This window comes from Thalassophryne amazonica, chromosome 4, assembly GCF_902500255.1.
Source record: "Thalassophryne amazonica chromosome 4, fThaAma1.1, whole genome shotgun sequence".
Taxonomy (NCBI): Eukaryota; Metazoa; Chordata; class Actinopteri; order Batrachoidiformes; family Batrachoididae; genus Thalassophryne; species Thalassophryne amazonica.
The window spans coordinates 19725213-20243270 of record NC_047106.1 but is presented as its reverse complement, the minus strand read 5'-3'; the positions used below and the strand labels follow the sequence as shown (position 1 = coordinate 20243270).

General features: G+C 41.3%; 8 protein-coding genes and 1 pseudogene across 10 annotated transcripts in view; 2 read left to right on the top strand and 7 right to left on the bottom strand.

Annotated features, from left to right (window-relative positions):
* srsf1a (serine and arginine rich splicing factor 1a) overlaps positions 1 to 2851 on the bottom strand; it is an 18295-nt gene extending 15444 nt beyond the window's left edge. For both annotated transcript variants that reach the window (XR_004560415.1, XM_034169177.1), the window contains exon 1: positions 2428 to 2851. Coding sequence is in view for 1 of the 2 variants with exons in the window: in XM_034169177.1 (XP_034025068.1) it covers positions 2428 to 2615 (188 nt within the window). In the remaining variant the exon portion in view is untranslated. The remainder of the gene's footprint in view (positions 1 to 2427) is intronic.
* Positions 2852 to 10457: 7606 nt separating this feature from the next.
* On the bottom strand, positions 10458 to 18233 carry aldoca (aldolase C, fructose-bisphosphate, a). The gene is made up of 8 exons (XM_034168895.1): positions 18058 to 18233; positions 17745 to 17956; positions 17325 to 17379; positions 17073 to 17233; positions 16897 to 16980; positions 13817 to 13991; positions 10869 to 11068; positions 10458 to 10771 (listed from the first exon to the last, which is right to left on the bottom strand). Exons 1-8 carry the CDS (start codon positions 18167 to 18169, stop codon positions 10679 to 10681), a joined length of 1092 nt encoding a protein of 363 aa, XP_034024786.1. The 5' UTR covers positions 18170 to 18233; the 3' UTR covers positions 10458 to 10678.
* A 16249-nt stretch (positions 18234 to 34482) lies between these two features.
* On the bottom strand, positions 34483 to 66652 carry LOC117508875 (protein KIAA0100-like; the record flags this gene model as incomplete). Its single annotated transcript, XM_034168719.1, is given in 27 exon segments — positions 34483 to 35098; positions 35897 to 35936; positions 35938 to 36029; positions 36362 to 36402; positions 36405 to 36501; positions 36640 to 36734; positions 45255 to 45390; positions 45456 to 45566; positions 46007 to 46093; positions 46214 to 46394; positions 46467 to 46588; positions 52410 to 52565; positions 53541 to 53662; positions 53753 to 53790; positions 53792 to 53933; positions 61411 to 61510; positions 61594 to 61800; positions 62410 to 62567; positions 62649 to 62946; positions 63031 to 63230; positions 63359 to 63458; positions 64060 to 64250; positions 64381 to 64604; positions 64693 to 64811; positions 65024 to 65226; positions 66258 to 66449; positions 66604 to 66652. Coding segments are annotated over 27 exon segments (3663 nt in total), but the record flags the coding sequence as incomplete, so codon positions are not given.
* A 4533-nt stretch (positions 66653 to 71185) lies between these two features.
* Positions 71186 to 122523, bottom strand: LOC117509475 (annotated as a pseudogene).
* Positions 122524 to 123203: 680 nt separating this feature from the next.
* Positions 123204 to 131684, bottom strand: glod4 (glyoxalase domain containing 4). Its single transcript, XM_034169176.1, has 9 exons — positions 131379 to 131684; positions 131123 to 131172; positions 127349 to 127469; positions 127117 to 127261; positions 125973 to 126109; positions 124004 to 124090; positions 123782 to 123895; positions 123620 to 123706; positions 123204 to 123539 (listed from the first exon to the last, which is right to left on the bottom strand). The coding sequence occupies exons 1-9, from the start codon at positions 131466 to 131468 to the stop codon at positions 123474 to 123476; spliced, it is 897 nt and encodes a 298-aa protein (XP_034025067.1). The 5' UTR covers positions 131469 to 131684; the 3' UTR covers positions 123204 to 123473.
* A 1266-nt stretch (positions 131685 to 132950) lies between these two features.
* mrm3a (mitochondrial rRNA methyltransferase 3a) lies at positions 132951 to 142836 on the top strand. Its single transcript, XM_034169175.1, has 4 exons — positions 132951 to 133292; positions 138865 to 139109; positions 140352 to 140513; positions 140616 to 142836. Exons 1-4 carry the CDS (start codon positions 132964 to 132966, stop codon positions 141170 to 141172), a joined length of 1293 nt encoding a protein of 430 aa, XP_034025066.1. The 5' UTR covers positions 132951 to 132963; the 3' UTR covers positions 141173 to 142836.
* A 1013-nt stretch (positions 142837 to 143849) lies between these two features.
* Positions 143850 to 318376, bottom strand: nxn (nucleoredoxin). The gene is made up of 8 exons (XM_034169174.1): positions 317929 to 318376; positions 173575 to 173692; positions 167550 to 167683; positions 164597 to 164697; positions 164363 to 164469; positions 163553 to 163732; positions 155082 to 155206; positions 143850 to 144738 (listed from the first exon to the last, which is right to left on the bottom strand). The coding sequence occupies exons 1-8, from the start codon at positions 318235 to 318237 to the stop codon at positions 144556 to 144558; spliced, it is 1257 nt and encodes a 418-aa protein (XP_034025065.1). The 5' UTR covers positions 318238 to 318376; the 3' UTR covers positions 143850 to 144555.
* A 1787-nt stretch (positions 318377 to 320163) lies between these two features.
* txndc17 (thioredoxin domain containing 17) lies at positions 320164 to 321752 on the bottom strand. The gene is made up of 4 exons (XM_034168894.1): positions 321506 to 321752; positions 321339 to 321420; positions 320467 to 320542; positions 320164 to 320315 (listed from the first exon to the last, which is right to left on the bottom strand). The coding sequence occupies exons 1-4, from the start codon at positions 321648 to 321650 to the stop codon at positions 320247 to 320249; spliced, it is 372 nt and encodes a 123-aa protein (XP_034024785.1). The 5' UTR covers positions 321651 to 321752; the 3' UTR covers positions 320164 to 320246.
* Positions 321753 to 405913: 84161 nt separating this feature from the next.
* The window catches only part of LOC117509471 (membrane-associated phosphatidylinositol transfer protein 3-like), a 451299-nt gene continuing 339154 nt past the window's right edge, over positions 405914 to 518058 (top strand). For both annotated transcript variants that reach the window (XM_034169173.1, XM_034169171.1), the window contains exon 1: positions 405914 to 406185. In XM_034169173.1, the coding sequence (XP_034025064.1) occupies positions 406161 to 406185 (25 nt within the window). In that variant the 5' untranslated portion in view covers positions 405914 to 406160. The remainder of the gene's footprint in view (positions 406186 to 518058) is intronic.

Below are 518058 nucleotides of genomic sequence, written 5' to 3'. Positions count from 1 at the left end.
GAAATTCATGCAGGGACCCAGTCCGCCACCTTAATAAATAAATAAAAAGGGTTAAATTTTACAAGTTGGGGAAAACAAAAAAACAGAAAGCCACAACCCATCACCATTTCAGCAAAATGTCAAGACTTTGGCCCGACTTTGGCTGAGCTCCTGACACCAGGAAAGATCCAAAACTTGATGTGAAAACAACAAAGGTGTGAAAAAATTAATAATTACCCAGGAACACAGAAAGGAATACACTAAATTTGACAATCTCCGTGATGACACAGTGACATTGTGTCATTACTTAGGGAGAGCCCTGGACTGTTAATGTTTTAAAACGCAAAAGTACTTTTTATCCGATTACTCGATTAATCACCAGAATAATCGATAGAATACTTGATTAATAAAATAATCAATAGCTGCAGCCCTACATACATCTGAGCTGTACTCAGATGGCTACTGGAGTCTGCACGTCTGCAGCATACAGTCTTGGGTTGCTGCAGTGCAGGACGTCTCATTTTGGAAGGGAAAAAACGTTTTAATCGACTGCAGTTTATTGTTTGTATTACAGTTAAGAGGTGTCATTTGATTTAAAAAGTGATTTGCTTTGAAGTTATAAATTCCGAACAGACTAGACTCTGCAGACAGCGGCGCAGCGTTTGGAGCAAAGGAACAGAGGACGATTCTCGTTTCTTTCTCACAACAAGACAGGAGTAGGTGCAGGAGTGTGCAGGAGGCCTGAAAAAACCCTGCTCGTGTGCCGTGATGGCTGCTGCATCACTGTATTACGTTACTAAGCCGTATATACTGATTTATAACACAAAACTATCAAAAGGGGTAATAAATATAAGTGTAAAGATGATCAAATATATCATCAGAGCTGTAAATTGATCAGTCCTTTTGAACTCTGCGCAGATCGCTTCTGCTGTGTTCATGTACTATTGGAAATTACACCCTGTTTGCTTGGATTTTTTTTTATGTGGGTGGGGGTCAGCTTCACTGGGCTCAGGCACCTTATGTAGACGACTTTCCAATGACGTCACAGATATCCCACAATTCCACAGTCCACCATATTGTGTGGCTACTTTCTTTGTTTGCTACTTTCTTTGTGTGCATCACCACGATAATGCTACCGTCTAAGATGGATAAAAATAACGCGAAGAAAAAAACGAGACATTGTGACACATTGGATCCAATTAGCAAAACGAGATATTTGCAAAAAATAGCTGAAATTGACAAGACGGACCCGTACACGATCGCAAAAGAAGAATGGTTCTCTGACAAGGAAGCGCTCCCAGCTATCACCTTCCCAGATGTTGTCAACTATTTGGTATATGGTGTGAGTGTCTTCATTTAAAACTTAAAGATCAGTGAAATATTGTGTTTCTAACAACCAGTTCATGCACCGACACTAAGAAAAAAGTGTTAACTTGCAAGTAACACCCCCACCTTTACTCGCTCTCCGCCCGGCCCATTTGTACCATTTTTGTTTAAAACGTTATTAAACACTTCATGTAACTTGCCTGTGATGAAATGGTCGCAACAGACTTTATGACGACGTTTTTGGGGATCGGGATTGAAGCCCTCTCGGTTGATCCTGGCCAGCCATTGATTCCGCCGCTCGGTCAACAAGCGTTCAGTTTCAGCTCCTTGGTTCTCAATTACTTTTGGAATGTCAAAAAAACTGTTGCTTATTATCTCCAGGAACAGCAAGATTCGTACAGCCCCACACAACGCATGTGTGCACCATTGCTCGCAGCTAAAAAAAAAAAAAAAAAAAAAAAACGGCTAAAAAAAAAAAACGTCTGTGGTTGAGGAATTACTGAATCAGTGTCCGGTAACGTTCGACAGCCACACAAGATGGCACATGCGCACAGGATCATGGGAAATACGTCTGAGCGGAAAGTCATCTATATATGTCTTAGTAAAGTAATACAGTGATGCAGCAGCCACCACGGCACACTTTTTTCAGGCCTCCTGCACGCTCCTTTACGTTAAATATCTTAACCACAATGCACCGCGCAAAATGGAATACCGAATTAACTTAGCGAGCATTAATTCGGTCTGCAAACAGTGGCCCCTTAGAGGCTAATCATATTCGGAAATAACCTGGTTTACGTTTGCTAATCCGCCTCACTACTTAAATACTATCGAGCGTGGAACGTCCCTGCAGGTACTTTATCAAAAAACTACTGAACGCAAAGTTAACTAACAAAGATAATGTCTTGCATGCAGAGAAGCATCGGGAGCGCAATTAAAAGCACATAAATATTATTAGCAAATGAATGTTTCTTAAATGTGAGTGAGTTATTAAAACAACTCGAAAGCGAAAGAGCTCTCTCCGCGTTTGTGCTCAGCGCGCGGTCTGTTAGCACACGAGTTAGCTACACAATGGACTCACTGTGGCCTAAAGTGCACAAAAGCTAACAGGCTAGCTGCAGTTACCTGGGGTCTTCAAATTCAATGAAAGCGAAGGGTGGTCCTCCTCTGCGGGTTTTCAGGTCGATATCTCGAATATTTCCGTATTTGTAGAACACATCTTCCACATCTTTGGTCCGAATATCAGGCGGGAGATTCCCGACGTAAATTCGGCAGTCGTTGTTTCCAGCAGGGCCTCGTACAATGTCACTCATGGCAGCTAAAGGCTAGTTAGCTTCTCACACACACACACACGTTAACGTTGCGATGTTGAAACTGGTGCTTCAGCAAGGAAGACTACAGCCCGTCCCAGAAGAAAAAAATTAAGGCGAGGAAAACGTTATACGGGATAACTTGCAGGTTAATGAACAGTTAAACAATATAAACACCGCGAACGTCCCTCCTAGTTTTTCTCCAGGAACCGCGCTGCTCGTGCTACTCCGCCAACAACGCGTTCGTCGATTCCGGAAGCATGCGGTCAAGAAACAGAAGCTTCCGCCAAGAAAATGTAGTCCCCATGTTTGACAATTTTTCCCTTTTAAATTCAAGCAAACCTGTCTAAAGTTATTGGATATAATGAAAGTCAGAGGGTATTCAGTGTAACACAGTTAATAGGTAATTGTTAAGAATTAGTTGTGATAATTAGTCATAAAAGAGGAAAATGTAGTTTTGATAGGATTGTTTCGGCAGCATTTTAAATAATATCAATCTTATTCATTGTTAAATATAAAGATTTCCTCACTTTTCTTTTATAAGATGAGTATTGACAATATTCATCTCCATCTGGGCCTATCAGAATATCTGGGCCATGACAAGACCCAGATGGAGACATCTGGTTTCCTGAGTGCAAGAGGATTAACTAATTAACTTACTCACTCGCTAACTAGCAAGGTTTGGTAGGATTACTTTGAAAGAATACATGTGGATTACATGTACGTATGTATGTACATGCATTTGGATTACTTGTAATCCGATTACTTTTGGATTACATTTCAAAGTAATCCTACCCAATCTTGCTAACTAGTAATATGTCAACTACTTGTGGCCCATAAAGGTACTGCAGGTAGGTCATGACTGGTCATTAAAATAGTCTTTGAATTTCAATTTTCTAATAAAGTTTCAAATTACCTAAAAATATTTGATTAATTAAAAAATAGACACATGAGCATTTCTAAGTTATTGAATATGTCTTGGACTGCTGGGATAGGCTCCAGCTCCCGCCAGTGACCCTTAATTGGTGTAAGCAGGTATAGAAAATGGATGGATATGTCTTAGACTATGTTAACATCAATCACTAAGAAATACAAACTGTATGGTACTCTATGCCATTCAACAGACTGGCATCCTGTCCAGGGTGTAGTACCCCACCTCATGCCCTATGACTGCTGGGATAGGCTCCAGTGCACACCCCCGACCCTTAATTGGAGTAAGTGGGTATAGAAAATAGATGGATGGATAGTTCTGTATGGTATATCTTTGTTCCTGAGGCCATCAGACTGTACAACTCCCTACTCAGGGGGAGTAACAGGAAGACAGAGGTCGGGAATGAGAATGAGAGAACAGTAGTAGCCAGTAAACCAGTATGGCTGGTATTTATATTGTGTATTTGTATTTATATTTGCAAATTGTTTTTCTTTTTTTCCACTTTTCATACTCTGTGTGCTGCTATACAATACTGCTGGAACCTCGATTTCCCAGAGGGAGTCTTCCCAAGGGATCAATAAAGTTCTATCTAATCTTATCGCAAAAATTAAGTGACAATGCTGGAATGTGACTAGTGAGGGAAGCCACCAAAACACCCAGACAACTCTGAAGGAGTTATAGGCTTCTGTGGTTGAGGTTGCATCCGTATTGTCAGAACTTTTTCTGATTTGGAGGACATAACACATATACATACAAAGCCAACATGTCTGTTATTTGTTGTGGAAAATTTATAGCAATAACACTGTCTTCAATGTTGGGGCAGCTAGAAAAAAAATTACTGATGCAGTGACTAAAGTTAGTAACACGGTGAGACGCTTGATTATTTTGGAGGGTCTCTCTTTCACACTGAAAGGCGTCAGCTGAGGTGGTTCAGGTATTTGGTGAGGATGCCTCCTGTTCAGCCTAGGGAGGTTTTCAGAGTTTCTGGGGAAGGCCGAGGGCACTCTGGAGGGATTGCATTTCCTAGATGGCTTGGGAATGCCTCAGGATCCCAGAAGAAGAGTTGGAGGACATGGACAAGGATAGGGAAGTGTGTGGAATGAGTTGGTTGGTCTACTACCAGTGAGACCCAGACCCGGATAAGCGGCAAAAAATGAAAGAATGACTAAAGCACAGTCAAGTGATGTATGACGTGGCAATCAAGGTTTGATACAAGTTAACAATAGAAAAATATTAGTAACTTAATCAACATTATTTGTGTTGTCTCACCTTCAGTGGAATAACAGGAGTAGAAAAAATTTAAATATCATCGAGGCTCAACGGCAGCTGAAAATGGGGATTGAGATGAAACGAGTGTAGTACAGCAGCTAAGATCAAACTTTCACCAGAATCGTGCATTTTTGGAAGAAAGCATGAAAATGAGTATGGAGGTTCTTTTTGGTCTATAGATCAAGAAAAAAAATAGATACAAGCGTTACCGCCCCCTGGAGGCCGCCATCTTGGAATCCAAGATGGCCACCATTTGTAATCATGTTTTTGCTCATAACTGCTTAATTAAGGCACCTAGAAGAACCATTCTTAGACCTATTCCTATGTTTTCAGGGTTAGGGAAACCAATGGAATCATTTTCAATTACGTACCTTGTCGGCCATATTGGAATCCAAGATGGCCACCATTTGTTATCCTATTTCCCCATAAATCATTAACTAAATCATTAACTAAAGTAGCAAGAAGTGCAGTTCTTTGAGCTTTCACCATGTTTTCAATATCAGGGAATCCAATGGAATCATTTCCAATCACGCACCATGTCTGCCATATTGGATTTCAAGATGGCGGCCATTCTGTTTCCCCATGGAAACTGAAATTTCAAGGAATGGTCAACTGCATGTCCTAAGCAATTTAGTTCTGTCAGTTGACCCAAGCACTGCATGGTCTTTTCTTTTGTTGGGATGCCCAGAGCATCATAGTTTAATAGCTAGAATATAGGGGGCAGTAGATTAGATCTTTCTTACTCATATTATGTAATACTAGAAGCACATGGATCCTTAGGGAGAAGAAAAGAAACTGGCTTTATCTGCAATTTAATGACAAAATTCAGGAGCTAGGACAGCATAAGAGTCATGTAAGTGCCAATTTCTATCTACAAAACATCTGGAGAATCTTTAGAAGGGTCTCACATTTTGTTTTAACTGGTCTTCAGACATGCTAGATATAGTGTCCTTCAGTCCTGTGCTTACATTGTGGGTATAATGTATGTGCATGTACATACAGGTTAATGTATGCCATTGTGTAGCCTATGCCCTACTATTACTTATGGTTGGTTGGAGCTCACACTGCTTCTGGCTAAGGATAATCTTACTTGCAGGACCTGCCCTCTTTTATCAATTTCTGACACTATGTCCCTAATCTTTTCAGGTTTCCCTACCAGTCAACAATGTAAAGAAGATGACTGATGGCTAAGCAGTTCCAATTCATCAAACCTGGTGAAGTGGTCAACACGACACGATCACCAATAGACTGGGCCCTGTGTGTTATTTGTCGAAAGGAAAGTTCCAAGTCTCTTTCGGAGCCATGGCGTGGATGAGGACGTGGAAAAACAGAATCTACTGGTGAAAGTTATTTTTCCTTCCAAAGGAATTTACTCCAGTTCAAGGAACTCAGTGACGTCCCTTTCAATGTATGTCCAGACGAGCTTGATGATGGTTCTGGTATTGCTAGCACGCTGCAAAAAAATCATGCAGTTTGGCACCAAACATGCAGGAACAGATTCAGTGACTTGCAAGTGGAACGGGAGAGAAAACGTTTTTGGCATCACCGTCTAGTGAGTCTCAAATCAGTCCGAAAAAACTTACGCGTTCAGGTGTTCCCAAGGTTCAAGATGAAGCCATTTGCTTCTTTTGCGATGAAGAGGCAGGCCATGAAGGCTTGCATTCTGTTGCATTTTGGTCTATGGACAAAACTGTTAGAATGTATGCAACTAAACTTTGAGACACAGAATTAATAGCCAAACTTTCCCCTGCTGATGCTATTGCCTTGGAAATGAAATATCATAAGAACTGTTTAAGCAATCTGTTTAACAGGTACAAGGCAGCGATCCGACAGGAAGAGAAACACAGTAGAACATCTGATGGGGATGATTTGTCTCGTTATGAAGGCATAGCTCTTGCTGAACTAATATCATATATTGATGATCGAAGGATGAATGGGGAGGATAACGTTGTGCCAGTTTTTCGTCTAGCTGACTTGGTCTCAGTATACACTGAAAGTTTGGCTGAGCTAAGCCAAAGACCTCAAAGTGATGTGTATGTACATTCTACTCGTCTGAAGGAACGCTTGTTGAGGCAGTGTCCTTATCTTACAGATGTGAAACAGGGTAGGGACATTCTCTTGACCTATGATGCCGCTATTGTACTGATCCCGATTCTGAGGCAGTTGAGGTAGCAAGGGCTGCAGCAGTAGTTCGCAAACACATTTTTGCTTATGGAAAATCATTTACAGGGTCACTTTGTGAGGGCCAACCAGAACATACAAGTACGGTACCTGACACTTTGTTAGCACTTGTAAACATGATCTTGAATGGAGCAAGTATCAAATCACAGACCCATAAGGAGCGGGCTGCCACACAGGCAGCAAAGACTATTTCTGAACTCATGGTTTTTAACTCCATTAGAGGCACTAGCAAACCTAGGAAGGACAGTGTCCAACAAGATCGTGAAGTTCCTATTTCAGTCTATGTGGGACTAAAAATTCACGCTAAGATCAAAAAATGGATCAAAGAATGGTTGTTGTAGGCAATTTAGTTAAGGAGTTATGGGCAAAAACTGAAAACAAAAGGCAACCATCTTGGATTCCAATATGGCTGACATGGCAGGTAATTGAAAATGATTCCATTAGGTTCCCTGGCCCTAAAAACATGGGGATGGATAAAAAAAATGGTTCTTCTAGGTGCCTTAGTTAAGGAGTTATGAGCAGAAAATGATTACAAATGGCAGCCATCTTGGATTCCAATATGGCGGCCTCCAGGTGGGCGATATTACGTGTATCTATTTTTTTTTCATGATCTACAGACCCCATAAAACTTCTGTACCCATTTTCGTGCTTTCTTCCAAAAATGCATGATTTTGGTGCTTTGCCGCTGTACTAGTGGAAGATGATGTTCGGAGCATTGAATGACCAACGGATCAAAGTTAGAATGATTAGACCAACAATGATGTATAAAGCAGAGATATGGGCAGTGAAGGGAGTGCAAGAGAAAAGAACAGGATGTGGCAGAAATTAAAATGTTGCATGGATCACATTAGAACTGTATTAACTTTTGTCCGTTGTATTCATATTTTCAGTTTGTATTTATCTATGCATGTATATATTCTATTTCTTGTTTATGATAATTATTTAAAATGTGTGATATAAATGCAATTGCTCTGGCCCAGGGGTTTGGAGTCAGAGACGAGCACTCAATCTCTGGATATGGGTGATGTTTCACAGCATTGCCTAACCAGGCTTCTACCTGAAGTGTGTATGTTGCAGGGCTGCTATTTCAGATTCTGGAGGTGCGTGGTGAGCGAGTGGTTGGCACTACAAAATCAACCTGCTGTGGGCAGGATGGACTTCAAGCTTACAGCAGGCTGTCGATGAGAACAAAAACTCCAATATCAACCCTGGATAGATGGAACACTTGTCAGCACTGGAAAGTAACCATCTACGTAAAACCTTGGAAGAAAGACAAGCAGTCCTTCGGGTTCAAAGGTTGGGCTCTGAGCTAATTACCCTCCTCCATAAAATGTAAAATTACAGAAATTGGAAGGGTTCTGGGCATACAAAATAAGATTCAAGATCCAGCTCATAACAGAATGGAGGTGATAATACGGCTTTATGTGCCTACTAGCATGATGATTGATGTTGAAGATGAATTTATTCCACTATGCCTTTAAACTGTTAGTGGGGGAAAATAAAAATATCACCATCTTCAGATTTTTATTTATTTATTTTTGTTGCTCAGGTATTTCATACATGTAACTGGGAAAATTACTACTCAGCATATATGGTATCACATTATAAAAGCTGGTAATAAACACACAGAAAATATACATAGTACTTAAATTTGTAGGTTTTAAATTCTTGCTCCACAGACTGGGCACCAAAAACAGTTTGAAAGATGATTAACGCCAACAGAAACAATCACATTCAGCGGGAAAAAAGATAAAACCGAAAGAAATTGCTTCCATTGGTAACACTCAAATTAATTAAGATTTTTAAATTCACAAGTTATCACAAATCTTGTTCAATTCATTTGGATCCATTTGATTCAGTAGTCAATTCCATTTATTTTTATACTGCCAAATCGCAGCATAAGTCCCCCCCACACACACACACCCATGGTGCTTCACAAACAGAAGTGTTACCAATTAAAGCAGTCTTTGAAACGAGTCCAACAATTCTCTTTTTAAAGCGTATCATTTAATTGCCATTGAAAAATGTCCACATTACACCTTATTACCTGAACACTGTTACTGTCTGATGGCTGACTTTTGGGGCCAAAAAGTATTTAGCCAGCGCCCCTGAGTGTGCAAGTTCTCCTACTTAGACAGATGAGAGAGGTCTGTAATTTTCATCATAGGTACACTTCAAGTGTGAGAGACAAAATGAGGAAAAAAAAAATTGTAGGATTTCTAAATAATTCATTTGTAATTATGGTGGAAATTAAGTATTTGGTCAATAACAAAAATTCAACTAATACATTTCCTGAAAGTCTTCACCAGGTTTGCAAACACTGTAGCCGGTATTTTGGCCGATTCCTCCATGCAGATCTCCTCTGGAGCAGTGATGTTTTGGGGCTGTCGCTGGGCAACATGGACTTTCAACTCCTTCAACAAAATGTCTATGGGGTTGATGTCTGGAGACTGGCTTGGCCACTCCAGGACCTTGAAATACTTTTTACGGAGCCACTCCTTCGTTGCCCGAGCGGTGTGTTTGGGATCATTGTCATGCTGGAAGACCCAGCCACGTTTGCGGAAGACTCTGTCCCCTTTGCAGAAAAACAGCCCCAAAGCATGATGTTTCCACCCCCATGCTTCACAGTAGGTATGGTGTTCTTGGAATGCAACTCAGCATTCTTCTTCCTCCAAACACGACGAGTTGAGTTTTTACCAAAATGTTCTATTTTGGTTTCATCTGACCACATGATATTCTCCCAGTCCTCTTCTGGATCATCCATATGCTCTCTGGCAAACTTCAGATGGGCCTAGACACGTACTGGCTTAAGCAAGGGGACATGCCTGGCACTGCAGGATGTGAGTCCCTCTCCGTGTAGTGTCTAGCCTTTGTTACTTTAGTCCCAGCTCTCTGCATCAAGTCCCTCCGTGTAGTTCTGGGATTTTTGTTCACCGTTCTCATGATCATTTTGACCCCACGGGATGACATCTTGCATGGAGCCCCAGATTGAGGGAGATTATCAATGGTCTTGTATGTCTTACATTTTCTTACAATTGCTCCCACAGTTGATTTATTCACACCAACCTGCTTGACTATTGTAGATTCACTCTTCCCAGCCTGGTGCACATCTACAATTTTCTTCCTGGTGTCCTTCGACAGCTCTTTGGTCTTGGCCATGGTTGAGTTTGGAGTCTGACTGTTTGAGGCTGTGGATAGGTGTATTTTATACAGATGACAAGTTCCAACAAATGCCATTAATACTGGTAACAGGTGGAGGACAGAAGAGCTTCTTAAAGAAGTTGTTACAGGTCTGTGAGAGCCAGAAATCTTGCTTGTTTGTGGGTGACCAAATACTTATTTTCCACCATAATTTACAAATAAATTCTTTAAAAATCCTACGATGTGATTTTCTGGATTTTTTTTTCTCATTTGGTCTCTCATAGTTGAAGTCGCGAACTAAGGTTGTTTAACTTATTTACACATGATCCATAACAAAAGTTAAACAGCTTTCATTCACTACAGATACCCAAGGCAGCGTTCTGGTTGTCCTCACTTGTCAAGGCAAGAAAACATGTTAAATGTTTTCATGTTCATTCATCGTGAGTGATCTTACACTGAAATAAGCTAAATGTGTACACAATAATTCCACGTGATTTGTCTTGTGCTACTATATTGTTGGCTGTAATGCGCCGTCACATACTATTCAGTACGCATGACAGGAACCGTAGATGTGCTGGGCAGTTTCGCCAGAGTTATCACTGCCATTATACTTCCCCTGACATGCCAGGCTGTTCGCCTGCAGACAGACAAGAGAAAAAAGAAGAAAAGAAACACAAATAAGGAAAGAAAAACAGTGATGCTAGTCACATCACATGGAACATCTGAAGACCAACCTCTGCTCTCTTGATGAACTGTTCAGTGGCGACTTTCTCGTTCTCTTTATGACCTCGCCAGGCCCTGAGCGCAGAGGCCTGCAAGGCTCGGCCAAAGGAGAACGACATGATCCATGGTTTACTTAGAGGACAGTTGTTGATGGCGTTGAGATGAACAGAGGCCTCCTCTTCACTCTGGCCACCAGAGAGAAAAGCCACTCCTGTGGGAAAACCAATAACCTAAACCTCCATCAAGGCTGTTTCTGAAACATGCATTTGCTTCACATTTTGTCTGTTTGAGGGATGCTTGAAAACTATTTAATAGATTATTATTCACTTAGGTGGAAATACTGGTTGTTACTCTGAGCTACATGCAGACCTGTACAGCAGGAAACTCGGTGGGATGAGGAGTTGACCTTCCAATATGTAGACCTGAGGTGCATTCCTGATTATGCTACCTGCTTGTGTCCTTGGATAGAACACTTAATCTACATCGTCTCAGTCCACCCAGCAGGTATCCCTTCCAGGGGGAGTGTCTGAGACCGTCATTCGCTTCATGCTACAGTATCTGTGTATAAGCACTGGCACTGATGGGCTCCAGGTCAGACACAGGACCTTCTTCATTTCAGAGTAACAACCTATGACACTTCATTGATGATCTGCATTCAGTTCCAGGAAACATGGTTTCCCAACACATGCTGTGGGTCCACACAGAGATCCAGGTCGGGAGGATTTAACATGTTTTTGGACAGGAGTAAGACTGGATCCCAGCTCTCCTCACTCTCCTGAGTATGATCCAGGGCACAGGTGTCTCAGTGTTTAGGACCCCAGTACCTGGAAAAGGCCAAGGGAGCACCTACGTATTACCTGATGATGGAAGGTAGGTGGTTGCAAACCACCAGAGCAGACAACTGCGTGAAAAAATTGTCCAACAGTTTAAGACCAATGTTTCTCAATGTTCAATTGCAAGGAATTTAGGGATTCCATCATCTACAGTCCATAATATAATCAGAAGATTCAGAGAATCTGGAGAACTTTGTACACGTAAGCGGCAAGGCCAAAAACCAACATTGAATGCCCGTGACCTTCGATCCTTCAGGTGACACTGCATTAAAAACCAACATCATTCTGTAAAGGATCTTACTGTGTGGGCTCAGGAACACTTCAGAAAACCATTGTCAGTTAACGCAGTTCGTCGCTACATCTACAAGTGGAAGTTAAAACTCTACCATGCAAAGCGAAAGCCATACATCAACAATATCCAGAAACGCCACCTCCTTCTCTGGGCCTGAGTTCATTTGAAATGGACAGACGCAAAGTGGCAAAATGTGCTGTGGTCTGATGAGTCCACATTTCAAATTGTTTTTGGAAATCATGGATATCGTGTCCTCTGGACAAAAGAGGAAAAAGACTATTCAGATTGTTACCAGCGCAAAGTTCAAAAGCCAGCATCTGTGATGTTATGGGGGTGTGTTAGTGCCCATGGCATGGGCAACTTACACATCTGTGATGGCACCATCAATGCTGAAAGGTACATCCAGGTTTTGGAGCAACACATGCTGCCATCCAAGCAACGTCTTTTTCAGGGACGCCCCTGCTTATTTCAGCAAGACAATGCCAAGCCACATTCTGCACGTGTTACAACCGCGTGGCTTCATAGTAAAACAGTGCGGGTACTAGACTGGCCTGCCTGCAGTCCAGACCAGTCGCCCATTGAAAATGTGTGGCACATTATGAAGTGCAAAATACGACAATGGAGACCCCGGACTGTTGAACAACTGAAGTTGCACATCAAGCAAGAATGGGAAAGAATTCCACCTATAAAGCTTCAACAATTAGTGTCCTCAGTTCCCAAATGCTTAATGAGTGTTGTTAAAAGTAAAGGTGATGTAACACAGTGGTAAACATACCACTGTCCCAGCTTTTTTGAAACGTGTTGCAGGCATCCATTTCAAAATGAGCAAATATTTACACAAAAACAATAAAGTTTATCAGTTTGAACATTAAATATCTTGTCTTTGTGGTGTATTCACGTGAATATAGGTTGAAGAGGATTTGCAAATCACTGTATTCTGTTTTTATTGACATTTTACACAACGTCTCAACTTCATTGGAATTAGGGATGTAAAGCATTTTGAGCTTCTGATTCAAATGGAAAGGCGCTATATCAATGCAGTCCATTTACCACATAGTGAGCTGTACATGAAGTTGAACACTAAGGAAGGAGAAACAGAGTTGTACCTGTTAGCCAGATGGAGGGACCAAGTTGGAAAGGTTGATAAAAGATGCAGATGGAAATGTGTGTTGAGTAGGTAGAGGGAGTATTTTGAGGAGCTAATGAATGGAGAGAGAAGGCTGAAGGCTAGATGATACAGAGACAATGGAATAGTGTGGTAACAAGGAGTAGAAGCGATGAAAGTAAGTGAGCTTAAATACTCTAAGTCAACTATCACAACTACCACAGTGTGGTAGAGAGGTGATGAAGAGAGTGCAGGCAGGGTGGAGAAAGTTGGCAGGAGTGATTTGGGACTGAAGGTTATGTGCAAGAGTGAATGAGAAAATTTACAAGACAGTAGTGAGGCCAGCTATGTCGTGCAGCTTAGAGACGATGGCACTGACAAAAACAGGATGAACAGGACTGGGAATGAACAAAGAGGGACAGCTCAGCTCAGATAAGACATTCAGAGACAAAATTAGAGACTGAGATGGTTTGGACATGTGCAGAGGAGGTATATAGGGAGAAGGATGCTGAGGATGGAGCCACCAGGCAGGAGGAGAAGAGGGAGGCCAAAGAGGAAATTTATGGATATGCTGAGGGACGACATGCAGGTGGTTGTTGAGACAGAGGAAGATACAGAGAACAGGATGAGATGGAGACAGATAATATGCTGTGGCGACCCCTAAAAAGAGCAGCCAAAAGAAGATGTGTTCAAAGTCTCTTGTAAACCATAGAGTGTTCTTTGGCTCACCTGTAACCGCTGGCGGAACAGTGCGGCGCAGGGCGTTAACTGTTGCCATAGCAACCTCCTCTGGACTGTACTTGGTGGAACAGCTGTGTCCAGGAGTGACCATATTGGGTTTGAGGAGAGTACCCTCTAGGTACACATGGTGATCTGACATAGCCTTGTATACTGCAGCGAGGACCTAAAACACGCAAATTCGTCAGACACACTAGATGTACCTTTTCTACATTAATCTCAATTGTAGATGACAGTGTGGCACTACAGGGTCAGAAAGTTGCAGATAAAGTATATGTGGTAGCGTGTGTGAAAGGTTTCATTATTATTTCTTTAGCAGACTCCCTGTCTTCATCACGATTGCACTTAGTGGCTCCTTTTAAATGCAGTGTTCCACAAGGCTCAGTTCTTGGACCCATCCTGTTTTCTGTGTACATTCTTCTCCTCGGTCACATCATTTTATTAAATTATAATAACAGAATCAATAAATCAATTCCCATTGCACCGACAGACACCACATCAAATTTCCACCTTGCAAGGCGCTGCTGATGAAGTCATCGCTGATGCCAGCAACTGAGAAGAGTGCCCATCCATCAGTCCCCTGTCCGATTACGTGGTGTCTAGGCCAAAGTTACATGACATGTGATGAACTTTGCCACTCGTGATGAACTGTGGGTCACAATGCCCACTGGATGTTTTATTATATGCATGGATGCTTACTTCCATCATCTGTTTTGCATTTTTAACAATTCTTTGTTGTACTGTATTTTGTTTATTTGGTCTTTGTTTTTGGTAGTTTTTATTGAGTGAGGAAAATGCCTGAAGGAGTTTTTCCTTACCATTGTTGCCTACGTGCTTCCTCAGTGGGGTTGTAAGGTTAAAGTTTACCCTTGTGAAGTTCCTTGGGGTGACTTAGTGACTAGTATGTTGTGATTTGGTTCTGTATAAATAAACATGTGAAATTCACTGTCTCACCTCTTACAAAGATGGTCTTGAGTTGGTTTCAACCCGAAATCTCAATCTCCCCAAATCTCGGTCTTCACGGACACTTGACCCTTTAAGGTCTTGGTCTTGACTACAGGGGCGTAGGTTTGCATATGGACCATAGGGACAAGTCACAACCAATATTTTGGGATGGCAAAATAGTCCCTACCAATATTTAGCATTTTTTTAATATAACAAAATAATTCACTATTTTTTGCGAACTCGATACTATAATTTTAGTCGTCATGTTTTGTGTTTTCAACGTGCCAGAGTGACAGGGTTACCCATGTTGCAATTTCATTGGCTCACATTCTTCTATCTCGTGGCAGGCAGTGCTTCATTTGTAAAGTGGGAGGTCCCAGAGCGCAGAGGATGGGTGGCTCCGGTGCAGTGTTGCCAGATGTACGATAATTATCGTATTTGTACGATAGTTTTGCCCTCTGTATGATGTACGATCAATAATGGGAAAAAATCCAATATGTACGATAATTTCAGTTGGTTGCCCAAACACGCATCTCTCTCTGACACCCAAGAATCATTTTGCAGGCGTTGCACTCAGGCGGCATCAAAGACACACCACACACAGGGCTGCTGCTGGCTCTGGGCGACCGTCATTTGAAAGCCCGCCCCCTCTCATACAGAGTAATGAGTTCCATCCAATCTCTGCCGTGACAGGAAGATTCCCCAACCAACATCTTTTTTTTCCTCAAAACTTTATTTCAACAAATGCAATAACAAACGAGCAAAACACAAGAGCAAAGAGATATACAAGAAAAATAAAAAGTTCAAGTTCCTTATGGAGGTGTCAACATTTTTTCTGTGTTCAACAAAGTCTGCACAAGTGTCCATGGCATCGGATGACGACAGCGACCTCGAGGTTGAATTCAACTCTTTCTAGTCTGGTAATTAACACGTTTGTGTCCCTTCACAGAAAAAAAAAAATCTTTCTAGTCTGGTAGTGCATTTGCGTTCTTTTTGTGCCATAGTTTCCCCATTACTATAATTACTGTTTAAAAATGTGACATAAAATTCTTTGTAAATTAAAAAAAAAAAAAAAACACGCTAAAATAGCTACGTTATATGCGTTTTGTTTGTGTACGATAATTTCTCCCAAAATACGATAATTTTGAGGTTTTGGTACGATAGTTTCATATTTCATATCTGGCAACACTGCTCCGGTGCAGAAAAACAAGAAGGGGGGGGCTTGAGAACAATGCTGTGCGCCACACTTAAACTGCACACCCACACAAACACACCTTCACAAATGACACTAACACCTTGCCTTTTCCTCAAAAATTACTACATTTATGTTTGCTGTCTGTCTCTGTACTTTTCTGTCACTTTTGCACTCTTTTTCATACTTTTCCCTTCAAAAGTCACCGAACGCACTTTACCGTAATATATGCACCATATAGCATACTGTTGGAAAGCACGGGTTCTTGGCTTGCTGTCAGTGTTGAAATTTTACGTTTACCGTAATACACCATATATCATTGAAAAGCCCTTTTTTTTTTGGCAAATTAGGTTGCCAGATACCTACAACTGCATTATTGATGAAGAGAATAGATTATACATCTTGGTTGCAAAAACTTATTCTTTTTTTTTTTTTGTTAGCTCCACAAGTATTTTTTTGTTGTCTTGTTCTCTCAGGTGTAGGCCTATAGAATAGATTCGTGATTTTGGGTGCAATTTTGTTATTTAAGCTATTTGTTTGTTTGCCTACACACTTAATAATGTAAATAAAGTGTTAAGTTATTCAGCATTATGTCGTCACATGTTATGTATTATGCTGTACTTGTACGTCTAATGGTATGAGTGGGTTAGGAGGTGGTGGTGGGCAGGGGGGCCGGGGGGGGGTGTGTGTGTGTGTGGTATTGTCCCTACCAAAGCTGAGACCAAACCTACGCCCTTGCTTGACTAGGACGTGATAGAGGTGGTCTTGGCCCTATCCCTACCAGAGAGCTTGCTTGTTCGGTTTCTTGCTGTTTGCGGTAAATTCATTCTCCTTTTCTCCATCTTTTAGCTCACTCTTTCTCTGTGTTCCAAGGTCACTGATAAATAAAACACTTGTGCAGTCATCAGCTATGAAAACATGGAAAGAAACTCACCTTTTCAGTGACATATTGGCATCGTTTTAGGTCATGATCACCATCAGGTAAAACCTCAGGCTCTATGATGGGGACAATTCCGTGCTGCATGGGTCAAAATAACCACAATACTATCAATCCATCACATTATACACACACACACACACTGACACGTGCATATATCAGTGATTCTTGACCTGCTGGCAAATGCTGGAGTAACGTGCAAGAACATTTGCATTTTCTTTGATAGCCAGTGCAGATGGATTGCTGTCACTTATCTTCAGCACGCAGCGCCATTTGGCGAAGATGGCTCCATCCTTCTTGTACTGTGCACAGCGCTCCCCCAAACCATCCAGACCTGAGGAATATGGTGAATCAAACCATCTATCAAAGATCTCAGCTACGTAACATGGCGATACTACAGTGAACCAAAAATGGGTTTCTGTCACCTTGTGTGGTGGTTTCTCCACATGTTCCTGGCAGGGGGACCACGCCTTTGTCAACCTGAAGAATAAAGGATAAGAAACTCTCCTATTCAATAGCAAAGGAGGAGCAGGAACACTGCAATGGCTGAACAATCTGCCTCTGTTCCACAGACGACATGGACATGTCTCACAGAGCAAGCAGGAGACCAGATATGAATTTCTGTGACGTGTCACGGAATTTAAAAACAAAACTTTTCCAACCTGAACTCTGATTATTGCAAGTAGTTTATTCCTGCATAGCCATAAAATTGGGGGGGACTTTGAGGTTAATGACATAGAACCCTGATAACTAAAAGGCAGATATAAAACAATCTTGCACAGTATGACCCTTTAAAGGTTAACATAATCAAATGCTCAATTTTATTTGGTAATAAATTTCCACACCTTAACCCCAACCAGGATGCCCCTGTCCCTGATCATTTTGACGAAGGGTGTGCCTTTATCAGAGTGCTGGTAGAGCGTCTCATGGAAGAAGATAATGCCGCTGATGCAGCTGTTGATACGATCATCTGCACTGAAGAGAATCTGCCGGTACTGTCTGCGGTTCTCCTCAGTGTTCTCCACTCCAACCTGGGCCAGACGCTTCGCCATGCTCCCTGCAATCAGCATATTCTTTTTCTCAGCATCAAATACAATAGTTGCTTCATGCAAATTCACCTTGGCAGCAAAAAGATCAGAAGGTTGTGTTTTTACAGACCCACAGACTCATCTGCAGCCAGGATCCCCTTCCCTGGAGAGACGATGTGCAGGGCAGTGTCATGCAAGTCCTTCTTCTGTGCCTCAGAGAGCGCCGGAAACTGGTGCGTCATCCTGACAAATGGTTCTGCTATAAAACAGGTGCCACAATAATTACAACTAAAAACGGATAAATTATACAACAAATTTATTAAAGTCTGATGAATAAACAATGTTCTTGGTCCCTTTTGTTAAAAGTGTTGTGAAAGTGTAGGAACACGGACCCACAACAGGGGGCGTAAAAGAACGGGCAATGGATAAGCCAAACTAACAATTTAATGTTGTAAATTGTGCACAACGGAATACAGACAACAACAAGTTTGGAACTGCAGTCAATGACACGTTGGGTGACGTGTGGGCAGGCTTGAGGATAGGAGACGCCCGTCCAGAACCGAGCCGGATCCCACACGGCCCTCACCGCCAACGGATCTGAAGAACACCGGAGCCGCCAAGTCCTGAGCCCCCAGGTGGTCACCGTCTCCAGCTGTCAGACCTGGCACTGCTGGCAGAGAACAGAAACAGCACAGGTGAGTGTGAGTACGCACACTCAGTAATCCCACAGTCTGTGTTCTTTTGGGAGGGAGCACCTCCAGTCACACACTCGTGCAGCTCCTGTCTAACCACTTATCTGGTTGGGGTGTGAAGCGAAGCCGTCGCTGATCACACCAAACGCCAATCCCTCAGATAAGGCACACCACAGGAAAACGGCTGCAAAGAAGTTCAGACTCTAAGTCAGAGTTAAGTGTAGCAGAGAAATTACCTCCAAGGTAGCTGATTTCTCGGCGGGGAGGTGGAGTTGCAGTCCGGCCTTTAAGGTGGTGGTGATGTGGATGAGTGACAGCTGGTGCTGATGACGAGTGACAGCTGTCACTCCTGGTTGCTATGACACCCTCTCGTGCTTGAAGCCCGCACTTCAAGCAGGGCGCCATCTGGTGGTGGTGGGCCAGCAGTACCTCCTCTTCAGCGGCCCACACAACAGGACCCCCCCCTCAACGGGCACCTCCTGGCGCCTGACCAGGCTTGTCCGGGTGACGCCGGTAGAAGTCGGCCAGGAGGGCCGGGTCCAGGATGAAGCTCCTCTTCACCCAGGAGCGTTCTTCGGGTCCATACCCCTCCCAGTCCACCAAATACTGGAACCCCCGGCCCTTCCGACGGACGTCCAGGAGCCGGCGCACGGTCCAAGCCGGCTCCCCGTCGATGATCCGGGCAGGAGGCGGCGCCGGTCCGGGGGTGCAGAGGGGTGAAACGTGGTGAGGTTTGATGCGTGACACATGGAAAACCGGGTGGATCCGCAGCGAAGCTGGCAGCTTCAGCTTCACTGCGGCTGGACTGAGGATCTTGAGTATGGTGAAAGGTCCAATGTATCTGTCCTTTAATTTCTGGGATTCCACTTGCAGGGGAATGTCTTTTGTGGAAAGCCAAACCTCCTGCCCAGGCTGATACGTAGGGGCCGGGGCACGCCGTCGGTCTGCATGGTTCTTGGCCCTTGTCCGGGCTTTGAGCAGGGCAGAGCGGGCGGTATGCCACACCCGACGGCACCTTCTCAGATGGGCCTGGACCGAGGGCACCCCGACCTCTCCCTCCACTAGCGGGAACAATGGGGGCTGGTACCCCAAAAACACCTCAAACGGGGAGAGGCCGGTAGCAGACGATACTTGGCTATTATGAGCGTACTCAATCCAGGCCAGATGATTACTCCAGGCCGTCGGGTGTGCGGAGGTCACGCAGTGGAGGGCCTGCTCCAATTCCTGGTTTGCCCGCTCTGCCTGTCCATTCGTCTGAGGATGGTACCCGGATGAGAGACTCACGGTGGCCCCCAGTTCCCTGCAGAAACTCCTCCAGACCTGAGAGGAGAACTGAGGACCACGGTCTGAGACAATATCCGATGGAATCCCATGCAGACGCACGACGTGGTGGACCAGGAGGTCTGCAGTCTCCTGGGCCGTCGGGAGCTTCGGGAGGGCCACGAAGTAGGCCGCCTTGGAGAACCGGTCCACTATCGTGAGGATGGTAGTCATGCCCTGGGACGGCGGGAGGCCCGTGACAAAGTCCAGGCCGATGTGAGACCAGGGGCGATGAGGCACGGGCAGAGGCTGGAGGAGGCCTTGGGCCTTGTGGTGGTCGGCTTTGCCCCTGGCACAGGTGGTGCAGGCCTGGACATACTCCCAGATGTCGGCTTCCATAGACGCCCACCAGAAGCGCTGCCGGACCACTGCCACGGTCCTTCGCACCCCTGGATGACAGGAGAGCTTGGAACCATGACAGAAGTCTAGGACCGCAGCCCTGGCCTCTGGTGGGACGTACAATTTGTCCTTCGGACCTGTCCCTGGGTCCGGGCTCCGTGTCAGGGCCTCCCGGACGTCTTCTCCACGTCCCAGGTGAGGGTGGCCACGACAGTGGACTCGGGGATGATGGTTTCCGTGGGGTCTGACAGCTCGGTCTTGACCTCCTCTTCGTGCACCTGGGACAGGGCGTCAGATCATTGGTTCTTCGTCCCGGGGCGGTAGGTGATCCGAAAGTCAAAACGCCCGAAGAACAGTGACCAGCGGGCTTGCCTGGGGTTCAGACGCCTGGCGATCCGAATGTACTCCAGGTTCCAATGGTCCGTGAATATGCTCCCTCCAACAGGTGTCTCCACTCCTCAAGAGCCTCCTTCACCGCAAGAAGTTCCCGATTGCCGACGTCATAGTTCCTTTCAGCCGGGGTCAACCTGCGGGAAAAGTAGGCACATGGATGGAGAACCTTGTCGGACTCCCCGCTCTGGGATAGCACGGCTCCTATCCCTGAGTCAGAGGCGTCCACTTCAACTATAAACTGGCGATTGGGATCGGGCTGCACCAGAACTGGTGCAGTCGAGAACCGGCCTTTCAACTCCCTAAACGCGGCTTTGCACCGATCCGACCAGGTGAAGGGGACTTTTGTGGAGGTCAGGGCTGTCAGGGGGCTAACTACCTGACTGTAGCCCTTGATGAACCTCCGATAGAAATTTGCAAAACCGAGGAACTGTTGCAGTTTCCTACGGTTTGTTGGTTGGGGCCAATCTCTCACTGCCGCAACCTTGGCCGGATCAGGGGCGACGGAGTTGGAGGAGATTATGAACCCCAGGAAGGACAAAGAAGTTTGGTGGAACTCGCACTTCTCGCCCTTCACAAACAGCCGGTTCTCCAACAACCGCTGTAGGACCTGACGTACATGCTTGACATGGGTTTCAGGATCCGGAGAAAAGATGAGTATATCGTCTAGATATACGAAGACAAACCGATGCAGGAAGTCCCGCAAGATGTCATTAACCAACGCTTGGAACGTCGCGGGCGCATTGGTGAGGCCGAACGGCATGACCAGGTACTCAAAGTGACCTAACGGGGTGTTAAATGCCGTCTTCCACTCGTCTCCCTCCCGGATCCGAACCAGGTGATAAGCATTCCTAAGATCCAATTTTGTGAAAATTTGGGCTCCATGCAAGGGCGTGAACACTGAATCCAACAGAGGTAACGGGTATCGGTTGTGAACCGTGATCTCGTTCAGCCCTCTGTAATCAATGCATGGACGGAGTCCGCCGTCCTTCTTGCCCACAAAAAAGAAACCAGCACCCATCGGGGAGGTGGAGTTCCGGATCAACCCGGCAGCTAACGAGTCCCGGATGTAGGTCTCCATTGATTCGCGTTCCGGACGTGAGAGGTTGTACAACCTGCTGGACGGGTACTCAGCGCCCGGTATCAAATCAATGGCACAATCGTACGGAAAGTGCGGGGGCAGCGTGAGTGCCAGATCCTTGCTGAAGATGTCAGCAAGGTCATGGTACTCGGCTGGCACCGCCGCCAGATTGGGGGGAACTAAAACCTCCTTCTTAGCTGTCACACCGAGTGGAACCGAGGATCCTAAACACTCCCGGTGGCAGGTTTCGCTCCACTGAACCACAACCCCAGACGGCCAATCAATCCGGGGATTGTGTTTTAACACCCATGGAAAACCCAAAATCACTCGGGAGGTAGAAGGTGTTATATAAAACACAATCTCCTCCCTGTGATTTCCAGACGCAACCAATGTCACTGGCTGTGTCTGGTGTGTGATTAGTGGAAGAAGGGTGCCATCTAGTGCCCGCACCGACAATGGTGACGGTAAGGCCACTAGAGGGAGCCCAACCTCCTTTGCCCATCTGCTATCCAGCAGATTCCCCTCCGACCCCGTGTTCACCAGTGCTGGAGCGTGAAGGGTTAGATCCCCACTCAGGATCGTGACTGGGATACGTGCAGATTTTCGGGGTCTCCCCGCGTGGGTATTGTGACCCACCCTTAGCCCAGTCTCTAAGGACGAGTGCTGCTGTTTTGACCGTTTGGGGCATTCTTTCTGTGTGTGCTCGGTTGAGCTGCAGAGAAAACACTCCCCACGGATCAGCCTCCTTTGTCTCTGATCTGATCGCCTTTTGGCCCTGCTCGTTTCCATAGCAACATCAGCAGGGGGAGCTGTCGTCACGTGGAGTGCCCTGGCTGTGGAGCATGGGGAAGTCGGCTCCCTTTCGGACCCGGGAGGAAGAGGGACGGCTTGTGCCTGACCACGCCCTTCGTCTCGCTCCCGTCGGTGTTCTGTTAATCGGTTGTCTAACTGTATAACCAGGTCGATAAGCCCGTCTAAATCCTGCGGCTCATCCTTCGCCACCAGGTGCTCCTTAAGGACCAGGGACAGTCCGTTTACAAAGGCGGCACGGAGCGTAACAGCATTCCAGCCGGCTCGCGCTGCCGCGATGCGGAAGTCAACTGCATACTTCGCCGCGCTCCGACACCCCTGTGTTATCGACAGCAGCACGCTTGAAGCGGTCTCGCCTCTATGAGGGTGGTCGAACACCTGTCGGAACTCCCTCACAAACCCAGTATATGTCGTTAGGAGCCGTGAATTCTGCTCCCAGAGCGCCGTAGCCCAGGCGCGTGCCTCTCCTCGAAGCAAATTTATAACGTAAGCCACCCGGCTAGCGTCTGACGCGTACATGACGGGACGCTGTGAAAAGACGAGCGAGCACTGCATCAAGAAGTCCGCACACGTCTCCACACAGCCTCCGTATGGCTCCGGAGGGCTTATGTATGCTTCAGGGGAAGGTGGGGGGTTCGTTGAACGACCAGTGGAATGTCTGTTTCTGGCATTCAGTCAGCAGGAGGAGGTGCTGCAGCAGCGCCCTGAGTATGTGCTTCCACCTGGGCGATGAGAGCCTCCATCCTTTGATTGAGAACAATGCTCTGCTCGGTAACTAAGTCCAACCGAGCAGTAAAAGCGGTTAAGATGTGCTGCATCTCACCTAACACGCCTCCTGCTGGCGCCTGTGCACCTCGCTCTTCCATTGGCTGTTCAAGCGATGGTTGACGCCCCTCGGGATCCATGACGCTGGCTGAGAAATCCTGTTGTGAAAGTGTAGGAACACGGACCCACAACAGGGGACGTAAAAGAACGGGCAATGGATAAGCCAAACAGTAACAATTTAATGTTGTAAATTGTGCACAACGGAATACAGACAACAACAAGTTTGGAACTACAGTCAATTACACGTTGGGTGACGTGTGGGCAGGCTTGAGGATAGGAGACGCCCGTCCAGAACCGAGCCGGATCCCACACGGCCCTCACCGCCAACGGATCTGAAGAACACCGGAGCCGCCAAGTCCTGAGTCCCCAGGTGGTCACCGTCTCCAGCTGTCAGATCTGGCACTGCTGGCAGAGAACAGAAACAGCACAGGTGAGTGTGAGTACGCACACTCAGTAATCCCACAGTCTGTGTTCTTTTGGGAGGGAGCACCTCCACCTCCAGTCACACACTCCTGCAGCTCCTGTCTAACCACTTATCTGGTTGGGGTGTGAAGCGAAGCCGTTGCTGATCACACCAAACGCCAATCCCTCAGATAAGGCACACCACAGGAAAACGGCTGCAAAGAAGTTCAGACTCTAAGTCAGAGTTAAGTGTAGCAGAGAAATTACCTCCAAGGTAGCTGATTTCTCGGCGGGGAGGTGGAGTTGCAGTCCGGCCTTTAAGGTGGTGGTGGATGAGTGACAGCTGGTGCTGATGACGAGTGACAGCTGTCACTCCCGGTTGCTATGACGCCCTCTCCTGCTTGAAGCCCGCACTTCAAGCAGGGCGCCATCTGGTGGTGGTGGGCCAGCAGTACCTCCTCTTCAGCGGCCCACACAACAAAAAGGGTGCAGCAGGTAGCAAGACTGGTTCTTGTCAATTGGTCTTAACTGGGTTAAGATCATGGAGTCGTATATAAACTGTATCAGTAACTCTGTTTGTTTTGATGCAGCTCCAAAAAAAAAAAAAAAACACACATATTGAACTTACATGGAATAAATTACCTCAGGTGACATGTAATCAGGATATTTGTACAGCAATCAGGATCAAAGCACAGGACTGTGGATGAGTGATCAGACTCAAAGGTCAGTGATCAAGAACAAAGATCATAGTGATGGTGTTCACATTTGAGCTATCAAGATCAAAGCTCATCAGTCAGGATCAAAGCACAGGATTCACAATAAGTGATCAGGACCAAATTACATCAGTTAGGATTAGAGAACAGGATCAACAATAAATGATCAGTATCAAATTTCAGCAATCAGGATGAAGGATTAATGATCAAGATCAAATATCAGTGTTTGCATTCATGGTCAGAAATCAAGATCAAAGCACAGGATTGCGGATAAGCGATTAGGATCAAATGTCACCAATCAGGTTCAAATTTCAGAATCAACAATAAGTGATCAGGATCAAATGCCATATATCAGGATCAGAGCACAGGATCAACAATAAGTGATCAGGATCAAATTTCAGCAATCAGGATCAAAGCACAGGATCAAGTATCAGTGACTAATATCAAACTTTAGCTCTCATGATCAAAGATTTCATGAATCAGGTTCAAAGCACAGAATTAAAATTAAATTAATTAAATTCAAGGATCAAATTGTATCAATCAAAATCAATGACCAAGATCAAAGATCAGTGTTTACATTCAAAGGTCAGAAATCAAGATCAAAGATTAACATTCAAAATCTCAGTACAGTGATCAGGCTCAAAACAAAACGCAGACATTATTCAGACATCGAGGAAATATCGGTGAGATGCCTTTCGTCACTAAATAATCAGCACTTCAAAATGGTGCCTTTGTCTAAATTACTGATCATCTTGTTAAAACTCGTCCACAACAACATTAAGAATAGTTAAAACTGCTTTTAATACACTTTAATTGGCTTTGAAATCAGTTGATTTGAGCTGGTTTTATTCTGGTTTAATTGGAGTGGAGCTGCTTTTTGGCTTTAGTCGTTCTCTGACATTTTAGAAATGATTGAAATTGATAACTGACAGGTAAATCATCTTTATGTTGTGAGATAATGATCGCATTTAGCAGTATTGCAGTAAGTTATTGATGAGCCGTAAAATTCTTACCCGACTGTCAAATCGAACCTGGGGTCCGGAGTGATGCAGACTGACCGTCTACTCCACTGTGCAGCTCAAATATGTGTCAGACCTGATAAGCCAACACCTCCAGGAGGGGCTTGGACTCCCACCACACTGAGGGATAAAATTAGAAAATGGACTGATTTGTGCACTGTAAACCCACATTATCTCATTGCAACCTGATTTTCATGTTTATAAAACCACTTTCCAAATATAATTTGCAGTCAAAAGCTCTGGAACAATCTAAATACTTTTAGTCTTTCGGAACAGGTTGAAGAAAAATGTTTTCAACATACTGTATGATTTATACAGGGTTAGGTAGGAAGGGATTACATGTAATCAGGATTATATAATAAGATTACAAAGTGTAAACTACCAAATGTTTTCGTCATATCTGCAAAGTTTGGGTTTAGCAAAGATTGTGCTTTATACAGGGTTGGGTAGTAAGGGATTACATGTAATCTGGATTACATAATCAGATTACAAAATGTAAAATACCAAATGTTTTCAACATATTGGCAAAGTTTGGATTTACATTTCATATTTGGGTTTCAGAAAGATTATGGTTTGTACAGGGTTGGGTAGTATGGGATTATACTTGTAATCTGGATTACATAATGAGATTACAAAACAAATTGCTAAATGTTTTCAATATATGTGCAACATTTTGTTTTACATTTCATATTTTAGTTCAGCAAAGATTATGATTTGCACAGGGTTGGGTAGTAAAAGATTACATGCAATCTGGATTACATAATCATATTACATAATATAAATTACCAAATGTTTTCAACATATCTGCAAAGTTTGGGTTTAGATTTCATATTTGGGTTTAAAATTATGATTTGTACAGGGTTAGGTAACACAGTATTACTTGTAATCTGGATTACATAATCATATTACAAAACAAATTGCTGTTCTCAACATGTCTGCAAAGTTTGGGTTTACATTCCATATTTGGGTTTAGCAAATATTATGCTTTGTACAGGGTTAGGTAGTAAGAGATTACATGTAATCTGGATTACATAATCATATTACAAAACAAATAGCTGTTTTCAACATATCTGTGAAACTTGGGTTTACATTTCATATTTGGGTTTAGCAAAGATGATGCTTTGTACAGTTGGGTAGTAAGGGATTACTTGCAATCTGGATGACATAATTTTTCAAAACAAATTGCTAAATTTTTTTCAACATATCTGCAAAGTTTGGCTTTACATCGGGTACTAAGAGATTATATGTAATTTGGATTACATAATTAGATGACAAAACATACATCGCCTTGGTGTGATTTATGTTGTGATCTGGTGCAATATAAATACATTTAATTGTAACTATGTCTATAGTTACAATTAAATTTATTACATCATTATAATTAAATTATTACATCAATTTATTACATTTTTTTCTGCATTACATCAGAAAAATGTAATCAGATTATAGTTATGTGAAGGATTGCTTGATTACATTTTGATGATTAAAATATGGTAACTTTAAAATGGCAAAACGTTTTACAATGATCCAGTGCTATTAACCTATCAACAAAAAGTCATTTAGAAGCCACTCTACTGTGTAGCCACTAGAGGTCAGTCTTCAACCAAGACTAATTGCAACGCAGCCGTCCGTCCACGCTACTTGGAGAAAAAATGTTTTTATCTCAATCATTATCAGTTCAAAAAACATGTACAAGAACATAAACATTGAGCATAATTTGTGTCATTTTTGAAAGTACATAGTAATTTTCAGATCATTAAAACATGTTTTGTGTCCAATTTTTGGAATGATTTGCATCATTTTCAGATGATTTTGAAGTAGGATTCTGATTTTTTTTTTTTTTTTTTTGTGGTCCAATGGATTATGTTACTATGCAATCTGCATTCAGAATAGTAACTGATTACATTTCATAGTATTCTGACCCAACTGGTTTTATGTCGCAACCCTGTAACAGCCTAAATTAAGAGATTAAACATATAACCCAGTGTGCTATTTTTATGTTAATGAGTAAAAGTGTTGCCCGAGGAAAGTTTGGACTCTCCTGATAATTGGCTCTTCACCCTTGAATCCACAGAGGTGTTTCAGTCTCAGAACAATTCATGCGCTCAGTAACTTTAAAGTGTAAAGAACATGATGGAACCTTTCAAAACTAGAAAAATCATTTACAGGGTCAAGTGGAAATTAATAGGGTCAAATGGCCCAAATTGGAGCAAAATGAGGTCATTTTCAGATAGTTTGAATATATTTATTATGAAAAACTGCATTCATCTATTAGGTTCTCATGGAGACACACACACACACACATATATATATATATATATATATATATACACACACACACTATGCTGTGATCTCTGCAGAATCAATGTGTATTCTGCAGCATTTTGGTCACGTGGTGTGTTTCTTTGTGTGTGATCCAGCACACAGATGTTTCATTGTCAAGAACCCCAGGGGCTGGAGAATCAATCAATCAATCAATTTTTTTTATATAGCGCCAAATCACAACAAACAGTTGCCCCAAGGCGCCCCACACTGCAAGGCAAGGCCATACAATAATTATGTAAAACCCCAACGGTCAAAACGACCCCCTGTGAGCAAGCACTTGGCTACAGTGGGAAGGAAAAACTCCCTTTTAACAGGAAGAAACCTCCAGCAGAACCAGGCTCAGGGAGGGGCAGTCTTCTGCTGGGACTGGTTGGGGCTGAGGGAGAGAACCAGGAAAAAGACATGCTGTGGAGGGGAGCAGAGATCGATCACTAATGATTAAATGCAGAGTGGTGCATACAGAGCAAAAAGAAAAAGAAACAGTGCATCATGGGAACCCCCCAGCAGTCTACGTCTATAGCAGCATAACTAAGGGATGGTTCAGGGTCACCTGATCCAGCCCTAACTATAAGCTTTAGCAAAAAGGAAAGTTTTAAGCCTAATCTTAAAAGTAGAGAGGGTGTCTGTCTCCCTGATCTGAATTGGGAGCTGGTTCCACAGGAGAGGAGCCTGAAAGCTGAAGGCTCTGCCTCCCATTCTACTCTTACAAACCCTAGGAACTACAAGTAAGCCTGCAGTCTGAGAGCGAAGCGCTCTATTGGGGTGATATGGTACTATGAGGTCCCTAAGATAAGAAAGGACCTGATTATTCAAAACCTTATAAGAAGAAGAATTTTAAATTCTATTCTAGAATTAACAGGAAGCCAATGAAGAGAGGCCAATATGGGTGAGATATGCTCTCTCCTTCTAGTCCCCGTCAGTACTCTAGCTGCAGCATTTTGAATTAACTGAAGGCTTTTCAGGGAACTTTTAGGACAACCTGATAATAATGAATTACAATAGTCCAGCCTAGAGGAAATAAATGCATGAATTAATTTTTCAGCATCACTCTGAGACAAGACCTTTCTAATTTTAGAGATATTGCGTAAATGCAAAAAAGCAGTCTTACATATTTGTTTAATATGCGCTTTGAATGACATATCCTGATCAAAAATGACTCCAAGATTTCTCACAGTATTACTAGAGGTCAGGGTAATGCCATCCAGAGTAAGGATCTGGTTAGACACCATGTTTCTAAGATTTGTGGGGCCAAGTACAATAACTTCACTTTTATCTGAGTTTAAAAGTAGGAAATTAGAGGTCATCCATGTCTTTATGTCTGTAAGACAATCCTGCAGTTTAGCTAATTGGTGTGTGTCCTCTGGCTTCATGGATAGATAAAGCTGGGTATCATCTGCGTAACAATGAAAATTTAAGCAATACCGTCTAATAATACTGCCTAAGGGAAGCATGTATAAAGTGAATAAAATTGGTCCTAGCACAGAACCTTGTGGAACTCCATAATTAAGCTTAGTCTGTGAAGAAGATTCCCCATTTACATGAACAAATTGTAATCTATTAGATAAATATGATTCAAACCACCGCAGCGCAGTGCCTTTAATACCTATGACATGCTCTAATCTCTGTAATAAAATTTTATGGTCAACAGTATGAAAAGCAGCACTGAGGTCTAACAGAACAAGCACAGAGATAAGTCCACTGTCTGAGGCCATAAGATCATTTGTAACCTTCACTAATGCTGTTTCTGTACTATGATGAATTCTAAAACCTGACTGAAACTCTTCAAATAGACCATTCCTCTGCAGATGATCAGTTAGCTGTTTTACAACTACCCTTTCAAGAATTTTTGAGAGAAAAGGAAGGTTGGAGATTGGCCTATAATTAGCTAAGATAGCTGGGTCAAGTGATGGCTTTTTAAGTAATGGTTTAATTACTGCCACCTTAAAAGCCTGTGGTACATAGCCAACTAATAAAGATAGATTGATCATATTTAAGATCGAAGCATTAAATAATGGTAGGGCTTCCTTGAGCAGCCTGGTAGGAATGGGGTCTAATAGACATGTTCATGGTTTGGATGAAGTAACTAATGAAAATAACTCAGAACAATCTGAGAGAAAGAGTCTAACCAAATACCGGCATCACTGAAAGCAGCCAAAGATAACGATACATCTTTGGGATGGTTATGAGTAATTCTTTCTCTAATAGTTAAAATTTTATTAGCAAAGAAAGTCATGAAGTCATTACTAGTTAAAGTTAAGGAATACTCGGCTCAATAGAGCTCTGACTCTTTGTCAGCCTGGCTACAGTGCTGAAAAGAAACCTGGGGTTGTTCTTATTTTCTTCAATTAGTGATGAGTAGTAAGATGTCCTAGCTTTACGGAGGGCTTTTTTATAGAGCAACAGACTCTTTTTCCAGGCTAAGTGAAGATCTTCTAAATTAGTGAGACGCCATTTCCTCTCCAACTTACGGGTTATCTGCTTTAAGCTGCGAGTTTGAGTTATACCATGGAGTCAGGCACTTCTGATTTAAAGCTCTCTTTTTCAGAGGAGCTACAGCATCCAAAGTTGTCTTCAATGAGGATGTAAAACTATTGACGAGATACTCTATCTCACTTACAGAGTTTAGGTAGCTACTCTGCACTGTGTTGGTATATGGCATTAGAGAACATAAAGAAGGAATCATATCCTTAAACCTAGTTACAGCGCTTTCTGAAAGACTTCTAGTGTAATGAAACTTATTCCCCACTGCTGGGTAGTCCATCAGAGTAAATGTAAATGTTATTAAGAAATGATCAGACAGAAGGGAGTTTTCAGGGAATACTGTTAAGTCTTCAATTTCCATACCATAAGTCAGAACAAGATCTAAGATATGATTAAAGTGGTGGGTGGACTCATTTACATTTTGAGCAAAGCCAATTGAGTCTAATAATAGATTAAATGCAGTGTTGAGGCTGTCATTCTCAGCATCTGTGTGGATGTTAAAATCGCCCACTATAATTATCTTATCTGAGCTAAGCACTAAGTCAGACAAAAGTTCTGAAAATTCACAGAGAAACTCACAGTAACGACCAGGAGGACGATAGATAACAACAAATAAAACTGGTTTTTGGGACTTCCAATTTGGATGGACAAGACTAAGAGTCAAGCTTTCAAATGAATTAAAGCTCTGTCTGGGTTTTGGATTAATTAACCAACCATCTTATCAGAAATAAGATGGTTCTGTACTATCACTAGTAACACCATGATGGCTGTTTTCTGTAGTGACAGTGGATTTCTACGTCATGGGGAAAACTTAAAAGGTTACTTAAAGGTTTTGGAAATATTCCAATCTTAGTTGTCTATCCCAAATCGGTGACTTTTCAACACTGGTCATATTGCCTGGTCAAGCTCAATGCTTAATCAATCATAAAGTAAAAACTGTAAATCAATGTTAATGCCATGGCCATCAGCATTAACCATGTGAGAGATTTCATTGATATGGTAACGGTGATTCAACACTGATTTTGCATTGAACTTTGCATTGACGACCATGAAAAAGGTTCCAATGATAAGTCAACATTTATTCAATGTTAGCTTGCTGACTTCTTATGAAATCTTTTCCACTAGGTTGTGTACATATTTGAGTTTTTGAAAGCAACCACTATGAAACAATCAAAAACCAAGTTTATCTAATTTAATACATTTTCTGTGGGGAAACGCTCTCTTCCTTTCAGACCCCACTCACCGCGTACCAAGCCTGAACACCTCACTTGCTTTCAGTTTCTGTTGTGGCTAACGTCTTATAAAATCCTTTCAATTGGGTTGTATGGAGGTATGACGTAGTATTTTGAGTTTTAGAATGTAACCTGTGAATGCAATCAGAAAGTAAGTTTCTCCAATTTGCATTTCAGTGCAGAATAAATTTTTTGCCTCTTTTGCCTCCCAGTTGCAGAACACATCATCAAACCCCCATCCGCTCCACATTCCGCAGGGAGCAGACCTGCTGAATGGGCTTTTATATAAGCAAAATAAAGTTGCTTTTTCAATTCATCTGGTGCATCAATTTTTATCGGTTTTCTATTGGCCATAATTAAGCAAGTTCTGTGGATGGACTCATTTAGGTTGTATGTGTGTTTCATGTGATCTTTAGCTTTGATTAGCATATAAGATGCTGCAGGTGCCCCGTTATGTAATGTTACTATGCGATTGGACGTCTCATTGTGCACCATTCTGGGTCAGTGTGCCTTGAAACAAGATATGGGTCACTGGACCAACTGTCACTTGTGAGCCACAACACAGACAAAGTGGACCTGCCAAAGACAAGGGCCTGAGAGGGAACCGGAATGTCAGGAGGCAGCCGGTGTGCTCCCACCCAGGAGCCAACACTTTAAATAGACCGCAACAAACCACAGCAATTATAGACAGCAGCCTCCTCTGGGACACTGCATTTTTTTCCCTCCCTTCAGCTCCCTAATTAAAACCATTTAATGATGATACTTTATCTGGCCCTCAATTTTCTGTCTTATTAAGGTTGCCCTGAATGTGTTGTTCCTTGAAATAGGTCAAGGCAAGAATGAAAATTGGCCTTTTAAGTATCCGGGTGCACCAGCAGTTTCCAAGACGAAAACTTCTACATTTTCACACCAGAGCCACAATTATTACTGCTGTACAAAATCCAGTTGAAATACAAAGAGAGACAATAATTTTATTAACACAAACAGTAGCATTTACAGTTCTGACAGAAAGCTGAGAGAAACAAATTCATTTTCTCAAAACCGTCAAGTGTGTCAAACTGAAATGTTTTAGGCAAACGTTTATTCCAACAGGCTTAGCAGCACCATTTCACAAATACTAGAACAGCTGCGTTACAAAAGTAACAAAAAATACTTTGCATAAAAAGTGCTTCTTTGTTGATTAGTTCATTCTGTTCATTCACAAAAACAGCGATTAGCGTCAACCGATTTTCTGTTGATGTCATCCACACGAGAACCTCCGTTCCCGGAACATTACAGTATTTATTTATTAATTTTTTTTATGCTGCTCAGGTCTTATTCTGACTGCAGTAAAGAACAATAAAACAGCAGCTGACAGACAGAGTCGCATGTACGATTAACTTAAAAAAAACAAGCTGCTGTCTTTAAGGAGAAAAGGCCTTCCTGTCACACCGACAGTCATACAGCCAGACATTAAACTCTTATTTGATAAAACATACTCTGATATACATTTGTGGCATTTCAAATTTTTTATTTTTTTTTATTTTTTTTACAACTCACAGGATGAACAGGCGATTTCAGCTGATTATAGCAAATTTTAATAAACAGTGTTCCCGAGCCAGCAGGAACATCTGATATCAATATTCCAGGTTGAATAATTTCTGAATGCTGAAATATTCCAGATACACCCCCCAAAAAAAAAACAACCAAAAAAAAAAAAAACACCGAAGAAAAGCAGCAATTCAGAGAAGCAGGAGATGGTGAAATACTTTTTCTATATAATGCACCACAGCACAATGACCAGTAGGAGGTAGTAATGAGGTCACTTTATGTTCTCTAAATGTGAGATTCAGACAAATACAGTAATGAAGACATATAGAAACAAAAGAATCATTTACATTAGAATTCTGCAAACTGGGCAGCTGTGCCTAACATAGAAATACAGGGCCCTATCTTGACAGTGTGTGACACATGGTCTATTTAAAAAAAGAATTACTCTTGGGTTGTGTCAAGGTAGTTAGTGCTACTTAAGCAGGGCTCCAGGAGCAACAGTGTTGGATTGAGTCCCGTAAGATAATAAGCTATGAGTGTTTTGTGGGTATAATATAAAATCAACCCACCAGAGTGGCACGCGCCTTTAAGACGCAAGCGCTTGCAACATTGCTACTGAGAGGGCGCAATCAGAAGTGAGAGGCTTTCCGGCAAGGAAACAGGTCGCTGTGTGCAAAACCAGCAGATAAAACACACATAACACTTGAAGCACAGTGACAGCTACAACAATTGTTGCAACCATATGTATGATGACTGTTTACTGACCACCGTGCATGTGTCATGCATGCAAAGTGCAGCTCCTTCAGCTGGCCTTTGAGAAAGGCATCACATACAAATTCCTCAATGCATCAATTTGAAAGGTAAGTTAAAAACTGTGGCTTGAACTGGAAATATGCAGTTTGTGTGATCCATCTGTGCGCTGTGACGCAGATGGATTGAGTGACTTGTTGTTTTGTGCCTTTTTTACATTTGGAATTTTTTTTGTATCAAAGCATGGGACGTAGCCCCATGGCCAGCCACAGGGATGAGGAAAAGCAGCATAAAAATATGTTACAATCCATAGTTGCTTTTCCATTGTTTGTGCATGTCACAGATCCACACGTGTTCAACAAACGTGCAATTAGAGGAAGTTGTTTGTGTTGCTCATCTCACAATTGTAGTCTTGGCTAACAAGTCTTCATACTGTCCCCCCAACTGAATTACCAAAGATTTATAAAACCAGTTTCATTGGCAACTACTGAGTTTTGATTGGATGCGGCCGTCTGTGACTGACGTGGCTACACAAGGTGTTTCTGTTCAGATTTTGTGACTATCCAAACAATTCAGATTATTGGGTTTGCTCATAAACATAGCTAATGGCTCAACCACAATGCAATGACAAGGCCTGAACTCACTACCACCCCTACAGGACAGTACTCTGTGGTGTGAAGTGATGTAATAAGGCACATTTAAAAAAACAAATAAAAAAGGTTTTCTGCCTTTGTCACTTTTAATACACGGTTTCTTTTCATTTCAGGTTCGTAGCCCTTTTGTACAAATTCAGAAGAAAACATCTTTAAGAAAGCAGAGGACACAAACATTTCAGTACACTTACCAAATTCTTTTTTGCTGTAGCGTGACACTTTACAGTCATAAAATTTTATATCATAATATTTATTCTGACATCCTGTTCATCCTGCATCTTTTTGCAATTCTGACAGAGAATACTTTTTAAAACAAAAACATTCAGGATTTCTTGACCACCTCTCTTGTGAATTCTTTGTGCATCCATGACACCAGACTGCTCTTCTTACCGTGAAGCAGACCAGACGGTGTACTTCAGGTTTTGTGAGAACGCGAGGACTCACGGTTTACTTGCGTCGACTGAAGATGCTCTTCTTGCTGGAACTCTTGACAGCAGGACTGTAGCCGATGAGGAGCCGCGCCTTCTCCTCCTCCACCTGCTGCTGCTGCAGGCTGTTCAGGAGGTCCGACTCTGCAGCAGGCTTCAGGCGAAGCTTCTCCTTTATCATCTGTGCAAGAAAAACAGACAAGATCAGGAACAGAAATGCTTCCAACGTCAGCGCAGTGTTGTTTACCATCTGCTGCTGATACTGAAGTACGACTGAAGCTCTCAGACTAACTGGATGACAGACAAGCACACAGTCTGTATTAACCCATGTAGTTTTTTATTTTGACTCCAAAGTCAAAATAACGGGGTCACCAAGCCTGCCACAAATACCAGGTATAATGAAAAGACCTTTTTTTTTTTGGGGTTTTTAAACAGTACTCTCCAGTGACCTTGACCTTTTGACACCAAAGTCAATATCCTTCTTGGGACCAAGATTCCTAACACACATACCAAGTTTGCTGACAATCAGGCAGTTAAAAAATAAGTTATTGTGCTCACACAGTACTTACAAATTACAATCTTTGACCTTTTGACCCCAAAATCAATATACTTCTTAGGGTCACTGTACATGAAGCATACACAAAGTGTGGTGACAACTGGGCCATACAACTAAAGTAATATCACTCATAATCAGGGGTGCTGCCAGGGAGTTTGGGCCCCATGAAAACAAATCTTACTGAGCCCCCCTCCCCCATATTATTTTGTCAGTATTATAATTGTATTAGGGGCCTCTCTGGGCCCCTACAATCATTCTCCTTATTCTACCCTTTTCGACACCCCTGGTCATAAGTCATATATTGTACAACTGAGTGACGTGTAACGTGTACCTCCACCAATACACCAAGCAATATGAGACACTTGGGGGTAATTAATTCTTACAAAATGTCACAAAGTGGAATCAAAATCCTGATGTAAATACCTGAGCGACAAGTGCTTTCCGACTGTCCCTTTTCACAGCCTGCAAAGTCCAGCCATGTCCAAGTGTGGTTGTGGTATTCCAAGCAGGGCAGAACCAGGTTCAAGTCCTTCCAGTCCACACTACTCTTCTCCCCCTGAGGCAGGAAAACAAACAAAACAAAAAAGCTTCATCATTTAGAAACAACTAGGAAGAGGAACAGCTGTCGGTTGCAGTAATACCTCATTTGGTTCAGGAGGAGTTGTGTTTAAAATATTCAGGGACAGACAGACAGATGGACAGACCAAATCTTAGTCTGTGAGTGGTATAATAAACTAAACCGATCAATCCTCACATGGTGAAGAGCTCAAACCCCTGATGACTTCATATTACATCACAGATGATGTATCAAAAGTGGACCTGGGAAAAGTGGGGCACACTGTGTGTAACCGCCATGAGAACGGGATTCATTCTAAAGCGGGAACTCACCTTATAGCTGACACACAGGGGCACCTGGGGGATCTTAATGAGATGAAGGAGTTGTTCATAGCAGCTCTCTCCTTCATCTTATCAATGTCATCAACAGGATGCTGGTGGATGACAAAAGGATTTTTTTCAAAAAACCTCCTCTCACACACCAGGGAAACACACAGATAAAGACAACAATTCTGTTGCTATTCTGAACATCAGACTACAAACCAACAACAACAACAAACAACAACAACAAGCAAGCCATACCTCAGGTGGTTTTCTGACGACCTCCTGACCACACCAGCGCGGTTCAGTCCCTGGGTACACCCTTTGCTTGGGCCCATAGCACCCATAGTATCCTCTGACGGCTGCCGAGGCTTGACTGCAATAGCTGTGACACACATCAATAATAATAATAATAATAATAATAATAATGATAGATTTTATTTGTAAAGCACTTTACATTAAATAAATTATCTCAAAGTGCCACAAAGACATAAAAAAAGATAGAAAGACATCTAAGATAATATTAAACAAACATAGAACAGACAATGGAATGCTTTTCTAAAAAGATGAGTTTTTAAAACCTTTTTTAAAAGCATCCACACTCTGTGGTGCCCATAGAGGTCAGGGAGAGCATTCCACAGATGGAACGGCTGAGCAGGAAGGTGCGCTCACCCACAGTTCTAAGCCCTGTCCTCGGAGACTGGAGGCGGTTGGCCTGTCCAGAGCAGAGACACATCGTGGGGAGAAATGGGGGGTGAGCAGTTCTTTGAGATAAAGAGGGGGCAGTGCCATACAGGTCAGGTTAGGGTCCATTCTGACACCAAGGTTAGTGATTGAAGATGAGAGGTGGATGTCGTTGGCTTGTGAAGGTGATGCTGGACGACCAGGTCTGGTGTGAGGTGCTATATAATATAGAGTTGGGTGTCCATCAGCGTAGCACTGGAATGACATTCCATGCCAGCTGATGACATGGCCAAGGGGGAACATGTATAAAGTGAAGAGGGTGGGGCAGTGTTAAACAGCTTAGTTGGCTGACACAACTGATAATGGGCTAATCAATACCACATGAGCGTCTGGCACAGAAAAACCACCATTGATTGGTTAGTTAACAGTAGAGATAACTGGCTGATGAGCACACAGAGAGGACTGTGATAACAGATTTGAAGACCTTCCACATCAGGTTAGTCATCCACAGAAAAACAATTCCAACTATTGGATAACAGACTAAATGTTTGTTATTTATATAGTTAAAATAGGGACAAATATTGACTATCTCATATTTAATTATTTCTACTTTCTCTTTTCACATACACACGTGGCATCAAAGTCATAGTAGACCAGGTTAATGTATTTCAAACTGCTTTAAATTGGATAAGCTTATTGTTATACCTCTTTAAATTGCTCCAAATCAGAAGTCAAATGTCTGAAATGGCTTTCATCTAGCTATATTAAAAGTGATACACTTTCAGTGATTACTGGCTCAAGATGTTATGATTTTAAATCTCTTCTGTGTCAAGGATATGAAGTAGGTTGGGTATAACTGTGCTTGTGTGTAAAATGTGCTTTCAAAGTAGATTAACAAAAGTAATGTTTGAGATGAACCTGCTAACCAAAATCAATTAAAATGGCCTATTTTTATTTTTACTTTTTTTAATTGCCCAGAAGACTGGGATAACTGATTACCATCGTTCTCTCACACAACTCCACCAGGGAGCATTCATCTCATGCAAAAGTAGAGACCATCATTCCTAAGGTATATGAATTCAGTGCTTTTATTAAATTTATTCTCAAAACCGTTATAGCATCGAATAATCATCTACAAACCAGTCAGAGGCGTAGCTAAAAATCTCACACCTGGGCATTGCCCAGGTACACTGCTAGTAAATTAATAAAATTAAAAAGAATGGAAGACATTTCAAGTTCAGAGCTATTCTCTGACATACTGATAAATAATGATTAAATCTACATTCTATAGATTACTTCAGGAACTGACCAGTACCTCATTGTAATTGTGCTCATAATGATTCTGTCTGCTTTGCACGTCACACCAGCTCTGTTACATCATGCGACTCTACTATTCTTTAAAAGCCTGTCCCACCGAATATGGAGCACGTAGCATGTTTTTTGGTACGAGTCCAGTCAATTCAACAATTGGTGAGAATAGTGGCTCTGACGGCAGAATATTCGGCTAACAAGGCTCATCTCTGAGCATGGCGCTACTTTCAACAAGTTCAAAATTTAGCAGCCGCTGTGTGGGGCAGTTTTGTGTATGAGTACTACAAGGACAAACAAGGTTTTTTAGAGGCATGTTGTAGTGAGGGCGAGGCTGTTTAAAGCCATTATCCAAGCACCTGACAACTACAAGAGGCGCAGAGGTGACTGTACAGGAACCCGTGGTTCATTTGTAATTGGTTCTGGCTAGGATGTGTTTGTGTTTTTTGGGGGGGATCTGATCTACACAGTGCAGGTGTATGTAATTAAAGTGGCCATCTCACTGTGGTTTCTTTTTTTGGTCACAGAAGCTGGGTGAAACACAGAACTGGTGCATTTAATGGCTCTGGAACACAGGTGAACAGCAGCCTGGCGCACGGATGCGCACACCGGCCAGACTGTACAACAGCGTCTTTTTTTGCACTACATTTAAAAAATGTGACAACATCTTGAGTGGATGCTGTGAATTGAAAACTCACACTTTAAAGAGACCAAGTGTGGGAGGGCTGGAGGTTTGGACTAAACACATGCCTAAACGTTGCACCAATGTCACGTTAACATGGTGCTACAGGATATATTTGGCTTGACCTGGATCATTTGTGGCAACACGAGCCATTCAATGGCTGGACAGGGCTCAAATGACAGGTCAGTTGTGGCTCATTAGAGGCTGATACGTGCCACAAGTGAGGTACAGAGAAGTACATCAAGGCACCTTAGTAGCATATATGTGATAGCTAACACGTGGATCATGTCTTTCAAAATAATCACTGACACCCCCCATGTGGCTCATTATTCATGGCTTATTATTTGGTGGGACCGAGGCTTAACAAGTTTCCAGCTTGTTCTGTCTGTTTCTATTGTAACCCACTGGTGTATTTGCAGTAGTGGGCATGGTTCCACTAATCTGCTAACCGCTAATTATTGAAGCTAACTTTTTTGTTAGTGGATTAGCTTTTCAGCTAACTTCAAAAACCATCTGCGGACCAATTAGCTTCTGACAAATTTAGCTCCGATAACTTTTAGACTGCAAACTTTTTTTTTTTTTTTACATAGTAAGGGTGAAAAACATTTATAAACCCTGTTGGCTCCTGTCTGCTATGTATTTTGCAGCAGTGAGGCAGCTGAGAGGAGCTGAGCTCAACTCTACCCCAGAAAGGGTCTGGCTGCCAGACTTCTACTACTACAACTACTACTACAACAAAAAAGAAAAACACAAAAGTCATTCTCCTTTACAGCATACAGCGGTTCAACCATGAGGGCGAAGTCCTCAAAGGAAAGCAGGTTTGGCTTATGGTTTTGATTTATAAACCAAATTAATCCAGATAGTTTAACTACAATAATGCATGGGCGGCTTCAAGGGGGCGCTAGAGCTCCCCCTGGATTTGCCATAGCACCCCCAAGAAAATAATTCCTCATTTATTATTTTAATTTAATTCCATCCCATGTTTTAAAGGCCTTGTCTACCCTGAAACTGAACTTCTACTATACAATCTTTTCTTTGTCATTTTCAAAAAGTGTTCCATTCAAAAAATATCTCAGTTCTCACAGATCCATTGAAACCACGTGAAAATGCTGTAGTACACATGCCAGGCCTGTACGTAGCGCTGTAATGCTTCTACAAAAAATGGAGAAGAAGACGCGGGGCTAATGTAGCAACGAAAACTAACATTTTGGAAACCGGCTCACAGATTAAATAAAGTCTTTTAATCTGACTTGTTGCCAGAATTCATCATCACAGATGAAAATTGTTCTGCACATGACACCCTTGTTTTGGAAGATGATGTCTGGAAATGCGTTAATTCGTTATGATGGAAATTACTTGGTAAAGATTTTATTTTTTAAGTTTTTTTTTTTTTTTTTTTTTTTTTTTTTTTTTTTTTTTAAGAGTTTTTAAAGAAGCCCCTCAGTGATTCTCTGCTCTGGGTGAGTTTCTCAGCCTGAGATGGAGGACGCCAGCACTTTGTCTCACCAACAAGAAGAAAAACATAATAATATGCTAAATTAGACTGTTAAACGACACTGTTAACATGTTACAGAGGCAGGGCGATGACATCATCCTTTCAGTTTTCCATAGTAAGACACTTCTGGCATTTACAGATTTATGCGATTAGATAAATATTCCACTCATAAAAGAAAACAAACATTCATCAACAGAACTGATTGTTTTACAGAAAATGAGTGTAACGTGACATCATGATAATAATAATAAGTTTATAACTTATAAGTTTTATTTATAATGCACCTTTCATTAATAAAAAATGTTACAGGGAAAAAATTAAACCAAGGAGAAATAAGATAATAAAAACATAAAATCTTAAGATAAAAACAGTCATCAGTCTGTAATAAAACCAAAATAGAAAAAAGACTAAGATGCAACAGATTAAAATTATTGAGACCTGTGAGAGGCCTGTCTAGGGGCTTTTTTTAAGCTTCCACAGTCTGTGGAGCCCTCAGATGGTCAGGGAGGGAGTTCCAAATATGGGGGACAGCTGAACAGAAAGCCCTGTCTCCCGTGGTGTGACGTTTGGTGCAAGGGGGATGGAGAAGATTAGTGTTATATGAACGGAGGGAACAGGAGGATGTGTGGGGAGCGAGGAGGTCTTTGAGGTATTTGGGGGCATTGCCATGGATGCATTGTTGGGTGATGAGAGCAATCATGAGCCAGTGAAGATTATGGAGTATAGGTGTAATGTGCTCCTGTTTACGTACTCTCATCAGAATTCTAGCTGCACTGTTTTGAATGTATTGGAGCCTTTGAAAGTTTTTCCAGAGATCCCAAAGAGCAAGGACTTACAGTAGTCAAGCCTAGAGGAGACAAAGGCATGTACAAGTTTTTCCAGCATCAATGATGACGTCGTACTGCAGTGAGTGTAATTTCAAGTTGCTGAAATGGTTCAGTTTTTGCTGCCCAAATATCCACAAATGGAACTGCAAAGAAGTGAAGTCTGTGTGGCCTAAAGAACTACCTGAGGAACAGCAGTAGGCACAGACAAAACAGTGACCCGGTGTCACTCCTGGCAATTACCCCTCAGAGCACACAGCCTGTGGACAGGAACCAAATCATTGATGCTTTTACTCTTAACAACAACAACAACAGGCGCATTGTGCTGTTATGAAGACATCAACGGTAGGTGAAAGATTTTCTCTCTGCCTGCTGTTGGCATTTTTTTCTCCTGAAGCTATGGGCTACACATGGAGGTCTGTGAATATGTGTATTGAAAAGTAGCCTAGGTTTGTGTGCGATTTTGGTCATTCTGTATGTCATTAGTGACTGTCGCAGATCAGAATGTGGCTATGTGTATGCATACCCGTGAATGTGGCAGAGGTGTAGCAGAGAGCCGTCATGATACATGAGTCCATAGCACTCTCAATGCCAAGCTACCCCATAGCAGCTGCAGAAAAAAAAATCTCTGGAGCCGCCACTGCATTAATGTCAAGTCCGTCATTGTACAAAGTGCAAATTTAACACATATCTTTTAATTTTAAAATAATGCACTAATTCTGAAGTTTTGAAGATTTACACACACAGATGCCAAACTGACTTATGGGTAAACTGAGCCTGCGATCACTGATTGGCTGATTCATATTAAAAACCAACACACAACTTAACGTGAGTGTTGATTTTTTACAAATAAATGTTTATTGTAAAATATGTCATTTTAAAAGAAAAAAAAAGAAAAAAAAAGGCATTTGCAAAACTGAAAATTCTGTTTGTTAAGTTGGGATTCAGGTAGCAACATCCATGTGATAAAACCTGGCATCATTCACACTGCATTTCTGAACTGAATTAGTGTGAGGCGCCTTGAGGCGACTCTGTTGTGATCTGGTGCTATATAAAGTGAGTTAAACTGGACTGAGGCTCAGTTTACCCCTAATGCAGTTTGGCATCTGTGTGTATTAATGTTCAAAACTTCAGAATTAGTGCATTGTTTTGAAATTAAAAGATATGTGTTATATGTTCACTTTATACAAACGACAGACTTGACATTAATGTAGTTAAACTATCTGGATTAATTTGGTTTATAAATCAAAACCATAAATCAAACATGTTTTCCTTTTGAGGACTTTGGCGTCATGGCTGAACCACTGTATCCTGTGAATGGAAATGACTCTTCCTTACAGCAGTGGGCAGGGCACACAAAGACTTGCGCTGGCTCATTGGTTGTGTTGGGTTTGTGATCATCTCTGATTCTAATCAGAAGCATTGGGGGTGTTTAAATTCAAAACTGGCCAGTCAGTAGCTGAGTGTACCGGAGACAATACTGAAAGTTATCAGTTAGTTGTAGCTTCCGCTAAATTTTTTAGTGGTTTATTGGTTTAGTATTTTAAAAATTAATTTTTCAGTTAGCTGATTATCAGTTATCGAAGCTAAGTTTTTGGTTAGCTGTGCCCCACCACTGTGATTTGACATACGGTTTTAGGAGTTTCAACTGCAAAACAGGATGTTTTCAAGCAATTTCTACATACAACCCAGTGGTTCCCAAAGCGTGGGGTGTGTCCGCCTGGTGGGCTGCAAAGGTACTGCAGGTGGGCCACAAATGGCCATTAAAAAAAAAGTCTCTGAATTTCAATTTTGTAATAAAAGTTTACAATGACCTAAAATGATCATTTTTTAAATGTAATCAGAAGTAATAAACCAAAGCCATTAGATTTAAATGATATGTTATTTGTTATTTTACCTAGTTTAGCAAACTGTACGGTGCATCTGGAAAGTATTCACAGCGCTCAACTTTTCCACATTTTATGTTACAGCCTTATTCCAAAATGGAGTAAATCGATTTTTTTTCCTTCAGAATTCTTCTCAACACCACACACCGTGTACAATTTTGAGCTAAAAAAAAAAATTCATCCACTTTGTGTGGAAAAAGTTAAGTGATGTGAATGCTTTCCAGATGCAGTGTATATCTATATATATATAGTGTTCAGAATAATAGTAGTGTTATGTGACTAAAAAGATTAATCCAGGTTTTGAGTATATTTCTTATTGTTACATGGGAAAGAAGGTACCAGTAGATTCAGTAGATTCTCACAAATCCAACAAGACCAAGCATTCATGATATGCACACTCTTAAGGCTATGAAATCGGGCTATTAGTAAAAAAAAAAAAAAAGTAGAAAAGGGGGTGTTCACAATAATAGTAGCATCTGCTGTTGATGCTACAAACTCAAAACTATTATGTTCAAATTGCTTTTTTAGCAATCCTGTGAATCACTAAACTAGTATTTAGTTGTATAACCACAGTTTTTCATGATTCCTTCACATCTGCGAGGCATTAATTTTGTTGGTCAGAAACCAAGATTTTGCTAGTTTACTAGTGTGCTTGGGGTCATTGTTGTGTTGAAACACCCATTTCAAGGGCATGTTCTCTTCAGCATAAGGCAACATGACCTCTTCAAGTATTTTGACATATCCAAACTGATCCATGATACCTGGTATGCGATATATAGGCCCAAGAGCATAGCAGGAGAAACATGCCCATATCATGATGCTTGCACCACCATGCTTCACTGTCTTCACTGTGAACTGTGGCTTGGATTCAGAGTTTGGGGGTCGTCTCACAAACTGTCTCACAAACCCTTGGACCCAAAAAGAACAATTTTACTCTCATCAGTCCACAAAATATTCCTCCATTTCTCTTTAGGCCAATTGGTGTGTTCTTTGGCAAATTGTAACCTCTTCTGCACATGTCTTTTATTTAACAGAGGGACTTTGCGGGGGATTCTTGCAAATAAATTAGCTTCACACAGGCGTCTTCTAACTGTCACAGCACTTACAGGTAACTCCAGACTGTCTTTGATCATCCTGGAGCTGATCAATGGGTGAGCCTTTGTCATTCTGGTTATTCTTCTATCCATTTTGATGGTTGTTTTCCATTTTTTTTTTTTCCATGCGTCTCTGGTTTTTTTTGTCCCTTTTAAAGCATTGGAAATCATTGTAGATGAACAGCCTATAATTTTTTTGCACCTGCATATACGTTTTCCCCTTTCCAATCAACTTTTAATCAAACTACGCTGTTCTTCTGACAATGTCTTGAACGTCCCATTTTCCTCAGGCTTTCAAAGAGAAAAGCATGTTCAACAGGTGCTGGCTTCATCCTTAAATAGCGGACACCTGATTCACACCTGTTTGTTCCACAAAACTGACGAACTCACTGACTGAATGCCACACTACTATTATTGTGAACACCCCCTTTTTTACATTTTTTTACTAATAGCCCAATTTCATAGCCTTAAGAGTGTGCATATCATGAATGCTTGGTCTTGTTGGATTTGTGAGAATCTACTGAATCTACTGGTACCTTGTTTCCCATGTAACATAAGAAATATACTCAAAACCTGGATTAATCTTTTAGTCACATAGCACTACTATTATTCGAACACTACTGTGTGTATATATATATATATATATATATATATATATATAATAATAAATGCATCTTAGTCTCACGTGCCAATCAATAGTGTGATTAAAAGCTTTGGGTAGGCTCAGATGATTTTCAGATTTCAAAGTGGGCCCCGGCATTCAACTTAGAACAATCTGAACCCTCAACTCCAACAAGCTTATAAAGCCAAAACTGCAGCTGGTAAAAAAAAAACAAAAAAAACTTTCCAGATGAGCCAAACCACAGCAACAATTCACGTGCCAATCTGATACATTTAGAGGTGTTGTGTTACTGTATTTGGCAAGAACATACCAGTAGTAACCAACCGGAACTTGTCTTCTTCATCTGTAACCTCTTCCTCCTCAACATTTCTTCCAGGGAAGAAAAATCCCATCATTCTTTTAAAGAACTGGTACATGAGCTGGATGGTGACAGGCACCACATTTACCTAGTGATGGAGAAAATGTCAGACACAACAACCTTTCACTGCATGAGCCACATGAGCGCCCTCACCTCAAAGTGCTCCTTGACGGAGATCCCTCCCACTGGAGGGCGCACTTTACTGAAGATGCGCAAAGCAAACTGCCGGACTGAGTGCCAGGGGCGCTGAGGTCGAAGTACAACCTATTAAAATAGTGCAAGGTGATTTCAAATGTATTGATGTGACACAATAAAGATCTGGAGTCGTGTTCTGAAAATCCTGTTTTCAGGCTATTGTGATGCGAACCGGCACACGGCACTTAAAATGATGATGTGGACACAGCATGAAGTGCATGTGTAATGAGTGCACAGCCAGGCATGCGTTAATGAACAGTTTGAGTGTGCATGCGACACCCAGGATGAAACCTACGAAGTGATCCCAAACGAGATGGATTGCAAGCGCACATCAAAGTCATGTCACTGTTCCAGCAGTGTACATACCCTCACACGCTGCACAGAGAAAACCAAGCGGAATGTTAGAAATATGGGCGAGCCATATTTAACGTCCCTTAACATAGTTTTCCAGTATTTGCCACGGATGTGTTAGGACAGGGTTTGGGTTTTGTGAGGAGTAGCCGAGTTACCTTGTACACTGCATCGGGCAGCAGGTTGTACATCGTGAACCAGCTGACCTCCAACAGATGCTCTGCCGTGTCGTCAGACTTGTTCAACCTGTAGGAAGATGTGATGGTCAGTGGGAGCAACATCAAATGAGTCAGGAGCAGTTTAAACATTTAAACAGAGGAGCTACATTTTACACTCCTTAAAGAGTCTTTCTTCAGGTTACCCACCTTGCTGTACATAAACCTCTGGAGCTCCAGCTCGGCAATGCCCAGCTGACCGTCCTCCTCAGTCAAATACCAGCGGGCCTGAGCAAAGTAGATCTCTGTTCGCCGCACTACACTGGCATCTTCTGGGGGTTTACGTAGCTCCAGCTTGTTTGCCCTTTGCAGCTGGAAGTCCTTAAAACATCTGGGTGGGAATAAGAGAATGTAATCTCGGTCTGAGCGGAGGGCATGAAGTCGATCTGTGTTGACGTGAGACCTGATGAGAATGTTGAGTTCTTCACTCTTCATCTGCATGTCATTCTTCTCTTTGTTTAGCTGGTTCTGCAGTGCCTCATTGATCTCATTCAGTTCGGTACTACTCAGTTCCTCAGGTGGCGCCTGCATCATGATGATGGACGCACAGCGTTAACAGTGTGAAATGCAATTTTTAACACACACATCGCACAAGCTTTGAGCCACAACATCTGTCCACAGATGTGCCGTGTGGGTGACATGAGTGAAAATTACTTAAAATTTATTACCCCCCCCCCCCCCCCCCCCAAAAAAAAACTGACAAAAATATGTCCTGTCCCTTTTTATGTAAGTAAAGTAATTGTTGAACTGGGTTTCCAGGAAAGATGGCGCCGACATGCTTGGCACGCCGTCTTGTACTGGCGATAGTTGTATGTTTTTTAATCATACTGTGTTTGATGACAAGGTCCATTGACTCTCTGCTGAGCTATAACCGCTATGAGCTTTTGAAAATAAAATCTGCGGTGGATTCGGTGGAGGCATACGTAATAGTGGAACTCATTTTCCCCTCTGCTGGCTAATGTTCCTGTGTACCTGTCGCGCACCGGCATCTCACCTGTCAAACGAAAGAAGACGTCGAGGGAAGTGTGGGGGTACTCTTGTCAAGCCGAAGCTTTGGCTGACACATTCTGCAGATTTGTACATATTCCCATTGAATTATGGACTGTTTTCGCCGTTTCACGTGGCGCCGCACCTTGAACTTTTCTGGCGCCTGGCTGGTTCCTGTGGTTCCTCCGCTTGATGTGGAGCCCTGGACGCTACGTACCACCAAGCCATGTCGAGCTGAAGTCTCTCCAGGCATAAACCACGCCAACCTCCGAGGCCTTAGCCAGGTAGCTTCGGGGCTAATACACAGATTATCAACTGTGCGCTAGTTAATGCGCGTTCCGTGATGAACAAGACTTTCATTTTGCAGGATTTCTTCTCCACACACTTTTTGGATGTATTGTTTGTGACTGAGACTTGGATCTCTGCGGGTGAGTCTCAGCTTTTGTTGACCTGGTTCCTTCGAACTGCTCATTCATTAATGTTCCAAGAAGCAGTGGTCGGGTGGTGGCATTGCTACTATTTTCAGAGACAGTTTGGCATATAAAAGTATTGTGCCTGGATGTTTTTCATCATTTGAATTATGCTGCTTTGAACTGGGACACCGCAATCCTGTGTTGTGCGCACTTATCTATCGCCCACCCAAGCACAACAAAGATTTTTTAAAGGATTTCTCTGACTTGCTTGCAGCTGTTATTCCACAGTATGATCGAATCTTACTTCTGGGTGATTTTAATGTTCATGTTTGCTGTCCGTCCAACCCTTTGGCTACTGAGTTTTTAGAATTGATTGATACCTTTAATTTTATGCAACATGTTACTGAAGCAACGCATATATTTGGTCATAGGTTGGACTTGCTTTTAACTAATGGTTTTGATGTCAGTAATGTTCAGCTTTTGGATGCAGTGTTCTCTGATCACCGTCCGGTGTTATTTAATTTTATTTTGGACAGCAGTAATAAACCCAGTGTTTCTGCATGCTATCGGCGGCAGCTGAGGCCAGGAGCAGGAGATCATTTCTCCTCCCTTTTTGTGGCCTCAAAAAACAATGTAGCTGTCACATGCCAAAACACAGAACAAATTGCATCTACTTTTCTTTTGGCATGTAATACCATTATGAACACTATTGCTCCACTCAAGGCTATGCACCCTAAACCCAGGCAGGAGCCCTGGTTGAATGAAACTGTGCAACAGGCCAGACGTGAGTGTAGGAGGGCGGAGCGCAAATGGAAGAAAGATGGACTGACCGTCTCCTATCAAATTCTTAAAAAAAGGTGGAGAAAATTCCAAAATATGGTCAGGTCTGAAAAGGCAAAATACTTTTCCAATCTAATTTCTGATAACTGGGACAAATCTCGTGTTCTTTTTAAAACTATTGGATCTTTGTTAAACCCTGGCCAATCCACCACTTTTGGAAGCAACTCAAGTTGTTTGTAATCGCTTTTTTAAATTTCTTTTGTGATAAGGTCGCCAGTATTAGGGCTTGGATGACTGTCACTTCGGCCAGTTCAATCATGGCTCACACCCTGTTCTGCTGTGTTAGACCGGTTTGAACCTGTGTTATTTTCAGATTTATCAAATATTGTTAAAAATCTCAACCTTCATTTTGTCCCTCAGACTGTATCCCCCCACGACTCTTAAAGAGGTCTGGGGAACTATCTGGCCCTGATGTTGTTGTTTTGGTCAACAGCAGCCTTATTCAGGAAAAGTTCCTGCATTTTGTAAGCAGGCTGTAGTTGAGCCTCTTTTAAAGAAAGCGAGTCTTGATAACTCTGTTATCTCTAAGTATAGGCCCAGATCTAAGCTTCCTTTTATTTCAAAGATTTGGAAAAAGCTGTTCTTGTACAACTACAAGAGTTTTTAGAAACGAACAACATTTTAGACAGTTTTCAGTCAGGTTATAAATTATTTCACGGCACGGAGTCTGCACCTTTAAGGTTTTTAATGACCTGTTTTAAATCACTGATTCTGGTGATTCCGCCGTTTTGGTGCTTTAGACTTGACTGCTGCCTTCGACACAGTGGACCATGCAACTCTTTTATCTCTTCTTGAGAACTGTGTGGGTGTCAGGGGACAGCCTTGGACTGGTTCCATTCTTACCTTACAGGCCGTCATTTACTGTCAGCTGGGGAGTCCACCTCGTCTTCTGTTCCTCGAACGGTGGAGTCCCCCAGGGTTTCTATTCTTGGTCCTATTCTCTTCACCCTATACCTTCTCCCTTAGGTCAGGTGTTTAGAAAACATGGCATATCTTATCATCTTATGCAGATGATACTCAAATTTATTTGCCTATTAAGAAGAACTCTAGCAGCCCCCTGACACCCTTGCTTGTGTGCCTGGAAGACGTCAAGGCTTGGTTGGCTCAAAATTTTTTAGCTTAAATGAGAACAAAACCGAGGTGATGGTGTTTGGGCCCAGTGTTGGTTCCACAGTTCGATTAGACCTGGGCCCTCTCAGTCAACACATGAAGCCCACAGCCACCAACCTTGGCGTCATTATGGACTCTGATCTTAAACTGGACAGGCAGGTCAAGGCGTTGTTAAATCCAGCTTTTATCAGCTTCGTCTTTTAACCAAAATTAAATCAATTTTATCCTTTTCTGACTTGGAGCGCGTCATGCATGCTTTTATTTCTTCACGCACTACTGCAATTCACTTTTTTTTGGAATTAATCAAAATACACTTCACAGATTGCAGTTAGTCCAGAACGCTGCTGCACGCCTCTTAACTGGGAGCAAAAAACATGAACATATTACACCCATTCTTGCGTCTTTGCACTGGCTCCCTGTTAATTTTAGAATTGATTTTAAAATTTTATTATTTGTTTTAAAGCTTTTGGACTGGCCCCACAATATATTGTAGACCTCCTCCAAATTTACTCCCCAGCGTGCTCTGAGGTCTGAGGGCCAGCTCCAGCTTGTGGTGCCTAGGACGAGACTTAAGACCAGGGGGACAGGGCCTTCTCTGTGGCTGGGCCCAGACTCTGGAACGCTCTGCCTCTCCACGTTCGAACAGCCCCCACAATGGAGTGTTTTAAGTCTCGTCTGAAGACCCACTTTTATTCTCTGGCTTTTAGCTCTGCATGAGTTGTATGGTCCTCTGTTGTCTTTGGCTTAGTGTTTTATTTATTTATTGTTTTTATGTTTATTTATTTATTAGTATCTGAGTGGGTTTATTGTTTTGTATAGTTGTATTCATTTTTATGTGCAGCACTTTGGAAACTGTTCTGTTGTTTAAATGTGCTATATAAATAAAGTGGATTGGATTGGATAAATATTCTGATAATATATTAAGCACATGGAATGTATCATTATCAAATAGAAGACATGAGTGGTGTGCATTCTCAACAAGTGTGTGTGTAGTTAATAATTTGAGAAAAAGTTCAATCATTTGAGATGTATTTATGGTAGATATGTCAGAGGTTTCAAACAAGCTGTAACAGAGCTTAATGACACATAGCAGGAGAATATCTGAAAACAGAATTGTGGTCATTTAGAGATATTCAACATTAAACCTCAAACACATGGGAATGTTTGAGGTAGCTTAAACAAAAAGAAAAAAAAAAGAACTTGCTTTGTACTACACGATCATGTAATTATTACCTCTGCCAATAAAGTTGGCCAGAGGTTATGTTTTCACCCATTTGTTTATTTGCGAACAGCCTGTAACCCAGAATATTTCATATACCGATTTTTTTTTAAACAGAGGATTCCTTCCTTTAACATTGAACAACTTTTCAAAAATTCATTATCAAAAAAGACTGAATTTCTTTTATATTTGACAGTTACGTAGGATAGTATCCTTTATGGACTGACTATCTGGATTACAGATTTTGTGGCCATTTAAATTTAAACACTGAACACCCCATTTAATGTATACTAGCACATTGCCAGTGGGGATCTACAGGCTCTAGATTGGGTACTGTTTATAAAATAGGTATTTGATATTTCAAGGGTGGTAATAATTACAAAGTTTCTATTATGACTTTAGCTGAAATTGCAGGAAATTAAAATGAGGAAGTTTTGTGAATAATTGTATTTATTATTTGGCACATTTAGTTGATGTCATGTTTTAGAACTGGTTGAGATGTTTCCTTTGTTCAGAGCTTGTCTGGTTACCAGGGACTGATTAATGGGGACATCAACATCCATTGTTCACCTAATATCTCCAAAAATATTAGTCCTGTCATGTCAACTTTCTGTTTTTGTGGCGTTCATCCTTAACCCAAAATACATAAGCATATCAAACGGCAAATGTCAGCTCTACCCTTTCTCCATGATCAAAGTCATATATGTACACACATACTAGAGGCCACTTGCTTTTAATATCTAGATTTTACATTATATCTTAATCAAACGTTCCCAATTACTCTCATATGACAGTGAGGTACAGCCTGGCACTCACTATCATCTGTTTGATCCAGATTGTGGACATTGAATTTAATATTGAAAAGCCCATTTGGTGTACATTTTGCATTATCTCAATCAAAAGTGCCTCAATCACTCATTTTTCTGTTATGGATTTACCTACACCACCAAAATTGGATGGAGGTTCCAATGTTATGCCCGTTTGTCTATCTTCTAGTTATCAGTCGGAAAAGCAATGACACATTGTGCATAGCAGAGATAACTAATGTTCTGTAAAAATCAAAAAAGTAAAAAAAACACACAACACAAACAAAATATAACAACACCACAAAAAACAAAAAAACACTTTGATTCAAGTGCATGAAGTAAAACATACTGACATTTGATCACATCTAATTTAGCTTATGAAAAGCCACTTCTAACAGGACTTTGACCGTGAAAAATTTTTCCCAGGTACTAAACTAAAACTAGTGTTGGCGGAGTTTTGTGCTCTATGAGCCTCACGCTTCAGCATGAGCAAGAGTTTAAGATGGACTAGTTTCATTTAAAAAATCTCAAACACAAAAATTTGGATGAAAATCTTCATGAATCAAAGATTTTTAAAGTGTTATGCTGAAAAAAATCTCTTGCCTGTGTAATTGTAATGATCACCAAGGCTTAAAGTCCAGGCAAAAGTTTGATAGTTCACACAACACAATCACATTTTAAACCATTTCCATTTAATTTATGTGTTCAGGTTAAAATTCATTTATAGCCAGCTACTCCCATAAGAAGTTTATTATTTTATCTAACAGGTGTTTGTACTCAAGTGTGGAACTCCGGAAATGTATTTGTGGTTGTGGCCCGGCAGGGGTTCTTGCTGGCCTGATTTATCACAGTGTTGACAGTATTGTGTAACTCGCATCACAGCGCACTACCTCACCAGTGAACCAATCATCCCTATTTCTCCAGGAAATTTTGAAATCACACAAAGCACTCATGTTCATGATGCGACTCACCCTTATGATGGAGTAAATCTGTTTCTCAAGTCTCCTAATCTGGGCAAGGTGTTGTCTGACGGCCTCCTGGAGGTGTAAGATACTGCTGCGCTGCTCCTCTGGGTTACTAGAAATGTCAAGCTGGAAGCGAACACGCTGCTTTTTCTCACTGTGCTCCTATAAAAAAAAAACAAAAACAAACAAACAGAAGAAGAAATTAAATACAGATAAAATAATGTAAACCGTTGGCAGCAGTGACAATACGTGATGGTCCAACAAATTGATACAAAAAAAAGTATCATACATTCCATGCACATCTGAAGTTGTGTCAGCACAAACCTTTTTTCAAATTAACAAGTGATCCACACCAGATTCACTGCTACAAATCAGAGCAACAAAAGACAGAAAAATATATTCTGTAAAATGTTAACAAAAAAAGCAACCAGAAGTGGTCCATCACAATCGAACATTTCCAGTTTCTTGCACAAGAGTTTTCAAAATAAGAGCACAGGTCAAATGGGTGGTGATGTCGTAAGTCAGACGCAGAAGAGAGAGAGATGAGAAAAATGTGAATACTCATTGCTTTTTGCTTTTTACACTGTGTTGGGGTCACAGGATTAATTTAATTTAGGTGGGAATTTAATAAACAATTTAAAAAATAGTTTAATTTTACATGGGTTTAAACAACTTTCTTCAAAAAAAAGGAGGTGCGCCGATACTCGACCCCAGGAGTCACAGACGCATGAAAAACGGTATTTAAAACAAGCATTTTTTTAATTGATTAACATTCACTATAATTGTTTGCTGTCAACTCCTGATATGTTTCTTAAAATTCTACTAGTGTTTGACTTTTAAATATTGTTATGCTGTCTTTTGGGATCCAGCAAGTAGCACAAGTAATGTATTTATGCTTGTTGATAGGAAGCAGGGTCGGTTAAAAAGCCAAAGTTTGTTTGATCTGCTGTTGTCACTGCAAGCAAAAAGGGAGCAGTTAACAAAACTGACGTAATTTTAATAAATTGATTGGCTGCGTGAAAACAAGTTCAACATGTATCTCCTAAGCAAACCAGCAGCTTCCTGTGTGCTAAATGCAAAACATCAACTTATCCATTAGCTAACCTTGTTTTTTTTTTTGTACAGCTAGATTCTGACCTTGCGTTTGGGTTCCACATGTAACAACAGGTTGTTTACGATGTCCAGGATCATAGCATACTGCACGGGATTGGTAGATATTTCAAGGTCATGGTGAATGAGGGTGAAGGTGTCCACAGCTCCTGGATAATTGACACAGAAACCCTTATTATTATCATCATTGTTTATTCCTTTTAACACAAATTCAGATGGATTTTTGTGAGTCATCATACCGGCCTGTTTTTTCAACAGGTCCTCTTTCTCCTGGTTGCTTCATCTCTGGCGGTTTGATCTGTGTAGCCAGCTCCGGGTTAACATCGTGACTGTAACTGATGTAGTACATGCGACAGTTACAACGCGAGATGATTCGCTGAACCTGCTGGGCCTCGTTCACCTGAGCTGGTTGGTTCCAATCTGCACAGATCCAGATAAAGATCATTTAAATACAACCGAATAAAGAAAAATATATGTATAGAAATTAGGACAGTGTATGTCAAAAAGAACTGATTTTACAAACTATTTCTTAACAGAAAATCCTGTGTATTAAGCAAAGAAACTTTTAAAGACAGAAAAGGTGAGATTAGGGTAGAACTATTAATTGTTGTAATATGAAAACAGTACTCTGGAAGTGTTCGATTTGGTGGGAGGAGGAACAAGAAGAAGATGAAACTGTAGTGTGACATGGATGACTGTACGACTCCCTCTGAAGGGGACTCAGTTACTTCTCCAACCGAGACTGGTCCTCATTTACAGCTGGGTGGACTGGGGCAATGGAAATTAAGTGTCTCAACACAGAAAGGTAGCTTGAAGCAGACACAGGTATACACTCTCATGGCTTCTACACAACAGGCAGTAACTAACTAATGTCATGCTGTTAAGTATTATACAACACCTGAATAAATCTATGTCATTTCATTGGTGGTTTGCATATCAAGTGATATGGATCCTTCGTCCCATTTGCAATTGTGCTCCATTTAGCATGCAATTTTGGTTCCATACGATTTGCAGCTTATTGACGCTGCTCATTCTATTAACAAAAGAAAAAACAAATCCAGTACACCATAAGCCATCTGGAGGCATTTGCAATACTTGCTGGGATGTATCGCAAATTTTCGCTGGAGAAAAGCAGATACAAAGAAGTCAGAGCACGGCATCAGCGTTGGACTACATATCAGGATTGTTGCTGACCTATCTGCCTACTGGACTGCGTTTTAAATTTTGTGTTGGAGTATTTGGAACCTCTTGATGTCAAAGGACCAGCTCTAGCAGGGGACCCCAGACTTCCCTTTCCCGTGCCACATTGGCCACCTCTGACTGGGGGATCCCGAAGCGTTCGCAGGCCAGTGTGGAGATATAATCTCTCCACCTAGTCCTGGGTCTTCCCGGGGTCTCCTCCCAGATGGACGTTCCTGGAACACCTCACTAGGGAGGCGCCCAGGAGGCATCCTTAACAGATGCCGAACCACCTCAGCTGGCTCCTTTCAACGTGAAGGCGCAGCGGCTCTACTCCGAGCTCCCCACGGATGACCGTTCTCACCCTATCTCTAAGGGAAATACCAGCCACCAGCACCTGCGATCTAGTTCTTTCAGTAATGACGCAGCCCTCATGACCATAGGTGAGAGTAAGAATGAAGACTGACCAGTAGCTCGAGAGCTTCACCTTTTGGCTCAGCTCCCTTTTCGTCACAACAGTAAGGTAGAGCAAATGCAACACTGCCCATGCTGCGCTGATTCTTCAGCCAATCTCACGCTCCATTGTTCCCTCACTCGTTAACGAGACCCCAAGGTACTTGAACTCTTTCACTTGGGGCAAGACAGTTTTCCCAAGGCAATCCATCGGTTTCCTACTGAGAACCATGGCCTTCAAATTTATTTCTCTTGTTTAGAAATGAATAAATATCAAACCTTTAGGTGTTATATAAACAAATAATGAATGTTTTTTCATTTGTTCAATAGTACAAATATTTCATGCGGTGAAGGATAGAGTGTTCCATCCTTCACCGCATGAAATATTCGTACCCTTGCATTTATAAACATTATTTGTACGCCATTTACATTTTAACATCACATTCACTTATCTACACAACTTTAACAAAATCACCACAAGATCTAGCATATAACATTCACAAATCACAATTATTTATTTGTTCTTCCCCAAGGAGTTCTTGTGCTCCTGTTCCTGTCAGAGTGAAGTCCTCCCCAACTACTACATGGCTATTTGGCACACATCATCAATCAATCAATCAATCATCAATTTTTTTTTTATATAGCGCCAAATCACAACAAACAGTTGCCCCAAGGCGCTTTATATTGTAAGGCAAGGCCATACAATAATTACGTAAAAATCCCAATGGTCAAAACGACCCCCTGTGAGCAAGCACTTGGCGACAATGGGAAGGAAAAACTCCCTTTTAACAGGAAGAAACCTCCAGCAGAACCAGGCTCAGGGAGGGGCAGTCCTCTGCTGGGACTGGTTGGGGCTGAGGGAGAACCAGGAAAAAGACATGCTGTGGAGGGGAGCAGAGATCAATCACTAATGATTAAATGCAGAGTGGTGCATACAGAGCAAAAAGAGAAAGAAACATTCAGTGCATCATGGGAACCCCCCAGCAGTCTAAGTCTATAGCAGCATAACTAAGGGATGGTTCAGGGTCACCTGATCCAGCCCTAACTATAAGCTTTAGCAAAAAGGAAAGTTTTAAGCCTAATCTTAAAAGTAGAGAGGGTGTCTGTCTCCCTGATCTGAATTGGGAGCTGGTTCCACAGGAGAGGAGCCTGAAAGCTGAAGGCTCTGCCTCCCATTCTACTCTTACAAACCCTAGGAACTACAAGTAAGCCTGCAGTCTGAGAGCGAAGCGCTCTATTGGGGTGATATGGTACTATGAGGTCCCTAAGATAAGAAAGGACCTGATTATTCAAAACCTTATAAGTAAGAAGAAAAATTTTAAATTCTATTCTAGAATTAACAGGAAGCCAATGAAGAGAGGCCAATATGGGTGAGATATGCTCTCTCCTTCTAGTCCCGTCAGTACTCTAGCTGCAGCATTTTGAATTAACTGAAGGCTTTTCAGGGAACTTTTAGGACAACCTGATAATAATGAATTACAATAGTCCAGCCTAGAGGAAATAAATGCATGAATTAATTTTTCAGCATCACTCTGAGACAAGGCCTTTCTAATTTTAGAGATATTGCGTAAATGCAAAAAAGCAGTCTTACATATTTGTTTATGCGCTTTGAATGACATATCCTGATCAAAAATGACTCCAAGATTTCTCACAGTATTACTAGAGGTCAGGGTAATGCCATCCAGAGTAAGGATCTGGTTAGACACCATGTTTCTAAGATTTGTGGGGCCAAGTACAATAAGTTCACTTTTATCTGAGTTTAAAAGCAGGAAATTAGAGGTCATCCATGTCTTTATGTCTGTAAGACAATCCTGCAGTTTAGCTAATTGGTGTGTGTCCTCTGGCTTCATGGATAGATAAAGCTGGGTATCATCTGCATAATACAAAAATTTAAGCAATACCGTCTAATAATACTGCCTAAGGGAAGCATGTATAAGTGAATAAAATTGGTCCTAGCACAGAACCTTGTGGAACTCCATAATTAACTTTAGTCTGTGAAGAAGATTCCCCATTTACATGAACAAATTGTAATCTATTAGACAAATATGATTCAAACCACAGCAGCGCAGTGCCTTTAATACCTATGGCATGCTCTAATCTCTGTAATAAAATTTTATGGTCAACAGTATCAAAAGCAGCACTGAGGTCTAACAGAACAAGCACAGAGATGAGTCCACTGTCCGAGGCCATAAGAAGATCATTTGTAACCTTCACTAATGCTGTTTCTGTACTATGATGAATTCTAAAACCTGACTGAAACTCTTCAAATAGACCATTCCTCTGCAGATGATCAGTTAGCTGTTTTACAACTACCCTTTCAAGAATTTTTGAGAGAAAAGGAAGGTTGGAGATTGGCCTATAGTTAGCTAAGATAGCTGGGTCAAGTGATGGCTTTTTAAGTAATGGTTTAATTACTGCCACCTTAAAAGCCTGTGGTACATAGCCAACTAACAAAGATAGATTGATCATATTTAAGATCGAAGCATTAAATAATGGTAGGGCTTCCTTGAGCAGCCTGGTAGGAATGGGGTCTAATAAACATGTTGATGGTTTGGATGAAGTAACTAATGAAAATAACTCAGACAGAACAATCGGAGAGAAAGAGTCTAACCAAATACCGGCATCACTGAAAGCAGCCAAAGATAACGATACGTCTTTGGGATGGTTATGAGTAATTTGTTCTCTAATAGTTAAAATTTTGTTAGCAAAGAAAGTCATGAAGTCATTACTAGTTAAAGTTAATGGAATACTGAGCTCAATAGAGCTCTGACTCTGTCAGCCTGGCTACAGTGCTGAAAAGAAACCTGGGGTTGTTCTTATTTTCTTCAATTAGTGATGAGTAGAAAGATGTCCTAGCTTTACGGAGGGCTTTTTTATAGAGCAACAGAGTCTTTTTCCAGGCTAAGTGAAGATCTTCTACATTAGTGAGACGCCATTTCCTCTCCAACTTACGGGTTATCTGCTTTAAGCTACGAGTTTGTGAGTTATACCACGGAGTCAGGCACTTGATTAAAGCTCTCTTTTTTAGAGGAGCTACAGCATCCAAAGTTGTCTTCAATGAGGATGTAAAACTATTGACGAGATACTCTATCTCACTTACAGAGTTTAGGTAGCTACTCTGCACTGTGTTGGTATATGGCATTAGGGAACATAAAGAAGGAATCATATCCTTAAACCTAGTTACAGCGCTTTCTGAAAGACTTCTAGTGTAATGAAACTTATTCCCCACTGCTGGGTAGTCCATCAGAGTAATGTAAATGTTATTAAGAAATGATCAGACAGAAGGGAGTTTTCAGGGAATACTGTTAAGTCTTCTATTTCCATACCATAAGTCAGAACAAGATCTAAGATATGATTAAAGTGGTGGGTGGACTCATTTACTTTTGAGCAAAGCCAATAGAGTCTAATAATAGATTAAATGCAGTGTTGAGGCTGTCATTCTCAGCATCTGTGTGGATGTTAAAATCGCCTACTATAATTATCTTATCTGAGCTAAGCACTAAGTCAGACAAAGGGTCTGAAAATTCACAGAGAAACTCACAGTAACGACCAGGTGGACGATAGATAATAACAAAAAAACTGTTTTTTGGGACTTCCAATTTGGATGGACAAGACTAAGAGTCAAGCTTTCAAATGAATTAAAGCTCTGTCTGGGTTTTTGATTAATTAATAAGCTGGAATGGAAGATTGCTGCTAATCCTCCGCCCCGGCCCGTGCTACGAGCATTCTGACAGTTAGTGTGACTCGGGGGTGTTGACTCATTTAAACTAACATATTCATCCTGCTGTAACCAGGTTTCTGTAAGACAGAATAAATCAATATGTTGATCAATTATTATATCATTTACCAACAGGGACTTAGAAGAGAGAGACCTAATGTTTAATAGACCACATTTAACTGTTTTAGTCTGTGGTGCAGTTGAAGGTGCTATTTATTTTTTCTTTTTGAATTGTTATGCTTAAATAGATTTTTGCTGGTTATTGGTAGTCTGGGAGCAGGCACCGTCTCTACGGCGATGGGGTAATGAGGGGATGGCAGGGGGAGAGAAGCTGCAGAGAGGTGTGTAAGACTTCAACTCTGCTTCCTGGTCCCAACCCTGGATAGTCACGGTTTGGAGGATTTAAGAAAATTGGCCAGATTTCTAGAAATGAGAACTGCTCCATCCAAAGTGGGATGGATGCCGTCTCTCCTAACAAGACCAGGTTTTCCCCAGAAGCTTTGCCAATTATCTATGAAGCCCACCTCATTTTTTGGACACTACTCAGACAGCCAGCAATTCAAGGAGAACATGCGGCTAAACATGTCACTCCCGGTCCGATTGGGGAGGGGCCCAGAGAAAACTACAGAGTCCGACATTGTTTTTGCAAAAGTTACACACCGATTTAATGTTATTTTTAGTGACCTCCGACTGGCGTAACCGGGTGTCATTACTGCCGACGTGAATTACAATCTTACCAAATTTACGCTTAGCCTTAGCCAGCAGTTTCAAATTTCCTTCAATGTCGCCTGCTCTGGCCCCCGGAAGACAATTGACTATGGTTGCTGGTGTCGCTAACTTCACATTTCGCAAAACAGAGTCGCCAATAACCAGAGTTTGATCCTCGGCGTGTCGTCGAGTGGGGAAAAATGGTTAGAGATGTGAACGGGTTGGCGGTGTACACGGGGCTTCTGTTTAGGGCTACGCTTCCTCCTCACAGTCACCAGTCGGCCTGCTTTCCCGCTGCTCGGGATCTGCCAGGGGGGAACTAACGGCGGCTAAGCTACCTTGGTCCGCACCGACTACAGGGGCCTGGCTAGCTGTAGAATTTTCCATGGTGCGGAGCCGAGTCTCCAATTCGCCCAGCCTGGCCTCCAAAGCTACGAATAAGCTACACTTATTACAAGTACCATTACTGCTAAAGGAGGCCGAGGAATAACTAAACATTTCACACCCAGAGCAGAAAAGTGCGGGAGAGACAGGAGAAGCCGCCATACTAAACCGGCTAAGAGCTAGTAGCTACGCTAAGCTAGCGGATTCCTAAAAACACGCAAAGTGAATAATGTGTAAATAATTTAGAGGTGATTCAGCAGAAGGAGTGCTTTAGTTAAGGCATGTAAAGATTACACTGGGAAACAAATCGTAATCTAGATAACTAGATCAATCTAACTGCGCAGATTAAACAGCTAACAGATACAGAAAAAACCGCTGTGCTCCGGAACAGGAAGTGATACAATACCGCAGTGAGAGCCAACCACACATGCACATAAAGCAGCTCTGGTTCTCCCCCAATTTTATTTCAATAATGGATCCACATTATTTTGCAGCTCAAATGCCATCAGGAGAAATTTATAAAGAGAACAGCAGAATCACACCACGTGACGCTTTGCGCTTTCAACTTCAATCTTTCGCCCCCTTGACCAGGACTACACAACAGGGACTGCTGGTTCTTGCACATTATGGAATAACTCATAATTTTGTAATTTTAAGGATGTTATCTGATTGGGCCCACCCTCTCCATGGTGAATTTTGTTATTTGCCATCTGCAGCAAGGCTTAGCTTTCCTACAGTGAGGAGCAATAGATATAAGCACTCCATTGTACCTGTGGCTATCTCTGTTCTGAATGCTGACCAGAGGAGAGAAGCAGGTACTTAGGGTTGATGGTAAATCGCGTTAGGTAACTCGGTTCCATTTCCATCGATTTAGGTCTGTACTGTGTCCCCCTTGTGTACTGAATGTCTGGTGTGTTTTTCTTTTCTTTTCTTTTTATATTGTACTTTTCTGTATACCCATTGCTGTACAGCTCGGTGCTCCTTTGGAGACATTGAATAAATAAAGTGAAAGTTGTTTGGGTTTTCTTTGTTTTTTTTGTTTAAACTCTGAAATCAATTTTCCTTATTTGTACATACACAGGAATCTCTGGGGAGATCTGAAAATGGTTGTGCACCGACGCTCCACATCCAACCTGATGGAGCTTGAAAGGTGATGCAAAAAGGAATGGACAAAACAGTCCAAAGATAGGTGCACCAAGCTTGTAGCATATTCAAGAAGATTTAATGCTGTAACTGCTGCCAAAGGCACATCAATAAAGTACTGAGCAAAGGCTGTGAAGACTTGTGTACATTTCATACTTTTCTAATTTTATTAAATTTGCAAAAATTAAAAAAAAAAAAAAACTTTTTTCCATATCTCACACACAAACGTGTATACATATATGAGTGAGAGTCCATTATACTTCACTGAAGAGCCTGTGAGGTTAATGAATCTCAATTATGTGTGGTACCTACCAGTAGTTGTGCTGACCATTCCTCCAACAGCCTGGCCACTCTCCATCAACTCCAGCACAGAGTCAAGGTTTTGCTGCCTGTGTTCCTCAATGTTCTTCACCTGAAGAAAAGCCAAAGTCCAGATCAAATCAGAGTAGAAACAGACACAAAAAGTAATCTACCAATGTGACAATCTCCACCTACCTCCAGCCACAGCTGCCTGTCCTCATCTTCAGATGGGTTTGGCTCCATAGTGGCAAAATACTGCATACCGTCAAGCATGCAGGTCCATGTGGTTTTCTGCTTGAGCGTGTCATTGTACCAGGCTGGGTGATGTTCACACTGCAGCAGCTGAGCCTTGGCTGCAGATACTAACACACAGCCTGCAGTTTCCGTGCCGCGCAGCATCATCTGGGTAACACAAAGTAAAATGTGGTCATGATGGCTTTGTCAGAGGTGTACAACAAGCCATCAGTTTTCCTGTTAAAATCATCAGGTTGCACGTGAGCTGAATGACCCATTTTCAAATGGTCCATTTTCAGTTTCAAATCAATGTCAAAGTCTACTAAACATTACAGAGATGAGCATTTGCATCTTTAGATCAGTTTATGTTGCTGATAATTTAACATGACAAAAATAGCAACAACACAGTAATGGTCATTTTTCAAATAAACCTTCTTTTAGTTATCCACTATATACCACGAGAACTGGTTTCAATCAAAACAAGGCATTCTTTAGTTACTGTGCGGAAATGAAGTTTACAGATGCTTGGATGAGGTAAAAACATAATGCCCACAAACCTCGCTGAGCAAGGGCATAAAAGAAACTTATTAGCAAGGTACCTTGTATGGCAGCACCCTCACATCAGGGTGAATGTGAGGCATTATTTGTAAAGTGCATTGAGCGTCTGATGCAGATGGAAAAGTGCTACATAAATGCAGTCCATTTAAGGTGTTCAACAATTAGTGACTATAAGTAAAACGTACATGACTTTCCAATAGTTAGTAAAATGTTGGTTACCTGACAGTTGACCAACTCAATGAACCAGTTATGATTATAGACACTGTCTGTATGAAAGGCAGCAAGGCCACAAAGCTGGTCAGTAACACCTAATTCCTCCTCTGAGAAAACCACAAACTTATCAGTTTCTTCAATGAGTTTCTGGAGCATTGTTGTTCCTATGGAATGACGAAGAGCAGAGCAGAAGATTTAAACCATTGTTATCATATCCTACAAGATCTATTACTGAAATTCCTCACCTTCGTTTTGACTTTTTTCTGCTCGGTTTATGGTGGACGTGACTGGCGTCGTTGGGGCCGTGGTGGAAGAAAAGTTAGAAGGAGCGCGTTTCAGCTTCTTAGAGTCCAGCTGAGTGTCGATTCTCAGACCTTTCAAAGCTTCAGTGGAAAGATTCCTCTTGAGAACAGCTGCCTTTTTATAACCGTCATAGAGCCCAAAGGCTATGTTCCTGTTAGTGGTGGTCCAAGAAGCACGGAGGTCCACAAGGAACAGTTTGTGCGTGTAAGAGGCATTAGTCTCATCCTTCTGGTTCACCTCCTGCAAGAAACATTTAACAGAAATATCTTGATTAGAAAAACAAGAATACTACACTCCAGTTAGCTGCAAACGCACACACTGTACCTCCTCCATGCGAGTGCTCTGCCGCTGGTAGCTCAGAGAGGACAAACTGAGCAGGTGAGTCTTCTTCACCTGAGCATTCAGCTGGTGGTCAGCTGTCTCATCCCAGGTGGAGGCCATCAGGTGAACAGTTACCTGTGATAACTCACTAACCATTTGAGTCACATTCCACTTGGAGATCAGCCTCCTCATTACAGTACCAGCTGAGTGAAAGAAGAAGCAAATACGCAGCCACTTTAAATGTAAATATGATTTGTGCATTATCCTTGGATGGAGTCTAATTTAATTATTGTGTTGTTGATGTAAAATTTAACATTTGCAAGGCCTGTACCCTGTGGAATAAGTCTCTGTACTCCTTGAGTGAAAACATGGCCTTTACTGCATTCTACCTGGATACCTCTCTGCTGGGCAGACGAGGCCCAGTAAAGCACCTAAAAACACAAGATTTTGACATTAACAGTACTGTAGACACATACAGAAGCTGTTGACAAATTCTTTATTTTAACAGCATTTATAGATTTTCAGCTCACTAAAAAAAAAACACACACTTGATAATCCATCTCACCTCACAGGTGTGTCATATCTCGGCAAAGGAGAAGTGCTTACTTTTAGACAGATTTGTGAACAATATTTGAGAGAAACAGATCTTTTGTACATATAGAAAAGAGTTCAGCTCATGAAAAATGGGAGCAAAAACAAAAGTGTTGTGTTTATATTTTTGTTCAGTGTATGAGGTGCACAGTTTTGGCTGCATATTTCATCAGAGCATAATCACACCTACACAGTGAGTCTGGACTTAACATGTTATTGTGGTAGGAGACACTGACATGTTCTCATCTTTTTGATCCAATTTTCCTTGTTACTGACTCACATGTATTTGTGGAAGAAGCTACAGCACACCCGACCAATTAATACATGACAATAGCTGGGATATCAAATTCATAAAGCGATGAGGAATGTCAGGGCTTCTGTCACGTTTGACAATCTCAACAGCCTGTCAGATGAAGTACACAGCAACAAAGGCGAGCTTACTTGCAGTTGTGGGAAGGTAGCAGTGTAGGACATCTGTTTGTAGTGTTGGCTCAGCTTCTTGCGGGACGGCCTGAGACTTTGGAAGAGTTTGCCTCTACAGATTGGTCGCGACACACTGGTCCAGGTGGCCCAGAAGTTCTGCATCCAGCGCAGGGTACTGCTGTACAGCAGGATTCTGGGCTGGCAAGGTTCTAGAAAAACAAAATACATAGCTGTCTACAATAAAACATACATATAATCCTGCTTTTCAAGTGCAATGGGCTAAGATTACAATTATGCCATTAATACAGAATGTGAAGAATTAGTAAGTGTTCCAAACACCTGGGCCACTGTTTTGGTTAAGGTCCATGGAGATGGAGAGGTTAAGGTTTTCAGAGCGAAAAGCTCTGTAGGAATCATGAGGTTGTCCTGAGGTTACATCTGCCACATTCTCTGCACAGCAGAGCATTACAGCATGGTGGTCATGAGGGTTGCCATGACAAAGCCACTGAAGGTCAAGTGTCATGTAGAGGTTGGGCAGGTGTAGAAAGCAGATATCATCATACCTAACATGAAGACGACACAGATGCATGAACTTAAATTCCTGACAAACATACAAACACTTGATAAGGAGACTTCAATGGCTGTGCTTACTTAGATGCAGTCCGGACGTTAACGTCCAAATCTCCTTTAAACACAAACTGCCCAGGGTTCCATTCACAGTTCAGTATAGTCCACTCCCAGTGCAAGTTTTCTGTGGTGTTATATGGGTCCTGAAAGGATGCAAGATTAAAACCAGCCTTAATCAGGAAAAAAAATGGACACACCACTAGCTCAAAAACATATTTAAAAGCATGTGCCATAATTTAAACTGTCAGCATATTTTCTAACACACACATATCTAAACTATAATCTTACATAAATATACTAAAAAATATTTGACAACATTGCGAATATAGTTTTTAAAGTGTTTGTAGTGTTTTACTTCGGTTGCCAACTGATGAAGATTGGCCTGATCAATGTCCATAACCCAGCGCCCGTGCAGGAGCAATCGACTTTTGTCCCACCAGGTCAGCAGAGGTGACGGATCCACTGAGGGTTTGGTCAGCAGGTCGATAGACTGTCCAATCAAAGTCCAGGCAGGGTCCCAACACGGCCCCCACACAATAGTGTAAAGCGATATTGTAGCTGCATACAGAGAAATAAGAGTCAGTACAAGAGTATGAACTGAACACAATACATTCATTACATTAAATTAAAAAAATTAAAAACTACAAATTAAATTTAAAAAGTTCCACCAAGCTAGCTGTGTGCATGTAGGCTGACCCCAGAAATGCCATTTAAAGGGTTTGTTTTGACAGAACTGAAGGTCACTGGGGCAAATTTCAAAAGTTTGCTTTATCTGTTTGTTCCCCTACTCGTCCCAGGTCATTTGGCTGATTCCCACCAAATATGATAGCAGTTAACCCCAGTATTGACCTTAAAGAGTTTTGACAAAGGTCAAGGTCATTGGATGCAAAGGTCAAAATTCTGATTTTCACACAAATGTTCAACAAACGTGTCACACATATGTAGGTAGGTTGTGGATGTGACATCAAATTTACTGAAGGTCAATCACTAGGTTCAAGGTCATTGTGGTTAAAAGGTCAAAACTAAAGGTGTAGATTCCAATTTGCACCTGACTTGGGACAGATATGTAGGTGTTTTGTGGAGCTGCCCAGGCAAAAAAATTCACCAAAGATCAATCATTGGGCTCAAAGGTCAAACATTCCACTCTGATCTGCATCCAACTTGGCAGACATGTTGGACTGGGATTTGGAATTAACCCAGCAAGGTCAAATTTGCCAAAGGTCAACCACTGGGGTCAGGGTTAAGCCTGCCTGTTTGTTGGCCTACTCCTCCCACCTCCTTTTTATGGTTTTTAACCAAATTTTGTATGTGTGGAGGTTGGCCCCAAAACTGCTATAAAAAAATAAATATTTTATCAGGGTCAAAGAATTTGATTTTCCCTCTGTGTCACTTTGATAGATTCTAGAGCCTCCCTGTGAAGGTCAGTCAGAGGTCAATCACTTGGGTGAAGGTCATGGTCTCTGAGTTCAAATACCAGACTGCCTTAATTATGGCCTTCATACCTACTATTAGTTACCTAGCTATTAATAAACGTATGTTGAAAGGTTGCGTGTGTCCAGGCAGCTGAGCGATGTGGCTCCACAGCTTACATTTAAAGTCGTAGTAGAACTTGAGTGGTGGCATATTCCTGTGAACCGTCACGTCTCCCCATGGAGGACCCAGCGTGATGAGCTCTCTGCGAAGAGCTCGTGCTTGTCCATCCTGTTCTGTGCCAATCAGGCGTCCTGACAGCTCCCAGTCTCTGATCTCAAACAGGTAACGATGGTAGTCGCGAATTCTCACTGAGGCAGAGGGAAAATATTTTTGCTTTTATAGCAATAAGTCTGAACAATGTGATGAATTTCATGATATCTGCAGTTATCTTTAGAAAACATAGTGTGCAATAACTCAACTGCTTTTATGTGCAATTAAATGTAATGGGTTTCACAAACTAACCCAAAAAGGCAGCGAGTTTAAATTTGACAGCACGGCACCACTGTTCAATTAGTGATGAGTAGTAAGATGTCCTAGCTTTACGGAGGGCTTTTTTATAGCAACAGACTCTTTTTCCAGGCTAAGTGAAGATCTTCTAAATTATGAGACGCCATTTCCTCTCCAACTTACGGGTTATCTGCTTTAAGCTGCGAGTTTGAGTTATACCATGGAGTCAGGCACTTCTGATTTAAAGCTCTCTTTTCAGAGGAGCTACAGCATCCAAAGTGTCTTCAATGAGGATGTAAAACTATTGACGAGATACTCTATCTCACTTACAGAGTTTAGGTAGCTACTCTGCACTGTGTTGGTATATGGCATTAGAGAACATAAAGAAGGAATCATATCCTTAAACCTAGTTACAGCGCTTTCTGAAAGACTTCTAGTGTAATGAAACTTATTCCCCATGCTGGGTAGTCCATCAAGTAAATGTAAATGTTATTAAGAAATCAGACAGAAGGGAGTTTTCAGGGAATACTGTTAAGTCTTCAATTTCCATACCATAAGTCAAACAAGATCTAAGATATGATTAAAGTGGTGGGTGGACTCATTTACATTTGAGCAAAGCCAATTGAGTCTAATATAGATTAAATGCAGTGTTGAGGCTGTCATTCTCAGCATCTGTGTGGATGTTAAAATCGCCCACTATAATTATCTTATCTGAGCTAAGCACTAAGTCAGACAAAAGTTCTGAAAATTCACAGAGAAACTCCCAGTAACGACCAGGAGGACGATAGATAACAACAAATAAAACTGGTTTTTGGGACTTCCAATTTGGATGGACAAGACTAAGAGTCAAGCTTTCAAATGAATTAAAGCTCTGTCGGGTTTTGGATTAATTAACCAACCATCTTATCAGAAATAAGATGGTTCTGTACTATCACTAGTAACACCATGATGGCTGTTTTCTGTAGTGACAGTGGATTTCTACGTCATGGGAAACTTAAAAGGTTACTTAAAGGTTTTGGAAATATTCCAATCTTAGTTGCTATCCCAAATCGGTGACTTTTCAACACTGGTCATATTGCCTGGTCAAGCTCAATGCTTAATCAATCATAAAGTAAAAACTGTAAATCAATGTTAATGCCATGGCCATCAGCATTAACCATGTGAGAGATTTCATTGATATGGTAACGGTGATTCAACACTGATTTTGCATTGAACTTTGCATTGACGACCATGAAAAAGGTTCCAATGATAAGTCACATTATTCAATGTTAGCTTGCTGCTTCTTATGAAATCTTTTCCACTAGGTTGTGTACATATTTGAGTTTTTGAAAGCAACCACTATGAAACAATCAAAAACCAAGTTTATCTAATTTAATACATTTTCTGTGGGGAAACGCTCTCTTCCTTTCAGACCCCACTCACCGCGTACCAAGCCTGAACACCTCACTTGCTTTCAGTTTCTGTTGTGGCTAACGTCTTATAAATCCTTTCAATTGGGTTGTATGGAGGTATGACGTAGTATTTTGAGTTTTAGAATGTAACCTGTGAATGCAATCAGAAAGTAAGTTTCTCCAATTTGCATTTCAGTGCAGAATAAATTTTTTGCCTCTTTTGCCTCCCAGTTGCAGAACACATCATCAAACCCCCATCCGCTCCACATTCCGCAGGGAGCAGACCTGCTGAATGGGCTTTTATATAAGCAAAATAAAGTTGCTTTTTCAATTCATCTGGTGCATCAATTTTTATCGGTTTTCTATTGGCCATAATTAAGCAAGTTCTGTGGATGGACTCATTTAGGTGTATGTGTGTTTCATGTGATTTTAGCTTTGATTAGCATATAAGATGCTGCAGGTGCCCCGTTATGTAATGTTACTATGCGATTGGACGTCTCATTGTGCACCATTCTGGGTCAGTGTGCCTTGAAACAAGATATGGGTCACTGGACCAACTGTCACTTGTGAGCCACAACACAGACAAAGTGGACCTGCCAAAGACAAGGGCCTGAGAGGGAACCGGAATGTCAGGAGGCAGCCGGTGTGCTCCCACCCAGGAGCCAACACTTTAAATAGACCGCAACAAACCACAGCAATTATAGACAGCAGCCTCCTCTGGGACACTGCATTTTTTTCCCTCCCTTCAGCTCCCTAATTAAAACCATTTAATGATGATACTTTATCTGGCCCTCAATTTTCTGTCTTATTAAGGTTGCCCTGAATGTGTTGTTCCTTGAAATAGGTCAAGGCAAGAATGAAAATTGGCCTTTTAAGTATCCGGGTGCACCAGCAGTTTCCAAGACGAAAACTTCTACATTTTCACACCAGAGCCACAATTATTTACTGCTGTACAAAATCCAGTTGAAATACAAAGAGAGACAATAATTTTATTAACACAAACAGTAGCATTTACAGTTCTGACAGAAAGCTGAGAGAAACAAATTCATTTTCTCAAAACCGTCAAGTGTGTCAAACTGAAATGTTTTAGGCAAACGTTTATTCCAACAGGCTTAGCAGCACCATTTCACAAATACTAGAACAGCTGCGTTACAAAAGTAACAAAAAATACTTTGCATAAAAAGTGCTTCTTTGTTGATTAGTTCATTCTGTTCATTCACAAAAACAGCGATTAGCGTCAACCGATTTTCTGTTGATGTCATCCACACGAGAACCTCCGTTCCCGGAACATTACAGTATTTATTATTAATTTTTTTTATGCTGCTCAGGTCTTATTCTGACTGCAGTAAAGAACAATAAAACAGCAGCTGACAGACAGAGTCGCATGTACGATTAACTTAAAAAAAACAAGCTGCTGTCTTTAAGGAGAAAAGGCCTTCCTGTCACACCGACAGTCATACAGCCAGACATTAAACTCTTATTTGATAAAACATACTCTGATATACATTTGTGGCATTTCAAATTTTTTATTTTTTTTATTTTTTTTACAACTCACAGGATGAACAGGCGATTTCAGCTGATTATAGCAAATTTTAATAAACAGTGTTCCCGAGCCAGCAGGAACATCTGATATCAATATTCCAGGTTGAATAATTTCTGAATGCTGAAATATTCCAGATACACCCCAAAAAAAAAAACCAACCAAAAAAAAAAAACACCGAAGAAAAGCAGCAATTCAGAGAAGCAGGAGATGGTGAAATACTTTTTCTATATAATGCACCACAGCACAATGACCAGTAGGAGGTAGTAATGAGGTCACTTTATGTTCTCTAAATGTGAGATTCAGACAAATACAGTAATGAAGACATATAGAAACAAAAGAATCATTTACATTAGAATTCTGCAAACTGGGCAGCTGTGCCTAACATAGAAATACAGGGCCCTATCTTGACAGTGTGTGACACATGGTCTATTTAAAAAAAGAATTACTCTTGGGTTGTGTCAAGGTAGTTAGTGCTACTTAAGCAGGGCTCCAGGAGCAACAGTGTTGGATTGAGTCCCGTAAGATAATAAGCTATGAGTGTTTTGTGGGTATAATATAAAATCAACCCACCAGAGTGGCACGCGCCTTTAAGACGCAAGCGCTTGCAACATTGCTACTGAGAGGGCGCAATCAGAAGTGAGAGGCTTTCCGGCAAGGAAACAGGTCGCTGTGTGCAAAACCAGCAGATAAAACACACATAACACTTGAAGCACAGTGACAGCTACAACAATTGTTGCAACCAATATGTATGATGACTGTTTACTGACCACCGTGCATGTGTCATGCATGCAAAGTGCAGCTCCTTCAGCTGGCCTTTGAGAAAGGCATCACATACAAATTCCTCAATGCATCAATTTGAAAGGTAAGTTAAAAACTGTGGCTTGAACTGGAAATATGCAGTTTGTGTGATCCATCTGTGCGCTGTGACGCAGATGGATTGAGTGACTTGTTGTTTTGTGCCTTTTTTACATTTGGAATTTTTTTGTATCAAAGCATGGGACGTAGCCCCATGGCCAGCCACAGGGATGAGGAAAAGCAGCATAAAAATGTTACAATCCATAGTTGCTTTTCCATTGTTTGTGCATGTCACAGATCCACACGTGTTCAACAAACGTGCAATTAGAGGAAGTTGTTTGTGTTGCTCATCTCACAATTGTAGTCTTGGCTAACAAGTCTTCATACTGTCCCCCCAACTGAATTACCAAAGATTTATAAAACCAGTTTCATTGGCAACTACTGAGTTTTGATTGGATGCGGCCGTCTGTGACTGACGTGGCTACACAAGGTGTTTCTGTTCAGATTTTGTGACTATCCAAACAATTCAGATTATTGGGTTGCTCATAAACATAGCTAATGGCTCAACCACAATGCAATGACAAGGCCTGAACTCACTACCACCCCCTACAGGACAGTACTCTGTGGTGTGAAGTGATGTAATAAGGCACATTTAAAAAAACAAATAAAAAAGGTTTTCTGCCTTTGTCACTTTTAATACACGGTTTCTTTTCATTTCAGGTTCGTAGCCCTTTGTACAAATTCAGAAGAAACATCTTTAAGAAAGCAGAGGACACAAACATTTCAGTACACTTACCAAATTCTTTTTTGCTGTAGCGTGACACTTTACAGTCATAAAATTTTATATCATAAATTTATTCTGACATCCTGTTCATCCTGCATCTTTTTGCAATTCTGACAGAGAATACTTTTTAAAACAAAAACATTCAGGATTTCTTGACCACCTCTCTTGTGAATTCTTTGTGCATCCATGACACCAGACTGCTCTTCTTACCGTGAAGCAGACCAGACGGTGTACTTCAGGTTTTGTGAGAACGCGAGGACTCACGGTTTACTTGCGTCGACTGAAGATGCTCTTCTTGCTGGAACTCTTGACAGCAGGACTGTAGCCGATGAGGAGCCGCGCCTTCTCCTCCTCCACCTGCTGCTGCTGCAGGCTGTTCAGGAGGTCCGACTCTGCAGCAGGCTTCAGGCGAAGCTTCTCCTTTATCATCTGTGCAAGAAAAACAGACAAGATCAGGAACAGAAATGCTTCCAACGTCAGCGCAGTGTTGTTTACCATCTGCTGCTGATACTGAAGTACGACTGAAGCTCTCAGACTAACTGGATGACAGACAAGCACACAGTCTGTATTAACCCATGTAGTTTTTTATTTTGACTCCAAAGTCAAAATAACGGGGTCACCAAGCCTGCCACAAATACCAGGTATAATGAAAAGACCTTTTTTTTTTTGGGTTTTAAACAGTACTCTCCAGTGACCTTGACCTTTTGACACCAAAGTCAATATCCTTCTTGGGACCAAGATTCCTAACACACATACCAAGTTTGCTGACAATCAGGCAGTTAAAAAATAAGTTATTGTGCTCACACAGTACTTACAAATTACAATCTTTGACCTTTTGACCCCAAAATCAATATACTTTTAGGGTCACTGTACATGAAGCATACACAAAGTGTGGTGACAACTGGGCCATACAACTAAAGTAATATCACTCATAATCAGGGGTGCTGCCAGGGAGTTTGGGCCCCATGAAAACAAATCTTACTGAGCCCCCCTCCCCCATATTATTTTGTCAGTATTATAATTGTATTAGGGGCCTCTCTGGGCCCCTACAATCATTCTCCTTATTCTACCCTTTTCGACACCCCTGGTCATAAGTCATATATTGTACAACTGAGTGACGTGTAACGTGTACCTCCACCAATACACCAAGCAATATGAGACACTTGGGGGTAATTAATTCTTACAAAATGTCACAAAGTGGAATCAAAATCCTGATGTAAATACCTGAGCGACAAGTGCTTTCCGACTGTCCCTTTTCACAGCCATGGCAAAGTCCAGCCATGTCCAAGTGTTGTTGTGGTATTCCAAGCAGGGCAGAACCAGGTTCAAGTCCTTCCAGTCCACACTACTCTTCTCCCCCTGAGGCAGGAAAACAAACAAAACAAAAAAGCTTCATCATTTTAGAAACAACTAGGAAGAGGAACAGCTGTCGGTTGCAGTAATACCTCATTTGGTTCAGGAGGAGTTGTGTTTAAAATATTCAGGGACAGACAGACAGATGGACAGACCAAATCTTAGTCTGTGAGTGGTATAATAAACTAAACCGATCAATCCTCACATGGTGAAGAGCTCAAAACCCCTGATGACTTCATATTACATCACAGATGATGTATCAAAAGTGGACCTGGGAAAAGTGGGGCACACTGTGTGTAACCGCCATGAGAACGGGATTCATTCTAAAGCGGAACTCACCTTATAGCTGACACACAGGGGCACCTGGGGGATCTTAATGTAGATGAAGGAGTTGTTCATAGCAGCTCTCTCCTTCATCTTATCAATGTCATCAACAGGATGCTGGTGGATGACAAAAGGATTTTTTTTCAAAAACCTCCTCTCACACACCAGGGAAACACACAGATAAAGACAACAATTCTGTTGCTATTCTGAACATCAGACTACAAACCAACAACAACAACAAACAACAACAACAAGCAGCAATACCTCAGGTGGTTTTCTGAACGACCTCCTGACCACACCAGCGCGGTTCAGTCCCTGGGTAACACCTTTGCTTGGGCCCATAGCACCCATAGTATCCTCTGACGGCTGCCGAGGCTTGACTGCAATAGCTGTGACACACATCAATAATAATAATAATAATAATAATAATAATGATAGATTTTATTTGTAAAGCACTTTACATTAAATAAATTATCTCAAAGTGCCACAAAGACATAAAAAAAGATAGAAAGACATCTAAGATAATATTAAACAAACATAGAACAGACAATGGAATGCTTTTCTAAAAAGATGAGTTTTTTAAAACCTTTTTTAAAAGCATCCACACTCTGTGGTGCCCATAGAGGGTCAGGGAGAGCATTCCACAGATGGAACGGCTGAGCAGAAGGTGCGCTCACCCACAGTTCTAAGCCCTGTCCTCGGAGACTGGAGGAGGTTGGCCTGTCCAGAGCAGAGACACATCGTGGGGAGAAATGGGGGGTGAGCAGTTCTTTGAGATAAAGGGGGGCAGTGCCATACAGGTCAGGTTAGGGTCCATTCTGACACCAAGGTTAGTGATTGAAGATGAGAGGTGGATGTCGTGGCTTGTGAAGGTGATGCTGGACGACCAGGTCTGGTGTGAGGTGCTATATAATATAGAGTTGGGTGTCATCAGCGTAGCACTGGAATGACATTCCATGCCGGCTGATGACATGGCCAAGGGGGAACATGTATAAAGTGAAGAGGGTGGGGCAGTGTTAAACAGCTTAGTTGGCTGACACAACATGATAATGGGCTAATCAATACCACATGAGCGTCTGGCACAGAAAAACCACCATTGATTGGTTAGTTAAACAGTAGAGAGATAACTGGCTGATGAGCACACAGAGAGGACTGTGATAACAGATTTGAAGACCTTCCACATCAGGTTAGTCATCCACAGAAAAACAATTCCAACTATTTGGATAACAGACTAAATGTTTGTTATTTATATAGTTAAAATAAGACAAATATTGACTATCTCATATTTAATTATTTTCTACTTTTCTCTTTTCACATACACACGTGGCATCAAAGTCATAGTAGACCAGGTTAATGTATTTTCAAACTGCTTTAAATTGGATAAGCTTATTGTTATACCTCTTTAAATTGCTCCAAATCAGAAGTCAAATGTCTGAAAATGGCTTTCATCTAGCTATATTAAAAGTGATACACTTTCAGTGATTACTGGCTCAAGATGTTATGATTTTAAATCTCTTCTGTGTCAAGGATATGAAGTAGGTTGGGTAAAATGTGCTTGTGTGTAAAATGTGCTTTCAAGTAGATTAACAAAAGTAATGTTTGAGATGAACTGCTAACCAAAATCAATTAAAATTGGCCTTAATTTTTATTTTTAATTTTTTTAATTGCCCAGAAGACTGGGATAACTTGATTACCATGTTCTCTTCACACAACTGCCACCAGGGAGCATTCATCTCATGCAAAAGTAGAGACCATCATCTCCTAAGGTATATGAATTCAGTGCTTTTTTAAATTATTCTCAAACCGTTATAGCATCGAATAATCATCTACAAACCAGTCAGAGGCGTAGCTACAAAATCTCACACCTGGGCATTGCCCAGGTACACTGCTAGTAAATTAATAAAATTAAAAAGAATGGAAGACATTTCAAGTTCAGAGCTATTCTCTGACATACTGATAAATAAATGATTAAATCTACATTCTATAGATTACTTCAGGAACTGACCAGTACCTCATTGTAATTGTGCTCATAATGATTCTGTCTGCTTTGCACGTCACACCAGCTCTGTTGACATCATGCGACTCTACTATTCTTTAAAGCCCTGGTCCCACCGAATAATGAGCCACGTAGCATGTTTTTTTGGTACGAGTCCAGTCATTCAACAATTGTGGGAGAATAGTGGCTCTGACAGGCAGAATATTCGGCTAACAAGGCTCATCTCTGAGCATGGCGCTAATTTCAACAAGTTCAAAATTTAGCAGCAGCTGTGTGGGGCAGTTTGTGTATGAGTTACTACAAGGACAAACAAGGTTTTTAGAGGCATGTTTGTAGTGAGGGCGAGGCTGTTTAAAGCCCATTATCCAAGCACCTGACAACTACAAGGGCGCAGAGGTGACTGTACAGGAACCCGTGGTTCATTTGTAATTGGTCTGGCTATGGATGTGTTTTGTGTTTTTTGGGGGGGACTGATCTACACAGTTGCAGGTGTATGTAATTAAAGTGGCCATCTCACTGTGGTGTCTTTTTTTTGGTCACAGAAACCTGGGTGAACACACAGAACTGGTGCATTTAATGGCTCTGGAACACAGGTGAACAGCAGCCTGGCGCACGGATGCGCACACCGGCCAGACTGTACAACAGCGTCTTTTTTTGCACTACATTTAAAAAATGTGACAACATCTTGAGTGGATGCTGTGAATTGAAAACTCACACTTTAAAGAGACCAAGTGTGGGAGGGCTGGAGGTTTGGACTAAACACATGCCTAAACGTGCACCAATGTCACGTTAACATGGTGCTACAAGGATCATATTTGGCTTGACCTGGATCATTTGTGGCAACACGAGCCATTCAAGGCTGGACAGGGCTCAAATGACAGGTCAGTTGTGGCTCATTAGAGGCTGATACGTGGCACACGTGAGGTACAGAGAAGTACATCAAGGCACCTTAGTAGCATATATGTGATAGCTTAACACGTGGATCATTCTTCAAATAATCACTGACACACCCCCATGTGGCTCATTATTCATGGCTTATTATTTGGTGGGACCGAGGCTTAACAAGTTTCCAGCTTGTTCTGTCTGTTTCTATTGTAACCCACTGGTGTATTTGCAGTAGTGGGCATGGTTCCACTAATCTGCTAACCGCTAATTATTGAAGCTAACTTTTTTGTTAGTGGATTAGCTTTTCAGCTAACTTCAAAAACCATCTGCGGACCAATTAGCTTCTGACAAATTTAGCTCCGATAACTTTTAGACTGCAAACTTTTTTTTTTTTTTTTACATAGTAAGGGTGAAAAACATTTATAAACCCTGTTGGCTCCTGTCTGCTATGTATTTTGCAGCAGTGAGGCAGCTGAGAGGAGCTGAGCTCAACTCTACCCCAGCAGAAAGGGTCTGGCTGCCAGACTTCTACTACTACAACTACTACTACAACAACAAAAGAAAACACAAAAGTCATTCTCCTTTACAGCATACAGCGGTTCAACCATGAGGGCGAAGTCCTCAAAAGGAAAGCAGGTTTGGCTTATGGTTTTGATTTATAAACCAAATTAATCCAGATAGTTTAACTACAATAATGCATGGGCGGCTTCAAGGGGGCGCTAGAGCTCCCCCTGGATTTGCCATAGCACCCCCAAGAAAATAATTCCTCATTTATTATTTTAATTTAATTCCATCCCATGTTTTAAAGGCCTTGTCTACACTGAAACTGAACTTCTACTATACAATCTTTTTCTTTGTCATTTTCAAAAAGTGTTCCATTCAAAAAATATCTCAGTTCTCACAGATCCATTGAAACCACGTGAAAATGCTGTAGTACACATGCCAGGCCTGTACGTAGCGCTGTAATGCTTCTACAAAAAATGGAGAAGAAGACGCGGGGCTAATGTAGCAACGAAAACTAACATTTTGGAAACCGGCTCACAGATTAAATAAAGTCTTTTAATCTGACTTGTTGCCAGAATTCATCATCACAGATGAAAATTGTTCTGCACATGACACCCTTGTTTTGGAAGATGATGTCTGGAAATGCGTTAATTCGTTATGATGGAAATTACTTGGTAAAGATTTTATTTTTAAGTTTTTTTTTTTTTTTTTTTTTTTTTTTTTTTTTAAGAGTTTTTAAGAAGCCCCTCAGTGATTCTCTGCTCTGGTGAGTTTCTCAGCCTGAGATGGAGGACGCCAGCACTTTGTCTCACCAACAAGAAGAAAAACATAATAATATGCTAAATTAGACTGTTTAAACGACACTGTTAACATGTTACAGAGGCAGGGCGATGACATCATCCTTTCAGTTTTCCATAGTAAGACACTTCTGGCATTTACAGATTTATGCGATTAGATAAATATTCCACTCATAAAAGAAAACAACATTCATCAACAGAACTGATTGTTTTACAGAAAATGAGTGTAACGTGACATCATGATAATAATAATAAGTTTATAACTTATAAGTTTTATTTATAATGCACCTTTCATTAATAAAAATGTTACAGGGAAAAAATTAAACCAAGGAGAAATAAGATAATAAAAACATAAAATCTTAAGATAAAAACAGTCATCAGTCTGTAATAAAACCAAAATAGAAAAAGACTAAGATGCAACAGATTAAAATTATTGAGACCTGTGAGAGGCCTGTCTAGGGGCTTTTTTTAAGCTTCCACAGTCTGTGGAGCCCTCAGATGGTCAGGGAGGGAGTTCCAAATATGGGGGACAGCTGAACAGAAAGCCCTGTCTCCCGTGGTGTGACGTTTGGTGCAAGGGGGATGGAGAAGATTAGTGTTTATATGAACGGAGGGAACAGGAGGATGTGTGGGGAGCGAGGAGGTCTTTGAGGTATTTGGGGGCATTGCCATGGATGCATTGTTGGGTGATGAGAGCAATCATGAGCCAGTGAAGATTATGGAGTATAGGTGTAATGTGCTCCTGTTTACGTACTCTCATCAGAATTCTAGCTGCACTGTTTTGAATGTATGGAGCCTTTGAAAGTTTTTCCAGAGATCCCAAAGAGCAAGGACTTACAGTAGTCAAGCCTAGAGGAGACAAAGGCATGTACAAGTTTTTCCCAGCATCAATGATGACGTCGTACTGCAGTGAGTGTAATTTCAAGTTGCTGAAATGGTTCAGTTTTTGCTGCCCAAATATCCACAAATGGAACTGCAAGAAGTGAAGTCTGTGTGGCCTAAAGAACTACCTGAGGAACAGCAGTAGGCACAGACAAAACAGTGACCCGGTGTCACTCCTGGCAATTACCCCTCAGAGCACACAGCCTGTGGACAGGAACCAAATCATTGATGCTTTTACTCTTAACATCAACAACAACAGGCGCATTGTGCTGTTATGAAGACATCAACGGTAGGTGAAAGATTTTCTCTCTGCCTGCTGTTGGCATTTTTTTCTCCTGAAGCTATGGGCTACACATGGAGGTCTGTGAATATGTGTATTGAAAAGTAGCCTAGGTTTGTGTGCGATTTTGGTTCATCTGTATGTCATTAGTGACTGTCGCAAGATCGGAATGTGGCTATGTGTATGCATACCCGTGAATGTGGCAGAGGGTGTAGCAGAGAGCCGTCATGATACATGAGTCCATAGCACTCTCAATGCCAAGCTACCCCATAGCAGCTGCAGAAAAAAAATATCTCTGGAGCCGCCACTGCATTAATGTCAAGTCCGTCATTGTACAAGTGCAAATTTAACACATATCTTTTAATTTAAAATAATGCACTAATTCTGAAGTTTGAAGATTTACACACACAGATGCAAACTGACTATGGGTAAACTGAGCCTGCGATCATGATTGGCTGATCATTATATGTAAAACAACACACAACTTAACGTGAGTGTTGATTTTTTACAACTAAATGTTTATTTGTAAATATGTCATTTTAAAAGAAAAAAAAAGAAAAAAAAAGGCATTTGCAAAACTGAAAATTCTGTTTGTTAAGTTGGGATTCAGGTAGCAACATCCATGTGATAAAACCTGGATCATTCACACTGCATTTCTGAACTGAATTAGTGTGAGGCGCCTTGAGGCGACTTGTTGTGATCTGGTGCTATATAAAGTGAGGTTAAACTGGACTGAGGCCTCAGTTTACCCCTAATGCAGTTTGGCATCTGTGTGTATTAATGTTCAAAACTTCAGAATTAGTTGCATGTTTTGAAATTAAAAGATATGTGTTATATGTTCACTTTATACAACGACAGACTTGACATTAATGTAGTTAAACTATCTGGATATATTGGTTTATAATCAAAACCATAAATCAACATGTTTTCCTTTTGAGACTTTGGCGTCATGGCTGAACCCACTGTATCCTGTGAATGGAAATGACTCTTCCTTACAGCAGTGGCAGGGCACACAAAGACTTGCGCTGGCTCATTGGTTGTGTTGGGTTTGTGATCATCTCTGATTTAATCAGAAGCATTGGGGGTTGTTTAAATTCAAAACTGGCCAGTCAGTAGCTGAGTTGTACCGGAGACAATACTGAAAGTTATCAGTTAGTTGTAGCTTCCGCTAAATTTTTTAGTGGTTTATTGGTTTAGTATTTTAAAATTAATTTTTCAGTTAGCTGATTATCAGTTATCGAAGCTAAGTTTTTGGTTAGCTTGTGCCCACCCACTGTGTATTTGACATACTGTTTTTAGGAGTTTCAACTGCAAAACAGGCTGTTTTCAAGCAATTTCTACATACAACCCAGTGGTTCCCAAAGCGTGGGGTGTGTCCGCTGGTGGGATGCAAAGGTACTGCAGGTGGGCCACAAATGGCCATTAAAAAAAAGTCTCTGAATTTCAATTTGTAATAAAGTTTACAATGACCTAAAATGATCCATTTTTTAAATGTAATCAGAAGTAATAACCAAAGCCATTAGATTTAAATGATATGTATTTGTTATTTTACCTAGTTTAAGCAAACTGTACGGTGCATCTGGAAGTATTCACAGCGCTCAACTTTTCCACATTTTTATGTTACAGCCTTATTCCAAATGGAGTAAATCGATTTTTTTTCCTTCAGAATCTTCTCAACACCACACACGTGTACAATTTGAGCTAAAAAAAAAAATTCAATCCACTTGTGTGGAAAAAGTTAAGTGATGTGAATGCTTTCCAGATGCAGTGTATATATCTATATATATAGTGTTCAGAATAATAGTAGTGTTATGTGACTAAAAAGATTAATCCAGGTTTGAGTATATTCTTATTGTTACATGGAAAGAAGGTACAGTAGATTCAGTAGATTCTCACAAATCCAACAAGACCAGCATTCATGATATGCACCACTCTTAAGGCTATGAAATCGGGCTATTAGTAAAAAAAAAAAGTAAGAAAAGGGGGTGTTCACAATAATAGTAGCATCTGCTGTTGATGCTACAAACTCAAAAACTATTATGTTCAAATTGCTTTTTAGCAATCCTGTGAATCACTAAATAGTATTAGTTGTATAACCACAGTTTTTCATGATTCCTTTCACATCTGCGAGGCATTAATTTTGTTGGTCAGAAACCAAGATTTTGCTAGTTACTAGTGTGCTTGGGGTCATTGTTGTGTTGAAACACCCATTTCAAGGGATGTTCTCTTCAGCATAAGGCAACATGACCTCTTCAAGTATTTTGACATATCCAAACTGATCCATGATACCTGGTATGCGATATATAGGCCCAAGAGCATAGCAGGAGAAACATGCCCATATCATGATGCTTGCACCACCATGCTTCACTGTCTTTCACTGTGAACTGTGGCTTGGATTCAGAGTTTGGGGGTCGTCTCACAAACTGTCTCACAAACCCTTGGACCCAAAAAGAACAATTTTACTCTCATCAGTCCACAAAATATTCCTCCATTTCTCTTTAGGCCAATTGGTGTGTTCTTTGGCAAATTGTAACCTCTTCTGCACATGTCTTTTATTTAACAGAGGGACTTTGCGGGGGATTCTTGCAAATAAATTAGCTTCACACAGGCGTCTTCAACTGTCACAGCACTTACAGGTAACTCCAGACTGTCTTGATCATCCTGGAGCTGATCAATGGGTGAGCCTTTGTCATTCTGGTTATTCTTCTATCCATTTTGATGGTTGTTTTCCCATTTTTTTTTTTTTTCCATGCGTCTCTGGTTTTTTTTTGTCCCCTTTTAAAGCATTGGAAATCATTGTAGATGAACAGCCTATAATTTTTTTGCCACCTGCATATACGTTTTCCCCTTTCAATCAACTTTTTAATCAAACTACGCTGTTCTTCTGAACAATGTCTTGAACGTCCCATTTTCCTCAGGCTTTCAAAGAGGAAAAGCATGTTCAACAGGTGCTGGCTTCATCCTTAAATAGCGGACACCTGATTCACACCTGTTTGTTCCACAAAACTGACGAACTCACTGACTGAATGCCACACTACTATTATGTGAAACACCCCCTTTTTTACATTTTTTTACTAATAGCCCAATTTCATAGCCTTAAGAGTGTGCATATCATGAATGCTTGGTCTTGTTGGATTTGTGAGAATCTACTGAATCTACTGGTACCTTGTTTCCCATGTAACATAAGAAATATACTCAAAAACCTGGATTAATCTTTTTAGTCACATAGCAATACTATTATTCTGAACACTACTGTGTGTATATATATATATATATATATATATATATATATATATATATAAATAAATGCATCTTAGTCTCACGTGCCAATCAATAGTGTGATTAAAAGCTTTGGGTAGGCTCAGATGATTTTCAGATTTCAAAGTGGGCCCCGGCATTCAACTTAGAACAATCGAACCCTCAACTCCAACAAGCTTATAAAGCCAAAACTGCAGCTGGTAAAAAAAAAACAAAAAAACTTCCAGATGAGCCAAACCACAGCAACAATTCACGTGCCAATCTGATACATTTAGAGGTGTTGTGTACTGTATTTGGCCAAGAACATACCAGTAGTAACCAACCGGAACTTGTCTTCTTCATCTGTAACCTCTTCCTCCTCAACATTTCTCCAGGGAAGAAAAATCCCATCATTCTTTTAAAGAACTGGTACATGAGCTGGATGGGGTGAACAGGCACCACATTTACCTAGTGATGGAGAAAGTGTCAGACACAACAACCTTTCACTGCATGAGCCACATGAGCGCCCCTCACCCTCAAAGTGCTCCTTGACGGAGATCCCTCCCACTGGAGGGCGCACTTACTGAAGATGCGCAAAGCAAACTGCCGGACTGAGTGCCAGGGGCGCTGAGGTCGAAGTACAACCTATTAAAATAGTGCAAGGTGATTTTCAAATGTATTGATGTGACACAATAAAGATCTGGAGTCGTGTTCTGAAAATCCTGTTTTCAGGCTATTGTGATGCGAACCGGCACACGGCACTTAAAATGATGATGGGGACACAGCATGAAGTGCATGTGTAATGAGTGCACAGCCAGGCATGCGTTATGAACAGTTTGAGTGTGCATGCGACACCCAGGATTGAAACCCTACGAAGTGATCCCAAACGAGATGGATTGCAAGCGCACATCAAAGTCATGTCACTGTTCCAGCAGTGTACATACCCTCACACGCTGCACAGAGAAACCCAAGCGGAATGTTAGAAATAATGGGCGAGCCATATTAACGTCCCTTAACATAGTTTTCCAGTATTTGCCACGGATGTGTTAGGACAGGGTTTGGGTTTTGTGAGGAGTAGACGAGGTTACCTTGTACACTGCATCGGGCAGGCAGGTTGTACATCGTGAACCAGCTGACCTCCAACAGATGCTCTGCCGTGTCGTCAGACTTGTTCAACTGTAGGAAGATGTGAGGTCAGTGGGAGCAACATCCACAATGAGTCCGGAGCAGTTTAAAATTTAAACAGAGGAGCTACATTTTACACTCCTTAAAGAGTCTTTTCTTCAGGTTACCCACCTTGCTGTACATAAACCTATGGAGTCCAGCTCGGCAATGCCCAGCTGACCGTCCTCCTCAGTCAAACTACCAGCGGGCCCTGAAGCAAAAGTAGATCTCTGTTCGCCGCACTACACTGGCATCTTCTGGGGGTTTACGTAGCTCCAGCTTGTTTGCCCTTTGCAGCTGGAAGTCCTAAAACATCGTGGGTGGGAATAAAGAGAATGTAATCTCGGTCTTGAGCGGAGGGCATGAAGTCGATCTGTGTTGACGTGAGAACCTGATGAGAATGTGAGTTCTTCACTCTTCATCTGCATGTCATTCTTCTCTTTGTTTAGTGGTTTCTGCAGTGCTCATTGATCTCATTCAGTTCGGTACTACTCAGTTCCTCAGGTGGCGCCTGCATCATGATGATGGACGCACAGCGTTAACAGTGTGAAATGCAATTTTTAACACACACATCGCACAAGCTTTGAGCCACAACATCTGTCCACAGATGTGCCGTGTGGGTGACATGAGTGAAAATTACTTAAAATTATTACCCCCCCCCCCCCAAAAAAAACTGACAAAAATATGTCCTGTCCCTTTTTATGTAAGTAAAGTAATTGTTGAACTGGGTTTCCAGGAAAGATGGCGCCGACATGCTTGGCACGCCGTCTTGTACTGGCGGATAGTTGTATGTTTTTTAATCATACTGTGTTTGATGACAAGGTCCATTGACTCTCTGCTGAGCTATAACCGCTATGAGCTTTTGAAAATAAAATCTGCGGTGGATTCGGTGGAGGCATATCGTAATAGTGGAACTCATTTTCCCCTCTGCTGGCTAATGTTCCTGTGTACCTGTCGCGCACCGGCATCTCACCTGTCAAACGAAAGAAGAGACGTCGAGGGAAGTGTGGGGGTACTCTTGTCAAGCCGAAGCTTTGGCTGACACATTCTGCAGATTTGTACAATATTCCCATTGAATATATGGACTGTTTTCGCCGTTTCACGTGGCGCCGCACCTTGAACTTTTCTGGCGCCTGGCTGGTTCCTGTGGTTCCTCCGCTTGATGTGGAGCCCTGGACGCTACGTACCACCAAGCCATGTCGAGCTGAAGTCTCTCCAGGCATAAACCACGCCAACCTCCGAGGCCTTAGCCAGGTAGCTTCGGAGGCTAATACACAGATTATCAACTATGCGCTAGTTAATGCGCGTTCCGTGATGAACAAGACTTTTATTTTGCAGGATTTCTTCTCCACACACTTTTTGGATGTATTGTTTGTGACTGAGACTTGGATCTCTGCGGGTGAGTGCTCAGCTTTTGTTGACCTGGTTCCTTCGAACTGCTCATTCATTAATGTTCCAAGAAGCAGTGGTCGGGGTGGTGGCATTGCTACTATTTTCAGAGACAGTTTGGCATATAAAAGTATTGTGCCTGGATGTTTTTCATCATTTGAATTATGCTGCTTTGAACTGGGACACCGCAATCCTGTGTTGTGCGCACTTATCTATCGCCCACCCAAGCACAACAAAGATTTTTTAAAGGATTTCTCTGACTTGCTTGCAGCTGTTATTCCACAGTATGATCGAATCTTACTTCTGGGTGATTTTAATGTTCATGTTTGCTGTCCGTCCAACCCTTTGGCTACTGAGTTTTTAGAATTGATTGATAACCTTTAATTTTATGCAACATGTTACTGAAGCAACGCATATATTTGGTATAGGTTGGACTTGCTTTTAACTAATGGTTTGATGTCAGTAATGTTCAGCTTTTGGATGCAGTGTTTCTCTGATCACCGTCCGGTGTTATTTAATTTTATTTTGGACAGCAGTAATAAACCCAGTGTTTCTGCATGCTATCGGCGGCAGCTGAGGCCAGGAGCAGGAGATCCTTTCTCCTCCCTTTTGTGGCCTCAAAAAACAATGTAGCTGTCACATGCCAAAACACAGAACAAATTGCATCTACTTTTCTTTTGGCATGTAATACCATTATGACACACTATTGCTCCACTCAAGGCTATGCACCCTAAACCCAGGCAGGAGCCCGGTTGAATGAAACTGTGCAACAGGCCAGACGTGAGTGTAGGAGGGCGGGAGCGCAAATGGAAGAAAGATGGACTGACCGTCTCCTATCAAATTCTTAAAAAAAGGTGGAGAAAATTCCAAAATATGGTCAGGTCTGAAAAGGCAAAATACTTTTCCAATCTAATTTCTGATAACTGGGACAAATCTCGTGTTCTTTTTAAACATTGGATCTTTGTTAAAACCCTGGCCAATCCACCACTTTGGAAGCAACTCAAGTTGTTTGTAATCGCTTTTAAATTTCTTTTGTGATAAGGTCGCCAGTATTAGGCTTGGATGACTGTCACTTCGGCCAGTTCAATCATGGCTCACACCTGTTCTGCTGTGTTAGACCGGTTTGAACCTGTGTTATTTTCAGATTTATCAAATATTGTTAAAATCTCAAACCTTCATTTTGTCCCTCAGAACTGTATCCCCCACGACTCTTTAAGAGGTCTGGGGTAACTATCTGCCCTGATGTTGTTGTTTTGGGTCAACAGCAGCCTTATGTCAGGAAAAGTTCCTGCATTTTGTAAGCAGGCTGTAGTTGAGCCTCTTTTAAAGAAAGCGAGTCTTGATAACTCTGTTATCTCTAATTATAGGCCCATATCTAGCTTCCTTTTATTTCAAAGATTTTGGAAAAAGCTGTTCTTGTACAACTACAAGAGTTTTTAGAAACGAACAACATTTTAGACAGTTTTCAGTCAGGTTATAAATTATTTCACGGCACGGAGTCTGCACCTTTAAAGGTTTTTAATGACCTGTTTTTAAATCACTGATTCTGGTGATTCCGCCGTTTTGGTGCTTTTAGACTTGACTGCTGCCTTCGACACAGTTGACCATGCAACTCTTTTATCTCTTCTTGAGAACTGTGTGGGTGTCAGGGGGACAGCCTGGACTGGTCCATTCTACCTTACAGGGCCGTTCATTTACTGTCAGGCTGGGGGAGTCCACCTCGTCTTCTGTTCCTCTGAACTGTGGAGTCCCCCAGGGTTCTATTCTTGGGCCTATTCTCTTCACCCTATACCTTCTCCCGTTAGGTCAGGTGTTTAGAAAACATGGCATATCTTATCTTTATGTAGATGATACTCAAATTTATTTGCCTATTAAGAAGAACTCTAGCAGCCCCCTGACAGCCTTGCTTGTGTGCCTGGAAGACGGCAAGGCTTGGTTGGCTCAAAATTTTGTTAGCTTAAATGAGAACAAAACCGAGAGGTGATGGTGTTGGGCCCAGTGTGGTTCCACAGTTCGATTAGACTGGGCCCTCTCAGTCAACACATGAAGCCACAGCCACCAAACCTTGGCGTCATTATGGACTCTGATCTTAAACTGGACAGGCAGGTCAAGGCAGTTGTTAAATCCAGTTTTTATCAGCTTCGTCTTTTAACCAAAATTAAATCAATTTTATCCTTTTCTGACTTGGAGCGCGTCATGCATGCTTTTATTTCTTCATGCAAGGACTACTGCAATTCACTTTTTTTTTGGAATTAATCAAAATACACTTCACAGATTGCAGTTAGTCCAGAACGCTGCTGCAGGCCTCTTAACTGGGAGCAAAAAACATGAACATATTACACCCATTCTTGCATCTTTGCACTGGCTCCCTGTTAATTGTAGAATTGATTTTAAAATTTTCTTATTTGTTTTTAAAGCTTTTAAATGGACTTGGCCCCACAATATATTGTAGACCTCCTCCAAATTTACCTCCCCAGAGCGTGCTCTGAGGTCTGAGGGCCAGCTCCAGCTTGTGGTGCCTAGGACGAGATTTAAGACCAGGGGGGACAGGGCCTTCTCTGTGGCTGGGCCCAGACTCTGGAACGCTCTGCCTCTCCACGTTCGAACAGCCCCCACAATGGAGTGTTTTAAGTCTTGTCTGAAGACCCACTTTATTCTCTGCTTTTAGCTCTGCATGAGTTGTATGGTCCTCTGTTGTCTTTGGCTTAGTGTTTTATTTATTTATTGTTTTTATGTTTATTTATTTATTAGTATCTGAGTGGGTTATTGTTTTGTATAGTTGTATAATCATTTTTATGTGCAGCACTTTGGAAACTGTTCTGTTGTTTAAATTTGCTATATAATAAAGTGGATTGGATTGGATAAATATTCTGATAATATATAAGCACATGGAATGTATCATTATCAAATAGAAGACATGAGTGGTGTGCATTCTCAACAAGTGTGTGTGTAGTTATAATTTGAGAAAAAGTTCAATCATTTGAGATGTATTTATGGTAGATATGTCAGAGGTTTTCAAACAAGCTGTAACAGAGCTTAATGACACATAGCAGGAGAATATCTGAAAACAGAATTGTGGTCATTTAGAGATATTCAACATTAAACCTCAAACACATGGGAATGTTTGAGGTAGCTTAAACAAAAAGAAAAAAAAAAAAAGAACTTGCTTTGTACTACACGATCATGTAATTATTACCTCTGCCAATAAAGTTGGCCAGAGGTTATGTTTTCACCCATTTGTTTATTTGCGAACAGCCTGTAACCCAGAATATTTCATATACCGATTTTTTTTTAAACAGAGGATTCCTTCCTTTAACATTGAACAACTTTTCAAAAATTCATTATCAAAAAAGACTGAATTTCTTTTATATTTGACAGTTACGTAGGATAGTATCCTTTATGGACTGACTATCTGGATTACAGATTTTGTGGCCATTTAAATTTAAACACTGAACACCCCATTTAATGTATACTAGCACATTGCCAGTGGGGATCTACAGGCTCTAGATTGGGTATGTTTATAAAATAGGTATTTGATATTTTCAAGGGTGGTAATAAATTATACAAAGTTTCTATTAGACTTTAGCTGAAATTGCAGGAAATTAAAATGAGGAAGTTTGTGAATAATGTATTTATTATTTGGCACATTTAGTTGATGTCATGTTTTAGAACTGGTTGAGATGTTTCCTTTGTTCAGAGCTTGTCTGGTTACCAGGGACTGATAATGGGGACATCAACATCCATTGTTCACCTAATATCTCCAAAAATATTAGTCCTGTCATGTCAACTTTCTGTTTTTGTGGCGTTCATCCTTAACCCAAATACATAAGCATATCAAACGGCAAATGTCAGCTCTACCCAGTTTCTCCATGATCAAAGTCATATATGTACACACATACTAGAGGCCACTTGGCTTTTAATATCTAGATTTTACATTATATCTTAATCAAACGTTCCCCAATCACTCTCATATGACAGTGAGGTACAGCCTGGCACTCACTATCATCTGTTTGATCCAGATTGTGGACATTTGAATTTAATATTGAAAAGCCCATTTGGTGTACATTTTGCATTATATCTCAATCAAAAGTGCCTCAATCACTCATTTTTCTGTTATGGATTTACCTACACCACCAAAATTGGATGGAGGTTCCAATTGTTATGCCCGTTTGTCATCTTCTAGTATCAGTCGGAAAAGCAATGACACATTGTGCATAGCAGAGATAACTAATGTTCTGTAAAAATCAAAAAAAGTAAAAAAAAACACACAACACAAACAAAATATAACAACACCACAAAAAACAAAAAAACACTTTGATTCAAGTGCATGAAGTAAAAACATACTGACATTTGATCACATCTAATTTAGCTTATGAAAAGCCACTTCTAACAGGACTTTGACCGTGAAAAATTTTTCCCAGGTAAAAATCTGTGAAACTAAAAACTAGTGTTGGCGGAGTTTTGTGCTCTATGAGCCTCACGCTTCAGCATGAGCAAGAGTTTAAGATGGACTAGTTTCATTTAAAAAAATCTCAAACACAAAAATTTGGATGAAATCTTCATGAATCAAAGATTTTTAAAGTGTATGCTGAAAAAAAATCTCTTGCCTGTGTAATTGTAATGATCACCAAGGCTTAAAGTCCAGGCAAAGTTTGATAGTTCACACAACACAATCACATTTTAAACCATTTCCATTTAATTTATGTGTTCAGGTTAAAATTCTTTATAGCCAGCTACTCCATAAGAAGTTTATTATTTTATCTAACAGGTGTTTGTACTCAAGTGTGGAACTCCGGGAATGTATTTGTGGTTGTGGCACCGGCAGGGGTTCTTGCTGGCCTGATTTATCACAGTGTTGACAGTATTGTGTAACTCGCATCACAGCGCACTACCCTCACCAGTGAACCATCATCCCTATTTCTCCAGGAAATTTTGAATCACACAAAGCAATCATGTTCATGATGCGACTCACCCTTATGATGGAGTAAATCTGTTCTCAAGTCTCCTAATCTGGGCAAGGTGTTGTCTGACGGCCTCCTGGAGGTGTAAGATACTGCTGCGCTGCTCCTCTGGGTTACTAGAAATGTCAAGCTGGAAGCGAACACGCTGCTTTTTCTCACTGTGCTCCTATAAAAAAAAAACAAAAAACAAACAAACAGAAGAAGAAATTAAATACAGATAAAATAATGTAAACCGTTGGCAGCAGTGACAATACGTGATGGTCCAACAAATTGATACAAAAAAAAGTATCATACATTCCATGCACATCTGAAGTTGTGTCAGCACAAACCTTTTTTTCAAATTAACAAGTGATCCACACCAGATTCACTGCTACAAATCAGAGCAACAAAAGACAGAAAAATAATATGTCTGTAAAATGTTAACAAAAAAAGCAACCAGAAGTGGTCCATCACAATCGAACATTTCCAGTTTCTTGCACAAGAGTTTTCAAAATAAGAGCACAGGTCAAATGGGTGGTGATGTCGTAAGTCAGACGCAGAAGAGAGAGAGATGAGAAAAATGTGAATACTCATTGCTTTTTGCTTTTTACACTGTGTTGGGGTCACAGGATTAATTTAATTTAGGTGGGAATTTAATAAACAATTTAAAAAATAGTTTGATTTTACATGGGTTTAAACAACTTTCTTCAAAAAAAAGGAGGTGCGCCGATACTCGACCCCAGGAGTCACAGACGCATGAAAAACGGTATTTAAAACAAGCATTTTTTTTAATTGATTAACATTCACTATAATTGTTTGCTGTCAACTCCTGATATGTTTCTTAAAATTCTACTAGTGTTTGACTTTTAAATATTGTTATGCTGTCTTTTGGGATCCAGCAAGTAGCACAAGTAATGTATTTATGCTTGTTGATAGGAAGCAGGGTCGGTTAAAAAGCCAAAGTTTGTTTGATCTGCTGTTGTCACTGCAAGCAAAAAGGGAGCAGTTAACAAAACTGACGTAATTTTAATAAATTGATTGGCTGCGTGAAAACAAGTTCAACATGTATCTCCTAAGCAAACCAGCAGCTTCCTGTGTGCTAAATGCAAAACATCAACTTATCCATTAGCTAACCTTGTTTTTTTTTTTGTACAGCTAGATTCTGACCTTGCGTTGGGTTCCACATGTAACAACAGGTTGTTTACGATGTCCAGGATCATAGCATACTGCACGGGATTGGTAGATATTTCAAGGTCATGGTGAATGAGGGTGAAGGTGTCCACAGCTCCTGGATAATTGACACAGAAACCCTTATTATTATCATCATTGTTTATTCCTTTTAACACAAATTCAGATGGATTTTTGTGCGTCATCATACCGGCCTGTTTTTTCAACAGGTCCTCTCTTCTCCTGGTTATGCTTCATCTCTGGCGGTTTGATCTGTGTAGCCAGCTCCGGGTTAACATCGTGACTGTAACTGATGTAGTACATGCGGACAGTTACAACGCGAGATGATTCGCGTGAACCTGCTGGGCCTCGTTCACTGAGCTGGTTGGTTCCAATCTGCAAGATCCAGATAAAGATCATTTAAATACAACACGAATAAAGAAAAATATATGTATAGAAATTAGGACAGTGTATGTCAAAAAGAACTGATTTTACAAACTATTTCTTAACAGAAAATCCTGTGTATTAAGCAAAGAAACTTTTAAAGACAGAAAAGGTGAGATTAGGGTAGAACTATTAATTGTTGTAATATGAAAACAGTACTCTGGAAGTGTTCGATTTGGTTGGGAGGAGGAACAAGAAGAAGATGAAACTGTAGTGTGACATGGATGACTGTACGACTCCCTCTGAAGGGGACTCAGTTACTTCTCCAACCGAGACTGGTCCTCATTTACAGCTGGGTGGACTGGGCAATGGAAATTAAGTGTCTCAACACAGAAAGGTAGCTTGAAGCAGACACAGGTATACACTCTCATGGCTTCTACACAACAGGCAGTAACTAACTAATGTCATGCTGTTAAGTATTATACAACACCTGAATAAATCTATGTCATTCATTGGTGGTTTGCATATCAAGTGATATGGATCCTTCGTCCCATTTGCAATTGTGCTCCATTTAGCATGCAATTTTGGTTCCATACGATTTGCAGCTTATTGACGCTGCTCATTCTATTAACAAAAGAAAAAACAAATCCAGTACACCATAAGCCATCTGGAGGCATTTGCAATACTTGCTGGGATGTATCGCAAATTTTCGCTGGAGAAAAGCAGATACAAAGAAGTCAGAGCACGGCATCAGCGTTGGACTACATATCAGGATTGTTGCTGACCTATCTGCCCTACTGGACTGCGTTTTAAATTTTGTGTTGGAGTATTTGGAACCTCTGATGTCAAAGGACCAGCTCTAGCAGGGGACCCCAGACTTCCCTTTCCCGTGCCACATTGGCCACCTCTGACTGGGGGATCCCGAAGCGTTCGCAGGCCCAGTGTGGAGATATAATCTCTCCACCTAGTCCTGGGTCTTCCCGGGGTCTCCTCCCAGATGGACGTTCCTGGAACACCTCACTAGGGAGGCGCCCAGGAGGCATCCTTAACAGATGCCGAACACCTCAGCTGGCTCCTTTCAACGTGAAGGCGCAGCGCTCTACTCCGAGCTCCCACGGATGACCGTTTCTCACCCTATCTCTAAGGGAAATACCAGCCACCGCACCTGCGATCTAGTTCTTTCAGTAATGACGCAGCCCTCCTGACCATAGGTGAGAGTAAGAATGAGACTGACCAGTAGCTCGAGAGCTTCACCTTTTGGCTCAGCTCCTTTTCGTCACAACAGTAAGGTAGAGCAAATGCAACACTGCCCATGCTGCGCTGATTCTTCAGCCAATCTCACGCTCCATTGTTCCCTCACTCGTTAACGAGACCCCAAGGTACTTGAACTCTTTTCACTTGGGGCAAGACAGTTTTCCCAAGGCAATCCATCGGTTTCTACTGACGAACCATGGCCTTCAAATTATTTCTCTTGTTTAGAAATGAATAAAATATCAAACCTTTAGGTGTTATATAAAACAAATAATGAATGTTTTTTCATTTGTTCCAATAGTACCAAATATTTCATGCGGTGAAGGATAGAGTGTTCCATCCTTCACCGCATGAAATATTCGTACCCTGCATTTATAAACATTATTTGTACGCCATTTACATTTTAACATCACATTCACTTATCTACACAACTTTAACAAAATCACCACAAGATCTAGCATATAACATTCACAAATCACAATTATTTATTTGTTCTTCCCCAAGGAGTTCTTGTGCTCCTGTTCCTGTCAGAGTGAAGTCCTCCCCAACTACTACATGGCTATTTTGGCACACATCAATCAATCAATCAATCAATCAATCAATTTTTTTTTTATATAGCGCCAAATCACAACAAACAGTTGCCCCAAGGCGCTTTATATTGTAAGGCAAGGCCATACAATAATTACGTAAAAATCCCAATGGTCAAACGACCCCCCTGTGAGCAAGCAACTGGCGACAATGGGAAGGAAAACTCCCTTTTAACAGGAAGAAACCTCCAGCAGAACCAGGCTCAGGGAGGGGCAGTCCTCTGCTGGGACTGGGTTGGGGCTGAGGGATGAGAACCAGGAAAAGACATGCTGTGGAGGGGAGCAGAGATCAATCACTAATGATTAAATGCAGAGTGGTGCATACAGAGCAAAAGAGAAAGAAACATTCAGTGCATCATGGGAACCCCCAGCAGTCTAAGTCTATAGCAGCATAACTAAGGGATGGTTCAGGGTCACCTGATCCAGCCCTAACTATAAGCTTTAGCAAAAAGGATAGTTTTAAGCCTAATCTTAAAAGTAGAGAGGGTGCTGTCTCCCTGATCTGAATTGGGAGCTGGTTCCACAGGAGAGGAGCCTGAAAGCCGAAGGCTCTGCCTCCCATTCGACTCTTACAAACCCTAGGAACTACAAGTAAGCCTGCAGTCTGAGAGCGAAGCGCTCTATTGGGGTGATATGTTACTATGAGGTCCCTAAGATAAGAAAGGACCCTGATTATTCAAAAACCTTATAAGTAAGAAGAAAAATTCTAAATTCTATTCTAGAATTAACAGGAAGCCAATGAAGAGAGGCCAATATGGGTGAAATATGCTCTCTCCTTCTAGTCCCACGTCAGTACTCTAGCTGCAGCATTTGAATTAACTGAAGGCTTTTCAGGGAACTTTAGGACAACCTGATAATAATGAATTACAATAGTCCAGCCTAGAGGGAAATAAATGCATGAATTAATTTTTCAGCATCACTCTGAGACAAGGCCTTTCTAATTTTAGAGATATTGCGTAAATGCAAAAAAGCAGTCTTACATATTTGTTTAATATGCGCTTTTGAATGACATATCCTGATCAAAACTGACTCCAAGATTTCTCACAGTATTACTAGAGGTCAGGGTAATGCCATCCAGAGTAAGGATCTGGTTAGACACCATGTTTCTAAGATTTGTGGGGCCAAGTACAATAACTTCACTTTTATCTGAGTTTAAAAGCAGGAAATTAGAGGTCATCCATGTCTTTATGTCTGTAAGACAAATCCTGCAGTTTTAGCTAATTGGTGTGTGTCCTCTGGCTTCATGGATAGATAAAGCTGGGTATCATCTGCATAACAATGAAAATTTAAGCAATACCGTCTAATAATACTGCCTAAGGGAAGCATGTATAAAGTGAATAAAATTGGTCTAGCACAGAACCTTGTGGAACTCCATAATTAACTTTAGTCTGTGAAGAAGATTCCCCATTTACATGAACAAATTGTAATCTATTAGACAAATATGATTCAACCCACAGCAGCGCAGTGCCTTTAATACCTATGGCATGCTCTAATCTCTGTAATAAAATTTTATGGTAAACAGTATCAAAAGCAGAGCACTGAGGTCTAACAGAACAAGCACAGAGATGAGTCCACTGTCCGAGGCCATAAGAAGATCATTTGTAACCTTCACTAATGCTGTTTCTGTACTATGATGAATTCTAAAACCTGACTGAAACTCTTCAAATAGACCATTCCTCTGCAGATGATCAGTTAGCTGTTTTAAACTACCCTTTCAAGAATTTTTGAGAGAAAAGGAAGGTTGGAGATTGGCCTATAGTTAGCTAAGATAGCTGGGTCAAGTGATGGCTTTTTAAGTAATGGTTTAATTACTGCCACCTTAAAAGCCTGTGGTACATAGCCAACTAACAAAGATAGATTGATCATATTAAGATCGAAGCATTAAATAATGGTAGGGCTTCCTTGAGCAGCCTGGTAGGAATGGGGTCTAATAACATGTTGATGGTTTGGATGAAGTAACTAATGAAAATAACTCAGACAGAACAATCGGAGAGAAAGAGTCTAACCAAATACCGGCATCACTGAAAGCAGCCAAAGATAACGATACGTCTTTGGGATGGTTATGAGTAATTTGTTCTCTAATAGTTAAAATTTGTTAGCAAAGAAAGTCATGAAGTCATTACTAGTTAAAGTTAATGGAATACTGAGCTCAATAGAGCTCTGACTCTGTCAGCTGGCTACAGTGCTGAAAGAAACCTGGGGTGTTCTTATTTTCTTCAATTAGTGATGAGTAGAAAGATGTCCTAGCTTTACGGAGGGCTTTTTTATAGAGCAACAGAGTCTTTTTCCAGGCTAAGTGAAGATCTTCTACATTAGTGAGACGCCATTTCCTCTCCAACTTAGGGTTATCTGCTTTAAGCTACGAGTTTGTGAGTTATACACGGAGTCAGGCACTTCTGACTTAAAGCTCTCTTTTTTAGAGGAGCTACAGCATCCAAAGTTGTCTTCAATGAGGATGTAAAACTATTGACGAGATACTCTATCTCACTTACAGAGTTTAGGTAGCTACTCTGCACTGTGTTGGTATATGGCCTTAGGGAACATAAAGAAGGAACCATATCCTTAAACCTACTTACAGCGCTTTTCTGAAAGACTTCTAGTGTAATGAAACTTATTCCCCACTGCTGGGTAGTCCATCAGAGTAAATGTAAATGTTATTAAGAAATGATCAGACAGAAGGGAGTTTTCAGGGAATACTGTTAAGTCTTCTATTTCCATACCATAAGTCAGAACAAGATCTAAGATATGATTAAAGTGGTGGGTGGACTCATTTACTTTTTGAGCAAAGCCAATAGAGTCTAATAATAGATTAAATGCAGTGTTGAGGCTGTCATTCTCAGCATCTGTGTGGATGTTAAAATCGCCTACTATAATTATCTTATCTGAGCTAAGCACTAAGTCAGACAAAGGGTCTGAAAATTCACAGAGAAACTCACAGTAACGACCAGGTGGACGATAGATAATAACAAATAAAACTGTTTTTTGGGACTTCCAATTTGGATGGACAAGACTAAGAGTCAAGCTTTCAAATGAATTAAAGCTCTGTCTGGGTTTTTGATTAATTAATAAGCTGGAATGGAAGATTGCTGCTAATCCTCCGCCCCGGCCGTGCTACGAGCATTCTGACAGTTAGTGTGACTCGGGGGTGTTGACTCATTTAAACTAACATATTCATCCTGCTGTAACCAGGTTTCTGTAAGACAGAATAAATCAATATGTTGATCAATTATTATATCATTTACCAACAGGGACTTAGAAGAGAGAGACCTAATGTTTAATAGACCACATTTAACTGTTTTAGTCTGTGGTGCAGTTGAAGGTGCTATATTATTTTTCTTTTTGAATTGTTATGCTTAAATAGATTTTTGCTGGTTATTGGTAGGTCTGGGAGCAGGCACCGTCTCTACGGCGATGGGGTAATGAGGGGATGGCAGGGGGAGAGAAGCTGCAGAGAGGTGTGTAAGACTCTCAACTCTGCTTCCTGGTCCCAACCCTGGATAGTCACGGTTTGGAGGATTTAAGAAAATGGCCAGATTTCTAGAAATGAGAAACTGCTCATCCAAAGTGGGATGGATGCCGTCTCTCCTAACAAGACCAGGTTTTCCCCAGAAGCTTTGCCAATTATCTATGAAGCCCACCTCATTTTTTGGACACTACTCAGACAGGCCAGCAATCAAGGAGAACATGCGGCCTAAACACATGTCACTCCCGGTCCGATTGGGGAGGGGCCCAGAGAAAAACTACAGAGTCCGACATTGTTTTTGCAAAAGTTACACACCGATTTAATGTTATTTTTAGTGACCTCCGACTGGCGTAACGGGTGTCATTACTGCCGACGTGAATTACAATCTTACCAAATTTACGCTTAGCCTAGCCAGCAGTTTCAAATTTCCTTCAATGTCGCCTGCTCTGGCCCCCGGAAGACAATTGACTATGGTTGCTGGTGTCGCTAACTTCACATTTCGCAAAACAGAGTCGCCAATAACCAGAGTTTGATCCTCGGCGGGTGTGTCGTCGAGTGGGGAAAAATGGTTAGAGATGTGAACGGGTTGGCGGTGTACACGGGGCTTCTGTTTAGGGCTACGCTTCCTCCTCACAGTCACCCAGTCGGCCTGCTTTCCCGGCTGCTCGGGATCTGCCAGGGGGGAACTAACGGCGGCTAAGCTACCTTGGTCCGCACCGACTACAGGGGCCTGGCTAGCTGTAGAATTTTCCATGGTGCGGAGCCGAGTCTCCAATTCGCCCAGCCTGGCCTCCAAAGCTACGAATAAGCTACACTTATTACAAGTACCATTACTGCTAAAGGAGGCCGAGGAATAACTAAACATTTCACACCCAGAGCAGAAAAGTGCGGGAGAGACAGGAGAAGCCGCCATGCTAAATCGGCTAAGAGCTAGTAGCTACGCTAAGCTAGCGGATTCCTAAAACACGCAAAGTGAATAATGTGTAAATAATTTAGAGGTGATTCAGCAGAAGGAGTGCTTTAGTTAAGGCATGTAAAGATTACACTGGGAAACAAATCGTAATCTAGATAACTAGATCAATCTAACTGCGCAGATTAAACAGCTAACAGAGACAGAAAACACCGCTGTGCTCCGGAACAGGAAGTGATACAATACCGCAGTGAGAGCCAACCACACATGCACATAAAGCAGCTCTGGTTCTCCCCCACAATTTTATTTCAATAATGGATCCACATTATTTTTGCAGCTCAAATGCCATCAGGAGAAATTTATAAAGAGAACAGCAGAATCACACCACGTGACGCTTTGCGCTTTCAACTTCAATCTTTCGCCCCCTTGACCAGGACTACACAACAGGGACTGCTGGTTCTTGCACATTATGGAATAACTCATAATTTTGTAATTTTAAGGATGTTATCTGATTGGGCCCACCCTCTCCATGGTGAATTTTGTTATTTGCCATCTGCAGCAAGGCTTAGCTTTCCTACAGTGAGGAGCAATAGATATAAGCACTCCATTGTACCTGTGGCTATCTCTGTTCTGAATGCTGACCAGAGGAGAAGAAGCAGGTACTTAGGGTTGATGGTAAATCGCGTTAGGTAACTCGGTTCCATTTCCATCGATTTAGGTCTGTACTGTGTCCCCCTTGTGTACTGAATGTTCTGGTGTGTTTTTCTTTTCTTTTCTTTTTATATTGTACTTTTCTGTATACCCATTGCTGTACAGCTCGGTGCTCCTTTGGAGACATTGAATAAATAAGTGAAAGTTGTTTGGGTTTTCTTTGTTTTTTTTGTTTAAACTCTGAAATCAATTTTCCTTATTTGTACATACACAGGAATCTCTGGGGAGATCTGAAAATGGTTGTGCACCGACGCTCCACATCCAACCTGATGGAGCTTGAAAGGTGATGCAACAAGGAATGGACAAAACAGTCCAAAGATAGGTGCACCAAGCTTGTAGCATATTCAAGAAGATTTAATGCTGTAACTGCTGCCAAAGGCACATCAATAAAGTACTGAGCAAAGGCTGTGAAGACTTGTGTACATTTCATACTTTTCTAATTTTATTAAATTTGCAAAAATTAAAAAACAAAAAAAAAACTTTTTTCCATATCTCACACACAAACGTGTATACATATATGAGTGAGAGTCCATTATACTTCACTGAAGAGCCTGTGAGGTTAATGAATCTCAATTATGTGTGGTACCTACCAGTAGTTGTGCTGACCATTCCTCCAACAGCCTGGCCACTCTCCATCAACTCCAGCACAGAGTCAAGGTTTTGCTGCCTGTGTTCCTCAATGTTCTTCACCTGAAGAAAAGCAAAGTCCAGATCAAATCAGAGTAGAAACAGACACAAAAAGTAATCTACCAATGTGACAATCTCCACCTACCTCCAGCCACAGCTGCCTGTCCTCATCTTCAGATGGGTTTGGCTCCATAGTGGCAAATACTGCATACCGTCAAGCATGCAGGTCCATGTGGTTTTCTGCTTGAGCGTGTCATTGTACCAGGCTGGGTGATGTTCACACTGCAGCAGCTGAGCCTTGGCTGCAGATACTAACACACAGCCTGCAGTTTCCGTGCCGCGCAGCATCATCTGGGTAACACAAAGTAAATGTGGTCATGATGGCTTTGTCAGAGGTGTACAACAAGCCATCAGTTTTCCTGTTAAAATCATCAGGTTGCACGTGAGCTGAATGACCCATTTTCAAATGGTCCATTTTCAGTTTCAAATCAATGTCAAAGTCTACTAACATTACAGAGATGAGCATTTGCATCTTTAGATCAGTTTATGTTGCTGATAATTTAACATGACAAAAATAGCAACAACACAGTAATGGTCATTTTTCAAATAACCTTCTTTTAGTTATCCACTATATACCACGAGAACTGGTTTCAATCAAAACAAGGCATTCTTTAGTTACTGTGCGGAAATGAAGTTTACAGATGCTTGGATGAGGTAAAACATAATGCCCACAAACCTCGCTGAGCAAGGGCATAAAAGAAACTTATTAGCAAGGTACCTTGTATGGCAGCACCCTCACATCAGGGTGAATGTGAGGCATTATTTGTAAAGTGCATTGAGCGTCTGATGCAGATGGAAAAGTGCTACATAAATGCAGTCCATTTAAGGTGTTCAACAATTAGTGACTATAAGTAAAACGTACATGACTTTCCAATAGTTAGTAAAATGTTGGTTACCTGACAGTTGACCAACTCAATGAACCAGTTATGATTATAGACACTGTCTGTATGAAAGGCAGCAAGGCCACAAAGCTGGTCAGTAACACTAATTCCTCCTCTGAGAAACCACAAACTTATCAGTTTCTTCAATGAGTTTCTGGAGCATGTTGTTCCTATGGAATGACGAAGAGCAGAGCAGAAGATTTAAACCATTGTATCATATCCTACAAGATCTATTACTGAAATTCCTCACCTTCGTTTTGACTTTTTTCTGCTCGGTTTATGGTGGACGTGACTGGCGTCGTTGGGGCCGTGGTGGAAGAAAAGTTAGAAGGAGCGCGTTTCAGCTTCTTAGAGTCCAGCTGAGTGTCGATTCTCAGACCTTTCAAAGCTTCAGTGGAAAGATCCTCTTGAGAACAGCTGCCTTTTTATAACCGTCATAGAGCCCAAAGGGCTATGTTCCTGTTAGTGGTGGTCCAAGAAGCACGGAGGTCCACAAGGAACAGTTTGTGCGTGTAAGAGGCATTAGTCTCATCCTTCTGGTTTCACCTCCTGCAAGAAACATTTAACAGAATATCTTGATTAGAAAAACAAGAATACTACACTCCAGTTAGCTGCAAACGCACACACTGTACCTCCTCCATGCGAGTGCTCTGCCGCTGGTAGCTCAGAGAGGACAAACTGAGCAGGTGAGTCTTCTTCACCTGAGCATTCAGCTGGTGGTCAGCTGTCTCATCCCAGGTGGAGGCCATCAGGTGAACAGTTACCTGTGATAACTCACTAACCATTTGAGTCACATTCCACTTGGAGATCAGCCTCCTCATTACAGTACCAGCTGAGTGAAAGAAGAAGCAAATACGCAGCCACTTTAAATGTAAATATGATTTGTGCATTATCCTTGGATGGAGTCTAATTTAATTATTTGTGTTGTTGATGTAAAATTTAACATTTGCAAGGCCTGTACCCTGTGGAATAAGTCTCTGTACTCCTTGAGTGAAAACATGGCCTTTACTGCATTCTACCTGGATACCTCTCTGCTGGGCAGACGAGGCCCAGTAAAGCACCTAAAAACACAAGATTTTGACATTAACAGTACTGTAGAACATACAGAAGCTGTTGACAAATTCTTTATTTTAACAGCATTTATAGATTTTCAGCTCACTAAAAAAAAAAACACACACTTGATAATCCATCTCACCTCACAGGTGTGTCATATCTCGGCAAAGGAGAAGTGCTTACTTTTAGACAGATTTGTGAACAATATTTGAGAGAAACAGATCTTTTGTACATATAGAAAAGAGTTCAGCTCATGAAAAATGGGAGCAAAAACAAAAGTGTTGTGTTTATATTTTTGTTCAGTGTATGAGGTGCACAGTTTTGGCTGCATATTTCATCAGAGCATAATCACACCTACACAGTGAGTCTGGACTTAACATGTTATTGTGGTAGGAGACACTGACATGTTTCTCATCTTTTTGATCCAATTTTCCTGTTACTGACTCACATGTATTTGTGGAAGAAGCTACAGCACACCCGACCAATTAATACATGACAATAGCTGGATATCAAATTCATAAAGCGATGAGGAATGTCAGCGGCTTCTGTCACGTTTGACAATCTCAACAGCCTGTCAGATGAAGTACACAGCAACAAAGGCGAGCTTACTTGCAGTTGTGGGAAGGTAGCAGTGTAGGACATCTGTTTGTAGTGTTGGCCTCAGCTTCTTGCGGGACGGCCTGAGACTTTGAAGAGTTTGCCTCTACAGATGGTCGCGACACACTGGTCCAGGTGGCCCAGAAGTTCTGCATCCAGCGCAGGGTACTGCTGTACAGCAGGATTCTGGGCTGGCAAGGTTCTAGAAAAACAAAATACATAGCTGTCTACAATAAAACATACATATAATCCTGCTTTTCAAGTGCAATGGGCTAAGATTACAATTATGCCATTAATACAGAATGTGAAGAATTAGTAAGTGTTCCAAACACCTGGGCCACTGTTTTGGTTAAGGTCCATGGAGATGGAGAGGTTAAGGTTTTCAGAGCGAAAAGCTCTGTAGGAATCATGAGGTTGTCCTGAGGTTACATCTGCCACATTCTCTGCACAGCAGAGCATTACAGCATGGTGGTCATGAGGGTTGCCATGACAAAGCCACTGAAGGTCAAGTGTCATGTAGAGGTTGGGCAGGTGTAGAAAGCAGATTCATCATACCTAACATGAAGACGACACAGATGCATGAACTTAAATTCCTGACAAACATACAAACACTTGATAAGGAGACTTCAATGGCTGTGCTTACTTAGATGCAGTCCGGACGTTAACGTCCAAATCTCCTTTAAACACAAACTGCCCAGGGTCCATTCACAGTTCAGTATAGTCCACTCCCAGTGCAAGTTTTCTGTGGTGTTATATGGGTCCTGAAAGGATGCAAGATTAAAACCAGCCTTAATCAGGAAAAAAAATGGGACACACCACTAGCTCAAAAACATATTTAAAAGCATGTGCCATAATTTAACTGTCAGCATATTTTCTAACACACACATATCTAAACTATAATCTTACATAAATATACTAAAAAATATTTGACAACATGCGAATATAGTTTTTAAAGTGTTTGTAGTGTTTTACTTCGGTGCCAACTGATGAAGATTGGCCTGATCAATGTCCATAAACCCAGCGCCCGTGCAGGAGCAATCGACTTTTGTCCCACCAGGTCAGCAGAGGTGACGGATCCACTGAGGGTTGGTCAGGCAGGTCGATAGACTGTCCAATCAAAGTCCAGGCAGGGTCCCAACACGGCCCCCACACAATAGTGTAAAGCGATATTGTAGCTGCATACAGAGAAATAAGAGTCAGTACAAGAGTATGAACTGAACACAATACATTCATTACATTAAATTAAAAAATTAAAACTACAAATTAAATTTAAAAAGTTCCACCAAGCTAGCTGTGTGCATGTAGGCTGACCCCAGAAATGCCATTTAAAGGGTTTGTTTTGACAGAACTGAAGGTCACTGGGGCAAATTTCAAAAGTTTGCTTTATCTGTTTGTTCCCCTACTCGTCCAGGTCATTTGGCTGATTCCCACCCAAATATGATAGCAGTTAACCCCAGTATTGACCTTAAAGAGTTTTGACAAAGGTCAAGGTCATTGGATGCAAAGGTCAAAATTCTGATTTCACACAAATGTTCAACAAACGTGTCACACATATGTAGGTAGGTTGTGGATGTGCATCAAATTTACTGAAGGTCAATCACTAGGTTTCAAGGTCATTGTGGTTAAAAGGTCAAAACCTAAAGGTGTAGATTCCAATTTGCACCTGACTTGGGACAGATATGTAGGTGTTTTGTGGAGCTGCCCAGGCAAAAAATTCACCAAAGATCAATCATTGGGCTCAAAGGTCAAACATTCCACTCTGATCTGCATCCAACTTGGCAGACATGTTGGACTGGGATTTGGAATTAACCCAGCAAGGTCAAATTTGCCAAAGGTCAACCACTGGGGTCAGGGTTAAGCCTGCCTGTTGTTGGCCTACTCCTCCCACCTCCTTTTTATGGTTTTTAACCAAATTTTGTATGTGTGGAGGTTTGGCCCCAAACTGCTATAAAAAAATAAATTTTATCAGGGTCAAAGAATTTGATTTTCCCTCTGTGTCACTTTGATAGATTCTAGAGCCTCCCTGTGAAGGTCAGTCAGAGGTCAATCACTTGGGTGAAGGTCATGGTCTCTGAGTTCAAATACCAGACTGCCTTAATTATGGCCTCATACCTACTATTAGTTACCTAGCTATTAATAAACGTATGTTGAAAGGTTGCGTGTGTCCAGGCAGCTGAGCGATGTGGCTCCACAGCTTACATTTAAAGTGTAGTAGAACTTGAGTGGTGGCATATTCCTGTGAACCGTCACGTCTCCCCATGGAGGACCCAGCGTGATGAGCTCTCTGCGAAGAGCTCGTGCTTGTCCATCCTGTTCTGTGCCAATCAGGCGTCCTGACAGCTCCCAGTCTCTGATCTCAAACAGGTAACGATGGTAGTCGCGAATTCTCACTGAGGCAGAGGGAAAAATATTTTTGCTTTTATAGCAATAAGTCTGAACAATGTGATGAATTTCATGATATCTGCAGTTATCTTTAGAAAACATAGTGTGCAATAACTCAACTGCTTTTATGGCAATTAAATGTAATGGGTTTCACAAACTAACCCAAAAAGGCAGCGAGTTTAAATTTGACAGCACGGCACCACTGCACAACCAGCGGAAAGCCCATCTCTGGGAAAGGGACTGATTCCATCAATGTCTCTCAGCTGCTCAATGACCTTCTCTGGCCCGTGAAGAGACTGATCAGCCAAAGCTACTATTTTCAAGTCTAACACAGTCCATGTCAGCAGAGACTTCCTCATGGGTGTTTTGTCATAGAGGCAGCGTGCACGCTGGATGTAGATCTCGATGCGCCTTTTCTCCAGTGCACTATACATCTCTTCTGTTTGTCTGGCAGGCAGAAGCTCTCCACGCTGCTTGCGCAGTCCTGCCACCTTCTCATCGAGAAGCTGCAGACGCTTGGCACTTTCTTTGCTCTCATCCTTCATCAGCTCGTAGTTGTCACGCAGTCTGATTTCAAAGACGTCATCCAAGAAAACAAATGAGAACTGGCTGATGTTAAATACCAGGTCTGGTGGTAAGCGTTGCTCAGCAGCAGACTGGTTTGGGGAACGATGCAGACTCTTCAGCCACTTCTGCACACTGATGACCATGTCAGAGGTGTTTGAGAAGTTGTACTGGTAGGGGAACTCTACAGCCACCACAGGACAAGTGAAGACCCAGACCCGGTTGTGAGAGGTGGTGAGAAAGGAGAAGTCATCTCTGTACTGCTGCATTTCTGACAGATCTGTGTGTGTCTTGACATCCAAACTGTTGAAGAAGAGGATGTCATTGCCATCAAAGTTGAAGACCAACGAAGGCGATTTCATATGCATGGAATCTCCATGAGTGCAGATTGAGAGAGCTTCTGTGTGCAGTAGAACGTAGTTGTGTTCACTAACGTGGGCTGTCAAATGAGTGCAGCTGAAGGTAGCGGTCATGCACAACACTTCAGTCTGACCCGAAACCATTTCAGGGTTGGCTAGACTGACTGGACTCTCCTTTCTGCGGTTTGTGCCACAAAACATACTCCAGCAAGCGTGAGCTTCAGTCATGTGCTGATACAAGAACATGTGGTCTGATGGAGTCCAATCGACAGTGAGCTTCTGTTCGCACTGAACCTGAATAAAAACACAAGAGAAGAATAATGAAATATAAACTACAGTACTAAGACAGAAACTTCATTTAGTCCAGAGAATTAATTAAGAGTCTTACCTCGAGGGTCTTTGTGGAGCTGTGGTAACAGACGGCTATCATGGTAAGTCCAAGAACAGGGTTCAAAAGTTGGGAAGCAGAACAACATACTTCCATGTTTTCTGTGACTGTCTTGATGACAGAAACACCAACACCCTGCAAAGACAGCCTGGAGGTGTCCTCAAAATTCAAGACTTTGACAGTATCATCCTTAAAGATAGAGGCCCCTAAAACAAACAAACAAAAACAACACTATATGTTACTGGGGTGGAATGATGCACAGTCTCCCGATACATAATTACATCTCTGTTGACACTAATTATGGAGAAAGTAATCTGTATTGAAAGTTCAACTTTAAAGAAACAAATTCCGTCATATAAGTTGTAATCATTGATATTATGAGTTTCCTATTTGTATATTTTATAAAATCATTCATGATTCTTCTTCTAAATAGTCATTTCTTCCATGCAGTTGACTTTTCATAATATCCTGAAACAGAATAATAATAAAAAAAACCACTACCATCTAATTCAATACAGGTCCCAATATACAATTATCGATCGATCGATAGAGAATGTCAAGTATTTTTGGGTGGGTTCTTAAATAAAAAAAGAAACAAATGCACATATCTTCTTTAATAACAGAAAGTCATGTGTGAAGACTGACGAAGGAATGTGCTGTAACAATTGCTGATCTACTTCTGGTTACTAAAGGCCCCGTCACACCGTGACGATTTATCCAACGTATGCGACCGTATTATCAACACTGGGCATGCTTAAAATTTTAAATGTATGCCAGCGTATGACTCATACACTCCACACATGCAGGACGTAAGTTGTAAGTTATGCAATTGTTGACACGTTTCTTGTAATTTTCTCATAAGATGAAATACATACATTAATGCTGTCCATTGATTGGCTGAAAGCTGCAGTCCTCATGCAAAAAGACTGGTTTTAATATTTGAAACATTCAAACACAGAGTTCATTCTGTGTGAACTCCAACTCTGTGTGAACTCCAACATTCACACACATCCTGAGGAAAGCTTACCCACATAAAGTGTCCTGATTTTGGAAAATGACATCCGAAAATACTTTAGTTCCTTGTCATGGCTGAGGAAACGTAGAGTTTTAAAGCAAGCCCCTCAGAGGTTTTCTGCTCCAGGTGTGTTTCCCAGCCTGAGGATGCCGGTGTCGTGGTCTGATCAGATGGGGGACCAATCAGACCATAACCGGCGCGTAAAATTTTAAAGAGTCACAGCGCCTCATTCATTAACGCCAGTGTTTACCACAGCCATCAGTTGACGCATCAGCAGTCTGCATGAGATGAAAATAAGCCCAGGATCCACCAAAACCAAAATAACATAATTAGTCCGTTTTGCCATAGTGAGGAGAGAGACTGCGAAACAACGTACACACGCTCGATTATATGTTTGTCAATATTTAAGTGTTCCACCTGCTATACAAACGGGTTCTGTCGGTGGTAGAAACGCAAACCAAGCCAGACTTAACTTTTCTGACCTGCACCAGACTGTGCAGTACCGACCCGAACCACTCTGTGGAAACAGGGCTATGCTGGGAATAGGGCATATGCTGGATAAATTGTCAAGGTGTGACAGCAGCATAATTTATTAAATGCACGCCCGCGTATGGCAGCACTTTTAATATGGTCAGCATACGCAGGCTAAATCATCAAGGTGTGACAGGGCCTTAAGAGCCTGGATTTCTCACAAAAACAGAGAACACCTTATGCAGAACACATCTTTCCTATGCAAAACAGGAACATGTAGTTCACGAACAAGATCAATAAAGGAACATGAAATACCTTTTTGCATAATATTTACCTGCCAGGTTAGAGACTGTGAACACATTAACATCCTCCAGACAACACTCCAGTTTAAAAAGCAGCTGTGACGAGGTGTCAGGGTGTATGGCACTGGTCTTAGTTGGGGGCACAGAGTCCAAATCTGACAGCTGTGACCCCTGGTCAGGAGGAACACGAATGAGAGAAAGCAGGCGAGACAGGCACAGTGCACAGGTCTCTGACAGCTCCACCTGAAGACCTTTAAGATTGGACTCTATACTTAGACTTCGAGACTGGTCACAGAACTCAGTATGGGGTTGACTGAAACTCCCCTGGAGGGATGAGATTAAACAGCATCATTATTATTATTATTTTACAAATACAAACAAATTCAGAATCTCAATTAATAAATAAATTAAATCTGTTCAGAATCGACGTCTCAGTTGGCTGGACAAACAGAAAACCAGTTTAAAAGGTGCTATAAAGACTTTTCTTAGCATTTGATGCTGAACTCTCAGGAGCAAAACGGTGCAAGCGGTGACTCCTACCCAACCCTGACTCCAACCCCCTCCCTGCTCCGCATCTGGCAGAAGGAAGGCTCTGAACTATTTAACAGACTGAATGGCTCACAATATATATTTTAGGAATTTATGAAAAGTTGTTACTGTCCCCCGTTCTGAGCACACAGCTACGTAATGAGCACTCCTGTATCTTTATGTATGTGGGGAAGGGGAAGGTTTCATCAAACGTGCACACCCAGCTTATCTTGCAATGTAAACAAGGAACAAAAAAGCACACATTAAAACACACCCACAGGGAGCATTGCTTCACATTCTGCATCAAACACATTACGCTACTAGATCTTCAGATAGAAAAGAGTCGTCAGCTGCCATATTAATGCTTAAAGTGCCATTTACAGGATCTTGTGTTCTCACCTGAAGATTGAAGTAGTCTAGAACTAGCGCTTCTCCCCATACATGTTTACCAGCAGGGTGGGGAGCTTGTTGGATATGAGAACCCTGACCCACTCGCCACCAGAAGTGGTTTAGGGTCAGTGAGGCAAGCTGGTGCACATTCTGATACTCCTGGCTCTCTTTGACAAGACAGCGCTGTAATGCTACAGACAAATAACACTTTTTTTTTTAGAAACAATAATTGCTGGAGTGGATTCAGTTTTAACAAAGTTTAAGATGCTTTGGTGATCATCTTTACATTTGGGACAAAAAAAAAAAAAAAAAAAAAAAAAAAAACTGTAATTGTTGTATTATTTATTCAGAAAACAAACAGCCACAGCAAGCATAAATGAACAGGCTGATTAGTGTTATTTGATGAGGCAGTAACAACTAAGGCAAGGCTAAGGTAAGCAAATAACTGCATAATTGATCATAAAAAAAAAAAAAAAAAGAGTTAGTGAGGTAAATGTGCAAACGTTTACCGCTGCATGGAAATGGTCCGACACTTCTAATGACATTTTCACTTCAGTGGTGACAAAGAAAACCGTTAACTCTGAGTTCTTATGTCCTGTCCAATCACATGAATTAGCCAATGTAGCTTCCTATATACTGCGGCAGTGTTTGCATTCTAAATAAATGGGCTGATTCATTCAATTTTTGTCTCAAGTGAAAATATAACCACCAAGACATTAATAATAAAGCTTAGGCTGTAAATTTCTGGAACTCTCCTTTAAACCTGGGGAACAAACAGGGAGTTTAATCTAGTTTAGCATATTCAAAAGGGCTGACACAGTGGTTGGCAATTCACTAAAGCACTATTCAATTCACTAAAGCATAATTTGGTTGCAAAAATGTTTTGAACATAATACACACAACACCGCTCCTTAAGGATAATGGCAACATACAGCATACTAACTACATGCTACAACCCCAGTTCCAATGAAGTTGGGACGTTGTGTAAAATGTAAATAATAACAGAATACAATGATTTGCAAACCCTCTTCAACCTATATTCAATTGAATACACCACAAAGACAGATATTAATGTTCAAATTGATAAACTTTATTGTTTTTGTGCAAATATTTGCTTATTTTAAAATGGATGCCTGCAACACCTTTCAAAAAAGTTGGGACGGGGCAACAAAGACTGGAAAAGTTGATGAATGCTCAAAGAACACCTAATTGGAAACAGGCGAGTGTCATGATTGGGTATAAAAGGAACATCCCCAAAAAGCTCAGCGTTCACAAGCAAAGATGGGCGAGGATCACCACTTTGTGAACACTGCGTGGAAAAAAAAAAAATAGTACAACAGTTTAAGAACAATGTTTCTCACGTTCAATTGCAAGGAATTTAGGGATTCCATCATCTACAGTCCATAATATAATCAGAAGATTCAGAGAATCTAGAGAACTTTCTACACGTAAGCAGCAAGGCCGAAAACCAACGCTGAATGCCCATGACCTTAAAAATTGACATTCTGTAAAGGATCTTACCGTGTGGGCTCAGGAACACTTCAGAAAACCACTGTCAGTTAACACAGTTTCTCGCTACATCTACAAGTAAGTTAAAACTCTACCATGCAAAGTGAAAGCCATACATCAACAACATCCAGAAACGCCGCCACCTTTTCTGAGCCCGAGCTCATTTAAAATGGACAGACACAAAGTGGAAAAGTGTGCTGTGGTCTGATGAGTCCACATGTCAAATTGTTTTTGGAAATCATGGATGTCGTGTCCTCTGGACAAAAGAGAGAGAGAAAAAAAGACCATCCAGATTAGCACCACTGCAAAATTCAAAAGCCAGCATCTGTGATGGTATGGGGGTGTTAGTGCCCATGGCATGGACATCTTACACATCTGTGATGGCACCATCAATGCTGAAAGGTACATCCAGGTTTTGGAGCAACACATGCTGCCATCCAAGCAACGTCTTTTTCATGGACGTCCCTGCTTATTTCAACAAGACAATGCCAAGCTACATTCTGCACGTGTTACAACAGCGTGGGTTCATAGTAAAAGAGTGTGGGTACTAGACTGGCCTGCCTGCAGTCCAGACCTGTCACCCACTGAAAATGTGTGGCGCATTATGAAGTGCAAAATATGACAACTGGGACCCCAGACTGTTGAACAAGTGAAGTCGTACATCAAGCAAGAATGGGAAAGAATTCCACCTACAAAGCTTCAACAATTAGTGTCCTCAGTTCCCAAATGCTTATTGAGTGTTATTAGAAGGAAAGGTGATGTAACACAGTGGTAAACATACCACTGTCCCAACTTTTTTGAAATGTGTTGCAGGCATCCATTTCAAAATGAGCAAATATTTGCAGAAAAACAATAAAGATTATCAGTTTGAACATTAAAAAGCTTATATTTGTGGTATGTTTCAATTGAATATAGGTTGAGGAGGATTTGCAAATCATTGTATTCTGTTTTTATTTATATTTTATACAACGTCCCAACTTCATTGGAACTGGGGTTGTATTATTCTCAATTTGTGAGTACGACTGTGCAAGTGTGCAGATGTGAGATAATTCCAGCACCTGTATTGGCAGAGAGGAAGCCCAAAGCAAAAGGTGTTGTGTCTCCCAGCTGAACAGACACATTCACGTTGGACACAGAGGAGCTGATCATCACGGGAGAATCCAGTTGGGGAAGGCGCCTAAGTAAGAGGATGTACAAATAATCTAACAGACTAAACAACAAATAATGCCACAGAAAAATAAAATGGAATGAGTGAGACACACACACACAAAAGAAAAACAAAGTATGAGGTTACTGTAAGTACTTTTTGTAGCTAATTTTTCTTTAAGATAACATCAGTTAATCTTTAAAATTCAGGAAACACACAAAAAAAAGCATTTCATTTAGTCCAAATCGTAGCTTTGCTGAACTAATAAACGATTTGAAAGCATTTTATTGCTGAACATGCTAACCTTCTGTGAGAAGCTGTTAAACAGTTTTAATATCGCTGTTTTCTTACAATACTTAAATGTATTTGAACATCTAATGTTTTTTTGTTTTTTTTTAGCTTGTTCTCTGTTGTAAAAGAATAAGAATTGTTAAAAAGAAATCCTGGTTTTGATTTTAATCCGCCTTTAAAACTGGTTTGGGACCCTGATCTGTGTTCACATTTAGTCCTGAAGATGTGCAATGGGATTTTAGCCCCAAAATATTCAATTTCTCCACATAAACAAAACAAAACAAACCAAACAACAACAAATGAAATGGATGGCAAGGTTAGACCTGACTTGTGTGAAGGACCTTGAAGCAACTTTGTTGTGTTTTGGTGCTATATAAATGAAAATAAATTGAAAATTGAAATTACTCTAATCACTACGGGGGCAGATTTGTAAAACAAGCAGCTTTTTCTGCCATGATAAAGCAATAACTTTAAACTTGTGAAAATTTAGATCTTGCCCTATTAGTCTATGAGCCCAAAGCCAATTTTGACCAAATCACAGTGCCATTTAAGGAGACTAAACATTTCCACTCCAGCCTCCTGGTTTACACAAATGTATGGTGGCCACTCCAGAGTAGCCGTTACTGACACAGGGGTCAAAATTTAAAAATATTCCCATCATATTGAAAACTATACCGCCCGATTTGTTTGACCATAAATGTTCCCAAAAATGTAGTTTGGACTATCTGTGCGCAAATGTTATGGAATTCCAGGGTTAAAAACAGTTTGTAGAATGGTCAAAAGTTAAAACTTCCCAAATTTTGGTAAAACGATATGCAAATTATTGGTAAAACTCATAAGATTAAGAAATTGAATAGTTCTGGCTGTGTTCAGTGCTTGGCCTCCAAAAGTAACAGTTAAACAAGGTCAACGTCCATTGGATTCTATAACCTATGTTTCCAGTGAATGCACTAACTCAGCATAACAGATGGTGCAAGCCATTCTTTTTTTTTTTAAACATCACATTAGTTCAGTATTTTCTCTTGAAAATATCATGGAATGTGTTACAGTGGAAATCAAATGTGAAAAATCAAAAAATTATAAGCTGCATTTACAGATCACCTGGATCAAACAAATTTTTTGTGGATAAATTGACAGGCATTTACAATACTTTTAAAGACAGTAAGTTTTTGTTTATCTGCAGAGATTTTAATATAGATTTCTTAAATCCTCATGGTCAGTTACATATAGATGAATTTAGAAATTCTGTGTTTTGTATGGGATTGTACCCAGTGATTACTCATCCAACTAGGATAACCATGAATACATCAACACTTATTGACAATATATTGACAAATATTACTGTGGGAAATATAACGGGAGGACTACTCATTAGTGATATCAGTGACCATTTGCCTGTTTTTGTTGCTGTCAACTCCTTAGTTGATCAAACTGATGATAGTAACGTTACAAACCTCACACGGAAAATAAAGGAAACTATGGACAATCTTAGAATTGATTTATTACATCAAAATTGGAGTGACATTTATATTGAGGATGTAGATCAATCTTATGAATCATTCATGTCTATTGTTTCCAAGTTGGATAATAAACACTGCCCTTTTGTGTCAAAAGTTGGATATAAGCAAAATATTGATAAACCTTGGATCACTAAGGGACTTCAGAATGTATGTAAAAAGAAAATTTTTGTGTAAGCAGTTTCTAAAATTTAGAACAAATGAAGTAATATATAATGAAGTAAAATAAAAACAATCTAATTAATATTATGCAATTGTGTAAAAGGCAGTACTATAGTGATTTACTGGAAAAAATAAAATTAATATAAAGAGTACTTGGAAGTTTTTAAATGAAATTATGAATAAGAAAAAGTTGTAAAAGAATATCCTGCTTTTTATACAAATACTGATACTGTTGTTAAAGAAAAGAAAGCATCACTTTAATGGTTATTTTGTTAATATGGGTAAAAATTTAGCAAATTCAACTGTATCTTCTAAAACATGGTCTTTGGATTACAGCAAAACAGTTCTGGATTCAATGTTCATTAAAGGAATGGATTAAAAGAGATTATTGACATAGTTCATAAACTTAAGGGGGGGAAGAAATTCAACTGATAGTGACAACTTTGATGTTTTTGGTTAAAAATATTATTGATTGTATTGTTACGCCCTTAACATATCTGTAATTTGTCATTAATGATTAATGTCAACATGAAAATAGCTAAAGTGATACCACTGTTCAAATCTAGTGACAAACATGTTTTTTCGAATTATAGGCCAATCTCCCTCTCACCACAATTTTATAAAATTCTGGAAAAGGTATTTGTAATGAGGTTAAATGATTTCTTAGCTAAACATCATATCCTTACGAGCAGCAATACGGTTTTAGAAAAAAAAAATTGCACTATTTCACTGGCAGTAATGGATTTTGTTGAACAAATTTCCAACGCGATCGAGAACAGGCAATATACTGTAGGGGTCTTTTTTGATTTACAGAAAGCATTTGATACTATTGATCATACTTTGCAATTGAACAAATGAAAGATGTATGGTATCAGGGGACTGGCACATGACTGGATAACGAGCTACTTACACAACAGGTATCAGTCTGTCCACATTGATGGGGCAAATTCTGAGTTTTTGAGGATTACATGTGGGGTCCTTGGGCCATTGTTGTTACTTCTGTACATTAATGATATATGTATGGTTTCCAAGTCTCCAAGTTGTATTTTGTTTGCTGATGATATGACTGTTTTGTAGTGGGGATCATTTGGGACAGCTCCTGGATACAATGGAGAATGAATTACATAAATTTAAAGTGGCTCGATTAAAACAAATTATCGCTCCATTCTGGTAAAACTAAGTGTATCATATTTGGTAGTAAGTCCAGGAACTTAAACAGAAATTTATTATTACATGATGTTGAAATTGTAACAAATACAAAATTTCTTGGTGTTTATATTGATGATAAATTAAGCTGGAAACTGCATATTAACTATGTTAAATCTAAAATGTCAAAAGTCACTGCAATTCTGCATAAAGCACAAGACTTCCTCTCCCAACATTCTTTGGCCATTTTGTATCATACATTACTTGTTCCATATATGACATATTGTGTTGATGTTTGGGGAAACACATATAGAACTAATACTAATCCAATATTTCTATTGCAAAAGAAAGCTATAAGAATTATCAGTAATAAGCCATATTGTGAGCCATTTGCTGGTTTGCAAATTTTAAAATTCTGGGACTTGGTTGATTATAGCACAATACAAATTATGTATAAAGTCAAAAATAAACTCTTGCCTAAACATGTCCAGGATCTGTTTAAAATAAGGGATTCCAGATACAATTTGAGAGGGACATTAATATTTGATAAACTACTGCAAAAAGTCATTGTGTTTCCATTAAGGGTGTTAATATTTGGAATAATTGTCCTGATAATATTAAGTTACTTGGTACCTTAAGTCGGCTTTACAAAAATAATATACTTACTCATTATAGCTTGGAAAATTAGGTTTACCATTTTGTCGTTGTGCTTGGTTTTATACACTGTTGCTCATTTGGTTGTGTTTTAAAATTCTGGTGCACTGTTCGAGTTGTTTTGTTTGTGCACATTTCTTTTGTATCGTTGTTATAAGTATATATATTTATATATGTATACATTCTTTACTTTATTTTTTATGGTATAAGGGGAGGGTATCTATAAGCTTTGCTTCTGCCTTCACCCTTTCGGCCACACGGGTTCATTGCGCATTGTTTTTTTTTTAATGAGTGTGTTATTGTCTGTGTTGTTATTCTGTGTGCCAAATAAATAAATAAATTAATTAATTCATTAGACTATTTTTACATGATGACTCCTCTGAAATGGCCACCATAAATTTTTGTGTAAATTACAGGACACTGAGGCTGGACTGGAAGTGTTGCTTAGTCCCCTAAAGTGGTACCGAACACCTCCTTGGCCAGTGGACTATAAACATTACGAGTCCTTGTTGTGTTCCTTCTTGATGCTTCACACTTGGTTGTATATATAAAAGATTACCAGCAATGACGCCCAAGGTAAAATTATATTAACTTGGACCACAGCAGAAAAACCAATCCAGTTTGAGACATCAATTTGAGAGTTATTCCTCATGTCCCAATAAACAACAATGCTGCATCCCACCCACCACTTCACATACATTCAAGTTCCACATATTTCACCATTTGAAACTTTCTGCAGCAACTTGCCTCTTTTTATGTGACACGTTTCTGTGGACTAGTTTTTCCCATGGAAATAAATTCAGCCAGTGTGAGAACTCCTGGTGACGATAGTGGACGATGCAAGTGTTGACTGTAAAGGAGCTGGAGATGTCATCTGATGTCACCTAAACCGACAAAAAGAAACTTAAAAGTCAAAATAATACACTTTACACGTGTGACCTTCAAGAATCCTCATTACCTGTAGGTCTGCTTTGAGAGTGTTCAGACAAAGGATTCTTTGTCTGCTTTGACTAAGGAGAAGTCCATCTATTAATAATTAAAAAGACAATGTTATTCAATGCTTTTTCTTGCACTCATTCTCTGTGCTGTCTGGAGGCCAGGTGCCTACTCACCCTCAAGAAGGAGCTCCAGGCTCCTCTGTGGAAGGCTCAGCTCAGGGGTGAAGCTGGTTAGTGGAAGCTGGTCATTTTCACATCTGTAATCCACCTTTAGAGACTTCAGCGTCCAGTTCAGACGTCTATGGAGACAGAAAACGTTTTTGCACTCAGATTATTCATTAACAGGTTAACGTATGAGTAGAACAGATGATGCCGCTTGACCTTTGTTGGCTGTGCATGGACAGGGTCACGCTTGTATTATCAAACTCCACATTGACTGTCTGAGGCATCAGCTGATCAAACTGTTCCACAGCATCAGTCTGGATGAAGTCAGGAGATTCTTCTTCTGACAAGAAAAGGCAGAGATACTATTACAAAAATAATAAGAATACTGTAGAATATTTATCTAAGATTCCTGCTCAAGGATTATGGAACATAACTGAATCTTAGAAAATTATTTAAGCTTCTGAAAAATAAGATTCCCTTAATGTAATCAAACAAGATTTTCATTTAAACTTTCTGTTTGCTGATCAAACTTACTTTTGAACCAGTGCTTTGCAAACCTTTTCAGACCAAAAACCACTTGACTAATTTAGATATAAAAATACACACAAAAAAGTCAGGGGTTTAGTACATATTTGTGTTTAGATATCATGCTTCGCTATAGTAACTTTAATTTGTGATCAGCAGAGCTGCTGTCAGACACTTTAGCACCGTGAGAAAGTGTAAACTTTCTTTTATTGTGAAACGTTGATGAATTGATTACATCTCATCATTCGCGTTGGGCCGATTTTACTGTGTGGCATTTTGTGTTTTGTTTTACTGCGAAGTGTCGAGCCAGATCCCCTTCAATATTTTGCCCATTTTACGTCTGTTTGTGTTTTGCGCAAATGACACCCTCTTATAAAACCTCACGCTGTACAGATTTGAAATGGTAAATGGACTGCATTTATACGTATAGCACTTTTCAATCTGCATCAGACGCTCAAAGTGCTTTACACACTAATGCCTCACATTCACCCCAATGTCAGGGTGCCACCATACAAGGCACTCACTCCACACCGGGAGCAACTAGGGGATTAAGAACCTGGCCCATGGGCCCTTAGTGATTTTCAGGTCTGGCTGGGATTTGAACCGAGGCTCCTCTGGTCTCAAGCCCAACACTTAACCACTAGACCATCACCTCCCCACTCCCCATCACCACCCCCAATGACAAAAGTTGTTTTATATGAATTGGAGTAAAATTGTGGAGTGAGTGCTTTGTATGGCAGCACCCCGACATCGGGGTGAATGTGAGGCATTATTGTAAAGCGCTTTGAGCGTCTGATGCAGATGGAAAAGCGCTATATAAATGCAGCCCATTTAGCATTTTTACCATAAATGCTTGTATCTATTAGACTTTGGAATTGTTTTTAGATGGTGTGAGAAACACTTGAATCACATTTACAGACAAATATCCCAGTTTAACTTATTGCTGGTGTTGCATGTTTCAGTAGTTGCTGGTGTTGAATTCACTCACCAGCTGCATTTTGAATGCTGTTTGTGGAAGATGGATGCAGCAGGAGTTTACTGAGAAACAGGCCTTCATGCAGCTCTGCGATGAGCGTCCTCACACAGAAGTTAAGACCACCCGGCTTTAAGTCTGGTAAGTTCAGATCTCCAGACAGCAACAGGCTCAGAGCAATTTCAGCCAAACACATGTCCTACATTGAACAGGGTATTAATTATGCGGGAGTGTTCAAGCCCGAGTTTCAATGTAAGGGAAACCAATGAAACTCACCAGCTGACTGTTTTTAAGCACTTTACTGCTTAGCTGCCCAACTGAGAAGTTCCACGCCAACCTGCAATAGATGTTATAAAAGAGGTGTGTATAATTACTTCAATTAAGAGCAATAAATATTACCTTACTGGCAGCCATTTTCCACACCATATAACTGGAAGAATGAACCTAAAAACACTTAAAATTTAATGAGTGCCATTAGGTTTGGTTCATTGTGGAACACTATCACAAATCAACTTGCTGATACTGGAAACCTTTCGAGCAAACATCTATGCTGGATAAAGCTGAATGTGAAAGTCGTGTCCTCTCTTCTTAGCAGATCTTGAATGTGTTGCCAGTGAGCACTTCCTGTTCAAATTAAGTGAAGACGCTACAAATAAAGCAACTTCAACAACAACAACTAAAATTATGTCAATGAGAGGCCACAACAGAATAAGTACCTCATTAGTACCTCACTAAAGTACCTTTTAGTATCAGGAGACTGAGTTTAATTGCATAGAACAATAAATTGAGCACAGTGCGACTCAGGTTGAGTAGGAATTATGCATCACAAAATGCATGCCAACTGAGCATTAATGTATTGATCTCAAAACAATGAAATACCCAATATGGTGCTTTACATTATATGCACACCGATCTATTACACATCCTTCAGCCATGCCATTATGCTATAGGGCATGCATTGGCACTGATTACTTTCCAACGCAAACATTTTGACACTTTCATGGTTGCTCTCAAATCCAGCACGTTTTCAAGCTGATGCATAAGACACAACAATGCAAGAATTACAACAATGGGGAAAAGTCCACCCAGATCCTCCTGTAATATGACAAAAACACAGAGCAAACAGACGCGCTCAGAGTGCGACACTAACACCTTGTACGGCAAATTATTTTTTATTCTCAACGAGTACACAACCCTTCCACCATGTTCAATGTATATTGGCTCCAAGCTTTTGACTTACCGACCTTGAGTTTGATCTCTCAAGATCAGCCAAGGTGAAAGAACCAACAGTAACGTGATATATGACTTTGTTTTAGTATTTAATGATGACCACAGGTGTGTCTTTAACTAATTCCTCAGAACAGCCAGCCCAAATATTAGAGCCCCACCAATATGGATTTGTTTGGGGAACAATACAATAGATAGTAGAAAGCTAAAACAATAAAAAAAAAAAAAAAAACTGACAATACCATATATATATATATATATATATATATATATATATATATATATATATATATATATATATATATATATATATATATATGGGCAATGTGACAAAGAAAGAAATGTAACTGAAGTTTGATGTTTTACAGTGTAAACATGAACTTTATCATAATCAACTATAAATACCAGGAGTGACTGAGATGTCTGGAGCCTGAATCAGAAGAACTACAGCGTGGGTTTTTGTATTTTGGTTTTAGTTCTGAGAAACCAACATTTCTCAAGAATATGTGAAATTTTGATTCACTAAATTGCAATGCTGAGAAATACTGTTTCTCATTTCTCAGAATGCAAACGATGGAGAACCACGCCCTACTTTTTCTGGGTCAGGCTCAAAACTTCTCAATTGCCCCTCATATAACCAACAACCAACCAATGTGTAAGTCGCAGAGAGACATCGCTCAAAATTTGCATAAAACAAAGTATTTATTTTGGCCCTGCAGAGCTAATGTGATCAAGGGGTGATGGGATCCCAGCCACGTTTCAAAGCATTGTAAACAATGCCATCTGAGCACCTTCTGCTGGACAAACTACATAACATACATACATGAATGGAGACACACAGGACCCAAAACTACATCCCACATGGAAAGAGTACAGATGTAAAAACAGAAGCACCAGTTACCTTTTACGCTGATGGTCAAGCAACAAAGTGATGCCTGTGACAGTCATGTGCCATAGAGACTCTGACAGGACAAGGTTCAGCACCATCACATTGACTGAGCTGATGTGGAATGAAAGAACCTGAAACCACAAACGATATCAGGTGACTTACAGCCCTATGAATTAGTTTATTAATAAGGATCATTAACTGTGTGACTCCATACTTGTGACAGAAACCGTAGAGTTGTGGGGCTAACAGAAATCTTGTCAGAATTTTTCCCATTTCTCTTCTTCATCAAAGGGCTTAAAGGTACTTGCAAATCAAACCTTACTCTTGTTTCACCAACACAGAGTGCCAGGTATCTCCTGTAACATAAATACATAAAGAAAGGTGAAGTATCCAGAATAATGAAACAGAATCCTTTACAAAAGGTTTTTGTCTCAAATTACTCAACTTTCAAATGACAACTTACGGCAAATCGTGGTTTAACAACTTGCTTGAAATCCATATTCTGTCAAATTCCTGCAATAAAGAGAGTTAATGTTATGGCTTAAAGTGAAAGAGGGGCATCCTTGATCTGGACTAATTCTGACCCTATTAGACATTGTTGATCAGGAGCTTTAACTCAGCTCCTGCTCTGCAAACATGTAGCACATCTTACCAGAGTGTGTTTGGGATGAAACTGGATCTTGACTCCTTGGACAGAAAACAGTCCAAGTGATTTGATCTTCACATCAGCATTCAGTGCATTCTGGAACACTCGCACAGCCAAGATGCAAATGAACCATCTACAAAACAAAACAAACTGTCATTTACTGTACTTAAAATCTCTACTTAATCATGATTCATTTGGTTTAGAAAGATGATGAGAAACACTTTCTTTAAATCTTCTACAGCAACAATATATCATAATAGTATGTGAATCTTACAAATGAAATGTGACAACAGCTATATCTCATGCACTGGATAGCACATTGTGGTGGAGCGCAAGTGTGCTTAGTTTGTCCCACTGAGCCTAAAGTGCATTTAAAAACTAAAGTCCATTTGCACAAGATGAGAACAGATGTTGCATGCCATGTGCATCACAACACATGTTCTTGTTACAAGTGCATTAGTGCAGCACAGCCAGTGTCCAAAAGGCAGGAAAAAAAGCTGCAGATACGAGTCTGACCTTTTTGCTGTTTTGGTATTCCAAACGTGGAGTCAGCTTGAGGCCAAACTTACACAGGTAGTTTTAGCCGGCAGGCTGGGGGGCAATAGTCCCCCCGCATGTCAGAATTTACAATCAGTGAATGAGAGCCGCACTGGTGCAAATATGGCTGAGATGTTAAAGAAAATTGGAAATAAATTCATTGTGTATCATTATGAATACTTTGATTTTAAAACTACCAAGTAGTCACACAGTGAGAAAAAAGAAAGCCTGTATAGAATAAAAGATGCATTAATAATTATTTTATAACTGAATTGAATCATGGGGTGTCTAAAGATCCTCTAACAGGATGATTTTTGTTTTGTTTTGTGTGTGCTTGGGGAATTTTTCCTCACTCAGTATTAAAAGGGGCACAGCATTATCAGTCAACTGCATTTTGACATCATTTTTAAACATGATCCAGTTAAGTGTTTGGCTCTGGATGCAGGTTTCACTCCAACAATACTACTTGACCTTTGTGCATACTTTTACATCACTGAAAACCACATGTCACTGGTCATTCTTTTAGAGTTAAAACCACACATAACTGATGAATCCAAGCACATCACATACTGTGTAACATAACACCTAAGTTTTCTGCAGTGAAATATTCAGTCCCCTGTATTTTGAAACATTGTCAATGTCTTTTCTTGATGTTACACCTTTTGGTCAAGCTACATGTATTAAATCAATATCTTATGAAATAAAATGTCACGGTTATGCTGATTGCATTGCATGCCTGTTAACAACAGCAACAATAATTAACAGCGTGATTGATGAAAGCGGAAAAGCTCAAAATCTTGGGCATGTTCAACGTCAACCCCTCCCTTGATCTGCATTTGACAGGAAACACACAACATTTTTTTCTACTTATGTAATGTTGCTCAGATGCAGCATATTTTTTTTTTTTTAGCTTCAACTGAGTCTGAACTTCAGTGTGCAAGAGCTTAAAAATTAACCATATCTTTATTACCCATGCTACAAGTCTGACATTTATCAATCTTGTCTCGTGGTGTTAAGCAAACATTTCGTGGGAGATTCTGATCACTACAAATCTGCCTTGACCAAATGGCCACGTTATCAGAAAATTCCATCACAATCAGTAAATTCATTTTGAGTCTGCAGACAAACTTGGTGATCACGGCCTCCCACCACTGTCAGCTGGTATAAGCACAAAAACCACCATAAACTATGAGTTTACAGGAGAGATATGTATGGGACAGAAAAATATCCCATCAGTAAATCCTCTTTTTGGTTCCGTTGAGTCTTATGCTTTAGGAAATGCATTTAGTACTCAAGTAGTCTTTTTTTTTTTAAACATTTTACCTTCACTCATAAACTGTGCCTCAGCATCCAAAAAGGCTGATCACAAACCAGTTTTGGCTGATTTGCATTTTGGCTAGTCAGCCTGAAGTCTCTATTTCTCCTAATCAGGCTATATGTGAAATTATGAATAGGTACAATTTTTTTGTAGACAGTGGCTGTGGTCTGACAAATTATAACAATTATGCCCAGGCTGTTATTAAGACTATCAGGTTGTGCATACATCTTTACTGATTTTGTATCTAACCTGAACAAAAAAAAAAAAAAAAAAAAAAAAAAAGGGGGGGGGGGGGTGTACATTTGTTATGAATGTGCAACAAGAGGTATTATGTGTTACATTTGAACTCAGACACTGCAAAACAACCAAAGGTTACATGCAGACCAGAACCTGCATCATGTAAAGCACTGCTTGTTTGTTAGCATGACCACTATACCACAGAAATATTATAAATGTGCACCCACGCAGATGCAAGCAGTGGAAATAAAGTTGCCCTGTCGCATATTAGGGCTGATATTCTGGACAGAGTAACAACCTTAAACATTGGGGAGGGAGTCAGAGTAGAGCCAGCTGAGGTGGGTCAAACATCTGGTGAGGATGTCCACTGGTCATCTCCCTTGGGAGGTCTTCCAGGCATGTCCACCTGGGAAGACACCCTATTGAAAATCCAGTACATGCTGGAGGGATTATATTTCCGAGCTGGTTTGGGAATGCCTCTTTATCCTCCAGGAACAATTTGTGGACTTCGCTGAGGACAGGGAAGTGTGGGATGAGCTACTTGGTCTGCTGCTAACGTGACCCAGATAAGCAGCAGAAAAAAGAATGACTGAACCACAGTCGTAACTATAACTGTGAAATCAGTCACCATAACAACAAATGGAAAATAGACTGCATTTCCACAGTGCATTTGCATGTGATGGAGACACTCAAAAGTGCTATACAATGATGCCTCACATTCTTCTATTACACACAGACGTCAGCCTGCTGCCATGCAAAGAACTCAACTCCATACCAGCCAAACAATTCATTAATTCAAACATTTGCGTCTGCATTTTTTTGCATTCATAAACAATATGACCCCATTTGATGTATTCCTTTACGTCACAAGACCTTCTTGCTGTCTAGTCATGAGTTCCAGAGGACTTTGAGCATCAATCTTGCATGTTTTCCTATTGCAAATTGATAAGGAAGATTTCTTACCTGAATATTACACAGAACAACACAATCCCAAGCAGAATTAGAAGAAATGTCATCATCGTGTCCCATGACATTATGCAGCAAGTTGTTGACACCCAACAGGGCTGACTGTGCTTCTGCTACCAGCTGCTGTCAAAACAGGAAAACACGGGCCGGTATTAAAATAAATAAATAAATAAATAAATAAATAAATCCCGACAAACACAGGTTTCTCTATCAATGTGCCTGACTGAGGCAACATTTGTCGTCAGTTGTGCCAAGAGTTTGTCTTTAAGCTAAGACACATCCAGCGCTAATGAACTAGTTACTAATAAACCAGGAAAATAGCACATTACACCTCGACTTTAACGTACTTATTTTTAAACCAGCGACGCTTCAAAACTGTATTCCGTTAAGTCCAATTTAGCCACACAAGAAACTGTTACTACCATTAAGACACCGCGTCAACTAAAACCATTAGCAAATCTGTTAGCACTGTAGCAGGCTAACGCTAAGCAGGTTAGTACCATAGCTGCAGACTGACAAGAGAACTCCTTTTATTTAACAACTGCTGTGTCTACGTTAGCTCCACTTAACAATAAAAATCACTCACCCTGACACATTCGGAGCAGGATATTTAAGCGGCAACACTACAAAGAACCAGTAGAGTACAATAGTAAAGTATTGAAACACTGAAGCTTCAGTTTGTAGCAAATCATGAAACAGGATTCATATATACGCTGTTTCATGTTCTCTGGCGACACCTGCTGGTCAACAAAAACACAGCAAAAATCTGCTGTTGTAAAAGCGAAGCTTGAATCTGTAATCGCAGATTCAAGAAAGAGAAGACATTAAAACGAACGGAGAAATCAGTTAAGTCTAATTGCTAAAATGTTATGCATGTTTAAGCTCGTCATAACTGTCATGCATGTAAAGTGTTAATATGTAAAAGAATGAAAGTGTATAATATATATAGTCAAAATTTAAGTTTATGTTAACCTTCAACGTCTTTGTAACCATCACCCCGCCACCCCCACTTGCATTGGGGCCAAACATTTGAAACTGCACTGTGACACTGACTGTTAAACCCAAAACCTCAAGCATTAATGTAATTATCCATGTGCAAAATTTGGTTGAAGCCCACTCATTGGTTCTTGAGATATTTTGTTTAAAAAAAAAAGTCCATTTGATGGCACAAAACAAGAAATAATGCTGTAAAATCTCAGCAAATGTATTTTTCCTACTTGTTGTCATTTTATTTGAACAAAAAAGTTCTTTCCTTTGCCCGCTAAATGTCAGTAGTTGTGTGATATGCAAGTGCTCATAGAAAACAGACTTCAAATTATTATACAGATTTATTACATTTTTGCAAAACCACAAAGGAACAAAGATATGAAAGCATGAATGAGGCTGAAATAATTAATTAGGAGTTCAGTCAGGATTGTTCAGAATATACTGGACTTTTATTTGATCTTCATTTCCTGACATTTCATAGACTACTTAATTTTCAATTGTGACCTTATTGAATAATAATAAAAACAGGATCAACACATTAACCGAATGGAAACAATAATTCAGGAAGTGACAAAGTTGTTTGAGTGAATGTTTTGAGTGGAGTCGTTTCTCTTGTGTCACGCCTCCAGGATGGAAACAAGTCTCGCAGAGTTACGTCACAGGTTTACCGACACATTCCCAGCAAACGCTCTTCAGCTCAGGCAGCTGCTTTCTGTCTGTTGTGTTTGGCAAACCACTCGTCACTTTTATCTTCAGCCATAGCCTGATGCCAAAGACAAAATGAAGAGTCAACATTCAGGACATGTTCGGTATGTAAAGGTGAAACGTGGAAAGAGCGCCGACCTTATCGAGCAAATCGTGTCCTTGTGGATCCATAGCTGACAGCTGTCTGAAAGCTTCATCGCCCACGAAGCAAATCTCATGGCCGTCCTAAAACAAACATCACATGAAAAATACTTTTTTGGTTTCACCTTACATGAAGGCGGGGATTGATTTTCTACTCACAGGGTCGGCCAGAATCACCACTTCCACTGTGGCTTTGCCCGTAGTGTCCAAACTGACCAGCGAGGTTAGTATCCTCTGATTCGCCTTCTTCATCAAGGCCTCCAGGTCAGGCAGCTGTGAGGGGCATTCAAATACGGACAGTGGCAGTGACCAATATTTTAAAAAAATAAATAAATAAATTTAAAAAAAAAAAAAAAAGGATTTACCCAGAAAATATTTCACCTGCTCCCGGGGACAGGAAAATGCAATTCTTCCAAATGCTGTTCCGTGATCTACTGTTCCGCCGACATCATGAAGCTCCAACTTACACTGAATGAACACAAAATATATTAAACACACACAAAATATCGTCACAGAATACGAACTAGAAAAAAAATACTTTTGATATTACTTTTTTAATTGGTTAATTGGTCAGGCTACACAGAAAACACAGATCATGAACTCTTAAAGATCATGAACTCTTGAACTTGGCACAGTTACTGATACAACCCCTGGCAATAATTATGGAATCACCGGCCTCGGAGGATGTTCATTCAGTTGTTTAATTTTGTAGGAAAAAAAGCAGATCTCAGACACGGCACAAAACTAAAGTAATTTCAAATGGCAACTTTCTGGCTTTAAGAAACACTATAAGAAATCAGGAAAAAAGACTTGTGGCAGTCAGTAACGGTTACTTTTTTAGACCAAGCATAGGGAAAAAATTATGGAATCACTCAATTCTGAGGAATAAATTATGGAATCACCCTGTAAATTTTCATCCCCAAACTAACACCTGCATCAAATCAGATCTGCTCGTTAGTGTGCATCTAAAAAGGAGTGATCACACCTTGGAGAGCTGTTGCACCAAGTGGAGTGACATGAATCATGGCTCCAACACGAGAGATGTCAATTGAAACAAAGGAGAGGATTATCAAACTCTTAAAAGAGGGTAAATCATCACGCAATGTTGCAAAAGATGTTGGTTGTTCACAGTCAGCTGTGTCTAAACTCTGGACCAAATACAAACAACATGGGAATGTTGTTAAAGGCAAACATACTGATAGACCAAGGAAGACATCAAAGCGTCAAGACAGAAAACTTAAAGCAATATGTCTCAAAAATCGAAAATGCACAACAAAACAAATGAGGAACGAATGGGAGGAAACTGGAGTCAACGTCTGTGACCGAACTGTAAGAAACCGCCTAAAGGAAATGGGATTTACATGCAGAAAAGCTAAACGAAAGCCATCATTAACATCGAAACAGAAAAAAACAAGGTTACAATGGGCTAAGGAAAAGCAATCATGGACTGTGGATGACTGGATGAAAGTCATATTCAGTAATGAATCTCGAATCTGCATTGGGCAAGGTAATGATGCTGGAACTTTTGTTTGGTGCCGTTCCAATGAGATTTATAAAGATGACTGCCTGAAGAGAACATGTAAATTTCCACAGTCATTGATGATATGGGGCTGCATGTCAGGTAAAGGCACTGGGGAGATGGCTGTCATTACATCATCAATAAATGCACAAGTTTACGTTGATATTTTGGACACTTTTCTTATCCCATCAATTGAAAGGATGTTTGGGGATGATGAAATCATTTTTCAAGATGATAATGCATCTTGCCATAGAGCAAAAACTGTGAAAACATTCCTTGCAAAAAGACACATAGGGTCAATGACATGGCCTGCAAATAGTCCGGATCTTAATCCAATTGAAAATCTTTGGTGGAAGTTGAAGAAAATGGTCCATGACGAGGCTCCAACCTGCAAAGTTGATCTGGCAACAGCAATCAGAGAAAGTTGGAGCCAGATTGATGAAGAGTACTGTTTGTCACTCATTAAGTCCATGCCTCAGAGACTGCAAGCTGTTATAAAAGCCAGAGGTGGTGCAACAAAATACTAGTGATGTGTTGGAGCGTTCTTTTGTTTTTCATGATTCCATAATTTTTTCCTCAGAATTGAGTGATTCCATATTTTTTTTCCCTCTGCTTGGTCTAAAAAAGTAACCGTTACTGACTGCCACAATTTTTTTTCCTGATTTCTTATAGTGTTTCTTAAAGCCAGAAAGTTGCCATTTGAAAAGACTTTAGTTTTGTGTCATGTCTGTGATCTGCTTTTTTTCTACAAAATTAAACAACTGAATGAACATCTTCCGAGGCCGGTGATTCCATAATTTTTGCCAGGGGTTGTATATGTAAGAAACTCACCTGAGTGTCCGTGTAGCCCATCAGCACAGTTTTCTTTTGCTCATTTGTTTCCATCACCTTCATCCCCAGGAGTGTAGCCCAGTAATGGGTTGATCTCTGCAGGTCTGACACCGCCAGACAAACCTTCTGCACAGGGTCTACAGACCAAGAATCATGATCAAAGGTCACGTGAACAGCAACATAAGCACAGGACAGACTGTTTAAAGGGATTATAAAATGGCATTTTTAACCACAGTACAGTATATCAACTAACAACTGTTTTCTTTGTAAAGATTTCATGGCACTCTGCGCAGAAAATAAAGCAACACTCCTTCTGTGCTCTGAGCTTTTTTGTCCTCTGTATACATTCTCGGTCTGGCCGTACAAGCATGTTGAGTGTGCGAGATTTCTGCGCGTGCATGTTTATTGCAAGCAGGTCCTGCCCTGTGAAACAGTTGCTCCACCACCCATTTATTAAGATACAGCAGAGTTCAGTACTCACTGCACTGCTGTTTAATTTATTTTCAAGATGGCGCACTGCAGCAACGTTCCCGAATTATGTCTAAAAATCATATTTAGAGGCCAACAATGCATCTGACCCAAATTGTGGGTCTTTACAGCCATAAAAGGCTCCAACTGCCGCTTTTTCTGCTCACTGCCGAGGAGGCCTGGGGGAGCCTTGAGAAGGACTGGTTGAGGAGGGAAGCTTTGTTTATGGCATGATGTCTGATTCAAGTGTGACGTCTAGTGACTAAAAAAAAATCATTCACAGCACCTTTAAACACATCTGACCAAACTGTAAATGAACATTATTTTCATTTGGCTGCCCAAAGTTCAGTTGGATCCAGATCAATGTAGATCCAGCAGGGAGCTGCAGCGGATATGAATCTCAAATTACCATCTGACAAAAAGTTGTACTAAATCAACACGCATATCCATACAGTACAGATCTAAGCTAAGCTAATTTTCAAAATGTCTTTAATCGATATTATAATTGTCAAGTGGCCTCTGTGTGCATCTTTGGCATCAAGCTATAGCTGAAGATAAAAGTGACGAGTGGTTTGCCAAACACAACAGACAGAAAGCAGCCGCCAGTGATACATTTTTTTTACTTCTATGCAAAAAAACAACAACAAAAAAAGTGCAGACATGTGGCCCATCTTACCGCCGTCAGGCTGTTCTTTATCTACCAGGTAGAAGCGATACCCTCCTGGAGCATGAGTGAGATACAGAGCTTCTTCTACCTCAGTGAGAGGCCATCCCATACGTTTAGCATTACTGACAGCTCGGCTTGACTGCACGGTGAGACCCTGAAGGCAGCACAGAAACGCATCTTTGTGGATGCTGAGCTCGTATGATAGCACCTGTGCGTCCCTTCCACATTAATTCTTACCTACCAAGAAATCATTGCCAAGCTGATATTCTCCCACTCCATAATTGTATGTCAGTTCAGCAACAAAGTGGTCATCTTCTGAGCCAAAGCCAACCATGGTCTTACTCCATTTTCCATCATAGGGACTGTATGGAAACAGTGAAGGTGGAGTTATTAACAATAGTGCTTGAATGGTCAGCCAGTGACTTAAACAACAATATTCTGTACAACATAATGATTTACTTTTCTTGTGGAACTAGCACAAGATATTAACAATAACTCTAATGACCTATAACAAGGTGAGCCACCTGCCATGAATTACTGGCTTCCGGGTTCCATCCAGCCCCCAGGGCCTTTGGTTTAAGACCTTTGATGGACAGTGATATAGATCAGGATGTTTATTTGTCACATGCAAATGTACAATTATGAAGTGCAGTGAAAAGTGTCTTTGTACCTGCACTGACAAAAACAATAACAATAACACAAAATCATAAACACTAAAGTAAAAAGTGCAATAAGAGTAAAAAAAAAAAAAAAGATTATTATTTACAGATGTACAAATATGCAGATGAGTTGTCGGGAGGGATTATGGGGTTAAATGTGCAAAGAAAGACTGAAAAATGAAATTCCCTATTTCAAATTCAGTAAACGAATGGCCTGGGGGAAAAGCTTTTCCTCATCCTCTCGGTGTTGGTCCTCAAGCAACGGAACCGACGACCAGATGGCAGCAGGGAGAGGAGGGAATGTCCAGGGTGATGGGGCATGCTGAGGATCTTCTTTGCCCTCGACCTGCATCTTTTGGAGTAAATGTCATGTAGGTCGGGCAGCACGGTTTTGATATTTCTCTCTGCAGAGCGGACTACTCTCTTAAAGGGCAGATAAGTCCTGTTTGGTGCAGCTGCCCATCCAGGTGGTGATACTCCTATCTATCAATCAATCAATCAATTTCATTTATATAGTGCCAAATCACAACAAGCAGTTGCCCCAAGGTGCTTAATATTGTAAGGCAAAGCCATACAATAATTACGGAAAAACCCCAACTGTCAAAACGACCCCCTGTGAGCAAGCACTTGGCGACAGTGGGAAGGAAAAACTCCCTTTTAACAGGAAGAAACCTCCAGCAGAACCAGGCTCAGGGAGGGGCAGTCTTCTGCTGGGACTGGTTGGGGTTGAGGGATAGAACCAGGAAAAAGACATGCTGTGGAGGGGAGCTGCTTTCTTATGAAGTCCACAATCAGTTCTTTAGTTTTGCTGACGTTCAGCAAGAGGTTATTCTCCTGGCACCAACTCTCCAGGTGGGAGACCTCCTTCCTATAGGCCTCCTCCTTATTATGGGAGATTAGTCCAACGATGGATGTGTCATCGACAAACTTGATGATGGTGTTACTGTCTGATGTGGACACACAATCATGTGTGTACAGGGAGAACAGCAGGGGGCTCAACACGCAACCTTGGGGGGATCGGGTGTTGAGGGTCAGTGAGGATGAGTAGTGGGTGCCCACCTGTACCACTTGTTCTCTGTTGGTCAGAAAGTTGTGGATCCATCTGCTGAAGGAGGCTCTCAGACCGAGATTGCACAGCTTAGTGACCAGTCTGGCGGGAACAATGGTATTAAATGCCAAGCTGTAATCCACAAAGAGCACTCTGGCATAGTTCCCCATTCTCAAGTCCACATGGGCGAGGGTTTTGTGCAGCAGGAAGGTTATGGCATCATCAGTTGATCTGTGTCTGTGGTAGGCAAACTGCAGAGGATCCACATCAGGTGGCAGGGAGGAGGTGATAAAGGTCTTGACCAGCTTTTCAAAACATTTCATCACCACAGATGTGAGGGCGATGGGCCAGAAGTCATTTGGATTAGTAGACTGTGCTGTTTTGGGGACGGGGACCACCACTGACTTTTTAAAGCAGCTGGGAATCACGCACTGAGAGAGGAAGAGGTAAATATAGTTGTAAACACCGGTGCCAGCTGGTCAGCACAGGCTTTCAGGACACGACCACTGATGCCATCCATCAGGTCCCGCTGTCTTTCTGGTGTTCACTCCTTTAAACATCTTCCACACCTCAAGCTCCGTCACAGTGACCGTCTTCTCTCCCTTGGCCGGGAGTGCCACCTCCTGTCTGCAGTCAGGCTCGAAACGAGTAAAGAAGTGGTTGAGCTCATCAGCCAGTGAAGCGTCGGCGCACACGGCGGGTGGGCATGGAGCTTTATAGTCAGTGATGGTGCGTAGTCCTCTCGACATCGCTCTGGAATTGTTGGTATCCATTTCCAGCTCCAGCCTCGCACCATAACGTCATTTGGCTTCCTTCACAGTCTTCCTGACAGCATTAGTAGCTGCCTTGTATGCCGTCATGTCCCCGGTGACGAGCCCTCAGTTGTAGGCAGCAGTGCAGGCTTTCAGAGCGTCGTGGACAGTTTTATCCACCCACGGCTTCTGATTCGGGAAAGTTCTATTAGTGGATCTCGGTATGATGTCCTCTACCAATTTCCCGATAAATCCCACAACTGCTTCCGTAAACTCATTGATGTCTTCACCTGAGCTGCACAAAAACATGTCCCAGTCAGTTATTTCCAACACACCCCTCAGAGGGGCTGATACTGGTGGTTTGTATGTCACGTGATATTGATCGTTCATCCCATACTTTTTGTACCATTGCATGCCACGGCCACAGCATGCTCAAACTAGCGGCAACAGCGCTTAGCTTAAAAAGAAGCTTATTGATGATGCTCATTCTTTTAACACCACAAAAAAAAAAAAAAAAAAATCCAGTGCACTGCAAGCCGTCTGGAGACATTTGCAGTATTCGTGGGGACGTCTTTAGCTTAAGTAGAAATGCTGTCGGGTGAAGAGCTCAAAAGATTTCTGTCGCAGTTTTTCACTGGACTGAGGAAAGCACACGAAGAACTCAATGCACGACATCAGGTACGGACTACACCGTCAGGATATCTGACTGTTTTTGCAAGTTGACTGACAACAATTGTGGATTGGATTGCTATTTAAAGTTCGTGTTGGACTGTTTCGAACCTTTGGAACTAGCAACACGGTGACTTAATGGTTAGCACTGGTGTCTCATAACAAGAAGGTCGTGGGATCGCTCCCCGCCCTTTCTGTGTGGAGTTTGCATGTTCTCCCCATGTCTGCGTGGGTTTCCTCCGGGTACTCCGGTTTCCTCCCACACTCAAAAACATGCTTATTTCTCTGCCCCTGACCAAGGCAGTGTCTCTTCATCTGATGTTGGTCACCAGACTGTGGCTGCTCACTGCTCCAAGCAGTTGGATTGTGTCTAACTGTAATTAGGATGGGTCAGAGGACAAATTTCATTGTGTGTGTATATATATATATATATATATATATATATATATATATATATATATATATATATATATATATATATATATACACACACACACACACACACACACACACACACACACACACACACACAGACAATAAACACTATTCTATTCTCTTGGCATCAAAGAACCAAAATGTAAGTCTCTTTTCTCTTCATAAATTAATAAATTATCACATGACAAGGAAGTATTTTAGACATTATATAATATATTTCAGTGGTGCAATGGAAAGAATATTTCATTCAGTTAAAGATGGAATGAATGAGGTGAAAAAAATATTCCATCTTTCACCTTATTCATTTTGATGACTATTAATTGTCTTTTATTTTAAGATCCCTGAAGTTCATGACACCATATAAATTTCATGATTAATAAAAAAACAACAACATGTGTTTCAGCTCTAATTAACAGCTGTGTAGCAAAATTTAGCTGTAAATTAATAAATACCCATTACAGGTTGCTTTGCACCCCTCTTCAAACTCTTCATGGCGTAAAACCTGCAGACAGAAAATGAAAATAAGCAGCTACGTTCAATATAATGTTTCAGGTTCACAAATTAACGGCTAAAAGAAAAAAATAAGGGACCCCCCCAAAAAAAAACAAACAAAAAAAAAAACAAATGGTTACCCAACCTACATCAACACAGGCTTTTATCTTGGCGCAAAGCTGAAATGGTCACAAAATGAAGCTGATAAAAGTTTACCTTCATGCCCAACACGTCTCGGTAAAACGTGGCTGTTTTTCGCCTGTCAGCGACTTTAAATACAAAATGCAGCGCTCGTCTCAAAGCCATGTTTGTTCGTTTTAAAGCAGCGCAGTGAACGATTAAGATGCTTGATCGATATTTCTGTCATCGATTGGTCGAAGGAAAAAGAGAAACACATAGCCGCTTACTTGATTTTTATTATTTTTTGCTGTTGTTTTATAATGACAGCGTTTTAGAGATCTATGCCTAAGCGTAATGGCTATACGAAAGATTTAAATAAATAAAACCTTTGAGTTTGTTTTTAAACTCTGACCCCTTCCAAAGTGTCGCAGTATCTCGCGAGGATATGATTGTTGAGTTCTTTTTTAACCTCTCGAAAACAAAGCAAACAACAGCAACATAACATTTTATTGTGTGATAAAAAATTGTACAAATAGTACATAAAAACACACATCAAAAGTTAAAATCCATAGTAATACCATAATAATACCAATTGCACAATTAGTACATAAATACCATCCAAGGTTAAAATAAGTTACAAAAATCCATAAAATGCAATTGATACAATAGCATATAAAACACACACCACCTGGGCAGAAACCATCACAATACCCCCCCCCACAAAAAAAAAAAACCGTCACAATACCTAAAATCCATGATAATATTGCTCGTACTTATCTTTAAAAACATTGGCACACTACTACTGCTAATAATAACAATAATAATGTTCCTACTGGCGCAGTTTTTGTATTGATTATTATAAAAACAATGTAAACAAATTAGAAAATATCAACTAGCTTTGTAATAATTCAAATACATATGTTTTCTCTACATATTAATTACAATTGTTTCATTAAGCAATCAATTAATTAATTAAAAATAACCAAATAATTACACATTCTCAAATTAATAAATAGCGCAACAATTGTTTGTTGTAGCCCTGATATGTTTGATGACAGGTGAAAAAACATATACGTATTTGACTGCCTATCACCACATGTCTTAATTTGTGAACTTTCTTGAAAGAATTTTACAATCCAGATCCTTGACAAATAACTTATATAATATATATATATATTATATATATATAATATATATATTATATTATATAAATATAAATATAATATAATATAATATAATATATAAATGTGACATAAGACATGTAGGCGTATTACATGTAAATATACAGAAAATATCAATAAAACACAAACTGCAGACGTTATCACCTTTTAAAAACAAGTAATAATGTGACAAGAGAAAAAACATAAACCGCAAACAACAGTATAATCCTAATATTAAATTGAAAAGTACGACTTAAATCCTAACAAAAAAAATTAACACACAATATCAAAAATTAGAATACGTAGAATTGCTATAGAATACATAGTTTATATAGTTTAACACAGTTTATAGTGAATACGGTCATATTTGTTGTACTTTTTGCAAGTCAAATGACAAAATAGATTTTACAATCACACACAGAACCCTGTATGGTACTTTGCAATCCAGGAGGTGGCGGTAAATCAGCTCCTGTTAGTTAGTTCAGCATTTTAAAGAAAAGGAAGAAGAAAACGACACAAACATGTCAGCGTACGTTCGCCGCGTGGTTTGCGCTGTTTCTTTGGAGAGAGTTTCTTTTTCAAAGACCTTAAACGGCAGTTTCACCGTCGAATCGAAAAGGTTTGTTCGCGCACTGAGAAGGAAACCTGTCAAAGTGTTGTTTCCTGAAAGTGAGACGAGTAAATCCTTGAAACCTCCGCAGCAGAAGCGAGAGAAAGAAGCTAAAGAGTTTAGATCAGACGATCCGGACGGAGTCAGAAAATCAGTAAAACGTCATCATGTGTCTGAAACAATGGATCAGACTGAAGAACTGCGCTTCGAAAGCTCTTTCTCCGGAGATAAAAGGCTGTCGTAAGTATGGAAAAGACTGGTTTTCTGTCAGCTTTTTGGGAGGGGAACGCGGGCTGGTGCCGCATCCACAACCACACAGAACCCCTCTTGAGTCCTGGATGGCAACCACTCAGACAGACCTCTGGTTCCACCTGCAGCCAGGTGAACTGTGTGTGTGTCCTCTGTCTCCATAATACCCAAAGAAACACTCTCCTTAAATGTCATAACTCAGTGGTGTCCAAAATATTCCAGAAAGGGCCAAGAGGGTGCAGGTTTTCTTTGTAACCACTGACTCTAGCAGGTGATTTCACTGATTAACATCAGTTTATGCAGATGGGATGAGTTTGTCACTAAAATCACCTGCTGGTGTCAGTGGGTGTAAAGAAAACTTGCACCCTCAGCCCTTTCTGATGCAACAATGCAAATGATACTCATCTGAGTTTCTCTAAGTAATCATTCGATTGATACAGTCTTGCCAGTGGTACCCAAGGATCCTCTGAAGTGACCAAATACATCTTTGCTGTAAGGGACTGGTTGGTTTGCGTTCAAGTCTCACAACCATACAGTAAGAGTGGAAGCACCGGAACCCTAAAGACTTTGGCCCATATCCATGAAGGCTAAAAGTAGCTCCTAGTGATGTTATTAAGACAAATCAAATAATTTTCCCTTGGTAAGATTAAAGTTGTTCACAAAGCACCTTCAGCCTTAAAGTTCTTAAGGTGCCAAATTGTTAAGAGGAGGGAGGAGGACTTTTAAGATAAGAAAAGCCTTTATTCATCCCTCAATGGGGAAATTTCAGTGTCACATCGCAGCATAGAACAGTAGGAATAGACAGAAGGGCATGCAATAAAACAGACAAGTATCTCTTAAAAAACAAGAACTAAAAAAAGTACTGAGTGCCGGGTAATGCTAAGGCTACCACTGTTCAGTTCAGTGCTGCACTGCCGGGATGATATACACTGTCGGGATGTAAAAGTGATCAGATAAAGTGACTTCAGCGTGAAATGTACGATAAGTTACTCCGATATTTACAATATGGACAGGTTAAAATATAGTAGGTAAAGTGACTTATGTTTGCACCATAAGTTAAATTATTGCACCTAATAAATACAGCAGGTAATGACATGATTATTTGCCCTGGTTGCTATGGTTACCACAGTACTAGCATTGTTCACGGTACAGTCTGACAGCAGCCGGGAGAAACGATCTGCGGAATCTCTCCCTCACACAGCGAGGGTTGATGAGCAGACAGAACGTCCTGCAGGGGGTGACACTCGTGGTCCAGCATAGATTTAAGTTTAGCCAGGACCCTCCTGTCCCCCACCTCCTGCACAGAGTCCAGAGGACAGCCCAGGACAGAGCTGGATTTCCTGATGATCTTATCCAGTCTTTTCCTGTCCCTCTCTGTGATGCTGCTGCTCCAGCAGACCACACTGTACAGGATGGCTGAAGCCACCCCAGTCATAGAAGGTCCTCAGGAGTGGCCCCCTCACTCCAAAAGACCTCAGCCTCCTCAGGAGGTAGAGGCAGCTCTGACCCTTCCTGTAAAGTGCGTCTGTGTTGTGAGTCCAGTCCAGTTTGTTGTTCAGATGAACACCCAGGTAATTATATGAGTCCACTCTCTCAATGTCTCTTCCCTGGATGTTCACTGGGGGGAGTGTAGTGGGGCGGCATCTGAAGTCCACCACCATCTCCTTGGTCTTCCCCGCATTGATGAGGAGGTGGTTCCTTTGACACCAGTCCACAAAGTCCTGCATTAGCCCTGTGTACTCTGCGTCATCATCGTCCATAATGAGTCCAATGAGGGCAGAGTCGTCGGAGAACTTCTGCAGGACACAGCTGTCCGTGTTGTGTCTGAAGTCTGCAGTGTAAAGAGTGAAGAGGAAGGGTGCGAGGACTGTCCCCTGGGGGGCCCCCACACTGCAGGTCAGGAGGTCAGACATGCAGTTCTTGGTCCTCACAAACTGGGGCCGGTTTGTGAGGTAGTCCAGGTTCCACTCAGCCAGATCCTTGTCCACTCCTGCAGTCACCAGCTTGTCCCTCAGGAGCCGTGGCTGGATGGTTTTGAAAGCGCTGGAGAAATCAAAGAAAAGAATCCTCACCGGGCCTCTCCAGGTGGAAGCCTGGAGTGTTTTAAGCCGAGAAGATGGCAGAAAAGACAGAGGAAGGAGAGATATTCCCTGTACAGTGGGGCCAAGAAGTATTTAGTCAGCCCCTGATTGTGCAACTTCTCCTACTTAGAAAGATGAGAAAGGTCTGTAATTTTCAACAGGGGTACACTTCAATTATGAGACAAAATGAGAAAAAAAAAATCCAGAAAATCACACTGTAGGATTTTTAAAGAATTTATTTGTAAATTATGGTGGAAAATAAGTATTTGGTCACCCACAAACAAGCAAGATTTCTGGCTCTCACAGACCTGTAGTATCTTCTTCAAGAAGCTCTTCTGTCCTCCACCTGTTACCTGTATTAAGGACATCTGTTGGAACACGTTATCTGTATAAAAAAAACACCTATCCACAGCCTCAAACAGTCAGACTCGAAACTCAACCATGGCCAAGACCAAAGAGCTGTCGAAAGACACCAGGAAGAAAATTGTAGCTGTGCACCAGGTTGGGAAGAGTGAATCTACGACCCCTTTTTGGGATGAAAATTTACAGGGTGATTCCATAAGTTATTCCTCAGAATTGAGTGAGTCCATATTTTTTTCCTCTGCTTGGTCTAAAAAAGTAACCGTTACTGACTGCCACAATCTTTTTTTTCTTGATTTCTTATAGTGTTTCTTAAAGCCAGAAAGTTGCCATTTGAAATGACTTTAGTTTTGTGTCATGTCTGTGATCTGCTTTTTTTCTACAAAATTAAACAACTGAATGAACATCCTCCGAGGCTGGTGATTCCATAATTTTTGCCAGGGGTTGTACAGTAGTCAAGCAGGTTGGTGTGAATAAATCAACTGTGGGAGCAATTGTAAGAAAATGGAAGACACACAAGACCATTGATAATCTCCCTCGATCTGGGGCTCCACGCAAGATGTCATCCCGTGGGGTCAAAATGATCATGAGAACGGCGAACAGAAATCCCAGAACTACACGGAGGGACCTGATGAATGACCTGCAGAGAGCTGGGATCAAAGTAACAAAGGCTACACACTACACAGAGAGGGACTCAAATCCTGCAGTACCAGTGTGTCCCCCTGCTTAAGCCAGTACGTGTCCAGGCCCGTCTGAAGTTTGCCAGAGAGATTATGGATGATCCAGAAGAGGATTGGGAGGATATCTTGTTGTCAGACGAAACCAAAAGAGAACTTTTTAGTAAAAACTCAACTTGTCGTGTTTAGAGGAAGAAGAATGCTGAGTTGCATTCCAAGAACTCCCTATCTACTGTGAAGCATGGGGGTGGAAACATCATGCTTTGGGGCTGTTTTTTCTACAAAGGGGACAAGACAACTGATATATGTTAAGGGAAGAATGAACATGGCCATGTATCATGAGATTTTAAGTCAAAACCTCTTTCCATCAGTGAGAGCATTGAAGATGTAATGTGGCTGTGTCTTCCAGCATGACAATGATCCCAAACACACCACTCGGGTAATGGAGTGGCTCCATATAAAGCATTTCAAGGTCCTGCAGTGGCCTATCCAGTCTCCAGGCCTCAATCGCATAGAAAATTTGTTGAGGGAGTTGAAAGTCCATGTTGCCCAGTGACAGCCCCAAAACATCACTGCTCCAGAGGAGCTCTGCATGGAGGAATGGGCCAAAACACCACCTACAGTGTGTGCAAACCTGGTGAAGACTTACAGGAAACGTTTGACCTCTGTCATTGCCAACAAAGATTATGTTACAATGTATTGAGTTGAACTTTTGTTATTGACTAAATACTTATTTTCCACCATAATTTACAAATAAATTCTTTAAAAATCCTACAATGTGATTTCCTGTATATTTTTTTTTTCTCATTTTGTCTCTCATAGTTGAAGTGTACCTATATTAAAAATTACAGACCTCTCTTGTCTTTCTAAGTAGAACTTGCACAATCAGGGACTGACTCAATACTTCTTGCCCCACTGTATGTTGAACGGCAGTGATTCAATAACACGCTACCAGCTTGATCGTGCAGGATGTTTGTGGTTGACCTCATCAGGAATGAGCTTACTTTTCGCACCTGGCGCAGTAACGTAGTAACGCCTGAGATGAAGGTCATCACAACATTGCGATACTTGGCTATCGCAATGCAGAACGTATTTTGAACATGCCCAAAGGCTGCAATACATGGCTGACACTTTTTTCTTTCTTTCTCTGCAACATTTTGTCGTGAACCTGTGACAGGGTGGGTGTGACCCCCTGTGTGCCTGGGGATTAAGCCGCTGGTCTCTACCCAGCACCCGATCCCTGCAGGCACTGAATGGAGTAGAAGAGAGAGCACACACCTTACAAACTCCAGAATTCACCTGGAAGATGGAAGAGTCTCTGCCTCTGCTCTGTGCAGCATTTACAGTATCTGTGTGTAGGCTGTCCAGCAAATTGTTGGGAATCCTGCACATTTCCAGGATGTTTCAGAGACCAGGTCTGTCAAATGGATCATCCACGCTGCAGAAATCTACATAGAAACACTGCTGATATTTATGCTTGCGTTGAGGGAGAACTTGCGGAGCTCCACTGTGTTCGATAGCTGATTTCTGGAGTGTGAAGTTGTACTGTTCCAGTGGATGAGTGGTAAGTATGTGGTACTGGATCCTGTTATGCTGCATTCACACCGCACGCCACAGAGTCGCATCCCTCACCTGGCGATGGACGTGCCACCATCGTCCGGTGTGTCGCTCTGCTTGAGCTGCGTTTACACCGGATGCCACAAATTTATCATTATCATCATCTGTGTAGTTAATAAATAAAATAATCTTCACGGATGATTCATTCGCGCGCACGTGAAAAAAAAAAAAAAAAACGGCTGCTGCTCGCTCTCCCCTCCAACTCTGTCATAATTGTGAAATAAAGGACAAAAGGGACATAAGTCCTGCTCACAGGCTGGCTACCAGAGACAGGACATGTCCACATCAAGTATAAACTCCAGACATCTTCACGTCACTACATATCTAGTCTCTGATTGGTCATCGCAACGCGACAAGATGAAAAAGTTCAGATTTTTCAACTTGGGGAGGAGGGAGACGCGATATCGCGCCACAAACGCGGCAATCGCTCAAAATCGCTTCATTCGCGCCGCATTGCGTGGCTTTAACTTTTGTGGCATCACAACGTGTTCTTCCATAGGGATTACATGGCAATCTGTTGCCGTTGCTCGCGTGTCGTCCGGTGTGAACGCAGCAGTGTGATACCTCTAGTTACTGCTGTCCAGGGGATTACACATTCCTTCCTGAGTGGGACAGAAAGTGCCATTTTCCACTCCACAGGGACTCTTTCACTGATTTCTGACGTTTAAAGGGGTCGTTGTTCTCTCTGGGGGGAAAAAAAAAATTCTCTCCTGCTGTTTGAAGTTGAACATATGAGGTTTTCCTCACAAACAGCTTTGGAGTCAGTTCTTTGACCTCTACAGTATCTCTCCAAAAACAGTAACTATGTGTGCATTTTGTGTTTTCCAGGAGGGTGGTGAGCATTGTGCGTTCCAGGACATTTCGGGAGCAGCAGGGTAAAATTCTGCTCGAGGGCCGGCGTTTGATCTGCGATGCCCTGGAGGCCGGGGCGCAACCTCAGATGGTGTTTTTTAGCAGAGTGGAGCGGCTGAAAGAGCTGCCACAAGACGAGCTGAAAAAAGCCACTATGATCAAAGTAAAGTTTGAAGAAATCAAGATCTGGTCAGATGTGGTGGCACCACAAGGGGTCATAGGTAAGGAGTAAGCAGTACAAATTTTTCTTTTTTTTTTTTTTGTTTAAATAAATAGTCTGTTTGTCTAGTGATGGCTGTTGCTGTATTGAGGGGGTGAAAATTGACCTTTTCAAATAAATTCTATTTAAGCACTTAGACACAGTCAAATGAGTTAGTTTGTGTTGCAGCTAAATTCATGGGTGATTCTTTAACTACGGGCACTATTGGCCTTGTAAATGTAATTTCCACCACACCATTGCCTTACAATATAAAGCGCCTTGGGGCAACTGTTTGTTGTGATTTGGCGCTATATACATGTGCTCTGATGTCACTGTTTATCTCCATAGAAACTACCCAAACAATCTTTCATACAAACGGTTTAACGGGACATTACAGTGTTGTGGTGGAAATTACGGCAATAGTGTGGGACAACTACATTTTGTTTAAAAAAATCACAACAGTTGCATGACATTGAATACCCCAATTATGTTTTGATTATTTTACTGATATTTTATTCAGAGATATTTTAAAACATTAGAAAAAATGTTTCTTTACCATTCATTTTTATCATTGAAGATCAAAAGTCTGGGTGTGGGACAAGCACAAAACGGCAATATTTGCATATAATGATGCTGAAAAAACGTGAAAAAGTCATCATACACTAGAACAAATTTCTTAACCCACTTTCATTGTAAAGATAACTATAAAAGTGTGAAATTTCCCCTTTTTTCTGTTTTTCATACAATATGATCAAAGGACATAATAAGTGCCCGTAGTCTAAGAAATCACCCTCATACAAAATCCTTTTGGAAGGGTTGTGTGGACACATATTTGAGTTTTAGATGGCATCTGGTGTGAAACAGTCTAGAAGTAACTGTTGGTGTCTGATTCATTCCACTCCTGACAACACCTGCTCCTAATCCATCATTAATCCAGCATCCACTAATTGTCCAGCAGGTGGCAGACACGTCTGTGGGATATTACATGGGTAAAACATTGATCTGGTGCATCTAATTTCACCAGATTTGAATGTTTAATATTTAATATTTATTTATTTCTAATAATTTATTATGTGCTTCTTATTTAGTGAATTACAAGATGATAGCATTTATATGTTAAGAAATTGGAGGGAAGGACTCAGTCTGTCTAGATCAGTTACACCTTATGCTTAAAAAGTATAAAATCCCCACTTTCATCTCTCACAGGATGGAGAACTGTTTTGTGTACTGAACAGTTTTCTTTCTTCTACATTGTGTTTTGCAGCCATATTTTCACGGCCGGATCCGTCTCAGCTGGATTTTGCAAAGTCTGAGCATTTGGTGCCGCTGTCCCTGATCTGCGATAACATACGTGACCCTGGTAACCTTGGGACGATCCTGCGATGTGCAGCTGCTGCTGGATGTCATAATGTCCTGCTGAGCAAAGGTGGGCACCATGTTGTTCAGTAAAATATGCTCCACTAAAACTACTTTTGTTGTAATGTTTTACAGCTGGTGTCTTTTTTTTTTTTTTTTCCCTGTCCAACAGGTTGTGCTGATCCTTGGGAGCCTAAAGTCCTGCGTGCAGCAATGGGTGCCCACTTTCGCCTTCCCATCTTTCCCAATTTGGACTGGGACAACATTGAGGATCTTTTACCTAAACCTGTGACAGTCCACGTGGGTGATAACTGGCATTTGTTCGACAGAATTGAAGAAACTGCACATCGGGTCAATACGTCCCACGAACCCTCCAGAAAAGGTGAGCACAGCAGGGTGAGCACCAGGGCCACGCGCTACGAGGAACACGATTCGGACTCGGATTACGAAGGGGAAGGAGATTCGGTTCCCAGATTGGAGGCCAAGGTGTACCATGAAAACTGGGCCCAGAGCCCATCTGCGATCATAATTGGTGGCGAGACTCACGGTCTGAGCGTGGAAGCTATCCAGCTGGCGGCAAAAACTGCCGGTCAGAGGATCTTTATTCCTGTGGTTCCTGAGGTTGACAGCTTGAATTCAGCCATGGCAGCCAGTATCCTCCTGTTCGAGGGCAGGAAACAACTCTTAAAACTCATGGCCACATCTGGAAGGGAACGGAAAAATGACTGACCCAAACACTCCACACCTCAAACTACGACTCATATAACACAACCGGTAGCTCGCAAAGTCATTCCGCCTCCAAAAGCTCAGATCACATCTGGTAGTCTGCAGAACTTTAAAAGAAATATCCAGACCAGAGTTTCATTTATCAGTGTTATGTACAAACAGAAATGTGCTTTGTTACAAAAATAAAATCTTTTTTTTTTTTTGAGTAACTTCAGAAGCTTTTCGATGCAATGGCAATGTTGAAAGTGAGATTTTGCTGAATTTGAATGGTTAAAGTGACAAAGTGGTTCATAAAACTTGGAATATTCAAGGGTTTTTGTCACTTCAGAAAGTAAATATTTTAAATATGTATGTTTGTCTCATTATATATTAAAGTTTCCAGCTTAAACAACAAATTAGGTCTAGTGCTAAAAAATATTTAAAATATTTCATAACATCAAACCATTAAAGTTATAATACATAAATGTCAAGCTCCCAAGATGCATGTTCACTTATACACTCAGTTCTTCATTGTAGCTCCTTTAGTAACAATTATGGCATCAGTGTGGCGTGGAGGCGACCAGTCTGTGCCACTGTGGAGGTGTTATGGAAGTCCAGGTTGCTTTGATAACAGCCTTCTGCTAGTCTCTCATCTTCTGCTTGATGGTACCCCCATAGGTTCCATCTGGGGTTCAGGTCAGCCAAGTCAGTTGGGTAATAGTCAAGTTTGACAGTGTGGGCAGGTACCAAATCCAGCTGGAAAATGAAATCGGCATCTTCATAAAGCTTGTCAGCAGATGAAAGCATGAAGTACATGAAGGGGGAACTGTGCTTTTTCAGTGGTGGCGTTATGGAATGAGCTGCCCACTCATATCAAAATGGCCCCCACCCTGGATACTTTTAAATCTCATTTAAAAACTTTTTATTCCATGGCTTTTAATACTGCATGAGTTGCATGGTCTGTTTTTATCTTCTGTTATCTATCTTTATATTCTATTATCTTGTTTTATCTTATCTGATATCTTTGTTTTTATGTATTTAAGCTACTGTATTTTAACTTTTTTATACTTTATTTGTTGTGCAGCACTTTGGTAACCTTGTTTCTTAAAATGTGCTATACAAATAAAGATGCATTGGATTGGATATTCTAAAATCTCCTGGTAAATGGCTGTGCTGAATTTGGACTTGACAGGACACAGTGGACCAACGCCAACCGATGACATGGCGCTTCAAATAATCACTGACTGTCAAGACTTCACACTGGACTTGAAGTAACTTGGAAGCATATTTTCCTGCAACACTTCCCTTCTGGTAAACTTCCCATGAATGTGCTTTGATACAGCACTCTGAACAGCAAGCCTTTCAGCAATCGACCGTCTGTGGCAGGCCGTCGTTTTGGAAGGTGCCTGTGAGTGTACCCACTCAACTGTCAAGTCACCAGTCTTCCCCATGATTGTGGTTGTGTGTACTGAACCAGACATTCATGGTATGTACACTGCAGAAATAGTGAATTACTCACTTGAAATAATTAAAACATGACGACAACATCTTTGTTGCTGGTTGAGAAGGCTGTAAGATGAACTTGTATTAAATATTTAGTCTGCAGTGATTTGGTGTTGAGTAATCATGCAGCGAAGGCCAGAAATGTTATCTCAAGTAATGTAACGGAGCTAAAAATGAAATTGTTCACTGGCATTTTTTTTTATATATATATGGAGCAATAAATTATTTCACATCAAAATGCATTTTACTCTGCCTCTTCCAATGGCTACCTCCATAAATGTCAGTTTTTGATATCCCGCTGACAGGATGTCTTTAAGACTCAGTTGATTCAACAGAAGCAGTTAAAATCATACAAAAAGAAACTTTTACTTCAAAAATTTAAACAAGGATGATACTTACCTAACCTGTGTCTCCCAGCAGCCCAACCATGAACATATGCAAAGTACAGTAAATTTAACCATAATCCATTAAGATTTGTCCAGTTCTTGCATATTTGCACATTTGGTGTGAGACTCTGCCCTCTTGTGACCAAGATTAGAATTGAAAGGCACAGAATGTCTTCAGATGTCCCTGTGCATAATTTCATTTTGATACGTCAAGTCTTTATCCAGACATCACATACAGACTTGGACTGGGCCCCCTGCTGGCTACAGTTAGAATCGATACACACCCAACAACAAGTGAAGACTTGAGATGACTTGGCCCCCTGCTGGCCGCATACACCCAATGTCAAACTAGTCTGAGGTCTTAAGGTGATCTTGTGTACCAAGTTTCACCTTGATTCACAAAGTCTTTGTCCAGATATCTTGTACCAAACATTTCAGCAACGTGGCTCCCTGGTAGCCACAACGAGAACAGAAACATAGCTAACGTCAAACTAGTATGCGGCCTTTGTGAAGTGACCCGATGTACCAAGTCTCACTTTAATAACACGAGGTCTTTGTAGAGATATCTTACAAATCGACTCCACGGGCGCACACTTTGGGGTCATACGCTTTCCAGATCTGCTCTGCTTTCGATAACTCGGCTTAAATGAAGTCAGTCTGTAGATAGTCTTCCCTAATAAATTCAGCATGTTTTATCTTCTTTGAACCCGTGAAACGTCTGCATTTAATTTGAAACAAGTGCACAGAGGCCGTCGTTTCCAAACCCAACTGCTAACTTTATTAATAGAACTAACGAGGAACAGAAGTTGATGCCGCTGCTTTACCAGTGAGTTTTTAATGGATGTGAGACTTTGTGACTTGTACAGAATATTAAGATTTATACATTCAATACAAAAAAAATGGGAACAAAAGAGAAGAAAAAAAAAAATTTTGTGCCTTGGAAAGGGAAAATAAGTCTAGCCTTTTCATTTGGGGACCTTCACAGAAAATCCTCGTAATGACTTGAGATGACACCCACCGTTAACTGGCTGGAGATGACATTTTTACATACATGACACACGAGACTAACAATCATTCAACTGAAGCAAAAAAAAAAAAACCCTGTGATTTTCACTGCATGTGCTTGTCATTGCTTAAATAGGGCCATAAAGGTGCGCGGCGCCACCTAGCTGACACAAGTGTTCATGTGAAGTTCTAACCTTTAAAAATGATACTATTCTTTCTCAATGCGTCAAAAAAAGCAAAATATCAGCAGAGGATGTAGGTCCATAGAGTCGATGTCAGGAATTCAGAAAATGCTGTTAAGTGGTAAAGAAAATACAAATACTCCAAAAAACTCGATCTCCATATATTACTATAAGGACTATAGTTAATGCAAGGCACCACAGGAGGAGCAGAGGAGTCTAAAAAAACAAAAACATTTAAACATCAGTAAAAAGTGAAACATTTAACAGTCTGAGGAGTGTGACGGGTCAGGGGGTCCACGGGAGACATGGTCCACGGAGACGTCCTCCTTCCTTAGATGGGCTCTGGTTTGAGCTTCTCAGCCAGGAAGTCGTTGACAAACTGCTCTACCACAGCCGGTGTGATCTCCTCCACGTCGCGAACGTATTTGGCCCGGGCGGACATGTCCAGGATGGTCAACAGAGGCGCCGCTTCGGGGAGGTTGGTGTAGTCCCGCAGGGAGTCACTCATGTCGTCCTGCGGAGAAGGAACCACAAAGATCCAGTGGTTAGTTAGATATTCCTCCCACTGGGCTCTGCAGCAAACACAGGAGGAGCTCCAGGAGGCCAAACTGAACCACAGCTTCACTGACTTCATGTTACACACAAAGGACGGGTTATCTGTCCAACATGAACACATTACGTTGGACCAACAGCAGACTGGCATCATAATGACTCCAGAAACTAGACGGGCACTCGAAGTGGATACGTCAGCTGACTTAATAAGAATAACCAACACGTCTACGTCCACTTAGTTAGCTGTTGACACGTTTCACCCCATTTTATTCCTCTTTTATAGTAAGATAATGTGGGGATGGACCAGTTCTCTGCCTGGGTGGTTGCCATCCAGGACCTAAGCTGGTTTATGCAATGTTGTAGATGTGGCAGAGTACACTTCCTGGACTTGTCTTTATAATGACTAGTGCTGTGCCTGTAAGAAGTATGCATTCCTATAGAAAAGTGGGAGCTTTGTTGATGAACTTTGTCCAAGCTGGCGCGTGAGAACGTTCCGCTTTGTGATAATACATTCTGCGTTGTGTCAATGATAATGACTTCAAAATAAAGGTTTTGAAAATGAATCCCCAAAATTTTCATAATAAAGGATGCACATCATTGTGCCATGCGTAAGCCCTATCCGAAAGCTGAGGCCGAGCTGACAAACAGACAGATATGCGAGCCCCCCCCACACACACATATTGCTTTATAGATAAAAGGCAGATGCAGGGTTGATGAAATATCTCAGGTTAATTAGAGGTGATGGCTCCAGCCATCACTGCTAACTGTCCAATAAGGTCGTCCGATATCTTTTTGTTAGTTGCCAACAGCACAGATTTTTTTTCTTTTTTTAAGCTCTAATGGACTGCATTTCTATAGCAACTTTCTATCTGGAGAAGAAGCTCAAAAGTGCTTTACAATGATGCCTCACATTCTCAAGCTGCTAAACTCCACCCTGGGACCTTGCTCAAGGGCCCTTTCCACGTTGGCAGGGAATTGAACTGTGGATTCTCTGATCTCAAGCTGACTGCTTTAACCTTGATCATCCATTTCCAACTATTTAAAAACAAACAAAAACACAAAACATTGACTTTTATCTCTGTATATTTTTAGTAGGCACATAGGCCTAGTCTGTTGTATCAAGCCTATGTTTATCCAGGTTAACTGTATGTCCAGTCTGAGATAAAAGAACAAAGCAACACTTTCCCTGTATGACATCAGAGGGCTTGTTTCACAAAAACGCAGATGAGTGAGAGTGCATTTATTCACACAGCCCTGTGCTCATCCTTCCAGGTATGTTTTAGGCTCCGTCTGTCAGACCTGTCGTACTGCAGAGCTCATCTCAACAAAAGCTTCAAACTAAATACACACCAAAGTCAAAGTCTACGTTGGCAATTTAAGTGAGGCGCTAAAACAAAATTTTAAAACCTCCAGGACAAGATCAGTTATTTCCAGGAGGATATGTGGTCATGCCGTTTGAGACAGTTCAGACAGTCCCACGACGGACTTCAGCTTTCTGCTGGATAACATATCCGTGAACATCAACTAACACGTCTGTGTGGAGACTACAGAGAATTATGTCATAAAGCAGGAATGTTCAAAGACGGCGAAGCAAAACTTCTCACCGTGTGAGGGACAAAACGATGACTTCTGAAAAGAGACTAAAATAAATCCTGTCTCACTGACAATAGAAGACAGATATATTTTGGTGATATCATAAGGTAAGAATATTACAAAGATGAAAGTTAAAAGCTGCCAAAAAAGATTTTGATGTCATACGGCAAGAATTTTAAAGAGACAAATAAATCCTGTATGGGTGCATGCGATTGGCGGATCAGATGATGTCATGTGGAAAATCAACCCCCCCCCCAAAAAAAATTATGTCAGAAGACAAGCAGAGGCAGATACACACATATACACATACACAAACACACACACGCGTTAAAGGCATAAAACAAGATTGTTGGAAGAGATAAGTAATATGAAGTAAAAATCAAAATGTTGACAAAATCAGTGAAGAACTTTAGCGAACTTTAGAGATCAAAGTCAAACCTTCCTCATAAAGAAAAGTCAAGTGACAACAGTAGAACATTTTAGGCAAATTTCCACCTCCAACCAGAATACCATTTTGAGACGAAATATGGTCAAAATGGGCAATTTTACAGTACAGTAATATAATTAAAGTGACGGAAAAATCAGGCCATATTTGTTCTTACCAGTAAAAATGTGCAAATTGTAATGCGTTACCGTGGAATCACTCTAAACACAATTTTACCATATTCACAGACATGGTTGATGTTGTGACCTCTGACAGGGTTGAATTGTGAACCTAAAAATAAGGTTGACATTTTCTGAATTTGTTTTATTTATGCTGTCACATCAAACCAGGATCCACATGTCATTTAATACTCATATGTCACATGACAGAGGTTGGAGATACTCAAAGCATCGTTCCAGTGCAACTTGAAATTTAACCAACTGAGTCAAATGTGCTTTTAATAAAGAAAAACCAGCACGGGGGCGGCGACGACGTGTTTAACAGGCCCGCCAAACTGTCGCCGCTGCAGTAGAGTATGCTCGGTAGAACGCTGACTGGGGGTCCAAACATCCCTCGCTCAGGCCACTTTACCGGCAGTAAAACGAGCGTGCACAAACCTCTGATGAAATATGTGAACAGACTGCTGCAGGTTTTGCACAGTGAGCTACAGGCGTCACCTATGAACCTTTAGTAGAACTAACAGATGACTCACTATCAGACAGGCAGGCAGCAACGTTTACATTATTTTGATGAATTACAGAGGCCAAGAAAAAGAGAGGGGAAAAAAAAAGATGATTCTTCTTCAGTTCCAGCTGGGTGTGCTTCTGGCATGGACTCAGCTCCTTAATTCTCATCACATTTAACACTGTGTGACTTCTTGCGTTTTCCAAAGTTAACAGTTGACTTTCTAAACTCCAGTTGTGACAGTGTGACCTTATTTCCCCTTAGCGAGGCTCTGTGGCTCACAGGGAGACGTGCAAAGATTAAACATCAGTTTCATGTGGATTGTTGAAAATGCACATGTGGCAGGAAGAGGCCAGCACGTGGTAGTGCAGCAAAGACTATGCTGTCAGTTGGTGGATCATCAACAAACTAAGAGGACGGTCAAACAACTTTCCTTTCAGGCCTCACTGCCTTTTCCTGTCATCTTAAAATCTGCCGATATTCTGCCTGAATAGTTTGTACTTCTGCCTAAAAAGGGGTAAGATTGGCTCCATGACCTTGACTTTGCCAAGATGCCAACACGTGTAGAGCACATTAAGTCGTTACTTGACTGATAGAAAACAATATCTAAAAGCAATTTGGATAATCAAGTGTCATGGATCAAGAAAAAAAGTGATTTGATTTTTTATTTTATTCACAATGAACTGGTTTTGGCTTGTTTTAAAAAGGGGTTATGTTATTCGTATTCTTTCCACATATTTTCAACCGTGTCCACAAATGTCACCAGGTGTGTGAAAAACCAATATGAAGTTTGCACCCAGATGTTATCACACGATGTCACTGATATAAGAAGCCTGTTCCAGGAAAGCAAACTTTTTTTTTTTTTTTTTGGAGAAAACCCCATTTCAATCTCATCTTGTTTCTGAGTTAATCATTAATGCACTTCCGACAACAGGCTCTGATTTGACCTTTGACCTGTGTTTTGAGAGGACAGGCCACAGTTTATTCACCAAGCTTGCACAAGTAGCACGCATATTAAAGAAAGTGCACTTGGCGTTACCGTAATCAGCATGCACTAGGGATTAGCATTAACATATGCAGCCAAGCTAGAGATTGTTGATGCAACGTGCACATGCAGTCTTGCTAACCATGGTGAAAGCTAACTGCTAATATGGTTAGCATGGTTGCATATACCTGTGCTAACATATGGCCACACTGTGTGGTTAGTATTACTGTTTCCGTACACCCTGTCAACAAAAAACCATGGTGAAAGCTAACTGCTAATGTGATTAGCATGACTGCATACAACTGTGCTAACATACAGCCACACTCAGTGTGGTTAGTATTATTTTTAAGTACACCCTGTCAACAAAAAAATGAACAGTGTAAATACAGAGATGCCGGAAATCTGAAAATTCTTGGAAAACCGGCACCACTGGTGGCTCAGTACAAACAGGAGCCGAGATATGGTCTTTTGTGACATATGTCACAAAAATCAGACATAAACCATTTTTTGTAAGTTTTGCTTATTGCATGCAGAGAAAACACAAAGGTTTGAGTGAGGCTGTTTAACAAAACCCTGACCACATTTAACCGGAAAAAGTCGTCAAATCACAACGAGTCAGAATTGCGGTTTGCTCTGAGACACGCCCACAGTCTCTGACAGCACTGTGTAATAGGGGGCGGGGTCAGCAGCAGCTCTTTTCAATTTAAAGCAACAGACACTGAAATCTGCCGTATCTGAGGTTTTTTTTTTTTTGGTTTTTTTTTTAAATTATTTTTGTAGGAAGCATCACTTGAGCATCTATGGGAATTTTTGGCTACAAGCATCAAACTTTAACGGCCATGTTAATACGCCTGATTGCTCAACAAGCTGTAACTAAGCAAGTGCAGTACCTCCCAGTCAAATAAAGAAAAATAAACCCTCTTCCTCCTGCACAGTTACATGTAGGTTAATGAATGGAATGTGTCACCATGTTGTTTGCAGCCACTCTGACAGGAGAAGGCGTAATATTTGCATCAGTCTTCACCGCTGTAGGAAGTCATACATCTTCTTTTGTAAGGCTTCGGTGTTTGTGTAACGCGCTCGCCGTGAGGCGTAGTCTCTCAGAATGCCACCACCCTCTGATGCTCAGACAAAAAAGACAGAGAGCCTCTTTGGTGTGTCCAGAATCACAGCTCAGATAAGGCTCAGCTTGTGTTTAGTGTGTGGAACCTGCTGGGTCAGGTCAGGCTGACTGTGACATTTCATAGCCAACAGCCATCTGATTACGATGGAAATGCAAAAATAAATAAATATAAAATCTTGTTGTCGACAAACTCAGGTTAGCTATAATATCTTTGCAACAACATTTTGGGATTTTCTGAACAGTGACTGCTCAATATTATGAAATTTATTATAAAATAAATTGTCTGGTGTGTTGTTGGCAGTTTCCTCGCTTGCGAAGATAGTGGGAAGGCCTTTTTTTTAAGTTTATTTTCTACAAGCCCTCTGGTGGCTGAAAAGTCCGATGCGGGATGCACAAGACCTGTTACACTTGGGGCAAATGAACACTTGAGTAGGCTGGCCTTGTGCTGCTGCCCGCTCTTTCCGTCTTTGACGCTTCTGGCGTGAGGCCTCACTTCTTTCTGCCTCAAACGTCAGGCTGGTGGATTTGATGCTGGAACGCCAGCTGAGTCTATCTGTAGCTAGATGCTGCCATGACTGATGCTGAATGCCTGCAAGGGAGAGCTGTTTCTTCAGCTGGTCCTTATAGCACTTTTTGGGGGCCCCTTGGTTTCGTCTCCCAAATGACTGCAGAGTGTCCGAGTTATCCTGGGCAGCTTCTTTCCTCCGCTGTACGTTTGAAAAAAATTTTGGTTTTCATAACTGTCGATCGATAGATTTCCATATATACATTTGTGCATTTCATATGGCGAAACACACGAATAAGTCCTTGACGTTGACACAGATGTTTAGACAAAATACCCACTAGGTGTCACTGCCCTTTTGAAAACTTCGGGAAAGTCAATATTTCTGTCACAAAGAAACAGGTCTGCAGCATGTTGAATGGAAGCTGTCTGTGCAGCCATTAAATACTTAAAGGGCATATCGCACTCCAAGCAACACTATCTTTTAAAAATTCTATATCAGATTCTGAATCATTACTTCCCACTCTAACTTGTGCAAGTCCTGATGTAGCTGATAAAAATAAAATTAGCCATAAAGCGTCTGAAAAATGCACACAGATTCAGAGATATTTTTAGTCAAAAAGTGGCATAACCTCAGATGTTGACTGTTTCCTGTCCACCTTTGTCCACTTCATGACTTACTCCAGGACACACAGTCAATCTGGGCTGGTTTTTGTCTCCAAATGTAATATGTAATTTGGCTGTCAAATCAAATTTTTGAGTTTTGCAATCAATGTGTGTCTGATTCCACCCACGGTGTATTCAGAAAAAATTAGAACAACAACATCACATATGTCTTAAGAAGACTGAATAATAATGATTACACTCCTGCTGTGCTCACTCACAGAGCCATGTAGAATTATTGTTCCACTGTGTGGTGCTGTCCTTTGTCTACAAGAGAAACAATGTCCCACCATCAGCCTTCTTCTCCAGACTTGCCGGTGTCACTCACACCGGGGGTCCCAGTAGCGCTTAGCTTAGCCAATAACTCAAAGGGCTGGGAGCTGGTTCACGTCCCGGCTGTCCTGTTAAATACGGTCACTCGTCATCACCTTTCTGTCTGTCTCCGTGATCAAAGCGGTGTCTTCCTCAAGAAAGACTGGCTGGTGGCCTGCATGCAGCATCTTATCTTAGTGCGACGTGATGCCAAACCACAAACACAGCCGATTCCACGCTTTCGGGACAGGAAATGCACATTGTTAAAAATATTTCCCTGGCCACATGAAAGGAAAAGATAAAATCTGTGGTTAGATCATTCTCACGTGGTGCTGGGTGTCACTTCTGCAGTTTGTCTGAGATGCACTATAAAAAAAACCTCTCGCTTTCCTTCTCAAAATACTATCTCTGGAAAATCTGTCCACCTAATAAACAACACTAATCATTTTAGTGCATTCTCTTAAAACACAGATTTTCATCATTTTGTCGTATTCACCGTCAAAGTCCACAAAAAACAGATTTCACACTGTAAAAACATTTCATATTTTCCCCATACATTTCAATAGAGCGTCTTGAGAGGTGTGGCCTGAGATGATGTCATCAAAGTCCACATTTCTCACAGCTTGACATTTCTGAGTGTTTATCAGCAGCAGGTGAAATCAGGCCAATTTCTCCATGTTTACGATTTAATTTTTCAGTGCATATGGCACCAAAAATAAAATACATCAATATTTTTCTAATTCTTTCTTTATTTAGAATAGTCAGCTCATTTGACATTTTATTTACCAGTGATACTGGTGAGGTTGCATAAAGCAGGAGAAATATTGTGTGCATGTCAAAATAACCAGCGCAGTGGAAAGGAAGGGTGTTGAAATGTAGACTATCATTCGGCAACGAAAGTGGCCTTCCAAGACCATGACAGTTATAGTATGTGTTGAGAGAAATGCCTCTTGTGGGCGTGCGGCCTCACCTGCTATTGTGGATGTACAACAGAAATTCTTGTCTGCAATTATAAGTCGCTTTATATTTTTCAGATGTTTACATTCATTCTTCTGGTGCACACAGTCTCTTTTCAGTATCGTAGTGGTTCGCTTAGACAGTCAAAACAAGATGCGAACTATTAAAAAGTGAAAGATAAAACCATTCTAAAAGGCACAGAAAACTAGTCAAACAATGGAACACAAACATTAGGTCAGATCGGTCAGGTCTGGAAAAGAGCGTTTGTCACATCGACAACCTATGGAACCGCGTCCGGCCACGATTGGCAACCACCCATCTATAAATCACCTCCCTAAAGTAGCCATCCATCTGTCATAGCCAGGTGATATGTGGGGTTCTCCTGGGCCTTTTCCAGTACCTGGGTTCCTCAGCACTGAGGCACCTGTGTGGTGGATCTTGTTCAGGCTAACACACCACATGGCCAAAATGTCATAGCTGACATTCCCTCTGAGTGTGAGTAATACACCTCAACTGAATCTACCCAAGTAACCAGTGGTTTGAAACAAAGCTATTCTTGTGACGTCCAAGGATCCTCCAGAGATCTTCGGTCACTGGTTCCAATCTAAGTTTCACAACCACACAGTAAGACTGGAAAGTACCAAGAACCTAAAAGCTTAGATTTTGATCTCCTGCCAAGGTATTGGCACTGCAACACACCTCCGCCCAGTGACTTGCTCGACCTCAAAGGCTCAAAGGTCCCAGAGGCGCGAGTGTCACTCCAAGGTAACCGAATCTCTCAACATCTATCATTTTGCACAAAGCAGTCAAGACACCGCAGATACACTTCAGTAATTCTCAGACACCATCTGATGCATGTTCAGTTGGGTAAAGAGATCCTACGTCAGTCATCTCAGCCTGGCTTCTCCCTGACAGACTGCCAACAACCTGCTGTCTCATGGACACACAAAACCCAGCAGCTGGCTTCCCAAACAGCTTGTGAACACCAGGTCTGACCCAGATTAAGGTGTTGAATACTGAGCCCAGAGCCAGAAAATGAAATCTGACCATGAACTGAATGTGGAAAAGAATCCTGGTGATTTCACTGACCTAAAGCTAGGAAATGACCCCTGTGCTACACAATGTTAAAATATATCCTCCTTACTACATATATCCCAAAGGGAAACAAAACAAACCCACAGCTGCACTGACCTTTCAACCTCAGCCCTAAAACTGTTTCTGCACTGAATTCTAGGTCATGGAACTTTGCAAAGTACAGTAGTCGGTCTCGCTGACACCTTATAGACAGCGCTCGTGTTGTGTGTAAATATCTTGGTGACATTTCGGGTGGATATTCAGGGTTAGACAGCTAACACGTACAATCCCTGCTAATGAAACCTGAGAAGGATCTTGGTGTGTGACTCAAGACTCTGGTGTCATCACGGCCAGAATGCAGGGCAGAAAGAATACGAGGAAAAGACATTGAAGGGCAGAGACACAGGGGAGGTAGTTAAACTGGGAACTATGGCTTTAGATTTTAATGTCAAGAGAAAACACCAAGCGATGAGACCAGTTATGAAGGAGATATAGTAGAAATAATTGATGGAAAGTGGTTTGCAGGAAGTAGAGAAAACCTGGTGCTCCTTCATGTGCAAGGATACATTCCTGAACAACACCTTAATCCACTTTGATGCCTTCAGTTTCACAACCAGGTCACAATTAAGGCTTGTACCTGTACTTACATGCGTGGCTGATTTATTAATTATTCACTTTTTATTTGTTTTTTAAACAATGATGTGGCATCACCAGCACAGAAAATAGGGCAGGCAATCTACCAGTGATTAGTTTGTGTAGTAGCCCCACCTCTGGAGTTCTGTCAGTTCTGGCAAATAACATTCTGAACAGGGACCGGAAACTCAAAATTAGACCCAAAACTAGAAGTGGATCCTTGACAACATCACACCCATTCTGGCATCTCTTCACTGGCTTCCTGTCCCTGTGAGATCCGATTGTAAGGTTCTGCTACTAATCTATAAAACTGTTCACGGACTGGCACTTCCCTACCTAGCTGACCTAATTAAACCTTACGCACTGGCCCGGGCTCTGCGTTCTCAAGATGCAGGATTACTTTGTGTCCCTAGGGTGAATAAAACGTCTGCGGGTCACAGAGCTTTCTGTTATGGTGCCCCTGTTCTGTGAAATGATCTCCCTGAGTCGATAAAACAGATTCTGCAGAGACTTTCAAGATGCACTTATCTTCCATTTCATATGGCTAGCATACTGGTATAGTATGTTGCTATGGTTTTTACTCTTAATTTTATTAAGAAACAGAGCGTGCCACGGCCTCAACGTTATCTAATGTCTGGGTCTGTTAGTGAAGCTTAGGGCTAGTGGCCGGCGATCACCTTAGTATTTCTTCTGTTTTTCTTGTTGCTTAATGCTGACAAATTATACTGTATTTGTTGTCTTTCTGATGCCTGATTCTGTTTTTTTCCCCTCTGTTTAAGGTGCAGCTCCATCCAGAGATGGCTGTGGTGTCTGTTCTCGGTTTCTGTAACCCTCCTGTCCTGTGCTGTCCCTGCACATTTCCTGCATTTTCGTTTTGTGAATTTTTCTGTAAATTGTGTCTGTAGCATGGCCCAAGCAGAGGGTCACCCCTTGAGTTTTGTCTGCTTGAAGTTTCTTCCTCAAATCATCAGTGGGAGTTTTTCCTTACCACTGTCGCCTGTGTTCTTGCTCTGGGGGTTGGTAAGGTTAGACCTTACTTGTGTGAAGCGCCTTGAGGCAACTTTGTTGTGATTTGGTGCTATATTGAATTGAATTTATTTATTTATCTGGCACACAGCTGAGCAACAACAAAGGCAATAACAAAACATAAAAGAAACATATATAAATGAAATAAACTGAAATTGAAATTTCGCACCACACAAATTTCAGTTAGGAGTAACAAGAAGTATAATGGTGTGGCAGTGAAAGTGCTTTATGACATTTGATGACAAAAGCACTTTTTGAAGTTCAGAACAAGCATACACAGATTAACCGTACAACTGGATGAAAATCCAAACAAACAAGACTTATCTCACCTCTCCAGCCACAAAGAAAAGCAGCGGCGTCTCCTCCTCCTTGGCCTTATACTTGGCCATGAGCTTCTCTGCAATTGGCTGAATTAGCTCCTTGGCTGGCTCCAACTCTCCTTCTTCCTCTGCATCTGACAGAAGGAGGAAAGAAACACAAAGACGTTAAATTTATGAAAAGGAAGCGGAGATAAAGGAGGGGTCAAATAAATACCAAGGAGCCAACAGAGAGGAGAAACATGTGAGTGGAAAGGGAAATAAAGGGGAGGAGGTAAATGGCACTGTGATGGCCAGATTAGAGAAAGATGAAAGAAACTGCTCAGACGGCTCGGTCTTGTTGCCAGATTCACGTCAAACATAAGAGAGATGCCAAAGTGGTGTCAGATTTTGATGTGGTTGATCGACTATTCTGATACTGTTTTGTTCACAGTCTTTTCAAAAATAGTTATTACGTAATGTTACTGGGGCAATAACCTTGTGTGTGGTTGCCGGATTGGAGGACAAAGGTTCTGTTGGTTGTTAATTAAGGGATTGAACAGGGAAGTTTTTGTGAGACCGTTCATACTTAGAGCTAACAAGTGCCAGAAAAAAATAAAATAAAATCACATAATTCTCACTGTCTGGCTTGTATAGGTTGGAAAAAATTGGATCAGATGAAACATTCAGAAGTCGGCTCAGATCAAGCTGCTACATTATGCGACAACAGCGAGCAACGGAATGATTTCTGTGGATTTTTCCAGTCTGACCCTGCATACAGTCCACAGGAAATGCTGGTTTGTTTGCCCTCAGCCTCTTCAGACAAGACCTGATCTAGAGCTGGACTGCAGATACAAAAAGACTGCTTTCACACCGATGTTCGGCGAGAATGCAAACTGAACCGACAGACCAAATAACTAAACCAGATGTGAATTCATCATTAGCCGCGGCACTAACCGGAAAGAGGATCAAGTAACGCCTATGTCTGACTGTCCACAATGATGTGTTCTCAGGACAAAGAGCAGTTTCAATCAAACTTTGTGGATAAACTCAGACTGCCCTCGCAACACATGTTGTAACAAGGTCACAGGTCAAGGACAAATCAGAAGTTGTGACTGAAAATACATGGTCATATATTGAATATGCAAAGAGTGATTTCAATCAAACCTGTGGATGAAGTCAGTAGAGCACCTCACGTCAAGTACATAGGTCAAAGGTCAAATCAGAGGCAACTGTCCAAAATATATGGCAATATCTTCAAAAAGTGCAGTTTCAATAAAACTTTGTGAATAAAATGAGTAGACTGTCCTCTCGTAACACATGTCAAGGTCATACACAGGCCAATGGCGAAGGTGTAATCAGAGTGTACTGTCTAGAATACATGACAATATCAAAAACACAAAGAGCAGTTTCAATTAAAATTAGTGGATAAAAACAGTGGGCCGTCCTCTAGCAACATGTCGAGGTCATAGGTCATGTAAAATACATTAATGACCACATCTAAAACTGCATGAGATACTGAAATGTAGCGGCCGACAGACACTATATCAGTTGGCTGATAACGTCAGCCGATATGAGGCTTTCACAACCATACTGGTATCTGCAGTATTTTTGCCCACATAGAAACTTATTTTGCCAAATTAAACAATGCAGAAAAACATTCTGTTGGAAATAGTGTTATTATACAGTTTGTGGGTGTTAGGGTTTAACCTCTTGTTCGTGTCAGGTTGTCCATCTAGGGGAAGGTAAACACTGATTTCAAACCCCCAACTATCGGTGAAATAGTGTCACTGCCTTGTGGGTGCTAGGGATAGTGCAAAGGCTAAGGGAAACAACCATGACAGAAAACTTGGAGTGGAGCCCCACAGGTGGTTAGGTAAGGCTGTTAGCTCATCTCTCCGGAAACTCCTGCAACCAAGCCGGTGCGAGACGTACTGCCTACCTTTCCTCTGGACCACACCGGTGCGGTCGAGAGGGGGGTCCTGTCGCTTTGGCAACCCAGGACCTCCTTAAACTTGCCCAGGCTCTCGCGCCACCATGGAGAGGTCACTATCTTTGAGAAGTACAGTACCAAAGTCACAACATGGGAGTCAGCAGACATGGGTTATAAATCTGATCTCAAGTGGCGTAGAGACGGACGCCACGAGCTGACTCCGTTGGTGGGAGGAGTCTTCGTAATCCACTGATCAACTACCGCCCCCCCTTAAGCTGGGCAGCCACCAGCCAATTAGGTGTCGATCCACCACGGCCTGCTGCTTCTTTGGGGGTAAGGAGCTTAGAGTGCAGCACCCGCACTTGAAAGCGGACTGTTAAAAGGCACACCCGACAACACAAGCAAAAAACCAAAGAAGTCTCCAGCACTTCGCATTGCAAGCTGGAATGTTAGGACCCTGTTGACTGGTTTATCCGATGACCTACAACAGATTGATGACAAACCTAAAACAGCTATCATCGATGCTGAACTTGCAAGACTTAATGTTGATATTGCTGCTCTCCAAGAGACCAGTCTTGCAGAAAATGGCTCATTGCAAGAGAGCTAGTACACGTTCTTTTGGAAAGGGAAAGACAAAGAAGACAGATGGGAACATGGAGTTGGTTTTGCAGTTAGGGCATCACTCCTACCCACAGTAGTACCACCCACAGGTGGAAATGAAGGGCTGCTATGCCTTCATCTAAACTACACCAATGGTCCATTAAAACTTCTATCCGTCTACGCCCGTACACTTAGCTCCGCTACTGAGACCAAGGACTGGTTCTATAGTGAGCTAGACAAGATAATCAGTCAAATACCTCAAATAGAAGATGTATACCTTCTTGGAGACTTTAATGCCAGGGTCAGTGCAAAGCATGATGATGGCCAGCCTGCATTGGCCATCATGGAGTAGACAAAATAAATGAAAACGGCCAGAGACTCCTAGAACTTTGTTGTGCAAGGAACCTATGTATTACCAATACCTTCTTCCCAAATAAGGAAACGCATAGAGTTTTTTGGATGCACCCCAGGTCACACAAATGGCATCAACTCGACCTATTCTTAACCAAAAGAAAATGCCTCCAAACTTTGCACAATGCACATAGCTACCATAGTGCTGACTGTGACTCTGATCACTCACTTGTCATCAGCAAGATAGTGCTCCAAGGAAGGAAGATATTCCATCATGCGAGGCCAAGGGGTCTCCCAAGGAATTAACACTGCCTGTACGACAGATCCAACTTGCACAAGCAATTTTATCTCCCTTACTAGAAACCTTCCGCTCACAGAAGATGGTGTCTCTGCAGAATCACGCTGGTGGCAACTTAGCACTGCCATCCATAAGTCAACAATCACCACTTATGGGAGAAAGGAAAGGCGAAACGTGGACTGGTTTGAAGCCAAACTCCAGCTCATGGAGCCTGTAACCTAGTCTAAAAGAGAAGCACTCATCAGGTGGAAGGAAGATCCAACCCAGCAAAACCTGCTCTCTCTTAGGACGTGCAGGGCTAAATGCCAGGAGGTAGCCAGGAAATGTGCAAACAACTTCTGGTTACAACTGTGTTCTTCAATTGAACATGCATCTCTGACCAGAAATGTCAAAGCAATGTATGAAGGCATCAAGCAGGCCACTGGCCCAAACAAAGAAAACAGCCCCACTGAAATCAAAAGTGGTACAACCATTACTGACCCCCAAAAACAAATGGACAGATGGGTTGAGCACTATCTGGAACTGTGTTCTACAGAGAACAGTGTCCGAGGAGGCCATAAACAGCATCCCACCACGGTCAGTCCTGGAGGAGTTAGACACAGTGCTTACTGTAGCAGAGCTAGAGAAAGTTATTGATGCCCTTGCCTGTGGAAAAGCTCCAGGAAACGATGCCATTCCACCAGAGGTAATCAAACAAGAGAAACCAGCACTCTTCCACATCTCCAAGACCTCCTCTGCCTGTGTTGGAAAGAGGGCTCGGTATCTCAGGACAAGAGAGGAGCTAAGATTGTAACACTCTTCAAAAACAAGGGGGATAGGAGTGTCTGCAGCAACTATCGCGACATCTCCCTCCTCAGCATTGTTGGCAAGGTTTTTGCCCGCGTGGTTCTGTCCAGACTGCAGGTGTTAATCAATCGTGTATATCCAGAGACTCAATGTGGTTTCAGAGCTGGGCGTTCTACCATTGATATGGTTTTCTCAGTGAGGCAATTGCAGAAAAAGTGCAGGGAGCAGAATCAACCCCTCTTCCTGGCTTTTGTTGATCTCACTAAAACCTTTGATCTGGTCAGTCACAGTGGTTTGTTTACAACCCCTGGCAAAAATTATGGAATCACCGGCCTCGGAGGATGTTCATTTAGTAGTTTAATTTTGTAGAAAAAAGGAGATCACAGACATGACACAAAACTAAAGTCATTTCAAATGGCAACTATCTGGCTTTAAGAAACACTAAGAAATCAGGAAAAAAAAAATTGTGGCAGTCAGTAACGGTTACTTTTTAGACCAAGCAGAGGGGAAAAAAAAATATGGAATCACTCAATTCAGAGGAATAAATTATGGAATCACCCTGTAAATTTTCATCCCCAAACTAACACCTGCATCAAATCAGATCTGCTCGTAAGTCTGCATCTAAAAAGGAGTGATCACACCTTGGAGAGTTGTTGCACCAAGTGGACTGACATGAATCATGGCTCCAACGCAAGAGATGCCAACTGAAACAAAGGAGAGGATTATCAAACTCCTAAAAGAGGGTAAATCATCACGCAATGTTGCAAAAGATGTTGGTTATTCACAGTCAGCTGTGTCTAAACTCTGGACCAAATACAAACAACATGGGAAGGTTGTTAAAGGCAAACATACTGGTAGACCAAGGAAGACATCAAAGCGTCAAGACAGAAAACGTAAAGCAATATGTCTCAAAAATCGAAAATGCACAACAAAAACAAATGAGGAACGAATGGGAGGAAACTGGAGTCAACGTCTGTGACCGAACTGTAAGAAACCGCCTAAAGGAAATGGGATTTACATACAGAAAAGCTAAACGAAAGCCATCATTAACACATAAACAGAAAAAAACAAGGTTACAATTGGCTAAGGAAAAGCAATCGTGGACTGTGGATGACTGGATGAAAGTCATATTCAGTGATGAATCTCGAATCTGCATTGGGCAAGGTGATGATGCTGGAACCTTTGTTTGGTGCCGTTCCAATGACATTTATAAAGATGACTACCTGAACAGAACATGTAAATTTCCACAGTCATTGATGATATGGGGCTGCATGTCAGGTAAAGGCACTGGGGAGATGGCTGTCATTACATCAATAAATGCACAAGTTTACGTTAATATTTTGGACATTTTTCTTATCCCATCAATTGAAAGGATGTTTGGGGATGATGAAATCATTTTTCAAGATGATAATGCACCTTGCCATAGAGCAAAAACTGTGAAAATTTCCTTGCAAAAAGACACATAGGGTCAATGTCATGGCCTGCAAATAGTCCGGATCTTAATCCAATTGAAAATCTTTGGTGGAAGTTGAAGAAAATGGTCCATGACAGGGCTCCAACCTGCAAAGCTGATCTGGCAACAGCAATCAGAGAAAGTTGGAGCCAGATTGATGAAGAGTACTGTTTGTCACTCATTAAGTCCATGCCTCAGAGACTGCAAGCTGTTATAAAAGCCAGAGGTGGTGCAACAAAATACTAGTGATGTGTTGGAGCGTTCTTTTGTTTTTCATGATTCCATAATTTTTTTCCTCAGAATTGAGTGATTCCATATTTTTTCCCTCTGCTTGGTCTAAAAAAGTAACTGTTACTGACTGCCACAATTATTTTTCCTGATTTCTTATAGTGTTTCTTAAAGCCAGAAAGTTGCCATTTGAAATGACTTTAGTTTTGTGTCATGTCTGATCTGCTTTTTTTCTACAAAATTAAACAACTGAATGAACATCCTCAGAGGCTGGTGACTCCATAATTTTTGCCAGGGGTTGTAGAATTCTTGAAAGGATTGGGTGCTCACCAAAGCTTCTGAGTATAATCAGGTCATCTCAGGACAACATGAGAAGTACAGTCAGCTTTGAAGGAAACACGTCAGTGCCGTTCCCAGTCCTCAGCGGAGTCAAACAGGGCTGTGTGCTCACTCCAACGCTCTTTGGTATCTTCTTTTCTCTACTTTTGAGCTATGCCTTCCGGTCCTCTACTGACAGTGTCTACATCCATACTCGTCACGATGGCAAGCTATTCAACCTGGCTCGCCTACGTGCAAAAACCAAGACAATCCGTGTCCTCCTCAGGGAGCTTCTCTTCGCTGATGACACAGTTCTGGCTAGCCATTCAGAACAAGGCCTTCAGTGTCTCCTGGACTGCTGTTCAAGTGCATGCCATGAGTTCTCACTAACCATCAGTATAAAGAAAACTGTGGTTATGGTCCAGAATGCTCCATGTCCCCCTCTTAACAGTCAACGGCTCCAGGCTTCTTGTAGTCGACAGGTTTACCTACCTTGGATCAACGGTCACCCACAACCTGTCCCTTGACGTAGAAATCAACACCAGAATCGGCAGAGTGGCCTCTGTAATGTCCAAACTCTAAAATTTAGAGTATGGAAAAACAAAACTCTGTCCATACAAAACAAAGCTCAGGGTGTACGAGGCTTGCGTCCTCGGTACTCTTCTTTACGGACGCGAGAGTTGGACAACTTATGTGGTATAAGAAGCCAAACTCAATGCTTTTCACATGAGATGCCTACAAAGGATCCTGGGCATTACCTGGATGGACAGGGTCAAAAACTCAGAGGTCCTCAGGAGGTCAGGATCTTGGACTATGTACGCAATTCTCATTGAGCGTCATCTGAGATGGCTAGGCCATGTCCGCTGCATGGGCCAAGACCGCATACCAAAGGACTTACTGTATGGTCAGCTTGAGCATGGAACCCGGCAAAAAGGCTGCCCACATCTACGATACAAGGACGTCTGTAAGAGAGACCTCAGGGCAGCATATATTGACATTGAGTCTTGGGAGAACGTCGCCCTAAACCGCACCTTGTGGAGGTCCACCATCAAAACCGGGGTGAGAAGGGCAGAGGAGGACTGCGAAAGGAAAAGAGAGAAAAGCAAAAACACAAACAGCTCAGCATACTCGGATGTTTATCTGTGAGGGCTGCGGCAAGGATTGCCACTCGAGAATTGGACTATACAGTCACCGGAGAACCTGCTTCAGGAGGGTGTGTGTGCCATGGTCTGTTCAAACGGAGGGAGGCCGATGATGATGATGGGTGTTAGGGTTTAACCTCTTGTGCGTGTCGTTACACATGGACAAGTAGGGGATTGCTTTTTGGGGGTAGATACATGGAAGACCATGTGTGCCCAGTGGCTGCTATGCTAACCATGAAGACCCAACAGGAGCCCTGAACCGACTGACCGGTATCTGGTGAAACAAATAGTCCTCTGCGGCAGAGCAGGCAGAGGAGGCTTGTAACCCAACAGCTGTGAAAGCGAATGAAGGCTGTAGCAAGTCCTCATACCTGGATCGTCTGGGATTTTCCAGCTGTTGCACCAGGCTAAGGATCTGTCAAGGACCTTGTGTTTGTTGGCATGCAATGACATTCCCACGTTAAACAAACCCACTCATAGGCGTCTCTTGATCGACCGTAGATTTTTCGATCCCGTCCAGGAAACCATCAAAAGACAATCTTCCTCACTACTAAGGGATTGCCATGACTATTACATAGTTTGTCCAGCAGAGGGTGGACTGACTGCATTGTTGTCAATGCTGTCAAGCACAGCCGGGACTCCCATCACCCCTTGGACACATTAGCTACAAGAGATAGAGGCAAAGCGACCCGCTCCCATTCATTTTCAATCAGACTGGATGTTTTACAGTGACAAGAGACAACTAGCTGCTATGACACGAGCTAGGTGGAGCAAAATAGATAAGTCTATTTTATGCAAAGACTGAGCGCATGTTGAACATGTCAAACGCCAATGAGAGTAAAGGCAGCATGACGCACGTAGGTTGTTTGTTGATTATATTTATAGTCATCTTTGTTCAAGTTTAAGCTGTAAAATGTGAAGCTTCAATTATGTTTCCTAGCCATAAGCTTGGATAATTAAATGTTTGTCATATATACTAGTATTGTAATTTTTTTTTCTTTTTACTTCCAAGTATTGGTAGGCTATCAGCCCCCCCAAAACAAATCCTTATGGGTCAGGTTCAAATGTGGCTCTTCTGCATACTCCTGGAGCTGTCAATTGATGTCATGTAATTATCTCAAGTGAATGTGAAGAATTCAACAGGACTCAAGTGAATGTGAAGAATTCAACAGGACTAACGATAGTTCTGCTAACAGCATTACTCAACAGACTACCGGATAAGACTTAAATCACATAAACACAGCACGTCTGTCCAATGAGGGGGCCGTGTGCTCACATGTAACTTGTCCAACATGCCTCGTTCCACTTAACAATATTGTTGCATGAAAGCAAACCATCATGGTAACATTTTGGTCCCTGGTCCACATTAAACAAACTAAAACCACAGCTCCTCACCCACAAACAGTACGAGGCAGGGCCCCTCATGCAGCTGCACAGCGTTGGATTCATTGAGTTCCAGCACAGGTCGAGGGTGCCAGGGAAAGAGTCGGCACTCTGGGTCATTCAGCACCTCCACACGGCCCTGTCGCGTGATCATGTGACCTTCTGTGTCCAACAAAATCAAGGTTGGAATACCTGGAGAGAGGAGAAAAGTTTGATACAGTGAACTGTGAGGATTATTTCCCTTTATTATTGCTTTATGACATTTTTACACATTTATTTATTTTATGCATCTCCACCTCTGCCTGCTCTGACTTCAGATTTCCTCACTATCAAGAAAGAAATTTTATTTTTTGCATGACCCTACTCGATTGCCCCTATAGTCGTTCTGATCTTGCACCATTCCTAATGGTCTTATCTGAAATATGCAAGTGAGAGTTCCTGTCTGCAAATGCGTAGTGAAGGCAGCAGAGGTGGAGGCTGGCGTGAAGGGCGGGGGCTCAACTGCGCGGGGGTGGGGGGAGTGTTCAATCTTCCTGGGTGCATTCCTCACATTCTTTTTAGAGGATCCAGCTCTTAGCAAATGCAGAGAGGCACAGCCCCTCCACTAAAAAATGAGGCAGTAAAATTGATCATCTCAGATGTTCTCAGGCTGCAGGCAATCTGTGCTCTCATTCCTGCACCCAGCAGAGCTGTCAGCAGCTGTACCACTGCTCCAGTGTGTGGCACATTCAGAGCGCAAAAAAACAAAACAAAAAAAAAATCACTTTTTCTCTCAGCATAACCATCAGAAGTAACGTGCGGAAGGAGGAGGCTGTAAAATACCTTGTATTCCATAGAGCCTGTTGAGTCGTGATCGCCGAGTCTCATCTGAATACGGCACTGCCAACCACGGCATCTCACTGAAGTACTGCTTAAAGGATTCCTCCGACCTGCAGAGGTCCAAACGCAACAAATCACAGTCAAACATTCCCAACTAGCAACACAGGACGAGTCGTTCATGACTATGAGGCACGTGTGCGTCAACAAACAGGGCCAAGCCTATAATATGAAAGTCACCTGTCAGCGCTGACAAACACGATTTCAAACTTGCGGCCGGACTCTTTGATGGTTCGATAGGATTCCACCAACACTCTGGTCAAACTGCGACATGGAGGGCACTAAGAGAGCCGGGCAGAAAATAAATAAAAAAAATACAGAGTCTAATGAAAAAGAGTCCAAACAGGTGTGTAGGAGGCTGAATTTCACCATTAGCAGTTCTCTGCATGGTTGTGACACTTGCAGAAATGACCAACTATGACATTTCATTCAGATAGGTAGCGGGGGCGTGGCAAACAGAAGCTCATTTCCATTTAAAGTGGCTGGCACAGGAATAGTTTGTGTGCTTAAAGATCTAAAACGTTGAACCAAGGTTTGGATTCACTTTGTTTTATATTACAGTAATGTGAATATCCAAACATAGGGCTGCACATGTCTGGCAACATTTAGGTCTTACAACCAATAGGAGCAGCTTCACGTGTAATACATGAGACTACTTCTAATTCCCCAAATGATTGTTATTGTAGAAAACTGCATTGTCACTGAAAGATGCAGAAATGTGCAAACAATCTAGTAAGGTTCGATAATTCTGCTTTGCTTCTGCCTGGTGGCTCCATCCTCGGTATCATTCTCCCTATATACCCTGGGTCCCTCTGCACATGTCCAATAAATGATCTCAGTCTCACCTCTGCAACTTTCTCCAAACCATCCTACGTGTGCTGTGCCTCTGATATACACTTTAATATCCATCTTGGAGACACTTTCAGCACTCTATTAGTGCTACAAAACGGTATCCCATGCCCTCTTTAAAATGAAGTTTGTGTTGGGGTTAATGAAGGTATGGCATCACATTGTCAAGGCATCACTGGGAAGGAATACAATCAGACCAATTTGACTCTCTTTCTCTCTACTGTGCCAGATTTAGAAGAAATGTTCTCTTTGCTTTTCCAGTTGACACATTTTATCCATGGTTACCACAGACAAGTACACTATTCATGTTTGGGAAAAGTTCTGACAGCATTGTAAGAAGCCCTGATTGTGACAGGTTTTATAGTATGCCAAGAAATAAATACAAATATTTAATATTTTAATAAACTGTCCAAAGTTGAACAACTACAATAAAGCACTGTTCAATTTATTTATACAACATTAAATCCCAACAGTAGTTACCCCAACGCGCTGCACAAGGGTGATGCCAAACCTTGGTGCCAACTGCAAAAATTTACATAGATCAATTTAAAATTCAATATGAACTTTAAAGAAAAATGTAAAAACAATGCATTTGACAGTCTGATGATGATAAATAAGTCCAAGACCTATTTCCATTGTGGTCCTATAAAAACAAAAACAGGAAAAAAAAGACTAAAATACAGAAAAAAAACAAACAAACCCTAAAATAGTAATAGGAAAAAACTGTACAAGAAAACAGCAAAAACACAGAAAACAAAAGCTATTAAAAGTATACAGGTAGTTCATTTTAATTTTGAAGCAGAGAATCCACAAGTTGAGCTTTGACAACTTTAACAGCATCTTTAACAGTAATGACCTGGGCAGCAACATGTAGGCAAAGCTACATGCATGTGTAACCATCGTGGGCGTTTGAGTGTGGATGACTACATATATGTTTTTTCAGTGCTTAATTTGTAAAGTGGGAGGTCCCGGAGGGCAGAGGATGGGTGGCTCCGGTGCAGAAAAAAAAAAAAAGAAGTGCGGGGGGGGGGGGGGCTTGCGAACAACGCTGTGCGCCACACCGAAAATAAACTGGGCATGTATTGTAGGCCTAATAACACTAGTCACACTAAATCCAGATAGAGTACAAATTCCTGTTTAATGATGTACAGTGATCCCTTGTTTATCGCAGGAGTTACGTTCTAAAAATAAACCGCGATAAACGAAATCCATCACATTTTCTCACTTTTCTCTCCTGTGTAAACACTCTTTTTTCTTCTGTGCGAGAACATTATAAACAGACACACGCAGAACACAATGCGCGGCTCTCCCTTCGCTCACTGCCTCCGGGGGTACGGATGCGGGACCCGCAAAGAATCCAAGTCCTCTCTCGGTGGCCACGGAGCTCTGCGGCTGCGGTCAACATCCGGATCAAAACAGCGAGCATAGCCTCTGGGCCTGTTGCCAGATTTGGTGCAATTCCGCACAGCAGACAGGGCGGTATGAGTGGCAGTGAGAGCAATTGCGGTGATTTTTTTTTATTTTTTATATTTTGTTAGTCAAGAGAGGTGGCGGATCACCGGATCCAGTATAAATAGCTGGTGGAGCCAACGTCAGAGGTTCCGGAGCGCGCGTCCGAGGTTCCGGAGCGTGCTCCGGATTGCTCCCCCTCAAATTAAGCCCTGTGTTTTTTGTGATGTTTGCACTACTGACCCTGAAAAATGTGTATTTAGTTAGTGGAATAAAGATCATCCTATAGCTCAGATATTGTGAAAACCCCCTATTTTAATAATGCTGAGCAGGACCGTAGCGGAGATTCATCTTGCAGGGACGGGGTTTGCGTCTGAATTCTTATACACACACGTCACAGCTAGATGCTGAGATTTCATGTTTGGATAGATATGCATGAGTAAGTTTGGAAATGCAGTGGACACGAATAAAATAAAAAGGGCTTTGTGCCCTTCCAATGGTGCACAGCTGTGGGGGGTTCTGCAGAATGGATCTCGAACTGCTGTTCTCAGGAATGTGATGAAGCTTTCAAATGGCCTTTGTGAGCCATCAGGAGGTCCAGCAGAGACAATAGGCTGATGTCACCGGGGCGTGGTGACGGATGACGACTTTAAAAAAAAGTCCAGAGGTGGTGATAAAAGTGCAGGAACAGTCCACCGCCGTTAATATAAACACGGACACTCTTATCGACTCCTGCACTTCCTGCTCTGCCCTCATCCTCACGATACCTCACCTCTGTTTTGACAGACATGGCGGCCCCAACAAGCCAAATCTGTTCCTTTGTTCTTGCACTCACCCAGTGTGCTGAGAAGTACACGCCCACGTAGTGTCCGTCCAGCGAGCTGCTGTCTGTGGTCTGTCTGTTGTTTCTGAGCAGCGGCCCCGCCACCACCTCTGCAAATGGCTTCGGCCCCCAGGGGAACTCCAGACCTGAGGAGGGTCAAACAGTGGACGGGGACGTGGAAAGGGAAGAGGGAGGGAGGAAACATACGTCAAGGAAGTGGACTACAAAGAAAGTTTGATCATCACTCCCATGAATTCTTATCTCCTCCAGTGAAGGAATGTTTTCACCACTTCTGCTAGTTTATTTAAGAGAACATTTTTGAGAAAGGTGAAACTGTAAGAATTGTCCTCCCCCACGCCCCACAACCCTAATGATATTCTGCTCATACACTACAAAAATAAACAAACAAAAAAAAAATCACTTCCTGAATGTACTTCACAATAAAATCATATTGTGATAGAACTGGCAGGTCTATATTGTTGACACCATTCTAAGCATGGCGATTTAATCGAATTTAGATTTCATTTACAATTTTGGCTTCCAATGGATTAGGCAAATAACATAAGGGGGGAAAAATAGCTTTGCCGCATTCTGTTTTGCACTGATATTCGTGCATGTGTTGGGTGCAAACGGTTGCCGTTAGCAGCAGCCTCTGTTAAGCAAGGGAGTAGCCACTACAGATTCTACAGCGTTTGTTTTTTCTGAGCATTTTTAAAAGAAACGTCTGAAATGTGGCTTGCTGTGCTGATAATAGGAGACCATAGTCTCGTTTGAACCCTCTGTGAACTATCACGGGATTTGACCACTTACGGGGACCTCCATTTAAAATATATACAATGTAACTTCACATGGATAAACAGTGTACAGTTTTGTTTTCGGCTGCATTCACCAAAGCAGTTGCGAAAGGTTTTTTTTTTTTTTGTCGGTTCCCGGTGGAAAAGAAAAGGTGAGGAGGTGGGAGATGTCGTGTCAGTAAGTGTTAGCCTACACAGCTAACCAGAGTAGCTCCGGTCTCTTCCCTGCAAAACCGCCTCGACACGTTTGTGCGCCGGATCATAAACAAACTGCAACACATGTCCACTTTCCCACCGCATCGTCACTTTTTTGCTGCATTTTCACTTTGTGCGTAATTTGCCCAAAAACTCACTGAAAATGCTGTGGTTTGTACCTCGGAAGTAAAGAAATTACGTCATATGCGTCATATTTTACCCCTTTAGTGCTCGCCCCCAAAAACGAGACTGCGCTGCCCAATTGCATTAACAGACAAGTGGGTGTGCCACTTTGTATTTGTATGTTAGCACCATTAGCAGCTGCGTAAACATTTGTCTTGTAATTTTCAATCAGTCATAATCATAATTTTCCTCTTCGAACCCGCCCCCCATATAAACACGGAAAAACCGAAGGTATGAAGCTTGAATTATACACAATCCATTTTAATAAACTGAGTTACAAACATGCAATGAAAAAAGGAAGTGGCTACTGCCAAAGTATTGTCATGAATGTAACTTTTTGTCTACTGACAGCACCAATCAGATGCTGCCATTTCTTCTGTGCCAATGAGTGACTCTGTTACATAAATCGTTCTGCTGTTCTGTCTGTTATTGACTTCTTACCCATGTCCGAGTTTGAGAATAGGCTGAGAATGGAGAATAGGTTCCCTTTTATAACATTCATTCATAAATCCACTTCTGGAATTGACACACTGTGGCATGCACCACTTATTGACCCAATACTGTGGCAGTGGAGTAACCAGAGTGGGATTGGTTACAGTCTATGCCCGATGTAATGTGGAATATGATTGGCTCTGTGTCAACTGACAAATTGAGCTCCTATTGACACAGTTCTGTGGCAGTAGCCACTTTCATTAAAAAAGCAAACAAACAACCCCAAGTGTTCATGATGCGTCCTACTTAATAACACTGCGACAGCAGAGGAATGCACTCTGAGTGCTGGTTTACTGAATGGTCATCATGCCACTCCACCAAATGAAAAGTCAAATACTTCAGCCACTCGTTTCTTTTTCAAAGTGTACTCATTGTTCTCGTGCAGCTCTAGAGGTCCATTTGGTGGAGCTCAATTAAAAAAAAAGGGGGGGGGGGGAGGGGTGTAATCATAAATAAGATGAGTTCATAATGGCCTCTTTGCGAGCGCACGGCTGTCGAGGGCTTCATTAGGCAGCAATGACACGCCAGTGCTGCACCTGCACAGCCTTTTATCATAGCCCTGATTGTGAAAGTGCACTCCATCTTTATGCTGCGACGATTTTGCCACCACTCAAATCAGGCTTTTCAACCACAGAGAAAGGTGCCGGGTTCTAAACCAGTCACCCAAACCATACCAACCTCAGTGCACAGCAAAGGCTTACTGCCCTTCTCCTGTAACCGCGGCAGCTGCAACTCAGCTGATTAGTAACAGTGACAATACTGTGATCAACACACACACACACACACGCCAGACATGTCGAATTGTGCCCATGAGTTTTTTTTTTTATCCCTGTTGCATTAATTCAAACTCATTCTGCAATTAGCATAAATATTTAGCAGCATCACCAAAGTTAATTCAAAGAGCCAATTTATACTGAACCTAGAATAACCACTGTGATAGAAAGAAACCTCCTTTTTCACCTAAACATGTTAACATTTTTCATCACTGCTAAACCTGAGAAAGTCTAAACTTGAAGTCAACTAATTTTACTGAAATATCAAAATGTTTTCCATCAGCTGACTTAAAGAAAAACACATTTATGATACGTAAAAAAAAAAAAGAAAAAAAAAAAGACCTTTATTACACGGAGACTAAAAATTCTATTTATGTCAGCACAATTTAGGCAAAATTTGCAAAACAAAAACAGAAAAACCCCACAGGTCAGAAAGGGTTGAATGTGCAGAAAACATTTGTAAAGTATATTGTTTGATTTAGAAAGATCCAGACTTTCATAACATAAAGGGAAAAGGTTTTACCTTTCCCAGAATAGATTGTAATCATTTTGGTACAATTAGATTGCAACAGAACCTAAAACATTTTTTCAATTTTTATTTTATCACTGCAAAATACAGCAAACTGTTTCACTCAAGCAAAGTTTTAGGACTCTTAAGAAAAATGTGGAATAGATACAATTTTTGAGGTGAATCTGTATAAAAAAAAATGGGGCAAACAATTGCATTTTATTTTCTAAAACACCGCAAGATGGGATGTTTTAGATTAGATAAAACAGAACTTTATTAATCCCTTGGGAAGACTCCCTCAGGGAAATTGAAGCTCCAGCAACATTGTATAGCAGCACACAGGGAAAGAAGCACACAGAATATAAAAAGTAGAAGTAAAAAACAATTTGCAAAATGTAAATACAAATTTAAATATCAAAAATACTGCTCACTACTGGCTTACTGGCTGCTACTGTTCCTCTCCTTCACATCCCCTGTCTTCCTGTTACACAACCCCCCCCCCACCCCCCCACCCCACAGAGTCTAATGACTTGCGTTCCACAGGACTTGCAGGGAAAGTTCAGTCATTAAAACCATTAAATTAAAACAACTAAATTTTAGGTTGAAGTGCAAAAAGGAGCAGAGACAGAACATCTGGAAAACATAACATATAAACACAGAGCCTCGGGAGAGTTATGCAGCAGTGCTCATGTTTACAACTAAGGGACAGATTAATTTCTTCTCTGCAAACACTGCGTTTGGCAGAGCATTTAATTAATCATAGAAGGATTTTTTTTTTTTTTAAGTCAGAGAGGAAATCTGTCACAGTGTTAATGTAAAATCCATTCTTTTTCACCGCTATGCCACATCATTCCTCCTCGTGTGACAAATGGGACTTTTCAGTCGGACCCAACAGGATATGAGCAGGATTGTTTCAAAATGTCAAGATCTTTGCACTCACTAAGTCATCTGTACAGGGATGCAACACGAGCCCAGTCTTGTTAACTCCACATCTCCAATTTAAAAAAAAAAGAAAAAAAAAAAAAAAGTATGTCCTTTGGCTGCTCCCTTGTTTTCATTCGGAGTCGCCACAGCAGATCCGAGGGGGATCTACATGTTGAACTGGCACAAGTTTTACGCCGGATGCCGTTCCTAATGCAACTCCACGTTATATAGAGAAATGTGGCAGAGGTGAGGTTTGAACCTGGAACCTTCCGCGCTGAAACCACGCACACTAACCACTTGTTATTTACGGACATCAGATTTGCAGACGAGGGAGCAAGACACGGACGTTATAATATTCATGCAGCACCATGATGATTATGGCAGCATCAACACAAATGGGTGGAAAAACAGTGCACATAGTTGCACAAGTTTACGTTGATATTTTGGACACTTTTCTTATCCCATCAATTGAAAAGATGTTTGGGGATGATGAAATCATTTTTCAAGATAATACATCTTGCCATAGAGCAAAAACTGTGAAAACATTCCTTGCAAAAAGACACATAGGGTCAATGTCATGGCCTGCAAATAGTTCAGATCTTAATCCAATTGAAAATCTTTGGTGGAAGTTGAAGAAAATGGTCCATGACAAGGCTCCAACCTGGCAACAGCAATCAGAGAAAGTTGGAGCCAGATTGATGAAGAGTACTGTTTGTCACTCATTAAGTCCATGCCTCAGAGACTGCAAGCTGTTATAAAAGCCAGAGGTGGTGCAACAAAATACTAGTGATGTGTTGGAGCGTTCTTTTGTTTTTCATGATTCCATAATTTTTTCCTCAGAATTGAGTGATTCCATATTTTTTTCCCTCTGCTTGGTCTAAAAAAGTAACCGTTACTGACTGCCACAATTTTTTTTTTTCCTGATTTCTTATAGTGTTTCTTAAAGCCAGAAAGTTGCCATTTGAAATGACTTTAGTTTTGTGTCATGTCTGTGATCTGCTTTTTTTCTACAAAATTAAACAACTGAATGAACATCTTCCGAGGCCGGTGATTCCATAATTTTTGCCAGAGGTTTGTATATATATATATATATCTCCGTAACACATCTTGTAAATCCTTTCAGGGGTATTACCTGGTTACAAAACCATTTTTAGGTTTACAAATGTTTATTTCTCAGTAACATTTACAAAATGTATGAGAAAAATGCAAAACATATTTATACAGAAAAACAGCTGTGTCTGTGTATTTTCCACAATCTTGGTTTATTTTGTTTTTGTTCTGAGCAGGCAGGTGATGTCACGCGGCCTTTTACTCTAACTCACAGTCTATTTGTCTATTTTGGCCCCACCTCGCTGTTGGCATAGCGAACGTTATCTCTTGTCGCTGCAAAATGCCTGATTGAAAATGAATGGCAAATAGTCGCTTTCTCTCTGTCATCTGTAGCCATTGTGATGGACTGTAGGGTAATGAACCAAGAACTCTGCTACAGCACTGTGACATAACTCTTCTGCGACATTATTATAACCCCAATTGAATGCAAACAACCTGAGTGGCAAGACAAAAGGTTATCGAAGCCTGAAATTATAGTGATCAAGGACTACAAACTAAAGTCACTGTATATATGGTATAACCATACTGAACTGGACTACTACTGGATTTGCACCAATATTATTTTACTTAGCCTTACATGTTCTTGTGCACATTTCGTTAACATGAATACAACATTGCAAACAAACATTACAAAACTAAGCTGTGAACACTGTAGTGGAATGTTGGCAGAATGTGGACACCGCATTTTGTTTTTTATCTGGGGCAACTAAACTGTGACCTACAAGTAATGTTAAAAATATGACATTCTGAGTTCACTGCTAGGAAGCTACAGCCAAAACTTGCCACATTTGCTCAATAAATCACGTGATTAGACAAAACACAATTATCAGTTATTTCCCCAATTAAGTACAATTTTTCATTTCACCCTCAGTGTGTTCTGGACAGTATGTATACTTAAATGTGCCTTTGTTATCTGAAAGAATGTGACATTTTTAAAGTTAGATGCTTAATGTACATTTATTCATGTGGAAAATGAAGATTAAACTCAGTTAGACATTGGGGAAGAATATAAACCACCGTGTGTTGATTTGTGTGTCTGGGGAAACCGCCAGCCTTACCTTTGGGATCATCTCTGACCACCAGTAAACCATTTCGACACACCACCTTCCCCGTAGCCGCATCCACAAACACCAGGGAAGGGATACTGGTTACCTTGTACTTGTTCCACAGCTTCATCTGTCAGGAGGAAAAGATGAGACTGTTGTAAAAAGGAGCGGAAAAACCCACATTTTCATTTATTTCCAACTTAAATCTGGAAAAATTACTTTGTATAACCACTATATAATGATAATATTTGTGTCCTACTTTCAGTTCAAGTAAATAAAATTCAAAGTGCTTTACATCAACAACCGGACATCAACAGTACCATAAAAATGTAACTGAAAAGCAATAATATATACAGACAACAAAAAGCAGCAATTAAACATGATTATTAGTGTTGATTTTAAAATAGAACAAATATTTATTCGGTGCAGATTATAAACCTGGACAGAATCAGATCATCTAATCTCAGATATCTGCTCTCGTCTCAACTCTGAGTATTTATAGTTGTATTGGATTATGAAGTTTAAGAAGCACACAGGTCAGGTTCTGTTTTTTTCCTTGTTACTAGAAGTCAGACAGTCTGTCCCGCGGAGTGGACAACCCAGAGTCTCCTGACAACATCGGTCTGGAAGTCCCTCAAAAGCAAACATCAGTGTGTACCACTGCTAACAGCTTTACCACGCCATCCCGACTCTGGAATCTCAATCTGTGCTCACAAAATGATGTGGTTCAGAGCATCAAGCGAGACCATCTGCAAAAATCAACATACCGAATGTTGCAATTGTCCATCATAGAAAATGATGATGCAAGATTGAGTGCTGGGATTTCACAAAGAAAATAAGCAGAGAGCTACAATGATCGCTTCTGCAGAAACAATGATGTGAGATGATGTGCTGAGATGTAAATCTTATGTTGATGCTGAGAAGTATCCGCGCTGACGCATGCAGCCGCATAGTAAAGCACTAACAGACAGGTGTTAAGAGTGATGATACACATTTTAAAAGAAATTCATATTAAAAAGATTTGTTCTCACTGTTCAATAACTTTTAACGCATGTCAGATATTAAAAGCATATCAAATAATGCTCCCCACCTCCCCCAACCATTCATACATCTTTTATACCCACTTTCTCTGATCAAGGGTCACAGGGAGGCTGGAGCCTGCACACCAACAGCACGAAGCTCGGCTTTTTGAAGCCCATACTCCAACCCAACCACTCACTTATGGTGTCATGTTTCATAATTTAGACGTCAAAAACACCTACGGACATAATTTTAACAAGAACTAAAACTTCAAGATGTTCACCACAGCAGTAGCATAAAGCATTGCAATCTGCAGAATAAGGATACATTTATTTATCAGTACATTTTACCCAATATGCATTGTATTGGTCCAACTTGAAGTGGTGGCCAGTAATTGTTCACGTTTAGGTGTGTGCATTGGTATCCCATTACATTTTATTTATTTAACAGTGAATATGGTTTTGTCTATGTGACTCTTTTATTTATCGAAGTGTTTTTCTTTTCTTTTCTTATTGCTCCAATAACCCCAGAGCAAATTCAGAATCAGAATCAGAAGTTTATTGCCATTGCCAGTGAACAGGATTCACAGACTAGGAATTTGCTTCAGTACAATGGTGCAACATTAAGAAGAGATAAAATGCTAAGATAAAATATAACATATGTGTCAAAATAAGATAAAATCTAAGATAAAAAAAAGAAATATGAAATATGAAGGGCTGTGTGCAACAGAAAAACAGAGAAACAGAAAAAACAGTGCAGTGGGAGGAGTGCAATTAAAACCAAAGTACACTGTCTAAAGTGACCCGTGATAAGAAAATTCCTTGTATGTGCAAACTTACTTGGCAATAAATTTGATTCTGATTTTGATTCAAACTCAACACAGATTGCAAGGCCAGTGACTTCAAACGTACAAAAGATGAACTCAAAGCTGCAAAGAGTGGCATTTAGCTCTACTGGACATTTTTTTTTGTTTGTTTTACATACTGTGCAATAAAGAAATGAATTAATTTGGATTAATTAACTAATAAGAAAGAAAGGAAAAAATGCACGGCACTCCACGGGGCTCAAGGGTGGGTTGCACATTCATGATAAGTTTATGGCAAAAATACCTCCCTCTCTGCTATTTCCCAAAGACAGGTATGTTTAAGCAGCAACTCAGGCTAAGCCTGACAATTAGCCTGGTCTGGACCAGGTCAGTTTGCTAGCATATGTTGCTGTGGTAACTTAGTTTGAACTATGTTGAGATTGCTTTATGGAACCGGATGCACTGGAAAATAAGCCAGACGAATTAAATAAACCTGGCTTATTGGGTAATCCTGTTTTATGGAACAGGCCCCTGGATAGGATGCCAGTCTGTCTCAAGGTTACATATAGACAAACAAAGACATTCACTCCTGCACGCACACCTACGGACAATTCAAAGTTTCCAATTCACCTAACCTGCATGTTTTTGGTTGTGGAAGAAGCCAGAGCATATTTTATTTTTAAATGGTAACAGGGGTCTAAACGTAGTTCAGAATGCTGCTGCAAGACTTTTGACACAGAGCAGAAAGTTTGACCAAATTACACCTGTTCTGGCATCCCTCCATTGGTTACCTGTCTCTGTGAGATCAGACTAAGGTTTTGTTATTAGCCTATAAAGCTGTTCATGGACTGGCACCGACCTACTTAGCTGATCTGATTAAACCCTATGTACCGTCCTGGGCTTTGCGCTCATCTGATGCAGGACTGCTTTGTGCCCCGAGGGTAATGAAAAAGTCTGTCAGTCAAAGGGCCTTTTCTTATTGTTTCCCAGTATTGTGGAATGGTCTCCCAGTGTCGAAAAGACAGTCCGATACTGTGGAGACCTTCAAGTCAAGACTGAAGACACATTTTTCTATCAGTGCTTTGGTTAATATAGAGTGTCATTCTGCTTTTTAAAAATTCTTTTTAAATTTTATTCTTTTAATTTTTTGCTTTTAATTGTGTTTTTAATTCATTTTAAACTGTCTGAACCATTTTGTCTGAAATGCCTTGGTGATGTTGTGATTTGGCGCTTTTATAAACTGAATAAATTGAAACTGAATTGAAATTGTGGGTGTTTATAAGCTTTTGCTTGTGCCTACACCCTTTCGGCTGCACAATATTGTGAAATTGTTTTATAGGAGGTTTTTTGTTGTTGTTGAGTTTGTGCGTGTGCCGAATAAATTCATTCATTCATTCAAGCTGGAGCACCCGGAGGCAACCAACGCAAACACAGGAAGAACATGCAAAGTCCACACAGAAAGGCCACAGGTGGGAATCGATTCCATGACCTGTGGTTAGCATCAGTGCTAACCACTAGCCTAAGACACCGTGCTGCCTCCCTCCCCCCCAACAAATATGTAAAACAAACAAACAAAAAACTTTTTGTACAGTGGCCAAGACAGGCTACAGCACCTACAAATTAAGACGACACAACCTAATGCAGAAAATGTAAATACAAAAAAATAAAAACATACAACACACCTGCATCAATTCTGCATCACTTTCTGCCCAGAGGATTTTAACTTAGACTCCTACTCTTTAATGAATCAAAAATGAAAATACTAAAATGCTAAAAGAAGAGCACAGTCCTCAATGAACAGACTTACTAAGCTCTGCCAACCAGGGAGAAATAAAGATAATAGTTGCTGTGATGATGCACAGACGTCTGGATAAAAATCTTTTTGTGTTGTTCATGCTTCTGTTGTGTTGTAAAACTTTGCCACACATCTGGGTTTTTGGTTGCGTTGTGTGAATTTCAAACTGTTGCACGTGCTGTAGGTTATATGTGTTCTGTGACTGCAAGAGGTTTCATTTTTTTCTGTAACTATCTGCAGTTGAATTGATGCAGGTGTTTTAAATCCGTGTTTTAATTTGAAAGTGTTTTGGTCTATCCATCACTGCACTTTCTATAGTTATGTAAAAGACTATTATCAAACTGCAAACCTCATTTATAACAAATCTGTGTCTTTGTACGTTTACCGTTACATCTGAAGATCACGTGAAACATGGGAACAAACTAAATACAAAAAGTCACATGGAAAGTCTAATATCTGGTACTGCCCAGTACAACACTGTGCAAATATATCCAATTTCATTCGATAAAAGGACTGTAGTTGCAGCCTGAATATTGTCATAACTGATCTTTATGACCTATGACTTTAGTGGAAACGTAAGTGATGAACAACAGAACAACCTTGATCATGCAGCATCCTTATTTATCCAATGACGTTTAAATTTGAGTGAAGTGAACAGGATTTTTTTTCCCCCCTGAAGACTGCAGGATATAACAATACTCCTTTGAACAGCTCAAGGTCCATTACAGATTAACAGCTGAGCCTGTGAGGTCATTATTTGCTGTAGATATTGTCAGCATAGAGACACACTTACAGGTTTTACTTTGAGGAAACTGGCCATTTGTAATCTGACACGTTCTCACATGAGCTGTTGACAGATTATTCTAACAAGCTTGGATCCTTCCCTTGGCCTCTACATTAATTTACTGCATCTTGAACTGAGTTTGCATGGTGATTTGGCTGCTTTTCAGCGCAACAGAGGATATGAAATCAGTGAAGGTTTAGTTCTGCCTTGTTACAACAACAACTCCCATTAGCCACAAACCATCAAATGGACTTCAGCATGTTGAAAGACAAAAATTCCCTTCGGTGTGAGTTGTAAGAACTGGCAACATTACACTAGTCACCCCTCACTGGCGCATTCATAGTCAGTCCTACTACTAATAAATCCCAGAGCTTCCACATGCCGTGGCATTACCTCATTCATACATGAGGAATCTGCAAAAGGCCGTACAGCTGTGACCGATGAAAAACACAAAAGCTCTCCGGGTGACGTGCACAGGTCCTCACAAAAACAACAGGAGACACGCACACTCCAACAGCATTGTTCTCCAACACAACTTTTCATTGTGCAGAACTAAAGGCTACATATAGTTAAGCCAAAAAATACAGATGTGACACAATAGGTTGTACCAAAAACAGAAATCACACAACAAACACGCTGTGACTTAGCCCAGTTATTATTATTATTATAATGGTACCTGAAGGCATGAAGACAGCAAATGCTACAGCAATCTGACACTTGACCCCAGTGACCTTGACCTCCACCTAAATGATTGGTCTCAGATGGAGGCCAACAAACAGGAAAACAGAGATCACCTCTGTCAAATCTGACCTTACTGGGCAATTCCAGAAGTCACCCTGTGTGTGACAGGTACAGCTGCTACAATCCATTTTCATAAACGATTGAGAAAATAGTCACCCGATTAATCGATTTGTTGTTAAGCACATAAAATGTCAGAAAATGGTGAAAAATGTTGATTAATGTTTTCCGTAGTCCAACATGTCTTCAAATGTTTTGATTTGTCCACAACCAAGATATACAGGTGAACCCCGTCAACTCGCAGATGCATAAGTCGCAATTCGGCTTTACTCGTGGTAAATTTGTGGACGCCAAAATTTTGACTATAGTATAATATACTGTATATATTTTGGTCAACTTCATTAACTCACGGTTTCAGAAAACTCAGGGTCCGATTTTGTGGACCCCAACTTGCACGAGTTAATGGAGCTCACCTGTTTGTGTGGGAGCAAAGAAACCAGTAATACAAACTTGAGTGTTCACATTAAAGAGGATCAGATCAGAGAATATAGATTAAAACCCAAATGACTGATTGATAATCAAAATAGTTAACTGTAGATTAATAATTGCTTACTAATCCGTTATTAATTGCAGCTCTAGCACCAAATTTGATGCAAATCTGTCAGTGAAAAAGTTGAATTTTGACCTTCGACCCCAATACAGACTACCTTTGCCAAGACAAAACCTTTAAGGGTAAATCTGGGTCCGACTCTCAGCATATCAAGTTTAGTGGAAAGTGGCAAAACTACCTGGCTGGAGCAGAGCGCCCTCTCTCAAAGAATGGTGCATGGACCGTGAGTGACCCCTAGTGGTCTATAAGCATATTGGTAAAATATCACATTTTAAATTCATAATAAAAACAAACCCCTGAAGGGTAATTCTGGGGTCAACTTCCATGCACACTGAAAGTTTGGTGGAAATTGGCTACAGCCCATTGGACGAGAACACATCCACAAATGTTTCGCAAATTATAGTATAAATTTATGTATTGCTTCACACCTAGAGTCATGCTGCTATTGATCAAATATGGCAGCCACAGACCGTGTGTTTCCACTCCTCACTTCTATTCATTATCAGTATCAACAGAATAGTGAAAGAACAGCCAGGCCTCTTGCACGGATATACGGTTACACACTGGATTAATTGTGTGACAAACGTCTGCAAAGAGCCCACCAACTGTTCAGGCTCAGGGGAGATGAAAATCTATACTAACAATCAATTTGTGCTCCTGGACACGTATATGTTTTCCCTCATGCTACGCCTGGAGCTCATCATGCTAATTGGATCATGCATGGTTGCAGATCCGTATCTAGAAAAACATTAAGAGCAAGCGGGCCAGCACGGAGCCAGAGGAAGAGCCGTAATGGTCATAGCAGACAGGCCGAGATAATTCCAGTGCATGCTCCTCACCTTCCAGACTCCAGAGAGGTCAGAAGATGCTACTAGCATAAGTAGAATCTAAATAAAACAACTTTATTTGTAGACTTTGGAAAATACAAATAAATTAACGTGTCCACTCCCTCTGACGGATCACAAACAAATGTCATCATCTTGTAGGTCTCCAAATTAAAAGGACGTATAATGAGGACAGAGCAATTAAAATCTGTGGAACTTTGTTGTACTTGAGCTATCAAAATAGCAACTTTGTTTTGCTTATATAATATCCCACAGATCTGCTTGCCACCTGCTACATGTTTAGTAGATGCTGGATTGATAAAAAAACAACAACAACAACAGAGTGGTGTGGCTGAAAGTGAGACCAAAAATGTACCAAATCAGAGACACAAAGCCATCACTTTTATTGTTTTGTCACATTTAAATTCTGCAACTCAAACAGTTTGTCCACAAGTATTTGAACAGTGATGATTTTTGGAATTTGTCTTTTGTACATCACAATATATTGGAGGACTCCGGAGACAGTTGCAAGGTACCGACAGGCCCGAAGGGCGGAAGCCTCTGCTGTGGGGGAGGCAAAGCAGTGGGTGGGGGAGGAGTTCGGAGCAACGATGGAGAAGGACTTTCGGGTGGTACCAAGATGCTTCTGGCGGACCGTGAGGCACCTCAGGAGGGGAAAAAGGGGAACCATCCAAGCTGTCTACAGTAAAGATGGGACTCTGTTGACCTCAACTGAGGATGTAATGCTGCATTTACACATAACGACAACAAGTCACGAATGCCACGAAGTACACATTCTTGGCCGCTGATCACGAATGTCGTGCATTTTCCCAAACATTATGCACATGTAGCAGGTGGAACACCTGCAGGAGCGTGCTGAAGAGCACTGAAATTAGACTTTTAGGGGACTTGGTGTCAGCAATCAAACTGAATGCGATGCAGCAGGGTTTAATTGTGCGCACGCTTCTTCCTCCACTGGACTGGAGGAGGTGCAGAGGTGTCTGGCTGCACGTGAGTCTCCTCTCACTCCTCTGGTTGCTCAGACTTGTTCTCCCGCTCATCGATTACAACAGCAGGTGGAACTGTGGAACGACATTTGGAGCTGAGTTTAATTGTGTGCACGTGACAGAAAACTGATTTGTCGTAGCGCGCAGTGAAATGTGATGCCGCGTTACAAGTCGTGTCAAAACTTGACAGTTTCCGTGTCACTTCGTAATAACGCGTGACAGTTTGGGCTCCAAGAACCATCTCAGGAACCACTACGAATGTTGTCACGTTCTATTAAGGATCAATACTCATCAAGGCGGATCAATACGCTCAGTTGCGACCTCCACGACGTGAGACGAAATGAGGGTGGTGTGTGACATTCGTGGAAGATTTTTTGACAGGCAAAAACATGCTCCACGAATATCAAGAATATCACGCACCAACACGCACTATTAAGAAACCTATTCAGATGCGTTAAGTCACATTAAGAATGTCAGGAATGTGTCACGAATGACATTCGTAATGCGTCTTGGTTATGTGTAAACGCACCTTAATCCAGCGCTGGAAAGAACACTTTGAGGAACTCCTGCATCAGACCAGAGCGCCCTCTATAGTAGGGGCAGAGCTGGAAACTGATGGAGGATTTTCATCAATTTCCCTGGCGGAAGTCACTGAGGTAGTCAAACAACTCTGCAGTGGCAAGGCCCCAGGGGTTGATGAGATCCGTCTAGAATTGCTGAAGGTTCCGTGTGGAGGGATGGTCTTGGATAAGACGTCTCTTCAACACTGCGTTGAGGTCTGGGACAGTGCCTAAGGAGTGACAAACTGGGGTGGTGGTCTCCATATTTAAAAAGGGGGACCGGAGAGAGTGTGCCAACTACAGGGGCATCACACTACTCCGCCTTCCTGGTAAAGTCTACTCCAGGGTGCTGGAAAGCAGGGTTCAGCCGATAGTCAAACCTCTGAAGAGGAACAATGCAAGTTCCGTTCTGGTCATGGAACAACCGACCAGCTCTTCACTCGTACAAGGATCACGGAGGGTGCCTGGGAGTATGCCCATCCAGTCTACTCGTGTTTTGTGGACTTGGAGAAGGTGTATGATCACATACCCTGGGAGATACTGTGGGAGGTGCTGCGGGAGCATGGAGTGATGGGGACCCTTCTCAGGGCCATCCAATCTCTGTACTCACAAAGAGAGAGCTGTGTTCAGGTGCTTGGCAGTATGTCGGACTCATTTGCAGTGGGGGTTGGCCTCTGCTAGGGCTGCGCTTTGTCACCAATCCTGTATGTGATATTCATGGACAGGATATCAAGACAGTCGGGTGGAGGAGGGTTTCCAGTTTGGTGGGCTCAGGGTCTCATCACTGCTTTTTGCAGATGATGTGGCCTTGTTGGCCTCATTGTCCTGTGACCTCCAACACTCACTGGATCAGTTCACAGCTGAGCATGAAGCGGCTGGAGTGAGGATTGGGGTCTTGTTCATAAGTGAGGGGACAGTGGAGCACAAGATTGGCTGGAGAATCAGCGTAGCAGGGGCGATGTTGCATTCACGCTACCGTACTGTTGTGATGAAAAGGGAGCCGAGCCAAAAGGCGAAGCTCTCGATCTACTGGTCAATCTTCCTTCCTACTCTCATCTATGGTCATGAGTGTTGGGTCATGACCAAAAGAACTAGATCGTGGGTACAAGTGGAGGGTGGTTGGTGTCTCCCTTAGAGATAGGGTGAGAAGCTCTGTCATCCGTGGGGAGCTCGGAGTAGAGCTGCTGCTCTTTCAAGTTGAAAGGAGCCAGCTGAGGTGGTTCGTTTATCTGGTAAGGATGCACCCTGGGCACCTCCCTAGGGAGGTGTTCCAGGCACGTCCATCTAGGAGGAGATCCCGGGGAAGACCCAAGACTAGGTGGAGATACGAGGTCTGTCAATAAAGTATAGGTCCTTTTTATTTTTTTCAAAAACTATATGGATTTCATTCATATGTTTTTACGTCAGACATGCTTGAACCCTCGTGCGCATGCGTGAGTTTTTCCACGCCTGTTGGTGACGTCATTCGCCTGTGAGCACTCCTTGTGGGAGGAGTCGTCCAGCCCCTCGTCGGAATTCCTTTGTCTGAGAAGTTGCTGAGAGACTGGCGCTTTGTTTGATCAAAATTTTTTCTAAACCTGTGAGACACATCGAAGTGGACACGGTTCGAAAAATTAAGCTGGTTTTCGGTGAAAATTTTAACGGCTGATGAGAGATTTTGAGGTGATACTGTCGCTTTGACTTCCCACGGTGCGAGACGTCGCGCAGCGCTCTCAGGCGCCGTCGTCAGCCTGTTTCAAGCTGAAAACCTCCACATTTCAGGCTCTATTGATCCAGGACGTCGTGAGAGAACAGAGAAGTTTCAGAAGAAGTCGGTTTCAGCATTTTATCCGGATATTCCACTGTTAAAGGAGATTTATTTAACGAAAGACGTGCGGAGGAGTCTCTCAGCAACTTCTCAGACAAAGGAATTCCGACGAGGGGCTGGACGACTCCTCCCACAAGGAGTGCTCACAGGCGAATGACGTCACCGACAGGCATGGAAAAACTCACGCATGCGCACGAGGGTTCAAGCTTGTCTGACGTAAAAACATATGAATGAAATCCATATAGTTTTTGAAAAAAATAAAAAGGACCTATACTTTATTGACAGCCCTCGTATATCACCAGATTGGTCTGGGAATGCCAGTCTGGAGAAATAGGTGGTCAATGTGGCCCAGGAAAGGGATGTCTGGGGTCCCCTGCTAGAGCTGTTGCCCCAGCGACCCGATCCTGGATAAGGTGTTGAAGATGAAGATGACATCACAATGTTTATTTTTCATTCATGTTCTACACCTACATATTCCAGTTAAAGGTCCTAGGGGGATGCACAGAAAGGACCAGGTAAACACGGAATATTCTCACCACGAGGCAGCAGTGCTAACCACTAAGCCATATTCACAACAACAATAATTTGTAATGAAACAATCACAATGTGCTTGTAGTGTAGAATTTTATCTTAAATTCAAGGAGTTGCATTAACAATTTAGGAATTACAGCCCAGTGGTGGCTCCTGACAAATTTTCCTGGGGGGTGGGGTGGAGCATATATATATAGCTAAGTAGACAATTCATTACATCGTATTATCATGTTGTGCATTGAGTAATCGAGCAAACTTGACATTCCCTTGCCACCTCATGTAGCAATACAACCAGTAATCACTAGAAAACAACAAATATTTCCCTTAAGGCTAGTGGACAGGTACATTCTACTCTCATAGTAAACATCTTTTGGAACAAAATTAAAATCCTTTGCTCTACAGTGACAACACATCTATTGTCACCTGTCAGAAAGTCTTCAAATACTGAACATGTATTTTTTTTTCCAGAAATCTGACAACTTCAATGTGTGTGTGTGTGTGTGTGTGTGTGTGTGTGTGGGGGGGGGGGGTCACATAACGAACACACTAGATTCGTGGTTTTCAAACTGTGAGGCCCCCCTCCCCAGGTGGTGCCAGTGTTCTTCAGGGGAGGGTCACAAAAAAATAACAGACTAGATGAGAGACTAAATATGTCTAAAAGTTGAATAAACATTATTCATGTTAAAATGTGTTAGTTATGCCAAAGATGTGTAAAGATATACAGAGATGTTTAAATGTTAAAAAAGATGTTTAAAATATGACAAAAGTTCAAAATAGAAGAACAGAAAGTTCTTTAAAAACATGTTTAAAATGTTTACAAAGGCTGTAAAATGTGTAAATGTACAGACAGTTCCTTAAAAACTCACAAATATATTGAAAAAGTGTTTAAGATGTGTAAAAGAATAAAAAGAAACAGTTGTGTTCTGGGGTGTTCTGGGGCGGGGGGCTCACTCTCCCACACTTTGAAAACCACTGCACTAGATCAAAAGGTTGTCATAAGATAAACTACACTAAATACCCAAGTGTTAATTATTTTAAATAATTACTGACCGACTATGTAATGTAATTTATCTCAATCAAAGGGGAGTGGTCACAGCTTTCCTGAAGCACCATTTAATGCGCCACTTTGATATATATTTTTACTTTGTAATTTCAGTGTTTTTGGTCATATGAGGATGATACTAGTCACATACAGAATCTTATGTACAAACTGCAGTTCAGTTAAAGTCTTACTATGGTTACAATTATTCTTTTATACTGTATTTTGTGACATCAATTTTACGTGGGTCATTGTTGTATATTCCAATCTGTTGCACACATGCTGATCATGCATCTTTAGAGTCTTACCATAATAAAAGCAACCCAGGAAAATATTATTGTTACTGGATCATTTTATAGTGTCCTTTTAATGAGAGAGAGAAAAAAGAAATCTAATAATGCAGGTTCATTTGGTTGTCATACATGTTGGAGCCCTGCTCACAAACTTGACAAATGTAATCCCACCAGTCCCCTCTCTTTCTCTCTCTGGGGTGCACATGGTTGAGTTGTGAGCTGAAGAAAACAATAACGAGTTGGAAGATTTCTTAAATGATGTTGCGATAAACAGTCTTTGATTTGTGATGTAACTAATATATTTCTGTAAAGGTCAAAAGAGTTAATTTAGTGGCTACATGTTGCATGTATAAAATAAAGTCTTTGACATAAATACTTCCACTGACTCATCTTACTCCTGACTACAAGCACATAAAAACAAAGCTAACACATTCAAGAAATATATTTCACACTAAATGTCATGCGTAACAATCACTTTCATGCCTCTTTGCACTTTATGGCAACATTGTGAAGTATAAAAGAGTTTAGAACTTTAAAATGTGCACACATCTGCTTCAGTTTTGAGCCAATCCCCCCTAAAAAGGTCCCACAGTAAAATCTGGATCTCTGTAGCGGCTCGCTGTACCACCTTGTCGAAAGAACAGAGTGGAAGAAATTTTCTTCACTCAGTTTGGCCAATTTGAACACAATTGTTCTCCCCATCTTCTCAGATCTGTTTTCACTGGGCCTCTTGGTCTCGAGGCGTCTGCTAGACGCTCCCAGAGAAGAGGCAATTCAATCCTCTGCAAATCCCAACGTGTGCAGCACTGGGCTGATCGGACAATAGCTGTTATCTTGGACTGCTAAATGTGAGAAAAATTATAAAAAGATAATATATTGATAAAAGGGTGGTGCACACTTTGGTTTAATCAGACTGTAGGAGTAAATGAAAGCACAGGCTACTATAAACTCTGAATAAATATATTTGTATAACCTATAGCTGTCGAAACAACACAATCAGACTTGAAGATGCCCTTTGACCCAGTCATCATTCCGTGTACAGTAGCTTTATAAACATAATAGTAAAGAGGTCATTTGGCTCTGGGAAAGGAATCTCTACATTTAATGCTTTGTGCAGACTGCTAGTTCAAGTTGGATTTATTACATATCTGATTGAAACTAATGACTGTCTAAGCAAGTGACCAGATCTGATTTGTGTGCTTATGTGGCAGTCCTCATTTGCCTTCTTGTCCACAATGGTAGCTACAGTAATGAAACATCACACCATATGGAGCTCTGTGATGATAAATCTAACCAAAAGGTTATGGTGAGTTTGCATGCACTTTATGTTTATCAGTTTATACATTATACATTATTTGACCTTAGGTGTGTTGTTGTGTGATGGCTGGATCATCTAACAGAGCCAAAATCAATCAATCAAACACACACACACACACACACACACACACACACACACACACACACACACACACACACACACACACACACACACACACACACACACACACCCCCCAAAGTGAAAGTGCACAGTATAAGTCAAATCCAAGAACAGTCACAGAAAATGCAGAGTGTAGAATAAAAGTCTTCATCAGTTTGAGCAGCAGCTGAAACTAAACCACGTGTAAATACACAAACACACAAAGACTGTGCATGTGACGCGCATGTCTGATATGATGTGTAGTGCATTTCAGGCATGAGGCATTAATTAAATACAGTAAAAACACCCTCTGACCCTGATTTGAGTGTTCAGACCAATAGGAATTTGCAGATATGCAATTTGAATTGCACCTGAAACCACCTATGAATGAGGCTTGAAACTGATATGGAAAAAAACAGATCTCACGTGACTGTTCACTGTCTTGACTGTTCAGACTTATAACATGAGACCAGACTGAAACCTGGATATGCACATGAAATCAGATTTTTGCCGTCAGTCTGAATAAGGCCTAATTGGTGCCCAGATGGAGCCGCTGATAGGACCACTGCTCTGTACAATATCTGTATTAAGGAATTTTCATACCATCTAAGTTTTTGAGATATCACCTCAACTGAAAGTGCTCTACAGCACCTGATGCTACCTGCCTCATTATGCCACTCTCTCCATCAGGCATTTAGATGCAAATTTGGGTCATAACAGTCACCCTTCATTCCACCAAGTGCAGTTTCATGAAGTCATGTATGCGACACAGCTTCAAATTTGTCACATACGGGGCTTCAGATTCCAGCAGAAATGTGCAAGAGCAAAGCATTCCTTCTTTATTGATCCACTTTTCCTTGGATTTTGTGCTTCTGCCATGGCTGAATCCTTAATCATGTTTGATATTGTTATTAATGAACTGAAAAATGACCTGTAGTCTACACAGAAGGTCTTATTTTGAAAATTGCCTGGTTTCACTTTGCCAGTTGTATGTTGACTTCCTGTCTGCTGGTGATGTGCACCCTTCTACAGAGCATTTACAAGAGACTGCATGGGCATCCTTGTCTAGATGATCTAGTTAGGTGATCGTTCATCCTCACGGGTATTGTGTGTGAATTTCAGTTGCTTCCATCATTTTGTGGAGTTACACTATTGTTAAGTAATCCAACACATTACGGCTGTAAACACAACATCAAAATGACAAAGTTTGCACTTGCTGCATTGCAAAGATTGGTGTTGTGGTGGTGTTACAGTACACTGTCAACTCTAACATGCTAAATGTACTTGGAAAAAAAAAAGTTGAGAAACTGACTGCTTCACTTTCTCCAGAAATGAAACCCAATATAATTTATCAAACTATTTTCAGTTGTGGATTTTTACTTTGAGAAACTGAGGTAGTTTTACCTTTTAATTCCTCTTAGAGTCCTTTGAGAAGTGTTTTACATGAAAAAGCTTTAAAAAAATAAAAAAAAAAAAGACAAGCGAAATCTAAGCTCCAGTCAACCCTCTGCCTTCTGGCAAACTACAGTTTAAATTTCACTTTATTTTTGAACCAGTTCCTTCTTTGTGCTATTCTACCATCAAGCAGTGGCTGGTTAAACAAAGTATGCACCCAGTTTTTCCCATCATAGCCACAGAAGCCTCCTTCAGAGTCCATCTGTGCCTCTAGAGCTGCATCAGAAAAGCCAAACGGCATAAAACATGCGCCAAATCAACATGTGTATCCAGTATAGATCTGCTGTGGCAATCCAGAACAAAAGTGGTGAGATGCCAAAAGAAATGAGTTTAGATTTAAATAAACTCCAGGAGATATTCAATTAACTGTACTTATCATAAAAGGAAAAAAAAAAATAGATGACTGTAAAAGTGATATGTTATCATAAATGGCTGGTATATTTGTACAAACTTGTGTGGTACAGAGCTGTGCAAAATTCAGAACTTTAGAATTGTAATTCTACATTTTGTTTGCTACCTTAGTTCAAAATTCAACTCAAAATAAAAAACTGAAATTCAAGACTCATCATCAATTCAATTCTGAATTTTAGACAGTTCTGGTGTTGTGTAGAGTGTCTAGTTGCTTGTATTTCCAATGCAGTCTTTCTCAAGTAATTTTGATGGTTCATAAGAACTACTTCCAACTGTGACATACAATTTTTAGATGTGGTTCAATTTTAAATCCTTTGATATTTGACAGTGACACTGCACAGGGGTGGACTCATGTCAGTGATATAACAAAAAAAGAAAAACTTCTAATGTAACTGTCCAAACAGCAAGTGCTTTTTGAGAAAAAATTATAATTTTGCTTTGAATTTCTCCAGAATAATGATGGTATTCACATCTTAAATCTGTACCAAGTGAGTTTGTGAAATGTCAACATCTGCTTGTTTTTACTATTGAGCAAACAACATTCCATGTTTAATCTGGTCAAGTAATTTCACAAGACCAACACAATGTTTCCGATAAAGTCAGCCACATGATTCAGAAAAGACCAAGAACACAGGAAATGAAGCCATGTCAGTCTGATTCAACAGCTCAGAAAGAGAGAGACTCATAACGGAATGTTGAAATCCCCCACAGGAATAAGTGGCAAGGTCTGCGGAACAGATAACAGTCAGCAGATCAACGGTTTGGTTTCCCTGTTGCTTGTCTGTGAACAACTTTGATTGAAAAGGAGAGGTTGTCTTTCTGATGGACTGAACAGCTGCAACTTGTTCAACAAAAGCATCTGCCTTCTCCTGTGACTTTTCAAATTTATTTATTTATTTATTTTTATTGAGACCGCCTGCAGGCAGCGTGATCTTTGGCTGTAAAGATTTATTGTTGCAATACAGGGGAGCACATGCTGGGCTGGAATCTTTGTTGCTGGATGGAAGCAAAGAAATAAAGACACTTTCTAGCACATGGATAAGAACTTATACACACATGTTCAACTTAAAGTACACAACAGTCGACCTTTAGACCATTGTGAAGGTACTCTGATCTTATTTTCTTTGTACTCTAAAGAGCTAATCAAACTTTTTTTTTTTTTTTGCTCAAAAAGGCAAAACATTAATGAGCAATCCACAAAAAGATCTCCATCTTGGGAAGTTTGCATTGCCATCCAATCACAAGTAGTCTTGATAATGGTGACTTTTAAAGGAGACCTTATGCAGCTTTTATACTGGCTTGTTGTGTCATAGTATGACTTTATGAAAACATGCCACAACAATCTATGCCAAAAATTGATTGATATTGTAAGAGTGTTCCATGATGCATAACAAAATGGCTGACACACATCCAAAATGTCCTTGTAACTATCGGATTTTAACCTAACTGCGTTTCAAAATGGTTGACGCGCAAAATGTCCTTGTGTTTGGTAAAACTATCTGATATTTTTACAGCTGTCTAATTGATAACCATTTGACCTTTTTATAGATGTTTAATTGATAAAACCAAAGTATTCACATCTATTTGGAAAAGAACCAGCATGATGGAACATCATTACTGCGTGACACGACACTATATTGCAGACATACACACACACAATAAGATTTTTTACATAACAACCTTGAGCACAATGTGAGCAGACACCCAATCATACCCGCCTACTTCACTTTGCAGCCAATCACATAGCCGCTCATACACGACAGGCTAAGGACCGCTCACCCATATGGGGTCAGCCTTGACTCAGGAATAAAAGTTAGTGGAGCAGAAAAATCTAGGTTCTTTGTCCCAGGTGTTTGCATGTGACTTGACTCTCTGTATCAGTGTAAGAACTTTTACAATACAACATCTAAACTTTGACATCCATTTCCTGTCCATTTCTTTTGGAGATCGCTCACCGTAATAGAAGAACCTAACAATATTGTTCACAATTAGTTGTAAAGAAAGACTGGATGCTACAAATACACACTTGCCAAATTATTTAGGTAACAACCAAGTTGGTTAGCTAGCCCTGTTCAATAACAGCTATTAAAAGTCAAAGTTAGCAAGCAGTTAGCTCAAAAACCAATGATTCAGCAAAACTGCAAGCAAATGATACATGTTCAGGCATTAGATTGCTAACAAGTCACTTATAATAGTGGAGGCTATCATATTAGTTAGCCATGAATTTTATGTTCTGTGTAGTTTGGAGTCAGTTGAAAGACAAGATATGGATCGTAGAAATATATTTGCTAGTATAATTTATTACTGACAGTGGCTGCACTGCATGTTAGCTTGAAGAGCTAGCTACTGGGGTACACTCACAGCAATGCTCATGCAACCTTATGGTTAAGCCTATTATGATTGTGAACCATAAGGTATCATTTACTTGTGTCCTGGGAATCGAACAGAGGTCGACATCTTGGTAGCCCAACTTCTTATCCACTGAGCTACCTGCTTAACGTGCTAGCTAGCTCAGCATATACCTAGAATATGCCAGAGGTCACTATGGCAACAAATGCCCATCCACAGCCATATTCATAGGTTTCACAAAGACAATTCATGGTATCAATTCCAAGATATATGATTCCCACAGGTAGTGGTACAACATCTCCCACCTCCGCTGCTGTAGCTTCTTTTAGACTGGATCCTCAGAGCCAGCTTTGACATATGTACATTGCTCCCGAAGCCCTCAGGAACTGTCTGTATCCACTTCAGAACCCCTTTTCTGCTCTTCATCGCTACAAAGGGAACCGTGGCCTCCCACCACTCAGCCATACTTCAGCCCACACTACACTGGCTAGTGTGCCACTTAGTGCGTCCGTATGCGCTCTGACCCAACTATCGCTTTATCCAGTTAAGGCTCTTGTACTCGGCGACTCCCCGCCGGTGAAATACATCTCGTCACGGTGACAGCTGCACGGTCACGCGACACTGATGCCTTCTTTATGAAGCTTCAATGCCACCTCATTCTGAAAGAGCGTAACCTTTTAGCACATCTTTCATCTTTATGATTCCACCGTTACCACCTACAAACCCCCATCTACCAGAAGTGGCAGAACTCAAAACTGAACCGGCTTTACGTCAACACCATCCGCCTTTTAGCATCTTATTTATCTTATGAAATTCTTCATCTGATTCATTTGTGTAGTGGATCTCCCACTCAGACTGTGATCCTGATTAAACTGCTACTTCAATGAGGGACTTGTGTTGTCATGACAACATCTCCCACTCCCAAACCACCAAAGTCACGACATGTCAGACACATTCTAGGCTCTTAATTTATCACTAAATTATTAACTTACTTTCATTTATTTAGAAGTGCAAGAAGTCACACTGCGCGCGCGCGTGCACACACACACACACACACACACCACACACACACACACACACACACACACACACACACACACACACACACACACACACACACCTGAAAAGTAGGCCGTTTGCATCCAAACTTGTGCAGAGGAACAAAGAGAGCTGCCGAATAAAGAGTCAGAATCTAAATGTGGATATGGTGTTGAGATTGTAAAAGAATAAAGAAGCCAAAGCTGAAAAAGTATCTGCAGCATTGTCCTCCAGATGAGAGCAGCCTGAGCGAGGCTCCCTGCAGGGTCAAAGGTCAGAACACCAGGAGGTGAACTGTTCATTCCCGGTGTACTGGCTTCCCTGCCTCCACAGACTTACTCAGCCTGTCTTTTATGGTCTCTGAAGAACCAGAGAGATCACAGCATAAACTAAGTTCTGGAACCTAGAGTATATATTAATGAAAACAGTATGCAGGCCAGCCAAGAGGAGTTTCCGGGACGTGCCAGATTTCTGGAAGTGGATCATTGTCCCATTTATACTGGATATTTGTTACACTGATGTAGCATTTTTAATTGCATACGAATTACATACTTAAGAAAATGCTAACTGTGGTTAGCATAATCATGCAGTCATGAGGACCACATTGTAAATAAGCATCTTTTTTTGCCTTCATATTTTATCCTGTTTTTTTATTTTTTTATTTCATATACCAGGGCTCAACATTGCTATTTGCCTGTTGGCCTGGCCACTGTTGAGCCACTACAATTTATAAAATGATGACCCGCTTGGCTCACTACGAATATTTGCAAAATTACATTTATTTTACTTTTTTTTCCCCCCCGGTGGCAAAGTCAAATGTCTTCACATCTCTGTGTTATCAAACTTCAGCAAGTCCACCGTGTTTGTTTTTGTCTTGCAGCACGCTCCCCTGAGGAAATTAGATTTTAGGTCAAACAAATGTATGTTGTCCATGCGTGGAGCGTGCATTGAACAGTTATTCAAGGGAATCTAGTTCTGTGTAATTTTCCCCACTTTTTTCTCCTCTCCCTCACTCATCTCCACAACTCCTTATTAATATAGCACACATAAGAATCCATTAGTGCTCCATACCCAAACATTTGGTGGCGGTAATGCATCATGTCAGTTGCAAACCGCCAATAAACTCAAAGAAGAAGAATAGGTGGAGCGTGCATACGGCCTTTTCCGTTACCAATCTTCGTCCTGAGCAGCACAAGTGACAGGAGTCAACAAAATGCAGACATGAGTGAGTCCAGTGCTACACTAACCGTAGTTAGCCTAGGAAAAAGCGACCACGCTAACTCCAGCTAGTGTTTCCTTAGCACCCCCAGCCATTATGAAAGCCTTGCAAGAACCGCTAGCTTTACGGGTGTGGTGTGTACGATGACTGATAGTGGGCATTGTTAAGTTGACAGTGCATTTGACTACTTCGGGCCTGCATCAGAGAAAACGCTAACTATGTTTAGTGTTCATGTGCAGTTAGAAAACACACACCAACCAGTGACTGCAACCCCATAGATCGCAGATGGTTTTACCCAGTGGGGTATGAAAATGCACTCAAATGCAGTCAGAGTGGAAAAAATACATTTAAATCTTTTCAGGAAAGGAAGACTTAAAATTCACAGACACTGAAGGGCATGTTGTACATCACACTATGTATGGACACAATGTGGTGATTTTAGCTGTAAGCCTCATTTCTTTGCCTTTTGGTTTGGTAATTTTTGCACTGTTGATATTACATTTCTGTTGTGTGGCTTGCAATAAGATCTGCTCACATTTCTGTACTTGCAAAAAAAAAAAAAAAAAAGTTCTGTCCCACATGCACACGTGTGGAAAACACGCTACATCATTTTTTTAAAAAAATTTCATTTTCTACATTCCATTCTGGAAATAACTGTGGGGGGGGGGGGGGGGGGGGGGGGGAACACATTAGCACCAGTTTTTATCATGTGAAATCTTGTGATTATCAGTACAGCCCTTCCTGCACAATTCAAGTTTAGTGGGAAAACATGAAAGTACCTTGGTGGAAATGTGGTTCAGCTGCATTTAGAAGTGTACGAGAACACAAAAGAATGTTAGCAACCATTATTTGTAAGCATTTTTGGTGCAAACAGAAACTATTAGAAGAAATCTGACATGTAGAGAGCCCTGGGTCTCATTCCATACATACAAACATGAAAACTGTGGAATTTATCACCTTTTACTTTGATTTAAAAGTATGTGTGAATATATATGCACAGTTCCTATGCACTGCATCTAGTAGTAGAACAGAAAACTGCAGCTGGAAAGTACTGCTGTCATTCTCATACATAATTTCATTGGACAAGTAAGTACAGAAGTGGTAATTATGTTGATTTAAAACAGACGTGTAGCCTCATTGGTGTCAAAAATCGACAAAAGACACCTGCTTGAATTAAAACGTAAGGAACTGCAATGCTTTGATAGATAAAAAAAAAAAAAAAAAAAAAAAAAAAATCAAATACAGTGTGACCGTCGCTTGTTGCTACAAAGCAGAAAGAAAACCGCTTCCCTCCTGCAATTTTATGTTTCAAAAAATAAAATAATAATAAAAATAATGGGCCCGTGTTATTTTCGCCTCACCAAATTGATAGGGGTGCCGGGGGGGAATCGATTCACGTCCGAATCACGATTCTTATTTATTACGATTCTGAATTGATCCAAAATGTCCAAGAATCAATTTTTAAAAAGCAATTTTTTAAAACATTTTCTTGCTTACCTCGCTGGCGTGTACTGTTTGTCAGGCAATGGACTCCGTACTACAGCGTCTCCGCGAGGGGGGGGTCCGACGTGCTTCAAACATTTGTGAGCTGCAGCTTAGCATGGCGGATGAAGAGCAAATTCAGTCAGCACCGTCTTTGCTGAAGGCAAATGTTTGGGCACATTTTGGATTTTATTATTTGCTGCATAAGAAGGAGCTTGACATGACTTATGCAGTGTGCAAAATCTGCAAAATGAAAGTCAAGTACTTTGGAAACACTTCAAATCCGCAAGCCCACATGCTACGCCATCACCCGGAGTTAAAAGAATTGGAGCAGTGGTCTCTGCCGACTACTGACCAGCGCACACTCCATCACTTCGCTAAACTGCCAGCCAACTCGTGAACGAGCAAAGCAGATAAGTAAATTTACATCTTTAGAATCACTTGATTAACCTTGTAAAGCTGCATTTTCTTAACATAACATTTTTTAAGTAATATAACTATTCTCAGAGCTCTTTCAATCGCAAAATCGATCTGAATCGAATAGTCACCCCAGAATCGGAATCGAATCATGAGTTGTTGCAAGATTCACATCCCTACAAAGTGACTTAGGGAACAGCTGAAGAAAGACGGCAGAGTAGTGACATCACAACAGTGCAAAAGCTTGTGTGACCACTAACAATGAATAATTGTCTACGTATTCTGTTAAGTGGAATCTTTCATGGCAGGCGCTGTGGTGAATATGTTTTAAAGCTCACAAACATTATGCTCAAAATGAATTTTGTTGTCTAAATTAAGAAACAAACTGGTCATAATTTGCCACAGAGACAGAGTTCTATTAATTTTGATATTGTAACGGGGAACTGACTCCAACTCGTTGACTCTCCGAAACTTTGACTTTAGCACTGATGACATGGACTGAAGAACCGACTTCATTTAGATTTATTCATCTTTACACAATTGGTCATTAATTTATCAGAAGATACTGATAGTTATATTCATTTTAACAAGAGCAGTCAGATTTCTGACATCCGCCAATCCGGATCACCTCCAAAATTCAGTCGAGTCTTCCATGCCCTAATATCTATCTGAGTTGCGAATTTGGTGAGTGAATAAAGTGAAATATTGATCCAGAATCCGGATCACCTCCAAAATTCAATGGAGTGTTCCATGGCCTAATAGTTATTATTATTATTATTTAATGTAAACCTTCAACTCCTATATAAAAAGTGAAATCTAGATTGAGAATCCAGATCACCTCCAAAATGTAAAGGAGTCTTCCATGGCCTAATATCAATCTGTAGTGAAATTTTTTGTTGTGAAAGATTTTATATAATCCTGACAGACAGACAGACAAACAAATAAATAAACTGATTATTTTATTACCTCCTTGGCAGGGTAATGTACTGGGGACTCAATTCGAATGCTTTATTGAACTGGACTTTACCAATGATGACAAATCGAGGACTGACTTAGTTCAGTTTTTTTTGTCTTTTTTTTTATTAATTAGGGATACTAATTTAAATACTGTAATGGGGACTTGACTCTAACTCCTTAGCAAATTGAACTTGTGCAGTGATAACCTGAACTCAAACTGACTTCATCTGGGCAGTTTTTTTTTGTTTTTTGACGTTGGTCATACTTTATCAAGATACTGATTGTCATACTAATTTTAATATTGTAACAGGACCTCGACTGACACTTTAGTGACTTTGACGCAGCCACTAAAGACTAGAGACATGACTGGACTAGGTATAGTGACTTGATTACACCACTTCAGGAGACCATGTGACAACCTATCAACATCTTAAAACTTCCAAAAGGTAAACATACATAAACCTGCACACAGTATCCTCTATAAGATCGAATGTGAAGTCAAGCCAACATGCTTGACTTCAAGTCAATAATGAAATGCGACAGGAAGTACTTGGAGCAATAATGATTTACCTCAGCACATTTATTTCAACAGAATAACAAAAGCTTGTCTGCAGTCTGATTTCATGATCTTGTGAGTCTGCGTTTCATCAAGTCAAGGCCTGCACACTTCCGACAGAGGGAGTCGATGCCAGGCTGGCCCTGGATCTCTGATTGCTTTGGAACTGGTATGCATAGCAATCGTGCAACTCATAGTATGCAAATGTAGGTGCATTTTGTTTTGGAGTTTTTGCACTCTGAAAACTGTAATTGTGACACAGACAATAATTAAATAAGTCTATGAGTAAATCTATAAATTACAGACTGTGTCTCCCAAATATAGCCAAATTCTACATAGTAGATACACCAGACTGCTACAAAATAAATCCAGGGAAGTCAACTCCCAAATACGGAGTTGTCCCTGAGCTACAAAAACAAACAAACAACAACACAAAAACAATGCATACAACTTGCAAATGCGTCATGTCACATACGATTAGCCAAGCAGTGCACCCAATCGGTGAAACCTCAAATCGGTTTTCACTTGTCACATGACTTAATGACATAACCAACATACAGTAGCATTGCACAAAAGTCTAAGCAGACAAGTTTTTAAAAAGGGCTTGTCACGTAGCCTGCATGCCCGACGATCGGCTGCCAAAAAGGACTGTTCTACGTTGAGCTCCAGCAGGACAAACGTTCCCAGGGAGTACAGAAGAAATACTTCAAGGACACTTTGAAAGCATCACTGAAAGCGTTTGACATCAGCCCTGACTCCTGGGAGGTGACTGCCATGGATCAACCAGATGGTGCTCCTCAGTCCCAGAGGTGCCCAGTTGTGTGAGGCAAACAGAATGCTGCAGCAGAACAGAAGAGGCATTCCAGTAAGCCTCCTACCATCCCCCTCATCCCATGCCCCCACTGCCCCCCACACCTTCCATGTGCAGATGGGTCTCACCAGCCACCTGTGCACCCACAGGTAGGCCCATTCCCCCACAAACGCTTTGATGACAAAGTGGTCTTCATCCAAACAGATGGATGAATAGATAAGAAGCACACAGTCTCAAAAATAGAAGTAAAAAACAATTTGCAAAATGTAAATACAAATAATAAATACCAGAAATACTGCTCACTGTTGGCTTACTGGCTACTACTGTTCCTCTCCTTCCCGCCCCCTGTCTTCCTGTTATTCTCCCTCACCCGGAGTTGTACAGTCTGATGTACTGAGAGACAAAGGAGTTTTTTTAGTCTGTTGGTCCTGCACTTGGGAAGGAGATAAAGGGTCATCATTAGATTTTATTGATCTTTAAAAGGTTTTGATTAGTTTGCAATTTCATTGTACTGCTTATAGTCCTGCAGCCTGCTCCCTATTTACAGTCGGGGTCGCCACAGCAATCTGAGGTGGATCTGCATGTCGAATTGGACACAAGTTTTACAATGGATACCCTTCCTGACACAACTCAACATTGCATTGATTATGTGGTGCTGAAACAGCGGGCAAATGTCTCAGTATGTCTGAGACCATCAAACCTTCACTACTTCCTCAGCAGCAGTTATATACTAATAATCAGGTAAAATACGCAAACCTTTTTGGCAGCACAAGATTTTAACATGGATGATTAAAAAAAAATGTTTTAGCTCGATTAGCTCTGCTTGACAGAGGCACACACAGCAACCATGCATAAATTGTACCCATAAGCCCTCACATCAGTGTTTGTGCTACTCCCCAGCTTCCTGCAGTGCCAGGAGGGGGTCGAGCATAGATTGCTTCCTTGTTATGACCTCTGTTTGACCCCACATTCAACTCCTAATCCTCATTCCCACTGGAAGAGTGTTGGAGGTGCAGCCCGACCACTAATCCCATCAAAACACATTAATATTTATAGAAATCTAAGGGAACATTTCAGATGCATTAGCATCTCGTGCACATTCTATTGTGCATGTTTAGCCAAAGCACAATGCAACCGTAAATAATTTTAGACTGGTATCAAAAAACACATTTTTAATGTCATTTAAATACAGTCCAACTATTCATACATATACACATTTGGGTATTATATCTCAGCATGCAATAACAGATTATGACTGGGCCATGACCATATATAAAATACATGTCACAAACTCCCCCCCCCCCCAAAAAAAACAAAACAAAACACCATTAAAGCATTTTCCTTCAACAGCCAGACAGACTAGAAAAATTTTGAATTACAAACTGTTATATAGAACGCAAGCCACACCAACAGGAATCTGATAAAAGCTCCTCATCACCACGTCACAATTCATGACATTTTGTTGCAGACTGAAGTCACATTTGGAGTTTATATTTTTTGAGCCATTCGTTCTCACAGACAGTGATTTTTGATGATTGTTTTTTTTTTAAAGAAACACCCTAGCTTTGGCCTCTGCAACAGACACTAGGGTTGGGCAGCTGGAGTCTGTACTTTCATGTGAATCAGTAGGTATGTGCTGTGACTGTCAGGTAGTCCAGTTACTGTGCACATGCTGTCACTAGCAGGCACTCAAAGCGCGCTGTGACCAAATCTTCCATGGTGAGATACTCTGCTGCGTAGAAAAATGATCATTTTCCCGACAAACACCCTCAAAAACGATGACTGCTCTGAAGGACCAACAAGGGAATCATTAAGCAAAAAGGATATTGATGTCAGTGGATCGAATCATTTAAGGATTCTCAAAAAGAACCAGTTCTCGATACCCATCCCGACCAGGGTGTACCCTGCCTCATGCTCTATGACTGCTGGGATAGGCTCCAGCCCCCCGTGACCCTCAATCGATGAGTTGAGTGATATATAATAGCCTCATTTCATCTAAATTCTGGGTCTGTTAGTGAAGCTCAGGGCTAGCTGCCGGTGATCACCTTAGTATTCTCTCTGCTTCCTTGTTGATTTACTGCTGGCGAACTCAGGCCTTAGGTGCAGTCATTTCCAGCAGACTGATTCTGCTCTTTTTCTCTCTGTCCATGGCAGTGAAGTGACCACGTGGTGTTGATGGCAGCGCACCACAGGGCGCTGGACTGATCACGAGATGTCCTAGTTAAAGCTGACGCAGCGGACTGTGGACTACCTTGCTGAGGGTGACCTCTCTAAGCCACTGCAGTCTGTTGTTGGAATGAAGTCTTCCATGAAGACATCTTTTACGGGAGTGAAGTTAACGAGACAGTGGGTGCTGGGCTAATCTCACAATGGCCTGCCTGTGGCACCAGTGACTGCATGCTCACCTCAATAATGCACGTTACTTTTGATGCTGTGCTGCTTGCTCTTTCTTCAGCTTGGTAAAAACTTTGTAAAAACCTTGTAACTGTTAGATTGGCCTATGGTCACCCTCTCAGAGTCTGGCCTGTTTGAGGTTTCTTCCCCAACATCATCAGAGGAAGTTTTTCCTTACCACTGTCACCTGGGTGCTTGCTCATGGGGGTTTGGTAAGGCACTGTAAATAACATAATTCAAACTTAAATAGGATCTATATTGTTTCTCCACATCTGATGAGACAATACATTGAATGTCTAATGCTAGATATGCATCATGATAGATACACTTGTGTGCTCACTACTTGTATTAATTTATTTAGGTGCATTCATAAATTAGAGTGTATGGTGTTAGTGTGTACCTCAACTTTTTAATACGTTAGTTCTACTGCTTACTGTTTGTTATATTAGCGTTTTCTTTTGCACATTTTCACCTTTTGTTTGTTTGATAAGATTACAAACCCCAAAAGCCTTAATCTTTTTCATATTTATGGCTTCTCTAAGCTTTAATGAAGTGATTTTAAAGCTAGAACCCCAAACAGACCCAGTTACGCCCTAGATTAAACATGGCTTTAAAAAAAGAAGAAGAAGAAAAAAAAAAAGCTTCACATCTCACTTTAATTAGGCAGAAAAGTTAAATTAGGTAACCATATTTTATGTGGCCCATCAATTCCACTTAGTGCAGGATTGTAGTAAAATGTAAGCACAGAGTTATATTGATTTAACATTTTAGTTATTATTATTATTAGTACTAGTAATATATTCAAATATCTTCAAAAGTGGAACTTTACACTAAGGGTGTTGGGGGATCTGTCATTTTCCCAGCTGGATGAGGCCCTGGCCTGCACAGTCAGGGCAGGAAAAATGAAGAACTTGAGCATCATGTGGAAAGTGCTACCTGATTGACAAGAACATTTTATGTGCTTTTATCTAGTGTCATCCTCAGAAACATACTGTGCATGTTTTTTTTTTTTTTTGCTGTTGTTCCTTACTTTTGGGTTCTGGCTAACACAGCCAGAGGACATACACAAATGTTGAAAGATGAGGCGTAAATATGTTTGTATAACACAATGTTTGCGTTTCTCTTGGCTAACGGCTCGCCACATCTCGTGCTGATTTATCAAAAATATGGGGATGAGGTTACAGTGTTATGCCTGTGTCGCTGACTGAACGGTCCCCTAAAAATCTGTCCCCCCCAATGATGCGGTTCGGATTATCCCTTTGTTTCTGCTTAAAACTACTCTCCAGTCATCATCTATTTCAGCGACAGATATCTGAAGCTTTAAAACAATCATTGCCACATAAATTCAGCATTACTTCATCATAAAAGGTGGCGGAAGTGATCAGAGCGCTGCGGCTAAATGAGCTGCTAGCTGAAGCATTCACTGCGCCATTTCAAATTCACTGCGTCATTTCAAAGCGTCACGGAATTTCACAGAGTTTCTGCTTAAAGCGGCCTTGGTTCTACTCAAAACTGACTCTAGAATGATTTAAGAGGTTTTACCTTTATCTTTTGATGGTTAATAATCCCATTAATCCATTCGATTGCTTTGGGTGAAGAGACTCCATCTGAGACGTGCTGCTGTGGTCCAAATTATGATGTACTGTATGTGCAGTGTGTTCCGATTATGATGAAAACACAATTAGAACAGAGGAAGAAGATGGCTGCTGAGGGCAGGAGTGGCTTGTTGGGCTCCACTCATGCCCTCTGTATTTTACAATGTATTTTATTGTTGAATGCTTGGATTTACAATTTTTCACCACAGAAGGGTACTTTGGTTAATCCTCTAAATGGTGAACATATAAAACTTTACATGTTTGGACATGGGCACTGCATTTTGTACTCAATTTGGTCGGCATCCTGGTGTCAGAACATTAAATACGACACAGCCAACGGACCATCTCCAAAGCAAAACCGAGTGCGTGCATCCCAAGCACTTATGGTGCTCCTGCTTTTGGCTGGAGATATACATCTTAATTCTGGGCCGTTCTCGCCTGTGCACGCGGCTAGCATGGTGGAGCAGGTGAGGTCTGACACCGGTGGAGCACTACAGACACCGCCCCTACCTACACTGGAGCCGCGCACGAGCGCACTGGGCGGATCAGCTGTTGGCGCAGAGCCAGGAGCCACACGCCGAGGAGCGTGCCGCATCTGCACTACGCTGCGTGGAAACACCAAACTACAGCCAAACGGGAGAGTCATACGACCGGACTGACCCTCACGAGGACGGGACTCTGCTGGGAACATCGACGGCCCCTGACTGCGCAGATGCTGCGCTGGTGAGTGACAGTCACTTTCGTATGGGGAGCAGAGAGACAGTGCGGCGTGCTAACAACACTAATGCTGAAAGCACGACTCTAACACGTTCTAAAGACCATCACACAGTGCAACAACAAAGGAAATATCTATTCTTTGAAACAGTGAATCACGCCAGAGTTCTATGGGAGCCTAAATGCAAACCAAAAGGAATCCTTGGGGGGCAACTAAACATCCGAAGTCTGATCTCCAAGAGAGATCAGACTGCCGCACTCCTCTTGGATTCCAATTTGGATTACCTCTGTTTTACTGAATCATGGCTTCACAGCAATATTCCAACTAATATGATAGACATTAAGGGATATCAATGCTTCAGAAAGGACAGAGACTCTGGAAAGGGAGGAGTTCTAATTTACATTAAAGATAAATTTACTTGTAAAGTAAATGAACTTAATACTCCTCTTGAATGTCTAGCCTTAAATATAATTTTGTCACCATCAATGAACTTTAATGTTGTTGTTCTCTATAACCCACCTTCTCATAATGTCTCCTTTTATGATGAATTAACTCATACAATTAAGCAGCTTGAGACTTACAAAGAAACAATATGCTATAGGGATTTCAACATTAATTGGACTGAAAAAGCTTGTAAACAAAAACTTAAAACAATCATGACAAAATTTAATTACTACCAAATGATTAAAGGGCCCACCAGGATCACCCGGCAGTCAAAGACCCTAATTGACATGGCATTTACAAACAAACCTGAGCGCATTATAAAAATATATAATTTAATAACGGGGCTATCTGACCATAATTTGACTTTGACTGCTAGGAAGCTGACTAAAAAGAGACTTTGCTACTTTGGTAAATTAAACAACAATGAAAATGACATGAAATCTTTTATCCCCAAATCCAAAATCCCACAGTTTGAAAGGGAACTAAAACATCTCAATTGGGAACATATTTTAGCCTTGGAAGACATTGATGAATGCTGCAATTCAATCACTGCAGCAATCACTCAATTAGCTAATTAATTCACCATTCAAAAAAATTACAAAGAAAAGGAAAACAATCTCCCATGGCTAAATAATGATATAAGGAAACTCATGAAAAAGAGAGATCTGGCCTTGAAGAAATCACTACAGTCCAAACTCAGCATAGATAATTTTACTTTTAAAAGCTTGAGAAATAAAGTAGTGAAAGAGCTGAGGAAAGCACAACCTTCCTATTATACAAATTATAGGCAATTCTATGGGCAACAATAATTCTTCTGGAAGTATTTGAATAATCTGACGAATAAAACAACCAACTAAAGGAATTAAAGAAGAATTGTGAATGGCAAAATTATTAATGAAAACGCCATCATGGCCAATGAATTTAATAAGCACTTTGTACTATCAATCGAAGAACTAACAAAAGATTTTGAGAGGGCCGCATTTGAAAGTGAATCACTACAGTCCTCTTCTGAATACTTTTGTCTACAAGAAGTGAATGAGAATGAAGTATCAAAGATTATCCAAAAACTATCCAACTCCAAAGCAAATGATATCTATAATATAAATTCCTGCTTTCTCAAACGTTATAGTAACTTGTTAGTTAAACCTTTGACATACCTTTGTCCATTAGAAAATGTAAATTTCCTTTAGGCTGGAAAAAAGCTGTGATTGTCCCAATTTTTAAATCAGGAGTCCAGGACTCTATGCACAACTACAGGCCGATAGAAATTTTACCTGTATTGTCAAAACTTACTGGAAAAAGTTGTGGCAGCTCAACTGACTGACCACTTGGAGGCCAACCAGCTCCTCCACTCACAGCAGTTTGGCTTTAGAGCAGGGTATTCAACTGAGATCGCCAACTGCTGCTTAATAGAAAACATTAAAAATTCACTAGACAAGGGTGAAATGGTAGGAGCTGTGTTTTTGGATCTTAAAAAGGCGTTTGAAACAGTCAATCATAGCCTCCTTTTAGCCAAAATGTCCACATTTAACATTTCCTCGGAGGCGATGCAATGGTTCACCTCTTTCCTGCAGGATAGGGAGCAGTGTGTGAGAGTGGCCCAGGATAAATCCTCCCTGATAAACATCTCGATGGGAATACCTCAGGGCTCCATACTGGGACCACTGCTTTTTGGTCTCTTTATAAATGACCTTCCACTATCTTGCCCAGGTGTTCGCTGCCAACTTTACGCGGACGATGCAGTTTTTTAATATTTCCTATTGCATGACCATGGGCCCAGGCCGCTCCCTCAGCCACAAAGCGCATTGGTTCACTTTACAATCAAGCAATCAAAATTATGGACAGAAAACCAATCCTCATCACTGTCAAATCCTCCACAAACAAATTACTGAGTTTTGACAGTTTTAGCAATTTCTGTTTTCTAAAATTATTTTTTAAAATGCTACCACAATTTGGCTCCAGAACCACTTAGGGAATTTATAGGGAGACCAAACAGCAGCAGGACAACAAGAGGTAGCTTAAATCATAACTGTACCATTCCCAAGTGCAGAACCTCGTTTGGACAGTCAGCCTTTTCTTACAAAAGCTGTAAACTCGAACTCACTGCCCACAGATATTAAGGCTGTCAGCGAGTTGAAAATGTTCACCTTTAAACTTAAATCTTGGCTTAAATCAAACCAAAACTGTACCCACCAGTAAACATATGAGAGTGAATGAATGAGATGAGTGAGATGAGAGTTTGAATTGCACTGTTCTATTTATTATAGATGTTCAAATGTAAATTAAGATGTTTTTTAGGTCTTGTTAGAGTAGAAAAGCCTAACCAGGGACAGGAGTTGTAAATTAGCACTTGTTGCTATACTCTGTATGCATCACATCAGCTGCAAGCTTTGATTTGTAGCTATGTCTGACTGTATTGTCCCTGTCAAATAAATAAATAAATAAATAAATAAATAAATAAAATAAAATAAAATGACGCATGCACAGATGCAAAAGGTGGACCAATTTTTAGGGGCGGCCGGTCGGTACTTCAATAATAATGTGATCCGGAATAGACCCTTAGTAAGTGTTAATATTATTTATTAGCTACTCTATGAGCTGACACTTTAAAGAATGCTTAAGAAAAAGCAAAAAGAAGAACACCCCCCACCCCACCGTGTTCACAGTTATTGTAAATAAGGATTTTCCCAGTCAAGCTGACATCGCCCAACCATAATCCACTCCACCAATCCTTCTCACGAGATCACTGGACCTCCATGTCCATGTGTACTGGCTGCAACCACAGCTGATCAGTCACAGCGGATGTTTGCCAGCTCTTGATTGGCTAAAGCTCACCTGACGTAGTTAATTATCAGTAGGTGGTACAGGGCAAGTGGGAAAACATGCAGGATGGGTAACTTCCAGGAGGGTAGGAGATGCCTGGAGTACACAGTAGTGCTTTAACACTGGGGCACTGTGGACTTATATATGCAGGATGCATATTTTGTTTAACTGTACACTCATTATTCAGCAACAGCAAACCTCATAAAGCAGAATGACACCCTGCATCTTTACTGGCTCACAAAAACAAACGTGTGACAGACCTCAGCGTGTGAAGATACACAAACTATTTTTAGAGCAGTAGTGACACCAACACCACCTTCTCTCCACAAAATCGTCTCTGTTGCCCACAATATCCGTGAATGCCAAACACCCGAGTCAGACATGGAGCTTCTAGTGCTGTGATGAAGAACGACAGGAGACCAGATGGATATCGCTTAAGTTTTCCAGAAGGGCGCCACTCCTCTTTCTGCCCATTACTGATCTGTAATCAGCGCCGCTCTGACACTTTATATCTGTCCATTAACCCGTTTCCTCCTCTAGTTTTATGCTCATTAAAAACTGCATCTGCTGAGCTGCTGCAGCAGAGCTGCTGTGCACAGTCTGTCATGGCGCTGTACATCTGGACCCCTTAAAATGTGTCCTTAGAGCCTCAGTGTCTCTCACCCAGCCACAGCAGCGGTAACAGATTAAAGCAGTTTTCAAACATGCACAAACTGCAAGACTACAGGCACAGCCACTGGTGTAATTCATAAAATATCTAAATACAAGACTATAAAATAAAACAAGCAAAAATGAAATAAAATTACTGTAAAATTGCATAAGCAAACAATGATGCACTGTTTCGACAAGATAATGAGAATTTAAATATGTATAGTAAAAAACTTCATTTTGCCATACTGCAGCAGGACACTGTGCCAGTTTTACCCGAGGCTACACTACAGCTCCCATTATGGCAACATGAAGTGTAAAATAAAATAAACTTGGAATGTGAAGTTAAGCTTCATTAAATCATCAGCGCAGTAGGATGCTGTGCTGGTTTGAGCCAAAGGAACAGATCCTGCTGCACCAATGACAGAATGAAGTTAAGAGTTTTAAAAATAAAATTAATAAATTAAGACAAATAGCGGTTGCATCTTGCCAATGTCAGCACTTAGTTTTGCCAAACAGCGCTTTCACAACTAATGTGCCTACGAAGATCTGTTGAATATGTTTAAAATTTTCTGTAATGCACTGCAATAGCCCGAGCTAAAACTCAACACACCTCCTTTGATTGTCACAGAACAGCACCTGCCTGGCTTAGTTTGGTGTAGAGTCCCCTAGAGCAGGCACACCACTTGGAAAAATTCGGGAAAAGTCTGCCTTTGCTCCATCCACTGTGGCAGAATTGGACACTGTGTGCGGCAAGCCTGCACGGAGCCAAACACGAAGCAGCCATGAGTGAGTCAGAGTTTAACCAAGATTCCCCAGTGTCTGATATGTATGTGCCACACAGCATACTGACCTCCGCCAGAGACGCACACGGCAAGGTGTGTAGAGGTGCTGCTCGGCAAAACTCTGCACCCAATTCAGCAAGGTGGAAGAGCTGACTTCTCAATATTGATGCAGGTGAAAATTAAAACGCTCCTCAGTTTCCTTGTCCTTAAACATAATCTTGCACCACAACTTAATTGGGACATTAGGGATATCATTTTATTCAGTTTACATCAACTACAGACAACTATAAAACAAAAAGGTAGATAAAAGCGAACAAAGACTATGAAAATAAAAATTTAATTGAAAGGAGACAGACTTGGAGCAGCAATAAAAACAGACGAGAGAACACGGTACAAACATTCTGCTCTACAACTGCGCTTTGAGAAGTGATTTTAAAAGATGTTACTAATCTGGATCTCTGACAGAACGTCACAGACCTTTGGAGCCCAGACAACAAAGACCAGGTCACCTTGAACAACCTGTAATGTTTTGCCAGAAGGCCTGAGGCTACGCTGCTGCTCAGAACTCATTAGAAGGTTTGATACAGTATGGAGCTAGGAGCCAAATACCCGCTGTGCTTCAAAATAAATCAAATGATAATTGCAGTAACACAATCTGCACAATGCTGTCTTCATCCAACAGCTTCTGCTTGCTTCTTTGAAGGTTCTCCAAGACCTCCACTGTAGGGAGGAGCTTCTTTATTTGGTGACTAAACCACATAAATGCACCATTTCAATCCATGCAGTGAAGCAGCATCATGAATTTGGCTCTGATCAGGAACACTAAAGTCTTCACGACAGAACGAGTAAGTAAAATGGTGCAGTAATACTGCCGTGAAGTGGTAAAGGTTGTATCTTTAAAAAAAAAAAAAAAAAAAAAAAAAAAAAAATCACACAGTTGACGTTTCTTTGTTTAAAAAGCTGCTGTAGGTTGTAGCTGTTTCACTCTAAACTGTCTTTACTCTGTATTATTCCAAACTATTCCTTGAAGTACATGATAATTAGGGCCCGAGTAGGCAACGTCCTACGAGGACCCTATTGTAATTGCGCTGTTTATTATTATTATTATTGTTCTCACTCTTGAAATCGAAATTTCAGCCTCCCATGCTCAAAAACTCAAACTTTCCAAAGTCGTCCGGCCGGAACCGAAATTCGATATTTTGGGGGCGTCGCACATGGTCGCGAAATAGCGCCCCTAGAAATTTTCAAAAACCCCTCCGCATTGGGCTTTTTTCGTCGTAGCCTCACGAAATTCGGTACACATATTGCCAGGACACACGAAAAAGTCTCTTACTGTCATGGTGAAATATCGACAGGAAGTCGGCCATTTTGATTTTAAGTTTCGATTTTGAGCAAATTTTTTCCATTTTTGGCCATTTCCACTACTTACATTTGAACAAACTCGTCCTAGGGATTTTATCCAATCGTCTTCAAATTTGGTCAAAATCATCACAACACAATGGTGATCAAAAGTTATCAAAAGATTCTAATTAAGTCAAAAGGCGTGGCTGCTAGGGGTCGTCAAACTTTGGCGAGCTTTTCGGAGCATGCCATTTCACTTCGAACGGCTGTCACGCCCATATACATCAACGTAGATCCTTCAAACTTGCTGGACATGATGAGGGCTCCGCCCTGAACGTCTACTATCTTAAGTTCCCACCTGCGCCATAGCGCCCCCGGTGGTGGCGGGAAATGTCTTATTTTTACTTTAAGAGGTCATGATGTCACATACTTAACCCAATCAACTTCATTCCACTTCTAAAACATGCAGAACAAATTGGTGAACAAAGGCGATGAACGTGAAGTTACGAGTAACGGCGTCCGTGTGGCGGCGTGCCGAATATTGCCCATTCGCCATGAAATTACGTTCTTCATTTTGACGGCTTTAATTTTGTCACATCATCATGAAAATTGATACACAGGTCGAGCATGACAACCTCTTACAATTCATAGGGGCGTCGCCAATGGGCGGGGCAAAATACCTCAATAGCGCCCCCTTGAAACATTCAAAAACCCTCCACATAGGGGTTTTTTGGAGTAGGGAGATGAAAATTGGTACACGTGACTTTCATAGATGTACAAAAAAGTCTCTTGCACCATGAGTCTACTCCAAACAGGAATTTTCTTCTCATTTTGGCATGATTTCCACATGTTGTATTTGAACGAACTCCTCCCAGGGATTTTGTCCAATGCACTTCAAATTTCTTTGACAGCATCCAAAGATGATACTGAACAAAAGTTATCGAAAGCTTTTCTCTATGTTGAAGGGTGTGGCCGCTATGGTGCCGCCATTTTGACCCTTTGCCATAGAACATCAAGTCATGATAACTTCATGCTTTGCCTGATTGACTTGAAACTTCACATGTATGATGACGGTTGGCCCCTGAACACACCCAGCCCCTCTGTTTGTACACTAAGCGCCCTCTAGTGGATGAACAATCAACATGAATGAATGAATGAATGAATGAAAACTGTTTATTTCGAACATTTGAACAACAAATTACAAGATAGATCAGTAAAGACAACAACAAAAAAGTTCCTACTGTGTACCCAACATGTCCGAAAAGGGGTAGGGTGAAGCATCAGCTTATTTATCCCTACCCCTTCTTCCCCACAACCAGTAATACCCTTTGCCACATTACACATAGATTCCTACACACCTAAACCGATATCAATATCTATATCTATATATCTATATCTCTATATATCTATATTATATCTATATCTATATATATATATTATACACACACACACATACACACATCAACATACATACATACATACATATATACACAAACATACATATACACCTACACATACCTACTACATACAAAATACTATATTTACAAGCCGAAGCAAAAAACAAAAACACCCTAACCCTCATTACCCTTCCTCCTCCCTATACCCAGAAAAAAACATTTTTGTACGCTGTTTAACTGGTTCATGCTTGGACATTGCTTGAGCCCCACTCCCAATCTGTTCCACATCCTCACCCCACAGACAGAAATACAGAAACCTTTTAATGGTTGTTCGTAGCCCACTGATGCTTTAAATTAAATTTCCCCCCTCAGACTGAAATCCCCTGATCTGGTAAAAAACATATTTTTAATATTTGCTGGAAGTAAATTGTTTATTGCTTTATACACATTTCGTACTGTTTGAAAATGAAACCAAGTCTGTGAATTTTAAGATTGGATTGTAAAAATAGTGGATTTGTATGATCTCTATAGCAGTATTATGAATAATTCTTATAGCTCTTTTGCATTACTGATAGGGATTGTGTTGTACCTTTATAATATTACCCCATAACCTCTGCACAGTACTGTAAATATGGTAAACCAGTGAGCAGTAAAGAATGTGGAGTGAGTTGTGGTCCAGAATATGTTTCGCTTGTTTAGAACTGAAATGCTGTCTTGACAGTTTACTTTGTATATGTTGTTTATATGATTCTTCCCAGTTTATCGTATCATCTATTATCACCCCCAGAAACTTATTTTCATGTACCCTTTCAATATCTACCCCCTCGACTTGTAACTGAACCTGTATGTCCCTGTATACAATAGCCAAATAACATGTATTTTGTTTTACTTAAGTTTAATGATAATTTGTTTCTGTCAAACCATATTTTCCATTTTCCCATTTCTATACTGATCCTCCTCCGTAACTCCTGCAAATCCCCCCCGTGAACAAAAAATGCTTGTGTCATCTGCAAATAATACTAATTTTAATATTTTGGAAACATTGACAATATCATTTATATAAATTAGAAACAGTTTGGACCCAATACTGACCCCTGTGGGACGCCACAAGCATTGTCCAAGCATGATGATGTATATTCCCCCAACTTCACAAACTGTTTTCTGTTACTTAAGTAGCTTTCTAACCAGTGCAACACCAACCCCCTAATCCCATACTGTTCAAGTTATTGATTAATATGCATGATTAATTGTATCAAAAGCCTTTTTAAGGTCTATAAATATTCCAACTGAATGTAATTTGTGGTCTATGGCGTTTTGTAATCTCCTCAACTGATTCTATTAATGCCAGTGAGGTTGAACCTTGTGCTCTGAATCCATATTGACTATCAGTAAGGTAATTTATTGTTTATTTATGAATTTGTCTATCTATTATTGAATAACTTTTCTAATAATTGGAAATTGTGGAAGCAAAGAACAGGTTCTATAATTTGTGAAGTGGGTGTCTATCCCCAGTCTTATACAGCGGCACAACCTTAGCTATTTTCATTTGATTGGGAAATTTACCGGTTTGAAATGATAAGTTACAGATGTATGTTAATGGTTCTACATACCATTCAATGACCTGTTTTACCACCACCATATCAATTTCATTTAAATCGGTAGATGTTTTATATTTACAATTATCACAATGTCTATAATTTCATTTCCCATCCACTGCTGTGAGGAACATTGAACAGGGATTTCTTTCTATGAGATTATTATCCCAATCCTCAGGTTGGGAATCTGGAATTTTTTCTGCCAAGCTTGGTCCAATATTTACAAAAAATTATTAAAACCGTTGACTACCTCATCCTTATTTTCCTTCTTGACATTATTATCAATGAAATACTGAGGGTAACTCTGTTTTTCATTACCATTTTTGATAATGCTATTTAATATACCATATTCCTTAATATTGTTTTTGTTATTATATAATATGTTACTATAATATTCCTTCCTACATACCCGTATAATATTAGTTAATCTATTTGTTTCTTATATCTATTTTCTGCCTCTTTAGTCTTTTATGAATTCTCTATACAGTGTATTTTTCTTATTACATGCATTTCGTAACCCTTTCGTCATCCATGGTCGAGCTTGGATTTTTTGTTTTCTGTAGTCTTGTTTAATTGGACAATTTTTATCATATAATGATGTAATATTTGTAAAAAAGTTTCATATGCACTATCAACATCACTTTCGCTGTATACCTTTTCCCAGTTTTGCTCCTGTAAATTCTTCTTTAGTGTGTTCTGTTTTCCTCTGTCCGCACTCGCCTGTATTTTATTTTCTCCTCTGGCTGATTCCGCCGATGGTTTCTATTATAAACGATGAAAACTGGTAGATGATCACTAATGTCATTGATTAATAATCCACTCACAGTGTTATTCTCAATATCATTGCTGAATATTATCAATTAAGGTGGCACTATGGGATGTAATTCTGCTTGGCCTGGTGATTTTTGGATATAAACTCATACTGTACGTTAACTGATAAATTCATCTGTTATTTATGCTTATTTGGATTGAGCAGATCAATATTTAAGTCACCACAAATGAACACAGTTTTTTCTTTAGTTTTTGAGAACATTTTTCCCATACAGTCAGTGAATGTTTCAATACTAGATCCTGGTGCTCTATATATACAGCTGACTAATACATTTTTGCTTTTTTCTTCACATATTTCAATAGTTATACATTCTAATAAGTTATCAATCACAGTTGTCATATTGTCTATATTTTATAATCCATGTTCTTATCCACATACACAGCCACTCCTCCTCCACTCTTATTTTTTCTGTTTACACAATTAAATTCATATCCATCCAGTTCAAAATCCATTCCTTTATCTTCATTGATCCATGTTTTGATATAGCAATTATGTAAATATTTTTTTAAACTGACTTAAATATTCTTTAATGTTATTAAAGTTTGCATATAGACTTCTGCTGTTGAAATGGATTATTGATAATTTGTTATCCGTTTTAATGATCCGATTAAACTGTTCATCTGTATATAGCAACAACTGTCATTGATATTGAGAGAAATTATTGTCGGGTCTATATCGTGCTCCAAGTCCAGTACATTGTGGTCTGTGTATTTAAATGTTCTCAGTTCTACTTTTCCATGATCAGCAATCCTTTGAGTTATATCCTTCTTGTCTCCAGATGTAGATGAATAGGTAGTAGATGAATAGGTTCCTCTGGTCTTTGTCATGGTGTTGTGATGTGTTTGTGTCCTCATACCTTATTGGTCATATTTGTCCAGATTCTCGCTTTAAGAAACACTATTGTTCATATTTGTCCAGCTCCTTGATGTTCCTTATTGCCATGACTTTGCTTGTTCTGGTGATCCGTTCAGTTTGATGAATATTTTACAGTTTGAAGTCCATGTGTGCTGGATTTTTCCCTGTTTCTTCAAGAAGCTTTTCCTGGCGATGTCGGCATTCCGTTGGTGAGATGTTCATTGATGAATACGTTTGTCCCTTTCAGTTTTCTTCCTTGTTTTAACAGTGCTGTTTTGTGTTTTCTGTTGATGAATCTCATGATGACGGTTCGTTTATCACCGTCATTTCTCCGGGCAGAGGGTGGCACGCTTCAATGTTATTTAAATCCATTTCTATACCTTTAGATAGGAGGAAATCAGCAACCTGTTTTTCCACAGAGCTGACCTCCTGTTCACTGGGATCCCTCCGCTCTCATCTGTTACCGCCCGTGCGTAGGACCGTGGTTGATGTGAAGACCTGTGATGATGACGTCGTTAATTCTGGTGTACTGCTCCAATTCAGCCACTCTGTTTTCCAGCTGCACCAGATGCCGGTCTTTCTCGGCATTCTGGAGCCGTAATGCCTTCACCTCCTCCACCAGATCCATGATTGATTTCTGTTGCTGCTTCACAACAAAATCTCCTCTGATAGAAAGTCCAGAGATTTTTTAATATCGTCACCTTCCTCCGCTGTCAGAACCTTCTTAGGCCCCATGGTCGGCTTATGAGCAGCTTGTCGATCGCCGATGTTAACAGCCTGCGTTGTTTGTCACCGGGATGGATCTGCAGTGCGCTGGTGCCGCGCCCTCGGTGTTTCCGCGCTGATGGATCCGCGGTGGCTGCACGAGGCCTCGGGGAAGCGGCACTCGTGACGCGCGGCTCTAATGACGCAGCGCGCGGCCTCAGTGAATTCACCACGTTGGGCGGGCTCGGACGTTGTTGCTGTCCAGTCGCGGGGCTAAGTTGCCGGTTGAGGTGGTATTCCCACTGTCCGGGTTGGCAAACACCGGCGTGGCAGATGGCAACTACAAACACCACCTCTGAAAACTCAGGTACAAACTTTTTGCAGCTCGCTCTGACGACACGCAGCTCTGACTGACTGTCAGAGCTGCGTGTCATAACTCCTTGATGCATTGTGTGATTTGTTTAAAATTTTAACTGTGATGAGTGGTTACCCCTGCATGCACATGCCCACATGTGGTCACAAGGGCACCCACTGGTCTGGGTAGGCGGTTGCGAGGAACGAGGGCCCGTATATGACTGCTTGCAGTCCTAGTTTCTGATTGATTTTCATTTCGGGACAAGGTTCAGAACTTTTAATGGTGATATCAGACTTAAATACAGAACAGGCAAGCAAAAAATATTTAAGAACAAACATACTATAATATTCTTTCTTATGTCATACATTGTGACAGCTAAAGTTTATCCTTATTTTGTTTACAACAAAACACCTGCTCAGTGGTGGGCACAGTTCTGCTAATCTGCTAACCACTAATTAGCAAAGCTAACCTTTTCGTAGAGGATTAGCTTTTCAGCTAACTTTGAAATCCATCAGTGGATTAATTAGCTTCTGCTAAATTTAGTTCCGCTAATTTTCAGTCCGCTAACACTTGTTTGAAGGCATTGTTAAGGACAAACGTTCAAAACGTTGTAAACCCTAAAAGTCAAACATTAATTCCTGTCTGTCGTTGTTTTGCAACAGCCAGGCTGCTGCAAGGAACTCAACCCTCCCTTAGCAGCAGGGAGCGCGCCAGCTGCTGCAGTTGCTGGATAAAAAAAGTAATTAACTTTCAACATACAGCAGCCCAGACAGTGGCAGAAGAGGTAAATCGCGACGTCCTTTTCACTCATGGTCACAACATGATTCTTCACCAAACTAACTACAAATCAAGAACACTAACAGTGCTGAACTAACACGTACTACAATAATAATAAAAAACAAACAAACCCCAAACTCCCGTAATGCATTGCTGCAATGCATTATAATAGACAGTGTGTCTGCTTTAAAGACAGCAACTACGAGGTCTGTTAGAAAAGTATCCAACCTTATTTTTTTTCAAAAATCTGGTGGATTTGAATCAAGCGTGCTTGCATGAGCCAACCTTGAACCTTTGTGCGCATGCGTGAACTTTTTCACGCCTGTTGATTGCGTCAGTTGCTGGCAAGCAGCCTTTGTGTGAGGACGTGTGTAGTGCTCTCAGCGGAAAATGGTGGAACGACTGGAGCAGCGCTACTGAATCAAATTTTGCCAGAAACTGGGCGACAGCCAGGTGGGCATCACACAGATTAAGGAGTGGTACAACCAGTTTAAAGACGTCCGCACAACGGTGGCGAGCGAGTCACGCTCCGATCAGCCATCAACATGCTGAAATGACCAGGTCATTGCCAAAGTGAATGCTGTGGTGATGCGGGACCGTCGTGTGACTATCCGAGAAACTGCGGAAGAGGTGGACATCAGCACTTTTTTGGCACATTCCACTGTGACAGAAGATTTGGCCATGAAAAGAGTGGCGATGAAATTCGTGCCGAAGATGCTGACGGCGGAGCAAAAGCACCTTCGTGTTGAAGTCTCACAGGACATGCTGGACTCCGAAAAATGATGCCCACCTCTTCAGCAATTTCTCGGATAGTCACACGACTGAAAAGCCACCGAAAGCTGTCTGAATCTTCTGAATGGTTTCCACCTGGCTGTCGCACAATTTGTGGCAAAATTTGATGCAGTAGCACTGCTCCAGTTGTTCCGTCATTTTCCTTGCAATGAAAATCCGCTGACAGCACTACACATGACCTCAACAAATGCTGCTTGCCAGCAACTGACGCAATTGACAGGTGTGAAAAGTTCACGCATGCGCACAAAGGTTCAAGGTTGGCTCATGCAAGCACGCTTGATTCAAATCCACCAAGTTTTTTGAAAAAACAAAAAAAAAACAAAAAAAAAAACAAAAAGGTCGGATGCTTTTCTAACAGACCTCGTACATGCAAACCTTTACTTTAAGTGAAAACTGAAAATACACTTATTTATGGAGGTAAATGTCCCATTAATACATGCAAATGCAGAGAGGGTGATCTACAAATAGTCCTTGATTTGCACACGTGTTTTGTGATTCATAAACAAATTTCCGATTTGTAACTTGTGTTCATTTTTACAAATAGATATGTATTTGTAAAGATGTAATTTTTTCCATTTGTAAAAAAAGGCATTTGCAAAATGAAAATTTGAAGATTCTGTTTGTAAAGTGTGACTTTGCATGATCACCGATCACACATTGGCTGCAATTCACACTCCCATCCCATAGATGGCAGTGTTCTATGCATTCTGTGAGGGGGGGATGAGAGGAGATTGATTTCCAATAATGCCTTTTGGCGCTTGTGTCGGTTTAATGCTCAGACTTTTAGAATGAGCGCATTACTTTAAAAGTGCGATATTTTCACCTTGTAAAAATGACAGTTGCTTTTAATGTTGATAAACTGTCTGGAATTTGTCTGTTTAAAAATGAAACCATGAATGAAATTGCATTGCATTTGACCTACACTGCCACCATCTGTAGAATTCTGTGTGCAAGGTAAGTGTGATGTCTTTGTAACAGCCGACAAAAGTGCTGGCTCGTTGTTCTGGGTTTGTGATCGCTTCACATTGATTTTACTCAGAAGCCTCAGTGGTGCTTAAACTCAAAACTGGTTTATCAGTTGCCCACAGTGTGCTGGTCAATACTAAAAGTTAGCGGTCTGCAGTTTGTTGTAACTTCTGCTAATGTTTTTAGGGGTTTATCGGTTTAGCATTACAAAAGTTAACTTTTCAGTTAGCTGATTAGCGGTATTGAAGCTAACTTTTAGCTAGCTGTGTCCACCACTGTACCTGCTACAACTGTATTAAAAAATAAATAAAGGCTGAGATGTTTTGTTTGTAATGCAAATAGATTTTCGTAGCCAGCAGACATGAGGAAAGCTGCAGTAAATCAGTGTATAAACTTTTTTTTTAAACACCAATTTACATTCAGCAGTATGCAGTAATGACAGCTTTCCCCATTCTCGTATAACATGCTATCTGATGGAAGGCAGCAGCAGAATTACTCCCACAGAGTGCAAAAACAACAAGAGATCTTTCTGGCATTCAGCCCTGCAAAGGCATTTATGTTGGTTGGCGCACCAATCCCACCATCAACTCCTCGCAACACGTTTTGTGCAGGCTGGAGGGCCAACTAGAGTCTCTGATGCAGCCTAAGGTCATACCCAGGACATGAATCAGGTCAGTCAACTGGTGGCAGTATAATTATCCATGGTCAGAAAAGCTCAGACACAACACACGCTAAGGGAGTGTTGCTTCATTCTCTGCACAGAACACCACAAATCATTACACAGAACGTTATTGATGTGTGCTGAATTAATGCTTAAATTTTCATTTACACAGTAACCAATTCCACTTTCTCAAATGAGAAATTGTAAGTTTTTGCACTCTTGATGATGGTACTTGAACACTCCTTCACTTTGGAGTTAATGCTTTAAAAAAAAAAAGTCAAAGTACTTAATTGCACTCAATTAAAAACGTAACTCAGGAAAAAGATAAAATTACTATGATTGATAACTTTCAAGTTTCAAGAAGTAGTGTGCAAAAGAAAACCAAAGCCATATTCTAGTTGCATGTATTGGCAAATGTTTGCCTGTAACATATACACTCTAGGCTCTAACATGTAAATTGTCCCATATGGTCTTTGTAGTCGAGCTTGTTCAAGGCTTCAAATTCCTCAGAGAAAATCTTTCATAATGTTTTAAATATTAACTCACAATCAGCCACCATGGAAACAGCTGTACATTATATCTGCTTTAACCTGAGGGCAAAGCAGTAAATCTTTCTCATCTTTCCTGACAAGTCAATAACAGCAGCTCCGACAGTACTACTAATATACGACCAATGTCAGTGTTCCTTTAACAGTTGATGTGATTTATGAGAGCGTACTGTTGGCAGAACAGGTGCGGTCAGGTGTCATGAAACATGAGATTTCAAGAAACGTAAAGCGTACATCTTACCAACACACAACCATACTCAAGAAAAACATGTTCATTAAAAACACAAGATTAGTTAAAAACTACATTTAAGTACATCCTCTACTGGTATGTGTTGGTAATGTGTTGAAATGCAAAAGATGACGTGGCTTAATGTAGACTAAGAGCGCGCAAATGTCAGGAACAGAGATGATGAAAGAAGATTAAAACCAGCAGACGGGGCGAAGCAGTCACTTTTCAGGGTCACCTCACTCCTCTGGATGGCTGATTGACAGGGTAAGGAAAAAGTTCAAAGTTCAAGCCTTTAACAGCTGAGCTGAAACAGCATGGTCGTCATGTCATTCGTTCATGCTTAACCTTCATGCAACCCCTGATCCTCCCTGACACATCCACTCCAACCTCCAAATTAAAACTCTGACAAGGAAAAGAAACCCTTTAAATAAACACTCCGCTCACTCACACTCACTACTCAACACCTTCCCATCTTTTAAAGCCGAGGGCCTCTTCTGCACTGGGATTTGTCTTGAACACACCTGTAAAAACTCTGATGATGAAAAACACAGCCCAGGAGATTTTTTTTTTTTGTAGAGCACATTTCTTTCACTCACTTAAGGATTCCTCTACATCAAAGAAGAAAGTGTGCACTTCTCCTTGTGTTTGCAATTCAGCTTCAGAACCCTGACGGCGAAGATCAGAGGCCTCCCACAGATGCAGTCAGAGGTCACCAGTCCTTGCTAAGCATCTTGCCTCCTACACTCGCTCCAGATTTTCATTTTGTATTCCAGCAGTTCAAGTACTTTTTAAAGACAAGATGATGTAATCCTCCAGGACAAACACTCCACTCAATCCACCACGTCGCTCATGTCGGCTTGAAGTTTCTAAGTCTATATACTCATGAAGCTCATACTTATAACGTATCAGCTTCATGAACATTTTGAAAGCCTTGCTACCGTGAAGTGGAACTCGGGAAGTGGTCTGGCCTACTTCACCAACAGAACAAAAATCATTTTTATCAGACTGTATGGGGCTTTGAGTTCTTAATTAATATTCCTCCCTCTTTCCCCACCATAAATCAAGCATAAGAGTGTTTTTAACAACACTTGCAGAAATTAAATACTTTACTGACTGAATCTAATTACGTCAACCAGTCCCACAAAACTCTGTTTAAATTTGAAAAGTAAATGTGCTACAATTAAAAGGTATAAAGGTAGTGCCACTGGGGTTTTAAGATTTAAGTAATAAGGAGAGTTTTCTTTGGCATCACTATGATTTTATTCATCATTATTTAGATAAAGGATTAATAATTTCCAATATGATCAAAATTCATGCTGTCTGCAAGCAATTAAGAATTTCAACCCCTGAGGGGGAGAAATTCAAGGGATCAGATGCTATGCCCAACATTTGGTAGCTTTGGAAGTGATTTACAATAAATCTTATGGATGTTAATGTAAGATGGGTCACAGGCAATCTCAAAACCTCACATGTGCACATGCACTCCCTCCTTTAGTTAGCCTGTATGAAGGCAATGACGGAAACGACAACATTCACTGTGGAATCCCCCCAGATAAATATGTCCTCTTCAATAAAATGAGCTGTAATTTTGCAAACTGTTCCAAAAACCAACCTACATTATAATGCTTGGATTTCAGTAGAACCTAAATTTTCTCAATTTTGTGAAATTTGAAAGCTTTAACTGTACGTTTCCCACTTGAACAGTTGAGTTCTGCAGGACCGGATGACATGCCTAGATGTCATCAAGCAGCATAACCATAGAGGCACAGAAAAGAGAGAAAGAAGAAAACAGCTGGAACAAAAGCAATATGCTGATGAGAAACTCTGACTCCCTAGTGACAAATATGACAGAAGAACTTTAATGAGATCAACGAGACAGAATCTGGTATCAACGACATGATCCAGCCCCAGATGCTATCTGGTGACTAAAATACTTCAACGGTACACAGACAAAAGCATGAACAATGACACTTGTCATTGACATCCTGTATTATGTGTGAAGTTGTGCAGTGAAATTCAAGAATGTGTGCTTTGTTGAAGCAGATTACATACATGCTCATCGTTTCAAAACGAATATCATGACAGTTCCCATGGGATAAAAAAAGCTTTTCAACCTACCATCCCTGGTTCTCAAGACCAGGCACCTAATTGGCTCTACTCTGTTTTCTACTCTTCTATTTTACTTTTCCTCTTTTTAGATATACCTTAGTATACTAGCATAGTTCCACCTTAGAATTGGAATATAATATATAAGATATACCTTTCTGAATTTTCATGAAGGCATCAAACTAGCATTTCTTGGGTTTCAGCTTTGTAGGTGTATCGCCGTAACCTTAGGCTCTATGCTACAAATACAAAAGATCATTCTGCAGGTGTTTAGTAATGAGCATGTCAACATCATCTGTAAAACCACAGAATTGCCTTGAATGAGACTACATGATTATTACATTTGACAGTCAAGCCTGTCGACCCAAATCCAGCATTTTAAATATTTTGGCTGCATAGCAGAGAATGGAAAGCTTGGTCCAAATACATCATGACAATCTGTAATCAGGCTTTAACATTTAAAGAGGAAAATGCTTTCAAAGCTCGCCAGTAGTTATGGTAAGATGGTGATGAAAACAAAAACAAAACAAAACAAAAAAAAAAACAAACAAACAAAAAATAAACAGGATAGTTTTATGTTCCAAGGGTCTGTTCAGTCATTTTTTTATCAAAGAAAGGAAAAGAACCTGTGTGAGAAGTAAAGAACCAGCTCTGGGAGGTTGGAGTTTTATATCCTTTGCTGCAAGCTGGCATTCAAATTTAGACCAGAGTTTTCTTCATTCATAGCACAGTTCAGAATGTCCAACTCACTACTAGTTAGAACAAACAGGACTCAGCAACATGGCTAAAATTATGTAAATATGTGCTTCTATAATTGATAATACTATGAAACTGTCGACTGTCAGGAGACTGACGTGGAAGGAAAAACACACTAGAGGGATTATGTATCCTTGTCTGTTTTGGAAAAAAAAATTGAGATCCACCAGGATGAGCTGGAGGATGTGGGGAAGATGGATATTTGGGCGATATAACTTGACCTGCTGCCACTACAATCTGGCCCTGGAAAAATAGTGGAAAATGACTGGATGGCCAGTTACACAGGGGATTTGCCTGCAACCCCACAGTCTGGTCAGCTTGAGGTTTCTTGCTGTATAATCAAAAATGCAGCGCAAATTTTTCCTTAACATCGTCTGAATGGAGCAAGCTAGACCTTACTCGTGTGTTGCAGTTTGAGATGACTTGCGCTGCAAAAACAAATTTATTTGAAACTGGTGAGACAAAAACAAAATGTTCTGACCAAGGACTTCAATACCTGGAGGTCAACCACTTTCCTTTAGCATTGCATAGTTTTTCACTCCAATAAATGGCACATCTTTCACCACACTACCATGAAAATCATACTTGTTTTGTTCTTCCTAACTGTTAAATGCTTACAGGAAAGCCACACAAAAGCGACTATTGCCCGACTGTGTACACTGGGTCAGGTGGTCAGGGACCATGCATTGGTGCGTGTGTGCCTGCTTCCACCACATCACAGAACCACCCAGACAAACAACCGATCCATCTCCATCCCTGGAATGCACCCATCCATCAGACTGTGGAGAAATGTGACGCTGGGGCCCTCAACACCGTACACGTCTCTGGAACAACTGCCTGAGTTACCTTGTGTGCTAATACTATCAGATTTGGATTTCAGAATGTAAATACAAGTTTTTTTGGCTTCTCCCCTTTTACACTTTGGGTTACCACAGCAGATCACATATCGATCCACGTGTCTATTCCAATCCACATTACATAGAGAAGTAACTTGGGTATTCTTGAACCAGAAACCTTCAGTTTTGGAATCAAGTACACCAACCAATTGGCCACCACTCTTTTGGATTTCAGAATGGACTATTACTTTACAAATCATGGAATATATCCGTCACGGTTGCCATCTTTGCTGGCACAAGTTCCTGGTTAGTTCTCGTATTGCTGAACTATTGCCAAATAACAGATGTTATGTGACCTACCTTTGTCACAGTTGCCCAATCTTGCACACACACACACACACACGTTTCTATCATGTACGTGTTTGCAGATTATTTTATCATCATGGAGCCTAATAAGACGAGTGCTAGATGCAGACCAGTGTGACCGTTTGTTAGGGTGATCTTTGTTGCATGTGCAAAGTGAAGGCTGATTCTAATGGTGGGAAATGAGTGTCCTCCTGCACATAGACTTCTTATAACAGTTCTCAGCAACAGAAAACCCAAACATACTGCAGCTGTCAGGAGGAAAATAAAACTTAAGAGATGGAAATGGAAGATAAAACCTCAATGGCAAATCAAACTCCATCTTAAATCAGTGACTGGCACAATTTGAACATTTTTGTAAACATTTTACACGAGGAAACATGAGCGAGTTGAATGCTTTGTGCAGTTTCCACACAGTGATTCACAAGTCATGATAAACTAATTATGGCATGCTGCTGATGCAAAACTGAATGCATTATTGGTTTGACAAAGCCATCCAGGGAAATGTGATTAATGTTTTCCACAAACTGTAAAAGACAAGGTCCCAAGAGATTTGGGAAGAGAAAGAGAACAAGAGGTGGAAAAAGTGCTCTTTTCAGGGTAGCAACACTGGTATTGGACTAGCATTAAACTAAGCAATCCAAAGGAGGAAGACGTTCCATTAAAGTGAGTCATGAACCACAATCAGAGGTCATAAAAATGTGAAGGCCAACGGCAAATTGAAGTATAAAATAAAAATAGGGCAAAAGTCTGACATAATTTTCAGAAAGAAGGACCAGATGTGACCAACGCTAATAATGTCGCTCAAATCGAGGTGGCTGAAGCTGCTCCTAGAGACAAAGAGGACACAGATGGGTGAGGTGCACTGCTCCCTGCATCTCTGGCAGCCTGGAATGTGCCGTGGGTGTAAGTGGGTTTATAAATAACTGGCAGACAAATGGCTCTGCTGTTCCAAGGCCGACTGCTCTCACAGAGTGCTACCAGCGGCTCACCGGAGCAGTTAGCACCGGTGCCCAACCCACCCATCCACACCTACAGCTTCACGCGCCATTCATGACCTGAATTCACAGAGGAACAGTCAAAGTTACCCTTTGGGACAATGGGGTGGCCTGTCTCAGGGGTTAAATAGAGGTTAAGTGAGGCCTGGATGAAGGCTCATGTAGTGGATCTCCCACTCAGACTGTGATCCTGATTAAACTGCTACTTCAATGAGGGACTTGTGTTGTCATGACAACATCTCCCACTCCCAAACCACCAAAGTCACGACATGTCAGACACATTCTAGGCTCTTAATTTATCACTAAATTATTAACTTACTTTCATTTATTTAGAAGTGCAAGAAAGTCACACTGCGCGCGCGCGTGCACACACACACACACACACACACACACACACACACACACAACACACACACACACCACACACACACACACACACACACACCTGAAAAGTAGGCCGTTTTGCATCCAAACTTGTGCAGAGGAACAAAAGAGAGCTGCCGAATAAAGAGTCAGAATCTAAATGTGGATATGGTGTTGAGATTGTAAAAGAATAAAGAAGCCAAAGCTGAAAAAGTATCTGCAGCATTGTCCTCCAGATGAGAGCAGCCTGAGCGAGGCTCCCTGCAGGGTCAAAGGTCAGAACACCAGGAGGTGAACTGTTCATTCCCGGTGTACTGGCTTCCCTGCCTCCACAGACTTACTCAGCCTGTCTTTTATGGTCTCTGAAGAACCAGAGAGATCACAGCATAAACTAAGTTCTGGAACCTAGAGTATATATTAATGAAAACAGTATGCAGGCCAGCCAAGAGGAGTTTCCGGGACGTGCCAGATTTCTGGAAGTGGATCATTGTCCCATTTATACTGGATTTGTTACACTGATGTAGCATTTTTAATTGCATTACATACTTAAGAAAATGCTAACTGTGGTTAGCATAATCATGCAGTCATGAGGACCACATTGTAAATAAATCTTTTTTTGCCTTCATATTTTATCCTGTTTTTATTTTTTTATTTCATATACAGGGCTCAACATTGCTATTTGCCTGTTGGCCTGGCCACTGTTGAGCCACTACAATTTATAAAATGATGACCCGCTTGGCTCACTACGAATATTTGCAAAATTACATTTATTTTACTTTTTTTTCCCCCCCGGTGGCAAAGTCAAATGTCTTCACATCTCTGTGTTATCAAACTTCAGCAAGTCCACCGTGTTTGTTTTTGTCTTGCAGCACGCTCCCCTGAGGAAATTAGATTTTAGGTCAAACAAATGTATGTTGTCCATGCGTGGAGCGTGCATTGAACAGTTATTCAAGGGAATCTAGTTCTGTGTAATTTTCCCCACTTTTTTCTCCTCTCCCTCACTCATCTCCACAACTCCTTATTAATATAGCACACATAAGAATCCATTAGTGCTCCATACCCAAACATTTGGTGGCGGTAATGCATCATGTCAGTTTGCAAACCGCCAATAAACTCAAAAGAAGAAGAATAGGTGGAGCGTGCATACGGCCTTTTCCGTTACCAATCTTCGTCCTGAGCAGCACAAGTGACAGGAGTCAACAAAATGCAGACATGAGTGAGTCCAGTGCTACACTAACCGTAGTTAGCCTAGGAAAAAGCGACCACGCTAACTCCAGCTAGTGTTTCCTTAGCACCCCCAGCCATTATGAAAGCCTTGCAAGAACCGCTAGCTTTACGGGTGTGGTGTGTACGATGACTGATAGTGGGCATTGTTAAGTTGACAGTGCATTTGACTACTTCGGGCCTGCATCAGAGAAAACGCTAACTATGTTTAGTGTTCATGTGCAGTTAGAAAACACACACCAACCAGTGACTGCAACCCCATAGATCGCAGATGGTTTTACCCAGTGGGGTATGAAAATGCACTCAAATGCAGTCAGAGTGGAAAAAATACATTTAAATCTTTTCAGGAAAGGAAGACTTAAAATTCACAGACACTGAAGGGCATGTTGTACATCACACTATGTATGGACACAATGTGGTGATTTTAGCTGTAAGCCTCATTTCTTTGCCTTTTGGTTTGGTAATTTTTGCACTGTTGATATTACATTTCTGTTGTGTGGCTTGCAATAAGATCTGCTCACATTTCTGTACTTGCAAAAAAAAAAAAAAAAAGTTCTGTCCCACATGCACACGTGTGGAAAACACGCTACATCATTTTTTTAAAAAAATTTCATTTTCTACATTCCATTCTGGAAATAACTGGGGGGGGGGGGGGGGGGAACACATTAGCACCAGTTTTATCATGTGAAATCTTGTGATTATCAGTACAGCCCTTCCTGCACAATTCAAGTTTAGTGGGAAAACATGAAAGTACCTTGGTGGAAATGTGGTTCAGCTGCATTTAGAAGTGTACGAGAACACAAAAGAATGTTAGCAACCATTATTTGTAAGCATTTTTGGTGCAAACAGAAACTATTAGAAGAAATCTGACATGTAGAGAGCCCTGGGTCTTCATTCCATACATACAAACATGAAAACTGTGGAATTTATCACCTTTTACTTTGATTTTAAAAGTATGTGTGAATATATATGCACAGTTCCTATGCACTGCATCTAGTAGTAGAACAGAAAAACTGCAGCTGGAAAGTACTGCTGTCATTCTCATACATAATTTCATTGGACAAGTAAGTACAGAAGTGGTAATTATGTTGATTTAAAAACAGACGTGTAGCCTCATTGGTGTCAAAAATCGACAAAAGACACCTGCTTGAATTAAAACGTAAGGAACTGCAATGCTTTGATAGATAAAAAAAAAAAAAAAAAAAAAAAAAAATCAAATACAGTGTGACCGTCGCTTGTTGCTACAAAGCAGAAAGAAAACCGCTTCCCTCCTGCAATTTTATGTTTCAAAAAATAAAATAATAAATAAAAATAATGGGCCCGTGTTATTTTCGCCTCACCAAATTGATAGGGGTGCCGGGGGGGAAACGATTCACGTCGAATCCGATTCTTATTTATTACGATTCTGAATTGATCCAAAATGTCCAAGAATCAATTTTTAAAAAGCAATTTTTAAAACATTTTCTTGCTTACTCGCTGCGTGTACTGTTTGTCAGGCAATGGACTCCGTACTACAGCGTCTCCGCGAGGGGGGGGTCCGACGTGCTTCAAACATTTGTGAGCTGCAGCTTAGCATGGCGGATGAAGAGCAAATTCAGTCAGCACCGTCTTTGCTGAAGGCAAATGTTTGGGCACATTTTGGATTTTATTATTTGCTGCATAAGAAGGAGCTTGACATGACTTATGCAGTGTGCAAAATCTGCAAAATGAAAGTCAAGTACTTTGGAAACACTTCAAATCCGCAAGCCCACATGCTACGCCATCACCCGGAGTTAAAAGAATTGGAGCAGTGGTCTCTGCCGACTACTGACCAGCGCACACTCCATCACTTCGCTAAACTGCCAGCCAACTCTGAACGAGCAAAGCAGATAAGTAAATTTACATCTTTAGAATCACTTGATTAACCTTGTAAAGCTGCATTTTCTTAAACATAAACATTTTTTAAGTAATATAACTATTTCTCAGAGCTCTTTCAATCGCAAAATCGATTCTGAATCGAATAGTCACCCCAAGAATCGGAATCGAATCATGAGTTGTTGCAAGATTCACATCCCTACAAAGTGACTTAGGGAACAGCTGAAGAAAGACGGCAGAGTAGTGACATCACAACAGTGCAAAAGCTTGTGTGACCACTAACAATGAATAATTGTCTACGTATTCTGTTAAGTGGAATCTTTCATGGCAGGCGCTGTGGTGAATATGTTTTAAAGCTCACAAACATTATGCTCAAAAATGAATTTTGTTGTCTAAATTAAGAAACAAACTGGTCATAATTTGCCACAGAGACAGAGTTCTATTAATTTTGATATTGTAACGGGGAACTGACTCCAACTCGTTGACTCTCCGAAACTTTGACTTTAGCACTGATGACATGGACTGAAGAACCGACTTCATTTAGATTTATTCATCTTTACACAATTGGTCATTAATTTATCAGAAGATACTGATAGTTATATTCATTTTAACAAGAGCAGTCAGATTTCTGACATCCGCCAATCCGGATCACCTCCAAAATTCAGTCGAGTCTTCCATGCCCTAATATCTATCTGAGTTGCGAATTTGGTGAGTGAATAAAGTGAAATATTGATCCAGAATCCGGATCACCTCCAAAATTCAATGGAGTGTTCCATGGCCTAATAGTTATTATTATTATTATTTAATGTAAACCTTCAACTCCTATATAAAAAGTGAAATCTAGATTGAGAATCCAGATCACCTCCAAAATGTAAAGGAGTCTTCCATGGCCTAATATCAATCTGTAGTGAAATTTTTTGTTGTGAAAAGATTTTATATAATCCTGACAGACAGACAGACAAACAAATAAATAAACTGATTATTTTATTACCTCCTTGGCAGGGTAATGTACTGGGGACTCAATTCGAATGCTTTATTGAACTGGACTTTACCAATGATGACAAAATCGAGGACTGACTTAGTTCAGTTTTTTTTGTCTTTTTTTTTATTAATTAGGGATACTAATTTAAATACTGTAATGGGGACTTGACTCTAACTCCTTAGCAAATTGAACTTGTGCAGTGATAACCTGAACTCAAACTGACTTCATCTGGGCAGTTTTTTTTGTTTTTTGACGTTGGTCATACTTTATCAAGATACTGATTGTCATACTAATTTTAATATTGTAACAGGACCTCGACTGACACTTTAGTGACTTTGACGCAGCCACTAAAGACTAGAGACATGACTGGACTAGGTATAGTGACTTGATTACACCACTTCAGGAGACCATGTGACAACCTATCAAACATCTTAAAAACTTCCAAAAGGTAAACATACATAAACCTGCACACAGTATCCTCTATAAGATCGAATGTGAAGTCAAGCCAACATGCTTGACTTCAAGTCAATAATGAAATGCGACAGGAAGTACTTGGAGCAATAATGATTTACCTCAGCACATTTATTTCAACAGAATAACAAAAGCTTGTCTGCAGTCTGATTCATGATCTTGTGAGTCTGCGTTTCATCAAGTCAAGGCCTGCACACTCCGACAGAGGGAGTCGATGCCAGGCTGGCCCTGGATCTCTGATGCTTTGGAACTGGTATGCATAGCAATCGTGCAACTCATAGTATGCAAATGTAGGTGCATTTTGTTTTGGAGTTTTTGCACTCTGAAAACTGTAATGTGACACAGACAATAATTAAATAAGTCTATGAGTAAATCTATAAATTACAGACTGTAGTCTCCCAAATATAGCCAAATTCTACATAGTAGATACACCAGACTGCTACAAAATAAATCCAGGGAAGTCAACTCCCAAATACGGAGTTGTCCCTGAGCTACAAAAAACAAACAAACAACAACACAAAAAACAATGCATACAACTTGCAAATGCGTCATGTCACATACGATTAGCCAAGCAGTGCACCAAATCGGTGAAACCTCAAATCGGTTTTCACTTGTCACATGACTTAATGACATAACCAACATACAGTAGCATTGCACAAAAGTCTTAAGCAGACAAGTTTTTAAAAAGGGCTTGTCACGTAGCCTGCATGCCCGACGATCGGCTGCCAAAAAGACTGTTCTACGGTGAGCTCCAGCAGGACAAACGTTCCCAGGGAGTACAGAAGAAATACTTCAAGGACACTTTGAAAGCATCACTGAAAGCGTTTGACATCAGCCCTGACTCCTGGGAGGTGACTGCCATGGATCAAACCAGATGGTGCTCCTCAGTCCACAGAGGTGCCCAGTTGTGTGAGGCAAACAGAACTGCTGCAGCAGAACAGAAGAGGCATTCCAGTAAGCCTCCTACCATCCCCCATCCCATGCCCCCACTGCCCCCACACCTTCCATGTGCAGATTGGTCTCACCAGCCACCTGTGCACCCACAGGTAGGCCCATTCCCCCACAACGCTTTGATGACAAAGTGGTCTTCATCCAAACAGATGGATGAATAGATAAGAAGCACACAGTCTCAAAAATAGAAGTAAAAAACAATTTGCAAAATGTAAATACAAATAATAAATACCAGAAATACTGCTCACTGTTGGCTTACTGGCTACTACTGTTCCTCTCCTTCCCGCCCCCTGTCTTCCTGTTATTCCTCCTCACCCCGGAGTTGTACAGTCTGATGTACTGAGAGACAAAGGAGTTTTTTAGTCTGTTGGTCCTGCACTTGGGAAGGAGATAAAGGGTCATCATTTAGATTTTATTGATCTTTAAAAGGTTTTGATTAGTTTGCAATTTCATTGTACTGCTTATAGTCCCTGCAGCTGCTCCCTTATTTACAGTCGGGGTCGCCACAGCAAATCTGAGGTGGATCTGCATGTCGAATTGGCACAAGTTTTACAATGGATACCCTTCCTGACACAACTCAACATTGCATTGATTATGTGGTGCTGAAACAGCGGGCAAATGTCTCAGTATGTCTGAGACCATCAAACCTTCACTACTTCCTCAGCAGCAGTTATATACTAATAATCAGGTAAAATACGCAAACCTTTTTGGCAGCACAAGATTTTAACATGGATGATTAAAAAAAAATGTTTTAGCTCGATTAGCTCTGCTTGACAGAGGCACACACAGCAACCATGCATAAATTGTACCCATAAGCCCTCACATCAGTGTTTGTGCTACTCCCCAGCTTCCTGCAGTGCCAGGAGGGGGTCGAGCATAGATTGCTTCCTTGTTATGACCTCTGTTTGACCCCACATTCAACTCCTAATCCTCATTCCCACTGGAAGAGTGTTGGAGGTGCAGCCCGACCACTAATCCCATCAAAACACATTAATATTTATAGAAATCTAAGGGAACATTTCAGATGCATTAGCATCTCGTGCACATTCTATTGTGCATGTTTAGCCAAAGCACAATGCAAACCTGTAAATAATTTTAGACTGGTATCAAAAAACACATTTTTAATGTCATTTAAATACAGTCCAACTATTCATACATATAACATTTGGGTATTATATCTCAGCATGCAATAAACAGATTATGACTGGGCCATGACAATATATAAAATACATGTCACAAACCCCCCCCCCCCCCAAAAAAAAACAAAACAAAACACCATTAAAGCATTTTACCTTCAACAGCCAGACAGACTAGAAAAATTTTGAATTACAAACTGTTATATAGAACGCAAGCCACACCAACAGGAATCTGATAAAAGCTCCTCATCACCACGTCACCAATTCATGACATTTTGTTGCAGACTGAAGTCACATTTGGAGTTTATATTTTTTGAGCCATTCGTTCTCACAGACAGTGATTTTTGATGATTGTTTTTTTTTTAAAGAAACACCCTAGCTTTGGCCTCTGCAACAGACACTAGGGTTGGGCAGCTGGAGTTCTGTACTTTCATGTGAATCAGTAGGTATGTGCTGTGACTGTCAGGTAGTCCAGTTACTGTGCACATGCTGTCACTAGCAGGCACTCAAAGCGCGCTGTGACCAAATCTTCCATGGTGAGATACTCTGCTGCGTAGAAAAATGATCATTTTCCCGACAAACACCCTCAAAAACGATGACTGCTCTGAAGGACCAACAAGGGAATCATTAAGCAAAAAGGATATTGATGTCAGTGGATCGAATCATTTAAGGATTCTCAAAAAGAACCAGTTCTCGATACCCATCCCGACCAGGGTGTACCCTGCCTCATGCTCTATGACTGCTGGGATAGGCTCCAGCCCCCCGTGACCCTCAATCGATGAGTGAGTGATATATAATAGCCTCATTTCATCTAAATTCTGGGTCTGTTAGTGAAGCTCAGGGCTAGCTGCCGGTGATCACCTTAGTATTCTCTCTGCTTCCTTGTTGATTTACTGCTGGCGAACTCAGGCCTTAGGTGCAGTCATTTCCAGCAGACTGATTCTGCTCTTTTTCTCTCTGTCCATGGCAGTGAAGTGACCACGTGGTGTTGATGGCAGCGCACCACAGGGCGCTGGACTGATCACGAGATGTCCTAGTTAAAGCTGACGCAGCGGACTGTGGACTACCTTGCTGAGGGTGACCTCTCTAAGCCACTGCAGTCTGTTGTTGGAATGAAGTCTTCCATGAAGACATCTTTTACGGGAGTGAAGTTAACGAGACAGTGGGTGCTGGGCTAATCTCACAATGGCCTGCCTGTGGCACCAGTGACTGCATGCTCACCTCAATAATGCACGTTACTTTTGATGCTGTGCTGCTTGCTCTTTCTTCAGCTTGGTAAAAACTTTGTAAAAACCTTGTAACTGTTAGATTGGCCTATGGTCACCCTCTCAGAGTCTGGCCTGTTTGAGGTTTCTTCCCCAACATCATCAGAGGAAGTTTTTCCTTACCACTGTCACCTGGGTGCTTGCTCATGGGGGTTTGGTAAGGCACTGTATAAATAACATAATTCAAACTTAAATAGGATCTATATTGTTTCTCCACATCTGATGAGACAATACATTGAATGTCTAATGCTAGATATGCATCATGATAGATACACTTGTGTGCTCACTACTTGTATTAATTTTATTTAGGTGCATTCATAAATTAGAGTGTATGGTGTTAGTGTGTACCTCAACTTTTTAATACGTTAGTTCTACTGCTTACTGTTTGTTATATTAGCGTTTTCTTTTGCACATTTTCACCTTTTGTTTTTGATAAGATTACAAACCCCAAAAGCCTTAATCTTTTTCATATTTATGGCTTCTCTAAGCTTTAATGAAGTGATTTTAAAGCTAGAACCCCAAACAGACCCAGTTACGCCCTAGATTAAACATGGCTTTAAAAAAAGAAGAAGAAGAAGAAAAAAAAAGCTTCACATCTCACTTTAATTAGGCAGAAAAGTTAAATTAGGTAACCATATTTTATGTGGCCCATCAATTCCACTTAGTGCAGGATTGTAGTAAAATGTAAGCACAGAGTTATATTGATTTAACATTTTAGTTATTATTATTAGTACTAGTAATATATTCAAATATCTTCAAAAGTGGAACTTTACACTAAGGGTGTTGGGGGATCTGTCATTTTCCCAGCTGGATGAGGCCCTGGCCTGCACAGTCAGGGCAGGAAAAATGAAGAACTTGAGCATCATGTGGAAAGTGCTACCTGATTGACAAGAACATTTTATGTGCTTTTATCTAGTGTCATCCTCAGAAACATACTGTGCATGTTTTTTTTTTTTTTTGCTGTTGTTCCTTACTTTTGGGTTCTGGCTAACACAGCCAGAGGACATACACAAATGTTGAAAGATGAGGCGTAAATATGTTTGTATAACACAATGTTTGCGTTTCTCTTGGCTAACGGCTCGCCACATCTCGTGCTGATTTATCAAAAATATGGGGATGAGGTTACAGTGTTATGCCTGTGTCGCTGACTGAACGGTCCCCCTAAAAATCTGTCCCCCCCAATGATGCGGTTCACGGATTATCCCTTTGTTTCTGCTTAAAACTACTCTCCAGTCATCATCTATTTCAGCGACAGATATCTGAAGCTTTAAAACAATCATTGCCACATAAATTCAGCATTACTTCATCATAAAAGGTGGCGGAAGTGATCAGAGCGCTGCGGCTAAATGAGCTGCTAGCTGAAGCATTCACTGCGCCATTTCAAATTCACTGCGTCATTTCAAAGCGTCACGGAATTTCACAGAGTTTCTGCTTAAAGCGGCCTTGGTTCTACTCAAAACTGACTCTAGAATGATTTAAGAGGTTTTACCTTTATCTTTTGATGGTTAATAATCCCATTAATCCATTCGATTGCTTTGGGTGAAGAGACTCCATCTGAGACGTGCTGCTGTGGTCCAAATTATGATGTACTGTATGTGCAGTGTGTTCCGATTATGATGAAAACACAATTAGAACAGAGGAAGAAGATGGCTGCTGAGGGCAGTGGCTTGTTGGGCTCCACTCATGCCCTCTGTATTTTACAATGTATTTTATTGTTGAATGCTTGGATTTACAATTTTTCACCACAGAAGGGTACTTTGGTTAATCCTCTAAATGGTGAACATATAAAACTTTACATGTTTGGACATGGGCACTGCATTTTGTACTCAATTTGGTCGGCATCCTGGTGTCAGAACATTAAATACGACACAGCCAACGGACCATCTCCAAAGCAAAACCGAGTGCGTGCATCCCAAGCACTTATGGTGCTCCTGCTTTTGGCTGGAGATATACATCTTAATTCTGGGCCGTTCTCGCCTGTGCACGCGGCTAGCATGGTGGAGCAGGTGAGGTCTGACACCGGTGGAGCACTACAGACACCGCCCCTACCTACACTGGAGCCGCGCACCCGAGCGCACTGGGCGGATCAGCTGTTGGCGCAGAGCCAGGAGCCACACGCCGAGGAGCGTGCCGCATCTGCACTACGCTGCGTGGAAACACCAAACTACAGCCAAACGGGAGAGTCATACGACCGGACTGACCCTCACGAGGACGCTGGGACTCTGCTGGGAACATCGACGGCCCCTGACTGCGCAGATGCTGCGCTGGTGAGTGACAGTCACTTTCGTATGGGGAGCAGAGAGACAGTGCGGCGTGCTAACAACACTAATGCTGAAAGCACGACTCTAACACGTTCTAAAGACCATCACACAGTGCAACAACAAAGGAAATATCTATTCTTTGAAACAGTGAATCACGCCAGAGTTCTATGGGAGCCTAAATGCAAACCAAAAGGAATCCTTGGGGGGCAACTAAACATCCGAAGTCTGATCTCCAAGAGAGATCAGACTGCCGCACTCCTCTTGGATTCCAATTTGGATTACCTCTGTTTTACTGAATCATGGCTTCACAGCAATATTCCAACTAATATGATAGACATTAAGGGATATCAATGCTTCAGAAAGGACAGAGACTCTGGAAAGGGAGGAGTTCTAATTTACATTAAAGATAAATTTACTTGTAAAGTAAATGAACTTAATACTCCTCTTGAATGTCTAGCCTTAAATATAATTTTGTCACCATCAATGAACTTTAATGTTGTTGTTCTCTATAACCCACCTTCTCATAATGTCTCCTTTTATGATGAATTAACTCATACAATTAAGCAGCTTGACTTACAAAGAAACATATGCTAGGGATTTCAACATTAATTGGACTGAAAAAGCTTGTAAACAAAAACTTAAAACAATCATGACAAAATTTAATTACTACCAAATGATTAAAGGGCCCACCAGGATCACCCGGCAGTCAAAGACCCTAATTGACATGGCATTTACAAACAAACCTGAGCGCATTATAAAAATATATAATTTAATAACGGGGCTATCTGACCATAATTTGACTTTGACTGCTAGGAAGCTGACTAAAAAGAGACTTTGCTACTTTGGTAAATTAAACAACAATGAAAATGACATGAAATCTTTTATCCCCAAATCCAAAATCCCACAGTTTGAAAGGGAACTAAAACATCTCAATTGGGAAAATTTTAGCCTTGGAAGACATTGATGAATGCTGCAATTCAATCACTGCAGCAATCACTCAATTAGCTAATTAATTCACCATTCAAAAAAATTACAAAGAAAAGGAAACAATCTCCCATGGCTAAATAATGATATAAGGAAACTCATGAAAAGAGAGATCTGGCCTTGAAGAAATCACTACAGTCCAAACTCAGCATAGATAATTTTACTTTTAAAAGCTTGAGAAATAAAGTAGTGAAAGAGCTGAGGAAAGCACAAGCTTCCTATTATACAAATCTTATAGGCAATTCTATGGGCAACAATAATTCTCTTGGAAATATTTGAATAATCTGACGAATAAAACAACCAACCAAAGGAATTAAAGAATTAATTGTGAATGGCAAATTAATGAAAACGCCATCATGGCCAATGAATTTAATAAGCACTTTGTACTATCAATCGAAGAACTAACAAAAGATTTTGAGAGGCCACATTTGAAAGTGAATCACTACAGTCCTCTTCTGAATACTTTTGTCTACAAGAAGTGAATGAGAATGAAGTATCAAAGATTATCCAAAAACTGTCCAACTCCAAAGCAAATGATATCTATAATATAAATTCCTGCTTTCTCAAACGTTATAGTAACTTGTTAGTTAAACCTTTGACATACCTTTGTCCATTAGAAAATGTAAATTTCCTTTAGGCTGGAAAAAAGCTGTGATTGTCCCAATTTTTAAATCAGGAGTCCAGGACTCTATGCACAACTACAGGCCGATAGCAATTTTACCTGTATTGTCAAAACTTACTGAAAAAGTTGTGGCAGCTCAACTGACTGACCACTTGGAGGCCAACCAGCTCCTCCACTCACAGCAGTTTGGCTTTAGAGCAGGGTATTCAACTGAGATCGCCAACTGCTGCTTCATAGAAAACATTAAAAATTCACTAGACAAGGGTGAATGGTAGGAGCTGTGTTTTTGGATCTTAAAAAGGCGTTTGAAACAGTCAATCATAGCCTCCTTTAGCCAAAATGTCCACATTTAACATTTCCTCGGAGGCGATGCAATGGTTCACCTCTTTCCTGCAGGATAGGGAGCAGTGTGTGAGAGTGGCCCAGGATAAATCCTCCCTGATAAACATCTCGATGGGAATACCTCAGGGCTCCATACTGGGACCACTGCTTTTTGGTCTCTTTATAAATGACCTTCCACTATCTTGCCCAGGTGTTCGCTGCCAACTTTACGCGGACGATGCAGTTTTTTAATATTTCCTATTGCATGACAGCATGGGCCCAGGCCGCTCCCTCAGCCACAAAGCGCATTGGTTCACTTTACAATCAAGCAATCAAAATTATGGACAGAAAACCAATCCTTCATCATCACTGTCAAATCCTCCACAAACAAATTACTGAGTTTTGACAGTTTTAGCAATTTCTGTTTTCTAAAATTATTTTTTAAAATGCTACCACAATTTGGCTCCAGAACCACTTAGGGAATTTATAGGGAGACCAAACAGCAGCAGGACAACAAGAGGTAGCTTAAATCATAACTGTACCATTCCCAAGTGCAGAACCTCGTTTGGACAGTCAGCCTTTTCTTACAAAAGCTGTAAACTCGAACTCACTGCCCACAGATATTAAGGCTGTCAGCGAGTTGAAAATGTTCACCTTTAAACTTAAATCTTGGCTTAAATCAAACCAAAACTGTACCCACCAGTAAACATATGAGAGTGAATGAATGAGATGAGTGAGATGAAGTTTGAATTGCACTGTTCTATTTATTATAGATGTTCAAATGTAAATTAAGATGTTTTTTAGGTCTTGTTAGAGTAGAAAAGCCTAACCAGGGACAGGAGTTGTAAATTAGCACTTGTTGCTATACTCTGTATGCATCACATCAGCTGCAAGCTTTGATTTGTAGCTATGTCTGACTGTATTGTCCCTGTCAATAATAATAAATAAATAAAAATAAATAAATAAATAAAATGACGCATGCACAGATGCAAAAGGTGGACCAATTTTTAGGGGCGGCCGGTCGGTACTTCAATAATAATGTGATCCGGAATAGACCCTTAGTAAGTGTTAATATGTATTAATTTATTAGCTACTCTATGAGCTGACACTTTAAAGAATGCTTAAGAAAAAGCAAAAAAGAAGAACACCCCCCCACCCCACCGTGTTCACAGTTATTGTAAATAAGGATTTTCCCAGTCAAGCTGACATCGCCCAACCATAATCCACTCCACCAATCCTTCTCACGAGATCACTGGACCTCCATGTCCATGTGTACTGGCTGCAACCACAGCTGATCAGTCACAGCGGATGTTTGCCAGCTCTTGATTGGCTAAAGCTCACCTGACGTAGTTAATTATCAGTAGGTGGTACAGGGCAAGTGGGAAAACATGCAGGATGGGTAACTTCCAGGAGCCGGGTAGGAGATGCCTGGAGTACACAGTAGTGCTTTAACACTGGGGCACTGTGGACTTATAATATGCAGGATGCTGCATATTTTGTTTAACTGTACACTCATTATTCAGCAACAGCAAACCTCATAAAGCAGAATGACACCCTGCATCTTTACTGGCTCACAAAAACAAACGTGTGACAGACCTCAGCGTGTGAAGATACACAAACTATTTTTAGAGCAGTAGTGACACCAACACCCACCTTCTCTCCACAAAATCGTCTCTGTTGCCCACAATATCCGTGAATGCCAAACACCCGAGTCAGACATGGAGCTTCTAGTGCTGTGATGAAGAACGACAGGAGACCAGATGGATATCGCTTAAGTTTTCCAGAAGGGCGCCACTCCTCTTTCTGCCCATTACCTGATCTGTAATCAGCGCCGCTCTGACACTTTATATCTGTCCATTAACCCGTTTCCTCCTCTAGTTTTATGCTCATTAAAAACTGCATCTGCTGAGCTGCTGCAGCAGAGCTGCTGTGCACAGTCTGTCATGGCGCTGTACATCTGGACCCCTTAAAATGTGTCCTTAGAGCCTCAGTGTCTCTCACCCAGCCACAGCAGCGGTAACAGATTAAAGCAGTTTTCAAACATGCACAAACTGCAAGACTACAGGCACAGCCACTGGTGTAATTCATAAAATATCTAAATACAAGACTATAAAATAAAACAAGCAAAAATGAAATAAAATTACTGTAAAATTGCATAAGCAAACAATGATGCACTGTTTCGACAAGATAATGAGAATTTAAATATGTATAGTAAAAAACTTCATTTTGCCATACTGCAGCAGGACACTGTGCCAGTTTTACCCGAGGCTACACTACAGCTCCCATTATGGCAACATGAAGTGTAAAATAAAATAAACTTGGAATGTGAAGTTAAGCTTCATTAAATCATCAGCGCAGTAGGATGCTGTGCTGGTTTGAGCCAAAGGAACAGATCCTGCTGCACCAATGACAGAATGAAGTTAAGAGTTTTAAAAATAAAATTAATAAATTAAGACAAATAGCGGTTGCATCTTGCCAATGTCAGCACTTAGTTTTGCCAAACAGCGCTTTCACAACTAATGTGCCTACGAAGATCTGTTGAATATGTTTAAAATTTTCTGTAATGCACTGCAATAGCCCGAGCTAAAACTCAACACACCTCCTTTGATTGTCACAGAACAGCACCTGCCTGGCTTAGTTTGGTGTAGAGTCCCCTAGAGCAGGCACACCACTTGGAAAAATTCGGGAAAAGTCTGCCTTTGCTCCATCCACTGTGGCAGAATTGGACACTGTGTGCGGCAAGCCTGCACGGAGCCAAACACGAAGCAGCCATGAGTGAGTCAGAGTTTAACCAAGATTCCCCAGTGTCTGATATGTATGTGCCACACAGCATACTGACCTCCGCCAGAGACGCACACGGCAAGGTGTGTAGAGGTGCTGCTCGGCAAAACTCTGCACCCAATTCAGCAAGGTGGAAGAGCTGACTTCTCAATATTGATGCAGGTGAAAATTAAAACGCTCCTCAGTTTCCTTGTCCTTAAACATAATCTTGCACCACAACTTAATTGGGACATTAGGGATATCATTTTATTCAGTTTACATCAACTACAGACAACTATAAAACAAAAAGGTAGATAAAAGCGAACAAAGACTATGAAAATAAAAATTTAATTGAAAGGAGACAGACTTGGAGCAGCAATAAAAACAGACGAGAGAACACGGTACAAACATTCTGCTCTACAACTGCGCTTTGAGAAGTGATTTTAAAAGATGTTACTAATCTGGATCTCTGACAGAACGTCACAGACCTTTGGAGCCCAGACAACAAAGACCAGGTCACCTTGAACAACCTGTAATGTTTTGCCAGAAGGCCTGAGGCTACGCTGCTGCTCAGAACTCATTAGAAGGTTTGATACAGTATGGAGCTAGGAGCCAAATACCCGCTGTGCTTCAAAATAAATCAAATGATAATTGCAGTAACACAATCTGCACAATGCTGTCTTCATCCAACAGCTTCTGCTTGCTTCTTTGAAGGTTCTCCAAGACCTCCACTGTAGGGAGGAGCTTCTTTATTTGGTGACTAAACCACATAAATGCACCATTTCAATCCATGCAGTGAAGCAGCATCATGAATTTGGCTCTGATCAGGAACACTAAAGTCTTCACGACAGAACGAGTAAGTAAAATGGTGCAGTAATACTGCCGTGAAGTGGTAAAGGTTGTATCTTTAAAAAAAAAAAAAAAAAAAAAAAAAAAAAAATCACACAGTTGACGTTTCTTTGTTTAAAAAGCTGCTGTAGGTTGTAGCTGTTTCACTCTAAACTGTCTTTACTCTGTATTATTCCAAACTATTCCTTGAAGTACATGATAATTAGGGCCCGAGTAGGCAACGTCCTACGAGGACCCTATTGTAATTGCGCTGTTTATTATTATTATTATTGTTCTCACTCTTGAAATCGAAATTTCAGCCTCCCATGCTCAAAAACTCAAACTTTCCAAAGTCGTCCGGCCGGAACCGAAATTCGATATTTTGGGGGCGTCGCACATGGTCGCGAAATAGCGCCCCTAGAAATTTTCAAAAACCCCTCCGCATTGGGCTTTTTTCGTCGTAGCCTCACGAAATTCGGTACACATATTGCCAGGACACACGAAAAAGTCTCTTACTGTCATGGTGAAATATCGACAGGAAGTCGGCCATTTTGATTTTAAGTTTCGATTTTGAGCAAATTTTTTCCATTTTTGGCCATTTCCACTACTTACATTTGAACAAACTCGTCCTAGGGATTTTATCCAATCGTCTTCAAATTTGGTCAAAATCATCACAACACAATGGTGATCAAAAGTTATCAAAAGATTCTAATTAAGTCAAAAGGCGTGGCTGCTAGGGGTCGTCAAACTTTGGCGAGCTTTTCGGAGCATGCCATTTCACTTCGAACGGCTGTCACGCCCATATACATCAACGTAGATCCTTCAAACTTGCTGGACATGATGAGGGCTCCGCCCTGAACGTCTACTATCTTAAGTTCCCACCTGCGCCATAGCGCCCCCGGTGGTGGCGGGAAATGTCTTATTTTTACTTTAAGAGGTCATGATGTCACATACTTAACCCAATCAACTTCATTCCACTTCTAAAACATGCAGAACAAATTGGTGAACAAAGGCGATGAACGTGAAGTTACGAGTAACGGCGTCCGTGTGGCGGCGTGCCGAATATTGCCCATTCGCCATGAAATTACGTTCTTCATTTTGACGGCTTTAATTTTGTCACATCATCATGAAAATTGATACACAGGTCGAGCATGACAACCTCTTACAATTCATAGGGGCGTCGCCAATGGGCGGGGCAAAATACCTCAATAGCGCCCCCTTGAAACATTCAAAAACCCCTCCACATAGGGGTTTTTTGGAGTAGGGAGATGAAAATTGGTACACGTGACTTTCATAGATGTACAAAAAAGTCTCTTGCACCATGAGTCTACTCCAAACAGGAATTTTCTTCTCATTTTGGCATGATTTCCACATGTTGTATTTGAACGAACTCCTCCCAGGGATTTTGTCCAATGCACTTCAAATTTCTTTGACAGCATCCAAAGATGATACTGAACAAAAGTTATCGAAAGCTTTTCTCTATGTTGAAGGGTGTGGCCGCTATGGTGCCGCCATTTTGACCCTTTGCCATAGAACATCAAGTCATGATAACTTCATGCTTTGCCTGATTGACTTGAAACTTCACATGTATGATGACGGTTGGCCCCTGAACACACCCAGCCCCTCTGTTTGTACACTAAGCGCCCTCTAGTGGATGAACAATCAACATGAATGAATGAATGAATGAATGAAAACTGTTTATTTCGAACATTTGAACAACAAATTACAAGATAGATCAGTAAAGACAACAACAAAAAAGTTCCTACTGTGTACCCAACATGTCCGAAAAGGGGTAGGGTGAAGCATCAGCTTATTTATCCCTACCCCTTCTTCCCCACAACCAGTAATACCCTTTGCCACATATACACATAGATTCCTACACACCTAAACCGATATCAATATTATATATCTATATATCTATATCTCTATATATCTATATCTATATCTATATCTATATATATATATATATACACACACACACATACACACATCAACATACATACATATATACATATATACACAAACATACATATACACCTACACATACCTACTTACATACAAAATACTATATTTACAAGCCGAAGCAAAAAACAAAAACACCCTAACCCTCATTACCCTTCCTCCTCCCTATACCCAGAAAAAAACATTTTTGTACGCTGTTTAACTGGTTCATGCTTGGACATTGCTTGAGCCCCACTCCCAATCTGTTCCACATCCTCACCCCACAGACAGAAATACAGAAACCTTTTAATGTTGTTCGTGCCCACTGATGCTTTAAATTAAATTTTCCCCTCAGACTGTAATCCCCTGATCTGTTAAAAAACATATTTTTAATATTTGCTGGAAGTAAATTGTTTATTGCTTTATACACAATTTGTACTGTTTGAAAATGAACCAAGTCTGTGAATTTTAAGAATTTGGATTGTAAAAATAGTGGATTTGTATGATCTCTATAGCCAGTATTATGAATAATTCTTATAGCTCTTTTCTGCATTACTGAAAGTGATTGTGTTGTACCTTTATAAGTATCCCCATACCTCTGCACAGTACTGTAAATATGGTAAAACCAGTGAGCAGTAAAGAATGCGGAGTGAGTTGTGGTCCAGAATATGTTTCGCTTTGTTTAGAACTGAAATGCTTCTTGACAGTTTACTTTGTATATGTTTTATACGAGTCTTCCAGTTTATCTTATCTATTATCACCCCCAGAAACTTATTTTCATGTACCCTTTCAATATCTACCCCCTCGACTTGTAACTGAACCTGGTCTGTATTACAATAGCCAAATAACATGTATTTTTTACTTAAGTTTAATGATAATTTGTTTCTGTCAAACCATATTTTCAATTTTCCCATTTCTATACTGATCCTCAGTAACTCCTGCAAATCCCCCCGAACAAAAAATGCTTGTGTCATCTGCAAATAATACTAATTTTAATATTTTGGAAACATTGACATTATCATTTATATAAATTAGAAACAGTTTTGGACCCAATACTGACCCCTGTGGGACGCCACAAGCATTGTCCAAGCATGATGATATATTCCCCCAACTTCACAAACTGTTTTCTGTTACTTAAGTAGCTTCTCACCCAGTGCAACACCAACCCCCTAATCCCATACTGTTCAAGTTTATTGATTAATATGTCATGATTAATTGTATCAAAAGCCTTTTTAAGGTCTATAAATATTCCAACTGAATGTAATTTGTGGTCTATGGCGTTTGTAATCTCCTCAACTGATTCTATTAATGCAAGTGATGTTGAACTATGTGCTCTGAATCCATATTGACTATCAGTAAGTAATTTATGTTTATTTATGAATTTGTCTAATCTATTATTGAATAACTTTTCTAATAATTTGGAAAATTGTGGAAGCAACGAAACAGGTCTATAATTTGTGAAGTGGTGTCTATCCCCAGTCTTATACAGCGGCACAATCTTAGCTATTTTAATTTGATTGGGAAATTTACCGGTTTGAAATGATAAGTTACAGATGATGTTAATGGTTCTACAATCCATTCAATGACCTGTTTTACCACCACCATATCAATTTCATTTAAATCGGTAGATGTTTTATATTTACAATTATTCCACAATGTCTATAATTTCATTTCCATCCACTGCTGTGAGGAACATTGAACAGGGATGTCTTTCTATGAGATTATTATCCAATCCTCAGGTTGGGAATCTGGAATTTTTTTCTTGCCAAGCTTGGTCCAATATTTACAAAAAATTATTTAAAACCGTTGACTACCCTCATCCTTATTTCCTTCTTGACATTATTTATCAATGAAATACTGAGGGTAACTCTGTTTTTTATACCATTTTTGATTTAATGCTATTTAATATATCCCATATCCTTTAATATTGTTTTTGTTATTATATAATATGTTACTATAATATTCCTTCCTACATACCCGTATAATATTAGTTAATCTATTTTGTATTTCTTATATCTATTTTCTGCCTCTTTAGTCTTAGTTTTATGAATTCTCTATACAGTGTATTTTTCTTATTACATGCATTTCGTAACCCTTTCGTCATCATGGTCGAGCTTGGATTTTTTGTTTTCTGTAGTCTTGTTTAATTGGACACTTTTTATCATATAATGATGTAAATATTTGTAAAAAAGTTTCATATGCACTATCAACATCACTTTCGCTGTATACCTTTTCCCAGTTTTGCTCCTGTAAATTCTTCTTTAGTGTGTTCATGTTTTCCTCTGTCCGCACTCGCCTGTATTTTATTTTCTCCTCTGGCTGATTCCGCCGATGGTTTCTATTATAAACGATGAAAACTGGTAGATGATCACTAATGTCATTGATTAATAATCCACTCACAGTGTTATTCTCAATATCATTGCTGAATATATTATCAATTAAGGTGGCACTATGGGATGTAATTCTGCTTGGCCTGGTGATTTTTGGATATAAACTCATACTGTACGTTATACTGATAAATTCATCTGTTATTTTATGCTTATTTGGATTGAGCAGATCAATATTTAAGTCACCACAAATGAACACAGTTTTTTTCTTTAGTTTTTGAGAACATTTTTCCCATACAGTCAGTGAATGTTTCAATACTAGATCCTGGTGCTCTATATATACAGCTGACTAATACATTTTTGCTTTTTTCTTCACATATTTCAATAGTTATACATTCTAATAAGTTATCAATCACAGTTGTCATATTGTCTACTATTTTATAATCCATGTTCTTATCCACATACACAGCCACTCCTCCTCCACTCTTTATTTTTTCTGTTTACACAATTAATTCATATCCATCCAGTTCAAAATCCATTCCTTTATCTTCATTGATCCATGTTTCTGATATAGCAATTATGTTAAATATTTTTTTAAACTGACTTAAATATTCTTTAATGTTATTAAAGTTTGCATATAGACTTCTGCTGTTGAAATGGATTATTGATAATTTGTTATCCGTTTTAATGATCCGATTAAACTGTTCATCTGTATACTAGCAACAACTGTCATTGATATTTGAGAAGAAATTATTGTCCGGGTCTATATCGTGCTCCAAGTCCAGTACATTGTGGTCTGTGTATTTAAATGTTCTCAGTTCTACTTTTCCATGATCAGCAATCCTTTGAGTTATATCCTTCTTGTCTCCAGATGTAGATGAATAGGTAGTAGATGAATAGGTTCCTCTGGTCTTTGTCATGGTGTTGTGAGTTGGTTTGTGTCCTCATACCTTATTGGTCATATTTGTCCAGATTCTCGCTTTAAGAAACACTATTGTTCATATTTGTCCAGCTCCTTGATGTTCCTTATTGCCATGACTTTTGCTTGTTTCTGGTGATCCGTTCAGTTGATGAATATTTTACAGTTTGAAGTCCATGTGTGCTGGATTTTTCCCTGTTTCTTTCAAGAAGCGTGCTTTCCTGGCGATGTCGGCATTCCGTTTGGTGAGATGTTCATTGATGAATACGTTTGTCCCTTTCAGTTTTCTTCCTTGTTTTTAACAGTGCTGTTTTGTGTTTTCTGTTGATGAATCTCATGATGACGGTTCGTTTATCCACCGTCATTTCTCCGGGGCAGAGGGTGGCACGCTCAATGTTATTTAAATCCATTTCTATACCTTTAGATAGGAGGAAATCAGCAACCTGTTTTTTTCCACAGAGCTGACCTCCTGTTCACTGGGCTCCCCTCCGCTCTCATCTGTTACCGCCCGTGCGTAGGACGTGGTTTGATGTGAAGACCTGTGATGATGACGCTCGTTAATTCTGGTGTACTGCTCCAATTCAGCCACTCTGTTTTCCAGCTGCACCAGATGCCGGTCTTTCTCGGCATTCTGGAGCCGTAATGCCTTCACCTCCTCCACCAGATCCATGATTGATTTCTGTTGCTGCTTCACAACCAGAAATCTCCTCTGATAGAAAGTCCAGAGATTTTTTTAATATCGTCACCTTCCTCCGCTGTCAGAACCTTCTTAGGCCCCATGGTCGGCTTATGAGCAGCTTGTCGATCGCCGATGTTAACAGCCTGCGTTGTTTGTCACCGGGTAGGATCTGCAGTGCGCTGGTGCCGCGCGGCCTCGTGTTTCCGCGCGATGGATCCGCGGTGGCTGCACGAGGCCTCGGGAGAAGCGGCACTCGTGACGCGCGGCTCTAATGACGCAGCGCGCGGCCCTCAGTGAATTCACCACGTTGGGCGGGCCTCGGACGTGTTGCTGTCCAGTCGCGGGGCTAAGTTGCCGGTTGAGGTGGTATTCCCACTGTCCGGGTTGGCAACACCGGCGTGGCAGATGGCAACTACAACACCACCTCTGAAACTCAGGTACAAACTTTTTGCAGCTCGCTCTGACGACACGCAGCTCTGACTGACTGTCAGAGCTGCGTGTCATAACTCCTTGATGCATTGTGTGATTTGTTTAAAATTTTAACTGTGATGAGTGGTTACCCCTGCATGCACATGCCCACATGTGGTCACAAGGGCACCCACTGGTCTGGGTAGGCGGTTTGCGAGGAACGAGGGCCCGTATATGACTGCTTGCAGTCCTAGTTTCTGATTGATTTTCATTTCGGGACAAGGTTCAGAACTTTTAATGGTGATATCAGACTTAAATACAGAACAGGCAAGCAAAAATATTTAAGAACAAACATACTATAATATTCTTTCTTATGTCATACATTGTGACAGCTAAAGTTTATCCTTATTTTGTTTACAACCAAAACACCTGCTCAGTGGTGGGCACAGTTCTGCTAATCTGCTAACCACTAATTAGCAAAGCTAACCTTTTCGTAGAGGGATTAGCTTTTCAGCTAACTTTGAAATCCATCAGTGGATTAATTAGCTTCTGCTAAATTTAGTTCCGCTAATTTCAGTCCGCTAACACTTGTTTGAAGGCATTGTTAAGGACAAACGTTCAAAAACGTTTGTAAACCCTAAAAGTCAAACATTAATTCCTGTCTGTCGTTTGTTTTGCAACAGCCAGGCTGCTGCAAGGAACTCAACCCTCCCTTAGCAGCAGGGAGCGCGCCAGCTGCTGCAGTTGCTGGATAAAAAAAGTAATTAACTTTCAACATACAGCAGCCCAGACAGTGGCAGAAGAGGTAAATCGCGACGTCCTTTTCACTCATGGTCACAACATGATTCTTCACCAAACTAACTACAAATCAAGAACACTAACAGTGCTGAACTAACACGTACTACAATAATAATAAAAAACAACAAACCCCAAACTCCCGTAATGCATTGCTGCAATGCATTATAATAGACAGGTGTCTGCTTTAAAGACAGCAACTACGAGGTCTGTTAGAAAAGTATCCAACCTTATTTTTTTTCAAAAATCTGGTGGATTTGAATCAAGCGTGCTTGCATGAGCCAACCTTGAACCTTTGTGCGCATGCGTGAACTTTTTCACGCCTGTGATTGCGTCAGTGCTGGCAAGCAGCCTTTGTGTGAGGACGTGTGTAGTGCTCTCAGCGGAAAATGGTGGAACGACTGGAGCAGCGCTACTGAATCAAATTTTGCCAGAAACTGGGCGACAGCCAGGTGGCATCACACAGATTAAGGAGTGGTACAACCAGTTTAAAGACGTCCGCACAACGGTGGCGAGCGAGTCACGCTCCGATCAGCCATCAACATGCTGAAATGACCAGGTCATTGCCAAAGTGAATGCTGTGGTGATGCGGGACCGTCGTGTGACTATACCGAGAAACTGCGGAAGAGGTGGACATCAGCACTTTTTTGGCACATTCCACTGTGACAGAAGATTTGGCCATGAAAAGAGTGGCGATGAAATTCGTGCCGAAGATGCTGACGGCGGAGCAAAAGCACCTTCGTGTTGAAGTCTCACAGGACATGCTGGACTCCGAAAAATGATGCCCACCTCTTCAGCAATTTCTCGGATAGTCACACGACTGAAAAGCCACCGAAAGCTGTCTGAATCTTCTGAATGGTTTCCACCTGGCTGTCGCACAATTTGTGGCAAAATTTGATGCAGTAGCACTGCTCCAGTTGTTCCGTCATTTTCCTTGCAATGAAAATCCGCTGACAGCACTACACATGACCTCACACAAATGCTGCTTGCCAGCAACTGACGCAATTGACAGGTGTGAAAAGTTCACGCATGCGCACAAAGGTTCAAGGTTGGCTCATGCAAGCACGCTTGATTCAAATCCACCAAGTTTTTTTGAAAAAACAAAAAAAAAAACAAAAAAAAAAAAACAAAAAGGTCGGATGCTTTTCTAACAGACCTCGTACATGCAAACCTTACTTTAAGTGAAAACTGAAAATACACTTATTTATGGAGGTAAATGTCCCATTAATACATGCAAATGCAGAGAGGGTGATCTACAAATAGTCCTTGATTTGCACACGTGTTTTGTGATTCATAAACAAATTTCCGATTTGTAACTTGTGTTCATTTTTACAAATAGATATGTATTTGTAAAGATGTAATTTTTTCCATTTGTAAAAAAGGCATTTGCAAAATGAAAATTTGAAGATTCTGTTTGTAAAGTGTGACTTTGCATGATCACCGATCACACATTGGCTGCAATTCACACTCCCATCCCATAGATGGCAGTGTTCTATGCATTCTGTGAGGGGGGGATGAGAGGAGATTGATTTCCAATAATGCCTTTTGGCGCTTGTGTCGGTTTAATGCTCAGACTTTTAGAATGAGCGCATTACTTTAAAAGTGCGATATTTTCACCTTGTAAAAATGACAGTTGCTTTTAATGTTGATAACCTGTCTGGAATTTGTCTGTTTAAAATGAAACCATGAATGAAATTGCATTGCATTTGACCTACACTGCCACCATCTGTAGAATTCTGTGTGCAAGGTAAGTGTGATGTCTTTGTAACAGCCGACAAAAGTGCTGGCTCGTTTGTTCTGGGTTTGTGATCGCTTCACATTGATTTTACTCAGAAGCCTCAGTGGTGCTTAAACTCAAAACTGGTTTATCAGTTGCCCACAGTGTGCTGGTCAATACTAAAAGTTAGCGGTCTGCAGTTTGTTGTAACTTCTGCTAATGTTTTTTAGGGGTTTATCGGTTTAGCATTACAAAAGTTAACTTTTCAGTTAGCTGATTAGCGGTTATTGAAGCTAACTTTTAGCTAGCTGTGTCCACCACTGTACCTGCTACAACTGTATTAAAAAAATAAATAAAAGGCTGAGATGTTTTGTTTGTAATGCAAATAGATTTTCGTAGCCAGCAGACATGAGGAAAGCTGCAGTAAATCAGTGTATAAACTTTTTTTTTAAACACCAATTTACATTCAGCAGTATGCAGTAATGACAGCTTTCCCCATTCTCTGTATAACATGCTATCTGATGGAAGGCAGCAGCAGAATTACTCCCACAGAGTGCAAAAACAACAAGAGATCTTTCTGGCATTCAGCCCTGCAAAGGCATTTATGTTGGTTGGCGCACCAATCCCACCATCAACTCCTCGCAACACGTTTTGTGCAGGCTGGAGGGCCAACTAGAGTCTCTGATGCAGCCTAAGGTCATACCCAGGACATGAATCAGGTCAGTCAACTGGTGGCAGTATAATTATCCATGGTCAGAAAAGCTCAGACACAACACACGCTAAGGGAGTGTTGCTTCATTCTCTGCACAGAACACCACAAATCATTACACAGAACGTTATTGATGTGTGCTGAATTAATGCTTAAATTTTCATTTACACAGTAACCAATTCCACTTTCTCAAATGAGAAATTGTAAGTTTTTGCACTCTTGATGATGGTACTTGAACACTCCTTCACTTTGGAGTTAATGCTTTAAAAAAAAAAGTCAAAGTACTTAATTGCACTCAATTAAAACGTAACTCAGGAAAAAGATAAAATTACTATGATTGATAACTTTCAAGTTTCAAGAAGTAGTGTGCAAAAGAAAACCAAAGCCATATTCTAGTTGCATGTATGGCAAATGTTTGCCTGTAACATATACACTCTAGGCTCTAACATGTAAATTGTCCCATATGGTCTTTGTAGTCGAGCTTGTTCAAGGCTTCAAATTCCTCAGAGAAAATCTTTCATAATGTTTAAATATTAACTCACAATCAGCCACCATGGAAACAGCTGTACATTATATCTGCTTTAACCTGAGGGCAAAGCAGTAAATCTTTCTCATCTTTCCTGACAAGTCAATAACAGCAGCTCCGACAGTACTACTAATATACGACCAATGTCAGTGTTCCTTAACAGTTGATGTGATTTATGAGAGCGTACTGTTGGCAGAACAGGTGCGGTCAGGTGTCATGAAACATGAGATTTCAAGAAACGTAAAGCGTACATCTTACCAACACACAACCATACTCAAGAAAAACATGTTCATTAAAACACAAGATTAGTTAAAAACTACATTTAAGTACATCCTCTACTGGTATGTGTTGGTAATGTGTTGAAATGCAAAAGATGACGTGCTTAATGTAGACTAAGAGCGCGCAAATGTCAGGAACAGAGATGATGAAAGAAGATTAAAACCAGCAGACGGGGCGAAGCAGTCACTTTCAGGGTCACCTCACTCCTCTGGATGGCTGATTGACAGGGTAAGGAAAAAGTTCAAAGTTCAAGCCTTTAACAGCTGAGCTGAAACAGCATGGTCGTCATGTCATTCGTTCATGCTTAACCTTCATGCAACCCCTGATCCTCCCTGACACATCCACTCCAACCTCCAAATTAAAACTCTGACAAGGAAAAGAAACCCTTTAATAAACACTCCGCTCACTCACACTCACTACTCAACACCTTCCCATCTTTTAAAGCCGAGGGCCTCTTCTGCACTGGGATTGTCTTGAACACACCTGTAAAAACTCTGATGATGAAAACACAGCCCAGGAGATTTTTTTTTTTTGTAGAGCACATTTCTTTCACTCACTTAAGGATTCCTCTACATCAAAGAAGAAAGTGTGCACTTCTCCTTGTGTTTGCAATCAGCTTCAGAACCCTGACGGCGAAGATCAGAGGCCTCCCACAGATGCAGTCAGAGGTCACCAGTCCTTGCTAAGCATCTTGCCTCCTACACTCGCTCCAGATTTTCATTTTGTATTCCAGCAGTTCAAGTACTTTTTAAAGACAAGATGATGTAATCCTCCAGGACAAACACTCCACTCAATCCACCACGTCGCTCATGTCGGCTTGAAGTTTCTAAGTCTATATACTCATGAAGCTCATACGTTATAAGTATGAGCTTCATGAACATTTTGAAAGCCTTGCTACCGTGAAGTGGAACTCGGGAAGTGGTCTGGCCTACTTCACCAACAGAACAAAAATCATTTTTATCAGACTGTATGGGGCTTTGAGTTCTTAATTAATATTCCTCCCTCTTTCCCCACCATAAATCAAGCATAAGAGTGTTTTTAACAACACTTGCAGAAATTAAATACTTTACTGACTGAATCTAATTACGTCAACCAGTCCCACAAAACTCTGTTTAAATTTGAAAAAGTAAATGTGCTACAATTAAAAGGTATAAAGGTAGTGCCACTGGGGTTTTAAGATTTAAGTAATAAGGAGAGTTTTCTTTGGCATCACTATGATTTTATTCATCATTATTAGATAAAGGATTAATAATTTCCAATATGATCAAAATTCATGCTGTCTGCAAGCAATTAAGAATTTCAACCCCTGAGGGGGAGAAATTCAAGGGATCAGATGCTATGCCCAACATTTGGTAGCTTTGGAAGTGATTTACAATAAATCTTATGGATGTTAATGTAAGATGGGTCACAGGCAATCTCAAAACCTCACATGTGCACATGCACTCCCTCCTTTAGTTAGCCTGTATGAAGGCAATGACGGAAACGACAACATTCACTGTGGAATCCCCCCAGATAAATATGTCCTCTTCAATAAAATGAGCTGTAATTTTGCAAACTGTTCCAAAAACCAACCTACATTATAATGCTTGGATTTCAGTAGAACCTAAATTTTTCTCAATTTTGTGAAATTTGAAAGCTTTAACTGTCGTTTCCCACTTGAACAGTTGAGTTCTGCAGGACCGGATGACATGCCTAGATGTCATCAAGCAGCATAACCATAGAGGCACAGAAAAGAGAGAAAGAAGAAAACAGCTGGAACAAAAGCAATATGCTGATGAGAAACTCTGACTCCCTAGTGACAAATATGACAGAAGAACTTTAATGAGATCAACGAGACAGAATCTGGTATCAACGACATGATCCAGCCCCAGATGCTATCTGGTGACTAAATACTTCAACGGTACACAGACAAAAGCATGAACAATGACACTTGTCATTGACATCCTGTATTATGTGTGAAGTTGTGCAGTGAAATTCAAGAATGTGTGCTTTGTTGAAGCAGATTACATACATGCTCATCGTTTCAAAACGAATATCATGACAGTTCCCATGGGATAAAAAAAGCTTTTCAACCTACCATCCCTGGTTCTCAAGACCAGGCACCTAATTGGCTCTACTCTGTTTTCTACTCTTCTATTTTACTTTTCCTCTTTTTTAGATATACCTTAGTATACTAGCATAGTTCCACCTTAGAATTGGAATATAATATATAAGATATACCTTTCTGAATTTTCATGAAGGCATCAAAACTAGCATTTCTTGGGTTTCAGCTTTGTAGGTGTATCGCCGTAACCTTAGGCTCTATGCTACAAATACAAAAGATCATTCTGCAGGTGTTTAGTAATGAGCATGTCAACATCATCTGTAAAACCACAGAATGCCTTGAATGAGACTACATGATTATTACATTTGACAGTCAAGCCTGTCGACCCAAATCCAGCATTTTAAATATTTTGGCTGCATAGCAGAGAATGGAAAGCTTGGTCCAAATACATCATGACAATCTGTAATCAGGCTTTAACATTTAAAGAGGAAAATGCTTTCAAAGCTCGCCAGTAGTTATGGTAAGATGGTGATGAAAACAAAAACAAAACAAAACAAAACAAAAAAAAAAAACAAACAAACAAAAAATAAACAGGATAGTTTTATGTTCCAAGGGTCTGTTCAGTCATTTTTTTATCAAAGAAAGGAAAAGAACCTGTGTGAGAAGTAAAGAACCAGCTCTGGGAGGTTGGAGTTTTATATCCTTTGCTGCAAGCTGGCATTCAAATTTAGACCAGAGTTTTCTTCATTCATAGCACAGTTCAGAATGTCCAACTCACTACTAGTTAGAACAAACAGGACTCAGCAACATGGCTAAAATTATGTAAATATGTGCTTCTATAATTGATAATACTATGAAACTGTCGACTGTCAGGAGACTGACGTGGAAGGAAAAACACACTAGAGGGATTATGTATCCTTGTCTGTTTTGGAAAAAAAAATTGAGATCCACCAGGATGAGCTGGAGGATGTGGCTGGGAAGATGGATATTTGGGCGATATAACTTGACCTGCTGCCACTACAATCTGGCCCTGGAAAAATAGTGGAAAATGACTGGATGGCCAGTTACACAGGGGATTTGCCTGCAACCCCACAGTCTGGTCAGCTTGAGGTTTCTTGCTGTATAATCAAAAAATGCAGCGCAAATTTTTCCTTAACATCGTCTGAATGGAGCAAGCTAGACCTTACTCGTGTGTTGCAGTTTGAGATGACTTGCGCTGCAAAAACAAATTTATTTGAAACTGGTGAGACAAAAACAAAATGTTCTGACCAAGGACTTCAATACCTGGAGGTCAACCACTTTCCTTTAGCATTGCATAGTTTTTCACTCCAATAAATGGCACATCTTTCACCACACTACCATGAAAATCATACTTGTTTTGTTCTTCCTAACTGTTAAATGCTTACAGGAAAGCCACACAAAAGCGACTATTGCCCGACTGTGTACACTGGGTCAGGTGGTCAGGGACCATGCATTGGTGCCGTGTGTGCCTGCTTCCACCACATCACAGAACCACCCAGACAAACAACCGATCCATCTCCATCCCTGGAATGCACCCATCCATCAGACTGTGGAGAAATGTGACGCTGGGGCCCTCAACACCGTACACGTCTCTGGAACAACTGCCTGAGTTACCTTGTGTGCTAATACTATCAGATTTGGATTTCAGAATGTAAATACAAGTTTTTTTGGCTTCTCCCCCTTTTACACTTTGGGTTACCACAGCAGATCACATATCGATCCACGTGTCTATTCCAATCCACATTACATAGAGAAGTAACTTGGGTATTCTTGAACCAGAAACCTTCAGTTTTGGAATCAAGTACACCAACCAATTGGCCACCACTCTTTTGGATTTCAGAATGGACTATTACTTTACAAATCATGGAATATATCCGTCACGGTTGCCATCTTTGCTGGCACAAGTTCCTGGTTAGTTCTCGTATTGCTGAACTATTGCCAAATAACAGATGTTATGTGACCTACCTTTGTCACAGTTGCCCAATCTTGCACACACACACACACACACGTTTCTATCATGTACGTGTTTGCAGATTATTTTATCATCATGTAGCCTAATAAGACGAGTGCTAGATGCAGACCAGTGTGACCGTTTGTTAGGGTGATCTTTGTTGCATGTGCAAAGTGAAGGCTGATTCTAATGGTGGGAAATGAGTGTCCTCCTGCACATAGACTTCTTATAACAGTTCTCAGCAACAGAAAACCCAAACATACTGCAGCTGTCAGGAGGAAAATAAAACTTAAGAGATGGAAATGGAAGATAAAACCTCAATGGCAAATCAAACTCCATCTTAAATCAGTGACTGGCACAATTTGAACATTTTTGTAAACATTTTACACGAGGAAACATGAGCGAGTTGAATGCTTTGTGCAGTTTCCACACAGTGATTCACAAGTCATGATAAACTAATTATGGCATGCTGCTGATGCAAAACTGAATGCATTATTGGTTTGACAAAGCCATCCAGGGAAATGTGATTAATGTTTTCCACAAACTGTAAAAGACAAGGTCCCAAGAGATTTGGGAAGAGAAAGAGAACAAGAGGTGGAAAAAGTGCTCTTTTCAGGGTAGCAACACTGGTATTGGACTAGCATTAAACTAAGCAATCCAAAGGAGGAAGACGTTCCATTAAAGTGAGTCATGAACCACAATCAGAGGTCATAAAAATGTGAAGGCCAACGGCAAATTGAAGTATAAAATAAAAATAGGGCAAAAGTCTGACATAATTTTCAGAAAGAAGGACCAGATGTGACCAACGCTAAATAATGTCGCTCAAATCGAGGTGGCTGAAGCTGCTCCTAGAGACAAAGAGGACACAGATGGGTGAGGTGCACTGCTCCCTGCATCTCTGGCAGCCTGGAATGTGCCGTGGGTGTAAGTGGGTTTATAAATAACTGGCAGACAAATGGCTCTGCTGTTCCAAGGCCGACTGCTCTCACAGAGTGCTACCAGCGGCTCACCGGAGCAGTTAGCACCGGTGCCCAACCCACCCATCCACACCTACAGCTTCACGCGCCATTCATGACCTGAATTCACAGAGGAACAGTCAAAGTTACCCTTTGGGACAATGGGGTGGCCTGTCTCAGGGGTTAAATAGAGGTTAAGTGAGGCCTGGATGAAGGCTCACATGGTTATGGTAGCAATCAGCTCAGAAACTGAGGTCTGTGTGCTCAACTATTTATATATTACTTGTGTTTAAAGATTTGGGGCAGTCAGTACAGCAGGTTCTCCACCAGGTTTGCCGTGTGCCCTATGATCGGGCACATGGCGATCACTGAACAAAGGAAAAAGGTCCCGAAGTCACAAATTGCAGAGAAACAGTGGACTAATGAACCAGGACTTCTTCCATCACCGAAAAGAGTGAAGAGCGCATAAAAAAATTAAACAAAACTGAAACTAACAAAAGACAACAAAGTGAATTGCGACCTTGATGCTTTAAACAAAACATTCATGATGACGTTACTTGACAGCGGGTATCAGAATGAGCCCCAGCCTGTGATCATTTCTGCATCCAACGTGCGCTCTACACAGCACCTGCAGGCGTGAGAGTTGTCTTGACAACAGATCTGTCTTCACAAAAACGTGTGTGCACACGCACATTCGCATGCCGTCTGTGGCTGGAACGTTCCAGCCACAGACAGCATGCGAACGTGCACACAGCCGTTTGTGTGTGTGCATACAGCCTCTCCAGCCAGACTGCATGCGAACGTGTGTAAATAGTTACAGTAGTTGATAAAACATTCATGCCGCTGTAATGTTTCTGTATGACAACGTTGCTTTTTGTCCCACACATGGACGAGTCACGTTCAGCTCGTCGGATCTTTAGTTATTGATGCGTTGAAATATCGTCAATGTTCATGCAAGACGTCAGACTTGGGAGGTTGGACGATAATCAAACGGAACGCTGACGGTACAGGAACTATGCAAACAATGAGGAACCATCAAGACAGAAAGCAAAACAGATTATGGATGAATTGAAGTTGTCGTCTGGATTTGTTCACATTTTTCAACAATTTAAAAATTCTGAAGAAGCGCCAGCAACAGGAACAAAGCTGGACAACGGTTAAAAGGTGTCTCTGAAAGTCAGCGCAAGTACAGATTTCTTGTTTCATTTTGGATTTGGTGTCCTTCGTTAGTGTCATGTGACCAGGGTTTAAGCAAGAGAACAAAAGGTCGAGTCTTTAGGGTGCTTGTGCTTCTCATTTTAAAGTGGATATGACACTTAAAGACAACATAGTCTTATTACATGTAACAAAGGTTATATAATTCGGTCAACCTAAGCGTTTTGGAAAAATGGACGCAGTTCTCCCGTTATATATAACATATGAACGTCTCGCCACTGAAAAATGTGCACGTGCCCTGAACAGCTTCCCGCTGAGAACCAAGCCGAAAATACGTCACAGGCTGTAGACCGTATCGGCTTGCGCGCCTGGCGGCCGTTGTTTACACTTTTTTTTTAGCGGCAGAAACTTTGATTCAACACAGCTCTCAGGGACTTGTTTGTCGATATGCCTGACCAGTGTGTCGCAGCATATTGCCCAAACACAAGGGCGAAAGGTTTTAGCCTTTTCAAGTCCAGGCAGATTGATCGAAAGCTGCGGTGTTGTGTGATGCACGAAATGTCCGGCTGCCGCTCGCTCCGCTCGCACACCCACATTTGCTCCAGACAGCAGACACTTTCCTCTACAGTCTCCATGTTCTCACTGCTCACAGGAACACCTAAAATGTCAACCCCAAATAATATGTTCACAATAATCTTGCAGCATGGCAACACGACGGCGGCAACACGGCAGCGGCATGTAAACACGGCAGCGGCCTGAAAACACGGCAGCGGCATGTAAACACGACGGCGGAGGGTAAACACGACGGCGGAGGGTAAACACGACGGTGACGTAAACACGGCGGCGGCATGTAAACATGACATAATTAGAGTAATTAGAGTGTTACAAACAGCAGCAACAAAAATCAAAGCCTCCCTTACCATTCCATATTCTGCAGCCTTTCAAAATCCATCGGAATTGGCACGTCTCTTGCCTCTGCTTCGGCTCCACCATAAACACCGTCGGCATTATTTTCGCTGCCAGAATACTCCTGGTTTGAATGTTCCTGCACAGGCCACACAGCCCCACAGCATGATGGAACCACCTCCAAATTTTACTGTAGGTAGCAAGTGTTTTTCTTGGAATGTTGTGTTCTTTTTCAGCTATGCATACCGCCCCTTGTTATGTCCAAATAACTCAATTTTATTTTCATCAGTCCACAGCACTTTATTCCAAAATGAAGCTGGCTTGTCCAAATGTGCTTTAGCATACCTCAAGAGACTCTTTGTGGTGTGTACGCAAAAAAGTGATGCAAATTATTGGTTGAGCTAATAGGATTAATAAATGGAATAGTTTTGATTGTATTGAATGTTTGGTCTCCAAAGTAAAGGTCAAACAAGGTCAACATCCATTGGATTCTTTGACATGTGACATATGTTACCCTGTAACATGATAACTAAGCATGATACATGGTCCAAACTATTCCTTTTTAAAACCCTGTTAACTCAACTAATAATTTGCATCATGTTTTACCAAAATTGGAGCAACTTTAACTTTTGACCTCTGTACAAACTGAAAGTGACCTTTGTCACCATTTTTGCTGTTTTTACCCCATAACTCCAGAACATTCAGTCATAGATAGTCCAAACTATACCTTTTTGGAATCTTTACGATCAGACAAATAATGTGGTGTAGTTTTCAAAATGGTTTGAGCATTTATAATTTTGACCCCTGTGTAATTCTTCAATTGACCCCTACCTGGCCGCCTATTGAAAATTCAAGTGGCCAGTTGGTTTGTTCAAAAGAGTAATATCTAAGGAGTATTTGTGCCAATATTGGTGCTTGTATCACCATTTGCATGATTTTGCCCTAAATATTCTCTTAGCTGCGGCACTATGCAAAGAGGAGAAACATTTGCAAATGGCCACCCTAAATACCCTTTCTCATGATTGGATTCACCTGTGTAAGAAGGTCAATGAGCTTACCAAACCAATTCTATGTTCCAATAATTAGTGCTAAATTAATTCAAATCAATAAAATGACAAGGGTGCCCAAATTTATGCACCTGCCTAATTTTGTTTAAATAATTATTGCACACTTTCTGTAAATACTAGAAACTTCATTTCACTTCTCAAATATTAGTGTGTTCATCTGCTATATGATATATTTAACTGAAATTGCTGATCCAAACAACCAATGATTTATAAAGGAAAATCATGAAAATTATCAGGGGTGACAAAATGTTCACATACCACTGTATAACAGATTAAATTGCATATAATCTACAATGACAATAAAGGCAATCCATTAAACATTTAAATACAATTATTAAACGAGTACTCCAAAAAGAAAAAAAAAGAAAAAAGAATCCACTCCAACCCAAGAGCAAAATCTATTAGATTGTAACTAAAGTGAAACACAGGTTCTAATAGGAAAAGGCAGCTCTGGAAATAATGAGATGACATGGCTGTGAGGATTTGGCTGCAGTAATGAAAAAAAAAAAAAAAAAAAATTGCTGTCACTCGTGTTGAATTGCAGAGACTGCATTATTGTGCTGGACCAGAGCTGATGGTAAGGGATAATGACGTGGCTCAATCTGTGCTGCCACATTACAGCTTTCATCCAAGGAGTTTGCTGCTGCCTGCGCCTGGATCTCAACCAAGATAGAAATCAGTCTGGTTTTCATCTCCCAGAGCTCTCATCAGCTTTCCACTCCTCCATTCCACACACCCCCCAACCACCACCACCCCTCTTTCAATGAAGGAGTGCATTTTTATGCAATGGCATGCACTGAGCGAGCGAGTGAGTGAGTGAGTGAGGCAGGGAGGGGGCGAGTGAATGAGGGCGAAGGAAAGGGGGTGAAAAGGTGACAGGCTGAAGGTGGGTTCACAGAAGCCCGTCACATTGCATTTAAAATTCTTTTCTCCCCATGCATGGTGAAAAGCGAAACGTGACCAGGACCGGACAATAAGTATTTATGTACATCCTGTTCTTCACATTGTGGAAAACTGGATTGCGATGCAGATTCTACAGTCAAATGTGATTTGTCAGTGACACACAGTTTTCTCTCAAAAAGCACCACAGAGAAAGTACGTCATCCCAAACCCCCTCAGTTTTTACTGGCTAGTATGAAAGCACCTCTTCTTCCAAAGTCCAAAGAAATGTGGAACCAATGGCAAGAAAAAGAAAAATGGACTAAAATGGAGCTTCTGCATCAAATACATGTTGGTTTGAAGATGAAGTGGAATTTTGTGCACATAACAATAAAATGTACTGCATGCAGAAAGACAAATGAACTTGTCCTTCCACACATACACACACCTTTATCTTCATTGTTTGACATCATGGTGAAGGTAGCCAACATGTTGCTTTCATCATTAGCATCTAGATAGTTGACAGACTTATAGAATTGTCAGAGGAACATTAATTTTGCCTGCGAAGTAAAAGCAAAATCAGGATATCAGACAGTACACCTGCAAAAATCATTATTTTCATTAGAAATTGTCTTCGTTTTGTTTTTGCCCTCAATTAATCAATTACCTAATTGGTCCATATAATGTCAAATGGTGAACAATGTAAATTAGGGTTTCCAAAAGCCCAAGATGACATATTCAATATCTTGCTTAGTTCCACAACCCAAAGATAGTTTCCCTCGGAAAACAAGAAAATAATTTACTAAAGAAACCACAAAAGTTCACATTTAAGAAGTTAAAATAGCTCATTCAAACATAAAAAAAATATATAAGACACAATGCTAAAATACTCTCGGCTTGTATGAGCATAAAAATAGGAAACAGAAATGTGTCCGTTTGACCTCTTAAAATAAGGTCAACACTAGCCATCTTTGAACTTGTCCAAGGTCTGTATCCTAAGAATGTCCCTGTGAATTTGAAGACTCTGGAAGTAATAGAACTGGACTTATGCTGAGCACAGACAGATGGACGGACGGACACAAGGCCTTCACAATACCAGATGGCCATATTTTGGCTTCTGGTAATAAATAAAACAACAACAACAAAAATTTCAAAATTATAAATCTATCTAAAAATGTGCTAATTTATTTATTCATCACTGCACCTTTATCAGATAGTGGTAGGCAGCATAAAGGGTAAATCCATCAGTCTGAACTTTAGGTGTAGTGTGCAATCTATTAGAAACACTGTCATGAGAGTTAACAGGAAAGTTATGCTACGTTTGTCATGCTATGCCAACAGGCTAAAAACAGCGGCTATTTTTTATGCTGCACTTTCTGCCTCCGTATGTGTTGCTGTCCCCAGGGGAGAAAAAAGGCGAGCAGAGGTAGCGGACACGTTCTGCAGCACAGTAGTAAATCCTAAATGGACCATGGTTTGTCATGAAATTTGAAGGTAAACAATTCTATTCTACATTAAACCAAAACTGTATCAGACTGCATTGTACGCACTAAATACAATTCTTCCACAATAAAGCATTGTCCCTGATCTGCATTTAGAGTACTGTAAGAAAGATCTACACCTCTGGTCACAGTGCTGCCAAAACCAGCATTTTACAGGAGTTATATCACAAAACCTGTGAAAATAAGGCCCAGCATAACACGTGACGTGAGTTCGGCACAACACAGATTCTCCGGGAAAATGATGATTGCATGTAAACAAGCTGTCAGCATTTTCCCCACACAAACTGTGTTACTGTTAAAATTCACCATTTTCTCTTTTGCGTGACCATTCAGAATGGTCAGCGTGTTTAACCTCAGGATTTGGTGACATTGCTTTGCAAACAAAGATGCTGCGGTGGAGACGACGAGCGGATCTAATTAAATGCTGTTCCCACATAATAGGATTGAGCAGACCTACAGATTCTTGCCTGCTGGAGTCGCCCTTTGAGTGGCATTTAGTTTTAATTCATACAAGCAGGAACTGGACAAAATGTTTCCAAGCGCACGCACACACACACCACAGTCTGACACAAGTGAAAAGTGACATCCATACACACAGATGACCAGTACACATTGTGCCTCGGGGTAGTGGAACATAGTTATGGTGCTACTGCTGCACAATGGGCAATACAAGTGGTTGCCACAGTTAAAGGCTTAGGATCTTTATGTAGCCCAGGGCAATATCTAGAGGTGTAATGTGTCCTGTCACTTGTAGTCTCACTTTAATTGTAGTTTGAGCTTTAAAAGTTGCTCACCTGTACTGCACTTAATATATTCTTTCTTTGCCTCTAGTCATTTTGCTGTCATTGGGCTTCAGGGCTTTGGCTCAAAACCCATCTATCTTATGTTCTGGCTCAGCAAAGTGTCAAATACCAACAAGGAAACCGTGGTCGGCACACTAAGTGGCTGCATTCCTCCGCATCAACTGCCAGCTAATTCCAACAGACAAATGTAGGTTTGCTCGTAGTACCTGAACTATGTTCCAGTGACACCTCGAGCAGGCAGAGCAACACAAAGCAAAAAGGTTATTTGAAATGTTTGTTTTTTACTGTCTGCTCACAAAGATTGTAAAAATGGTGCCATATCCCAGGAAATGCCACTTCAGTCTCAGTGTCGGTGTCACATACGATCTATCCCAAGGATTCCTGAAACGGAAGTGCTTCAATGCAAATAAATAAATAAAATAAATAATAAGATGAGTGAGTGAATACTCTATCCTGTATGGCCCTGATGCCCGCTGGTGCTCATCCCATGTCCCGATTCTGTATCGTTAAGCAGATGAGAGTCTACTACTCCCTCTGAACGGGATGCCAGCTCATTGCAGGTTACTTTCTCAGTATAGGCTAGTATCCATTTACAGGAGGGTGGACAGAGACAATGCACATCTAGTGTTTTGTCTACACAGCCAATCTGCCAAGCAGGTGGTTCTGTGGCACCAGAGTCTAATTACCACCTTCAAGACCAGGTTAAAGTTCCACATATGTGCATATACTTAGAGAAGATCCCTAATCTTCATTTGTCCCAATCCACCCAGTTGAAAATTCATACCAGACTCACCTGGGAATTAACCTGCAAAGGACTTGTATCTGTTATGCCCAGAAATTTCACACTACAGAAAAAGTAACTGACACATACTTGCTCGCAGTCTAGTATAAAAAGTCAGTTTGAGGTACTACCCATGTCAGCCAGCTCTTGGTCACTACCTTGGTAATAAATGGAAAAATTACTTCAAAGAAAGATATTTGCACTCTCTAGACATGTCTTCTAACAGACTGCAAACTTCTGCTGCTTCCACTATAAAAGTAACGAGAAGCATAGTTATAACTATCTCTGATTGGTTTCTAGAAGAGTTACACTCACTAGCTAGCTTGTATGATGCTGTCCGTCTAGGCCAGGACACCTCAGATATTTTTAAAAACATAATAAAATCTTTTACTCTTTGTTAAAGAATTTTTTTAAAAAGATATCCACCTCCAATTTGGAAACAGTTTACATTTGTCACCTCAAAGGTTAGCAATACCAGGTTGAGATTCATCACGAATTTGACTGGCCAAACTCAATGTTCTAATCACCAATATATGTGCATTGAGCACTCAAGTGAGAACATCCACCTTTTGTAATTTTGAGTCTTGGGACCATTTGAGAACGACACTTGGGAAGTGTTATGAGGTCACTGGACAAAAGCGTTTGGTGATACAGCTACAGTTACAGGAGAATTAATTTTCCAATCTTTAGGGTCCTGATGTATCCACTCTTACTGTACGGTTTTATGGTTTGGATGCAAATCAGTACTGTAATGAGTTGACCAGATTTCTTTTGTACTAGGTCTTCAGAGTATCGATGGGTACCACTGGAATGAGTGTCAAATGTACAATTACTTAGAGAGACTAAGGGTTATCACTTGCATTGTGAGGGAGCACCAGCATCAAGATGTTTGTACATATGGAGCCTTTCACTACGTATGATCCAAAACGCAAGCACCAAGGAACCCTGCAGAAGATCAAGGGAACATCCACAATTCACCTCACTGTGGCACATAGATGGTTACTTTCTCGAGGTGAGGATTAGGGCTGAGATGTTACACTCATCTTCTGATACACATTGAGTACCTAGTCGATACACATCATGATACATAAAGCGGCTCTGCAAGTACTGCAATTTGATATCATATTATATAGTGCTTTGTTTGCTTTTTGTAATGCTAGACTATGGGGAAAAGTTAAATATTGCCTTAGAGGCTCTGTCATAAATCATATTTACAATGACAATGCACATCATATTTGAGCCCCCCCCCCAACCACCCCCACCCCACCCACCCCCCCATGCCTAAGAGAACCATATTGCATATTTTATGATGAAACTATTAAAACACCTTTTAGAGTAAACTGCCTGCTGATGTCTTTTTAACCTCACACTTGGCTTTGTAAAAACAGGGCTGGACAACTTCAACTGAATTGGGATCTCCTCATGTCTGCCATGGCACTTCATGCATGGAAATCTTTTAGCTATACTGGGTTAAATGTTTCTGTGCTCAAAGTGAAAACTGGACACAGTGTTGTGCTTCCACCACAGAAGTGGGCCACTCTGAGCACAGCAGGCAGCTGAGGGAGTCGGCAGCTTGGTTTTTCAGTACAGAACTACCTGCTTCAGGCCAACACACATTCAAACACGCATTTCAACCTGCTGACAAACAAGTAAAGGCTCACCCAAATCCTTAAATTTACACTCTCTCGCCTCCTTTAAATTTTCTGTGGTCAATTTGATCTCTGCATAAAATCCTCCTTTCATAATTTTTTTCCCCTTCTTTTAACTGTTTGATATGAGTTACTTCATGCACTACTCAGATGAAGGCGACAATAAATTCCCTCTGCTGAATGAGAGGGGTACTGCATGTCTACCTCAGTTCAACCAGCAACTGAACTTAAAGAACTGGACGATTCTGGACTGCAAGTTGATTCTTATATTATAAAATTAAAGACTGTGAATCAATATTTGTCCCCCACCCGTAGTGGGGATGGACTGGCTGTCTGTCTTGGTGGTTGTGGACCCAAGCAGGACCCACGGTGGTTGTGTGGTTTGTGAGATGCAGTGACGCTCAGCACCAGCGCATGCTCTCAGACCCGACTTGACCTGGAAGTAGTACTAAATCCACTAAACACGGCGCGTGCGAGGAGGGGGGCAAACCACTACTCCCTCAGGAGTCTTAGGGTAGCAGCGTTAACATAAACTCGACTCAGCCTTCACATCTTCTGACTGAATCTGGCAGAAGACTGAAACCATGTAAAATATACAAAAACGTATGAGAGCATCTGAGCTAAGAGCTTTGAGATATAAACAGCAGGTCAGCGTTCTTAGAAATAGCAAGTTAATAAGAGTCTGCACGACTGGAGCTTTCTGCTGTGTTTATGTGCTCACTTCCATTTGTTAAGACAACCGGCCAACTGGTCAAGATCTCAGCAGCCGCTGCTTCACGTGACTGACTGCAGTGAGACAGCAGATATGAGTTTTCTTAAATAATATTTATATTATCTGACAGATAACCTACCACGAGCAGACCGCACAAAACATTCTTTGCTATTGCTCATTGTCACACTGGCTCAGAGGCCTTTATGGCCCTGAAATATTTTCTGTAATTCTGAGTCATTTGATTTATTCCAAAATTGTACCTCCCCACTTTAAAACATCCTGCAGACGACATCTAGAAAAGGAGATGTTCTAAAGGCCCCAACATAAATAATCTTCATATTATTAGTACTGTATTGCCGAAAAGACTACATCATGTTGCAGTCTTGGTGTTACAGGTATTATGTGGGTGTCAAAATCCAACCCCTCCTCCTTGTTGTGACACCCGGGTAATAGATCATGTAGGGGATTCCTTGTTGGGTTGAAACACAGTGCGGACTATGTGTGCCCAGTGGCTGCTACGGTAACCATGAACACACACACACACACACACACACACACACACACACACACACACACCAGGAACCTTGAACATGAGATGACTAACGGGGCTCTGGTGAAACAAGAAATCCTCAACGGTGGATCTGGCGGAGGAGGTGATGGTTTGTAACCCAACGGCTGTGAAGGTGGATGAAGACTGCAGCAGGTCCTCAGACCCCGACTGTCTGGGATTTCCCAGCCATCACACCAGGCTAAGGCTCTGTCAAGTACCGCATGTTTGTCAACGTGCGACAACATTCCCACGTTAAACAAATCCGTGCACCAGCATCTCTATATCATCCCTGGATGTAGATTGTTTCCAGGTCCACCATCCCATTCGGGAATCGATCAACACATGATCTTCCTCATCACTCAGGGATTGCCAATACAACAGCTATTAGGACTAAAAATGCATTTAGTCTTTGTGGGGCTCTAACTAAGGATTTTAAAAGACAAATATTTCCACCATTGAAAGGTTAAATGCTCACAAGACATCTTGATTGCATAACCAGAACGAGACCCAAAAGGAAACTTCAAGTTTCATTTTCTAGACATCCCAGTCCCTGGACCTTTGCACAGTGCTGTGCCACTAGTTTACCCTCGCTTCCTTTTTTTTTGTGATCTAAAAAATGATATGACATATAACGAAAGTGTGCGCTGATCCGAACCACTGGATTTGTGATCCTTCATACCTCTAACTAGAATGAACACAGTCTCCACAGTTAGGGCGTTCTACTGCATTAATATTTCAAGTGTTTCAGAAATGTTGCCAAAATGTTGGGAAGAGAGAAAGTAAAGAGTCTCTCACACACACACACACACACACACACACACTCTTCTGAGACTGAGCAAAAACTAGGTCAACCAAAGTACAACTTTTTTTAAAGATGAGTTATTAAAGCTTGAGGTCACGCTGCTGTTGTGGACATACTTTACCGTGTATTCCAATATTAGTCCTTCTTCCAGAAAGACACAAGTCTGAAAAGCTGTTGTGCTGCACAATGTTCATTCATGTCGTCCCCTACATCAGCCTGGGTGGTCCCACCAAATGAACCGGGCCGGACCGGTTCAGTCCAGAGACCTTTGTATGGGACACCTTCTTCAGTCCAGTCAATTCTCTTCAGTAAAATGAGAGACTCAACAAAGCCACAAGAGCATTTAATGAGGGCACAATTATCTCGATTTGCCCTACTTTTTACAAAAGCAGGTTCAGTCAGCAATTTTCATACAATGAAACAAAACACTCTTGCCAATGTGGAATTATTGTGGAAAATGAAGACAAAAGAGATATGACGTGGTGTTTTCTTGTTACAAATTTTCTTCCACCATCCACTCCACAATAAAAACCCACAACCCACTTGTCCAAACAGAAGCACTTTTTCAGCACTAAAGGGTCATTTCTGCAACTACAGTGCAGCGTAGGTTTTAAAATGGATAAATTCTCAGTGCAGCGCCCCGCGCTTCTTGAGGGTTAACTCTGCCATTACAGTGCTAGTATATAACGTATATACTACTGCATATTCACCTCTAAAATTTTGGGTTCTGATAGACATACACGATAACCAATGACCCTCTTATTTTGGGCTATGTTGGCATCTTTTAACATGCACAGTCACCACATAATGAAATAGCAGAGAAGCTTGAATCTTTGACTGGACTGGGTTGCTTGATGCAAGGACGTTTCGCTTCAAATCTCAGACGCTTCCTGAGCTAAAATTCTTGCTCTGGTAGTCTGACTTCTGTCTTGACCCTTGTAGAGAAGAACAAACAGAAGCTACAAAACCTGGAGTTTTAAACCTAACCAGACTCGTCTTACCGAGAGGCAGACTGCTATAGGCTAATGACTAAACAATTGCTTTAATTAGCACCTATTGTGCTCTAGTTAGCACCCTCCTAATGACAGGGTAGCTGTCCGTCTTAACGATGGGACTGACGCCTCTCCTGATGAGTCTCCTGATGATGTGAATGACTGAAACAAAAGACTGAAACTGCTTTGACCTGAGTACCCCATTGTAAACAGGGGACAAAGCGTGTCTCAGACCCCCTCCCCGGTAGAGGCTGGGTTTCAACTGTTTCACATACAACTCCTCCTTCACCCCTCTTTCAAACCATTTCTTCTCTCTGGCTAAGATTTTAAGTTCCTTGTCCTCAAACGTGTGGTTAGTGTCTTTAAGGTGGAGATGAACTGCAGACTGAGGTCCACTGGCACCCTCTCTGCGGTGCTGGTAGTATGTAATTCCTTTCCCAGCCATGAGAGATGGGATTTAGGAAAGTGTTTTAGCTTAATGGGTCACACCTGCCATTTCAGATGTTTTAGTTAAATACATTTCGCACTTCCAAATAATATTTTTTTGATTTGGTATTGAAATCAACTTTCTTAGGACAACAAATGTGTCAAGAGTGAAGAAGACATTTGTCAGAATTTTGTTATTCTAAGTTATGGAATTTTATGTTATTTGCTGTCAAAAAAAATGTAATCATGGTTTAATTAAAATTTGAACTGATAATGAAATAATATCAAGGGTCTCATCTACATGTTTTTGGGTGTGTGGATAGATGAGAAGCTGTCTTGGAGAGAACATATTGATCATGTCTGTAAAAAAAAAAAAACCAAGTCAATAGGAATTATAAGCAAAATAAGATACTTAGTACATCACAAATGTCTTAACATTATATTATAGTTTAGTTTATCCATATTTAAGTTATTGTAATATTGTATGGGGAAGCACCTTTGCAACTATATATATATATATATATATATATATATATATATTTCTTCTACAGAAAAAAATTTGTTCGAATAGCTACTTGTTCGAAACCTTGTGCTCCAAGTGCAACTCTGTTTTTTAAACTGCAGCTCTTAAATATTTTCCATATAAATATTTTCTTGACTTGTACGTTTGTTTTCAGAGGTCTCTATGATATTAAGTGGCCTTCCTTCATTAAATATTATTTGTGCATAACCATCAATTTCATAATTATCCGTCCAGGCAGGCTGCACATTTGCATTTACCTTTGCATAGAGTGACTCGTTATCAGCATCACATCAGATATCATGGCGTTAAATCTTGGAATGATACGGTACGTCTTGTAAAATCATCTATCCTTATATACATATAAAAGTGGACTAAAAAGCAAAGATCCTGCAAGAGTATTTACACTGACTTGTTATAATCTGGATACAATTGTGTAATTCTGTTATGTTTGCTTTGTTCAGGAGTGAATTCTCTATAAGCCTTTTTGGCTTCCACCACTCCCTTGCACATTACTTATATTGTATTTTCTTTTTTTCCTCTCATTGTTTTATGTATATACATTATTTTTTGTATGAGTTTATTTTGTGCTAAATAAACAAATCTAAATCAACTCAAATGGAATTTTAGTCAGTTAAGTACTGCAACATGTGTTTTTGAACAATAGTGTATCAATTTAACTGCTTGCTTGATACAGCATCCAACGTAAAACGTGTGCCAAATCAACATGTATGTCCACCTCGTATCTGCTGTGGCGACTTACTATCACATCGTGGGCCCATGTATCTTGGTACATATCGTATCATGAAATCTTTGCAAATATCCAGCCTTAAATGTTTAAATGGGCTCTTTAAATGTTATTTGCAGACTTTAGAGGCATGACGTCCCATCTGCACTTCAATTTGTTTAAGGGCACCTAAAGAGAAGACAGTTTCATGTGCACTCCCAGTGACATCCAGTTAAAAAAAAAAACAGGTTGATACCAGTCAATCATATACATAATGTCAACATTAGCAGCACAACTCAATCACATGTCAAATAACAATACATTATAACAACGGCACAGTAGGCTTCAATCTGTTCTTCAGATATATGAGCATGCAAGGACAATAACGGCTGTGCCACATATGCAGTATGTCACGGTTAATGTAAATTACCAGTCAGCTTTAACAACAATTTATGTCACTCCATGTAAACAGGGGCACAGAAAGACCATGACAAACTGATGTTTTTGTGCAAACCACATATGAACTCAGAGAAAGCACTGAATAAAGTGCATTAAACATACAACCTTGGCCTTCCACTGGCCGCACAAGTAGTTACGTCATATTGGACCAGACCGCAGCCAACACAAGGGACCGACCAGCAATGGAAAAGACAAAGCTCACTTATAAAGTATATTCCATGGATATACTGATTATGGATTCAAGCAACTGTAAAGGCGTAAGTTAGAGACATCACAGGCAATCTGAACAGCTCAGTTTCTCTATGAAGAGGGAAAGCATAACTGGGACTCGATCACCACTAATGGCCACCCACAAAAAGTCTCAAACATGAGCATGATGTTGATAACCAACAAGGCCCTAATCAAGCTTTTGCAACACGAGTGCTGAGGAGGCTTCGCTCCAGTATTCTGGAAGAAACCCCTGTTCTTAATTCCACTACATAAACAGAGTCAGACGCCAAGAACAAATTCTGCATCACCCACTTCAAAAACAAGCTTAATATTTCAACAGCAGGTCTGGCTTGAGGTTTACATGCGAATGCCCATTATCCACCTGTATCCGCACTCTTATTGTTTATTTGAAGAGGGTTTCTGGCCAATCGCTGCCTTTCAAACTCTCCAACATGAGCAACAATAATGCTCACTAAAGACTGGGATGGAGGACTGACTTCATAAGTAGGTCCGTTTTATTCCTGAACAGCCCATCAGTGATCCGGATGGCTGGCCACCAAGGTCTCCCCCAGCAAACACTGGCTCTCAGTCAGCCCGCCCAGCACCAAGCCTTGATCTACAATTACTCATCACTTGGCATTCATTGAAGAAGAAATAGTATTTTCATGTATAAAGAGAGAGTTCAGTGAATAATTAGGTTTTTACTGAATGCCTTCAAAAATACATCAAGGCAAGTGCCAAGGCTGGAGAGAGATCAGATTTTTATTTGTAAAGAAAAGAAAAGAGCCACGCAATGTTTGGATGTTTAACGGTACTGCAAATCTGTGTTCGGAGAGAAAGAGAAAATGATCGACATTTTCCAAAAACTTTCAGTTGACAATTCTTGTCATGAAAGGATACAGATAAGACAAACAACAACAACGATATTCAACTCACTTCCCCTTTGCTCAACATTAACCTCCACCTTCCTCCATCGGTTGACTCTGTTAATGAAATATTAGCTAAAGTCTAACACAATCTAGCCTGTGGAGGTTTGACTGTTGCTCACAGGAGAAACTTCAATCTAGCAGAATCGCCAGTGGTCCATATTAAATTGTACTTTCAACTGACAATTCAATCATAGTGTAACACCAGCACTAGAGCTTCACTGAGCACAATTGACAAGATTGGTAGATTGGAACTACCCAATTACCTTTTTCCCCCCTTCCCTTTTCAACCCAATCTAGTGAAAACAAAACAAACAAACAAGTGGTGAATCTTAGAATACATATGCCAAGACTCACCAAAAGCTATTTGTAAGAGGTCTTTGGGATTTTGCAGGATTACTCAAATTCAACATTTGTTTTTACAGTAAATTTTTCAAGAAATTTCAATGTGAGTTGGGAATGCCCTTGGTGAGCTGTTATGGAATGATGTTCTGCCTTGCCTACAGTAAAGGAGTTAATAGGTAATGAAACTGACTGAAGACTCTTACCCTTTGGTCACATTAGCACTTGAAGAAAATGACCACATACTGCAAATAAAATTCTTTCTTAACAGCTGTAAAATTTGTAAGTCATTTCAGCATTTGCACTGTTGTGTAAATACACTTCTGAATGAAACCTGAAGTACAAGGAGAAATGTTTACAGCCATGTGTAAGCTGTCATGGGACAATTTACACACAGCATTTGCTAGTAATTGAGAGCTTTTTCTAAAATCTTTACATGAGTGTGTACATTTTCTTGAAATCTGCCTCAGCAACCATGGAATTCTGAATGAATGTCAACGTTTTCGCCACTAAAAATCTATTATTTTCCCCAAAATTCACAATTTCAAAATTCAGCAATTAAAAATTGTGAACAGTGAAGCAAACCATCAGAAATAAAATCTAACCAAAACTGAGGGAGAAGAAGCATTCTGGATGAAGTGTTTCCACCACAAAGAGTACATTTTCCGTAAAATTAAAAATTTTCTTCAGCAAGAATTGTGAATGGTGCTTAAATGAATCAATCAAAACCATTAGAATCAAAATACATCAAGAACTGAAGGAGAAGAAGCACTTTATATGAACTGTGGATGGTATATGGTAAAATAAGTTCTTTTGGCTTGTACCTTCATGTGGACAAATAAACACATATGCAGTGAGGAAGTTGAGCTTTAAAGTTTCCTTAAAAAATAAAAAGAGCCTGAAATGACTCATTGTTTCAAAATATTTAGCTTACACATCAGCAGCCTGCCAGCATCTCCAAATATTCACATTTTCTTAAGCTCCCGGAGTGACTGGCTGATGTTGACAACGCTGCAGGATGCCTGGCCTTTAGAGGAAGCTCGCTGGAGAGAAGCTAAAGGGAGGAAAGAGAAGGAGGTGGGTGAAAAGAGGATTACGAGGGGCCAGCAACGAGGGGTCTATTGTTCGAGCCTGAGAAAGTGTGCAGAAAGAGTGGTGCACACTGTGGAAGTGACCCAAAGCCTTTGGTTTGATCAGTAACAAGAAAGCCTGAGATACAGGTCTGCACAAGACAACAGTCCTCAAGCCCCCCAAAAATTACTGTGAGCTACAAGACTATTCTGTCACATTAGAATTTATGACACTAGGAAAGCTAAAAAGTGCACCAAACATAACATACTCATATATCACAGAATTTGCGAAATATTCAGGAAGTGCCAACTAGGTGTAATTTTGGCCAAAGCTGTTGCTGGTGGGAGTGTTTCCATTCTTCACCAGCTGGGATTCCAGAGTGATGCTCATCTGACAAGGCTGGCCCAGGAAAACGTTGGCAAAGCAAAACATGATTATGCCTGTGAACGCCACTATCAAACAGATCTCGAGTTGCAACAAATGGCGACTATGTATACTTCCATTACAGCACTAAGAGAGCCTCAAATCATGTTTCTGTTTGTTAGTCTATTTTTTTATGTAGGTTTTTGATTAAAAAAAAAACAAAAAAAAACTGAACCTCAAATCTTAAATTAAACAAACAAATAAGTGCAGGAGTTCTTTGAGAGAAAGAGATGTCTGGAAAGAGTTTATGGAATGAGGTTGCTGGACAGTTTGGTGATGCCGATATATCGTTTCAGGAGAATGAAGATCCAAGTCTTTAGTGTCCAGGTGCTTTTAGTCCTTCTGAATGGTTGTCAGACTTGAACGCTGACCAGTTACCTCAGGTGAGGACTGGACCCTCTTACAATTTGACATTAACAGTCACGCAGATGTTCTTCTCCAGTGTTTCCTCTCTATATATTCTGTAGCAGCAGGCAACAGCTTTAAAATTATTGCTTCTGCCGATTCAAAACGGGGGAGGCGCACAATATAGCTGTGGGCGCACATGTTTATTTGCTCAGCATACAACGAAGAAAACAAACCGGGGAACAAAATATTCTACATAAACCGTTCACCCTGTAAGTTTTCTCTATGAAATAATAATCTTGCGTACCTGATGGAGCATCAGGCTTGCTCAGCTTTATTAGCGTGGTGTGATAACCGGCAGTGTTCAGTGCTGCCACGGTGCTAATTTTAAAAATATTTAACCCCCATCACTTAAAACCATCAGTTTCTGATAGAAGCACATGATATGCCTTTCTTAGAGGCTAATTATGTAAAGATTTCAAACCCCCCCCCCTCCCCTTCGAGAGTAAAGGTCAACTTAAGACATTTTAAAAATACCTTTTAAAAAAAAAATGCAACAACAACATTGTTTGTTGGAGGAATTCTTTCTGCATTATCCAAGCGAGGCCAATGTATCACTTGGTTGTGGGCAAGACAGTCAGGTCCTTAAGTAGTTGGACAGTGGTGATTTTTGTACTTTTAATCACAACAGAGTTTCTTGGGGGGGGGGGGGGGGGGAGTGGAACAAAATCAATGTGCTTATGGTGTAGACCATTACCTTTAATTCAAGGAGCTTAACAAAAATATTGCACTAACCATTCAGGAATTCCAGCCATCTGTACACAAGGACTCTATTAGAGCCTATAAGTCACTAGACAACATCTATGTATTATTTTTAATACAAATGAATGAATTTATTTGGCACACACAGACCCCAAATAACAAATTAACTTCACAGCAAAAGCAAAGAAAACAATCCGACAATGTGTCCATGTGTCCAAAAGGGTGTGGGCAGAACCAAACACTTATAAACCCCCCCCAACCAAAAGTGTAAAAATGTATACAAATGTAGATAAAACATATACTTTTTCTTTTTATAATCATCTTTTACAGTTAGTTTTCGTAAGACAAGTCAGGGGATGGATACATGAACATTCCCAAAATCACTGAACATGTCTTGGATTTCATTTGCATCAATCACTAAGAAGTGCAAACCTGTACAAGTTGGCAGTTCTCACAAACAGAGCGAGGGAAAGCACCAAGACTACGGGGAAGGAGTTACAGGCTTGTGTGGTTGTGGCAAGAGAAACTGTCAGTCGTGCAACTTTTTGTTGTGGCAAAACCCCAAATCCTTTAAAAGATGTGAAATTTCAGCTGTGGTTTTCCAGAAGGCACATAGGGGACAGAATGTGCCTGGATTTGATCAGTTTTCTTGTATGAAAAATCAGTCTCTGTTCTGCGCTCTTATACTGTAAAATAAAAAATAAAAATGCAGAGGTATGAACTGACAAGATAATCATCCAGGGAAGAGTATACATGGTGTAGAAGGGAAACCTGACCCAGTTTGGTCATTCTGCTCTTTTGTGTTGATGGGAAGAGGACACCGCTCTGGGGGATGGAGGGTGAGTCTATTTAAAAAAAAAAAAAAAAACCTCCTGGTACCCTCGGGTTGATAAATCTTTTGAGTGGTCCTGTCCACACTTCAGTGTCAGTTCCTGCTCTGTGTGACAGCACTGTGACCATTACATTTTAACGATATTTACTTTTGAAAATGGCGTCACAGGCCATCAAACCCTCTTATCGGTATTCACAGCTGCACGTGGACAAAAATAAATAAAAAATAATAAAGGTCTACCTTACATCCTTTGAAGTGCTTTCAACAGCAGAGGAAACAGCTGCACTTGGACCGTGTCGACTCGCAGTGCATGCTGCAGTAATTATTGCAGTCCTCACACTGACATCCTCCTACAGCTGCTCACACTTCACCACTGGCCAACGCAGCCCAATCCGCTCTTTCGTTTCTCATCATTCCATCCGTTAACTCAGCGCCAAGTACACAAACTGCACGCACTAAAGATCACTCGTTACATCACGCTTCAAGCCCTGGAGCATCGGTTTAATTCCATTAGCATCAATATGCACCAGCTGCGCGTGAAAAGAATTTAAATCGGAGACAAAAAGCGTTTTGCGTTTGCATAATGGAACAAATCAGAAGCAGTCGGAGCTGCGTTGCATGTCATAAATACTGCACAAAAACAGAAGATGCACTGATAATCTCACAGTATGATGAGATACCAAAGTCAAGTCTCTCTGCACATCATACAGAAGTATGGCAATGAGGGGAATTTTATGTGGCATGTGGCTGCAATTTGGAGATCAAAGACAGTTTTTGTGACTGAACATGCAGAATGTTCTTTTCCCTTTATGCAGACATCTCTGAGCCAAGAACACAAATCCAACTGTGGGACATAAACCAGAGTCATCAAGGAAGAGAATCAAGTTTAGAGATGCTACAGAGGCTGCATGTTTGGCTTTAAGTGCCAAAACAACTCAAGTGCCTCACCAAGGAAATAGACAAATTAATAATAAAATATAAAGAGAAACTATGGCACAAAGCAAAGAAGAAAGTTTTTGCAATTACCTGTAGAACATCATTATCTAGACTGTCAATGACCCAAAGGTTTACTCCTTACACTGTACAGTTGAAGAAAATTATGACAGACTGTAAATAGTAATAATTTATCAGTAGCTGTAAATTTCTTAAGAGTCATTTTAGATTATTTTACAATATCACACTCACCCGGTGGGGGGTGGGGTTGTAACAGGAAAGAGAGGAACAGTGGTAACCAGTAAACCAGTAGCGAGCAGTATCTCTGGCATTTATATTTGCAAATTGTTTTTTGCTTTCACTTTTGATACTGTGTGCTTCTTACCCTGTGTGCTGCTATACAATGCTACTGGAGCTTCAATTTCCCTGAGGGAGTCTTCCCAAGGGATTAATAAAGTTATGTCTAATCTAATTGTGTAAATACAGCTTTGAATGAAACCTTAACTGCCAGGTGAAATGTTTACAGCAGTGTGTGTCTTGGGTGATAGTAATTTACACACTGCTGTCAATATTTTTGCTTTGCATTTTGGATCAACTGATCATATAACCTGAACTGCATTAAGAAATGTGTAATCGTGAAAACAATTTAATGTCATGATGATACTCAGCAAAATTAAACTGGCTGCTCGCTAAACCTGTAAATTCTTGTGCTGCAATGCATTATGAAAGTTCTGGGTTTTGGGGTTTTAAATGTTGCTATTGTGGTTCATGTTAGTTTAAAAATGTTGTTATTGTTGATTTATTGTGTTTTTAATAGTTCAGCTGGTTTAGTAAGTGTCACTATGTTGCCACCATAAGTGAAAAGTGTATCATGTTTGATGCCATCCCTGTGTTGTTTTATCTGAAAAATAAGAGCGCCTCCTAGTCGTAGAGTGCCAAAAAGGCAAAATAATTCATTTTGAATGAATTATCAGAATAATGTAGTTTAAATATTAGGCTACCTAGCTGACAGACAAGAGGACTTTGCTGAAGATAGGGACCTGGGCCTGGATAAGCGGCGGAGAATGAATGAATAAACTATCTAGAGTACTAGAATGTACTGCAGTGCAATCGTATAGTAAGATCCTTGTAAATACTTAGCCTTACTCCATATAATTGGGCACATTGTGCTCTTGACAAATATTTACTGCCCCCTGCTGTGAGTATGAAGATTGACATTTATCGACCCTTACTTAGTGGTTGTTTGAATTGGGATCTTTAGTGTTACTGAAGGTCATACAATGAAACAGACGCCCAGCAGGGGATATGAATCGGATCATGTTCAATTCAGTCTTTTTTACAGGGCTTAAATTATTTAGTCTGACCTTCAACAGCACAGCTCGGTTCATGAGCACACGAGCTCAGATTCATGACACTTCTCCGAGGTACGATATTTTACAGACGACTCACTTCAAAATAGTCACACTTAAGAAACTACAGTATATTATTGCCTAATATTCCATGGCAGTGTGTGGTACACCCGTTCCCAAAACCTGGCAACTAACGGACCACAAAATACATGCAATCTGTTATCTAAATCCACAAACTAACAAATGCTTCCCTCTGAAATATTCCGAGCTTTGAGGTCACGGCAGATATTTAACTTGGCTCCTTTCTCCGTTTCTGAGACAGCGAGGAAGAACATGTCAGTGGCACAGAGACAAACAACAAAAACATATTTACATTCGCTTTCTTCCAACGTTCTGGAACTTCATTCCCTCAAACGCTCACACTGGTTTGTACTTTAAGCTGTCAGTTCCTTCAGCGGTGCCCTGTGGGAAAAGCTGCACTTCGCACAGTAATAATCGGTTAGCAGTGATGTGAAACGCTGCTTTGCCATTTCACGATTATATTCTGTTGCCAGTAATTAGAGAAGATAATTACAGTATACATTATGAACTTATCTCCACCCTGTTGGCACAGCCCCCCGTCTTTGTACCACAAAGTTAAGATGATTTGCCGTGCTTGTTAAACTTCAGACTGAAGAACTGGAGATGAGACTCACATTATTAATTAAGTTATAGATAACTTACTTTTCCACATGGCTGTTATTTGGCTGCTCAGACAATGAAACACCTGCAGCAATAAAGCAGTGAGGAGGAACCGATGACACCTTTTTGGAGGCCACACAGCAAACAAATATTCAACAATGAGGTGTTTTCACCTCTGTTCACTCAGAGCGACAGCGATCAAAAGCTTTAGTTTGGGTTCTTCTCACCTCTCCAGTGAACCAGATTTCAGTCATATTTTTGCAACAATCATTCTTCAGTTTTATTCCCCAGTAAGTCTTTTAAAAACACAGAACATACCTTTGGTTCTTACTGTGCACCATAATTATATGATGGATGTGAAGGGAACAGGATAAGGTACAGCACTTGGCAAAAACACCAACATTCCTGATAGCAGAACTTTTGTCTCCAGTCTGCTTTTATTCTGCTTAAATTCATGTTTGTTGTGTGTGCGCGCAGACATACAGTCACATACATACACACATGCATCAGACTTCAAAGCTACAGTATGGAGGAGTTTGTGTCATCCAGTGGTGAGGCTGCAGAATGCATTAGAAAAGTAAGTCCCTTCGGCTGCTCCCCCCACCCCATTCGGGGGTCACCACAGCAGATTCGAGGTAGATCTGCATCTTCATTTGGCACAAGTTTTATACCGGATGCCCATCCTGACATAACTGTATATTACATGGAGATGGGTAGGGGTGGGGTTGAACTGGGAACCTTCCACACTTGAAACAAGCACACTTAACCGCTTGTCAACCACCCCCAGAAAGGTTGAGATGTTTAACCTCTGTTGTGCCCCCCCCCCCAGGGAGCAAATTCACAATCTCCTGAAGAGGAGGCAGGCACTCTAACCACGAGGCTAAAACCCACTGGTCTATAGCAAAACATCCTGAGTCTGGGTAGCAATGTGAGAGGATCCAGTGAGCTGGGGATCCCCAACGAGCTGGATCCTCCACTCATATTGCTCCCAAGACGAGGGGTATTTTGTTTTTAGACCTCAACCGTTACTGTATTTTTACGAAAACGATACGTTAACAAAATTGGGGATTCATTTTGTGTGGAACTATTGTCCTTCTGCCAGGAAAGATGGCAGAGGGAAAGTAGTTTGGCACAATGTGGCTCCGCTACAACGGATCCAGGGGTACTGGATCCACTGGTAAACCCATGGATCCACATCCGGTTGAGGTATAAAATGCATTATGCAGTTGCCAGTTACAAAACTGCTTCACATTTTCCCTTCTTTGGTGATGGGGATTCTGCTCCCTTGACTCCTTTTGTGATGAGCAATAGTTCTGATCCTCCATTTCTCAAAAATTAAGTTCTTAAACTTTTTAGCCTGCACAAACAACCAGTAGAAGTGTACAGGAGAGCAACAACAGAGTATTCTTTTTATTTCAAGTTTTCTGGTTGTACTGTGGTCTACTGTACAAACATGGGGATGCAAAATGCCGGCCTGCATAGGGGGCAGCTGCTCCCATGTAGACATGGAAGAACTTACTCCAACCTTATGAAAATGCATCAGTTTGTTGTTGCAGGTAATTCTCCCATTTATGCTTATAAACACCCCTAAATCCTACACACTGCAGCTTTAGGTATCAAACTGAACGGATGCTAAAATCCCAGTAAACTATAAAAATTGTCTGTGTCTTCAAGATATATTTTTCCACATTGCTTTTAAAAGTAATAACAGTCTTGCCTTCATCCATTCTCATCAGCTGATGAAAATAATGCTAATTGTATTTTTTCAGAAATGTTAGAATGCCCTCCAAGCCTGTGAACAGACGGAGCTTAACCACAGAAAGAAAAAGCAGCGGTCAACATTTAATTGAACAGTGATCGAGCCAAACTGGTGGCAGATTTGGCAAAAGCTCAGGTACAAAATGTAAGATCAGACCCAATCATAAAAGTAGCTCACAAAGAACAAATTTGGTTTGTTAGCGGTAACCACGATGAACTACAATTTGGACCTCATAATCCTCACAAACACAATTATGTTTGTTAAGTTTAACTATACCCTTTTTTGGACATGTTCTACCCGTTCACAAGAAGACGTAGTAGTAATTATGGTCATTTTTATACACAGTCCTGCCATTTTAGAGGGCATAAGTAATTGGACAGACTAAACAGAAGGATTATTTTGAATAGAAGTCATCAATTTTGCAGCCAGTTTTCTTTAAACAAGTCAGTAGATGGATACGTGTTTCCAAATCATGCTGAATATGCCTGACTTAATTTCCATCAAACATTAAGAAATACACAGTGTGGAACTGTGTGATAAATCTACCTGGAGAAGGCAGTTCTAAAAAAAAAAAAAAAAAAAAAAAAAAAAAAGGAGTGAATGTGCATGAAAGAGACAAGTGAGGGAAGCCACCAAGACACGTGTGACACTTTCAAAGCAGCGATAGGCTGCGGTGGCTGTGACTGGATAGTGCAACGTTTGAACAGCTGCATGGTGGAGTGGAACAGAAGGATTTTTTGTTACTACAAAAACTGGAAAAGAACAAGACAAAGAAAAAAAAAATAAGTCTTGTTCATAGGAAACTCAACGAAACTGAATTGTTAAAATTTAAGAGGCAATAAAACCAGCATCGCCAGGCCAACAAGAGCCCTCGCCAGGTCATGAAAATGTTTTAATAACACAAACAAAAAATAGATGAAATAACAAAAAAACATGATGCCAAAAATTAATTAATTTGGAAGTAGTAATCATTCAGTGCATCCACAGTGGTTTGATTATGGCTTTCAGTCACTCATACCATCTTCTGTGGAGTAATGTTTTTTTGGAAACGATATGACAGATCGCTAATGTGCTTATTATTAATTTTTTTAAATTTATTCTTACAAGCGGCCAGCAGCGCAGTGTTAAAAGCTCCCATTAAATATCCTGCAGTTCACATTAAAGTTAGCAGTCAGAGCTTTCAACAGAAGGTGTCAGATGCCAGAATCTGACATCTGATGGACAGATTTTGATTCCTATAGACATAATAAAAGTCTTATATCAACCACCACCACCTCTCTCCTGGAACATATTTTTGAACTGTGGAAGTTCATATGCATGATCTAGCAATTTTGGGGGTGGAGGTGTAATTCTACTGGAAAGAGTGAAACGGAAACACGATCCAAATTCACTGTACACTTTAGACCGTGCACCATAGATGGTCAAGATGGAGCAAATTATGCCATTAATGCCTAAAAGTGCGTTCATCTAATTAGTGGTCGCACATTTAACAAACCCTCTGTGCCACAACAGACAGCCATCTTTATTAAAATAGCCAAGAGGCCTTTGTGTGCGTACGGCTTCGATCATGGATAAACTGGGGAGAGCTGACATTTGCCGGTTAGTATGTTTATGTATTTTGGTGCAAGGATGAACGCCACCAAAACGGAGTGTTGATAGACTAATATTTTTGGAGAAACTTCAGATATTGGCTAAGAATACTGAACAATGGATGTTGATAATTACATTCTGGACTCGCACGCATTTCAACAAGGGTTGGCAAATCATTTATATATTAAAAGTGAAGTGGCGTCTGTGTACATATATGTGTGAGTGCATGCATGTGTGATTTTATTTAGTAAGTTCAATGTAAGTACATAATTGTAAATGCATTAAAAATACAACGATGACAAGAAAGTGAACAGACTTCTTTCCATTGCGGTCCATTTAAAAATGCCAGGAGTAATAATAATAATAATAATAATAATAATAATAATGTGTTTTCCCACGTAATTATTTTTTCACATTGTTAAGAGTTTTGCCGAACCATAAGCCTAGGCACTCTGAAATCTTCAGTCTGTGGCCAGGGCATTTTTTTTTTCTTATTGCACATTTCATTTGCACTTTTTATTACTGTGATTTATTCCATGTTTAGTGTATATTTGTACATGCCGTACAGAGAGAGTGCAGCTCAAACCGAAGTCAAATTCCTTGTTTTCTGTGGATACTTGGCAAATAACAAAGCCTTTGAAAAACGACTGGAGTTCAGCGTTTCCAAAAGCTGCACTGATAAATCAACTGTACAGCCTGTTGATAAAATCTCTTATGAAATCTGAATAAAGGCTTTTTTTTTTAAAAATGATTCTTCAAACATGATTATTTAAAGTGCGCGTCCTTTTGCTTCATCTGTGGCGGTGGAGAGCAGTCAGTGGAGCAAACCATGTTAAAGAAAAAAATACTGCTTCACATTAAATGTGCAATAAGTCCGTTTCAGATGCTCAGCGTGGACCCTTTCTTTTAAAAGGCTTTATTTTACTCAGCATGTGGTTTTGTAAACTTGTAGTGTCATCTGCTACATTAAATAGCGCTTACATTAGTTATCGTCTTCTCTGTTTTTTGTTGGAGTGATACAGCACCACATACAGGCCTGGTGTATGTACTACAGCTTTAAATGAGCCTCAAATATTTTTTGTAATTGAATTATTCAAATTACTCGATTAACCGTTTCAGCCCTACGCCATTCCAACTCATTATAGGAACTTTGCATAATTTACTACCACCCTTGAAAAATGCCAGCTACCTATTATAGCCTGCAGCGCAAGTACAAACCTATAACTCCCTCAGAGTTGTCATGGGTGTCTTGGTGGCTTCCCTCACTTATGTACTCCAACAATCACGCAGTTTTTGAGAACTTTCTATTCAAGACTAGGGATGGGTATCGAGAACCGGTTCCTTTCGGGTATCGTAAAAAAATGACTCCATCCACCGACATCAATAAGCTTTGTGCTTAATGATTCTGTTATCGGTCCTTCAGAGTGGCCGTTGTTTGTCAGGAAAATGATCATTTCTCTACACTGATTACAGACCCTGCAGCGGGTCCTTAATCAACTTTTCTGCAGCGCGGCTTTGCTTTGAACCTTGAACCAATCGAAGCGTGGTTCGCAGATTGAAGCAATGCTTCAGTCGATTGCTTCGTTTATTTCTTTCTTTCGCTTAATTTTCCCCCGCTAAAACCCTAAAGAGCATACGTCTGTGAGTATTATTTACCTTTTCTATGTTAAACCGACCTGTTATGGTCTTCTGAAACAGTTGATAGATGTATTTTATAACTTAAAAACGGGAGCGATGCTAACACATGAGCATGTCTGGCATTTTCAATGTTAAAAGTTAACATTTAGCAGTTGCAGCCGTCATCACATTCGGGTGCATTTGTTTTCAAATTGTAATATTGCTTAAATTTATTTTTGCTTATATATTAATAATCTAATGATTATATTCAATTTTAGAGAAAGAGACAAAAAGAACCTGAATAGAAACACAACAGAAAATATATAATAGCAACTAACATAAATAAATAAATACATACAGAAATAAATATTTCCTGTGAACACCTAGTGACTCTCACCTCCATTTCATCCCTGTCTTATTTAAGTTTAATGACAGTTTGTTTCGGTCAAACCATATTTTCAAGTGATTTCCTCCAGAACTATCTGCCAAACTAGAAAACTGCTGCATCCTAGTAAGAGCAGAATACTACTGGAATGAATCTGAATAAAGAAAGTTGTATTTTTTTTTTCTCACCAAAATGGATTCAGCACTCACTCCAGTTTATTGTCTGGAATAGTCCCAGATTGCATTTCAGAGCTTCTAGAATTCAAACATTTTCGTGCAGGTGGTGTTGGGGGGTAATTTTGGGTTTCAGCTTTTTTTGTTTTTCACCACTTTCATCCCTGAATATGAGTTGTGATTCACTTTTGTGCGGATTAAAGTTACTAACTGGGACTCCTGTCTTGTTGCGAGAAAGAAACGAGAATCATCCTCCGTTCTGTTCACACAGCTCCAAATGTTGCGCAGCTCTCTGACAAGTCAAGACAGAATGATAGAATTCAGTCTGAATTAATAACTTCAAAGCAAAACACAGTTTTGTTTATTTATGTCCAGAGATCAAGGATACAGTGACTAATTTCATATTTATTTACTTTAAGACTCAATGAAATACATAGAAAACCTGTAAAGCCTACTTTTAGTACAAAATTCACGAGGTATCGATAAGGGAATCTATAAGGAATCGGATCGATAAGCAGAATCGATAATGGCATCGATAGATAAAACCTTATCAATACCCATCCCTATTCAAGACCTAACTGTATTTGGTAACCCATTACAGCTACTATGCTGACAAGCCATTGGACTAAGTTGCTAAAGTAGTACTTCAAGAAGGTATTCATATAGCCAGTTTCAGCAGTACAGCAGAAAAGCTAATTGATCATCTTCCTACAGCCAACAAGTTGATTGGATGTCCTACTACAGTTGGCACTCTATTTTGATAGACTACAACAGAGTTGTAGCTCTGGGGAGGGTCCACTGATCGTAACCTCTTTGGGCAGAACTGTGGCTTAGTTGTTAGTACTGTTGCCTCACAGCAAGAAAGTTGTGAGTTCAATTCCCACCTGTAGGCTTTGTGTGTGGATTTTGCATATTCTCCCCTTGCTTGCATGGATTTTCCTCTGGGTGCTCCGGTTTCCTCCCACGTTTAAAGCATTATGTGCAAAACCAGACAGCACCAACAGAAATGCAAAAAACCTAAATTAAAACATGCCATTTATACAGCATGTGTGCTGTAGTCAAAAGAGAATGGTTTAATTTCAGTTGGTCTTTAATGCCTTCCATTCTGCCTTTAGAAACTCAGGCATAGCAGCCATCAGAGCAGAACCTGCTACCTTTGGACTCAACGGCACACCTGCAGATTCCAAAACCAGCTGTGCTGTCAAATGAGCAGGTGGTGAGTGACGTGCTAAAGCGTTGCGGAGCTCAGGAAGGGTTCAGCATTCTGTTGGTATGTACCGCCTGCCTGCTTTGCATGGTCTCCCGGCTCAATTTAACACTTGATAGGCTGCAAACATCAGCAGAAATACTCTCGCGTTGAAGGTTACATTCTTTTTCACAGGTTAAATTTGGCAAACTTCACTATGCCTCAATTACCTAAATGCTCTCACCTCTTCCTGTCTTTGCTTGCTGCCATAACGTAGTCACACACTTAAGCACAGTATTACTTCCATATTCATCATTGTGCTATTCAACTAAACAAGCAGGTGGCAGTAGAGAGAAAAGCAGCAGCAGTCAGGTAGCTTAATTATGGTAGTTTCATTTTAACACTTGTGCAATTGTCCCAAAGAAGAAAAGCTCGACCGGACACCAGAGATACTTTAGTAGTTAAAATACGAGTGGCAGCATTATACACATAAAGATGCTCCGTCTATTCACAGGCTCACAATATGACAACTGTGATTGATAACTTATTAGAATGTATAACTATTGAAATATGTGAAGAAAAAAGCAAAAATGTATTAGTCAGCTGTATATATAGAGCACCAGGATCTAGTATTGAAACATTCACTGACTGTATGGGAAAAATGTTCTCAAAAACTAAAGAAAAAACTGTGTTCATTTGTGGTGACTTAAATATTGATCTGCTCAATCCAAATAAGCATAAAATAACAGATGAATTTATCAGTATAATGTACAGTATGAGTTTATATCCAAAAATCACCAGGCCAAGCAGAATTACATCCCATAGTGCCACCTTAATTGATAATATATTCAGCAATGATATTGAGAATAACACTGTGAGTGGATTATTAATCAATGACATTAGTGATCATCTACCAGTTTTCATCGTTTATAATAGAAACCATCGGCGGAATCAGCCAGAGGAGAAAATAAAATACAGGCGAGTGCGGACAGAGGAAAACATGAACACACTAAAGAAGGATTTACAGGAGCAAAACTGGGAAAAGGTATACAGTGAAAGTGATGTTGATAGTGCATATGAAACTTTTTTACAAATATTTACATCATTATATGATAAAAATTGTCCAATTAAACAAGACTACAGAAAACAAAAAATCCAAGCTCGACCATGGATGACGAAAGGGTTACGAAATGCATGTAATAAGAAAAATACACTGTATAGAGAATTCATAAAACTAAAGACTAAAGAGGCAGAAAATAGATATAAGAAATACAAAAATAGATTAACTAATATTATACGGGTATGTAGGAAGGAATATTATAGTAACATATTATATAATAACAAAAACAATATTAAAGGAATATGGGATATATTAAATAGCATTATCAAAAATGGTAATAAAAAACAGAGTTACCCTCAGTATTTCATTGATAATAATGTCAAGAAGGAAAATAAGGATGAGGTAGTCAACGGTTTTAATAATTTTTTTGTAAATATTGGACCAAGCTTGGCAGAAAAAATTCCCGATTCCCAACCTGAGGATTGGGATAATAATCTCATAGAAAGAAATCCCTGTTCAATGTTCCTCACAGCAGTGGATGGAAATGAAATTATAGACATTGTGAATAATTGTAAATATAAAACATCTACCGATTTAAATGAAATTGATATGGTGGTGGTAAAACAGGTCATTGAATGGATTGTAGAACCATTAACATACATCTGTAACTTATCATTTCAAACCGGTAAATTTCCCAATCAAATGAAAATAGCTAAGGTTGTGCCGCTGTATAAGACTGGGGATAGACACCACTTCACAAATTATAGACCCGTTTCTTTGCTTCCACAATTTTCCAAATTATTAGAAAAGTTATTCAATAATAGATTAGACAAATTCATAAATAAACATAAATTACTTACTGATAGTCAATATGGATTCAGAGCACATAGTTCAACATCACTTGCATTAATAGAATCAGTTGAGGAGATTACAAACGCCATACACCACAAATTACATTCAGTTGGAATATTTATAGACCTTAAAAAGGCTTTTGATACAATTAATCATGACATATTAATCAATAAACTTGAACAGTATGGGATTAGGGGGTTGGTGTTGCACTGGGTGAGAAGCTACTTAAGTAACAGAAAACAGTTTGTGAAGTTGGGGGAATATACATCATGCTTGGACAATGCTTGTGGCGTCCCACAGGGGTCAGTATTGGGTCCAAAACTGTTTCTAATTTATATAAATGATATTGTCAATGTTTCCAAAATATTAAAATTAGTATTATTTGCAGATGACAAGCATTTTTTGTTCAGGGGGGGGATTTGCAGGAGTTACTGAGGAGGATCAGTATAGAAATGGGAAAATTGAAAATATGGTTTGACAGAAACAAATTATCATTAAACTTAAGTAAAACAAAATACATGTTATTTGGCTATTGTAATACAGACATACAGGTTCAGTTACAAGTCGAGGGGGTAGATATTGAAAGGGTACATGAAAATAAGTTTCTGGGGGTGATAATAGATGATAAGATAAACTGGAAGACTCATATAAAACATATACAAAGTAAACTGTCAAGAAGCATTTCAGTTCTAAACAAAGCGAAACATATTCTGGACCACAACTCCCTCCGCATTCTTTACTGCTCACTGGTTTTACCATATTTACAGTACTGTGCAGAGGTATAGGGTAATACTTATAAAGGTACAACACAATCATTATCAGTAATGCAGAAAAGAGCTATAAGAATTATTCATAATACTGGCTATAGAGATCATACAAATCCACTATTTTTACAATCCAAATTCTTAAAATTCACAGACTTGGTTCATTTTCAAACAGTACAAATTGTGTATAAAGCAATAAATTTACTTCCAGCAAATATTAAAAATATGTTTTTTAACAGATCAGGGGATTACAGTCTGAGGGGAAAATTTAATTTAAAGCATCAGTGGGCACGAACAACATTAAAAGGTTTCTGTATTTCTGTCTGTGGGGTGAGGATGTGGAACAGATTGGGAGTGGGGCTCAAGCAATGTCCAAGCATGAACCAGTTCAAACAGCGGTACAAAAATATGTTTTTTTCTGGGTATAGGGAGGAGGAAGGGTAATGAGGGTTAGGGTGTTTTTGTTTTTTGCTTCGGCTTGTAAATATATAGTATTTTGTATGTAAGTAGGTATGTGTAGGTGTATATATATATATATATATATATATATATATATATATATATATATATATATATCGGTTTAGGTGTGTAGGAATCTATGTGTATATGTGGCAAAGGGTATTACTGGTTGTGGGGAAGAAGGGGTAGGGATAAATAAGCTGATGCTTCACCCTACCCCTTTTCGGACATGTTGGGTACACAGTAGGAACTTTTTTGTTGTTGTCTTTACTGATCTATCTTGTAATTGTTGTTGTATCAAATGTTCGAAATAAACAGTTTTCATTCATTCATTCATATTCCGTTTTTATTTACATTTTACACAACGTAGCAACTTCACTGGAATTGGGGTTGTAAGTACATATTTCGGGCTGTATATGTTGCCTGAATATTCATGAGGTGCTCTGCAGTGGCCAATTATGTTTGAATCCAGGTGTGTAGAGCTTCATGTGAAGCAGAATCACACAATTCCAGGTACTGTGCGATTTATAAAGAGGGTTTTGCTTGCAAGGATTAAAGACCCAAGATAGATCGCTTTCTTAATTTAATTAAGGACTCTGTTCTTCTGTTTGTTTTTTTTTTGTTTTTTTTTCTGTTTAAGTAATTCTTGTAAAATTGGTTAAAAAAAAAAACCCTGTAACTGTTAGAATGGCATAAGCAGTGGGTCACCCCTCTGAGTCTGGTCTGCTTGAGGTTTCTCCCTCATTGTCAAAAGGAGTTTTTCCCTTACAGCTGTTGCCCGTGTGCTTGCTCAGGGGAGTTGGTAAGGTTAGACTTTGCTTGTGTAAAGTGCCTTGAAGCACCACTGTTGCGATTTGTTGCCACACAAAAAAATAAACTGAATTTGAAATTGAAGTGTGGGTGTGAACGGTTATTAATATGCCATTATTGACTTTTGTGCACACATATACTTTTAGCATGAATCTTACGCAATGCTTTATAAATGAGGTCCCAAGATTGTAAAGAATTGAACCCTTAATTTCCTGCAAAGGTACTGCACCGCCAAACACCTAATGACTCCATCAACTCTTCCCAGCCAAAGGTTCCAAAACCACAATGTCAGTAAGTTTATCTCCACCACATAACTAAAATGCCATAATTGTGCTTTTGTGGTGCTCACCCACTAATGACAACGCCAAACAAATTAAACTTAAGGAAGAGATGCACCCGACCCAAAACTCTGCAGTTTGTACAACACACTCAAAGGCCAATGTGCTTATGTTGCATTAAGAATCCAGGCAAAACATTTACAACATGCCCTCTACTTTAGAAGATGGCAGATTATTACCACAAAACAAAATCACTGAAAAACTGCCAAATATCATGTGGCTCAACAGCAAATAGGACAAGAAAGGAAATGGCCATGACTCTGTGCCAGTAATCTCTCTTTAAGGCCCGGCGTCTCTAATTGCACAGACACTTGTGTCCAAGGGCTGCTCTCATTCGGCAGTGAAAATATGAGACTCCTCGCGTGCCTTACAACAGGCTTAAGTCGATAGAGCTTTTCATTCAACACTGCCATGAGATTGGGTGCTCAGTCCAAACAGATTGGCCAAAAAAAGTAATCAAAACGGCGATTAGCCCCCCAACGCGGAGGAAGAGCTAAGCCCCAGAACATTCCCAACAGGGGGTCCGCTCTCCCAGCCGTTAAAAGTGTGAGAATTTGTGCATTTTCTGACTGGACAGAATGCCTGAGGCGAACTACACTAGTTGAAAATGTGGGGAATGCAAACAGCAGGAACTTTAATGAATAACAGAGACCAAGTATGGAAGATTTTAAGACAACAGCTGAAATCATGCATACGCCATCTAGCTTTAAAAACACTCTCCAGACCCACAGCCAACATGGATCCAAAAGCAGCCATTCAATGAGTGCTTAACTGGAATCCTTCTAAATTACATAGTTGTTAGCTTTGCATCATAGCATTACTCTCCTTGCATGAAGATCTAATTTTTCTTCCTGTTCATTCATTAATTTTTAGCCTCTTATGTGGGTCGCAGTGACAAGCAGCTCATCCCACACTTCCCAGTAACTGGAGACCTTGGAACGAAACAACCTCTGTAACAGTGGTACTGATACCATCATTACCATTAGATTTTCGGAACTGCTACGATCTTGGAATCACTACATTCTTCGAACCAGTACGATCACGGTGCCACATGTACTGATCCACTACGAACCCATACAATCTCAGGAACCGCTGCTGTCCCGGGGTTGTGTGGTTCCGGGATCCAGTTACCGTTTCAGACGCCTTCATCTCACTTAATATTCTGCAACATTCGTTTTATACATGTCTTGGGAAGCGCTGCTGTCCCGAGCAAGTGGTTGCGCAGTCTCTAGCACAAGTAATTTCATATGCGCTTCATACGCGTTCATCTCACTTAATATTTGTCCTGTCATGCTAAATTTATTTATTAATGCAGTGTTCCTCATGTAGAAAATGTTCAGTGTTAGTCTCCACAACTTAAAAAAATGACATTTAAAAAGGAATCTGCAGTGGACTTTAAGACAGGTTGACGAGTACATGCTGTTAAGTGTTAGAAATGACGTAAAAAAAGGAAAAAAACAACCTGGTTTGTGGCAGTGACCTTTGACAACGGAGGGAGACTTTAAAGCTCCTTCATGACACTGACGTTAATTGAGTGTTCATCCCTTTCCCTGACATGTTGGATTCTGAGGTCTCCAGTTACCTTCGGTGTGCTGTTGATAAAATTAAATATATGATTCTTGAAAAGAAATGTGAGAAAGCCATAAAAAAAGAAAAAAAAAAGAAAAAAATGCGTGATACGGGAAATATGGACAAAAACAAAGTGACATTTCGGGACCATTTATCCCTTAAAGAACATTTAAGGGTTTCCCTTAAACAAATATTAAGGGAGAGTAAAACAAAATTTCGAGAATAAAACGACATTTCGGGACTATTTATAGGATGAAAATAAATGACATTAGTACATGTGGTACTGGGACTGTATCTTTCAGAGGTCGTAGTGGATTAATAATGTGCTACCGAGATCATACTGGTTCCGTGACTATACATTCTGAGGTCTCCAGAAACCCACTTCTCTATCCTCAGCCAAGTCTTGTAACTCTTCCTGGGGGATTCCAAGGTGCTCCCAAGCCAGCTGGGAAATATAATCTCTCCAGCATATCCTGGGTCTTCCAAGGGCCTCCTCCCACTTGGACCTGCCTGGAAGACCTCTTTAGGGAGATGACCAGGGAGCATCCTCACCAGATGCCTGAACAACCTCAACTGGCTCCTTTTGATGTGAAGTCACATTTTTTGATTGTTGCATGCAGAAAGATTGTCAATACCTCCATATGCGCAAAAATCAATACATCATGGCCTGTTGATTGCGCAATATAAAGAATACATGAAGTTCCTCTGCAGATAAGGTTCTTTACTTTTTAACCCGCAGAGGAAAAAACAAGCTGGATTTCACCTGCACTAGAAGTCTACACCTGGCCCCAGTCCGAGTGGCAGGAAATATTAAACAAGGTAAAAAAACTAAGACCAGTTTTATGCAGTCAATGTAGAACACAAAAAACTAAGGTTACAAATTATATATACACACAACAACAGAAATGTAATCAAAGAAAGGATACCACAAACAAAAATGAATAATCTTCAAACGCTAGGGGAGATGATGGTCTAGTGGTTAAAGTGTTGGGCTTGACACCAGAGGATCCTCAGTTCAAATCTCAGCCTGCCTAGAAAAATCACTTTTGAAGCAGATGCAAAAGAGCTATATAAATGCAGTCTATTTACCGTTTCAACGCGGGCATTATTACCTCTGCCAAGGAGGTTATGTTTTCGGTCGCATTTGTTTGTTTGTCTGTCTGTTTGTCAGCAGGATAACTCAAAGTTTTGAACAGATTTTGATGAAATTTTGTGGAGTGGTTGGAAAGAGGAACAAGTGATTAAATTTCAGTGGTGATCCGGATCCCGATCCGGATCCCAATGCTAACGCGTTAGCATGTCTATGGCATTTTCAATGTTAAAAGTTAGCATTAAGCAGTTGCAGCTGTCATCACGCTCAGGTGCATTTGTTTTCAAATTGTAATATTTTTGTTTTCAAATTGTAATATTTCTTACATTTCTTTTTGTTTATATATTAATAATCTAATGATTATTATATACAATTTTAGAGAAAGAGACAAAAAGAAAAAGATCACTGTGCCAAGCAGGGAATCTCTTTAGGGTCAGTGACCCTATGGCCTTGTTTAGAGAAGTGTTTCATAAATGTTAAAAAAATTCATATATTTGCAGTTTAGTTGAATAATACATTGAATTTTGTCTCTTATTTTTTTTTTTTGTCTATAAGCACATGCAATATCAATATCAGTGCTCAGATGACAGTAGCTTCTGGTAAAGGTGCAAGTTGCAATAAACTGTGATGCCAAGCGCTAAGGATACATGCTATCCAGTCACAGCAGATGAAATTTTTTTTACGACTGAGCAAACATCATTGTTAGACTTTCTTAGGTTCAATGATTCCACAGCGTGTAGATGTTATGGCGTCAGTGACCCCATGGCCTTGGCGGAGGTTTGCACTCTGAGTGCTTCTAGTGATTAATGACTGTTGATAAAAGTCATTCTGGAGCTTTGTGCAGCAGAGTTGCATGAAAGTTCAAAGAATCCAAATCAGGGTCAACAACAACACTAGCAGCAGCATTTACATAGCGGTTTCCTCTCAAGAAGATTGGTCATTAAACCACATTTTATGACGACCAGCCACAAACACAGCAAGTAATCCTGCCAACAGACAAGAAAATAAACCATGAAAGCCAACATCCAAAATCGCTAACCTTTTTGATAGATGGTATTACGCCTGTTGTCAACACCCCCTGCCCCACCCCAGAGGAAAAACAAAACAGTAGCATCAAATAGTCACATGATAAGAAGTAATTTAATACTGAACAAATCCCGCATGACATAATCCATGACCTTTAAGGTCAAACAGGGCAGCTCTATAGATCGCCATCTTGGTATTCCCTGATGTTACCCAACTCCCGGCCAACACATCATTGGTTAAGGGGTGATGTGTGGGCAAGATTGATGTTACGTGAATAGGATGAATGAAGCGTCAACACACCCACTTAACTTGAAGTTACAAAGCTAGCTACGGCTAACAGGCTAGGTCTCCTAAATTCAGATGATTAACATTTTTGCAGACTATGCACTGGCTCTTAAAATAGGTGGCCTGGGTGTGGGGATTAAAAACTACTACTGAAACACTGCATCAATAACCATGGAAGCATCGATGCAGCAAATGTCACCCATCTATCAATACCTGCTAAATTAGTGCCAACATACAAATTAAATACTAAAATTTCACACAATGGAAATACTGGAGCACAGACTTAGTAAGTGGAGTGTTAGCACAATTAGCCACACCATCTCAGGGAGGGATGCAGCGATACACATTTCACTTCTGATCCGATCCAGACACCTGAATTTGGATATCTGCCGATACTGATACAATTCCGATACCAGAGCTCTGTTTGCTTTAATATTATTATTACTGTTGGTTTTATATGAGGGTATTTTGTATCCCCAGTTATACAGCTTCATGATGAAGTGGTATAGAAGAGGATTTTCTAAAAAGGAAGACCTCAAAGTTCAGCAACAATTTGCCAGAAGGTTTATCTGAGATGGAAGCCTAGATTTGATGTCTTGGTGAAAGAAGCACTTATTTATTTTTTTGGTGGTTTCTTGTGGCATTTTGGAAAAGCATTCCCTTCTCAAAACGGTACATGTACACAATTTTTGGGGCACCCCTGTGGGAAAAAAACCCAAGTCAATCAAATCTTGATTAATGCGAAATGGCAGGTCCTGAAGAAAAAAACAAAAACAAAAACAAAAAAAAAAAACAAAAAAAAAACACAGACTTTATAGAGAAAAGTCAGGGCTCACTCCCTCCCTCCTCAATTAGCTCTTTAAAATGCTGAAACATGCACACATCTAAAAGAACAAAATGGTATACATGTTTATGTACACGTAAATGTTGCCATTGTTGGGTCAGTGGCTGAAGTTTCATCTTTTGAACACCAGATGGCACACCCGCCCCGTGCACATGTACCGTTTTAAAGATTGAGTGCATTTCAGCATTTCTAAAATGCCACAACCCCCCCCCCCAAAAAATAGAAGTTCTTAATTTTGAGTCAGTCTGGGTAAATCTTTGCACCCTTCCTCCCGGTTGTGTTAAAAAGTTGGTCAGCAACCGTCAGTGCTCCTCTGGCTACAAATTGCAGAAGGGACCTCCTGAACAGAAGCGTGTCTCATTACGCCGCATCATTGAAACACACCTCCGTTCAGGAAATCCCCTCCCCTGCATTACGTAGCCAGCCAGAAGAGCACCCAGATATTGGATTGGATCGGCTCCATCCCTAATCTCAGGCATTTTTAACAAAATGCTCAGAAAGGACAAACCCAGCCAATTCACCTAGCAGGTGCTGCTTGCTTGGTCTTGGACAGGGCACAATGGCTGTCACTCAAAGCAACCGAATTCTAATTATTCATAACTTTATGGCTTGAAGTAGTTTAAATAGTTATACAAATATTCAACCCCTTATACCTGTCAAACACAAAGAAGCTAGCTGTAAAACTAACTGTTTGTACCAGGATGTAAATGTTTCTATGCAGGGAATTGGCAGGTTTTGGCACGTTCATACTGGCTCCATTTTTCAACACGGGAGAACCAATTAATCAATTATCAGCATAGCAGACTATTAAATATTTCAAACCCACGTGTCAGTGATAACACTATGAATCAAATTATTGGCAATACTCTAGTATCGCCATTTATTTTCCAGATTGACTTGTTCACAATGACCTTGAGTAATGACTTACCAAAGCATTTAGAATCATGTGACGCACCAACCAGGGATATTTCAATATACAGCATTAATCCAAGTAAATAGAATGTATGGGTGATTCTTTAACTACGGGCACTATTGGCCTTGTAAATGTAATTTCCACCACACCATTGCCTTACAATATAAAGCGCCTTGAGGCAACTGTTTGTTGTGATTTGGCACTATATACATGTGCTCTGATGTCACTGTTTATCTCCATAGAAACTACCCAAACAATCTTTCATACAAACTGTTTAGGGACATTACAGTGTTGTGGTGGAAATTACGGCAATAGTGTGGGACAACTACATTTTGTTTAAAAAAAAAAAATCACAACAGTTGTATGACATTGAATACCCCAATTATGTTTTGATTATTTTACTAATATTTTATTCAGAGATATTTTAAAACATTAGAAAAAACATTTCTTTACCATTCATTTTTATCATTGAAGATCAAAAGTCTGGGTGTGGGACAAGCACAAAACGGCAATATTTGCATATAATGATGCTGCAAAAAGGTGAAAAAGTCATCATTTCTTAACACACTTTTATTGTAAAGATAACTATAAAAGTGTGAAATTTCCCCTTTTTTCTGTTTTTCATACAATATGATCAAAGGACATAATAAGTGCCCGTAGTTTAAGAATCATCCGTATACCTGTGGCGAATCTGGTTCTGGTGCACAGCAAACTCTGAGTCTGCAGAGTATCTGAGATATTTATATTAATGATCATTTTAAAAAAAAATCCTAAATGTATACCATGATCCAAATTCCAATTTGCAGGACTGTTAGCAAATTCCTACTTGAGCAGGAATAGCGTATGCCTGGAAAACAGTTCCCTGTGACTCTCCACTTATTACAAAAATAATGAGCAAAATGTGGGTCATTAGATGTGCTTCAGCCAGACTCCCCTCAATGTTCCTCCACTTTCTCTTAAAGCAGCACAACATCTTGGCATGGATGGCATTAAATTAGTTGCCCAATTTTGGAGTCTTGGTGACGTGCTGAGCTTCAACAACATAAAAGTGCATTTTAGGGTGTTTACTGTTAAACATACCAGTCATTACCATGCCGTGCCATTAAGTCTCTCCAAAAAGACCCAATTCAATATTCAGGAAATTGATTCTCTCTTGTTTGAATCATTGTTTTTACTTACAGCTCATAATTGGTATAAGAAAATAAAAACAAACTGGGGAGAGGGACAAATATATCATAGATTTGCTTTCTGACGAGCATACCACTTGGCAAAGGCTGATCATTTATAAACAGTCAGTGCAGACCCAGCCACTCTGGCCCTGCCTGTTCTCAACTCAGGGCAGCATGAGGAATGCGCAGTGCACTCAACTCCTGACATTTATGAGTGATTCTTTCCATGTTCTGAGCATGCACCAGGTTGCCTCGAGCAGAGTGCAAGATGGCAGAGGCTGTCCGCATTTAACATGCTCTGTTCAAATGAATGCACAACTACCTTGATTTCAGTGCAACTTTGCATCAAGATTTCCACAACTATCACTTTAAGAACAACTCCTAGCAATAAAATCTGTATTGCACACCATTATGTATACTTATCAATTCTGCTGTGTATTGGGGGAGGGGGTTTATACGTCCATGGATCAACTACAGTCTGCGACGCCACCATTTATAGTGGCATCGCAGACTGAACGGACCACCTTAAAAATTGGCCCGCCCTGCCTCCACTGCGCATGTGCCATTTCTGAGCTCAGCTGCTGGTCTAAGACAGAGTCTCTTCACCCAAAGCAATAAAATGGATTAATTGGACTATGAACCATCAGATGACAAAGTAAAACCTCTTAAATGATTCTAAAGTCAGTTTTAAGCAGAAACGAGGCAAAACTCTGTGACGCTTTGAAATGACTGACGCAGTGAACGCATCAGTTAGCAACTCATGTAGCCGCGGCACTCTGATCACTTCCTCCGTCTTTTATGATGAAATAATGCTGAATTTATGTGGACATAATTGTTGTACAAAAGCTTCAGACATCTGTCGCTGAGTTACATGATGACTGGAGTGCAGTTTGAAGCAGAAACGAGATGATAATTTGTGAACTGCGGCTAATTAAGTATGCGCAGTGAAGGCAGGGCACACTGTTTTTTTTTTTTTTGTTTTTTTTTTTAGGGGGGCTGTTCAGTCACACACACCCCCCATTCGTTTGCTGTTTTAAGACACGTTGTTGATTTTTTATAACTCTGGATAGCTGCGCCATTCACTCAGTTACTCCTTCCTAAACTATCATTTTGGAAATGGGATTTCTCGTATATGAGGTCTATTTGAAAAGTATCCAACCTTATTATTTTTTTAAAAAAACCATATGGATTTGAATCATGTGTGATTGCGTCAGACAAGCTTGAACCCTCGTGCGCATGTGTGAGTTTTTTCATGCCTGTCGGTTGCATCATTCGCCTGTGAGCAGGCTTTGAGTGAGGTGTGGTCCACCCCTCTCGTCTATTTTTTTATTGCGAATAAATGTCTGAACGATTTGGAGCTTTGCTGCATCAATTTTTTTTCCAGAAACTGTGAGAGACCTCCAGGTGGACACCGTTCGAAAAATTAATATGGCTTTCAGGGACGATTTTATGGGGATTAAACAGATTACGGAGTGTTACTGCTGCTTTAAGGACTGCCCAGAACTCCTGAGAGCGCGGCGCAGTCCCAGCCCCCATCGACAGGCTGACACCCCGCTGGAACAACCAGATAATTTCCAACGTGAAAGCTTTGTTGATCCGGGACCTCGTGTGACTTTCACAAAAAGGCAGAAGATGCGGACATCAGCACTTTTTCGGCACATTCCACAGTTACAGGAGTTTTTTTTTATGGAAAAAGAAGCGGAGGGATGCGCCACGGAGCCGTTCATTACGAGGCACAAAACCACCTCCGTGTTGGTCTCACAAGACGGCTTTCAGGTGGATTTCAGATGGATTCTGGTTGCTTTCCAGTCGTGTGAATATCCGATTGTGACTGTGCATGAGCTGGACATGCCCCAACATGTCCTGTGAGGCTTCATCACGGCGTTTCTTTGTGCCATGCAGCTCCGCCGCGACGCGCGGTGGGCAGTCCTTAAAGCGGCAGTAACACTCCGTAATCTGTTTAATCCCCATAAAATCGTCCCTGAAAGCCATATTAATTTTTAGAACGGTGTCCACCTGGAGGTCTCTCACAGTTTCTGGAAAAAAATTGATGCAGCAAAGCTGCAAATCGTTCAGACATTTATTCGCAATAAAAAATAGACGAGAGGGGTGGACCACACCTCACTCAAAGCCTGCTCACAGGCGAATGACGCAACCGACAGGCATGAAAAAACTCACATGCGCACGAGGGTTCAAGCTTGTCTGACGCAATCACACGTGGTTCAAATCCATATGGTTTTTTAAAAAAATAATGTTGGATACTTTTCTAATAGACCTCGTATGAAGTAATTGCAAAATTTTTTTATTTTATATAAAACTAAAACAATGCATGGCATCACAGTTTATTGCAACTTGCACCTTTCCCAGAAGCTACTGTCATCTGAGCACTGATACTGATATTGCATGTGCTTATAGACAAAAACAAATAAGAGACAAAATTCAATTTATTATTCAACTAAACTGCAAATATATGAATTTTTTAACATTTATGAAACACTTCTCCAAACAAGGCCATAGGGTCACTGACCCTAAAGAGATTCCCTCCTTGGCACAGTGATCTATTTCTTTTTGTCTCTTTATCTAAAATTGTATATAATAATCATTAGATTATTAATATATAAACAAAAATAAATGTAAGAAATATTACAATTTGAAAACAAATGTACCCGAACATGATGACAGCTGCAACTGCTTAATGCTAACTTTTAACATTAAAAATGCCACAGACATGCTAACGCGTTAGCATCGGATCCGGATCACCACTAAAATTTAATCACTTGTTCCTCTTGTCATTTCCAACCACTCCACAAAATTTCATCAAAATCCATTCAAAACGTTTTGAGTTATCCTGATGACAAACAGACAGACAAACAAACAAACGCGACCGAAAACATAACCTCCTTGGCGGAGGTAAAAATCACCTCAAGGAGATACCCCACACCTCACACCAAGACGCTCCATCATTCAGCAAAGTGAGTTCCTGAAGAAAAGCATTCAAACAGACTACACACATATTGTTGAAAGTTCACACCCATTTGTAAGAGTTCATCCCACACCTTTTTGAAAATCCTAAATTCTTTCAATAGAGACATTCGTTAAAGTGCCCAACACTCACGTCTTACATCTTTGACACAGATTCATACAAATTAATTCTTTGTGGCTCAGTTATTCCATAATATACAGTTCTATGTGGACTTCACATCAATTCTGGCAAAAATTGATCCTCAACTAACACACCTCCTTTTCAGTCTTTATAGACCATATTGGTTCACAAACTATTTGAATTAGAAAGTAATGACCTTAAGTTTGAGGTTTCAGGGAAACCCAAAGTCAAAAGAGCACATGACCAATAGAAAGCCAAATTCAGTTTTTGTACTGTATCGACAATCAAGGCTTCTTATTAGTGATTATAAATACCCCCTATATATACACACACAAGCAGTGCACTGAGCTAATATTTTGACCTCATATTTTGACCTTGACTTAGATTTTTAACAAAATAAAAACCACTAATCTTCTTGACTGGCCCTCAAACATTCCACCAAGTTTGGTCCAAATCCGATCAAAATTCTTAGATATTTGTTCATATATGGAGCGACTGAAAAACAATACCCCCGCATGCAATACCACCATATGAGGATGGTTGTATGACGTGACATTACATCACTAGATTTCAACAATAAAAACAAGAAATCACCGTTTAAAAAAAAAAAAAAAAAAAAAAAAAAAAAAAAAAAAATCACAGCTTTTCACAAGCATGCATCTCTCATTCCATCCATTGCAGCCACTGGAAGAAATGTGATCAGCAGCGATAACGAGGGAGCACCTGGGTAATCCCAACGAGACGACAATCTGCGAGAGATAAGAAAAACAACCCACGTCTCTGGATGGCAGGGTGCCCCTGGGGCAGTTATGCTATTATTAAGGGCTGCTGAGCAGCAGAGCGGGGCAATTAGAGACCAGAGGACTGACTGGGGGAGGGTCCAGCCACAACAGCCTGTCCCTGAAGTGTTCCAAGCTCAGAAAAAAAATGCAGCAGCAATCCTTTGCGGTAACCGGGGCGAGGCGGCACAGAGAAGAGCCAGCAGATGATGGCGGATTTATGATTTTAAATAACCATCTGTTTATTTCCACAGACAGAAGCTTGGTCTAAGCTGCTTTAGTGTCATCTGTAGAATCCTCAAACTGACGGAAAGCATTTGAATGCTGCACAGTGTTATTCTAGTGTGGGATTATACGTGCATGTAGATGAATCGTGTTCTTCTTGTTGAGTGCTACTGCAGTGCACACATTAGCTGTGTCTGTTATCTTGAGCATCACACCGCTTTCGAGACTCCAGACTGCACAGAGTCCAGGAACAGTCCAGCAAGAGACCATGGGCACAAAGAGGAAAAAGTCAATCCCATAGTATGAGGTCAGCAGTTTGTCAACAACAGATGGAGATCATGGCCTTACAGCGATCGTGTGTTGTCACTACAGGTAGATTACAGACGTGGGCCAAGATCCAGTCACAAGAGGGAACTGAGAGACACACAGCGCGACTGTTCCATCAACTCTTACTTGGGTAACTCAAGCCGTTGATCTACACCTCTGACGAGATCTCTATTGTGGCCTATGACAACATTACATTCTGTCCTAGTAAGGAGGACACAAAGAGCACTGACAGAGGCAGTAACACAAGCTCTGTGTGAGATAGAACAGTTGGCACTGCCAAGCATCCTGATCAGTCACCAACACTCTGCGTTTCCAGGCCCTCTGGCCCTGAACTGCTTCAGGCAAGCAGGTGTCCACACACATTCTTTTTACAAGGTCTTGTCAAACACAGAGCACAGCGACATGGCCTCACAGCTGCAGGACACTAGAGTCATGTTAAACTGCAGCCAGACACACACACACACACACAATATCAGAGTGGACGCAACCATTTCTAAAGTGGTCAACTCAAAACTACGATGGAATTTTAGAGCAATTAGAGGAACAATGACAACTTCAACTGCATTTAACAGGGCTGTGAAATGAAAATTGTGAAATCCGAGGAAAATTTGCAGGAGGTCCCTATGGGGCCCCAGAAACCAAATTAATTTTTTATCTAATGATACATTTTCAGCATCTCCTGGAAGAAAAAAAAAAAATCTCAAAGTTTGTGCATATTTAAATTATCCTAGATTCAACTTTTCATTTAAATTGTCAATGATAATGTTGGACCTGGAATGATTTTCCTTTTAATTGTAAACCAAATAATGCATTGACTCAGAACAGTTAAACTACATGAAATTCATGAAGACTGAAAAGACTGTTAAAGCATTTCAAAAACCACAGCTATAGCTTGTAGAATATTTTGATCGTGGTTAAAATACCATAACATACCTTATAGTAAAAAAGTCACATATTGTTGTGTAAATTCCTGCAAATCCATTCAAAGCCACAGTGTCTTTTTTTTCCCCATGGAAAAGTCTACATTAATAAAAACTCATTTACAAACTTGTGTAAATTCATGTAAATCCATTCAAAGCCACAATGTATTGTTTTCCAATGAATGAAAGTCTAGATTGATAAGAAAAAAGAGTCACATAATCATATCTAAAATCCTGTTTGAACAGCACAATGTTTATTTTCCAGGGAGAGAAAAATAGTTACCGTGTTTCCTGATGGTACAGTTCATTTTTCCCGTTTATCTTTCAGGGTGTTTTCACACTTGGTCCCTTTCAGCTCTCTAAACGAACTCAGATCGATGACTCAGCATTTTCTGTCTATATGTGAACACTCAAACCGTACTCAGATTCCTTTAAATCGAACCGTACTGAGACCACCTCAGGAGGTGGTCTCAGTACGTTTTGGTAAAAGTCAGCGGTACGGTTCGCCTTATCTGTGCATTGTGAACACAAAGCGCACTGGGTTCACTTCGCCTTGTTGCACTGTATTATGACCTTCTTCGCTTGCCGTTGATTGGTCACGTGACTGCTGCCGCTGTAGAGAGAAACACTTTGCAAACATGGTGGAATCAAATCGTGGTCGTGGCAACAGTAAGCTTAAACGTAGCGAAGCATGTAAGCCTACCGTTCAAGATTCTGCTACAGTACCTGGATGTGGCATAGTTTGGGGAGAAGACGAAACGGAATGTCATTTGGAAAGACGACGGCATTAAATCTCAACTATCTACAACCCACTGCAATGCGAAAGTTTTTCAAGAATTTTGATAGAATGAAAGCACCAGGGTTTAATAGAACTTCAATCAGAATGCAGAATAAAAGTGAAAAAACTAAGAAGTATTTAGCTACTCCAGATAAAATGAGAAGAAGTGGGGAATCAGGAGACGCGAAAGACACCTGTCCTTTCTACGATGAGCTGGATGACATCCTTGGCAATGGTGCCTGCGCTAGTCCACCGAATATTGTCGAAGGAGGAAGCATCGACATGGACAAGCAAAGTGATGAAGGTATGTCTGTTCATGTGATGAGATATGAATTGACTCTTTTTAGAATAAATTTCTTACAGTAAAGAGACACCAGGCAGCTTTTTGATGTATAACTAGTAAACTAGCTACATAAAAGGCATGCAAAACCTTCCAAACATTTCTGCCACAAAAAGTTTGAATGCCATGCTGTAACTAGAACTGTGCATATCCTGGATGGCTGATCCAGGATAAAGCTTATTCACCCTTCTTACGACTAAATGTCATCCAAATTAATTTGGAGATTGTACCAAAACAAATTGTCTGATAAAAAGCATAGGCCTACTTCAAACAGTGGCGAAAAGTTGCCTGGTGTCCCTGGAGTGATGGCAGTGGAGTGAAGGCATACATCCTTCAATCTCTCTCTCTCTTTCTCACACACACACACACACTCACTCTCTCTTTCTCACACACACACACACACTCACTCTCTCTTTCTCACACACACACACACACACTCACTCTCTCTTTCTCACACACACACACACACTCACTCTCTCTTTCTCACACACACACACACACTCACTCTCTCTTTCTCACACACACACACACACTCACTCTCTCTTTCTCACACACACACACACACTCACTCTCTCTTTCTCACACACACACACACACTCACTCTCTCTTTCTCACACACACACACACACTCACTCTCTCTTTCTCACACACACACACTCACTCTCTCTTTCTCACACACACACACTCACTCTCTCTTTCTCACACACACACACACTCACTCTCTCTTTCTCACACACAACACACTCACTCTCTCTTTCTCACACACACACACACTCACTCTCTCTTTCTCACACACACACACTCACTCTCTCTTTCTCACACACACACACTCACTCTCTCTTTCTCACACACACACACTCACTCTCTCTTTCTCACACACACACTCACTCTCTCTCTTTCTCACACACACACACACTCACTCTCTCTTTCTCACACACACACACACTCACTCTCTCTTTCTCACACACACACACTCACTCTCTCTTTCTCACACACACACACTCACTCTCTCTTTCTCCACACACACACACACACACACACACACACACTCACTCTCTCTTTCTCACACACACACACACACACACACACACACACACTCACTCTCTCTTACACACACACACACACACACTCACTCTCTCTTACACACACACACACACACACACTCTCTCTTTCTCACACACACACACACACACTCTCTCTTTCTCACACACACACACACTCACTCTCTCTTTCTCACACACACACACACTCACTCTCTCTTTCTCACACACACACACACACACACTCTCTCTTTCTCACACACACACACACACACACTCTCTCTTTCTCACACACACACACTCTCTCTTTCTCACACACACACACTCTCTCTTTCTCACACACACACACACTCACTCTCTCTTTCTCACACACACACACACACACACTCTCTCTTTCTCACACACACACACACACACACACACACACACACACACACACACACACACACACACACACACACACACACACACACTTGCAGTTTTTATTAGGCTACATCAATGAGTCTTTAATTAAAAAGAGAGCCAGATTTGATTTTCTTCAATTTCTCTTCTACAGATGTGGACAGCAGCATTGACTGTACCGAGGAGGAAATTGCTGCAGCAAGCACCACTGATCCATCACCAAATACATCCAGATCTTCTGATGCCAGTACTCCTGCCAGATCTTCTGATGCCAGTACTCCTGCCAGATCTTCTGATGCCAGTACTCCTGCCAGATCTTCAAAGTCCAATAAGAAGATTGTCACACAGGAGATAACAAGTCTCATATCTTCTGTCTTGGAGCAACAGAGAAGGGACCATGAGTTCTTCGTGCTTAAAGAAGACCAAAGGCTTTGAAAGAGAAATGGAGATGGAGCGCTACAGGCTCCACATGGAAATGGAGGAGCAGCGAAGACAGGCGCAAACTGAAAGTGACCAGGCGACAATGTGACTTATTGCTCAAGTCCTAACCACAGTTGCTGCTTAACCCAATCAACCTACCAGCCTAACCACCTCACTTCATACACTAAAACCAGTTCAACACACAAACACCATGGATTCAGGTGGCGATAATGCATCAACAGTCAGCACAGAAGAACAGCCATTGTCCTCAGTTCTTCACGAGCTTAACAGGTTTTACTAGCCTAGCAAATATTTCAGCCATACAAGTTCAGTTTTGACCTGTTGTGTTTCCTGTTATGTGACCTGTTTGTGACAAAGGTGGCCAAATATTTTTCAGTTGTATTCAATTTCAATTAATGAAAACAAGGAAATATTTATCCTTTGTGGTTTCTTTTCACAAAATGATGACTGATTTGTGTCATTAATAAGCCAGTTAGCCTTATTTTTGTTTATATAGATGAGAGAACACAAACTATTTATTTTATGTGACCATTGTGGTTTATTTTCACAACATTATAAGCAGATGTGGTCAGTCAACATATGTTTTTGTTAACATAGAAACAGGTAGGTTACATTTGTAAACAATGTACATTTTGGTCCTGATGAGTAGCTCTGAACAGGCAAGTCACTTTTCTGTTAACAATAAAAAAAATACTTTCAAGTTAAAAAAAAAAAAAAAAAAAGTTCTTTAAAATCCAGTTAAGTGTTTGCCCAATTTCTTTGCTAATTTTGCAGTTCTGTGAAAGTAAGGTAACAAACATTCAAACACCGTTTGGCATTGCACAGTAAGAAATAAAGTGTTTCCAAAAACGTTTTCTTAAGTAAATATGTCCACAGTCCACAGAATGCTTTCAGGTGAAAGCTGAAAGTGTTGCCAAGTGTCAGAAGTGTTGCCAGAATCTGATGTTTGATCATTTTTTGTTGGGACAAAGTTCTCCACCTTGCCAGTCTTCTATGTAGTTTCCTCAACCGCTTTTTGTGATTATATGTAATATGAATAGCTCTATTTTCCCTATGTTTGTGTGCTAATCTAATCAGAGAACACAAGAGGGCAAGCACAGCAGCAGCCATTTTGCTCCAAGTAAAAAAAACTACCCAGAATGCAGTGCTGTGGGTCTGAAAGCTCTAGAGGACCTAGTGTGAACAGAAAGAGGACTGAGGCCCCATCTAAGCTGAACTGAACAAGAAAGAGAACCCAGTAAAAGAACTCAGTTCTTTTACTTTTGGTCCACTAAAGAGGCCTGAGTTCAGTTCTTTTAAAAAGGGACCAAGTGTGAAAACACCCTCAGATGTGTTCATGAAGCCAGCAACAATTCCATGGATTCTTGTCCTTGTCAAACCGTCTTTCTCGACATCTTCTCACTGTCCGATGGCGCTCTGTGACACAGATGTGCTGCAAAATTCTTCTTTTAAAAACTTGAGAGCTCTAAAGGTTTGTGATGTCCACATGCTACATTTAGCTTAAGTGTCTTACAGGAGCCACACAGCGTCGCCACAGCAACCATCCAGTCCCGCTTTACGAAAACTGTCGCAACAGCTACGCTTTGAGTGGCATTTTTCATCTGCGAAGTTCCGCGGATCTGAGGACACAGATTTGTATGTAACACAAAGATCAGTGTCCAGACTTATAAAACTTGCACGATGTCGTAAAAAAAGAAAACGCTTTGCGATAGGCATTTTAAAAACTCAGTGACGATCACAGTTACAGAGTACAACACCAACACCTCCCCATGATGAAATCAGTGAAATTCCTCGGATCCGCAGACTTTTCACATCCCTGATTTAAGGTTTGTTACGTCACATCAGCTCTGTCCCTATTATAAGCACCAATGAAGTTGGCAGCCATGGACAGTAAGAGTCAGGACTTCACACGAGAACTCTACCACCATCCCAATCGCTTCATTCCAAGTGGGAAACTGTATTTTAACAATTTTCTGATTTTGGGTCCTACCTTATAATCAGATCTTGTGGTGCCAGTACTATTATCAGTTCAGGGCTTCTTGGTTGGCTTCATGTAGGTCTTGTTGGGTGACATTTGGGCCCAGTTTGCAATCATGGAGAATATGTTGCATGGTTTGGGCGGGTTAGGGTGGCCACATGGGCACTTGGCTGAGTTCACCCGTCCCCATTTCAGGAGGTTATGTAAACCAAATGAAATATCAGTTAATAATGTTTCTTATATGAAAGACAGAGGGCTGATGCAAACCGTGGACACTCTGAACAAACATGACTTCATTACGCCACCTATACCAATCAGTGGCACATATTTTACTGATCAATATAAATTTTACATCATCTCTCTAGCCCTATTGGTTGTGGAGATATGGCAGATAGGGTTTTTCCACACAATGTCTTTCTTGACCTTTGTCTGATAAACAGAAATCTGAGTGAACTTTGTCTAGAGATATCTGCCTATAATATTTCCACCACATTTGGTGAAAATTCAGAGATATTTTTAGTTACCTTCTTCAGACATATATATATATATATATATATATATATATATATATTTATTTATTTATTTTCTCCACGCAGATTGCAATAGCCAATCACAGATTAGCCTTTCTGTCCATCATTTACCTGTATTTTGGCATGCTTGGCACCAGAAAGTTATGTTGGATCCAAAAAGGCTAGAACCAAAAGTTATATTGGATCGGTTCCCACTGACCAATAGCGTTAGAGCTTACTGCCAACAGCTATCCAATCAGAGCGCGGCATACGAAGGTCAGGAACTACCTGACAGACGCTGGTTGAAAAAAAGAAAAAAAAAAAAAGGGCAACAAACATGTCAACAACAGCAGAAAATCGTCTGCCAGCGAGGTTTGCTGAGTTCACAGAGGAGGAACTGGTGGAAATATTGAACTCCAAGGATGCCAAAAACACTAAGAAGGTAGAGAAGCACGCTACTGATGTTTTAGAAGCATGCACTGCATCAGAATCATTCATATGCTGTTCACAACAAAATAAATTGATCTAATTTACTTGACTCTTTGTTGTTTGCTTAATTTGGGAGGGGAGTGGAGAACATAACATTTGATGGATGGCAAGCCTCGTCCAATATAACTTTTCTTCATCCAATATTTCTCTATGTTGGACTCCTTACCATCCATTACTTGTATTATATATACATATATATATATACACACATAAACATTTCAATTAAAAGTGTCAAAGTGCTCTCTAGTAATAACAGATACATCCATCCATTCTCTGTATCAGCTTACGCCAGTGAGGGTCACGGGGGGGTAGGGGGTGGAGCCTATCCAAGCAGTCATAGGGTCAATTTAAGTACACGGTCAATTTAAAAGTTTCCAGTACACCTAGCCTACATGTTTTTGGATGTGGGAGGAAGCCGGAGCACCCAGAGAGAACCCAAGCAAACACAGGAAGAACATGCAAACTCCACACAGAAAGGCCACAGGTGGAAAGTGATTCCACAGCCTTCTTACTCTGAGGCAGCAGTGCTAACTACTAAGCCACCACGCTGCCAATAATAGATACATTTCACCAGGAGGAAAACAAAACAAAACACACAAATCAGGTCAAAATTAAAAACATCTCACACAACCAAAAAATAACCATGAAATAAAATCATGCCCTATTTATAGGCAGCAGAACAAAAGTTTACATTAATAAATAACCTTATAAGGTTCAACAGTATTTAACCTCCTGACAGCTGCTGGTAAACTGTTCCACAAAGTTGGTGCACAATGTGCAAAAGTCCTCCAGCCTGCTGACTACTACTTCAACCTGCACACACAAAAAGCAAGAGCAAATCCAGATGTTGCAAGAAGACGCATAGAACCTGACACATTCCATGAGCTGGGTAGAAGCAAGACCAATTAGGGCATAGACAACAGCAGAACATTAAGATCATTTAAATTCACAGAAAGCCCATCAAGGTTAGCCAAAACAGGTGTGCTATGATGAGATTTTCTGGTTTTAGTGTCGAGTCCAGTTTCAGTTGTGTGGGGCTGATTGATATTCAGTACTTTTACGTTGCATGTTAATGTTTTTGATGTGCAGGAGGTTGTGAACTAGATGCCTCACTGTTTCAATAACAGCATTCATGGTAACAGAAAGTTCCACCACCACTGTGTGAATGGCACCTGCACAGCACATTAGCAAGCAGTCGAAATTTTAAATTTCTCCACTTCCTATTGACTAGGACAAACTGGACGAGGAGAGCTAGAGATGAATTATTTTAGTGTCCCAAAAAACGAGAACGGGGGTAACATAACGTCAACTCCTTAAGAAATACTCAGAACCACCCGTTTTTAATATAACACTGTTGCATCATTCAGTTAAACAAATTAATCCATCTAATAATTAACACTGCAAAATGGTTATGTCATTATCAACTGTGTTACATGCTGATGGATTTTTGTACCATCAACAGGTGATTGCAACATTAAAGCGGTAACTTCTTTTTCCACATCGTTGCAAACAGGCTGTCCTTTTATGCCAGTCAACGCTTTCACCAACTTTAATAAGCGCAGGCTCATTACGTCGAGCAATCCTGCGAAACGGACAAATGAAGGCAAAAACATAACCACCAGAGGTAACAATATACTGCTGCCAAAATAATCTGCATTCACAGCCATTGTTAAGGCTGTTAAAAGCACTCCAAACACAGCTGTGTTGTAAAGAATTTATAATATGCACAACTGCTGCCCAGTTTCAGGTACGGCACCAACACATTTCCTCTGCCTCTTTCTGAACGTTTATGACTTGATCCCGTTTTGAGGGAGTGAACAGACATTTTTCACTGGTTCTGTAAGTCTCATAACAAAAGGTGAGCAGACTGCCTTAGTCTTAAAACAAAGTTTACTTTAATGTGTAGCTTGATTAAAGAAAAATTTCATTTCATGATACTTAAAGCAGCCTCAGCTTGTTTCATGCAACGAGACGCATGTCATGGTCAGCTCGTGTTGAATTGGGCAGAGTACGTGCTAAGGTGCAAATGTGAGAAAAACTAGGCAACATGGTTATCGTGTTGTACTGATCTGAATTTATGATTTAGTTTTGAGAAATAAATCAGAGAAAGAAAAAAAAAATCGAGTCGTCTTATATTCAGGGTCACATGCATCTGCAGCAGTAATTTGTGCAAAATAACTGTCAAACAAGTGTGCATCCCAAGATGGAAATGACCCGCTGCTCTAAATAGCTAACAGCGCTGCACGATGGAGAGTCGTAGTGATCATCCTGGGGGAGAGAAAAAAAACAACAACAAAAAAAGAACACAGCAAGAGTGCTCTGAGAGCACAATATCCCCCGCTGGCAAATGCTGCTCTGGTGCAAGTGCTTGCTACATTCTGTTAACATTTCAAGGTATGTGACAGTCAATTACAGAATGCAGACCAACTCATGAAACTGGCAGTGTCTAGGTTGGTTAATCAAGGGCCATAACTCTGGAAAAATGTGTCAATCTTGTACAATATGCATATTACCAACCTACAAGAAGGACTTCTACTACATTTCAAAAAAGTCTTCCTAAAAATGCGAGAGGAGTTGATTTCAGAGCACTTATGCCCAATGCAAACTTTGACCTTAGTGATAAATGCAGGAGATTAAAAAAAATAAAAGAAACTCAAGTAGCCAAGAAATATGAAGTGACGATATTAGCACAAAAAGTCTTGGAAATTATAACTTGGCAGAAAAGCTTACAGTGGTCCTAAAAGTGCCAGCATGTCTGTAGGTGATGGAATACAAGAAAGGACTGACCATTAAATGTACCTTTATTAGCATATATACATACAAACATAATGCACAGTATATAAATGAGATCAAGATAGTAAGGGGTTTTTTTTTCTTCCAAAAATACATCTTCATAAAAACAAAAAAAGCGGGGGGGGGGGGGGGGGGGGGGCCTTATCTACTATTGAGAACAATGCAGTAGATGCTGTTTCTGCAACAGTTACTGGTTCTGGTGTCTCATCTTCCAATTAAAAACACCCCAAAGAGAATCTATGACATAATATCTGTGGCCAATCAAGTACAGTAACACTGTGGTCAGAAAACCAGTTACTAGTATTGTGGATAGGTAGCAAGTCCTGCTGGAAAAGGAAATCAGCATCTCCATAAAGCTTGTCAGCAGATGGAAGCATGAAGTGCTCTAAATGGCTACACTGACTCTGGACTTGATAAAACGCAGTGGACAAAAATCCTGCAGATGACATGGCTCCCCAAAGCACCACGGACTGTGGAAACTTCAAACTGGACCTCAAGCAACATGGATTCTGTGCCTCTCCACTGTTTCTCCAGACTCTGAGACCTCGATTTCTAAATTAAAATGCTAAAATGCTTTGGACCACTGAGCAATGGTCCAATTATTTTCCCCCTTAGCTCAGGAAAGATGCTTCTGACAATTTCAATTTATTTCATTTATATAGTGCCAAATCACAACAAAGTTGCCTCAAGGAGCTTCACACATGTAAGGTCTAACCGGCATCATCTCTGGTTCAGGAATAGCCTGTTAGTAGAAAAGCGACACTTGTAGCCCATTTCCTGGACAGCTCCAGCCTCAGACCATTCTTTGTGAAGCTCCCAAGTTTTTGAACTGGCTTTGCTTGGCAATTTTCTCAAGGTTGCCGTCATCCCTGTTGCTTGTGCAACCTTTCCTATACTTGTCCCTTGAAGACAACTTTCCATGACTCTTATTTGATACGACACTCAACAGCCAGAATAGAACTGTCAGCAATGACCTTATGTGGCAAGGAGGGTGCCAGTGACTGTCTTCTGGACAACGGTCAAGTCAGCAACCTTCCCCATGATTGTGTTGAGTACAATGAATAAAAACGACAGATGCAGGGCATTTATACTGCATAAATAGTGACTGAAAATTAAATGCTCTAATATTTTGAGATACACATTTTCTACCTTTTTTTGGAGATATAGGCCACAATTAGGGCTGCAGCTATTGATTATTTTAGTAATCGAGTATTCTATCGATTTAATCAAGTAATTGGATAAAAAGTACTTTTGCGTCTTTAAACAACATCAATAGTCCAGGGCTGTCCCTAAGCAATGGCCCAAGGTCACTGCACCAAAGTCTCGACATTTTGCTGAAATGGGGATGGGCTATGGCTTTCTGTTTTGTTTTGGTCCCCCCCCCCCCCCCAACTTGTAAAATGTAACCATTTCTTAGCTTCTTTTTTTTTCTTTTCTTTTTTTTTAAAGGCTGGTGGACTGGGTACTTCTTTCTCTGCGATTCACTAGATGCATTTCAGCTGGAGGTTGAACATGCAAGCTTCATATTCAGTCTGTTTGTGAAGTGTTGCGTGTTGCTCAAAAAAGCAGAAATTAAAAAAGTGAAACAGTGTGAGTCTGAGCAAAACACAGAACAATGAGTGGACATCTGCTAAGCGGATCTTCTTTCAGAAACGGTTTTGTCAGTGCAGCCAGGGACGGAGCTGTGACTCGCCCGGTGTGATGGAGTTCTGAGCCCCTTAGAGTGCCTTAATTGAGAGAGTGGCGTCAACTTAGAACATGGCACCATTTTGGTTACGAATGCACTGAACTGCTGAATGGGAGGTGACGGTCTAATGGTTAGTGCTGGGCTTGAGACCAGAGGATCCTCGGTTCAAATCCCGGCCTGACCGGAAAATCACTAAGGGCCTTTGGGCAAGGTCCTTAATCCCCCAGTTGCTCCCAGTGTGTAATGGGCACCTTGCATGACAGCACCCTCACATTGGGGTGAATATGAGGCATTATTTGTAAAGCACTTTGAGCATCTGATGCAGATGGAAAAGCGCTATATAAATGCAGTTCATTTACCATTTAAAATCATTCAACCACATACAGCAACACATCCAGGTACTATCAAAATAAATATAAAAATATTTAAGCTATCAAATTTACAATTTATGATGATTTCTTTAATGTAAAGCCTGATTTATACAGCTGCTGCTCTAACTCTGTGTCGTGCAATGACGTGGGTGACATCTTAAAGTTCTCCGTCTCTGGATTATGCTTTTTTCTGGACTAATTTGACACTCAAACTTTTTTATCTACAATCATCACCTCCAAATCAAAAGGTAAGATGAACAATTTCCTCTTTTACTGACTTTGTGCTGTAAAGCCATTTGTAATCAGCATGCGCACTGTTACAATAATAATTCTTGAAAGGGTAGTTGTAAAACAGCTAACTGATCATCTGCAGAGGAATGGTCTATTTGAAGAGTTTCAGTCAGGTTTTAGAATTCATCATAGTACAGAAACAGCATTAGTGAAGGTTACAAATGATCTTCTTATGGCCTCGGACAGTGGACTCATCTCTGTGCTTGTTCTGTTAGACCTCAGTGCTGCTTTTGATACTGTTGACCATAAAATTTTATTACAGAGATTAGAGCATGCCATAGGTATTAAAGGCACTGCGCTGCGGTGGTTTGAATCATATTTGTCTAATAGATTACAATTTGTTCATGTAAATGGGGAATCTTCTTCACAGACTAAAGTTAATTATGGAGTTCCACAAGGTTCTGTGCTAGGACCAATTTTATTCACTTTATACATGCTTCCCTTAGGCAGTATTATTAGACGGTATTGCTTAAATTTTCATTGTTATGCAGATGATACCCAGCTTTATCTATCCATGAAGCCAGAGGACACACACCAATTAGCTAAACTGCAGGATTGTCTTACAGACATAAAGACATGGATGACCTCTAATTTCCTGCTTTTAAACTCAGATAAAACTGAAGTTATTGTACTTGGCCCCACAAATCTTAGAAACATGGTGTCTAACCAGATCCTTACTCTGGATGGCATTACCCTAACCTCTAGTAATACTGTGAGAAATCTTGGAGTCATTTTTGATCAGGATATGTCATTCAAAGCGCATATTAAACAAATATGTAGGACTGCTTTTTTGCATTTACGCAATATCTCTAAAATCAGAAAGGTCTTGTCTCAGAGTGATGCTGAAAAACTAATTCATGCATTTATTTCCTCTAGGCTGGACTATTGTAATTCATTATTATCAGGTTGTCCTAAAAGTTCCCTAAAAAGCCTTCAGTTAATTCAAAATGCTGCAGCTAGAGTACTGACGGGGACTAGAAAGAGAGAGCATATCTCACCCATATTGGCCTCTCTTCATTGGCTTCCTGTTAATTCTAGAATAGAATTTAAAATTCTTCTTCTTACTTATAAGGTTTTGAATAATCAGGTCCCATCTTATCTTAGGGACCTCGTAGTACCATATCACCCCAATAGAGCGCTTCGCTCTCAGACTGCAGGCTTACTTGTAGTTCCTAGGGTTTGTAAGAGTAGAATGGGAGGCAGAGCCTTCAGCTTTCAGGCTCCTCTCCTGTGGAACCAGCTCCCAATTCAGATCAGGGAGACAGACACCCTCTCTACTTTTAAGATTAGGCTTAAAACTTTCCTTTTTGCTAAAGCTTATAGTTAGGGCTGGATCAGGTGACCCTGAACCATCCCTTAGTTATGCTGCTATAGACGTAGACTGCTGGGGGGTTCCCACGATGCATTGTTTCTTTCTCTTTTTGCTCTGTATGCACCACTCTGCATTTAATCATTAGTGATCGATCTCTGCTCCCCTCCGCAGCATGTCTTTTTCCTGGTTCTCTCCCTCAGCCCCAACCAGTCCCAGCAGAAGACTGCCCCTCCCTGAGCCTGGTTCTGCTGGAGGTTTCTTCCTGTTAAAAGGGAGTTTTACCTTCCCACTGTAGCCAAGTGCTTGCTCACAGGGGGTCGTTTTGACCGTTGGGGTTTTACATAATTATTGTATGGCCTTGCAATATAAAGCGCCTTGGGGCAGCTGTTTGTTGTGATTTGGCGCTATATAAAAAAAAATTGATTGATTGATTGATTACAATATGATCATTTGTACAATATGATGGCAGATGAATCAAATCAAATCAATTTTATTTATATAGCGCCAAATCACAAGGACTGAAAGCAGAAAAGTGACAAATCACAGCAGATGATCAGCATGGACTCTTGTCTTAAAAGACTATTTTACTCTATGTGTTGCGTTGAAAAGCTGTAGCTATTGGCAATAAACTAATTAGCGTTTACATGGCTTATGCGCATGCTTTAGTCTTTTTTTTTTCCTGCGGACAGTACAGCGCCACACAGAAATGCCGCACAGAAAGCTCCATTAAATGGAGCTTTGAGGAACAGAATTTGCCTCGAACATTTTTTGTAAATCAAATTACTCGATTTACTGGACTAATCGTTTCAGCCCTAGCCACAATTATCAAAATTAAAATAAAATTCTTGAAACATTTTCGTTTATACATCATGAGTATAGAATATAATCACATTTTCACATTCTGAAATACCTGACAAGATATTTTCCTTTTTCACAATATTCTAATTTTGAGATGCACCCATATATCATCATGAAAATACTTCTCAGTTTCATCAATTAAAAACAAATCAAATAAATATAAATCAGTTAAAGGACTTGTCAGGCTCACTGAGAAAGTATTCCTCGTAAATGAAGATTCATGTTAAGTGGCATTCCTCAAAATCCTGAAGAATTATAAGTGTGTAGTGAAACCAGTCACCTAATCTGAAAGGATCAAATGTTCTGGAGGAAGGATTAGTTTGTTTGTGCTCAGTCTCAAAGCCGACCTCGTATTAAGAGACTTACCAAAACCTCTGTACTTTGATCACGTTAAAGAATTTACAGGGAATTATTTAAAAAAGGTTTAAAAATGTCACTGCACAAACTTTCAGAAAGAAAAAAAAAAAAAAAAAAAAAAAGACCAAATGTTTTGAAAACATAACTCCATACCAACAGACAGAGGTGATCACACAAGTGCCACCTTAATTCGTCAGTTAGCAGAGCAAGACAAAAAGTATTTGGCCAACTTTGCAGCACTGGAACCTTGACATTTTAAAAGCAGTTTCACTCAGATACTACTTTTATATACATCCACAAGTGTAATAATCCTATATAGGCCTTGAGGACCAATGGCATTTATTTCTGGATTCCCATGTGCTGGATCATGCCTAGAGAAATGAGACACATGGCCAAAATATTGTTGCTGATGTTCCCTCATAATGCAAATGACACTCCCCATCTGAGTCTCCCCAAGTAAATGTTTGACAAGAAGTCATTCCAACAGCACCCAAAGATCCTCAGAGACCTAGTACCAAAACCATCCAGGTGTCTCCTTGGGTCACTGGTTAGCATCCAAGTCTCACAGGCATACAGTAAGACAGGAAACACGAGGACCTAGCACCTGGCAATCTTCATAAACAGAGTTTAAACTTTTCATAGCAAACATTTAGCGTGCTTGTTCTAGTCAGCTGGAGTATAAATAGGCTGAGGAGAAAATTATAAGAATCCTTTATTAACGGGACATCTCTCAGTTAGCTATTCATCAAATCCCAGGAGCTACAAATGCCTCATTTGACATAAATGGACTGCATTTATATAGCGCTTTTTCATCGGCATCAGACCCTCAATTTCAAAACCTCCAACTACTTAAGAAGAAAACTCAGATGAATGTGAACCGTGACCTGCAGACGCGGCAATAGGACTTTTTCCAAAATCTAAAGTGTGCACAAGACAAACAGCCGAGGTGCATGATGGGAAGCATGTGGAGTGGTTTTTAGTAGATCATGACACTTTGATGAAAGACATTCTCGGCCCCTCTTTGAATCCTCTTGCACCTTTAGCCTCTGGCATTGAGCCCAGCGAGTGGGTGTCCCATCTCAAGAGACAGTCCAGGACTTTGTCTCACTGCAATGCAATTCTTCCTCCAGCGCGTCCTGCAGGGACAACTGTGGCAGTGGTTTTGTTGTTCCATTTTGGTCGCGTTGGGTTTTGCTTTCGTGGAGTTGGCCAAAGCATCGACCCAAAAGGAGCCATCTCACTCCTGCTGTACAAGTCCATGTAAGGCAGAACCAGCACGCTGAGACGATTTACAGACAGCTGGCCGTCTGAGCAACAGACAGATTCTTTAAAAGCTCCAGTGTACCACCACATAAAGAGAAACATCAGATTGTAAAGCTTACTTTCCCCATTCAGACTCTTTGAAACCCCAAACACAATGTTTAATTTCCTGCTTCTGATGCCTCCCTCTGCTCTGGCGGCTCAAATCATACAACTATAAGTGGAAGACAATCACTTCTCCACACAAAAGCATCTGCAATGCAGTTATCTATTGCTTTTGTTAGCAGTTATTATTACAATCAATAACAGTCTATGAACTGCACAAAAATAGTTAGAAAAACGCCAAATACACTTCAGAGCATGTTGACCTTTAATTTGATAGTTTAGTCAGAACAACTGAAACCATTTTCATCTTTGAGGTATGTTGTCAGTTTGGACAAGTCCAGCAGCTAACAGGGTTTCCTTCTTGTATTCAGTCATGAATCAATTTAAAAACACTTAAAAACAGAAAAAAGGGCAAATATCACCAGTGAAAGGAGCGTGGTGAGAATTCAGATCTTTGTGATGTTATAAAGGGGAGAATGTTAAAGAATGAGATAAGACGAAAAAAACTGACTAATATGTGATATCGAAACTGAACAGCAAAATGATGGTTTAAAGCTATGTATTACACACACAGAGATTGCTCAGTTTGTCCTTTCATCTACCTCTTATCCATATTACAAACTAAATAAATAAAAATTAAGATTCCGAGTCACACTGTCCACACAGACAGATCGAACTAACAATACTACCACAACAGAGGCAATTAGTGAGCAGAGTAAACCTTCATCCAGGGCCAACAACCTTCATTAGTACACCTACACTCAAAAAACCTGACTCACTAGATTGGATTTCCATCTAATAAATATATCTAGTCCCAACTAAACTAAATTAAATTATCTGGCATGGATGTGTTTTATTTGAGTTGGGGCTAAATATATTTATTAGATGGAAAACCTGCTCATAACGGAGTCGAGTTCATCCAAAGAATGATTTTTTTCTTTTGAGTGTACAGACCTTTGTGACATCATAAGGTGGGTTCTGGGATACCAGTGGGGCAGAAATGAATCACCACCACATAAGGACCACTTCCTGGCAACATTTTGTCAAAATAAATCAATTATTTTTTTACTTATCTCACAGACTGACAGGGGTGGCTATGTCAGTCCTGTCCTCCTCCTTTGCGTAGCAGAGGTAATTAGACAAATATAATTAAAAAACATAAATAAAAGGGGCACATTTCTGTCCTGAGCTGACCGTGCTGTGTTTCAGAAATGAGAAATAAATCCTAAAACAATGGGGCGATATGCAGCTAATTAAACCAACAGTATCCAGAATGGTGGGGAAAAACAAAAAACACAAACAACCTAAACAGTTTTTGTGAAGTTAGAACATTTTTTGAAAGACAAACACAGGCCTTTGGAAAAGAAGGAACACTCAATGAACAGTGTTGTTCAGATACATTTTTCAATTCGATGTGTGTTATATTATTCCCAGCGCGGATCCCGACTCAGCGACTGGATGTTGAGGAATAACGGCAGAAACACATTTGCCTCTGGACAGCCTCACATTTGTTCCTCTGCACACGCTGTCGAGTGAAAAGATGATTTTCCCCTGCCGTCACATAACGAGGCCAAGGTGAAGCCAAAATGCAGGCCTCTGCAAAACAAACGTGCACAACCGCAATCCTGTGCACTGAGAAAGGCCCAGGCAGCCCGGACGACACAGATGACAACATTAACAATGGTTTGTTGATGCCAAAGATATTTTCCACATGTAGCAGGAACACAATAAGGCTGCGGTGTGGAACAGACCTGCTCCGCCCCAGACAACAGCAAGACAACCCCCATCTCCCCCAGTCATCAGTCATGCCTTATTCACGCCTGGACTTCATTATGATGTGAAACACGAGTCATCATTAGCAATCTGAAACAATTTACGAGATAATGATGCAATGCCTACATGTACAGAAACAACAGTTAAAGACTCAAAGCACAGACATTATGGTTTTATATGCAGAAAAAAAAAAGATTTTGCAGTGCATATACTTCCATCTGCCTCATATTTTTTGAGGATCCTTCAATATATTAGTAGTCAGGCCTCATTTGATAAAAAAAAAAAAAGCACAAAATTCTATTAACTAGCACTTGGAATGCTTTAAAGAATGCAAAATGTGATTGTGAAGAACAATAACTGTGTTTATATCTTTGCAGAATGAACACTGAGATTAAAAAGAAAGAAAGAAAGAAAGAAAGAAAGACTACCAACAGAACAAACAGACAGCCCAAAAAAATGTGCAACATCGACACAACGAACACAACATTCTGTTTCCATTTAGCATCATATGCAACCACAAATGAAACATGACGATAAATTACAGCTACACATCTTTTATTTGGCTTATTACCTAGCTGCATAGTGATACTTTTTAAAGACATGTTCGTGTGTGTCTGTGTGGTACAGGAATATACGTATATATATATATATATATATATTAATGATTTGTTAGAAGTAGGTGTGTGCATATAAACCAAAGCTCAAATGGATCATGTGTTGCATGTGAAAGTGTTGCAGAAAATTCAACAGAAATATACATGCACACTGCAGTTAAATGTCTTGTCCAAAAATGGCCTTAATCACTAAAAATAAAAAGTAAAATATTATTTAAAAAACCCTCTAAGATTACCCTTAATTTTAAAACAAGACACAAAGGCTTCGGTTGAATTTAATGTCAGATTAAGTCATTCAATATTTTTGCTTTTTATAACCTCATGTAACATGTCTGTTGACTTACAAAAATAAGACAAATGTTTAGAAACAGTCACTGTAAAAATTCAACATTTGTAAAGTTAGACCCTTCATCTGCATTCCAGGTCAACACAGAAGACATAAGGTGGACCTGCATGTTGATTTGGCACGTTTTACACCGGATGCCCTTCCTGACGCACCTCCAAATTACATGTGGCAGGGGTGGGGTTTGAACCGTGAACCTTCTGCACTGAAACCAAGCGCATTCAACATGAGTCAACAATACAGCTGACAGGTATGACGTCATAAAAGCAGGCTCGGAGCCTTAACAATGTTATATCAAAAAACATGACGCTAAAAATAATGAACCAACTGCAACTGCGCAATCAGTTATTTTACTAATAGATTGTTTCAATCCACACGAGTTCCAGCTGCTTTTCTCAGTTTTATATGTGCTTAAGTTGGATATATATGAACTGCTAGTTTGATAAAATAAGCCAGGAACAGACATTATTTTAGACTAATTGCAAGACATTAAAACAAAAAAGTTTTAAAATTAACAAATAATATCCTAATGTTAAGCAGCCACAGGCAATTATCAAAAAACAGGATATATAAAATTTATATATCCTGTTTTTTGATCAAATTTAAGTGATATTTTCTATTATTATTACTATTAATAATAATAATAATAATGTGAATGCCTCATCTACAAACAACAGATAAGATACAATGAAATATTTTTTTTTTCCTCCACACTTTACAAATAAGTTGTCACTACAGTTTGTGGAACAACAGCACATCCTGACATCTTTCGGATTAAATCAGTGGTGTTAGTTGTTGATTTGTGATGGTCCACCTGTACAGGTGATCCAGGGGACCTCTTACCTTTTTGTGCCGGTCTTTGAGCGGTAAGGCAGGCCACGGCATCTCCTGTAAAAACTCCTGCCAGTGTTTCTGGTCCTGGTCCGACGAGATGAAGACGATTTCCATTTTGTCTTTGTGCTCGGACGTCTTTTTGAAGCTGGCGTAGAACTCGCACAGACTGCCGTTGAACTGCTTGCACGGTGCGTTCAGGCTGCAGCCGAAGAAGAGCCCGACCAGCGACAAACCGGCGCCCAGCGACAGCACGTCCACCTCGGCTTTGTCGCCGCCGACGAGCCGCTCCCCGAGCAGACTCACCAGGAACTCCGACATCGCGGCGGTCAGCGGAAACTCGGTAAACCGTCGTGGACGACACCACCACCTCCACCACACCGCTCGACGTGGACATGTACCGGCGCTGCTGCCTCCACCAGCCACCCGCTGCCTCCACCAGCCGCCGTGCTCGGAGGTTTGTCGGTCAGCTCCCTCCAGGCCCCTGCGCGGCGCTGCTGTTGCTGCCGCCGCTGTGCGCGCGCGATGACTGCGCCGCGTTTAAATCCGACCTGACGACAACAGCGGCTCGCTCGCACCTCTTCGTCATCATGTTTAAAATTTAATAAACATCACGCAGTATGTCGGGATCATGTATGGAGTGTTTTTCATTATTATTATTATATCGTTCAGTGCAAAAATAATTTTTTCTAGCTTTAAAAAATAAGGCATCGTACCCAAATATCGTCTAAAATATATTTTTTAAAACACTGGATTTGGATTTTACCATTAAAAATATAGCTCTGGGAATTAGTAACACTATGCCGGGAAACTCCAAATGAAATTCTGCAAATGTTAATAAAATGTTTTTCATAAAGTGATCCCACGGTCGATTCCTGTGGGCACACTGCCACCTAGTGTTCAGAGGGGAAACATACACAGGCTGGTACAAATGGCTACCAAACGGTCAGCTGAAAAAGAACCAACTATGATTTTGGTAATAGAACAGTCAGAAGTGATTGAGCAAAAAAAAAAAAAAGGCCACATTTCAAATCGTTGCAGCTTCTCAGAGTACTTGTTCAGGGGCAAATCCTTTGCATTTTTAAATTTTTATAAATAATCACGTGTGAATTTTGCCAACAGAAAAAAAAAAAACCTCATGATCAACTGGGATGGGGGAAGGGGAGCAGGGCCCCGCATTATGGGCCATTACAGGGGAACTGAAGAAAGGTAAGATTGTGCCATTAAATTAAAATTAAGCAAGTCCAACTAGTAGGACACATATCTCTGTCAAGGACCTACAGGCTGCTTTTTACATTTAAATGAACATTTTCATTTGATTTCTTCTGTAAATTGTTAGCTCTTCATTACTGGCCTTTGATCTTGAGCACTCATGTTTGATCACAATCTTTGTTCCTGATCTCTCATCTTTGATCAATGAACTTTCATCTCAACTCCCCATTGCTCATCTTTGATCTTCATCATGATCTTTATTCCAGATCACTTAACTCTGATCACTGTTTTTAATCAATCAATTGCTCCTCATTGCTCATTTTGATCGTAAAATATTAGTCATTGACGTGTAACGTCTGAGTTTTGATCACTCACATTTGTTCCTGCTCATACATCATTGAGCCTGAGCGCTCATCTTTGGCCTTTATCATAAACACTCACCTTTGATCCTGACCTCTCATCTTTTATCACTGATCTTTTCATCCTGATCAGTCATGTATGATCAATGATCTTTATTCTGGATCACTCATGTTTGATTGGTGCTCTCTTATCCTGATTGATTATCTTTGGTCCAAATCAAAATACCTTTGATATAATTACCCTGAAATTAAAGATGGACATCTGCATTATGAGCTGATGTTTATTTTTGGCTTCCAATCCTTTTAGTTATGGCAGCTTAAAAAAAAAAAAAAAAAATCCTACCCTTGTCAATGTAAAATAAATAAATTAATTTAAAAAAAATAGCTCTTACTGTATGACCACTTTTTTTCTATTTTCTAGTCTAGTTCCTTGCTTGGGGGGGAGTTCCTTCCAAATATATAAAAAAAAAAAGAGGCAACTTTGTTGTGATTTGGCACTATATAAATGAAAATAAATTGAAACTGAAATATTCTGCCAAGAAGAAACCATTCAAGTATCAACATTATTTTTTGGCAGCCACAATCATTTTATTGGAGTCCTTCCACGTGACAAAAGTCACGTAACATATATAAATGTCTCTTCAACACAAACATGACACACAACCGAAGACTGTGTGATTACAAATAACAATAACAAGATTAATGTGTGCTGATGCCATTCTGTACAACAGTGAAGTGCACGTTGTGGGTCAGGATGCTTCAGTCCTCAGTGAACATCATCCTCACCAGATCTGATCTGAAGCATTCTTCCTCTACCAACTTCTGGGGCTGAAACAGACGCACACATATGCAACTTTCAACTGCCTCTTTATGAAAAGTATGAGCACAATTTTAAACAAACTTTTTAATTTGTAATGGAGATTTCTGTAAAATGTGCAATAAAAAAAAATAAAAAAAAGAAGAGCAAACATATTCTTACGGTGCCGTATCGCAGTAAAGTGGGAACTCCACTCAACCTCAGGGTCTTCTTAAAGTCGTTATTTGGATCCTTCCAACTGAAAAATAGCAAAAAGAGACAATCATAAAATAATCAATCTGCAGAAGAAGTGTGGAAGATGTCAGCTTTCAGCTCAACACACAAGAAAGGAGTAAAATACTATTACAGCTGGTTAACCAATTTACAGAACATCAGGAATCTTAGCTTTAATTTAAAATTTTAACTGTTATTGACCTCTGTTTCTCAGAGCACAAAGCGACAAAATTCTTGTTTTGTACATCTAATATTAAAGTAAAAACCTAACTACATAAAAACACTAGTTATCTAAAATAAATAAACTCAGAAAAACTTCACTTTGGAGAAGCTGGAGCCACAAATTATGGTGTATTTTTACTTGATAGATTTCTGTATAATAATTGTCTACAACTGTAATTTGGTTTGTCAGGAGAAATTCCATACTTCTGTCAGTCTGTCTGGCAAACTGTTGTATCTTAAAACTTAAGAACTGGAAAACTCTCAAAGTCTTTAATACATTAATACTGGGAGGTCACAGCTGTGCTTAGCAAACATCTATGCACTTCTGACATTTATCTTTTTTTTTTTTAACTGAATTTTGGGTTTCAAGTGAGAAAAATATACCAGAAGCCCTGAAATGCTCTCATCGCCCGACAGATGGTGACAAAAGCTGCTCAAATGTGCAGTAAGGTCTGGACTGTTTAATGGTTTGAGAAATTATTTTTTGGTAAAAATAAGATGGGCACACAGCCAAGAACCAACTTACAGTTATATCCCTTGTTCTTATGGTCAACTTTCTTGTAGTAGATACAAATAATAATAAACTGTAAAATACTGACTAAGTTCTTTGTCCAACTTGGCAGTAGATGAACACAGAACCTTCAGGAAGGTAATTCATTTCTCCTCTGACAACGGGCTCAGCTGCAAAAGAAGTCAAAGTCTTTTAAAATTTAAAAACATGTTAATGTTCCACTTTCACAGAAAGTAATAAAAGTAATTCCGTTACCTTTGACACAGTCGGGACACCAGCTGAGGCCCTGTGAGTCTTTATCTCCAGAGAAATACACAAAAATATCTTTTCCTTTTCTCTCAGCCACAGCTCGACAAAAGTCCTCATAACCATGAACGTTTACTTCTTCGTAATGACTCATCCTTCCGGCCGAACAGGTCTTTTTTTTTTTTTTTTTTTAAAAGCACTTTTTTAAGACGATAATGTGTGAAGCACGGCCACCTTATATGTACCAAAACTCATGACAACCACTTCCTGAATGCGCAAAGGTTCTTAAAGTGACAGTAGCGTATTAAAACTGTGTCAGGTTACGTGAGAAAATGTACATGAATGTGTGTTTTTTATGAGTAGGTTATTAATTGATACAGCCACTGGAACGTTTTTTGTTTGTTTGTTTTTTGCGTTGCAGTGTTGTTTATTTTAAATACATTTGCAGTTTATTGGCCGCTGTGACGACCCGTACCACATTCCAAAGATAGTATGTGCTCAACTAAGATGGATAACTCGGGCAAAATTCCATTGAAATCTATTTCAGACACACACCAGCTGAAAATAAATCTGGGTGGCGTTTTAAATACTGTGTTTGATAATAAATTAAATAAACGTAAGGCCCTCCGGCTGCTCCTTTGTTTTCACTCGGGGTCGCCACAGCAGATATGCATGTTGATTTGGCACAGGTTAAGCGCACTAACCACTTCGCCACAGCGGGCCCACTGATGTGCTAAATTATGAAAATAAATAAATACATATGTTTTTCACACACTTTTTTCCCTCTTATTGCAAATGTTATTTTACTTGCACATTTCATTTGCACATTTTTTTACTGTGAATTATTCCGTGTTCAGCGTATATTTATACATGCCATACAACGAGGGTGCAGCTCAAACCGAAGTCAAATTCCTTGTATTCTCAGGCTAATAAAGGCTATTCTGATTCTGATTCTAAATTAAATTTCAGTTTCTAAAATATTCTAATCAAAAACTTTTATTGTATTTTTATTTATAATGAAATTCTATTCAACAGATTGGACTGTTTTATGTTTGTTTTTCATACAGTTGATGATGTTTGTTTGTTATCAGGGACCATACGAGGTCTGTTAGAAAACTATCCGACCTTTTTATTTAAAAAAAAAACTATATGGATTTGAATCGTGTGCGCTTGCATCAGCCAAGCTTGAACCTTCGTGTGCATGCGTGAGTTTTTTCACGCCTGTCAGTTGCATCATTCGCCTGTGAGCACACTTTGAGTGAGCAGTGGTCCACCCCCCTCGTCGGATTTTCATTGTGAGGAAAATGTCTGAACGATTTGGAGCTTTGCTGCATCAAATTTTTCCAGAAACTGTGAGAGACAGCCAGGTGGAAACCATTCAGAAGATTCAGATGGCTTTCAGGGATGATTCTATGGGGATCAGACAGATTAAGGAGTGTTACAACCGGTTTAAAGACGGCGCACAATGGCGGAGGGCGCGCAGCGATCGACAGGCTGAAACGACCAGATCATTTCCAAACTGAACGCTGTGTTGATCCGGGACGTCGTATGGCTACTACAGAAATGGCAGAAGAGGTGGACATATCACTCTTTCAGCACATTCCAATGTTACACGAGTTTTTCTCATGAAAAGACGTGCAGAGGAATTCGCGTGTCGGGACAGAGCGGCTAATGGCGCCGGACAAAAGCAACGCCATGATGAAGCCTCGCAGGACATGTTGTGGCATGTCCAGCTTGTCCACAATTTCTCGGATAGTCACACGACTGAAAAGCCAGCGAAAGCCGTCTGAATCTTCCGAATGGTGCAAGAGCTGGGCATGTTACAACATGTCCTGTGAGACCAAGATGGCGGTGCTTTTGTCCCGCGCCATTAGCGGCTCCGTGGCGAATTCCTCCGCTCCTCTTTCCATGACAAAACTCCTGCAACAGTGGAATGTGCCGAAAAAGTGGTATGTCCACATCTTCTGCCATTTCTGTAGTAGTCAGACGACGTCCCGGATCAACACAGCGTTCACTTTGGAAATGATCTGGTCGTTTCAGCCTGTCGATCGCTGCTCGAAGCGCGGCGCGCCCTCCGCCATTGTGCACTGTCTTTAAACCGGTTGTAACACTCCTTAATCTGTGTGATCCCCATAGAATCGTCCCTGAAAGCCGCCTGAATCTTCCGAATGGTTTCCACCTGGCTGTCTCTCACAGTTTCTGGAAAAATTTGATGCAGCAAAGCTCCAAATCGTTCAGACATTTTCCTCACAATAAAAATCCGACGAGGGGGGTGGACCACTGCTCACTCAAAGCGTGCTCACAGGCGAATGACGCAACCGACAGGCGTGAAAAAAAACTCACGCATGCGCACGAAGGTTCAAGCTTGGCTGATGCAAGCTCATATGATTCAAATCCATATGGTTTTTGCAAAAAAATAAAAAGGTCGTATAGTTTTCTAACAGACCTCGTACATGAGTGTTGCAAGTCACTGCATCCACAACACCATACGGACTGTCCGTAAATTATACAGATTTTTCCAAGTTTCAGACGGAAGTACAAATAAAGTCTTACGGATATTCAGTGTTTGATCTGCAGCAGTTCTTTAATAAACCGTTTCTGCAGCGCGACTCCACTTTGATGCATGAGCCAATGAAGCAATATTTCGATCCACTAGCTCATTGGGTCTTTGATTCGCTGCTCTTCAGAAACGGCAAGTCCGCTTCCTAACTCCTCTCAAAGCCATTAAAATATCGTGAGTCACCTTTGTGTGGATTAAAGTCACTAACTGGGACTCTTGTCTTGTTGCTGCCAAGAAACGAGAATTGTCCTCCGTTCCGTTGGTTCTCTGCCGAGACAGAGTGAAGTTAGCTGCAAGGGCTCAGCTAAGATGTATGGAGTGACATTCATGCCAATAATGTCTGAAAGGAAACGCTTTGACAAAAACTACAGATTTTGTTTATTCCTATTTATGTCCAGAGATCAAGGATCCACCATGTAGAGTTTATTATGTCCAAAGTTTAAGGATCCAGTGACCAATTACATATTTATTTACTCTAAGACTCAATAAAATGTTGTTCAAATTCAATTCAGTTTCAATTTAATTGGCTTATAAAGCACCAAATCACAACAAAAGCCATCTCAAGGCGCCTCACACAGAACAGTTCAACATAAAAAATTAAAATAAATAAAAATTCAAATACATAATTAAAAACAGAAGTAAAAGAATAAAACAGATAAAAATAAAAAGTATTCATAAGAAAGAATAAAAATAGGCTTTAAGTCTTGACTTAAAAATGTCCATGGACTCCAACTGTCTCACGGTCACAGGAAGACCGTTCCACAGAGCGGGTGTACGATAAGAAAAAGCTCTTTGACTACGCTGACATAGAAAACCTGTAAAGCCTACTTTTAGGACACACACAAAAAAAAAAATCACAAGAGGTATCGATAAGGAATCGGATCGATGAGCAGAATTGATGATGGTATCGATATCGATAAAATCTTATCGATACCCATCCCTAATAAACACAGGGGCGAAGTCGAGGATCATTGACATTCCAGTCTGCAACATCGGCACTGGCGAAGCAATCTTCGATACACTTGATGAAGTTCTGAGGTATGATTTATTTTGTTCATTATATTCAATTTATTTTTCATGATTTTATTAATGTATTTCCATTAGTGACACACAGTTCTTGTTTCTGTAAAAAATAACTAAATTTGACACAGTCAGTTCTATAAAATTCAGCTTGATGCATGAATACTAGATCTCTATTGTTTGAAATTCAACTGTGGAGGAAATACTAATGATCCTGATTTTAATGTCATTGTGGCAACTCATAATATGTGGACAAAAACGCAGTTATGTGATACCACTATGCAGTTGTGTGTACTGTAATAAAACTAATTTTGGTGCGATTTGGAGGTTATAAGGATTTTGTGTTGATTTTATGGATTTTCTCTCTAGGTTATACAGGTGGATCCTCAAAGGGGTTGACATGTATGGGGCCTGGATGACAACCACCCGGGCAGACACCTGGTCCATCCCAACCTCTGGAAAGTACCCATTGATCTGTCGTAGCCAGATGAAGCACCGTTCACATCCCCTTGGCCTTACCCAGGTGTAGCGGGTTGCTCTCCTCTGACTCGCTCCCCTCAGGATGCGAATTTACAATCTCCAGCATAGGAGGCAGATGCTAGACTATCCAGACAGCTAAAACCCTGAGTGGCCAGAGAATCCTGTAGCTGTCGGGATTGATGCCTATTGACTACCAAAGGCACAGCGACCCCTGCTGGCCTCCGGCACACAGGCAGTGGTGTCCTTATCCCTCAAGCCCAGGTGTGCTGGATCATGCACAATAGCTGGCAGATATGTGAAATACTTGTGCATTTTATAGTAAAAGCACCAAATTTTATAGATGTTGTTTGATATAGAATAAAAAACTGATATCATGACAAGCTAATTTTTTCCCAGTTGATTTTTTTTAACCTATGTAATTGTGGTAGGAATGGGTTTGAATACAAGAGAACTCAGCCCAGTGTCAACTCGACCCTAGGTGTGAATTTGCCCCGTTCTGTCTTGGCCTGTTTTTGGAAAATTAATTTGTGGACATAGGTAGCTGAGATTGCTGCCTAATTTATTTATTGTCATTTCTTCAGAAGTCACAGATGTTTCCTGTTTCAGTACCAGCGAATATGAAATGAAATGTCTTTGCAGACCACTAAAATTAATTTTTTGCTTCATTGAAATACAGAAGTACAGCACACAATAAGTGTAATGGGATTCTAAAAGACCAAGTTCTCCCGGAAGCTGAGATTTCTTGTTACCACAGATTAACTGTGAAAGAAAACAGATAACACTTCACTTGCGTACTATATGACATACAGATACAGGAATAAAGACAGAGCATTTTGAAGATATTCAGAAACTGCATGACGGCCATCTTGGATTTTGCAATTTATTATCCTTAGGGAAAATGATATCTAATTTTATTTTTAAATTATATATCAAGCAATGTCTGTGCAAAATTTGCTGCTTTTACATCAAGACACACAATTGAAATATTTTACACGTCTGCCCCACTACAAAGAATTATCTGATTTTAATGTTCTATACAAATCATGTTCTATCCAAAATCCCTTTAACAAAGTTTTTTTTTTTTTTTTAAAGGTTATAAATGTGAAAAAAGAAAAAAAAACCCACAGGGTTTGTTGCTGTGGTTCAAAATGTCAGTCAGTCCCCCCCCCCCCCCCCCCCCCCGCTTTCATTAATTTCTCATTAAGCCCTGCACTAGCTTCCTGGGCAGAGGCTATTCTCAGAGTCAGTCATTGGTTGACTCAAACCCCACTGATGAGACCTTCTCCACAGGAGTCAGACACAGTGTGGTAACACACATGCCTTTTGATTGTGACCATCATAGGGCGCCCTGTTGAAATGGCAACGTAGATGTTACTCAACAAGCATTTCAACAAATCATACAGTACTTGGTGATGGAGTCTTGATTTACCACTGACTAATATATCTTTGCCCCCCAACTTTGTTCGGTCTGTGTGACAGCTTAGTCAGAATGATGGCGTTGGAGATCTTAGCCAATTGGCATCAACACTTGACAATATGTAAACGTGTCAAGAAGATCTTCTTTTTAGAAGGCTGAGTTAGAAAAGAGGGGCTGGATGTTCTAATTTAGGTCCTTCCTGTTGGAGTTAGCCTAGAAACTAAACCCGCCCCGAGTCTGAGTCCTTCACTGGAGGAATCAGAACGACAGACTGGTGTAGTGAAAATCCAGCTATTTTATTGTGACCACTGGTGTGCTGCGGTCTGTTGGAAATGCTGATCAGCTGTGCTGCAGTCATGTCAATTCTTCAACAATAATTGTTGGCAAACAAATTGTTTTTGTTTCAAACCTTATGGTATTTAACAATGAAACTTGGCTTATTCTATGGCCAAAATAGCCTTCTCCTCCTAGTCCGCCATGCTTATAGGACAACTAGGTTGCAATAATGACGTATGAAACTCTTGGTCAATCAGTATCCGATGTTCCGATTTACAAATCCATGGCTTGCTCACTGCCTCATCACAGCTGATAAACGTCTAGTTCCAGACAACTGCGTGAAAGGATCCAGTCTACAGAGTAACTAAAGTGATGACAGCTAAGCACGGCCACTGATACGCTGCTCATCTAAAGCTGAGTGAAGGGTCAGGCTGCCTGGGTTTGTTATTACACTGGATTCAGGCCAAGATCCAGGCTTTCAGTACTCTGCTGGATTCTGACATCTGGAATGTATCTGTATGCAGCGAGAGTGTCAAACTTGTCAAACACCAGAGTCATAAATACTACAATGTAAATGTTCAAGATCACACAACCAAAAGAATTTATATGCTGACAATAAACTATTTTATCTCCATCGGCCTTTTGGATCATTATAGGGAGTAGTCTCTCACCAACTCTTAGCTTTATTGAGCGTTTGTCTTTCATCTGTCTCTCTTTGTTCAGGGTTTTCACAGCAGAGTTAGTACAGATCATTGGAATTTGGCACAAGTTTTACACTGGATGACCTTCTTGACGACTCCAGTTTTATCTGGAGAAATGGTTAGGTTTATCCAGTAATTGGACAAAGTCAATAACGCATCCATGAACACAAGGACTCTGTGTGCCGATCCATAAATTTAATGGGGGCCAAAAAGGTTGGAATACTGCTTCAAAGTCAGTGTTTTGTTGTTGGTTTTTGTTTGTTTGTTGTTGTTGTTTGAAAATTTGTGTTTCATAATGTATGGAACACAAATTTCACAAATGAATTTATTATTATTAACATCATCAATCTAAAAATCCCACTGTATGATACAGTAGGATATTTGATTTAATCTTCATTTAACCAGGTTAGTCCTATTGAGATCAAGATCTCTTTTACAAGGGAGACCTGGACATTTATAAAGTTTCCAATCCTCCTAACCTGCATGTCTTTAGATGTGAGAGGAAACTGGAGCATCCGGAGAGAAACCACGCAAACATGGGGAGAACGTGCAAACTCCACACAGAAAGGCCACAGGCGGGAATCGAACTAATGACCTTTTTCCTGCGAGTCAACAGTGCTAACCACCGTGCTGATAAAAAGGTCTTGAAAAGAAGCAGTGGGTCACAACATGCATCTCTGCTCCCCACCGCTAGATGGTGGTACATACAAACAAAGATCAGACCAAAGCTCAAGTACAAACATCTGCTCTCAGCCAATGAGGTTGCATTTTGACCCTACTGCGCCAGTCATTTTTCCTTGTAGTTCCTTGACTGGCCGCTTGAGGCTGGCTCCAAAACAGAGTAAATGTTTGCAGCCTGATACAAACAAAAAAATAAAAAAAGGTTTTGGTCTCTATAGTGTCATCCCCCTTGACAACTGTACAGGGGTGATTTTTTCCCCCCCTAAATTCTTAGTTTAAGATGCTTTAATTCATAAAATTCTGTATTAATTGTGGGCGTGGTTGCTTTGAGTGACAGCGACTCTGTCCTCCATTGACTCCTCCTCTCATGGTTTCAGACCAAAATGGAGCTACTCATTTTTTGTGTCTGTTTGGCGTATTTTATATTACAAACACCTGGAATAATTTAACTGGAATAGCTTTTGCGTCTGCCTGTTAAATTGTCCTGTTTATGAGGTTTTTTTGTTATTGTTGAGTCTGTGTGCGAATAAATTCATTCATTCATTCAATAATACGGCTTGTTGTGGCTGGTGAAACACCATAACTAGCCAAACAACCGGCCTGGCTGTGAATTGGTCCGGATACTGGCCTCCATTTTGGAGTGAGATTTCTCACTCCTAAACGATCAATAGGAGAGCAGCGCTCGCGCCACATCAAGTGAGGCTGACGCATGGGCTGACGTCAGCGTCTCAGCTGCCAATCAATCACAGTCTAGGAGAGGGAGGCCAGTATCCAATTCAGGGCCGGTTGTTGGGCTACATCATAACGCTCCCTGTTGCAATATGGGTTGGCACAAGTACACATCACTTCCGGCGAAGCGGCAAATCCGAAGGCAAAAATTCATCCTCCTGTGACTGACCACCCGATGAAAACAAGCTCAGGCTGTAGCCTATTGATTGAAATCAGCTGGTTTTGTTTTGTCTCTGACTTGCTTCTGACAGCCATCTGAGAGCCTGGAAGGATGACATTTATACACCAAGCTGACCTGAAATTAACCATTGTACATTACATTGACTTTATTGACGAGTCTGACCCCTTGGAAAAGTAATAAAATTACATGTATTTGTACTGCATTTGGCGATGTTAACAGCTTAGGATTTTTAAACAGGTGTCTGTAGTTTGATGACTTCAGGACCAATGAATCCACAATTACTAAGAAAATAAGTGGCTCATAATTTTTAATGCCCACTGAAGCCACAATTACTAAGAAAGTAAGTGGCTCATAATTTTTAATGACCACTGAATCCACAATTACTAAGAAAATAAGTGGCTCATAATTTTTAATGCCCACTGAAGCCACAATTACTAAGAAAATAAGTGGCCAGAGCTGGCCCAAGGCATACGCCAACAACGCGGTCGCTTAGGGCCTCCACGCCACCAGGGGGCCCCGAGAGCACCGAGACGTTGTGATAAAAAAGTAAATATATACATGAAATTAAAATAATATTGAATAATTTAAACAAAATTGTATTACACCCGAAAAAAATAAATTCATTTTGACAAAATACCAATACTAGGTTAATTGATGCCTCCTGTTGGCTGCTGCCACCGTTGGGCAAATTTAGATGCACCGCTTGGGTCAGGTGGTCGATGACTAATCGTGAGGAAAGAAGTGCAAGTCATGTCTCAGAAAAGAAATTATCCCTCTGGAGTGGAGAAAAGAAAAAAGAAGTTGGAAGATGACAAAAAACAACAAGACAAAGATAGGTTTGCATGTCCAATATTACAATTTTTGTTGTCATTATTTGCGAAATTCTATTTAACGTGTTTACTATAAATGCAGTCTCCTGCCTGCTGATGTTACTTTCAAATAGTTAAATTAATGAGCCATACTTATACATCACTCTGTATGTAGAAGTTAATTAAAACATATTTATGAGTTTGCTACCCCTTTAAGGTTAAAAACAAGAATGACACCTGTATGATGTAAGATAATTACAAATAATGCTAATGATTATGGGTAGTTACACACATAACAGTGTAGCCTATGGAATAATGAGGCATCTGGTGTTGAGGTGATGGTAGTGGGGCCCCCAAATGAAATTCTGCTTATTCTGCTTAAGGCCCCATAAAGGCTTGGGCCGGCCCTGTAAGTGGCTCATAATTTTTAATGCCCACACCAAAGCAATTAACCACCATGCTGTCCCCAAAAATATGATTTCACAAGCACCTGAATTTTTGGGCTTCAAAACAGCTCTTATAGGTATCTATAGTAAACCTATGGGTGATGTCACGCAGGGTTTGTTCAGTACACAATGAGTCTATGGTTGTCATCCCCTCCCCAATGCAACGCCAACTACCCCACAACTGAAAATTTTTATGAAGTTGATTGAACTTCTCACACACACACACACACACACACACACACACACACACACACACACACACACACACACACACACACACACACACACACACACACACACACACACACACACACACACACACACACACAAACAATCCCAGTCTCTTAAAATTTAATGGCTTCTTCATTTGGAAACATTTTGTTCAGAGGAGGCTAATGTTCAGCGTGAACTGCATGATTGGTTGTTGCAAAATGTTTATTGACATTTCGTCTGTAGGAATCCTCTTTATGCTAACAGACAATTTGTAATGACATTTTTGCCTGTTCAGGGGTGACAAGAAGCAGTTTACAGTGATATTTTTAGTTTGCCCCGCACAGTTACATATGTAGGTGTTTAGATCATGACAGTGTTGTGTTCTAAATCAATACTGTTGAAATTAAAATTGTATTAGTGCAGGTGAACAGATGAACTGGAAAAAAAAAAAAAAATCTAAAAATAGAGCCCAGGTTGAAAAATCCCAGCTCCCCTTTAACTGGAGTTTTTAAAATGTCCTGTAGGTGGGGATAGAGGTAAAACTAAGAGACCAGTTGTGTTGTTCTGTACCTGTGTATTTCTATTCCACTCCTCTTGTTTTCACAGTCTCCATCCTCTTCTTCCCTCTTCTCTCTGTTCTTCCCTGCACCCCGATGCGACATTCTGGGCTCTAGGCCAGCCTTTTCTCGTCTAATTAACCTCACAAGGTGCTACTGAGTCAGAGCTCTGCAGCACAGATTATCCTTGAAAAACCAATAACTGCATATACAAACACACACCTCTGTTTCTCATTTGTGGCCGATGATTTATTTTCATTGCTTTATTTCTCTTGTAGGTAGATATTGAAGTGTTCTGAATGCTAAGTGTGTGTACATGTCATGTGGATATGAATGAAGCTGAATTTTTCCTTCCCATTATATAGTGCTCGCACTGACAACTCTTCACTTATGGTCACATTGCGTATGTGTACTGTTTACCCATTCACACCTATGGAAGTGTTCGTTCTTTCTAATTCGGTGTGAAGCTCCACCTTCCATTTATTTCTGGTCCGGAATTTGCATAGAGTGCACTGAAAAAATAATTGAACTGGGGGAGGTTGTAATTTGTAACGCAGCAGTGCTGGATCCGAGCTTGTGCCGCATACCTTGCACCTTCCGTGAAATAGCAGACAAACCATTTTCAAGGCACATTAATTTTACATTGGGTAAGTAAGTCCCTTCGGCAGCTCCTTTGTTTGCACTCGGGGTCGCCACAGCAAATCCAAGGTGGATCTGCATGTTGAATTGGCACAGATTGGCACGCCCGGATGCCCTTCCTGACATAACTCCACATTACATGGAGAAATGTGGCAGGGGTGGGATTTGAGCCTTCTGCACTGAAACCAAGCGCATTAACCACTTGGCCACCACCCCTGCTCATTACATTACATTGGGTTAATTTCCAATAAATAACATTTTCTAAAATGCTTGTCTTATTTTGCACATACCTGCAAGTGGCTGATTTCATTTTGTGATTATGGTCATTAACATATGCAAAATCTTCATTTACATACGGCTGTCCATGTTGTGGTGCCACTTGCTGTCGTGTGCACAAATCTTCTGCAGAATGATCATCAACCCAACGTACCTTATTATATCTCTTAGAACCCAACACTTTGCATTGCATTTTGCTGACTTTGCACAGGTACTGTCTGCACTACTGTTGACATTAGCAAGCAAGCAATCATCCAATGGAGCTGTAAGCATGCCTGAACTTAGTGCAGAAATGTGGTAGAGGTAGCATGCTAATTGCAGTAGAGGTCCAGCCATGCGCTGCAGGCCAACTGGAGAAAGTGCTTCAGTGGAACTCCATGAAGGTCCCTCATGTATGGCAGAGCTTTGTGGAGCCACTGCTTGTTGGTTATGACAGTATTGTTGCATTAATTTGCCATAGTGACTGAATCTGTGTGGTTGCAACTTGACGGGGTAGAAAGCCTCAATGCATGAAAAGAAAAGGGCAAGAGAGTGTGATAAATGCCTGACCTTTGAAAAGAAGTCAGATTTTTTTTTTAATCTCTGATGAGGGGCCAACAGCAAAAAGAATGGCAGTCAATCAAAACCATGTCCAGTGCCTTGATGAAGTGGCTATTATAATATGGGCATACAGTAAGGCTTTACATTGAGTCGAGTTCTATATAGGCTATGAGGCCCCTTGGTGCTGGTGTTTAACCTGTGATAGCTGTTGCTTGGCCATATTTTGGAGCAGCTGAATCCACCTCACCGTTTGGCAGAAGCCAGGAAAACTCATGTTTTTGAGTTGGAGCCCCTGATGCTTTGCCGCATAACTCCAGGCAGCAGAACTCTTCTTGATATCTTGGATTAACTTTTCTTGTGGCCAGCAAAGAAACTAAACACCAAGTAGCTCTGTGCTGAGCAGCACACTATCTCCCCCAGGACACTGTAGTGTAAAGCAGATTACTGCAGGTTATTTACCAAGCCAAGGGTGGTGTCCATTTACAGATGGGTAGACAGAGAAATGCTGATGAAGTGTGTCATCCAAAGACACAAACAGGTAGCATGTAAATTAGTTATGTGCACAAATTCTGTTTTTACAGGCAGATTGAACAACATTCACACCACAGACTCGATCTTTATCCCCTTACATTTCTTTTGGGCTTGATAAATTACATTACTTGTGCTAAATTGACCTATTTGCATGTTCTCCTCCCAGTGATTTGTGCACTTGGGTAGACACACCTAAAATTGCATATTTGCAAACTTATTAAATGGACAATATGTCCTATTTTGCACATTTGAAAGATGCAGTCATCAATGTGCAACATTAGTAGCAATGGAGTTTCCACTCGTTTTTATTCACGGAAACTTAGGCCCTTTGTGCATTGAGCGCATGGCGGCCTAAAATACTGTAATTTTGAATTCCGACCTCCCACATACAAGGTACACTGAATGCACCATTAGAGTACTTCTTGGGTTTAATTATGGAAGGACATTTGCCATCTTTAGTTTGTGTCAGAGGAAATGAGCTGCACTCGTGTTTAGTTAAGTACTAACTGTTCAGCTCATAAACTGCAAATCTTTGAAGAAAATCCAGATTTAATGGGAATGTGTCACACCAAAATCCAGTTGCACTGTGGCTTCATTAAGGGACATAACTCCCAGAGAACGAGCTGCCATTTGTCTTCTAGCTTTGTTTCTATTTTTCATGACCAGCCAGTGTCAGCTCAGTCTCAATCGTTGTTACTCCAGCCATCGGCTTAGATAATAAATACTTGGTGTAATTAAAGGGATACACAAAATTAAATAAAGTGGAAAGTGAGCAGTTGTCCCAGCAGCTAAATGGCTCAATTCAATTATGTTGATTAACTGCTCCACTAAAGCCACATATCAGATATTACTGATGAAAGAGAGGTGAAATGTGACAGTCAGGAGGACTGACTGAGCTACACCTTCAAAAAACAAAAAAGACCTCAAATAGGTTCCATTCAGGATGATTTTTGTTTATTTGTTTGTTTTAATTGGGGATATTTAGAATGGCTTTTCTAAGAACTGGTTAGAGATACACCCATGGTTACTATTAAACACTAATATGATGTCATGTATATATATATCACCCTTCTACTGGTCACATAACCTTTTGATCTTGGGTGACCTTAAAAGGATAAACTCAAGGTCACAACTGTTGAACGCAAACGGTTTGGAACCAATATGGATTAAATATGGTGGAATAGTTGAGTGTTAGCCAAAGATAAAGTGGTTCCATTTTGGGTGCAATTGATCTACTCAGAACCATCTATTTTGGTTTTGTTTGGTCATTTTTTAAACTTGCTGATTCCCATCCAGAGTCACAGGGTTGATGGTGGTGACTGGAGCCTATACTGGAGCGCCTTGGGGCAACTGTTTGTTGTGATTTGGCGCTATACAAGAAAAAAGTTGATTGATTGATACCAGAGGTCACTGGGCGAGATGCGGGGTACAGCTTGGACAGACTGCCAGTCACACGTAGACGGACAAACTCACGTAGACAGACAAACCACTCGTAGATAGACATAGATAGATAGATACTTTTAATGTCCCCGTGGGGAAATTTGTCTTGGACTTCTCAAAAATCATGACCCATACAGAGATACAGAACAAGACATAAACAGTTCATAACAGTGAATAAAAAAAAATAAATAAAAAAAATAGAAAAAAACAATAAAAATAAATAAATAAAAAACATACAAATACTAAAACCTCCTACTGAGCCTGATTGTTAGCGGTGTTTGTTATGATATTTGTTAAGGGCTATGATTGATATAGGAACAAAAGAGTTTCTATATCTGTTCAGTCTGGAGTGGGGGACTCTGAAACGCCGGCCCGATGGTAGCGACTCGTATTGCGTGTGCAGAACATGGGAGGGGTCAGAAAGAATTCTGTCCGCTTGCTTCATCACGCACTGATCAAAAATTGACTGAGGATTGTTATACTGTTTCAGACCGATGATTTTCATTGCTGTGAGGACAAGGTAATTTTGATCTTAGGGACACAGGAAGGTTCCCAAACCAAGTGGTTATGCCATATCTTAGAATGCTTTCCAGCTAATACCGCTAATCCACCATGCCCCCACTTCACTGAATCACAAAGAATAATTTGCATGAACTGGTGTTGATGTGGTGCTCTGATTTAACACTTGGTCTGCAAATAATTATTATTTTGAGAATTCTTTCACCGACTGATTATGTTGTTGATTAATTGATGAGTTGTTAGGCCCATAAACTGCCAGATAATGGTAAAAAACATTGATCAGTGTTTTCCAGAGCTGCCCAAAATGATACCTTCAAATGTCTTGTTTTATCCACAAGCCAAAGATATTCAGTTTACTGCCAGATAGGAGTAAATAATCTAACAAAATGAAAGGCATCAGAAGTCCGATGCATACCTTACACACTCTACATACCAAGATGTAAGTACAACCCCTGGCAATAATTATGGAATCACCGGCCTCGGAGGATGTTCATTCAGCTGTTTAATTTTGTAGAAAAAAAGCAGATCACAGACATGACACAAAACTAAAGTCATTTCAAATGGCAACTTTCTGGCTTTAAGAAACACTATAAGAAATCAAGAAAAAAAGATTGTGGCAGTCAGTAACGGTTACTTTTTTAGACCAAGCAGAGGAAAAAAATATGGAATCACTCACTTCTGAGGAATCAATTATGGAATCACTCTGTAAATTTTCATCCCCAAAACTAACACCTACATCAAATCAGATCTGCTCATTGACATTGACCCTATGCCATGACATTGACCCTATGTGTCTTTTTGCAAGGAATGTTTTCACAGTTTTTGCTCTATGGCAAGATGCATTATCATCTTGAAAAATGATTTCATCATCCCCAAACATCCTTTCAATTGTCCAAAATAACGTAAACTTGTGCATTTATTGATGATGTAATGACAGCCATCTCCCCAGTGCCTTTACCTGACATGCAGCCCCATATCACCAATGACTGTGGAAATTTACATGTTCTCTTCAGGCAGTCATCTTTATAAATCCCATTGGAACGGCACCAAACAAAAGTTCCAGCATCATCACCTTGTCAAATGCAGATTCGAGATTCATCACTGAATATGACTTTCATCCAGTCATCCACAGTCCACGATTGCTTTTCCTTAGCCCATTTTAACCTTGTTTTTTTCTGTTTAGGTGTTGATGGCTTTTCGTTTAGCTTTTCTGTATGTAAATCCCATTTCCTTTAGGCGGTTTCTTACAGTTCGGTCACAGACGTTGACTCCAGTTTCCTCCCATTCATTCCTCATTTGTTTTGTTGTGCATTTTTCGATTTTTGAGACATATTGCTTTAAGTTTTCTGTCTTGATGCTTTGACGTCTTCCTTGGTCTACCAGTATGTTTGCCTTTAACAACCTTCCCATGTTGTTTGTATTTGGTCCAGAGTTTAGACACAGCTGACTGTGAACAACCAACATCTTTTTTCAACATTGTGTGATGATTTACCCTCTTTTAAGAGTTTGATAATCCTCTCCTTTGTTTCAATTGACATCTCTCGTGTTGGAGCCATGATTCATGTCAGTCCACTTGGTGCAACAGCTCTCCAAGGTGTGATCACTCCTTTTTAGATGCAGACTAATGAGCAGATCTGATTTGATGCAGGTGTTAGTTTTTGGGATGAAAATTTACAGGGTGATTCCATAATTTATTCCTCAGAATTGAGTGAGTCCATATTTTTTTCCTCTACTTGGTCTAAAAAAGTAACCGTTACTGACTGCCACAATCTTTTTTTCTTGATTTCTTATAGTGTTTCTTAAAGCCAGAAAGTTGCCATTTGAAATGACTTTAGTTTTGTGTCATGTCTGTGATCTGCTTTTTTTCTACAAAATTAAACAACTGAATGAACATCCTCTGAGGCCGGTGATTCCATAATTTTTGCCAGGGGTTGTATACACACGTCTAGGTGTTTTTGACTATGTATGACTTTATCATATTACTTCTTCTGTGTGACTTCAATATCAATCAATCAATCAATCAATCAATTTTTTATATAGCGCCAAATCACAACAAACAGTTGTCCCAAGGCGCGTTATATTGTAAGGCAAGGCCATACAATAATTATGTAAAACCCCAACGGTCAAAACGACCCCCTGTGAGCAAGCACTTGGCTACAGTGGGAAGGAAAAACTCCCTTTTAACAGGAAGAAACCTCCAGCAGAACCAGGCTCAGGGAGGGGCAGTCTTCTGCTGGGACTGGTTGGGGCTGAGGGAGAGAACCAGGAAAAAGACATGCTGTGGAGGGGAACAGAGATCGATCACTAATGATTAAATGCAGAGTGGTGCATACAGAGCAAAAAGAGAAAGAAACAGTGCATCATGGGAACCCCCCAGCAGTCTACGTCTATAGCAGCATAACTAAGGGATGGTTCAGGGTCACCTGATCCAGCCCTAACTATAAGCTTTAGCAAAAAGGAAAGTTTTAAGCCTAATCTTAAAAGTAGAGAGGGTGTCTGTCTCCCTGATTTGAATTGGGAGCTGGTTCCACAGGAGAGGAACCTGAAAGCTGAAGGCTCTGCCTCCCATTCTACTCTTACAAACCCTAGGAACTACAAGTAAGCCTGCAGTCTGAGAGCAAGCGCTCTATTGGGGTGATATGGTACTACGAGGTCCCTAAGATAAGATGGGACCTGATTATTCAAAACCTTATAAGTAAGAAGAAGAATTTTAAATTCTATTCTAGAATTAACAGGAAGCCAGTGAAGAGAGGCCAATATGGGTGAGATATGCTCTCTCCTTCTAGTCCCCGTTAGTACTCTAGCTGTTGGGAAGGTGTCGTAACACGGACCCACAACAGGGGGCGCTAATGAACGGACAATGGATAAGGAAAGGAGTAACAATTTAATGTTGCACAAGTACACAACGTAAAACAAACAAAGGTACTGCCAATCACACACAAGAGGATTGCGGGCAGGCTCGAAGATAGGAGACCTCAGATGAACGAAGAGCCGGGACCCACACCGCTTCTACCACCAACGGCCTGAAGAACACCGAAGCCGCCAAGCCCCGAGTCCCCAGGTGGTCTCTGTCCTCCGTTGTCGGCCCTGGTACTGCTGGCAGAAAAAACAGAAGGTAGTGAGCGTGAATCCTCACACCCAGCAACCTTGATTATTGATTCTTGTGGAGGGAGAGCCTCCACCTCCAATCATACACACGTGCAGCTCCGAAAATCCAGTCAAGGAAATACCACCAGGAAAAAACAGCTGCAAAACAGATCAGATTATTTTTGACGTAGAAGTCAGCAGAGAGATTACCTTGTATCGTAGGAGATTTCTCGGCGAGGAGGTGGAGTCGCCACCCGGCCTTTATGGTGATGGTGATGATGAGATGATGAGTGACAGCTGGTGTTGAGGATGATTGACGGCTGTCACTCCCAGTGGTTCTGGCGCCCTCTTGTGCTTGAAGCCCGCACTCCAAGCAGGGCGCCATCCGGTGGTGGTGAGCCAGCAGTACCTCCTCTTCGGCGGCCCACACAACAGGACCCCCCCCCCTCAACGGGCGCCTCCTGGCGCCCGACCAGGCTTGTCCGGGTGTCGGTGGTAGAAATCGACCAGAAGGGCCGGGTCCAGGATGAAGCTCCTCTTCACCCAGGAGCGTTCCTCGGGTCCGTAACCCTCCCAGTCCACCAAGTACTGAAAGCCCCGACCCATCCGACGGACGTCCAGGAGCCGACGAACGGTCCATGCCGGCTCCCCGTCGATGATCCGGGCAGGAGGTGGGTCGGGTCCGGGGGAGCAGAGCGGTGAGGTGTGGTATGGCTTGAGTTTGGAAACATGAAAAACCGGATGGATCCGCAGTGAAGCCGGGAGAGTTAGCTTCACTGCGGCTGGACTGAGGATCTTGGCGATGGGGAACGGCCCGATGAAGCGGTCCTTGAGTTTGTGGGAGGTCACCTGGAGCGGGATATCTTTGGTGGATAGCCACACCTCCTGCCCTGGTTGGTATGTAGGGGCCGAGAGACGCACGGTGGCCCCCAGTTCCTTACAAAAACTCCTCCAGACCTGCGAGGAAAACTGGGGACCACGATCCGAGACGATGTCCGACGGTATCCCATGCAGACGCACGACGTGGTGAACCAGGAGGTCTGCCGTCTCCTGGGCCGTTGGAAGCTTCGGGAGGGCCACGAAGTGGGCCGCCTTGGAGAACCGGTCCACTATCGTCAGTATGGCGGTGTTGCCCTGGGACGGCGGGAGGCCCGTGACGAAGTCCAGACCGATGTGGGACCAGGGGCGATGAGGCACAGGCAGGGGTTGGAGGAGACCCCTGGTCTTGCGATGGTCCGCCTTGCCCCTGGCACAGGTGGTGCAGGCCTGGACGTAGTCCCGGACGTCGGCTTCCAGTGACGCCCACCAGAAGCGCTGCTGGACTACTGCCACGGTCCTATGCACTCCAGGATGACAGGAGAGCTTGGATCCGTGGCAGAAGTCCAAGACGGCAGCCCTAGCCTCTGGTGGAACGTAGAGTCTATTCTTCGGACCGTTTCCCGGGTCCGGGTTCTTAGTCTGGGCCTCCCGGACGATCTCCTCCACGTCCCAGGTGAGGGTAGCCACGACAGTGGACTCGGGAAGGATGGTGTCGATGGGGTCCGACAACCCGACCTTGGCTTCCTCTTCGTGCACCCGGGACAATGCATCAGATCGTTGATTTTTGGTCCCGGGGCGGTAGGTGATCCGGAAGTCAAAGCGTGCGAAGAACAGGGACCAGCGGGCTTGCCTGGGGTTCAGCCGCTTGGCGGTCCGGATGTACTCCAGGTTCCGGTGGTCCGTAAAAACCGTGAAAGGCCCCATAGCCCCCTCCAACAGGTGTCTCCACTCTTCTAGAGCCTCCTTCACCGCGAGGAGTTCTCGATTGCCCACGTCATAGTTCCGTTCAGCGGGGGTCAACCTGCGGGAAAAGTAGGCACAAGGATGGAGAACCTTATCGGACTCCCCGCTCTGGGACAGCACGGCTCCTATTCCTGAGTCTGAGGCGTCCACCTCTACTACAAACTGGCGAGTAGGATCAGGCTGCACCAGAACTGCAGCAGATGAAAACCGGCGTTTCAACTCCCTAAACGCGGTCTCGCACCGGTCCGACCAGGTGAAGGGGACTTTGGTGGAGGTCAGGGCGGTCAGGGGGCTAACGACCTGACTGTAACCCTTAATGAACCTCCTGTAGAAGTTTGCGAAGCCGAGGAACTGTTGCAGCTTCCTACGGCTCGTTGGTTGGGGCCAATCCCTCACCGCCGCAACCTTGGCCGGATCCGGGGCGACGGAGTTGGAGGAGATGATAAACCCCAAGAAGGACAGAGAAGTGCGGTGAAACTCACACTTCTCGCCCTTCACAAACAGCCGGTTCTCTAACAACCGCTGTAGGACCTGACGTACATGCCGGACATGGGTCTCAGGATCCGGGGAAAAGATGAGTATATCATCCAGATACACGAAGACAAACCGGTGCAGGAAGTCCCGCAGGACGTCATTAACCAAGGCTTGGAACGTCGCGGGGGCGTTAGTGAGACCGAACGGCATGACCAGGTACTCAAAATGACCCAACGGGGTGTTAAACGCCGTCTTCCATTCATCTCCCTTCCGGATCCGAACTAGATGGTACGCATTCCTAAGATCGAGTTTGGTGAATATTTTGGCTCCATGCAGGGGTGTGAACACCGAATCCAAGAGGGGCAATGGGTATCGATTGCGAACCGTGATCTCGTTCAATCCCCTGTAATCGATGCATGGACGAAGTCCGCCGTCTTTCTTGCCCACAAAAAAGAAACCAGCACCCATCGGGGAGGTGGAGTTCCGGATCAACCCGGCGGCCAAGGAGTCCCGGATGTAGGTTTCCATTGATTCGCGTTCCGGACGTGAGAGATTGTACAGCCTGCTGGACGGGAACTCACTGCCCGGAACCAAATCGATGGCACAATCGTACGGTCGGTGTGGTGGAAGGGCGAGCGCCAGATCTTTGCTGAAGACGTCAGCCAGATCATGGTACTCCCCTGGCACCGCCGTCAGATTGGGAGGGGTTTTAACCTCCTCCTTAGCCGTCATTCCGGGGGGAACCGAGGATCCTAAACACTCCCGGTGGCAGGTTTCCCTCCACTGCACCACGACTCCAGACGGCCAATCGATCCGGGGATTGTGCTTCACCATCCAAGGAAAACCCAAAATCACTCGGGAGGTAGAAGATGTCACGTAAAACACTATCTCCTCCCGGTGATTCCCAGACACAACCAAGGTCACAGGCTGGGTCCGGTGTGTGATTAGCGGGAGTAGAGTGCCATCTAGTGCCCGTACCTTCAAGGGCGAAGGCAGAGCCACTAGGGGGAGCCCCACTTCCTTTGCCCATCTGCTATCCAACAGATTCCCTTCGGACCCCGTGTCCACCAGTGCTGGGGCGTGAAGGGTTAAATCCCCACTCAGGATTACCACTGGGATTCGTGCTGATTTGCGGGAACTTCCCGTGCACATGTTATGGCCCACCCTTAGCCCAGTGTCTAAGGACGGGCGTTGGTGTTTGACCGTTTGGGGCAGTCTTTTAACAGGTGCTCACATGAGCCACAGTAAAAACATTCCCCGCGGGCCAGTCTCCTTTGTTTAATATCTGCTCTCACTTTAGCCCTGCTCGTGTTTATAGCTTCGTCAGCAGGGGGAGCTGTTGCCACACGGAGCCCACCGGCAATGGAGCGTGAGGACGACGTCACCCCGTCAGACCCGGAAGAGAGAGGGACGGCTTGTGCCCGGCCACGCCCCCCGGCCTGCTCCCGACGGTGTTCATTCAAACGGTTGTCTAAGCGTATAACCAGAGTGACAAGCCCGTCGAAAGTCTGCGGTTCGTCCTTAGCCAGTAAATGCTCCTTCAGTACTGGGGACAGTCCGCTTATGAAGGCGGCGCGGAGCGCGACGTCATTCCAACCCGACCTCGCAGCTGCGATGCGGAAGTCGACAGCGTAATCGGCCGCGCTCCGACGCCCCTGTCTCAGTGACAGCAGCACGGTCGAGGCGGTCTCGCCTCTGTTGGGATGATCAAACACCTGTTTGAATTCCCGTATAAACCCAGCGTATGACGTCAGAAGCCATGACTGCTGTTCCCAGAGCGCTGTAGCCCAAGCGCGTGCCTCACCTCGAAGCAAATTAATTACATAAGCCACCCGGGTGGCGTCTGCCGCGTACATGACTGGACGCTGTGCAAAAACGAGCGAACACTGCATCAAGAAGTCTGCGCACGTCTCCACACAGCCTCCGTACGGTTCAGGAGGACTTATGTAAGCTTCAGGGGACGGTGGGGGGGGTAGTTGAACGGCCAGTGGAACATCTACATTAGGCCCCGGACCAGCAGGAGGAGACACTGCAGCGACGCTTGACTCGCGTGCTTCCACTCTGGCGGTGAGAGCCTCCATCCTCTGATTGAGGCTTGCATTTTGCTCAGTTACCAGCTGTAACTGAGCAGTGAAAGCGGTAAGGATTTGCTGCAGATCACTCACCACGCCTCCTGCTGACGCCTGCGCTCCTTGTTCTCCCATTGGCTGTTCAAGCTGTGGTTGACGCCCCTCGGGATCCATGACGAATGGCCGAGAAATCCTGTTGGGAAGGTGTCGTAACACGGACCCACAACAGGGGGCGCTAATGAACGGACAATGGATAAGGAAAGGAGTAACAATTTAATGTTGCACAAGTACACAACGTAAAACAAACAAAGGTACTGCCAATCACACACAAGAGGATTGCGGGCAGGCTCGAAGATAGGAGACCTCAGATGAACGAAGAGCCGGGACCCACACCGCTTCTACCACCAACGGCCTGAAGAACACCGAAGCCGCCAAGCCCCGAGTCCCCAGGTGGTCTCTGTCCTCCGTTGTCGGCCCTGGTACTGCTGGCAGAAAAAACAGAAGGTAGTGAGCGTGAATCCTCACACCCAGCAACCTTGATTATTGATTCTTGTGGAGGGAGAGCCTCCACCTCCAATCATACACACGTGCAGCTCCGAAAATCCAGTCAAGGAAATACCACCAGGAAAAAACAGCTGCAAAACAGATCAGATTATTTTTGACGTAGAAGTCAGCAGAGAGATTACCTTGTATCGTAGGAGATTTCTCGGCGAGGAGGTGGAGTCGCCACCCGGCCTTTATGGTGATGGTGATGATGAGATGATGAGTGACAGCTGGTGTTGAGGATGATTGACGGATGTCACTCCCAGTGGTTCTGGCGCCCTCTTGTGCTTGAAGCCCGCACTCCAAGCAGGGCGCCATCCGGTGGTGGTGAGCCAGCAGTACCTCCTCTTCGGCGGCCCACACAACACTAGCTGCAGCATTTTGAATTAACTGAAGGCTTTTTAGGGAACTTTTAGGACAACCTGATAATAATGAATTACAATAGTCCAGCCTAGAGGAAATAAATGCATGAATTAGTTTTTCAGCATCACTCTGAGACAAGACCTTTCTAATTTTAGAGATATTGCGCAAATGCAAAAAAGCAGTCCTACATATTTGTTTAATATGCGCATTGAATGACATATCCTGATCAAAAATTACTCCAAGATTTCTCACAGTATTACTAGAGGTCAGGGTAATGCCATCCAGAGTAAGGATCTGGTTAGACACCATGTTTCTAAGATTTGTGGGGCCAAGTACAATAACTTCAGTTTTATCTGAGTTTAAAAGCAGGAAATTAGAGGTCATCCATGTCTTTATGTCTGTAAGACAATCCTGCAGTTTAGCTAATTGGTGTGTGTCCTCTGGCTTCATGGATAGATAAAGCTGGGTATCATCTGCGTAACAGTGAAAATTTAAGCAATACCGTCTAATAATACTGCCTAAGGGAAGCATGTATAAAGTGAATAAAATTGGTCCTAGCACAGAACCTTGTGGAACTCCATAATTAACTTTAGTCTGTGAAGAAGATTCCCCATTTACATGAACAAATTGTAATCTATTAGACAAATATGACTCAAACCACCGCAGCGCAGTGCCTTTAATACCTATGGCATGCTCTAATCTCTGTAATAAAATTTTATGGTCAACAGTATCAAAAGCAGCACTGAGGTCTAACAGAACAAGCACAGAGATGGGTCCACTGTCCGAGGCCATAAGAAGATCATTTGTAACCTTCACTAATGCTGTTTCTGTACTATGATGAATTCTAAAACCTGACTGAAACTCTTCAAATAGACCATTCCTCTGCAGATGATCAGTTAGCTGTTTTACAACTACCCTTTCAAGAATTTTTGAGAGAAAAGGAAGGTTGGAGATTGGCCTATAATTAGCTAAGATAGCTGGGTCAAGTGATGGCTTTTTAAGTAATGGTTTAATTACTGCCACCTTAAAAGCCTGTGGTACATAGCCAACTAACAAAGATAGATTGATCATATTTAAGATCGAAGCATTAAATAATGGTAGGGCTTCCTTGAGCAGCCTGGTAGGAATGGGGTCTAATAAACATGTTGATGGTTTGGATGAAGTAACTAATGAAAATAACTCAGACAGAACAATCGGAGAGAAAGAGTCTAACCAAATACCGGCATCACTGAAAGCAGCCAAAGATAACGATATGTCTTTGGGATGGTTATGAGTAATTTTTTCTCTAATAGTTAAAATTTTGTTAGGAAAGAAAGTCATGAAGTCATTACTAGTTAAAGTTAATGGAATACTCAGCTCAATAGAGCTCTGACTCTTTGTCAGCCTGGCTACAGTGCTGAAAAGAAACCTGGGGTTGTTCTTATTTTCTTCAATTCGTGATGAGTAGTAAGATGTCCTAGCTTTACGGAGGGCTTTTTTATAGAGCAACAGACTCTTTTTCCAGGCTAAGTGAAGATCTTCTAAATTAGTGAGACGCCATTTCCTCTCCAACTTACGGGTTATCTGCTTTAAGCTGCGAGTTTGTGAGTTATACCACGGAGTCAGGCACTTCTGATTTAAAGCTCTCTTTTTCAGAGGAGCTACAGCATCCAAAGTTGTCTTCAATGAGGATGTAAAACTAACAGAAACAAAACTTACAGAGTTTAGGTAGCTACTTTGCACTGTGTTGGTATATGGCATTAGAGAACATAAAGAAGGAATTATATCCTTAAACCTAGTTACAGCGCTTTCTGAAAGACTTCTAGTGTAATGAAACTTATTCCCCACTGCTGGGTAGTCCATCAGAGTAAATGTAAATGTTATTAAGAAATGATCAGACAGAGGGAAGTTTTCAGGGAATACTGTTAAGTCTTCTATTTCCATACCATAAGTCAGAACAAGATCTAAGATATGATTAAAGTGGTGGGTGGACTCATTTACTTTTTGAGCAAAGCCAATAGAGTCTAATAATAGATTAAATGCAGTGTTGAGGCTGTCATTCTCAGCATCTGTGTGGATGTTAAAATCGCCCACTATAATTATCTTATCTGAGCTAAGCACTAAGTCAGACAAAAGGTCTGAAAATTCACAGAGAAACTCACAGTAACGACCAGGTGGACGATAGATAATAACAAATAAAACTGTTTTTTGGGACTTCCAATTTGGATGGACAAGACTAAGAGTCAAGCTTTCAATGAATTAAAGCTCTGTCTGGGTTTTTGATTAATTAATAAGCTGGAATGGAAGATTGCTGCTAATCCTCCGCCCCGGCCCGTGCTACGAGCATTCTGACAGTTAGTATGACTCGGGGGTGTTGACTCATTTAAACTAACATATTCATCCTGCTGTAACCAGGTTTCTGTAAGGCAGAATAAATCAATATGTTGATCAATTATTATATCATTTACCAACAGGGACTTAGAAGAGAGAGACCTAATGTTTAATAGACCACATTTAACTGTTTTAGTCTGTGGTGCAGTTGAAGGTGCTATATTATTTTTTCTTTTTGAATTTTTATGCTTAAATAGATTTTTGCTGGTTATTGGTGGTCTGGGAGCAGACACCGTCTTTACGGGGATGGGGTAATGAGGGGATGGCAGGGGGAGAGAAGCTGCAGAGAGGTGTGTAAGACTACAACTCTGCTTCCTGGTCCCAACCCTGGATAGTCACGGTTTGGAGGATTTAAGAAAATTGGCCAGATTTCTAGAAATGAGAGCTGCTCCATCCAAAGTGGGATGGATGCCGTCTCTCCTAACAAGACCAGGTTTTCCCCAGAAGCTTTGCCAATTATCTATGAAGCCCACCTCATTTTTGGACACCACTCAGACAGCCAGCAATTCAAGGAGAACATGCGGCTAAACATGTCACTCCCGGTCTGATTGGGGAGGGGCCCAGAGAAAACTACAGAGTCCGACATTGTTTTTGCAAAGTTACACACCGATTTAATGTTAATTTTAGTGACCTCCGATTGGCGTAACCGGGTGTCATTACTGCCGACGTGAATTACAATCTTACCAAATTTACGCTTAGCCTTAGCCAGCAGTTTCAAATTTCCTTCAGTGTCGCCTGCTCTGGCCCCCGGAAGACAATTGACTATGGTTGCTGGTGTCGCTAACTTTACATTTCTCAAAACAGAGTCGCCAATAACCAGAGTTTGTTCCTCGGCGGGTGTGTCGTCGAGTGGGGAAAAACGGTTAGAAATGTGAACGGGTTGGCGGTGTACACGGGGCTTCTGTTTAGACCTACGCTTCCTCCTCACAGTCACCCAGTCGGCCTGCTTTCCCGGCTGCTCGGGATCTGCCAGGGGGTAACTAACGGCGGCTAAGCTACCTTGGTCCGCACCGACTACAGGGGCCTGGCTAGCTGTAGAATTTTCCACGGTGCAGAGCCGAGTCTCCAATTCACCCAGCCTGGCCTCCAAAGCTATGAATAAGCTACACTTATTACAAGTACCGTTACTGCTAAAGGAGGCCGAGGAATAACTAAACATTTCACACCCAGAGCAGAAAAGTGCGGGAGAGACAGGAGAAGCCGCCATGCTAAATCGGCTAAGAGCTAGTAGCTACGCTAAGCTAGCGGATTCCTAAAAACACGCAAAGTGAATAATGTGTAAATAATTTAGAGGTGATTCAGCAGAAGGAGTGCTTTAGTTAAGGCACGTAAAGATTACACTGGGAAACAAATCGTAATCTAGATAACTAGATCAATCTAACTGCGCAGATTAAACAGCTAACAGATACTGAAAAACACCGCTGTGCTTCAGAACAGGAAGTGATACAATACCGCAGTGAGAGCCAACCACCAGTAGAGGCAAGTCATTTGAAGCATTTGAAGTCATTCAAATCAATCACAAATATTTTACTGATTAATATATGCATTAGCTAATCCGCTGATCTGCTCTGTGTCAGCCTGATCCCGTCAGATCTCAGAAGCTAAGCAGAGCAGGATCTGGTTAGTACTTGGATGGGAGACCTCTTTGGAACACCAGCGGCTGTGAGTGTTTCTCCAGGTGAAACTGGAGTTGCGTCAGGAAGGGCATCCGGTGTAAATCTTGTGCCAATTACCAATGTGGATCTGGCTGTATCCGCTGTAGCGACTCCGAACAAAACCGGGAGCAGCCAAATGAACAACATATGCATTAGCTAATCCATCTAGGCTTCTTGGTCATTGAGATATGCAAGAAAGGTGACCTTGTTTTCTTTGACCTTGATCTTTGACCTTTGACCAAACTTCTCCAAAATGTAATCACCTTTAAAAATGTATCCAAGTAATATTCCCACCAAGTTTGAAGGAAATCCATCCTGTCATTTTTTTTAGTTATCTTGAGTTATGTGCACAGAAGTGAAAAGAAAATCCTTCTCAGCGCTTTGCCAGTGCATAGGGTAATAAACCAAAAAGTATTCATATTTAAGAAACAGAAATCAGAGAATTTGGATATTTAAAGAAAAGAGAGAAAGGAATTAATTTAATCAAAATAGCTGCTGATTAATTTAATAGTCAGTTAATAATTTATAAATTGATGCAGCAATAAATAACATGCCCTAAATACGTAGAATCAGTTTTGTGCCTCTTTTCCTCTGCTGTGTGTGTGTGTGTGTGTGTGTGTGTGTGTGTGTGTGTGTGTGTGTGCAGTCACACATGGCGCACCTTCAAACAAGCCTTTAGACAATAAAGCGACTGATTTCATCTCGGAAAACATCATCAGATCTGTAGATACACCTGCTGTATCCATGGTGAGGAGACCAGAAACAGACTGTGATTGTGTAATGCTGAGTGACCCGCCGAGGCTCCATCAGCAGGTCAAAGAAATCATTGAAGAGGATGAAAGCCCCACAGCAGTGTTTCAAAGCTTTCATGTCAAATTTTAGAAAAGAAGCTCAGATCCAAGTTCCTCAGCAAATGGATGTTTACTGCATCTGCTGTTTGACTTCATGGTGTCATGATGATATACCACAATTTGTGGTTCAATTCCTGACCCTCACTCGCTTTCCTTTTCTGTCACCCTACTGTGTACTATCAATAAAACACAACAACAGCAGAAAAATATGCTACACGCAAATACAACCCTATATCAGGAAAACCTGGAATGATATAAAAACAATAATAATAATTTAAAAAAAACTCTGATCTTTTGCATTTACTTCGACTTGATTTCATTGCAGACAATATGAACCAAAAATATTTCATATTTTGTCTCGCCAGCTTCATTTTATTTGTTAATATACATGCACTCCTGCATTTCAGGTCTCCAACACATTCCAAAAAAAAGTTGGGACAGGGGCAAATTATTAACTCTTTGGAGTCACATGTCAAAGTCACACGACCAAAGTAAGTAGACATACCATCCAATACGTCACAGTCTGAGTTTCCATTTGAATGTGTGTTGAAAATGCGGACTTCAAACTATATACCTGTTTTTAAATTGTGTTGATAGACTTTTTTTATGCTTCATGCTCAATGTTCCTGTTTATGTGTCTCTCTGACAGCTGCAATCAAATCCGCTCTCAAAAACCTGACCTCTGTGACCTGTGTTTGACACACTTCAATACTGCTGTGGTGTTTATTGTGTACATTTTTGGGGAAAAATTTCAAGCTAATCCTAATAAAATTTCTTTAGTTAGTATTCCTTAAGCAACACAAAATCACTTCCAAACCATTTTTCGCTGTGAAAGTTTAACAGGACCTTCAGAATGCTCCTTTATGTCTGTCAGTGTTCTTGGCTGAGCACACCTGACTGAGTTAAATGGCTGCAGGTAGAGCAGCAGTGGATGATGATAGCCAGGATTAGTGGCCACTCTTACACAACTTTTTAGTTGTGTTAGTAAATTCTCTGGAATTTAGTTCAGAGTTGGAGATGCCAAGTCTCACATGGTCATCAAATTCCCAAAGGAGGTTACATGATCACTGGCATTTCTTTGACTTGAAAGGATTTCAATGAAATTTAGTGTGTAGTGAGCATGTTTCATGGCAGCATACTGACTGACACTGGTCTGTGAGTGTGAATGTGACGCGTCATTGTAAAGTGCTTTGAGGTTCTAATTCAGATGGAAAAGTGCTATATAAATGCAGTCCATTTAGACCTAGTATAACTTGAATAATGATTACTTTACACCATGCTTTTTCCTGAATAATTATGGTCATTTTTGGTGCGCATTTCTGCAGAAATGCACTCGCAAATGGGAGTATCACCTCCTTGTTCTCTCTTCTCTTGCCGGAGCAGTTGCAGGGAAAAAACATGATTTCCCCTTTATTGGTGGAAAAATGCACAACCTAAACCAGGGGTGGGCAATCATGTGCCATGAAGGGCCAAGACACTGCAGGTTTCCCTTTCTACCGATCACCTCAGCAGGTGATTTCATTGACGATCGGGTGTTTATGTTCAGGGGAGAAGCTCATTGGCAAGATTGGTGATTGGTTGCAAGGGACTGAGGCACCAACACCGCCTCCAGGTGGACAACAGGAAGAGTGACACTCCTCCTGTTGCCCTCCTCATCAGGCCTGTGATGTGCCTTTCTGTCTTGTGCTGAACAGGAATTGTTTTTTTTGAGTGGCACAAATGTGGCATCTTATTGTTTTGTAAATAATTGTACAAAAAATGCCTGAAGTATTTCCTGCATTTTAATGTAAGTAGTTGTATAAAACTTTATTTGCTACATTTGTACATATGTTTTTAAAATTTACAATTTATATTTGCATTTTAAGTTGTGAAAATGGTTTGTTAAACATGTTTGTGGTTTTCACAGTTAAAAAAAAACTTTTTCAACTTGGATTTTATGTTTTTGTGTGAATTTAGGTCTATTGTGCTAATACACTATGTCAGAATGAACGAAAACTGTAAACCTCACATAGGTGAGGTTGTGTTGAAAAAAGTGACACAAAACAAGGCAAAGTAAACAGTTTTTATTGTAAATTATGAAGGCAAAAGCAAAAGTAGTCAAAAATGGCCAATTATGCCCTTTACCCCAGAGGGTTAAATCATCACTTTTACAGCCAGATTTTATTTGTTTTTAGAAAAGTCAGATCATGAATACAAAACTTTTCCAAGTCCCAGTACCATACTGTAGTGGATGGGGTGGTGTCCGACATTGGCACATATTCCCTGACCTGACCCAACCTCTTACTTAGATCTGATCCAGTATTTACTGGAACATACACCACCGGGCGGCCTCATTTATAAAACTTTGTGTAGAGTCATGATGTCCTCGGTCCTTGGTGGCAACCACCCAGGCAGACGATTGGTCGATCTCCACCTCTGGAAAGTACTGAGGCACCTGCGCACTGGATCACAACTGTCATGTCACTGATGACATTTTCACCTAAAACCTATATGTTGCAGTGTTAAATGGCAGATGGACGGCATTTATATTGTGCTTTCCCATCCTGTGTTTTGGCCATGGGGCACATTTCTCTGTGCATGATGCAACACACAGGTGCCTGAATGTTGAGTACCGCTGGAGAAGGCCAAGCGGATGTCCAAATTTCACCTGGACACAGCAAATAGATGATTATTTTAGAGATATGGAGATGGACCAGTTGTCTGCCTGGGTGATTGCCATCTAAGACACAAGGCAGTTCGGTGATGCCGTGCACAGGGGAAGTGCAGTACCAGTGCATGCTCCCAGACTTGATTTTACTTTCTATCTAAATCAGAAGCTTAAAGCTTTTTACAGTGATGCCTCATATTTACCCATTCATGCGCACACTGATGTCAGCGTGCTGCCATAAAACTCCCTGAATGAGACACCGGCAGCAACTTAGGGACATTGCCCAAGATTCTCCTGTCTCAAGCCCACCGCTTCACCCCATGTTTAAAGTTCTTTAAGTATGACACACGTCTATAATGTCGGTAGGTGTACCACCTTACATTTTGGGATGGTTCTACATAAAAGGACGGAGCCATGAAATTATTATTATTAGTCCAAACTACTTTTACTTGGTCCGTAGACTTATAATTGGACTCAGATGATAGGCAGCTTTTTGGAAAGGAGGTCCTGGTCTCCTCCTATAACTCTGTCTCCGACTCACTCACTGATGTTGTATTTCTGCTGATGGTTATGTTTTCTTGTAACGGCAGCACTATTCAGCTCTCAGGGGTAGTTTTGCTTTTCTGGTGAGGCTTCTGTGAGGAAACAGGTTGTGCTGAAATTACCATGTGATTTGGGCCAATATAATAAAATTGAATAAGTGTATTTCTGGCTCCATACATACCAGTGTGGAAAATGTCCACCAGGCAGGAACCGATCACTTTTACACCAACTGTGGAGCAGATTGTGCTGGTACGTCCATATTTATGGCTACTCTGTGGTTTGCTGCAAAACAGAAACAAGTTGATCTAAGGCTGGGGAGCACGCCACAGAAGCACTTTGATTTGGGAACTGCTCCAACACTAAATATAGAAACAACAGTGCTGTGGAAAGAGCCGGGCTGATTTGTCCAAGCAGAGAGGATTATAAAGTCGGACTGTGTCCAGCTGAGCCCCTGTTCACTCTGTGTAAGGGGCAGGCGAGAGCGTGGAACCTCTGCTGCTCACCACGCTCAGCCTCATGTGGGACATGTCAGTCACAGCGTTGGACGTTATTTGGACTCAGATGGCAGTAGATGATGTTTTGTCTTCCCACAGACAAATGGTTCCGAAGCTCTTTTCCAGTCATGCATGGCAATGTATGTTCCAGATATGCTGAGGTAATGCGAAGGTTAGATGGCAATTTGTGAGATTAAGAGATAAACCTGGGAAGTTTAAGGAAACATGAAATTAATTTTATTAGGAAATGGAGCAGGTCTCAGCCTCAACTTTATTTGAAGTCTGGGTCCTTTAGTGAAGCTTAGATCACCTTAGTATTTCTTCTGTTTTTCTTGATGCTTAATGCTGACAAATTATACTGTATTTGTTGTCTTTCCGATGCCTGATTCTGATTTTTTTTTTTTTTTTGAGGTGCGGCTCCATTCAGAAGTGGGAGTGGGCGTCTTCTTTTTCAAGCCTCCTGTCCTGTACACCAGCATGGACTCCCAAAATCTCCTGTATATTTGTTTTGTAAATTGTGTCTGTAGCATGGTCCAAGCAGAGGGTCCCCCTTTGAGTCTGGTCTGCTGGAGGTTTCTTCCTCAAATCATCAGAGGGAGCTTTTCTTTACCACTGTCACCTGTGTACTTGCTCTACGGGTTGTAAGGTTAGACTTTACTTGTCTGAAGCACCTTGAGGCAGCTTTGTTGTGATTTGGCACTGTATAAACTAAATAAATTGAAATTAAATGAAATGAAGTCCCCGGTCAGATATGATGGTGCTTTGCAAGAGAACAAAGGTCCAAGTCTTTCAGGTCCTGGTGCTTCTTGTCTCACCTAAGGCGACTGGATGTCTTTGGTACTGGGTCTCTTTGGAGGATCCTTGAGTACTGCTGGAATGACTTTGTGCCAAACAAATGGTTATTTAGGGAGGTGAAGATGAGGAGTATCACTTGCATTGAGGGAGAGTATCAGCTTTGACATTTCTCTGTGCATGACCCAGCATGCACCTGCCTCAGTGTTGAGAGCCCCGGGGGCTGGGAAAGGCCATATATATATATATATATATATATATATATATTAGGGTGGTTCAAAAAATAAAAGTTGGAAATTCATTACTCTCACCCCTTCATTTTATGATGCTTTGGGAAAAAAGAAAGCCTGCCAAATATTTTTGTCATACATTAATATTTAGAGGTAGCACATCATAGCTGAAGGTTGTAAATATATCAATTATCGCTGCCCGAGTGCCCGTGCAATAGGTTATCCATTATCCAGTATCTAATCACATCACTTATAAAGAGGATAGAAGTTAACCACCTGAGTGTAACTAAAGTATAATTTTATATTCAATTTAAAACTATACCTGGGTTTAAATATTTCTCACAAACAACATACTTTCAAAAATGTTATTTTAGGCTACAAGCTGAAAATTTTGCTTCAATTCACAGCTTCTTTTCTTTCAGATCTTTGGTGATGGTGAATCTAACATGAGATAAATGTAAAAAGAGACACTTGCTGACTTAACATGCTTAACCATTAACTGGAAACTTCAGTAAAACATGTCAGCTACTAGAAGTAGAACATTTGTATACCTTATTGGTTTCACCGACTGAAATAAAGGGAAACAAATTGCCCTCAAATGGGCAAATACTCAAGGTATTTTTCTTCAAACACACTGATTTGAAGAAAACTGTCCATGATGCTGCTGTGACCTCTATAGACATGGCAATTCCTTTTTGGGAGAGAGCTAGAATCCCACTGAGGGCAAAGCAGCATCTGATCACAAAGTTAGAAAAGGTGTTCGGAAAATGGAAAACATTGAAAAAGACCAAGAATCGCAATACAGACAAGCAGAAGAAAGATGAAACAGTGTTTTGTGAATCTTTGGAGGACTTGTTTGACATGGCACATCAGGATGTCCTAACAATGATAAAGTTTGAAGATGACAGACAGTTCCTACTTGCTCAGCGAGAGAAAGGTAGAGGATGCATGACAGGCATAGATAAAATACAAACTGCCAAAGAACAAAGAGCAGAAAAAAGGAAAGCTGCAGAAGCAAAATACAAAGAGAAACTGGAGGAGCCTGGACCATCTAATGTCTCACTACCTGACACTGTCTCCAGCCAGAGTGAAGAGAACACAGAAAGTCCAGATGAAGAATTTGTTATGCCAGTGCCACAAAAAGCCAGTAAAATTAAAGCTGTTGTAACACCAGGACTTGCAGCAGCATTGGATAGGACCAAAACAACAGAAGTGCCACCTATATTCTGACTGAAACGGCAGCAAGTCTTGGTCATGATGCAAGCAACTTAAATATCATTATCATGTAAAGGATGTTCTCTTCTGTTACACAGCTGTATAATTGGTTCTTGTGCTGATTCATACATTTTTGAATATTAAGTACTGCAAGGCATAAAGAATATTATTGTTTGGAGCTAGATCAAAATATATGTGGAAATATATAAAGCATAGACTTATTTAAATTTATCAATAATGAAACAGTATTTCATCAATAAAATGAAAATGCAATGTTTGATTGTTACAAAATCTTCGCTACCCCAGTATGTAGGTAATTGTAGGAGCATGATACATGTACGAGAAAAACTGCATCTCACAATTCATGTTTTAGTGTTAACTATTTTATGGGATATGAAAAGATTTGATTTTCCAATGTATTGCCATAATTTCTGTCCTGACATATCAATATTAAACTGACAGAAATAATTTGGAAATATCTGGAAATGACCATACTATATGACAAAGTTATTGCCAGCAAAATCTTTAAGGGCTGTGTGCTACCAGTAAAAATTATTAGAGTTTTATGAAATTGTGCATGATGTGTTTTTATGTTAGGTACAACAAATTTAGAGGGTGAGACTTGAAGTTTTTTGAAAAAAAAAATTGACCATTTTTATGGACCACCCTAATATATATATACTCAACAAAAATATAAACGCAACACTTTTGGTTTTGCTCCCATTTTGTATGAGATTAACTCAACGATCTAAAACTTTTTCCACATACACAATATCACCATTTCCCTCAAATACTGTGCACAAACCAGTCTAAATCTGTGATAGTGAGCACTTCTCCTTTGCTGAGATAATCCATCCCACCTCACAGGTGTGCCATATCAAGATGCTGATTAGACACCATGATTAGTGCACAGGTGTGCCTTAGACTGCCCACAATAAAAGGCCACTCTGAAAGGTGCAGTTTTGTTTTATTGGGGGGGGATACCAGTCAGTATCTGGTGTGACCACCATTTGCCTCATGCAGTGCAACACATCTCCTTCGCATCATCCGTGAAGAGAACACCTCTCCAACGTGCCAAACGGCAGCAAATGTGAGCATTTGCCCACTCAAATCGGTTACGACAACGAACTGGAGTCGGGTCGAGACCCCGATGAGGACGACGAGCATGCAGATGAGCTTCCCTGAGACAGTTTCTGACAGTTTGTGCAGAAATTCTTTGGTTATGCAAACCGATTGTTTCAGCAGCTGTGCGAGTGGCTGGTCTCAGATGATCTTGGAGGTGAACATGCTGGATGTGGAGGTCCTGGGCTGGTGTGGTTACACGTGGTCTGCGGTTGTGAGGCTGGTTGGATGTACTGCCAAATTCTCTGAAACGCCTTCGGAGACGGCTTATGGTAGAGAAATGAACATTCAATACAGGAGCAACAGTTCTGGTTGACATTCCTGCTGTCAGCATGCCAATTGCACGCTCCTTCAAAGCTTGCGACATCTGTGGCATTGTGCTGTGTGATAAAACTGCACCTTTCAGAGTGGCCTTTTATTGTGGGCAGTCTAAGGCACACCTGTGCACTAATCATGGTGTCTAATCAGCATCTTGATATGGCACACCTGTGAGGTGGGATGGATTATCTCAACAAAGGAGAATTGCTCACTATCACAGATTTAGACTGGTTTGTGAACAATATTTGAGAGAAATGGTGATATTGTATATGTGGAAAAGGTTTTAGATCTTTGAGTTCATCTCATACAAAATGGGAGCAAAACCAAAAGTGTTGCGTTTATATTTTTGTTGAGTGTATATATATATATATATATATATATATATATATATATATATAAAATAGCTTTGTTTTTTTGTTTTTTTTGTATTCTGAATATGCAAAGTTGGTTCTTCCCAAATGTATTAATTCTGTTTTGCCAGTAATGCAGAACAGGGACCCCATTTATCAACCGTTAGTGCACATGTTTCTATGCTTATACTTATACTTGGCAAAGTGTCTAAATATATGCACGGAACTGTGACTAGAAAAAACTGTTGCCATCACAGCATGGGACCTCATTCACATACGAGGTCTATTAGATAATAAACCGACCCTTTTATTTTTTTTTTTAACTACGATTTGAATGACGTGTGATTCCACCAATCATGCTTGAACCCTCATGCGCATGCATGAGTTTTTTCACGTGTGTCGGTGACGTCATTTCCCTGTGGGCAGGCCTTGAGTGAGATGTGGTCCCGCCCTCTCGGCTGAATTCCTTTGTTTCACGCGCTGCTCGAGACGGCGCTCGTTGCTTTATCAACATTTTTTCTGGACCTGTGAGGAATATCCGAGTGGACACTATTCGAGAAATTAAGTTGGTTTTCGGTGAAAAGTTTAATGGCTGATGAGAGATTATGGGGTGTTTCTGTTGCTGTAAGGACTTCCCACAGAGCAGGACGTCGTGCAGCGCTTCCAGGCGCCGTCGTCGGCCTGTTTCGACCTGAAAACATCCTAATTTAAGGCTTAATTCACCCAGGACGTCGTGAGAGAACAGAGAAGATTCAGAAGAGGCCGGCATGAGGACTTTATGCGGACATTCCACTGTTTAAGGACATTTTTTAATGAAAGACGTGCGCCCAAATTCGCTGAGTCATTTCCATGATGACTCGACAAATCTGTGTGCGCCGCGACAGGAAAAACACCTCCGTGTTGAAAACCATTTGTAAAATTCAGGCGGCTTTTGATGGCTTTCAACAAGTGAGCAACTGAGAAATTGTTTAACAGCTTGGGCATGTTCCAACTTCAATTCAATTCAATTTCAATTTTTTTTTTTTTTATAGCGCCAAATCACAACAAACAGTTGCCCCAAGGCGCTTTATATTGTAAGGCAAGGCCATACAATAATGATGTAAAACCCCAACGGTCAAAACGACCCCCTGTGAGCAAGCACTTGGCTACAGTGGGAAGGAAAAACTCCCTTTTAACAGGAAGAAACCTCCAGCAGAACCAGGCTCAGGGAGGGGCAGTCTTCTGCTGGGACTGGTTGGGGCTGAGGGAGAGAACCAGGAAAAAGACATGCTGTGGAGGGGAGCAGAGATCGATCACTAATGATTAAATGCAGAGTGGTGCATACAGAGCAAAAAGAGAAAGAAACAGTGCATCATGGGAACCCCCCAGCAGTCTACGTCTATAGCAGCATAACTAAGGGATGGTTCAGGGTCACCTGATCCAGCCCTAACTATAAGCTTTAGCAAAAAGGAAAGTTTTAAGCCTAATCTTAAAAGTAGAGAGGGTGTCTGTCTCCCTGATCTGAATTGGGAGCTGGTTCCACAGGAGAGGAGCCTGAAAGCTGAAGGCTCTGCCTCCCATTCTACTCTTACAAACCCTAGGAACTACAAGTAAGCCTGCAGTCTGAGAGCGAAGCGCTCTATTGGGGTGATATGGTACTACGAGGTCCCTAAGATAAGATGGGACCTGATTATTCAAAACCTTATAAGTAAGAAGAAGAATTTTAAATTCTATTCTAGAATTAACAGGAAGCCAATGAAGAGAGGCCAATATGGGTGAGATATGCTCTCTCCTTCTAGTCCCCGTCAGCACTCTAGCTGCAGCATTTTGAATTAACTGAAGGCTTTTTAGGGAACTTTTAGGACAACCTGATAATAATGAATTACAATAGTCCAGCCTTGAGGAAATAAATGCATGAATTAGTTTTTCAGCATCACTCTGAGACAAGACCTTTCTGATTTTAGAGATATTGCGTAAATGCAAAAAAGCAGTCCTACATATTTGTTTAATATGCGCTTTGAATGACATATCCTGATCAAAAATGACTCCAAGATTTCTCACAGTATTACTAGAGGTCAGGGTAATGCCATCCACAGTAAGGATCTGGTTAGACACCATGTTTCTAAGATTTGTGGGGCCAAGTACAATAACTTCAGTTTTATCTGAGTTTAAAAGCAGGAAATTAGAGGTCATCCATGTCTTTATGTCTGTAAGACAATCCTGCAGTTTAGCTAATTGGTGTGTGTCGTCTGGCTTCATGGATAGATAAAGCTGGGTATCATCTGCGTAACAATGAAAATTTAAGCAATACCGTCTAATAATACTGCCTAAGGGAAGCATATATAAAGTGAATAAAATTGGTCCTAGCACAGAACCTTGTGGAACTCCATAATTAACTTTAGTCTGTGAAGAAGATTCCCCATTTACATGAACAAATTGTAATCTATTAGACAAATATGATTCAAACCACCGCAGCGCAGTGCCTTTAATACCTATGGTATGCTCTAATCTCTGTAATAAAATTTTATGGTCAACAGTATCAAAAGCAGCACTGAGGTCTAACAGAACAAGCACAGAGATGAGTCCACTGTCCGAGGCCATAAGAAGATCATTTGTAACCTTCACTAATGCTGTTTCTGTACTATGATGAATTCTAAAACCTGACTGAAACTCTTCAAATAGACCATTCCTCTGCAGATGATCAGTTAGCTGTTTTACAACTACCCTTTCAAGAATTTTTGAGAGAAAAGGAAGGTTGGAGATTGGCCTATAATTAGCTAAGATAGCTGGGTCAAGTGATGGCTTTTTAAATAATGGTTTAATTACTGCCACCTTAAAAGCCTGTGGTACATAGCCAACTAACAAAGATAGATTGATCATATTTAAGATCGAAGCATTAAATAATGGTAGGGCTTCCTTGAGCAGCCTGGTAGGAATGGGGTCTAATAAACATGTTGATGGTTTGGATGAAGTAACTAATGAAAATAACTCAGACAGAACAATCGGAGAGAAAGAGTCTAACCAAATACCGGCATCACTGAAAGCAGCCAAAGATAACGATACGTCTTTGGGATGGTTATGAGTAATTTTTTCTCTAATAGTTAAAATTTTGTTAGCAAAGAAAGTCATGAACTCATTACTAGTTAAAGTTAATGGAATACTCAGCTCAATAGAGCTCTGACTCTTTGTCAGCCTGGCTACAGTGCTGAAAAGAAACCTGGGGTTGTTCTTATTTTCTTCAATTAGTGATGAGTAGAAAGATGTCCTAGCTTTACAGAGGGCTTTTTTATAGAGCAACAGACTCTTTTTCCAGGCTAAGTGAAGATCTTCTAAATTAGTGAGACGCCATTTCTACGAGTTTGAGAGTTATACCATGGAGTCAGACACTTCTGATTTAAAGCTCTCTTTTTCAGAGGAGCTACAGCATCCAAAGCTGTCTTCAATGAGGATGTAAAACTATTGACGAGATACTCTATCTCCCTTACAGAGTTTAGGTAGCTACTCTGCATTGTGTTGTTATATGGCATTAGAGAACATAAAGAAGGAATCATATCCTTAAACCTAGTTACAGCGCTTTCTGAAAGACTTCTAGTGTAATGAAACTTATTCCCTACTGCTGGGTAGTCCATCAGAGTAAATGTAAATGTTATTAAGAAATGATCAGACAGAAGGGAGTTTTCAGGGAATACTGTTAAGTCTTCTATTTCCATACCATAAGTCAGAACAAGATCTAAGATATGATTAAAGTGGTGGGTGGACTCATTTACTTTTTGAGCAAAGCCAATAGAGTCTAATAATAGATTAAATGCAGTGTTGAGGCTGTCATTCTCAGCATCTGTGTGGATGTTAAAATCGCCCACTATAATTATCTTATCTGAGCTAAGCACTAAGTCAGACAAAAGGTCTGAAAATTCACAGAGAAACTCACAGTAACGACCAGGTGGACGATAGATAATAACAAATAAAACTGGTTTTTGGGACTTCCAATTTGGATGGACAAGACTAAGAGACAAGCTTTCAAATGAATTAAAGCTCTGTCTGGGTTTTTGATTAATTAATAAGCTGGAATGGAAGATTGCTGCTAATCCACCGCCCCGGCCCGTGCTACGAGCATTCTGACAGTTAGTGTGACTCGGGGGTGTTGACTCATTTAAACTAACATATTCATCCTGCTGTAACCAGGTTTCTGTTAGGCAGAATAAATCAATATGTTGATCAGTTATTATATCATTTACCAACAGGGACTTAGAAGAGAGAGACCTAATGTTTAATAGACCACATTTAACTGTTTTAGTCTGTGGTGCAGTTGAAGGTGCTATATTATTTTTTCTTTTTGAATTTTTATGCTTAAATAGATTTTTGCTGGTTATTGGTAGTCTGGGAGCAGGCACCGTCTCTACGGGGATGGGGTAATGAGGGGATGGCAGGGGGAGAGAAGCTGCAGAGAGGTGTGTAAGACTACAACTCTGCTTCCTGGTCCCAACCCTGGATAGTCACGGTTTGGAGGATTTAAGAAAATTAGCCAGATTTCTAGAAATGAGAGCTGCTCCATCCAAAGTGGGATGGATGCCGTCTCTCCTAACAAGACCAGGTTTTCCCCAGAAGCTTTGCCAATTATCTATGAAGCCCACCTCATTTTTTGGACACCACTCAGACAGCCAGCAATTCAAGGAGAACATGCGGCTAAACATATCACTCCCGGTCTGATTGGGGAGGGGCCCAGAGAAAACTACAGAGTCCGACATTGTTTTTGCAAAGTTACACACCGATTTAATGTTAATTTTAGTGACCTCCGATTGGCGTAACCGGGTGTCATTACTGCCGACGTGAATTACAATCTTACCAAATTTACGCTTAGCCTTAACCAGCAGTTTCAAATTTCCTTCAATGTCGCCTGCTCTGGCCCCCGGAAGACAATTGACTATGGTTGCTGGTGTCGCTAACTTCACATTTCTCAAAACAGAGTCGCCAATAACCAGAGTTTGATCCTCGGCGGGTGTGTCGTCGAGTGGGGAAAAATGGTTAGAAATGTGAACGGGTTGGCGGTGTACACGGGGCTTCTGTTTAGGGCTACGCTTCCTCCTCACAGTCACCCAGTCGGCCTGCTTTCCCGGCTGCTCGGGATCTGCCAGGGGGGAACTAACGGCGGCTAAGCTACCTTGGTCCGCACCGACTACAGGGGCCTGGCTAGCTGTAGAATTTTCCACGGTGCGGAGCCGAGTCTCCAATTCGCCCAGCCTGGCCTCCAAAGCTACGAATAAGCTACACTTATTACAAGTACCATTACTGCTAAAGGAGGCCGAGGAATAACTAAACATTTCACACCCAGAGCAGAAAAGTGCGGGAGAGACAGGAGAAGCCGCCATGCTAAATCGGCTAAGAGCTAGTAGCTACGCTAAGCTAGCGGATTCCTAAAAACACGCAAAGTGAATAATGTGTAAATAATTTAGAGGTGATTCAGCAGAAGGAGTGCTTTAGTTAAGGCACGTAAAGATTACACTGGGAAACAAATCGTAATCTAGATAACTAGATCAATCTAACTGCGCAGATTAAACAGCTAACAGATACAGAAAAACACCGCTGTGCTCCGGAACAGGAAGTGATACAATACCGCAGTGAGAGCCGCAGTGAGAAACCTTAACTTGTCCGTTAAGGTTTCCAACGGAGGTGTTTTTCCTGTCGCGACCCCCCGCGGTCGGGTCCGGCCCGACATGCGACTCTGCCCGCACGTTCTTTCATTACAAAATGTCCGTTAACAATGGAATGTCCGAATAAACTCCTCATGCTGACTTCTTCTGAAAGTTCTCTGATGACTTACTGGGTCAACAGATCCTGAAATGTGGAAGTTTTCAACTTGAAACGGTGAGACGCTGCCGCCTCGAAGCGCAGATCGCCGTCGGGCGCTGTGGGCCGTCCTCACGGCGACACTACCAGACCAAAATCTCTCATCAGCCGTTAAAATTTTTACCAAAAACCAGCTGAATTAATCGAATGGTGTCCACTCGGTTGTGCCTTACAGTTTTGAAAAAAGTTTGATCAAACAAAGCAGCAGTCTCTGAGCCATTCCTAAACAATGAAAAAACGATGAGAGGGTGGGCGACTCCTCACTCAAAGACTGCCCACAGGCGAATGACGTAACCGACAGGCGTGAAAAAACTCTCGCATGCCCACGAGGGTTCAAGCATGTCTGATGTAATCACACGTGATTCAAATCCATATGGTTTTTGAAAAAAATAATAATGTCGGATACTTTTCTAATAGACCTCGTACATCCTTCATGTCCTTAAATCAAGAAGTACACAATGAGATATTATGCCACATTAGAAACACATTTGCAGCCTCATTGGTTTTAAAATCTATAGCATGTGTGAACTAAACAGCAGCTTTTCATCTCAGCAACAAGCACCTCATTCTCGACCTGCCACTACAACTCATGAAGCAAATAGTTTCCCTCCTGCAGTTTTATATTAAAAATTGGCCCATGTTATTTTTGCTTCTCAAATTTCATTAACAGGGATTTTATCTTAATGAAGACACCAGCACGTTGATGTCACAGGAGCTCAAAGGATTCTGGGACAGCTGTAACAAAAAAAAAAATTGTTCAATTATTCTGTTAAATGAAGGTTTTATGCTGGTTCTTTTACTGATCTTGTTAAAGCTTCTTAAAGTTATGTCCATAAGTGTTTGTGATGTCTAAATTAAGAGACAACATGTAACACCATGAGTGAATGGTGAACCATAGAGCTCTACAGGGAGGATAACATTAGGAATTTACAGCAGGCCACGGAGCAGGTGATTAGAGACCCTGCAAGGCATATGACAAATGTGGATGTGGAATCCATTAGCTTAGTGGATTTTCTGCACTAATTTCCCCACTATGGTGATAGTGTAGTTTATCTGCCAGGGAGGGAAATTCAACAAGTTGAGACTGTGGCCTGTTTTCGTAGACGTGTCCATAAAAATCATAGAGGGATATGCTTTGCAAACTTAATACCCATTACTACATTGGATGATGTTGAAATTGAGGATGGCCCAATGGTTGTTCCAGCAATATCAAAGATTTTGTGTCTGCTACCTACAACGCGCGTGGAATGTCTCAAACCTAAACCTACTTCTAGGCATCTTATATATGCTACTCTGGAACCACCCCTAAACCCAAACGGTTCAACTGTCAACTCCACTGAAGTCCTTAGTCTGGGTCTCATTAACATAAGATCACTGTCCTCAAAATCATTGTTGATTAATGATCTAATTATTGATCATCACTTAGATATGATTGGGTTATGTGAAACCTGGCTTAAACCTACAGCTGTCCAGTCACGTCTCTCATGATGCGAAGCAAGGCGGGAGTGTTGCCCTTATTTACAAATCTAGATTTAGCTTATTAGCTGTTGGGGGTCACAAGTATAACTCATCTGAGCATGTGATTCTCCGCTCTGCTCAAGATATTATGCATTGCCAAGGTCAGAAGAATAAGAATCAGCCGTTTTACTTTGTCACTGTATATAGGGCTCCTGGCCCATATTCTGAATTCTTAGATGAATTTGGTGTGTTCATCTCTAACTTGTCAGTTAGTGCAGATAACATTCTGATCATTGGTGACTTTAACGTTCACATAAATAAGCCTTCTGATCCCCTCTGCAAATCATTTATGGAAATTGTGGATGCATTAGGATTTCGGCAATGTATTCGGGACTTGACACACATGAATGGAAATCCCCTGGATTTGGTTCTCGCATGTGATATTGCTGTCACAAATATTGACATCATGTCTCTTACATTAGTGGTTTCTGATCACTTGCTTATTAAGTTTACAGTTTCGCTGCAGTGTTTAGTGGAACAACAACCTTATATATCACTACGGTGACGCATCAACACCTCAACTAAGACTGAACTAGAAGCTGGACTGTCTAACGTCTTAGCTTCACATATGGTAAATGCCCAATCAGTAGACAGTCTTGTGGATAGTTTAAACTCAGTGCTCAAAACTGCACTCGACATGATTGCGCCACCTGTGTTAAAACCGCGCTCCCCCAAATCACAGTCACCTTGGTTCAGTGATTACCTGCGTGATCTCAAGCATAAGGCTAGAGGTTTAAAATGGAAATGGCACAGTTCAAAATTAGAAGTATTCCACCTTGCGTGGCGCGATGCTATCTTAAGCCATGTGGTCACAACCCGCCGTACTTGCACGTGCGTGCAGTCTACTTGCAAAAACGTGGGCTAAATTTGGAGATCCGTACATCGTAAGTACTGCCTCAGTACGAATTGAGGAGCACGCAGACACACGGAGAAACGCCGTAGAGGTTTTAGTGCATGCAGAACCTTCGCTGCGGTCAGGCTGCGGATTCACCAGCAGTATAGATGAAGCACGTTGTGAGTACTGCCTCAGTACGGATTCAAAGCAGCACATTTTCATTCAATTACTATTGAATTAACCAAATCCGTACGGAGGCAGTAGGCTACTCACCACATACTATGGAATTAAATTGCAGGTATCAGATCTTGAAGATTTGATACACATATATAAATTAGAATTAAGTTGAAATTTAAAAAGCTGGTAATCAAGTGTGTAGTGAATATATTCCTCTATCAGTGTTTCACACCTTGTGTGACTTTTCACTAACAGGCTGGACATGCTCATGCATTGCCGACGCCGAAAAACACCTGCCGCTCCGGTCCCGCTCATAACACAAACATCAAAAGAAAAGCCGACCCCACACACACACACTGCTTTACTGTTAACTCTCTTTATTGTTACACTTCTAGAGACGGAGACGTGCGTTGAACGTACTCCCTCCTCCTCTTGCTACTGCCTCCGTACGTTTTCACAAAAACGTAGTGGCCGTGGCATCCGCAGAAAACGTACGGCGAAAAAAAAACGCACGGTGGGTTGTGACTGGCGCTTTAGACTATAAGCATGCACTACTGGCTACAAAGCGGACCTATTACTCTGATTTGATCACCAAAAACAAGCATAACTCAAAGTTCTTGTTCAACACGGTGGCAACACTTATTCATGGACAACCACCTGTAGTTCGCTCTCATTTTACAGCACAAGATTTCATGGATTACTTTGAGAAGAAAATAGAGGACATTAGGTTAAACATATTCCGGCATGCCTTAACCTAGCCACTACACCCTGCTATTGAGTCGGGCGATATTACTGAGGTATTACCTATATTTACAGAATTTGATGGTATCTCTCTAGACATGCTGACGAAACTCGTAACGTCAACAAAAAGCACAACCTGTTTATTTGATCCTATACCAACAAAACTGTTTAAGGACCTGTGGCCCACTCTTGGGCCGATTGTGCTGGAAATTATTAATCTTTCTTTAACTTCTGGATCTGTTCCTAAATGTTTCAAATCTGCAGTGATTAAACCATTACTTAAGAAACCTAATCTTGACCCTAGTGTACTGACAATCTATCGGCCGATATCAAATCTCTCATTTTGCTCTAAAATTCTGTAAAAAGTGGTGTCACGGCAGCTCCTGGACTATTTTACTGAGAATAATCTCTTTGAGCCACTGCAGTCTGCTTTTAGAAAATATTCCCACAGAGACTATTCTCACTAAAGTGGTGAATGATCTTCTGCTTACAATGGATTTGGACATCACTACACCTCTGGTGCTGTTAGATCTCAGTGCTGCATTTGATACCGTGGATCATCATATTCTACTTGATAGGCTGGAAAATCACTTTGGGATTACTGGGAGTGCCCTTGCATGGTTGACGTCATACTTGACCAGTTGTTCTCACTGTGTTTTGTACAGTAACACTACCTCTAACCTTAGTGACATGAAATTTGGGGTTCCACAGGGGTCCATCTTAGGCCCCCTGCTTCTCAATTTCAATTCAATTTCAATTTATATAGTGCCAACTCATGACAAAGTCACCCCAAGGTGCTTCACACAATTTATAACAACACAAAGTAATTTAAAATCAAAATTAAAATCAAGAAAAGCACAATAAAAAGATAAAACACGGTAGAATAAAAAGAAATTACAAAGCAAACATAAAAACAAATTAGATTAATGATAAGACAGTCTAAAAAAGTGGGTCTTCAGTCTTGATTTAAAAGTCTCCACCATGTCAGACTGCCTAATAACTGCAGGTAGATCGTTTCAAAGAGTCGGACCACGGTAGGAGAAGGCTCTATACCCCACAGACTTCTTGTTCACCCTCGGAACATACAGAAGCCCTGGTACGTAGGGCTTAACCAAGTCCGTCGGGTAGGAAGGTGCCAGTCCATGAACAATTTTATAAACCAACAATAAGACGTTAAAATCCGATCTGGCAGAAACCGGTAGCCAATGAAGGGATGCTAGAATGGGTGTAATGTGGTCAAACCTTCTACTTTGTGTCAAAAGTCTGGCAGCAGCATTCTGTACCAATTGAAGTCCCCGAATGCTAGAATGCGGCAGGCTAGAAAATAAAACATTACAATAACTCCAGTCTGGAAGAAATAAACGCATGTATCAAAGTCTCAGCATCAGCCATAGACAGGATGGGATGAATCCTCGCCACCTTTCGCAAATGGTAGAAGGCAGTCCTCGTAATGTCTCTAATGTGTGGGCCAAAAAACAATGTAGGATCGAAAAGTACTCCAAGATTCCTCACTTTGTCCGTATGATGCACAACACACGAACCCAAATTAAGCGCCAGCTGGTCAAATTGATGCCGATGTCTGGACCAAGAACCATCATTTCAGTCTTATCAGAATTCAAGAGTAGGAAATTACTAGACAACCAACTTCTCACAGATATAAGGCAATCTTCTAAGGCTTTTATATGGGCAAGATTACCAGCAGTTACCAGCATGTACAAATGAGTATCATCAGCATAACAATGAAAGGCAATCCGTAATACCGTAGAATATGCCCAAGGGGCGCTATATAAAGTGAGAAAAGCAAGTGGCCTAACACAGTGGAACCCCAAATTTCGTTTCACCAAGGTCAGAAGTAGTGTTATATACACAACACAATAAGAACGACTGGACAAGTATGACGTCAGCCAAGCAAGAACACTTCCAGTAATCCCAAAGTAATTTTCCAGCCTATCAAATGGCTCAAAGATCTGATCTTTGAGTCACTGCAGTCTGCTTTTAGAAAATATCATTCCACAGAGACGGCTCTCACTAAAGTGGTGAATGATCTTCTGCTTACAATGGATTCGGACACCACTACGGTTCTGTTGCTGTTAGATCTCAGTGCTGCATTTGATACAGTGGATCATCATATTCTACTTGATAGGCTGGAAAATCATTTTGGGATTACTGGGAGTGCTCTTGCATGGCTGACGTCATACTTGACCAGTCGTTCTCACTGTGTTTTGTACAGTAACACTATTTCTAACCTTGGTGACATGAAATTTTGGGTTCCACAGGGGTCTGTCTTAGGCCCCCTGCTTTTCTCCTTTTATATAGCACGCCTTGGGCACATATTGCGGCATTTTGGGATTACCTTTCACTGCTATGCAGATGATACTCAGTTATACATGCCGATAACTGCTGGTAATCTCGTTCATATAAAAGAGAAGAAGATTAGAAGATTGCCTTGCAGCAGTGAGAAGTTGGATGTCTAGAAACTTCCTACTTTTAAACTCTGATAAGACTGAAATGATGGTTCTTGGTCCAGTGAGACATCGGCATCAATTTGACCAGTTAACACTCAGCCTCGGCTCGTGTGTCATACATCACACTGACAAAGTGAGGAACCTTGGGTAATTGTTGATCCTTCGTTGTCCTTTGGCTTCCACATTAGAAATATTGCTAGGACTGCTTTCTTCCACCTGCGAAATATAGCGAAGATTTGTCCCATCCTGTCTATGGCTGATGCTGGAGACCATGCATTTATCTCTTCTAGATTGGACCACTGCAATGTTCTATTTTCTGGTTTACCGCAGTCTAGCATTAGGGGTCTCCAATTGGTTCAAAATGCTGCAGCCAGACTTTTGACATGAAGCAGAAAGTTCGACCACATTACACCCATTTTAGCATCCCTTCACTGGCTTCCTGTCCCAGTGAGATCAGATTTTAAGGTTCTGCTACTAACCTATAAAATTATTCATGGTCTGGCACCTCCCTACCTAGCTGACCTAATTAAACCTTACATACCAGCCCGGGCTTTACGTTCTTAGGGTGCAGGACTACTTTGTATCCCTAAGGTGAATAAGAAGTCTGCAGGTCACAGAGCTTTCTCTTATCGTGCCCCTGTTCTGTGGAATGATCTCCCTGCGTCAGTAAAACAGTCAGATTCTGTGGAGACTTTCAAGTCCAGACTTAAGACACACTTATTTTCCCTTTCATATGGCTAGCATACTGGTACAGTTTTTGTTTTATGCTTTTTACTCTTTTAATTAATTTATTAGTAATTGGAGCGGGCCGCTGCCTCAACTTTACCTAAATTCTGGGTCTTTTAGTGAAGTTGTATGGCTATTGGCCGGCGATCACCTTAGTATTTCTCTGTTTTTCTTGTTGTTTAATGCTGGCAAATTATACAGTATTTTTTGTCTTTCTGATGCCTAATTGTTTTTTCTCTCTGTTTAAGGTGCAGCTCCATCCAGAGATGGGAGTTGTATTTGTGTTGGCGATCCTCCTGTCCTGTGCGCCAATAGCATTTCTTGTATATTCGTCCGTGAATTGTTCTGTAATTTATGTTTGTAGCATGGCCCAAGCAGAGGGTCACCCCTTTGAGTCTGGTCTGCTTGCGGTTTCTTCCTCAGAGGGAGTTTTTCCTTACCACTGTTGCTCTGGGGGTTGGTAAGGTTAGACCTTACCTGTGTGAAGCCCTTTGAGGCAACTCTGTTGTGATTTGGCGCTATATATATAAATGAAAATAAATTGAAATTGAATTGAAAATACCAAGTAAAACACGATGATCCACAGTATCAAACACAGCACTACGATCCAGAAGCACTAAACCCATCGTGGTGTCCGAATCCATTGCACACAGAAAATCATTCACCACTCTGATAAGCGCTGTCTCTGTGGAGTGATGTTTTATAAAGCAGACTGAAGTGGCTCAAAAAGATCATTCTCAGTAAGATGGTCCACAAGCTGCCGTGAGACCACTTTTTCCAGAATTTTAGAAGAGAATGATAGATTTGATATGGGCCTATAATTATTCAATACACCAGGGTCAAGGGTTCTCTCCCTTTATATAGCACCCCTTGGGCACATATTGCGGTGTTTTGGGATTACCTTTCACTGCTATGCTGATGATACTCAGTTATACATGCTTATAACTGCTGGCAATCTCATTCACATAAAATCCTTAAAAGATTGCCTTGCATCAGTGAGAAGTTGGATGTCTAGAAACTTCCTACTTTTAAATTCTGATAAGACTGAAAGGATGGTTCTTGGTCCTGTGAGACATCGGCATCAATTTGACCAGATAATGCTTAGCCTAGGCTTGTGTGTCATACATCACACTGACAAAGTGAGGAACCTTGGGTTAATTTTGATCTTACGTTGTCCTTTGATCGCCACATTAGAAATATTACGAGGACTGCTTTCAACCAAAATATAGCGAAGATTCATCCCATCCTGTCTATGGCTGATGCTGAGACCCTGATCCATGCGTTTATCTCTTCGAGATTGGACTACTGCAATGTTCTATTTTCTGGTTTACTGCAGTCCAGCATTTGGGCTCTCCAATTGGTTCACAATGCTACAGCCACACTTTTGGTATGAAGCAGAAAGTTCAACCACATTACACCCATTTTGGCATCTCTTCACTGGCTTCCTGTCGCAGTGAGATCAGATTTTAAGGTTCTGCTACTAGTCAAATTGTTCATGGACTGGCACCTCCCTACCTAGTTGACCTAATTAAACCTCAAGTATTGGCCCGGGCTTTGCGTTCTCAGGGTGCAGGACTACTTTGTGTCCCCAGGGTGAATAAGAATCTGCAGGTGATAGAGCTTTCTCTTATCGTGTTCCTGTTCTGTGAAATGATCTCCCTGTGTCAATAAAACAGTCAGATTCTGTGGAGACTTTCAAGTCCAGACTTAAGACGCACTTATTTTCCCTTTCGTATGGCTAGCATACTGGCATAGTATAGTTCTGCGCTTTTTATTCTTTTAATTAATTTTATTAGGAAACAGAATGTGCCGCGGCCTCAACTTTACCTAAATTGTGGGTATTTTAAGGAAGTTTAGGGCTAGTGGCCGGCGATCACCTTAGTATCCTGTTTTTCTTGTTGTGTAATGCTGGCAAATTATACTGTATTTCTTGTCCTTCTAGTGCCTGATTCTGTTTTTTTTCTCTCTGTTTAAGGTGTAGCTCCATCCAGAGATGGGTGTGGTATTTGTGCTGGAGACCCTCCTGTCCTGTGCACCAACAGCATTTCCTTTCCTTTATATTCGTTTTGTGAATTGTTTTGTAATTTATGTCTGTATCATGGCCCAAGCAGAGGGTTGCCCCTTTGAGTCTGGCCTGCTTGAGGTTTCTTCCTCAGAGGGAGTTTTTCCTTACCACTGCTGCTCTGTGGGTTAGTAAGGTTAGACCTTACTTGTGTGAAGCGCCTTGAGGCAACTTTTGTGATTTGGCGCTATATAAATGAAAATAAATTGAAAAATTAAATTGAAAGTTAGGAATGGTTGGCTTCAAAACCACACACACACACACACACACACATATATATATATTTCATCTCACTGCTGTGACCACACACAAGCATTTTGATCTCCATTTCACAAAAGGTGTTTTTCTTTGCTCTCTTAATCCATTATTCTGGTGTACAACACAAGCAACAAATGGATATTTTGTTACTATATACCCTGTTCTCCCATCAGAGGGCCCAGGGCTCTTCACGCAAAATTCTGCTTGTAGAGGGGTGGGTCGATGCACAAGCATGGCCAATATCAAGTACATCGGAATGCCAATTTCAATAAAATGTCTTATTACATCACAAATAACTCACCTGATTGTGTCCTTTTTTTTGTCCTTTCTTCATTCATTAAATGTATTCCTTGCAGTTTAATTTAATTTCAGGTGGGTGATTAACCAACTTTCTTCAAAAAAGGCTGATGCTTGGCCCTGGGCCCTCTGATGAACTAACACGATATATATGGGTGACATGGTGGCTGTTGCCTCATAGCAAGAAGGTTGTGGGATCGCTTGCCATCTGGTCCTTTCTTTGTGGAATTTGCATGTTTGCGTGGATTCCCTCTGGGTACTCCAGCTTCCCCCACCTCCGAAGACATGCAAGTTGGGTAAAGTGGTGAGTCTAACATGACCGTAGGTGTGAGTGTGAAAGTATTTGTCTGTCTGTGTGTGGCCCTGAGACAGATTGGTGTCCTGTCCAGAGTGTCCCGTCTCATGCCCTGTTACTGCTGGGATAGGCTCCAGCCCCCATGCAACCCTTGATTGGAGAAAGCAGGTATAGAAAACAAATGAATGCAAATGACCTTGAACATGCATGTGCTTTAGGACATGTGGGATTTAATCAACATGTTGATAACGATGTGTAATCATTTTGATACGGCAGCATTTGCACCCTTTTCTATGCACACTTTGATAAATAAGGACCCCAGACTTTATATTTTCTTCAAATCTAACCTTGATCTCAAAGAACTGAAAGGTCAGATCTCCATTGTTATGACAGGGACACAACTTGCTGTGTGCTTTTGGCTCTTCTGTGTCAGTATTTTTCACAGTTTTTCAGAGATGTGGTTGGAGGGGTGAAGTAACAAACAAAAAGCAAAGGTTTTTAATATTAAATGAATGAAAAAACTTGAAACTAGGTGCTGCTGTTGCAGTAAATAGTCTTCTATGGGAGAAGTCTGACTGAATTAGCTTTTAATAACCTTTTATGTTTCTTGCATCAGCAGTCTTTATTGAGGTCACATTTGTTATTTGAAAATATTCTCTCTTCGTCACCACATTATTCCAGGTTTTCTGTGGACGTGTTTGACAGAAGCTTGCTCTGAGAGGATCCTGCACACTTTAGGGTTTACACAGTGTGACTCTGGTGTTCACTGTTACTCTTCTCACCCACTCACAAATTTCCATATGTAACAGAATTCTTAAGTTGGTGCAGTGCAGAAAACTCCCTCTCATCTCTGTGAAACACCCATTTATTTGATAGTTTCGCTTTAAAGTTCTTAAAGATTTTTTCCAAGGCTGTGTTTTGAGTCGCTTCTCTGTGTGCCACAAAATCGTTTTGGAATGGAAGTCGATCGATAAATTATTTTTGCAGATGAACTCTGTCACCCAGTTCCACCCGCTGAGACAGACTACTTGTATTTCTTTTACTAGACAATAGTACCCGGATGTATGAATGCACTAATGGCTATGGCAGACAGCATCAATAAGAATTTGTGTAATGGTTTGACAGTGGACCCCAATGCAGAGAAGGCAAGAATGAATGAATGAATGAATTTATTCAGCACACAGCACACACAAATAACAAAATAACAACAACAAAAAACTTACAATGAAGAAAGAAAATGGATTAACAATGCATCTGTGTGCCTGAAAGGGTATAGGCAGAAGCAAAGCTTTTTAACCCCTACCTCTTTTAACCAAAAATAAAATTATCCAGTCCAAAAGGAGTGGGGGGAAGTAAAAAAACAAAAAAAACAAAAACTATTCCCACTCCCATTTTCAACTACTTCAATCTCTTCAGTTTAAAGGACACAATCCGAATGCTACCGAACAAATTTCCATTTACAATTTGGCAACAGACAAAACTCAACCTTCTTCAGCACATATATACAGGGCCGCTGCTATGGTTTTGGAGGCCCTAAGCATAACTGGTCAGGGAGGCCCCCCCACCCCCATACAAGAGAGACCCCCCCCCCCCCCCCCCCCCCCACACACACACAAAAGTTCTACTCAAACCGTTACTATTTACTAAAATTCACATTGAATACACATTGGATACATAATTTACATACATATGCCTTAAATAAAAGTTCTGAAATTATTCTCACTATTCTTGGTATATTTATCAGCCTGTCAAATTTATAGTTGCTGTCTGATCATGTTGTCAGGCAGAATAGATTTGGACCTAAGTAGTGCACTGACGGCTAACTAGGACTTTGTTGACTTATAAGGCACTCAAAATTGTTGTGAAAGTGAAGTGACACGGACCCACAACAGGGGGCGCAAATGAACGGTCAATAGATGAGCCAAAAAGTAATAATTTAATGTTGTGAAGGTGCACAACGAATATACAGACAATCTCAGTATCTGATAACAGTCAATCCACAAAGGTGATGTGTGGGCAGGCTCGAGGATAGAAGACGTCTGTCCTGAGAAGAGCCGGAACCACACGATTTCCGCCGCCACCGAACCTGGTGAATACTGGAGCCACCAAGTCCCGAATTCCCAGGTGATCACCGTCCCCGACTGTCGGATCTGGTACTGCTGGCGAGAACAAAGACAGTCAAGTGTGGGTGTGTGTACACCCAGTAACAACAACGGTGGGAATGCCACCTCCAATACACACTCGTGCAGCGTCTGTGTAACCACTTATCTGACGTAGGACGAAACAGTCGCGACCCACGCCGGTCCTCTGGTTGACAGCTGCAACACAATAGCACTTGGAATCAATTAATACAGGCAGAGAAAGTTACCTCCATAGAAGTACGATATCTCGGCGATGAGGTGGAGATGACGTCTGGGTTTTATGGAGTGAGATGATGAAGAATGAGTGACAGCTGTCAGGAAATAATGAGTGACAGCTGTCACTCCCGGCTGTGTCCGTGGCGGCAGCGCCCTCTCGTGCCTGAAGCCCGCACTTCAGGCAGGGCGCCCTCTGGTGGTGGGCCAGCAGTACCTCCTCTTCTGGCGGCCCACACAACACAAAATCTTCAAACTACACTGCCCAACTATTTGCAAACGTGCCACATGCCTTGTAATATCCAGATTAGTTTAGCGTTTAAAGCTACATCAAATCAGCAAAGCCAACGCAACCTAGCTTAAGCAGCACCACTGAACATTAAGTAATCAAAACAGTTTAAACCTTTAACACGTACTTACCAGCAAGAGATGCACAGGCATCATCTTTTTGTTTCTTTTTCCTCCGTTTTTCAGCTCCAGACTCCTGCTGTCGCTTCATTGTTTAATTGTGACATAGTGGCAACTTGTCGTCTCGTGTCAGAATCGAATGTGGGCTAGCAGTGCTACTTCAGTTAGGCGCAGGGTTGCCAGATTGGGTGTTTTCCCATCCAGTTGGTTTGTTTAGGGTAAAAATATGGCAGTGGACGAGTTTTTTATATAGAATTGCCACACACATTTTAAAAATCGTTCAAATTGCACAGGATTTAGTGCCTCCACGCATTTTTGAGCATTTATTGGACTGGAAATCGTCACATCTGGCAACCCTGGTTAGGTGACACAGCGAACAGAGAAAGACGCAAACAGGGCTGTACCATTTCAGGGAATAGGGGCGGGGGTGGATGGGGGCTTTATATTAGGCAAAAAAAAAACTGTTAATTTGCCCCAATTAAGTAATGGGGTAGGGGCCGACACAATGTGTAAAGACAAAAACGATGGGCCTATTCATAAATAATTCATTTTGATTTTGAAATGTAATAATGTAATAATTTCAACACATTTTTCAGTCAATTGGAGGCCCTGTAAACTAGTGCAACATGGTTGGTGCCCCACGCAGGCTGCGTAGTCTGCTTATGCCGAACAGTGGCGCTGCATATATATCTTGAAAACATCACGTCTTTATATTGATTTTTAAAGTGATTGATATTTGGACATCTTTTGAGTTCATCTGTCAGGTTATTCCATAGTCTCGGGCCACACATGGAGACACAGAAACCTTTCCTGGTCGTCCGAGCACCAGCAATTTTAAAATGATACAAGCCCCGTAAATTATATTTTCCCTCTCTCTATGTAAAAAATTCTTGAATACTGAAGGGCACTTGTTTATTTTTCACTTTGTACATTAATTGAACAGTCTTGAACAAATTCATATTGTAAAGTTTTAATATTTGAGATTTAATTAACAATGGGTTGGTCTGGTCTTGATAACCTGCATTATTATCACTTTACCGAGGCGTTGCTAGGCCGGTAGCATAGATTTACGCTACCTGGCTATACCCGCCCGCTGTGTGTAAACAAACGATGTCATAGCACGCGCACGCAGTCCAAGAACTGTCCGCAGAGGGGGAAAAAAAAAAAACTAAAAAGGCGAGAAGTGTGTGTTGTTCCCAATTTGGATATTCTGGATAATTTTCTCATGGATAGTACGACAACAGCATCCATGAGCAGCCAGCTTGATGAGGACGCACTGGCTAAATTGGAGAGCAGCGCGCGCCAGCTAGCCGACACGACAAAAGTTAAGTGAGCCAACTTTTTATGTACGCGTTACGTGTTGTGTATCTCAGTAAAAAGTGATAATAATGCAAATAACATGATGTTGTCATGTGGCATGCATTTTCTGAGTCCCTCCGTTCACAGCCAGTCGCCCCCAATGACAGATATTTGCCCTCATCTAACTTGGGCGAATATCTGTCATTTTGGGCGACTGAACATTGGGCCTCTGAAAATGCACACCGCCCTCCAAAAGCATGTTATTGTATTATTATGAATTGTTCTTAATGTTCTTTTTTGAAGAATGAATAATGGTTGCAATGTAGTTTTATAATTGTTGCTCCAAACTTCAGCACAGTAAGTCAGACCGGCGTGAAGTTAGACAGTAGTTCATTATTCAGGCAGTAATTCGCGATGAAGCGGTTCTGGTTGTATTATAGACAAAAAATGTTTTTAAAATGGAAAAAAAACGTGCCCTGTTGAATTCTACCTTTAAAAAATCCAAAATAAAACAATAAATTGGTTTTGATGCTTAAACCAAAAATACGACAGAATATGGAAAGCGTAAACAGACATATACTCATTTATTAGGCTTGTGCTTTGAATTAAATCTGACAACTCCTTATGCCGCGTTCACACCGGGTGCGATCAGACGCTACTAATTCGCGGGGGTCGCATGGCAACGGACGCGCCTCCTTCACCCAGTGTGTCGCTCCGCTTTTGCTGCGAAAATTCACCCCGGTGCGTCATCAAATAGGAGGAGCTTCCATTCCGCTTGCCGGCTCCAGTTGTTAAGTCAAGTTAACATGATGGACCTTGATCACACTGAGCGAGTTGTTGTGGAAAGCTCCCAATTCAGTGATTATCATTATTTGCTGCAGGAGCTGTGTCTGGATGACGGCTGCTTTCAGCGGTGCTTCCACCTATGCGGGACCCAGTTTGAGGACCTCCTGTCCCGTTCACGCACGCACATGGAAACAATTAAAAAAAAAGAAAGAAAGAAACTCCGCTGCTTGCTGCAGCTCGCTCTTCCCCCCAAAAAAACTCTGTCATAATTGTGTCTAGAAACCAGTCACCATTTGTTTTATTATACATCTGTGTAGTTAATTAATAAAATATTCTCCACAGACGATTCGATTGCGCGCGCACATAAAATGAAGAAAAGAAACTCCGCTGCTTGCTGTGGGGCTGCTCCTCGCTCTTTCCCAAAAAACTCTGTCATAATTGTGTTTAGAAACCAGTCACCATTTGTTTTATTATACGTCTGTGTAGTTAATTAATAAAATATTCTCCACAGACGATTCGATTGCGCGCGCACATAAAATGAAGAAAAGAAACTCTGCTGCTTGCTGTGGGGCTGCTCCTCGCTCTTTCCCAAAAAACTATGTCATAATTGTGTTTAGAAACCAGTCACGATTTGTTTTATTATACATCTGTGTAGTTAATAAGTAAAATAATCTCCACGGATGATTCACTCGCGCGTGCATGTAAAATACCAAGAGAAAGAAACTCTGCTCCACTGCTGTGGGACTGCTGCTCGCTCCAAAAACTCTGTCATAATTGTGAAATAAAGGACAAAGGAGACATAAGTCCTGCTCACAGGCTGCTACCAGATACAGGACATGTTCACATCTTCAGTCAAACTCCAAACTTCTCCACGTCACTACATATTGAGTCCCTGATTGGTCATCACGGCGCGATGAGATAAAAAAGTTCAGATTTTTCAACTTGGGGAGGAAGGCAACACGACGTTATGCGACGCAATATCGCGCCACAAATGCGCCAATTGCTCAAAATCGCTTCACTCGCATCCATCGCATCGTGCTGCGTGACTTGGCGCCAAAACGCGTCATTCCATAGGGATTACATGGCAACCTGTCGCTGCTGTTGCTCGCGTCGCACCCGGTGTGAACGTGGCATTACACCTCACTCCAGTTACAACTTTAGTTTAAATAAGTGCTGCAAAAACAATTATGAAAAGAACTGACAGTTACACATCAAAAAACAATAACTAGAAATACAAAAATGACAAAAACAATTTAAAAATAAAAACAGTCAAGATGACAAGTGACTACTGTACAAATAATATTTCGAAAATTCTGATTTTAATGCTTCTGTGTTTAGATAGGTCTACATATTTTCAAAATGGCGCGAGTTGTCAACCAAACAAATTATCCAGGCCTGGGCCTAATCAACTATAAATTTAGTAGATTTCAGAACACAAAATCAGGTATGCTTGCTGTCTGGCTAGCCCCTGTGTACGGTTCTAGACTGGTGGTATTGTGGTTAGGCCTAAGATTTAGAATGGTCATTGTCCCCCAGCACCCCAGGCTTGGTCCCGTCTAAGTAAATCCATCATCAATTGCAAGACAAGTAGATCGAACTGAGTAAGACTTATCTAGACCTACTGGGCTAACTGTCCACATTTAAGCAGTAATAGCTTTTACATGGGCAAGTGAATTTTGGCGCCACCTGTCCAGGTCTGTCAGGTACACTTGCCCCATCCTGCCCAACCGTGTGGACAGTTATTCAGCGCATTCTGGACAATTATTCAATTTCCAGACAGTAGTTCGGCTTATCATTGAAGTGGGTCATATGGAGGGGTGGGTGAAATGGAGGTAGGTGGGCAAGGGGCAAGGGCACTTGACAAATCTGGGCAGGTGGCACCAAAATTCACTTCCCCATGTAAAAGTTATAACTGCATGAGTGTGGACAGTTATTCAGCGCATTCTGGACAGTTATTCAGGTTCTGGACAGTAGTTTGTATTATCGTTAAATACAGTAAAATTGAGGGGTGGGGGAGGGGTGAAATGGAGGTTGGTGGGCATGGGGCAAGTGTACTTGACAGATCTGGGCAGGTGGCGGCAAAATTCACTTGCCCACGTAAAGGTTCTAACTGTTCAAGTGTGAACAGTTATTCAGTATCTGGACAGTAATTAAAATTCCACACAGTAGTTTGGGTTATCATTTAAAATGATGAAATTGAGGGGTGGGAGGGGTGAAATGAAGGGTGGGAAGGATGGGGCAAGGGTACTTGACAAATATGGGCAGGTGGCACCAAAATGCACTTGCCCATGTAAAAGTTATAACTGCTGAAGTGTGGACAGTTATTCAGCACATTCTGGACAGTTATTCAATTTCCAGACAATTGTTCGCCATATCATTAAATACTGTGAAATTGAGGGGTAGGAGGGGGTGAAATAGAGGTTGGTGGGCATAGGGCAAGTTTACTTGACAAATCTGGGCAGGTGGCTCCAAAATTCACTTGCCCATGTAAAAGTTATAACTGCTGAAGTGTGGACAGTTATTCAATGCATTCTGGACAGTTATTCAGATTCTGTGAAGTTATTCAATTTCCAGACCGTAGTTCGGCTTATCATTGAAAGCGGTCATATGGAGGGGTGGGAGGGAGTGAAATGAGGGTTGGGGAGGATGGGGCAAGGGTACTTGACAGATCTGGGCAGGTGGCGCCAAAATTCACTTGCCCATGTAAAAGTTATAACTGCTTAAGTGTGGACAGTTATTCAGTATCTGGACAGTGATTCAAATTCTAGACAGTAGTTCAGATTATCATTGAAAGGGGTCATTTGGAGGGGTGGGAGGGGGTGAAATGGAGGTTGGTGGGCATGGGGCAAGGGCACTTGACAAATCTGGGCAGGTGGCGCCAAAATTCACTTGCCCATATAAAGGTTCTAACTGCATGAGTGTGGACAGTTATTCAGCGCATTCTGGACAGTTATTTAATATCTGGTCATTTATTCAATTTCTAGACAGTTGTTCTCCATATCATTAAATACAGTGAAATTGAGGGGTGGGAGGGGGTGAAATGGAGGTTGGTGGGCATGGGGCAAGTGTTCTTGACAGATCTGGGCAAGTGACACCAAAATTTACTTGCCCAGGTAAAAGTTATAACTGCATCAGTGTGGACAGTTATTTAGTGCATTCTGGACAGTTATTCGGATTTTGGATAGCCATATAGGGCCATTACGGTGTGTAGGCCTAGGCCTATGTGACAAATTTGGGCAAGTAAGCTTAATGAAATTCACTTGCCCATGTTTCGGAGGCATAGATACATTGCTGGGTTACAATTTTTTATGTCATTTTTCACTTTCCGTCATACACGCGAATTACTGTCTGAATAATGAGCTACTTTCTACTGTCCAGCTTCACACCGGTGTAAGTCAGCTAGGGTGCAACCAATATACAATATAAAGTATGTCGTGCTCTGCAATCAAGAACATGCTTTGCTTTATTTAATACTGCAATACTCTTTGATACCTTGTTTTGAACATGTTGAATATGAGCTTTCCAATTAATTATTTTATCAATAATGACACCTAAAAACTTATTCTCTTTGACATGTTGTTTACCCCTTGTATATTTAACTGAATTTGTATGTCTTTTGTTATAATTTCCAAATAACATTAATTTAGTTTTAGACAAATTTAATGATAATTTGTTAATATCAAACCATCTCTTTAACTTTATCATTTCAGTTCCTCAATCAGATAATAATTGTGTCAGATTTTCTCTTGAGCAAAACAGGTTAGTGTCATCTGCAAAGAGAACTGCTTTAAACAGATATGAAACTTTACATCTATCGTTAATGTATAAAATAAATAATTTTGTTGTTGGACTGCTCCACACCGGTGAGCAGTCCAACAGGCAAGAGTCTTTCTATGGGAGGCAGCAAAGGGTTATCCAAAAACAGGTAAAGCCCAGAAACAGAATGTCTCTGGAGGCAAGTTAAAGTTAATGTGCTGAATGTTACAATAGTTTTGTTGTGAGAGACTTGATGTTGTGACAGGACTGGGAACTGAAACAGACTCAAATGCAGTATGGCAGTGATAACGGAAAAACAGTTTATTTCTGCAGTGCTGAGGGAGTTGTAAATGTGATGGAAACCAGGAGATGAAGACAGTGGAGGGCGGGTTGAAGGGATGGGAAGCCACGTCTTGTTGGTGATCTATAGACAGCGAGAACTGAGTGAGAACATTTCCAGAATTTGCATGGTTCCTTTTGGTTGAGAGCTGTTGACTAATGGGGAATGCCTGCTTCAGTTTAGAGATTAAAGCTGCTGTTAATAAACTGATTCTGAGTGAATACGTAAAGATCTGAGTCTTCTTGTAGAATCTACGCTATGCTGTATTTCTCAGAATCATAGGGGAACCAAAGTAGCATTTTAGCGATATTTAGCAAAATTTTTGTTTGGGGGTAGGAGTAGGGTTAGTAATAATGAGTTAAAAAAAAAAACCCGTCACGAAAATTTGACTCATTTCGTGACTGGAGCGTGAAACAACAACAACAAAAGAACGTGAGACTGGGCTGTCCAAAACAGCATGCAAAAATGAGGAACACAGGACAGACACAAAGGTCTGTAACAGGAAGACAAAAACATTTTTAAAAGACACTAAAATGGTAACGTGAGAGAGCAGGATGAACCTGTGCAATCTAACAACAATGGAACCCTCTAAACGCAGTTAAGTACGCAAGTAAACAAACACAAAAGTACAGAAACATGGAGCCAGAACGGTCAAAACAAGGAATTAAGCTACACAAAACCAACACAGAAGAAAAAGCTCAAAGTAAAAGCACCAGAGAATATTTACAAAAATAATGAGTAAGATAACATGGAGAATAACAATAACACATGGAGAATAATACTAGAGACAGAATAATGTGGAGAATAAGACCAGGAAAGCAGAACAAAGTGGAGATCAAAACAAAATGTGACAATGTAGTCATCTTATTTAGGAAGTAGTTTCCTCTTAAATTACAGAATTCAGTACATGGTGGAAGTCTGACCTTTGATCCCAATGACCTTGACACAAATGATTGCCCTTTTGCAGACTTTGCCAGAAAAATTCCAGAACCCAGCTACATATGAGTGCCAAGTTGGGCCAAAATCTGTTTGAAAATCTTTTAATTTATTTGTTTTACCTTGACCCCAATGACATTGACTTTTGCCAAATTAACCCCTCAAGTAATTTACTCAGTGTTCATCTACATATTAAGCTGGACTGAAATCAGCCAAAGGATGTGGGAGTGCATGTGGCTGATTTGACTGGCATGACCTTGAAGAAGGACCTTTATTGTCATTGAGCATTGATGAATATACGTATATAATGAAATGTGTCCTCTGCATTTAACCCATGCTAATTACATTTAGGCATAATTCAACATTAGGCAGTGAGCAGCCATAGCCGGACCCTAACTCAACTTTGAATGAAATATTTGATCCCACTTGGGAAATTCAGGAACCTACCTGCATCAGCTACATGCAGCATTAATCAGTTTTTTGTTTGTTTTTTACTTTTGACCCCAATTACCTTGAACATTGCTAAAATTAACTATTTAACAGTACACTGAAAAAAGTGAGTAGTTGAACCAACTTGAAAAGTATTACAATTGGTAAAACCTGAATGAATGAAGTTGTTTGGACTTAAGTTTGTAAGTCTAACTTACAAACTTAAGTTCAAACAACTTAATTCATTCAGGTTTTACCAATTGTAATACTTTTTAAGTTGGTTCTTTTGTCAGTGTAGTTCCAGGGTTGACCTTCTCCAACTCTTTACATTTGGTAATGTGTAGGGGAAGCATCTGGGACTGAGACAGACAAGACCTTGATATGAACCCCAACAACCTTAAACCTTTCCAAAACAAACCCTTTTACGGCAATTCTGTGGTTAGTTCTTCAGCCACCAAGTAAGATGGAAGAAACGACCAAAGGGCTGGGGAGGAGGAGGTCAACAAACAAACAAACAAACAAACAAACAAACAAACAAACAAACAAACAAACAAACAAACAAACAAACAGAGAAATGTTGCTCAAATGATAGTGTGAAGTATTTTTTATGCTGGCAACAGGGATCAGTGGTTGGGTGAAATGAGGTTTTTACTTAGCATATAAACATATTTGCTAGGACATGGGGGTGGAGAGCATACCTGGGTGATTCCCTTTGGCTTCTGAAGCACTTCAGACCTGATCTAAATGCAAAGTTTACCACAACTCAAATTTATTCCCTTATCCCCATCTTGCACTTCTTCGCTGCTTCTGCTCCTTCATTTCTGACAGTCTGCAAGATGAGTTGCAGTCAAAGTTAATGGCTGAAGAGGCAGCAGAGACTCAGGAAATGATCGAAGAGAACAGAATCAATCTTCACCTCCATCCTCTCCATTTACCACCATCCACACTTTTGTCTCCACTTAATCTGTGGACTTCTTAAAGGCACTCTGTCTTCCAGTAATGTTGTTTTATTGGTTGCCTTTTGCACCCTATGTGCACCCTGTAAGAACCTTTCATGGATCCTATGTGCAACCTGTAAGCACCTTTCATGGATCCTATGTGCAACCTGTAATCACCCTTCATGGACCCTGTTTACACCCTGTAAGTACCCTTCATGGACCCTATGTACACCCTGTAAGCACCCTGTATGGACCCTCTGTGCACCCTGTAAATGCCCTTCATGGATCCTGTGTGCACCCTGGAAGCACCCTTCCTGGACCCTACGTACACCCTGTAAGCACCCTTCATGGACCCAATGTACACCCTGTAAGCACCCTTCATGGACCCTACGTACACCATGTAAGCACCCTTCATGAACCCTACGTGCATCCTTTAAGCACCCTTCATGGATCCTACGTGCACCCTGTAATCACCCTTCATGGACCCTGTCTGCACCCTGTAAGCACGCTCCATGGACACTACATACACCCTGTAAGCACCCTTCATGGACCTTACGTGCACCCTTCATGGACCCTACGTGCACCCTGTAAGCACCCTTCATGGATCCTATGTGCAACCTGTAATCACCCTTCATGGACCCTGTTTGCACCCTGTAAGTACCCTTCATGGACTCTACATACGCCCTGTAAGCACACTCCATGGACCCTACGTACACCCTGTAAGCACACTCCACGGACCCTACGTACACCCTGTAAGCACTCTTCATGGACACTACGTGCACCCTGTAATTACCCTTCATGGACACTACGTGCACCCTGTAATCACCTTTCATGGACCCAGTGTGCACCCTGTAAGCACTCTTCATTGGTCCTACGTGCACCCTGTAAGCACTCTTCATGGATCCTACGTGCACCCTGTAAGCACTCTTCATGGATCCTACGTGCACCCTGTAAGCACCCTTCATGAACCCTACGTGCACCCTGTAAGCACTCTTCATGTACACTATGTGCACCCTGTAATCACCCTTCATGGACCCTACGTGCACACTGTAAGCTCTCTTCATGGATCCCACATGCACCTTGTAAGCACTCTTCATGGACACTATGTGCACCCTGTAATTACCCTTCATGGACCCTATGTGCACCATGTAATCACCTTTCATAGACCCTGTGTGCACCCTTCATGGATCCTACGTGCACCCTGTAAGCACTCTTCATGGATCCTATGTGCACCCTGTGAGCATTCTTAAATGATCCTACATGCACCCTGTGAGCACTCTTCATGGATCCTATGTGCACCCTGTAAGCACTCTTCATGGATCCTATGTGCACCCTGTAATCACCCTCCATGGACTCTCTGTGCACCCTGTAATTACCGTTCATGGACCCTATGTGTACCCTGTAATCGCTCTTCATGGACCCTCTGCACCCTGTAAGCACCCTTCATGGGCCCTATGTGCACCCTGTAAGCACCCTTCATGCGCCCTATGTGCACCCTGTAAGCACCCTTCATGGGCTTTATGTGCACCCTGTAAGCACCCTTCATGGGCTTTATGTGCACCCTGTAATCACCTTTCATGGACACTACATGCACCCCGTAATCACCTTTCATGGACACTATGTGCACCCCGTAATCACCTTTCATGGACACTACATGCACCCCATAATCACCTTTCATGGACCCTCTGTGCACCCTGTAATCACCCTTTGTGGACCCTGTTTGCACACTGTAAGCACCCTCCGTGGACCCTCTGTGCACCCTGTAAGCACTCTTCATGGAACCTACGTGCACCCTGTAAGCACTCTTCATGGATCCTACGTGCACCCTGTAAGCACTCTTCATGGATCCTACGTACACACTGTAAGCCCTCTTCATGGATCCTACGTGCACCGTGTAAGCACTCTTCATGGACCCTGTGTGCACCCTGTAAGCACCCTCCATGGACCCTCTGTGCACCCTGTAAGCACCCTCCATGGACCCTCTGTGCACCCTGTAAGCACCCTCCATGGACCCTATGTGTACCCTGTAAGCACCCTCCATGGACCCTATGTGTACCCTGTAAACACCCTTCATGGACCCTATGTGCACCCTGTAATCACCCTTCATTGACCCTGTAAGCACCCTCCATGGACCTTATGTGTACCCTGTAATCACCTTAACATGGACCCTGTAATAACCCTTCATGGAGCCTCTGTGTACCCTGTAAGCACCATTCATGGGCCCTATGTACACCCTGTAAGCACCCTCCAAGGACTCTGTGCACCCTGTAATCACCTTTCATGGACCCTGTTTGCACCCTGTAATCACCTTTCATGGACTCTCTGTGCGCCCTGTAATCACCTTTCATGGACTTTCTGTGCACCCTGTAAGCACCCTCCATGGACCCTCTGTGCACCCTGTAAGCACCCTCCATGGACCCTCTGTGCACCCTGTAAGCACCCTCCATGGACCCTCTGTGCACCCTGTAATCACCGTTCATGGACCCTATGTGTACCCTGTAAGCACCCTTCATGGACCCTCTGTGCACCCTGTAATCACCCTTCATTGACCCTGTAAGCACCCTCCATGGACCTTATGTGTACCCTGTAATCACCTTAACATGGACCCTGTAATAACCCTTCATGGAGCCTCTGTGTACCCTGTAAGCACCATTCATGGGCCCTATGTACACCCTGTAAGCACCCTCCAAGGACTCTGTGCACCCTGTAATCACCTTTCATGGACCCTACGTGCGCCCTGTAATCACCTTTCATGGACTCTCTGTGCACCCTGTAATCACCTTTCATGGACTTTCTGTGCACCCTGTAATCACCTTTCATGGACTCTCTGTGCGCCCTGTAAGCACCATTCATGGGCCCTATGTACACCCTGTAAGCACCCTCCAAGGACTCTGTGCACCCTGTAATCACCTTTCATGGACATTATGTGCACCCTGTAATCACCTTTCATGGACCCTGTTTGCACCCTGTAAGCACTCTTCATGGAACCCACGTGCACACTGTAAGCACTCTTCATGGATCCCATGTGCACACTGTAAGTACCCGTCGTGGACACTATGTGCACCCTGTAATCACCTTTCATGGACCCTGTTTGCACCCTGTAATCACCTTTCATGGACCCTGTTTGCACCCTGTAATCACCTTTCATGGACTCTCTGTGCACCCTGTAATCACCTTTCATGGACCCTGTTTACACCCTGTAATCACCTTTCATGGACCCTGTTTGCACCCTGTAATCACCTTTCATGGACCCTGTTTGCACCCTGTAATCACCTTTCATGGACCCTGTTTGCACCCTGTAATCACCTTTCATGGACTCTCTGTGCACCCTGTAATCACCTTTCATGGACCCTGTTTACACCCTGTAATCACCCTTCATGGAACCCACGTGCACACTGTAAGCACTCTTCATGGAACCCACGTGCACACTGTAAGCACTCTTCATGGAACCCACATGCACACTGTAAGTACCTGTCGTGCACACTATGTGCACCCTGTAATCACCTTTCATGGACCCTGTTTGCACCCTGTAATCACCTTTCATGGACTCTCTGTGCACCCTGTAATCACCTTTCATGGACCCTACGTGCGCCCTGTAATCACCTTTCATGGACTCTCTGTGCACCCTGTAATCACCTTTCATGGACTTTCTGTGCACCCTGTAATCACCTTTCATGGACTCTCTGTGCGCCCTGTAAGCACCATTCATGGGCCCTATGTACACCCTGTAAGCACCCTCCAAGGACTCTGTGCACCCTGTAATCACCTTTCATGGACATTATGTGCACCCTGTAATCACCTTTCATGGACCCTGTTTGCACCCTGTAAGCACTCTTCATGGAACCCAAGTGCACACTGTAAGCACTCTTCATGGATCCCATGTGCACACTGTAAGTACCCGTCGTGGACACTATGTGCACCCTGTAATCACCTTTCATGGACCCTGTTTGCACCCTGTAATCACCTTTCATGGACCCTGTTTGCACCCTGTAATCACCTTTCATGGACTCTGTGCACCCTGTAATCACCTTTCATGGACTCTCTGTGCACCCTGTAATCACCTTTCATGGACTCTCTGTGCACCCTGTAATCACCTTTCATGGACCCTGTTTACACCCTGTAATCACCTTTCATGGACCCTGTTTGCACCCTGTAATCACCTTTCATGGACTCTCTGTGCACCCTGTAATCACCTTTCATGGACCCTGTTTACACCCTGTAATCACCTTTCATGGACCCTGTTTGCACCCTGTAATCACCTTTCATGGACTCTCTGTGCACCCTGTAATCACCCTTCATGGAACCCACGTGCACACTGTAAGCACTCTTCATGGAACCCACGTGCACACTGTAAGCACTCTTCATGGAACCCACATGCACACTGTAAGTACCTGTCGTGGACACTATGTGCACCCTGTAATCACCTTTCATGGACCCTGTTTGCACCCTGTAATCACCTTTCATGGACCCTGATTGCACCCTGTAATCACCTTTCATGGACTCTCTGTGCGCCCTGTAATCACCTTTCATGGACTCTCTGTGCGCCCTGTAATCACCTTTCATGGACCCTACGTGCGCCCTGTAATCACCTTTCATGGACTTTCTGTGCACCCTGTAATCACCTTTCATGGACTTTCTGTGCACCCTGTAATCACCCTTCATGGAACCCACGTGCACACTGTAAGCACTCTTCATGGAACCCACGTGCACACTGTAAGCACCCTTCATGGAACCAACGTGCACACTGTAAGCACTCTTCATGGATCCCACGTGCACACTGTAAGCACTCTTCATGGATCCCTCGTGCACACTGTAAGCACTCTTCATGGATCCCTCGTGCACACTGTAAGCACTCTTCATGGATCCCTCGTGCACACTGTAAGCACTCTTCATGGATCCCACGTGCACACTGTAAGTACCTGTCATGGACCCTCTGTGCACCCTGTAAGCACCCTCCATGGACCCTCTGTGCACCCTGTAAGCACCCTCCATGGACCCTCTGTGCACCCTGTAATCACCCTCCATGGACCCTATGTATACCCTGTAATAACCCTTCATGGACCCTCTGTGTACCCTGTAATCACCCTCCATGGACCCTATGTATACCCTGTAATAACCCTTCATGGACCCTCTGTGTACCCTGTAATCACCCTCCATGGACCCTCTGTGTACCCTGTAATAACCCTTCATGGACCCTATGTATACCCTGTAATAACCCTTCATGGACCCTCTGTGTACCCTGTAATCACCCTCCATGGACCCTCTGTGTACCCTGTAATAACCCTTCATGGACCTTATGTATACCCTGTAATAACCCTTCATGGACCCTCTGTGTACCCTGTAATCACCCTCCATGGACCCTCTGTGTACCCTGTAATAACCCTTCATGGACCCTCTGTATACCCTGTAATAACCCTTCATGGACCCTCTGTGTACCCTGTAAGCACCCTCCATGGACCCTATGTATACCCTGTAATAACCCTTCATGGACCCTCTGTGTACCCTGTAATCACCCTCCATGGACCCTATGTATACCCTGTAATAACCCTTCATGGACCCTCTGTGTACCCTGTAAGCACCCTCCATGGACCCTCTGTGTACCCTGTAATAACCCTTCATGGACCCTCTGTGTACCCTGTAATAACCCTTCATGGACCCTCTGTGCACCCTGTAAGCACCCTCCATGGACCCTATGTATACCCTGTAATAACCCTTCATGGAGCCTCTGTGTACCCTGTAAGCACCCTCCATGGACCCTCTGTGCACCCTGTAATCACCTTTCATGGACCCTATGTATACCCTGTAATAACCCTTCATGGAGCCTCTGTGTACCCTGTAAGCACCATTCATGGGCCCTATGTACACCCTGTAAGCACCCTCCAAAGACTCTGTGCACCCTGTAATCACCTTTCATGGACACTATGTGCACCCTGTAATCACCTTTCATGGACACTATGTGCACCCTGTAATCACCTTTCATGGACCCTGTTTGCACCCTGTAATCACCTTTCATGGACCCTGTTTGCACCCTGTAATCACCTTTCATGGACTCTCTGTGCACCCTGTAATCACCTTTCATGGACACTATGTGCACCCTGTAATCACCTTTCATGGACTCTCTGTGCACCCTGTAATCACCTTTCATGGACTCTCTGTGCACCCTGTAATCACCTTTCATGGACCCTGTTTGCACCCTGTAATCACCTTTCATGGACACTATGTGCACCCTGTAATCACCTTTCATGGACTCTCTGTGCACCCTGTAATCACCTTTCATGGACTCTCTGTGCACCCTGTAATCACCTTTCATGGACCCTGTTTGCACCCTGTAATCACATTTCATGGACTCTCTGTGCACCCTGTAATCACCTTTCATGGACACTATGTGCACCCTGTAATCACCTTTCATGGACCCTGTTTGCACCCTGTAATCACCTTTCATGGACTCTCTGTGCGCCCTGTAAGCACTCTTCATGGAACCCACGTGCACACTGTAAGCACTCTTCATGGAACGCACGTGCACACTGTAAGCACTCTTCATGGATCCCACGTGCACACTGTAATCACCCTTCATGGATCCCACGTGCACACTGTAAACACTCTTCATGGATCCCACGTGCACACTGTAAACACTCTTCATGGATCCCACGTGCACACTGTAATCACCCTTCATGGATCCCACGTGCACACTGTAAACACTCTTCATGGATCCCACTTGCACACTGTAAGCACTCTTCATGGATCCCACGTGCACACTGTAATCACCCTTCATGGATCCCACGTGCACACTGTAAACACTCTTCATGGATCCCACGTGCACACTGTAAACACTCTTCATGGATCCCACGTGCACACTGTAAGCACTCTTCATGGATCCCACGTGCACACTGTAAACACTCTTCATGGATCCCACGTGCACACTGTAAGCACTCTTCATGGATCCCACGTGCACACTGTAAACACTCTTCATGGATCCCACGTGCACACTGTAAGCACTCTTCATGGATCCCACGTGCACACTGTAAACACTCTTCATGGATCCCACGTGCACACTGTAAGCACTCTTCATGGATCCCACGTGCACACTGTAAACACTCTTCATGGATCCCACGTGCACACTGTAAACACTCTTCATGGATCCCACGTGCACACTGTAATCACCCTTCATGGATCCCACGTGCACACTGTAAACACTCTTCATGGATCCCACTTGCACACTGTAAACACTCTTCATGGATCCCACGTGCACACTGTAAGCACTCTTCATGGATCCCACGTGCACACTGTAATCACCCTTCATGGATCCCACGTGCACACTGTAAACACTCTTCATGGATCCCACGTGCACACTGTAAGCACTCTTCATGGATCCCACGTGCACACTGTAAACACTCTTCATGGATCCCACGTGCACACTGTAAGCACTCTTCATGGATCCCACGTGCACACTGTAAGCACTCTTCATGGATCCCACGTGCACACTGTAAACACTCTTCATGGATCCCACGTGCACACTGTAAGCACTCTTCATGGATCCCACGTGCACACTGTAAACACTCTTCATGGATCCCACGTGCACACTGTAAGCACTCTTCATGGATCCCACGTGCACACTGTAAACACTCTTCATGGATCCCACGTGCACACTGTAAGCACTCTTCATGGATCCCACGTGCACACTGTAAGCACTCTTCATGGATCCCACGTGCACACTGTAAACACTCTTCATGGATCCCACGTGCACACTGTAAGCACTCTTCATGGATCCCACGTGCACACTGTAAGCACCCTTCATGGACTTTATGTGTGTCATGCATACACTCTACGTGCATTGTTTCTGCACTTTGTATATGCCCTATGTGCACCCTGCATGCAGTCTGTCTGCTGTGTCTGCACAGTACATGCACCCTGAATACACCCAAGAACTGCCCTGTGTGCACTCCGTGTCTGCCCTGTGTGCACCCCTGGTGCACCTGCACGTCTTGAAAGAGTGGTTGCAACTCTCTCTGTATCTCTCACACACAAAAAGTAACACAACTGTGTTCCATCCCACCACCGTCTTAATAAATATGTCCACTTATCCAGTGATCTGTGCAGAGTCACAGCAGAAACAAAGAGCAGAGAAACTGACAAACACAATCACTTCACTATTCAGAGCGAAAAGACTATTTTGCTTTCAGAGAGACTGACAAGAAATTTAAGCATTTTCTCCCTCTGTGAAATCAAAACATTTTGCTGCACGATGTGCGATTTTCTGATTCAGTCATTTCTGAACTGCATCTTGAATCAACCGTGCCCAGTTTTGCACAATTTAAGGATCATTTCTTTGCAAGCTCACTTCCTAAGATGTAGACCCGGTGGGTTATTGGTCCTACATCTCGTCCACTTTCACCCCCCAACTCTCCAGTCTCAAAGTTCTCCACATCACACTGGACATTTCGTGTCTCCAGTCCATGTGGTCGTACTCATATTTCAAACAGCCTTTTCTCCAGTTTTGTTACAAGTATCATAATCTCAGTTACAATTTGCATCCGTATATCTTTTGATGTAAAATATCCACAAACAAAATCTGCACATAAACTATGAGACATGATTCATGAAGCATGAGCTAACTTATTTGCTTTTCTTCCTGTGATGTTGAAAGAGGAACTGAACGAATGAGGATATTTATTCATTTGATCAAAAAGAGATGAAAAAAAAAAACGATGGCTCCTTTGTGTTTAATTTGCATTGTGGCTCTTTTTAATACTCGCTGTTCCTGTGTCTTCCAGATGTGTTCATACGGATGAACTTATTCGTATCCATGATGAAATTTCGTGGGGAAAGTTCGTTAAGAATAAATAAGCATTTGAAGGAACATCACAACATTATGGAGGATTATAAGATTATCGGTCTCCCTTTGCACTTGGGTTAAAATCTCCCAGCAGATTACTCATGCTTCTTATTTTCATGTTGGAATATGGAAATAAATTAATTGCACACAGGAAATGCCATGTGCAGTCAGAAGTCCGGGTATCATGGATTTTTATCTCCTAGAAACTGAGAAAATGCTTTATTTTGAAGAATCGGTTAAATTGTGACCCCTCTGAGGAGCGGCTGCAGTGTTCATCGCACGTATCCTGCACAACCATAGAGAAATGGCTCGATCCTGGAAGTAAAATTAACAGTCCGACCACAAAAATGCCTGAAACCCTGGAGGGCCGTGGAGAGGACGTATGCAGCTGTTCCTCCGGCCTGCAGGGACCGGCCTTTGACAGCAGAAAAGCAATGACTGAATGAATGAGCTCATTTTGACTCAGATGCCTGTGTTCCCTCTCAGGCTGCTCTCGGCGTGGGCGCCTGTGTGTGTGTGCAGGCTTTCACAGGCTTCATGCGTACTGCACATTTCTCCTTTCAGTCTAGGACAAAACAGAAATTGGGAGTTTTTATGCAAAGTGGTGCATCACTGCATTTACCTAGCGACACAGATAGAGTGATGCCAGTATCTGTCTTTTCTTGTATTTTCTTTCAGTTGTTTGTGGCGCTCATTGAGGTACTTTTGCATATATGTTGGTAATTAGGTTACAGGTTGACCCACAGGTCGGCGGGTCAGAAAATAGTGCAAGTACAGGCGGGGGCATGTCAGCTAGAGTGCCAAGTGCCAAGACAGAGGTCCCACTCAATTAATAATTTACTGGCATATTGCAGGCTCTCAAACAACTAAGATGTGATTACTTCCATCTTCTCGCTCCCACACGCTTGCACCCACACGATGCACTCCGCTGTTTTTCTGCATTTATTCTGCGTTCACACTGGTGGTAGTAAAACAGTCATACATGTTTTTACAGCAGAATTCCTGTCATCTGCAGAGGCAAATTGCAGGTGACGATGTGAAGCAATGCTAACGACTCAGGCAATAATTTATTTAATTGAAAGATACAACAGAATTTTAGCTTGTTGCAGAGAGTTATATCAAGACAGGAAGCCCTGGTTTTTATGAGGTTATAGATTAAATCCTCTCTGTAATATCACACAAAGTATTTGAGTTTTCCTGATTAAAACTGGGCAACTCTCTGCACTTAAATAATCCATCTCTCACTGTCTGTCTTTGCTGCTTGTTCAAGATAAAACAATACCTGGTTCACCATCTGCCACTTCCAGCCAACATGTGAACGTAAGCATAAATTGCATAACCCAGACTCAGGGTGCAAATCCTTGTTTGCACGTGTCTATCCTTTTTGAAAGCATATTTTACCTAAATGGTATGGAATCTGTCTCAACAATGACCTATTATTCTCTCTCCCCCTCCCCCTCCCAGTCTCTCTCTACATCAGGTTAGATTTGCATCATGTATCAGCTCATATTTTTGCGGGTATGGCTCCCTTGACAAGTTCTGTGGGTGTTAAAAACCCTGAACTGCACATGGCTATTTAGTATGTGTTTGTGAATGAGTTTGGGTTCACTCTTTTCTTTTTTTGGATTCAGGATGGGATGAATCCCATCCTGTCTATGGCTGATGCTGAGACACTGATTCATGCATTTGTTGCTTCTAGACTGGACTACTGCAATGTTCTATTTTCTGGTTTACTGCATTCCAGCATTAGGGCTCTCCAATTGTCTAAAAATGCTGCTGCCAGACTTTTGACAGGAAGCAGAAAGTTTGACCACATTACACCCATTTTGGCGTCTCTTCACTGGCTTCCTGTCCCAGTGAGATCAGATTTTAAGGATCTGCTACTAGTCTATAAAATTGTTCACAGACTGACACCTCTCTACTTAGCTGACCTAATTAAACCTTACGTACCGGCCCGGGCTTTGCGTTCTCAGGGTGCAGAAGGGTGTCCTGAGGGTGAATACAAAGTCTGCAGGTCATAGAGCTTTCTCTTATTGTCCCCCTGTTTTGTGGAATGATCAGCCTGCGTCAATAAAACAGTCAGATTCTGTGGAGACTTTCAAGTCCAGACTTAAGACTCACTTATTTTCCCTTTCGTATGGCTAGCATACTGACATAGTATGTTACTATGATTTTTACTCTAATTCATTTTATTAGGAAACAGAGCATGCCACGGCCTCAACTTTACCTAAATTCTGGGTCTTTTGAAGTTTAGGGCTAGTGGCCGACGATCACCTTAGTATTTCTTCTGTTTTTCTTGTTGTTTAATGCTGACAAATTATACTGTATTTGTTGTCTTTCTGATGCCTAATTCTGTTTTTGTTTTCTCTCTGTTTGAGGTGCGGCTCCATCCACAGATGGGTGTGGTGTCTGTTCCTGAAACCCTCCTGTCCTGTGCACCAGCAAGATGTCCTGTATATTTGTTTTGTGAATTGTTTTGTAAATTGTGTCTGTAGCATGGCCTAAGCAGAGGGTCACACCTTTGAGTCTGGTCTGAGGTTTCTTTCTCAATATCCTCAGAGGGAGTTTTTTCTTACCACTGCTGCTCTGGGGGTTGGTAAGATTAGACCTTACTTGTGTGAAGCGCCTTGAGGCAATTTTGTTGTGATTTGGCGCTATATAAATGAAAATAAATTGAAATTGAATATATTTTCATATATATGCATATTTAACTTTCTGATGTTACTATGAATAGACATGAATTATCTCTGTTTTGCACATCATTTAGTGTCCTTACAGTCAGAGATGTGACCTTGCTTCTAGCCAGTCTGACTTGTTATTTTCAGAGGTAATTCAGTCAGGACGGAGACAACAGCAGCATATTCACGATGCACTGGGGGTATTTTGGCATAGAGGTAAATCACTTGTGCTTTGTAACATTTGGCCTGCTTTCATCTCGCTTTCAGTGGATGTCTGGTACTTACACCAGATGGAGATAAAATCCAGCAGCGCTATGAGACTCTTACTCATCCTGCTTGTTCTCGGAGTTTGGGCAGAACAGCTCTCAGTTCAGATCCTGCTCATCACTCTGCACTTTGAGTACTGCCACAGAAATAGAAGGCATGCTTTTCCATTGTTCATTCATTCAGATCCATTTCAAAGCATCAGTTTTTTTCCCTATATCATTTGCTAAAACTTATTCAATCACAGCTGCACACTGCTATGATAACTACTGGTCCCACAACAAGAAGTTTGGTTATAAAGTGTCCCTGCAGAGAGTAAACTCACGCCGATGGATTATGAGATTGAAAAGATTATCTCAAAACTTGACAGTATGAAATAAAGAAGTTCAGAAGAAATGCCAAATGAGGTTTATTATTTAGTTATTTATCTATTTGACCTGTTGGACAACAAAGTCAGCCAAAGTCACTGCAATATCTTTTGATAAATAAATAAATATTTATACATAAATGAATGAATAATCCAGATGCATCTGTTTATTTATTTGTTTATTCATGTATTAATTTTAAATAACTCCTACTAAGTACGTTTTGATCAATTTGTGCATTGCAGGATCATGCAAATTTTCTGCAATAATTTTAGAAAATGACCCTTTGTATTTAAGAATCTTTGGATAAATTGCTGCAGTAGTAAAGGTCAAAGGCAAACTCCCAAGTGTTTGTCACAGCGAACACCTCTACTGCTACTGCTGTGGTCAGAACTTTACAAACACACCACATGGGCATGAATGGCATGGTCATTTTGGCCTTTTAGTGATGTCTTTGTTGTGTGCTGCCTTGGTTTCTGCCTGGTCCCGCCTTCTCTTCCTCTGTGTGTTTCCATGCGGTGTGCCACAGAGCTGATTGCCTCATCTGACACTCATCAATCACAGCAGCATTTAAACTCTGCTTCAGCACTTCCATCTTTGCCAGAAACTTGGTTATCTCAACACGAGATCCTGCTCCGTCAGCTCCGTGGGCGGCCACTTGGCTCCCGTCTCCAGCATCTTCTGGAATGGCCTTCCCAAAGCCTCGACCTTAAGTTAGTTGAAAATTTGTGGACTAAGCTTAAAACCTGTTTGTGCCAGGAAGCCAACCAATTTAAATGAACTCTACCAATTCTGCCCAGAAGAGTACTCAGGTATCCAGCCAGAATTATGCCAGATGCTTGTTGATAGCTCCCAAAAGTGTCTGGTCAACCTGATCATTTTGTGCAATGCTGAAGCTCAAGGTCATACGCTTGCTTTTGATCTACATTTTAAACAGTATAAGTTACTGCAAACTCAAAATTATTCTTAATTTTTTTTTATAGCTGCCTTTCCAGGTCAAAGGTCACAATGGACTTTACTATAAATAAACATAAATGTGTTATTTTCAAGTCACACACATTTGAACATATTTTTTGAAATAAAATTGTAGTGTTGAAGTTCAAGTTCATGATCTTGTTTTGAACTACATTTTGTAAATCAAAATAAAAACATAACTAATTTAATGCATTGTTTTAGAATTTCAGATCACTTGTATCTAAGCAGCTCTGTCACACTAACAATTTCTGACATGCATTTGTAGGTCAAAGGCCACAGAACACTTCTATTTCAGATCACATCTATTTCAATCTATCAATTTATTTCATTTATATAGCACAAAATCACAAGAAAGGTGCCTCAAGGTGCTTCACACAAGTAAGGTCTAACCTTACCAACCCCAGGAGCAAGCACACAGGCAACAATGGTAAGAAAAAACTCCCTCTTATGATTTGAGGAAGAAACCTCAAGCAGACCAGACTCAAAGTGGCAACCCTCTGCTTGGGCCATGCTACAGACACACTTGACAATATAAATGTAGAGGAGATTTTGGAACTCCATGCTGGTGTCCAGAACGGGAGGCTTGCAGAAGAAGACACCCACTCCCACTTCTGTATGGAGCCGCACCTCAAAACACACACAGAGAGAGAGAGAGAGAGAGAGAGAAAGAAAAAACAGAATCAGGCACACAGAATCACAAAAAAGCTACTGTTTCATAATCACTCAGTGTAAGCATCTATGGAGAGGTGAGAACAGTAACAAATGCTTAATTCTTATTTTTTGATTTTCATTTGGAAAGTTGAAGGTCAAAGTCACTGCAATTTTTTATTAAATCAGGTGACTTCTCAAATCATTCATCATAAGCATCACTGAATACATTAGAAGGTCATAGGGCTACATTTTGTGGGTCGAAGGTCACAGTGAACAACTTTTTTTGCTTGGTGGACATGCAGAAATATTGTATTCAGTCGTGTGTGTGTGTGTGTGCGTGCAAAATAAGTCAAAACTGGCTGGACAGATTTCCTTCAAAGGCATGACAAATATTAGGGCCCCTTCACACATTTTCATTTCATTTATTAATTTATTTGATTGGGACAATGCATATTAATTGATCAACATATTGATTTATTCTGCCTAACAGAAACCTGGTTACAGCAGGATGAATATGTTAGTTTAAATGAGTCAACACCCCCGAGTCACACTAACTGTCAGAATGCTCGTAGCACGGGCCGGGGCGGAGGATTAGCAGCAATCTTCCATTCCAGCTTATTAATTAATCAAAAACCCAGACAGAGCTTTAATTCATTTGAAAGCTTGTCTCTTAGTCTTGTCCATCCAAATTGGAAGTCCCAAAAACCAGTTTTATTTGTTATTATCTATTGTCCACCTGGTCGTTACTGTGAGTTTCTCTGTGAACTTTCAGACCTTTTGTCTGACTTAGTGCTTAGCTCAGATAAGATAATTATAGTGGGCGATTTTAACATCCACACAGATGCTGAGAATGACAGCCTCAACACTGCATTTAATCTATTATTAGACTCTATTGGCTTTGCTCAAAAAGTAAATGAGTCCACCCACCACTTTAATCATATCTTAGATCTTGTTCTGACTTATGGTATGGAAATAGAAGACTTAACAGTATTCCCTGAAAACTCCCTTCTGTCTGATCATTCTTAATAACATTTACATTTACTCTGATGGACTACCCTGCAGTGGGGAATAAGTTTCATTACACTAGAAGTCTTTCAGAAAGCGCTGTAACTAGGTTTAAGGATATGATTCCTTCTTTATGTTCTCTAATGCCATATACCAACACAGTGCAGAGTAGCTACCTAAACTCTGTAAGGGAGATAGAGTATCTCGTCAATAGTTTTACATCCTCATTGAAGACAACTTTGGATGCTGTAGCTCCTCTGAAAAAGAGAGCTTTAAATCAGAAGTGCCTGACTCCGTGGTATAACTCACAAACTCGTAGCTTAAAGCAGATAACCCGTAAGTTGGAGAGGAAATGGCGTCTCACTAATTTAGAAGATCTTCACTTAGCCTGGAAAAAGAGTCTGTTGCTCTATAAAAAAGCCCTCCGTAAAGCTAGGACATCTTTCTACTCATCACTAATTGAAGAAAATAAGAACAACCCCAGGTTTCTTTTCAGCACTGTAGCCAGGCTGACAAAGAGTCAGAGCTCTATTGAGCTGAGTATTCCATTAACTTTAACTAGTAATGACTTCATGACTTTCTTTGCTAACAAAATTTTAACTATTAGAGAAAAAATTACTCATAACCATCCCAAAGACATATCGTTATCTTTGGCTGCTTTCAGTGATGCCGGTATTTGGTTAGACTCTTTCTCTCCGATTGTTCTGTCTGAGTTATTTTCATTAGTTACTTCATCCAAACCATCAACATGTTTATTAGACCCCATTCCTACCAGGCTGCTCAAGGAAGCCCTACCATTATTTAATGCTTCGATCTTAAATATGATCAATCTATCTTTGTTAGTTGGCTATGTACCACAGGCTTTTAAGGTGGCAGTAATTAAACCATTACTTAAAAAGCCATCACTTGACCCAGCTATCTTAGCTAATTATAGGCCAATCTCCAACCTTCCTTTTCTCTCAAAAATTCTTGAAAGGGTAGTTGTAAAACAGCTAACTGATCATCTGCAGAGGAATGGTCTATTTGAAGAGTTTCAGTCAGGTTTTAGAATTCATCATAGTACAGAAACAGCATTAGTGAAGGTTACAAATGATCTTCTTATGGCCTCGGACAGTGGACTCATCTCTGTGCTTGTTCTGTTAGACCTCAGTGCTGCTTTTGATACTGTTGACCATAAAATTTTATTACAGAGATTAGAGCATGCCATAGGTATTAAAGGCACTGCGCTGCGGTGGTTTGAATCATATTTGTCTAATAGATTACAATTTGTTCATGTAAATGGGGAATCTTCTTCACAGACTAAAGTTAATTATGGAGTTCCACAAGGTTCTGTGCTAGGACCAATTTTATTCACTTTATATATGCTTCCCTTAGGCAGTATTATTAGACGGTATTGCTTAAATTTTCATTGTTACGCAGATGATACCCAGCTTTATCTATCCATGAAGCCAGAGGACACACACCAATTAGCTAAACTGCAGGATTGTCTTACAGACATAAAGACATGGATGACCTCTAATTTCCTGCTTTTAAACTCAGATAAAACTGAAGTTATTGTACTTGACCCCACAAATCTTAGAAACATGGTGTCTAACCAGATCCTTACTCTGGATGGCATTACCCTGACCTCTAGTAATACTGTGAGAAATCTTGGAGTCATTTTTGATCAGGATATGTCATTCAAAGCGCATATTAAACAAATATGTAGGACTGCTTTTTTGCATTTACGCAATATCTCTAAAATCAGAAAGGTCTTGTCTCAGAGTGATGCTGAAAAACTAATTCATGCATTTATTTCCTCTAGGCTGGACTATTGTAATTCATTATTATCAGGTTGTCCTAAAAGTTCCCTAAAAAGCCTTCAGTTAATTCAAAATGCTGCAGCTAGAGTACTGACGGGGACTAGAAGGAGAGAGCATATCTCACCCATATTGGCCTCTCTTCATTGGATTCCTGTTAATTCTAGAATAGAATTTAAAATTCTTCTTCTTACTTGTAAGGTTTTGAATAATCAGGTCCCATCTTATCTTAGGGACCTCGTAGTACCATATCACCCCAATAGAGCGCTTCGCTCTCAGACTGCAGGCTTACTTGTAGTTCCTAGGGTTTGTAAGAGTAGAATGGGAGGCAGAGCCTTCAGCTTTCAGGCTGCTCTCCTGTGGAACCAGCTCCCAATTCAGATCAGGGAGACAGACACCCTCTCTACTTTTAAGATTAGGCTTAAAACTTTCCTTTTTGCTAAAGCTTATAGTTAGGGCTGGATCAGGTGACCCTGAACCATCCCTTAGTTATGCTGCTATAGACATAGACTGCTGGGGGGTTCCCATGATGCACTGTTTCTTTCTCTTTTTGCTCTGTATGCACCACTCTGCATTTAATCATTAGTGATCGATCCCTGCTCCCCTCCACAGCATGTCTTTTCCTGGTTCTCTCCCTCAGCCCCAAACAGTCCCAGCAGAAGACTGCCCCTCCCTGAGCCTGGTTCTGCTGGAGGTTTCTTCCTGTTAAAAGGGAGTTTTTCCTTCCCACTGTAGCCAAGTGCTTGCTCACAGGGGGTCGTTTTGACCGTTGGGGTTTTACATAATTATTGTATGGCCTTGCCTTACAATATAAAGCGCCTTGGGGCAACTGTTTGTTGTGATTTGGCGCTATATAAAAAAATTGATTGATTGATTGATTGATTGATTTGCACTCTATCACACAGGAGCATGAAGTGGGGTTCATATGTATTTGGACAGTGACCATTTTGGGGTCTCTGTACACCCTGACAACGGCACTGACATCAAACAACCAAGATACTCTCGGAGTGTAGAAACATAATGCATTTTGACAGTAAAGTGATTTCTATACACAGTCCCTCAACTTTATGTAATGATTTAGATCGATCGATCGATCTAAATCTAAAATGTAAAGCAGAGTTAGTAGGATTTTAAAAAGGAATAGTTTGTACCTTCTGTCATGCTTAGTTATCATGTTACGGGATAACATATGTCACATATCATTGAATCCAATGGACGTTGACATTGTTTGACCTTTACTTTGGAGACCAAACATTCAACACAGTCAGAACTATTCCATCCTATTAATTCAACCAATAATTTGCACCCCATTTTACCAGAACTGGAGCAACTTGAACGTTTGACCCCTGTACAAACTGAAACTAACCTTTGTTACCATTCTTGCTGTTTTTACCCCATAACTCCATAATATTCAGTTATAGATAGTCTAAACTATACCTTTTTGGAATCATTGTCATCAGATACATAATGTGGTATCACTTTCAATATGATTGGAACATTTTTTAATTTTGGCCCTCTGCAATTCTTCAGTTGACCCCCTACTTGGCCCCCTATTGAAAATTCAAATGGCTAAAGTTATTTTTCTACAATATGTACCACAAGGTATACGTAGTCAAATTTTGGTGCTTGTAACCAGATTTGAACGATTCTTACAGTTATCTGCTGTACTATTTTGACATAATCCTTCTAAGCCTGTGTGAAGTGAAACTTGATCCAGAATCCGGAACTGGATCCAGATCACCTCCAAAATTTAATAGAGTCTTCCATGGCCTAATAAGTATCCGTGGTGCAAATTTGGTGAGAATTCGTGAAGTAGTTTTGACGTAATCCTTCTAAGCCTATATGAAGTGAAACTTGTTCCAGAATCTGGATCCAGAAAACCTCCAAAATTTAATGGAGTCTTCCATGGTCTAATATGTATCCGTGGCGAAAATTTGGTGAGAGTCTGTGAAGCAGTTTTGATGTAATCCTTCAAAGCCTATACAAAGTGAATCTTGATGCAGAATCTGGATCTGGATCCAGATCACCTCCAAAATTCAGCAGCATCTTCCATGCCCTAATATCTGTCTGTGGTGCAAATTTGGTGAGAATCGGTGAAGTAGTTTTGATGTAATCCTTCTAACCCTATATGAAGTGAAACTTGATCCAGAATCTGGATCCAGCTCACCTCCAAAATTTAATGGAGTCTTCCATGGTCTAATATATGCCCGTGGTGAAAATTTGGTGAGAGTCCGTGAAGCGGTTTTGACGTAAACCTTCAAAGCCTATACAAAGTGAATCCTGATCCAGAATCCGGATCTGGATCCAGATCACCTCCAAAATTCATTGGCATCTTCCATGCCCTAATATCTGTCTGTGGTGCAAATTTGGTGAGAATCCGTGAAGTAGTTTTGACGTAATCCTTCTAAGCTGTATGAAATGAAACTTGATCCAGAATCCGGTTCCAGATCCAGATCACCTCCAAAATTTAATGGAGTATCCCATGATCTAATATGTATCCGTGGTGCAGATTTAGTGAGAATCCGTGAAGTAGTTTTGACGTAATCCTTCTAGGTCTGTATGAAGTGAAACTTGATCCAGAATCCGGATTTGGTGTCGTCGACCGAACCGTCCCCCCCTAAAAGGGGTCCGCCCTGCCTCCACTGCACATGTGTCATTTTGGAGCATCAGCAGCACATCTGAGTCTGACTCTCTACACCCGAAGTGATCAAATGGAATAATGTGATTATTAACCATCAGATGACAAAGTAAAACCTCTTAAATCATTCTAAAGTCTGTTTAAAGCAGAAATGAGACGATACTGATGCTCTGAAATGATGTCGGCACCATGTGCCTACGTGCTGTGGCGCTCTGATCACTCTGATCGCTCTGATCACTCTCATCGCTCTGAATGCTCCTCTGTCTTTTATTATGACATAATGCTGAATTCATGTAGAAATGATTGTTGTACAAAAGCTTCAGATATCTGTTACTGAGATAGATGATGACTAGAGTGCAGTTTTAAATAGAAACAAGGTGATATTTGGTGAATTGCTGCTGATGCTCCGAAATGACGCATGCGCAGTGAAGACAGGGGGACCGATTTCTAGGGGGGACCATTCGGTCGGCGACACCGGATCCAGATCACCTCCCAAATTTAATGGGTTCTTCCATGGTCTAATGTGTATCTGTGGTGAAAATTTCATCAAAATCTGTGTCATAGTTTTTACATGACACTGCTAACAGACAGACAAATAAATAAATAAATAAACCAATGATTTTATTACGTCCTTTGCGGACATAACAACAACATAATAAAATGGAAGAAATGTCCAGTAGAGTGAAAAACGCCAACTGGACTCGTCTGTAAATCCACTGTCCACTCCTCCCGTGGTTCTCCTGGGTGACCAGCGCTCTTCTCCACATGCAAGCTGAGGACTTTCCCTGGTTTGAATCCTCTCTGCAGGTTGTGACTCAAGCCAGAGAATTCCTTTAGCTGGAGGTCAGAATCTCGGAGTGTCGCTATGACGTAAGCACATTTGTGTGCGCATTACTGGACCCATAGAGACTGCATTGAAATCCTCATGATGTGACAAAACAATCATTTTTACTTGAGAGTTTATGAGAGATGTTTGGGGTGATTTTCAATTTGATTGAAATCGCCCCAAAATGGGCGGGACCATTTGAAGCATGACTTTAGCCTGATTGGCCATTGACGTTCAGATGCAGATCAAATGGTCTGAAACACTCGTAACGACTGTAACAGTGGTAGAATGGACAGAAAACAACCCCCTCCTTTTTCCATTTGGCAGGGCATCGCTCAAATCGCCCTTATGAACAAGCCGCCCATGGAAAAGTTGACTTTTTAAACTGCCATCAGAGCCACGGCTTTCTGTTTTGCTGTGTAAAACTGTAAAATTCTGTTGTATCTTTATTGTCCATCGTTATCACTGAAGAATGGCTGTGCCTCATGTTGTCACCTGCAGTGCACTGTAAACCCAAAAAAGTGAGCAGAACTCAAAAATATTGAGGCAATCAGCTGCCACAAAATTTCTGAGTTCATAAACTTAAAGGTTTCGATTATACACTGAAAAAAGAGATAGTTGAAGCAACTTTAAAAAAGCATTACAATTGGTAAAAACTGAATGAATTAAGTTATTTGAACTCAAGTTTGTAAGTTGGATCAACTCTAACTTACAACTTAATTCATTCAGGTTTTACCAATTGTAATGCTTTTTTAAGTTGGTTCTTTTCTCAGTGTATGCTACTTGTACTTGTACCTCATGGTCACCACAGTGGATCCGAGGTGGACGCATGTTGAGCTGACACAAGTTTTACACTAGATGCCCTTCTAGATGCAACTGCAGATTACTTGTAGAAATGTGGCAGGGGTAGGGTTTGAACCTAGAACCTTCTGCACTGAAACAAAGCACACTAACCACTTGGTCACTGCCCCTGCTAAAGTGCCAACAAAGTCAACTAAAGTATTTTCATATACGAGGTCTATTAGAAAACTAACCGGCAGTTTTATAAAAAAAAACAAAAAAAAACTATATGGATTTGAATCACGTGTGATTACACCAGACATGCTTGAACCCTTGTGCGCATGCGTGAGTTTTTTCACGCGTGTCGGTGACGTCATCCGCCTGTGGGCAGGCTTTGAGTGAGCACTGGTCCAGCTCTCTCGGCTGAAATCCTTTGTCTGAGACGCTGCTGGAGACGGTGCGCGTTGCTTTATCAAAATTTTTTCAGGACCTGTGAGGGATATCCGAGTGGACACTATTCGAGAAATTCAGCTGGTTCTCGGTGAAAAGTTTAATGGCTGATGAGAGATTGTGGAGTTTCTTTCGCTTTAAGGACAGCTCACAAAGCGGATCGGCGCGGCGCGGTTGGAGGTGGCATCCGTCTGGCTGTTTAAAGCTGAAAACGTCCACATTTCAGGCTCTGTTCACCCAAGACGTCATCAGAACAGAGAAGTTTCAGAAGAAGCCGGCATCAGGAGTTTACCCAGACATTCCACTGTTAAAGGAGATTTTGTAATGAAAGAACGTGCGGGCAAATTCGCCGAGTCGGTTCCGTGATGACGCCACAAATCCGTCTGCGCCGCGACAGGAAAAACACCTCCGTGTTGAAAACCATTTGTAAAATTCAGGCGGCTTTTGATGGCTTTCAACAAGTGAGTATCTGAGAAATTGTTTAACAGCTGGGCATGTTCCAACTTGTCCGTTAAGGTTTCCAACGGAGGTGTTTTTCCTGTTGGGTCCGGCCCAACATGCGAATCTGCCCACACGTTCTTTCATTACAAAATCTCCTTTAACAGTGGAATGTCTGGATAAACTCCTCATGCCAACCTCTTCTGAAACTTCTCTGTTCTCTGACGACGACCTGGGTGAACAGAGCCTGAAATGTGGAAGTTTTCAGCTTGAAACAGCGAGACGCCGCCGCCTTGGAGCGCAGATCGCCGTCAGGTGCCGTGGGCCGTCCTTAAAGCGACACTTGCAGACCAAAATCTCTCATCAGCCGTTAAAATTTTTACCGAAAACCAGCTGAATTTATCGAATGGTGTCCACTCAGTTATGCCTTACAGTTTTTGAAAAAATTTTTATCAAACAAAGCAGCAGTCTCTGAGCCATTCCTAAACAATGAAAAAACGATGAGAGGGTGGGCCACTCCTCACTCAAAGACTGCCCACAGGCGAATGACGTAAACGACAGGCGTGAAAAAACTCTTGCATGCCCACGAGGGTTCAAGCATGTCTGATGTAATCACACGTGAGTCAAATCCATATGGTTTTTGAAAAAAATAATAAGGTCGGATACTTTTCTAACAGACCTTGTATAAGTACTTAATTCTTTTAAGTTGTGCTGAAGTTATGCTTTGAAGCTTTGCTTACTTTATATACAATTTGTTCAAGTCAATCAAAAATTCTGAGTTTAATTTACTCAAAAAGCCAGACCATTTTACACAAACTTGAAATATTTAAGGAAGTAGAATGTTTTATTAACACTGAGTTTACATTACATAATCTTTTGTGAACATTCAGGTTTACAGTTTGTGCCACTGGAGATGACAGAAATTCTGCTATAACAACCGCTGTGATGGTTTTTCTGACACCGACATGTGAATGCAGCATTAAGCTGTTAAATCTTTAAACAAAAAAAAAAAGTTGTTAGCCTCTATAGTAATGTGTAAAATGTATTTTTTAGAGCATCTCCAAAGTGCACATTTGCAAAATTGTGCCCACCCACCACCCATTAAAAAAACAGTCTCTGGAGCCGCCACTGGCGTGATAGTGAGGCTCATAAAAGTATATAGGAGTGACGTGGGACTCAGCTCTGTCTGCACTTCTGACTTTAAATCAGAAGTCGGTGGAGGTCGGGTGACCTGCAGCAGCCGCAGCGGCAGGCGGGCGGAGCGCGGGAGGAAGCGGCGCTGCAGAGCGGCCGCTGGTTCGAGCAACTCCTTTAGTTCAGAGAGGAGCAGAGCTGTGAGGAGCCAAGTCAGCTCCTCGACGACAAACAGCCAAAGTCCGTGCGTGCACAGCCGCTGCTTTCTCCTTCGCCCCAGCGCCTCCCCGTCCGACAGCTGCAGCTCCGCGTACGTCAGCGTGGCGGCAAAAGGTGCAGGAGGAGAGAGACGGAGGAAGCGCCGCAGTTTAATTAACTGTCCGACCAAACGCCGCCGTCACCGTTGACGTGACGGCTTCATTCATTCATTCACTCAGCGGAGGGACGGCGACGTCAGCGGACACCATGTCAAAGGACGCCCGAGCCAAAGGTAAGAGGGACACCGCGCGGTAACAGGTAGCCGAGCAGGACGCCTCCTGCGCCGTGCACGCGTTGGCGCGCAGAGGCGGTCTGTCTGTCGGAATGCAGACTGGTCTGTCCGTCCGCCCGCGTGTCTTTCTGTCTGTCTGTTTGTGTTGGACTCAAACCGTCGGTGACGCTGCGGGGGTCAAATAAGAGAAACTGCAGTGGCACCCTGAGAGCGCATCCTTCAGCCAAATTAACGCGCCGCAGCACTGCGCGCGTTTGAAACCTGATTTGGCAACCAAACCTTTAAAATGTGACGAAAAATTCAAAAGGTTTTATTGGTTATAGTGGTTTTACAATGTAACTAAAATGTAAAACTGCTGGTTTTGCTGATTCAAAAAGATGTGACTTCAAGCAAGCAGATATTGTTTGTTCGAGTTAAAAATGTAATTACAATGATTAAAAAAAAGATCCCGAATTTATGCGTTTTAAAAATATGAGTAAAGGCCCATTGACACTTGCACGAATTTGATCCCTGCACTGCCGGGTAATTCGTTGTACCAATGCATCCGGCTTAATGCCACACTATATTATTATTTCGATGATGCATTTGCTCTCAGAACTTGGCTGATGAAAGCATTCTCTCATCGCACTCAGAATCACAGAGAAATGATCTACAGCTACAGGTTGTCTCGTGCACCATGTGGTGGAATAAATAAAAATGGTAAATGGACTGCATTTATATTGTGCTTTTCCATCTGCATCAGACGCTCAAAGCACTTTACAATTATGCCTCACATTCACCCCGATGTCAGGGTGCTGCCATACAAGGCGCTCACTACACACCGAGATCAATAGGGACACACCTCCCTATTGCCCCATTGCTCCACCATGGAGGTGGAGAACGCATTTGGAATCTTGTCTCAAAAGTAATTATTTATAATATATATATTGTAATGGATTGGTAAAACAGTTGCATTTTCATTCTTTCTTATGGGTTAGATAATGTATCTGTAAAGTTATGTTTATTATAGATGTAACATCTCATCATAATCTAATTTCACATTCAGATGCTCTGTGCGCAATGACACACCTTGACACGCAGTGACACCCGGTGTTTTTGATGTTCACTACTAGTTCATGCAAGTAGCATGAAATGAATGCATGCAAAACAGTTGAATGTTTCAGAATTTTCTTTGTGCACTGTCAGCCGCTCACACTACACGCATAGTTTACAAGGGTTTACAATGAGTTTAACTCATTGGCACGAGTGCAGGGATCAAATTCATGCAAGTGTCAATGTGGCTTAAGAAAATCTGAAAATATTGACTTTTTAAATAGACTTTTTAAAAAATGTAAATGGACTGCCTTAATATTGTGATTTTAACATCTGAAACAGAAACTCAAAGCACTTTACAATGATGCCTCACAGTCACTCACACGCACACAACCATTTTAGGGTGCTGCACAGCGCTCAACTGCACACTGGGAGCAACATTTGCTATTTAAAAATTACAAATATAATGCAATGCTAAAATACTCTCAGCTATATGAGCATTGTGCTCTTGCATTTGTTTAATTAATTGATTATTAAGATCCTGTTGTTTTATGTACAACTTGCACGTGTTCAATAAAGCCCCTCCATCAGTCAATCAAAATTATATTTACGTTTTAACATTGTCTGCAGGAGGCTTTGCATGTGCGTTTACATCAGCTTTTGACAACAGCAGAAGTTGTGCAAGTCAAGGAATATTTGTAGATCACCCTCTGTGCATTTAGTGGTATTAATGAGACAAATTTAACTCCATAGGAAGTTAGCTAACATCCACTAAATGTCTCATAAATCCCTTCAGAGGTGTTATTAGGCTCCAAAACAGCCTTCGAGTGTTTATTTCTCGCTAGCTAATATATGACAAAGCGGTTATATTTACACACAAACAAAACAGAGTTTTACAGCTAGCTACCAGCCTGTGACGTCACCATGCTAACGTCCGAGAAATAAGTGTTATTAGGTTCCAAAAACTGCATTTTCGGTTTTACAAGTGTTTATTTCTTGCTAGCTTTTACATAATATATGAGAGACATGCATATAAACACAAAGCAAAGCGGTTTTGAAGAAGAGACCAGCCACTGATGTCACAGTGCAGCTCTACTCTGATTGGCTGTCACGCCTGCCACTCAAAAACAAAGCAAAACAGATTCAAACAGAATGTGAGTTTTTAACCTGTTAAAATACCTCTTGTCAAGCAAGGTTAGCCATCTTTGAACTTGTCCAACGTCTGTATCCCAAGAATGTTCCCTGTGAATTATGCTGAACACAGACTGATGGACAGACAGACAGGTGGACGCCAGGTCTTCGCAATACCAGATGGCTATGTGTTGGCCTCGGGTAAAAATGTTGTTACAATTATAATAATGCTTGCTAATTTTTTGCCATTTTAACATGACACTAAATGCATAAATTGCTGTTCTTCAATTTTAGAATGTGAATGAAAATCTTAAACATTTACTTGTTTTAATAACTTTTTACAAATGTTGATAAAATTTCCAAGTCTGCTAGTTATAGTCACTTAAAATCTGATAAAAAATTTAAAGTTGTCAGTTTTAGTCATTTTAAAGTGAATCTCATAAGGATAACTAAGGTTAGCCCTACATGACTGCTAATCTAAGGTCAGCCTTAATATTGAGTCATGTGACTCCAGGATAACCTCTAAGGTAGCTGTACATGAGTCACGTGACTGCAGGATAACAGTTAGCCTTTACTTATTTATTTTATTTATTGTTTATTTGATGAGGACAATGCACATTAATGAACACTTTGTACATTTTCATGCCTTAGTGTAAATATGCCAGATTTAGCTAAAAGCTACTTACCATCTGTAGCCCTCAGCCTTAATGTGAGTCATGTGATTCCAGGATAACTGCTTAGGCTAGTCTTAACGGGAGTCATGTGACCCCAGGATAACTACAAAGATAGCCTTAACATGAGGCATGTGACTTCAGGATAACCACTAAGGTTAGCCTTAATGTGAGTCATGTGACTCCAGGATAACTGCTAAGGTTAGCCTTAACGTGAGTCATGTGACTCCAGGATAATTGCTAAGGTTAGCCTTAACGTGAGTCATGTGATTCCAGGATAACCGCTAAGGTTAGCTTTAATGGAAGTCATGTGACTCCAGGATAACCACTAAGGTTAGCCTTAACGTGGGTCACGTGACTTCAGGATAACTGCTGAGGTTAGCTCTACATGAGTCACGTGACTTCAGGATAACCACTAAGTTAGACTTACGTGAGTCACATGACTGCAGGATAACCACTAAGGTTAGCCTTAATGTGCGTCATGTGGTTCCAGGATAACCGCAAAGGTTAGCTTTAACGGGAGTCATGTGACTCCAGGGTAACTTCTTAGGCTAACCTTAATGTGAGCCATGTGACTTCAGGATAACCACTAAGGTTAGAACTTCATGAGTCACGTGACTTCAGGATAACTGCTGTGGTTAGCTCTACATGAGTCATGTGACTGCAGGATAACTACTAAGTTAGACTTACATGAGTCACGTGACTGCAGCATAACCACTAAGTTAGACTTACATGAGTCATGTGACTGCAGCATAACCACTAAGGTTAGACTTACATGAGTCACGTGACTGCAGCATAACCACTAAGGTTAGACCTACATGAGTCACGTGACTGCAGCATAACCACTAAGGTTAGACTTACATGAGTCACGTGACTGCAGCATAACCACTAAGGTTAGCCTTAATGTGAGTCTTGTGATTCCAGGATAACTGCAAAAGTTAGCTTTAACGGGAGTCATGTGACTCCAGGGTAACTTCTTAGGCTAGCCTTAATGTGAGCCATGTGACTTCAGGATAACCACTAAGGTTAGAACTTCATGAGTCACGTGACTTCAGGATAACTACTAAGGTTAGAACTTCATGAGTCACGTGACTTCAGGATAACCACTAAGGTTAGAACTTCATGAGTCACGTGACTTCAGGATAACTACTAAGGTTAACACTTCGAGTCACGTGACTTCAGGATAACTACTAAGGTTAGCCTTAACGTGAGTCATGTGTCTTCAGGATAACCACTCAGGTTAGCCTTAACGGGAGTTACGTAACTTCAGGATAACTGCTGTGGTTAGCTCTACATGAGTCACGTGACTGCAGGATAACTACTAAGTTAGACTTACGTGAGTCATGTGATTCCAGGATAACCGTTAAGGATAGCTTTAACGGGAGTCATGTGACTCCAGGATAACTGCTTAGGCTACCCTTACCAAAAAATAGTACTTATAAGTATATAAAAAGTAAACTAGAAGTATACTTGAAACATACTTGCATATTATACTTTTTGGTAAAGGTAGCCTTAACGGGAGTCATGTGTCTTCAGGATAACCACTCAGGTTAGCCTTAACATGAGTCGCCTGACTTCAGGATAACTGCTGAGGTTAGCTGTACGTGGGTCACGTAGGGCTAGCATTATTTATTGAGCTATTATTAAATTATTGAGCTGGAACTTTGCGGTTTAATTCTCTGTCAGCATCTATCCTGCTGAAGTGTCCTTAAGCAAGTCATTTAATTTCGGCCAGCTTTAGGGGCCTGTGACCTTTTTCACTGTGCAGAGAGATGAAGGAGATTCTGCCTGCAGGGATCAATAGATTATCAGCTCATTATTACTATCAGAACAGACAGATGTGAGTTTGGGGCTTTTAATCTGCATGGGTTGGACTTTAATTTATTCCTGCTTTGCCTTAAGTGTTATTTTCTGGACATAGGGACAGACTACAGAAATTCAAACAGCCTCACACGATGTTGTATTTGTGTTGTTTTGATGATTTACCGAGAACTGGCATGAAAACGGTATCAGATATAACTGAGTTTAATATGTATATAAGCTTGTACTTGTTAAAACTGCTTCCTATTTGTTATGTTCTGGAGCTCCAAGTAGAGAAGAAAAAACTTTTCCTATCGAAAAAAATGACTTCTCCTACAATGACGTGTGGGTAAACGAACTAGGACCAGTGGCGCAGTATTCACATATGAGGGGTGGGTGAGAAGTTTTGAGCCTCACCCAGAAAAAGTAGGGTGTGGTTCTCCATCTTTTTGCATTCTGAGAACCCAGCGTTTCTCAAGAATGTGTGACGCTTTGACTCACTCGGTGCAATGTTAAGAAATATCGGTTCTTGGAATGGAAAAGATGGAGAACCGCACCCTACTTTTTCTTGGTCAGGGTCAAAACTTCTCAATCGCCCCTTGTATCTAAGTTGGGGTGAAACTGATCTATCCATCTTCTTCCATCTCTTTTCAATAATGATGAAAGTATTGCTTGCTTGTTACCTGTCTGCGGAAATTATGCTGTGTGCCCTCCATCTTGCAATATCGTGGAAAATGTGCAATACATAATTCCTTGAACTGTTAAATGACGATTAAAGTAATGAAGCTTTTGGTGAAGCCATTGGCCAGCAGGCTCTTTGAAGTGTGGAATCAGCATAGCTACTCTGTTTTTCCCATAATAGTCACTAGTACGAGGTCTGTCCAAAAAGTAATGGAGCTTTTTATTTTTTTCAAAATCTATATGGATTTGAATCACGTGTGATTGCATCAGCCAAGCTTGAACCTTCGTGCGCATGCGTGAGTTTTTTCACGCCTGTCGGTTGTGTAATTCGCCTGTGGGCAGGCTTTGAGTGAGCACTGGTCCAGCCCCCTCGTCGGATTTTCATTGTCAGGGAAATGGCAGAGCAACTGCCGCTTTGCTCCATGAAATTTTTTTCAGAAACTGTTAGAGACAGCCAGTTGGAAACTGTTCGAAAGATTCAGAAGGCTTTCGGTGAAGATTCTGTCGGCGTCACACGGATTAAGGAGTGTTAAAACCTTTTGAAAGATGGCCCACAGCGGCGGAGGGCGCGCGGCGCACCGAGCGGCCATTGACAGGCTGAAACAACAAGATCATTTCCAAAGTGAACGCTGTGTTGATCCGGGACATTGTGTGACTACCACAGAAATGGCAAGAGAGCTGGACATAGCACTTTTGCGGCACATTCCACTGTTACAGGAGATTTTGTAATGAAAGACGTGCGGAGGATTTCGCGCATCGGCACGGAGCCGCTCATGGCACACAACAAAAAAAAAACACCTCCGTGTTGGAAACCATTCTGAAGATTCAGACGGCTTTCGATGGCTTTTCAGTCGAGTGAGTATCCGAGAAATTGTGTAACAGCTGGACATGCCACAACATGTCCTGTGAGACTTCCAATACGGAGGTGTTTTTTGTTGTGCGCCATGAGCGGCTCCATGCCGACGCGCGAAATCCTCTGCACGTCTTTCATTACAAAATCTCTTGTAACAGTGGAATGTGCCGCAAAAGTGCTATGTCCAGCTCTCTTGCCATTTCTGTGGTAGTCACACAATGTCCCGGATCAACACAGCGTTCAGTTTGGAAATGGTCTGGTTGTTTCAGCCTGTCGATGGCTGCTCGGTGCGAAGCCTAGTCACTAATGGAATCTATGGTGCGAGGCTTTATATTCATTCAGCCTTGCTCCATGAAGTCATGTGGACCCTGCTGAGTTTAAACAGTCCACTGACAGATTAATGGCGAAGCGGGATTATTCTAAGAAGCATTCCTTTTAGAGACTTTTATTAAATGTGACTTGACACCTCTTTGCAGTGTAACTTATGAAAGTGAGCTGCACTTATAGTAACGCGCTCTTTAAAGGGTAATCTATGAGACGGGGGTGCACTTTTAATTTCATGGCTTTTGCTGTTATTCGTGTCTTATCGTTGTCATTTTTACTGCAGGGCTGCAGGGAAAGCCACACTTTAATTCTTATTTAACGTCTTCCCTCTTCAGGAAAAGTTGCCACATCTGCATTGTTCTGCAGGATGGGGGATCAAATATGTTATCGGTGGAGTTGTAGTCCTACAGAGATATTTGTTCCAACATTGACTATCTGCTGGCCGAATCCGTCCACGTGACTCATCAGTGCAATTATGAGCGTGCTGATGCACATTAGTGCATCAGACTACAACAAAACTGAATTCTATCTATCACATACAGTCTTGTGTGAATCACTGTAGGGGGTGCACTATTATTATTATTATTATTATTATTATTGCCTGATTTTGATGAGATTTACAGTAAGCTGTACATCTGGTTGCATTATAAGTGGTGAAGTTGTCATGGTCTGCCCCTTGTCCGGCCCTTTGTTATGGTTTGTCCTCTGTCTGTGTCCACTTTCCAGCCCATTAATCTACTGTCTGGCCCCGGTCTTTGATTATCTGTTTGTTATACTTTAGTCACTTGTGGAGTTCCATCTTAGTTTTGTTGCTCACTAGTATATTATGTTATTATGTGGTTTTTATTCTTTGTTCTTTTTTACGGTTTTGCTTTTTATCATGTTATTAATTGTTTAACTCAATTTGTTCTGTTTTTCCATGTTGTGTTGTGTGAAGCGCCTTGAGGCGACCTTATCGTTGGCTGGCGCTGTATAAATTAATACATTTTATTTGAATTTGATCTCTTTTCTGGTCTTACCTTTGTTTTCCTAGTTTGATTCTTTGTTCCTTTCATGTTGGTATTTTTTATTAGGCCTTTAGTTTTGCTTATCTTTGTTTTCTGTATTTTATTTTGATCACTGTTTGTTTTGGGGTTATTGTTGCCTCTGCTCCTCCTCTTTGGCTTGTCTGACCACGCCCCCTTCCTGAACATTCTCTGCACCTGTCTCACATCACGCCCTGATTGCCTGCTGTGTATTTAAGCTTCATGTGTTATGCTTGTTGTTGTGCTTCTGCCTTCATTCCAGCCCTTCATTTTGTTATCTTTGTCATTCTCAAGCCATAATTGTGTTTGCCAACCCGTGTATGACCTTGCTTCATATTTCGACCTCGCTCTTGTCACAGCCTTTAGAACTTTGTCTCTCTGTGTTTTGAACTTTGCTTGATTTTGAACCATGTCTTTGCCTCACACCTGTCTGTTACCTTCACCTGACCGACTGTCGTTCTGTGTACCGAACCGCTGCCTGTTTAAAGCCTTTTGATTACTCCTGCGCCACTGTTTGTGAGTCTGCATTTGTGTCCGTCCACTCTCTGAGCCACGCCTCCGTGTTCCATGACAGAAGTGTTAAAAATACATCCCGTTAGTGTAGACCAGACTGGACAAACTAATTAATAAATAATAAATACACACCTGGCAACACGACCACATTCTGCAGATTTGACTTCTGCTGAAGTGTCACAGCAACCACATAGAATATCATCCTGCTGTCCAGAGTGCTGATTCAGGCTTCATAAGCGTTGATATTTTTTACGTTCCAAGAGTTCGACATGTACCTTATACACCTTAGACCATGTACTATCCCAGATGGTGCCACGGACCAGGCTGTGGCCCCCCTGGCAGTGATTCAGTCCGTTGAGTGATGTTAAACAGTGTTTGTTGCATTCTCAGAGACAACAGACTTGTTCAAACACAGAGGATCCATTTGAGAAGGCGGAGTCCAAATCCGGCAGATGTTACTCAGAATGGAGTCCAGGCAGCAGTACGGTACACAATAAAGCAGATACCCTGCAGCAGTCGTTTAATGGGAGCAGCAGATGGATTATCTACAATCGAGGCAGGAGATCAGTAATGCACTGGCGGTCCAAAAATTGCGACAGTGTCCTTGAGATGTTAAGCATAAGTCAGAGGTCAAAGTACATAGCAGAGGCCAGTAACGATAATAACTGGAACTCTGGGAATACTCATGAGGAACGTGAGAAAGTGGGGTAGAACCACAACAGTTTGGCAGCACACGTGAAAAGAGCCTCCTTTTAAAGGATGCTCTCCTATTAATGGCGGAAGCGTGTCAGCACGAGAACTCAGAGAATTAAAAACTGGAAAGAGCAGCGCACGAGGAAACGGTTACAACAAAGGACCAGAATCACAAGGAGGTTGTTAAACAATGATCAATGAGGGGTGTGATGAAGAACACAAAAGGTGGGGAGGAAAAAGAAGCAGACGAGAAGGAATAAAACAAAAGAAGCAAGATTGCATCAATCCAAAAGTAAACAGGAGAGACACCTGCACATTGCTCCACGAACTGAGGGAAAATAATCAGAGAAACCACAGGAGTGCACCGGGGTAAAAACCAATTCGGAGAACATCGGTTCCCTGTGAGTGAAGAAAATAATACAGAGGGAGAATGGAGCGAACAATAACTGAATAATGAAACTCCATGCAACAGCACATGCGTACTAGTGACATGTGACAGATAGGGCTCCAAGTGTCAATACCATAAGAGAAATGGTGAGTCTCTAATTATAGGTGCACATGTGCACATCAGTTTGTTGTTTGTGAACCACTATTAAACTTTTTCAGCTTCTTTTTTTGGAGATTTAAAGGGGATAGAGAATCAAAATCATCTTTTTCATGTTTTTGGTGTTAGTTCAGAGTCTCCCCGCTGTGGGGAATACACACGAAGTGCCAGCAAGTGTCAGAACCTCTGTTTCAAGTATTTCTCCTTTTTTGAATTGCCCCTAGAAAACAGGCCAGTCTGTTTTTGAGAGAAAACTTAAGTCACTTTTTCACCAATAGCCCCCCCCCCCCCCCCACACACACACCCACACCCACCCCCTTTCACACACGCCCCTTCGAAATTAATTACTCATAAGGTTGTGCCCACCCATTCGTAACATTCGAAGAGAAGCAATGGTGAGCTACAGGTGTGCTTTCCCAGGCTGTTTTAGCGGACTACGATCTTCCCACGGAAAGCAATGTACACGATCACTGGCTTTTATTCATTTTTAACCGCATCCCCAGTACATACAACCGCCGACTATTTCTTTGCTCTGCGCATTTCACAGAGGACTGTTTCACAAACCTTGCACGATTTTGAGCTGGCTTCAGTTGGCATTTAATACTCAGTAGAGGGTCATTTCTGACTCTGCAACAAAATCAACCCCAGCAATCAGTACAGCCTGTGAGTATCACATTTTCTTTTGTTTTAAATTTGTGTTGCACCATATTCCTGTTGTAAGAATTGCACGTTAGAATGGCACGTTAGCTCTGGTTTGTTCCTCTAAAGGGAATGAGCTAACCCCTTAGCAGCTAGGGATGTGTATCGAGAACCGGTTCCTTTTGGGTATCGTTAAGAAATGACTCGATCCACCGACATCAGTAAGCTTTGTGCTTAACGATTATGTTATCGGTCCTTCAGAGTGGCCGTTGTTTTGGGGGGGTGTTTGTCAGGAAAATGATAATTTTTGTATTGATTACAGACCCTGCAGCGGGTCCGTAAACAACTTTTCTGCAGCGCGGCTTTGCTTTGAACCTTGAACCAATCAAAGCAGTGCTTCGCAGATTGAAGCAATGCTTTGATTATTCTTTCTTTCTTTTGCTTAATTTTCTCCTGCTAAAACCCTAAAGAGCATACGTCTGTGAGTATTATTTACCTTTTCTATGTTAAAGGAGACCTGCATTGAAATAAAAGAAATAGCTGATATGTATTTATAAGACCCTTGTGAATGCAGTAAAGTAAATCTGTAAGCCCAAATTTGTAATTCAGCGGAGAAATATTCGTTTAAAAATGACAAATTTGCAGCTAACATTTAGCCCTCTGTGAAAACAGATTGTACATCCGGATCATTTCCATGACGTCAGTGACAAGACAACGCGCTCCCGCCTTCAGTCCGATCCCGCATTGAAATTGATTTTATCTGTTAGTAATGTTACTGTTATACACATTCTGGTTTCAACATCCAAAAGTAAGCTGCAATGAATGTGAGATACAGCTCTGCATGCTCAGATCCGGGGATCAGATCAGCGGCGGCATCGACAGCGGGCGACATTATTCCCCGACGCCTCGCTCTCATTCACTGCCCCCGATACGCTTACCGAGTGCATGCGATCGTTAAATGCCGCCGCGGCACTCTCACCCCCGTGTCTGCTGTGCAGCCAGCACCACCTCTCTGTCTACTGAATGGAGTTGCAGCCAACTTGGCACAAGTCCAGAGACTACGCTCGCTGTTTTAATGCAGTGCGCGCGGTGACACCTGTTGCTCGCAAGGACAGACTTCTTTCTGCAAAATCCGTAGCGCCGCACGTCTCGGTAATCGGAGCCGCAGAGCTCCGTGGCCGCTGAGAGAGGTTTATATATTTTTAATGACTTGAATTCTTTGCGGGTTTTGCCTCCGTAGCCCGCGATGGTACACCGGAGGTGAAAGACAGTAGATTTTCAATGCGACACCACTCAATCAAATGGGCGTATGAAAATGTCCACAAAAATAGTTTTCAAGCACAAATAAAAGAAATGTGTACTCATCGAGCATACTGCAAGACAATATGAAGTTTTAAAAAGTAGATCCTTCCGTATAAGACAAGAAAAAGGTGCAGATGCAAACTGACGTAAATCCACAAATTACAGTTGGCACGCGCAATGCATGCTGGGAGAGGGTCTTGTCCCTGACATCTCGGCAGCGTCCATGATGAGAGGGACTGTTTGCGGAGGGCTAAATGTTAGCTGTAAATTTGTCATTTTCAAATGAAGATTTCTCCGTTGAATGACAGATCTGGGCTTGCAGATTTACTTTACTACATTCAGAAGGATCTTATGTGTAAATATAAGTCATTTTTTGGACCGAAGATCTGACTGCATTTATTTCAATGCAGGTCTACTTTAAACCGACCTGTTATGTTCTTCTGAAACAGTTGATAGATGTATTTTATAACTTTAAAAACGGGAGCGATGCTAACGCGTTAGCATGTCTATGGCATTTTCAATGTTAAAAGTTAGCATTGCAGCTGTCATCACGTTCGGGTGCATTTGTTTTCAAATTGTAATATTTCTTAAATTTATTTTTGTTTATATATTAATAATCTAATGATTATTATATACAATTTTAGAGAAAGAGGCAAAAAAAAAAACCTGTCTAGAAACACAACAGAAAATATAAAAGCAATGAAAATAAATAAATAATGCTTTCTTTTCAGTGAGAGCAAGGGCAACCAATCAAACAACGGCAACCGATCAGCGCCACCTACTTGCATTTCATAATGAGGTTGCCAAATAAGCTCCGAAACGATGTCATTAAAGGCAAACGAGGCATTCTAAACCCAGCATAGTAACATAGCTGTTTCAGAGAGCCTTTTAGGAAGGTTCTGAGCCATTACAGACCCAACCAATTTTTTTTGGGCTACATATCACATCACAGAACAAGGATTAATGCCCCATTCAACCTCTCTCTATCACCTTTAACATATCAAACCACAAGAGAAACAATTTCTTGTTAAGAACCTGCGTATCAAAAAAATAATTTTACTGCAGTAACAAAGATTTGACATTTATGAAGCTGAGTTGTAGTTCTGAGCAGGTGGGACTCCAAAATAAAAGCATAACTGATAGCTCAACAAATTTTTGCTATAAAATAGACAAACCTTTTATTTCCAGCCATAAACTGATTCTCATTCATGCATATCTGGACGCAGTTTGTTACCTCTGACAAATATGTTGTGCTTTTTGCAAGCATCTGTTTGATTATCCAGAGAATTATTTAAAAAGTATTGAACATATCTTAATGATACTTTGGGAGAGCGGTTGAAAAAGAAACTTACATTTTGAGGTGGCTCTACAAAAACAGATGTTCCAGGAAATGTCACTGAATTTAGAGAGAGTATAATTCATTTAGATTTCATGACACTTGGTGGAGAATCAGTGTTATTAAATTATGGGGAAGGGGCACAACATAAAAGAAATGCAAGATAATACAGTATTTTTTCCAAAACCTGCCCTGTCATTTTCATGTTTACTTCCCATGTTGTTGAAGTAGAATGTGTTCTTCTGCTCATCTATATGCTGCTTTGTGTGAAAGGGACATTATCATAGCGAAGCATTTACCTCTGAATATTAAGTTGATAATTCACTACAACATGTACAGCTAGTGATAATTTTGAAATGATCTCCATGTTAGCACGAGAGGCCCTAAACCTGACACTGGTGGCAGTCTTTGTCACCAATTTCTCACTTCTTTCCTAAAAGAGATTTGTCACAATGTGGCACAGCACCAGCTCTTGGCGCCAAGTAGTTCAGTTCTCCACTCACGCCTGCTCTGCATTGTGCTTTTGACTCCTCACATTTGCTGTCCTTGGGATGTGACCACATGATCTCCAACATGGGAAGTGAACACTCTGTCCATTCTGCTAAAATCCTTTAACTGTTGGAGGAGTGAAGCCAATTGGCTGCCATATGCACAGCGACTCCTGACTGCCAGATCAGATGTTTTTGAATTCATTTAGCTTTGGGTGCATTGCTTTTTATGATACACTTAGTCAACGCAACCGGAACAGTTAAAATTATATATATTATATAGGTAGGTGGTTTTGTGTGCATTGTAGCTGCTTCTGTCAACACTCATTCACGCGATGCGGCCAAATGAGAAATGATCTGCTGACATTTGACATATACCTGCAACATTAACATGTTTTATTTCTATGGTTGGGAATGACAGCAGACATGAAACTATAAAAACAGTTCTTAAGAAATTCACGTCATCAATTGGAAAATGTCACATGACTGCTGTTAGGTTAGAAATTACTTTTCTGCTCTGGACTTTTACCAAAATCTCAGACTCAGGCACTCTGGATTATACCAAAGGAAAAGCTCGTTGTCAGCTTATATATTACAAAACATTCGACAAGATATCCGCTTTTGAGTTGCAGGTGACAGCGAGTCAGGTTTAAAAAAAAAAAAGGTGCACAGTGCACACCATAAGCCCACAGACACACTTAAAAAAAGCCCAAATTATATGTGCTCACAGAAGAAATACTCAGTAGGGCTTATAAATAATATCTGATTTCATATTGGTTACAAATATGAAGTCCTGAAATGCTTTGTTTGGCAACGATAATGTCACTTTAAAATTGACGTGTTCAGGTGCAGAAAGTGTGCTTTGTAGACCAACGAGCTTGATGTGAAGTTGAGGGCGGAGTTTTTCTATTTAGATGATGTGATATTCAGATAGGCCTCACATAGGTGGCTTGATAATGCTTGTAAACTCTACTATGGTTTAGCTACTATTTTGTGTTGATGTGGATTTGCAAAAAATGGAGGAGTCAGAAACTCTTTAGATAATATTGCAAACATGTAGTAGAATCCATTTTCTCAGGCTGTGGTTAGTATTATAATTATATTACTACTATAAATGTGAAAATAACTTCAGCATGCTCTCCTTAATACTAGGACTAGGACTAGTGGGAAGTTTCTCTGGGGCGGAGCTTTGATGAAGGGTGGAGCAAGGATTTTTTTTTGTTCAGGAATTGTTTTTATATTTTATGTGTTCTGAGCCCTGCAATAAACTGGCAGCCTGTCCAGGGTGTACTGTGCCTTTTGCCCAGTGACTGCTAGGATAGGCTTCAGCCCCATGTGACCCTTAAGTAGAGTAATGGGCCTTTCACACTGAATACGTCAGATGCATCAAAATTCGGTCTAAAAAGCATTACTTTAAATGAGACGCGTTGCGTTTTAGATGCGTCAGATGTGTCGCGTCAAAAGCCGAGCTAAACCGACGCATCTGACGGGAGCGCGCACTGCCGCTTGTCAGCAGGCTGACGGAGTCAAAGTTCAATCCAATCCAACTTTCGATGCTCTGAGCTGTGACGTACCTTTGCGTTGTCCAATAGGAACGACGCGTCGGGCCAAAACACAGAAGAGTAGTGGCAGAAACCACTGATCTCTACAAAATGGATCGGTGTTTAAAAAAAAAAAAAGGATCGGTGTTGAAACCACTGATCTGTGCAAAACATACGTGTCACAGGACTGCTCATTTATGGAGCAGTTTTCTGAAGAAAAATCCTTGGAAATGTTTTTTGTTGTTGTTTGTTACCTCAGAATTTCTGATTACTGTTAAAAAAAGTTTAGAACACTTGTAATTAAAATAGCTAAATAAATCAATAAATGGTTCTTTAGAAACCTTTCATCTGTAAATTAAAACCACCTGTGATTTCAGATTAGATAATTTCTTGTTTAACATAAGGAACCTCAGACATTTATTTTTTTTATTTTTATGGAAATTTGTACATTTTTTTTTTTTATGTCTGGTAGATTATTTATATCTCATTTCAACCATAAAAAGACACTGTAAATAAATACAAATGTTTATTATAAATGCAACAGGAAATAATTTAACAATGACTGCAGTGTGATTGTAAAGTAGGATTTCTGTGACATAAACCTCATGATGAATTTTTTTATAGTCATTTCAACTGGTAATTTCGCCAAAATATGTAATTGCCTTTAATGTTGTGATCAGGACAGAGTCATTTCTAAAATATGAATTTGAGCACAATAAGTGGAGACCTTCTACTTGTGCAAATGTCTTTTGACTTTGATTTCGTGGACATTTTTAATGATCCGTTCATTTATTGTTAAAATATAAAATGAAACAGCTTTTTAAAAATAATAAAATAGTTGCTGTTGAAAGAGCCTTTTATTTAGAAGCAGGTGATGTTCTGCTGGATTCTCTGGACCAGATGAAGGTCTCTTCTGCAGCTTTGAACTCTGGTGGTGTTGCTGAAGACACTTTTGTCCTATTTTGAAGAGCAGAGATGTTTTCTTTCGACTGGACTTTGTGGTGTTCAGCTCATCAATGGAAGTTTGGTTGTCTGCACAGCAAATGTTCCTGATTGGGACAAATAAAAATATTTCTTTAAATATAAAGAAACACTAAACAGTTTATATATAAAAAAGGGGGGAAAAAAACGCCTGAAAAAAATAAGTTATTTAAAGTTGAGCTTTTGTGGTGTCTGAAAAAAGCTGTAGCTTTATTTAGTAAAAATAAAAAAGACTGAACCATTTAGAAATTAAAGTGTTCACTCAGATCAACTGTGCTAAAAGGCTATGCTAAAGTTAGCCGATCAATAAACCTTCACAGCAGTGCAAATGTCATGTTTTATTTTAATATTATTCTCACCTCGATAAAGCTGCAGAACTAACCTCCGTTGGGCAAACTGGGACTTCGCATATATCCAAAAAGTGGGAGATTTCGGACTGAGTGGGTTTGCTCCATCACCCCGGCTGCCTGCCTCGGTCTGCCCAGTGATGATGCCTGAAGGCCGGCTTCTCCGTGCGGGTCAGCTCGCTGTCGCGGTTCGATTGATATCCCACCAAGTCGTCAGTCCTCCCTTGGTCAGCGTCACTCCAAAAAGTAGCTGAAAAAAGCTTCTCCCAGCAGGGTGATGGAAACTTTTTTCAGATTGTGGAAACGTCCAGAGTGTGACGTAGCAACCCGCCCCCCCCCTTTTTTTTTTTTTTTGCCGCTTCCAAAGCGACGCATCTAACGTCATACGTCGGATCCGTCGGATCCGTTTTCCGATGGATTCCGAAACGTTGACGGATTGGCCTGACGTATTCAGTGTGAAAGGCCCATAAGAGGTTATAGAACATAAATGAATATGTGGTGTGTTCTGAGCCTCGATGGATGTGTTGCACCTTTCTGTTACTGCAATCTCCATTTTGTCTTGTGAAGAACTCACACTTCAGTCAGCTGCTCTTGGAATGATTGGAATTCAAAGCATCAACACCGATCGACCATCTGCTTTTTGTAGCCAGAGCTGCGGTTTAAAGTCAGACAGGCGTTGTGCTGCCAAGTCTCTTTAATGTCATTGTCTCCACTGTATATGCTTTAATATTTTGGATTTTCAGACTGAACTGACCTTTCGCGGGCACAGTGCGCTGCCAGCGGGTCTCAGCCTTAAATCACAAAACCGCTCAGTCTGAAGGGTGTTCATTCACTGGCCAAATAAAATCAATCAAGAGGCTGTGTGCTGTTCTATGAGGATCAACTTCCTTTTTTCGTTATCCTTTATTTTTAAAATTATATACAGTTTTGTGTGATTTTCTGGTACAACATAAACCAGAAGGGCACTCAGAGGAAGGGTTGTAAAGAGACAGAAAATTTCCTGAAACTTTCCATGGTACATGAAGCATAGGAATTTATTATTATTATTATTATTATTTTTTTTTTTTTACAACTTGCGATATTCCAATTTGGAAATGTTACATGGGAATTCACAGGAAATTACAGAACATAACTGGAATTAACTGGAAATTAATTTTTTTTACAAACGGTATCATATGCAAATATTTCGTTTTCTCATAAGTAGACATGCATGCAAACATTTCAAAGAAAAAAAAAATTAAACTGATTTTCATTTGTAAGTAGAACTTTTTTGGATTCCTTTCACTAAAAGAAAGTACAATGAAATAAATATTTTTCCTTTGGAAAAACCCGAGGTCCACAGGCCTCTGGTTTCTGCATTTTATTGCACTGGATCAGGACGTCAGGCTCGAGTGCAGCAGAGTGGCTTCAGTAAGTCTGCAGGATTCTACAAATGATCTGTGCATGTGATGGGTGAATGCACAGTGCATGCAGGGGGTTCGCAGGAAGTTGTGTGCTGTGGGCATGTGATTTGAGGAATACACAGCGCAGGGTGGAGTCGGGTCCAGGAGCATGCACTGGTGCTGCACTTCACCACATCCACAACACCACGGAACCACCTTATGCCTGCATGGCACCCACCCAGGCAGACAACCAGTCCATCTCTACATCTCCAAAATAACCATCTATCTCCTGCATCCAGGTGAAACATGGGCATCCCCTTGGCCTTCTCCAGTCACTGGGGTCCTTTGGATCATGCACGAAGAACCGCACCACAGGACCAAAATGTTGAAGCTGATGCTCCCTCACAATGCAACTGATGCACCTCATCTTAGTGTCTCTACATAGCCCCTTCTTCTTATGATACAAAGTCATTCCAGTGGTACCCAAGCATCATGCAGGCTAGAAATCCAACTGTATTTGCAATATGTTTACAAGATGTTGTTTTTTGTTAAACTCCAATGAAGTTCCCTGTTATAGGGAAACCTAAAATTTTGCACATTTCCATTTTATTCCCATATATTTCTGTTAATTCCCAGGCAAAGTCTCCAACTTTTAAAATTCCAGGAATGTTATCCACCCTACTCAGACGATGGATCCCTCTGTCACCCAATCATGATTACTTCCACTGACCGACAGAGGAGGGCAGTCAGAATTCAAAATTTCAACCTTGTTTGACTTTGTGACATCACAGGGAAAGGAATCAAAGGAAAGCAAGAATCTTAAAGCAATGAAAGGAAAAACCATCTTGCTGGACAAGTTCAGTAATGAGGCAAAAATATGATGATGATATTTTTTTGTCTTGTTATTCTGAATCCACATATAAGCTGTCAGATAAATGTAGTGGAGCGAAATTTACACTGTTGTCCTCTGAGATATAGCAGAGAAGTATAAAGTAACAAAGTAGAAATACTCAAGTAAAATAAAAGTACCTTAAATTTATACTAAAGTACAGTACCAGAGTACTGTCTTGACCTGAATATAAGACAGTATTTTCTATATATATTCTATATATATTAAGTATATTCCTTAAGGACACATCTGAAAATATATGAGGTGGTCTTATATTCTCAGACTAGACTTTTACATGTAACACATCCTCAAGAGTGGGTGGTGTCAAATACAACTGTACCTGTAAAACGCTTCTGTCCATGTGAACAACGGGCGCTTGTTGTGTTGTTGGGTACAGTTTACACTCATATTGCCCACTGGTGATTTTCTGCATTTTAACACTTTTGTTATTTATCTACACAACTACTACAACAAGCATGCATAATATATACGCAATGCACAATATATCACAATTATGTGCCATGCTCCCAGGTCCACATGTCAGAGTAACGTGCTGTCCTGACTGCCGCCCTGGCTATTTTAACACCTGCACAAAGCAATTCCTCTTATCCCACAGCAATTTTATTTCAACAACAGAGCCATGTTATTTTTGCTGCATCAGGACAGATTCATAAAGAGAGCAGCAGAGTTGCACCCTGCTGTGCGCTTTTGCTTTTAGCTCACACCAGGAAAAAAAAAAGCAAAAATACACTTTCCCCGTTAAATGACCTGCATTTATATACCACCTTCATGCACAAAGCGAAGACATCACAATTTCAGGGTGCTGCCGTGTGAGGCGCTCAACTACACACTGGAAACATCTTGGGGATTAAGGACCTTGCTCAAGGATTCGACAGACATTTTAACTGAGGATACTGTGATTACAAGCCCACCATTTTAACCACCACCATTTTATTATGTCCTAAATAGACTCTGTTTGACAGGCGGGATGCTCAGAAATGGTAGGACACAAATGCATGGCTCCAGCAGACAGCTTTGGTTTTTAGTAAACTTTATTGAAGAAGATAGGAGTGGTCGGTACACGAGTAGGCAGTCCAACAAAAGCAGCAGTACAGAAATCATCAGGCTAAATGGTGTGGTCAAGGCAACAGGCAGTGGGTAAGGTACACACTATGAGGCAGGCAGGAACAAGAACACAGGTACAGAGCTGGAATGAGGGCACAAGGCACAACAAACTGGCAAAGAACAAAACCACCCAGTAAGCCTATAAAACCCCAGGTGGTAAACAGTGAATCAGGAACAGGTGCACACGGAAATCACCATAAGCAGGGCGTAGAGAGTGAGAGAGAGAGTGAGAGAGAGTGAGAGAGAGAGAGAGAAACAGTTAAAGATTTTCTTTAAAAAAAATCTTCACAATCATTTTCGTCTTTCCTTCATGAAATGTTTTGGGCATTTACCCATCAGAAAAGTCTTTGGTCCCTTCATGGCAGAAGTGGTGAGCCTGCACAGAAAGCCCAGCCTTTGGAGAATTGGCTGACTGACATGATGACATGACATGAATATCTGAGGAGCCAAAGTACACCAGTTTGCACGGTTCATTGCACCACTACTTTATGCATTCAAGCTTGTGTCCCCCCACCCCCTTCTCAATGTGCTAGTTTGAGCATTATTTTCAAATAAAAGCATTTTCCCTTTTAAAAAAGATTTGGACTTCAGAAAGGATCCTTCCAAAAATATGTCTTGGAAAAACGGGGTGTTGTCTTATAATCAGGGTCTTCTTATATTCAACGTACTTAGCTAGTTTCCATCGCTGCAGACAGACCACATAACCTCCACCTTCCTCTGTTGGTAAATCTTTAACAAAAATTGTGCAGTATTTTACCAGATCATTCAAACGGTGCTGTTTAAATACTTTATGCATGACATTATATTTCGACAGTTTGTGCAGGCAAGTGGTCCACAGTCAGCTTGCTCAACAAGCATCGGCGCTGTGTTCTCTGAATTCTGCCGAGACGTGCTAATGCATTCAGCCCGTGACCTCTGTCATTGTGTTTGATCATACAAAACAGTGTTAATTTAGATTTAATAGCTGTTTGTCATGGGGAGGCACACTGGTCCTGTGTCGCAGAGCAGCTTTTCTTGGTGCACGCAACAGCTGGCCTGCTGCTGCTATTTGACGATGGAGGCGATGGCAGGGCACTGGATTACTTGAAGCTGGGCATCAGGCTTCTTTTTAATCCCCCTAGTTAAATGTCTTTATGCTGTGTGAATACAAACTGGAACACCACGCAGAAAGGCTTTTCTGTTTTGCTTGTGTGGCTCCCTTCAATTTTCTGGCCATGAAGGTCTTTGCTTGTTAAAATAGGCTTTTTGCAGGTGCGTTTATGCGGCTTGTGCTCTGTTCGACAGCCCATTTTTCAGTTTAGTATCCATCTAGTTTGCAGCTCATCTGACAGGTTTGCTTCTGGATCAAAGTTAGATTTTGTAGTTGATAGATTTTTAATGTGCTGCCGAAAAGCTTTGATTGAATTGCCGAACTCTTAATCAGCCTGTCAGAAGTGTTTTGCTTTTTAATTGTCAGAAGAACATGGCGGGATAAAAGATGATCTTTGACACAGCACTAGACAAGCAGTGAGACAACCTTGCACAGGGTGTTTTCATATTCTGTTAAAATTAGGCTGGATACACTTTTTCCAATCTTCTCTGGTCAATCATTGTTCCTACTCTCACCTATGGTCATGAGGGTTGAGTCATGACCAAAAGAACTAGATCATGAGTCATGACCAAAAGAACTAGATCGTAGGTCATTGGTGGGACAAAGTCATTCTCAAGTCATCAGTATGCAAGTCCCAAGTCAAGTGTCAAGTCATAATGACCACCAATTGTTTGCAAGCTGACTTGAGACTTGACTTGGGTCTTGCTGATTCATGACTTGAGAGTGACTTGATGGTGACTTTGTCCCAACTCTGTTGCAGGTACAGCCGGCCGAAATGGGCTTCCTCAGGAGGGTGGCTGGTGCCTCCCTTAGAGATAGGGTGAGAAACTCGGTCATCTTTGGGGAGCTTGGAGTAGAGCCGCTGCTCCTTTGCGTTGAAAGGAGCTAGCTGAGGTGGTTCGGGCATCTGGTAAGGATGACCCCGGGCACCTCCCTACGGAGGTGTTCCAGGCATGTCCATTTCGAAGGAGACCAAGGACTAGGTCGAGAGACTACATCTCCAGACTGGCCTGGGAATGCCTCAGGATCCCCCAGTCAGAGGTGGTCAGTGTGGCCCTGGAAAGGGAAGTCTGGGGTCCTCTGCTGGAGCTGTTGCCCCCGTGACCCGATAAGCGATTAAAGATGAGTGACAAGTGAGTGACACTTTTTCCATTGCAAGCTGCAGGGCAGGTTGCTCAGTGGGATAAGGAATTGAGGTCCCGATATGTAGACCTGGGTGTGATTCCTGGTCACGCTATAGTTTCCTTGGATAAGACGCTTCACCTGCATTGTCTCAGTTCACCCAGCTGTAACAGGGTACTGGTCTTGTATTGGACTGGCATCCTCTCTTATCACGGGGAGTTGTAGACTCTCATCGACTTCACCCTGTGGAATTCAGAGACATGACAGCCACTTTTCAGATGTGACTGCAAATTCTTTTTATCTTGCTCCCCAGTAGCAGGGTATTGTTTTCACTGTCGTGTGCATTTGTGGACAACACAACTGAAAAACAGCTGGATGGATTTCCTTCAAATTTGGTGCTAATATTACGTGGAAAGATATTAGAGTACAACCCCAATTTCAAAATGAGCAAAACAAAAAAGTTTATCAGTTTGAACATTAAATATCTTGTCTTTGTGGTGTATTCAATTGAATATAGGTCAAAAAGGATTTGCAAATCATTGTATTCTGTTTTTATTTATGTTTCACACAAAGTCCCAACTTCATTGGAACTGGGGTTGTAGCTCGCGGTTTGATTTTGTGGACCCCAACTTGCGTGAGTTAACGAGGTTCACCTGTACCTGGATTGATATAATATGGAGATGATTAGATTTTGGTGTAGTTTGGGCAATGACCAAAAGTCAAGGAGAACATGGTCTGAAAGTCACTTTTTTTTGGTCTATTTCAAAAATAAAGAAGCTTAGATGGATGATCTAAGGCAAATATTGGTCAGCAAAAAATATTTGTGATTGATTGGTATGAACAGTTTCATAGTGATGTCACACAGAAGTCATATGTTGAAGTCTTACATAGTTCACAACACCATTACAGACATATGTTTATTTACTTGTACATTCTTATCGTGGTGTGTAGAGTGCACATGGTATGCATCAGCCCTGTAATGACTTTCATTTAAAAACTGGTCTTGTGAGTGCAAGACATTGGTCAAGGCCTATTAGCACAACTGCATGTAATTGAAAGGCCAAATAGCTGGTCTGCTAAATGACTTTGACTTGGTCGTCCTCCAGCTGTGTGTGCTGCTTCGTGGTCATGGAGAAGAGGCATAATGGGCCCAGTGATTGGGATTAGATAATCTCAGCACTGCAATCCCTTAAAAGTCGATGCAAACGTCCATTGGCATAGCTGCAGTGCAGACAAATAATATCCACAAGGATAAAGTCTGGAAAGTGAAACTGGAACCGATTTACCCTTTATGACAAAAGATCAATTATCTTTTGTCCATTGGCTTTAGCAATTGATTAACTGTGTAGAAACAAGGTTGATTTATGTTTGAGAAGAAGTTATTAATAGCCATTTCCACCTCACCAGGGACAGAACCGCCTTTTCTCTTTTGTTTCCTTTGGTGAGTTATCGGATGTGGAGCGAGATGGGACTCTAACTGATCAGGAGATACACACATACACACACACACAAGCAGAAATCTCTCTCCCCTTTGTGGATTTTCTGATTAGTCAGATCTGTGTGAGATTTGGCTTCTCAAAAGCATGTTTCATGTTGAAATGAGCGGCAGTGGCACTTTCATTTCCTTCCTTTCTTTAGTCGATGAATAAATTCTTATTGCATTTCCCCTCTTGGCGTAGTAGACGTCAAAGTCGGATGTTATGTCTCATATATTATTATCTCCAGAAAGGCGCGTCCCACCGGAGCACTCCTTGCTTTTGCATCTGTGCGTTGGCGTCTGTTGCCACGACACATAAACTATCGTGTGCCGGTACTGTTTTTGTTTGGTGGCTTATAATTGTGCAGCTGCTATATGCTTGTAATTACAAAGTGAGGAGATTGGCACTTGCCTAGAGAGGAGTGATGGCAATGAGAGAGATAAGGCACCAGCGAGGGGAGGTGGGGGAGCACTGGGGTTAAGATGGTAGAATCTGTTCAAAAGCAGATTAGTTCTTGGGTGAAGATGAACTCTCCCTGTGGGGTCAACCTTAATGTTGAGGATTTGCTCAAGATGTGTTTTCTAAGTACCTCCTCCAAGTTAATGTCCAATTTAAGATTTGAACACGGTGTTCTTGGACTTATATTACATTAATCTTATGGTAGTCAGTGAAGGTGAGTTCATGGAGTTAAAACTATTCCTCCAGTGGATTCATAAAAGAACTTGGACTTCTTCTGTGCTTAACAGTGTGCAGAGTTTAAATTTTTTAAAGTTTTTCTGCTTTATCGGAAAGTCAGTTTCACATCGATTTAGGGTTTATCTTAGCTGATGTGTGGCAGGTCATAGGTTTTGGTTGACATGCCTATAGTGAGTAACTAATATATCCCGACAACAAGTGTGCGATATGTACAATTATTTATTTATTTTGTGACTTTGACAATAATGAAAATTACATGATATTCTTAAAAAACTGGAGCACTTAAATGCCCACCAGCTGGAGATATTGCTCCATCTCAAGAGCTGTGTGATACAACAAACCTGTTGTTTATAGTAATAGAAGATGTATTTGCAAAAGTCTTACTACTACAGTTGTATGCAAAGGTTTGGGCACCCTTGATAATTTTCATGATTTTCCTTTATAAATCAATGATTGTCTGGATCAGAAATTTCAGTTAAATATATCATGTAGCAGACGAACACTGATATTTGAGAAGTGAAATGAAGTTTCTAGTATTTACAGAAAGTGTGCAATAATTATTTAAACAAAATTGGCCAGGTGCATAAATTTGGGCACCCTTGCCATTGTATTGATTTGAATACATTTAACTATTGGAACACAAAATTGGTTTGGTAAGCTCATTGACCGTTGACCTCCTTACACAGGTGAATGCAATCATGAGAAAGGGTATTTAATGTGAGCATTTGCAAATGTTTCCCCTCTTTGCATCTCTTCTAATGAGTGGCAACATGGGACCCTCTAAACAACTCTCAAATGAATTGAAAACAAAGATTGTTCAACATCATGGTTTATGGGAAGGATACAAAAAGCTATCTCAGAGATTTCAGCTGTCAGTTTCCACTGTGAGGAACATAGGGAGGAAATGGAAGACCGCAGGCGCAGTATTAGTTAAGGCCCGAAGTGACAGGCTAAGAAAAATCTCAGATAAGCTGAAGCGAAGGATAGTGAGAACAGTCATAGTCAACCCATAGACCTGCTCTAAAGACCTACAACATGAGCTTGCTGCAGTTAGTGTCTCTGTGCATCATTCAACTATACAGCACACTTTGCACAAAGAAATGCTGTATGATGCTGTAATGCAGAGGAAGACTTTTCTGCATACATGCCACAAACAGAGCCGCTTGAGCTATACTAAAGCACATTTGGACAAGCCAGCTTCATTTTTGGAATAAAGTGCTGTGGACTGATGAAACTACAATTGAGTTATTTGGACATAACAAGGGGCATTATGCATGGCTGAAAAAGAACACAGCATTCCAAGAAAAACACTTGCTACCTACAGTAAAATTTAGAGGTGGTACCATCATGCTGTGGGGCTGTGTGGTCAGTGCAGGTACTGGGAATCTTGTTTAAGTTGAGGGTCACATGGATTCCAGTCAATATCAGCAGATTCTTGAGAACAATGTTTATGAATCAGTGACAAAGTTGAAGTTACGCCGGGGCTGGATCTTTCAACAAGACAACACTGCTACTACTACTACTGCTACTATCAATCAATTTCAATCAATTTTATTTGTATAGCGCCAAATCACAACAAACAATTGCCCCAAGGCACTTTATATTGTAAGGCAAGGCCATACAATAATTACGTAAAAACCCCAACGGTCAAAACGACCCCCTGTGAGCAAGCCCTTGGCTACAGTGGGAAGGAAAAACTCCCTTTTAACAGGAAGAAACCTCCAGCAGAACCAGGCTCAGGGAGGGGCAGTCTTCTGCTGGGACTGGTTGGGGCTGAGGGAGAGAACCAGGAAAAAGACATGCTGTGGAGGGGAGCAGAGATCGATCACTAATGATTAAATGCAGAGTGGTGCATACAGAGCAAAAAGAGAAAGAAACAGTGCATCATGGGAAGGAAAAACTCCCTTTTAACAGGAAGAAACCTCCAGCAGACCTGTCGCCCACCCTCTCGTCCTTTTTTCATTGTTTAGGAATGGCTCAGAGACTGCTGCTTTGTTTGATCAAAATTTTTTCAAAACTGTAAGGCGCAACTGAGTGGACACCATTCGATAAATTCAGCTGGTTTTCGGTAAAAAATTTAACGGCTGGGTTCATGAAATAAAGTTATCTTCTTAAGAAAAACAGTTCACTGTTCAGCAATTGGTCATAGTTCATAAGTTGTATCCAAAGGTCAGAGAACAAGTGCTGTGTGTTGAAGCGCTACGCCAATTAAGCAGGACTTAATACGGCTGGGTTCTTCAGTTGTGTGATATCAGAGTTCATGCAGTTCTTAAACAGAGTTCTTGGAATAGTTCTTTATCATAGCACAGTCACAAACAGGCACAAGTGAGAGCGAGATCTCATTGAGACGAAGAAGAACTTAACTGGCATTTAGTCGAGACGCGCGCCATGCTGGTAGCTAAGGAGTTCCCAAGGTGACGTTGCAGTGCAGGTAGTTAGTGCCAGGGGTCCATGTCTGCTTGGGAGCCGTACTGGAATCGTCTGGAACATCCAGAAAAGACAGTTCAAATGCAGGAATTAGAGGGGGAGGCCAGTGTTACCTGAGCATAAGCTATGGAAAGCTTCGGCATCTTGAGTGCACAGCTAAAAGATGCGGTCAAGGTCACAAGGCGGCAATCAGGTTTGGTCCTCCTGGCATCTGTCTGGATCATAGACGAGGCTTTGGAAGCTGGCGAGGCAAAATGAGGAAAGCAAGGCAACAGAGAGCAATGGACATGCAGCATGCAAGTATCTGGCCTGGTTCTAAGACCTTAAAATCATCTGGAATAATCTGGCAATTCATGAACAGAAAGTCAGGGTTCAAACAGTCCATCAATAATCAGGCGTGAACACAAAACTGAGGGCGCCATCTGCTGGAGACACAAACACAAGACACTGGTAAAACAGACTGTAAAAACCAGAGTCCATCGCATCATTGGCCACAAGTGTGATCAATTTTGAGTAGTTGTGTTCAGCCGGTGACCCCAGTGCTTTACCTGTGTTTGACGTTTGCCACGTGTGCTCACCATTATTCAACACAATTAAATGTGTTGGTAAGTTGTGTCTAAACAGGTGAAAAGTGCGTATGGTTTTGCCAAAAGAGTGACTGATTTAATCAGTGGGTTCAAGCAACTGAGCAATTGGTTCAGACAACAGGGTTTAGTGTTTTAGCAACTGAGAAAAACTGTAAATTTTGGTGGTACTCCAGATATATTTTGGAATTGAGATCCATTGGAATATTTGCCACAACAACATTTAACTCAGAAATTCACAAGAGGATGTTGGTGAGCAGATGGATAATGTCCTAGCATTCAGGAACATTCATTTCAGAGAAGTATGAATAAGAATAACTTTATTAATCCCGAAATAAATTGTTTTGCCAGAGTGCCTAAATGGTAATTATTGTTTTTTTTTTTTTAACCGTGAGAACAGTGAGTACAACATGTTTATGCAAAATGACTGAAAACACTTCCACAAGATGTAAAGAACTTTGATAACATTTTGTGAGCAGAAGAAGAATGTTCTAAGAAAAATATGTACTGTGTGTAATTTTTGAATCAGCCCAGAACATATTCTGGAGCCAAGATCCAGAAGAATGTTCAAGTGCAAAGTGTTTTTCCAAATAAAATAACAGTACAGTCAGAACAATATAAAACAAAAGTACACGTAATTAACAGTAGTGTACATACTGTCATGTACTTAAGTCCCATTCACTCTCTCAAAGATAGACAAATCGGCATGCAAAGATCACAGTTGCCCATGATCTTGTGCGATTTTAATTACATAATATACCAGATTTGCACTTTTTGACATGTGGGAAACACAATGTAATATGGCCATACTATAACTTTAGCACAGCCTTGGTGTTTCTGCAGAACCTCCCAGTGATGTCATGGCATCTACAGCAGTGTTACTGTCTTCAAGCAAAGGATTACTAAAGTATGTCAGCCTTCGTTAAGAGCCGCTTGGAAAATCTGTTCTCAGCGATCGGCATTAAATTTTATGGACTTTGCAGTTAATTATCTATGTGAACTACCGCCCACATTCATCAGCCTGAGACTCCGGCAAGGACGGTCGCATTCCTCTCCTCTCCTCCTTTCTGTTCTCTGCTCCGACCTTCAATGTCCCAGCTTCACCAGACTGTGAATTCTTCAAATTATGATTTGGATTAACTATGGAATTGATCAGCTGGTCTCTCAACGCCATTGACACCATTTGTTTTCGACAAGGAGATCAGGGTTTGGGGACCCTGCGTGCCATGACGGAACCTACCCAGCGGGCTTTGCTCTCGACGCCTGAGAGAATGGAGTGTGACATGTGGCTCCACTCTCTGTGGAAGACGTTGAGGATTTATTCTAGTGCTGGGCGGTATGACCAAAAATGTATATCACTGTATTTTTCTAAATTATATCGGTTTCAAGGTATTTGACAGTATTTTTTTTTTCAACCACAACTGGGTGTTTGCCTTATTTTCTAATGATTTAGAGAATAATTACTGCAATAAAATGGCTTGGAATGGCGTATTCTACTGTTATGAGGAGTGAATATAGTAGAAAAATGAATGTCTACACTAGTATTAATGAAGAGGAATCAGAATGCTTGATTGTTGTAGTCAAAATACAGACCTTTTTATTATGCAAGTTTTCCAACTTAAACATCTTTTGAAAACAATGTAAACTATGTAAACTATATGACTCATGTAACTCCAAAGTAAACTTAGTAACTCCAAAGTAACTGAAGTAAAACTTCTTTATTCCCTGAACATTCAGTAAGGAATCATCCATAAATAAATAAATAACATAAACAGAAAAGGTGTGCAGCTTGCTTTAACTTTACCTGCAGACGAGGAGGACGAAGCTCGTAGATTACATTCCTGATATTCCAGGACATGTTTGCAGCTGAGGTGGTGGAGTAAATTGCTCGTGTTTCCTCCTCCTGCTACAACTTTAGCGCGACAGCATTTGCATAGTATTGTAGTTTGGTCAACGTCGGACTTTTTAAACCCAAAGTAATTCCAAACAACGGACACAGCTCCTCGTTTCGGTACAAGTTCTTCCGTTTCAGTTTCTCGTTCTGGTTGTTCAGTTTCAGAACTTTCCCCCTGTTTTGCCATTATGCTCACCACTAAACATCCGTTCACTCTACACGGGGCTGTACTCATGCTGCTTGTTTGGTGCAACCGCTAAACTGTCCCCACTCAAACAATGCCCTGCGGGCACAGCGTTCCGCCGCTCTGCGCAACGCACTCACCGGTATGGAGGTACTTCTAAAATTCATATCATAGAAAAAAAAACCACCGGTATTCGGTATGAACCGGTATACCGCCCAGCACTAATTTATTCGTATTCGCTTTTATAGTGGGAGGTTTGGTGCTGATTGGTTTGTGCGCTGCCCTGACCCACAGGAATATTAGCAAGACGGCTGCTTCCCGAATTTTGTCCCCTCATCAGTCCGTCATAATTAATGAGTTGGGCAATGCTGTGTAATCTCAGACTGCGTGAACTCTTGAACTCAATGCAAAATGGATTCAATCTTGGAGAAAATCACTGCATTGCATAAGATTGTACTGCTGAAGACCACAGAATATTCTTCATAAATTTGGACTCTCGACGGTCAGGGGTGCAGTAAATAGAATTCTGTATCTCTCCGCCAAACATCAACATTGCAGCCTTATCGGCTCCTGAAGGCCAAATTCCCTGCTCTTCCCCCAGAAGGATCTACAGCCTTGGTGAAGGAATTCGGCCCCCTCCTTCTCATCTACTCCCCCCCCCCCCCAGCCTGCTGTTGCCTAGCAACATCAGACTTTACACATACACGGACAGAAACTGTCAGAATTTACACACACACGGACAGAAATTGACAGAAATTTAACTCATCTGCACACGACGCATGTCTCCCTCCCTCCATCCCTATTACCCCCCCGGTGTCTCTCCACTCCCCCCACCCTGGCTTCCTCCTTGCCACCTCGAAGGCAGCGTGGTTTTTACTGCTGCAGCCTTCAACCCCCAGGCTGTGCAGCGCGGGCCCCTCCTGCTGCGGCCTTCACCCACTTTGCCTCAATTCGGAAGACGGACTATTTCAAGTTTAGTGCAAATAAACAGTGTCAGATGTATATGTGTTGTCTTTAATTTTGATGTGTACCATTATTACGGTAAACAAGTAATAATTGTGGATTAATATGCTGTATCTTGTCTGAGGTAATTGGAGTGTAAACGTAATTGCCCTTTTTTGGGATCAATAAAGCTGTCTGAAGTCTGAAGTCTGAAGGCCTTCATCAGGGAGGCTGGGTTACCGATTCTGACGACATCACTGAAAACTATCAAAGTAGGATTTGATTTGTAACTGAAACTCAAATCCTACAACTAGTAAATGTTCAGAACTCCACACAGGCTCACAGTAGATAAGCAACAGTCACATGTTGAAGCAGCAGAATCTAAAGTCCAGATGTTGCAAAGTTCCTTAGACAGGGCAGTGGACTGATTGACAGATAGGCAGCACAGAGCAGAGTCAACAATCTGGCAACAGAGGAAATCACATGTGTGTACTTTGACTGGTAGCGTGACGTCACGGCTGACCCGGATTACCACTACTGTGCATGTGCGTCAAGGACAGAAAGGCAGCGGGACATACAGCGGTTGTTTTGAGAAAAAAACAAAGTTTAAAAAAAAAAATGATGACGTTGATTAAATTAATTGCTGACAATTTTGGTAGTTGACGTAATCGTGACTATAGTTGACTAATCATGGCAGTCCTACTGCCCAGGTATTAAGATAGCAACCACTGGACAAATAGAAGAGAAAATGTGCAACAAAAACTGGAATCAAAGAATATACGAGGGCTGTCCATAAAGTATAGGTCCTTTTTATTTTTTTCAAAAACTATATGGATTTCATTCATATGTTTTTACGTCAGACATGCTTGAACCCTCGTGCGCATGCGTGAGTTTTTCCACGCCTGTCGGTGACGTCATTTGCCTGTGAGCACTCCTTGTGGGAGGAGTCGTCCAGCCCCTCGTCGGAATTCCTTTGTCTGAGAAGTTGCTGAGAGACTGGTGCTTTGTTTGATCAAAATTTTTTCTAAACCTGTGAGACACATCGAAGTGGACACGGTTCGAAAAATTAAGCTGGTTTTCGGTAAAAATTTTAACAGCTGATGAGAGATTTTGAGGTGAGACTGTCGCTTTAAGGACTTTTCACAGTGCGAGACATCGCGCTGCGCTCTCAGGCAGCGTCATCAGCCTGTTTCAAGCTTAAAACCTCCACATTTCAGGCTCTATTGATCCAGGACGTCGTGAGAGAACAGAGAAGTTTCAGAAGAAGTCGGTTTCAGCATTTTATCCGGATATTCCACTGTTAAAGGAGATTTTTTTAATGAAAGACGTGCGGGCGGATTGCAGCGTCGGCTCACAGCCGCCGCGACGCTCCGCCACAGGAAAAACACCTCTGTTGGAAGCCTTAAGGACAAGTTGGAACATCTCCAGCTGTTAAACAATTTCTCATATACTCACTCCACTGAAAGCCATCAAAAGCCGCCTGGATTTTACAAATGGTTATCAACACGGAGGTGTTTTTCCTGTGCCGCCGCACGTCTTTCATTAAAAAAATCTCCTTTAACAGTGGAATATCCGGATAAAATGCTGAAACCGACTTCTTCTGAAACTTCTCTGTTCTCTCACGACGTCCTGGATCAATAGAGCCTGAAATGTGGAGGTTTTAAGCTTGAAACAGGCTGATGACGCTGCCTGAGAGCGCAGCGCGATGTCTCGCACCGTGAAAAGTCCTTAAAGCGACAGTCTCACCTCAAAATCTCTCATCAGCTGTTAAAATTTTTACCGAAAACCAGCTTAATTTTTCGAACCGTGTCCACTTCGATGTGTCTCACAGGTTTAGAAAAAATTTTGATCAAACAAAGCACCAGTCTCTCAGCAACTTCTCAGACAAAGGAATTCCGACGAGGGGCTGGACGACTCCTCCCACAAGGAGTGCTCACAGGCGAATGACGTCACCGACAGGCGTGGAAAAACTCACGCATGCGCACGAGGGTTCAAGCATGTCTGATGTAAAAACATATGAATGAAATCCATATAGTTTTTGAAAAAAATAAAAAGGACCTATACTTTATGGACAGACCTCGTATAGAACATATTGGTGGGGATTGTGGCAAGACTTTTCATCAGTACCGCAAATTAGAGATGGCGAACACATAGCGCTACTTTGAAATGTTAACAAATCTGTGAAGCTCCTGTGCTTCAAACATTATTCTGTATCAAAGCAAAGACTTCCCGACCTCTGCTCAATGGGACCTCAATATGTCACAAGCTGTTTAGAAACTAATATTTCCAAATTTTCCATTTGATTTTCCCTTTCTGGTATTGAAACCTGTTAAAACACAAGTAAAGGAACTGGCATTGCACTTTGAAGGCTCCAGCCAATGCAGGGTCTATGCTTGTTTTAAATTATAGTTGTCAAACCAGACAAATGTGTATGGGTGTAATGGGTTGGTGTAGCGGTGCTGGTATCCAGATGTACAAAGAGAACAGGGCACAGGTGGCCGTGAACCAGACTCTTTCTTCTCGGAGGCAGGTGTTATTACTGCTACACCTGATTCGGTCCCGTTATTTGTCACTGCTGCATTGATGTGGTTTCAAAGTAGCACAATTAGCTCCAGCGAACAGTCACTCTCATTGATTAAAGTCGCCTTGCAAGGATGGAATTAGTGAATGCTCCCTTATGTCTCCTCCAGGAAACCTCATCCATGTTTCATCCTTGAACCTTCATCTTCAGATATGTCAAGTGGAACATCCTTTGTGATGGTTCGGATTGATTTGTGCTCACTTGAGGATGTTATGAGAAAAGGAAAAGCAAGGCAACAGTTTTAGTTGGGGCGATTTTTGACATTTGATCTTGATCTTCGATGATATGCCTCTGAACAACTTGAATACATACAGAAATAAGACATCGCTGTGGCAAGATCAGCCAGAGGCAAGACTTTTGAAAATAAATTCTTTACAATTGAGTATTTGGTTGTGCATCTCTGGTTAAATGCTTGACCTTAAAGGTATGTGTTTATTTAATGCAGTTGCATTGTGACCATGGCAACCATGACGGCCATTACAGTAAACTAAGTGCATCAGGAGGTCATTTGTTTAAGTGTGTATTGTTTCTGTCTGAGTTTGTCTTTTGAGAATTGGGTTAAAAACACTGGGCCTCATTCAAGAAGCAGTCACACTGACCGGTTTGTTTATATATGGTGTGTATGACTGATTTAAGAGAACATCCCTCATTCACTAAATTTATCATATTTTGTATTTTGTTGTGAGTACAAACCAAATTTTTGAGTAGTCCAGGCCTGTAATAGGAATTCTGTGTAACTAGTCTGCAGTTTTCAGTAACTGATTGTGTATTTCATTCATTTGAAGTAGTTTTACTTTGAAAATTCCTGCATAAAATACACAAAACTATGTGGATTGTATCCTGTTTCCACAATAGTTGTAAATATAAGTGTGTGTGTGTGTGTGTGTGTGTGGTTGGGGGTGTAGGGTGGAGGAGGTTGTCTGATATTTTATCTCTGAAGGTGCGGAGCAGGAAATAATTTTAAAATAACCAACAAAGAAGATTCTTTACGTCCCTGTAAAAACAGCCCCAGCTTAAAAGTAACACTGAAGAGGCACTTTGATTAGTGACCCTACGGTCACATTACAAATGAAGGCAACGGCAACTAGCAGTTACTGTTTGTCACTTGATGGGCGTTCTCAAGGTGTGGCCGGCTCATGGTTACTTGGCGTTAATGTGCTCTGTGTTTATTGATGGATTATAATGGATGGAAAAAAAAAACCAGACACTTTCACTGAGTTTTTTCTTTATGCTTGACTGCTTAGCGGGATCAAAGTTCACTTGATTTGTTTGAGGATCAACATCTTTCATAGTGACATTCCTATATCACTAGATAGCATGCTAACATCTCCGTAAGATACCTTGAAATCATTTGATAGGTGTTATCTGGTTACAAAAACAGTATTTTTACATTTAAAAGTGTTTATTTCTCACCAACTTGTACAAAATATATGAGGAATAACTGCCAAATGTGAGATTTGTTCAGAAATATGCTGTTTTGGGGCATTTTTCGCTATATTGGTTTATTTTGTTTGAACAAACAGCCAGCTGACGTCACGCTACCTTTCTGCTTGGATTGGCAGTCGCAGTGTTGCGTTGTGCCCTTAAAGAGAAAATAGTAGCGAGAGACGGATGAATGACGACACTTATCTCATTCCTTCACTTCATCGCTCCATCTACTGGATCCCTAAGGCATTACGAATCAATTGCAGATCTACCCACACTTACACAGGACTATATCCCTAAGGCTTTACCAATCAATTATTGAGCAATAAATCCTCATTCACAACAGTCTATGTTATACTTTTGCATAGCTGGCTGCAGAACCTCCTCAATATCCCATATTTATATGCAAGCTACAGCAAGCATTCTGAGAACAGAATATGAGTTAACCTTTACTGATTGGGCTTCTCCCCTCCATGCATATTTCTAGCTGGTGTCATGGTGACCATTGTCTCCTGTTCCTGCAAAGCACACACTCTGATAGGCAATGAATGACAAGTTGTTGCTTGTAACTAATGTGACCGTAGTGTGACTGAAATGGAAGATGGAAAAAAGCACCTGACCTTCTTTAATGTCTGACTGATTTTTTTTTCTAGTCCGTGTCTGCACTATTGCGCCACTGCAAGTGTAGTTTTTTAAATGGACTGCATTTATATAGCGCTTTTGCATCTGCATCAGACACTCAAAGCGCTTTACAATAATGCCTCACATTCACCACAATGTCAGGGTGCTGCCATACAAGGCGCTCACTACACACCGGGAGCAATAGGGGATTAAAGACCATGCCCAAGGGCCGTTAGTGATTTTCCAGTCAGGCTGGGATTTGAACCGAGGATCTTCTGGTCTCAAGCCCAACACCTTAACCACTAGACCATCACCTCCCGTTTTTGGAAGTACACAAAATTGGTGCACAGCATCGCAGACGACATCGTCCGAATTATTTTTGGACTTGTATTTAAAGTTTGTGTTGGATTGTTGATGTCAGAGCAGCAGTGATGCACCAAAGCTGGACAAATTTCTGACATGATTTTTCTCTGGAGTGAGGAAGTACACAAACTCTTTTTTTTTTTTTTTTTTTTTTTTTTTTTTTTTTTTTGAAAGTACACAAAGTCAGTGTAGTGTAGTGCAGAGCCAGTCTGCTCTGTGTCAGCCTGATCCCATCAGATCTCAGAAGCTAAGCAGTGTGGGGCTTGGTAAGTACTTGGATGGGAGACCTGTTCAGAACACCAGGGCCTGTATGTGTTTCTCCAGGTGACACAGTATTAATTAATAAAACCAAACAATTGTTCTGGGACAATGCGCTAATCATAGCACCCATTACCTCATCGTGTTCTGCATCATGTTTTTCCTTCCTTTTGATCTTTGCTGCTTATTATTAATGAAAGGTGAAGCTGTTGCAGTGCAGTCTCGGTTAATGCTCATAACTGAGTTTTTCTTTGTGAAGTTTGTTAGCACCTCTTAACCGACCAGAGATGAATTAAGCTTTCGACAAAGTAAAGTGAAGTGGGACTCACCCTCAATCAGCAGATTAAAAGCTGTATCCCTTTAGAATGACTCACAATGACAAGTCACAACTCTACAATGACTGAATTATGTGTCAGTCAGTATGAATTCAGGTTTATCCTGTTAGTTACTTGAAGTCTGCACGAAGCTAAAACCCTTTGCAACTACTGTGAAAGATAGGATTCAGTTACGATGTTTTCTGGACTACATGTCACACTGGAGTAGTGCATCTGTCCTAAAACATGTCATAAAGTGGAAAAACAATGTCACATTTGTCTGCAAGTCACATTATTTTTGCTATATGGTACTATTGCTTCATGCCACAAGATGCACAATGACTTGAAATAGTGCATTGTTTATTTATAACGCAGGCACTGCATTAGTGAGCAGAAGCTAACAAGTTAAGGTGACCAGATGTCCCACTTTGTGCCCCAAATTGAGATGGTTCCTGGCATTGTTACTGATTGTCAGGCTTCAGTTTTGAAATTCGTGTTTTAAAAAAGTGTGTTTTAAACACACTTTTCAAAACTGAAGCCTGACTGTCAATAACAACACCGGAAACATCTCAATTTGGGACACAAAGTGGGACATCTGGTCACCCTACATGCAAGGCACGTATCAAAATATGATAACATGCAGAATGTGAAGGTCAAATACATATCATAGCAGAATCATCAGTCCAGTCTGATGTCAAAACGTTTGACATTTTGTCAGTGTGTAGATGTGAAGGTACACTTTGGTGTCTGTATAGAGACACGCACTGAATCTATGCTTTCCATAACTTCATGTTAAACCAATGTAGATATACTACAAAATGTAACTGTTAAAGAAAATTAAGACTGTTAGAAAAATATTGTAAGTGATTGTGAGTCAAAGTAACAGCATTACTAGTTTTTCCTATTTTTGCTTTTCTTGTGTTGCAGTGTCTTATTTTCTGTGTCCTCCCCGAGGACCAGACTTTGCAACACAAGAAAAGCAGCATTGCTTATGCAGATCACTGCAGTGAGGAACGGTCAGACCTCCACACCGGAGAAATCTAACAGCCACGACGCAAGCGGCTGTCTCACGACGGAAGGATTAACGCCTCAGGATAAGACTTGGCAGGTTTACCTTCATTTGAAGGACAGAGGATGTGAGGACAAACAGTTTACACATTTCATATTGGAAAGACCGATGCTTTAATAGGGCTGTCAATTTAACGGCTGATGTCAAATTTGGGAAAACCTTGCTTACTGGTGAAGGTCTCAGATATGATCTTTCTGCCACTTACAATGCCAGCCATGATTTCTTCCATCCCCAAGAAGAACAAGGTCACTTCACATGCCCACCAAGAAGCCCACAGCTTGTGGCCTATTTGGGCCGATGTCAACTTAAAGCTACAGTGTGTAGGATTTGGCGTCATCTAGTGGTAAGGTTGGAAACTGGACGATTGTTTCCATTCACGTTTTTCACTTGTTTGGTCTTGAGGATTCATGCTCCCTTGCTTTATACAAATTGCTTGTGAGAAGCAATTTGTATGATCCTCCATTCCACAGAAATAAAGGTTTTCAATCTTCCTTGGACTAACAACCAGCAGTTCAGCACTGAGTCATCTTTTTTATTCTGTGGTCTTCCGGCTGTGCTGTGAAATGAGAAAGACGGAGTAAATAAGTCCCTTTTGGGCTACTGTATAAACATGGTGGTGCAACATGATGGCCTCCATGTTGGGGGGGGGGGGGGGTCACTCCCCTCCTATGTAGATATTAAGGGCTCATTCTAAGCTGAGGAATACACAATGTTGTTGTGGGTAATTATACACTAATGAACAGAGGTTATGAATGCCATTTCTGATTATGGCAGAGGTGCCAGACAGGCAGTTGGGTGCGCTTGTTTGCAGTGCGGAAGGTTCCTGGTTCAAGCCTTGCCAATTCTCCATATATGTGGAGTTGCGTTGTTGGGGGGGGGGGGGGGGGGGGGCATCCTCTGTAAAACATGTGCCAAATCAAGCTGCAGATCCACCTTGGATCTGATAATCAAGTCACGTTTGGGAGTATGCCCCATTCTCATGACATCACGGAACCGCCTTGGGTTCTGGATGGCAACCACCCAAGCAGACAACTGGCCCATCCCCACATCTCTAAAATAGCAATCTGTTTGCTGCAGCTAGGTGAAACGTGGGCATCCCCTTGGCCTTCTTGAGCTACTCGGATTTTCAACATGCACTACATGACCGAAATACTGAAGGTGACGCTCCCTCACAATGCAAGTGATACTCCTCGTCTTAGTCTCACTCTTTTGTTTTTACAAAGCCTTTCCAGCTGTACTCACGGATCCTCCACAGAGACCTAGTACCAAAGACATCCAGTCGTCACCTCAGGTCACTGGTTAGTGTCCAAGTCTCACACCTACACAGTAAGACGGATAGCACCTTCAACCTTCACTCTCCTGCAAAGGTATCAGCATCACCAAACACCTCTGTCCAGCAACTCTCCAGGAAAACAAAACATCTTCTGTTGTTAACTTGAATGACATTCTTGGGTTATGAGGAAAAACACGACCACTCTGGGGATTAATACCTTTGACTGAAGATGCCAAGTGGTTGATTGAAAATCTTGAAGCTCAAAACAAGAAGTCTCAGCAGCAGACAGGCATATAATGTGTATTCACAGAAATAGCAGGCTACAGGGCTGCAGTAAAATCATCCCCTTCCAGAAATTCCATAAATGATCCCCAAATCTTCACAAAAGTCTTATATTTCCCCTTAACTATATAAGTCAGTTTTTCCATAGCAATACTCTGCAGTAGCCCCTCAACCCAATTTTGCGTACTTGGTCTATGAATTGATTTCCATGACAGTGCAGTTTTATACTTGGCTTAAAGAAGACACATTATGACCATCTTTTTCTGAAACTTCCTGAGTGCACAGTTTTCTGGAAAAAGTTCAAATATACACAGTTTAGGACACAGAGGAAGAGGTTCATTAGCTACTTTCGATAGGACTGTAATAATCTCTTTCCAAAACTCTTGAATGGTGGAACATTCCCAAATACAATGATATAAACTACCTTTATGAGTACCACATTTGACACATGTATCAGGTGTATTAGGGTGAATACGATGTAGTACCTCAGGGGTAATGTACATTCTCATCAACCATTTATACTGTAATAACTTGAACCATGTATTTATTGTTTGAACCTGACACTGTAAACATATCTCCTTCCATTCTTCTACAGTAATTTCCTCATTAAGATCTGCACACCATGCAAGCCTTTTATCCTCTGAGGATTCTTTACTTCCAGCTATAATGATTTGGTAAAATCTAAAGATGAGCCTTGCTGCTCCATAATGGTTCACTGCAGTCAGTTCCAAAGAATTCTGAGTGGGAAGAGCTAGGGAATTTTGAGTCTTTGATATATAGTTTCTTATCTGAAGGAATTTGAAAAAGTGTTTTGAGTTGATATTAAACTTGTCCTTGATTTCATTGAAACTTAAAAGGATATCATTGTTGTATAATCTGATACTTGAGTGATGCCTTTATCCACCCATGACTTAAAACCAAGATCATTGGTGCCTGGAGTAAAATTCCTATTCCCCCAAACAGAGGTAAATTGGGACAAAGGAGCATTTTCTTTAAGGTAGTTTAACACCTCATACCAAATTATTACAGTATTCCTAACAAAGGGATTTTGAGTATTTTTTTTCAATATGGAGACATTTGCTGAGTAGAGATATAAACTTAAGGGAACTTTAGAGGTTGTGATTTCTTCTATATTCACTCACTGTAATGCTGTTTTAGGTCCAAACCAATATGAGGCTGCTCTTAATTGTGCTGCCCAATAGTATCCCTGGAGGAAAGGCAATCCTAATCCCCCCTGTCATAGGGTAAATACAACAAGGTCAGTCGCAGTCTGCAGCATCTGCTGTTCCAAATAAAGTGACTAAAGATCTGTTTCATTCTGGTGAAAAAATCAGTAGGCAGGGGAAGTGGAATGGTTTGAAACAGGTAAAGGAACTTAGGAAGAATAATCATTTTCAAAATGTTAAGTCGTCCAATCATGGATAATGGTAGTGATTTCCATCTGTTGATAGATTCTACTACAGAGTTTACCACAGGGTTATAATTAGCTGGTACCATAGCATCTATTGTAGTTGTAATTCTAACACCCAGATATGTAAAACTTTCCAAACCATTCTTGAAAGGTGTGTAGAGAGGTGAGACTAATCTTTCTGAATTTTTCAAAAACATGATGTTAGATTTAGTTGCATTGACTTTATATCCTGAAAAGCTGCCGAATATCCCTATTACCTGTAATAAGTTGGGTATAGATCTTTTAAGATTACTCAAAAAGAGAACCACGTCATCAGCGTATAGTCTAATCTTATTCTCAATATTAGCTATCTTGATGCCGGCAATCTCTTTATTATTTCTAATTGCAAAAGCTAAGGGCTCAATAGCCAATACAAAAAGGAGAGGGGACAGAGGGCACCCCAGTCTTGTGCCTCTATGTAGAGAAAATTGCCCTGATACCATGTAATTTGTCAAAACTGAACCCTTAGAGTCATGATACAGGACCTTTATCCATCTAAGGAAGTAGCTACCTATTCCAAAACGGTTAAGCACTTCAAACAGATATGGGTGTTCAACCCTGTCAAAGGCCTTTTCTGCATCAAGTCCTATTACAGCCATATCAGAAGATTAATTCTTAGCATTTATAATATTCAGCAATCTACGGACATTATGGAAACCCTGTCTTCTCTTTATAAAACCATTTTGATCTGAAGCAATAATTGATGGCAGATGTTTATCCAGCTTCCGGGCCAGAACTTTTGCTATTATTTTAACATTGTTGATTAAAGAAATAGGGCGGTATGATTCACACTTTGTAGAGAGTTTTCCTGGCTTCAAAATTAAAGTTATAAGTGCATTCCTAAGTGATAAGGGCAACTCACCCCTCTCTAACGATTCCTCACACATATTCAAAAAAGGGACAAGCAGCATACCCTTAAACTTTTTATAAATATCAGTAGGAATACCATGAGGTCTTGGTGCTTTACCTCCCTTCATACTGTCGATAGCTGCTGATAATTCACTCAGTGAAATTGGAGAGTTGAGTTCTTTCTTGGCTTCATTCCCTAGGACAGGTATTTCAATTCCGTCTAGGAAATCATGCATTGAGTGACGCACTGTAGAATTTTCTGATGTGTACAACTTAGAATAGTACGACTGAAAGGTATTATTAATAACTTGCAAATTAGTGATAGTTGTTCCTTCCTCTGACTCAAGTTCTAAAACAGCTCTTTCATTTTGCTCTGTTTTTATACGCCATGCCAATAGTTTCCCCGCTTTTTCTCCTTGGTCATAAAATGCTTGTTTTAGTTTCATTAAACTGGATACAGCTTTGTTCGTAGATAACTCATTATACTGTGCTCTAAGAGTAGCTAGTTTCTGTTTGGTCTCAACTGTCTCTAATATATTAATTTCAGTTTCAAGTTCTTTAATATCCCTTTCTAACTCTAGAAGGTTAAAATGTTGTTTATTGGAAATACTACATGTATAACTGATCATTTGCCCTCGTATATAGGCTTTGAATGCCTCCCACCTTATGGATGTTGATGTTTGATCTGTATTGACTTTAAAATATATATCAATATTTGTTCTCAGAAATTCCAAAAACTTGTTATCATGCAGCCATCGTGGGCTGCGTGATATTGTCTGATATGACAATACTTTTATATTCCAAATCATTCACACTGTCTATCATGCTTTTAGAAATAAGAAAGTAATCTATACGGGAATATTGAGTTATGCACAGCAGAGTGGCAAGAGTATTCCCATCTAGTTGGGTTCTTATGCCTTCAAATATCACAAAGATTTAGCTCCCGCATATAGTGTTGAATCATTTTCCTGCTCTGCATGTGTGAAGGGTCTACCCCTGAGGATTTATCCAGAGTTGGATCAAGAGTACAATTAAAATCTCCTGCCAAACAGAGGCACCCATGTAGTGTTGATAAAGTCAGAAATAAGTTATCAAAGAAATGTGTATCATCATAATTAGGCCCATATAGACATACCAGAATAATATCTTGATCCAGTAATGACCCCTGAACAATGACATATCTGCTGTCTGTGTCTTGGATGGTGTTATAGATTCTTAATGGAACAGAGGAGTGTATCAGTATTGCTACCCCTCTTGAATGTGAAAATGAAGCAGATATAATTTGACCTGACCATCTCCTTTTTAGCGAAATATATTCATCAGACATCAAATGAGTTTCCTGAATAAAAGCAATCTGTGTTTTTAATTGTTTCAGCCCAGATATTACTTGTTTTAACTTCACTATCTTCCTAAGACCCCTAACATTCCAAGAAGTCATATTTATTCTAATATCACCACTCATGATACAAGCACTCCTCCCGAAGCTCGGAGTCGAGCCGCTGCTCCTCCACATCGAAAGGAGTCAGTTGTTGTTGCTCGGGCATCTTTTCCAGATACCCCCTGGATGCCTCGCTGGAGAGGTGTTCCGGGTACGTCCCATTGGGAGGAGGCCCCGGGGAAGACCCAGGACACGCTGGAAGGATTACATCTCTCGGCTGGCTTGGGTACGCCTTGGGGCTCCCCCGGAGGAGCTGGGGGAGGTGTGTGTGGATCGGGAGGTCTGGGCGGCTTTGCTTGAGCTGCTGCCCCCGCGACCTGACTCCGGATAAAGCGGAAGAAAATGGATGGATGGATGGATGATACAAGCAAACTACTAAACATATTAACATCCACTTTTTAACCATGTCATATAAAATAATGAATAGAGTGCCTCCAAAATTGACCATCATTAACAAACATAATTCAACAAACAGGAACTTCTCCCAAACACGACAAAAAGTCAACCCTGTGCAGATGAACACGCACTCCCCCCCATGTCCACGACCTTGGTTAGGCTCCAGTCTGATCCTTTAAAAGGAGCAGTGAGTTGCTGACAGTCCCCACAAAATAAAGAAAACAAACACTTAAGCAAAAAAAAAAAAAAAAAACAGAAAAAAAAAGAAAACATTTTCGGGCTTAATTTCCAGCATTTGTAAACAAAAGTAGTTCGGATTAAAAAAAAGTTTGTTCTTGACCATATTATTTAATTAATTCTACTGACTTTCAATATTTACAGAGTCCACAGTGTCCTAGCTCAATGGACATAGCCAGACATTTTAAACGGCTGTAACTTAAGCTACAACTCCGATGACTCGATTAAAGGCTGACTTTAATGTTTACAGCTTACTCTCCCTTGCCTTGGTGATCCAGGCTATCTTCGCGGGTGGAGCTCTCCATCTTCCGAACGAATTCCTCCGCCTTACCAGGAGAGGTAAAATAGTGCCAAGTGCCTTTGTGGTGAATTCGCAGTTTTGCTGGGAACTTAAGTCCATACTCCTTACGCAAAAGTCGGAATCTTTGCTTCACTCCATCAAAAAGTTTCCGCTGCTTTTGGGTCTCTGCAGACAGATCCGGGAAGACCATAACATGACTGTTCTCAAAAAAAACCTTCTCCTATAAGCGTGCTGCCTTCATCACTCTGTCTCTGTCTCGGTACGTCAGGAACTTCACTAAAAGGATACGTGGTCGTGTCTCACCTGTCCGGGCCTGGTTTTGCGGGTTGGTACTGAGTCGGTAGGCTTGCTCGATGATGAGGGGCTGCTCTGCGGACAAATCGAGAGCTTTCGGTAACCAAGCCATTAGGAATGTATATGCATCTCCTTTCTCTGCCCCCTCGGGGACTCCAATCAGCCTCAAATTTGAGCGGCGCTGTCGATTTTTAAACTCTTCCATCTGTAAAATAAGCTTTTGGACCTTCTTCTGTGTGGTGTCGGACGTCGTCGTTATTGAAGTAATCTGGTCCTCCGCTGTGCTAAGATGATTTTCAGCTGTTGTGAGTCTTTCAGAGAAGACCATTATAGCTTCTTTTATCTCTCGATTAAATAAGACTACTTCACATAGTTGTGTGGAAAAGTCGTTCCTGAGTGACTGTATGGCTGATAAAAGTTGGTTTTCGTCATTGCTAGCTTTGCCATAGCTTAGCATCTCTCCCGGCTCCGTGAGCTCCTCGCGTTTCTCCTGCAGCATTGCAAAGTCTGCCTTTTTATCTTTAAGTTGTCGGCCTTTTCCGCAATTTCTTGATGACATATAGACTTTATAGATGCCTTTGGTCAAAAATTGCTCGATAGTATTCAGAATTATTTCAAATTTGCCGGAGCTCAAGCCCGCACGACTGTTCAGCTGCTCGCCATAACTGGAAGGCCTCGACATTATTATTATTATTATTATTATTATTATTATTATTTCCTTTAACCAATGGACAACTTCGGGCTGAGCTCCTCACACCAGCTGGTGCTCACGTCAGAGAACCATCGCATTTCCTCTGGTGTGGAACGGTGGACGATTCTCGTTTCTTGCCCGCAACAAGAGTCCCAGTTTGTGACTTTAATCCACACAAATGTGACTCACAACTGATATCTTTAAATGGCTTTGAGAGGGGTTAATGAAAAAAAATTGTGGACCTGCATCTGGAAGCGAAGCAGAGAATGTGCAAAGATGCCATTCTTTATGTAATCTCTAAAAGCATAATACAAACCTTTTATCTTGTTTTTAGGCTTGGGTTTTTTTTGTGTCTTATCCTTTCTTAGTATTTTACTCAAAAGGTGTTTCAGGTACATCAGATATCTTGTCTGTCTTTTCATGCAACACTGAGTCACAGGCTTTTTTTCCCCCTCCTGACTCTCTTTACAGTTGGAAACAGATTTGCAGTCCAAGTCTATGTTATTTTATTATTTTGATTTTTATCAGAGTAGTTGAGGCATGAAGTTATGTAGGGGTGGTGGCCAAGTGGTTAGTGCGCTTGGTTTCAGTGCGGAAGGTTCCCGGTTCAACTCCCACCCCTGCTACATTTCTCCATGTAATGTGGAGTTGCGTCAGAAAGGGCATCCGGCGTAAAACCTGTGCCAGTTCAACATGCAGATCCACTTGGATTTGCTGTGGCGACCCCGAGTGCAAACAAGGGAGCAGCCGAAGGGACTCAGTTGAGGCATGAAGTTAGGGCTGTAGCTATCAAATATTTTTGAAATCGAGTATTCTATCGATTAATCGAGTAATCGGATAAAAAAGTACTTTTGTATTTTTAAACAATATCAGTAGTGGCAGGGCTCTCCCTACGCAATGGCACAATGTCGCTGTGCCATCATGCAGATTTTTAAGTTCAGGATGTTCCCTCTCTGTTTTCCCAGGTAATTATTTATTTTTTCACATTATTAAGTTTTGGAGCTTTGCCAAACCATAAGCCCAGGCGATCTGTGAAATCTTCAGTCTGCAGACAGGACATTCTTTTTTTTTTTCTTATTGCACATTTCATTTGCACTTTTATTGCTGTGATTTATTCAGTGTTTAGTGTATATTTCTACATGCCGTACAGAGCAGCTCAAACCAAAGTCAGATTCCTTGTTTTCTGTGGATACTTGGTGAATAACAAAGGCTTTTGAAAAAAACGGCTGTGGACTGCAACATTTCCACAACAGCTGCACTGATATTTAACTCTACAGCCTGTAGAGTTAAACAATGTCGGACTCTGTAGTTTTCTCTGGACCCCTCCCCAATCGGACCGGGAGTGACATGTTTAGCCGCATGTTCTCCTTGAATTGCTGGCTGTCTGAGTGGTGTCCAAAAAATGAGGTGGGCTTCATAGATAATTGGCAAAGCTTCTGGGGAAAACCTGGTCTTGTTAGGAGAGACGGCATCCATCCCACTTTGGATGGAGCAGCTCTCATTTCTAGAAATCTGGCCAATTTTCTTAAATCCTCCAAACCGTGACTATCCAGGGTTGGGACCAGGAAGCAGAGTTGTAGTCTTACACACCGCTCTGCAGCTTCTCTCCTCCTGCCATCCCCTCATTACCCCATCCCCGTAGAGACGGTGCCTGCTCCCAGACTACCAATAACCAGCAAAAATCTATTTAAGCATAAAAATTCAAAAAGAAAAAATAATATAGCACCTTCAACTGCACCACAGACTAAAACAGTTAAATGTGGTCTATTAAACATTAGGTCTCTCTCTTCTAAGTCCCTGTTGGTAAATGATATAATAATTGATCAACATATTGATTTATTCTGCCTAACAGAAACCTGGTTACAGCAGGATGAATATGTTAGTTTAAATGAGTCAACACCCCCGAGTCACACTAACTGTCAGAATGCTCGTAGCACGGGCCGGGGTGGAGGATTAGCAGCAATCTTCCATTCCAGCTTATTAATTAATCCAAAACCCAGACAGAGCTTTAATTCATTTGAAAGCTTGTCTCTTAGTCTTGTCCATCCAAATTGGAAGTCCCAAAAACCAGTTTTATTTGTTATTATCTATCGTCCACCTGGTCGTTACTGTGAGTTTCTCTGTGAATTTTCAGACCTTTTGTCTGACTTAGTGCTTAGCTCAGATAAGATAATTATAGTGGGCGATTTTAACATCCACACAGATGCTGAGAATGACAGCCTCAACACTGCATTTAATCTATTATTAGACTCTATTGGCTTTGCTCAAAAAGTAAATGAGTCCACCCACCACTTTAATCATATCTTAGATCTTGTTCTGACTTATGGTATGGAAATAGAAGACTTAACAGTATTCCCTGAAAACTCCCTTCTGTCTGATCATTTCTTAATAACATTTACATTTACTCTGATGGACTACCCAGCAGTGGGGAATAAGTTTCATTACACTAGAAGTCTTTCAGAAAGCGCTGTAACTAGGTTTAAGGATATGATTCCTTCTTTATGTTCTCTAATGCCATATACCAACACAGTGCAGAGTAGCTACCTAAACTCTGTAAGGGAGATAGAGTATCTCGTCAATAGTTTTACATCCTCATTGAAGACAACTTTGGATGCTGTAGCTCCTCTGAAAAAGAGAGCTTTAAATCAGAAGTGTCTGACTCTGTGGTATAACTCACAAACTCGTAGCTTAAAGCAGATAACCCGTAAGTTGGAGAGGAAATGGCGTCTCACTAATTTAGAAGATCTTCATTTAGCCTGGAAAAAGAGTCTGTTGCTCTATAAAAAAGCCCTCCGTAAAGCTAGGACATCTTTCTACTCATCACTAATTGAAGAAAATAAGAACAACCCCAGGTTTCTTTTCAGCACTGTAGCCAGGCTGACAAAGAGTCAGAGCTCTATTGAGCTGAGTATTCCATTAACTTTAACTAGTAATGACTTCATGACTTTCTTTGCTAACAAAATTTTAACTATTAGAGAAAAAATTACTCATAACCATCCCAAAGACGTATCGTTATCTTTGGCTGCTTTCAGTGATGCCGGTATTTGGTTAGACTCTTTCTCTCCGATTGTTCTCCGATTGTTGAGTTATTCTCATTAGTTACTTCATCCAAACCATCAACATGTTTATTAGACCCCATTCCTACCAGGCTGCTCAAGGAAGCCCTACCATTATTTAATGCTTCGATCTTAAATATGATCAATCTATCTTTGTTAGTTGGCTATGTACCACAAGCTTTTAAGGTGGCAGTAATTAAACCATTACTTAAAAAGCCATCACTTGACCCAGCTATCTTAGCTAATTATAGGCCAATCTCCAACCTTCCTTTTCTCTCAGAAATTCTTGAAAAGGTAGTTGTAAAACAGCTAACTGATCATCTGCAGAGGAATGGTCTATTTGAAGAGTTTCAGTCAGGTTTTAGAATTCATCATAGTACAGAAACAGCATTAGTGAAGGTTACAAATGATCTTCTTATGGCCTCGGACAGTGGACTCATCTCTGTGCTTGTTCTGTTAGACCTCAGTGCTGCTTTTGATACTGTTGACCATAAAATTTTATTACACAGATTAGAGCATGCCATAGGTATTAAAGGCACTGCGCTGCGGTGGTTTGAATCATATTTGTCTAATAGATTACAATTTGTTCATGTAAATGGGGAATCTTCTTCACAGACTAAAGTTAATTATGGAGTTCCACAAGGTTCTGTGCTAGGACCAATTTTATTCACTTTATACATGCTTCCCTTAGGCAGTATTATTAGACGGTATTGCTTAAATTTTCATTGTTACGCAGATGATACCCAGCTTTATCTATCCATGAAGCCAGAGGACACACACCAATTAGCTAAACTGCAGGATTGTCTTACAGACATAAAGACATGGATGACCTCTAATTTCCTGCTTTTAAACTCAGATAAAACTGAAGTTATTGTGCTTGGCCCCACAAATCTTAGAAACATGGTGTCTAACCAGATCCTTACTCTGGATGGCATTGGAGAAATCTTGGAGTCATTTTTGATCAGGATATGTCATTCAAAGTGCATATTAAACAAATATGTAGGACTGCTTTTTTGCATTTACGCAATATCTCTAAAATCAGAAAGGTCTTGTCTCAGAGTGATGCTGAAAAACTAATTCATGCATTTATTTCCTCTAGGCTGGACTATTGTAATTCATTATTATCAGGTTGTCCTAAAAGTTCCCTAAAAAGCCTTCAGTTAATTCAAAATGCTGCAGCTAGAGTACTGACGGGGACTAGAAGGAGAGAGCATATCTCACCCATATTGGCCTCTCTTCATTGGCTTCCTGTTAATTCTAGAATAGAATTTAAAATTCTTCTTCTTACTTATAAGGTTTTGAATAATCAGGTCCCATCTTATCTTAGGGACCTCGTAGTACCATATCACCCCAATAGAGCGCTTCGCTCTCAGACTGCAGGCTTACTTGTAGTTCCTAGGGTTTGTAAGAGTAGAATGGGAGGCAGAGCCTTCAGCTTTCAGGCTCCTCTCCTGTGGAACCAGCTCCCAATTCAGATCAGGGAGACAGACACCCTCTCTACTTTTAAGATTAGGCTTAAAACTTTCCTTTTTGCTAAAGCTTATAGTTAGGGCTGGATCAGGTGACCCTGAACCATCCCTTAGTTATGCTGCTATAGACGTAGACTGCTGGGGGGTTCCCATGATGCACTGTTTCTTTCTCTTTTTGCTCTGTATGCACCACTCTGCATTTAATCATTAGTGATCGATCTCTGCTCCCCTCCACAGCATGTCTTTTTCCTGGTTCTCTCCCTCAGCCCCAACCAGTCCCAGCAGAAGACTGCCCCTCCCTGAGCCTGGTTCTGCTGGAGGTTTCTTCCTGTTAAAAGGGAGTTTTTCCTTCCCACTGTAGCCAAGTGCTTGCTCACAGGGGGTCGTTTCGACCGTTGGGGTTTTACATAATTATTGTATGGCCTTGCCTTACAATATAAAGCGCCTTGGGGCAACTGTTTGTTGTGATTTGGCGCTATATAAAAAAATTGATTGATTGATTGATTGTTGATAAAAACTCTAATCATATCTGAAAAAAGCATTTTTTAAAATAGTTAAACATGATTAATTTAAAGTGCGCTTATTTTTGCTTCATCTGTGGAGGTGGAGAGCAGCCAATGGAGAAAACCACGTTTTAAAAATATACAAACACACTGCTTCACTTTAAATGCATAATAAGTCCGTTTCAGACGATCAGCACAGACCCTTTCTCTTAAAAGGCTTTATTTTACTCAGCATGTGGCTTTGTAAACTTGTAGCATCGCCTGCTACATTGATTAGCGCTTACATTAGTTATGGGCATCCTCTACGTTCTTCTTCTCGTTTTTTTTTTTTGTGGGAGTGTTACAGTGTTACCTACAGGCCTGGCATATGTACTACAGCTTTAAACGAAGCTTCGAGGCAAAAAATTTGCCTCGAGCATTTTTTGTAATCGAATTAATTGAATTATTTGAATTACTCGATTAATCGTTTCAGCCCTACATGAAGTACATAGAGATTAAATACTCGAACCATCCCTGGTTCTCAAGACCAGGCACCTAAGTGGCTCTACTCTACTCTTTTCTACTCTCCTATTTTACTCTTCCTTTTTACATATTTAGATATACCTTTGTATACTGGCATAGTTCCATCTTAGAATTTCGTCGACGTCGTCTCTCGTCCTGTTGTTGTGTGTGATCATTGTTCATTGTGCTGATGAGTTTTTTCCTGCATTGCTGCTGCATGAAGCAATGAAGGTTTTTCTTTCCCAAGTTTTACCTTGTGTGTGCTTTTTATATGTGTTCATGTACCGGGCCGGCTTATGTGTGTTGTGTGTTCGTCTGTCGTCATGAGGCCGGTCATGGTTTGCTCAGCCCTGCTGTTGACCTAAGGCAGGATATACATCTGGAGCTGGTCTCCGGGCGCCTAAAGGTGACTTCTGCTCCTAACTGGCAATTAGGATGGGTTAAATGCAGTAAACACATTTTATTGTGCAGGGAACATGTTCCTTTGAGCATATGACAATAAAATTATTTTGAATCCTTTGAATCCTTTGAATTTGAATATAATATATAAGATATACCTTACTGAATTTTCATATATCAGAGAAGATTGGATGATGAATGACAAATAAATGGACTGCATTTATATAGCGCTTTTCCATCTGTATCAGACACTCAAAGCGCTTTACAATAATGCCTCACATTCACCCCAATGTCAGGGTGCTGCCATACAAGGTGCTCACTACACACCGGGAGCAATAGGGGATTAAAGGCCTTGCCCAAGGCCCTTAGTGATTTTCCGGTCAGGCGGGGATTTGAACCCATGATCTTCTGGAATCAAGCCCAACACCTTAAGCACTAGACTATCATCTCCCCGTGACTACAATTATAAATAAATCTGCTGAATAGATTTGTGAATTGCAGTATTAGCCCTTGGAGAGAAAATTCTTCCACAGTGAATATTATATACATCAGGATGAATATACAATGTGTTTAGTTAACGAACTGCCAACAATCACACAACAAAAGCAAGAATTCCCTCTGCCAAGGATGTAATGAATTCACCCACACATATTGGTTTATTCCTATGAAGAGCCAAATTAATCTGGGAGGAAGGCCGCATGACAATTTTTTAGCTAATATTTCATCAAAATAATTACAATTATATTAATTATAATTTGTACAAGATGATCATTTGAAATCTGTAATTAAATTTCTGTATAATAATTAAAATGCTTCTCTGTAAACTCTTTATTAATGTACAGATTGCAGAGATAATAAAACATTCATTTGTTTCCTTTTTGCACAGTATATGTCAAATGAAAGACACCTTTGTGACAGAATGTGCATGCACGGTGCTTTGAAAAATTAAGATGAAAAAAGCTGTGCTCGTAAAACTGAAAATGACTTTTTGTCTGTTCGCACTCTGAAGATATGCCTGGAGTTTGGCAACAGAGAGTGAAACGTTGCTTGTCCAGTGCTGAGGTCAGCCAGACTCCTCAGGACCTACGTGGACATCAGTCAGACAACTCTGGTGTTTGTTGTGGTCCCAGGAAAATGTTTAACATGCTCAAAATCTTCATTGTTCCATCTAAAATGCCAGCAAGACTTTAGCTCCGCTGAGTCACCTCTGCTAGTACGCGCTTAGTGTTCCGTTGCCCTCTACCGGCCACCACTGGCCAACATCAGACGTTTGACTGGATGCACCACCTCCTTTGGATCCCTTGGGCATGAAGGAATATGTAGAACATGTCCTGACGATGCACCAGTAGCGAGTGATCCAATTGCAGAGTTGCGTCGCAGTTTATATAGGCAACGTCATATGACGTTATGCTATTACTCCTTGGAGTGCGCTACCAGTGTGCCTACCCTTTGATGGCGGAAGTGAATTACATCTTTAGTAAGTCAATGGACCATCATCAAACTTCAAGCTCCGCCAGTATGATGGCGCCCTCTGCTTGTGTCGACCTGCATTGGAGGCAGTAAATTTGGACCCCGGAGTGAGCCTTCGCTGGTGTTTCACAGAGATGTTTGAGAATCTGCTACAACAGCCACTTCATATCATAGTGTGAATGGGCCTTTGACCTTGAAAAACTGTCAGAAATGACAATATTTGTTACGCATGTTGAGTTTCGCATCACAGAATGCGCCCAGCCAGACTTTGCATAACATTCTTCAATGATGATGATGATGATGGCAAAACAGGCCACATGAAAAAATCTGATGTTGATGGAAATCTGATGTTGATGGCAGTGTTTACTCAAAAAAGGGCTGACCTCATTTATACCATGTACAAATGAGAAAACAATTATTAGCTTACCCCCCAATGAAATGAAATTTAACATTTTCTTCTTAATTTTCTCAAGTGCTTTTTTAAAAAACCAGATCAAGGAATTTAACACAGCATTTCCAAACATCCTAGTATGTGTACACAGTACCAGTGAAAAGTTTAAGCACATTTTCCCATTCAATTGAATGGGAAAATGTATTTATTTCTATACCCGCTTGTTCCAATTAAAGGTCAGGCTTATCCCAGCACTCATTGGGCGAGAGGCGGGTACACCCTGGAGAGGATGCCAGTGTATCCCAGTGCAATAATGCAGTCATGAAATAATTAATGCTGTTGCTCAATTATCCCTAAAAGCTGTGATCAGTGTTGTTTAGTGTCTTTAAACATGAAATGGCATCCATTTTCTAACAAGTGTGCAGCATTTATCTTGTTTTTCCTCTATGTTTGACATAACTAATCTAAAGCGGCTCCCGGCCACTTCACTCTGCCAGACAAATACCTTAAATGGTTTTAATGTTGGTTTGCTTGTCTGGCAGTCGATTGCTGACTGATGAAGTCCAATAGGCTTCTAGAATTTCTCAGTAGAACACAGTGCTACAAGTAGGTTCCGTATTGGGCCTGATGCCTGTTGATTCCGGTGCTTGTTTCCAGATTTCATAGCATCTATGACTCTCTCAGGACAGGACACCAATCGGATGCAGGATACTTTCCCAGCTGAGGCTTTTACTATTTACAGCTGGGTGGACTGAGACAGGTTAAAATTAAATGTCTTGTCCAATGACACAGATGGGTAACATGAGCTGCCCGGGTTTGAAGCAGGATTCAAACCTGGTGTCGTCGACCGAAAGGTTCCCCCTAAAAATCTATCCCCCCTGCCTTCACTGCGCATATGTCATTTCAGAGCATCACTGATTATCACCTCGTTTCTGCTTCAAACTGCACTCCAGTCATCATCTATCTCAGTGACAGTTATCTGAAGCTTTGTACAGCAATCATTTCTACATAAATTCAGCATTATTTCATAATAAAAGATGGGAAGCAAACACAGCGCCACAGCAGCATGTGTGACTCTGACTCTGTGAGTCTGAGTCTCTACATCCAAAGCAATCAAAAGGAATAATGTGATTATTAACCATCAGATGACAAAGTAACACCTCTTAAATCATTCTAAAGTCAGTTTTAAGCATAAATGAGGTGATAATCGGTGAATTGCTGCTGAAGCTCCAAAATGATGCATGCGTGGTGAAGGCAGGGGGGGACTGATTTTTAGGGGGACCATTCGACGATGCATCCAGAAAGTATTCACAGTGCTTCACTTTTTACACATTTTGTTATGTTATAGTCTTATTCCAAAATGAGTAAATTCATTTTTCCCCTCAAGACACCCCTTAATGAAAAACATGAAAAATGTTTTTTGAAGGTTTGGCAAAATTCTTAAAAATAATAATAAAAAAAATCTAAGAAATCACATTTACGTAAGTATTCACACTTTGCTCAATACTTTGTTGATGCACCTTTGGCAGCAATTACAGCCTCAAGTCTAAATGAATATGATGCCACAAGCTTGGTGCACCTATCTTTGGGCAGTTTTGCCCATTCCTCATTTTCAGATCTCTCCTGAGATGTTCAATCAGATTCAGGTCTGGGCTCTGGCTGGACCACTCAAATACGTAATGGAGCCACACCTTTGATATCTTGGCTGTGTGCTTAGGGTCATTGTCCTGCTGAAAGACGAACCGTCACCCCAGTCTGAGGTCAAGAGCGCTCTGGAGTAGTTTTTCATCCAGGATGTCTCTGTATGTTGCTGTCTTTCCCTCAATCCTGACTAGTCTCCCAGTTCCTGCCACTGAAAAACATCCCCACAGCATGATGCTGCCACCCCCATGCTTCACTGTACGGATGGTGCTGGTTTTCTCCAAACATGACATCTGACATTCACGCCAAAGATTTCAATCTTTGTCTGATCAGACCAGAGAATTTTGTTTCTCATGGTCTGAGAGTCCTTCAGGTGCCTTTTGGCAAACTCCAGACAGGCTGCCGTGTGCCTTTTATTAAGGAGTGGCTTCCATCCGGCCACTCTACCAATCAGGCCTGATTGGTGGATTGCTGCATAGATGGTTGTCCTTCTGGAAGGTTCTCCTCTCTCCACAGAGGAATGCTGGAGCTCTGACAGAGTGACCATCAGGTTCTCGGTCACTTCCCTGAAGAAAGTATCGGACCTTTTTATTTTTTGCAAAAACCATATGGATTTGAATCACGTGTGATTGCATCAGCCAAGCTTCAACCTTTGTGTGCATGCGTGAGTTTTTTCACGTCTGTCGGTTGCGTCATTCGCCTGTGAGCTGGCTTTGTGTGAGCAGTGGTCACCCGTCTCGTCGGATTTTTATTGCAAATAAATGTCTGAACGATTTGGAGCTTTGCTGCATCAAATCTTTCCAGAAACCGTGAGAGACCTCCAGCTGACACCATTCGGAAAATTAGATGGCTTTCAGCAGCGAGTTTATGGGGATTACACAGATTAAGGAGTGCTCCAGTCGGTTTAAGACCGCCCACAGCGTCTGAGAGCGTGGCGCGCTTCGAGTGCGATCGACAGGCTGACACCCCGCTGAAACAACCAGATCATTTCCAACGTGAAGGCTTTGTTGATCTGGGACATCGTCTGACTTTCACAAAAAAGGCAGAAGGCGTGGAGCCGCATGGCACAAAGCAACGCCATGATGAAGCCTCACAGGACATGTTCTGGCATGTCCAGCTCATGCACAATTTCTCGGATACTCACACGACTGAAAAAGCAACCGGAAGCCGTCTGAAAGCCCCTGAAAGCCGTCCTGTGAGACCAACACGGAGGTGGTTTTGTCCCGCGCCATGAGCGGCATGGTGGTGCAATCTCCTCCGATTCTCTTTCCATGAAAAAAACTCCTGTAACAGTAGAATGTGCCGAAAAAGTGCTGATGTCCACGCCTTCTGCCTTTTTTGTGAAAGTCAGACGACGTCCCGGATAAACAAAGCCTTCACGTTGGAAATGATCTGGTTGTTTCAGCGGGGGTTTGAGGCCTGTCGATCGGCGCTTGGAGCGCGGCACGGTCTCAGCCGCTGTGGGCGGTCTTTAAACCGGCTGGAGCACTCCTTAATCTGTGTAATCCCCATAAAATTGTCGCTGAAAGCCATCTAAATTTTCCGAATGGCGTTCCAGCTGGAGGTCTCTCACAGTTTTTGGAAAAATTTGATGCAGCAAAGCTCCAAATCGTTTCAGACATTTATTCGCAATAAAAATCCAACAAGAGGGGTGGACCAGTGCTCACACCAAAGCCTGCCTCACAGGCGAATGATGCAACCGACAGGCGTGAAAAAACTCACGCACGCACACGAAGGTTCTAGCTTGGCTGATGCAATCACACGTGATTCAAATCCATATGGTTTTTGCAAAAATAAAAAGGTCCGATACTTTTGGACAGACCTCATATACCTGAGCTCAATTTTAAGCTTCACGGCAAAGACTGTGAATACTTATGTACATGTGATTTCTTAGTTTTTATTTGAATAAATATGCAAAAATCTAAAAAAAATTTTTTTCACATTGTCATAATAGGGTATTGTGTGTAGAATTTGGAGAAAAAAAAGAATTTCATTCATTTTGGAATAAGGCTGTATGATAAAATGTGGAATACTTTCCGGATATACAGTACATATCGACAGCAGCAGTACTTATCCACTCAGCTACCTGCTCCACAGTACTAGGCTGTGATTCTTTCTTTTTATTCAGGCACACATCGTTTTGTGGCTTTAAATGTAAATGGAACTTTCTCACCATGTCCCATCCTGACGTGTCTCTTTATGTTTGCATAAACAAGCATCATTACCAAAATGTCCTCTTAAGCCCCGTTACACATAGACGTAAGAGCTCCCGGAAGCGTCCTGGAAGAGTTTTGGCCGTCTTAAGGATCACACGCTGTTGTTAACGCCGGCACTAGGGGCATGGCTTAGTTCCGGCTTTACGGGAATCGTCGAAAAAATTATTCAACATGTCGAATAATTCCGGAGCACTCCCGGAGAATTCACGTGACGACAGAGACGAACGCGAACAACGGCGTTGGATACTTTTTAATCGCCGTTTCATCCTGCCCCTTCCTGTAGTTCCGTACTTTACACCACCGTAATTGGCGGCCGACGTTGTATCCCTAATCAGCGGCGTGTAAAACGGCGATAGAGCCCATATCGGCGTCCTCAAGGGCGTTTTAACCGGCAACAGAGGCAGACAAAACGGCGGCGCTAGCAGACAGTACGGCGTTCTAAATGCCACCTCCCGGTTAACGGCGTTCCAAATGGCCGATAGGCGGCGGTCAATATAAAACGCTAGCGTGCTGCATGCAGACTTCTCACTCAGGCCAGCTCCAGATATTTTTGCAGAGAAGCCCATTATGCCTCCTAAAAGAAAATTGGCAGCGGCAAGGACTTACCAAGAGGTCTGGTTCAGAAGCAGAGGGTAGCCCTGTGGAGACGGAGCAACACGTTGAGGAGGGGAAAAAGGAAGGAGAAGAAAAGGCTGAGGATGATCTCCCTCCCTCTGCAGTGACAGAGGCATGTATCCTGCTGCTTCAGCCTATTATACTCTGGGGGCGGTGCCTATATGCAAAAGTTCCTGGAGTAAAGCAGTATTTGCCTGGATAAATCCAGCGGTACACAGGGCATTATTGGTGGCAGCAGAACACCGCCGTTCTCACGCGTGTCTTAACCTGCGATTGTAAAGGATAGAACTGGGTATTAACGCCCATTGCCTGACGTGTGCCGGATGCTACGGCGTCAAAACGCCGCTTTATTCGGCAGATTTAGCGGCGTTTTATCGCGTATTTGCGGCTATTACGGTGGTCAAAACGCGGCGAAATGCTCCGCCCCTTTCCACCGCGAAAACAGCCGGAATACTGTGAACTTCGGTCTACGTACTACCTGCCGAAAACCGTCTATGTGTAAACCATGCTTAAAGATCACCACCTTTCAGAACAGTCAGATTGCATCTTTAACCTGAATTCTCAAAGTGTTAGGCCAGTATTTACCTTTCAGACACCTCCTTTTCCATCATGTTGCTGTCTTTACTGATAGACCAAACTGGGGATTTTTTTAAAAAAAGGCAAGAAATCCAGCAAGCCACATAAAATCTCCACGCTGATTGATATATTTGGCTGTCATAGCAGAAATATTTTCATGCTTTGATTCAGCATAATGATAGTACACCGAAAAAATATTCACTGAAATATCTTTCATGCATCTGAGGAGATTGAAAAGTTTGTTTAAAGCCCGACCTGTTGTTTTGATCTTAGCTGATCAAAGCTATTGCAATAGTCTAAAGTGCATCAAAGGCATGATGTCCCATGTATCCAGAGATTAGGTGGCTTGTTGACGCTCCAAAAGAAGCAATTAATGTTAAATTTGAAAAGCCATGAAGGAGGTCGGCTTCACAAACATCATCTTTCCGTGACTTAAAATAAATGCCATGCTTTTGTTTCCTCCTGAGGCCAGATCACATGTCTACTAAGTGGACCTAAGACATCTCCAGAGCAACAGTTAGACCATCCTCCACCAGGTTCTTCTGAGATCACTCCAGTGCGATCAAATGGAAATAAAAAAAAAAGCTACAGATAGCTGGAGCATCATGCCTGTTTGGGGCAACCAATGTTCCAGCTCTGCTTCCTCTGTAGTAGAACTACAGCTCACTTTTGTGTTTTCTCAAAATTTGACACAATACATCGGATGTCCGATACGCGATACACATCACAATCTGATTGGGATGTCACAGTACAAAGAAATCACGGTTCAGCTGACATTGGATTAAACATTAAGATTTGGTACAAGTTCAGTTTTTGAAAATTCTTCAAATATTCATTAAAAATACAATTTTATTCAGGTGAATGAACTGGGATAATGCTGAGACGTCTTACCCATAGCAATTTACTGAAATTAATGTTGGAAAGACAACCTACCCCCCCATACCCCATAAATCTATGTTCTAATGAATTCCATAGATCTCGTGTCTTTGCAATTCTTCGACATCTGTGATTTGTTGTCTTGGAGATGATTAAGTTGTATGTGACTTTTCAAGGCTCCATAAATGGCATAACAAGCAATAGTGGCCTCCAGTTGCTGTCAAGACCTTCTAATGAGCCAAAAGAATTACATAAACAGACCTATCTGCTTTTTCAACTCCCATGTTAAAAGATGACAACATGGCCCAACATATGAGGCTCATCATCATCCTCACCTGTCTATCACAGCCAAAAGTTTCAGAACTGAACCTGATAAAATGTTGTGTTTACTGAGTTACTTCCAGACTCGCTCCCTGGCTTCATGAATCCTGTGCCTGCTAATTGCGAGACTTTTCTCATTTTTGCACATTTCTGAGTAATTGTCAACATTGTGTGTACAAAGGACTGAAAGATGTTTTGACATTGATGACTATTCACGACAAATTAAGTTACTGTCAAAGGTCATAATGACTCTGATTATATATGATTACTGCAAAAATGTATATGTTCCCCACTATCTACCAAGCACCAACTGCAGGGTTTTTCCTGGCTCAGAATCACCCCCCAGGAACTGTGATGGGGATGTTGGGGGCAGGGTGTTGGAAAAGTGTGTGACACAGACCCACAACAGGGGGTGTAAATGAACGGACAATGGATAAGCCAAAATATAACAATTTAATGTTGCAAACTGGCACAACGGAATACAGACAAATGCGGTTTGAGAACGATAGTCATTTATACGAAAAGTGACGTGTGGGCAGGGCTCGAGGATAGAAGACGTCCGCCAGAGAAGAGCCGGGTCCCACACGGCTTCCACCACCAACGGATCTGAAGAACACCGGAGCCGACAAGTCCTGAATCTCCAGGTGGCCACGTCTCCAGCTGTCAGACCTGGTACTGCTGGTAGGAAGCAGAGTCAGTAATGGTGGGTGTGTGGATACACACCCAGTAAATCCTCATCACAGAAACAGTTCCTCCGGGAGGGAGCACCTCCACCTCCGAAATAGGAACACGATCGCAGCTCCTGTTAACCACTTATATGGTTGGAGTGAGAGGCGAAGACGTCAGCACTCCATTGACCGCCAACCCAGCTGACAGGGCACCACAGGACAACGGCTGCAAACAGATCACGTAAGTCAACGTTCAGACACAGCAGAGAATATTACCTAGTTAGTAGATGATATCTCGGCAGCAAGGTGGAGTTGCTGCCCGGCTTTTGTCGACGTGGTTATGATGAGTGACAGCTGGTGCTGTTGATGAGTGACAGCTGTCACTCCAGTTGCTCCGACGCCCTCTCGTGCCTGAAGCCCGCACTTCAGGCAGGCCCTTGGTGGTGGGCCAGCAGTACCTCCTCTTCAGCGGCCCACATAACAGGACCCCCCCTCAACGGGCGCCTCCTGGCGCCCACGACAGGCTGTCGGGGTTGTTGGGTGTAGAAGTCGGCCAGGAGGGCCGGGTCAATCAATCAATCACAACTTTTCTATATAGCGCCAAAACACAACAAACAGTTGCCCCAAGGCGCTCCATATTGCAAGGCAAGGCCATACAAAAACCATGAAAAACCCAACGGAAAACGACACCTATGAGCAAGCACTTGGCCACAGTGGGAAGGAAAAACTCCCTTTTAACAGGAAGAACCTCCAGCAGAACCAGGCTCAGGGAGGGGCAGTCTTCTGCTGAGACTGGTTGGGCTGAGGAAAAGAACCAGGAAAAAGACATGCCGAGAAGGGGGGCAGAGATCGATCATAATGATTAAATGCAGAGTGATGCATACGGAGCAAAAAAGAAGAAACAGTGCATCATGGGAACCCCCCCACAGCTACGTCTAAAGCAACATAACCAAGGGATGGTCCAGGGTCACCCGATCCAGCCTACATAAGCCTAGCGAAAAGGTGTGAGACACATCGAAGTGGACACGGTTCGAAAAATTAAGCTGGTTTTCGGTAAAAATTTTAACAGCTGATGAGAGATTTTGAGGTGAGACTGTCGCTTTAAGGACTTTTCACAGTGCGAGACATCGCGCTGCGCTCTCAGGCAGCGTCATCAGCCTGTTTCAAGCTTAAAACCTCCACATTTCAGGCTCTATTGATCCAGGACGTCGTGAGAGAACAGAGAAGTTTCAGAAGAAGTCGGTTTCAGCATTTTATCCGGATATTCCACTGTTAAAGGAGATTTTTTTAATGAAAGACGTGCGGGCGGATTGCAGCGTCGGCTCACAGCCGCCGCGACGCTCCGCCACAGGAAAAACACCTCTGTTGGAAGCCTTAAGGACAAGTTGGAACATCTCCAGCTGTTAAACAATTTCTCATATACTCACTCCACTGAAAGCCATCAAAAGCCGCCTGGATTTTACAAATGGTTATCAACACGGAGGTGTTTTTCCTGTGCCGCCGCACGTCTTTCATTAAAAAAATCTCCTTTAACAGTGGAATATCCGGATAAAATGCTGAAACCGACTTCTTCTGAAACTTCTCTGTTCTCTCACGACGTCCTGGATCAATAGAGCCTGAAATGTGGAGGTTTTAAGCTTGAAACAGGCTGATGACGCTGCCTGAGAGCGCAGCGCGATGTCTCGCACCGTGAAAAGTCCTTAAAGCGACAGTCTCACCTCAAAATCTCTCATCAGCTGTTAAAATTTTTACCGAAAACCAGCTTAATTTTTCGAACCGTGTCCACTTCGATGTGTCTCACAGGTTTAGAAAAAATTTTGATCAAACAAAGCACCAGTCTCTCAGCAACTTCTCAGACAAAGGAATTCCGACGAGGGGCTGGACGACTCCTCCCACAAGGAGTGCTCACAGGCGAATGACGTCACCGACAGGCGTGGAAAAACTCACGCATGCGCACGAGGGTTCAAGCATGTCTGATGTAAAAACATATGAATGAAATCCATATAGTTTTTGAAAAAAATAAAAAGGACCTATACTTTATGGACAGACCTCGTATAGAACATATTGGTGGGGATTGTGGCAAGACTTTTCATCAGTACCGCAAATTAGAGATGGCGAACACATAGCGCTACTTTGAAATGTTAACAAATCTGTGAAGCTCCTGTGCTTCAAACATTATTCTGTATCAAAGCAAAGACTTCCCGACCTCTGCTCAATGGGACCTCAATATGTCACAAGCTGTTTAGAAACTAATATTTCCAAATTTTCCATTTGATTTTCCCTTTCTGGTATTGAAACCTGTTAAAACACAAGTAAAGGAACTGGCATTGCACTTTGAAGGCTCCAGCCAATGCAGGGTCTATGCTTGTTTTAAATTATAGTTGTCAAACCAGACAAATGTGTATGGGTGTAATGGGTTGGTGTAGCGGTGCTGGTATCCAGATGTACAAAGAGAACAGGGCACAGGTGGCCGTGAACCAGACTCTTTCTTCTCGGAGGCAGGTGTTATTACTGCTACACCTGATTCGGTCCCGTATTTGTCACTGCTGCATTGATGTGGTTTCAAAGTAGCACAATTAGCTCCAGCGAACAGTCACTCTCATTGATTAAAGTCGCCTTGCAAGGATGGAATTAGTGAATGCTCCCTTATGTCTCCTCCAGGAAACCTCATCCATGTTTCATCCTTGAACCTTCATCTTCAGATATGTCAAGTGGAACATCCTTTGTGATGGTTCGGATTGATTTGTGCTCACTTGAGGATGTTATGAGAAAAGGAAAAGCAAGGCAACAGTTTTAGTTGGGGCGATTTTTGACATTTGATCTTGATCTTCGATGATATGCCTCTGAACAACTTGAATACATACAGAAATAAGACATCGCTGTGGCAAGATCAGCCAGAGGCAAGACTTTTGAAAATAAATTCTTTACAATTGAGTATTTGGTTGTGCATCTCTGGTTAAATGCTTGACCTTAAAGGTATGTGTTTATTTAATGCAGTTGCATTGTGACCATGGCAACCATGACGGCCATTACAGTAAACTAAGTGCATCAGGAGGTCATTTGTTTAAGTGTGTATTGTTTCTGTCTGAGTTTGTCTTTTGAGAATTGGGTTAAAAACACTGGGCCTCATTCAAGAAGCAGTCACACTGACCGGTTTGTTATATATGGTGTGTATGACTGATTTAAGAGAACATCCCTCATTCACTAAATTTATCATTTTGTATTTTGTTGTGAGTACAAACCAAATTTTTGAGTAGTCCAGGCCTGTAATAGGAATTCTGTGTAACTAGTCTGCAGTTTTCAGTAACTGATTGTGTATTTCATTCATTTGAAGTAGTTTTACTTTGAAAATTCCTGCATAAAATACACAAAACTATGTGGATTGTATCCTGTTTCCACAATAGTTGTAAATATAAGTGTGTGTGTGTGTGTGTGTGTGGTTGGGGGTGTAGGGTGGAGGAGGTTGTCTGATATTTTATCTCTGAAGGTGCGGAGCAGGAAATAATTTTAAAATAACCAACAAAGAAGATTCTTTACGTCCCTGTAAAAACAGCCCCAGCTTAAAAGTAACACTGAAGAGGCACTTTGATTAGTGACCCTACGGTCACATTACAAATGAAGGCAACGGCAACTAGCAGTTACTGTTTGTCACTTGATGGGCGTTCTCAAGGTGTGGCCGGCTCATGGTTACTTGGCGTTAATGTGCTCTGTGTTTATTGATGGATTATAATGGATGGAAAAAAAAAACCAGACACTTTCACTGAGTTTTTTCTTTATGCTTGACTGCTTAGCGGGATCAAAGTTCACTTGATTTGTTTGAGGATCAACATCTTTCATAGTGACATTCCTATATCACTAGATAGCATGCTAACATCTCCGTAAGATACCTTGAAATCATTTGATAGGTGTTATCTGGTTACAAAAACAGTATTTTTACATTTAAAAGTGTTTATTTCTCACCAACTTGTACAAAATATAGAGGAATAACTGCCAAATGTGAGATTTGTTCAGAAATATGCTGTTTTGGGGCATTTTTCGCTATATTGGTTTATTTTGTTTGAACAAACAGCCAGCTGACGTCACGCTACCTTTCTGCTTGGATTGGCAGTCGCAGTGTTGCGTTGTGCCCTTAAAGAGAAAATAGTAGCGAGAGACGGATGAATGACGACACTTATCTCATTCCTTCACTTCATCGCTCCATCTACTGGATCCCTAAGGCATTACGAATCAATTGCAGATCTACCCACACTTACACAGGACTATATCCCTAAGGCTTTACCAATCAATTATTGAGCAATAAATCCTCATTCACAACAGTCTATGTTATACTTTTGCATAGCTGGCTGCAGAACCTCCTCAATATCCCATATTTATATGCAAGCTACAGCAAGCATTCTGAGAACAGAATATGAGTTAACCTTTACTGATTGGGCTTCTCCCCTCCATGCATATTTCTAGCTGGTGTCATGGTGACCATTGTCTCCTGTTCCTGCAAAGCACACACTCTGATAGGCAATGAATGACAAGTTGTTGCTTGTAACTAATGTGACCGTAGTGTGACTGAAATGGAAGATGGAAAAAAGCACCTGACCTTCTTTAATGTCTGACTGATTTTTTTTTCTAGTCCGTGTCTGCACTATTGCGCCACTGCAAGTGTAGTTTTTTAAATGGACTGCATTTATATAGCGCTTTTGCATCTGCATCAGACACTCAAAGCGCTTTACAATAATGCCTCACATTCACCACAATGTCAGGGTGCTGCCATACAAGGCGCTCACTACACACCGGGAGCAATAGGGGATTAAAGACCATGCCCAAGGGCCGTTAGTGATTTTCCAGTCAGGCTGGGATTTGAACCGAGGATCTTCTGGTCTCAAGCCCAACACCTTAACCACTAGACCATCACCTCCCGTTTTTGGAAGTACACAAAATTGGTGCACAGCATCGCAGACGACATCGTCCGAATTATTTTTGGACTTGTATTTAAAGTTTGTGTTGGATTGTTGATGTCAGAGCAGCAGTGATGCACCAAAGCTGGACAAATTTCTGACATGATTTTCTCTGGAGTGAGGAAGTACACAAACTCTTTTTTTTTTTTTTTTTTTTTTTTTTTTTTTTTTTTTGAAAGTACACAAAGTCAGTGTAGTGTAGTGCAGAGCCAGTCTGCTCTGTGTCAGCCTGATCCCATCAGATCTCAGAAGCTAAGCAGTGTGGGGCTTGGTAAGTACTTGGATGGGAGACCTGTTCAGAACACCAGGGCCTGTATGTGTTTCTCCAGGTGACACAGTATTAATTAATAAAACCAAACAATTGTTCTGGGACAATGCGCTAATCATAGCACCCATTACCTCATCGTGTTCTGCATCATGTTCCTTCCTTTTGATCTTTGCTGCTTATTATTAATGAAAGGTGAAGCTGTTGCAGTGCAGTCTCGGTTAATGCTCATAACTGAGTTTTTCTTTGTGAAGTTTGTTAGCACCTCTTAACCGACCAGAGATGAATTAAGCTTTCGACAAAGTAAAGTGAAGTGGGACTCACCCTCAATCAGCAGATTAAAAGCTGTATCCCTTTAGAATGACTCACAATGACAAGTCACAACTCTACAATGACTGAATTATGTGTCAGTCAGTATGAATTCAGGTTTATCCTGTTAGTTACTTGAAGTCTGCACGAAGCTAAAACCCTTTGCAACTACTGTGAAAGATAGGATTCAGTTACGATGTTTTCTGGACTACATGTCACACTGGAGTAGTGCATCTGTCCTAAAACATGTCATAAAGTGGAAAAACAATGTCACATTTGTCTGCAAGTCACATTATTTTTGCTATATGGTACTATTGCTTCATGCCACAAGATGCACAATGACTTGAAATAGTGCATTGTTTATTTATAACGCAGGCACTGCATTAGTGAGCAGAAGCTAACAAGTTAAGGTGACCAGATGTCCCACTTTGTGCCCCAAATTGAGATGGTTCCTGGCATTGTTACTGATTGTCAGGCTTCAGTTTGAAATTCGTGTTTTAAAAAAGTGTGTTTAAAACACACTTTTCAAAACTGAAGCCTGACTGTCAATAACAACACCGGAAACATCTCAATTTGGGACACAAAGTGGGACATCTGGTCACCCTACATGCAAGGCACGTATCAAAATATGATAACATGCAGAATGTGAAGGTCAAATACATATCATAGCAGAATCATCAGTCCAGTCTGATGTCAAAACGTTTGACATTTTGTCAGTGTGTAGATGTGAAGGTACACTTTGGTGTCTGTATAGAGACACGCACTGAATCTATGCTTTCCATAACTTCATGTTAAACCAATGTAGATATACTACAAAATGTAACTGTTAAAGAAAATTAAGACTGTTAGAAAAATATTGTAAGTGATTGTGAGTCAAAGTAACAGCATTACTAGTTTTTCCTATTTTTGCTTTCTTGTGTTGCAGTGTCTTATTTTCTGTGTCCTCCCCGAGGACCAGACTTTGCAACACAAGAAAAGCAGCATTGCTTATGCAGATCACTGCAGTGAGGAACGGTCAGACCTCCACACCGGAGAAATCTAACAGCCACGACGCAAGCGGCTGTCTCACGACGGAAGGATTAACGCCTCAGGATAAGACTTGGCAGGTTTACCTTCATTTGAAGGACAGAGGATGTGAGGACAAACAGTTTACACATTTCATATTGGAAAGACCGATGCTTTAATAGGGCTGTCAATTTAACGGCTGATGTCAAATTTGGGAAAACCTTGCTTACTGGTGAAGGTCTCAGATGATCTTTCTGCCACTTACAATGCCAGCCATGATTTCTTCCATCCCCAAGAAGAACAAGGTCACTTCACATGCCCACCAAGAAGCCCACAGCTTGTGGCCTATTTGGGCCGATGTCAACTTAAAGCTACAGTGTGTAGGATTTGGCGTCATCTAGTGGTAAGGTTGGAAACTGGACGATTGTTTCCATTCACGTTTTCACTTGTTTGGTCTTGAGGATTCATGCTCCCTTGCTTTATACAAATTGCTTGTGAGAAGCAATTTGTATGATCCTCCATTCCACAGAAATAAAGGTTTTCAATCTTCCTTGGACTAACAACCAGCAGTTCAGCACTGAGTCATCTTTTTTATTCTGTGGTCTTCCGGCTGTGCTGTGAAATGAGAAAGACGGAGTAAATAAGTCCCTTTTGGGCTACTGTATAAACATGGTGGTGCAACATGATGGCCTCCATGTTGGGGGGGGGGGGGGGTCACTCCCCTCCTATGTAGATATTAAGGGCTCATTCTAAGCTGAGGAATACACAATGTTGTTGTGGGTAATTATACACTAATGAACAGAGGTTATGAATGCCATTTCTGATTATGGCAGAGGTGCCAGACAGGCAGTTGGGTGCGCTTGTTTGCAGTGCGGAAGGTTCCTGGTTCAAGCCTTGCCAATTCTCCATATATGTGGAGTTGCGTTGTTGGGGGGGGGGGGGGGGGGGCATCCTCTGTAAAACATGTGCCAAATCAAGCTGCAGATCCACCTTGGATCTGATAATCAAGTCACGTTTGGGAGTATGCCCCATTCTCATGACATCACGGAACCGCCTTGGGTTCTGGATGGCAACCACCCAAGCAGACAACTGGCCCATCCCCACATCTCTAAAATAGCAATCTGTTTGCTGCAGCTAGGTGAAACGTGGGCATCCCCTTGGCCTTCTTGAGCTACTCGGATTTTCAACATGCACTACATGACCGAAATACTGAAGGTGACGCTCCCTCACAATGCAAGTGATACTCCTCGTCTTAGTCTCACTCTTTTGTTTTTACAAAGCCTTTCCAGCTGTACTCACGGATCCTCCACAGAGACCTAGTACCAAAGACATCCAGTCGTCACCTCAGGTCACTGGTTAGTGTCCAAGTCTCACACCTACACAGTAAGACGGATAGCACCTTCAACCTTCACTCTCCTGCAAAGGTATCAGCATCACCAAACACCTCTGTCCAGCAACTCTCCAGGAAAACAAAACATCTTCTGTTGTTAACTTGAATGACATTCTTGGGTTATGAGGGAAAAACACGACCACTCTGGGGATTAATACCTTTGACTGAAGATGCCAAGTGGTTGATTGAAAATCTTGAAGCTCAAAACAAGAAGTCTCAGCAGCAGACAGGCATATAATGTGTATTCACAGAAATAGCAGGCTACCGGGCTGCAGTAAAATCATCCCCTTCCAGAAATTCCATAAATGATCCCCAAATCTTCACAAAAGTCTTATATTTCCCCTTAACTATATAAGTCAGTTTTTCCATAGCAATACTCTGCAAGTAGCCCCTCAACCCAATTTTGCGTACTTGGTCTATGAACTGATTCCATGACAGTGCAGTTTTATACTTTGGCTTCAAGAAGACACATTATGACCATCTTTTCTGAAACTTCCTGAGTGCACAGTTTTTCTGGAAAAGTCAAATATACACAGTTTAGGACACAGAGGAAGAGGTTCATTAGCTACTTTTGATAGGACTGTAATAATATCTTTCCAAAACTCTTGAATGGTGGAACATTCCCAAATACAATGATATAAACTACCTTTATATGTACCACATTTGACACGTGTCAGGTGTATTTGGGTGAATACGATGTAGTACCTCCGGGTAATATACATTCTCATCAACCATTTATACTGTAATAACTTGAACTGTGTATTTATTGTTTGAACCTGACACTGTAAACATATCTCCTTCCTTCGTTAAGATCTGCACACCATGCAAGCCTTTTATCCTCTGAGGATTCTTTACTTCCAGCTATAATGATTTGGTAAAATCTGGAGATGAGCCTTGCTGCTCCATAATGGTTCACCACAGTCAATTCCAACGAATTCTGAGTGGGAAGAGCTAGAGAATTTGAGGTCTTTGATATATAGTTTCTTATCTGAAGGAATTTGAAAAAGTGTTTTAAGTTGATATTAAACTTGTCCTTGATTTCATTAAACTTAAAAGGATATCATTGTCGTATAGATCTGATACTTTACTGATCCCTTTATCCACCCATGACTTAAAACCAAGATCATTGGTGCCTGGAGTAAAATTCCTATTCCCCCAAACAGGGGTAAATTGGGACAAAGGAGCATTTTCTATAAGGTAGTTTAACACCTCATGCCAAATTATTACAGTATTCCTAACGAAGGGATTTTGAGTATTTTTTTCTTCAATATGGAGACATTTGCTGAATAGAGATATAAACTTAAGGGAACTTTAGAGGTTGTGATTTCTTCTATCTTCACCCACTGTAATGCTGTTTTAGGTCCAAACCAATATGAGGCTGCTCTTAATTGTGCTGCCCAATAGTATCCCTGGAGGAAAGGCAATCCTAATCCCCCCCTGCCATAGGGTAAATACAACAAGGTCAGGCGCAGTCTGGGGCGTCTGTTGTTCCAAATAAAGTGACTAAAGATCTGTTTCATTCTGGTGAAAAAATCAGTAGGGGGGGGAGTGGAATGGTTTGAAACAGGTAAAGGAACTTAGGAAGAATATTCATTTTCAAAATATTAAGTCGTCCAATCATGGATAATGGTAGTGACTTTCCATCTGTTGATAGATTCTACTACAGAGTTTACCACAGGGTTATAATTAGCTGGTACCATAGCATCTATTGTAGTTGTAATTTTAACACCCAGATATGTAAAACTTTCCACAACATTCTGGAAAGGTGTGTAGAGAGGTGGGACTAATCTTTCTGAATTTTTCAAAAACATATGTTAGATTTAGTTGCATTGACTTTATATCCTGAAAAGCTGCCGAATAGTCCCTATTACCTGTAATAACGTTGGGTATAGATCTTTTAAGATTACTCAAAAAGAGAACGTCATCAGCGTATAGTCCAATCTTATTCTCAATATTAGTATCTTGATGCCGGACAATCTCTTTATTATTTCTAATTGCAATAGCTAAGGGCTCAATAGCCAAGTACAAAAAGGAGAGGGGACAGAGGGCACCCCTGTCTTGTGCCTCTATGTAGAGAAAATTGCCCCGATACCATATAATTAGTCAAAACTGAAGCCTTAGAGTCATGATACAAGACCTTTATCCATCTAAGGAAGTAGCTGCCTATTCCAAAACGGTTAAGCACTTCAAACAGATATGGGTGTTCAACCCTGTCAAAGGCCTTTTCTGCATCAAGTCCTATTACAGCCATATCAGAAGATTCATTCTTCGCATGTATAATATTCAGCAATCTACGGACATTATGGAAACCCTGTCTTCCCTTTATAAAACCATTTTGATCTGAAGCAATAATTGATGGCAGATGTTTATCCAGCCTCCGGGCCAGAACTTTTGCTATTATTTTAACATCATTGTTGATTAAGGAAATAGGGCGGTATGATTCACACTTTGTAGAAAGTTTTCCTGGCTTCAAAATTAAAGTTATAAGTGCATTCCTAAGTGATAAGGGCAACTCACCCCTCTCTAATGATTCCTCACACATATTCAATAAAGGGACAAGCAGCATACCCTTAAACTTTTTATAAATATCAAGTAGGAATACTCATCAGGTCCTTGGTGCTTTACCTCCCTTCATTACTAGTCGATAGCCTGCTGATAATTCCCACTCAGGTAAATTGGAGAGTTGAGTAGTTCATTTTCTTGGCTTCATTCCCTAGAACAGGTATTTCAATTCCGTTCTAGGACACTCATGTCATTGACTGACACACTGGTAGAATTTTCCTGCTGTGTTACAACTTAGAATTAGTACTGACTGAAAGGTATTATTAATAACTTGCAAATCGTTGATAGTTGTTCCTTCCTCTGACTCAAGTTCTAACACAGCTTCTTTCATTTTGCTTCTGTTTTTTATACGCACACTGCCACTTAGTTTCCCCTCTTTCTCTCCTTGGTCATAAAATGCTTTGTTTTAGTTTCATTAAACTGGGATACAGCTTTGTTCGTAGATAATCATTATTACTGATGCCTCTAGAGTAGCTAGTTTCTGTTTGGTCTCGAACTGTCTCTAATATATTAATTTCAGTTTCAAGTTTCTTTAACTATCCCCTCTTCTAACTCTAGAAGGTTAAAATGTTTTTATTGGAAATACTACATGTATAACTGATCATTTGCCCTCGTATATAGGCTTTGAATGCCTCCCACCTTATGATGTTGATGTTTGATCTGTATTGACTTTAAATATATATCAATATTTGTTCTCAGAAATTCCAAAAACTTGTTATCATGCAGCCATCGTGGGCTGCGTGATATTGTCTGATATGACAATACTTTTATATTCCAAATCATTCACACTGTCTATCATGCTTTTAGAAATAAGAAAGTAATCTATACGGGAATATTGAGTTATGCACAGCAGAGTGGCAAGAGTATTCCCATCTAGTTGGGTTCTTATGCCTTCAAATATCACAAAGATTTAGCTCCCGCATATAGTGTTGAATCATTTTCCTGCTCTGCATGTGTGAAGGGTCTACCCTGAGGATTTATCCAGAGTTGGATCAAGAGTACAATTAAAATCTCCTGCCAAACAGAGGCACCCATGTAGTGTTGATAAAGTCAGAAATAAGTTCTCAAAGAAATGTGTATCATCATAATTAGGCCCATATAGACAGACCAGAATAATATCTTGATCCAGTAATGACCCCTGAACAATGACATATCTGCTGTCTGTGTCTGGATGGTGTTATAGATTCTAATGGAACAGAGGAGTGTATCAGTATTGCTACCCCTCTTGAATGTGAAAATGAAGCAGATATAATTTGACCTGACCATCTCCTTTTTAGCGAAATATATTCATCAGACATCAAATGAGTTTCCTGATAAAAGCAATCTGTGTTTTTAATTGTTTCAGCCCAGATATACTTGTTTTAACTTCACTATCTTCCTAAGACCCCTAACATTCCAAGAAGTCATATTTATTCTAATATCACCACTCATGATAACAAGCACTCCTCCCGAAGCTCGGAGTCGAGCCGCTGCTCCTCCACATCGAAAAGGAGTCAGTTGTTGTGCTCGGGCATCTTTTCCAGATACCCCCTGGATGCCCTCGCTGGAGAGGTGGTTCCGGGTACGTCCCATTGGGAGGAGGCCCCGGGGAAGACCCAGGACACGCTGGAAGGATTACATCTCTCGGCTGGCTTGGGTACGCCTTGGGGCTCCCCCGGAGGAGCTGGGGGAGGTGTGTGTGGATCGGGAGGTCTGGGCGGCTTTGCTTGAGGCTGCTGCCCCCGCGACCTGACTCCGATAAAGCGGAAGAAAATGGATGGATGGATGGATGATACAAGCAAACTACTAACATATTAACATCCACTTTTTAACCATGTCATATAAAATAATGAATAGAGTGCCTCCAAAATTGACCATCATTAACAAACATAATTCAACAAACAGGAACTTCTCCCAAACACGACAAAAAGTCAACCCTGTGCAGATGAACACGCACTCCCCCCCATGTCCACGACCTTGGTTAGGCTCCAGTCTGATCCTTTAAAAGGAGCAGTGAGTTGCTGACAGTCCCCACAAAATAAAGAAAACAAACACTTAAGCAAAAAAAAAAAAAAAAACAGAAAAAAAAAAGAAACATTTTCGGGCTTATTTCCAGCATTTGTAAACAAAAGTAGTTCGGATTAAAAAAAGTTTGTTCTTGACCATATTATTTAATTATTCTACTGACTTTCAATATTTACAGAGTCCACAGTGTCCTAGCTCAATGGACATAGCCAGACATTTTAAACGGCTGTAACTTAAGCTACAACTCCGATGACTCGATTAAAGGCTGACTTTAATGTTTACAGCTTACTCTCCCTTGCCTTGGTGATCCAGGCTATCTTCGCGGGTGGAGCTCTCCATCTTCCGAACGAATTCCTCCGCCTTACCAGGAGAGGTAAAATAGTGCCAAGTGCCTTTGTGGTGAATTCGCAGTTTTGCTGGGAACTTAAGTCCATACTCCTTACGCAAAAGTCGGAATCTTTGCTTCACTCCATCAAAAAGTTTCCGCTGCTTTTGGGTCTCTGCAGACAGATCCGGGAAGACCATAACATGACTGTTCTCAAAAAAAAACCTTCTCCTATAAGCGTGCTGCCTTCATCACTCTGTCTCTGTCTCGGTACGTCAGGAACTTCACTAAAAGGATACGTGGGTCGTGTCTCACCTGTCCGGGCCTGGTTTTGCGGGTTGGTACTGAGTCGGTAGGCTTGCTCGATGATGAGGGGCTGCTCTGCGGACAAATCGAGAGCTTTCGGTAACCAAGCCATTAGGAATGTATATGCATCTCCTTTCTCTGCCCCCTCGGGGACTCCAATCAGCCTCAAATTTGAGCGGCGCTGTCGATTTTTAAAACTCTTCCATCTGTAAAATAAGCTTTTGGACCTTCTTCTGTGTGGTGTCGGACGTCGTCGTTATTGAAGTAATCTGGTCCTCCGCTGTGCTAAGATGATTTTCAGCTGTTGTGAGTCTTTCAGAGAAGACCATTATAGCTTCTTTTATCTCTCGATTAAATAAGACTACTTCACATAGTTGTGTGGAAAAGTCGTTCCTGAGTGACTGTATGGCTGATAAAAGTTGGTTTTCGTCATTGCTAGCTTTGCCATAGCTTAGCATCTCTCCCGGCTCCGTGAGCTCCTCGCGTTTCTCCTGCAGCATTGCAAAGTCTGCCTTTTTATCTTTAAGTTGTCGGCCTTTTCCGCAATTTCTTGATGACATATAGACTTTATAGATGCCTTTGGTCAAAAATTGCTCGATAGTATTCAGAATTATTTCAAATTTGCCGGAGCTCAAGCCCGCACGACTGTTCAGCTGCTCGCCATAACTGGAAGGCCTCGACATTATTATTATTATTATATATTATTATTATTATTATTTCCTTTAACCAATGGACAACTTCGGGCTGAGCTCCTCACACCACTGGTGCTCACGTCAGAGAACCATCGCATTTCCTCTGGTGTGGAACGGTGACGATTCTCGTTTCTTGCCCGCAACAAGAGTCCCAGGTTTGTGACTTTAATCCACACAAATGTGACTCACAACTGATATCTTTAAATGGCTTTGAGAGGGGTTAATGAAAAAAAATTGTGGACCTGCATCTGGAAAGCGAAGCAGAGAATGTGCAAAGATGCCATTCTTTATGTAATCTCTAAAAGCATAATACAAACCTTTTATCTTGTTTTTAGGCTTGGGTTTTTTTTGTGTCTTATCCTTTCTTAGTATTTTACTCAAAAGGTGTTTCAGGTACATCAGATATCTTGTCTGTCTTTTCATGCAACACTGAGTCACAGGCTTTTTTTCCCCCTCCTGACTCTCTTTACAGTTGGAAACAGATTTGCAGTCCAAGTCTATGTTATTTTATTATTTTGATTTTTATCAGAGTAGTTGAGGCATGAAGTTATGTAGGGGTGGTGGCCAAGTGGTTAGTGCGCTTGGTTTCAGTGCGGAAGGTTCCCGGTTCAACTCCCACCCCTGCTACATTTCTCCATGTAATGTGGAGTTGCGTCAGAAAGGGCATCCGGCGTAAAACCTGTGCCAGTTCAACATGCAGATCCACTTGGATTTGCTGTGGCGACCCCGAGTGCAAACAAGGGAGCAGCCGAAGGGACTCAGTTGAGGCATGAAGTTAGGGCTGTAGCTATCAAATATTTTTGAAATCGAGTATTCTATCGATTAATCGAGTAATCGGATAAAAAAGTACTTTTGTATTTTTAAACAATATCAGTAGTGGCAGGGCTCTCCCTACGCAATGGCACAATGTCGCTGTGCCATCATGCAGATTTTAAGTTCAGGATGTTCCCTCTCTGTTTTCCCAGGTAATTATTTATTTTTTCACATTATTAAGTTTTGGAGCTTTGCCAAACCATAAGCCCAGGCGATCTGTGAAATCTTCAGTCTGCAGACAGGACATTCTTTTTTTTTTTCTTATTGCACATTTCATTTGCACTTTTATTGCTGTGATTTATTCAGTGTTTAGTGTATATTTCTACATGCCGTACAGAGCAGCTCAAACCAAAGTCAGATTCCTTGTTTTCTGTGGATACTTGGTGAATAACAAAGGCTTTTGAAAAAAACGGCTGTGGACTGCAACATTTCCACAACAGCTGCACTGATATTTAACTCTACAGCCTGTAGAGTTAAACAATGTCGGACTCTGTAGTTTTCTCTGGACCCCTCCCCAATCGGACCGGGAGTGACATGTTTAGCCGCATGTTCTCCTTGAATTGCTGGCTGTCTGAGTGGTGTCCAAAAAATGAGGTGGGCTTCATAGATAATTGGCAAAGCTTCTGGGGAAACCTGGTCTTGTTAGGAGAGACGGCATCCATCCCACTTTGGATGGAGCAGCTCTCATTTCTAGAAATCTGGCCAATTTTCTTAAATCCTCCAAACCGTGACTATCCAGGGTTGGGACCAGGAAGCAGAGTTGTAGTCTTACACACCGCTCTGCAGCTTCTCTCCTCCTGCCATCCCCTCATTACCCCATCCCCGTAGAGACGGTGCCTGCTCCCAGACTACCAATAACCAGCAAAAATCTATTTAAGCATAAAAATTCAAAAAGAAAAAATAATATAGCACCTTCAACTGCACCACAGACTAAAACAGTTAAATGTGGTCTATTAAACATTAGGTCTCTCTCTTCTAAGTCCCTGTTGGTAAATGATATAATAATTGATCAACATATTGATTTATTCTGCCTAACAGAAACCTGGTTACAGCAGGATGAATATGTTAGTTTAAATGAGTCAACACCCCCGAGTCACACTAACTGTCAGAATGCTCGTAGCACGGGCCGGGGTGGAGGATTAGCAGCAATCTTCCATTCCAGCTTATTAATTAATCCAAAACCCAGACAGAGCTTTAATTCATTTGAAAGCTTGTCTCTTAGTCTTGTCCATCCAAATTGGAAGTCCCAAAAACCAGTTTTATTTGTTATTATCTATCGTCCACCTGGTCGTTACTGTGAGTTTCTCTGTGAATTTTCAGACCTTTTGTCTGACTTAGTGCTTAGCTCAGATAAGATAATTATAGTGGGCGATTTTAACATCCACACAGATGCTGAGAATGACAGCCTCAACACTGCATTTAATCTATTATTAGACTCTATTGGCTTTGCTCAAAAAGTAAATGAGTCCACCCACCACTTTAATCATATCTTAGATCTTGTTCTGACTTATGGTATGGAAATAGAAGACTTAACAGTATTCCCTGAAAACTCCCTTCTGTCTGATCATTTCTTAATAACATTTACATTACTCTGATGGACTACCCAGCAGTGGGGAATAAGTTTCATTACACTAGAAGTCTTTCAGAAAGCGCTGTAACTAGGTTTAAGGATATGATTCCTTCTTTATGTTCTCTAATGCCATATACCAACACAGTGCAGAGTAGCTACCTAAACTCTGTAAGGGAGATAGAGTATCTCGTCAATAGTTTTACATCCTCATTGAAGACAACTTTGGATGCTGTAGCTCCTCTGAAAAAGAGAGCTTTAAATCAGAAGTGTCTGACTCTGTGGTATAACTCACAAACTCGTAGCTTAAAGCAGATAACCCGTAAGTTGGAGAGGAAATGGCGTCTCACTAATTTAGAAGATCTTCATTTAGCCTGGAAAAAGAGTCTGTTGCTCTATAAAAAAGCCCTCCGTAAAGCTAGGACATCTTTCTACTCATCACTAATTGAAGAAAATAAGAACAACCCCAGGTTTCTTTTCAGCACTGTAGCCAGGCTGACAAAGAGTCAGAGCTCTATTGAGCTGAGTATTCCATTAACTTTAACTAGTAATGACTTCATGACTTTCTTTGCTAACAAAATTTTAACTATTAGAGAAAAAATTACTCATAACCATCCCAAAGACGTATCGTTATCTTTGGCTGCTTTCAGTGATGCCGGTATTTGGTTAGACTCTTTCTCTCCGATTGTTCTCCGATTGTTGAGTTATTCTCATTAGTTACTTCATCCAAACCATCAACATGTTTATTAGACCCCATTCCTACCAGGCTGCTCAAGGAAGCCCTACCATTATTTAATGCTTCGATCTTAAATATGATCAATCTATCTTTGTTAGTTGGCTATGTACCACAAGCTTTTAAGGTGGCAGTAATTAAACCATTACTTAAAAAGCCATCACTTGACCCAGCTATCTTAGCTAATTATAGGCCAATCTCCAACCTTCCTTTTCTCTCAGAAATTCTTGAAAAGGTAGTTGTAAAACAGCTAACTGATCATCTGCAGAGGAATGGTCTATTTGAAGAGTTTCAGTCAGGTTTTAGAATTCATCATAGTACAGAAACAGCATTAGTGAAGGTTACAAATGATCTTCTTATGGCCTCGGACAGTGGACTCATCTCTGTGCTTGTTCTGTTAGACCTCAGTGCTGCTTTTGATACTGTTGACCATAAAATTTTATTACACAGATTAGAGCATGCCATAGGTATTAAAGGCACTGCGCTGCGGTGGTTTGAATCATATTTGTCTAATAGATTACAATTTGTTCATGTAAATGGGGAATCTTCTTCACAGACTAAAGTTAATTATGGAGTTCCACAAGGTTCTGTGCTAGGACCAATTTTATTCACTTTATACATGCTTCCCTTAGGCAGTATTATTAGACGGTATTGCTTAAATTTTCATTGTTACGCAGATGATACCCAGCTTTATCTATCCATGAAGCCAGAGGACACACACCAATTAGCTAAACTGCAGGATTGTCTTACAGACATAAAGACATGGATGACCTCTAATTTCCTGCTTTTAAACTCAGATAAAACTGAAGTTATTGTGCTTGGCCCCACAAATCTTAGAAACATGGTGTCTAACCAGATCCTTACTCTGGATGGCATTGGAGAAATCTTGGAGTCATTTTTGATCAGGATATGTCATTCAAAGTGCATATTAAACAAATATGTAGGACTGCTTTTTTGCATTTACGCAATATCTCTAAAATCAGAAAGGTCTTGTCTCAGAGTGATGCTGAAAAACTAATTCATGCATTTATTTCCTCTAGGCTGGACTATTGTAATTCATTATTATCAGGTTGTCCTAAAAGTTCCCTAAAAAGCCTTCAGTTAATTCAAAATGCTGCAGCTAGAGTACTGACGGGGACTAGAAGGAGAGAGCATATCTCACCCATATTGGCCTCTCTTCATTGGCTTCCTGTTAATTCTAGAATAGAATTTAAAATTCTTCTTCTTACTTATAAGGTTTTGAATAATCAGGTCCCATCTTATCTTAGGGACCTCGTAGTACCATATCACCCCAATAGAGCGCTTCGCTCTCAGACTGCAGGCTTACTTGTAGTTCCTAGGGTTTGTAAGAGTAGAATGGGAGGCAGAGCCTTCAGCTTTCAGGCTCCTCTCCTGTGGAACCAGCTCCCAATTCAGATCAGGGAGACAGACACCCTCTCTACTTTTAAGATTAGGCTTAAAACTTTCCTTTTTGCTAAAGCTTATAGTTAGGGCTGGATCAGGTGACCCTGAACCATCCCTTAGTTATGCTGCTATAGACGTAGACTGCTGGGGGGTTCCCATGATGCACTGTTTCTTTCTCTTTTTGCTCTGTATGCACCACTCTGCATTTAATCATTAGTGATCGATCTCTGCTCCCCTCCACAGCATGTCTTTTTCCTGGTTCTCTCCCTCAGCCCCAACCAGTCCCAGCAGAAGACTGCCCCTCCCTGAGCCTGGTTCTGCTGGAGGTTTCTTCCTGTTAAAAGGGAGTTTTTCCTTCCCACTGTAGCCAAGTGCTTGCTCACAGGGGGTCGTTTCGACCGTTGGGGTTTTACATAATTATTGTATGGCCTTGCCTTACAATATAAAGCGCCTTGGGGCAACTGTTTGTTGTGATTTGGCGCTATATAAAAAAATTGATTGATTGATTGATTGTTGATAAAAACTCTAATCATATCTGAAAAAAGCATTTTTTAAAATAGTTAAACATGATTAATTTAAAGTGCGCTTATTTTTGCTTCATCTGTGGAGGTGGAGAGCAGCCAATGGAGAAAACCACGTTTTAAAAATATACAAACACACTGCTTCACTTTAAATGCATAATAAGTCCGTTTCAGACGATCAGCACAGACCCTTTCTCTTAAAAGGCTTTATTTTACTCAGCATGTGGCTTTGTAAACTTGTAGCATCGCCTGCTACATTGATTAGCGCTTACATTAGTTATGGGCATCCTCTACGTTCTTCTTCTCGTTTTTTTTTTTTGTGGGAGTGTTACAGTGTTACCTACAGGCCTGGCATATGTACTACAGCTTTAAACGAAGCTTCGAGGCAAAAAATTTGCCTCGAGCATTTTTTGTAATCGAATTAATTGAATTATTCGAATTACTCGATTAATCGTTTCAGCCCTACATGAAGTACATAGAGATTAAATACTCGAACCATCCCTGGTTCTCAAGACCAGGCACCTAAGTGGCTCTACTCTACTCTTTTCTACTCTCCTATTTTACTCTTCCTTTTTACATATTTAGATATACCTTTGTATACTGGCATAGTTCCATCTTAGAATTTCGTCGACGTCGTCTCTCGTCCTGTTGTTGTGTGTGATCATTGTTCATTGTGCTGATGAGTTTTTTCCTGCATTGCTGCTGCATGAAGCAATGAAGGTTTTTCTTTCCCAAGTTTACCTTGTGTGTGCTTTTTATATGTGTTCATGTACCGGGCCGGCTTATGTGTGTTGTGTGTTCGTCTGTCGTCATGAGGCCGGTCATGGTTTGCTCAGCCCTGCTGTTGACCTAAGGCAGGATATACATCTGGAGCTGGTCTCCGGGCGCCTAAAGGTGACTTCTGCTCCTAACTGGCAATTAGGATGGGTTAAATGCAGTAAACACATTTTATTGTGCAGGGAACATGTTCCTTTGAGCATATGACAATAAAATTATTTTGAATCCTTTGAATCCTTTGAATTTGAATATAATATATAAGATATACCTTACTGAATTTTCATATATCAGAGAAGATTGGATGATGAATGACAAATAAATGGACTGCATTTATATAGCGCTTTTCCATCTGTATCAGACACTCAAAGCGCTTTACAATAATGCCTCACATTCACCCCAATGTCAGGGTGCTGCCATACAAGGTGCTCACTACACACCGGGAGCAATAGGGGATTAAAGGCCTTGCCCAAGGCCCTTAGTGATTTTCCGGTCAGGCGGGGATTTGAACCCATGATCTTCTGGAATCAAGCCCAACACCTTAAGCACTAGACTATCATCTCCCCGTGACTACAATTATAAATAAATCTGCTGAATAGATTTGTGAATTGCAGTATTAGCCCTTGGAGAGAAAATTCTTCCACAGTGAATATTATATACATCAGGATGAATATACAATGTGTTTAGTTAACGAACTGCCAACAATCACACAACAAAAGCAAGAATTCCCTCTGCCAAGGATGTAATGAATTCACCCACACATATTGGTTTATTCCTATGAAGAGCCAAATTAATCTGGGAGGAAGGCCGCATGACAATTTTTTAGCTAATATTTCATCAAAATAATTACAATTATATTAATTATAATTTGTACAAGATGATCATTTGAAATCTGTAATTAAATTTCTGTATAATAATTAAAATGCTTCTCTGTAAACTCTTTATTAATGTACAGATTGCAGAGATAATAAAACATTCATTTGTTTCCTTTTTGCACAGTATATGTCAAATGAAAGACACCTTTGTGACAGAATGTGCATGCACGGTGCTTTGAAAAATTAAGATGAAAAAAGCTGTGCTCGTAAAACTGAAAATGACTTTTTGTCTGTTCGCACTCTGAAGATATGCCTGGAGTTTGGCAACAGAGAGTGAAACGTTGCTTGTCCAGTGCTGAGGTCAGCCAGACTCCTCAGGACCTACGTGGACATCAGTCAGACAACTCTGGTGTTTGTTGTGGTCCCAGGAAAATGTTTAACATGCTCAAAATCTTCATTGTTCCATCTAAAATGCCAGCAAGACTTTAGCTCCGCTGAGTCACCTCTGCTAGTACGCGCTTAGTGTTCCGTTGCCCTCTACCGGCCACCACTGGCCAACATCAGACGTTTGACTGGATGCACCACCTCCTTTGGATCCCTTGGGCATGAAGGAATATGTAGAACATGTCCTGACGATGCACCAGTAGCGAGTGATCCAATTGCAGAGTTGCGTCGCAGTTTATATAGGCAACGTCATATGACGTTATGCTATTACTCCTTGGAGTGCGCTACCAGTGTGCCTACCCTTTGATGGCGGAAGTGAATTACATCTTTAGTAAGTCAATGGACCATCATCAAACTTCAAGCTCCGCCAGTATGATGGCGCCCTCTGCTTGTGTCGACCTGCATTGGAGGCAGTAAATTTGGACCCCGGAGTGAGCCTTCGCTGGTGTTTCACAGAGATGTTTGAGAATCTGCTACAACAGCCACTTCATATCATAGTGTGAATGGGCCTTTGACCTTGAAAAACTGTCAGAAATGACAATATTTGTTACGCATGTTGAGTTTCGCATCACAGAATGCGCCCAGCCAGACTTTGCATAACATTCTTCAATGATGATGATGATGATGGCAAAACAGGCCACATGAAAAATCTGATGTTGATGGAAATCTGATGTTGATGGCAGTGTTTACTCAAAAAAGGGCTGACCTCATTTATACCATGTACAAATGAGAAAACAATTATTAGCTTACCCCCCAATGAAATGAAATTTAACATTTTCTTCTTAATTTTCTCAAGTGCTTTTTTAAAAAACCAGATCAAGGAATTTAACACAGCATTTCCAAACATCCTAGTATGTGTACACAGTACCAGTGAAAAGTTTAAGCACATTTTCCCATTCAATTGAATGGGAAAATGTATTTATTTCTATACCCGCTTGTTCCAATTAAAGGTCAGGCTTATCCCAGCACTCATTGGGCGAGAGGCGGGTACACCCTGGAGAGGATGCCAGTGTATCCCAGTGCAATAATGCAGTCATGAAATAATTAATGCTGTTGCTCAATTATCCCTAAAAGCTGTGATCAGTGTTGTTTAGTGTCTTTAAAACATGAAATGGCATCCATTTTTCTAACAAGTGTGCAGCATTTATCTTGTTTTCCTCTATGTTTGACATAACTAATCTAAAGCGGCTCCCGGCCACTTCACTCTGCCAGACAAATACCTTAAATGGTTTTAATGTTGGTTTGCTTGTCTGGCAGTCGATTGCTGACTGATGAAGTCCAATAGGCTTCTAGAATTTCTCAGTAGAACACAGTGCTACAAGTAGGTTCCGTATTGGGCCTGATGCCTGTTGATTCCGGTGCTTGTTTCCAGATTTCATAGCATCTATGACTCTCTCAGGACAGGACACCAATCGGATGCAGGATACTTTCCCAGCTGAGGCTTTTACTATTTACAGCTGGGTGGACTGAGACAGGTTAAAATTAAATGTCTTGTCCAATGACACAGATGGGTAACATGAGCTGCCCGGGTTTGAAGCAGGATTCAAACCTGGTGTCGTCGACCGAAAGGTTCCCCCTAAAAATCTATCCCCCCTGCCTTCACTGCGCATATGTCATTTCAGAGCATCACTGATTATCACCTCGTTTCTGCTTCAAACTGCACTCCAGTCATCATCTATCTCAGTGACAGTTATCTGAAGCTTTTGTACAGCAATCATTTCTACATAAATTCAGCATTATTTCATAATAAAAGATGGGGAAGCAAACACAGCGCCACAGCAGCATGTGTGACTCTGACTCTGTGAGTCTGAGTCTCTACATCCAAAGCAATCAAAAGGAATAATGTGATTATTAACCATCAGATGACAAAGTAACACCTCTTAAATCATTCTAAAGTCAGTTTTAAGCATAAATGAGGTGATAATCGGTGAATTGCTGCTGAAGCTCCAAAATGATGCATGCGTGGTGAAGGCAGGGGGGGACTGATTTTTAGGGGGACCATTCGACGATGCATCCAGAAAGTATTCACAGTGCTTCACTTTTTACACATTTTGTTATGTTATAGTCTTATTCCAAAATGAGTAAATTCATTTTTCCCCTCAAGACACCCCTTAATGAAAAACATGAAAAATGTTTTTGAAGGTTTGGCAAAATTCTTAAAAATAATAATAAAAAAAATCTAAGAAATCACATTTACGTAAGTATTCACACTTTGCTCAATACTTTGTTGATGCACCTTTGGCAGCAATTACAGCCTCAAGTCTAAATGAATATGATGCCACAAGCTTGGTGCACCTATCTTTGGGCAGTTTTGCCCATTCCTCATTTTCAGATCTCTCCTGAGATGTTCAATCAGATTCAGGTCTGGGCTCTGGCTGGACCACTCAAATACGTAATGGAGCCACACCTTTGATATCTTGGCTGTGTGCTTAGGGTCATTGTCCTGCTGAAAGACGAACCGTCACCCCAGTCTGAGGTCAAGAGCGCTCTGGAGTAGTTTTTCATCCAGGATGTCTCTGTATGTTGCTGTCTTTCCCTCAATCCTGACTAGTCTCCCAGTTCCTGCCACTGAAAAACATCCCCACAGCATGATGCTGCCACCACCATGCTTCACTGTACGGATGGTGCCTGGTTTTCTCCAAACATGACATCTGACATTCACGCCAAAGATTTCAATCTTTGTCTGATCAGACCAGAGAATTTTGTTTCTCATGGTCTGAGAGTCCTTCAGGTGCCTTTTGGCAAACTCCAGACAGGCTGCCGTGTGCCTTTTATTAAGGAGTGGCTTCCATCCGGCCACTCTACCAATCAGGCCTGATTGGTGGATTGCTGCATAGATGGTTGTCCTTCTGGAAGGTTCTCCTCTCTCCACAGAGGAATGCTGGAGCTCTGACAGAGTGACCATCAGGTTCTCGGTCACTTCCCTGAAGAAAGTATCGGACCTTTTTATTTTTTGCAAAAACCATATGGATTTGAATCACGTGTGATTGCATCAGCCAAGCTTCAACCTTTGTGTGCATGCGTGAGTTTTTTCACGTCTGTCGGTTGCGTCATTCGCCTGTGAGCTGGCTTTGTGTGAGCAGTGGTCCACCCGTCTCGTCGGATTTTTATTGCAAATAAATGTCTGAACGATTTGGAGCTTTGCTGCATCAAATCTTTCCAGAAACCGTGAGAGACCTCCAGCTGGACACCATTCGGAAAATTTAGATGGCTTTCAGCAGCGAGTTTATGGGGATTACACAGATTAAGGAGTGCTCCAGTCGGTTTAAAGACCGCCCACAGCGTCTGAGAGCGTGGCGCGCTTCGAGTGCCGATCGACAGGCTGACACCCCGCTGAAACAACCAGATCATTTCCAACGTGAAGGCTTTGTTGATCTGGGACATCGTCTGACTTTCACAAAAAAGGCAGAAGGCGTGGAGCCGCATGGCACAAAGCAACGCCATGATGAAGCCTCACAGGACATGTTCTGGCATGTCCAGCTCATGCACAATTTCTCGGATACTCACACGACTGAAAAGCAACCGGAAGCCGTCTGAAAGCCACCTGAAAGCCGTCCTGTGAGACCAACACGGAGGTGGTTTTGTCCCGCGCCATGAGCGGCATGGTGGTGCAATCCTCCGCTTCTCTTTCCATGAAAAAAACTCCTGTAACAGTAGAATGTGCCGAAAAAGTGCTGATGTCCACGCCTTCTGCCTTTTTTGTGAAAGTCAGACGACGTCCCGGATAAACAAAGCCTTCACGTTGGAAATGATCTGGTTGTTTCAGCGGGGTTTGAGCCTGTCGATCGGCGCTTGGAGCGCGGCACGGTCTCAGCCGCTGTGGGCGGTCTTTAAACCGGCTGGAGCACTCCTTAATCTGTGTAATCCCCATAAAATTGTCGCTGAAAGCCATCTAAATTTTCCGAATGGCGTCCAGCTGGAGGTCTCTCACAGTTTTTGGAAAAATTTGATGCAGCAAAGCTCCAAATCGTTCAGACATTTATTCGCAATAAAAATCCAACAAGAGGGGTGGACCAGTGCTCACACAAAGCCTGCTCACAGGCGAATGATGCAACCGACAGGCGTGAAAAAACTCACGCACGCACACGAAGGTTCTAGCTTGGCTGATGCAATCACACGTGATTCAAATCCATATGGTTTTTGCAAAAAATAAAAAGGTCCGATACTTTTTGGACAGACCTCATATACCTGAGCTCAATTTTAAGCTTCACGGCAAAGACTGTGAATACTTATGTACATGTGATTTCTTAGTTTTTATTTTGAATAAATATGCAAAAATCTAAAAAAAAATTTTTTTCACATTGTCATAATAGGGTATTGTGTGTAGAATTTGGAGAAAAAAAAGAATTTCATTCATTTTGGAATAAGGCTGTATGATAAAATGTGGAATACTTTCCGGATATACAGTACATATCGACAGAGCAGCTACTTATCCACTCAGCTACCTGCTCCACAGTACTAGGCTGTGATTCTTTCTTTTTATTCAGGCACACATCGTTTTGTGGCTTTAAATGTAAATGGAACTTTCTCACCATGTCCCATCCTGACGTGTCTCTTTATGTTTGCATAAACAAGCATCATTACCAAAATGTCCTCTTAAGCCCCGTTTACACATAGACGTAAGAGCTCCCGGAAGCGTCCTGGAAGAGTTTTTGGCCGTCTTAAGGATCACACGCTGTTGTTAACGCCGGCACTAGGGGGCATGGCTTAGTTCCGGCTTTACGGGGAATCGTCGAAAAAATTATTCAACATGTCGAATAATTCCGGGAGCACTCCCGGAGAATTCACGTGACGACAGAGACGAACGCGAACAACGGCGTTGGATACTTTTTAATCGCCGTTTCATCCTGCCCCTTCCTGTAGTTCCGTACTTTACACCACCGTAATTGGCGGCCGACGTTGTATCCCTAATCAGCGGCGTGTAAAACGGCGATAGAGCCCATATCGGCGTCCTCAAGGGCGTTTTAACCGGCAACAGAGGCAGACAAAACGGCGGCGCTAGCAGACAGTACGGCGTTCTAAATGCCACCTCCCGGTTAACGGCGTTCCAAATGGCCGATAGGCGGCGGTCAATATAAAAACGCTAGCGTGCTGCATGCAGACTTCTCACTCACGGCCAGCTCCAGATATTTTTGCAGAGAAGCTCCATTATGCCTCCTAAAAGAAAATTGGCAGCGGCAAGGACTTACCAAGAGGTCTGGTTCAGAAGCAGAGGGTAGCCCTGTGGAGACGGAGCAACACGTTGAGGAGGGGAAAAAGGAAGGAGAAGAAAAGGCTGAGGATGATCTCCCTCCCTCTGCAGTGACAGAGGCATGTATTCCTGCTGCTTCAGCCTATTATACTCTGGGGGCGGTGCCTATATGCAAAAGTTCCTGGAGTAAAGCAGTATTTGCCTGGATAAATCCAGCGGTACACAGGGCATTATTGGTGGCAGCAGAACACCGCCGTTCTCACGCGTGTCTTAACCTGCGATTGTAAAGGATAGAACTGGGTATTAACGCCCATTGCCTGACGTGTGCCGGATGCTACGGCGTCAAAACGCCGCTTTATTCGGCAGATTTAGCGGCGTTTTATCCGCGTATTTGCGGCTATTACGGTGGTCAAAACGCCGGCGAAATGCTCCGCCCCTTTCCACCGCGAAAACAGCCGGAACTACTGTGAACTTCGGTCTACGTACTACCTGCCGACAAAACCGTCTATGTGTAAACCATGCTTAAAGATCACCACCTTTCAGAACAGTCAGATTGCATCTTTAACCTGAATTCTCAAAGTGTTAGGCCAGTATTTACCTTTCAGACACCTCCTTTTCCATCATGTTGCTGTCTTTACTGATAGACCAAACTGGGGATTTTTTTAAAAAAAGGCAAGAAATCCAGCAAGCCACATAAAATACTCCACGCTGATTGATATATTTGGCTGTCATAGCAGAAATATTTTCATTGCTTTGATATTCAGCATAATGATAGTACACCGACAAAATATATCACTGAAATATCTTTCATGCATCTGAGGAGATTGAAAAGTTTGTTTAAAGCCCGACCTGTTGTTTTGATCTTAGCTGATCAAAGCTATTGCAATAGTCTAAAGTGCATCAAAGGCATGATGTCCCATGTATCCAGAGATTAGGTGGCTTGTTGACGCTCCAAAAGAAGCAATTAATGTTAAATTTGAAAAGCCATGAAGGAGGTCGGCTTCACAAACATCATCTTTCCGTGACTTAAAATAAATGCCATGCTTTTGTTTCCTCCTGAGGCCAGATCACATGTCTACTAAGTGGACCTTAAGACATCTCCAGAGCAACAGTTAGACCATCCTCCACCAGGTTCTTCTGAGATCACTCCAGTGCGATCAAATGGAAATAAAAAAAAAAAGCTACAGATAGCTGGAGCATCATGCCTGTTTGGGGCAACCAATGTTCCAGCTCTGCTTCCTCTGTAGTAGAACTACAGCTCTACTTTTGTGTTTTCTCAAATTTGACACAATACATCGGATGTCCGATACGCGATACACATCACAATACTGATTTGGGATGTCACAGTACAAAGAAATCACGGTTCAGCTGACACCTTGGATTAAACATTAAGATTTGGTACAAGTTCAGTTTTTGAAAATTCTTCAAATATTCATTAAAAATACAATTTTATTCAGGTGAATGAACTGGGATAATGCTGAGACGTCTTACCCATAGCAATTTACTGAAATTAATGTTGGAAAGACAACCTACCCCCCCATACCCCCATTAAATCTATGTTCTAATGAATTCCATAGATCTCGTGTCTTTGCAATTCTTCGACATCTGTGATTTGTTGTCTTGGAGATGATTAAGTTTGTATGTGACTTTTCAAGGCTCCATAAATGGCATAACAAGCAATAGTGGCCTCCAGTTGCTGTCAAGACCTTCTAATGAGCCAAAAGAATTCACATAACAGACCTATCTGCTTTTTCAACTCCCATGTTAAAAGATGACAACATGGCCCAACATATGAGGCTCATTCATCCTCACCTGTCTATCACAGCCAAAAGTTTCAGAACTGAACCTGATAAAATGTTGTTTTAACTGAGTTACTTCCAGACTCGCTCCCTGGCTTCATGAATCCTGTGCCCTGCTAATTGCAGAGACTTTTCTCATTTTTGCACATTTCTGAGTAATTGTCAACATTGTGTGTACAAAGGACTGAAAGATGTTTTGACATTGATGACTCATTCACGACAAATTAAGTTACTGTCAAAGGTTCATAATGACTCTGATTTATATATGATTACTGCAAAAATGTATATGTTCCCCACTATCTACCAAGCACCAACTGCAGGGTTTTTCCTGGCTCAGAATCACCCCCCCAGGACTGTGATGGGGATGTTGGGGGCAGGGTGTTGGAAAAGTGTAGTGACACAGACCCACAACAGGGGGTGTAAATGAACGGACAATGGATAAGCCAAAATATAACAATTTAATGTTGCAAACTGTGCACAACGGAATACAGACAAATGCGGTTTGAGAACGATAGTCATTTATACGAAAAGTGACGTGTGGGCAGGCTCGAGGATAGAAGACGTCCGTCCAGAGAAGAGCCGGGTCCCACACGGCTTCCACCACCAACGGATCTGAAGAACACCGGAGCCGACAAGTCCTGAATCTCCAGGTGGCCACCGTCTCCAGCTGTCAGACCTGGTACTGCTGGTAGGAAGCAGAGTCAGTTAATGGTGGGTGTGTGGATACACACCCAGTAAATCCTCACTCACAGAAACAGTTCCTCCGGGAGGGAGCACCTCCACCTCCGAAATAGGAACACGATAGCAGCTCCTGTTAACCACTTATCTGGTTGGAGTGAGAGGCGAAGACGTCAGCACTCCCATTGACCGCCAACCCAGCTGACAGGGCACCACAGGACAACGGCTGCAAACAGATCACACGTAAGTCAACGTTCAGACACAGCAGAGAATATTACCTAGTTAGTAGATGATATCTCGGCAGCAAGGTGGAGTTGCTGCCCGGCTTTTATGTCGACGTGGTTATGATGAGTGACAGCTGGTGCTGTTGATGAGTGACAGCTGTCACTCCCAGTTGCTCCGACGCCCTCTCGTGCCTGAAGCCCGCACTTCAGGCAGGACCCCTCTGGTGGTGGGCCAGCAGTACCTCCTCTTCAGCGGCCCACATAACAGGACCCCCCCCTCAACGGGCGCCTCCTGGCGCCCGACCAGGCTTGTCGGGGTGTTGGGTGTAGAAGTCGGCCAGGAGGGCCGGGTCAATCAATCAATCAATCAACTTTTTTCTTATATAGCGCCAAAACACAACAAACAGTTGCCCCAAGGCGCTCCATATTGCAAGGCAAGGCCATACAAAAACCATGAAAAACCCCAACGGTCAAAACGACCCCCTATGAGCAAGCACTTGGCCACAGTGGGAAGGAAAAACTCCCTTTTAACAGGAAGAAACCTCCAGCAGAACCAGGCTCAGGGAGGGGCAGTCTTCTGCTGAGACTGGTTGGGGCTGAGGAAAAGAACCAGGAAAAAGACATGCCGAGAAGGGGGGCAGAGATCGATCACTAATGATTAAATGCAGAGTGATGCATACGGAGCAAAAAAGAAAGAAACAGTGCATCATGGGAACCCCCCCACAGTCTACGTCTAAAGCAACATAACCAAGGGATGGTCCAGGGTCACCCGATCCAGCCCTAACTATAAGCCTTAGCGAAAAGGAAAGTTTTAAGCCTAATCTTAAAAGTAGAGAGGGTATCTGTCTCCCTGATCTGAATTGGGAGCTGGTTCCACAGGAGAGGAGCCTGAAAGCTGAAGGCTCTGCCTCCCATTCTACTCTTACAAAGCCTAGGAACTACAAGTAAGCCCGCAGTCTGAGAGCGAAGCGCTCTAATGGGGTAATATGGTACTACGAGGTCCCTAAGATAGGATGGGACCTGATTATTCAAAACCTTATAAGTAAGAAGAAGAATTTTAAATTCTATTCTAGAATTAACAGGAAGCCAATGAAGAGAGGCCAACACGGGTGAGATATGCTCTCTCCTGCTAGTCCCCGTCAGTACTCTAGCTGCAGCATTCTGAACCAACTGAAGGCTTTTTAGGGAACTTTTAGGACAACCTGATAATAATGAATTACAATAGTCCAGCCTAGAGGAAATAAATGCATGAATTAGTTTTTCAGCATCACTCTGAGACAAGACCTTTCTGATTTTAGAGATATTGCGTAAATGCAAAAAGGCAGTCCTACATATTTGTTTAATATGCGCTTTGAATGACATATCCTGATCAAAAATAACTCCAAGATTTCTCACAGTATTACTAGAGATCAGGGAAATGCCATCCAGAGTAACGATCTGGTTAGACACCATGCTTCTAAGATTTGTGGGGCCAAGTACAATAACTTCAGTTTTATCTGAGTTTAAAAGCAGGAAATTAGAGGTCATCCATGTCTTTATGTCTGTAAGACAATCCTGCAGTTTAGCTAATTGGTGTGTATCCTCTGGCTTCATGGATAGATAAAGCTGGGTATCATCTGCGTAACAATGAAAATTTAAGCAATACCGTCTAATAATACTGCCCAAGGGAAGCATGTATAAAGTGAATAAAATTGGTCCTAGCACAGAACCTTGTGGAACTCCATAATTAACTTTAGTCTGTGAAGAAGATTCCCCATTTACATGAACAAACTGTAATCTATTAGACAAATATGATTCAAACCACCGCAGCGCAGTGCCTTTAATACCTATGACATGCTCTAATCTCTGTAATAAAATTTTATGGTCAACAGTATCAAAAGCAGCACTGAGGTCCAACAGAACAAGCACAGAGATAAGTCCACTGTCCGAAGCCATAAGAAGATCATTTGTAACCTTCACTAATGCTGTTTCTGTACTATGATGAATTCTAAAACCTGACTGAAACTCTTCAAATAGACCATTCCTCTGCAGATGATCAGTTAGCTGTTTTACAACTACCCTTTCAAGAATTTTTGAGAGAAAAGGAAGGTTGGAGATTGGCCTATAATTAGCTAAGATAGCTGGGTCAAGTGGTGGCTTTTTAAGTAATGGTTTAATTACTGCCACCTTAAAAGCCTGTGGTACATAGCCAACTAACAAAGATAGATTGATCATATTTAAGATCGAAGCATTAAATAATGGTAGGGCTTCCTTGAGCAGCCTGGTAGGAATGGGGTCTAATAAACATGTTGATGGTTTGGATGAAGTAACTAATGAAAATAACTCAGACAGAACAATCGGAGAGAAAGAGTCTAACCAAATACCGGCATCACTGAAAGCAGCCAAAGATAACGATACGTCTTTGGGATGGTTATGAGTAATTTTTTCTCTAATAGTTAAAATTTTGTTAGCAAAGAAAGTCATGAAGTCATTACTAGTTAAAGTTAATGGAATACTCAGCTCAATAGAGCTCTGACTCTTTGTCAGCCTGGCTACAGTGCTGAAAAGAAACCTGGGGTTATTCTTATTTTCTTCAATTAGTGATGAGTAGAAAGATGTCCTAGCTTTACGGAGGGCTTTTTTTATAGAGCAACAGACTCTTTTTCCAGGCTAAGTGAAGATCTTCTAAATTAGTGAGACGCCATTTCCTCTCCAACTTACGGGTTATCTGCTTTAAGCTACGAGTTTGTGAGTTATACCACGGAGTCAGACACTTCTGATTTAAAGCTCTCTTTTTCAGAGGAGCTACAGCATCCAAAGTTGTCTTCAATGAGGATGTAAAACTATTGACGAGATACTCTAGCTCCCTTACAGAGTTTAGGTAGCTACTCTGCTCTGTGTTGGTATATGACATTAGAGAACATAAAGAAGGAATCATATCCTTAAACCTAGTTACAGCGCTTTCTGAAAGACTTCTGGTGTAAGGGTCCAGGATGAAGCTCCTCTTCACCCAGGAGCGTTCCTCAGGTCCATACCCCTCCCAGTCCACCAAGTACTGGAACCCCTGGCCATTCCGACGGACGTCCAGGAGCCGGCGTACTGTCCATGCCGGCTCTGCGTCGATGATCCGGGCAGGAGGCGGCGCCGGTCCGGGGGTGCAGAGTGGTGAAGTGTGGTAGGGCTTGATCTGTGACACATGAAAGACAGGATGGATCCGCAGTGAAGCTGGTAGCTTCAGCTTCACTGCGGCCGGACTGAGGACTTTGAGGATGGGAAACGGTCCAATAAATCTGTCCTGGAGTTTGCGGGATTCCACTTGCAGTGGGATGTCTTTGGAGGATAGCCAAACCTCCTGCCCGGGCTGGTATACAGGGGCCGGGGAATGCTGGCGGTCTGCATGGGCCTTGGCCCTCGTCCGGGCTTTCAGCAGGGCAGAGCGGGCAGTACGCCACACCCGACAGCACCTCCTGAGGTGGGCCTGGACAGAGGGCACCCCGACCTCTCCCTCCACGAGCGGAAACAATGGGGGCTGGTACCCCAAACATACCTCAAATGGGGAGAGGCCGGTGGCAGATGAAATTTGGCTATTGTGAGCGTACTCGATCCAGGCCAGATGGTTGCTCCAGGCCGTCGGGTGTGCGGAGGTCATGCAGCGGAGAGCCTGCTCCAACTCCTGGTTGGTCCGCTCTGCCTGTCCGTTCGTCTGGGGATGGTACCCGGACGAGAGGCTTACGGTGGCCCCCAGTTCCCTGCAGAAACTCCTCCAGACTTGCAAGGAGAACTGGGGACCACGGTCGGTGACAACATTAGATGGAATCCCATGCAGACATACGACATGGTGGACCAGGAGGTCTGCTGTCTCCTGGGCCGTCGGGAGCTTCGGGAGGGCCGTGAAGTGGGCCGCCTCGGAGAACCGGTCCACTATTGTGAAGATGGTGGTCATGCCCTGGGACGGCGGGAGGCCCATGACGAAGTCCAGGCCGATGTGGGACCAGGGGCGGTGAGGCACAGGTAGCGGTTGAAGGAGTCCCTGTGCCCGTTGGTGGTCAGCTTTTCCCCTGGCGCAGGTGGTGCAGGCCTGGACATACTCCCGGACGTCGGCTTCCATAGACGCCCACCAGAAGCGCTGTCGGACCACTGCCACGGTTGGGACAGCACGGCTCCAATCCCTGAGTCAGAGGCATCCACTTCAACTATAAACTGGCGGTTAGGATCGGGCTGCACCAGAACTGGCGCAGTAGAGAACCGGCGTTTCAACTCCCTAAACGCGGCTTTGCACTGATCCAACCAGGTGAAGGGGACTTTGGAGGAGGTCAGGGCTGTCAAGGGACTGACCACCTGACTGTAATCCTTAATGAACCTCCTGTAGAAATTTGCAAAGCCGAGGAACTGTTGCAGCTTCCTACGGCTTGTTGGTTGGGGCCAATCTCTCACCGCCGCAACCTTGGCCGGATCAGGGGCGACGGAGTTGGAGGAGATTATGAACCCCAGGAAGGACAAAGAAGTGCGGTGGAACTCGCACTTCTTGCCCTTCACAAACAGCCGGTTCTCCAACAACCGCTGCAGGACCTGACGTACATGCTGGACATGGGTCTCAGGATCCGGGGAGAAGATGAGTATATTGTCTAGATATACGAAGACAAACTGATGCAGGAAGTCCCGCAAGACGTCGTTAACCAAAGCTTTGAACGTCGCGGGCGCATTGGTGAGGCCGAACGGCATGACCAGGTACTCAAAGTGACCTAAGGGGGTGTTAAATGCCGTCTTTCACTCGTCTCCCTTCTGGATCCGAACCAGGTGGTACGCATTCCTAAGATCCAATTTAGTGAATATTTGGGCTCCATGCAGGGGCGTGAACACCGAATCCAACAGAGTTAACGGGTATCGGTTGTGAACCATAATTTCGTTCAGCCCTCTGTAATTGATGCATGGACGGAGTCCGCCGTCCTTCTTGCCCACAAAAAAGAAACCTGCACCCATCGGGGAGGTGGAGTTCTGGATCAACCCGGCAGCTAACGAGTCCCGGATGTAGGTCTCCATTGATTTGCGTTCTGGACTTGAGAGGTTGTACAGCCTGCTGGATGGGTACTCAACGCCCGGGATCAAATCAATGGCGCAATCGTATGGCCGGTGCGGGGGGAGAGTGAGTGCCAGATCTTTGCTGAAGATGTCAGCAAGATCGTGGTACTCCTCAGGCACCGCCGTCAGATTGGGGGGAACTTTGACCTCCTCATTAGCTGTCACACCGGGTGGAACCGAGGATCCTAAACATTCCCGGTGGCAGGTTTCGTTCCACTGCGTCACATCCCCAGACGGCCAATCCATCCGGGGATTGTGCTTTACCATCCATGGAAATCCCAAAATCACTCGGGAGGTAGAAGGTGTTACATAAAACACAATCTCCTCCCTGTGATTCCCAGACCCAACCAATGTGACAGGCTGTGTCTGGTGTGTGATTAATGGGAGAAGGGTGCCATCTAGTGCCCGTACTTTCAATGGTGAAGGTAGGGCCACTAGAGGGAGCCCAACTTCCTTTGCCCATCTGCTATCCAGCAGATTCCCTTCCGAGCCCGTGTCCACCAGTGCTGGGGCATGAAGTGTTAGATCCCCACTCAGGATCGTGACTGGGATGCGTACGGATTTATGGGGTTTCCCCACGTGAGTGTTATGACCCACCCTTAGCCCAGTCTCTAAGGGCGTGCGTTGTAGTTTTGGCCGTTTGGGGCAGTTTTTCTGTATATGCTCTTTTGAGCTGCAGAGAAAACACTCCCCGCGGGCCAGCCTCCTCATTCTGTCATCTGATCTCCTTTTGGCCCTGCTCGTCTCCCTAACAACGTCAGCAGGGGGAGCTGTTGCCACACGGAGCGCTGAGGCTGTGGAGCGTGGGGAGGGTGGAACCTTTTCGGACCCGGAAGGGAGAGGGACGGCGCGTGCCCAGCCACGTCCTTCGTCTCGCTCCCGACGGCGTTGTTCTAACCGATTGTCTAATCGTATGACTAGATCAATAAGCCCGTCCAAATCCCGCGGCTCGTCCTTAGCCACCAGATGCTCCTTTAGGACCAGAGACAGTCCGTTTACAAAGGCGGCACGGAAGTCGACTGCATACTCGGCTGCACTCTGACGCCCCTGTCTCAGAGACAGCAGCACCGTTGAAGCAGTCTCGCCTCTATGTGGGTGATCAAACACCAGTCTGAACTCCCTCACAAACTCAGTATACACCATTAGGAGCCGTGCATTCTGCTCCCAAAGTGCCATAGCCCAGGCGCGTGCCTCACCTCAAAGCAAATTAATTACATAAGCCACCCGACTGGAGTCTGACGCGTACATCACGGGATGCTGTGCAAAGACGAGCGAACACTGCATTAAGAAGTCTGCGCACGTCTCTACACAACCTCCGTACAGTTCCGGGGGACTTATGTATGCTTCAGGGGACGGTGGGGGGTTCGTTGAATGACCAGTGGAATGTCTATATTCGGCACCAGGACAGCAGGAGGAGGAGCTGCAGCCGCGCCCTGTGCGCGCGCTTCCACCTCTGCGGTGAGAGCTTCCATCCTGCGATTGAGTATATTGCTCTGCTCGGTCATTACGTCCATCCGAGCAGTGAAGGCGGTTAAGATGTGCTACAACTCACCTAACACGCCTCCTGCTGGCGCCTGTGCACCCTGCTCTTCCATTGGTTGTTCAACAGATGGTTGACGCCCCTCGGAATCCATGACGTTGGCCGAGATATCCTGTTGGGAAAGTGTAGTGACACGGACCTACAACAGGGGGCGTAAATGAACGGACAATGGATAAGCCAAAATATAACAATTTAATGTTGCAAACTGTGCACAACGGAATACAGACAAATGCAGTTTGAGAACGATAGTCAATTATATGAAAAGTGACATGTGGGCAGGCTCGAGGAGGGAAGACGTCCGTCCAGAGAGGAGCCGGGTCCCACACGGCTTCCACCACCAATGGATCTGAAGAACACCGGTGCCGACAAGTCCTGAATCTCCAGGTGGCCACCGTCTCCAGCTGTCAAACCTGGTACTGCTGGCAGGAAGCAGAGACAGTTAATGGTGGGTGTGTGGATACACACCCAGTAAATCCTCACTCACAGAAACAGTTCCTCCGGGAGGGAGCACCTCCACCTCCGAAATAGGAACACGATAGCAGCTCCTGTTAACCACTTATCTGGTTGGAGTGAGAGGCGAAGACGTCGGCACTCTCACTGACCGCCAACCCAGCTGACAGGGCACCACAGGACAACGGCTGCAAACAGATCACACGTAAGTCAACGTTCAGACACAGCAGAGAATATTACCTAGTTAGTAGATGATATCTCGGCAGCGAGGTGGAGTTGCTACCCGGCTTTTATGGTGACGTGGTGATGAGTGACAGCTGGTGCTGTTGATGAGTGACAGCTGTCACTCCTGGTTGCTCCGACGCCCTCTCGTGCCTGAAGCCCGCACTTCAGGCAGGGCGCCCTCTGGTGGTGGGCCAGCAGTACCTCCTCTTCAGCGGCCCACATAACACAGGGGGTGGGTCTTGTTTATGACACATGTACATACAAGCATCTGGTGATCAGAATCAGAATCGCCTTTATTGTCATTGCACAGTAAAACATCACAACAAAATTTGCTTTTGCATCATCAAAAACAATGCTTGCACTCACACATAACTTACCCACACACACCCTCACATCCACACACGCACACACACCTCACTAAATATTGAGAACATCAGGGGTTTGGGGGGGGGGTGTGTGTGTGTGATGTGAACTCAGAAACCTTTAAATTGCACCATCCCAGTCAGACATGCATCTCATATTGCACTGGCCCAAACAGACTTAAGTCTAATTATCTTAATACAAATGAAAAAGTAAATTTGAAAATTAAAAGAAGTAGCAAATGCTTTTTAATTTTCAAAACGTGGACACATTATTTGACAGAAATAACATTTAAATTCAATCCACCTAAAATGTGCACATTCTACAACATAATTAAAAGCCTTTTAATTTTCAAAAAATACCCGACTAAGTAGTGCTCACAAATCAAATGAAAGCAAATTTGAAAATTAGAAATGCTTTTTAATTTTGAACACATAAAGAAAATGAAAATTTAATCAACCCATTTAAATTTTCATTTTTATCTTCAAGTGCGCACATTCTACATATGTCACAATTAAAAAGTAAGCGACAAGAACATTGTGTTTTCATTTTCAAACCAGCCTCACATGGTTTTTATCAAAATTATAGAAAATTAAAATTAAATCTTTTAGTTTTCAGAAACTTTATTGAAAATAGCAAGAATACAATCAAGTGTACAAACACAGAAAACAAAATTTAAATAAAATCGCAAAGAGAACAGTGCAGGAAAGTGACATCAGACGTCCTTTCTATCAGGTCTGGAAGATAGTTCAGGCTGGACACAAATGCAGGACTCTGACAACAGGCTCTGTATGTAAAAACAGTTTACTGAATCAGTAAACGGGGTCCGGTACACAGAAAGGCAGTCCAACAGGAATAACAAAACTAGGAACATCAGGCAAAGGCGTGGTCGAGGAAACAAGCAGGTGGTCAAAAAACACATGAAGCAGGCTGAACAAGAAAAAAAGATACAGAGCTGAAGAGAAGGTACAAGGCGCATCAATCTGGCAAGGGAGTAAAGCAAAATGAGGAGCTTAAATAGGGAACCCACGACTGCTCCTCGGGGCCACAACCCTCCCAGTCAACCAAATATTGGAACCCACGGCCCCGACGGCGCGAAGCAAGCAGCCACCTAACAGAAAAAACAGGCCCCCCCATCCACGCACTGGGTCGGGAGGCGGGGGAACAGCCGGAGGGCACAAAGAACTAGACTGGAAAGGTTTGATATTGCTAACAAGAAATGTGGGATGAATGCACATGGATGGGGGCAACCGGAGACGAACGGAAACGGGGTTGATAACCTTGGATACGGAGAAGGGACCAACAAACCTGGGAGCCAATTTTCATGGAGCCCCACGGAGAGATAAGTGGCGCCTAGACAACCAAACCTTTTGGCCTGCAGAATAGGCAGGAGCGATTGATCGCTTGCAGTCTGCTGCGGCTTTATACAAAATGGAAGAACGACCGAGGGCTCGACGAGCCTTCTCCCAGGTTCTCTGGCAACTAACGATCAGACTGAGGGCAGAGGGAACCGGGGAACGCAGGCTAACGGGTGAAAACAGAGATGGTTGATGGCCAAAAACTACATGAAATGGAGAATACCCAGATGAAGCAGAAGGCAGACTATTATGTGCTAACTCAATCCAAGATAGCTGAGATGCCCAAGTGGAAGGATGTTGAGAACATAAAATTCTGAGACACTTTTCCAATTCTTGATTAAAGCGTTCAGTCTGACCGTTAGCTTGAGGATGGTACCCAGATGTGAGACTGGATGTGGCCCCGAGGAGACGGCAGAACTCCCTCCAGAAACCTGACACAAACTGAGGACCCCGGTCTGAAACAATGTCCTGTGGAAAACCATGAAGACGGAACACATGAGTAAGCATGATTTCAGCGAGTTCCTTAGCAGATGGTAACTTAGACAGAGGCACAAAATGACACGTCTTTGACAAACGATCTACTACTGTTAGGATTACCGTGTGTCCATTAGATGGCGGAAGGCCAGTGACAAAATCTATGGAAATGTGAGTCCAAGGCTGTTTGGGAATTGACAGAGGCAACAACATACCAGCAGGAGGTCGTGTGGTAGACTTGTGCATGGCACAAACTTGACAGGCATTTACAAACTCTGCAATATCAGTTTCCATACGAGGCCACCAAAACCGTTGCTGCACAACAAACATGGTTTTCTTAATTCCTGGATGGCAGGAAAACCAACTGCTATGCCCCCAATCAGTGACCTCCCCCCGAGGGCTCCTGGGACAAACAATTGCCCCGAAGGACATTCGGTGGGAATAGATTCATTAACAAGTGCGGACCTTACCCGAGTCTCAATTTCCCAGGTGATGGCAGAGATAAAACAAGATGGAGGTAGGATATTACCAGGCTCTACCGGGGCATTAGGGCCATCATACTGTCTAGACAATGCGTCAGGTTTTCCGTTCTTAGAACCGGGCCGATAGGTGATGACAAAGTCGAAGCGACTGAAAAATATCGCCCAACGGGCCTGGCGGGCATTGAGGCGCATAGCCGTGCGTAAATAAGCCAAATTCTTATGATCAGTGTAGACTAGAAATGGCATCTGTGCCCCTTCGAGCCAATGCCGCCACTCCTCCAAGGCCACCTTGTAATTGCGTTCTGCTGCAGTTAACTTATGAGACAGATAGGCACACGGGTGTAGCCTTCTGTCAGTGGGACACATCTGTGACAGAATGGCTCCCACGCCAACGTCAGAAGCATCGACCTCGACCACAAACTGCCGAGCGGGGTCAGGAAGCTGACGTAAAGCGTTGTTTTAGGACCCTGAATGCCTCATCACACTCCGGTGTCCACTTGAATGCTCGAAGGGATGAGGTCACATGATAAAGTGGAGAGGCTACCGAGCTGAAATTACGGATGAATTTACAATAGAAGTTAGCAAACCCCAGAAACCTCTGCACCTCCTTACGGCTGCCGGCTACCACCCACTCACGTACTGCCGCTACCTTATCAGGGTCCATCTGGATCCAACCTTCTGTAATAACGAACCCCAGAAAAGACACTGTGGCTCTATGGAATTCACATTTCTCAGCTTTTACGTACAAATCGTTTTTCAGCAGGGTGCTGAAAAACACAAAGCCAAGAAATAAAAGCAGACAAAACTCAATTCTTGACACTTTCCACTGGAGTCTCTGGTCTTCACTGACTGCTCCCCGCTTCCAGTCTGTTTTACACACAGCAGTTTTACAATAAAAAATACTTAGAAATATTTTGTGTTGCCCAAAATTAATTTTTGATTAACTTAGGTTCCATTTAAAAGTGAAAAAACTCCAAACACTTGTTACATGAAAAAAAAAACTTGTAATAAATACTTACCATTCAAATGTAAAACAAACAAAAAACATTTCTTACATTAAAAATCTTTGATGTTTCTCTCTAAATTAAAACCATAACTTGTCCATTGTTGTTGCTTCAGAAGAGATTTTTTAAATTAACATAATAATGTACGTTGAACATTTATTTTTAGACAAATAAAATAGAATGAAATGCACTGTGAACATTATTAAGCATTGTAGATTCATTCAATCGTATGTGCATTTCATCCAGTAAAAAAGAGAAGAAAATAAATAAATATAAGTATTTATCATAAAACACAACAGGAAGTGAATGTTGGAGTATATTTACTACAGTCACCACCATCCAGTGTAAAACATCTGCCAAAGCCCAGTGTGGATCTGTGTTGGATCCATGGTGTCGACCCTGAACAATGAGAGCAGTTGAAAGGATGACAACAAGTGCTACAGTCACATTTCATTTACTCACCATGGTTATTTGTCAGCACATGTAGTCTTGTGACAAAAACCTCACAAGGAAATCAGTTTTTGAGTGAGTCATTTCAACATTTAACTGCATCATTATTGACTTTCTCATTGCTTTTAATGTTGTAATCGCTACACAGTAATTACAAAAATCAGAAAATGACCATTTATGACTTTTGTGAATGCTTTCAAAGTATTCATAGTCGGGACGTGGCTTCTATCTGTGCAGGCAAAAGTGTTTTATTGAATGACAAGACATGACTTTACATACATTTTGAACAAAAACTGTCAACCCGAATTTTCTCCTGCTGCACATATTCTATTTTATCAAATAATGTGTTGGTAGTTATGTTTATTTCCAACAGGAAAACAAGGGTTGTGCTACTGCTAATTTTCAACATGAATATTTCACACAAAATCAGTCTGGACAGTTACCTATTATAGGTTTTTTCCATGGAAAATACAAAATTCTGAAATTGTCTTTTGTTTAACCAACAACCAAAAATGCCAGGACAACAAAGACACAACATGTCCAACACACAATTACTTCACGGTATGTAATATATTGAATGGTGGTGGACAGGTGGTTAGTGCACTTGGTTTCATTGTGGAAGGTTCCCAGTTCAAACCCCACCCACATTTCTCCATGTCATGTGGAGTTGTGTCAGGAGTTGTGTCAGGAAGGTCATCCGGTGTAGAACTTGTGCCAGATCAACATGCAGATCCACTGTTATGTGGGCCGCTGAAGAGGAGGTACTGCTGGCCCACCACCACCAGAGGGCGCCCTGCTTGGAGTGTGGGCTCCAAGCACGAGAGGGCGCCAGACCCAGAAGAACCTCTGCACCAGCTGTCACTCGTTCATCATCATCATCACCACCATAAAGGCCGGACTGCAACTCGACCTCCTCGCCGAGAAATCGCAACTACTGAAGAGGTAATTTCTCTGCTGACTAATACGTTGTGTCCTAATCTGAACTTCTGTTGCAGCCGTTTTCCTGGTGGTTTTCCTTGTCTGTGGAATTGGCGTTTGGTGTGACAGCGACGGCTTCACCTCACACTCCAAACCAGATAAGTGGTTAACCAGGAGCTGCACGAGTGTGTGATTGGAGGTGGAGGTGCTCCCTCCTAACTGTGTACAGACTGTGGATTACTGAGTGTGCGGACTCACACTCATTCATCTTATCTCTGCTTTCTGCCAGCAGTACCAGGGTCGACAGCCGAAGACAGAGGCCACCTGGGGACTCGGGACTTGGCGGCTCCGGTGTTCTTCAGACCGTTGGTGGTGGAAGCCGTGTGGGACGCGGCTTCTCTCTCGTCGGGGGTCTTCTATCTTCGAGCCTGCCCACACGTCACCTGGTGTCAATTGACTTTGCAAATTTCTGTGTATTTAGTTGTGTATTATCACAACATTAAATTGTTACTTTTTGGCTTATTCATTGTCCGTTCATTTGCGCCCCCTGTTGTGGGTCCATGCTACGACACCTTCCCAACATCCACGTCAGATTTGCTGTGGCAACCCAGAGTGGAAAAACAAGGGAGCAGCCGAAGGGGCTTACTATCTAATATATTGAATATTCACCTGATAGATCAAAATTATAGGCTAAAGCATGTTAAAAACTGTTACTTGACATTGATGTACATCAAAGGTAAAGGTACCATTGAAACACAATCCAAACTTCTTGGTTCACTTCAGACCTTTTCATTCTCAGTAAATAATGGATTTTAGCCTCGTGATTTTAGTTTACGTCATCTCTGTGCTGTCAAGTTACACTCAGTCATACTAAATGATGCGTAACTTTCACAGTAATCTGAAATGTCTTTAACAACATGAGTAATCTGAGATGTTTCTTAACACTGCTACCAGTTGCTTCAAGGACAACATATACACCTCGTTGCTGTTCTTAAAACTGTGTATTTACTTAATTTAGTATTTCAATGATAAGGAGCATGGAAGAGAGCACTGAGTGGATAGATGCATGCACTAATGTTTCAAGGGGTGAAGGAGGAGGTGGAGTGGGGGGGGGGTGTTGTGATTATGAGGGTGAGGGGGACTTTGTCCTCCCCCAACTGAGTCCATGATGCTTTGTGATGTACAAAGGACTCATAATGTCTTTTAGAATTTGTAATTTTAAAAGAAGACTTTAATCTTTAAACTTTAATTTTCTGCAGCATAAATGCTACACACTTTAATCTTCTGTCGCATAAATGCTACTCACTTTAATCTGTAGTATAAAGGCTACACACTTTAATCTTCTGTAGCATAAATGCTACGCACTTTAATCTTTGTAGTATAAAGGCTAGTGTGCAACTGTGAGAAATTGACAGACTTCAGAAGCCACCCTTCTGTGAGAGAAGGAAGACAAAATCAGAAAGCGTGAATTAGAAACATTTCAGACTTTGAAGACTCAATCCAAGCAGACCACCAGTTATAATGGTTTCTAATGTCCTTAGCAACATTTTAAAAAGAGTCGAATGGACCAATTGTGAAGATGGTTATTGGTTTATCAAGAGGGCAGACACAGCAGAGAGCATTTCTTCCCACAAGACCATCATAAGACAGCAGCCTTTCTGGAAATTTGAAGAGGGTCAAGGAAGGAAGGAGCCACAGGCAGCACATATCACTGGCCCAGGAGGCATCCCCATCCAAAGCAGTAAGTATATGCCCCAGTTTTTGTTTTGCATGATTGTGATGCAGATGTTACCTTTTTGTGTCAGTGTTTTTCTTTTTGAATCAGGTTGCAGATTTTATTCTTGATGGTTTCTATCACAGCAATCAGATCTGATCTTCTCTGAGTGTACGATCTTGGGCCACCTACACAGTAAAATCACTAGTGTTAAATTAACACCGGCAGTGAACATAAGGTCCCACTCTGACCAGAGTAGGACCATATGTACAATGGCAGTGTTAATTTAACACTGTCAATGTTAGTTTTACACTGGTGATTTTACTGTGTACATATGTGGACTTAGATCTGATTTAAAGTAGTCACATCTGGTGAGATGATTCTGATCAGATCCAGGTTCAGGTTGCTGCTGTTGACAGGTTAGATTCCAATAAAACACTCCTGTTCATTTTTCTTTTTCATTTTTAACAGAGCCCAATGAAGAGGAGAGAAAAGAGGACAGGAAGAACATTACGGAGCAGACAGCTGCACCTGTAACGCATTCTAAATTCCTGATGACAGATGTTTTCGGAAGGCCTGAGTGGTTCAGTGAGGAAGGCTATGGGTTCATCAAGAGGGTAGACATAGCAAAGAGCTTTTTCCACTGCAGTGACATCGCAAGTCATAGTTATGAACAGCCTTTCTGCAAAGTTGAAGAGAGTCAGAAAGTGCAGTTTGACATGATGGAAGAAAGGAAGGGGCCACAGGCAGCAAATATCACTGACCCAGGAGGCGTCCTCACCCAAAGCAGTAAGTATACGCCCCTTTTCTTTTTTACATGATTGTGATGCAGATGTTACCTTTTTATGAGTGTTTTTCTTTTTGAATCAGGTTGCAGATTTTATTCTTGATGTTTTTTGTCAGAAGAATCAGGTCTGATCTTCTCTGAGTGTAAACAGTATAAATGTCTTTTATTGATGTTGTACGAGCTTGGGCCACCTACACAGTAAAATCACGTGTTAAAATTAACACTGACAGTGAATATAAGGTCCCACTCTGACCAGAGCAGGACTATATGTACAATGGCAGTGTTAATTTAACACTGTCAGTGTTTTACACTGGCGATTTTACTGTGTACATATGTGGACTTAGATCTGATTTAAAGTAGTCACATCTGGTGAGATGATTCTGATCAGATCCAGGTTCAGGTCGCTGCTGTTGACAGGTTAGATCCCAATAAAACACTCCTGTTCATTTTTCTTTTTCATTTTTAACAGAGCCCAATGAAGAGGAGAGAAAAGAGGACAGGAAGAACATTACGGAGCAGACAGCTGCACCTGTAACGCATTCTAAATTCCTGAAGACAGATGTTTTCAGAAGGCCTGAGTGGCCAGCAAAGAGCAGCTTTTTCTCCCACTACAGCGACATCATAAGTCATAGTTATGAACAGCCTTTCTGCAAAGTTGAAGAGAATCAAAAAGTGCAGTTTGACATCATGGAAGAAAGGAAGGGGCCACAGGCAGCAAATATCACTGACCCAGGAGGCGTCCTCACCCAAAGCAGTAAGTACACGCCCCTTTTCTTTTTTACATGATTGTGATGCAGATGTTACCTTTTTATGAGAGTTTTTCTTTTTGAATCAGGTTGCAGATTTTATTCTTGATGGTTTCTATCACAACAGTCAGATCTGATCTTCTCTGGATGTAAACAGTATAAATGTCTTTTTTTGATGTTGTATGATCTTGGGCCACCTGCTATTGGGATATTTCAGGGGTCTCCTGTGACCTCGCCTCCCCCTGCCTCTCATCTCCGTGTGTCCGTTGATTTGAAAGAATGTAATAACCAGTCATTTAAATGTAAACACACTTACTCTGAGGGCTAGTCCACCACTCCGAGATTTATTGAACAGGATTTAACTGTCACAAATTTTGACAGAATTTAGGTTTTACAGAATGAGTGAGATAAACAAAAACATACCCAGACGTTCTGAGGGTCCCAGGAGCTGTGAGCTTCCAACCAGCACTCTGGTGTCCCAGCAAGCTGACAGCAAAGAAGAACCCCGAACAGTGGGCTGGCATTTAAATTTATACCCTAAGCTACTACAACGTCTTTCTGCTAATCTTGGGCGGTGTCCTTCATCTGGGTGGTCTTGATCCGTCCATGTCGTGGCATGGACGGATCGTTACTGTGAGTTTCTCTGTGAATTTTCAGACCTTTTGTCTGACTTAGTGCTTAGCTCAGATAAGATAATTATAGTGGGCGATTTTAACATCCACACAGATGCTGAGAATGACAGCCTCAACACTGCATTTAATCTATTATTAGACTCTATTGGCTTTGCTCAAAATGTAAATGAGTCCACCCACCACTTTAATCATATCTTAGATCTTGTTCTGACTTATGGTATGGAAATAGAAGACTTAACAGTATTCCCTGAAAACTCCTTTCTGTCTGATCATTTCTTAATAACATTTACATTTACTCTGATGGACTACCCAGCAGTGGGGAATAAGTTTCATTACACTAGAAGTCTTTCAGAAAGCGCTGTAACTAGGTTTAAGGATATGATTCCTTCTTTATGTTCTCTAATGCCATATACCAACACAGTGCAGAGTAGTTACCTAAACTCTGTAAGTGAGATAGAGTATCTCGTCAATAGTTTTACATCCTCATTGAAGACAACTTTGGATGCTGTAGCTCCTCTGAAAAAGAGAGCTTTAAATCAGAAGTGCCTGACTCCGTGGTATAACTCACAAACTCATAGCTTAAAGCAGATAACCCGTAAGTTGGAGAGGAAATGGCGTCTCACTAATTTAGAAGATCTTCACTTAGCCTGGAAAAAGAGTCTGTTGCTTTATAAAAAAGCCCTCCGTAAAGCTAGGACATCTTTCTACTCATCACTAATTGAAGAAAATAAGAACAACCCCAGGTTTCTTTTCAGCACTGTAGCCAGGCTGACAAAGAGTCAGAGCTCTATTGAGCTGAGTATTCCATTAACTTTAACTAGTAATGACTTCATGACTTTCTTTGCTAACAAAATTTTAACTATTAGAGAAAAAATTACTCATAACCATCCCAAAGACATATCGTTATCTTTGGCTGCTTTCAGTGATGCCGGTATTTGGTTAGACTCTTTCTCTCCGATTGTTCTGTCTGAGTTAGGGCTCCTCTCCTGTGGAACCAGCTCCCAATTCAGATCAGGGAGACAGACACCCTCTCTACTTTTAAGATTAGGCTTAAAACTTTCCTTTTTGCTAAAGCTTATAGTTAGGGCTGGATCAGGTGACCCTGAACCATCCCTTAGTTATGCTGCTATAGACGTAGACTGCTGGGGGGTTCCCATGATGCACTGTTTCTTTCTCTTTTTGCTCTGTATGCACCACTCTGCATTTAATCACTAGTGATCGATCTCTGCTCCCCTCCACAGCATATCTTTTTCCTGGTTCTCTCCCTCAGCCCCAACCAGTCCCAGCAGAAGGCTGCCCTTCCCTGAGCCTGGTTCTGCTGGAGGTTTCTTCCTGTTAAAAGGGAGTTTTTCCTTCCCACTGTAGCCAAGTGCTTGCTCACAGGGGGTCGTTTTGACCGTTGGGGTTTTACATAATTATTGTATGGCCTTGCCTTACAATATAAAGCGCCTTGGGGCAACTGTTTGTTGTGATTTGGCGCTATATAAAAAAAAATTGATTGATTGATTGATTATTTGGCAACCTCATTATGAAATGCACGTAGGTGTTGGTGCTGATCGGTTGCCGTTGTTTGATTGGCTGCCCTTGCTCTCACTGAAAACCCTGAAAACCACTCTGAAAACGAGACAGTAATCTTCACTAACTTATTTAACAGATCACGTTTCAACATTGCTGTTGAGTGATAAATCTTGTTCGTCGCCCACCAACATGAAGTCAGCCAGAGCCTGACTGTGACATAAAGTCCAGTTACAAAAGAAAATGTGATACTCACAGGCTGTACTGATTGCTGGGGTTGATTTTGTCGCAAAGTCTGAACTGACCCTCTACTGAGTATTAAATGCCGACTGAAGCCAGCTCGAAATTGTGCAAGGTTTGTGAAACAGTCCTCCGTGAAATGTGCAGAGCAAAGAAATAGTCGGCGGTTGTATGTACTGGGGATGCGGTTAAAAATGAATAAAAGCCATTGATCGCATACACTGCTTTCCGTGGGAAGAATATGTAAAGTAGTCCGCTATGACAGCCTGGGAAGGCACACCTGTAGCTCGCCATTGCTCCTCTTCCGGTGGTAGGTATGAATAATTAATTTCGAAGGGGCGTGTGTGAAAGGGTGTGGGTGTGTGTGTGTGTATGTGGGGGGGGGGCTATTGGTGAAAATGTGACGCAATGTTTCCCTCAAACACGGATTGGCCAATTTTCAGGCGGCAATTCAAAAAAGGAAAAATACTTGAAACAGAGGTTCTGACACTTGCTGGCACTTCGTGTGTTTTCCCCACAGCGGGGAGACTCTGAACTAACACCAAAAACATGAAAAAGATGATTTTGATTCTCTATCCCCTTTAAGCACATTTAGGATATATTCCTTCACTACACAGTAAAATCACGTGTTAAAATTAACACTGACAGTGAACATAAGGTCCCACTGTGACCAGAGCAGGACCATATGTACAATGGCAGTGTTAATTTAACACTGTCAGTGTTTTACACTGGCAATTTTACTGTGTACATATGTGGACTTAGATCTGATTTAAAGTAGTCACATCTGGTAAGATGATTCTGCTCAGATCCAAGTTAAGCTTCAGGTCGGTGCTGCCGACAGGTTGAAATAAAATTCAAATAAAACCCCATCTTCATTTTTCTTTTTCTTTTTTTAACAGATCCCTATGAAGTGAAGACAAAAGAGAAGAGGGTGACTGAACATAGACACAAAGAAGAGGTGAAGAAAGAATGTCTGCCCACAAAACCCCTGCAAGCCAACACTGAGCTCACCAAAGTCAGCACAGCCACAATGATGACCGAAGACCTCCGGGTGACAGAGTGGCAAGAACGTCTAAAGCTTGAAATTGAAGCTTTGAAATTCTCTATGGAGAAAGAAATGGCAGTTAAGACAGCAGAGACTGAGAAGGACCTGCAGACTTGGAAGGAACAGTACCAGAAGAACATGGAAGCCCAGTGTAGAAAAGAAGTGATAGAGAAGGAAAAGCGTCTACAGGAGCAGCTGGAAGCTCATCAGAAAATCATGGAGAAAGAACGGGAAGCTTTGAAGTTACAGTTTGATGAAGAACTGAAAGCCAAGTCGGACAACTACCAGAAACAACTGGAAGCCCACAAAACAGAATGCCAAAAAGAAGTGAAAGAGAAGCAAGAACATCTACAAGAGCAGCTGGAAGCTCATCAGAAAATCATGGAGAAAGAACGGGAAGCTTTAAAGTTACAGTTTGATGAAGAACTGAAAGCCAAGTCGGAAAACTACCAGAAACAACTGGTAGCCCACAAAACAGAATGCCAAAAACAAGTGAAAGCGCAGCAAGAACATGTACAAGAGCAGCTGGAAGCTCATCAGAAAATCATGGAGAAAGAACGGGAAGCTTTGAAGTTACAGTTTGATGAAGAACTGAAAGCCAAGTCGGAAAACTACCAGAAACAACTGGAAGCCCACAAAACAGAATGCCAAAAACAAGTGAAAGAGCAGCAGGAACATGTACAAGAGCAGCTGGAAGCTCATCAGAAAATTGTGGAGATAAAACGGGAAGCTTTGAAGTTACAGTTTGATGAAAAACTGAAAGCCAAGTCGGACAACTACCAGAAACAACTGGAAGCCCACAAAACAGAATGCCAAAAACAAGTGAAAGAGCAGCAAGAACATCTGCAAGAGCAGCTGGAAGCTCATCAGAAAATTGTGGAGATAAAACGGGAAGCTTTGAAGTTACAGTTTGATGAAGAGCTGAAAGCCAAGTCGGAAAACTACCAGGAACAACTGGAAGCCCACAAAACAGAATGCCAAAAACAAGTGAAAGAGCAGCAAGAACATCTGCAAGAGCAGCTGGAAGCTCATCAGAAAATCATGGAGAAAGAACGGGAAGCTTTGAAGTTACAGTTTGATGAAGAACTGAAAGCCAAGTGGGATAACTACCAGAAACAACTGAACCACCACAAATCTGAGTGCAGGAAAGAAATGAAACAGGAAGAAGCAAGACACCAAGAAGAACTGGAGGCCCAGGAGTCCAGATTCAAAAAGAAGATCGAATCTAAGATGGACAAATTCTGGTTCTACATCCTTAGTGCTGGTTGTTTAGTTGCTGGGTTCTTGTTAGCAAAGTTTCTGTTTAAGTCAGTCCCAGATCAGACATCTGCCGAAGACTGCATTTCCTGTTGACCCTTTGATGAATAAAATCATTATTATTATTAATTAAATTTATTTTATGAAAATTCTGGAGTGCTTGAAACCCCTCCCTCTCTCTCTCTCTCTCTCTCTCTCTCTCTCTCTCTCTCTCTCTCTCTCTCTCTCTCTCTATATATATACACACACACACACGTCAGGGTGCCGCCACACAAGATGCTCAACTGTGCACAGAGAGAAATTTGCTTATAGAGAGCAAGTTCATTATATTTTTCCCACATTTTTTAGGGTCTTAGATTTTTTTTTAGAGTCCAAGCACCAGCAGAAAAAAACACGCTGTGGAACATGTACTGGGAACTACAGATCTAAATTAGTCCATAATCTGCCTTCTTTACTTCACTGTATGGTGATTTTGCAATATTGCAAAAAACAAAACAAAAAAACAAGCAAACAAACAAAAAAGAACAAAACCTATTGAAGCAGAAATGGGCATAGCACCCATTGGAAAGAGCTCACTACGCCCATCACAACGGCTTAACATTTTTTTATCTGTGAGTGGCAGATCAGAAGTTATTAGGTGTATTATACTTTGCAGATTGATATCTCAGTGCAAACTATCTATCTATCTATCTATCTATCTATCTATCTATCTATCTATCTATCTATCTATCTATCTATCTATCTATCTATCTATCTATCTATCTATCTATCTATCTATCTATCTATCTATCTATCTATCTATCTATCTAATTAAATTTTAATTTAACCTTTATTTAACTCAGCTAGTCCCATTGAGATTGAGACCTATTTTGCAAGGGAGACCTGGACAATTATAAAGTTTCCAATTAAATTAGCCTGCATGTCTTCGAATGTGGGAGGAAACCGGAACACCCAGAAGAAACCCACACAAACACGGGGAGTACATGCAGATCCACACAGAAAGGCCACAGGTGGGGATTGAATCCATGACCTTCTTTCTGTGAAGCAACAGTGCTAACCACTCAGCAAGATTTCCAAATCACTTCAAAGGTGTTACTTTGCTAAAACTGTGTTTTTTTAATTTAATTTTCAATTTCAATTTATTTTCATTTATATAGCGACAAATCACAACAAAGTTGCCTCAAGGCACTTCACGTAGGTAAGGTCTAACCTTACCAACCCTCAGAGCAAGCACACAGATGACAGCGGTAAGAAAAACTCCTCCTGATGATTTGAGGAAGAAACCTCAGGCAGACCAGACTCAAAGGGGCGACCCTCTGCTCGGGCCATGCTACCAACACAATTGGCAATGCAGAAAATTATACAGGAAATTTTGTGAGATTTTGGGAGTCCATGCTGGTGCACAAGACGGGAGGCCTGCAGAAGAAAACACCCACTCCCATCTCTGGATTGAGCCACACCTCAAACAGAGAGAAATAACTGAATCAGGCAGCAGAAAGACAAGAAATACAGTATAATTTGTCAGAATTTCTCAACAAGAAAAACAGAAGAAATCCTCAGGTGATTGCCGGCCACTAGCCCTAAACTTCACTAAAAGACCCAGACTTTAGATAAAGTTGAGGCTGCAGCCCGCTCTACTAATTAAAATGAATTTAAACCATTATACCAGTATTCCTCCCTTGGTAATCTTTAGAGGCTAAACTAAAGCATTCACCCTCTTCCAAAAATACTTCCTCTATAGGCATAACCTCTATGTCATCTACATTATGACCATATGAGCAAAAGTGTTGGTATAAAAATAAATTACACATTTTATTAAGCCTCTGTCTATGGTTATTCATTCTGCTCCTAAGAGTTTGGCTAGTTTCTCCTAAGTATTGGATACCACATTTTTTTTGCAGCTAATCAAGTAAATTATATTTTTTGTGTTGCATGTCATTTTTGTTTCACATGAGCTAACCTTGTGTACCTGTGGTGTTACTCCTGAAGTTATTTCCTTCTACTATGTATTTGCAAGTTTTACATTTACTACTACCACATTTACCAACTCTAGTGTCCTGTATAGCATCGCCACATCCCTTCCTACCAAGGTAGGGTTTGGGGATGTAACATCATAATTACAGGACGAGTTGGAAATAAGAGGTATAGCCTTCTTTAAGGGACTACGGTATGAGTCCATCACCTTGGTTTGCCGGGCTAGTGACCGCCCCCTCTTATACATAGCCATCATGATATTTAAACCCTTGTTTAAGGGACTAGGGTAAGAGTCCATCACCTTGGTATTTAGGGCTAGTGACCGCCCTATAGTAAAAGTAGCTATCATATAGTAACTTATGTATGAGGGACAGGGTAAAAATATATTACATTATGTTTTTCTTCCTGCACCATCCAACTGTAATAGCATTTTATAGCATTTACAAGGATATCTTGAGTTATTCATATTAAGTTTCAACCAATATAGTATGCATCTTTTCATATAACAAATGGTTAGAGGAAATCTACCAAGTTCACAGAGGACTGCTTGACTGCTTACACTACTACCAACTTTCAACAGTCTTTTACAAAAATATATATGTACTTGTTCTATACATTCTGCATACTCATATCCCCACATTTCTGAGCAGTACAATAAAATTGGTGCTACCATTCTATCAAAGAGAAAAAAAAGCCTCTTGATAATGTACTTTTATATATACGAATAAACCTTAAGAGTGAAAAACATGCTTTTTTTTTTGCTTGCTGAGATAAATGCTGTTTGTTCATCCACCAGGATAATTTTGGAGTGAACCAAGCTCACAAATACTTATATTTATTTATAATTTCTATTTATTTACCTCAAAAAAAAAACAAAAAAAAAACTTCAGATTTATTGACAACAGCTCCTCTTATAAACACCATGATTTTTGTTTCATCCATTTTAACCCTCATACCATACTGGTTGCAAAAATATTCAAGTTGTGTGATTTGCCTCTGTAACATCCATACCGTATCTGCGACATTTGCAAGATCATGTGCATACAGCAAGGATACCAAGTCTGTTATACTGTCAGTCTGTATACCACAACATTCTACATCCTGTAACATGGAAATATATTTGTTTAAAAAGAGGACAAAAAGTGTGGGACTGACCATGCAGCCCTGCCTTGTTCTCACAGAACATGTGAAGAATTCAGTAAGACCACCACCACTTTTGACACATGCCTTCAAACTACAATACATTGACTTCAAAACAGTGAACAATTTTCCTTCAATACAATTTTTTATCAAAACATAATAAAATAGTTTATGTTGCACACTGTCAAATGCTTTGGTGAAATCTACAAAAATACAATACATCATCCCTCTACATTTTGAAATATATTTCTGTACTGCAGCTTGTAATGTAAAAATATTATCAATAGTTGAGTAACCCCTTCTGTACCCCACCTGGGCTTCATAAAGCTTTTCATTCATTTCTGTGTAATGTGTTAACCTTGTGTTTACAATTTTTGTAAAAACTTTCCCCATGACATCTAGTAATGAGATACCTCTATAATTCTTGACATCACTACTGTCACCACTCTTGTATAATGGACATATAACTGCTGAGCACCGTGATTGATTCAGGAAAATGTCCCGAATCTAAAATCTTGTTATACAGTATCAAAAAATATGGCCCTAAAATGTGTAAAGATGATTTTATCATTTCTATAACAATACCATCTGGACCAGGAGCTTTGCCATTATGCGTAGAATTGACTGCTTGCCACAGTTCACATGTGATACAACCATCAAGATCAGGGTTATAAAAGGCAGAAGCATCATGATTATTTATGGTTTCAAAAAAAAAAAAAATTTTCAAAGTCAGCTTCAACAGTGAAATTGCATTGTGACAACAAAGATTGGAAGTGTGTAAACCACTGTCCAGATGTTACATTATTATCTTTTTTTACACTGGACCTGGTAAGATGTTTCACCCTTTTCCACAGCTGTTGAGCATTAACACCAGCAGACACAACATACTGTTTTGTTCTAGATATATACCTTTGTTTTTTAAAATTACACATAGTTTTGAATTCACTTTTCAGGTGAAGATATCTATTTCTATCACATGGATGATTACTTCTAAATTTATTCAAAGCAGTATGTTTATTTCTCTTCAGTATAGTACAGTCCATGTCCCACCATGCTGGCTGTGTACTCCCAGGTTCTACTTTCACCATAATTACATTCCCAGCATCTGTAAGACCTTGCGTTATACTTTAAACCGCTGTATCAACATCCATATCTACAAACTCATACAAATATTCCTGAGTAAACAAAAATGAGACATTTGTAATGAAAGACTCTTTGTGATCTTCTTTCCATCTGTACCTGTTCCACTGACGACATGTGACATCACTTGAACTACTTTCAATTGTGCTTACAGAACATGTACACACTATGGGAAAATGGTCAGATATGTCAACATTTAATACCTCAAAATTCAATATATGTGAAAACAGGTCGCTTGAAACAATGAAATAATCAACACTCTGACCCGTAGACGCTAAAAAAAGTATAATTACCTTCCAAATCAAACCCGCATCGACCATTTACAATATGGACACT

What these genes read in the sequence shown, in the direction of transcription:
- aldoca (XM_034168895.1), bottom strand. Translation starts at nt 18,169, where the DNA reads ATGACGCACCAGTTTCCGGCGCTCTCTGAGGCACAGAAGAAGGACTTG. An exon ending in GGCTGCAGATGAGTCTGTGG is followed by an intron (nt 17,957 to 18,057) that starts GTCTGTAAAAAC and finishes TGCTGATTGCAG; the next exon opens with GGAGCATGGCGAAGCGTCTG. An exon ending in TGTTCCGCCAGCGGTTACAG is followed by an intron (nt 11,069 to 13,816) that starts GTGAGCCAAAGA and finishes GTTTTCCCACAG; the next exon opens with GAGTGGCTTTTCTCTCTGGT.
- glod4 (XM_034169176.1), bottom strand. Translation starts at nt 131,468, where the DNA reads ATGGCTTTGAGACGAGCGCTGCATTTTGTATTTAAAGTCGCTGACAGG. An exon ending in GAGACGTGTTGGGCATGAAG is followed by an intron (nt 131,173 to 131,378) that starts GTAAACTTTTAT and finishes TTCTGTCTGCAG; the next exon opens with GTTTTACGCCATGAAGAGTT. An exon ending in TGGGCTACACGGACACTCAG is followed by an intron (nt 124,091 to 125,972) that starts GTGAGTTTCTTA and finishes GTGTTCATTCAG; the next exon opens with TGTAAGTTGGAGCTTCATGA.
- mrm3a (XM_034169175.1), top strand. Translation starts at nt 132,964, where the DNA reads ATGTCAGCGTACGTTCGCCGCGTGGTTTGCGCTGTTTCTTTGGAGAGA. An exon ending in GGCACCACAAGGGGTCATAG is followed by an intron (nt 139,110 to 140,351) that starts GTAAGGAGTAAG and finishes TGTGTTTTGCAG; the next exon opens with CCATATTTTCACGGCCGGAT. An exon ending in TAATGTCCTGCTGAGCAAAG is followed by an intron (nt 140,514 to 140,615) that starts GTGGGCACCATG and finishes CCTGTCCAACAG; the next exon opens with GTTGTGCTGATCCTTGGGAG.
- nxn (XM_034169174.1), bottom strand. Translation starts at nt 318,237, where the DNA reads ATGTCGGAGTTCCTGGTGAGTCTGCTCGGGGAGCGGCTCGTCGGCGGC. An exon ending in TCAAAGACCGGCACAAAAAG is followed by an intron (nt 173,693 to 317,928) that starts GTAAGAGGTCCC and finishes TCCTCCTGACAG; the next exon opens with ATGAAGCTGTGGAACAAGTA. An exon ending in TGTACTTCTCAGCACACTGG is followed by an intron (nt 164,698 to 167,549) that starts GTGAGTGCAAGA and finishes CGGCTCTCTTAG; the next exon opens with TGCCCTCCATGTCGCAGTTT.
- txndc17 (XM_034168894.1), bottom strand. Translation starts at nt 321,650, where the DNA reads ATGAGTCATTACGAAGAAGTAAACGTTCATGGTTATGAGGACTTTTGT. An exon ending in GTGTCCCGACTGTGTCAAAG is followed by an intron (nt 321,421 to 321,505) that starts GTAACGGAATTA and finishes CTTCTTTTGCAG; the next exon opens with CTGAGCCCGTTGTCAGAGGA. An exon ending in CAAGTTGGACAAAGAACTTA is followed by an intron (nt 320,543 to 321,338) that starts GTCAGTATTTTA and finishes GCTATTTTTCAG; the next exon opens with TTGGAAGGATCCAAATAACG.